A 568,056-nucleotide genomic window follows, 5' to 3' on the forward strand; every position below is an offset into this window, starting at 1 on the left:
TGGGCCTACCTGAGGCTGGGGCCTTGTGTGCAGGCCGCACGGGGGGGGGGGGGGGGTGCGACATTCACGGCGCTTGGTCAATGGTGCCAGGAGGGGGGCCTGGGTCGGGCCCTCCAGGGCTGGATGGTGTAGTAGGGCTGTCGGGGGTCTCATTGCCGCACGGGGTCCGCCATTTTGTTGTAGCCCTGTCTGCATTTGTGACAGCGGTCATCTTAGGGAGGGGGGCAGTTTTCGGCCATTTTGTGGTGGATTATTTTGCTGTGAAGGCCGGTGGTGGAGGAGCCCCTCCCTTCATCCCGGGCTGTTTCCTAGCTCACTCTTTTCTCTGAGCCACCGCTGGGACCCTTCTAATCCGAATGCTATCTGGGGACAGTGGGTTACTGAGGGTAGTCTCTTTTGGGGGGCTTAATTAGCATGTGCCTGACCTCCGGGGGGCGCTGTGGGGCTGCTTCTTTTTACAAAATAAAATATATATATATATAATTTTTGGCATGTTTTGCAAATTGTGCTGGCGGGTTCCTCAGGTTCTGTATTGACCCTGCAGGTTATGTATCCCCACCTGACCCCCTCACGGAGGCCGCAGGGTCTTCCGGATCTCCACTGTCCATCGATGCATTTTTTTCGGCGGTTCAGGAAGCATTTGGGCCCGGGTGGAGGTGGGGGGTGCGCTGAAGCGTTTCTCCAACTACGCCTGCCCCATCTGATGTCTCGGATTCTGAATCTGAATCAGCCGCTGCAGATGTGGGCCTCCCTACCGGGTCTGGTACCTCGCGCTCCTTGGATGATGACGACATTTCGCCTCCCCTGCCTCGCATGATTCAAGCGCTGATGGATGCTTGGGTTGTTTCGGTGTGTGACACCCTGCGATTTGGAGACCGCAGCACCGGCTGCACCCGGGGCGCAGGTAGCATCTGGCATTCACATGTCCCTCCCTTTCGGCTCACAACAGTTCTTCGTCCCTCGGGGACAGTCATTATGGCCAAGTTCTTTAAGCCTTCCTCTGGTGGTTCCCAACAACCCTGGTCTGGCGAATGAGAGATTTTTTTTTCCAGGCCTGTGGACGAGGCCTACTCGGCCTGAAGGTGCGTCCTCACCCGTCTATGGGGTGGGGAGTCATCCTTGCCAGTTGTCGGACCTACAGCTGGCCCGGATCCCAGGCAGCGCAGGGTTCAGGAGGTCTTGCCATCCAGTTGCAAGATCGGGTTTCGATCCATTTTTTTTCCGTTGAGTTGTTCTCTTCCAATGTATGGCTGTCCCTGGATCGCTTGCAGCACTCTGTGGGGCAGGTCAGGCTCTGCTTCAACAAGTTGGACCTTCTGGCCCTTTTGATGGTTCCATGCGGATCAAAAATTCAAGGCGGTATAGGTTCGCACGACAGTGGCTTCCCTACCTCAGGGGGATTCCTGGCCTCCATCGACATCAAGATGCCTACCTTCACATCCCGTTGTGTTCAGGACACCAATGGGTCATCCATTTTTTGCCGTGGGGAAGGATCTCTATCGGTTTGTGGCGTTACCCCTTGGTCTCGCTTCTGCTGCTCGGGTCTTCACAGAGGTGTTGGCTCCAGGCCTGGCGCTGTTGCGGCAGAGGGGCGTATCGGTCCGGGGTTCCTGGCTGATCTGCTTCTCCGTGTGGAGTCCCCTACAGTGCTGACAAATTTGGAATTCACCATGAGAACTCTGGAGGAGTTCAGGTGGCTTCTGGTCGTGTGGGTGTGCTCATGGATTGGCCAAGGTCAGTATCAGCTGCGGTCTGCCTTTCCTCATATCAAGTTGCTGCCAAGCATTCTTCGCAGGATGGAAGCGGAAGGGATTCTGGTCTTTCTCGTGGCTCCGGACTGGCCTCGCCGAGCTTAATACACCGACCTGGTCAGGCTAGCCGTGGACACGCCATGGAGAATTCCTCTCAGGGAGGAGTTATTGTCTCCAGGGCCAATCTCCCCTCCGACTTAGTCACTGGCTTTGCCAGCTTGGCTGTTGAAAGCCAGGTGCTGAAGGACAGGGGATTGTCTGCTTCAGTGATTCCCACCCTGCTTAAAGCGTGGGAAGCGACTTCTAGGGTGCTTTTTTCATCAGTTGTATGTTGTGTGGGCTCTCCCTCGCTCTTACTCAGTGGCCCGGATCTTGGCTCCCTTCAACGGGGAGTTGGCTTTGAGTACTGTCGAGGGTCAGGATTTGGCTTTGGCTATTTTCCTTCTAAAGGCCGTTGGCCGCCCGTTCTCTGGTGCGTTACTTCTTCCAGCGGGTGCGACACTTGGTTCTTCTGGTGCGACCTCCGTCACCAACTGGGGACCTTGATTTGGTGCAGTCAGTTCTCCAGACCCTCCTTTTGGGATTATCGAGGGTATCCCCTGCCTACCTTATTACAGAAGGTGGCCTTCTTGTTTGCTGTCACTCTGCACACAGGGTGTCGGCACTGGCGACATTGTCATGTTGTTCTTCCTATATGTTGGTTCTTGGGGCCAGGTGGTACTTTGTCTTGATCCATCCTTCCCTCTGAAGGTGGTTTCTAGTGTTTACTTGCACGAGGACATTGTATTGCCGTCTTGTGTCCTAAGCCCCCTCATCCTACGGAATGTGCGCTGCATACTCTGGATAGAGTTCAGGCACTCGAGGTGTTCTTGGCGACTACTGAGTCTTCCCGTAAGCCAGGTTCGCGCTCTCTGCTCACGGATGGCCCAAGAACAGTGCTGCCTGCGTCTTTTGCAACTATTTCCATGTAGATCGGACAGTGGGTGGTGCAGGCTTCTTCAATTAAGTGTCAGGTCCTATCATTCCCTGTTTCGGTGCTTTCTACTCGGGCGCCTAGTGCTTCCTGGGCTTTTCGCCATACAGGCATCTGTGCTTCAGGTTGCAAGTCAACTACCTGGTCGTTTGTTCACACCTTTACCACTTTTTATAAGGTGGATGTGCTGGCATCTGCAGATGCCTCTTTTTGGCCGCAGGGTTTTTTGCTGGCTGCTGTTTGGAGGGCATTTGGCCTTCCATGAGGGTGTTTACGGTTTGTTTCAGGTGGGCCTCATCTTTTGTTCTGATGAGGCCTATGTTGCGTGGTTGGCTATGTTTAGCTTTGGGGACTTGTTCTTTTCTGCTGTTCCCACCCCTCATTTTATGGCAATGCTCAGAGAGAACTGCGGCCGTCAATGAATGATAGAGAAAACTGGATTTTTGACTTACCGTAAAATCCTTTTCTCTTAAGTTCTTTGACCGATGCACCCGCCCTCTATTTTTGAGTTGGGTTGGTGTTACTTTCTGACACTGCTTTGATACAGAACTGACATCCTATGCAGGAAGAGTCACTCCGCGACTGCCCATAGGCGTAGCCAGGACTTTTTTTGCCTAGTGTCATACTCCTGTAGGGGGCAGTATAACCCTACTGATATGAATCAGAGAGAACTGCGTCCGTCAATAAACTTAAGAGAAAAGGATTTTATGGTAAGTCAAAAATCCAGTTTTCCTTTAAGAACTTTGTTCATAGAGGAATTGTGGCATAAAGATGTGGTATCAGAGCTTATCTGACCCGTATACCCAACTCAATTAGTTTACAGATCTATATGTATCCCTTATATCACTCTCTTCGCATAACTGGTTGTGGTAAGTCAATGTGAGTGTTCTGCTACTGCTATGGACTTACTCTAAAGTAGGGTAATGTATCCCTCATCAGCACCAAAAGGCACCCAATGGTATTGAAGTGAATTATGGTTCTGATCTCTACAATATGGTTAAAAGCATTCTTTTCTCTTACGTCCTCCGACAGTCGCCGCCCACTCATACAGTCTTCACCAATGGGTATTGACTTCCTCTCCACAGGAGTAGCTAGGCATAAGACTTGTTAAGAACAAAGCATTTACATAGACACACCCATGGGGGCTGGTCCAATACCCCCCTGCAATAGCCATCCCAACTCAGTTTGTCTTCTGCCTAGTTAAGGAGTAGATAGGCTTCCCTGTGCTGGGGCTACAGTCTCAGCCTTCTTCTTCTATTTTATGATTTTATTTTCTGCAAATGTAATTTTTTCTTTGCATTACTAGCTGTTTTATTTTGTCAGCGTTAGTCGGATCTTCGGATGAAGACGGCGTTTGCGGAGCTGGGAATCGGACTGGTCGTCCTGGTTCTCCGGGACAGAGGGTCAGATGGAATCCCAGCCCGCCATCAATCATTTAGCAGGCTATGTGTTCGCCCTGGCCTCGCAAATGACCCATTCCTGTCCTCAGGGATGCAGCCTGTGAGGTGGCTACCTCACCGGACACATTCACGGTTTGTCCGTGCACTACTGGTGTCCTGCGTTTTTTGGCGGACGGCACTCCCCTGCCATCTGAGGGCGGCGGTTTCCCGTTTGATATGAGGCACCCCACGCCATCGAGTACAGGTAAGTACACTCTGTGTGGGGCCTCTGTCTGGGGCTGGCAGTCCTGTGTGTCTGTGGTGTCCCCTTATGTCTGTGTGTTTCGGGCTCCCTGATCCCGGTCCCTGCGGGGGTTTTTTCTCTCAGCCAGCGCTGTGTGGATTTTTGGGGGTACATCTCCTGTGTCACTTTAGGGTGCTTGGAGGTACAGACACGTGCGGCGACCGCTGCGGGGTTAAAAACCGCTGGTCCGCCATTTTAGGTGTGGGCAGCATGTCTGGCTTCACTATGGGCGCTTATACAGCATGGTATGTAGTGTATTTTGGCGCCTTGCGACGCCATCTTGTGTGTGGCAAACGATCGTTCCGAGCACATGTCGGCGGCCATTTTACCAAAGCCTCCCATTACTTTCCATAGGCAACCATTTTTCCTTAGCCTGCAGCCTCAGTTCAGTCTCTGGCGGTGACATCACTTCCTTCTTTCACTCAGGAGCGACCGACTGCAGTGGTAACACACTTGTGGGGCTCTGTTCTGCTGTCCTTTTGTCCTCCCTTGTACAATCTTCCTGGCCCTGCGGGGGGTCTGTGTTCCACTGTGTTGTCATTGTAGCGGTGTGCGTGCTTAAAGGGCCAGTACCTTCCAAAAAAAAAAAATTTTTGCAATGGAATCCTAGGACAGCAAATTTCCTCCAGCCTTGGTGGGGGATTCAGGTTCCTCTGAATCCTCTGCCCTGACTAATTTGTCTGCTGTAGTGGCGACTTTGGTGTCCAAAATGGATGTGCTGATGACTGAACGTGCTGCTAGAAAAAGGCCTAGGATTTCTTTTTCTTATTCTGAATGTGACATGGTTGCTGTAGGTAGCGTGCCCCTTTCAGGGTCTCGCTCTTCTTCTTGCCGTTAAAGAAACACTACATTTAGAGGATGAGCCCAATCCTCCGGGCATTGTGTCTTCTTTTGGTACACATAGGACCCGCAAGACGGCGCAGGTTTTTCCTTGCCCTGCTGAGTTTCATCACAAAGTGAATGAGCAATGGCGCAGTTTGAAATACACCTTCACGGTGCCAAAAAGGTTTCAATTTCTTTACCCTTTTGCGTCTCCTACGGTTTTGCGCTGGTGTGTGGCTCCTCAAGTGGATCACACTGTGCCAGATTGAATAAGGCTACTCTGGTTCCCACCGAAGATTCTCCGGTATTTAGGGATCCTACGTATAGGAGGCTGGAATCTCTTGCCCGCCATGCTTACATGGTGGCGGTTTCCATGCTAAAACCTATTTTTGCCTCTGTTATGGTGGCTCAGGCTGTGGCGGATTGGACCAAGGTGCTCAGACGCACCCTCGTGGCTGATTCTGCCCCCCCCCCCCCTACTACCGGGGAGATGGTGGACTAGATTTATCAAGGGGTCATGTATTTGTGCGATGCGGCCTTAAATAAGGCCCCATTGGCTGCGCGCCTGTCCAGTGTCGCGGTGATTAACCGTCGACTGATCTGGTTGAAAAGCTGGTCGGCTGACCAGAAATCCAGAAAGACGGTGGCTGATATTCCCTATGCGGGGTCTCGCCTTTTTGGAGACTCCCTGGATGAATTGGTTAAAGGAGTCACTTGGGGCAAGAGCACTCTGCTGCCCCAGAATCCTAAGGGCAAGTTTTTCCGCAGCAAGCGGGGTCCCGCCTTTAAACCAAATCAGGGGTCCTTTCGTGCCTTCAAGGCACAGAACAAGGGAAAACCCTTCAAGGGCCAGGGTGGCCAGAGAAAGCCCTAGGCCGGCAAACCAAAATCCGGCCAAGCTGGTGCGGCGGCTGAGTCCGCCTCTGCCTGAAGGGGCGCCCTCACCCTTTTCAAGGGTGGGGGGACGTTTGCGCGGTTTCCTCCAACCTTGGCTGCTCAGAATTCCGGACAGGTGGGTTCAGGAAATCATTCGATCAGGGTACAAGATCGAATTTCTTTCACGGCCGGCAGACAGATTCTTTCCCTCAAATCTTCATTTGACCCCAGGGCGGTTACAAGACCTGCATCAAGCAGTACAGGATCTCCGCACCCAGGGGGTAATCGTCCCGGTGCCTCATCGGGACAGGTTTCGGGGGTTTTACTCAAATCTGTTCACTGTGCCCAGAAAGGAGGGCAAAGTGCGTCCGATTCTGGACTTAAAGCTCTGAACCGCTTTGTGCGCGTTCGAAAGTTCCGCATGGAATCGCTCCGCTCGGTGGTGGCCTCCCTGAGTCCGGGAGAATTCCTGGCCTCTATCGATCTAAAGGATGCGTATCTACACATCCCCATTTTCGAGGGTCATCAGAGGTACCTCCGATTTGCTATCGCGGAGGATCATTATCAGTTTGTGGCGTTACCTTTTGGTCTCGTTTCGGCACCAAGGGTCTTTACCAAAGTGTTGGCGCCTGTTCTGGGCCTGATGCGGGCACAGGGCATTGTGGTCTTGGGATATCTGGACGATCTCCTGTTAAGATCGAGTGCCAGTCAGAGCCTGTTGCGCGATCTGTCCACTACGGTCCAGGCGCTCCAGGAGTTTGGTTGGACCATCAACGTTCAGAAGTCGACCTTGTCTCCTTCGGTTCGTCCTCCCATATTTGGGAATGGTTCTGGACTCTGCTCAAGCAAAGGTGTTCTTACCGGAGGGCAAGCTCCGGACCCTGCAGTCCGAGGTCAGGTCCCTCAGGGACAAGGAATCCTCGTCACTCAGGACCTGTATGCGGTCCCTGGGGTTGATGGTATCAGCCTTCGAGGCGATACCATTTGCACAGTTTCACACGCGATCTATCCAAGCGGAGATCCTGGCAAGGAGGGACAGACTACCTCAGTCCTTGGACCTGAGAGTCTCTGAGTCGCAAAACCAGAATGGATCTCTTGTGGTGGCTTCAGTCCCCGGCTGTGTCGGAAGGAAAATCTGTGCCTGCTCCACTGGTCGGATCGTCTTCAGGGCCATCCTGTATGGGTGCAGACGGACAATGCCACTGCGGTGGCTTACATCAACCACCAAGGGGGCACCAGGAGTGCCCGGGCGGCCCAGGAAGTGACCAGTATTCTGTCTTGGGCCGAGACTCATGTCCCGGCGATATCGGCAGTTCACATTCCGGGTGTAGAGAATTGGCAGGCCGATTATCTGAGCCGCCAGACCCTGGACCAGGGGGAATGGTCCCTGCACCCGGAGGTATTTCAAATGCTGTGTATGAAATGGGGATCCCCGGATGTGGACCTGTACGCGTCTCGGCTAAACAACAAGGTGGAAAGGTTCGTGGCAAGAACGCGCGATCCTCTGACAGACGCCGCGGATGCGCTGGTGGTGCCTTGGCATCAGTATCGTTTTGATATATGCCTTTCCTCCGATTCAATTGTTGTCCAGGTTCCTTCGCAGGTTGGCCTCAGAACCAACATTGGTGATTCTGGTGGCGCCGGACTGGCCACGCCGGTCCTGGTACGCGGACATCGTTCACCTGGCCGTCGAGCCTCCATGGCGGCTGCCAATGCGAGAAGATCTACTGTCTCAGGGACCGATCTTCCATCCTGCTTTACAGTCACTGGCTTTAACGGCATGGCTGTTGAAAGCCAGGTCCTGAGAGACAGGGGTCTCTCCTCAGAGGTCATTCCTACTTTAATCAAGGCTAGAAAAGCCTCGTCTGGTAAGATTTATTACTGTACATGGAAAGCCTATTTTGCGTGGTGTGAGTCCAGGGGCTTCTCTCCTCGTTCTTACCTGGCCACGATTAAGGGCCAGGTATCTGCACTGGCTGTTCTTTTACAGCGCCCTGTGGCCTCTAATTCTTTGATTCGCACCTTCATTCAAGGTGTGCGTCCCTTGGCCCCTCCTAGAAGGGAGCCCTTACCTCCATGGGACTGGAACTTGGTTCTGTCCATGTTACAACGTTCCCCGTTTGAAAACATCAGGGAAGTTTAGTTACCTCTGCTGTCTAAAAAGGTTGCCTTTCTGGTGGCGATCACTTCGGCTCGCAGAGTGTCGGAATTGGCGGCGTTGTCCTGCCGCTCCCCTTACCTGGTGGTTCATAGGGATAAGGTGGTCTTGCGACCTAACCCTTCCTTTCTTCCAAAGGTGGTTTCGGATTTTCACCTTAATGAGGACATTGTTTTACCTTCGCTCTGTGCGAATCCTAAGCATCCTAAGGAGGTTGCCTTGCATTCTTTGGATGTTGTCAGGGCGATCAGGGTTTACCTGTCGTCGACTGAATCCTTTTGAAAATCGCATTTTCTTTGTCCTTCCTGAGGGACCTCGGAAGGGTATGGCTGCTTCTGCGGTGACCATATCAAAATGGATCAGACAGACGATTGTACAGGCCTATTCGTTGAAGGAACGTGTACCGCCCTTCCCTGTCAGGGTGCACTCTACCAGATCGGTGCGTTCGTCCTGGGCCTTCCGGCATCAGGCCTCGGTGGCCCAGGTGTGCAAGGCTGCGACTTGGTCGTCAGTGCACACTTTTTCCAAATTCTACAAACTTGATGTTCTGGCATCAGCTGATGCCTCCTTTGGCCGGCAGTACCGTAGGGAACCCTGTTTTTTGTTCCCTGGCTGTTGGGGTTGTTTACCCCCTGGGTTATTTGCTTTCCTGGGTTGTTGCTCCTGTTGAGTTTTTTTTTTTTTTTTTTTTTTTTGCCCAGGAGGTTCCCTTGCTGTTTCATGTAAGGTTTCTTTCTCTGATGTGGGTACTGCGTTGCCTTTCTGACGGTTGCGTTTCCCACCCCTCATGTCTACACTGCTTTGGGACATCCCCATTGGTGAAGACTGTATGAGTGGGCGGCGACTGTCTGAGGACATAAGAGAAAACTGAATTTTTGTAAAATCTTACCGTAAAATTCCTTTCTCTGAGTCCTCCGACAGTCGCCGCCCCCGCCCCTCTTTTGGGGTTCTTATACACTTAACTGCTTGCTACCAAACTGAGTTGGGATGGCTATTGCAAGAGGGTATTGGACCAGTGGGACAGCCCCCTTTGGTGTGACTATGTAAATGCTTTGTTCTTAACAAGTCTTATGCCTAGCTACTCCTGTGGAGAGGAAGTCAATACCCATTGGTGAAGACTGTATGAGTGGGCGGCGACTGTCGGAGGACTCAGAGAAAGGAATTTTACGGTAAGATTTTACAAAAATTCAGTTTTTCCAAGCTCCTTTACGCTTAATTTTATTGCATTTGCGGGCAGGTGTATAGGGAGTTTCTGGTATATAGAGCATTTTTCACAACTGACATGCCAACATTCAGAGGTGAGGGAAGTTCTAGGTTTGGTGTACTTTGATTACATACCTGTCCAGCTTCTGAGCCCAGGTAATAACCTTCCCTTAATCGATTTCCCTTAAGTGTGCTTCCCTTTACCCATCACTATGGAAAATAAATAAATAGTAATTTAAAGGGGCCTGCAAGGTGTGTCCATCAAGGAGCCTCCTTTTAATTCATTCTCCTGAACAGAGTAGTCTTTAAGCCAGATCTGCTTTGTTGATCAAAGTAGTATCTTTGTTTCACAGAACAAGTCTTGGATTAGTCCTTTTAGTGGTCCTAAGAAGTGATACAGACATGATAGACCATGATTGCTGGATGATTTAAAGCATCAATCTTGCTAACCTACTGATTTCACAGGTTTTCTGATTTCATCTTTAAGTTCCACTCCAGATAGGTCTTGCATCCGAAGCAGAGAAGGCAGATACTTCGGAGGGGCAAACCTGCTGATCCGCCTCTTGATCCAAAATATCTGCATCACTCATAATGGAGTGGAGGTAAAACGCTCTGAGGCAGTGGTCCTCAACTCCGCTCCTCAGGGCCCACTAACAGGCCAGATTTTAAGTATTACCTTGGGGAGATGCAGACTAGAGTACTGCAATCACTGAGCAGCAAATATCACCTGGGATGTATTTCAGTTATCTTGAAAACCTGGCCTGTTAGTGGGCCCTGTAGGCCAGGGTTGAGGACCACTGCTCTGAGGGACAAGGGGAAGGGTGGGGCTTTTAACAGCTGTGAACAGATTGTGTTTCCTGTAGGGTGGAGCCTCTCATCTCTCATGTGTTGCCGTCCTGGAAAGTTCGTAGAAACACTGTTACCGGTAAGTCCTAACGGTCGGCTTTTTATGCTAAACAGCTTTGCCAATTTTCAGACCCCTGCTATGTCTTTATGCTGTCTGTTAATGCTGGGGTAATTCATCTTTGCAGTTTGTCCTGTGTTACTTGAACAGAAAGTGATAGTTAATATAAAACTTTACAGCTGTCACTGCAACGTAAGGTGAAGAGAAATCTTCCAACGGGGACACCTCAGGTAATGGACTTTTCTCCCACTTACTGCTGTGTCTCTGTAACAGTGAGTTAGGAGTCAATGGGTCACAGACTGCAAAATAAAATTGACAGAGGTTTTAACCATTCTGTACTCTAGACAGCTAGAAATTGTAAGGAAAAGTATAAACAATTAGCTTTAAATACACTCCCAGATGCTTTTAGTGTCTTTGTTTCCATGGCCCTATCATTCGTTGAGGGTTCAATTCTCCAGGTAGGGCCAAGAACCTCTTTTAATGGTATTTTTCTGCCAAAACTCTGCTTTGTGTTGGGTTACATCTACATCGAAAGCTTGACATAGCTATCACAAATTATCCCCCAAAAATATCTTTGCCAGTGACCCCTAGTTAGTTATTGTATGGTAGCAAATATATGTTGGTTATTAAGCAGCATTGTGGCATGCGCAATTAACATGGACCATTCCCTCCTTTCACTAAACATCACATCCGTATACAGGTGGTCCCCGGGTTACAAACATCTGACTTACAAACGACTCCTACTTCCAAACGGAGGGAGACAACAGGAAGTGAGAAGAAATCTCCTCCTTTGGAAGAGAAATTCACTTCTGTAAGAGTTCTCATGGGAAAAAGGTGTCTCCACTGAAGCTTTATCACTAATCCTTGTTTCTACAACCCCAAATTTTCAAAATCCAGTTGTCTTAGGGACAGAAAGTGAGGTGAAATATTCTGAATAGATGTACAAACAGCAAAAAATGGTACAGGGGTGTAACCCTTCCCTATGCTATCCAAAAAGAAAATTCTTTTAGCTGGAGCTACACTTAAAAAAAAAGTATGGTACATGTTCGACTTACAAATTCGACTTAAGAACAAACCTACAGACCCAACCCTATTTTGTTTGTAACCCGAGGACAGATCTACATGCTGATATGAAATCCTCCTTAATTTATGAGTTGAACATTTTGTGCTTTATATATATATATATATATATATATATATGTGTAACCCCTGCTGAGACCAGCAATCCTTAATTTTGCCAGTGTCCTTAGGGGATGGAGAATATCTCATTACTAAGAGCAGGTTTCTGGCAAATCTGATATTACTTGAAAATTGACAGACTGCTTTTCTCTTGCGTCCTCTGACAGTCGCCGCCCACTCGTTCAATCTGCACGTCTGTGTATTGGACTTCTCCACAGGAGTAAGCTAGGCAGAAGATTTTGTTAGAATAATCACAAAACCTTTGGGTAGACACACCTACAGTAGGCTGTCCCTCTGGTCAATATCCCCAGCTAGCTTCATTCCCAATTCAGTTTTCTGCTGCCTAGCTTAGGAGTAGGCTGGCTTTCCCTGGCTGTGGCTTCGGTCTCAGCTTTTTTCTTCTTTTTATGTTTCTCTCTGAAAAAGTATTTTTTCTTTTAAAGATAGTTTATTTTCTCCTTCGCTTAGTTAGTCGGACTTTAGAAGACTACAGTGTTTGCAGAGCTGGGACTCGCACTGGTTATTCTAGAGCCCAGCCTGCCATCGAGCATTAGCAGGTTATTGGTATGCCCAGGCCTCGCAACCGACAATGTCCCTGACTTCAGGGATAAGCCTGCGAAGTTGTTATCTTCGCTGGGATGTCTCATCCGTGGTACGCCCGTGTGTTGCCAGCGTCCCTTTCGGCTGACGTCGCCCCCACTCAGGGTGGGAGGTTTCCTGTCTCAGAGTGGTGCCCACGTTCGCTGGACCGGTGAGTACCCGGCTACCCCTCTGTCTTTGACCATATTTGTCGGGGTGTGTATGTGGGCCCTCTGTTTTGGGGATGACAGTTCAGTATGGGTTCTGTGATGTCCCCCTCATGGCTGTAGGTACGGTTCCTGTGTGTCCCTTCCCGGTCCCTGCGGGGGCGCTGTCGCGTTTTAACCGCAGTGTGGGGGGGGTGCGGGGGTCTCCTACGTCCCTGGGGTGCTTGTGGTACTCTGTGGGGGCCAGTGCATGGTGTTTTGGGGCTGCAATTAGCGCTACACCGCGCGGCCGCCATTTTGGGTGTGGGCAGGCTGTTCGGCCTCATAGTGTGGGCAGCAGCCATTTTCTGTCATCCTTTTGGCGCCATCTTTAGTGTGGGCATGATGTCCTTTGTGGGCAGTGGCCAATTTTCCAGGGCTTTCTCTCCATTGACTTCTATTGGCAACCATTTTCTTGTGGCTCAGGGCTGGCTTTGCCTCTAGGGGCGTGAGGTTACTTCCTCCTTCTTTCCTTCAGATCCTCAGTAGCGCGGGCAAGTATAACACACTGTGGGGGGCGTTTTACTGTTTTTCTCTGGCCTGGATTCCTGCTAGCACTCATTGTTACAGATTCCTGTAGCAAGGGACAAGGGCTCCATTTGCGGCGCAGGTTTGTGGTGGGACCGCGGGAATCGCCGATTTAAAGGGCCAGCGTCATTTAAATTGATATTGCTATTATGGAGTCCCAGGATAGCGAATTCCCCCCAGATCTGGTGGAGGGTTCAGGTACTCCTGAATCCTCTGCCATAGTCTCGTTAACTGCTGCACTTTCGACTTTAGCGGCAAAAGTGGATTTGCTGATGTCTGACCGGGCTTCTAAGAAAAGGCCTATGCCCTCTCAGTCTTCGGATTCAGAGCCAGATTTGGTTGCCACGGACAACGTCCCCCCTGAAGGGTCTCAGTCCTCTGTCGGATGTGGAGGAGGAGGATTCATCCTCAAGGTCAGCGCGGGACCGCGCTGCGGTGGACGCACTTATCAGCCCTGTGAAGGAAATGTTGAATTTGGATGATGAGCCCCACCTGTCGGGTAAGCGGTCTTCCTTTGGGACCCGCAAGGCCCAAAAGTCGGGTCAGGTTTTTCCTTGTTCCGAGGAGTTTCGCGAAACCGTGAATGACCAATGGCGCCATATCAAACATAATTTTGTGGTGCTCAAGAGATTTCAGTACCGTTATCTCTTTGCGGATCCGGTGGATTCTCGCTGGACTGCGGCTCCTAAGGTGGACCACACTGTGTCCAGGTTAAATAAAGCCACTTTAATGCCCGTGGAGGATTCCCCAGTGTTTAAAGACCTGACGGATAGGCGGGTGGAGACGCTTTCCCATCCACATCTATCTGGTGGCGGGGTCCTTGCTGAAGCCCGTGTTCGCTTCGGTCATGGTCTCTTAGGCTGTGGTTGAGTGGGCAAAGACGATTAAGCGCACTCTCATTGCTGAATCCGCCTCTTCTGCTGCGCTGGAGATGGTGGATCAAATTGGCCAAGCCGTGTTGTACCTGTGTGACGTGGCCTTGGACGAGGGCCCATTAGTCGCACGTCTGTCGGCGGTCGTGGTCGCTATCCACTGTATTACTTGGTTGAAGAGTTGGTCGGCCGACCAGTCTTCAAAGAAGACGGTGACTGACATCCTTTTTGTGGGAAGTCATCTTTTTGGGGACTCTCTGGATGAACTGATCAAAGGGCTCACTGGGGGTAAGAGCACTCTTTTACCCCAGGTGACTAGGGGAAAATAAACGGGGTCCCTCCTTTAAGCCTAATCAGGGCATTTCGTGCCTTCAAGACGCAGGATAAGGGCAAGTCCTTCAAGGCCTCTGGTAGCCAGAAGAAGCCTTGGGCGGGTAAGTTCAAGGGCGGCAATGCTGGCACAGCGGCCCAGTCCACTTCGTCCTGAAGGGACGCCCTCTACCGTTTCTGGGGTGGGGGACGTCTGCGTTGTTTTCCAGAACCCTGGCTTTCCAAAGTTTGGAACAGGTGGGTTCAAGAACTCATTCATTCAGGGTACAAGATCGAGTTTCGGTCTTCATTTAACTCCCGATCGTTTTCGTGATCTCCGCCGGGAGCTTCAGGATCTACTCACCCAAGGAGTGGTCGTCCCAGTTCCACGGCGGGAAAGGTTTCGGGGTTTTTACTCCAATCTGTTCACAGTGCCCAGAAAGGAGGGCAAGGTGCGCCCGATTTTGGACTTGAAGTTCCTGATCCGCTTTGTGCAGGTTCAGAAGTTCCGGATGGAGTCCCTCTGGTCAGTGGTGGCATCCCTGAGTCCAGGGGACTTCCTGGCCTCCATCGATTTCAAGGATGCGTATCTACACATCCCTATCTATGAGGGTCACCAGAGGTACCTCCGCTTCGCAATTGCGGAGGAGCATTATCGGTTTGTGGCGTTGCCTTTCGGCCTCGCTTTGGCTCCAAGGGTATTCACCAAGGTGTTGGCTCCAGGGAATTGCAATCCTCGGTTATCTGGACGATCTCCTGTTAAGGTCGAGTTCAAGTGCCACCCTGCTGCGCGATCTGGCGATCACGGTCCAGACGCTCCAGGATTTCGGGTGGACCATCAATTTTCAGATGTCAACTTTGTCTGGGAACTTCCTGATGCCAGATTATTGTGCTTTTGCCAAGATCTAGCTTTGTGTGCTTCATCCTCCTGAATCTTCTACTTGTGTACCGACCTCCGGGTACGTTCCAGGACTACGCCTCTGCCTGCTGCCATTTTGCTCTTCACTGCTTGTGTACCGATCTTCGGATAAGACTACGACTACTCTTCTGCTTGCTCCCTCACTCCGGCTGATCTCTTGTGTACCAGACCCTGCTTGTTGACCACGGTTGTGCTGCTGATTCCTGCGACTGGACTCTGAGCCTGACCCAGTAATCGTGACAGAATAATCTGGCCACAATGCAGTCCGCAGTGGCAACTACCTTTGCTAAGCAAATTTCTGAATTGCAAGAGTTTGGTGTCACTTATCAGGCAAAATTTAAAGAACTGCAAAATGTGGTGAAGGATCAACAAGCAGAAATTCGGGACTTAAAGAAACTGGTGTTGGATCTTAGTTCCGTAAATGCCGTCAGTTCTGAGTCCAGTGCTCGAATGCCATTTCCACAAAAATTCAATGGAGACCGCCGGCTTTACAGAGGATTCTTTAATCAGTGTCGCATTTACTTCCAAATGCAGCCTGCTCTGTTTTTCTCTGAAGAAAGAAGGTTCCTATTTATTATCAATCTCCTGACAGAGGAAGCGTTATCTTGGGCTTCTCCCTATGTGGAAAAGGATGACATAATTTTAGATAATCTTCAATCCTTTACTAAAGCTATGGACCAAGTTTTTGACGATCCAAATCGATGTGCTACCGCTGAGGCCAAACTGCATAATTTGCGCCAGGGACGAAGCTCCGTTGCGAAATACACTACTGAATTCAGGCGCTGTATTCTGACTCGGATTGTTGTGATAGTGATCTAACCCTTGTGAGACCTCTGTGCCTGGCCTGTATAAGCAGATACGGTCACTGCGGACAATCCTCCTCAGATAGCTGAACTCACCAATACTGGTTTCATCCAAAGGCTGGTTTATTCTGAACATCACACAACAGGAGTACAGCAGAATGAATGGATTTCAGTATTATGCGGTCAAAAGATGATGCTTTCCTTAGCTTAGCATGTGGAATACAAGAGTGCCTGTTACATGAGGCAAATGCAAGCAGCCATGACACAGGAAGTACAGCAAGAGCAGGGGGTGGAGTTTACATACAAGGAAATGATGTATCATGCTCACAAGAGGAACAAGAGCATTACCAAAAAAGGCCAGAAGGTGGCAGCAAATACCTACCCATAGAAAAATACATGGTAAATAAATCACAGAATATACTATGTAAATTGCATCTACAATAATGAGAATATTAACTGTGTAACAGCACACGCTGGATCACAGATACAACCTGGAATCCAGCATCACAAAGAAGCCAGTTTCGGCAGGGACTTTCTGAGCAAATAAAGGATGAACTGGCTAGAGGTGATACCCCTGATGATCTGGAGAACTTTATCCAATTGTGCATCCGTATTGACCAGAGACTTTCTGAAAGGAGAAAAGAGAGACTGGGAATACTATGAAATAACAGAAGGTATGCGTTTTTCTTTTAGTCAACCTCCTCGGAAGAGTTCTCAGGTTTTTCATGATTCCAGTAACCCTGAACCTATGCAGATTGATTCCGTTAGAAGGGGTATCACTACTCAGGAAAAGGAAAGACGTTGGATTAAAAATGTATGCCTTTATTGTGGGGACTCTGGACATTATGCTATTAACTGTCCAAATAAGCTCAGGAGAACTGTTGCTGCAACTGATGTTAAAGACATTGAACAAATTAGTTCCATCGCCCAGTCAGTTTCTCCAATACTTGAAGAAAGCAATCTTATACAAGCTCCGCCCTCTCACTTTATAATTCCCTTTCGACTCTCTGATGGGGGCTAATGACATTTCCTGCTCTGCCACGTTGGACTCTGGAGCTGGTGGAAATTTTATGGAAATTGGATTTGCTCAAGACTTATCATATTGAATTGAGGAATAAATCCTCAGCTGTAGATGTGGAGACTGTTGATGGTTCCCCCCTATCCTCCGGGCCAGTTACCCATGAGACTGCTCCTCTTAGTCTGTTTTTTGAGCCTGATCACCAGGAGACAATATGTTTTCAGTTGATTTCATCACCAAAGTTTCCTATCATTCTAGGTATCCCCTGGTTCTCTATTCATAACCCCTCTGTCAACTGGGAAACACGTGTTTTAACTTTTGCCTCCATGTACTGTAAAGGACATTGTCAACCTGACTCCTCCCATGTCGGGAATCTCCAGGTGGAGGAATACATGGTTCCTGTATATGAAGGCCTGCCACCTCAATACAGAGCATTTCATGATGTGTGTGATAAGAAGAATGCAGATCAGCTACGCGCACATCGCCCTTATGACTGTCCTATTGAACTTTTACCTGGGGCAGAGATTACTTTTGGCCGTCTCTATTCTATGTCCGAACCTGAATTAAAGGTGTTAAGGGAGTGGTTGGATGAAAACCTGGCAAAGGGGTTCATAAGACACTCCACCTCTCCTTCTGGGGCAGCTCTCTTCTTTGTTGAGAAGAAGGATAAGACATTGAGACCATGCGTTGATTATAGGGAATTAAATAAAATCACTATCAAGAATCGCTATCCCCTCCCACAAATTCCCGAGCTTTTGGAAAGACTTCGTTCTGCAAAGATCTTTACTAAATTGGATTTACGGGGTACATATTACCTCATTCGCATTCGTAATGGTGATGAATGGAAGACTGCTTTCAGAACCAGATATGGACATTTCGAGTCTTTGGTCATGCCTTTCGGTCTTCGCAATGCTCCAGCAACTTTTCAGCACTTTATTAATGATGTGCTGCGAGATCTATTGGATCAATTTGTGATTGCTTATCTAGATGATATTCTTATCTTTTCAGATTCTCTACAGGAACATCGCAAACACGTATCCATTATTTTCGAGCGTCTGAGGAAGAATCGACTGTATATCAAATTGGAGAAATGCGAATTTGAACAGACCAAGATTCAGTTCCTGGGGTACATAATCTCCCCTGAAGGGTTGAGCATGGACCCTGATAAGATTAAAGCAGTGGTGGAGTGGCCTGCTCCTAGGAATGTTAAAGAGATTCAACGATTTCTGGGATTTGCCAACTTCTACAGAAAGTTTATAAGGGACTTTTCCAGTGTGGTTGCACCAATTACTGAGTTAACCAAGAAGGGATGGCCCTTCACATGGCCACCAGAGGCACAAGCTGCTTTCTGTAAACTAAAGACACTCTTTACCTCTGCACCAATTCTAGTACATCCTGACTCTGAACTGCCCTTTGTTGTAGAAGTAGATGCCTCAGATTCTGCTGTTGGAGCTATCCTTTCTCAGCGTACAGGTGAAAGATGCAGCTTCATCCCTGTGCGTACTTTTCCCGGTTGATGTCCTCTGCTGAAAGGAACTATGATATTGGGAATAAAGAATTTCTGGCAATAAAGGAAACTTTCTCTGAATGGAGGCATCTGTTGGAAGGGGCTGAGCATTTAGTGACTGTTCTTGCCGATCATCGGAACTTAGAGTTCATCCGTTCTGTAAAGAGACTGTCCTCACAACAAGCACGCTGGTCTTTATTCTTCTCCAGGTTTAATTTCATCGTTTCTTACAGACCTGGCTCAAGAAATGGCAAGGCTGATGCCCTGTCACGGAGTTTGTCTGAATTGGTGAACCATGACCCGAACTATGTCACGTATGATGAAATCGGTCGGGCGGTACCTGACGCTCAACTACCACGCCCCCTAGGCGTCTGTCTCACTACACGCGGGACCCCGCGGATTTTAAAGAATTCATTGATACGATTGTATCACCTTTTCAATGTAAGTTCAATATGTAATAAATCTTTTTGGCTGTATCATACGGGATTACGCTATGGATCTTTTTATCTCCTCCCCTAACTTTTGATGTTTACGTGCCTGGAGTTGATATACATAAGCCTTGGTGGAGATAGATTCCTTGCTGAGGGTTTCAAGTGAAGGAGCCTACTGACACAATATCTTAAGCATGTGTGGCCTGACCATTTACCTGGGGGCCGCAGCTTCTGGTAAGCAGGCTATTCAGATATTTGTCACGGGTGTATTCCTACTGTAACATCTCCTTGGGATTCAAGCCTCTCTATCATCGCCCATTCTGGGACCTGTGTATTCAATTTTGGACTTTTCTATGGACTGTTATTGTTCACTTTTTAGGCACACTTGATGATTATTAATTTATTTGTCACATGGTTTATATTATATTATGCCAGTGTTGCACCATTTCCATTTTGTTTACCAATTAATTTTCTGCACAATCTTTGAATATTAGTTTTCTAATAATGTTCATAATTTTTCACGACAGCGCTGCACTATTTTGTTTTCCATGATTTTTGATTTATATAGATCAAGTGTACCAGCTGCTTCACATTATCATCATTTTTCACCACTTAGCGCAGGATCTTCCTGTTTTTTTAATGAGAAAGGAGTTGCAGTAACCGAGATGAGAGATGACCAGGGAGTGGATTAGAAGCTTTGTGGTATCATTGTGCAAAAGTGAATATATCGGCGCAAACAATTGGCTGTATGCAATCAACTAAAGGTGCTAAAATAAGCTGCTATACCAACTGAGTTTACCACTACAAAGCAATTCAATAATCCAAAACAACGGTACAGCGCTAATAAGGTGCATTCAGTGATAATATGTAAAAATAAAAGAACATATATCTATGGAATATTAAGGTGCTATAATACATAAATCTGTGCAGTATTAAAGTGCCATAGTACAAATAACTGTGCAATATTAAGGTGCTATAATAGAAATAAAGTGCTTGTAATAAATCAAATTCATATAATATATAAATAATTGATAGATCCAAAATGTCCAGTGGTCTTGTGCTAGAATTGGTGCAAAATTAGTTTGATGACGATAATCCAGCCAGTGTATTACAAGTGAATCTGTGTGTCTTCCACCACCAACACCTAAGATAATTTGTGGTATCATTGTTCAGGAAGGGGCGTATCTTGGAGATGCTGCAGAGGTTGAGGTGGCAAGCTTTGGACAGTGACTGGATGTGTGGCCGAAAGGATAGTTCAGAGTCCAGGATTCCACCTAGGACCTTGGCATGGGGGGACAGGTTGATAGGTGCGTCGTTTTTTTTGACAGAGAAATCCCGGGGAAGAGGAACGTGGAGAGGAAATATTTGGATAGGTTGAGTTTGAGGAAGTGATGTGACATCCAGGCTGATGTGTCTGTTAGTAAGTTGGTGATGCGTGAAGAGACTGATGGAGTGAGCTGAGGGGTGGGGAGATATATATTGGGTGTCATCAGTGTAAAGATGATATTGAAAGCCATGGGAGGCAATTAGCTGACCCAGGGAGGAGGTGTAGATTGAGAAAAGGAGCAGTTCAAGAACAGAACCTTGGGGGACCCCGACAAAGAAGAGGAGAGGCGGTAGTAGAATAAGTAGCACTGAAGGTGCGTTGGGATAGGTAGGATGAGAATCAGGGAAGCGTACAGTCATGGAGACCAAGGGAGTGGAGTTTTTTGAGGAGAAGGGGGTGGTCCACTGTGTCAAAGGCAGCAGAAAAGTCCAGGAGGAGTAGTACAGAATAGTGTCCATTGGTGTTTGCTGTTAGTAGGTCGTTTGAAAGTTTAAGGACAGCAGTTTCAGTGGAATGTTGAGGGTGAAATCGGGACTGAAGGGGATCAAGAAGTTTGTTCTTAGTTAGATGGTCGCTCAGTCGGATGTAGACCAATCCTTCAAGGAGTTTGGAGGAGAAGAGGAGTAAGGAGATGGGGCGTAGATTGTGAAGATTAATGGGGTCCAGTGAGGGACAGGACCATCTTTTTAAAGATGGGAGTGATTAGCGTATGTTTTACGCAGCGTAGAATAGAGTTGGAGGATGAGCGTAGCATGTGCGAGGGAGCAGGATCCAGGGGACAGGTGGTTAGATGGGTGTTAGATAAAAGTCCAGCAACCTCAATAATACTAGGAGGGTTAATTTGCAAGGGTTAACCTTGTAAGAAACATATGTCAGAAAAAGGCTTAGGCTCCAAGGGGTTAACAATGAAAACACCTTCCCATTTCATGCTGTCAGCAATTAGGGCTGTGCATCTTCACTTACCTCACGATTCGATGCGATTACGATTATTAGGGTCGCGATTCGATACGATTCGATTCCGCGATGCATCACGATTACTGCCCAATGCCCATGCCCAGCCCACTGCCCAATGGTTTTCAAAACTTTATAAAAAAAAACAAACAATCAAGCAGTCACAAATAAAAGAATCCTTTTTATTTTCATTTGCTTCAAAGGACACTTTCCTGGACCCTGTCATGGCCTGCAAGCCCTGCATACTTTAGTGCACTTGCACTGCAAACATATAGGAAGGTCTGAAAATGCAACAGCATAGCAGAGACAGACAATAACACTAGTATTTTACTAGAAGTAACAGTAAAATTAGTAAAAAACTGTAGTAGTGCAGTTTACTGCTTCATAAAAGAAAATATTAACCGGTTGCCGACCGCCGCACGACTATATACTGCGGCGGTCAGCCCCAGCCAGGCAGAGTGACGTATCGATACGTCACTCGCCTGTCACTGACTTGCGAGCCTATTGCGGGCGGGCGCGCGCCCGCCGCGGCTCGTTCACAGACAAGTCAGTGCGTGTGTCCGGCGGACTCGATGTCCGCCGGTCACACTACGATCGCTCCTGTGAAGGGAGAAAGGCGGAGCGGCTTATGTAAACAAGCCGCCCGTCATTCTCCCTGGTGTAAAAATGAAGATCTGACAGTTCTACTATGTAGAACCGTTGATCTTTGCTTTTACACCAATAGCCATGTCCCTGCACAGTTAGAAACACGCCCCTAGGACACATTTAACCCCTCCCTGTCCAATAAAGTTAACCCCTTCCCTGCCAGTGTCATTTTTGCAGTAACAGTGCATATATATAGCACTGATTACTGCAGTAATGTCACTGGTACCCCCAAAAGTGTCAAAAATGTCAGTCAAGGGTCCGATCTGTCCGCCGCAATGTCGCAGTACCGCAAAAAAATCGCAGATCGCCGCCATTACTCGTTAAAAAAAAAAACACCAAAAATGACAATCTTTCCCTTTGTTAGTAAACGCGATAACTTTTGCGCAAACCAATCAAAATACGCTTTTTGCGATTTTTTTTTTTACCAAACGTATGTAGCGTAAAACAATTTGGCCGAAAATGTTAAAACATTTTGATTTTTACATTTTTTTGGGGGGGAATTTCATATAAAAAAAAGTGAAAAATATTGTTATTTTTGCAAAAATTACGCTATTTTTTTGTTTATAGCGCATGATCAAAAAATCGCACAGGTGATCAAATACCACCAAAAGAAAGCTCTGTTTGTGGGAAAAAAAGGACGTGAAATTCGTTTAGGTACAGCGTCGCACGACCGCGCAATTGTCCGTCAAAGTCACGCAGTAAAAAATCGCAAAAAACCCCCTGGTCTTTTAGCAGCCAAATCCTCCGGGGCTTAAGTGGTTAATATAAGCCAGGCCTACCACCATTTAAAGTACAACTAAAGGCCAAACTTTTTGGATTTTGGATAAAGTTTAGCCTATAGTTGTACTTTAAGGCAAGCCAAGATAGAAGAAGCCAGCCAGCCAAGCTAATATTCTTGTGAAAATGGTCATCATAAATTCCCACAAAACATTATATATAAATCCTTTTATGTGAATATGCATTGCAATAAATTCCAGGTGTGCCATAACCTGTCCTCTACAAAACAGAGCACTTCCTGACTAGTAGCAAACATCAAGGGTGAACCTGGCAATAGTGCACTGCTGCATAACTTCCATGTTCACCGTGATGTTTGTTTCCCTCTGCAACTGCCAGTCAACTCAAGTGAGTTGATGGATTGGCTGCTAGAGGGGAGTTACAAATATAAGCTTTAAGCTTATCAATTCACTTATGTCACTTTTATGTCACTTACTTTACAGAAAACGTTACCGGTCCTGCAGACAGTCTCTGTCTCTACCACGATTAAACCCAATTGAAGCCAAGCCAAAGCCACCATTAGAGGAAGGAAAACCCTTGACAGAGTAAATCATCAACTAAAGCTTAAACCTTGAGTAAATCTTCATGGGATCACAAAAAAAACACACAACACGATTGTCTGCATCAGAATCATGAGAACTGAAGAAAGGTTTGGCATTGCCACACTGGTACAACTCAAGGCATATAGGTTAGGTCAGGTTTGTGTGTATTTGTGATCCAGTAAAGATTTAATCAAGGTTTTACGCTTCAATGTATGATTGATTTAATCTTTCAAGGATGTCCTTTCCTGTACCGTGGCTGCCTGGCTTGCCTTCAGTTGTCTAGATACACTTTTACCTTTAGTATTTGTTTGGTTGAGGGAACCCCCTACACTTGCTATTGCTACAGAGTACAACAGACCAGCAGACAGACATGCGTTGCAATAATTTCCAGGTGTGTGCCATAACCTGTCCTCTACAAAACAGAGCACTTCCTGACTAGTAGCAAATATCAAAGGTGAACCTGGCAATAGTGCACTGCTGCATAACTTCCATGTTCACCGTGATGTTTGTTACCCCACAGCTGCCTGTGACAGTGACACTGACAGAGACCCCACAGCTGAGCTGACTGCAGCCTGACACACTGACAGAGACCTGGGTGGATGTCCCACACCTTCCCCAATCCCCCACAGCACTGACAAACACTGAGAGTGAGTGAGTCCCCCCCTTGCCCAGACCCCCACACTGACAGAGACCTGGATGTCCCCCACACCTTCCCCAATCCCCCACAGCACTGACAAACACTGTGAGTCCCCCCCTTGCCCAGACCCCCATAGCTGACTGACACTGACAGAGACCCCCAGGCCCCCACTGACACTGACTGACCCCCCTGGCTGCCAGACTGCCACAGCAGAACAGTACCCCCGGGCCCCGACCGACCGTCCCCTGTCCCAGGCCCCCCCCATCACAGACATCCCCCAGAGATACAGACGAGAGACCCCCATGAATGATTACACAATTATTTGTTCGGACATACCTGCTGTGTGACTGTGTGGGTTGTTGTGCACTGCATTGCAGAGGAGGACAGGTGCTGTGCTGCTCTCTGGGCTCTGTGGCGGGCGGCTGGCGTCACTGGCAGTGGCGTGGCGGCTGGGCTACTGTCGGCTACGGTGAGGTGAGGCTGGCGGCGCTGGCTGGCTGCGATGGGGACGCACTTGGGGCTCCTCGCTCCTGTGTGTGGACTCACTGGACTGGCGGCTTCTGGCTTGGATGGATGGCTGGCTGGCTGGCTTCTAGGCCGCAGGTGGGACGCCGATACACGCGGGGGATGTCTTGCTGCGCCTCGGCCCGGGTCAAAGAGGCGGAAGGGGAGGGGCGGAGCCTTTTTATTAAGCTCCCGCCACTAACCCACCAATCAGCTGCCAATCCTGCGATCTTGTGATTTTTTTTTTTTTTCCCTTGCACGATAGGGCGTGGCTGCGGCTGATGACGTCATTTCGTATAATCGGTTATGCCGGCAGCCCGCATCGATGCAGAATCGCGAAGGGTCGAATCGCGATGCATCGATCTTTCGATTATATTCCCCAGCCCTATCAGCAATGGCACCACATGGAAGAGAAATGTCACAAAGCCAGAGAAAGAAAATAATTTCTTTACACAAGAAAGATGAAGGTTACAAGAAGATCAGCAAAGTTTTACTTATCAGTCAGAATACTGTAGCAGAAGTAATACAAAAATGTAACCACTTAAGCCCCGGAGGATTTGGCTGCTCAAAGACCAGGCCCTATTTTGCGATTGGGCACTGGGTGACTATAACGGACAATTGCACAGTCCTGCAACACTGTACCCAAATGAAATTGACGTCCTTTTTTTCCCACAAACAGAGCTTTCTTTTGGTGGTATTTGATCACCTGTGCGATATTTATTTTTTGTGCTATAAACAAAAAAAAAAAGCGACAATTTGAAAAAATAACAATATTTTTTACATTTTTTTTATATGAAATTCTCAAAAAAAATGTAAAAATCATTTTAGGCCAATTTTGTTTTCTGCTACATATTTTTGGTAAAAAAAAATCGCAATAAGCGTATTTTGATTGGTTTGCGCAAAAGTTATTGCGTTTACTAACTACGGGAAAGATTTGTCATTTTTAGTGTTTTTTTTTTAACTAGCAATGGCGGCAATCTGCAATTTTTTTGCGGGACTGCGACATTGTGGCGGACAGATCGGACCCTTGACTGACATTTTTGACACTTTTGGGGGTACCAGTAACATTACTACAGTAATCAGTGCTATAAATATTAGGGCTGCGCATCTTCACTTACCTCATGATTCGATGCGATTACGATTATTAGGGTCGCGATTCGATACGATTTGATTCGATTCCGCGATGCATCACGATTACTATGGGGACCCTGCTCTAAAGGGGGATCTATGGGGACACTGCTCTAAAGGGGGGATCTATGGGGACCCTGCTCTAAAGGGGGATCTATGGGGACCCTGCTCTAAAGGAGATCTATGGGGAGCCTGGGCCTGCCCTAAAGGGGATCCAGGGGAACTGAGCTCTAAAGGGGGATCTATGGGGAACTGAGCTCTAAAGGGGGATCTATGGGGACCCTGCTCTAAAGGGGGATCTATGGAATAGATCCCCTTTAGTGCAGGGTCGCCATAGATCCCCTTTTAGAGCAGGCCAGCATCCCCAGAGATCCGCCTTTAGTAGAGCAGGTCCCCCCATAGATCCCCCTTTAGAGCAGGCCACATCAGGTTAGAAGAGTTACCTTATGCTAGTTGTAGTACCGTAGGCTCTGGTAAGGAGGAATGCTGGGCTCTGTAGTCCCCCTAGTTGTAGTATAGCAGGCTCTGGTAAGGAGGAATGCTGGGCTCTGTAGTTCCCCTAGTTGTAATATAACAGGCTCTGGTAAGGAGGAATGCTGGGCTCTGTACAGAGATAGAGCCCAGCATTCCTCCTTACCAGGGCCTACTGTACTACGACTAGGGGGACAACAGGGCCTACTGTACTACAACTAGGGGCACTACAGAGCCCAGCATTCATCCTTACCAGGGCCTGTTATACTACAACTAGGGGGACTACAGAGTCTGTAGTAGTCCCCCTAGTTGTAGCATAACAGGCCCTGGTAAGGAGGAATGCTGGGCTCTGTAGTGCCCCTAGTTGTATTATAGCAGGCCCTGGTAAGGAGTAATGCTGGGCCCTGTAGTGCCCCAACTTACCAGGAAGCAGAGCTGCAGCCAGTTGTGGGTGAAGTAGCGGTAGCCGGTAGGTGTATGGAGTAGGGCTCGGACATGGACAGGTCCCGAGTGATGAGCCTCATGTCGGGCATTTGGAGCTCGGACTCGTGCAGTGCACGGTACAGGCGGAAAGCAGGGCCTCCTCGGCCAGTCCATTGGGGGGGACGGCAGTCTGTGGGTCGGGTTGCTCTGCAGGCTCCGCTCTCCTCCTCTCCTCTCCCACGAGAAGCTCCGTGTTCGCAAGCCCGGCCGCCGTTGCGGCCATTCTCATCAAGCGCCAGCGCTGCCCACCCCGGAAGTGACGTCAAGCTAATCGATTTTGCAGTCACCACGAATCGATGCAGAATCGCAAAGGGTCGCATTGCGATGCATCGATTCAGCGATTATATTCCGCAGGCCTAATAAATATGCACTGTTACTGTAAAAATTACACTGGAAGGGAATTATTGGTGATCAAGGGGTTAAGTGTGTTCCTAGGGGCGTGATTCTAACTGTCAGGGGGCGTGGTTTATTAGATCATCACAGAGACATACGATCCTACATAGCAGGATCGCATAGCCTCTGTCATGATCTAAGGGAGAATGACAGACGGCTGTGTTTACATCAGCCGTCTGTCTTTCTCCCTCTCCTGAGGGAGATCGCGAGTGGCCGGCGGACATTGGAGCCGCCGGTCACACGCACGGGGACGTCAGTAAACGAGCGGGGGCTCCCTACAGGCTCATGGGAGAGTGACGTACCCATCTGTCACTTTGCCCAGGAGAGGCTGACTGCCGCAGTATATAGTCGTGCGGCAGTCGGCAAGTGGTTAACAAAGATGGAACTGCAACCATCTCACAGAGATGTCCAGGCCATCCATGGAAGTTAACACCTCGACAAGAGCTCCTTCTGATGAGAAGGGTTGAAGAAAATTGCCATGTAAGTTCACTGCAATTAGCTAAAGAAATAGAAAGCCAAACTGGGGTGATTGTTTCTCATGACTCAATACCAAGTACATTGCAGAGGAATGGCATGCATGGGTGTCGTCCACGAAGGAAGCCTCTCCTAAAGCCCATGCACAAAAAAGCCCGCCTAGAATTTGCCAGGGTCTATGCTGAAAAAGAAGGCAACTACTGAGAATCTGTACCATGATGAGACCAAGATAAATGTTTTTGGAACTGATGGCTTCAAAACTGTATGGCGTTGCAAAGGTTAGGAGTACAAAGAAAAATGCATGGTGATGGCAGTGTCCTCCCGTGGGGTTCCATGAGTACTGCTCGTGTCAGGGAGCTGCATTTCATTGGAGGTATCATGAATTCACAGATGTACTTCTCTATATTGAAAGAGAACATCCCACCATTACTCTGCCCTTGGTTGTCGTGCACTTTTCCAACATGACAATGATCCAAAACACGCATCTAAAGACACTGTTGCATTTCTGAAAAAGAACAGGGTGAAAGTGATTCAGTGGCCAAATATGTCACCTGATCTGAACCCAATCAAACACCTATGGGGAATTCTGAAAAGATAAGTTGAGCATCACTCTCTATCCAGCATCCAGGCTCTAAAAGAGGTCGTTCTTGAAAAATGGAAAAAAGATAGATGTTGCAATATGTTGCCAGCTTGTTTATTCCATGCCTAGAAGACTTGGGGCTGTCTTTACAAATCATAAAGGTCATACAAAATAGTAGATGTAGTAGTTTTAGTTGTGGGGTGTATTCATTTTTGCATCAAATAGTTTGAGTAAAACTGAAGATTTTGTAATCTAAGTTATATTATTAACCTTACTCATGTATTGAGCTAAACAACTGTTCTATAAAACTCAGTTTTGTCAACATTTTGGAAATTGTTCTTGTGTTCATTGAGATATTGATTAAAATCTTACTTTTGACAGAGTAGACTGGATATTCTTAGAGGAAACACTGGTCGCTATGGGCCTTGGGCCAAAAATGTTGGGTTGGATAAAATCATGGGCCTATATGGGAAACTCTCAGCCAGGGTTAAAGTCAATGGTGTCCTCTTCTCCTCCTTTTGAATAAAGAACAGAACTCAGCAGGGGTGTCCATTGTCACCCTTGCTGTTCGCCTTATAGAAGCACTGTTGCGCAAAGTCAGAGAGAATTCGAAATGTTCATGGGTTTAAAGTGGGCTCTGCGGACAAGATTTTATTCTAGTCCATGGATCCATTAATAACATTACATAATTTAATGGCAGACTTAAAGGAAATCAGAGTGTTGTCGAATTTCAAAAATAATTATACTGAATCCAAAATTCTACTGTTATATATACCCCAAATCATAGAGGACTCTCTTAAACAGTCCTTCTCTTTCACGTGGAATGAATGGGTTATTAGATATTTGGGAATCAATCTGATGGCAGATTTATCAAAGTTATATGAAGAAAACTATATCCCATGTCTTCAAAGAATTAAGGGCGATCTGGCAGATTGGGATAGAGCCACCTTTTCCTGGCTAGGAAAAATTAACATTTTAAAAATGGGCGTGCTGCCAAGAATGTTATTTGCTATGCAGATGATACCTATCTGACTCCCAAACTTTTTTTTTTGTCAATGTTCTGCGGATCTTTGTGGACTTTGTATAGCTAAAAACAAAATCAAGACTTGCGTATCATGTCTGTACAGGGTCTAAACTGGATGGGGGACATGGTCTCCCTGATTTAAGGAATTAATATGGGGCAATTGCCTTAACTACGATCCTTAGGTGGAGACACCACACTATTCAAAAGGCCTGGGTGAAACTAGAAGAGACACTGGCAGGCCAGGATCTAGCTCGAGCCCCGGGGGTTCCATATCCATTCAGGGGGCTCTCCAACTCTGTTTCCTGCCTCACTACCTATACTTTAAAACTTTGGCATGTAATTAATAAACAAGGACATTACTACCTGGTTTCTGTTGGTTTCCTCCAGGCGAGTCATTGTCTTTTTTTTCAAATATTGAGCGACCAATGAGACACCAGTTGCCTTAAATTTTTTGCGGAATGGGAGATTGTTCACGCTGAGAGATGTCAGGCATTTGGCGGGTTTCCAATGGATGCATTTTTGTATTGCTCACCTTTGAGGAATTAGAGAGGTGGAATCTCTTACCGATTTTGAATCTCTATGGTATAAACAGCCTACGGATAGAGGCTTTCTGTTCACCTCTTCTAAACTGCTAAATAAACGTAATGTATCCACGGGCTTTAGATTTTTTGGGGAGTGGGGACAGAGTTGGACAGCCACTTTACAGAGCCACAGAAACGGTATATGCTAAGATTGGTACATGGAAAATAAAATATCAGCGCACAGAAAAAATGATAAATAATTAGCTGCTGAACACTCAGGTCAAAATTACAACACCCGTACAGACAATATAAAAAGAAATAGTGCAGCGCTTCTTATACACATCTGACATAAATAACGAAAATGGCATTTAGCTGAGTAGAAAGTCCATACAAAGCCCGTGAAGCATAGGTGAATCAGACTGATCCTATATGGGAAACACAGGTGCTTAAAAGTGCACGATCGCCCACCACCATGAGGATTGGCCTCTCACCTCAGAGCCATACAAGACAAGCCCAATAATCCACTTTATGAAAGGTGTAATCCTGGGTCAACTCCAAACAGACCAGGCTCCACAGATCCTCTAGATGACACTCAAACACACAATAAGATAGCCAGATCTTTCCTCTCCCAGCAATGGACCTGGATCAGCTTGGACCTTCCTCTACTCAACTTAGAGCATGTAGCGTAGAAATAAAAATAGCAATCATCTCCTTGGTTGGACATATAGATCTGAAGGTGTATGTAGTAAAACCAATGGTTAACAGCATCTAAAGGAAGTACAGACTTTTCGGAATACACCAAGAACCTTTCCGCAGCAAGCCAGCAGAATGAACAAATCACAAGGCGGAAGAATAATGCCGAAATCTCAAAGATTATTTCCCAATTTCTAAATTCATAAATAATACAGATCATGCCAAAAATGTGTTACACTTTATTTTTTTCATATTTGTGATCCTTCTTTCTCTCTTTCTGTGCCTTTCCTTTCTCTCTCTCTCTCTCCCCTGTCAACCTCATCCCACCTGGCAACTAACACCCCACCCCTGTCATCATCATCCTTTTCTTCATCACACCTGACAACCCACTGATACCTTGCTAACACCCCCCCACCCCCCGTCATCCTCATCACACCTGGTAACCCACTGATACCTTGCTAACACCCCACCCCCTGTCATCCTCATCACACCTGGCAACCCACTGATACCTTACTAACACCCCACCCTCTGTCATTCTGATTCTGATTGCACCTGGCAACCTACTGATACCTTGCTAATGCCCCATCCCCTGTCATCCTCATCTTCATCACACCTGGCAACCCACTGATACCTCACTAACACCCTACCCCCTGCCTTCCTCATCTTTATCACACCTGGCAACCCACTGCAACCTTGCTAACACACCACCCCCTGTCATCTGCATCCTCATCATCATCACGCCTGGCACCCCACTGCAACCTTGCCAACACCCCACACCTGGCATCCCACTGCAACCTTGTAAACACCCCACCCCTGTCATCCTAATTATACCTGACACCCCACTGCAACCTTGATAAAACCCCAACCACTGTCCTCCTCATGTTCATCACACCTGGTACCCTACTGCTACCTTGCTAACAACCTACCCCCTGTCATCTTCATCACACCTGGCACCCCACTGCAACCTTCCTAATACACCCCCCCCCTGTCATCCTCACCCCCCCCCCTATAATCCACTGCCAGTTTCCAAACACCTGCATTGAGAAAGCAGCGGATTCCAATGTTGAGAGGACAAGGGTCTCTACCCCACAAATGTTTGGTGGTGGGTAACATGGACTGTGGATGGGGGCATATTGAATTATGGAACACTATGTTAACAATAAAGATGCCACCCCAGGTGAATGATTACGTGTTGCTAAACCAACAACAGTAAAAATCAGTCTGTATATGCAGTAAAGCATGTTTGTTAGACCCCCTTAGTGTGGATCCGAAGGGGTTAATCCTCTGCATTGTGGAAAAAGGCTGTTCGATCCTGTCTTCTCTGATCATCTCCTTCCACAGAGTCCAAAAATTAACCTAATATTTACAGTCTATAGAGTCAGTTTGCCTAGTTTGGTGTGTATTACTAGAGAGTATTTTTTTCTTGCGAAGGTACATGTGATCAGCACTGTCCAGACATGTTCAGACAGAGAATCAAGGGTCTTGAGCCCTGATAAGGACAATCATGGGAGAAATAAAAACTCCTCCTACAATTAGCACTCACTGATACAAGTCCCAAGATTGCTCTAATTGTTATATACAGCTGATGAAAAAAGATATTTATCAGTTTATATTTGCTAAAATAATGGCATTTCCATGTTCTGTGTACTGTGGGATACCAGATATAGTGAATGCAGGATATGGGTTTAGTAACACTTTAATAAATTTGTGAAGGATGGCAGCGTGATTTTTTTTTTTTTTTTTTTTTTTTTTTTTTATGGTTTGCTTTTTATTTTAAGGTGTTGAGGCTATAAATATTGGTCCCCACCTATGTAGATATTTCAATCATAGGCATTGTTTGGGTGAGGTAGGCTGTAATTGTGGGCCCCCACTTTAGCATGACATGTGAGTGGGACATTTTATATTTTAATAAAGTCTTAATTTTTAGAAAACAGAGAGCACTTAATATATTTCTGATCCACATGTTCTTGGGATTTGTCGGAGTCTTTACATCATCGCTGGTTCCAAGGTTACCCCAATATCTTAGAGAGGACATGCGTACGTGACCTTCTGTTAGTTCAGGGGTCCATCCATTGAGGTGAGCGAGCAAGATACTCTTTGGTGGAGGGATTCCCATTTATGCTCTGCTACTGTATCTTTTTCCCCACATGGATGTGTCTGTTGCTCTCTGGGCTTTGTGGTTCTACGGGGAAGCATTTGGACTCTTAACATTTGCGTTGCACTTTTTATTTGTATTGTATATACTCCCCCAAAAGCTTTTGGCTCAAAAACGCTGAATAGATGCGGTTTTAAGTCTTTATCAAAGCTAGAGCGATCTTACAGCTGAAAAACTCCTCTTAGGACTCATGCACACTGGACATGATAAAAACGCCAGTAGCTTTAGCTGTAGAATGCCGCTGTAAAAATACAGTATTTATTTAGCATTTTATGCATTAGCGTTTTAAGGAAAAACTATATTCCTACAAATCTTATGGCTCGAAAAGGTTCATAAATGCGGAATAGCTGTGTTTTACAACCTTTTTTAGCGTTTTTACAGCTGAAAAAAATCCTCTTCAAACCTACTAGTTCTGGGGTTTTTATTCCAGCCAGAAAATGCCCCTGCCAAAAACTGCTGATAAAAGCCTATGTGTGCATGGACACACAGGATAACATGCTGGGGAGTTTATTGGCTGTACAAAACGCCTGAAGCCAAAAACAGCAGCTGTAAAAATATCCAGTGTTCTATGAGGCACGCATGAGGCACCCCCATCCAGCTGCTTTATTTAGCTCCTCTGCTTTTACTTTTTCCTGACTGATTTTTTTTAAATTCTGGCAATGTCCTCACAGACAACTATAATTTTTCGGATGTCTGCGCACACCCTTAAGCCTCGTACACATGGGCTGAATCCTGGGCGATATTGGCTGGTTCAATAAAAATCGGCCGACCTTCGGCCTGTATTTATGCCAGATGGCATAAACGACTTCAAAGGGATGAACATACTGGAAAACCAGTAGCCGACCAGCTCCCGATCAGCGTGCTCAACTAGTGGTTGAGCGCGCTGACCGAGTGTTCTGCCAGGGGGGCCGTACCCCTGTCGGAACACAACAGTTTAGCGGGGGATATCTTTGTTCTAACATCAGATCGTTAATACAACCGCTCTATCCGGAGCAGACTGTTTTCATAGTGTGAACCAGGCTTGAGGGATTGCTACAATCGCTGCACCGCTCTCTCAATGTTTTACTTCCACATGCACATACACAGAACAATCACTCCTCCTATCCTTTACACAGCACTTTTCACTCAGATTCCTGTACTCACAAATTAGTAATATCACCTATAGCTTTAGAAAATCACCTCTCTTATGTTTGCCTAAAGCAATGTGTATTCTGATTGTCCAGATATTATCTCAACAAAAAACATGTAGGTTTAACAATCGTTCCTTCTGCTTTCTGATTTCTGTGGTCAGATACAAAAAAAAAACAGCCCCTGGCTGTATGCTTGAATGTAAAAAAAATCCCTATTTTTTCTAGTTCTTGTATATGCAGTCTTTTTTTAATATAAGTGGCTGCTGTCATTCATTTGCAGAAATAAAGTCATTGTTCAAACATGGAACCATAGAAAAGGAGGTGTAGCCAAGCTCCTGATCCTTTACATGTCTGACAGCTTAAGTTTGTACACTGCTCAAAAAAACTTAGGGAACACTTTTTAATCAGAGTAAAGTATCAAGTCTATTAAACTCCTGGGATAATAATCTGGTCAGTTAAGTAGCAGAGGGGGTTGTTAATCAGTTTCAGCTGCTTTGGTGTTAATGAAATTAACAACAGGTGCACTAGATGGGCAACAATGAGACAACCTCCAAAGCAGGAACGGTTTTACAGGTGGAGGCCACTGACATTTTTTTTCGCTACTCCTCTTTTCTGACTGTTTTTCACTAGTTTTGCATTTGGCTAGGGTCAGTGACACTACTGGTAGCATGAGGCGATAGACCCTATAGAGTTTGCACAGGACAACTCCTCCAGGATGGCACATCAATACTTGCCATTGCCAGAAGGTTTGTTGTGTCTCAAGAACATGGAGGAGATTCCAGGAGACAGGCAGTTACTCTAGCAGAGATGGACAGGGCCATAGAAGGTCCTTAACCCATCAGCAGGACTGGTATGAGCTTCTTTATGCGAGGAGGAACATGATGAGCACTGCCAGAGCCCCACAAAATGGCCTCCAGCAGGCCACTGGTGTGAATGTCTCTGACCAAACAATCAGAAAAAAACTTCAGGAGGGTGGCCTGAGGGCCCAGCATCCTCTAGTGAGCCCTGTGTTCACTGCCTGCCACTGTAGAGCTCGATTAGCATTTGCCATTGAACACCAGAATTGGCAGGTCTGCCACTGGCGCCCTGTGCTTTTCACAGATGAAAGCAGGTTCACTCTGAGCACGTGACAGACATGAAAGGGTTTGGAGAAGCCATGGAGAACATTATTCTGCCTGTAACATTGTTCAGCATGACCGGTTTGGTGGTGGGTCTGTGATGGTCTGGGGAGGCATATCCATTGAGGGACGCCCAGACCTCTACAGGTTAGACAATGGCACCCTGACTGCCATTAGGTATCAGGATAAAATCCTCAGACCCATTGCCAGACCCTACTCTGGTGCAGTGCGTCCTGGGTTCCTCTTGGTGTACAACAATGCCAGGCTTCATGTGGCGAGAGTATGCAGCCAGTTCCTGGTGGATGAAGGAATTGATACCATTGAATGACCCCCACGCTCGCCTGACCTAAATCCAATAGAACACCTCTGAGACAATAAGTTTTGGTCCATCTGATGTCGCCATGTTGCACCCGTCTGTTCAGGAGCTCAGTGATGCCCTGGTCCAGATCTGGGAGGAAATACCCCAGGACACCATCCGTCATCTCATTAGGAGCTTTCCCGGACATTGTCGGGCATGTATACAAGCATATGGGGGCCATACAAACTACTGAGTACCATTTTGAGTTGTTGCAATGAAATTTCAGCAAATTAGACTAGCCTGCTGCATCATTTTTCATTTTGTTTTTTGGGTTGTCCTTTGAATTCAGCCCTCTGTAGGTTGACCATTTTAATTTCCATCAAACGATGTGGCATCTTTTCATTCCTAACACATTACCCAGTCCATATCAGTATAGACATCCAGCATGAGATTTTTCTCCATTGAGACCTGATGTGTTTTCAAAGTGTTTCTTTAATTTTTTGAGCAGTATAGTTTGTAGATCTCTGTTCCAGTGTGCCTGTGTATCTCCCCTGTCTGTCTCCCAATTCCTTCCAGGTTGTTTCTCAGTGAAGATGGAAACACCCTTTCCTGTCCAGATACTTTTTGTCCACCTGGGGTTCTCAACACTCCTCCACACTCTCTCTATAAGTGCAAAGGAAAGAAAAAAGGTGCTTCTCCTTGTGTTATATACTGTATAAAAAGTCCATCTGGAGAGTTCAATAAAACACATAAAAAAAACTATAGAAAAATAGCTAAAAACACCTAGTCTGTTTAGGCTTATAAAAATCATGAACACAAGTACTCCTGTATACACCCTTTTCAAGAAGCATAGATACTTAATTTCAATATAAATCCCTCTGTATGGACTTTTTTGAAAATCATATCACTCTGTAGAACATTCTGGGAACTAATGCGGAGTCCAAAGTGACATTGTGGTAGCCGCCCGCAGTGGATCTGAATGGATAAAATCCGCACCCACTGTGGCAGGTTGATATGTGAATGAAAGCTATAGTATCCTGTGAGTGTGAGTGATTTTTTTTTTACATATTACACAAGGAAAAGTGTCCCTTTCTTTTCTTCTGAGCCTATAGAGAGAGCAGGGAGGAGTGTTGGACCCAGACCTACAAAAGCAGACAGAAAACTAATCTGGAGAGGAAAGAGTGGATACACCTGAACAAAAGAATAAACTGCACTAAATGTGAATGAAAGAAAAGAAACACGTGAGTTCATTTACATACAAAGTTTGATGGTGTTTTTTTTTTATATATAATTCACAAGGAGAAGCGCCTTTTTTCTTTCCTTTGCACTTATAGAGAGAGCGTGGAGGAGTGTTGAGAACCCCAAGTAGATAAAAAGTATCTGGACAGGAAGGGGTGTTTCCACCTTCACTGAGAAACAACCTGGAAGGAATTGGGAGACAAACTGAGAGGAGAGGAGAGGAGAGGAGAGGCACCGGCACACTGGAACAGAAATCTGCAAACCCCAAAACAGAAGCTGTGAGAAATTTTCTCCTTTTTTATGGTTCCATGTTTTTAAATGGTGACTTTATTTCTGCAACTGAATGACATCAGCAACTTCTAGTGAAATAAAATTGCATATATAAAGACTAGAAAAAAGGATTTTTTTTGCATTCAAGCATACAGCCAGGGGCTTCTTTGTATTTGACCACCGAAATCAGAGCACAGGATGAATGTTTTTTGCGGGGATAGTATCTAGACAATCAGATCACACTCACACAATGCTTTGTGCAAAATAAGAGAGGTGATTGCTAAAGCTATAGGTGATATTACTATTTTGTGAGTACAGGAATCTGAGTGAACAGTGCTGTGTATAGGATAGGAGGTAAGACTACAGTTCTGTTTATGTGAATGTCCTTGTAGACTTCAATAGAGCCTGGTGATGCTTCAGTACAGTTTAATTCAAAGACTATGGGGCTAATTGAATGGCTGTGGCCAGTGCCAAGGAAATTCCCCCCTGTAGGAAGTCTGTGGCTGTCACACGTTAGCAGGTAGCTGGGATCAAGGTTTATAGGTTAGGTTAGGGTAGCCAGTGATGGGGGAACTCTAAATGTAAATGTCTTGAACAATATAAAAGCTTGATGCTTGCTGCTTTCTTTTATTATTTGAAAAGGACATTATATAACCTGCCACTTGTGATATTTTTTTAGTGTTGCATTGACATAAATGTTGAACCCTGCATTTAAAATCTTTGTGTTTAGGATGTTCGGCGTACATGTATAAACACTAGATAGGTCCAAACTATCACAAAAGTTGCACTGTTCTTGGATTTGTAGTTCCTTATGAGGAAGACCTATACTAAACCAAAGGTGGCTCTGCAGAGGTGATAAGGACTGGAAAAAAATCCTCATTGGCCAATTTTTTAAATACATTCTTTATTGTTACTCTTTTTTTTTGCCCGAATGACATAAATCTACCATACAATATATATATATATATATATATAGCAAGCTAGAAATACTCTTTCTTTTGTTACAATAGAAAATGTAGCACCATACAGATGAAAGGAACTGAAAGTTAGGAGTTGCTGAAGATCTCAGAACTCTGCATGAACAGAGTTTGGATAAACTCTTATGCCCCATACACACGTGCAGATTATCTGAAGACTTTTGTCTGCAGACTTAACTTTTCTATGTAGTGCAAGGGCCTGCCGGATTGCATACAAATTGAAAGTGTTTAGGTTTGACCTCATATTATATGGTTTTGGTAAGTCTGCAGACAAAAGTCTGCAGATAATCTGCACGTGTGTACGGGGCATTACATAACTGAAGTGCAGAGTGCAATCAGGTGCAAAACACTATCCATATTTGAAATGCACATTTTGTTGCACTACTTCTAGAGATTGGTTACACCTGTTTTGCAATGTGCAATAGCACTAACGAATATCGATGGTGTAGCCAAGCTCCTAATCCTTTACATGTCTAACGGCTTTGGCATTTTGCTTTCAACAAAGTTGTCCCTGAACACATTTGATATTGCTTGAATTCTTCATTGTTGTGTTATAAGCTTTGTCTACTGGCAGGCAACTGAGGTGACCAGTGACAAATGAGTAAGTAAGCATTAGGTTAGGGCAAGGGTCTTCAAACTATGGCCCTCTGGCTGTTCAGGAACTACAATTCCCATCATGCCTAGTCATGTCTGTAAATGTCAATGACGTGTAGTTCCACAACAGCTGGAGGGCCCTAGTTTGAGGATCCCTGGGCTAGGGCAACACTGGCAAATAAATCTCTGCTACTGAGAGATTTGACTGCTTGTTGACAGGTATTGTATCAGCATCATATTGATTCAGTTATTTGCAATTCCAGGGACTGTAAATAAGTGGTTAAAGTATATGTAAACCCATGAACTTAAATCTCATATATGTTGTAAAATAGTATTTTCATTTCAGTGGTAATTTCTATCTTGCATTTCCATTGTTGCAGCTTTCATTAAAGGAAATGTAGAGCCAAAGCTTGTTTGACTGTACATCTCCTATGGATCACAGGAGTGCAGTTTGGTTCTGTGTGACCCGTTTTCAGCAGAGAGTGGGCTGTGTGCAGAGTCCGCTCTCTGCTGATGTCGGTCCAGGCACTGCGTCATTGCGACCACAGAGTCGGGATCCGCCAGCCTCTTAGCGAACCGCTGAGAGCCTGAGCCGGCCGCTCCGCCCCCTCCACAGCCCAGTACTCCAATGAGCGAGGAGTGAGCTCATGGAGCTGTTGGAACTGAGCGATCAGTTGTGTTCCATCGCTCGGTTCTCAGTGTAGAGGTGCCGGGGGACAGATTTGATCGATGCTGCATCCACCTAGGTAAGTATATATTAAAAAGAAATTAAAAATCCCAAACGTCTCCTTTAAAATGACTCTTGGTTGCCATGAAAGCCCTTGTTTGGAGTGACAAAGGTCTGTCCCAGTCTCTTAAATTTTTTGCTTGTTTTGTCACTCTGACCTATGGGCTGTCTAAAGAGACCACAGTTGACGTTTTCAACACAGATTAGGCAGGCATGGTCCACTGTTGTAACAATCAGTAAACCCATCCTGAGAAACGCCATGCAGCCATTCCTGAAGTGCATGCATGTAGAAAGGAAGTGGCTGAAAAAAAGCTGCAGAAAACCAGTACTGAGATGCAACAAAGGACTGGAAAAAAAGGTGAAACAGTATTACCTTAAAATAAAATGGCATTTGCTTAAGATATATAGCTCTTTAGAAAACGGAATGCCCATTCGTTTAGGGTTTACATCTCCTTTAAATCTCTCATTAGTAAAAGGGATTTAATCACCATGTAGCCATAACCTACTGGAAGCATTACAATGGAAATCAAGGAAAGGATTTATATGTGAATTTAGAGACAACTTGGCTCGAAGCAAGCTACAGATTTAGAGTCCAAATGATCACTTTCAGTGGATCTGCGCCCTTGCAGCTTGTTTTGTATAGGGGAGAAGGAAAAAGTTTTATCCTCCTCTCCCTTGGCACATAGCGCTCCCCCACGCTCCAGCAGTGGACTGTCTCTTGCTGTCATCACGTCCAATACAGGGCTCTGGTCTTGATGACATCAGGACCCTAGACCACTGGAGTGTGGGGGAGGAGCAAGGACCGGGTTAATAGTTGCTTGGAGTTGGGCTTTAAGCAGAAACTACATTTATTGTATTCAAGCAGTGTACAAAAGCCATAGTAAAATACACTGTTCGTTTCCAGTTTTTAATAGTCATTACATATGTGCCTGCACAGAATTGTTCCTAAAAAGGTTTCCACAGATTTGTAAAATATACACCTTGTCAACTAAACATACACCTTTTTTTGTTTTTGCTGCCTACAAGGATGGGTTGAACCAGTTGTCCAGGGACATTTTGGTAGCTGTTGCTTAAAGTGGAATTAAACCCAAAAACAAAAACTTATCAGATTGCTGTACACACTGTCCTTATACAAGCTGAAGCATAAATGTACAATGTCTAAGTGCAGACCTTGGTAGAGAGCTGCTGCTACTATACATAGCTCTGCATTTGTGCAGCTGTTAACTAAATCTAAGTGTTGAAACCTCTGGCAGTAGAACAGAGTTAGAGAACCTTGAATTGGGCCAAATTGCAGTTGTAATTGGTACTTGTTTCCGCAACGAGTGAGAGGGCTGCATTCAACCCTGAATACATCAGTTTTACCCCACCTGCTCTACAGGCATTAATGAAAATGTAGGTAAAGAATACTTTTCACAAAGTTCATCATTTTCCTTCTTTCACTTGTCAAATCTGTCAAACAAGAAGAAAGGAAAAATTATACTTTGGAACTGAACACATTTTCCTATCAAATTCCAGGATTTATTAGATATATTATTGAGAAACACATCTTGTGGTAAAAATAACGCTTGTAGTTTAGTCTATTGACAAACCAATTGGTGAACTTATTCAGTAAGGAAAGAAGTGGAAACCCACAGCAACCAAGTTTAATTTTCAATTTTCTGCAATCTAGTTGCTATGAGTGACTGCATTCCCTCTCCTCTTTGCACTGCCATACTGAATAAGCATTTTGGATTTCTAATTTTAAAATGTTGATCATAATGCTGTACAAAAATACTACTAAATCCACCCCAGTAAGGGGCATTTTACATCCCTAGCAATTAAAGATGTTTATAAGGGGTAAAATGTGCAAAGCCTAATAATACAATGGTTCCTCAGTAGAAATTTTTCCATTCTATCACCACCATACCCAGCCAAGTTCAGAGAGTCTAGACGCTCTTGTAATTAGACATGGCATGTGGCTAGCTGCAAAGAAACGGTGGTGCCTCCTTTTAATATGTGGAACTGTTGGTCCCGTGTAGTCCAAATCTGCATTTACCTACAAGAGTTCTCACATTTCTACTCTTATATTCCAGGAATAGGTTGTCAGCACTCGGTCCCTCTTCCTCACGATGCAGGTGTAGAGGCCTTCATTGATTGCATTGGCAATTATACTCATGTGGTCATCGTTTAGGGACAGGTATCCAGGATAAGAGTATTCCAGGAGCTCGTTATCTTTGTACCAGCTGCAGGGATAAAATAATCTTTACTACAATGAGCCTCATCAGTGGAAACCTAAAGAGTAAAGCTTGCCATACATTATACAGTTTTCTTGTTCCATTTCCTTTAGATTTACCTTCAACTATGTAGTACAAGGGCCTGCCTGATTGCATACAAATTGAAAGTGATTAGGTTTGACTTCATATAATGTGCCTTGTGGCTGGTAAGTCGAATGGAAAATTGTACATGAATTTCGTATAATGTATGGCCAGCCTAACTCTAATTTTGTTGAGAAGGAAAAAAAAAAAAACATTTCCCTCTAGGCGATCTTTGTACATTTCAGTGATTTTACCAAACTTTATTGTAGATTCCTACTTTTTGTTATTCTGAAGCAATAGCTGTCTGTCTGTGTCCATGTGGAAAGTGAACGTTAATGGGAGTGATTTTATAATGATCAATCAGCTACTGCACTTGCAGGGTTCTAATGAGGAAAGTGGCAAGCTCTGCGCCCCTTTAGGCGTAATTTCCCTTTGGGAGTATCTTACCAAAAATTACATTTTTGTTTCAGGGGATACCCAAAATCTGACTTGTAGCTTTGTGCAGACCTCTGGGAAAATCAGTAAGCCAATCATACATGCAGGAAATTATATTTCTGGGAGGTGTTCTGTACGCTTTCTGCGTACAGAAGACTTCCAGGTTGCCATATTGCATTTTACAGAAAATTGCAGCGTTGCATTCAATTACAATGTGATTTTTGTAGCAGTTGTATATGCTATATATTTTTTTTCTTATTTGCCCCCCCCCCCTCCCCATGAAAGCAGAGTTACTTTTTAAAGACTGCCTACGCCCACATCAGCTAATCCCATTCTGGACTAGAGAATGAAAGCTCCAGACATATTTTTTTTCTTTGCACCAAGTCAGCTTTAGATGATTATGATGACATAATTATTTTCGGTATCTATATAGAACCAAGATATTATGCAGTGCCTTATAGCTGATTTCATCTTTATTTCGGGCTAGTGGGCAGAGCATCCCATAGCACATTATGAGAGACTTACCTTAAAACGAAGCGCTCCCGCAGCATGCTTTTAGGCGAACAGGGCTTCCATTTTCACCCAGTATTCCTTCCAAGTTGCGGGCTCTGGCCACTTGGCCGAGTTGTGATTACACACCAAAGCCACAACCATGGCCCAGCGCTCTGAATAGATGGCATATCGTCCCTTCAGAGTGCAGTGCACATACGCCGGGAATGTCACTGGCTGCAGTAGTAATGAATACCTCCTAATTAGTGCACGTTTAAGAGAAATTTCTTGTACCTACAGGTAAGCTTTATTATAAGCATACCTGTAGGTACAAGTAAGCAATGGTATTTACTTCTGCTTTTAAAATTTTTTAATTTATATTCTTCAATACGTATAGATTTTTTTACACTTCCCATCTCCTCATTATATGTCACAGTATGTATTTAAATTGGTGATTATATATATATAAATATATATGTATTTATTAATTTGTCCCTATTGCAGCAGAGTGAATATTGAGAGCAAAAGTGCCAATAATTGATTTTGACCTTCTCACTAGTGCCTGATTGCTTTTGTTATCTCTCGTTTACTCTCTTCTGTTAACAGAGCGTCCTCTGTGTATGACGTACTTCCGGGGGACAATGCGCTTCCGGGTTTTGGTTGTGCTCCAATGACGCTAAACGTGCATTCCAGCTACTTGTATTAGACACCAAGGGGGGACGATGGAGGAGGATGCAAATTTGTTTGCAAACGGATGACAGTGAGGCAAGTTCATCTTTACTAATGACTGAATGTTTTTTTTTTTCTGATAAATTTGTGATCTTATTTGGAGTAAGAAGATATTTTTAGTAGGGGGTGATCACCTTTATTTTGATGTCCCATTTAAATATGCATCAATGTCAAAGTGGCTTACCATGAGCAACTACAGGCATACAATAACCCAAATATTTTATTGTCATTTCTGATTGGGATGCAGAATATACTTACTAAACTTTCCCTTTTTTGTGGATAATTTTTTTCCCACATCGGAAGGTCATGTTTCTGCCTTCTGGAACCAGACGAACTTTGGTTCTGGGTGGTATTGGTGTTGGCATTCTTGTAGGAAATGGAAAATCTGCATTAAACATTAAAATATTATTAGATACATTCTAGGAAATCTCCCTGGTCCCAGACTGCTAAAATTACACAGTGCAGTGATTGTCAAACTTTTTCTGTCATTCCCTGTTCTGGATTTTCCACCCACCTCACCTAACAAAAGCAGATTGTGCATGCTTAACTGTCAATATAATATGCAGGTTGCAGTTATAATAAAGGCATCGCCTATATAGAATATAGGTTCACCCACCCAAAATAGTGTGTTCACAGCTGCAGACGACTTGCTGCGGTGCCTTTTTTTCTCTCTAGTCCCATCCGCTAGTGGACAAGCAGCATTACATGTGTGTTTTCATGCATTTTTTCAGGCGCTCCCATTGAAATCTATTGAGGGCAAAAACGCTTGTTGCTCAAATGAAGCTCATGTACTTTTTGAACTACAAGCTTCAAGTGACATTATGCCTGGGAACAGGCTCAATTGAAAACCATGAGGTTTTGTATGTTGCGCATTTTGGAACTTCAATCTACAAAACACTCAGGTTTGAATGGCACCTTATGCCTTGTTTCCACTGAGTGGTACGGTACGGTTTGGTTCAGTACGGTACGGTTCGGAACGGTACACATTGCGTTTCCACTGCCAATAGTACCCTTTCATGATGGGTGTGGTGTAGCAGGAAAGCTGTGACAGACGATTCTCTGTCAACCAATCAAAGTTCTGCAGAGTGTAGCTCAACCCTGTTGGTACGGTACTAATGTGCTTGGTACCCCAACGAAAGGGTACCAAAAAGTGGTACGGTACGGTTCGGAATTAGGGTACCATTCATAATGGAAACGGCATAAATAGCGTACCGAACCGTACCAGAAAGCTCAGTGGAAACGAGCCATTAAAGATGGTAGCTACTTCATTATAAAAGTCTGTTGTTCTTTTTATCTTTTCTGTGAGATCATAGACTTTCAGAATTTATTAAAAATTACCTTTCCATTTCAAAAAATTGTATGGAGAGGGATGGACTGTATGACAGATAAATGGCACTGTCCCCTAAATAATAGTGAACCAAAAAAGTAGAAACCAGGTGTGGTGGTGGACTAAAAGGAAAAGGGGAGAGGAAACAAAAGGGATAATTATCTACCAGACCTAGACAATGGGGATTTAAATGGGCCTCTAAATTACTGGAAACATATATGTCTACATATAATATAAAGGAAAAATATATATTTTATTGAGATTTATATACAATCCGCCAAAATAGATACAAAGTCAGATATGAAAGTGCATGTACATAACCGGTCACTTGACCTCAATGTATATCATGTAATCTGCTGATGGAACGCATTTTGCTCAACTCGCTTCTTCAGGATCCAAACAGTGCATGCATATCAGACAGATTTTCAAAATGTCATAGTATCCATCAATAAAATCAAATGATAAACCTCCTACGCAATTTAATAACAAGTGGTCTCACCATGCCACCAACTAGATAAATAAAAAGAATTCCACTTGGGGAAAAAAAAAATTCCATAAATTGATCAGCGGACTCAGAAGGGGTGATGTACCACACCACAAGCCCAAATGAAGAAAACAGGAAATGGATTAAAGACTACCTTAATCCAATGGTCTTGGGAGTAAGCCAAGACAATCCCCATGAATCAATCTCTCCCTCCAAACAGCACAGCGCAGAGGTATCACCATCTAAACTTCACAAAGGCAGCAAATGTCGCCAATAGATATTGGGGACATGATGTACACTGATGTACACTGCATACAAAATGCCTTCACAAATCTAATTTATTACACTTGATTGGCTTACCGCATTTCCATGCATTTTTATCACAACACTTTTACTGTGTTTATAGCACAGTCCTTCCTACTTAGAACTCTAACTTTCTTTAGTTCGGGGAAAGGCCTTTCTCAGTATCACTCTTAACACAAGCAAGTGTTGAAGTTAGATTTTCTAACTCTTGTTTTTTTTCTCAACAGAAGCAGAGTTTCACTTTAGGGAGACTCCTATCTAAATCTATTCTAATGACAAATGAGCAATTTAAAACAACATCTAGAATAATTATTTATGCTGTCCACAGAAACCGCCTCCTCCTTATTAATCTACCAATTTATCCACAAAACTAAAATGGTTACCGTAACAGAAATCACAGCTGTATGGGCAATACTTCTTCATAGGTTTCCTTCTGGAGTCACAATACCCTTTCTGTGCCCAGCTGGCACATACCAGATATCTGTCCCTGCACCCTGCAAAACAAGGAGGAATGTGTTAGTAGATTATAATGGTTTGCTCATGATTATCTGTCCCATAACACATGGAGTGTTTTGACAATGTAAAAATATATGGTTAGTGTGTATTGTGTTTTCTCAAGTATTTTTATTATTAAAGTAAACCTATCATTAGAGAAATATGGGCAATGCCAGCTGCCCTATGCTGACTCTTAAACTTTCATAATTTGAGTCACTGACCCAGAACACATATGTAAATTGGAAATGTTGGTGGAAAGTCACATTTCCTGATTCCAAAACATGTTCTGGTTAGGGAATCAAAGTATTGAAGCAGAGGGTCCACTTCACAGAAAGGTAATTAAACCTTTTAGAAGGGTAGGCTGACCATGGCAACCTCTGTGTCCTTCTTGTGTGACATTCATTTAAAGATGGACTCCAGGAAAACAGCCAATTACACGGGTAGAATACTAATTTTGGGATACATGTCTTCTAGAAAGTTGGGGACTTGCTGGTGACCAAGTTGGTGAGCTGCCTAGTCTGATGATTGGATATTGTCAGGAGAAAACGGATCAGGGCAGTGATGAGGTGGATACTGTGTTAGCTGTTTTTCAGAAAGTTCCCAGTAGATTGAAGGGTGTGCAATGCAGAACAAAACGACTGATCTACATTGCTGCGCCCCCCCCAACAAACAGACCTGTGCAGTCTTGTGTTCATTTTAAAATTAATATATATTTGAGTTAAATGGTAATCTCTTGTACCTGACTGAAGTTAAGATATTAGTATGTCTATAGCTCAATGATCTCCAAACTACAGCGACAGGGTCACATCCAATCAACTATAAAATTTGACATGGCATGCCACAACCTGTCCCACATTTGTGCCATGTTTTTCCATTGTGCAGTCAGGTTGGCTGCCAGCACCATAACACTGAATGACCAGGGGACACAGCATCATTAGTAAATGTGGTGCTGGCGTCCGGTCAGGACAGTACTATGGAAACACATAATGTTGATCCAGGGTGGTGGCATTCAGGTCCATTCCAGCATTTAGAAGAGGATCTGCTTTGCCTCCCGCCCTCTGTCTAGAACCGCTCTGTCTTTAGCCCTGTGCCATTCTACCGCTGCAGTGAGGATTGTAAGGCAGGATCTAAGGACTGAGGACTCTGATGTGCAAGCAGGGGCCCCTGATGTGTTGGAGGAGCTTTTGATTTGAAACAGTGCTCTGATTTGAAAGGGGGACTCTAAAGAGATGGGGATCTTCTAATGTGAAACGGTGCTCTGATGTGAACAGGGACTCCAATGTGATGGGGGCTTCTGAGGTGGGTATTTCTTGCATCCTGTTTAATTATTCAGTTATTAAACTATTAAAACTAAAACAGTTAAAAAAATGTTTTTTGTCAGCCCACAAGTATTTGTAAAATATACAATGTTGCCTTCATACTAAAAGGTTTAGGCTACATTCACACCTGTTGCGTTTTTTACAGCGATTTTACCGCGATTTTTACCGCGATTTACAGGCGTTTTTACAGGCGTTTTTTGTGCAGGCGTTTTTAGATTGAATAGAAACCAATGGAAAACGCCTGTAATCTGCCCAAAAAGAAGCTCATGTACTTTTTTGAGCGTTGGGCGTTTTTCTTACAGCGTCAAAACGCTCAGATGTGAACAGGGGCCATTGAAATGAATAGGATTTGTCTTGTTGGGGGTTTTGAGAGCTGATCCTAGAGCAGAAAAACTCCCCAAAAACGCCCCAAAACGCCTAGATGTGAACGGAGCCTTAGAGATCCCTGCTTTAGATTGTTGGATTGTAAAGTATTAAAGAAAACAAAAACACAACACATGTACAGTTAGGACTTATATATTGTAAATGGTATGAAAAAACTGATGTCTGGCTCACAACAGGAAATGCACTACTTTTAAAAATGCACTGCAACCTGATCGTATGGTACTTTGGTACCATGCGATGCAGTGCAGGCAAATGCACAACGCTTGCTATCTGCATTTGGGGTGTCGTTAACTTCACACTGTTAATACTACAGAAATGGCTCTCACCCACACCCCCTCCCGGCTCCCACTTGCGAGATGCAGTTAACTTGAACCTAAGAAGGGAAGAATTGACATATATATATATATATATACATATATACACATCTATATATATATATATATATATATATATACACACAGTGCCTTGCGAAAGTATTCGGCCCCCTTGAACTTTGCAACCTTTTGCCACATTTCAGGCTTCAAACATAAAGATACAAAACTGTATTTTTTTGTGAAGAATCAACAACAAGTGGGACACAATCATGAAGTGGAACCAAATTTATTGGATATTTCAAACTTTGTTAACAAATAAAAAACTGAAAAATTGGGCGTGCAAAATTATTCAGCCCCTTTACTTTCAGTGCAGCAAACTCTCTCCAGAAGTTCAGTGAGGATCTCTGAATGATCCAATGTTGACCTAAATGACTATTGATGATAAATAGAATCCACCTGTGTGTAATCAAGTCTCCGTATAAATGCACCTGCACTGTGATAGTCTCAGAGGTCCGTTTAAAGCGCAGAGAGCATCATGAAGAACAAGGAATACACCAGGCAGGTCCGAGATACTGTTGTGGAGAAGTTTAAAGCTGGATTTGGATACAAAAAGATTTCCCAAGCTTTAAACATCCCAAGGAGCACTGTGCAAGCGATAATATTGAAATGGAAGGAGTATCAGACCACTGCAAATCTACGAAGACATGGCCGTCCCTCTAAACTTTCAGCTCATACAAGGAGAAGACTGATCAGAGATGCAGCCAAGAGGCCCATGATCACTCTGGATGAACTGCAGAGATCTACAGCTGAGGTGGGAGACTCTGTCCATAGGACAACAATCAGTCGTATACTGCACAAATCTGGCCTTTATGGAAGAGTGGCAAGAAGAAAGTAATTTCTTAAAGATATCCATAAAAAGTGTCGTTTAAAGTTTGCCACACACCACCTAGGAGACACACCAAACATGTGGAAGAAGGTGCTCTGGTCAGATGAAACCAAAATCAAACTTTTTGGCAACAATGCAAAACGTTATGTTTGGCGTAAAAGCAACACAGCTCATCACCCTGAACACACCATCCCCACTGTCAAACATGGTGGTGGCAGCATCATGGTTTGGGCCTGCTTTTCTTCAGCAGGGACAGGGAAAATGGTTAAAATTGATGGGAAGATGGATGGAGCCAAATACAGGACCATTCTGGAAGAAAACCTGATGGAGTCTGCAAAAGACCTGAGACTGGGATGGAGATTTGTCTTCCAACAAGACAATGATCCAAAACATAAAGCAAAATCTACAATGGAATGGTTCACAAATAAACATATCCAGGTGTTAGAATGGGCAAGTCAAAGTCCAGACCTGAATCCAATCGAGAATCTGTGGAACTGAAAACTGCCGTTCACAAACGCTCTCCATCCAACCTCACTGAGCTCGAGCTGTTTTGTAAGGAGGAATGGGAAAAAATTTCAGTCTCTCGATGTGCAAAACTGATAGAGATATACCCCAAGCGACTTAAAGCTGTAATCGCAGCAAAAGGTGGCGCTACAAAGTATTAACTTAAGGGTGCTGAATAATTTTGCATGCCCAATTTTTCAGTTTTTTATTTGTTAAAAAAGTTTGAAATATCCAATAAATTTCGTTCCACTTCATGATTGTGTCCCACTTGTTGTTGATTCTTCACAAAAAATTACAGTTTTATATCTTTATGTTTGAAGCCTGAAATGTGGCAAAAGGTCGCAGAGTTCAAGGGGGCCGAATACTTTCGCAAGGCACTGTATATATATATATATATATATATATATATATATATATGTATATATATATGGGTTTTCCCAAGAAGTATCATAAGATGTGGTCTCTATGGCTGTCCTCTACTGAATCAACCCATACCTCCCCACTTGTAGATGGCAATTTAGGGAGATAGAGAGTTGTGCTGCCTGTGCTATGAATTATGCAGACTTTATATCTGTATTTTTACCTGTATTTTGAAAATCTGCACCCCATTTGTGCATTCGTTCTTTGGCAGTCGGTCTCAGAATCGCTCTCGCTTTGATGTGTTTTTCTTTTTTAATATGTTGTACTACTCTGGATTGCACAATGTCCTCTCTTATACACTGGTTTTATAACCTTTTTGTTATTTATCTGTTTTACATCATTTTTATTTATTTTTATTTTTTTTTATTTTGTGTCTTGTTTGTATGTAAACCATGAAAAATATTTTTCAATAAAAAGTAGCTGATTAAAAAAAACAAAAAAAAACTTTACACTGACACCCTATAGATTGCAGACACAGCATGTTTTGTGCTTTGAACGCGGTGTGGAAACGCACAAGGAGTGCGGGTTTCCCGCACTGCATTCCAGTGTGAAGCGGCAGTGTAAGAGAATATGAAATACATTTAAAATTACAAGAATAAAAGGAGTATTATCCAGGCAAAAATGTAACTACAGTACTGACATTCCAATACAGTAAATGTGGGGCATATTTATAAAGTATTGAGTGAGAGGCAATGCACTGCTCGGTGCTGCTTTTGCCCTGAGAGTGGCTGGTACCGACTTTGAACCACTTGGTGAGCGGCTGAGAGCCATTCCGGGCTTACACCTGGTTATGCGCTCCACTGGTAAACTTTTAAAAGCATCTAAGGGCCGTTGTTTACAAAAAATTTGTTTCCTTTTTATAAAATTTGAAATAATTCAAATCCGCTCCCCATGCTGGTCCCTTCATGTTCCCTTCCTTCGACCGAAAGTCTGGGACATGGTAATGCTATGGATGTTACATTGGTACATAAACAAGTAATACCTGGTATTATTGATGCGGATTTCTTTCTCCTTTTTTTTTTTCTTCTACTTCATGTTTTGTAATCATTAAAAATGCAAAATAAAGATTGCATAAAAAAAATAATAAATAAAAAAAAAAAAGCATTGAGTGTGAAATTCACTGCAGGTAAATCACTGTGTAAAACACATTCACATGCAGTGCATGTTTGGTGAATATCATGTTTTGGTTTACACATATACATAAGTGTGTAAAAAAAAAATATGCTTAAGAAATATTCGTTTTACCCACCATATAGGCTGTAGATCCCCCACATGTCATCCTGGGAGATAATCTTCTTCCCAGTCAGCGTGGCATTAATATGCATCAGTGCGTTCCTGTTCAGAGAGTGCATTAATCCCAAAGAGTGTCCAACCTCATGTGCTGCTACATGTACCAGATCTGTCAGCCACACTCCTAGACAGACACAAGTTAGTTATTTCACGTCTCTTTCATTGTACAACATACATTTTAGTAAGCCAGGCCTACCAGTGGACACCAGAAAACAAAGCTGCCTAGAAAAGTAACTGCTTAATATTTACCTGTCCTACTTACAGAGTATTTGGCGGTAACATTGATGGAGGAAGGAGCGCTTCAAAAGGTGAGTAGAAGTCTCTTGGACACAGACATAATAATTAAATGAGCTTTATATGCAGGATCTTGCTGGCGTGATCTATGCTCCATAAATGTGCAAATGTATATAACTGTACATGCGTAAAATTCTTCTTCATTCTCTTCTAGCTGCCAGTGTTTGAATTTACAAGTATATGATTGTATGTGCTTGCATATACGTGTATATGTGTAAATTACTAAACTCAAACATAACATTTTCTATTTTTATTTTACAGCTCTGAATGCATTGCTACATTACACTACATCTTTACACTACTACACTACATCTTTACGCAGCTGTGTGCATTATGTCAAAGATAATGTACATGTGTTTAGATTCATAAACAAAAAGGTACAAGGCAACAACTGCAGCATTTTTTCACCCATGTGCAAGACGCCTAAGTGTGTCGGATGGTGGGCCAGTGAGAAACTCACTTTAACCACTTTAAGACCGGAAGGTGTGACCCCCTTCCTGACCAGGCCCTATTTTGCGATTCGGCACTGCGTTACTTTAACGGACAATTGCACGGTAGTGCGACGCTGTATCCTAGTAATGGCGGCGATCTGTGATTTTTTTGCAGGACTGCGACATTGCGGCGGACAGATCGTACCCCTAACTGACATTTTTGACACTTTTGGGGGGACCAGTGACATTACTACAGTAATCAGTGCTATAAATATGCACTGTTACTGTAATAATGACACTGGCAGAGAAGGGGTTAACCCTATGGGTGATCAAAGGGTTAAATGTATGCCTCACTGACGTGGGGGGGTTCTGTAACACAGACAGAGATCGCAGGTTCAGCTGATCTTTGTTTACATAAGCAGGCGGGTCTTCTCACACTTTCCCCGATGATCGGGGAAGAGAGGCGGCAATCGTTTGTACACAGCGGGAACAAGCCTCCAGCGGCGCGCGCGTGCCGCCGAGACCACTAGGAGTCCAGCGACAGAGGTCTACGTCGCTGGACCCAGGGGAGCCGCACTGCCGCAGTCAGCAAGTGGTTAAAGCAGCCCATACAAATTTTTAATTCCGCAAGAGGGTTGAACAAAAATACCTGAATCACTCCCGCTGAGCTATTGTACTCTGACAGCAGGGAGATTTCCCTACCGCCAGAATACATTGATCAGTTTTGTTCGCCCTAACTAGCTAAAGCAGGTAGCGCTGATCACACAGCATTTTTACAAAATGGCTGGTTGTACAGAAGTCAATCGGTTGATCAACTTCTGTACATCCATAGTGCGCATACATGGTTTAAAATGTGTCCAGTCCCTGTTAAAACGGCTGAATTTTGATCCATGTATGGTTTAAGCAACTTATAGACATGGGATGACAGTCTATCAACATGTTTGCTTTTTAGATGTTTGGCGATAGAGCAATGATCAGTAGTAGCAATCTGCCAGCTCTTAAGCGAGTAACAATGGGGCAAATTAGAAAACATGGCTTGTGTACCCCCAGCCTCAAGATGACTAGTGCCAGCCACTCACTACCTCCTGTTCCACTGACATAAATATGAAAGTGTATGAGCTGTGTTCAGAATATCTGCTACCCTATAAGCATACTGTACATTCCACATGTCTATAGGCAGCTACAAGCCTCTAAAAACATTTTCTAGTTTTAGACAAAGTGAAGAAGTGTTAGAACCTTTGCATACGTTGGATTGTTGTCTGGGGAGATTCCTTGTGATGAGTACCAGACAGATATTGTATAGGCTTAATACTGATGTATATCTTGACTGAAACAGTGCTTTAACAGTTGTGGTACATCATTAAAATATATTTACACCTTAAATAAAACTTGCCATTTTTTTTAATATGGATTGCAGATGAGCATATTGGCAATGTAGACATTTCTGGTTATCCCTATACATTCTATTTAGCAAACAAAGCAAGTCAATGCCAGCAGGGCTTGCAATCATCCAGGACATTTGGAAGAGAATTGCTTAAGATGACATTTGAATCTATGACACTCACGCAATACAGATTTCACAATAGTCAAGGGGGGGGGGCTGACCAATATTCCAGCAAGAAAAACCACAAAGAACGGTGATGACTCCAACAAAGCATTTTTCTGTCTTTTGTAAACATCCCGTGCAAACCTGACCTACTTTTCATATTACGTGAGTGTGACTGTACTACTAGATTCTCTTCCACCTGGTTCTAATACTAAATTTCCCTGCATGCTAAACCAGAATCCAAAGGGGCTTTATTAAACTCAACACATTTTTTTCCTTAATTCTTCTTATATCGATTTAGTGTTGTTAAGCTCCAAAAAATATATATTTCTCTGTCGCTCATTGACAGACGCAGTCCTCTTGATTAATATCAATTGGGTTATACTGCCCTCTACAGGAGTAGGACACTAGGCAGAAGAAAACGTTCTGGCCACACCTTAGGGGCAGTCCCAGAGGGTATATCCTCTCTCTCCCTGCTACAGGATGTTAGTTTTTTTCTGTCTAGTCAGGAGTAAGGACCTAAGTTCCTTGCTGGGATCTTTGGTCCTGGCAAGATTTTTTAGATAAATCTTTTTTAGTTAGCTTTTTTCTCCAGTTGTTCCTGTGAGATCTTCAAGCAATTATGCCGGATCTGGGCGACGGGCTGGATGTTGAGGTCCAGTGGTCACCCCAGCCGGCCTACAAGCGCGTGCAGGCTCCAGCTCCGCGCTGGGTCGGCCGCGACACATTCAAGCAATTATGCTGGAGCTGGGCGATGGGCTGGATGTGAGGTCCAGTGATCACCCCAGCCGGCCTACAAGCGCGTGCAGGCTCCAGCTCCGCTCTGGGTCGGCCGCGACACATTCAAGCAATTATGCTGGAGCTGGGCGAGCGGGATGCTGAGATCCAGTGATCACCCCAGCCGGCTTACGAACGCGTGCAGACCCTAGCTCCGCACTGGGTCGGCCGCGACATAGTCCAACTGGACAGGGACTGGCCCTGCGAGTTAAACGTCTCGTCAGGTCGCCTACGACCAAATCTGAAATTGGAGTAGTGGCGTTCGGGTTGGCCGACAGCCCCCCACTGCGGTGGAGAGGGGTTCTGTCAGGAGTTGGTGCCCGCCTGTTCCGGTATGGTGAGTAGAAGGTCCCCCCCTCTCCCTCTGTTGGGTGGACGCGGGCCCCCTCCGTGGGATAATCGGACCCTCATAATCCCGGGTTCCCCTCTATCCTGTAACATACTCCTCCTATCTTCCCCACCTATTAGGGGTTGGCAAGTAAGGCTTGTCCTGTAAAGATATACAATTGGTCACTGAGCTCCAGGCTTGGTTAGAGACTTACTATCCCTATCCATGACTAAGGGGTAAAGGATGGAGTATGATGCCGTGGGCATTACTAGTGAACGGTCATTCAGATTGTCAAACACTTACCGCTTAAATCGCTAAGGTTGGTCAGGGATGGAGGATGGCCAGTAAAACAATCAGGCAGATTGTCGGACACCTACCGTGTGATCGGTCGGTTGCAGCGCACGGAACACCATCCTTTCAAAGCCATAAAACTGGGGTTGTCAGGGATGGAGATGGCGCCGCAGGCATTCCCACTAAGAACATTGTCAGACACCTACTGTTGATCGGTCGGTTGCAGCCTGGAACACCATCCTTTTGAGTCGATCGGTCGGCTGTAGCATGAAGCGGTCAGGTATGGGGCCGCGGTTATCGCACTGACACCGGCAGAGGCTGCAAACATGTGGAGCGCCATTTTTTCGTGGCCCATGCAGGGCCGCCATTTTGGCGTAGCCTAGATGTCCCCGCTATGGCGGCGGCCATCTTGGATACACCCAGCCTCGTGGAGCAGCGGTGGGAGTGCCGGAAGGGGCGGGCCGCTTCCTTTACCCGGGTAGATCAATCCACAAGACTTCCTGTCCTGTAAAGACAGCGCTGAGAGTAGTCCGGTAGGAACTTCTGTGCATCAGGTGGTAAGCCTTGGGGGTATCTCTTCTCTCGCTGTGGGGGCTCCAAAGCAAGTGGTCACTGAGGGGCGCCATTGCGCTGAGGGATTACTTTAAAGAGAAAAAGTTTTATCTTTAATTTCAAATTTTGTCATTTGTTTGCTGACAGGTGCCTGGCTTTGCCATGGACCCTGCGACACATGTATCCCCACCTGATCCCCTCGAGGTGACCACGGGACCCTCCAACTCTCCACTCACTATAGATGCATTATCAGCGGTCCTGGAGTCTTTTGTATCCAGGGTGGAGGTAGCCTGTCAGGGACGGGGGGCGAAGAAACGACCCCTGCCTACCCCTATTTCATCTGACATATCAGATACAGATTCTGAGCCTGTCGCTGCGGCTGCAGGTCCCTCTTCGGGGGCTTGTGTCTCGGGTACCGTCTCCTCAGATAGTGAGGAGGACGTTTCTGCCTCCGCCATAGCATTAGAAGAAGCATTGGTGGATGCACTAATTGTGTCTGTCCGGGAAACCTTAAGACTTGAGGTTACACCGGCAGAGGTAGCTGATACTGAAATTCCTTTTGGTACTCTCAAACCTACCAAGATGGAGAGGGTGTTTCCCTTGCCCAAATGTTTTGGTAATATAATTAAAGAGGAATGGGGTCGTCCAAAATGAACCCCTGGTATTTCCAAACGGATTGCTAGGCGCTATCAGTTTGAGGAATCCCTCCTTAAAAAATGGACGGTACCACCAATGGTGGATTCACCGATTTCCAGACTAAATAAAGCTACTGTTATTCCGTTGGAGGACGCACCGTCCTTTAGGGATCCGGTGGATCGCAAAGTGGAAGCGCTATCCCGCTCCATTTTTTCCCTGATAGGGTCAGCCTTTAGGCCAGTGATTGCCATTGGTCTGGTCTCACAAACATTGACAGAATGGACCAAGTTGTTACGCCGTGACCTAGGAGGGGAGAAGTATCCCCCCGGCAGTATCAGACTTGCTGGAACAGATGATACAAGGGCTACAGTTTGTCTGTGACGCCGCTCTGGACGCCACTCCATTGTTGGGGCGTGTATCGATTTCAGCAGTGGTCCTCAGGCGTGTGTTGTGGTTAAAGTATTGGTCGGCGGATCAAGGTTCCAAAAAAGCTTTGGCTAATCTCCCCTTTCAAGGGAATCGCCTGTTCGGGGCCACCTTGGATGAGATTATCAAGGATCTCACCGGGGGCAAGAGCACTTTTTTGCCACAGAATACTAAGGGTAAAGGACCTCGTCAGAGACGGGGGCCTTCCTTTTCCGCTCATAGAAAGTTTTTTCGTCCCGCTGGGGCGGGCGATAAGTCAAAGCCCTCCAAAGCCCCTCCAGGAGGTTTCAAGGGGCGCTGGTCGGGTAAACAAAAGTCTGGCTCTTCCAGAGCTGAGGATAAGACCACTAAAGCCTGAAGGTGCGCCCCCACCCATATCTGGGGTGGGGGGACGTCTTCACCGGTTTCCGGATCCATGGCTTTCCAGAATCCCGGACAAATGGGTTTGCGAAGTCATACGATCGGGATACACGATCGAGTTTCGATCACTTCCACCGGTGCGATTCTTCCCTTCCAAGATTCGACTATCCCCGGATTGCTTAAAAGCTTTGCGGGGGGCAGTAACGGATTTGATGCAACAAGGAGTGGTGGTCCACGTTCCTTGGACAGAACGTTTTCAGGGGTTCTATTCGAACCTATTCACAATACCCAGGAAAGAGGGCAAGGTGCGTCCAATTCTGGACTTAAGAACACTCAATCATTTTGTCAGGGTACAAAAATTCAAGATGGAGTCCATTCGCACAGTAGCGGCCTCCCTGCATCAGGGGGATTTTCTGGCGTCCATAGACATCAAGGATGCCTATCTTCACATTCCCATTTACGCAGGACATCAGTGTTTCCTGCGTTTTTCCTTTGGAGAGAACCATTATCAGTTTGCGGCGTTACCCTTTGGTCTCGCCTCTGCTCCCCGGGTCCTCACAAAGGTGTTGGCCCCAGTTTTGGCGCTGTTGCGACAGCAGGGCATATCGATTCTAGGTTACCTAGACGATCTTCTTCTCCGTGCGGAGTCTCCGCAGGCTCTGTTGCTAAACTTAGAGATCACTATGATCTCTTTGCAAGAGTTCGGGTGGCTGGTGAACCTGCAGAAGTCATCTCTGGTTCCCACCAGGAGGCTGGAATATCTGGGTCTAATTTTAGACACATCCCTGGCAAAGGTGTTTCTCCCTGCGGAGAAACTCCAGAAGATTCAGTCAACGATTCAGTTGTTACTGTCCGTCATCTGGCCTTCCCTTCGGACTTGCATGAGGGTCCTGGGTCTAATGGTGGCTTCCTTCGAGGCAGTACCATTTGCCCAGTCCCATACCCGAATCCTTCAAAAGGAGATTCTTCTCAAATGGAACCGGAATCCCGATTCCCTGGACAATCAGATCCGACTGAGCGAGCGGACCAGGGAGTCTCTGGTCTGGTGGCTTCGGTCTCGGATGCTCAGCCAGGGGAAGTCATTTCTTCCAATATACTGGACGATTGTCACCACGGATGCCAGTCTATCTGGATGGGGAGGAATTCTCGGCAGATTATCTACTCAGGGGCTTTGGCCCCTGGAAGAATCCAGGTTACCGATAAATGTATTGGAACTGAGAGCGATCAGACTTTGTCTGATTCATTGGACCGAGCAGCTCCAGGGCAGCCTGGTTCGGATCCAGTCGGACAATGCCACGGCTGTGGCTTACGTCAATCACCAAGGGGGCACCAAGAGTGTTCTGGCGGCCATAGAAGTGGCCAGCATTCTTCGTTGGGCGGAACGATTTGTTCCAGCTCTCTCCGCGGTATTCATTCCGGGGGTGGGGAATTGGCAGGCAGATTATCTCAGCCGTCAGATTCTGGATCAAGGGGAATGGTCTCTTCATCCAGAGGTATTCCACCAACTGTGCCTTCGTTGGGGCACCCCGGATGTGGATCTGTTGGCATCTTGGCTCAACAGGAAGGTGCGGAGGTTTGTAGCTCGCTCCCGCGATCCTCTAGCAGACGCTGCAGACGCGCTGGTCCCCCCCGTGGGGGCAGTACCAGCTACTGTATGCCTTCCCTCCTCTCAAGTTGCTGCCGAAACTTCTTCGCAGGATAGAGGTGGAGGGAATTCCAGTCATCCTGGTAGCTCCTGACTGGCCTCGTCGGGCCTGGTACGCCGACCTGGTCAGGCTGGTTGCAGACGTTCCTTGGTGACTTCCTCTCAGGGAGGATCTGCTGTCTCAGGGACCGATCTATTGAGACCCAGGTGCTGAAGGACAAAGGGTTGTCAGCTTCAGTTATTCCTACTCTAATTAAAGCAAGGAAAACGACTTCCAGAAAAGTCTATCATCGCACGTGGAAGTCTTATATCGCGTGGTGTGAATCCCTTGGGTTCCCTCCACGTTCTTACTCGGTGGCCCGAATATTGGCTTTTCTGCAAAAGGGGGTTGAGCAGAAACTGTCCTTGAGCACCATCAAGGGTCAGGTTTCAGCGTTAGCAATCTTCTTTCAGAGGCCTCTGGCTACTCATTCCTTGGTGCGGAGTTTCTGCTGCCCTGGGATCTGGGATCTTAATTTGGTGCTGTCGGTTCTTCAGAAACCTCCCTTTGAAAATATCAGGGAGATTCCCTTGCTTACTTTATCCCAGAAGGTGGCCTTCTTGGTAGCTATCACTTCTGCACGCAGGGTGTCAGAACTGGCCGCATTATCCTGTCGTTCCCCATATCTGGTGGTTCATAGGGATAAGGTGGTTCTTCGTCCGAATCCATCCTTCCTTCCTAAGGTGGTTTCAGAGTTTCATTTGAATGAGGACATTGTATTGCCTTCCCTGTGTCCTAAGCCCACTCATCCTCGGGAATTCGCATTGCATTCCTTGGATGTGGTTCGGGCGATCAGGGTATACTTGAATGCTATGGACTCGTTTCGTAAGACGGATTCACTTTTTGTGATCACGGATGGCCCTAAAAAGGGGTTGCCTGCATCTGCCGCGACTATCTCCAGATGGATCAGACAGACGGTGGTACAGACTTATTCTATTAAGGGTCGGAAGCCTCCGTTCCCTGTTAAGGCGCACTCCACTCGGGCGCTTAGTGCTTCCTGGGCCTTTCGCCATCAGGCGTCAGTGCTTCAGGTGTGCAAGGCGGCTACATGGTCGTCGGTACATACCTAAAGTTGATGTGATGGCATCGGCGGATGCCTCTTTTGGCCGCAAGGTTCTGCAGGCCGCTGTATGAGGAAGACCGGTGGTCTACCTCGAGGGTTTTTTTCTGTTGGGTTTTCAGTTGTCTCATCTGTTTGTCTGATGAGCCTTTAAAACTTCTGGTTGGTACCGGTTGGGCCTTCTAGATTGGATTTTGATTTCTGTTATCCCACCCCTCATTTGTGGCACTGCTTTGGGACGTCCCAATTGATATTAATCAAGAGGACTGCGTCTGTCAATGAGCGACAGAGAAAATTGGATTTTTGTAAGAACTTACCGTAAAATCCTTTTCTCTTAAGCTCATTGACAGACGCAGTACCCGCCCCTCTATTTTTGAGTTGGGTTGGGTTAAATTCTCTGACACTGCTTTGTGACATAACTAACATCCTGTAGCAGGGAGAGAGAGGATATACCCTCTGGGACTGCCCCTAAGGTGTGGCCAGAACGTTTTCTTCTGCCTAGTGTCCTACTCCTGTAGAGGGCAGTATAACCCAATTGATATTAATCAAGAGGACTGCGTCTGTCAATGAGCTTAAGAGAAAAGGATTTTACGGTAAGTTCTTACAAAAATCCAATTTTTTTTCAAATCTCAAATAACTATCACATAGGGAGTAGCAATGGAAAGTTCCCTCCATGTTGTCTACTATGTAGTAATGGTAATGTAGGTTGTTTTTCTCTCAACTTGGGATATAGAGGGGTCTAATACATATTACTCTCTTCACTTTTGTTATTTAGGAAACCCCATTATTGGTTTATATACAGCCTCTTAGTTTGGATGCTTCCATTTGAAGGGCATATGATGTATTTGCAAAGCTAAAGAAACCAACTTGGCTAATGTGGGTAATGCCAATGGGCCTAGGTCATAAACAGAATGGCTACCTTTTAGACACAAGAACGTGCTCATCAAACTTGAGAACAACCTTTTCATTGCTTCATAATAAGTACTGATCATCTCTTCTAAGACCATTCCCTCTAAAAATACATATACATTCTGGTAATATAAAAATGATGCTTCCAGGTAGAGAAATGGCATATGGAAAACATCCTTTATGCAGAAATGGATGCATTGAAGTTCTCAACTAGGTTGAGCATACCTTTCTTCCAGCTGAACCTGGTGTTCCCCACAATCCAGTATTCACTATCATCAAAGTGAATTTCCCCAGTCTTTGGAAAGTAGGCATGTGCTAGCTCCCCAGTTGTTCCATCAAAGCAGTAGTGGATGGTTGACTCCAGGCAGTCTGTGTGATTTATACCATAGAAACCTGGTACAAGGAAAGCAATTGGGTCTTATCAATGTCTTATTCAAGAATTGTGTGTGCTACACAATTAGATCTACCCTTCTCTTGTATAGTGCAGTAGGGGCTTTTATAACATTTCCCAGGAAAAGGTCTAAGCATTATGATGTGGCAGTTTTTTCCTAAGTAAAAGGCTAATAGTTTCCCAACTCCATTTGTTAGGGACCACCAACAGGTCATGTTGTAAAACGAATTAGCCACAAACCAAGGTAAGTATATGAAGAAAACTTGAATGGAAGAGTTTAACTTCAGTCAAGTTTGCACATCAAAACAATCAACAGATACAGAAATATTGTGGAAGCTTTATGAAAATCTTGACCTTTCATGTAAAAGTCAAGCGTGTCTCTACTCCTTCCCAGCTCCCAAAACTCTGTTAGCCACCTTAGTGATAAGTGGCTAAATAGACCAAAAGAAGGCTTGAGTGTTAGAAGGGATAGGGCCAAGCTCAACTTTTTACATAAAAAAATGTACATAACTTCAGATGCCTCTCTGAATCCATTGATCATTCTGACATGTAGCTTTACTTAGGCCGGATTCACACTGCTCCAACATGGAAGTCGGACAACTTCCACATCGACTTTGCCCTACGACTTCTTGTTCGACTTTCATGTGACTTCAATGACCGAAATTGACTTTGATTTGACAATACTAGGCCCTTTGAGTCTGGTATGAATCTTGAAGGGGGGACCCCTTGCCAAAATGTAAAAAAAAAAAAACAGTGTGGGCCTCCCCCCAAGACCATACCAGACCCTTCGGACTAGTATGGATTTTAAGAGGAACCCCATGACAAAATTTTTAAAAAATGGCATGGGTTCCCCCCAAAAAAAATCCATACCAGAAACTTACCTAAGCATGCAGCCCGAAAGGTCAGGAAATGGGGGAGACAAGCGAGCGCCCCCCCCCTCCTGGACCCTACCAGGTCACATGCCCTCAACATGGAGGGGTGGGTGCTTTGGGGCAGGGGGGGCATGATGGGACGGTGAAGTCACAAGCATCGGGGCCTTGAAATGATGTTCCTGTATGGCCACGCCTCCATATATAACTAATAGCACATGCCAGAGCTAACACTACAGCGGGAGCTAGCATCTGGAGGAAGAAGACAGCGGAGAGAGAAGAACCAGCAGAATTAGACATCAGCGCAGCAAGAAGAACCGGAGGATGAAGACATCACCGGAGAGAGAAGAACTGGAAGGAGAAGACACGTTGGAGCTACTTTAATAAAGGACTTTGTCAAAAACCTGCATACTGGTTTCTTTTTTTTTTTTTTACACTTGTTTTGGGTGAATGAGTATTCGCATTCACATAGGGTGGGGGTCCCCTTGGTAAAGAGGGCTTCTAGATTTCAATAAGCCCCCTGCCCGCAGACCCCCACAACCACTGCCCAGGATTGCTGAGAAGAGGCCCTTGTCCCCATCAAAATGGCTCCAAAGTACCTACCCCCCACCACCCATTTTGAGGGCTTGTTCCCTGGTATGGTCCAGGAGGGAGGTGGTACTCCCCCCCCCCCCCTCTTTCCTGACCTGCCAGGTTTCATGCTCAGATAAGGGTCTGGTATGGATTTTTTGGGGGACACCACCCCCCTTTTTTGTTTATTTTGGCATGGGGATTCCCCTCAAAATCCATACCGGACTCGAAGGGCCTGGTATGAAATTGGGGGAAACCACATGCCATTTTTGTTTTGGCGTGGGGTTACCCTTCAAGATCCTCAGATCAGTTAAGATTATGATCTGACTTCTATCCGACTTCAAGGATATTGAATGGGCTGAAGTCAGACCAAAGTAGTGCAGGAACCTTTTTCAAAGTTAAGATGACTCTCTTAGGAAACCATTCATTTATACACGTCATGCGACATGTGCTCCCAAAGTCAGAGCATATGTCACACCAGTGTGAACCGGGCCTTAGTTTGAATTGTTTCTCTTTGGAACAGATCATATAGGAGCACAGGTGAACTTATTTGTAACATTCCAAAGGCAAGTCTTTAACTATTTTACCTTTGTCAGGTTTTTAACGTCTGTGGCCACAAATTTTCCTCACTCCCTGTCCTTGTGACTTCTGTATAAAAAATAGGAGGGCTGCGTTTGTCATCTGAGCAAGAAGGTACAGACAACAATAAAAAGTTGTCAGAAAAATCTGTTGTTCTCTTGTTATATTCAAAAAAGAAATATTGAAATTAAAAAATCCCCACGTTTGATTGTATGCTATGCATAACACAGAGCATTTATCACACCTTTGTTATTTACAATATGCGTTACTATAACAAAATTGTTCATGTTTTTACCTGACCCGGACATGGTAAAAACCTGTCCTCCTTGTTATATTCAAAAAATAAATATTGAAATTTAAAAAAAATGTCAGAAGTTCTAACCCTTTGCCATTATACTAAACATGTATATTTTTCCGAGTCCCTATTGGAGAGATTTCCCATCACTTCTTGTCTCTTTAAGGACATCAATGGCAATAATAAGGTTCTAATCCTTCGTCCAACTAAAAGTTAAATAAATGGTTGGATGGCATGTATAATACCAATGTAACCGAGATAAAGTTTGAAAGTCTACTCTATTTATGTTTTATATAACACTTCAAGCTTCAGCATCATTTTACAGTGTTGCTGGACAGAATGGCAGCCTTTAGTCCACAGGTGTCAAACACAAGGCCCGCGGGCCGAATTCGGCCCCCCAGGCCATTTCATGTGGCCCTCGCACCTCTCATGTAGCTGTGGCAGCCCCCTTGTCTCTGCCCCCACCTTTTCTCTGTAGTCGGCATCAGAGAGGACAGAACTCCTTTGCCAGATCCTGCAGTACTTTGTGCAGGTTCAGAAAGGCTCGTCTTTGCCCCCCCTCCTCCTAAGCAGTCTGCATCAGAGAGGAGGGCAGAACTCCTCCTACAGATCCTGCACCTCTCTGTGCAGCCGCAACACCACCTTGTCTCTGCCTCCCCTGGTCTCAGCATTCAGCAGACTCTGGAAGCTGACTCCAGCCCTTCTCTGGTTCTCCTCCAGACCCTGCACTTCTTCCCAGATCCACCCTCTGGTAAGGGGGGTGCATTGTGATGTAAGGGGGCGTGGGGTGCTCTGGACATCTAATCTTACAGATAGAACCGTCCCTTTGAGGGAAACCATAATGCTGATGCCGCCCGCGATGGAAGTGGAGTTTGACACCCCTGCTTTAGTCACTTTTCTTTCCTGTAAGCCTTGACCTTAGGAGGTACAGAGAGCAGTGCTTAGAATTTTCTGTTTAAATGCACAGCCTGAGTGTCTCTATTTCTCATTGTTAATATTGCTCTTCTGCAACAGGCTGCCCTGCTAGCTAAGCCACTATAGTCACCAGCATTCATATGTTCTCAAGCACTGTAAAAAGAGGGCCTGGTGCTCCCTTCTTCCTGGCACCAACCTCATTCTGAGCCCACTTCCAAGGTAACTCACCAATCTTCAGATCGCTTTCTTGGTCTGCAGGGACTTCTTTGAAGTGGAAAGGAGTCACATCACTCCACATACGGAAGGCCAATGCTATGCCTTTTCTTGTTTCACTCTCATTAATTAGGTTTCTTGGAAATGAGACAATTCTGTAAGGAACAAAAACGATGTTACTAAATAAAGGACAATCTGAGCCAATGCTGTGCAACCAAGGACCCTATGGACCAATTAACAGGCCCAAGTCATATTGGAGGGTGGGGACAGGGCAGCTACAATACTTTACACCACTGTATTCCTTAACGCGAAGTATTTTACAAGGAGAGTGTTGTCAGGTACTGGCTATGAAGTGTGGCAGGAGTGTAAATTGAAAATCATTCATCAGGCTTATTTTCTAGGCAGCAATGGAATTATTTAATGTAGGAACTGTAATGACCATTTCATGCCATTCAAGCAAGACCTGAACCATTATCTAAAGTGGAAATTCCACTGTGGAATATTTACATTGGATGTTCTGATTATCCTGCTGCATCTGTTGTGAATCACTGCAGCTGTTCTCACTCTCCAGATATGCAGCACACTCCAAATATTTCAACAGGGAGGATATTTTACACACAGTGCTTTATGCCAGGCATGGCAACATTATCTGCCTGTATACAATTCTATTCTAGCATGTTCAATAAAACAAGGTCAGGTTTTAGAGTAATTTTATCACATCAACAATAATTTCTGATTGATTGTTAACTGTTATTGCACTTTACATTCACTGGTCTACTGAACACTGGTGAGTGTTAAATGCGTGTTGTTTATCGGGATTTCTCACTGCAATGGGCTGTCATGATGAACCACATGCATTTATACATATCAGAAAACATAGCAATTTTTTGACATCAGTAAGTCAAAATATATCTGACTGCCCTGAATTACTGCCCTCTGCACATTTTTTATCAGTTGCTGCATATCATTAAAATAAGCCCCTTTTTTTTTACATCTCATTACTTAGAGGTCCATTTTTTTTTTTTTGCAGCCACATCTTAAAAAAAAAGTTGATACCACACACTTATAAAGCACAACAATGTGCTTTAAAATGTGCCATTCAGAGGAGATCTACTCCTCTGAATGGAAAAAAAAAGTCAGGAGGGGAACATAGTAACATTCAGTAGAAAAAAAAACCACAAACATTCTTTATAGTATATTGTATTTTAACTTCATAATATACTAAAACTCACTAATGATCTACTAACTGCTAAAACCAATGGCCGTTACTCCATACTCATACACTTAGACCTTGCCGCTGCCTTTGACACAGTCAGCCACCCACCCCCTTGGCCTCCGCAACCCTGCTCTTTCCTGGTTCTTCTCCTACCTATCTCGGGGAACCTTCAGTGTCACCTACAACTCTATCTCCTCTGCTCCTCTTCCTTATTTTGTTGGGGTACCCCGGGGCTCTGTTCTGGGGCCCCTCCTATTATCTCTCTGCACCTCTTCTGGGCCAGCTAATAACCTCATAAGGCTTCCAATACCACCTCTACAACACCCAGATCTATCTCTCTACTCCACAACTCACGCCCTCTCTCTGCTCACATATCACAAATTATTACATATATACATATATATTACATCAGTATGGATGTCACACTATTTCCTCAAATTCAATCTGTCTAAAACTGAGCTTGAAATATTTCCTTTTCCCCGACCCCTACTCATGACTTTACCATTGAGATTAATAGCACAATTATTGGACTCTCCCACACGCAAGGGTGCTAGGTGTAATCCTAGACTCTGACCTCTCAGGTCCCACATCTAATCGCTGACTAAATCTTGCCACCTTAACCTCCGCAAGATTTCCAGAATTAGCACCTTCCTAACTAATGATACCACAGAACAACTTATTCATTCCCTGGTTATATTCTACTTTGACTACTGCAACTCCCTTCTCGCTGCCCTACCTTTACACAGGCTATCAGTCTATTATGAATGCTTCTGCTAGACCTTACTAACCAATTTGTGACTGCTTACTGGCTCTGTCAATCCACTAGCCCAACATAAAATTCAAATTCCTAACCACAACATACAAAGCCATATACAACATTGCCCCCAGCTACATCACCAACCTCATCTTGAGATATCACCCAAATTGTCCTCCCTGCTCCTCCCAAGACCTCTTGCTCTCTAGCTTTTTTGTTAACTACTCCCATGCTCGCGTAACCCACCTCCACCTAAAAACTGTACTTCATCTCTAAAGTGCAATTGCAACACCTTTTATCAACTGACACATTCTAGCTCTATTGAATCTAAGACACAAGAAAACTACAAACTGGTAATTCAGTTGTACTGAGGGTCTACTTTTTTTAGCAGGAATACCTACAGTGGGGATCGAAAGTTTGGGCACCCCAAGTAAAAATTTGTATTAATGTGCATAAAGAAGCCAAGGAAAGATGGAAAAATCTCCAAAAGGCATCATATTACAGATTAGACATTCTTATAATATGTCAACAAAAGTTAGATTTTATTTCCATCATTTACACTTTCAAAATAACAGAAAACAAAAAAAATGGTGTCCGCAAAAGTTTGGGCAAAAGTTCATATCTTGTACTGCCCCCTTTGGCAAGTATCACAGCTTGTAAACGCTTTTTGTAGCCAGCCAAGAGTCTTTCAATTCTTGTTTGAGGTATCTTTGCCCATTCTTCCTTACAAAAGTCTTCCAGTTCTTTGAGATTTCTGGGCTGTCTGTCACGCACTGCTCTTTTAAGGTCTATCCATAGATTTTCAATTATGTTGAGGTCAGGAGATTGTGAATGCCATGGCAAAACCTTCAGTTTACGCCTCTTGATGTAATCCCCCTTGGATTTTGAGGTGTGTTTCGGATCATTATCCATTTGTAGAAGCCATCCTCTCTTTAACTTCAGCTTTTTCACAGATGGCATCAAGTTACCATCCAAAATTTACCAAAAAAATGTTATTGAATCCATTTTCCTTCTACTCGTAAGATGTTCCCTGTGCCACTGGCTGCAATACAACCCCTAATCATGATTGATCCACCCCCATGCTTAACAGTTGGACAGAGGTTCTTTTCATTAAATTCTGTGCCCCATCTTCTCCAAACGTACCTTTGCTAATTCCGGCCAAAAAGTTCAATTTTAACCTCATCGATCCACAGAACTTGTTTCCAAAATGCATCAGGCTTGTCTATATGTTTATTTGAAAAGTTCAAACGCTGATTTTTGTGGTGAGGACGTAGAAGAGGTTTTCTTCTGATGACTCTTCCATGAAGACCATATTTGTACAAGTATCTCTTAATAGTGGAATAGTGTACCACAACTCCAGTGTCTGCCAGATATTTCTGGAGGGATTGTGCAGTCAAACGTGGGTTTTGAATTGTTTTTCTCACAATCCTGCAAGCTTTTCTGTGTGATATTTTTCTTGGTCTTCAAGATCTTGCTTTAACTTCCACTGTTCCTGATGACTGCCATTTCTTAATTACATTCCGAACAGAGAATATTGACGCTTTGCTATCTTCTTATAGCTTTCTCCAGCTTCGTGAGCGTCAACTATTTTCAGTTTTCTAGACAACTGCTTAGAAGATCCCATGGTGCTGATTGTTGGGGCAAGGTCAGATGAGTCTGGGCATTTAAAACCTTTGAGATTGACATCACCTGGTCTTCCCAGACGATTGAGAACAATCCATGACACTGGCAGGTCTCAGCTTGTTATAAATTCTGCAGAGTGCCCAAACTTTTGCAGATGCCATTTTTTTGTTTTCTGTAATTTCGAAAGTGTCAATGATGGAAATAAAATCTAACTTTTGTTGACATATTATAAGAATGTCTAATCTGTAATTTGATGCCTTTTGGAGATTTTTCCATCTTTCCTAGTGTCCCAAAAATATGCCTATTGGGATGACATTAAAGACAAAATTGCAAAGATTGTGGACATGGATCTCCCTTTTCAGATCATTGCACTTTTTCTTCCTTATTCCTATCATTTCGACCAGACACTATATGTCAAGGTCTTACCTTGCCTTCCTGTTGGCAGCCATCTTGGGCATGTGCAGACTGCTGTCTTTTATAAACTCTGTTTGCATCATCACTTGCCTGCTGCCTGGGTGATATATATTGTCAGTGATGATGTTGCACACCTGACAATATATATATCACCTGTTGGCTTGCAGTCCTTTGCCCTTGTGATTGTGCTCCATGGTGCATCACTGCTAGCAGTCTTTTGTTCTCCATGGTCCTCTGTGCATGACCTGGCTTGGCTGATGACTTTCCTGGCTCTCGATTCCACATCAGCTGACTAACCGCTTCTGGACTTGACCCTGGCTTGGATGACTACCCGCTTCTAGACTCGATCCTGGATTGGATGACTACCCGCTCTGGACTTGACCCCTGCTGTTCCTGAATTGGCTCCTCACTCTTGCATTTGTTGTTGTTGCTATAATAAACTGCTTTATTTTACTTGCATCTTCGTGTGGTCTGGTTTCCTGGCACCCTGATGCCATACTAGTGCCGTAAGAATAACGCAGAACAAATGTGTCCTGGGCAAGCTTATATAAGATTGACAGTTCCAACAGCCATCCAGATCTAAAGAAAAAGCCGAAGCTTTGAAACGCGTCATCTGATACATCTTGACATCACGTCCGGTATGGCTCCGAGTGTGTTCCACGCTGGTATCCACACCACGAGGCAGGGCCCTGGCTGGCTGATCCACTTGCTTGCTACACTTAGTCTGGCTCACCTTGCTGTTTCTTCATTTTGTCTTCCAGAGAATTGCTTTATTCTCAAGGGAGCTGCCACTAGTGTTGCCATAGCACTCCATGGACTTAATGAACTTTTGTTTCTACAATCTGTATCTGATTTTTATCTATGAATTTGAATCTATGTTTTCTGACACCACTCATCGATCTCGGTGTGTCTGTACCAGTTTTTGCACCATTCTTTTTCTTTTGTTCTGTTTCCAGTTATCTCTGTAAGCTAAAATGCACCACCTCCTCCAATGTTATAAAAAAGAAAAAGGAGTAGATGTTCTGTAGTCCTAACAGGACTGCTTCTCCAAATCTACAGAACGAAAAGTAAGCGGGTAAACCTAGAACATGAAGGGGTTAATTTACTAAAACTGGAGAGTGCAAATATGCATAGAAACCAATTGGCTTCCATTTTTTTTTGTTAAAGCTTAATTGAAGAAGCTGAAGTTAGAAGCTGATTGGTTACCATGCATAGCTGCACCGGATTTTGCACTCTCCAGTTTCTAGTAAAATAACCCCTAAGTGTGTTACTGACAGGATCACCAGCTGAAAATAAAAGCACAATAAAAACTCAAAAACCAGTCCGTATCTTTAGACTTTTTAGGTTTTTGGGTTAAATACACTTTAACTGAATACAGCTTGGTAGTATTCAAATGTGTTCTATATGTTTTCTGACCACAGATATGTATGGACCGATAACTGCTTCATACCTGTATGTCAAATTGAAATGGTCCCATTTGAGTAGGCCAGGAGTCAGGGTGTACCGCTTTGTCCTTAGATGATATGGAAGTCGAAGAGATGGGATTGGAGCAACCACAGAGTCTACCTTAGAGAGAACAGAAAGTGTTACAGAAGCAACTACTTTGATTTGATCACAGAAATAACATCAAGCACAGGTACAACCACCACAACGTGTGACTATTATTGTTCTGATACCGGATCAGAAGTCTCTGAAGACCAACCTTAACATAAATAAATAAAAGAAGCAGCACAAACTCACCCTATATAGACCATGGTATGAAATCAGCATATTTACTCGCAACTCTTTGAAGCATTGAAGCTCACTTTTGCAAGTTAATGAACGAACAGGATAATATTATTGCCGACTTTGTCTATCTGACCCTGTATTCCATAAATCATAATCACTTGATCACATGAAAAACACTGGAAGGTACTCAAACATTTTCCCCAGGAGAAGTAAGTTTTTTCGCCTTTCTATTTGTCTTTAATTTTACAGCCCAGCAAGATTGTTAATTTGGCTTAAAGTTATTATTTCAGTACAGACTTGCGTTATATAGAATTTAATATTCAAGTGTATGAAATAAATGTGACCATAATAGATATTTTTTTTATATGAAAGATGTGTACAATGCTTAACCTTAAACCCCTCAGTCTGACTCATTAAACTTATGTCAGTCTCTCACTTTAAAAAGAAAAATAACTAAATAAAAACATAGAAGATTTAATACCCCTGTATAGTGCATTTTGTTTGCATTGTAAAAAAAGCATTCTTAATCCCAAAGCTGGAGGGGGGTCCATTGGAGAGATATTTGACTTGGTCAACTGATGTCTTAAAGCAGGCATGTCCAACCTGCGGCCCAGAACCTCAGGCAATGTAGCCCACTGCCCCCTGACAATTTATTTTTTTTGCTGGGGGGAGGAAGGAAGTCGAGTCGGGGGCACGGCCACAGAGGCAGCCTTGAAGGGGATCATCCACTAGTTGTGTTAAATTAGTGCTGGGGGGGGGGGCGCGGCAGCACGGGAAGGGCGCGGCAGCGTTTTATTACTTATATACCTTAACTATAGTATATATTTTATATGCAGCCCGAGAGAATCTCTCTATACTCAATGTGGCCCAGAGAAGCCAAAAGGTTAGACACCCATGTCTTAAAGGATAAGTTCACCTATTTTTTTACAGGTAAAAAAGTGCACATATTTTTTTTTCCAGGACATTGCACCCATGATCAGCAGATCACAGGTGCAATGCTGCTCCTACTGACTCTCAGTACAGCTGTCTGCCTGTACTTCCGATATGGGCAGAGAGTTGCTGAAGAGCAGGAAGAATCAATGAACTACGAGAACAAAACATGTTACTAAAGGTGAACTTCTCTTTTAAACTGGAACTATAAGCAAATTGCCCTGCGGTTTCTGGCTTATTGTAACAGTAGTTATCAGAACTCCTCTCCAAGTGCCAAAATGCTGAGTGGAGACCCCTGGATCCTAATCATATTAAGGGGCATCTGCATGAGCTGACAAACAGGATGTCTAGGGTTATTGCATTTTGCATACAAATGGCACATAACCTAGCACCACCAAAATCCATGTAATGGGCTTCTACTTTGTATGGATGTGGACCTCACATTAGCATGTCTTCTGCAAAGAACAACTAACATTTAACATCTCGTTGTGGGCGTACAGGAAAGTCTTTGTTTTACTGGGATTTGCTTGTGATTTATCCTGGCAGCCTTATGTTTATTCCAGCCTTGGGAATTATCCCATGCTTGCTAAAGTGGTGATGCTGGAGCCTAGAGTTTTATTAAGGGAATGCGTGACTCAGCACAAAGTCTGGAGCTTCGCTCAAACTGTACAAAGGAAAAGCGCTACAGATAAAGTGTGCTTCTGATTAATGCAAGCTCATGTATTTTACATGCTATGATACCCTTGATATTATTTGCAAGCTGTGGGCATACTTATCAGGAATTCCAAATTACAGATCTCGAGATGGAGATTTAGTACTGCTGGGGGAAAAAAAAAAGTAAATCCAGCTAGTAGACCTATTTCTTCAGTGGATTTTATCATCAACATAAGTCTAAGTAAGGTTGTTTGAAAGAACCGCTGAACCAAGCACTGGATAACTGGACATTTTGTCTGTGCTGTGATACAGTGGCCCAATTGTGGCATAGAGAGGGAAGAGTTGTTCAGGATTTTCTTCATTTCTGTTAAAACCTTTTGCAAGAAAATGTTCTTTCTTCATAAATTTAGGCCAAAATGTATACTGCTACATTAGTTTGGTGAATTCAACCCAAATCATTATATATTATTTAGTCTGTAGGAAAGTTATAGAGTCCACAAACTATAGTATTTACATCTGAAAATCGATCAATTCTGATGAACTGATGCCCTATCTCATTTCTTGAGTCCAAAAATGCCAGTACAGTGCAAATACTGTATCCCCCAAATGACCCCTTTTTGCAAAGAAGACAGTCCATGGTATTTAGTAAGAGGCATGGTGAGTTTTTTGAAGCTGTAATTTTTTTGTCTCAATTTAAAAAAGATGTGATCTTGGTGATCAATTTTGTGATTCAATTTTTCTTTCTTTTTATTAAATTTTTTAAAATCCTTTTTTTTTTTTTAACCATTTATTTCTTTAAACACAGTGACCAGAGCAATGCAGTGTTATTTGTTACCATAGTAACACTGGTCTACTCTGGGGAGGTGATCAGGATTTTTTTTACACACATATGATTGCTTATAACAATTAATTTTACTGTTATACCCAACCATTTTTGCTGAATGAAAACTACTCATTCAGTGTTTATTATTGTGATAGGCTGGGATTGGCAACAGCTAATCACATGGTACAGATGGGCTGTGGTTGGCCCTGTCTGTACCATGTGATCACTGTGACCAATCACAGAGAACATCACAATAGTACATAGTACACAATGAATGGTATGAATCAAAGCTATTCATCCTATACAATTGTCATGTCATCTGCTGTGATTGGTCACAGCGATCACATGGTACTGACAGGGGGCTGGTACAGTGATCTGTCATCAGCTGTGTCCAGTGGACAAAGCAGGTGACCGAACCCGCCGGAGTGCGACCCGGGAGGTGGCGCAAGGCGCAATCATGAGAGGACATCATATGATGTCCTCCCAGGATAACAGGGCCCCTGCTCAGCCATCATTTTACAATAGGCCAGGTGGGAAGCCGTTAAAAACAAATTTTGGCAGCTCAAGCAAACCATGCATAGAGCGATATGACTGCGTGTGTGTATGTGCATGCATGATCTCAGAATTACATTGTGTCATGCATTTTAAAAATGTGTGACAGTCATTGAGAATGTAGACCAGGGATCCTCATACTATGGCCCTCCAGCTGTTGTGGAACTACACATTCCATGAGGCATTGGAAAACTCTGGCATTCGCAGACATGGCTAGGCATGATGGGAATTGTAGTTCCTGAACAGCTGGAGGGCCATAGTTTGAAGACACCTCATGTAGACCATCTCTGTCTATAAAAGTCCTCCCAGAACCTAAAGTGCCCTGGGCCCCCTAAGATCTATATCTGGCCCTAGTTGTAATAAACATCACACTACACATCAGTGGGCGTTGATGTGGATTGACTTGCTTCACGATGTGCTTCGAGCTATGTTTTAATGCACATTACAGCGCATATTGACATGCATTGAAACACATTTCTGTTGATCTCAAAGAAATATGCATCAGGCAAGGAGGTGTTAATACAGTCTAAAGTTAAATGGTTAAGACCGTTATAAAAAAAAAAAATTTGTTCTAGGTATGTAGTCACAAAACATTATTCAATGACACTTTACATGAAAATAGTAATATTATGTTATTCTTGATATCGGCCTCCTATAACAGCAATGCAAAGCAGTGCTTACATTGTTGGATGCTGAGGGTAGGGCTAGCAGTCTGAACCATTTATTGTTCTATTGCTTTACACAGTTTTATTACTAAATGTTTTTTGCATGCAGGAAGGGAGAAACACTGATGGTAGAATCAATATACAAAAGACAGGTTGGTGGCTAAAGCTTGGATCACAAAACTGGCTGAAAGTTCTTTAGCAGATAAAGGAGTTAGGCTATGTTCACACTAGCCTGGATCGTAAAATGCAGCTTTTTACTGTGAAGGCTGGTGCAATGGTAGGCTTCAGTAGAGAGCAGTGCAATGCATGCTTCGTTGCATTATTTAAAGTGTCATGTAAGGACCTTTTGTTCATGTCACCTCACAGCAGCACTGTTTGTTGCACTTCTGTGCACTGACATGCGGTGCCACTCAGCGCAGTGCAGAAAAATACAGATATGCCGCATTTTTCTGCACCACACTGCATTACACCAGCACTGTGGACTAAATAGGGTACATAGTAAACAATTGTTTTCCATGTGCTCTAGCAGTGATTTGCTTTTATCCAGTATGGAAAAATGCAGGTCACTGCAAACAGTGTGAATGAGCCCTTAATGTATAAATCTTTCCAGAGTTTGCCAGCTTTTTCTGAACTCGGGGCAAACAGTTAAATACACATTTTGAGCTACTTGCCAAAGTATTTGTAATGCTGCTCAGTTAACCTTGTGATTCCATGACACCTCAGCCAGACACCACAGCTAGGTCATGGATCTTCCTGCAGTTAAGCAGAGCAGCGTGGTCAATGACCCACCCCAGCATGGTTGCACCATGAAAGGGCCACAACAATGAGATCACCCCTGTGTTCTCCTCTCCTGCAAGCATATGCATTGTGCTGAAGATAACACAAGACCAATATTGGGGCATTCTTTGTTAAAATAAATGCAATGATTTTTAGTTAAATCAGTACTGGATTACAATTTTGATTATTTTTAATTTAGAAAGGACTGGAGTGTAAGCGTACATTCAAGCCAGCTGTATAAATACAAGTAAAAATGCATAGTGCATCCCTTGTATTGTATATTGCAAATTGTAGAAAAGTGTTTAGGACAATGGTTAAATAAACAGAAACATTGTAGTTCATTCTAGCAGGCAGTTTAATATGAACAATCAGTTTGATGAATGTTTTGGTGTTTAGCCTAAATTTGGGCACTGATTTGTATGGCACTGTAAGGCCCCATGCACACTGGGCATTTAGTCCTGCTACAAAAAGCTCCGGCATTTATCTGTGAGGCGGGGGGGGGGGGGGCACAGTTGCACGGTCCAGCCCTGCTGTTGGGAGCCTGTCAAATATTATGGAGAGACTGACAGCTGCTGTGACTGGACAGTGCACCTAGCAGTACTTGAAGAGGAGCTCCAGGCTCCTCCAGAAAAAAATAAAAGTCAGCAGCTACAAATACTTTAGCTGCTGACTTTTAATATTAGGACACTTACCTGCCTAGGAATCCAGAGGTGTCTTCACCCGAGCCAATCTTTCAATCGGCTATCGGGTGCTGCCGCCATCTCCACTGAGGGAAACCTGTAGTGAAGCTGTGCTTCACAGCCGGTTCCCTACTGCGCATGCGTGAAGCGGAAAACTCAGCTAGAAGTGGGAGAGTGGGTACCTGTCAAAACCAGGTACCGGCTCTCCCCCCCCCCCCCCAAAGGGTGCCAAATGTGGCAGCAGAGAGGGAGGAGGCAGATAAGTAGAGCTTCCCCTTTTGGGTGGAGCTCGGCTTTAGGTTTAGGACAGTAATCACCCAGGATGAATGCTTGGAATGCAAGCAGTCTAAGTTCTGAACAAGTTTTCCTGAATGCATACTGCCAAAAAGGTAAGTACCACTAGGTGCACTGCCCAGCCCCATCCCGCCACAGCATCTGCCATCCTTTCAGAATTTTTCAGGCTGCCAGCAGTGGGCTGTATGGTGGACCTGTGCCCTCCACCCGCAGCTAAGTGCCAGAGCCTTATGCATCATGGCTAAATGCCCAGTGCGCAAAAGGCCTAAAGTACAAGTATTTCCTTCCCTCATAACACTTCTAACACTATTATTATCTGATTGTATACTATGACAATTAAAATATATTTCTAGGCAAAAAAAAAAAATATATATATATATATATATATATATATATATATATATATATTTAATTTTGGATAGAGTACAGGAGGGTTAGGCCCCAGTGAAATTTGTATTGCTGTCTCTGTTCCCAGTGAATACACCACACACAGTTGTCCCTGGATCAGAAGGTAAAGTGAAATCTTCCAATGGGGGATATCTGTTCCAGGGACAAATGTATTAACATGAAAAGTTCACTTACTTTGGGAATCTTCCTGTTGCGTCTCTGGGGCAGAGGTGAAGTCATAATTCCCCAATGGTACATAGACAGAAAAACCCTTCCCTACCCTATCCAACACTAATAAAAAATAGTTTTGGCTTTACATACACTTTAATGTATAGAATATCTTATAGCTCCAGTGCAACAGTCCTAAACAGGTCTCAAATACGGCTGCTATGTAATGCAAGAGCCTCATAAATGTAAAAAAAATATATTTTACTTACTTTGAGTCAAACAAATCCTCCTTCATTTGTGCCCTCTATGCTCTCCCTCCTAGGCACTGCAGCACACAGTAGGGAGGTTTAAGCAACAAAGACAGTGCTGTCAATCTATAAAGCAGTGGGAGGGACTAGGTGTGCCAGGTACTGATTGACAGCAGAATGTTAACAGCCACGCTCCCTGTAAAATATGAGTTTAGTAATAGTTGAGCCTCATTGTCCCCCCCCCCAATACAAAAGCTGCATTAGGTAGACACCACTGGCAAAATCATTTGTAAAACTTTGTGGGGGTACTAAGAGTTAGCTGGAAGTTTGGATGCCCTTACAATTTAGTGCTTCAAGTATATGCTCAGACAAAACTATTTTTTAAATTTCAGTAGAGCAAGGCAGGATTTTTTTTTTACTGTTGCCTGGGGTGCTGTTAGAGAGATTTTTTGTGACCGATTCCCCAGACTGGAAGTGAATGAAAATCTCCAACCTTTTGGTAAAGGGATTAGAGAATAGTGCTTTAAATGCTGAATATTGTTGGCTTACAGCCTTTGGTGATGGAAATTCAGTTCTGCCTCTAGGACAGTTATGGGCTAAGAATGGTCCTTCATTTTTGGGTAGCGAGTGAGCGGTTCTTTATCTGACTTTTGAATCTGACTTCTCGTTTTATTCATAGGATGTTAAAAGTGTGCTTGAGATTTTTCCCTATTTTCACCTTACCCCTTTTTAAAATTAATCTAACCAGCTGCCATTCTCTGATTTGGAGAACCAGACACAAGCCATGACATCATGCATTTAAAATGCTGATGTCATAAGACAGTAAGGGCGCTTTCACATGGGAGGCTAAGGTGGGGGTGGGGGGGCAAACCCACCCTCCAGCTACCCACCTAAATTCTAGTACAGAGCTGTGCACATTCAATGGCCCGAATATTTTGCCCTTTAGGGTCACTGTAAGTGCGCCATAACTGCAAGTCGAAAGCTTGGCTTAGGGGTGCAGTGCACATTTTAATATAGAATCCTCCTTGGGGAAGAAAAAGACATTTAGAAGGAGGCAGGATCACATCTTGCATGCCTGCCAGTTGCTGCTATAATGCCTTTTAAAGGCAATCCACTGTGAGTTGCTTTTCAGGGGGCGATAAGCACTTCTGCTAATGTGAAAGTGTCCTAATACCTTTTCCTGCATTTATTAACTTACTGGCTGCAATTCCTGTATCTTCTATGTTAACTTTAACAGTTTGTAAATTGAAATAGGTACTAAACGTATACCATGTACCTTATTTACAAAGGTTCCTGAGCAAGAACTGTTTGTGTTGCTCAGGGCAACTATAATTTTCTTCTCACTTTCCAGTAAGACACTGTGAGAATTTAAGGGAACAGCTGGGTAAAGAAGGACAATTTTTAAAACATTTTAAGTCATGAGGCCCTGGGTGAGAATCCTGTCTGGAAGATCTTGTCCACACCCAATAAAATCTTATTACATAAAATAGATAATTGTTGTGTGTGAACAAGACTGCAGCTGTGGTAAAATTGGCCTTTTTATTATGTTAAATAATTGCTGCCATTCTGCAGAAAATGTGACTATGACATGGATCAGCTATTTATACAACTGGCCAAGCTGCTGTTCTTCTAAAAACATATCATGGATACCTCTGTCCTGTACCACTACGTAATGTGAAAACAGACCCCACATTCCAACTAATGAACACTCACTGAAATCAAATGGTGGAGTGAGATTTTAGACCTGAAAATCCAGATTTGTTCACTCATTTAGCTGATAAACATAAAACCTATTCCTCATTTGAGTATTCCTCATGAATTAATCAAAAATTGTACATGCAGCATGTCCTTCCACACACTGCACTGTCCCCCTCCTTCCTATTGCTTACAATTCACAGGAGTACCCCCTGTGAGGAGGAGGACAGAAATCTTATCCCATCACCCGGCCAGGTAACAAACCATAGATAGCAAAGCAAAAGTTTCTCCAATATCTTGCAATACCTTCAATAGCACTTTACATACACATTACAAAATTATTTAAAAAATTAATGACAACTCCTCCCACTAAAAGGATCCCAGAAGTAACCTACCTGGGTTGCTTCTCTAGTTATGGTGGTAAATAAAGCAATCACGTGACGTTTTAATGCAAGATCCACACATCAATTCCCAGAAGAACATCTATTAAAATGTCCATCACTCCCACTCGGCACAACTTTTCATCATGTCTATAGGCCAAAAAGTACTTTTGCAATAGGTAGGTATACAGGTCTGTGTGCTTCTGGCCAGTTTCATTTTAATGTTTGGGTCTCTCTAAATAGCTGCAGGTCTAACAATACAGAGGTTCACAAAAGTCAGAAAGGATCCACTGTCTTTGAAACCCACCTTTTTCTTATCCATTTGTACATGTTGTAAATGGGATTTAATTAGTTTAGAATAACTGTGTACAAGAGGGTGAATTCCATATACTCCTGGTGGCCTTCATGCTTGGGTCCACCGTCCAGGTTAGAAGCTCTTAATGCTCTTAATGTTTTGTGCAATTGCCCCCACATACCACTGCTCACCTGGCTCTTGATGACTGATAAGTAAATAAACTCCATAAACCCCAGAAGGAATGCCTGCTAATCTGTGCTAATTGCCAGGACAATGTGGGTGAAAGTCTGCCTTTTGAGAGCAAGGCCTCTACATACCGGATAAGGCTTTGTTGCAAACTATAAATTTACTGATGACTTCTGCTGTTACAGTATAATTGTAAATGTCCAGTTTGGATTGACATAGCATCATTTGTTTCTTGCAGTCTTTGAGGCTTTTTGCCTGGAATTGAATGACATTTGTGGTGGTAGAGGGACAGTGGATATTTACATTGTAAGGCTGCAGTTGTCCATAACTTTCTTAAACAAGGCTTATTAGACAAAAGCTCAACTGCCAAATGGGCTGTGGCCTTGACTGTGCCTGGCTTCCTTTTTAGAAAAGTCTAGAGCAGGGGTCTCCAAACTTTCTCAAGAAAGGGCAGTTGCTCACTGGATGGCCCAACCCCGGTATTATGGCCGGATAAAGGCAAGCAAAGGGGTGCATTTGCAGTTTGGAGACTACTTGTATAGAGTATATCATCAGGGGTAAAAGACCCCTCCAGCCATATGCGACAGGCCAAGTTCATCGCGTGGAAATACATTTTAAATTACCCTCTCTCATTGTATTTCTTTAAACTGGTCATGGTAAGCCCAAGTCTTTCAAAGTTTTTGTTTGAAAAGCCTAACTATCAAGGATAATTCCCAAATGCCCCTGTAGGACTGTCCCAGCATTTTAACTTAATCCCAGATTCCCGTGGATCCAATCCATGTCCAGGCATTGGGTGCTAAAGGTCATTCAATATTCTAAACAATACTCAAAATCAACAGCGTGGAGTTCTGCATATTATGTTTGAAGTTGGGTGAAACAATGTTGGCCAAACACGCATGCCACAGCAAAGGTTTAGTTCACCTCTGTCAAAGTGACATATCTCCTTTATCATGGACTCTGTGTTAGAGGCAGAGTTCAGCTGGTCCCACAATTGTTCCATCACTGGCCTTATGCTCACCTCATGCAAGTGACACCAGCTTGTTACTATGGAAATCTGGAGCATCATGGGTGGAACCATGCTGGTTCCATAGAGTTACATGAACCAGACCTGCATTTGCCCACATAGAGACATCTTCCCACCTGGTTATGGATGATAACAGCACTGTAGCTCGACATAGGGTTTCAATCTAAAAAAAAAATTATCCTTTGTGCTGAAGTTTATTTGTATCTGTAAGACTATCATTTGTGTCACTGTAATTAAGGAATATTTTGTGAGTACAAAGACTGCATTATATGTGTGCAGTGTATGCACAAGTAGGCCCAGATTTTTTTCAGCCACTCCTATTCAGCATAATTTAACCATGTACACTGTTCTTTAACCATGCCATGTACAGTAAGGCCAGAATGATCCTTGGCTAAGGTTTCTTCCGCAGCTCCTGCGAGGAATCAAGAGCGAGGATCTTCCAACCAGTCTGGTGGATGTAAACATCCCTTGGGGGGCTTCCTCTCAGAGAAGACCAGTCATCCCAAGGGCTGATCTACTATCCTGCTTTACAGTCACAGTTTTTAATGGCTTAGCTATTGAAAGCCAGGTACTGAGGGATAGAGGTCTGTCTGGATCAGTGATCCCTACTATGGTGAAGGTGAATAGGTCATCCTCCAGCAAGATATACTATCGTACATGGAAAGTGTACATTTCTTGGTGTGAGTTGATTGGCGCTCAGCTTCGATTCTTTTTTGTAGCTCGGATCCTAACCCTTCTTCATCAGAAGTTGACCTTGAGTACCATCAAGGGCCAGGTGTCTGCCTTGGCAATCTTCTTTCAGTGACCCCTAGCCACACACTCTTTAGTTAGTACCTTCATTCAGGGGGTTCGACATGTGGCTCCACCTGTACGGTCTCTTTTGCTGCCATGGGATTTATATTTAGTACTTCCGGTTCTCCAGAAACCTCAGTTTGAGAATATTCAGGAGATTCCCTTGCCTACGTTATCCCAGAAGGTGATATTCTTGGTGGCTATTACCTTGGCCCGCAGGGTATTAGAATTGGCGGCATTATCCTGTTGCAGTCCCGATTTAGTGGTCCATAGGGATAAAGTGGTTCTTCGTCCCTGTCCATCATTCCTGCCCAAAGTTATCTCTGACTTCCATTTAAATGAGGACATTGTGTTGCCTTCCTTTTGGCCCAAGCCGGCTCATCCCAAGGAATTTGTCTTGCATACCTTGGATGTGGCTTGTGTGATTCAGGTATATCTGGCTGCTGCTGAGTCCTTTCAGAGGTCAGACTCACTTTTTATGGTTATGGACGGACCAAGAAAAGGGCTGGCAGCTTCTTTGGCTGTTATCTCAAGATGGATCAGACAGACGGTGACTCAGGCCTATTCCATTAAAGGTCAGGTTCCACCTTTCCTTATCATGGCGCATTCTGCTCAGGGGCTGAGTGCTTCTTGGGAGTTCCATCATCAGGCTTCAATATCGCAAGTTTGCAAAGCGGCCACTTGGTCGTCGGTGCATACCTTTTACAAGATTCAATGAGGTAGATACTTTGGCATCTTTGAATGCTTCTTTTGGCTGCAAAGTTTTGCAGACTGCTGTTTAAGAGGGGCTGTTCCCTCTTGAGGGGTGTTTTTTCTTTAAACTTTCATTTTTGAGACAGGGCTTCTGTGTCCTGGTTAAGGGCTCCTATGTTTAGCCTTAGGTTATTTTCCCCACCCCTCATTTTCCTTTTGGCACTGCTTTTGGATGTCCCACTAGTTATGATTTATGGAGCACTGTGTGAAAATGTTTTTTTTTGTAATTAGCATAAAATCCATTTCTCTGAGTTCATCGACGGACACATCACCCACCCCTCTATGGAGTTCTGATACTTCTAATACTGCTTGCTCCTAAACTAATCACCTAGAGCAGAGAGGGGGGTTATATACCAGCTGAGGATGGCCCATGCGCGTAGCCAGGTGTTTTTTTGCTCTGCCTAGTCCTACTCCTGGAGGAAGCAATATAAACCAATAGTTATGTTTTTTAGAGAGCTGTCCTGTGGATGAACTCAGAGAAATGGATTTTAGTGTAAGTACAAAAATCTAACGGAGTGTCCATGGGCTGTCCTGGGTTTATGACAATATCAGGTCCCTTCTTTTCACACAGTTTTATAACAGTATTCATATCTTCCAAACTGTACTGGTTGCTTTCTTGAAACTAATAGATTATTGTTCAGCATTGAATTTCACCTCCGGGGATACTAAACACAGAGTAGCTCAGATAAACTTGTCACCCAGGGAATATCTGACAGCTATCTTCCCTTCTATGTGTGCTAGTGTGGTCATGTATGATCTTATTCTCATTCAAATATATACTTATTATTAATGTGTCATGTTCCTGTCCTGTGCGGATTTGTTAAGTTTTGAATTGAGCAGAGTTCTATTATTGCCTTTTACAATCCCCATAAGTTCTGCGTATCCTTAATGGATTTGGTCAGAGATTTACGATAGGTCTGGACAGCAGAAACAGACATCCTGCCAGGACTCAGCTGTTTACAGCTCCGCACAGGCCTAAGCACTGATTTCTGGTGTCTCTGAGTTGAGATAACGGCTCTTTTGAGGCGTAAAACCTATGCATTCCAAAACTGGATGTGCAGGCTATAAAAAATTTTTTATCGTACATGAACACAACAACCGATTTTCGTTTAATTAGTACAATTTATGTCCGAAAAAAATCCTTAGAGCAAGACTATGCATGCTTGGAAACAAAAGAATACATACAAAACAATTCAACGCATGACATCCCTTCTGAAGTTGAATTCTGTTGTACAAAAACAATTATTGGCTAATCAGGGTCACAATGGCCATGGGCATCCGCAGAACTTTTTTCAGGGGGGGGGACATCATTTTAAGGTCAACCATGCTCCGCCCCTTTTTAACAATGTCATGAAGGGGGAGGGGCTTAGTCATTATACTTATTTTGAGTATTTATTTTTGAAGCATTTGTTAACCAAAAAAAAAAAAAATTGATCCTGTTCCCTTAAAGCATGTTATACAGCAGAGTGCTTGTGCTGTGTAAATTGCCCCCCCCCCAGTATCACCTAAAATACCTGGCTGATCCTGCCTGGCTATGTCCTCCCTTCTGTAAACTGACCACGGTATACCATGGCTGCTGAGCCCTGACACCGTGGTCAGTTTACGTGCCTCCGTCATCCGCAGCTCACCTGTCCTCCTCTGTCCTCTCCCCCCCCCACTCCCTGCCTGTCTGCTCTTCTGTCAGTGCCCCTCCTGCTGCTGAAGTTTAGTTTAAAGTTTCATATCCTGTCTACAGTCTGTTTAATAATCCTGTGTGCCCCCGTGTCTGTGTTTTATAAAAATAAGCCATTCTCCCCTCCTCCTCCCCTCCCAACTGACGACAGCGAGGAATCCTCGGCCCCACCCGCTGTAGGCAGCTGTCAGAGAGAGGAGAGAGCCGGTGGGTCACGTGAGCGGTGCTCGGCGCTCTGAAAACTGGTAAAGGACGCCTTATTTTTTTAAAAACACAGACACACAGGATTATTAAACAAACCAGACAGACTTTTAAGGGGAAGCTGAGATTCCAAGGGGGGGGGGGGCATTTGCCCCTACCTGCGGACGCCCATGACAATGGCCTGTCTACATGTGCTACTATTTTCCAATCATGGAGCTTTGATGTCAAAATATGATTAGACTTGCACCTGTTTCGAAGGACAAATTAGCCCAAGTCAATGTTTCTGGAGACAGCACAGAGTATGTTATGATCTATTGCAGGTTTTACACTACAATGCATGTTCGTAAATGAGCCATGCAGTAATTTTTTTTTTCAAGTATATGTTTTCAGTGTACATGTTGCCTTTCATTTGATTTTACAGGATCATAAAATGCAAAAATAGGAGGTAATTGTGAGCACAATCACACATTGCAGAGACTGTTTTATTGCTGCACACACACATTTCTTATTGTTCTATAGTCTCCTGGAGATTGTAAAGGAAATCGGACACTCATGATTTACATCATGTGCTGAACATCTGTGAGATTGTTTCTAAAAAGTTTTGTAAAGCAGTCACACTTGCTGACTATGCAGATGAGTAATAAATCTTTATGCCAAGCTCTGTTTTTTTTTTTTTTTTCTTTCAGGTCTCAGATTTTTTATAGTCTGTTTTTTTCTTTTAGGTCTCAGTTTTTTCTATTTTTATGGCTCGTACACACTATATTGTGATTCAGTAATGCTATATGCTGCAGTGATCTTTATCGTGCATTGTGGCATGCTGTATTACCACATCCCATTTATTTTAAATGGATTCCAACACAGGAGTCAATTCTGCCTATTTTATATTTTTATTTTTACATTGGGATGTTTAAAATGCATGGCAAACCATGCACAACTTGTTACAATGCATTGTGGTAAAGCCTGCAGTGAGTAATATTGGCCCCTAAGGTGTCCTAAGGTATGTGTTTAAAGTCAAATTCTTTTTTTTGTTTTGAGGGTGAATGTTGGAGGGCTCTTGTTCTTGTCCTGGTGACAAAGAGACAGATAGTCCTTGCTGTCTATTACATTCTATGGGGCACAGCACTTTAATCTCTGACGGCCAAGGGTTTCATGGATTTCCAGGTCAGTTTAATTCTAAATATTGCATAATTTTTACCAGCCCACAGACATTAGGTATTGTTTAATAGGACTGCAAAATGTGACTCCTATATTTGTTTAATTTGGGATTGGAGATTAGACATGCAAGTCCCCATCCCATAAGAAAGGCATGACTACCGAATCAGCAGTGTTTGTCTAATTACCATTAGCGAACAGATTTTTATGCCTTCCTCTGAAGCTTTTTTGGTTTTTTTTGCAACCAATGTAACTACATGAATCCTAAATAGATGATTACCAAATCAATCTGGAGGAAACTGACAGTTTTATTACTGCCTTATGGGACAAGAAGCCCTGTGTGGGAAAATCTTGCCATTGGGCTTTCCAAGAAATACAAGAATCTGAGGTTATTTTAGCTCCATGACAACTGTCTGAAACTGAAATATTGGTGCTTTCGAGCAGTTATATTTCTTTATGAGGTAATATCCAGCATGCCACAAAGTGGGACCATATAATTAACACATTAGACCTTATATACACATACACCAAGGACAGCACTTGGTGGATTATTGTGTATTAAAGTACTACTTGACCTTCAGTGTAAAATGTTACAAATAGGTTAAAAATAGATGTGATTTCATAAAATGCCCAGGAGATGCAACTTTGGCCTGTAGTGATGTTTAGTGCTACCCCTGTAGGAGCTGCTAATTAGGATGGGTCCTCTTTGGCTCAACCTGGCTCTTTGGTTCTTTGCCTCAACCATACAAAAAAAAAAAAATCTTTAGACCCTTGATCTCTCCTTGAAGGTCTCCAGTGAGCAATGGTGGGAAGCAGAGGATAAGTGGATGCTCCAGTCTCCCGGTGGCAGTGGTGCAGGTGCTAGGATGTGGGCTGTAAATCGCTGTCCCGGGTATGGTCTCCTGCGGTCAGGTGAATATTCAGACAGAGGTGCCCTTTCTCTATCTCTGTGCCAAGAGGAAGAACTTTCCCAGGCAGTTTAAAAATAAATCATCTCTTACTCCTACTACACAGTGCATTTTGGGATCTGCAGTGTAAGGACCCAATTGGCCCCCGTTATATGGCTGCCGTCTCAAAGTAAAACTCCCAGAATTCTCAGCGCTATGCATAAAAAAATCTATGGGCTTGCTTGGCTTAGGCCCTCCCCCTGATGGCTGGAAGAGAATTGTGCAGCATACCATCAGTACCTCAGTAGAGGGAAAGAAGAATAAAGGGCAATGTCTACTTCTCCATATTACTGTAGCCCAGCACCTAGCTACATACTCCCACCAACGAAAACTTTAACCAAACTGAAACAAGTAACATAAGATAAACATGAATTAGCATGTATGAAGACCTAAATAATTCTCGTTGATTTCAACAAGGGAATCTGCCACCAATTGTCAGGGGGGGGTTGGAGGTTACAGTATTTTGTTTGTTGGCCATCAATATTGGAATTGCCCACCTGGGTGTGTCGGGGGGCAAGTAGAGATCATCCCCTTCCAAATTTGTGGTAAGGAGGGTTGGCTTATCATTAGTCTTTGCATTGTGTAGATAATCTCTTCTGAAATTTCTACCAAGGTGTCATATGTCAGTATCTTTTGGGGGCCAAATGGCTTGCTCAATCCGTGGCTCCTGCCATTCAGTAGAAGCAAGGTAACAGGCTGAATCCCTGGGGTGCACACTGTGGCTCCCCTGTGATCAGTGGCAGTTCAGGGTCGCAGAGCAGCTGGTGATGTGTGAGTTTGGCTCCCTTTAAATGCGGCTCACCCGGGTCAGTCCAGCCCATTTCAACCTCCCAAATCCCAGCTAGTGTCAGCACTGCAGACAGTGGACCCTCTCAATTTGTCACCCCCCTCAAGTTGGCCCCCCCGGTTCATGTGCCCGCCTAGTTTCAGGCGTGGTCCCTACCATTCCACCTTTAAACTGTTAAAGCCCAGTTGAACCTTCAGTTTAATCAGCTATATAAATTCAAGGTGCATTAAAACTAATCATGTTTAATGCTGTATAATAATTTCATTTATAAAGCAGTAAAAAAAGTCTGTCACTTGCCAGCATGCTGCAAAAAAAGAATCGTTGCTCTCTGTCTGGAAGCAGTGGCCTTATTGCAGAGATTGAACATGCCTCCTATTCGGTCGTACCTATAGCTCTGCAATCAGCAAAGCACATGCTGCCTGCTGAAAAATTCTAGCTCTGACTCAGCAGGGGGTACCTTTCAGAAAGACCTCTACAGACGGGCCACTACTTACCCATATAGAACAAAGGGTCCTTTTTCTGCAGCATGCTAGCAGGACATGGACTTTTCTACTGTTACTGCTTCTTTAAGAAAATTACCTGCCTTTGCACACCTTTTGCTGATGCACCTGAAATGTGTTGAACTAACTGAAACCTGCATTGGGCTTTAACCCCTGTTTACATCGGCGCAATTTGACAGGTCAAATTGCATTTCAGATAGCAGCCTATTGCTGGCAATGGGAGCGTCCCAATCGGTGTAACCCCGACTTTGCGGCGCAGCACCCATTTCTAAAAATTGTTCCCGCACTACTTTTGGCGAATTCGGAGGCGATTTTAATGGACATTTGTGCATGAACCTGCACAGATGTCTTTCAAGTCATCCCCGAAGTCAGACTGAAATGCGGCTTTGAAATCGTTCATCTGAACTCGCACAATTTCAAAGTCTCGTTCAGTGTGAACGAGTGCTCAAACAAGGTTGTAGAAACTTTTTATATTGATACTGAAAATACAAAAATCTCAAACCAGAATGTATATTTTAAAACATAATTTTCCAGTCTTTTTACTGGTTTCCAAACTGCAACAAATTATATAAACAATACATTAATGTACTGCCATATTTTACTTTAAAGTGGAGCTCCAGTCGTTTTTGTGTTTATTAAAAGTTAGCAGCTACAAAAACTGTAGCTGCTGACCTTCAATTAACACACACTTACCTGTCCCATGATCCAGCCATGTACTCTTCTGAGCTGTTGCTACTCTACCTTTCCATGGCCCCAGCATCTCAACTGTGGTCACCCGGCTGTGACAGCTTGTGGCTTCACAGCCAGGTGCCCACTGCACATGTGCGAGTTGCACTACACCTTCTTAATGGTCCGGCAGTCTTCTGGACCCTGTGACATGTCCCAGAGGACTGCAGGGAGGGAGGGAGGGGGACAGGGAGGACTTCCACTCGGATCACCTAGGCGATCTGAGCAAAACTGGGAGGGGGTACTTGTCAAAACTTGGTACCCACTCCCCCCTCAAAAAAATTAAAAAATGACATGCCAAATGTGGCAGGGCAGGAGGGAAGAGGTACTTAAAGTGAAAATTCCCCTTTTGGGTGGAGCGAAGAGTGCACTAGCTCATGCTGTCCAATCAAAAGTAATTTTAGTTAATTTGCCCACTCTGAATTCTGATTGCCATTACTTACTATGCACATTCGCTATTTGCACAGTGTAATTAAACCTGTTGTCACTGCTTGCAGCAAGCTACAACTTTTTGGTCAATTGCTGCAGATTTATACTGTAAGCAGATAACAGATTTACTAAAAATAGAACATAGAAAAAAATAATAATATGGAGCTGCTGATTATGCAGCAATAAATTGATTTGCTATAAGTTTTTTCAGGAGAGCAAATTTGGAGATGTTGCTCCTGAACAGTGTGTGTCAGCAGCATGGCCGCTTGCAGTCTTCACGATGGGAGCATATAATCGAGTGACAATGCAGAAGCACAACTGGGAAACAGTTGTCACTCCACTTCCTGTCTACATGCACTCACTCCAGCATCAGCTGCACATCATTGCTTTGGACTAGCTTCCTGATGGTGACAATGAAGTATCATGCCTGAACAGTTTGTGTCAGCGGGGCCGCTTATAGTCTATACCAGGGATATGCAAACTGTGGCCCTCCAGATGTTGCAGAATTACAAGTCCCATGAGGCACAGCCACAAGTATGACACCCAGAGGCATGATGGGACTTGTAGGTTTGCAACAGCTGGAGGGCCACAGTTTGCATATATCTGGTCTATACCATGGTAGCATACTAGAGGGTGACAATGCAGAAGCACAAGAGGGAGACAGTTGTAACCCCATAACAGGAATTTCTTAAACAATGACCTTCAAAGCAGGATCATAAGTTATAATTTTAATAATGGATATATATTTAAATATATTTGAATCAACACTTGACATTTCATTAAAAAATAAAACTTATATGAAATCTTAGTGGCTAGGTTAAGCTACTTTAAGAAAAACCCAGTTTGGGGCTAACTCTTACCTGTGTCCTCTTTTCTGCAATGGTAGAAGCGGTGAAAAAGCCAGCAACTAGTACCATTAGTGCAAATGGTCCAAGAATTATACAGAGGAGTCTTCTCTGTCCACTCCCAGCATCCTCCACTCTTTGGCAGTCCATGCTGTCTGGCTAAGCTCTTCTGCTAGAACCTGACTATAATGACTCTAATCTCTCTATCAGCTGCAGGTTAACAAAAAATACTTTGCATAATTCCTACTTCTACTCTTCTGCCTAAATATCTGTATATTTCATCGAAATTCCTAATCTGCAATGTTATGTCTTCCTTCTATGTGACTGCAGATGGCTCTAGAGTCTAGCGATAATACAGTCCTGTCTGTAGACTGTCTGACTTCAGCTGCACTGCCTCTCCATCACTGCTCTTTCTAAGTTGTTCTAACTCTTCTCTTTCTCTCACTTTCGTTAAAAATCCAAGCTGAGCGTTGAGGGCTGCCAACTAGTCTTCCAATTGAAGCCAAATGTTCTCATCTTTCACAGGCAAAAAGGGTTTGGTCTTGGACTGTGTAGGGGCGAGTGTGGGGGAATCAGTGTATGCAGTCTACTTCCAGCTGACTGGCTCAGCAACAGCAGGGATAAATCTGAGCTTGACAGCTTGCTGTAAGGAAACCAAAAAAAGCACAGCATCATTAAAAAAAAAAAAAAAAGTAAAAAAAGCAAAAGCTTAATTCTGTGTAATGACAGTGTAATCTTTGAAGACAGATGGTATCAGCAGCATTTTAATGTGCATGGTGTCAGGAACTGGCTGTAGATATTAAAAAGAAACACCAAACAACAAGTGGAAATAAAACAATAAATTGCAAATGCAGGAAACGTTGCAACTGTGCTGCAGTCATGATGTTCACTGAATGCAATGCTTTTTCATGGCACTGTAGTCAATTTCACAATTTCATGGTGTGTAACCTCCCTCTCATGCTCCATTGTTTATGGGTAAGGCTGCAGTGGGCTCATAGGCAATATGTGGCAGCAACCACAAAACACTTGATTAAAGCCAGCCACATTCTGATTTCAGGCTGAACAGAAGAAACGTAACAGATTTGTCTATCCATGCTAAACGGCACAGATGGATGAATATCGTGCTGCAACTTCTGACAGATGGCGTTTGACCAACAATATCCACCCAGCTCCTTCACTTTTTGCATTTGAAGGATGTCCTGTAGAGTGATCACATTAAATAAATTACTAATTGAACTGTTTAAAATTCCATCAGTGTATTGCCAGCTTTACATTTACGCAAGTCAAATGTTAAGATGGCCATGCATTGTTTTCAATTAGCCAGTGGGTTGAACAAAAAAAAAAAATGGAACCGATTCCCCAATCCACACATTTGAAGTGAATGGGGGAATCCTCCCCGCTGAACTATTATATTCTCACAGCAGGGAGACTCCCCCACTGTCAGAATACACAGATAAGCGCTGCAGCTTTTTTGTGGCAGGTCGGTTGAACAGAAGTTGATTGGTAGCTCTCTGTTGAACAGGCCAAATCCATCTATGGCCACCTTAAGAGCCATTGAGAAACAACGGATACTAATGGCTCGTTTCCACTGAGCTTTCTGGTACGGTTCGGTTCGGTGCTGTACGCTATTTATGTCGTTTCCATTATGAATGGTACCCTAATTCCGAACCGTACCGTACCACTTTTTGGTACCCTTTCGTTGGGGTACCAAGCACATTAGTACCGTACCAACAGGGTGGAGCTACACTCTGCAGAACTTTGATTGGTTGACAGAGAATCGTCTATCACAGCTTTCCTGCTACACCACGCCTATCATGAAAGGGTACTATTGGCAGTGGAAACGCAATGTGTACCGTTCCGAACCGTACCGTACTGAACTAAACCGTACCGTATCACTCAGTGGAAACGAGGCATAATAGTTATAAGAACTTTAGAATGAAGAAAATAGATATTACAATGAAATTAGGAGGTTTTCAGCGGTTCAGGTGCATTCTCTTTAAATGTAAAGAATCCATGGAATAGCTTCAGCAAAATCATTTATGAAAATGCAGGTTGCCTGTAGAAGTTAGACAAACTTCATGTCTCCGTGCTCCATGCAGCTTTTTCTGCACATTTTACTCATCTGCCACCACCTGTCATTCAGCGGATGAACACCTCTTAAGCTTTGCTACAGCCAATGATAACTTGTAACGCGGTCAAGGAAGGAAAAAGAAAGACTGCAGAGTTGTATGTGGCTTGTTTATTCTAAAGCCGATGTTGCTTTTGGTGCACTTCAGCTAAATGAATAGCTGCTAAACTAAATAAATCTTAAAATCAATAAATCCAAAAAATGTTTCACAATACAAAATTGAATACATTTTTTGTTTTTTAAGGGACATAACCGCTCCTATTCCCAGCATGCTTCTATTTGTTTGTTTGTTTTTAAAAGTGTTACTAAACCCATATCCTGCATTCACTATATCTGGTCTCCCACAGTACACAGAACATGGAAATGCAATTATTTCAGTAAATACAAATGGATATATTCCCTTTCTCATCAGCAGTATATAGCAGTCTTCTGACTTGTACCAGTTCCTAGTAAAGCTTGTAGGAGAAGCTTTTATTGTCCCCTGATCCTCTGTCTGGACAGTTCTGATTGGCCCTGTGCTGATCACATGCACTCTCCCAAGAAAAAAAGAACCCTCTAGCAATACACACCAAACTGAGCATGTGCAGCACATCCCCTGGCTCTGTAAATAACAGGGTTTTTTTTTTGGAGACACTGAAAGAAGAGGAGGATCAGAAAGACCTGATCAAAAAGCCTTTATACACAATGCTGAGGATTAACCCTTTAGGTTCCACAGTGAGTATAACAAACATGCTTTACTGCATATACAGACTGATTTTACTGTTGTGGGTTTAATAACACTTTAAGAGGATAGATGTTTTTTCTTTAGAGATTTCTAAGAGATGTTTACCTATTTTATTGGCCATTTTAAGTTATTCTCAAGTTTTTTTGTGGCTCAATCAAGACTTCATCCACATGTTGCTGAGCTGGGCTTTTTATGCAGCTATCCTGATTGGCGTGTGTTGCCACTTGCTTTGTAGGCCATACCTGGACCCTGCTAGACTGAAAATTGCTGGACCTGCCTGAAAAGCGAGCTTTAGGAACTGGGCTCTGCTTATGATGTGACCTTTGGTCCACAGCAATGGCACAGCCTCTAGAGTGACACAGTCTCCTAAACTCTTTAATGAGTACTGCATTTGGCTGAACATCCGGAGCTATGACATCATTGGTAATGGTAACCTCCACCATTAATTCCCTAGTCCATAGGTTTTTGCAGAAAGGGTTATCTGCACAGAGAAATTAAGTGCTGCGTCACTAGCTGGAGTGTTGCATGCTAACACTACGTAGTTCCCTATTTCATCAATTTCTGCAGTGCCAATGTAATAGGGAATTACTGGAAGTGGTTAGCCAATAATGGTGGTGGTTGCTAAAAATGTAGTAGCTCCCAATGCTCCTTGGCCCACAACGTAGTCATTTAATAGTCTTTAGAGACTAGGTCACACCAGAGGTTGTACAATAGCTCTAGACCTGGAAAGTGCTCCACAGCTAATACTTTACACAAAGGTCGGGAAAGTGCCACAGGCAGAACCTAGGAAATACTCTGTGAAGAAAATCCTGACCTTTCTACAATAAGGCCTGGATCAGTATTTGGCCCTGAGTACCATTAAGTGGCAAGTCTCAAGCTGTCTGGTGTTATTTCAGACTGTCTCTCATTCTTTAATTTAGACTTTGTACTGGGTTTCTCTCCTGTAGTTCCTCCTGTACAACCTCCTGTGACTCCATGGGATTCTATTAGCGCTTCAAAGACTGCCATTTGACCTTCTCTGGGATATTACCCTTTCTCTTCTTACATACAAGGTTGTGTTGCATCCCTTGTGGCCACAACCATTTCTGGTTTCACACAAGGATAAGGTGGCACTGAGTCCTGGAGCCTCCTTCCTTACTAAGGTGGTTTCAGCGTTTCACCTCAACCAGGACATTGTTCTTCTGTCTCGCTTGCAAGCTTTAGTATATCAGGGGGACATTTCTCTGGATGTGGTTTATGTTCTGCTAGCTTACCTCTCAGCCACTGCTTCTATTAGAAAGACTTACTCTAATTTTGTCATCGCTGATGGTTACCAAAAAGCTTCACAATCCACCATTTCTCAGTGACCCAAAATAAATGATGAGACAATTATGAGTCCCCTCAGGGATCAAGGCCTTAAGTATAAAGTTACACATTTTCCTGTCAAAGTCCACTCTAATAGATTTGTAAATGCTTCTTGGACTTTTAGGCATCAGAAAAATGTTTCTCAGATTTGCCAGGCTACCACCTGGTCATCTGTTTATGTGCTCTCTGAGTTTTACCAGACGGATGTTCTAGTTTTATCTGATGCCAGCTTTGGGCATAACGTCCTTCAGGCAGCTCTTTGAGCAGCAGACTGCCTCCAGTTTTTACTTATCTTGTTATGTGGGCCTGCTAGAGTTTTTTTGCTGTTACACACCCCTAAGCTGTACTAGTTTAGGACACCCCAATGGTCTATGAATAACTGAATCCTTTGTTCCTTAAACAAGATCTTGTAAACAAAAATGTAAGTCAGCAGCTACAAATACTGTAGCTTCTGACTTTTAAAATACACACACTTACATCCTAAAGTGGGGTACACACTAGTAGAAAATCTGCCAAAAATTCCCATCCGAGGTAAAATCGTACAATTTTCGGCTAGTGTGTACACACAACTTTCAGCAGCCGATGTCAACATTTTCAACTAAAAAAACAGGGACAAACACCAACATTTTTATCGTTCGTCCCCAGCACGACCAATTTTCTTTTAATGTGTATACAGTACGTCCATCGGATATGAAAGACCACGCATGATCTGAAGTTGCTGACGTCCCAGAAGTCTAGGTACAAACGTCCCAAAAAGAAAAAAATAAATAAATCGGATGAGAAATTTTGTGAACATTATGCACTGTCAACTAAAAACAGTTATGACCGCTGAGCATGAGAGAGAAAAATCGGAGGATATTTAGTCCGATTTTTGTCAAGTGTGTACGAGCCTTAACTGTGGGCAGTCAACTGTGACTCCTTGTGGCTTCACAGCCAGCTGCCAACTGCACATGTGTGAAACGTGCTGAGCCCAATGCATAGTCCTGCAGTCTCCCGGAACATATGACAGGTCTCGAGAGGCTGCAGGAGAAGGAGAGGGGGACTGAACTTCACCTTTTAGAAACTTCACCTTGCCAAATGTCGGGCAGCATTCAGCCCGTGTGTACTGCAGCTGGTCCAACAGATGGGGCATAACCAAAAAATGTCTGCCGATCGGCTCCTGATCAGCGTCCCCCTGTGAGAACACATCAGCACAGCTGGGAAAATCGCTGTTCTAAGATTGCATTGTTAGCACAGCAGCTCCTCCTCCATTCAGTCTTGGGTTGAAGGGAAAAAAAAAAGCCAACTAGTGTGTACTAGGTTTAACTAACCCCAAAAATACTCCCTTTCCCTCCTAACACCTATGTTTACTAACCTGTGTAAAAAAAGATTTATATTCTTATTTATTTTCATGTAGCTCCGGTATGGTCATGGGATCAGCTACCTTGTTCTCAGTCAGAGGTGAGTTCAGGGGAGTGGAGGGAGTGCCGACAATGGATGGGCCATTGAAGCCTATTGATAACGTCCCCACTCCAGGCTTTACCAGCCATTGTCCAACACTCTCGCCTCTTCCTGCAGCCGACCGTTGGCTGACACAAGGGAGATCACATGACCGAACTAGAGTGGCATGAAAATAGGTAAGTATAATTAGCATTCTTACACAGGTTAGCAATCATAGATTTAGAAGGGGGGAGGGAGTATTTTAAAGATTAGTTAGGGTTATCCTGTAATTCTAATTTAATCAACAATAAAGAAAATAGAATTTCTGTACTTACAGTAAAATCTCGGGGAGTTCATTAAGGGACACAGGTCCCACCCCTCTGTGTTGTAATCTAGTCATAGTACTACTTTTCTATACAACTGAAGCATTCATTATTATTTTTTTACATAATTATAATTTTTATAAAATGGTTGCAACTTCCAGAAATACATTGCACTGACCAATTCTATTAATCTATGAAAAATCGTTTTAATCACACAAAGATCCATTCTGGGGGAAAATGCTATTGAATTTTAACAAATTGATCTTTTCTTTTTCTCTCTCTCTCTGATTGTTTTCAAGTGAAATATCATTTAAAATGGTTAAATCTAGGATTGATGTTTTTCTTTTATGTTGATGGCCATATATGTTTCACTCTAACGCAAGGGCCTACCTAAACAACCCATTTGTCTAAAGTGTATCTATAGTCATAATCATATTTCTCTTTCATTCATCGACGGACACAGCGCTCCATAGATCATTACTACTGGGTTACATTGCCTCCTCCAGGAGTTGGACTAGGCAGGACAAAAAACACCTGGCTATGCCCATGGGCCATCCTTAGCTGGTATATAGCCCCCCTCTATGCTCTAGGTAATTAGTTTTAATCTGTCCAGTCAGGAGTAAGGACCTAGGCTCCCAGCTGGGATCTCTGGTCCTAGAAATGTTTTCCTCCTTCCCCGCATCTTTTTTGTTTTTTCCCTTGGGAGAGCTACAATCAGCTGCTGGGCGATGGGCTGGTCCACCCAGCCTAGCCAGTGAGCGCTAGGTCAGCCGTGATATAACCTCACGGACAGAGGCTGGCCCGCGAGTTAAACGCCTCGCAGGGTCACATATGACCGGCGCTGGTCCAAGTCACATCGGTCCCTTGGCCAACAGCTCCCCTACTTTGGTGACAAGGATTCTGTCTGGAGCATTACCCACACCATGAAAGTGTAATTACAGTCCCCCCTCTCCCCTTTTGGCGTTTTTTTTGGGGTGGACGTGGGTAACCTCAAGGGACAGTTGGACCTGCTTGTAGATTCCCTCCTCCCATCCTGAAGTCCCTCAGTGACCTGGGCTTTCCCACTTCCCTTCCCCCCTCCCCTTCCCCCCTGTCTTGATCTGGAGTCTGGTGGGGGTCCCAAGGCAGAGGATGCATTGGAGACCCCTGGGGTCTCCCCCGCCATCCCCCTCTGTAAGGGTCCTGGGATAGTGTGTGTCCTGCCCTGGTAGTAAGGAGGGGTCCCAGTGTAGGAGACCCCCTAGGTGCATTCCCTACTAGTTGAAGTGTGGGTGTAGTGAAGGGAGGTCCCAGTGCAATGACTGGTGCAGAGTGTACAGCGGAGTCTTCCCTAATGTGCTCCCTGTCTGTGGAAGTACAGTAACTTTAGGGGGGGAACCGAAGCCTGGTGGGAATGTCGTAGCTCCTCCTTTTCCTCTTCCTCCTCAGTTTCCACTTCCTGTTCCCGGGACATATGAAAAAGGGATAGAGTCCATGGTGTTGCAGGGACCGAATTTTCAGCGCCCCCCAGGTCGGTAGCATGAGTCCCTGTTATCTTTCTCTCTCTGCTGATAGGTACCCTGAGCTTTGAGGGATCCTTTAGTGGTGCAAAAAGAGAATTTTTGGACTGCAAGGTCTTTCTTTGCTTAAGAAGCATCAGGGTCACATCTCCCCCACTGACCTATCATGGAGGTGTTAGTTCCATCTAAACCCCAGCTTTCCTATGGTTGCACTGACGGCGTGTGTAGACAAAGGCCTAGGAGTAAGCGACCCCCCCCACCTTCCCCTGCTCAACCTGTCTCATCTGATTCTGATCCTGGTGCCGCCATGGACACGGCCGTCCAGGGGGCTTAATATCACACCCCCAGATCCATCTGATAGTGAGGATGATTCCTCCATGGTTGCAGCAGCAAATGAAAAAGCGCTGATAGACGCACTTAAATTTCTCTATCGCTCATTGACAGACGTAGTCCTCGGTGATACAGCACCTTCGGGTTATGTCGCCTCCACAGGAGTAGGACTAGACTAGACTGTGAGATCTTCAAGCAAGAAAGCTGAACTGGGCAACGGGCGGGATGTTGAGATCCAGTGGTCACCCCAGTTCAGCCTACGAGCGCGTGCAGGCCATAGCTCCGCGCTGGGTCGACCGCGACATAGTCCCACTGGAGGGGACTGACCCTGCGAGTTAAACGTCTCGCTGAAACGCCAAGGACCATGAGTCACGGCGTCCGTATTGGTCGACAGCCCTCCAACTTCGGTGGAGAGGGGTACTGTCAGGAGTTGGCGCCCGCCTGGTTCCGGTATGGTGAGTAGTATGTTCCCCTTTTCCCCCTGACGGGTCTTGTGGTGAACGCGGGCCCCTCTCTGTAATGGTAAGGATGGGTTCCCCTCTATCCTATAACATAGCACAGATCCCCCTATATTGAGTGTGATTTGTGTGTACAAAAAGCCAGCAGGCTTGGTTTGGGAGCTGACAATCTAATTACAAAGTATGTTTAAATGATTGTAATATGTGGCAGCACTGGAATCTTACTGTGTTACTAGAAGTATCCTACCTGTCAGAAGCCACAGGACAGGTATGCGGCTTGCCAGGTCATTCCTCCAGCTGAAGCAGGTCTCCCGACGGCCACGCGGTTCCGCCAGGGTTCGGTACCCTGCCGGTCAAGCTGATCTCCATGAGAGAAAGATTTTGCGATGCCTAGTTACTCTGCAGGACGCCGCTATGCTGTAACAGACCGCCGTAGATCGCACGAGGCCGCCATTTTGGCGTAGCCTCGTGTCTGCAGCATGGGGGCGGCCATGTTTGAGGTGACTCAAACACCTCGTGGAGCTATGGGAGGCGCCGGGAGGCGCCGGAAGGCGTGCAGAGGGGCGGAGCCGCCTCCTTTCTTCCCGGGCAGCCAGCCAAAAGACTTCCTGGTTGTGGACACAGCGCTGTAACCTGTTGCAGTGAACTCTGAGCATCAAGTGGTGAGCCTGGGGGTCTATCTCTCTCTCTCTCGATCGATAGGGATCCCTAGCAGGTAACACTGAGGGGCTTTTGTGGCGCTGGGGGTCTGGAAAAAAAAAAAAATAAATAAGTTTTTTATTTAAGTTTGGATTGAATTTTCCGGGTAGTTACTGGAATAATCATGGACCCTGCCACACAAGTACCCCCACCTGTTTCCCTCGAGGGGGCCACGGGACCCGCCGGTGCACAGAGTATGGATGCATTTACAGCAGTTTTGGAGTCTATGGTGGCTCGGGTGGAGGCGGCCTGTCAGGGACGGGGGTCAAGAAAGCGACCCCCGCCTACCCCTATATCATCTGACACCTCTGACTCAGAATCAGAGATGGTCACTGCAGCTGCAGGTCCCTCTGCAAGGGCTGTTATCTCAGGTAAAGCTCCCTCAGACAGTGAGGAGGACGTTCATTCTTCCGCCATAATTCAGGAAGAAGCATTGGTGGATGCACTAGTTGTGGCGGTGCGGGAAACCTTAAGACTTGAGGTTTTACCGGCAGAGGCAACTGAAACAGAGATCCCCTTTGGTACTAACAAGCCCATCAAAACAGTGAAGGTTTTTCCTGTACCCAAGTGTTTTGGTAATAAAATTAAAGGAGAATGGGAGCATTCTAAGCGTACCTTTACTATTTCCAAGCGTATTGCTATCCGTTTGAGGAATCTCTCATTAAGAAATGGACGGTACCACCAGTGGTGGATCCACCTATTTCCAGGCTGAATAAAGCCACGGTTATCCCAGTGGAGGACACTTCGTCCTTTAAGGATCCGGTGGATCGAAAGATGGAAGCGGAGTCCCGCACTATCTTCTCCCTGATAGGGTCAGCATTTGGACCAGTAATTGTTATTGGTCTAGTTTCCCAGACACTAACGGAATGGGCGAGATTGGTACGCCAAGACCTTAGGGGAAAAGATATTACCCAGGGAACATCTGATTTGATGGAACAGATTATACAAGGGCTACAGTTTGTCTGTGACGCAGCCTTGGATGCTACCCCCCTATTAGGGCATGCATCTATGTCATCGGTAATCCTCAGACGTGTGCTGTGGTTAAAATGCTGGTCAGCTGACCTAGGTTCCAAAAAGACCTTGACGAATCTCCCTTTTCAGGGGAATCGCCTATTTGGGGCCACCCTAGATGAAATCATTAAGGATGCCACTGGAGGCAAGAGCACTTTCTTGCCACAGGCTGCTAAAGCTAAGGGACCTCGCAACAAGCGAGGACCTTTCTTTACCGCCCATAAAGGGTTCGCACGCCCGGCTGGAACAAGTGGGAAAGGCAAGACTCCTCCAGGAGGGTTCAAGAAAGGCTGGTCGGACAAACAGAGGGCCGACTCAGCCAAACCCGAAGCAAAGGATTACACAGCCTGAAGGTGCGCCCCCACCCGGGTTGAGGGTGGGGGGACGTTTTCACCGGTATTCAGGACATTAGATCGAGCATCGACTACTACTACCGGTGCGATTCTTCCCTTCCAACATTTAAGTACTACAGGGAGCGGTAGTCACCGTTCCCTGAACAGATCTTTTTCTTTACCTTTTCCTAAGATTAGTCTCAATTCCCCACAGGAATCGGATCTGGTTGACCAGACAGACCAAGAAGCCTCTAGCCGGGTGACTTCGGTCCCTGAGATTCAACCAGGAGAGATCACCGTTCCTGATAGGAATCAGGTGTCGGATAAATGTGTGGGAACAGAAAACGACCAGACTTTCTCGGATGGTCGGGGCCAGATAGCTCTAGGGACGCCTGGTTCAAATCCCGTCAGTGCCAGTGGTCCTAGAAATTCTAGGCTGGCCTCGTCAAGCCGGCCTGGCAGATTTGGACTTGCTAGTCGCGGACGTTCCGTGGGAACTGCGTCTCAGGGAGTATCTGCGGTCTCGAGGACCAATCTACCATTGTGCTTGAGACCCGGTTCACACTTCTGCGTGTGCCGGGTTCGCATGTCATGTCGGAGCGCACTGCTCCGACATGACATGCGATCAGCTGTGCGGTGCGAGTTTAGCCATACAGTTTGTATGGCTAAATTCGCACCGCACCCGCAGCAAAGACGCACAGGAGGCATTTTTGCTGCCGCATCAGGATCGGATCGCACAGCGGTTCACACTTGTGCGATCCGATCCTGTGCGAACTGCACGATCGCACTGCGATATGCGATCAAACTGGGGGTGTCGTTAAGATTACATTGACACCCCCAGCGGATCGCATATGGCAGTGTGAACTGCCGGGGGTGCGTGTGCGATGCGGGTACAGGCTGCGAATTCGCAGCCTTCCCGCATCGCAATAGTGTGAACCGAGCCTTACAGTCGCTGGTTTTAATGGCCTGGCCATTGAGACCCAAGTACTGAAGGACAGAGGGTTGTCAGCCTCAGTCATTCCTACCCTTATTAAAGCAAGGAAAGCGACTTCCAGCAGAGTCTATTATCACACATGGAAGACTTATATCGCGTTGTGCGAATCTTTAGGATTTCCTCCACGTACCTATTCGGTGACTCGAATATTGGCCTTTTTGCAAAAAGGGGTTGAGCAGAAACTAGCCTTGAGCACCATCAAGGGTCAGGTTTCAGCATTAGCAATCTTCTTTCAGAAACCTTTAGCTACCAAGTCCTTGGTGCGGAATTTCATCCAGGGGGTGCGGCACCTGGCTCCACCAGTCCGCGCGCCCTTACCGCCCTGGGATCTTAATTTGGTTTTGTCGGTTCTACAGAAACCTCCTTTTGAAAACATCAGGGAGATTCCCTTGCTTACTTTATCCCAGAAGGTGGCCTTCTTGGTGGCTATCACTTCTGCATGCAGGGTGTCAGAACTGGCTGCTTTATCATGCCAGTCCCCATACTTGGTGATTCATAGGGATAAGGTAGTACTTCATCCTAAGCCATCCTTTCTTTCAAAGGTGGTTTCAGATTTTCATCTGAATGAAGATATTGTACTACCTTCCTTGTGTCCTCAGCCCTATCATCATCGGGAACATGCGTTGCATTCCTTGGATGTGGTTCGGGCAATCAGGGTATACCTGAAGGCTACGGAATCGTTTCGTAAGACGGATTCACTTTTTGTGATCACGGATGGCCCCAGAAAGGGGTTGCCTGCATCTGCCGCGACTATTGCCAAATGGATTAGACAGACGGTGGTACAGGCTTATTCTATTAAGGGTCGGAGTCCTCCGTTCCCTGTTAGGGCGCACTCCACTCGAGCGCTCAGTACTTCCTGGGCCTTTCGCCATCAGGCGTCAGTGGTCCAGGTATGTAAGGCGGCCACCTGGTCGTCGGTACATACCTTTACAAAATTTTATAAAATTGATGTGATGGCATCGGCGGATGCCTCATTTGGCCGCAAGGTTTTGCAGGCCGCAATTTGAGGAGACCGGTGGTCTACCTCAAGGGTTTTTTTCTGTTTGAAAATTTTTTTGTTGAGTCTCATCATTAAGGATGAGCATTGTAAACTTCTAGTTGGCACCGGTTGGGCCTTCTAGATTTGGATTTGATTTCCATTTTCCCACCCCTCATTTGTGATACTGCTCTGGGACGTCCCGAAGGTGCTGTATCACTGAGGACTACGTCTGTCAATGAGCGATAGAGAAAAATGGATTTTTGTAAAATCTTACCGTAAAATCCTTTTCTCTTAGCTCATTGACAGACGTAGTACCCGCCCCTCTGTTTTTGAGTTGGGTTGGGTTAAATTCTCTAAACACTGCTTTTGTGACATAACTGATTTGCTGTGGCAGAGAGAGAGAGGATATACCCTCGGGGACTGCCCCTAGGGTGTGGCCAGAGCATTTTATTTCCTGTCTAGTCCTACTCCTGTGGAGGCGACATAACCCGAAGGTGCTGTATCACCGAGGACTACGTCTGTCAATGAGCTAAGAGAAAAGGATTTTACGGTAAGATTTTACAAAAATCCATTTATTTCCCAACTTTTTGAGATGGGAATGAGGGACACCTATTAGCAAAAGTATGTATGTATAGGACACACACCCCTGCCATGCCCCTTTAAAGGAGAATAATACAAAAATGAGATTAGTCAAACCCACATGTGCATTTTTACCACTACTATTCCTTTATACTGGCTGTTTCATGATGAAAAAAAATGGGCCCTTTAAGGCCGTTGGGAGGAAGCCACGTTGCTCCGGTCCCTCAAGGTCATAGAGTCGAGTGGGGGCCATTTTGCCCTCACTTCACTTCCTGCCTAAGAGGAGAGCAGACCTGGATCTTTTTCCCCGCTATCGACGGCTCCGGTAAGTGAGGAAAACGTCCGGGAAGCAGCGGGGGTGCAAGCACCTCTCCTTCTGCCCATAAGGGTGATCCTGCAGTGAATCAGCCACTGAGACCACCTTAATGGCAAAGCGGACTGCCCGCCATTTAAAAAAATAACTGGGTTATGACAGCTATCTGCTGCCATAACCCCGGTATTTAATGTCAAAGTACCGAAGTAAATACACGGTGGGTGGTTCGGAAATGGTTAAAGACCCGGCTGACAGGAAAACGGAGGCTGTGGCCCGCATCATATTTACTATGACTGATTCAGCATTGCGGCCAGTCTTTGCCTCAGCCCTGGTGTCTCAGACCCTAACTTAATGGGCCAAGCTTTTGCGCCAGTGTCTGGGGAATGAGCAGGTTCCCGCTGCTTATTATGATTTAGTGGACCAGTTGGTCCATGGGCTGCAGTTTTTTTGTGATGCAGCTTTGGATACAGCTCCTGTGCTGTCCAAACTTTCTGTTTCAGCAGTGGTGATTTGGCATGTGCTGTGGCTTAAGAATTGGTCTGCAGCCAAGCCTCTAAAAAAGCTCTCATTGATGTGCCTTTTCAAGGTGATCGCCTGTTTGGGGCTACCTTGAATGACATTATTAAGGGTATCACAGGGGGGGAGTACCTTCCTGCCACAATCCAGGAAAGGGAAGGAACCTCGTCGCAGAAGAGGGCCCTCCTTCTTAGCCCAAAGAAAATTATTTCAGGCTTCTGGGACTGAGAATAAGGGAAATCGATCTTTCAAATCTTCCCCTGGAAGGTTCCTAGCAACCTTGGTCTGGTCAGCCTAGATCTAGCTTCTCCGGACCCACAGACAAGACCCCTTCAGCATTAAAGGTCTGCCCTCATCCATTATTGGGGTGAGGGGACATCTTCACTGGTTTCCAGCCTTGTGGACTTCTTTTGTGAGCATCAAGGTAAGGTAAGGCCAGTATCATCCTTGGTTTAGGCTTCTTCCATGGTTCTTGCGGGGAATCAAGGGTGAGGATCTTACAATCATTCTGGTGGCCCTAAACGTCCCTTGGGGGCTTCCTCTCAGAGAAGACCAGTTGTCCCAAGGACTGATCTACCATCCTGCTTTACAGTCGCTGGTTTTAGTGGGTTAGCTATTGAAAGCCAGATACTGAGGGATAGAGGTCTGTCTGGATCAGTGATCCCTTCTATGGTAAAGGTGAGGAAGTCATCTTTCAGTAAGATATATCATCATAAGTGTAAAGCGTAAATTTTTTAGTGTGAGTCGATTGGCGCTCATCCTTGATCCTTTTCTGTGGCTCAGATCTTAACCTTTCTTCAACGGGGCGTTAAGCAGAAGTTAGCCTTGAGTACCTTCAAAGGACCAAATGTCTGCCCTGGCAATCTTCTTTCAGCGACCCCTAGCCACGCACTCTTCAGTTTGCACCTTCATTTAGAGGGTTCGACATGCGCCTGTACGGTCTCTTTTGCCGCCATTGGATCTAAATTTCCTTGCCTTCCTTGTGTCCCAAGCCGGCTCATCACAAGGAATTTGCCTTGCATACCTTGCATGTGGTTCCTGTAATTCGAGTGTATCTGGCAGCTACAGAGTCCTTTTGGAGGTCAGATTCAATTTTTGTGGTTACGGACAGACTAAGAAAGGGCTGGCAGCTTCTTCAGCTACCATCTCCAGATGGATCAAACAGACGGTAACTCAGGCAGTGCTAATTGGAGCTTAAATTTTTTTGGGGGGGGGAGGGGCGCAAAAAGAAAAATGTAATAGGTATTGCTTCGCAGCAAAAAACGCAGTAAAAAATTGCGTGACTTTGAGGTGATGGTACAGGCATGGCACAGATGATGGTATAGGCATGGCACAGATGATGGTATAGGCATGGCACAGGTGATGGTATAGGCATGGCACAGGTGATGGTATAGGCATGGCACAGGTGATGGTACAGGCATGGCACAGGTGATGGTACAGGCATGGCACAGGTGATGGTACAGGCATGGCACAGGTCATGGTACAGGTCATGGTACAGGCATGTCACAGGTGATGGTATAGGCACGTCACAGGTCATGGTAAGGGCATGTCACAGGTCATGGTAAGGGCATGTCACGGGTCATGGTAAGGGCATGTCACAGGTGATGGTACAGGCATGTCACAGGTGATGGTATAGGCATGTCACAGGTCATGGTAAGAGCATGTCACAGATGATGGTATAGTCATGTCACAGGTCATGGTAAGGGCATGTCACAGATCATGGCACAGGTCATGGTACAGGCATGTCCAAGGTCATGGCACAGGTCATGGTACAGGCATGTTACAGGTCATGGCACAGGTCATGGTAAAGGCATGGCACAGGTCATGGTAAGGGCATGTCACAGGTCATGGTAAGGGCATGTCACAGGTCATGGTAAGGGCATGTCACAGGTCATGGTAAGGGCATGGCACAGGCATGTCACAGGTGATGGCACAGGTGATGGTATAGGCATGTCACAGGTGATGGTATAGTCATGTCACAGGTCATGGTAAGGGCATGTCACAGGTCATGGTACAGGCATGTCACAGGTCATGGCACAGGTCATGGTACAGGCATGTTACAGGTCATGGCACAGGTCATGGCACACAGGTACAGGCATGCCACAGGTCATGTCACAGGCATATCACAGGCATGTCACAGGTCATGGTACAGGCACGTCACAGGTCATGTCACAGTCGCAGGTCATGTCATCACGCTGCAGCGGCTTCAATCACTTACCTGCTCTCCTGGGCTGCCTGCGAGACGTCCACGGCGCGCTGCTCCTCTCCTCGAATCCTCTTCTTCCTTCTTCTGATGGCAGCCGCGGCGGGAACCGGTCCGACGGGAAGGTGACGTCCACGATTCCTCCTCTCCTCAAGTCCTCTGAGTCTTCTTCCTTCTTCTGACCACGGCCGCGGCGGGGAACCGGTCCGGCGAGAAGGTGACGTCCACGAGCCCTCCTCTCCTCGAGTCCTCTGAGTCTTCTCCCTTCTTCTGAGACGAGTCCTCCTGACGGCGGCGGGCAGGCAAACCACACAGGTCCGGTGGGAAGGAGATCGGGCGGTGACGGTGAGTGACTGAGGCCCCCAACGACATCAGCGGGGTCAGGATGTCCTGAATGATGATTGGTCCAGGCTGGAGTCTGGACTAATCACAGCCAGGACATCACAAAAGTGGGGAGTGTCGGGGCACATTGCTCTGCGCCCCGGTGACCCCCAGAAGGCCGCCAATCGGCGCCTCTGCCCGCCGCACGTGGGGTGGAAAACCCCACCCCCCCCCATAGCCACCACTAAGTCCGGCGCCCCTAGTGGGCTAAAAATTTAAAAACATTTTTTTTAATCTTTTTTTTTTTTTTTGGGGGGGGGGGGGCGGTGCCCCTGCGCCCCCTATACACAGGCCGCCACTGAACTCAGGCCTATTCTATTAAACGTCAGGTTCCTTCTTTTCCTGTTACGGCGCATTCTACTCAGGCGCTGGGTACCTCTTGGGCCTTCTGTCATCACGCATCAGTATCTCAAGTTTGCAAGGTGGCCACTTGGTCGTCTGTGAATTCTTTCTCAAATTTGCTACAAAGTACATTTTTTGGCATCTGTAGATGCCTCTTTTGGCCTTTTCAGGCTGCTGTTTAAGAAGGGCTGTTCCCTTTTGAGGGTTATTTTTCTTTACATTTTTATTTTTTCAGATGGGGCTCCTGTAACCCGGTTAAGGCTCATGTGTCCTGGTTAGGGCTCTTATTTTTAGCCTTGGGTTATTTTTCCCCACCCCTCATTTTCTTTCTGCTGTGTCCATCGATGAACGAAAGAGAAAATGGGATTTTTGTACTTACTGTAAAATCCATTTCTCTGAGTTAATCAACTGTCATAGAACCCACCCCTCTAAAGAGTTTTGATACTTCTTATACTGCTTGCTACTAAACTGGTTACGTAGAGCAGAGAGGGGGGTTATTTACCAGCTAAGAACGGCCCATGGGCGTAGTCAGGTGTTTTTTTTTTCTGCCTAGTCCTACTCTTGGAGGAGGCAATATAACACAGTAGTTATGATCTATGGAGTGCTGTGTCCGTTGATAAAACCCAGAGAAATTGATTTTACAGTATATACAAAAATCCATTATTCATTTCCACATTGAATTTCAATTATTATTAGCCTACTCCTATTATTGAGAACAACCTTGAAATTTGAAAACTTACTCTTTGAAGACTCCCGCACATTTACTTCCTTGAATGCAGTAATACATATATGCACTGCTGTGTCACACATTTCACAGAGCCTACTGTCTGAACTACAGGTATATTACAGAGGTGTTGAAGAGGAGGAGTATAGGAAACATGCCACATGTGGGATATGTAGTCCTTAGAAATTGAAACTAAACCAAAGGAATGAGAAGAGGAGATGCTGCAAATGCGGGGAATGCAAGAAGTTGTAGAAAGAGATGACCAGCAGACAGCCAGAACTCACAACACGAAAGGAGATTTTTCAAGTAAGCTTATACTGGATTGTCAAAAATAACTATTGTTTGTATTGATTGTGAAATGAAAGTGTATGCTGTGACTTTAGATCTTCTTTTAACCACTTCCCGTCCACCCGCCGCAGATTTACTGCGGCAGAGTGGCTCTCCTGCGCAAAACGATGTAGACCTACGTCGGTCGCGCGCAGGAAGTTAGGGAGGAGCGCGCAGCAGGGGGAGCTGAGGCACGGGTCAGGCGGCTCCGATGGTCCGCTGTTGTAAACACAGCCGTTCTTCTCCCTGAACTAATCACAGAGCTCCTGTGATCCTTCTATATAGGATCACATCTCTATGGTCATTTCACAAGCCACGCCCCCCCACAGTTAGAATCACTCCCCTAGGCTGACATTTCACCCATTGATCACCCACTGGGTTAACCCCTTCCCTGCCAGTGGCATTATTACAGTAACAGTGCATATTTTTAGCACTGATTACTGTAGTAATGTCACTGGTCCCCCCAAAAGTGTCAAAAATGTCAGGTAGGGGTCCGATCTGTCCGTCGCAACCCCGCAAAAAATCACAGATCGCCGCCATTACTAGTAAAAAAAAAAAAATAATAAAAATTACATAAATATTTTCCATAGTTAGTAGACGCGATAACTTTTGCGCAAACCAATCAAAATACGCTTATTGCAATTTTTTTTTTACCAAAAATATGTAGCATAAAACAAATTGGCCTAAAATGTTAAAAATTTTTTTTTTTTTTTTTTTGGGGAATGTTACAGTGCCTTGTGAAAGTATTCGGCCCCCTTGAACTTTTTGACCTTTTGCCACATTTCAGGCTTCAAACATAAAGATATAAAACTGTAATTTTTTGTGAAGAATCAACAAGTGGGACAAAATCATGAAGTGAAACGAAAATTTATTGGATATTTCAAACTTTTTTAACAAATAAAAAACGGAAAAATTGGGCGTGCAAAATTATTCAGCCCCCTTAAGTTAATACTTTGTAGCGCCACCTTTTGCTGCGATTACAGCTGTAAGTCGCATGGGGTATGTCTCTATCAGTTTTGCACGTCGAGAGACTGAAATTTTTGCCCATTCCTCCTTGCAAAACAGCTCGAGCTCAGTGAGGTTGGATGGAGAGCGTTTGTGAACAGCAGTTTTCAGTTCTTTCCACAGATTCTCGATTGGATTCAGGTCTGGACTTTGACTTGGCCATTCTAACACCTGGATATGTTTATTTGTGAACCATTCCATTGTTGATTTTGCTTTATGTTTTGGATCATTGTCTTGTTGGAAGACTAATCTCCGTCCCAGTCTCAGGTCTTTTGCAGACTCCATCAGGTTTTCTTCCAGAATGGTCCTGTATTTGGCTCATCCATCTTCCCATCAATTTTAACCATCTTCCCTGTCCCTGCTGAAGAAAAACAGGCCCAAACCATGATGCTGCCACCACCATGTTTGACAGTGGGAATGGTGTGTTCAGGGTGATGAGTTGTGTTGCTTTTACGCCAAACATAACGTTTTGCATTGTTGCCAAAAACTTTGATTTTGGTTTCATCTGACCAGAGCACCTTCTTCCACATGTTTGGTGTGTCTCCCAGGTGGCTTCTGGCAAACTTTAAACGACACTTTTTATGGATATCTTTAAGAAATGGCTTTCTTCTTGCCACTCTTCCATAAAGGCCAAATTTGTGCAGTATACGACTGATTGTTGTCCTATGGACAGAGTCTCCCACCTCAGCTGTAGATCTCTGGAGTTCATCCAGAGTGATCATGGGTCTCTTGGCTGCATCTCTGATCAGTCTTCTCCTTGTATGAGCTGAAAGTTTAGAGGGACGGCCAGGTCTTCGTAGATTTGCAGTGGTCTGATACTCCTTCCATTTCAATATTATCGCTTGCACAGTGCTCCTTGGGATGTTTAAAGTTTGGCAAATCATTTTGTATCCAAATCCAGCTTTAAACTTCTCCACAACAGTATCTCGGACCTGCCTGGTGTGTTCCTTGTTCTTCTTGATGCTCTCTGCGCTTTAAATGGACCTCTGGGACTATCACAGTGCAGGTGCATTTATACGGAGACTTGATTACACACAGTTGGATTCTATTTATCATCATTAGTCATTTAGGTCAACATTGGATCATTCAGAGATCCTCACTGAACTTCTATAGAGAGTTTGCTACACTGAAAGTAAAGGGGCTGAATAATTTTGCACGCCCAATTTTTCAATTTTTTTATTTGTTAAAAAAGTTTGAAACATCCAATAAATTTCGTTCCACTTCATGATTGTGTCCCACTTGTTGTTGATTCTTCACAAAAAATTACAGTTTTATATCTTTATGTTTGAAGCCTGAAATGTGGCAAAAGGTCGAAAAGTTCAAGGGGGCCGAATACTTTCACAAGGCACTGTAACATTCCCCAAAAAAAAAAAAAATTTTTTTTAACATTTTAGGCCAATTTGTTTTATGCTACATATTTTTTTTGTTTATAGCGCAAAAAATTAAAATCGCACAGGTGATCAAATACCACCAAAAGAAAGCTCTATTTGTGGGAAAAAAAGGACATCAATTTTATTTGTGGACAGCGTCGCACGATCGCGCAATTGTCCATTAAAATAACGCAGTGCTGAATAGCAAAACAGGGCCTGGTCATTAAGGGGGCAAATCCTTCCGGTCTTAAAGTGGTTAAGCAGTAGTAATAAACTCAAAAGCAAACATTCATTATTTTGCAGCTTAACGATTCTTACATGTGATGGCTGCATTAATTTACTTTTTTAGGCATGCTTTCTTCTATTTTCATCTGGTGATCCAGCCAGCAAGTCTGTTGTTTGCTAAAAGCACAGGCTCTCCAGCAGAATGTATTGGTTTACATGGATGAGACAAACACTTTAAAAAAGAAGTATGACTTCATGAAAAAAACAAAATGTATTCTCACTCCGATCAATGCTGCATCTGTCCCCCCTGGCTCTGCGGTGAGAACCGAGTGATCAAACACTGCTGATCACTCAGTTCTCCCCCTCTGCTCTGAGCAGAGAGCTAGTGACTGTCAGTCAGCGGCTCTCTTTTCTCCCCTCCAGCGCTTACTGAAGCACTGGGCTGTGGAGGGGGTGGGAAGGTCTGGCTCAGGCTCTCGGCAAATCGCTTTGGTGCTAGTCCAAGGTTCTGGGTGGATCCCGATCACTAACTGCTCTCCTGTGATCCATAGGAGAAGTATAGCTAAAAAAGCTTTGGCTATACAAGTCCATTAACACTAGCAGGGGTGCTTAAATGATCAGGTTTATTTATTCATGTAAAACTTTTATCCCAAAAGGAAAAAAAAATGTTTTGCTGTAACTGAATATAAAGTGTGAGCTGGAGTTTGACCTTAATGCCCCGTACACACGTGCAGATTATCTGCAGACTTTTGTCTGCAGACTTACCTTTTCTATGTAGTGCAAGGGCCTGCCGGATTGCATACAAATTGAAAGTGTTTAGGTTTGACCTCATATTATATGGTTTTGGTAAGTCTGCAGATAATCTGCACGTGTGTATGGGGCATAAGGCTCCATTCACACCTGGGCATTTTTGAGTGTTTTTCAGCTCCAAAAACGCCCAAAAAAAACGTTCCAAAACGCCCAACAAGTAAAACCCCATTCATTTAAATGGCCCCTGTTCACATCTGAGCGTTTTGCAAAACGCCTGTAGCTGAAAAAAGTACATGAGCTTCTTTTTGGGCTGATTACCAGCATTTTTGATAGATGTCAATGAATAACACCTGAAAAAAACGCCTGAAAATCGCAGTACAAATCGCGGTAAAATCGCGGTAAAAACGCTGTAAAACGCTACGCTCAAGTGTGAATGCAGCCTAATTGTTAGTGCATTCAAATCTGTTAATATTTATAACACTACCCTTCCCCCAGACTGAGATTGCTGCTGTCTGCTGTACATCCTGTGTCATTCATCCAGAGCAGTGTCTCACTAATACAGGAGGTGTATTACTGGTGAGATCACCAGGTGAAAACAGAGTTTAAAAAGCCAAAGAAAGGAAAACAAATGCAGCCACCACATCTAATGTCTGGTAAAGTGCAATATAATACATTTTTGGTTTTGGGTTTAACCTCTTTCTTCAAAGGGACATACCTGTACGTCCTCTGATTGAAGTGGTTATATCAGAGCCATGGCTGCAGCTGCAGTCATGACCCGGGTTTATTTTTATTTTAGCTGGCAATGCTGAATAAAGTAAAAGTAATCTGAGCAGCTAAATACGCTGAATCGCTTTTAGGCCCCTTTCACACTTGTGCGACTTGTCCTGCGACTTGAGACTGCAAAGTAGCATGACACGTCGTACTCCATGATTTCCAATGAGTACCGTTCATATCTGTACGACTTCAAGTCCCAACAACTTCAAAGTAGTCCCTGCACTATTTTGGGCCGATTTGAATGCGTTTTAAAGTCCATAGACATAGGCATTGCTTCAAGTCTGATCAAAATCACGGCAAAATCGTGAGACTTTTAGGTCACTTAAGGCCCCTTTCACACTTGTGCGACTTGTCCTGCGACTTGGGATTGCCAAATCGCATGACAAGTCGTACTCCATTATTTCTAATGAGTAACGTTCATATCTGTGCGACTTCAAAGTACTACCTGCACTACTTTGGGATGATTTTAATGTGTTTAGAGGTCCATAGACATTGCTTCAAGTCTAGTCAAAATCATGGCAAAATAGCGGTAAAATCGTGGCAACAAAATTGCTGTAAAATCTGGCAACTTTTAGGTTGCATAAGTGTTAAAGGGGCCTTAGTGTTAAAGGGGCCTTAGTGTTAAAGGGGGCCTTACATGTAGCAGAAGGGGGTTCCCCTTCCAGCCGCCTTTTGCTGCCTTCCCGGGCTGTCCTGTCCCACTGGCCTGTAAAATAAATGAGCAAATAAATTAAATTGTAATACTGTAATTGTCATTAAAACAACCTTTCCTTTTCAATCTGCAGTGCTGTAGTTTTCTGTAAAATGCAATATGGCCTCCTGGAGGCATTATTTTGTACACAGAACTCCCCCTGAAAATGTAATTTCCTGCTTGTGTGATTGGCTTACTGATTTTCCCAGAAGTCTGCACTAAGATACAAATCAGATTTTTGGCATCCCCTGCAACAAAAATATCAAAGAGAAATCGTGTCTAAAGGGATGTAGACCTTGCCACTTTCCTCATTAGAGTCCTGCAGGTGCAGCAGCTGATTGATAATTATAAAACCACTCCCAACTATTATAATTTATAATGTTTTTCTGTTCTGTAAACGTTTCAATAAAATCTAAATTTGAAAAAAAAAGCACTCCCATACACATTTACTCACATGCATGGACACAGCAAACAAACAGCTATTTATCCAGAATAAACTGGAGGTAGAAATCTGCAACAAAGTTTGTTAAAATCCTTGAAATGTACATCGATCACCCAAAGGGAATGTTTTTTTCTTTGTCAACAAAAGTGGAGTTACTTTTTAACCGCTTCAGTACCAGGTACATTCACCCCCTTTCTGCCCAGGCCAATTTTCAGCATTCAGCGCTGTTGCACTTTGAATGACAATTGCACATGCATCACTGTACCCATATTACATTTTTATCATTTTTTTTTACATAAATAGAGCTTTCTTTCAGGGGTATTTAATCACTACTGGGTTTTTTTTTTAAAAATACACAAAAAAAGAACGAAAATTTTGAAATAAAAACACGTTTTTTTTTCGTTTCTGTTATACAATTTTGCAAATAAATAATCTTTCTTCATAAATTTAGACCAAAATGTATTCTGCTACATTTCTTTGGTGCAAATAACCCAAATCAATGTATATTATTTAGTCTGTAGGAAAGCTATAGAGTCAATAAACTATGGTATACATATATATATCAGAAAATCGATCAATCATTTCTTGGGACCAGGAAATGCCAGGACAGTACAAATACCCCCCAAAAGACTCCCTTTTGGAAAGTAGACACTCCAAGGTGTTTAGAAAGAGGCATGGTGAGTTTTTTGAAGTTGTCATTTTTTGGAAAAATTATTTTAATTAAAAAGAAAATGTTTTTATTTTGCAATTTTTTACATAGTGTCACCAGTACAGTACAGCGTCGTCATATGACTGGTGTGGTGGTGATCAGGGACACTGATTGATAACCGTATGTAAAAATATATATTTTTTTAAATTTTTTAATATTTTTTATTACATTTTTTTTTTTTTTTTACAATTTTTTTTTTTTTACATACAGTGTAAAGAGCAATAATGTGTTACCATAATAACACTATACTACTCTGGGTAGGGGATTAGGATTTATTTATTTTATACACTATGATTGCATACTTGTTGGTGGATTTAGCCCTGTTTCACACGCGATTTTGTGCGGTGTGGTCTGAGCCATTCATTTTAAATGGCTCAAATCGCACTGCATCCGCACGAAAAAGGCAGGGGCAGCTTTTTTTTTTTTCTTCATACTGGAACCGGTTTGCATGCTTGTTTACAAGTTACATTAGATCCTTGTTGGTAGATTTTAGAGAGATTGTGTGCTTAAACTGTATCTTGTGGCACTGGTAAGTTTCTGATCAACTTTAGAAGCACAGCTGGATGTCCCATATTGATTACACATGTATAATACCACCTGTGTTAAATAGGAGATCTGCACAACACTCACTGCTGAAGAGAGGACAGGACTGAGAAAATCTTTGAACTAGAGAGCAATGTTGCTTTTCTGCAAAAATACAGCTACGGTCAGCATTTTAAGGATTAAAGGTATGTCAGATCCACTCCCTCCTTGTATTACTGAATTTCTGTTTAGGCTTCTAAAGGATTCAACTATATGGACTGTAGCAAATTATCAGATAATCATGGTAATTTATTGAGAGTAGTATCTCTGTATCCTTTTTTTTTTTTTTTATCGGAAATAAGAACTTTATCTTTAGGGGAAACCTATGTTTTATACTCTTGAGAGGGGTATAATGATTAGTTAACAGGTTTGCAAGAAACGCTGTGAAGTGGAGATTTTTTACTTGCTAAAAGAGTGCTTTGGACAAAACGCTTTCTTCAACTGCGTGGGTTCCCATCTGGCAATAGTCCAATAGGCCATCAAACTTTGTACTGATGATGCAATGCAAAGCCTTATCTGGTCACACTATGTTCATAATAAAAAGACCCTTATGCCCCGTACACACGTGCAGATCGTCGGCCGAACGATCGGCCGTCTTTTGTCCCCGGGCTGTCGTGTCGGTTGAAAAGTGCAAAAGACTGCACAAGAATTTTGTCCGCCGACTACAGCTGACTGCAGAAGTGATGTCATGTGATGGTTAACTTTCCCTGTGTTTTTTCTTTTCTGAGCATGCCCAGTCTTGCAAATCTGCTGTCTGTCGGCCGAATTCTGTATTGACTGGCGAACAATCGGCCGCTCTGGTATCGGCATACAAAAATTTTAATGCTTGCACTACAGATTCTTTTCGGCCGAAAGTGCGCTGTCGGCTGTCGGAAGCATCATACTAACAAGCCGAAAATCGGCCGATCAGTCGTCGGCCGAATCTTTTCGGCCGACAATCTGCACGTGTGTACGGGACATTACTCTGACATTACTAAGTATAACTAAAGGTCCTTACACACAATAAGAAAATCTGTAGGGAAAACCTCTGCCGATCTGCCGATTTTCGGATTGTTAGTATTGTGCTTTCGACAGCCAACTCCGACTTTTCGGCTGACAAAATCCTGATGTGCAGGCTATAAAATTTTTGTCGTCCGTAATACAAAGTCCGATTTTTGTTTCATTAGTACAGATTTCGACAGAAAAAAATCTTAAGAGTAAAGCCCCGTACACACGTACCGATGGTCGGCTTACAAATGTTCCTCTTTTCTCCCCGGGATGTCGGTGTCTGCTGAAAAGTGCAAAGACAGCACAAGGACAGCACAAGAATTTTGTCCGCCGACTGCAGAAGTGATGTCATGTAATGGTTAACTTTCCCTGTGTTTTCTATTTTCTGAGCATGCCCAGTCTTGCAAATCTGCGGTCTGTCGGCCGAATTGTGTACTGACAGGCGAACAATCGTCCGTTCTGGTGTCGGCATACAAATATTTTCATGTTTGCAAGAAAGACTTTTGTCCGCGGATTGTGCGCAGACATCTGTCGGAGGCACCATACTAACACGCGTACAATCGGCAGATCCTTCGTCCACCGACGTTTGTATGCCGACGATCGGTACGTGTGTACGGGCCTTAAGACTAGGCATGCTCAGAGACGAAAGAACACATACAAAACAATCCAACACATGACATCACTTCTGAAGTAGAATTCTGTCGTACGGGAAAATTCGTATGAAAATAACCTCTTCACTTTCCACATTAGACTAGCATGCCACAAAAAACGGACGACAGATCGTTCGATAATCTGATCATGTGTACGGGGCTTAAGGGTATCCTGCACCTATGCTGCCTCATTACTGAAAGGTCTAGTTGCCCAGTTGCTCGTGGCTGGTGTACTTACTTTATGGCATGCAACCACTAAGTGAAAATACTACAGGGTGCAGAAGTATGGAATTCACCAATTTATAAAATTGCATTCGCCTGATGTGACCCTAGATCATGGGTGTCAAACTCAATTTCATCCAGGGCTGCATCAGCATTATAATTGCCCTCAAAGGGCCGTTTGTATCTGTAATACTAGATGTCCAGAATATCCCACCCTCCTTACATCAGATGTCAAGGGTCCCCCCCCCCTTACAGCAAAGTGCACCCCTTTACCTTGTGTTGCTTCTGGGAAGAAGCTGGGGTCTGAGGTGGGAAGCAGAAAGTGCAGGGTCTGGAGGAGGCCCAAAGGAGGGCTGGAGCTCTAGGAGAAGTGCGAGGGCCACATGAAATGGTCTGGAGGGCTGGATTAGGCCCGCAGGCCTTGTGTTTGACACATCATGTGCCCTAGATGGTCAATATTGGGGATCTAAGGAAAGGGAGGTTCAATTTACCTTAGCAGCAGACCCTGAACAGGAAACATTATGTTGATGGATTCCCTTGTGTTTGCTGCAGTGTCCATACCTGTTAATATATTATATTAGTGTCACATTTGTTACAGATTATGGAGAGTGGTTTGGCAAATTAGTTATTAAAACCCTGTTTTCTTTTACTTACGTTTACCTTGTAAACTGCTCTGCTAATATTTGCAGTGCATCTGTAATACAACTTTCATCCATTCAATTTAAATGTGGGGTTGATTTACTAAAACTGGAGAGTGCAAAATCTGGTGTGGCTCTGCATAGAAACCAATCCGCTTCCAGTTTTTATTTTGTCAAAGCTTAATTGAACAAGCTGAAGCTAGAAGCTGATTGGTTACCATGCACAATTGCACCAGATTTTCCAGTTTTAGTAAATCAACCCTAGTGCTTTGTCCATGCAGGGTAAGACAACAGGTTTACTTTAGAGCCCATTCACATCAGAAACTGCACATAATGCCTGTTTCCATGCGTTTAAAGCATCATTTGAAGTTCACTGGAATGCATTTTGCACTGTTTGCAGTACATTTTCCTATACGTTTTTCGGCTTGGCTTTCTTGGCTTAAAGGGGCACTGTGCAGTGCATTTGAAGCGCATTTATAGAGCGTTACCAACATTTGCGGTGTGGAAAAATGCAGCGTGCTCGACTTTTTTTTTTACTGTGCTGCACTTCAATGCACTGCAATGATGAACTGTGTCCATAGGATTACCTTGATTTTGGGCTGTCTATACAGTTTGAGTGCAGTTCAAAATGCATCCAACTGCGTCCGGTGTGAAAGGGCCCTAAAGGATAAGTTTAACTTTTTTAAAAAAAAAAAAAGAATAAAAACACATCTTTTTGCAGGTAACATTTTTATTTTTTTTTTATTTTTTGTTTCATAAAAGTTTTATTGCAAAAAGAGAGGTAAACAGAAAGCTAAGTCTTTTTCAAGAAGGAATTACAGTCGTAACATACAGTGCTTCAAAATCCAGATAAAATCCAAAATGAGCTTGACAACTAAACACAATGAGAACAGTATCAAGGAGGCCAACCCAGGCAACCAAAATCAGAATGTATGTAATAGTAAAAACAAAAGGGGACCATTCTATAAGGTAGGTTGGCCAAAACAAATAGTCTCGCTCGTGCAATTCAGATGGCTAACGGGAGGTATGACCATAGCGACTGCAACTCCAATTGGCATTATTCATCCATTATGCAAGAAAGAAAAGGGGGGGGGGGGGGAGAGGGAAAGGAAAGGGGGGGGAGGGAGAGGGAAAGGAAAGGGGGGGGAGCGAGGAAAAGAGCATAGCAGGGAAAATAGGCAAGATATTAGCATTATTAAAACATTTTATTTACTTGGAGCCTGGAAAGCATTGCACCCCTGATCAACAGATTGCAGGTGCCTTGCAGGACTCCTGCAGTGTATCTGTCTGCTCTCTCCTGTACGCTCACAGGAAGTATAAATGAATTACCAGAGCGCTCAACAGCGCCATGGTAGTCCATTAAAATATAAACCGATACCGACAAAGGCTGTAAGTACTTGTAGTCTCCCATTCACAGAGGACTGTGAACAAATGACATGGCTGAGTGGGCGGAGCCCCGCACTGCAAAATTTTTTTCAAACAGTGACAGCAGCCTGCCTGCTGTCATTTGGAGGGGAGTGGGGGAGGGAGACGGGAAATATCTGCAGCTGCTGGAACATGTTACATGTTCCACCCTTAATATGGATGGAACATGTAACTTGTTCCAAAAGGTGAGCTTCTCCTTTAAAGCTTCCAACACTCCCTTCACCATTGAGAGTTAAAGGAGAAGTCCAGCCTAAAGGCCCGTACACACGTACCGATCGTCGGCATACAAACGTCGGCGGACGAAAGATCTGCCGATTGTACGCTTGTTAGTATGGTGCCTCCGACAGCCGTCAGCGCACATTCTGCCGACAAGAGTCTGTCTTGCAAGCATTAAAATTTTTGTATGCCGACACCAGAGCGGCCGATTGTTCGCCAGTCAGTACAGAATTCGGACGACAGATCGCAGATTTGCAAGACTGGGCATGCTCAGAAAAGAAAAAACACAGGGAAAGTTAACCATTACATGACATCACTTCTGCAGTCGGCTGTAGTCGGCGGACAAAATTCTTGTGCTGTCTTTGCACTTTTCAACAGACACCGACAGCCCAGGGACAAAAGACGGCCGATCGTTCGCTGACGATCGGTACGTGTGTACGGGCCTTTACACTAAAATCTCTACACCTTTAGACATCCACGATCTAACACTAACCTATCTAACACTGTAAAAAACAAATTAGTTTAAATACCTTTTCTGAAGCCGATCTGACCCAATCCCGCGCTGAGCTGTCAGCCGCGGCTTCTCTGTGGAGGTGGGTGCAGAGGAGGCAGTGTTCTGCTGTTAAACTTTAGCCAGATCTTTTTAGTTAAAACTCATTCTTCACATGAGTAAGTTAGGTGCATGTCAGCATTACCAAATCCTCTTTCTCACCATTCTAAACACACCATTACGTCTGTTTTCTGTGACCTCAAGTCGAGCCAAAGATCGCATCTCTGTGAATTGTGGGTGCTTTACTTCAACTTCATTAGAGACTGTAGAGAACAGTGCTTGCTCTCGCCAGGTCATTCTTGCCAGGCAATCTGCCTACCATCTTTTGGTTGCTACCATACTTAAGTGGGGTACGCGCTATAAGAAAATTAAGCGACCGATCGTCCAATTTTTCTCATTGTTTCACAGCAAGTTGGAACCTAGGAAGGAAATAATGTACGAAAATTCTCGTACAACAAAGGCTTTTTTTATTTGTTTCTTGTCATGCAAAATTTTTTCGTTTTCTCATACGAAAATCATATGAAACCGGTACACATTAAACCAAAAGCTTTTGGTTCCCGTACGAGAAATAATTTGAAGTTTGTCCCTTTGGAAATTTTCATTCGGAAGGTCAGAATCGGCTGTCGAAGGTTGTGTACACACTATCAGAAAATCGTACGATCGTTCCTCAGACAAAAATGTTCACCCGATTTTCTTAATGTGTACGAGCCTTTGTCCAGAATCTCCCCCGCCCCCCTCCTCATCCTTGAAATACCGGTCTGGGATCGCTGAAGAGGAATTTAGAATTGAGGACAGCTACTCATTCATCCCACCTGGTTAAAAAAAATCTAGGGAGGACACGGAAGAGCCTACTGTTTTCAATCAGACAAAGGCTGTCTAGTAGATCTGTAGTAAGATGAAAGGAGCAGCAAGAAACTACCAAAGAGCAGGTCTGTGATATGTAATGATAGTACAATCACCCCATGTACATATAGGAGTACTGATTTACCAGGTAAACTGTTTTTTTAAGTTATTGCCAAGCGCTGATAGAATAACTTATGTTAAGCTGATCTTTTTTGCACATATTTAAGAGATGATAAAATGATGACTTCTCTCCTTTAAACTCCACATTAAACCCAATCCCCTGACTGCCATATTACTGGAAATGTTACATTTAGCTTTTTCACTCTGCTGGATTAATATTTGCTCAGAGTCAAAAACCCAAGTCCTTATGTAACTGGGCCCAGCCTTGGCAGGGGCACAGAGTGGAACTTCTTCTTCTAAGCTAAACGTTTGCACAGAAGCAAAGAGGGCGACTGAGGCCAAACTGTAATGGCATTGACCCAGACAGTTAGGTCAGCGGCTTCCAAATATCAAAAATTCCCATATTTTCAGACCAAAGCTGCTAAAGTTCTCTAAAGATTAATGTCACTTGCGGTAGAAGTTTAAAGCTGGCCATACACCAAGTAAAATTTTGTTGCAAAATTTTTGTTTTTAAGACAAATATATTCCATTTTTTAATGGTTAATGGGGTCAAATCGAAGTTCATTTTCTGTGGTTTTGATAAGCCAAATGAGCAGGATAAAATATTTTCTCTCAAATGAATGAAATTGAAACTATGAACGTGGGTTTCATTGGGGAACAATTATGCATATCAGGCCTTGACTGGGACAAAAATAGGCCAGGGCATTTTAGACTGAACAGCCAGTTTTACGGGGTCTGGGGGAGTAGGCATTCGCAGGGGCGGTTGATGATGGGACATTAACAGAGTCGGCCTTCCACACTATAATGTAAAGGGGACACTGTGATATAAAGGGGACTGTACTGTAAAGGGGCACTGTAATGATTACAGTGCAGTCCCCTTTATATCACAGTGTCCCTTTTTACATTACAGTACCCCTAGCAATCACAGCCACCCCATCACAGAGCCCCTTGCAATCATGCCCCCCCATTTCTCTCTAATCGCAGTGGCCCCTTTTACTCCCTGCTCACTGTTCAGATCTCCAGCTCCTCCCGCGCCCCCTGCTCACCTACATCAAAGTCCACAGAGCCCCCCTTACATTACATTCCACAGAGCCCCCTTAAATAAAAGTTCACAGAGCCCCCCTTACATCACAATCCACAGAGCCCCCCTTACATCAGAGTCTGCACAGCCAACCTACATTAAATTCCACATCATTTCCAGTTATACTATAAGGGGGCACTCTGTGAACTCTAATGTAAAGGGGAACCCTGATTTAAGGGAGATCTAAAGTAAAGGGGAACTCTGATGTAAGGGGGTCTCTGCTCACACCTCCCTTGCATCAGAGTCCACAGGGCACCCCTTTGTACTGGTGCCTCCTGGCCCTTTAAGGAGTTTCTGTTGCCCCGAAGTGGGGAGGGGCTTTCCATTAGCTGCCTGGAATTGTGCCTGAAGCATACAGGGCACACGCTGTCAGCACAGCTGTGTTTGCAGTGTGGTACACAAATATGGGGCCCCTCACCACCAAGGTCCACCCGCCGAGAGGCTGCGTACTGTCGGCATAAAGGGGTTAAATTAGTTTCTCTTACGTCCTCCGACAGTCGCCGCCTCTTCATATTCGTCACATATGGGGTATTAGACTTTGCTCCGAAGGAGTAGCTAGGCAACAGAATATGTTAACAATAAAGCTTTTAACATATCCCACCCTCAAGGGGTGGTCCCCTCAGTCAATACCCTCCTACTTCCTGCAACCATATCTCAGTTTTAATGTCTAGCTTGTCAGGAGTGGCTGGCTCTCTCTGTGCTGGGACTTTCTGTCCCAGACTCTTTCTTCTTTTTAAAATTTTGTTTGAGTTTTCTCTCTACCTTTACTGAGCTGTTATTTTGTCAGCGTTCGTTAGTTCTTCGGATGAAGAGGATCATGCGGACTGGGTCTCGGGCTGATCCCCCTGGTCGCAGGTCGTGGGTCAGTGGCTTCCCAGTCTGCCATCGAGCGTTCAGCCAGGTAACGCTCCTGGCACAGTGAACGACCCATCCCTGTTCGGTGCAGGGATGATTGGTGAGGTGGCTACCTCACTGGACGCTGTGCGGTTTCTTAACCCCCATTGTGTGCGTCTTGAATGCGACTCTCCCTGCCTCATGTGCAGCGGTTTGTTCGCCTGTGCGGGTCCCCCACGCCATGTGAGGTAAGTGTATTTATGTGGGGACCTGTCTGTCTGGGGGGGTGTCAGTCTGGGACTGTGTAACCTGCCTCTATTCACACTGCTTGTCTCCCTATCTCTCGGCTGCATGCTGTGGGCTGCAAGGGGGGGGGGGAGCTGTATGACACTGTGTGTGTGTCAGACTGGTCAGTGCTGTGGGGCATGTTTTTTTGGCATGTTTGGGCATATACAGCGATCGCTGCGGCGATCTGACATGTATTCTGATTTTGGAATATAATGTGTGTTTTAATGCACTGTGGAGCGGCGGTTTCGGCGCCAAACGACGCCATTTTGCCTACACTCGCTCCGGCCGCATGTTTTACATGCATGGCGGCCATTTTCTTGTAGCCTCCATAGGCTTACATGGAGCGCCCTGGCAGCATCACTTCCTCTTTCCAGGAACACCGATCGAGGCAGCAGCAGCGGCGAGGGTCTCCTCAGGTTTTATCCTTCTGTTTCTTGCTATCCATTGCCTGTGTTCAGTTTGCATATTCCCTGTGGGGGTCTTATTGTGCTCGAGTGTGGTGCGGTGGGCTGCGCTTGCCGCGCTTGCTTAAAAGGGACAGTTAACCCTTTGTTGTCTGGCATTACAGGGGCAATGGATTCTCAGGAGGGCAAATTTCCTACAGCTTTGGTGGAAAGCCAGGGGACCGCTGTTTCCCCCCCAGGGGGGGATTTAGCCACTATTGTGGCTGGCCTTGCTGCTCAGGTGCAGATGCTGGTGGCTGCTCAATCTACTAAAAGGCCCAGAGTTGCTCTTTCCTCTGATTCTGAGGGTGAAGGTGATGGGGCTGTTATGGCGGGGGCCTCCTTATCGGGGTCCCGCTCCTCTCTTGATCTAGTGGGGTCTGAGGTGGAGGCTGAAGTTGAGGGGGTTGATAATTCTCCCCCTGGCTCGCCTGAAGAGCTTGCAATCATGGATGAGTTGATTGCTTCCATTAAGCAAACGCTGCGTTTGCAGGACGAAGTGTGTCCCCCCGCTGCCTTGGCGGCTTATGGGACGCAGAGAAAACGCAGGACGCCACAGGTTTTTCCCTGCAATGATGATTTTCAGCGCGCTGTTAAGGATCAATGGCGCAATCTGAGCAAACCTTTTGCGGTACCAAGTAGATTCAAGCTGCGTTATCCTTTTTCGCCTTCCACTGATGAAAGGTGGTGTGTGCCTCCCCCAGTGGATCACGCAATTGCGGTTTTGAACAAAGCCACTGCGATTCCTGCAGAGGATTCCCCTGTGTTCCGTGATGCCACGGATAGGAGACTGGAGTCTCTTGCCCGTCATACTTATTCTGTTACGGGTTCTATGCTTAAGGCTCTGTTTGCTTCTCTCATGGCGGCCCAGGCGATCGCAAGTTGGACGCAGATGCTTAGGCGCGTCCTAGTGGCCGACTCGGCCTCGTCGGCGACCCTGGATATGGTGGATCAAATCCACCAGGGTGTCATGTATCTGTGTGATGCGGACCTGGACCTGGTTCCGTTGGCTGCACGTGTGCACAGCGTGGCGGTGTTGTCTCGCCGCCTGGTTTGGTTAAAATGTTGGTCGGTGGACCAATCTTCACGTAAGACCTTAGCCAATCTACCTTATGAATGGTCTCGCCGTTTTGGGGAGTCCCTGGATGTGTTGATTAAGGGGATCACCGGGGGTAAGAGCACTCTCTTGCCCCATTTCCCCAAGGCTAAGGGGGCTTCTGGGAAGAAGCATGCTAATTTTCGGCTCCCTCAGGGGTCCTTTCGTGCCTTTCGGCCGCACTACAAGGGCAAACCGTTCAAAGGTCAAGGCTCTCAGAAGAAGCCCTGGTCTGGTAAACAGAAGTCCGGCCAATCCGGATCTGCAGCCCATAACAGTTCGGCCTGAAGGGGCGCCCTCACCCAGTTTTGGGGTGGGGGGACGCTTGCTCGGTTTTCTTCAGCCCTGGTTGGCCCGTGTGCGGGACAGGTGGGTTCAGGAAATCGTTCGATCTGGTTACAAGATCGAGTTTCTCTCTCGGCCGGAGAGCAGATTTTTTCCCTCAAATCTTCAGCTGTCTCCAGAGCGTTTGCGGGACCTGCACCTGGCGGTGCGGGACCTGAGGGCTCAGGGAGTGGTGGTTCCGGTGCCTCATCGGGACAGGTTTCGGGGGTTTTATTCCAATCTGTTCACCGTGCCCAGAAAGGAGGGCAAGTTCCGCATGGAATCTCTGCGGTCGGTGGTGGCTGCCCTGGTTCCGGGGGAATTCATGGCCTCCATCGATTTGAAGGATGCGTATCTTCACATCCCCATTTTCGAGGGTCACCAGAGATACCTTCGATTTGCCATTGCGGAGGATCACTACCAGTTCGTGGCGTTGCCCTTTGGTCTCGCCTCGGCTCCGCGGGTCTTCACCAAGGTGCTTGCACCGGTTCTGGCATTATTGAGGGCCCAGGGCGTTTCTGTCCTGGGCTATCTGGACGACATTCTGGTTCGGTCTGCGACCAGCCAGGGTCTGGAGAAGGACCTGTCTGTCACGATGCAAACTCTGCAGGAGTTTGGTTGGACGATAAATTTTCCAAAGTCGACACTGAGTCCGTCTGTTCGTCTTCCCTATCTGGGAATGATTCTGGAATCGGTGCAGGCGAAAGTCTTCCTGCCGGAAGACAAACTCAGGACTCTCCAGGAGGAAGTCAGGTCCCTCAGGGATGTTCCGCACTCGTCTCTGCGGACGTGTATGAGATGTCTGGGATTGATGGTCTCGGCCTTCGAGGCGATTCCATTCGCCCAGTTTCACACGCGGGGTCTCCAAGCGGAGATCCTGTCCAGGTGGGACGGGCGACCTCAATCTCTGGATCTTCAAATCTCGTTGAGTTCTCGCACCAGAGGAAACCTTCTATGGTGGCTCCAGTCCCCGTTGGTGTCCGGGGGCAAGTCGTTTCCTCCGATCTCGTGGACGGTAATCACCACGGATGCCAGCCTGTCGGGCTGGGGTGGAGTTCTGGGCGTTCTGTCCGCCCAGGGGACTTGGTCGGAGGGGGAGTCTTCCCTTCCGATCAACATTCTGGAATTGCGTGCGATAAGTCTCTGTCTTCATCGCTGGACGGACCGGCTGCAGGGCTGCCCGGTTCGGGTGCAGACGGACAATGCCACGGCGGTGGCCTACATCAACCACCAAGGGGGCACCAGGAGTGCCCGAGCGGCTCGAGAAGTGGCCGACATTCTGTCTTGGGCCGAGACTCATGTCCCGGCGATAACGGCAGTTCACATTCCGGGGGTGGAGAACTGGCAGGCGGACTATCTGAGTCGCCAGACCCTGGATCAGGGGGAATGGTCTCTCCACCCGGCTGTCTTTCAGATGTTGTGCGCGAAGTGGGGTCTTCCAGATGTGGACCTGTTCGCGTCTCGTCTCAACTACAAGGTGAGGAGGTTCGTGGCAAGGACGCGCGACCCTCGGGCAGACGCGTCGGACGCGTTAGTGGCCCCGTGGCAGCAGTACAGGCTGATGTACGCGTTTCCACCGATTCAGTTGCTGTCCAGGTTCCTTCGCAGGTTACACTCGGAACGCAACACGGTGATTCTTGTGGCACCGGACTGGCCTCGCCGGTCCTGGTACGCAGACCTCGTGAATCTGGCGGTCGACGCCCCGTGGCGTCTGCCTCTTCGAGACGATCTACTGTCTCAAGGACCGATATACCATCCTGCTTTACAGTCGCTGGCTTTGACGGCCTGGCTGTTGAGACCGAGGTCCTGAAGGAGAGGGGTCTCTCTCCAGAGGTCGTTCATACTTTGATCAATGCGAGGAAGTCTTCCTCAGGGAAGGTTTATTACCGTACTTGGAAGGCCTATTTTGCCTGGTGTGAGTCCAGGGGGTTCTCACCCCGCACGTACTCGGTTTCCCGTGTGCTGTCTTTCCTTCAAACGGGTGTTGATCAGCGTTTGGCGCTGGCTACGATAAAGGGTCAGGTGTCTGCACTGGCCGTTCTGTTTCAACGTCCCGTGGCTTCCAATTCCTTGGTTGGCACCTTTGTTCAGGGTGTGCGGCATCTGGTCCCCCTTAGGCAGGATCCTCTGCCCCCTTGGGACTTGAATCTCGTTCTATCTGTGTTACAACGTGCTCCTTTTGAACAGATCAGGGAGATCTCGTTGTCTATGTTGTCCAAAAAGGTCGCCTTTTTGGTGGCGATCACTTCGGCTCGCAGAGTGTCGGAGCTGGCGGCTTTGTCCTGCAAGTCTCCGTACCTGGTTATTCATTTGGATAAGGTGGTCTTGCGACCTAATCCTTTGTTCCTTCCGAAACGAGTTTCGGAATTCCATCTTAATGAGGATATTGTCTTGCCTTCGTTGTGCGCGAAGCCTAAACATCCAAGGGAGGTGAGATTGCATTCTCTGGATGTTGTTCGGGCGATAAGGGTTTACCTTTAATCGACTGAGTCTTTTCGAAAGACGGACTCCTTGTTTGTTCTTCCAGAGGGTCCTCGGAAGGGCATGGCGGCTTCGGCCTCTACCATCGCCAAATGGATCAGGCAGACCATTGAACAGGCCTATGCTTTGCAGGGGAAGGTTCCCCCTGTGCCTGTGAAGGCGCACTCTACTAGATCTCTGAGTACGTCTTGGGCCTGTCGTCATGGGGCTTCTGTAGCCCAGGTGTGTAAGGCGGCGACTTGGTCGACCGTGCACACTTTCACAAAATTCTACAAAGTAGATGTTCAGGCATCGGCGGATGCTTCCTTTGGCCGCAAGATTCTTAGTGCGGCTGTTCCCTAGGGTCCCTTGTTGGGGACTCCTGGCTGTTGGGATAAGTTTTGTATCCCCTGGTTTTTTGTCTTTTCCTGGGTTGTTGCTCCTGTTGAGCACTTGTTTTTTGCTGTTGCCCAGCTGGTTTCCTTCCTTTGGTAAGGTTCCTTTCTTTGATGCGGAGACTGCGTTGCCTTTCGGCGCGGATGCGTTTCCCACCCCTCATGTTTGCACTGCTTTGGGACGTCCCCATATGTGACGAATATGAAGAGGCGGCGACTGTCGGAGGACGTAAGAGAAAACGGAAATTTTGTAAAATCTTACCTGTAAAATTCCTTTCTCTGAGTCCTCCGACAGTCGCCGCCCCCGCCCCTCTTTTGGGGTTTGATTGTATACTCTACTGCTATTCCACTAAAACTGAGATATGGTTGCAGGAAGTAGGAGGGTATTGACTGAGGGGACCACCCCTTGAGGGTGGGATATGTTAAAAGCTTTATTGTTAACATATTCTGTTGCCTAGCTACTCCTTCGGAGCAAAGTCTAATACCCCATATGTGACGAATATGAAGAGGCGGCGACTGTCGGAGGACTCAGAGAAAGGAATTTTACAGGTAAGATTTTACAAAAATTCCGTTTTATTCACTTAGAGGCAGGAGAGAGAGTGAGCTTACTTACCCCAGGGTGGAGGCTCGAGCATAGACTGTCAGGACTTTTCCGCTTCTGGGTTTCATCCTCCTGTGCAAACACACATTCTCAGAGTGTGCGCACGGCAGAAACGAGAGGAGAGAGGCAGGAGGAGGAGGAGGAGGAGCAGATTGGCTCTTTCTGCTTGCCCGTCCGTGCTGAAGGAGGGGTGGGGTGGGGTGGGGGGAGTAGTGTGTGTGTGTGTGCGCGAGAGACACTCTGCTCAGCCCTGCAACCAGCGACCTTCCCAGCCCGCTGTGTGACTCGGTCATTACCAGGCCACGGACTGTTTTGGCAAAGCTCTGTGATGTCAGCAGAGAGTGGGTGCTTTAGCGGGCAATGGGTCACAGGAGTGCAGAACTAATTCCAGTCCTCTGACCATCAGGAGAAGTGCATGTTAGTACCAGTTTGCGGTCCTCTGGATCGCTCTTTAGAAGGTGAGCAAACAGGAGTCCAGTTCAAATATAGTAGGTAGGGATCAAAGGGAAGACAGCAGCAGGTATGCAAGGGAACAAGATATCATCTGGAGAGAGCACAATAATCTGGCAACCAGGAAGTGCAGAGACATAGCTTAAATCAGGAAGTTTATGGGGGGGAAAGGATTTAAAAGTTCAAGAGTACAAGACCCAAGGCAAGGTTATCTAAGGAATCAGACAGGGAGCTGTCCAGCATCCCCCGTGGCACAGCGAGAAGAGCCACAGCCAGACACTTCACCCAGACCTAGGTCCTGACAACATCCTTCCTGAGGACTAGTAACCAGAACTGGATGGCAAACTTAGATGTGGCCGATCCAGAGTTTTGAAAATTGGTGGACTTTTTTTTTTATAGTTTTATTTTTTTATCTCCTTACCCTTTTTAATTCATGCTTATAGTCTGCTAGCCTTGCATGCGGCAGCCTGCTATTGCATGCCATTGTTGAGCCTGTAATCTACTAGGACCCCGAGATCCTTTTCCATCCTAGATTCTCCCAGAGGTTCTGAGCCTAGTGCGTATTTTTAGCCTTAACATTTTTCAGTATTAAACCGTATTTGCCATGTAGTTGCCCACCCATTATCATATTGAGGTTGTCTTCTACACGTGTTATATTCTGTTTTAAAATATTTACACTGTTTGGATTTGTGTCATCAGCAAACACTGAGATGGAGTTATTTATACCAACCTCAGTATCCTTTATAAATAAGTTCAAGAGAATTTTTCCCAGGACAGAGCCTTGGGGTACCCCACTGACAACTATAGATCATTCAGAAATTACGCTCAAAAAATGAAAATTGTGCAATTGAGTACAATATTATATGCAATAGTCCATGAATTGAAGTCCTATTCCAAGAAATGTACTTGTAAAAAATATATGTGAATAAATAACAGAAAGTTATTTCTAAGTTCTTAACCACAAAAAAACCGCTAAAAATCAAATCCAGTAGTCCGTGTGAAATTGATACATCCAAAATATTATATCGTGTATCTCTCTTCAGTGCATATAACAGCCACTAGTGCTGCTTACCAGATTGAGATATATCAAGTGCCTAATTCAATGATGTATACTCCCAGAATCCTCAGTGTGACCAAAGGCTAAGGTGGACACTCCGATAAATTCCAGCCTCAGACAACAGGGTAGACTCAGCAGACGTGAACCACGTACATGTAAAAAATGGTAGAAAATCCCATAGCGTGATACTGTATTATTAAAGGGTGCATATATATATATAAAATATTACACCCAGCTGTGAGACCTCCACCTTAAGTGCAATCCGCTTACCAGATGAAAAAATTAAAATGCTAAAGTGGAAGGATAGTAACCTCCACCGACAATACAGGCTGCTTACCAGACATGCGAGTATGTTTAGCCAAAGGAGGGTATGGAGATCCAAATGTGTACCAGACTCCTAGTAAAACCGTGACCACCACCCAAATACACAAACTGCTTACCAGATGTACACAATTAAGTGCCAAAGACAGATACCAATCCACTCAGGAATATAGAGTCCGGCAGGTCCCAATGAGGGAAGATAATGCCTCCAGATGAAGTCCCCAGGTGGGCGTCAAGTCACAGGGTCACATAGAAAACAATAAGGTGCCCCATAGTGTAAAACCATAAAATTTATTCAGCAAAAAAGGAAAGCAACTTACAAAATAACAGGAATAAGAGAGCACTTGAACGAGCCACCGGCCGGTCAACTCTTCCGCCCGTCCTCCGTCTCGTACTGGTGACGTCAGCACGCCGTGACCGACGTACGTTTCATCAGAAATTATGTTTTCAAGGTACCTTATCTTCCCTCATTGGGACCTGCCAGACTCTATATTCCTGAGTGAATTGGTATCTGTCTTTGGCACTTAATTGTGTACATCTGGTAAGCAGTTTGTGTATTTGGGTGGTGGTCACGGTTTTACTAGGAGTCTGGTACACATTTGGATCTCCATACCCTCCTTTGGCTAAACATACTTGCATGTCTGGTAAGCAGCCTGTATTGTCGGTGGAGGTTACTATCCTTTCACTTTAGCATTTTAATTTTTTCATCTGGTAATCGGATTGCACTTAAGGTGGAGGTCTCACAGCTGGGTGTAATATTTGGGATATATGCACCCTTTAATAATAATACAGTATCACGCTATTGGATTTTCTGCCATTTTTTACATGTACGTGGTTCACGTCTGCTGAGTCTACCCTGTTGTCTGAGGCTGGAATTTATCGGAGTGTCCACCTTAGCCTTTGGTCACACTGAGAATTCTGGGAGTATACATCATTGAATTAGGCACTTGATATATCTCAATCTGGTAAGCAGCACTAGTGGCTGTTATATGCACTGAAGAGAGATACACGATATAATATTTTGGATGTATCAATTTCACACGGACTACTGGATTTGATTTTTAGCGGTTTTTGTGGTTAAGAACTCAGAAATAACTTTCTGTTATTTATACACATATATTTTTTACAAGTACATTTCTTGGAATAGGACTTCAATTCATGGACTATTGCATATAATATTGTACTCAATTGCACAATTTTCATTTTTTGAGCGCAGCTTGTTTTTTTTATATATTTTGTTGGGTGTATGTCACACTTTAAGTTGCTGCTTCGATTTACAATTTTACTTAGTGCGGTTACTTCCTATATACATTCAAAAATTACGCTTGTGACAGGACTCACTGTCACTGGGAATGAAAGACAGACAATATGCTAATATCATCAGCTCAACCATCTGTCTTCCAGACATCGTTGAATATGATGATGTACTCACCTGTTATCTACAATAGGTTCTGTATTTATACCTATTGTTTGTGTATTGTATTGCAGGAGGACCAGGACGGCCGTCTGCTACTTAATTGGCTCAGGTTAATTCTGTTTCTGTATACAGTTTCATCTGTATAGGATAATGTAATTAGGCAACCCCTGACCTGTGTGTACTAATTTGATCAGGAGGAGGATGTGCTCATGTGTGTATAAATTGAGTGTGAAACTGTTCAATAAAGGAGAAGGTTCCAAAACTTGTGCGAACTAAGTTGTTGGGTTGGCTAGCTTTGTATGGGGGCGGCAAGGATTCGATATCTATGTTCATGACTGGGAGGAAGCCGTAAACTGACGGAAGAGAGAGAGAGAGAGAGAGAGAGCCCAGCGCCGATCTGAGTGTAGCACAGCAGTACTTTAATGACACACAAATTACAATGCTACTCACAAGAGGTAGATAAAAGCAGGCATCTAAAATCAATGGGGGGAAGTCTCTGTAGTCACATCCACGGTGGAAGGTCCGGTCAGGCGGGAGCGCTGTGATGAGGGAGGGCAGCCGATGTCCCCATGTGGGAGGCGGGGGACGTGCCGATCCTCTTTGATGTTGATGCAGCGTGGGACCGCCGGTCGGATGGGTGCAACGTCCCTTCAGGAGACACCAGGGGATCAAACGGCGACGCGTTGCGGAGCTCAGCTCCTTCTTCAGGCCGTGCGGGGGGCCATGTTGGTTGTGGTATTTATGCCAGTAGTCCGGGGTAGGCAGTATGGTGGCTCGGGAGGGACAAAAATGGGGAAAAGCAAACCAGCAATGTGATAATATGTTGAACGAAGGGGGGAGGAGGCTAGAGGGCGGAGGAGGGGAGGTGTGGATGTGTGGGAAAGGGGGAGGGGGGGGGGAAGGGGAAATGGATGTTATTGAATTAAAGGCAATGTAGGTGTGGCCATACAGAATGAAACTGTATGGAGAGGAGAATAATGTACATGAAGGGGCCAAATGTTCTTTTAGGTGCACTCGGGTGCGTGTATAGAGCGACCCGTGGGATGGGAGCGCACTTGTCTAGGTGTCTGTGAATAAGAATGTTGTTATGATGTGAATGGGTATGTACAGGGTGTCAGGGAATGTTGGGAGTTTTTAACATGATAAGATAGATGGAATCCAAGTGATGTTAGTGAGGTATATGGACCTACGCTTGGAGGCATACATGAAGGGATACATGGAGGGAAGGATGGAAAATGTGTGTGCGTGCTAGCATGCATAACTATGCACGCATGTTGACAGGTTCTAGTTCATGGTCGGAAGTTAGGGATGCCAGCCCACAGGCTTGCATGTATGTGTATATAGAAACGCACACTCACAAGCATGTACGTGGCGCATTGTGCATACAGATACAGAATTAAAAGTCCAACCACACACGCACAAGCACACACATGGGAATCGTTGTGCCAGTGCGCGGGCGGTTATCGAGCGGGGCATGTACAAAAGAGAGTGGTGCTGGAAATGGGATGTTGGCAAAGAAACTGTATGAAAGGGTTAACTTATATACGGTACTTACTTTGGAGTAGGCTTGGTGTAGGGAAGCATATGTAGGAGGGTTCACAAAGATCTCTGGAAGACGGAGGGAAGAACCTGGGCAAAAAATGGTCATGTTAGTAGAAGGGTTAATGCTTGGGGAGATGGGCTACAGCAGCACATTGATTTCAATTTCTTCGTTCAGGCCCCCAGGCGAGAGCGTTTCAAGGGAGTAGATCCAGAAGGTTTCCCTCTGGCACAACCGCTTGAAACGCTCTGTCCTGGGCAAGGTGTTCGGAATTGATTTGATTACCCACACCTTGAGTCCAGAGGGAGATTTGTTGTGGGACTCTGCAAAGTGTCTGGGGACACTGTGTTTGTCCTTCCCTTTTTCGACCAGCCTGCGATGCTCGCCGAAACGTTTTCTGAGGGGCCTGATGGTGCGGCCTACATAGAATAGTCCACATGGGCAGGTTAGGCAATAGATTACATATTCTGTGGAGCAGTTGTAAAATTGTTTGATGGGATATGTTTTGCCTTTCACGGTGAACTCAGTCTGGCCGTGTTGGACATGGGCGCAAGTGAGGCACAGAGGTTTCCGGCACTGGTACATCCTACACACTGGTACATCCTACACACCTACATTGCCTTTAATTCAATAACATCCATTTCCCCTTCCCCCCCCCCTCCCCCTTTCCCACACATCCACACCTCCCCTCCTCCGCCCTCTAGCCTCCTCCCCCCTTCGTTCAACATATTATCACATTGCTGGTTTGCTTTTCCCCATTTTTGTCCCTCCCGAGCCACCATACTGCCTACCCCGGACTACTGGCATAAATACCACAACCAACATGGCCCCCGCACGGCCTGAAGAAGGAGCTGAGCTCCGCAACGCGTCGCCGTTTGATCCCCTGGTGTCCCCTGAAGTGACGTTGCACCCATCCGACCGGCGGTCCCACGCTGCATCAACATCAAAGAGGATCGGCACGTCCCCCGCCTCCCACATGAGGACATCGGCTGCCCTCCCTCATCACAGCGCTCCCGCCTGACCGGACCTTCCACCGTGGATGTGACTACAGAGACTTCCCCCCATTGATTTTAGATGCCTGCTTTTATCTACCTCTTGTGAGTAGCATTGTAATTTGTGTGTCATTAAAGTACTGCTGTGCTACACTCAGATCGGCGCTGGGCTCTCTCTCTCTCTCTCTTCTTGGTATCTTACAGGGTTACTTCACCCTTTACAAGCCTGCAGCCATCCCAGTGTACAGCCATCGGATCGCCCCCCATTTTCTGCCCACAGTTGACACTGCGGCAGTTACCCACACTATCTGATTGCGCCAACTTTTTTCCCCCATCTGCCTACCTGAATAACAGAAGTACTATTGTTGAGCAGCATCAGACACGGGACTGCCACCATAACAAAATAACCCCCTCCCCCCCCCCCTTCTTCTCCAGCCAGAACTCTAATGGTTTACCTACCAGCATATGGACTTACCCGAAAAGGTTTCACACATATTGTATGCTCATTGCTCTCATGTTTTAAGAACATTTGACATTATTTTACCTTTTTTATTGTATTTATTATGTTTATTGCACTGATCCTTTATACCACTGTACTCACATCTGCCACCATCCTGATTCATCCCTCTGCCAGCAACTCCCTTGTCGCACTAACATCCTTGTGCTGACCCACCCCTCCATCCATCCGCATCCTTACATCCCCCACTGACAACCCAACATAAACATCCGCCCCATTTGGCCATCTATTCGCATATACCTAACTTCCCCCCCCCCCCCCTACACCCACACTCCCCCTGTCAGCCCCATCCCGGTGCTCCTCCATCCATTCATCCATCCACAGCACACTCCGTGCCCCCCCCCCTGTAAATCCCACATGGAGTTCCTCAAACAAGTAGAATCCACCAAATACCAAAATTTAGAGGAACTTTATTCACTCTTCCCCACTAACTTTTTCTGCCCCCTATACAATATACCCTCAGACAAACTGCAAGGCAGTTGCCACATTTTTAGAAAAATTGAACACCTCATATCCACAGCAAACCACCATTGGTGGGATAAATTCTTTTTGGAACATTACATCTCCCAGAACATCTCCCCCCCCGGGGCCTACGCATCCTCAAAACATGCTCCTTCCTTAACCCAGACCTAGACAGAGAATGGTCACACATATCCGAGTTCTGCACCAAAAAATGGATGCAGATCATCGCCCAACAGAGAGAATTAAAATATAAAGACACCCTGTCCAACATCATCCTAACCATATCCAATCTCTCACAACACATTCCCCATGCTCCTAAAAATTGGCTTTCCACATTAAAATTACACACCAAAAAAGATGAAGATACATTACTAAAAACCAAGCTGAACAAAATTAGGAGAGATCTGGATGATTACAACCACAAAAGAGTTTTCAACTGGAAAAAGAATAAACAAGGGATTCCACCCAACCCTTTACCACCCCAGACCTCCAGCCGCCCCATAGCTCCACGCCCCCCAGGCCAACCCCCATCCCTACTGGGTCCTCTCCCTCGCCCCCTCCATCCACCCCCTGCCCCGCCTATACCCCCTCTATGCCCTAATCTCATTTGGACCCCGCAAGCAAACATACATCCCACAGCCCCCACCCCCAAACCGAAAAGAATTAGAAGACCCAGAACCACACTGCCCCAACCCAGGGTCCAAGAAGGACACCGCATTACCAACTCCCAAAAAATCCCCTCCAACCCAGCAGTGGTGACATCCAACCCCAAAACGGGCTACAGCAGCTCCCCCAGAGCTCACATAAAACCCACACCTCCCCATACGGCCCCCGCCCCCGCATCCGAGCCCTCTTCCACTGGCACGGACAGGGTCCCCCCATCCCCAGCACATGATCCCAACAGGCCACCTGACCAACACACCAACGAACTCGCCAGTTGCCCTCCCACAGACCATTTTTTAGAATCAACCCCCCCGCATGTACCGACTCCTCAAACAAACAAAAGAAAACTAGACACAGAGGAAAGCGGGGGGGCAGACTTAGACATAAACAAAAGAGCAAAACTACTAACACAGTAAAAATATACAATTTATCCTCCCACTCACTATCCCCTGCAGAAACCTCCTTACTTGACAGAGGCCTTAACTTTGCCCCGGCCACCCCACCAAACCAATTTACCCTGTTCAAAGACCTCAACAGGTTCATTCGGAACCTCACCCTGAAACGTTATTACAACATCCAATCCTCCAAGGCCACTCTTGGCCCTCCTCCTGACCCACAACCCTCCCCCCCTCCCACCCCTGATCTTGACTCCTCCATGGACGCACTGGCCCTCCAAATTTTAGAAGAATTACACATAGAACACCATAATGATGAGGACCTCATCCCATTTACCCTCCACCCCTCCTCTTCCCCCCCAGTCCGCCATTCCTCACTCAGGCCCAAATCCACATTCAACCCCACCCAGTCCAAAGGTCCGTATCTCCAAACGTTCTATCAAGTAGTTTACGCGGACATTCTCAAAATGTGCAAACGATCAAAAAATCCCTCCCATGCTCCAGCTTCCAATCTCAGTCAAGCAGAAAAACTTGCCCTGAAACACCTCACCCAGAGCCATAGCCTCATAATCAAAACCGCGGACAAAGGTGGAGGCATAGTTGTCCAAAACAGGGCCGACTACATCCAGGAGGCCACCCGGCTTCTTTCAGATACCTCCACATACCGCCCCCTCCCACAAGACCCCCTCACTAAGTTCCAAGCAGAGGCGCAGTCCCTCGCCAGAGACGCTATGGAAGAGGGAATAATCAACAAACATGAACTCTCATTCTTCAACAGAGATTTCTTTTCCACCCCATATTTCTATCACATACCCAAAATCCACAAAAACAGCACCCACCCCCCCGGCCGACCCATCGTAGCCGCCATGGACAGCATCACCAGCCCCTTTTCCCAATACATTGATTTATTCCTACAACCATTAGCACAAAGCCTTCCCTCATACATCAGAGACGGAGCCTACCTACTCGACCTCCTCAGCCACTATTCCTGGGAACCCACTTACATGTGGGCTTCCCTGGATGTCAATTCCCTGTACACCTCCATCCCCCATCAAGTTGGACTCAGGGCCGTCTCACACTTCCTATCTGCAGACCCTACGATCCACCCCCAGCAAGCTCAATTCATCCTAGATGCCACTGAATTCTGCCTCACCAGGAACTACTTTGAGTTCAACGGAGACTTCTATCTCCAAGTCACTGGCACAGCGATGGGCGCCAATTTTGCACCCAGCTATGCCAACCTCACCATGGGTCTCTGGGAAGCCCAATACATCTGGCATAACAACCCCTTCACACCTCACATCATATTCTATGGCCGATACATAGACGATATCATCGTCATCTGGGACGGCTCACTTCCCACCTTCACACAGTTTGTACAACATTGCAATCAAAATCCCTTCAATCTATCCTTCACCTCTGAATGTGATTCGGCTCAATTGGCATTTCTAGATCTCACCCTATATCATGAAGAAGGCAACATCGTAGCCAAAAATTACACAAAACCCACCGCAGGAAACTCATTCCTACATTACCATAGTTGCCACCATCCCAGGTGGATCTCCAACATCCCAAAGAGTCAATTCTGCCGCTTGAAACGCAATTGCACAAAACAACAGGATTACCGCGAACAAAGTGCCCTCTTAACCCAAAAATTCGTAGATAAAGGATATCCCGCACCCCTGGTCCAACAAGCTTACTCAGATTATCTGTCAAAATATGACCCTAGTGCTCCCCAGGCCTCACCACGACCAAAGAACTCATTGCCCCAACCACTCCGTTTTACCACACAATTCCATACCAAACACAAACAAATGGAAAAGATCTTACGAAAACACTGGTCCATCCTATCAGAGGACCCCCATCTAAAATCCTCCATCCCACCTGTACCCAAAGTCTCCTACAGAAAATCCTCAAATATCAAAAATCTCATTGCCCCGAGTAAACTCAAACCCAACACTCCCCACCCCACCACCACCATCTGCCTCATCCCCCTCATAGGGATGTACCAGTGCCGGAAACCTCTGTGCCTCACTTGCGCCCATGTCCAACACGGCCAGACTGAGTTCACCGTGAAAGGCAAAACATATCCCATCAAACAATTTTACAACTGCTCCACAGAATATGTAATCTATTGCCTAACCTGCCCATGTGGACTATTCTATGTAGGCCGCACCATCAGGCCCCTCAGAAAACGTTTCGGCGAGCATCGCAGGCTGGTCGAAAAAGGGAAGGACAAACACAGTGTCCCCAGACACTTTGCAGAGTCCCACAACAAATCTCCCTCTGGACTCAAGGTGTGGGTAATCGAATCAATTCCGAACACCTTGCCCAGGACAGAGCGTTTCAAGCGGTTGTGCCAGAGGGAAACCTTCTGGATCTACTCCCTTGAAACGCTCTCGCCTGGGGGCCTGAACGAAGAAATTGAAATCAATGTGCTGCTGTAGCCCATCTCCCCAAGCATTAACCCTTCTACTAACATGACCATTTTTTGCCCAGGTTCTTCCCTCCGTCTTCCAGAGATCTTTGTGAACCCTCCTACATATGCTTCCCTACACCAAGCCTACTCCAAAGTAAGTACCGTATATAAGTTAACCCTTTCATACAGTTTCTTTGCCAACATCCCATTTCCAGCACCACTCTCTTTTGTACATGCCCCGCTCGATAACCGCCCGCGCACTGGCACAACGATTCCCATGTGTGTGCTTGTGCGTGTGTGGTTGGACTTTTAATTCTGTATCTGTATGCACAATGCGCCACGTACATGCTTGTGAGTGTGCGTTTCTATATACACATACATGCAAGCCTGTGGGCTGGCATCCCTAACTTCCGACCATGAACTAGAACCTGTCAACATGCGTGCATAGTTATGCATGCTAGCACGCACACACATTTTCCATCCTTCCCCTCCATGTATCCCTCCATGTATGCCTCCAAGCGTAGGTCCATATACCTCACTAACATCACTTGGATTCCATCTATCTTATCATGTTAAAAACTCCCAACATTCCCTGACACCCTGTACATACCCATTCACATCATAACAACATTCTTATTCACAGACACCTAGACAAGTGCGCTCCCATCCCACGGGTCGCTCTATACACGCACCCGAGTGCACCCAAAAGAACATTTGGCCCCTTCATGTACATTATTCTCCTCTCCATACAGTTTCATTCTGTATGGCCACACCTACATTGCCTTTAATTCAATAACATCCATTTCTCTATCGCTCATTGACAGACGTAGTCTTCTTGATTCTCAAGAGCTGGGTTATGTTGTCTCCGCAGGAGTAGGACTAGGCAGAAAGACAAAACGTTCTGGCTCCACCTTAGGGGCAGTCCCTGAGGGTATATCCTCCCTCTCTCTGCTACAGGGAATCAGTTTTTTTCTGTCTAGTCAGGAGTAAGGACCTAAGCTCCTTGCTGGGATCTTTTGGTCCTGGCAAGACTTTTTTTCTTTAACAAAATTTTAAAGGTAGAGGAACTCGTCAAAGACGAGGGCCTTCTTTTTCTGCTCACAAGAGGTTTTTTCGTCCCGCGGGTGAAAAAACTAAGTCCTCCAAAGCTCCTGCAGGAGGCGTCAGGGGTCGTTGGTCGGGCAAGCAAAAGCCCGCCCCCTCCAGACCTGAAGATAAACCATCCAAAGCCTGAAGGTGCGCCCCCACCCATAACTGGGGTGGGGGGACGTCTTCGCCGGTTCCCGGATCCAGGGCTTTCCAGAATCCCGGACAAATGGGTTTGCGAAGTCATAAGGTCAGGGTACAAGATCGAGTTTCGATCTCTCCCACCGGCGCGATTCTTCCCTTCCAATATCCGACTATCCTCAGATCGTTTAGAAGATCTGCGGAGAGCAGTCACAGATTTACTACAACAAGGCCTTCCTGCATCCAGGGGATGTCCTAGCGTCCATAGACATCAAGGACGCCTATCTTCACATTCCCATTTTCGCAGGACATCAGCGGTTTCTACGCTTTTCCGTAGAGGAGAACCACTATCAGTTTGTGGCGTTACCTTTCGGTCTCGCCACGGCTCCGCGGGTCTTCACAAAGGTGTTGGCCCCAATGTTGGCACTTCTGCGCCAAAGAGGTATATCGATCCTTGGTTACCTAGACGATCTTCTGCTTCATGCAGAGTCTCCTCAGACCTTGCTACAAAACATAGAAATTACTATGATTTCTTTACAGGAATTCGGGTGGCTGGTGAACCAGCAAAAGTCATTTCTGGTTCCCACCCAGAGGCTCGAATATCTGGGTCTAATTCTAGACACAGTCAGGACAAGAGTTTTTCTTCCGGTAGGGAAACTCCGAAAGATTCAATCAGCAGTCCAGTTGTTACTGTCCAACAGCTGGTCTTCCCTTCGGACTTGCATGAGGGTTCTGGGGTTGATGGTGGCTTCGTTCGAAGCAGTCCCATTTGCCCAGTCCCATACCCGAATTCTTCAGCAAGAGATTCTTCTCAGATGGAATCGGAATCCGGAATCCCTGGACAATCAGATCCGATTGAGCAAACAGACCAGAGAGTCTCTGGTCTGGTGGCTTCGGTCTCCGATGCTCAGCCAGGGAAAGTCATTTCTGCCAATATATTGGACGATAGTGACCACGGATGCCAGTCTATCCGGATGGGGAGGAATTCTCGGTCAGTTATCTGTCCAGGGACTTTGGTCCCCGGAAGAATCCAGGTTACCGATAAATGTATTGGAACTGAGAGCGATCAGACTTTGTCTGATTCACTGGACCGAGCAGCTCCAGGGCAGCCCAGTTCGGATCCAGTCGGACAATGCCACGGCCGTGGCTTATGTCAATCACCAGGGGGGCACCAAGAGTGTCCGAGCGGCCAAAGAAGTGGCTTGCATTCTTCGCTGGGCAGAACGATTTGTTCCAGCAATCTCTGCGGTGTTCATTCCGGGGGTGGAGAATTGGCAGGCAGATTATCTCAGCCGTCAGACCCTGGATCAGGGGGAATGGTCCCTCCATCCAGACGTTTTCCACCAGTTGTGCCTACGGTGGGGCACCCCGGATGTGGATCTGTTGGCATCACGATTCAACAGGAAAGTTCAGAGATTCGTGGCTCGCTCCCGCGATCCTCTAGCAGAAACCGCAGACGCACTGATCGCCCCGTGGGGGCAATACCAGCTAATATATGCCTTCCCTCCTCTCGCGTTACTGCCAAGACTTCTTCGCAGGATAGAGGAGGAAGGAATCCCAGTAATCCTGGTAGCGCCGGACTGGCCTCGTCGAGCTTGGTACGCCGACATGGTCAAACTGGTGGCGGACATCCCGTGGAGACTTCCTCTCAGGGAGGATCTACTGTCTCAGGGACCGATCTTCCATCCTGCTTTACGATCGCTGGCTTTAACGGCCTGGCTATTGAGACCCAGGTACTGAAGGACAAAGGTTTGTCAGCTTCAGTTATTCCTACTCTAGTTGAAGCAAGGAAAGCGACTTCCAGAAAGATTTATCATCGCACATGGAAGTCCTACATTGCATGGTGTGAACCTTTGGGGTTCCGTCCTCGGTCTTATTCGATTAGTCGAATATTGGCTTTTCTGCAACAAGGGGTTGAGCAGATACTGGCCTTGAGTACTATCAAGGGTCAGGTCTCAGCATTAGCCATCTTCTTTCAGAAGCCTTTGGCTACTCATTCCTTGGTGCGGAACTTCATCCAGGGGGTGCGACATCTGGCTCCGCCAGTGCACGCGCCGTTACCCCCCTGGGATCTTAATTTAGTGTTGTCGGTTCTTCAGAAACCTCCCTTTGAAGATATTAGGGAGATTCCTCTACCCACGTTGTCCCAGAAGGTGGCCTTCTTGGTGGCTATTACTTCTGCACGCAGGGTGTCAGAACTGGCCGCATTATCTTGTCGTTCACCATATCTGGTGGTTCATAGAGATAAGGTGGTTCTTCGTCCGAATCCATCCTTCCTACCAAAAGTGGTTTCAGAATTTCATCTGAATGAAGAAATTGTATTACCTTCCCTGTGTCCTAAGCCCAGTCATCCTCGGGAGTTTGCTTTACACTCCTTGGATGTGGTCCGGGCGATTAGGGTATACTTGAAAACGACAGACTCGTTTCGCAAGACGGATTCACTTTTTGTGATCCCAGATGGACCCAAAAAGGGGTTGCCTGCATCTGCCGCGACCATTTCCAGATGGATCAGACAGACGGTAGTACAGGCTTATTCTATTAAGGGTCGGGAGCCCCCGTTCCCTGTTAAGGCGCACTCCACTCGGGCACTTAGTGCGTCATGGGCCTTTCGCCATCAGGCGTCAGTGGTCCAGGTGTGCAAGGCGGCTACCTGGTCGTCGGTGCATACCTTTACTAAACATTATAAAGTTGATGTAATGGCATCGTCTGATGCCTCGTTTGGCCGCAAGGTTTTGCAGGCCGCAATTTGAGGAGACCAGTGGTCTACCTCGAGGGTTTTTTCCGTTGGAAAATTTTTTCTTTAGTCTCATTCTTTGTTTATAATGAGCCTTTAAAACTTCTAGTTTGGCACCGGTTGGGCCTTCTAGATTGGATTTGATTTTGTCAATCCCACCCCTCATTTGTGGCACTGCTTCTGGATGTCCCAGCTCTTGAGAATCAAGAAGACTACGTCTGTCAATGAGCGATAGAGAAAAATGGATTTTTGTAAGATCTTACCGTAAAATCCTTTTCTCTTAAGCTCATTGACAGACGTAGTACCCGCCCCTCTATCATTGAGTTGGGTTGGGTTAAATTCTCTGTACTGCTTTAAAACAGAACTGATTCCCTGTAGCAGAGAGAGGGAGGATATACCCTCAGGGACTACCCCTAAGGTGGAGCCAGAACGTTTTGTCTTTCTGCCTAGTCCTACTCCTGCGGAGACAACATAACCCAGCTCTTGAGAATCAAGAAGACTACGTCTGTCAATGAGCTTAAGAGAAAAGGATTTTACGGTAAGATCTTACAAAAATCCATTTTTCCCCTTCCCCCCCCCCTCCCCCTTTCCCACACATCCACACCTCCCCTCCTCCGCCCTCTAGCCTCCTCCCCCCTTCGTTCAACATATTATCACATTGCTGGTTTGCTTTTCCCCATTTTTGTCCCTCCCGAGCCACCATACTGCACCCATCCGACCGGCGGTCCCACGCTGCATCAACATCAAAGAGGATCGGCACGTCCCCCGCCTTCCACATGAGGACATCGGCTGCCCTCCCTCATCACAGCGCTCCCGCCTGACCGGACCTTCCACCGTGGATGTGACTACAGAGACTTCCCCCCATTGATTTTAGATGCCTGCTTTTATCTACCTCTTGTGAGTAGCATTGTAATTTGTGTGTCATTAAAGTACTGCTGTGCTACACTCAGATCGGCGCTGGGCTCTCTCTCTCTCTTCTTGGTATCTTACAGGGTTACTTCACCCTTTACAAGCCTGCAGCCATCCCAGTGTACAGCCATCGGATCGCCCCCCATTTTCTGCCCACAGTTGACACTGCGGCAGTTACCCACACTGTCTGATTGCGCCAACTTTTTTCCCCCATCCGTAAACTGACGGAAGACCACAAATACAGTGTGGGTCGGCGGTTCCTTTGCAACGCTATTTATTACCACCTTTTTGGATGTGCTCCTGTAACCAGTTTTCTTACAAAGCTACATAGTTTGGCTGAAAAAAGACACAGGTCCATGTAGTTCAACCAATAAAAAGGAAAAAAATTTTTTTACAATCCTATAGACACAGTTGATCAAAAGGAAGGCAAAAAACTAGCAAAGCATGATCCAGTTTTGTTCTGTTCTCACTACACGTATGCCCCAGGCTTGTGTGCAGCTCCACATACAGCTAAACCTTCAATCCTATAATAACCAGTCTTTTTGTAACTTTAGGCTTTATTCCGGTGAAAGAATGGTGGTCACATGAAACAGGATACATATGCGAATAGGATTGCGAATAGATAGGATTGTATAAGATAGGATTGATTTCAGGTGAAACTGGAAATGAACAGATAAAAAGCATACAATCAGTATATAAACATAAACAAGATATGCACTGAGTATATAGATAACAGTTCATAGGCATACCAGCGATGCTTCCTAGAAGGGTTCAGGAATCTCCCACAGGAACATGAGATGCTGCCTGGCTTGTCCATGAGGTCTAAAATGGAGATTTTCCAGAGAGAGGTGGAGCTAATACCCACTGATAGAAAACAGGAAATACCACAAAGTACTGTTCATTAGTAGTCTTTGTCACAGTGGCATCTTGTGGACAATATCGGTATTGCAAGTTTCAATAACATTAATTATTTTCTTAGGCTGGAGGCATGACAAGTTTGTTCCAGCAGGAGAAACAAATCCTTCCTGATCCCCCCAAGAGGCAATTAGATATTCCCTGGATAAACTTTACCTATAAATGTAAGTATCCAGTTATATTATGTACATTTTCTATTTAGGTATATACTGTATACTGTTGTCAATACCAGCACACCTTTCTTTGTAAATAAGCGCTTATGGGCTACTGTATCAAATGCTTTAGCCAAATCTAGATACACCACGACTACAGGCCTTCTTGTATCAGATTACAGCTCACCGCCTCATAGAATGTTAACAGGTTGGTCTGGCAAGAACGATCTTCCATAAATCCAATAGAAAATTCTTGGATATGGTCCCTTATTATCCCCTCTATACGAACTATTGATGTTAGATTGACTGGTCTGTTGTTTACTAGGTAAATATTTTAACCCTTTTTGAATATTGATACCAACGTTCATATTTTGCCAATCATCTGGCACCATTCCAGTCAGTAAGCTGTGTTTAAAGTGGAGCTCCATCCAAGTGGGGAAACTCCACTTATTTGCCTCCTCCCCACCCCGGTGCTACATTTGGCCCCCTTCAGGGGGAGGGGGAATGGGTACCTGGTTTTGACAGATACCTGCTCCCACTTTCGGGTGATCTCGCTGCAGCCAGATCACTTGGAAGTTTGGCCCCCCTCCTCCTTCCCCCCGCTGCTGGGTCATTCACAAAGCACAGCGTGCATCGCGCATGCGCAATAGAGAAGTGGCTGTGAAGCCACAAGGCTTTACTGCTGTTTTCCCTAACAGGCAATGACGACAGCACCCGAGAGCCAATGGAAACATTGGCTAGGGTGCTGATATTGCTGGATTCCAGGACAGGTAAGTGTCCTAATATTAAAAGTCAACAGATACAGTATTTGTAGCTCCTGACTTTTAATTTTTTCATGTGGGGGCTGGACCTCCTTTTTAAAGATTAGGAATAGGAATTAGGAATTAGGATTAGGAATAGCAGTCTGGCTAAACCCTGGCTAAGTTCCTTGAGGACTCTCGGGTGCAAGCCATCTGGTACTGATGATTTATTGCAAAACAACACCAAACCCAGGGCGCACTGACCTAGCTTATTACCATAGTAACACTGAACATATGAAAAATAAAAAAAACAAGAAGTGTTATACTCACAAACATATGACACAGGTAAGCAAGTCATAAAAAACAAATGAGATCGCCTCCAGGTCCACTGCAATCAACCGAAAATATGGGAAGACCAGACAGCTTTCATGTTAGCTGTGCCCTTGTGGGTCCCTCCATGTCAGACATCACGCGGGTGCCCTAAGGCTACTTGTTCTTGGTTACTTGCACTAGATTGTTAGTTGAACTTCCTTCCCCTAGAAGGTGTCCAGAGCATGCTCCCAGCTTTGAGCCTTCCTGATGAATGAGCGATCCATAGATCGTTCTTTCTTTAGGAAACATCAAAGCTTAACTGTGTGTGTATATGTACTGTGTGTATGTATGTGTGCATATTTAGGGGAAAAATACAACCAAAGGAAAGCTTTACCTGCCTAAAAAAAAAAAAAACCTATAAAAATGAATTTGGGTACAATGTTGAGTAATTGTCACAGTGCTAAAAACTTAAAAATGGCCAGGATAGGAAGGGGTTTTGGACATAGCAGGGAAGGGTTAGAGCTTCTGTCAGATTTGTATTACTGCACAGTCCATTCCACTATTGGTGTGCATAGTCAACATTGATTCTGCATTATAGTTCATTTAGATAAATAGCCAACACACCAAATATTGAATCATACTGAAGTTAAAAAGTGTATTGAGGTTCAATTATGAAATGCAAACTTTTGAAGTTCCGTATTTGGTGTTCTGTTATGTAAATTTGGTTTTCCTTACTTTTTTCATTCTTAGGGCTGGCTCACACCAAATGTGGTGGGGCTTACTTGGGTGGCTATTCCTGTGCAGTCTCACTGCATGGACAATGCAAAATGTCTCATCTCCTATGTGTTGCGGTAGTGTGTGGGCATGATGCGCTGAAAAAAAATGCTGCATGCAGTCCTTTTTTTCAGCACAGCCTGATGCAAGTAATCCACTGCCTCGCAGTGAGTGGCAGGCAATTATCCACTTTTACCCTGGAAGGTTTTACCCCTTAATCACCAGGCCATTTTTTGCGCTATGGCACTATGTTGCTTTAACTGACAACTGACGTGCGGCGCTGTTTCCAAATATCCTTTTTTTCCCCACAAATAGAGCTTTCTTTTGGTGATAATTGATCACATCTGTTTTTTTTTTTTTTTTCAAAAGAAGACCGATAATTTTGAAAAAAAAACCCAATATTTTTTAATTTCAGGACTGCAACTTTGCGACGGACAAATCTGACACTAAGCTACATAGTTAGTCAGGTTGAAAAAAAGACTCAAGTCTATGTAGCTCAACCAATAAAAAAAAAAAAAAGAAAGACAACACAACTATACAATCCCATATACACAATCCTATACCTACAGTTGATCCAGAGGAAGGCAAAAAACCCCAGCAAAGCATGATACAATTTGCTATAGCAGGGAAAAAATTATTTCCTGATCCCCCGAGAGGTAATCAGATACTCCCTGCATCAACTTTACCTATAAATATTAGTATCCAGTTATAGTCCGAATACCTAGGAAAGAATCAAGGGCTTTTTTAATCACTTCCCGCCAGAGATGTATAGTAACGAAGTAGAACTACTTAAGTACTGTACTTAAGTACCGAAATGCGGTATCTGTACTTTCCTAGAGTAGAATTTTTTTCTCCTACTTCTACTTTTACTTCACTACATTTTTTCGATGATTTCGATACTTCTACTCAAGTGTTTTTTTTTTTGTGCTGCATAGTTACTCGTTACTTTTAAAAAAATTACCACTGCCAGAACAGTAGATGGCAGGTTGCATAAAGCTCAAAAAAATGTGTATAATGTCATTTGTAAATCAGCGCATACGAAAATAAAGGCTGTGTATAATAAAAGCTGCTATACCAAATCTTTCCAATAAAAATAAAATATGAAACAAACAAATAAATGGTGCTACAGCGCTTAAAGTGCATCAAGAAACTACTAACAAACACAGGTTAATCATTTGAATAAATCATTTGAAATAATAAAAAACAATATGATGTTCAAACTTTTGACTTCTTTCTTTAATAACTACATAACACAGTACTTGTACTTCTACTTTCAGTACTTGAGTAGAAATTTTTTTTCAAAACTACTGGTACTTTTTACTTTTAGTACTTAAGTAGCAAATTTTTTGAAAAAACTACTTGCAATACTTAAGTAAAAAAAATGTTGAATACTTTAGTACTTCTACTTAAGTAACTTTTTCTGTGAGCACTTCCACTCAAGTCACTTTTTGATCGAGCACTTGTACTTTTACTCAAGTAGAAATTTCGAGTACTTTATACAAGTCTGCTTCCCGCAAACCAACGTACCTGTACCTCTGCTTGAAGAAGTGGTTGGACAGGGTTGATGCCTGAAGCTAGAGGCATCACCCCGGTACCGTTTTTTTAGAGCCGGTGGTCGGCTTTTTGAAGAGGACAACCGATGCGGATGTTAAAAATACATAGGAGAAAAAAAAGATAAAAAATCAAAAGTGCCCCTGTCCCCATGAGCTCGGGCACCAAAGAAAATGCATACGTAAGTCCCGCCCACAAATGAAAACAGTGTTCGAATCACACATGTGAGCTATCCCTGCAATTGTCAGAGCGAGAGCAATAATTCTAGCAAGACCTCCTCTGTAACTCTAAACTGGTAATGGTTAAAAAGTTTCAAAGCATTGCCTATGGAGATTTTTAAGTACCGTAATTTGTTGCCATTCCACGAGTGTGCGCAATTTTAAACCGTAACATGGGTATTGGCGTGACATCATCTTTCCCAATATACAAAAAAATTTGGCTAAATTTACTGTTTTTAGTTTTTTTTTTTTTAATTCAGTGAAGTGTATTTTTAACAAAAATAAATGATTATGAAAACCGCTGCGCTAATACCGCGTGACAAAAAATATTGCAATGACAGACATTTTATTCTCTAGAGTCTTTGCTAAAATATATACATATTTGGGGGTTCTAAGTCATTTTCTAGCAAAAAAATACAGATTTTAACTTGTAAACATGTGTCAGAAATAGGGCTGGTCCTTAAGTGGTTAAAGCAATTTACAGAGCTTGCTAGAACCAGCTCTGGGGGGAGTCTATTCCACATTTTTACAACTTTTACTGTGAAAAAACCTTTCCGTATTTGGAGACAAAATCTCTTTTCCCCTAGACTTAAAGAGTGCCCCTTTGTCCTCTGCGATGAAGACAAGTGAATAACTTAACACCAAGCTCACTATATGGACCCCTTATGTATTTATACATGTTGATCATATCCCCCCTTAATCTCCGCTTTTCAGGGGAGAATAAATTCAGTTCCTCTAATCTCTCCCCATAGCTGAGCTCCTCCATGCCTCTTATCAGTTTTGTTGCTCTTCTCTGCACTTTCTCCAGTTCCCCGATATCCTTTTTGAGAACTGGTGCCCAAAACTGAACTGCATATTCCAGATGAGGTCTTACTAATGATTTCTACAGGGGCAAAATTATATCTTGCTCTCTGGTCCATGCCTCTGTTAATCCAAGAAAGGACTTTATTTGCTTTGGAAACCGCAGCTTGGCATTGCATGCTATTATTAAGCTTATGATCAACCAGAACACCCAGATCCTTCTCCCCTATAGATTCTCCCAGTTGTACTTCCCCCTAGTATGTATGATGCATGCATATTCTTAGCCCCCAAGTGCATAACTTTACATTTATCAACATTAAACCTTATTTGCCACATAGTTGCACAAGTGCATTGAGGTTGGCTTGTATGTTGGAGACATCCTGTAAGGACGTTATTCCACTGCATAGCTTGGTGTCATCTGCAACGACTGAAATGGTACTTTTAATCCCAGAACCTATATCATTTATAAAGATATTTAAAAAATAAGGGTCCCAACACTGAACCTTGGGGTACAGCACTGATAAACTTAGACCACTCAGAGTAAGTGACGCAATCAAAGAGTAACTGTGTTCCCTGGGTGTGTTTTCTTACTGTGTGGGGGATGGAGTGACTGGAGGAAGAGAGACATCTGTATTCCTGATTAGCAGGAACACAGGATCTCTCCCCCTCTGTGACAAAACGGCAGTCTGCCTTGTTTACATAGGCAGACCGCTGTTCTGTCTCTCCTACGAACGATTGGCGAGTCCCAGCGGCTATTGCCATCACCATCATCGGACCCGCTGATCCACAGCAGGAGCGCAACATCAGGCAGGACCCAGAGCCGATGAGGGGAATCTTGTACAGGTGTACGTGTTATAAACACGTGTTACAAACAAAAACAAAGAGAGGGCACACTGGCCTAGAGCATTATCCTCAATAGAGCTTTATTAATATCAGATAAAAATATATATACTCCCAAACATAAATTGTAAGCCAGCATGTCAGATTCGAATAGTCCATCAAATTACAGTCCACAGTCATGATAGATAGCGGCTAACGCGTTTCAAAGCTTAGCCTCTTCTTCAGAGCTGTTTGTAGCTTGTGGTCAACCACCCAGGTCGTAGCGGGCAGCAAGGCCTTGCTAAGTAGGAGTCCCGTGATAGGATTGAACTGGGAGCCTTGTATCTGAGCGCAGGAGTTAGATGCTTAGCATCATATTTCTCTTTTGGAACAGGTGTACGTATACAGGTGTTCACTTCATTTTGCACTTAAGGGCCGCCCTGCCGCAGTAAATTTATGTGGGGCAGTTCTTAAGTAGTTAAGATGTCTGCGCGACATCTAAAAAAGTTTGTTATCAAGAAAAAAGGAAACCGCTTGATTCGCCAAGCTTAGTGCATCATCGCTGCGCTCATCTCCGGATCGCACCGCACACCAGCCCTTACTGAGATGTCCTCAAGGCAAGGACCTGCCCCCTGCCTATGACAGCACAATGACAGAGAAGCAGCAGATTGAATTACCTCATATCCTTGTCACTGTGCTCTTTTCAGCATACCCCTTGTCAGAACTTTAACTATTTAGTAACTGCAAGAGACTGATAAGCGACTGCATGCATTTAAAATAATACATTCATGTTTTTTTTTGATACAGAGCTGCATTAATCTGTGTCTTTTATACATAGATTTTCCCTTTGAACAAAAAAATTCAACTGGAAAAACAAGATCTGGACAGTCTTGTTGTCAGAAAACCAGAGAAAGGGGGGTCAATGGGTGATTTATATTGCCCAGGATGTGCCCAAATTCTAGTTCTTTAGGTAACTGATGCTGAAAACATTTCAATGTCAGGACTTCAGACAGAAAAGAACTTTAAGGAGTGGTGTGCAGACCTGTATTTTCCCTTGTCTAATGCTCTAGGTCTGTTTAAATGGCTCTCCACACAGCGAGCAGACTGACGGGAGAACTCCCTGCATAATCATTTGAAACAGACTGAAAGTCTAAAACTAGAGCCAGTAAGGAAACATTTGCTTAGCATTGTTAATGCAGTGTGTAGAACAGAGAGGCGGAATCCAGGCATCCATACAGCTCTCTGTTGGTGGCCATGTGGTATACATAGAGCTTCCCAAGTTCTATGCAAGCCAGGCGTTCAGTGTATGCCTATTAACAAGCCATCTGTGGACTTAAAAAAAGAAGTGTTTTCTGGCAGGTATTTTTAGTTTGAACTCCAATTCAACATAGACTGGAAAATGAGAGCCTCAATTAAAAAATAAGTTCTTTATCTAAACAAAAGGATCACTCTATAGCGAATTCATCAGTGTAGCTAGCACTCCACAGGTTGAATCGCTAGACAAGGGGTCCTCCGGGGTTCTTAAATCTTGTATTTTTCTGGCGTGTTCACTTAAAAAATATTATAGTTTTGACTTATGGAGTGCTGGCTTCACTAATGAATAGGTTTGTCCTGGTGCCTCTTAACTTTTGCACCCACTTTTAATAATTCAGGTCTCGGGGGTACATATACAGGGTAGGTGCTTTACTATACTTGCACTTGTCAATCTACAGTATATATCAGCACCATCTCATGCTTGCTACAGGCCAGAGGTGTTGGTAGGACTGGTGTTACTAGGAACCTTAAAGACACAAGGCACCAAAAGGGTTAAAAGTTAAATTTCTGGAGCTATCATTCTTACCCTTTACTACTTAGTGGGTCACTGACCCAGAACAAGATGTAGCCCAGTGGTCTCCAAACTGCGGCCTGGGGCCAGATGCGACCCTTTGTTTGCCTGTATCTGGCCCTTGGGCCACTATTCCTCCCACTGATCCAAGACACAATTGTGCCAACTGACATCAACAATGGGGAACCATTTATCTCCTTGACATCAACGATTGGGCACTTTTCCTCCCAATAATGCCAACCATAGGGCACTATTCCTCCCTCCAATACAAAATGGGGTGATGTTTACTCCCACTGATGCCAGGACATTTTCCACTCCCACTGGCCAAAGTCTGACCCCCCTAATGTCTCAAGGACAAACACTGGTCCTTTGTTTTGAAAGTTTAGAGACCCCTGATGTAGCCAATGAAGTGTCAGCTCCCCTGACCTATTTACAAGTGTAGGGATGTAGCTATAGCAGAATGTTTTAGAGAGGTATCATTCCGTGTCATGGTGTTTGATAGCCTTGCCAATCAATTGGACTGGGGACCCTACTGATGCATGCTGGGAAAACTATTAAATATCTGAAACACTTCCTGTTCTGTCTATTGCCTACTGGGTATTTGCCTTGTGAGGATGTCACCTTAAAAGTTCAGTCTATGTTAAGCCTTAGGCCTAGCTATGAAAACATGCAGGGCTTTCCAATCCTGGCAAGAACCCCTGAACATCTTGGCTGCTAGAGACAAGTGTGTGTAAGGCCTAGAAGAAACCAGCTGCCATGGTCCTCCACATATGGGGTTAGTGATTGGGTGAGTGAGAGGTATACACAAGGACTATTCAATCCTGAACCACACTTGAGAAATAATGTTTCTGGGACTTTACCAGCAAGTGAATGCACCTTTGACATTTTTAATGAAGATGTTTGAAAGCAACATTTAGTCATATTTCTTGAAGATCAGTATAATTAGGGATGTAGCAACAAGTAATAAAGCAAGGATGAGAACCTGTTAAAGTTATCCAGTCTGGCAGTCCCCATAGATAAGGAAATTGTCCTTGTAATCTCATTAGTACTGTGACCTGATTGTCAGTAACAACTACTCCTGAAGCACATGCTAAGTTGTAAATAATAAATCCAACTGATGACCATTTTTGCTGGACAGTGCTACCAAAGTTTGATTCTGACCCAGTGGCGGGACAAAATCAACAAGTGCCCAAGGCTAGGGTGGGGAACTGCACCCTCCTGCCTGCTTCTCAAACACCCCCCCCCCCCAACACTCCCAGGTGGAGAGAAGGGGGATGGGGCCAGTGCCAAGATGTTTCTGGCATGCAATAAAATAGTACCAGTGAAAAGCAGTCAACAAATATGGGGCAAACAGAGTCTATGGTTGTCACTGAAATGAAAAAATTAGTCAGTGGTGTCGGTGGAAGGAACAAAAGTCCCTGTGTTGGTGGTGTCACTGAAAATAAAAATGTCCCTGCGTCAGAAATGTCACTGAAAAGAAAAAAATGTCCCGTGTCGGTGGTGTCACTGGAAGACACCCCACCTTCCACACTAAAAAGCTCCAGTCAGTGCAGGAGGAGCAGCTGCTAGAAGGCTGGACTGTCATGCTCTGTGTAAATGCTCCCTGCTCTGCAGCATGACAGCCTAGTCTCCTGGCAGCTTCTCCTCCTGCACTGAGGAAGTGCTGCCAATTGTAAAGACTGAAGCATGCACAGGAAGACGGCTTCTGCTTTTACAAAACGTGACAGCGGGGAGAGGTGGGGAGAAGGTAACAGCTGAAACCTCCAGTGTAGCCCCTTCACTACTTACAGCTGCTGAGCCCGGGGTATGTGTCCCTTCTTCTCCTCCTCCCCGTACACACACTTCCTTCTTGTCTCAGCCCTGCTCCAAACCGTTTTCTGTGATGGAACATAGAAAACAAATCTCTCCACTTTTTTGCCATGTTACACTTTTGTTGGACAAAAGCAGAGTAACCACAGATTGTTTGGTCACCAAGACCAAGTTAGCAAAGACACAAGCAGAGGTTCAATTTATCATTTTAATTCGTACCTAACCCCTAACAATAATCTTTTTATGTGGTCCTTTTTGTGTGTTCGGTATACCTGTAGCAACCCTGCTCTATGCAGCTGATCTCTGCTTGCAGGACCTGGCCGCAGCTTGAGACATGTGTTGAGGGTCATGGACAGGGCAGCCATCTGATATTTTGGGGCCCCTTACACAGCTTTACCTTGACTTGATCATCAACATTCCCCAGGGCCCCCCACTGACCCACCAAGTCCCATCCCATGTCCTCTTTCATCCCATGCCCTCCTCCTCCTTCATCCCATCTCCCCAATCCCATGTCCTCCTCCCCCATCCCATGTCCTCCTCCATCCCATTCCTCCTTCTGCAGTCTCATCTCCTCCATCCAGGGCCGGATTAAGAGCATCATGGGCTTGGTGCTGAGGATTTTGAAGGGCCTTAAGGGCCGTGCCTTGGCATGCACCCAGAGGAGGAAGGGTGCAGCCATGCATGCCTAATTCAACATGGGATGCTGTCTCTGAAGCCCATAAACACATCCATGCATCGGCAACTGTCCCTCCTTGTCCGGCCTTCGTGCTGTGTGGGGAGGTTCTGAGGGAGCTGCCTGGGGAAGCGAGCATAGAAGCCAGACTTCTGTGTTTACAAGTGACAGAAGAGCGGTAACAGTGAATATGGCCAACCCGGGGCCTATATAAAGGTAGGGGCCTGGAGCTGCAGCTCCAATAGCCCCTACATTAATCTGGCCCTGCCTCCATCCCATTCCTCCTTCTGCAGTCTCATCTCCTCCATCCCATGTCCTCCTCCAATCCTATCTCCTCTATCCCAACTCCTCTTCCTGCAGTCTCATCTCCTCCATCCCATGTCCTCCTCCTCCTTCAGTCCTATCCCTCTTTATCCCATGTCCTGTTCCTCCAGAAGGAAAATTCTAAACAGACACTATCAGCAGTGTATGAACACAGCGTCATATCTCCGGATCACACTACAAACACTAAATCTACATTTTTCCTAAAGCCTCGTACACACGCAACTAATTTCCACCGACCGGTCGTCCGTCTTTTGTCCAGAGTGGTGTCTGTTGGTTGGAATGTGCCTAGACTGCACACAAAGTTTCCCGCACGACAGAATTCTACTTCAGAAGTGATGTCATGTATTGGATTGCTTTCTTTGTGTTCTTTCTTCTCTGAGCATGCCTAGTCTTGCTCATAAGATTTTTCCCCATCGAAATTTGTACTGACTGCATGAAAATCGGCCGTGTTTTGACGATCGACAAAAATTTTATAGCCTGCACACCAGAATTTTTTTGGCCGAAAAGTTGAAGTCGGTTGTCGAGAGCACCATACTAACAAGCCGAAAATTGGCAGATCGGTCGCCGGTCGAAAATTCCCGGCCGAATTTCGACTCGTGTGTACGGGCCTTTCGTTTTGGATGGAGTAGTGAAGGGTTAGAACCCCTCCCCCTTCTGATGACAACTCCATTTTTTTTCCTTTTGGTCACCAGGACAAAGAACTCCTTGTGCCAGTGACTCCATATGGAAAATCCAAAAGTTGAGTTGCCCCCTGAGCAGGACAAGAGAGAGAAACCTTCCAATGGGAACTCCAGTTCTGGTGACAACTGTCTCTGAGAGAATTTCCCTCTCACTACATGTTGTGTCTATGGGACCTATCAATGGGACACGTATGGGAAAAATAAATAAATGGGGTGTTAACTCTTTCATAATTTAGCCAAAATGGGGAAAAAAAGTGCTGGCTTTATATATATTTCTCTAGCGCTCATCGACAGACGTAGTCCTCGGTGATACACCACCTTCGGGTTATGTTACCTCCGCAGGAGCAGGACTAGACAGGAAATTAAAAAGCTCTGGCCACACCCTAGGGGCAGTCCCAGAGGGTATATCCTCTCTCTCTCTGCCTCAGCAAATCAGTTATTTTCTGTCTAGTTAGGAGTAAGGACCTAGATATCTTGCTGGGATCTTAGGTCCTGGCAAGAATTTTTTCTTAAAGGATTTTTAGACAGCTTTTTTCTCCAGTGTTCCTGTGAGATCTTCAAGCAAGAAAGCTGAACTGGGCGACGGGCTGGATGTTGAGATCCGGTGGTCACCCCAGTTCAGCCTACGAGCGCGTGCAGGCCATAGCTCCGCGCTGGGTCGGCCGCGACAAAGTCCCATTAAAAGGACTGAACCCGCGAGTTAAACGTCTCGCTGAAACGCCAAAGACCATGAGTCACGGCGTTCGTATCGGTCAACAGCCCTCCCGCCCCGGTGGAGAGGGGTACTGTCAGGAGTTGGTGCCCGCCTGGTTCCGGTATGGTGAGTAGTATGTTCCCCCTTTTTTTCCCTGACGGGTTTTGTGGTGAACGCGGGCCCCTCTCTGTATGGTAAGAAAGAGTCCTTTCTATCCTATAACATGTCACAGATCCTCCTACTTTGAGTGTGATTTTTGTGTACAAAAAGCCAGGAGGCTTGGTTTGGGAGCTAACTATCTATTGTATACATGTTTAAAAGATGTAATCTGTGGCATTCTGGGAATCTTATGGGTTAAGTATAAGCTACCTACCAGTCAGAAGCCACGGACATGTAGACTGCCTTCCAAATCAGATCTCCAGCTATTAGCAGGCCTCCCGAACGGCCATGCGGTCCGCCAGGGCCGATACCGCCAACCACGCCACATCCCCAGGCAGAGACAGTGTTGTGTGCCCTGCAGCACACCGCCATTCAGCAGGCCGCCGCCATTTTTTCTTGCAGGATCGCACGAGCCGCCATTTTGGCGTAGCCTCGTGTCTCCAGCATGGGGGCGGCCATGTTTGAGGTGATCCTACACCTCGTGGAGCTTGGGGGAGGCGCCGGAAGGCGTGCAGAGGGGCGGAGCCGCCTCCTTTCTTCCTGGGCAGCCAGCCAAAAGACTTCCTGTTTGTCAAGACAGCGCTGTAAGCTGTTGCAGTTTAACTCTGAGCATCAAGTGGGGAGCCTGGGGGTCTATCTCTCTCTCTCTCGATCGATAGCTAGCAGGTAACACTAAGGGGCTTTTTGTGGCGCTGGGGGTCAAAAAAGAAAAAAAAAAAAAAAAAAAAGTTTTTTTCTTTACTTTTGAATTATATTATCCAGGAAGCAACTGGAGTTATCATGGACCCTGCCACACATATTCCCCCACCCGTTTCCCTCGAGGGGGCCTCGGGACCCGCCGGTGCACAGAGTATAGAGTCATTTACAGCAATTTTGGAGTCTATGGTGGCTCGGGTGGAGGCGGCCTGTCAGGGACGGGGGTCAAGGAAGCGACCCCCGCCTACCCCTATACTATCTGACACCTCTGACTCAGATTCAGAGATGGTCACGGCAGTTGCAGGTTCCTCTGCAAGGGCTGCTATCCCAGGTAAAGCCCCCTCAGAAAGTGAGGAGGACGCTTCTTCTCTTGCTATTATTCAGGAAGAAGCATTGGTGGACGCACTAGTTGTGGCAGTGCAAGAAACCTTAAAACTTGAGGCTTTACCGGCAGAGGCAACTGAAACAGAGATGCCTTTTGGTACTAATAAGCCCATCAAGACGGCGAAGGCTTTTCCTGTACCTAAATGTTTTGGTAATCAGATTAAAGGAGAATGGGAGCATTCTAAGCGTACCTTTACTATTTCCAAGCGTATTGCTAGACGCTATCCGTTTGAGGAATCCATCATTAAGAAATGGACGGTACCACCAATCGTGGATCCGCCTATTTCCAGGCTGAATAAAGCCACGGTTATTCCAGTGGAGGACACTTCGTCCTTTAAGGATCCGGTGGATCGAAAGATAGAAGCAGAGTCCCGCACTATCTTTTCTCTGATAGGGTCAGCATTTAGACCAGTAATCGTTATTGGTCTAGTTTCCCAGACACTTACGGAATGGGCGAAAATGGTACGCCAAGATCTTAGGGGAAAAGATATTCCCCAGGAGACATCTGATTTGATGGAACAGATCATACAAGGGCTACGGTTTATCTGTGACGCAGCCTTGGACACTACTCCCCTATTAGGGCATGCATCTAAGTTAGCAGTGATCCTCAGACGTGTGCTGTGGTTAAAATGCTGGTCAGCTGACCTAGGTTCCAAAAAGACCTTGACCAATCTCCCTTTTCAGGGGAATCGTCTATTTGGGGCCAACCTAGATGAAATCATTAAGGATGCCACTGGGGGCAAGAGCACTTTTTTGCCACAGGCTGCAAAAGCTAAGGGACCTTGCAACAAGCGAGGACCTTTCTTTACCGCCCATAAAGGGCGCCCGGCTGGTACTAGCGGGAAAGGCAAGACTCCTCCAGGAGGGTTCAAGAAGGGCTGGTCGGACAAGCAGAGGACCAACCCAGCCAAACCCGAAGTAAAGGAGTACACAGCCTGAAGGTGCGCCCCCACCCGGTTTCAGGGTGGGGGGACGTTTTCACCGGTATTCAGGACATTAGATCGAGCATCAACCACTACTACCGGTGCGATTCTTCCCTTCCAACATTTAAGTACCACAGGAAGCGGTAGTTACCGTTCCCTGAAAAGATCTTTTCCTTTACCTTTTCCTAAGATTAGTCCCGATACCTCACAGGAATCGGATCTGGTTGACCAGATAGGCCAAGTAGCCTCTAGTCGGGTGACTTCGGTCCCTGAGGTTCAACCAGAAAAGATCACCTTTCCTGATAACTATCAGGTATCTGATAAATGTGTGGGAACAGAAAACGACCAGACTTTCTCGGATGGTCGGGGCCAGATAGCTCTAGGGACGCCTGGTTCAGATCCAATCAGCGCCAGTGGTCCTAGAAATTCTAGGCTGGCCTCTTCAAGCCGGCCTGGCCGACTTGGACATGTTAGTCGCAGACGTTCCGTGGGAACTTCGTCTCAGGGAGTGTCTGTGGTCTCAAGGACCAATTTACCTTCGTGCTTTACAGTCACTGGTTTTAATGGCCTGGCCATTGAGACCCAAGTACTGAAGGACAGAGGTTTGTCTACTTCAGTCATTCCTACCCTTATTAAAGCAAGGAAAGCGACTTCCAGCAAAGTCTATTATCACACATGGAAGACTTATATTGCGTGGTGCGAATCTTTAGGATTTCCTCCACGTACCTATTCGGTGTCTCGAATATTGGCCTTTTTGCAACAAGGGGTTGAGCAGAAGCTAGCCTTGAGCACCATCAAGGGTCAAGTTTCAGCATTAGCAATCTTCTTTCAGAAGCCTTTAGCTACCAAATCCTTGGTGCGGAATTTCATCCAGGGGGTGCGGCACCTGGCTCCTCCAGTCCGCGCGCCCTTACCGCCCTGGGATCTTAATTTGGTTTTGTCGGTTCTACAGAAACCTCCCTTTGAAAACATCAGGGAGATTCCCTTGCTTACTTTATCCCAGAAGGTGGCCTTCTTGGTGGCTATTACTTCTGCTCGCAGGGTGTCAGAACTGGCTGCATTATCATGCCAGTCCCCATACCTAGTGATTCATAGGGATAAGGTAGTACTTCATCCTAAGCCATCTTTTCTTCCTAAGGTGGTTTCAGATTTTCATCTGAATGAAGATATTGTACTACCTTCCTTGTGTCCTCAGCCCAAGCATCATCGGGAACATGCGTTGCATTCCTTAGATGTGGTTCGGGCAATCAGGGTATACCTGAAAGCTACGGAATCTTTCCGTAAGACGGATTCACTTTTTGTGATCGCGGATGGCCCCAGAAAGGGTTTGCCTGCATCTGCCGCGACCATTGCCAAATGGATTAGACAAACGGTGGTACAGGCTTATTCTATTAAGGGTCAGAGTCCTCCGTTCCCTGTTAGGGCGCACTCCACTCGAGCGCTCAGTACTTCCTGGGCCTTTCGCCATCAGGCGTCAGTGGTCCAGGTATGTAAGGCGGCCACCTGGTCGTCGGTACATACCTTTACAAAATTCTATAAAATTGATGTGACGGCATCGGCGGATGCCTCATTTGGCCGCAAGGTTTTGCAGGCCGCAATTTGAGGAGACCGGTGGTCTACCTCGAGGGTTTTTTTCTGTTTGAAAAAAAAAAAAAAAATTGTTTTCTCTTTTTTTGTTGAGTCTCATCATTAAGGATGAGCATTGTAAACTTCTAGTTGGCACCGGTTGGGCCTTCTAGATTGGGATTTGATTTCCATTTTCCCACCCCTCAGTTGTGATACTGCTCTGGGACGTCCCGAAGGTGGTGTATCACCGAGGACTACGTCTGTCAATGAGCGCTAGAGAAAAATGGATTTTTGTAAAATCTTACCGTAAAATCCTTTTCTCTTAGCTCATCGACAGACGTAGTCCCCGCCCCTCTGTTTTGGAGTTGGGTTGGGTTAAATTCTCTAAGCACTGCTTTTTCACATAACTGATTTGCTGAGGCAGAGAGAGAGAGGATATACCCTCTGGGACTGCCCCTAGGGTGTGGCCAGAGCTTTTTAATTTCCTGTCTAGTCCTGCTCCTGCGGAGGTAACATAACCCGAAGGTGGTGTATCACCGAGGACTACGTCTGTCGATGAGCTAAGAGAAAAGGATTTTACGGTAAGATTTTACAAAAATCCTTTTTTTAGTTTTATACATAACTTAATCATTTAACAGGGTAATATCATTGCAGGAGATTTCTTTTCACTTCCTGTCTTAGTGTCACCAGGACAGGAAGTGGGGGAATCTCACTGTGGGGACATTGTTGCCTTATAATGCCCATATTATATATTATATTTTTTTAAGGAAACAATTGCTGGCTATATCCCCACAATCAAATTCCCTCACTTCCTGTCCCGGTGACACCAAGATAGGAAGTGAGGGGAAATCTCCTGCAATGATATAACCCTGTTAGATGTTCTAGATATGTATACAACTAATGTGTATATATAAAGCCAGCCCTTTTTTCCATTTTGACTAAATTATGGAAAACCCCTTTAATTTTTTTCCCCATCTGTTTCCCAAGGATTATAGGAAATTTCCCTAATTCCTCCATCACTTCCGATTGTGTAACGGAAGTGATGTTCGGACCGAAAAGCCCTTACGGCACATGTCGACACCTTACTACACCCAGCTACGTCTTTCATTGCAGAGTAATTTTAGCAATAAAGTGAGCATATATAAATAGAGTGTTGATATCTGTTATGCGGTTTGGCTGTTTCATTGCGAAAGCATAAAATGTTAGCGCTGAGCAGTGTGGGGTGTACCAACATGGCCTCCGCCACATTCCTACTGCTGGCATCCAGCTTCTTTCAAAATTAAACAGCATCACATATGTCAATATACAATATTTATTTATAGCCGCTCACTTTATTGCTAAGAATACTCAGAAATTCAAGACATAGCTGGGTGTAGTAAGATGTCCGCATGGGTGTTCTACCAGATTTCTGCTACCCGTCAGATCATGAAGTGTTTGAAATGCACAGGGCTGTGAAACGCATGGTGGAACGCATTGCGCATGCGCAGTGTTTTTTGGACCTACATTGCACAATCTAGTAGCGGCATTCTGATAAAACACTGGACTTAATTACACTCTAGCTGCAATCTTCACACAGGCCCGAAACAGTTTTTCTCAGCAGGGGATCTGTCCGCGAATCCCCTGCTGAGCTGAGCGGAGCATGTGACTGACAGGTCCTTGTCTGCTCATGCTGTCCGTTTACATTCAACTTCCCACTGATCTGGCCAGATGGAGGGGAATGGATGCTCATTTTTTTTTTTTTTTTTTTGCCAGATCGGATAGGAATGGAGGTAGGCGGATGTAAACAAGCCCAATTCCGTTTACATTTGCCACTTCATAGAGGAGAATGGAGGGTCTGATCAGGTCTGCCTGAAAACAGACAGGAGGACCCAACTGGACCGCTCATGTGAAAGGGACCCGAAAAGCAATCCGCATGGATTGCTTTGCAGAGCATTGGGTAATTTAGCGAACCTGGACTTATGACAGTGTATGTAATGCTACCCATATTGTTGTCCTTTTAACATGGTGACAAAAGCTGACACCTATGCTACACATGTGTAAAGTTACTTTCACCCTGCTAAAGGGACAGCAATAAGCAGGGGCAAAACTACAGGGGTTGCAATTGCAACCGGAGTTGTACTCTGGTTGAATTGTATTCCGTTCCACTAACACAGGAAGCCCAAGGCTCTGTAGGGATGGACAGCGCTCCCTGTGTACCCATTGGCTAAGGAAGCAGTGGTAGGCGGAGTAGCCTGCCTCCTGCTGCCTCCTCAGCCAATGGGTAGCTAAAATCGTCTTAGGTCTCTCCCCCATAACATCTCCCGAGTCCCAGCCCTGCCAGCTAGTTTACTATGCTATGCGGCAGGAGAGCTGAATAAAAAAAAGACCGGACCAGCAGCCTCCGGCGTCTCTCCTGTCTCATGTCTCCTCTGGCTCCTCTCTTGCACTGTGCACACTTCCTGGTTGCCGAGGCCCGGGCTCCTCCTGACGCTGAGGCCCCATACATATGTATCACCTGTACTAACTTGATGGTGGCCCTGGTGATAGATACCAAGCCACTTGCTGAAGTGCATGCCTGAAGAGAGCTGGGCTAAACAGAGATACATTTGGCTGAAGAGTGTCTCAGAGGAGAAGCGAAGAAGCTATCATCTGGGCCTTGGAAGAGGGATTTTTGCCTGGGGCTCAGGTATTTGTCTGCTTACAGAAGAACAGAAGTTTAATTAAGACCCCTTTCACACTTGTGCGACTTGTCCTGCGACTTGGGACTGCAAAGTCGCATGACAAGTCGTACTCTATGATTTCCAATGAGTACCGTTCATATCTGTGCAACCTTTAAGTCGCAACGACTTCAAAGTAGTTCCTGCACTACTTTGGTCCGACTTTAATGAACTTTGAGGTCCAAAGACATGGGCATTGCTTCAAGTCCAGTCAAAATCACATGACTTTTAGGTCGCACAAGTGTGAAAGGGGCCTTAAGAACACTAAAACACTGTATCTGTTCTCCATTTTAGAGGTTGCTCTCATACTATCTATTTTTGATTCAGTGTATTTATCCTCCTATTTTGGGATTTTTGGTTGTCCTGCACCTCCAAGCCCTCTGTCCAGTTTGAGAACTACAATACCTAGTGTGGCACTGTCCCGTTAGGGATTGCTGTATGATGACTTCTTGGGCCTCTGATTACCTGCAGACAGTCACTTAAGGACAGTTCACACATCCATCCTTCCTCCCAGTGGCTCGTTACTCAAAAAACAGTCCAGGGGTTTTGGTTTTATATTTATTGTGGAACTTGGATGGGAAAAGGGAATAGTGGGATACTCCAACTTGAACTATTTACAGTAGATAAGGACAACTCTCACTTGGCCTCACCAGGTTATTTGTGGAAGCAGAGACACTGCTTTAACCATACTGCCACTTGTATGGAAGAATTAAGTCTTCTTCCTCTCTCCAGCAGCAGACTTGTTGCAACTACTTTATCTTCAGGACACTCTTTAGCATCCCCTTGACTGACACCCATCCACTGACTCCTCCTCAGAAGTTGTGGCCCTCTCAGAACAGGCCCCACGTCACAGATCTGTACTCACTGTAGGCAGGATCAGATCCTCTCCAGTGTCTTCCTTCCAGTCAGCTCTCCAGGACCTTTGGGTTCAGCTCCTCTCTGGCCCTCAGGTCGACCATGGCAGCTTCTACAGAGAAGGGGCAGCCGCCCCCTCCCTCTGGGACCCCGCTCTCCAGCTGAAAAATCCTGAGCACATGTACCCTCGGTATTTATACAGTCTCCCAGCATGCACCGAGGCACTTTCCTTTGCCAATCACCAGGGCTGTACTAAACGCCTGTGCACTCTGTGGATCTCTTCTGCTTATTAGGGAGATTGCCAGGTAAAGGTAAGGTTTATATTGCTCTCTGCCTACCAGAGAGGAAAATACTTGTCTATGCTCCTGAGCCCTAAGTCTCTGGCTCCCCCTGCCAGAACTATAATGCTCATGTCAGGCAGGAAATCACTCCGCCTAACTAAGCAACAAAGAAGCACCCAGCCAGCTAGGGCCACCATGAGGCCCTTTATAGCACACCTGACAGTGTACCCCTGGTCAACTCCACCACATAATACATTAAAATGCATATTTGATATTATGAGGATAAAATATCTGGATAAGCCATGTGCCTGTATGATTAAAAACTGAATACAGTACTCAGTTATTAGGTGCCAGGCCCCCCTGATGCCCCCACAAGAAATTATTTTGATTTTCAGCCGTTGTGCCCCCTCCTCTCTGGGCCTCCGACAATGTGTTTCCCTGTGCAAAATGCCAGCGCTCTCCCTGACAAAACTGTGCGCGCAACCTAGGCAAGAGGGGGGTACACACCCCATTTACTGCCATTAATCCAGGGGTGCCTGGGCTGCAGTGCATGCTGGATATTGTAGTCTTCACACAAGGAAAGCTGCTTTATGAGGGACTCAAAATACAATTCCCAAGAGGCTCTGCTTGCTGGATAGGCCTGTGATATTATAGCTGCACTGTAGCGCTGTGTGCAATCACCTGGGCTCCTGTACTTGGCAGTGGGAAACGGCCCCGATCGATGGAATGTCTGGATTTTGTTAAAATCCCAGAGCAGTCAGTCTCACGGAATCCAGGACTTTTGGAAAGGTATACAATTACGAGTGTAAAAATTGAAAACAAACTATGTTTACAATGTGCCATTGTTCACTGGCACTCCAGTTGTCTAGTGCTTAAAAACATTTTGTGATATTATTTACTGCTATTCAGCAGGCAGATAGATTTTCAGTGGACTTTAGTCTGCCGCTGCAATGTCTGTAAAATAGTGTAACAAAGCCAATGAGGTTAAAATATGTGTGTGGAAAGCGTACATTTGGCAAGCTGAGCAGTCCGGTGCATTCGGTATAAAGGAATACTGTGTAAGAACTCCCATTTCCTGTGTATTAGAAATTCTCCTGTGACAACCCGTACTGTACTGAGATCATAGTTACAGAGGCTCTGTGTTCTCATATCTCTGTCTGGGCTAATGTTACCACTATTCTCACAATCTCCTTTCTTATTGCTCTACTGCTTCCTATTGATTCTGCCTCCATTTTTCAAAGCTTTATGCTGATGCTATTAACCACTTCTGGGCCAGAAGGTTTTACTCCCTTAATGACCAGGCCATTTTTTTGCGATACGGCACTGCGTTATTTTACCTGACAGTTATGCAGTCGTGCAAAGCTGTACCCAAATGAAATTGATGTCCTTTTTTCCCCACAAATAGAGCTTTCTTTTGATGGTAATTGATCACCTGTGCGGTTTTTATTTTTTGTGCTATAAACCATAAAAAGCGACAATTCTGAAAAAAAAAATATTTTTTTTACTTTCTGCTATAAAACGTTCCCGATAAAAATTAAAAAGTAACATTTTTTTCAGCATCTAGGCCAGTATGTACTCTGCTAAAATAATTTTGGTAAAAAAAAAAAATCTCAATAAGTGTATATTGATTGGTTTGCGCAAAAGTTATCGCGTCTACAAACAAGGGGAAAGATTTATGTCATTTTTATTTATTTTTTTAATAGTAATGGCGGCGATCAGCGAATTTTAACGGGACTGCGATATTGCGGCAGACAGATTGGACCCCTAACTGACATTTTTTACACTTTTGGGGGACCTGTGACATTCCTACAGTAATCAGTGCTAAAAATATGAACTGTTACTGTACTAATGACACTGGCAGGGAAGGGGTTAACACCAGAGGCAATCAAAGAGTTAAATGTGTCCCTAGGCGGTGCTTTCTAACTGTGGGGGGGGGGATTTTTATCTGGATGAAAACAGAGACCTGTGTCCCTAAATAAGAGGAACACAGAATCCCTATGTTCATTACTGACAGAACAGCAGTCTGCCGTGTTTACATCAGCAGACCACCGTTCTGTCCCCACGGGGAGCGATCGTGGGTGCCCGGCGGCAATCATGGCTGCTGGATCCGCTGATTGGCTCCCCCTATGGCCAATCAGCGCACACTCCCCCACTAGCTGTCCCACGAAACAACATACAGGTACGTCGTTTCGTGAGACAGAGCCGACCTGCCGCAGTAGAAGTACGGCAAGTGGTAAAGGAGATAAATATTTACTGTCATCACTTTTGTAAATCACAATCCTAATGTTAATTTTTGTTTGTTGGGGCCATTCTTTTTAGTGCCCATTCACACTAACGCGACTTGTCAGGCGACAAGTCGTGGTCCATGCAGTGCTACGGGAACCGTTCTAATAACTCAAGTCGCTCCGACTTATAAAGTAGTTCCTGTACTACTTCGGGGCGACATCGGAGTGACTTGCATTGACATTCATTATATGAGACTTCACAGGTCGCCCTCGAAGTCGTGCCGCGGTAGTGTGAACCAGCACTAAAAATTATTGTAAACATTTAATTTTATTATTATTATTATTTTTTTTTTACAAATAACAAACATGTTATACTTCTGTGCTTTGTGCAATGATTTTGCACAGAGAAGTTCCAATCCTCCTCTTTAGGGGTCCCCTGCCAGCACTCCTCATCTCTCCATCTGCCAAGTGCCCACAATAGCAAACTGCTTGCCATGGGGGCACTCGTGTGGTCTCGCTCCCGAGGTTGCTTTGTGTGTTCTGCATTGGCACACAGAGCATGGCTTGGCCCTGCCCCCGATCCCTCCTCACTGGCTGTGATTGAAAGCAGCAGGAGACAATGAGAATTGAGAGAGCCGATAGAGCCACTGCTCTCATGCACATTGCTGGATCGAGATCGGGCTCAGGTAACTATAATGGGGGGGCTGGGGGAGGGAGCTGCACACAGAAGGTTGTTTACCTTAATGCACAAAATGCATTGAGGTAAAAAACATTCTGTCTTTAGAACATAGGTGTGCACCCCTATGTTCAAACACACATGTTTTTTTCTCCAGCCTCAGCTGCAAAGGGCAGTGAATGAATGGGAAGTGTTCTGTGCTGAGTGGCTTCCGGTTCATTATGAATGGGTATAGTAATTGAGTGTATTCAAAGGAGAAAAGGAAGGGGCCGGTAAATTACATATTAGCCACTTCTCCCACTCTCCATCCTGAAACATCCCGCAGCAGATGGGGGGAGAGGAGAAGAGGGAAGCCAGCATCATTGCAGGGGGAAGGCAACAAGGGGGGGGGCGGAGCTGTGTACATTTTAGAACTGAATTGACAGAAATGCATACAGTATTTTACAAAAGCAAGTACACCTCTTACATTTTTTGAAAATATTTTATTACCTTTTCATGTGACAACACTGAAGAAATTACACTTTGCTAAAATGTAAAGTAGTGAGTGTATAGCTTGTATAACAGTGTAAATTTGCTGTCCCCTCAAAATAATTCAACACACAGCCGTTAATGTCTAAACCGCTGACAACAAAAGTGAGTACACCCCTAAGAGAAATTGAAGTCCAAATTGGGCCCAATTGGCCATTTTCCTTCCCCGGTGTCAAGTGACTCAGTGTTACAAAATCTTAGGTGTGAATGGGGAGCAGGTGTGTTAAATTTGGTGGTATCGCTCTCACTCTCTCATTTTGGTCACTGAAAGTTCAACATGGCACCTCATGGCAAAGAACTCTGAGGATCTGAAAAAAAGAATTGTTGCTCTACATAAAGATGGCCTAGGCTATAAGAAGATTGCCAAGACCCTGAAACTGCGCTGCAGCATGGTGGATAAGACCATACAGCAGTTTAACAGGACAGGTTCAACTGAGAACAGGCCTCACCAGCGTCGACCAAAGAAGTTAAGTGCATGTGCTCAGTCATATCCAGAGGTTGTCTTTGGGAAATAGACGTGCTGCCAGCATTGCTGCAGAGGTTGAAGCGGTAAGGGGGGTCAGCCTGTCAGTGCGCAGACCATACGCCGCACACTGCATCAAATTGGTCTGCAAGGCTGTCCTCCCAGAAGGAAGCCTCTTCTACTGATGATGCACAAGAAAGCCCAAAAACAGTTTGCTGAAGACAAGCAGACTAAGGACGTGGATTACTGGAACCATGTCCTGTGGTCTGAGGAAACCAAGATAAACTTATTTGGTTCAGATGGTGTCAAGCGTGTGTCGCGACAACCAGGGGAGGAGTACAAAGGCAAGTGCGTTATGCCTACAGTCAAGCATGGTGGACGGGGTGTCATGGTCTGGGGCTGCATGAGTGCTGCCGGCACTGGAGAGCTACAGTTCATTGAGGGAACCATGAATGCCAAAATGTACTGTGACATACTGAAGCAGAGCATGATCCTCTCCCTTCAGAGGCTGGGCCACAGGGCAGTATTCCAACATGATAACGACCCCAAACACACCTCCAAGACGACCACTGCCTTGCTAAAGAAGCTGAGGGTAAAGGTGATGGACTGGCCAATCGTATCTCCAAACCTAAACAGTTAACGGTTCTTTTAAGAGCACAAGTTTGAAGGTATCTTCCGAATCACTAACAAGATTCCCTTATATGGTCATAATATCAAGTTCATGGCATCACAGCCACCATCTTCCACCCTCTTCCCTATTCGTTTCCGGTTTTTCAGCTTGCTTCCGGCCTCCTCCCTTCTTTCTATTGTGGTTTTTCCCCTTTCCACCATTGGTCTGACGAAGGAGCGTTACTGTGCATCCTCCAAAATGCGTTACCACTCCCGTGATGTCACCACGTTCCTGCGGTCCATGAGCAAGGCGTGTGTTCCACCGTGATTCCAGCTTGGACCTTCTTTCCAATGCTCCATGCCTCTCCTCTCCATCCCCCTATGCTGCTGGAAGGCTTCAGGGAAAGGAAGCCAACAGGGAGTTTATGGAACTAACCCCCGTGATGTACCTATATACCTGCTTCTCACAAATGATTGTGTAAGTGTTCCTTATTTGTATGTCATTAAATGTTTTTACACTGCGAGGTGCCTTCCTTTTTCCCTTTCATGTTACCTTTTGGAGCGTGCTTCTGCTCTCTGGAAGAGCAGTCTTAGGGACAGCCAAGAAACCATTTACCTACACAGGAGTCCAACATTGTGTGTTTAAAGAATGATTGCTCCCACAGAAGTGCCCTATGATCCTTATATTCCTGTAAGCCTTATTATACACTTACCTGTAGGTATAAATCAAAAGCGGTGTTTACTACCACTTTAAAGGAGAAGTATGTCCAAAGCTCTTTTGCCCATACTTTTCCTATGGATCAGAGGAGTGCACTTAGTTCTGCACTCCTGTGACCCAAATGCTCATCACAGAGCTGGTCCAGGATCTACAGGGATTCCAGCAACAATGACAGGATCCACACAGATGTCTGACAGGCAGTTGGCTCCTCTGCTCAGCGTGCCCCTGAGAGTGTTTTCCAGCAACTCCTGCCCCCTCCACAGTCCGATGCTCCAGTGAGTACTGGAGGGGCAGAGCAGAGAGCCCTCTCTGCTCACTGAAAACTGAGAGTGGAGCGATCTGCAGTCTTTGATCGCTTAGTTCTCAGTGTAGAGCCGATGGGGACAGCAGAAGCATCGGATCAATGCTGAAGCCATCTACTGTAGGTGAGTTTGTAGGTTTTTTTTTTTTACTCCCCCTTTAAAGATCCCAGAATGAAGAAGACAGAAAAATAAACTGAGTTTGGCTTAACCTCCTATGGTGACTGCAACTAACATAACCAACGCTCTGCTTCTGAGGTTAAGCTCCATTGACCATATACAAAGTGCAAGTCAGTGCACTGTCAACACCAGTCTGTCCAGTCCATAATTACCCATGACAAGAAAAAAACCCCAATCATTAACAAGTTTCACGAGTTAACAGCCATATGCGCATCCCTGGCTGGAATAATAAACCCTCAGCAAGTTCCTAAGGTGTTTTTGTTGTATTTTGTTCACACAGTCACGTTTGTAGCTTTTTTATGTGGAGACTGAATTTGATTTTATTACTTTGCCATATATTTTAATTTGTTTTTGTATTGGTATTGAAACAACTTACTCTAGTAAGTAATATTTTCATCTAGTTTACAAAAAAAAAAGTTACTTTTTTCTTGGCAAAGGAGATCTGAACAAGACTGTACTTTCATGGTGCAGTAGGAGCCTCCTTTAATAAAGAAAATAATAATAAAGCTAAGGTTGTAGGCAGCTATTGATCTTTTTGGTCAACGCATGTACTGCATTTTGAAATATACTTTTAATGCTAGAACATAGTCAGGAGTATGGTCCCTGAATGTACACTAGACAGTAATGGTAGAGAATGGGCATCACACTATCAGTCCAATGCAGAAAAAGTTTTTACTCAAGGAAGCATAACAGACCAATACGCAACCAGTGGAGGTATCCCAGTCCTTTAAGGACCTGGGGGATAGGATGGCGGAGGCTGTGGCCCACAAACTGTACTCCCGGGCAGGGTCTGCACTGAGAACAGTGTTTAAGATTGACAAGTTCAAAACAGACAAGCCACTCAGGTGAGGATGTAGATCAGGTGTGATTTGGATCCGTAATCCAGGTAACACTTCAAGCACAGAAGTAGTGACCGCAGTCCGACGTAGATAGAAACGTTGAATTTTTTTTTCATCACCACAAATTCCATACAGGACTTGACATATCACAGGACAGGTACATAGGTTGACGCGTTTCACGACACTATGATCGCTTACTCACAACCATACAAAGATACATGGCTATGAGTAAGCGATCATAGTGTCCGTGCAACGCGTCAACCTATGTACCTGTCCTGTGATGTGTCAAGTTCTGTATGGAATTTGTGGTGATGAATAAAAACTTCAATGTTTCTATCTACGTCAGAGTGCGGTCACTACTTTTGTGCTTGAAGTGTTTAAGATTGCCCTTGCCACACAGACTCTGACCGATGGGCGGAGTTCCAACGCCATGACTTGGTAAGGAGCAAGTCCCTCCTGCCTTGGGGGAGCTGTTGGACCAGCTGGTGCAGGGGCTGCAATTTGTTTGCAATGCTGCGCTGGACACGGCTCCTTTTATTGGGTCAACTGTCGGTTTCGGCAGTGGTTATCCGGCGTATACTTGACTGAAGTGATGGTCTGCGGATCAAACTTCTAAGAAGGCCTTAACGGGTCTCCCTTTTTCAGGGGGCTCGCCTGTTTGGCGCTGCCCTGGATGACATTATATAAGGGTCTCACAGGGGGAAGAGTACTTTTCTTCCACAGGCTAACAAGTGTAAGGGCAGACGGGGTCCCTCCTTTTCAGGCTCACAAACAGTTTCTTCTTCCATCAGGGACAGTTAATGGGGCGAAGTCCTTCAAGACTTCCTCAGGTGGCTCCAAGTGACCCTGGTCTGGCAAACAAAAGATCGTTTTTTTTCCAGACCTTCGGACAAGGCCTCCTCGGCCTGAAGGTGCGTCCTCACCCGTATATGGGGTGGGGGAATGTCTTTGCCGATTCTCCGACCTGCGGCCGGCCCGTCTCCCAGACAGCTGGGTTCAGGAGGTCATACAGTTTAGTTGCAAGATCGAGTTTTGATCCGTTTCTCCGGTAAGGTTTTCCCTTCCAATTTATGGCTGTCCCCAGATCGCTTGCTGGCACTCTATGGGGCAGTACAGGATCTGGTTCAACAAGGCTGGGCCTAATGGCCCTGGATAGTTCTATGGGAATCAAAAATTCAAGATGGTATCGGTTCGCACAATGGTGGCTTCCCTACATCAGGGGGATTCCTGGCCTCCATAGACATTAAAGATGCCTACCTTCACATCCCGTTATGTGCCGGACACCAACGGGTTCTCCATTTTTGTCACTATCGGTTTATGGCGTTACCTTTTGGTCTTGCCACTGCTCCTCGGGTCTTCACAAAGATGTTGGCTCCGGTCCTGGGGTGCGGTATCGGTCCTGGGTTCCTGGCCGATCTGCTTCTCCGTGCGGAGTCCCCTACAGTGCTGACAAAGAATTTGGAAGTCACCATGAGAACTCTGGAGGAGTTCGGTGGGTTCTGACCTTCAGAAGTCGTCCCTGGTCCCTTCCTTGAGACTGGACTATCTGGGCCTGACTTTGGACTCATCCTCAGCCAGGGTGTTTCTGCCTCCGAAGAAACTGTTGAAACTTCAAACTGCAGTTCAGCTGTTGCTGTCCAGCACATTGTCGTCCCTTCGAACCTGCATGCAAGTTCTGGGACTGATGGTGTCGTCTTTCGAGTCGGTCCCTTTCGCTCAATCCTTCTCGAGGATCCTCCAGAAGGCAATCCTTCTTACATGGAACTAGAATTCAAACTGTCTGGACATTCAGATCCAGCTGAGCCAGGTGACCAGGGAGTCACTGATCTGGTGGCTTCGGTCCCCGATGCCCAAGCAGGAAATCCTTCCTCCCCTTATACTGGACAATTTTCATCACGGATGCAAGCCTGTCCGGGTGGGGAGGAGTCCTCGGCAGGTTCTCTGCTCAGGGAGTATCGTTCCTGGAGGATGCCAGGTTACCGATCAATGTCCTGGAGCTGAGAGCAATCCGGCTTTGCCTAGTTCACTGGACTGGGCACCTGCCACTGTCCAGTGCTCATTCAATCGGACTATGCCACGACCGTGGCTTATGTCATTCCCCAAGGGAGCACCAAGGGTGTCCTTGTGGCCTTGGAAGTGATAGGCATTCTTTGTGAGTGCCTTGTTCCAGCTCTCCCTGCTGTTCACATTCCAGGTGTGGAAAATTGGCAGGCGGATTACCTCAGTCGACAGGCCTTGGATGCAGGGGAATGGTCTCTACATCCGGGGGTGTTCCAGCAGTTGTGCTTTCGTTGGGGCACTCCAGACATGGATCTGTTGGCGTTGCATCAAAAGGATAGGGCACTGAAGAGGTTTGTGGTCCGCTCCCGGGACCCTCTGGCAGATGCACTGGTGGCACCATGGGGTCAGTATTAGCTGCTGTCTGCCTTTCCTCCTCCCAGTTGCTGGCCAAGACTTCTTCGCAGGATCAAGGCGGAGGGGATTCCGGTCATTCTCATGCCTCTGGACTGGCCTCATCGAGTTTGGTATGCCGACCTGGTTAGGCTAGTCGCAGATGCTCCTTAGAGACTTCCTCTCAGGGAGGATCTATTGTCTTCAGGGCCAATCTTCCATCCTGCTTTACGGTTGCTGGCATTGTTGGCTTGGCTGTTGAAAGTCAGGTGCTGAAGGGCAGGGGATTGTCTGCTTCAGTGATTTCCAGTCTACTTAAAGTGAGGAATGCGACTTCTAGGATGATTTATCATTGTACGAGAAAGTCGTATATTGCGTGGTGTGAGTCTCTTTGGGCTCCCACTCGCTCTTACTCGGTGGCCTGGATCTTTGCTTTCCTTCAACAGGGAGTTGATAAAAGTTGGCCTTGAGTAATATCAGGGGTCAGGTTTTGGCTTTGGCAGTTTTCTTCCAAAGGCCATCGGCCACCCGTTCCCTGGTGCGTAACTTCTTCCAGGGGGTGCGACACTTGATACTTTCGGTGTGACCTCCGTCACCAACTGGGGACCTTGATTTGGTGCTGTCGGTTCTTCCGAAAACCTCCTTTTGCAAGTATTCGGGGGTTTCCCATGCCTACCTTATCACAGAAGGTGGCCTTCTTGGTGGCTATCTCTTCTGCGCGCATGGTGTAGGCACTGGCGACCATTGTCCTGCCATTCTCCCTATATGTTGGTTCATGGAGACAAGTGGTACTTCGTCCGGATCCATCCTTGCTTCTGAAGGCGGTTTCTAGTGTTCACTTGAACGAGGACTTTGTATTACCATCTTTGTGTCCTCAGCCAAAACATCCTATGGAATGTGCACTGCATACTCTGGATATAGTTCGGGCAATCAAGGTGTACTTGGTGACTACTGAGTCTTTTTGTAAGTCAGATTCACTCTCTGTACTCACGGATGGCCCAAGAAATGGGCTGCCTGCGTCTGCTGCGACTATTTCCAGATGGACCAGACAGACGGTGGTGCAGGCTTATTCAATTAGGGTCAGCTTTCCACCTTTCCGTGTTTCGGCGCATTCTACTCGGGCACTTGGTGCTTCCTGGGCTTTTCGCCATATAGGCATCTGTGCTTCAGGTTGCCAGGCGGCTATCTGGTCATCTGTTCACACCTTTACCAAATTATATGGTGGATGTGCTGGTATCCGCAGAAGCTTCTTTTGGCCGCAAGGTTTTGCAGGCTGCTGTTTGGAGGGCTTTTTGGCCTTCCTTGAGGGTGTTTACTGTTTGTTTCAGGTGGGCCTCATCTTGCTGTTCTGATTCTGTTTTGATGAGTTATGAGATCTGTTGCCTGGTTGGGTGTGTTTAGCCTTGGGGACTTGTTTTTTCTGCTGTCCCCACCCCTCATTTTATGGCACTGCTTTGGGACGTCCCCCTACTGATATGCATCAGGAACTGCATCCGTCAATGAATAATATAGAAAACTGGATTTTTGACTTACAGTAAAAATCCTTTTCTCTTAAGTTCATTGACGGACGCATTACCCGCCCCTCTATTTTGAGTTGGGTTGGTGTTACTTCTCTGACACTGCTTTGATACAAAACTGACATCCTATGCAGGAAGAGAGAGGGTGTACCCTCCGGGACTGCCTATAGGCGTAGCCAGAATTTTTTTTTCTGCCTGGTTTCCTACTCCTGTAGGGGGCAGTATAACCCTAATGATATGCATCAGGATCTGCGTCCGTCAATGAACTTAAGAGCAAAGGATTTTACGGTAAGTCAAAAATCCAGTTTTTCTTTCTTTTTATTAGATATTTTTGGATATTTAGTATGAATTTTTTTGCACTGTGCATTTTATAGATCCATATGATATATGGTCTTGCGAGATTATCACTGTAATGTTACATATAAACTTAGGCACTGCACTTTTTATATAGTTACATAGTTTGTGAGGTTGAAAAAAGACAGTCCATCCAGTTCAACCTATGGTGTGTGTGTGTGTGTGTGTGTGTGTGTTTGCTGTTAACCGTACATTGTATACCCCTTTATGTTGTGGTCTTTAAGGTGCCCATCTAATAGTTTTTTAAACTATCGATGCTCCCTGCTGATACCACTGCTTGTGGAAGAGAATTCCACATCCTTACTGCTCTGACAGTAAAGAACCCCTTATGTATTTTAAGGTTAAACCATTTTTCCTCTAGTATATATGTTTTGTTTGCTTCAAGCGGGTTTTGTATTCACATACATGTCTAAGGGAATGTGAAACACATTTGAAGCAGGTCAGAAGGTCAACTGCAGGTGAAATTGACCTGTGGATGAATTCTGAATGATCCCAGAAGCTGCAAAAACTGATGCCATCAACACAAGTCCAAAGCCCATTGACACAGGCCCTTAAACTGACATTTCATTCTGACTTCTAGGTATAATGTCATTCTGTCAAGTACCCCACACACCTCTTCTTTAAACAGAACTTCAACTTTTAATGAGGAGCACTCTATAAACAGAAGGTTTTCCAGCTGGCGGGGAATGTGGAATATTTTGCACAAGCCGTTCCAAAATAAGACAAATCCAGCATTTGGTGGTAGTGTGCCAGAGATGGGGAGGGCTGCAGTCACAGAACTAGGTCAGAGAATAACTGAGAGTGAATTTCCATTGACTCATGCCGCTGCCTCCTTGTCCCGTACAAATCACCTCTTTTAACTCCCCTTCTTGTGTGCATTGAGTAACACTGATGTGGGATGTATATTTTTTTATTAATGACCTGTGCCTCCTCCTCCATGACTGCTATAGGCCTTGGCAGCTGTTGTGACATCAGCTCTGTGATGATGTATTGGTGTGTTTTGGAATTTTAAGTTAGGATTTTTCCTTTTTAAGTATCCTTTTACCACCCATTATGAAGCATAATGCAAACTCTGTAAATATGTTTTTAAATCAACGGAGCTGTTTTTTATTCCCAGGTTGTTGGCCACATTAAAAGTAGTATATTATTCATTTTTCCTGCAAAATAACTCTGACTTGGAGGGATTATGTGTTCTTGCAATCTAGCATTAAAAAAAAAAAAAAAAAAAAAAAAAAAGATTCCCTAGCAAAAAGCAGCAGCTGCTATAATGGCCTTCTCCAGCACTGTCTTCCTCAGATTCAACCACTCTGCCATCTATTCTTGAGAAAATGCTGTGCATAGCCCACAACATGTCAGAATAGTATTTGTTTTGCTGGCTATTTTTGTAAAGGAAGAAAATTATTTTTTGCATTCCCCTGTGTGGCATTCCTGTTGCTGCTCCCCACATGATTGCTTCAGTTGGAACAAGCCAAGTGACTATTTGAGGTGTGATTGCGAAGTGTGGAACCTAATCTTGCCTGGAGCGTGCGCCATGTGAAATATTTGATGCTCTGCAATCTAGCTGTTCTTCCTTTTCTTCCAAGTCAACTGACACCCACTGAGAATAAAAGATCTGCAAAGCTGGAATGTTTTGCCCTTTTTCAGGCTAAAGTTTTTAGAAATCTTCAAATGAACGTTTGCACGAACAATTATACAATAATTCTCAATCCATTCAGAGACTTGACCAAAGTTGTTTGAAAGTACTTCAAAATTGAGTTTGTTTTTTTAACATTTGATTTTGGAACGAATAGACTTCGAATTTTATCATCACTGTGGTGAAAAATTAATATCGATTTTGACCCCACTAATGATTATAAAATTAAAAAAACTTTCTTAAAACAAAAAATTTTGAGCAAAATTCTAAAAAACAAGAAATAGCGCATGGCCAACTTAACCTTTGTGTTTGTACAAAAATCTAAAACTAAATGATTGCTTAGAGGACACACAGAAATCCCTCTTAACTTTCTGAGATTTAGCAGAAATTTTAGGTGAAAAATGCCATGTCCCCAGTTATATGGACCACATAGAAAAAATACACAAAAATTAAATGGTTAAACCAACAAGGGTTTTGTAAATCTATTTTTTCTTTTTATTCAGGCTTTCAAGAAAAAGAGTGCAAAACTTTGAAGGTTAGACAAAGGTCCAGTATAGCAATTTAAATAGTACATTTGTATATATTACAGCAAGAAAAGGAATGACCAAGGCCTGGTTCACATGTGTGCGGCCACTGTTCCTAGCATGAGGTCCCGTTCACCGGTTCAGGTGCGAATCAGGTCTAAGTTTTTGCCAGAATTCACACCGAACCGGACCCAAAGATGCACAGGACCCTTTTGAAATGTGGACTGTGGCCACCCCAGACATGTGTGAAGGGGCTCCATTGCATGTCAATTTGTACATATGTGAACCCAGCCTTAGGAGTAAAGAGAGACAGAGGGATTTGTTTCACTGCCGCTAATTGTGTGAGACAGTCGCTTAACCACTTGACCTCTGGAATGTTTTATCCCCTTCATGACCAGGTCATTTGTTGTTATTCAGCACTGTGCTACTTTAGGTGGCAATTGTGCGGTCATGCGACACTCTACCCAAAATAAATTTATGTCATTTTTTTCCACACAAATATAGCTTTCTTTTGGTGGTATTTGATCACAACACGAGTTTTAATTTTTTTTGTTCTATAAAGGAAAAATGACCAAATATGTTTAAATAACCCTGATATTTTCTACTTTCTGTTATAAAACATATCCAGTAAAATCAAATTACTTAAATTTAGGCTAAAATGTATTCTGTTACATGTCTTTGTTAAAAAAAAAATATATATCAATAAGTGTGTAATAATTGCTTTGTGTGAAAGCTATAGCATAAATAGTATATATATATATATATATATATATATATATATATATATATATATATATATATATATATATATATATATATATATATATATTGAAAATTGATTAATCCTTATGTACTGACAGCCCATCTAATTTATTTTAAATTCACATTTATTTTTAACATTTTATTTATTTTTTTTTACTTTTTTTTTTTTTTTCATCAGAACAGTTTATAGTCCCACTGTACTACTCTGGGGGTAATTAGGGATTTTTTTTTCTTACACTTGTGATGATCATTGTAACAGAAATGTTTTGAACTGTCATAAATGGGTTACATTCATAACACCTGTGATTTACTATTGTGTGCTGTGATTGGCCCACAGCTATCACATGGTACAGGGTGCTGTGATTGGCCCAGGTACCATGTGATAGCTGTGGGCCAATCACCGCATCACTATATGAATCCCAGCTGCTCTGAATAAAATGTATTCATGACAGCCTTGTTGACAGTGTGCTACATAATCCCCCAGCCGCCGCAATCCATTGTGTCCGGCGCGTTGTGTGCCCCAAACTGGAAGAGGCAGGATGACGTACATGTACATGATCCTGCTTGCCCGTGCCGCCCGCTGCAGTAAATGTACTGTGGCCAGGTGGCAAGCGGTTAAAGCGATATTAAACCCAAAACCAAAAATGATATATATTGCAGCTTACCAATCATTGGATGTGGTGGCTGCATTAGCTTTTTTATGCTTTTTTTTTTTTTTTCCCTCTGGCTAGTAACACACCTCCTGTATTAGGGTGCCCCACTCTGGATGAAAGAGAACAGGGGCACCTTTGGAGGGCGGCATTGTCATTCTTGGGGGAGGGGAGTGTTAGTGTATCAAAATCTGCTAGTCCATCTAACAAATTTAAGCCAAAATCCAGCGAACAACTTATAAATAGTAACAGTAACAGACTGAGGGGTTCAGCAATCAGTCTTATGCCTCGTACACACGCAACGATTATCGGCCGACCGATCGGCCGTCTTTTGTCCAGTGTTGTTGAGTTGGTTGAAATGTGCTCTAGACTGCACACGAATTTTCTCGGCCAACAAAAACCAACTTCAGAAGTGATGTCATGTGCTGGTTTACTTTCCGTGTGTTTTTTCTTCTCTGAGCATGCCCAGTCTTGCTCATCACATTTTTGTCTGCCGAAATCTGTACTGACTGACGGAAAATCGGCCGTTATGTTAACGGGCAACAAAAATTTTATAGCCTGCACACCAGATTTTTTTCGGCCGAAAAGTCTGAGTCGGTTGTCGAAAGCATTCACGAAAATTCACGGCAAACTATCGATGCGTGTGTACGAGGCATTAGTTTCCGCAGGGTTCACCTTGATTACAACCTGTAAACCATTCCACTCTATCCTCCTTGACACAGGTGCTGATCTCTTCCTGCTGCCTTTCAAGACTCCCTATGCTGAGGCTTAACTCCTTCAGGAATCCTTGTAGGATTTGTCAGGGTTTGGAGGTTGCCTCCCAAAACGCTTCAAACCTCCAAAATTCAAGGTCCCTAATTGGAACTTACTAATTCAGAGAGTACTGACAATCATTTCTCTCTTTCTGACCAAACTACCCCACAACTCCTCACCCTACATGGGTAAGAACCCCTGAGTACTCAACCAAGTCTTCAAACTGGCTGGCAAACCAGTTTGAAGGAACCACAACTCAAGTATTGGGGAATATACCTGCTGTTCAGGATTAACTCCCTGTGTCCAGTACACCAGTTACAGAACTATTTTTAGATATCAAATGGTAGAAATAATATAGCAAATGATTACCTGTTATTAACAATAGTACATGATGGTACCCATTAAATTTTTTCACAGTTGTGGCGCTGTACTGCCAAGGTCTCCTATCCACTTTTAGATGGCGGCCATGCATGCATGGATAATCTTGCTATTTAGATCATTTCTATGTGCAGTCAGTCTACAAACATACAGTAGAGATTGGCTCAGGCATGTTTGGATCCAAGTCCCAACCCACCTGAGCAATCGCGGCAGGAAGCCATCACTGCACACCGCCAGTCATAGGCAGTGAGGCATTTCCTGGCCCGCAGCTGCACACACACACACACACACACACACACACACACGCCCTGACTAGGCCGCTCATGATTGGCGATCCCTGATGACGTCATACGCTTGATGGCGAAACACGTCGGGTCCTGTCCTACGTCCCACGTCACTTCCGGTTTCTGGAACGCAGCCAGAACGCAAACCGACTGCGGTGCTGCTCCATAGAATCAGCTGTTCCTCCGATACTGAATTGTAAGTGACTACTGCTTTATTAAATTTCGAGTTTATACATACTACACCATGAGCTTCCTTGCTTTTTTCATGACATACTGAGACCACCGTAGTCCCGAACGGGGTATATATTGGAATCCCTATCCAGCCCTCTTCCAAATCAACAGAAGGAAATCCTGGATATATTTCAGCGGGGAGACGCAAGTCTAATAGAGATACTGGGAATTACAAAAGACACCATTTACCTAAGCTAGACCCTAAGGGGTCGTTTGGTAAGTGGGCTGAGTACTCAGGGAAGGATTCCTTTTCTCCCTTATTTTGCATGAAGAAATAGATTTTTGCTGAACACAAAGCACTTTAAGAACAATCACTCAGACTTGTTTGCTGCACGTTTTGCACCTGCACTTTGAAATACAAGGACTGTATATATAATATGATTTAAATAATATTATAAACACAATCACTTTAAGGTTAAGCACTTTAGGGGAAACCTAGTGGTTCATTTAACCACTTGCCGACCGCCGCAAGTACATATACTGCGGCGGTCAGCCCCGGCCAGGCAAAGTGACATATATATATACGTCACTAGCCTGTCACCGGCTTGTGAGCCAATAGCGGGCGGGGCGGGCGCGCACCCGCTGATGCGTGCGCCCGCCCCGGGTCGTTCCCTAAGAAGTCAGTGCGTGTGACCGGCGGACCCAATGTCCGCCGGTCACTCGCGATCGTTCGCCGGGAAGGGAGAAAGGCAGGCGGCTAATGTAACAAGCCGCCTGTCATTCTCCCCTGTGTAAAAATGGAGATCAGACGGTTCTACTATGTAGGACCGTTGATCTCTGTTTTTACACTAGTAGCCATGTCCCATCACAGTTATAAACACGCCCCTAGGACACACTTAACCCCTCCCTCTCCAATACAGTTAACCCCTTCCCTGCCAGTGTCATTTTTACAATAACAGTGCATATGTATAGCACTGATTACTGCAGTAATGTCACTGGTAACCCCAAAAGTGTCAAAAATGTCAGTCAAGGTTTCTGATCTGTCTGCCGCAATGTCGCAGTCCTGCAAAAAAAAATATCGCAGATCGCCGCCATTACTCGTTAAAAAAAAACACCAAAAATCTTTCCCTTTGTTAGTAAACGCGATAACTTTTGCGCAAACCAATCAAAATACGCTTTTTGCGATTTTTTTTTTTTTACCAAACATATGTAGCATAAAACAAATTGGCCGAAAATGTTAAAAAATTTAGATTTTTACATTTCATATAAAAAATGTGAAAAATATTGTTATTTTTGCAAAATTGACGCTCTTTTTTTGTTTATAGCCCATGATCAAAAAATCGCACAGGTGATCAAATACCACCAAAAGAAAGCTCTGTTTGTGGGGAAAAAAAGAACGTCAAATTCGTTTAGGTACAGTGTCGCACAACCGTGCAATTGTCCGTTTAAAGTCACGCAGTAAAAAAAATCGCAAAAAAAACCCTGGTCAGGAAGGGGGTAAAATCTTCCGGGGCTTAAATGGTTAATTGTGTTTTGTGATTTGTGGTTTACGTATATTTATTTATTTATTTATTTATTTATTTATTTATTTATCTAATAGGAGTGATTGATTAGAATTTGATTTACACACAGAACCCCATTGAACGCTGTCCTCCATTTTTCACAATTTTCACAACCCACTGTTGTTTTAGACTAGCTGCTAAATCTCTTTTGGTATCCATTTATTCAAATAATTTATTTATACAAAATTTAGATTTTCACTGATATAATCTAGTACCTAGGCGCAATCACGTGAGTAACCAAACTCACACTTTGTTCCAGCATGATTGGTGGTGTGCAGCGACGGCTTCCTGGTGGGATTGCTCAGGTGGGTTGGGACTAGGATCCAGTGGCATAGCGTGGGTTGTCAGCACCCGGGGCAAGGCAAGTAATTTGCACCACCTAACCCGTGGGATTTTAGCACTCGAGTCTCTTCCACTAGTTAGTTAAAAAAAACCTTACCCCCCTAAGCACAAAACAAACATTGCCCCCTTTCAATGCAGTGAGACCAGGGTGCCCCCTTTCAATGCAGAATGACCAGCGCGCCCCTTTCAATGCAGAATGACCAGTGTGCCCCCTTTCAATGCAGAATGACCAGCGTGTCCCCTTTCAATGCAGAATGACCAGCGTGTCCCCTTTCAATGCAGAATGACCAGCGTGCCCCCTTTTAATGCAGAATGACCAGCGTTCCCCCTATCAATGCAGAATGACCAATGTGCCCCCTTTCAATGCAGAATGACCAGCGTGCCCCCTTTCAATGCAGAATGAGCAGCGTGCCCCCTTTCAATGCAGAGAGACCAGTGTGCCCCCTTTCAATGCAGAATGACCAGCGTGCCCCCTTTCAATTCAGAATGACCAGCGTGCCCCCTTTCAATGCAGAGAGACCAGCGTGCCCCCTTTCAATGCAGAATTGGCCAGGAGGAGGAGGATCCATGTGGCAATAGCGAATTTTCATTCGCTATTGTCACACGGGCTCAGGGCGCACTGCTCTGCGCCCTGGGTCCACCCTTTTCTGAAGCCTATCAGAGCCATGAACTCCATGCATCCGACGCCCCGCATGTAGATTAGGGTGCCAGATGCATGGATAGGGGGGACAGCGCCCCTGCGCCCCCAATGCACCAGCCGACTCTGATGGACAGGTGAGGCACAGTCCAGCCCCGCCCGACCCGCCATTTTCAGCCATAGGGCAGCCGCGCTGGACATCTCCCAGCCTAAAGATGGAGGCAGCCGCAGACAGTGTGTGAACTGTGTATGTCAGAGTCAGACAGAGTGACACTGCGGATACGCCCCCCCCCCAGATGTTGCGCCCGGTGCGGCCGGCCCCCCCTGCACCCCCCACACTACACCACTGCTAGGATCCGAACATGCCTGAGCCCATCCCTAACATACAGGTTCTGTATTAGGGAGGGAAAACACAGCAGGCCACAGCTTGTTTCAGGTAGGACAATGTTCATGGTCTGGGAGAAGTCATCCTTGCTGATTTTTTTTTTTTTACCTTTTAACAAGCCAGGGAACATTTGGAAAGACTGACATCTAAACTTTTTCAGCAGTAAGTATCTAGACTGAGGGAACCTTCTCCTTTGTCTGTAAGTAGACGTGGTGAGGGGCAGTCAAGTGCATTTGGCCCAACAGCCAGTCCTACAGTCCAGTATTAGTGGCCTGCATTTTTGTTGAAGATGAAAGTTTTGGCATGGACAGAAACTTGATATTATGAGGTTTCTTTAGAAATTCCTCTGATTTTTGTCTTTAGATAACCGATCCAACATTCTTACACTGTTTAGGGGGAAGGAAGAAGGATGGGATGTGGGAAGCCTCAGTCATTCCTCTGAGAAATACAATCCCTTCTGCTACAGTCTGTGCAAAACTGATTGTTTGTTAAAGGGCAGCTTTGAAGCAAGAAAAGAAAATTGCTATGCTTTGCTGGTCTATCTGTAGTTAAAATGGAACCAACAAAAAGAGAGAAAGTCTTTAGTCCCATTTTATATACTGTATTAATTCAAAATCATTAAATGTATTTTTTAGACAAATGTTTACTGCAAAGGTTCACTGCCAGAGGCAACAAACTGCCAATGCTTGCCTTGTTTGCACTCAAGTGCTACAATAGTCTTGAAAATAGCCAAGTACTTCTGGGTACAAGGCACAGTACTTCTGGGTACATAAAGAGAGGAGCTCATGAGTAGGGTGATGCATATTATCAGGGACAGGGCACAGTTAGAAAACCAACCACCTTGGTCACGTGCTACGGGGGGCATAGCTGAGGTAGGAGCACAGCCGTGTTCTGTACTGTGCAGGACTGAGTGGTCAAACTGGCTGATCAGTTCTACAGATTACAACAGGAGATTGTGGGTCTCCCTGTATAATCAGCGGTACTCATCTTCGCTGCCTGCTCTGTAAACAGAGCACAGTGTCTGCCTGCTCAGTGCTCTGATGATTACACAGGGAAAGCTGCATTTTCCCTGTGTATTCTGAAGGACCGAGCCATCAATTTTAATTGCTCTGCATTTGTAGGCAGGCACAGTCTTTTTTCTCTACTGCAGGTGGTGCTCATCTGTAGGGGCAATGCATGTGGAGGAGGAAGTCGCGAGCAGCCTCGTTTCTCTATTATCTCCTCGGTCACAGAATGGCAGCTCTGATAAGATACTGGCATCTTGGCCCCCATCAGGGCTCAGGCAGAATCTATTTAAGACCCTGGCCCAGGGTTTGGTGTGTATAGAGTAGGAACAGTTCTTAGTGTTAGAGAGAGGTTCCAGATGAATAGGGAAAGTGCAGGGACACACCATCTTTCCTGGAAACCTCCCCACTTGGGTACGGAGGGGCTTGTATTAAAGGTCACATGGCATTTTGATCATTTAAAGACCAGCTACCCATATTCCAAATCCAACTCTGAAGAAGAGTGGACACCCCTTGAAATGCGTCAGCTTCATTTGGAGATTTCCATTCCAAAATCACTAACCAGCAGGCTATGCTGAGTGGAGAATTTGGTGGAGTTACACTTTATATTCTGCTTGACTTTTCGTCTTATTTGTTAGTATGATGTGCATATACTTTCAATAAACCATTATCGCAAAGGTAATGCACTAGGCTGGTGCGCCCTCTATATTTTTTCTTTTTGGGTACGAACTGGCCAGACTGCATTCCTCGAGACAGATGCTGTCGGCACACCTGAGACCTACTGCTACTACTTATCACTGTACATTCTGTGCATGTGTCTGATCAGGTTGTCTTCCTACTAGGCTACCGTGTTTCCCCCGAAAATAAGACCTACCATTATTTTCAGGGAGGGCTGCAATAAAAGCCCTACCATGAAAATAAGCCCTAGTTTAGGGTTTGCAAAATCCTACCATCCACTCTATTACTGTGTTAAATAATGTCCAGTGTGTTTCTGTTATCTAATAATGTGAAATACCTTCGGTACAGTGGTGCTCAGCTGATCTCCCGCTCTGCTCTTCTCCTCCTCTCATAGCGATCAGTAGGGGATCTCAGCCCCTCCCCTCTGCAGTGTTCAGAGTGGGTCATGGAAGCACATTCCTGTATCTCGGCTCTCTCCTCCCTCTGCTGGCCGCTGTTGGTATCACGCACATTTCTGTATCTCAGCTCTTTCCTCCCTCTGCTGGCCGCTGTAGGTATCGTGCACATTCCTGTATCTAAGCTCTCTCCTCCCTCTGCTGGCTGCTGTCGGTATAGCACACATTAATGTATCTCGGCTCTCTCCTCCCTCTGCTGGCGCTTCCATGACCCCCAGCTGTCAGCGGGGGAGAAGAGAAGGACAGCAGAGCAGGAGATGAGCTGAGCGCTGTACCAAAGATATTTCACACAATTAGATTACAGAAACACACAGGACATTATATAACACAGTAATAGAGTGGATGCTAGGATTTTACAACCACTTTTACTAGGTTCACACAGGGGATTCCTGACAGGCAGGGAGGGAGAAGACGGCACATTACAGATAAGACCTACCCTGAAAAAAAGCCGTACTGTGTCTTTTGGTGCCATAATTAATATAAGACCCGGGCTTATTTTCGGGGAAACAGAGTAGTTGTGCGTTGCTGAACCCCAGTTTCAAAACAGTTCTGTTTTCTGCAACTTAACCCTGAGTGTTTACTGCTACTGCACCTCCCCATACCATGCTGCACCTCCCCACACCACGCTGAAAGAACTGGCAAAGTAAGAAATGGGGTTTGGGGGTCCTTTTTTCAAACACACGGTCACATTGCCCTGCATGGGTAAGGCAACAATGTTGGGTCACAGCTTAGCCATGTGCTGTAAAGCATGTCCTCCACATGTACAGCCATGTGATGGGGGAGTACTCTTTAACCCATTCATGCTCGCCATGGGTTGGTCCCCTCAGGCTCACTGAAGCCCTATGGGCATAGGATCCTCCCCTGAACGCCATTACAGAGGAACCCTTAGGGAGGCTCGTAGTCACGTCTAACCAGCAGCCCTTTCCATACCTGGTGTCATAACTGATCACATGTGCAGCATCATGGCAGTTGAAGATTAAACCGAGACCAAGCAAGATTGCTGCTTCCTTGGCTGAAAATGATAAGAGGGTTTACTTAAACTTGAAAGTGTTTTACAAAGGTTAAAAAGGTAGATAGACCTAAACATACAAAAATAAGGCCTACAATTGGCCTTGCTTGAATCATCCAAGAGTGAACACAGTGCAACACCATGACGCAGGCGGCATAAAGTGTTAACTAGGAAAAAAACAATAGTAAACCGTAGGAATATGTATGGACAGTCATAAGATCACCAGTAGGAATTTGCATTAATGTTACAAACTTGAAGAAAGAAAGAGAAACCAAGTTGCAAGTGAAAATATAGACTGGGGGGTAGAAACAAGCATCCCTTTGAGAGAGAACCCCTTCTCCTCTCACCCTTCGTGTAGGAGCAGGGAGAGAATAGTGAATACCAACAAACCTAAAATATGGTTCCCCATCCATACAATTATTATGAAGCACTTTGCATAAAAAGAGAAACAGGGAGAGGGGGAGACCATCCTCAAGGAATAGAGGGAAAGGGAAGGTAGAGCTGTAAAAAAAACAAACATTTCTACTTTCCTTCACATAAAGCCCTGTCCTCTTTCATGTGCATGGGGATGACTATCCATAGCTCCACTGCACCTCCGTAACCTCACGGATATCCTGGTTATTACTTGAAGTCACATTGGCTCCCCTACAGGGGGTTATTGTGCCTGTGCTATTGCTGTGAGCTCCTAGTCAATGCACACACTGCCAGGGACCCCACACCCCTCATTCATTGTATAGTTCCAGTTTTATTAAGGAGCAGTTGCAGGCATGTCCATGGCCTATTTGTTTTGCAGAGACAAGTTCTACTGTAGCCAACTGTTCCTCCCTTCTAAGGGGAACCATATTGTCAGCCAATATTGCACTTTTAAAATAGTTCATTACCCAAATCGGTTTGACTGTTTCTGCTCACCTAGCAAAATGTTTTTGTAGTTTAATAGGCTTTCTGTCCTCTTCAGTCACATCCAGGTCTACTAAATTAAAAAGTGCTAAACCTTTGTCTTCTTGCAAATGATAGGGTTGACAATGTATAGGTGCCTCTACTGAATGTTTCTGACCACCTGGCCAGCCTGGTTTTTAGTTGAAGGAGCATTGGATTACCTACAGGAGGATATTGCTGTTATGCTATTGCCGTGAGCTTCTTGTCAATGTGGACATTGCCTGGGGACGCCACACCCTTATTTCTTTGCATAGTTCTGGTTTTAGCCAGATGCAGTTGAGAGCATGTCTGCTATGGCTTTTTTATGTGGGGCCCAGCTCTACAGAAGTTGACTACTTTCGTCCATACCAAGGGCAACCATGCTGTCGGCCTATAGTGCACTTATGGTAGTTTTATTGTGGCTAACCTAATTTGACAACTTGTTATCCCTCCGGACACCCCAATAAAATGTTCCTTGTAGTTAATTATCCTTATCAATCACATGCAGACTTATGGCCCTTTTCACACGGGCTTTCCGCCCGGCAGACTCCGTTTTGCTCAGTGGGGGTAATCGATCCGCTGAGCAGGCAGATGACAGGTCTGTCTCCGCACAGAGATGGACCTGTCAGATCCGTGCTCTCCTATATGGAAGATTGGATGAAAATGGACCGCCTGTCAGTTTTCATCTGATCCAATCCTCCAGATGGATGGAAAATAGGGTTTCCATCCGTCTGGATTTCACGGACAGGATCGGATAGTAGCGGTTGTCAGTGGACATATCACCGCTGACATCCGCTGCTCCATAGGGGTGCATGGAGCGTCCGATCAGGTCCGCCTCAAAAACTGACAGCCGGACCTGATCAGAAAGCTTGTGTGAAAGGGGCCTTCCTAAATTGCAGAGTGCAGGACCCTTGATTCTGCAACTCATCATGCTATTGCTCAAATCTATCAATCTTCTCTTCACATTCAAATCCCACACGTTTTCTTTAGACCATTCAAAAACCAAATCCAACTGACTACTATAAACCGTGCAAAGCATCGCGGGAGCGGTATGTGTACAATATAACATGCAAAATATTTTCAGTTGCAGTTACTGTAGTGCTCCTGTTCAGTATACAGAAGGTCAGGGAGGCTGTCCATAGCAATTCTTAAAGTGATTGTTGTTTAAAAAAAAAAAACAAACATGTTCTACTTACCTCCTGTGTGCAGTTGGTTTTGCACAGAGCAGCCCAGATCCTCGTCTTCTCGGGTCCCTCTTCGACTCTCCTGGCCCCTCTCTGTTGAGTGCCCCCACAGCAAGCAGCTTGCTATGGGGGCACTCGAGCAGAGTCACAGCTCCCTGTGTACATTCAGACATGAAGCAGCGACCTGCCCCCCACCCCCTTTTCTCTCCTGATTGGCTGAATGATTTTGATTGATAGCAGCGGGAGCCAATCACGCCATGCTGCTGTCTTAGCCAAAAAGGAGAGGAGTCTCAGGCAGCTTAGACCCTCCTGCAGCAATCCTGGATAAAGACGGGTTCAGATAAGTATTAGGGGGGCTGCTGCACACATAAGGTTTTTTTTTATCTTAATGCATAGAATTCATTAAAATGTAAAAAACATTCTGCCTTTACAATCCCTTTAAAGTTACTCAAAGTGGAGTCTTAGAGCTCCATTACACTAATGGCAGCCCTTTCTGTCCCTGAGAAAAGCAGCCGGCAATAAATAGATTTTCAGAGGGAGGTTGATAGGTGGCTGGGAGGCAATATATCGCCTCCTTATCGCCTGTTTAAACCCTGAAAAGCCTGCACTACCACACAGCAACCATATGAATCGTATGCGGTTACAAGGCAGTTGCTGTACAGCAACAACCCCCCCCCGGCTACTGTGATGGGTTGGGGGGGGGGGGGCAGTCAAAAGACTCATCCACTTATTTATACTGACTTCTCCCAAACATTAAAGTGACCAAGCTCTTACCGAAAAAGCTCAAATATTTTTTTTTTTTTATATAGTAACTGTATATATGTAGATATGTCATTTTCATTCAATTTATCATATAAAAAATCCAAGACATTCCAAGTCTCCCGCGGAGTGCGGGAGTCTCCCGCATGCGGCCAGTAGCTCCCTGACACCCGCAAGGGCCTTGCAATGTCCAGGGTGCATAATAGAAAAATAGTGCAGCGCAATCCTAGTGGTAAAATTATAAAATCATGCAGAGTCCCAGTGTTAATAGGTGTCCATATAAACAGATAAAAGTCTCCAGTGTAAAGTGGTCCTAGGGCAATTCCATAAGGTGCTTGTCTCCACGAGTGCTCATGCAATCCCACCACCTGTTCACACTGCCGCTCACCTTAACAAAGAGACCCTACAGGGTCAACCAGCATTTCATCTCAAAATCAAAGCATCCTCACACTTTCTTCCTTAAGCGTAGTAAATGATTACACCTCCGATGCACTGTCAGCTCCTCAAACAATGTTACCAATATGTGTAGGAGACAAGAAAAAACGATCTAATGCTCTCTGTATGCAATCAAGCACTCTTTAATCCATATAAGAAAACAACTCACATTTTTGAAGAAAATAACAGCGCATATCTGCAGAGTTTGCAAGCAGGCGTGCATCAGGTCCACCAACCCGGAAGAGTGAGAGGCGGCCGCGGGTCACGTGACATCCCTCGTACGCGTTACGTCCGTGAAAATAAGCGGGACTTCTTCAGCAAGGGTCACGTACCATACTGCGGACCCGTCTTTTATGACAATATGATCTGCCCACCTCCTGTCTTCAATTAACTAATCAGTATGATTCCAAATGGAAACAGGAAACAGGAAGTGATGTACACAGGAAGTGATGTACACAGGAAGTGATGTACACAGGAAGTGATGTACACAGGAAGTGATGTAAACTAAGGGCAGGAAGTAAACACTGCATGACCCTTAAGCCAGGACCAGCCTGTATTCTTATATGCAGTGTGTACGGGCAATTTAAAAACTTTCCACAAGAACCAGCTTGTGGAAATACATTAAATACAATTTAATAAATATACTATGCCCAAATTTAAAATAATACATCTTCCCATAATCCAAAGGATTCAATGGGTGGTAATCGTCATTGTGACTCCGGCTAAATCTCAACTCTCCACTAGATGGCGTATCTGAGCATTGCCTAATCATAAATGTGAACAATAAGTGACATATACACAATAATGCACATAAAATTATTAAAATTACAAAATATAAACCGCAATGTGAATACTATAAAAGACAAAGAACAAAGCAATAAATATATTCCCTATAAAATATAAAATAAGAATATGGGAACATTAAAAAGGCAAAAAATATCTCGCTGTTATTTTCTTCAAAAATGTGAGTTGTTTTCTTATATGGATTAAAGAGTGCTTGATTGCATACAGAGAGCATTAGATCGTTTTTTCTTGTCTCCTACACATATTGGTAACATTGTTTGAGGAGCTGACAGTGCATCGGAGGTGTAATCATTTACTACGCTTAAGGAAGAAAGTGTGAGGATGCTTTGATTTTGAGATGAAATGCTGGTTGACCCTGTAGGGTCTCTTTGTTAAGGTGAGCGGCAGTGTGAACAGGTGGTGGGATTGCATGAGCACTCGTGGAGACAAGCACCTTATGGAATTGCCCTAGGACCACTTTACACTGGAGACTTTTATCTGTTTATATGGACACCTATTAACACTGGGACTCTGCATGATTTTATAATTTTACCACTAGGATTGCGCTGCACTATTTTTCTATTATGTATTCAGAAGGTGTTTTGGAGATATTGCCCTTGAGTGCTTAGCTGCTGGTCCATTTATTAGTGGTGTGTACAAGAGTCCAGCGCTGAATATTTCTTTTTATTTAATGTCCAGGGTGCGGCTGAGTCTGTGTCTGTCTCAGCTGAGCTGTCAGAATGGAGCTGATGCTTCCTGTATAGTTCCGGCTCTGTCGTGGGTGAGTCACAGGCAGAGTGATATCAAATGCATTCAACCTGTGAGGAGACTGACCAATACAGGAAGCATCTTCCGCCAGCGCGGTGCCGCTCCTGAGTCCTCACACTTGCTCCGTTGAACTTTGTGTCACATCCAGGTCTACTAAATTAAAAAGTGACGTGACGTGTCTCTAGCCAGCATTTCCCGCCAGCAGTACCCACAGCAGTACCAGCCTGAGCCAGCTGTACCCACAGCAATACCAGCCAGCAGTAACCACCAGCAGTACCAGCCAGCTGTACCCACCAGCAGTACCAACCGTTCAGCCTCAGTTGTCCCTCTTTTTCTCTAATGTGCTCTGTGTGTACCTATTTTACTACCTGAAGTGTTATGCTGCACTAAACCTTTTATCCCACCTCTACTGCATTTGCTTATTTGACCTCTACTTTTTCTTTATATTGGTTTGTCGAAATGAACACACTTGTGTGGTTTTGCTGATCATTTTCTGCATATTAAGTCTTTGGGGGTCTGTATAGCTAAGGCTGTAGCAGGAAAGTGCCTCTTTTGGTGCATGTTTGGTTATGTAAAAAAATTACTCCCCATTGAAATGAATGGAAAACACATCAAACCGTGGCAAAAATGCATGAAAGCCGCGCCCACGGTTGCGTTTTTGGTGTTTGAGTCACATGTTTGTTTTTCACAGGGGAAAATGCACCAGAAACAAGGCAAAAACGCATACGCATTTTTACCATGATTTTGCAACTGAGCAGTGTGAAAGTAGCCTAAGAAAGGCATGGTGGCCAACTCTAGTCAACTCAATTGTTAGCTCACTCGAGGGACGTCCCTGTAAACTTTACATTGTAGTCAATAGGCCCTGTTTCCATCAGTCACATCCAGGACTACTAAATTGGAGAGTGCTGGACTATTGTCATTGTGGGCAGCAGTGAGGTGTGGCAGATGGCGAGGTGATGCACGCTTTAATGCATCACATCCTTCCTTTTTTTTTTTTTTTTTTTTGTCAACATTGTGTGATGTGCATAAACTGACACTAAATTCATGTCACCAAATGCGGTACCTTCCTGGGAGCTGCAGGAAAATGCAGTATGTCTGCATTTTACTTCAGCTTAATGCACAGCACACGCAGGCTAAATTGCAATAGGAACGGAATACAAAGGAAACCATTGTTTGCCATGTGCCCTAGCAGTGACCGTGTTCTTCCAGTGCAACACTTTTAAATGGGCAGTTGATAGGAGGCTAAGAAGCATCCACAGCATGCATACAACCCCCTCCTATCTTAGTCTTTGGTTAAGGAGGGGGCAGTAAAGGCTTAGCCACCTATTTTTCCCACCTTCTGGCCCCAAGGGTGAACAAGACCTTACTGAAAAGTGTGTGTGTGTGTGTGCGTATATATATATATATATATATATATATATATATATATATATATATATATATATATATACTTTTTTTTAGTAACATCTCTCATTTTTATTTGATTTAATATATCATAAAACCAACATTTCTAGTTTCCTGCACATGCAAAGTGATCTTGCAAATTCTTGGGGCCAAAAATTTGTAGGTGCCACTACTGCATCCCTTTGGTTTCACAACTGAGCTTGTGCTATTGCCATGACTTCCTAGTAAATGCTCACATTGCTCAGCAATCCCACACACCTATTTGTTTGAGGCTCAGCTCTAGTCTAGCTAACAGCTCCTCATTTCTAAGGGCAACCAATTTGGCTGCCTATAGCACACTTTAAGTATCCATGAGGGCTAAATCTATTCAATTTGACTGTTTGCTCATCCAGAAAATGCCCGGTACAGTTTGCCTTGTAGGTATTAAGCCCTGACCCCCCCCCCCCTCCCAGTCACATCCAGGCCTACAAAATGAGAGAGTGTTGGAACCTCGTGCTTGCGGCCAGCCAGTAATACTCAGATCTATCTTTTCTTCACTTTTAAATCCCACGGACTACTATAAACCATTTATAAACCAAATCCCACTGACAACTATAGACTGTTCAGAAATGAAATCCCCAATGACTAGGAATCAACATTTCTACTTCCTGCATAAACGATTGCAACCACAGTTATTTGCACAACCCCCTTCAGAGGTGTTTCACAAACAGTGTTCGGGGATCAGGATTGTATAAAGTGTGTAGGGGTCAGGAGTGTATAATGTAAAGCAGGGATGCCCAACCTTTTGAAGAGCGAGGGCCACTTAAGCAACTTGGTAACCAGTCGTGGGCCACAATGAGCAGAGCGGGCAGACAATAAGTCCTTGTCTGCCCTGCATATGTACAGCCTGCTCTACTCTATGGGCCCTCCCATCTGATCCTCCCAGACGGAAGAAGACGGATCCCATTCTTTTTTTTTTTAGCAGATCGAGTTGGAGGTAGTCGGGTGTAAAGGGACACTAGTGAATGGAGGGTCTGATTGGGTCTGACTGAAAAACAGACAGGTGGACCCGATTGGACTGATCGGATAAAAGGGGCTTAAGTCTGTTTTCACACTGATGCGCTGTGGTTTACCCGCACCACTCGTGCAGCGCAGTGCACCTGGAGCTTTCCTGCGGGTTAGCTGCACTTTGCCATAGACTTCTATTATATTCTGCAGGTGTGGTGCACTTTCGGAAATCGCATCAAAAGTCCTGCATTCAGGAGTTTTGGTGCACTTTCAGAAAGCGCACCAAACCTGCAGTTAATGCCAAAAGTCTATTACTCAGTGCAGGTAACCTCCAGGCACTGCGGATCAGTTTGAAAGTAGCCCAGTAACCACTGCAGAAGAGAGATGCCCACATATACACTGATTTTAGAATATAAACTGACCTTTTAATAATAATCCTTCATTCAGGAATCTCCCTTGCTACAGGTATTTCCAGGTTTTGCTGTCCCACGTAGAGTGCAATTGGTATCATTCGCACTATACAGGAAACATTGGCTTATGGGGCTCTGCTCCCTCTGCAGCCGTGCTTCCTCTAGCGCCGTCTCCATGTAGAACACTGATGCTCTGGGATGGCAGGTCGGGAACCGGCTATCCCAGAGCAGGAGGTCGTGGGCCACATCAGAGGTGGTCCGCGGGATAAAGGTTGGGCACCCCTGATGTAAAGTGTGCAGGGGTCAGGAGTGTGTGACGCACAGAGTCCAAGGATCTGGAGTAAAAGTAACATATAGCTAAGCTAACAAAGTGAAGGGGTCAGGAGTATGTAACATACATGGATTTTAAATCTCCCAGTTTTTACTCAGAGGGACCTTCGTTTAGTATCTTCTTCACGTTTCCTCTAATTTTACAGCTGTTATTTTGTATCCATTACATCATACCTCTACTGCAAACCTTATACTTTTCTAATGTTGAAAAACTTGTAATTCTATTGCTTTGATGTATTTTCTCTACTAAAACAAGTTAATTTAGAATGCCCCTTGTGGGTCCTGCTTTTTGACAATACTACTGAACTGATGAACACTTCTCAGGCTGTTTCCTCTTTTTTGAAGAATTTTCTTATGTTAACTCTACATTGCCTACCTTCACTCCTCGGCAAAAGTTTGATATTTCTAATTTGAACCTGTGTAATTTTGGAGTCCCATTATGTTATCCAAATGCAAATTGGGTGTATTTTAACACACTCTTAAACGCAGCCTCAGGGTGTTATTCAGACATACTGTTTATTTTGTCTCTTTTAGTTTCTGCTTAACCCCTTTTTACATAGGGGTTGATGATTTCTCTACCTTCTCCATTTTTAGGGCTCTGGGGTGATACTTTGAAAGTCTTCCTTTATTAACTTTATTTTTTTATTGTCTTTAGTATTATGCATCTCCTTTTTCTGATGTCAAGGTCAGAGATATCCCACTGACACTTCCCTTGAAGTCAAGGCTTGGAACTTAAAATAGTAAAATACGTTTTGCGCCTAAAAATCATTCAAACCTAAATCACCAAGTGTGAAATTAAATCATCACGAATCCTGGAGTACTAGAGCAGCCTGTCTGCGTTTTGGGAGTGGCTTAACAAGGCTATATATACAGTGATTTTTTACGCTTGTGAGTATTGATAATTTTTTTAAAATTTCTATAAACGTTTTTTCACTATGTGGATTTCTTTGCTTTCTTTTTATGGATATTGTGGAGCCTGGGAGGATAATAAACAGACCTGGTCAGGAGGAAGATTGCATTGTACCACAGAGGAATCTTTATACACAGTCGGTAATTGCCGCCTCTTAATAAGAGGGTCAAATTATTCTGGTAAAAGTGTTTACGGAGCATGCGGTGAGGAAACACTGTGGTGTGGTTTCCTACAACTCTAGAGAAAGGAAGAGATACTCCAATCTTTTTATTTCACTTTGGATGGTGGACTTTTTATGTTAACCCTTTATGAAAGTTTTTTTGATTTGATACCATACTTGGTGATTTATGTTTGAATGATTTTTAAGCACAGTACTTATTTTATAGTTCTTTCTACCAATATATACAGCAGGTAAATAAGTATTGAACACTTCACAATTTTTCTAGGTAAATGTATTTCTAGCGGTGCTATTGACCATTTTCACCATATGTCAGTCAATAAGAACCCATGCAATCCATATGTCAGTCAGTAAGAGCCCATGCAATCCATACATAAAAGAAACCAAAACAAATACAGTTAGAAATTATGTTGTGTGTAATAGAAGGGAATGACGCAGGGAAAAAGTTTTGAACAAGCTAACTGAAATTTGTTTAATACATTGTACAAAATTATTTGTTGGTAATGACCGCTTCAAGACGCCTCCTGTATGGAAAAACTAGTCGCATTAATTGTTCAGGTGTGATTTGGCCAATTCTTCTGCACAGTCTTCAAATCTTGAGGGTTCTGTGGGCCTCTTCTATGAACTCTGATCTTTAGTTAGTTTTTTCCATAGATTGTCTATTGGATTCAAGCCAGGTGATTGGCTGGGCCATTCTAGCAGTTTTATTTTCTTTCTTTGAAACCAATTGAGAGTTCCCTTGGCTTTGTGTTTGGGATCATTGTCCTACTGAAATCTTCATCATCCTGGTAGATGGCAGCAGATTTTTATCAAGAATGTCTTGGTACATTTTTCCATTCATCCTTCCTTCAATGACATGAAGTTTACCAGTACCATATGCTGAAAAACAGCCTCACACCATGGTGTTCCCACCTCCAAACTTCACTATGGTATGGTGTTTTTGGGGTGATGTGCAGTGTCATTTGACCTCCAAACATAGTGTGTATTATGCCATTCAAAGAGTTAAATTTCGGTCTCATCACACCAGACTATATTCTCCCAGTATTTCACTGGCTTGTCTAAATGTTTTGCAACCAATGTTAAATAAGCTTCAGTATGCTTTTTCTCCAGCAATAGTTTTGCGTGGTGAGCGTGCATACAGGCCATGGCAGTCAAGTGCATTACTTATTGTTTTCTTTGAAACAATTGTATCTGCTAACTCCAGGTCTTTCTTAAGCTCTCCACAAGTGGTCCTTGGCTCTTGGACAACTCGTCTGATAATTATTTTCCTTGCTCTGTCAGAAATCTTGCGAGCAGCACCTGGTCGTGGCCGGTTTACAGTGAAATGATGTTCTTTCCACTTACGTTTAATGGCCCCAACAGTGCTCACTGGGATATTCAGAAGTTTTGAAATCCTCCTGTAACCAATGCCATCAGTATGTTTTGCAACACTAAGGTTGCAAAGGTCTTGAGAGAGCTCTTTGCTTTTATCCATCTTGAGATGTTTCTTGTGTGACACCTTGGTAATGAGACAATCAGTTGAGACTGAACCAGCTGATATTAATTTGCACTGATAAAGGGCAGGATTGCTTTTTAATTACTGATAGATTTCAGCTGGTGTCTGCTTTTGATGCCTTTTTGCACATCCCTTTCTTAATGAGTTCAATACTTTTTCCCTGTGTCATTCCATTTGTTTACACATAAATTATTTTCTGAACTTATTTATTTTGCTTTCTTTGTATGTATGGATTGCATGGGTTATTACCGACATGTAGTGAAAATGTCATGTCAATTGTACCTATAGAAATATATTTACCTAGAAAAATGGTGACGTGTTCAATACTCTGTTTTACCCATTGTCTCTGTTGGTGTGCTAGCAGCTATTCTTTTATTATACCTTGGTGCACAATTTTTTTTTTTTTTATTACGCTCTTCAGGAAAGCATACATAACAGAAAAAAACAGCAATCATGATACAAAGGACAGAAACATTCACATGTCATTACAATAAAAACCATGCTAAAACTATGTCAAGAACAGAGTCATCTTTTTTAGACTCCTAAAAGTTAACTTTCTAATGACCTGTGCTGTTGCTACATAGAGTAATCCCCTATAAATAAGTATTCTTGAGCACTCCCAGCTGATAGGTAAGTGGGTGTCCAGATAAAGTAGCGCTTAAGCCAAAAGAGCTTATTTTTAAGATCTATGCTGAACGAGAGGGTATGGTAAGTGGGGCATAAGAATTGGGCAACAGAGGAAAAGGGCCGAGAGAAAAGGGGGAAAGAGACAAGGGGGACAAAAAAGGAAAGGGGAGACTGAGGAAGGGACAGAGACTGGCATCGAACAAAAACTGGAGCCATTAAATATTTGATTTTTAGAGACATAGTCCCATGAAAGTTGAAAATCATGCCAATAATACCACGTTTTCCAGGACTGTTTTTCTCTGCATTTCATAGCTGCTGTCAAACATTCCATGTCATGTCATTAATCTTGTTTACCACAGCTATCCATTGACAAATCGACGGTGGATCGGCACCACAATTTTTTTTTTTTAACCAGTTATAGACCAACATTGTTCTTCAGACATATTTGTTTTTCTACTTGGCTACCTAGTTGACCTGCTTTTCAGGTGTTATTTGGTTTCACCTAAACTTTGTAATGGACTGTTACTTCTCCCATCTGATTGACTCCTTTTTTATCTAACCTCCTTTGCAGGCACTGATTTCCTATGTATTGATTCCACATTGTTAGATCTCTAAATGGATATTACCCACCTCTCAGCTAGACTGCATTTAGACATCCAAATTATCTATAATTTTCTATTTCTGTGTCCCTCAATGGAGGATAAAAATAACGGAATGTTTGTAAAATCTTACCTGTAAAATTCCTTTCTCTGAGACCTCCGACAGTCGCCGCCATCTTCATATTTGTCACAATGGGGTATTAGACTTTGCTCCGTAGGAGTAGCTAGGCAACAGAATATGTCAATATTAAAGCTTTTAACATATCCCCACCCCAAGGGGTGGTCCCCTCAGTCTATACCCTCCTGCTTCCTGTTTCCTGCTTCAGTTTCAGTGGAATAGCAGTAGAGTACCTAAACCCCAAAAGAGGGGCGGGGGCGGCGACTGTCGGAGGACTCAGAGAAAGGAATTTTACAGGTAAGATTTTACAAAAATTCCGTTTTCTCTTACGTCCTCCGACAGTCGCCGCCATCTTCATATTCGGGGATGTCCCAAAGCAGTGCAAACATGAGGGGTGGGAAACGCAGCCGCGCCTAAAGGCAACGCAGTCTCCACATCAAGAAAGTAACCTTACCAAAGGAAGGAAACCAGCTGGGCAACACGAGAAAAAATTTGCTCAACGGGAGCAATAACCCAGGAAAAAAACAAATAACCCAGGGATACAAAGAAATCCCAAACAGCCCAAAGGACCAAAACCAGGGACCCTAAGGGACCGCCGCACTAAAAACCTTGCGGCCAAAGGAAGCATCTGCCGATGCTTGAACATCCACTCTGTGGAACAGAGTGAAGGTGTGCACGGTCGACCAAGTCGCCGCCCTACACACCTGGGCCACAGAAGCCCCATGACGACAGGCCCAAGACGTACTCAGAGATCTGTTAGAGTGCGCCCTCACAGGCATAAGGGAAACTTTTTCCCGCAAAGCATAGGCCTGTTCAACGGCCTGTCTGAACCAATTGGCGACGGCAGAAGCCGACGCCGCCACGCCCTTCCGAGGACCCCCGGAAGGACAAACAAAGAATCCGACTTGTGAAAAGTTTCAGACGATTTTAGGTAAACCCTAATCGCCATGAACAGCATCAAAGGAGTGCAACACCACCTCCTCCGAATGTTTAGACTTCGCGCAAGGCGAAGGCAAGACAATGTCCTCTTCGAGGTGAAATTCCGAAACCCTCTTCGGAAAAAAAGAAGGGTTAGGTCGCAAGACCACCTTAACCAAGTGATTGACCAGATACGGACAATGGCAGGACAGGCTGCCAGCTCCGACACTCTGCGAGCCGAATTGATCGCCACCAAAAAAGGTGACCTTCTAGGACAACATAGACAACGAGATCTACCCGATCCGTTCAAAAAAGAACCATGTTGTAACACGGACAGAACAAGATTCCAGTCCCAAGGAGGCAGAGGCACCCTCCTAGGAGGGACCAGATGCCCCCGAACAAAAGTGCCAATCAAGGAGATAGATGCCATAGGACGTTGAAAAAAGAACAGCCATCGCAGACACCTGACCCTTGATCATAGCCAGCGCCAAACGCTGTCAACACCCTTTCGAAGGAAGGACAACACCCCAGACACCGACCACGGGCGAGGTGAAGACCCCCTGAACTCACACCAGGCAAAATAGGCCTCCGAAATACGGTAAAAGACCTACCCCGAGGAAAAAATTCCTCGCGTCGATCAAAGTGTGAATGACCTCAGGGGAGAGACCCCTATCCCTCAGGGCCTCGGTTTCAACAGCCAGGCCGGCAAAGCCAGCGACTGCAAGGCAGGATGAAATATCAGCCCTTGAGACCGGAGATCTTCCCGAAGAGGCAGACGCCATGGGGCGTCGACCGCCAAATGCACGAGGTCTGCATACCAGGACCGGCGAGGCCAGTCCGGTGTCACAAGAATCACCGTGTTTTGGTTCCGAGACCAACCTGCGAAGGAACCTGGGCAGCAATTGAAACGGTGAAAACGCATACATCAGTCGGTACTGATGCCACGGAGCTACCAACGCGTCTGACGCGTCTGCCCGAGGATCGCGTGGCCTTGCCACGAACCTGTACACCTTGCTGTACAGACGAGACGCGAACAGGTCCACCTCCGGGAGACCCCACGTCGCGCACAACATCTGGAGAACACCCGGACGGAGGGGCCATTCCCCCTGGTCCAGGGACTGGCGGCATCAGATAATCCGCTTGCCAGTTCTCCAACCCCTGGAATGTGAACCGCCGATATCGCCGGGACATGCGTCTCGGCCCAAGACAGAATGTCGGCCACTTCCCGAGACACCCGGGCCCTCTTGGTGTCCCCTTGGCGAATGACATAAGCCACCGCCGTGGCAATGTCCGTCTGCACCCGAACCGGACAGCCCTGCAGCCTGTCCGGCCAACGTTGAAGGCAGAGAATCATCGCACGCAATTCCAGAATGCTGACCGGAAGGGAGGATTCCCCCTCCGACCAAGTTCCCTGGGCGGACAGAACGCCCAGAACACCACCCCAGCCCGACAGGCTGGCATCCGTGGTGACCACCGTCCATGAGAGAGAACGAAAAGACTTGCCCCCTGACACCGGCGGGGACAGGAGCCACCACAGAAGAACCCTTCTGGTGCGATGGCCCAACGAAATCCGGATCCAGAGATCGCGGGCGCCCGTCCCACCTGGACAGGATCTCCGCTTGGAGACCCCGCGTGTGAAACTGGGCGAAGGGAATCGCCTCGAAAGCCGAGACCATCAATCCCAGACATCTCATGCACGTCCGAGTGGACGAGGACGGAGCGTCCCTGAGGGACCTGACTTCCTTCCTGAAGAGTCCTGAGTTTGTCGTCCGGTAGGAAGACCTTCGCCTGGACAGAGTCCAGAACCATTCCCAGGTAAGGGAGACGAACCGATGGGCACAGTGCTGACTTTGGAAAAGTTATCGTCCAACCAAACTCCTGCAGAGACTGCATCGTAACGGACAGAGCCTTCTCCAGACCCTGGCTGGTCGCAGACCGAACCAGAATACCGTCCAGATACCCTAGGACAGAGACGCCCTGGGCTCTCAACAAAGCCAAAACCGGTGCCCGCACCTTGGTGAACACCCGTGGAGCCGAGGCGAGACCAAAGGGCAACGCCACAAATTGGTAGTGATCCTCCGCTATGGCGAATCGAAGGTACCTCTGGTGACCCTCGAAATTCGTGATGTGAAGATACGCATCCTTCAAGTCGATGGAAGCCATGAACTCCCCCGGAACCAGGGCAGCCACCACCGACCGCAGAGATTCCATGCGGAACTTGCGCACCCGCACAAAGTGGTTCAGCGCCTTTAGGTCCAGAATCGGACGTACCTTGCCCTCCTTCCCGGGCACGGTGAACAGATTGGAATAGAACCCCCGAAACCTGTCCCGATGAGGCACCGGGACCACCACTCCCTGGGCCCTCAGGTCCTGCACCGCTAGATGCAGATCCCGCAAACGCTCCGGGGACAGTAGAAGATTTGAGGGAAAAAATCTGCGCTCCGGCCTATAGAGAAACTCGATCTCGTAGCCAGATCGAACGATTTCCTGAACCCACCTGTCCCGAACCCGGGACAGCCATGGCTGAAGGAAACCGAGCAAGCGTCCCCCCACCCCAGAGTCGGGTGAGGGCGCCCCTTCAGGCCGCACTGTTGTGAGCCGCTGAACCGGACTGGCCGGACTTTTGCTTACCAGTCCACGGCTTCTTACCAGGAGCCGTCTTAGCCTTGTGGGATTAGGGTAAGAGCGTGCTCTTACCACCCGTGATCCCCCTAATTAACGTATCTAGGGACTCACCAAAAAAGGCGAGAACCATCATAGGGCAGATTAGCCAAGGTCTTACGCGAAGATTGGTCCACCAACCAACACTTCAACCAAACCAAAACAGCGAGACAATACCGCCACACCATGTACACGTGCAGCCAACGGAACCATATCCAGGTCCGCATCACACAAATACATGACACCCTGGTGGATTTGATCCACCATATCCAAAGTCGCCTGGAGGACAGAATCAGCCACCAGGACGCGATTAAGCACCTGCGTCCAGCACGCGACAGCCTGGGCCGCCATAAGTGAAGCAAATAAAGCTTTCAGCATAGAACCCATAATAGAATAGGCATGATGGGCAAGTGACCCCGTCCGTTTGTCCGTGGCATCCCGGAACACCGGGATATCCTCAGCAGGAATCGCAGTGGGCTTATTTAGAACCGCTATCGCGTGATCCACCGGAGGTGGGACACACCAACGCCCATCAGTAGCGGGCGTAAAAGGATAGCGCAGCTTAAACCTACTTGGTATAGCAAAAGGCTTGCGTATATTACGCCAATGTTCCTTTACAGCGCATTGAAAATCATCAGTGCAGGGAAATACCTGCGATGTTTTGCGTCTTTTCTGCGTCCCATAAGCCGCCAAGGCAGCAGGAGGACAAGGTTCATCCTGTAAACGCAGTGTTTGCTTGATAGAAGCAACCAATTCATCCATGAGTGCAAGCTCTTCAGACGAGCCAGGGGGAGAAATATCAACCCCCTCAACCTCAGCCTCCATTTCTGACCCTACAAGGTCCAGGGAGGAACGGGACCCCGACAAGGAGACCCCAGCAACAGCAGCCCCATCACCAACACCCTCTGAATCAGAGGAAATTGAAAACTCTGGGCCTTTTTGAGGATTGAGCAGCCATCAGCAATTGCACCTGAGTCGCAAGGCTAGCCACAATCGCAGCCAAACCCCCCCCCCCCCCCCGAGGGGGAAAACCGCAGTCCCCTGGCTTCCCACCAATGTGACAGGAAATTTGCTTTCCTGAGAATCCATGCCCCAAAATGAGTAAAATAAAATGGGTGACCGCCCCTTTAAATAAGGCGCTGCGAACGTAGCCCACCGCCACACAAGCACACCCACACCAGGGACCCCCACAGGGAGAAGTTATACTCAGGCAAGGATACAGAGAATAGAGGGAAAAAACCTGGAGAGACCGCTGCTGCTGCTGGCCAGATCGGTGCTCCTGTAGAAAAGGAATTGCTGATATTCAGGGCGCTCCATTAAAGCCTATGGGAGGCTACAAGAAAATGGCCGCCATGCATGTACCATGCGGCCGGAGCGAGTACAGCCAAAATGGCGCCGTTTGGCGCCGAAACCGCCGCTCCCCCACCTCATGAAGGTGGAATAAAAATACACCACATAGTTATAAAGAACATGGTGGACCGCCGCAGCGGCGCTGTAATGTGCCCCAAACATGATAGCATCAAGTTCCACAGCACACAGCCGTTCACACACTCAGACTGACACAGAAGTGCAGCACAGCCCCCCCTCCTTGCAGCCCACAGCATGCAGTGTGAGAGATAGGGAAACATCAATAGTGTGAACACAGGGCAAGGTAACACAGTCCCAGACTGACACCCCCCAGACAGACAGGTCCCCACATGAATACACTTACCTCTTACATGGCGTGGGGGACCCGCACAGGCGAACAAGCCGCTGTACATGAGACAGGGAGAGTCGCATCCAGGACGCAGCAGAAGGTGGGTTGAGAAACAGCACAGCGTCCAGTGAGGTAGCCACCTCACCCTAGCATCCCTGCACGGAACAGGGATGGGTCGTTCAGAAAACTCAGGAGCGGTACCTGACTGAACGCTCGATGGCGGGCTGAGAAGCCACTGACCCACAACCTGCGACCAGGGGAGCCAGCCCGAGACGCAGCCCGCATTATCCTCTTCATCCGAAGATCTAACTATTGCTGGTAAAAATAACAGCTAAATAAAGAAAGAGAGAAAAAACTCAAATAAAATCAAAAAAGAGAGAAGGGTATAGGCTGAGGGGACCACCCCCTGGGGTGGGGATATGTTAAAAGCTTTAATATTGACATATTCTGTTGCCTAGCTACTCCTACGGAGCAAAGTCTAATACCCCATTGTGACGAATATGAAGATGGCGGCGACTGTCGGAGGATGTAAGAGAAAAGAAATTTATAGAAGGACCCAGGCATCGTAATCCCCAAGTTCTTGGTCTTATGTGCTGCTTGCTCAAAAATGCAATGGTGGTAAGCAGTTGGTTGGCTTCATATTTTTATTATCCCAGTGTCCAAACCACCTAAAGGCAGTAATAGCTTACAGTGGGTACGGAAAGTATTCAGACCCCCTTAAATTTTTCACTCTTTGTTATATTGCAGCCATTTGCTAAAATCATTTAAGTTCATTCTTCTCCCTCATGAATGTACACATAGCACCCCATATTGACGGAAAAACACAGAATTGTTGACATTGTTGCAGATTTATTAAAAAAGAAAAACTGAAATATCACATGGTCCTAAGTATTCAGACCCTTTGCTGTGACACTCATATATTTAACTCAGGTGCTTTCCATTTCTTCTGATCATCCTTGAGATGGTTCTACACCTTCATTTGAGTCCAGCTGTGTTTGATTATACTGATTGGACTTGATTAGGAAAGCCACACACCTGTCTATATAAGACCTTCCAGATCACAATGCATGTCAGAGCAAATGAGAATCATGAGGTCAAAGGAACTGCCTGAAGAGCTCAGAGACAGAATTGTGGAAAGGCACAGATCTGGCCAAGGTTACAAAAAGATTTCTGCTGCACTTAATTTTCCTAAGAGCACAGTGGCCTCCATAATCCTCAAATGGAAGACGTTTGGGACGACCAGATCCCTTCCTAGAGCTGGCCGTCCGGCCAAACTGAGCTATCGGGGGAGAAGAGCCTTGGTGAGAGAGGTAAAGAAGAACCCAAAGATCACTGTGGCTGAGCTCCAGAGATGCAGTCAGGAGATGGGAGAAAGTTGTAGAAAGTCAACCATCACTGCAGCCCTCCACCAGTCGGGGCTTTATGGCAGAGTGGCCCGACGGAAGCCTCTCCTCAGTGTAAGACACATGAAAGCCCGCATGGAGTTTGCTAAAAAACACCTGAAGGACTCCAAGATGGTGAGAAATAAGATTCTCTGGTCTGATGAGACCAAAATAGAACTTTTTGGCCTTAATTCTAAGCGGTATGTGTGGAGAAAACCAGGCACTGCTCATCACCTGACCAATACAGTCCCAACAGTGAAGCATGGTGGTGGCAGCATCATGCTGTGGGGGTGTTTTTCAGCTGCAGGGACAGGACGACTGGTTGCAATCGAGGGAAAGATGAATGCGGCCAAGTACAGGGATATCCTGGACAAAAACCTTCTCCAGAGTGCTCTGGACCTCAGACTGGGCCGAAGGTTTACCTTCCAACAAGACAATGACCCTAAGCACACAGCTAAAATAACGAAGGAGTGGCTTCACAACAACTCTGTGACTGTTCTTGAATGGCCCAGCCAGAGCCCTGACTTAAACCCAATTGAGCATCTCTGGAGAGACCTAAAAATGGCTGTCCACCAACGTTTACCATCCAACCTGACAGAACTGGAGAGGATCTGCAAGGAGGAATGGCAGAGGATCCCCAAATCCAGGTGTGAAAGACTTGTTGCATCTTTCCCAAAAAGACTCCTGGCTGTATTAGATCAAAAGGGGGCTTCTACTAAATACTGAGCAAAGGGTCTGAATACTTAGGACCATGTGATATTTCAGTTTTTCTTTTTTAATAAATCTGCAACAATGTCAACAATTCTGTGTTTTTCTGTCAGTATGGGGTGCTATGTGTACATTCATGAGGAAGAAGAATGAACCTAAATGATTTTAGCACATGGCTGCAATATAACAAAGAGTGAAAAATGTAAGGGGGTCTGAAAACTTTCCGTACCCACTGTATATTTTTGGAGTTTATCAAAATATTTGACCCACCCGTCAGATGCTACATTTATCTGCTGGAACTGTACTTTTGAACATCGTTTCAATTTCAGGGATGGAAAGTTTACAAATCATACAATAACTTTGTCTGTCTCATAAGAATAAGAAGCTACAAAATTTGTAATATTAACAAGCCATATTTTATTTTGGTTTTATACACATTTCATATATTGTACACATAAAAATGAGGCATCTTTTAATTTGCTACTCAGCCCTGTCACCTCATGGTGTGGTTTTTACAATGAAGAATCCTAAAGAGAATTTAAATAATTTATTTCCTTTTTTAAGATGTCTCTCTTACTGCCTACTGGTATGACTCCTATGTAACTTAATGATTGGCAGAATCTAACATGACAGTCCATCTTTTTTTAATATAATTTGCCTTGCAAATTACATCCTTTGTAAACTGGAAAGAGCCATCCCTGTCAGTTTCTTGTTTCTCAAACATTAGTCACAGATCAATTTTACAGTTTGACATTCCTTGGCCAACAATGGGTGTCTACCTATTGTTATTGCTGTGATGCTACATCTTGTGGTCAGGTATGATGAAAACATATGCAACATAGTTGGTTTTTGGAAGGCTATGATTTGGGTTCATTGTAGAGAAACGTACAAAAAGAAAATGTGATGGGATTGACTGGTACCATATCAGGATTGGGCAGACATGGCAAATTTGAACGGGTAATGTTGTAGGCTTTTTCTGTCCCTCTGAAAAAATGTAGTTTCAGGAAGACTGAACTATATTAGCCCTTCCAGTGTGGATATTGATAGATATTGTTTTTTAGTGTTTAGAACACACACACACACAGCAGCCACGTTTTCATCTTGAGCAGAGTTGGACCTCTCTCTTGTCTCCGAACACCTTGCCTTGAGAGGGTCAACCCTATCATGCTTTGCTCAGGCGTATATAGTGTCCTTAGGGTATACAGCGGTGCCCAACACTGAAGTCACATCAACAAGCTTGTTTCAGACGAATATTTGTATTCGTTCCCGGATAGCTTGCCTACAGATGGGGCACGAAGTGAGGGATGTACTGCATTCTGTGCAGGAACCATGGCCACATTGAAACACAAGCTTGATGTGACTGTCAATACAGATAGGACAGGTGATCCGTTCCTCCATCTGACGATATCTGTTCTGAAGCTCTTCCATCATCTTTCGTGTACCTGATGCTTCTTGGCTGGGAACGCCGTCCACCTCTGTGCTGTCTGAAAAACAGTTCACAAAACAAAATCATTACCTGCAATTTGTGTCTCTCTGCTTTTTAAGATCTGAAGGTTGCTGGTTTAAATGGTGAACATTATCAACAGAAAATTACAAATTCTCAGGATTTTTGTGGTTAAATGTTCAAGCTTGCACACTTACTGTGGTAGCTATCCTATATTCCACCTGAACATTCAAGTTATATTTTGAAGGATAAATCGGCAAGCATGGAAACACCTTAAGGTGATTAGGAGCAAAAAGCTAGGATCTCTGGTGAGGGCTGAATACATGACTTTAATCTGTCCAGAACCTTTTTCCAAATTGTTCTTTTTACAAAGCTATGTTGAATTGAAAGATGACCACTCTCTTGGAGATCGAGCCAAAAGATCTCTATTCTTCAATTCCCAGTTTGCCCATTGTGAAGGTGCTCAATCTCCCCGTTGAATTATTTATATCCCAAAGTATACCTGTATTGAGAAAAACCTGTAGGTTGGCATTGCTAACCTCCTCGTGAAATTGGTAGTTAACTGGCTGTTTCTGCTTTTAGTAACTGAGCTGGAATAAGCATTTAGAAAAAGATGTGATTTACATACTTGTGGGTCAGCAACAAGTACTGAAGCCATAAGCACAGAAGCCAGGCAATTGGCAGTTTGAAAGAAGAGGCAAGCAATTATGGCATACATGTTTCCTTATTAATATGCTATATTCTGTGTGCACATAGTAAATAGTGTGAGGATATGATTTGTTTGTTCATGGTCAACACCAACATAACGTTCTTGCAAGAAGTGATTGGGGAACCATTCTATCCCCCTGCCCCCAACCCAAAGAGTTGGTGCCAGAAGTTAACTGTAGCAAACCTCCCTCCATAGCCTTACGATCTTACAATGTGATCATTCAGATTTAAGGACTCAACAGCTAGCATAAAAAAAAAAATAAAAACTACACATTTATACTCCACTACCCTCAAAATTAAATTGTGCCTTTTAACCTTATTGTAACCATAGATCATTGATGCCTAGGCTAAATTTAGTAGCCTTTCTTAACTTGATAATAACCAATTAGCGGAGATACATACTGTACAGCATTTATTCACACCTGCCTAAAACTGCATAACTGAATCGCTTAGCCTTGTTTTCACGTCCTGTGTACAAGTGTACATAGAAGAATTGATGCTGTTTAACCACTTCAGCCCCAGAAGGTTTTACCCCCTTAATGACCAGGCCATTTTTTGCGATACGGCACTGCATTGCTTTAACTGACAATTGCACGGTCGTGTGACACTGTACCCAAATAAAATTGATGCCCCTTTTTTCCCACAAATAGAGCTTTCTTTTAATGGTATTTGATCACCTTTTGCAGGTTTTATTTTTTGCACTATAAACAAAAAAAGACCGACAATTTAAAAAAAAAAAATATATATATATTTTTTACTTTCTGCTATAAAACAGTTCCAATAATAAAAAAAAAAAAGCGTATATCATTTGGTTTGCGCAAAAGTTATAGCATTTACAAACTATGGGATAGATTTATGGACTTTTTTTTTTTTTAATGTTTTATTAGTAATGGTGGCGATCAGCAATTTTTAGCGGGACTGCGACATTGCGGCGGACAAATCTGACACTAAGTGACTGTTTTTAGGGACCAGTGACACCAATACAGTGATCAGTGCTAAATGTCATGCCTTCAGCTTGGAAGTAATTAACCACTTTACTACCAGTCACGTAACCTCTACGTCGGCTGACTGAGTGGTTATACCGGGATGATGCCTCTAGCTAGAGGCATCATCCCGGTACCGTTGTTTGAAGCCGACGGTCGGCTTTCCGTCGGTAACGATCGATGCGGCTCGGGAGCCGCTCGATCGTTACCCGGGGGGGCGGGAGGGGACGTCCCCCCCTCCCGCCGCCTTCCGCGGCTTTGCTCGGGGCTACCGTCCCACCGGGAGCCCCGAGCACCCAGCCGGCACGTCCGCCGGGTGGATGGAGTCCCGATGAATGCCGGAAACGGCATCGATCGGGTCTCCAATGACGTAACCCGGAGGCGGCGTCCATGACGTCACGTCCGGGTTACTGTGCTGCAAAAGGCGGCAGATTTGAAAAACGGCTGTATGCAAAAATGCCGTTTTCGGCGTTTTGCATACAGGGAAGTGTAGTGGAGGGGTCTAGGGTCTTTTAGACCCTCGATCCCTCCATAAAGTGTACCTGTCACGACATATTGCTGTCACCAGGGATGTTTACATTGCTTGTGACAGCAATAAAAGTGATCAGATTTTTTTTTTTTTAAAAACCTGTAATAAAGTTTAAAAAAAAAGAAAAAATAAATAGGAAAAAAAAAAAAAAAAAAATTTAGCCGTCCCCGTCACCGTTAGCTCGCGCACAAAAAAAAACGTATACGCAAGTCGAGCCGCAAATGAAATCGCTGTTCAAACCACACATGTGAGGTATCGCCGCGATCGCCAGAGCGTGGGCAATAATTAAAAAAAAAGAGCTACACTCTAACTCTAAACTGGTAACCGTTAAATAAATTTAAAGCGTCGCAGATTGAGATCTCTATTGACCGTAGTTTGTCGCCATCCCACTGGGGGGGCGCAATTTTAAACCGTAACATGTTTGGTATCTATTTACTCGGCGTGACATCATCTTTCACAATATACAAAAAAAATGGGCTAACTTTACTGTTTAGTATTTTTTAAATGCAGTGAAATGTGATTTTTCAAATTTTTTCCAAAAAAATGGCGTTTTAAAGACCGCTGCGCAAATACCGCGTGACAAAAAATTTTGCAATGACCGACATTTTATTCTCCAGAGTCTTTGCTAAAAAAATATATATAATGTTTGGGGGTTCTAAGTAGTTTTCTAGGAAAAAATACTGGTTTTAACTTGTGAACAAAAAGTGTCCGAAATAGGGCTGGGGCTAAAGTGGTTAATGTTAGTGGAACTTGCAATACCAATATTGTCCACAAGATGCCACTGTGACATAGACTGTTGTTGTTATACAGCACTTTATGGTATTTCCTGTTCTCTATTGCTGGATATTAGTTCCACCCCTTCCTGAGAAAATCTCCATTTTAGAACACCTTGTGGACACAGCCAGACAGCATCTGAGGTTCCTGTGGGAAGATTCCTGAACCCCTCTCGGAAGCATCGCTGGTATGCTCAGAACTGTTAGTTATATACTCAGTGAATATATTGTTTATGTTTGTACACTGATTGTATGCTTTGTCTGTTTATTTCCAGTTTCACCTATTCACAATCCTATTTGCATATCCATCTGACTTGTAACCTGTCATGTGACCACCATTCTTTCACTGGAATAAAGCCTTAAGTTACAAAAGGACTGGTTACTATAGGATTAAAGGTTTAGCTGTATGTTGAGCTGCACACGCCTGGGGCATACGTGTAGTGAGAACAGAACAGTGAAACAGCGTCTATCCAGCAAGTGGGATTTAGGATAGCGATTATACAGAGGCCTGCTACCCTGCCAGCGCAGTCATCTGCATATGCAATACAGCAGTCTCTACACAGTCAAGCATTCCTGCAAGCAGCATGTCACATAGCCAGACATCCTCACTCAAGACAAGGTCCCGAGTTTCCGGCTCCTCTAGATCTTCCTCCTCAAGCAGTGCACTCGCCATAGCACATGCGAAAGCTGAAGCCGCCAAGGCTCGAGCAGCCTTTGCTGAGCAAGAAATGCAGATTAAACCGGAGAAAGTGAGGTTGCAGAAAGAGGCAGAGGAAGCTCTCCAAAAAACGAAAGAAGAGGCAGAAGAAGCCCTCCTAAAAGTAAAAAAGGAAGAAGCCCTCCTAAAAGCAAAGAAAGAAGAAGCCTGCCTAAAAATGCAGAAAGAGGCAGAGGAGGCCCTCCTAGAAGTAGCCCTAGAGAAACTCGCCGTGGAGAAGGAAGTAGCAGCAGCCATAGCTGAAGCAGACGCCTTAGAATTAGCTGTATACCTGAGAAGTGAACGCAGCAGACGCAGCAATATTCTTGATCCAGCAGCTGAAACTCCAAATTCTCTACAACAAACTTCAGATTACATCAATCAACATTTTAAAACAAGCAGTGTCAAAGAGACAAGCCAAAGACACTCCACGGTACCGCCGCAAGTCAGCGACAAGCCTGCAAACGGGAGAAATCCATGCAAAGTGACGTCTCCTACGACAGACTCCCCATAAGTGAGATAATAGAATCACCTTCTAATCGCCCTCCAGAACCAACGCCCAAGCCAGAACGGTACATCAGAGGACAGCTCGGTGCCAGCAAAAGGTATGACTACACACAGCCATCTTACCATGACAACACACAACAGGCTAACCAAGCCACCATAGACTTTGCAAGGTTCTTTGCACGACGCGAGTTAGTCACCAAAGGACTTGAAAAGTTTAATGACCGCCCTGAAAACTACAGAGCTTGGCGGTCATCCTTTCAAAACACTATCAGAGACTTAGGGCTATCTTGCAGCGAAGAGATAGACCTCCTGATCAAATGGCTTGGGAATGAGTCTGCCGAACATGCCAGGCGAATCAGGACAATAAATATAAACCACCCAGACACTGGTCTTAGAACAATCTGGGATAGACTTGATGAGTGTTATGGTTCAGCAGAAGCAGTAGAAAATGCATTATTCAAAAGACTTGATAACTTTCCCAGAATACCTAGCAAAGCCTACCATAAACTTAGAGAGTTAAGTGACTTGTTAATGGAACTTCAAGTAGCTAAATCCGAGGGAGACTTACAAGGACTTGCATTCCTTGCAAGGACTTGCATTCCTTGACACAGCCAGAGGTGTCAACCCCATTGTGCAAAAGTTACCCTATAACTTGCAAGAGCAGTGGATTACACACGGATCCCGATATAAAAGACAGCATGATGTTCCATTCCCTCCTTTTTCTGTTTTTGTGGACTTTGTGTGCCAGCAAGCTAAAACAAGAAATGATCCAAGTTTTGATTTTACGCTGTTGTGTGCTGCTCCTGTGGGACTTAACCCTCGCAAACCTCCAGTAGCAGTACACAAAACTAACGTGTCTCCTCCAGGTTCCTTTCACAGGTCTGCCAACTTCTCTAGCTCAGAGACAAAGGTCAACGATCCTGGTAAGCAGTGTCCCTTGCATCGGAAGCCACATCCTCTACTAAAATGCAGAGCCTTCAGAGAGAAAACCCTGCAGGACCGCAAAGCCTTCCTCAAGGAGAACCACATCTGCTACAGGTGCTGCTCTTCAACATCTCATCTCACCAAGGTCAGTTTGAAATGCACAGAATGTGACAGCTCAGATCACAACACAGGGTTACATCCTGGGCCAGCTCCATGGACTTTACAACACACCCTCAGCACTAGTGAGCACGGCGGGGAGAAGGAGCACACCACCACAACTACACCAGAGGTCACTTCACAATGTACAGAGATCTGCAAAGGAGCCATAGGTGGTAGGTCCTGCTCCAAAATCTGCCTAGTCAGAGTCTACCCAGCAGGCCAAAAAGAAAAAGCTATTAAGCTTTATGTAATCTTGGATGACCAAAGTAACAAGTCATTAGCCAGCTCAACTTTCTTTGACATGTTCGGCATTAAAGGCCCCAGCATTCCCTACTCCTTAAAAAAAAGACGGTCGGTAGGAGAGCATCCGGCTACCAAAATGAGTCCATCGATGGGCGATCTCGCTTGTCTTTGCCAACTCTTATCGAATGCAATCAGATCCCTGATCATAGATCTGAAATTCCTACACCAGATGTAGCTGCTCATCACCCGCACTTGAAACGCATAGCACATCTGATACCAGAACTTGATCCTCAGGCTCAGATTATCCTACTCCTCGGGAGAGATATCTTACAAGCCCATAAATCAAGAGCTCAGATTAATGGTCCCAATAACACTCCTTATGCTCAGAAGTTAGACCTCGGATGGGTCATCATAGGAGATGTCTGTCTAGGAAGCGTGCACAAACCTAACTCCGTTAGCAGCATGCTCACAAATACCCTAGAGAATGGGCATCCCTCTCTTTTCCAGCCATGCCACAACCATTTCCTTGTTAAGGAATCAGCCTACGCCACCCACTCATCTTGTCCCTTCACAAGCCTCACTAGTGACAACTTTGCCTGTGACAGTGACCAAGACCATTTAGGGTGCACAGTCTTTCAGAGAACTAAAGATGACAATCGTGTGGCAATGTCTATGGAAGACAAACTCTTCTTAGAAATAATGGAGCAAGGTCTAGTCAAAGACAGCACAAACAGCTGGGTTGCACCTCTTCCCTTCAGACCACAGAGACAACGCTTACCCAATAACAAAGAACAAGCTTTACAACGTTTTGCTTCCCTTAGACATAATTTACAAAGAAAGCCAGAGATGAGGGAACATTTCTTTTCTTTCATGGGGAAGATCTTTGAGAACGGTCATGCCGAGGTGGCTCCCACCCCTAAAGACTCTGAAGAGTGTTGGTATCTCCCTATATTCGGAGTGTACCATCCCAAAAAGCTAGGTCAAATCAGAGTAGTGTTTGACTCTAGTGCCAAATACAAGGGTATCTCCTTAAACGATGTCCTCTTGACAGGCCCAGACCTTAACAACAAACTCCTGGGAGTGCTCTTACACTTCCGCAAAGATTCTATTGCCTTCATAGCTGACATCCAGCAGATGTTCCATTGTTTCTTGGTCAGAGAGGAAGACAGGAACTTCCTAAGGTTCCTTTGGTTCCAAGACAATGATCCTTCAAAAGATATCTCAGAGTATCGCATGAGGGTACACATCTTTGGCAATAGCCCTTCACCTGCAGTCGCTATCTACGGACTCAGACATTCCGCCCAAGAAGGTGAACTTGAGTTTGGCTCAGATGCAAGACAATTCGTAGAGAAAGACTTTTATGTGGATGACTGTTTAAAATCCTTACCTTCCAGTGAGTCTGCAATCTGTCTTCTTAAAAGAGCACAGGAAATGCTCGCTTGTTCCAATCTCAGGCTTCACAAGATTGCTTCTAACAGCAAAGAGGTAATGGAAGCTTTCCCCGCTCAAGACCATTCCAGTGATCTAAAGGACTTAGATCTGGGTACAGACTCTTTACCTGTACTGCGCAGTCTAGGTCTACTTTGGGACTTGAAATCCGATTCCTTTACCTTCCAAGTAAATGGAGAAGAAAGACCCTTCACTCGCAGAGGTGTCTTGTCTACTATCAATAGCCTGTACGATCCATTAGGATTTGCGGCACCAGTTACAATTCAAGGTAAAGCCTTGCTTAGAGACTTGATTTGTGAAACATCTGACTGGGATGCCCCACTACCCCTCGATAAGAGGAACTCTTGGGTAGAGTGGAGGGACTCTTTATCAATCTTATCTGATCTCCATGTTTCACGCCCATATGCTCCTGTACCTTCTACAGAGATACAGAGTCAAAACCTTTGCATATTCTGTGATGCTTCTGTCAAGGCAATAGCTGCTGTGGCCTACTTAAGGACTGTTGACACTACAGCGCGATGCCACATAGGATTCATCATGGGCAAAGCAAAGCTTGCTCCACACCCTGAGCATACTATTCCTAGGCTAGAACTTTGTGCTGCAGTACTAGCTGTTGAACTTGCAGAACTAATAACCTCAGAGATGGACATTGACCTTAAAGATGTTCAACTCTACACAGACAGCAAGGTAGTGCTCGGCTACATCTACAATGAGACCAGACGTTTCTACGTTTATGTCAACAACAGAGTGTTGAGGATTAGGAGATCCACCAGTCCAACACAATGGCACTATGTACCTACTGACTATAACCCTGCAGACCATGCTACAAGAGCTGTTGCTGCATGTAACCTGAAAGACACAACATGGTTTACTGGACCTGCATTCTTGTACGATGCAGAACAGACTTTTCCTAAAAGTGACACTATCGAACTAATAGATCCAGACTCAGATACTGACATCCGTCCTGAGATCTCAACATTTCATACTGCAACTTCAGGTTGTCAGCTTAAATCTGACAGATTTACCAGATTCTCAAAATGGAAGACACTTGTTCGAGCTATTTCTTGTCTTATCCATATAGCTCGCTCCTTTAAAGGTGACTCAAACAGCTGTGACCGCAAGGGATGGCACCATTGTCAAAGGATCAGTTCAGTATTAGAGCTACAGCAGTCTCAGGATCTTATCATCCACACTGTACAGCATAAAGCCTATGCTAAGGAGATTGACTGTATCTTGAACGGAAAACCTATCCCTAGAGACAGTGCCCTGAGAAAACTTGACCCATTCCTTGATAAAAATGGACTACTTAGGGTAGGTGGTCGTCTAAGACAAGCCAACCTAGATTCAGATGAGAGAAACCCTCTAATAGTTCCTGGTCACCACCACATCGCTTACTTGATTGTGTCACATCATCACTCTCACGTCAAGCACCAAGGAAGACTGTTCACAGAGGGAGCGTTACGAGCTGCTGGCCTATGGATCGTCGGAGCTAAGAGATGCGTGAGTAACATGATCTTTAGATGTGTTATTTGTCGTAAACTTCGTGGGATGTTACAAACACAAAAAATGGCCAACCTGCCAGCAGACAGACTTGCTCCAGACCCTCCTTTCACCAATGTTGGTCTTGATGTTTTTGGCCCTTGGTCTGTTGTAGCACGTCACACCAGGGAAGGACACGCAAACAGCAAACGCTGGGCAGTAATATTTACCTGTATGGTCATCAGAGCAGTGCATATTGAAGTTATTGAGTCTATGGACACTTCAAGCTTCATAAATGCCCTCAGGCCCTTCATCGCTATCCGAGGCCCTGTAAAACACATCCGCTCAGACAGAGGCACTAACTTTGTTGGAGCAGCCAGGGAACTGCATATTCCTTCTAACATGGACACCAAAGGGGTAGAGAGATACCTCATAGACCAGGGCTGTTCATGGACTTTAAACCCACCTCACTCCTCTCACATGGGTGGAGCATGGGAAAGAATGATAGGCATAGCCCACAGAATTCTGGACTCTATCTTTCTGCAAATGGAGACCTCAAGACTTACCCACGAGAGCCTGGTAACCTTCATGGCAGAAGTCTCAGCCATCATCAACGCCAGACCTCTAACTCCAGTCTCAAATGACCCAGATGAGCCTGTTTTGCTCACACCAGCAGCACTCCTTACACAGAAAACTGGAGTGATCAGTGCTCCCTACGGAAACTTCACCACTAAGGACTTATACTTGCGCCAGTGGAGACAAGTACAAAGTCTGGCAAATACCTTCTGGGACAGGTGGAGGAAGCAATATCTATCTACCTTACAGCCACATACTAAATGGCAAGATAACAAACCCAACTTGAAAAAGGGAGATCTTGTTCTTGTTAAAGACTGTCAGTCTCAAAGGAATGAATGGCCTTTGGGTCTCATCACTAACACCTTTCCAAGTGAGGATGGGAAGGTCAGGAAATTGGAAGTCAAAATCTATAAAAACAAGGAGACCAAGTTGTTCCTCAGACCAGTTTCTGAACTGATCTTGTTGTTATCATCTGAAGAATAAATAGTGGTATCTGATGATACCAGACGGGGAGTGTCATGCCTTCAGCTTGAAAGTAATTAATGTTAGTGGAACTTGCAATACCAATATTGTCCACAAGATGCCACTGTGACATAGACTGTTGTTATACAGCACTTTATGGTATTTCCTGTTCTCTATTGTTGGATATTAGTTCCACCCCTCTCTGAGAAAATCTCCATTTTAGAACACCTTGTGGACACAGCCAGACAGCATCTGAGGTTCCTGTGGGAAGATTCCTGAACCCCTCTCGGAAGCATCGCTGGTATGCTGAGAACTGTTAGTTATATACTCAGTGCATATATTGTTTATGTTTGTACACTGATTGTATGCTTTGTCTGTTTATTTCCAGTTTCACCTATTCACAATCCTATTTGCATATCCATCTGACTTGTAACCTGTCATGTGACCACCATTCTTTCACTGGAATAAAGCCTTAAGTTACAAAAGGACTGGTTACTATAGGATTAAAGGTTTAGCTGTATGTTGAGCTGCACACGCCTGGGGCATACGTGTAGTGAGAACAGAACACTAAATATTATGCACTGTTACTGTATAAATGACACTGGCAGGGAAGGGGTTAACATCAGGGGGCGATCAATGGGTTAGATGCGCTGATAAGGAATGTTTTATAACTGGGGGGGGGGGGGGATTAGTATGGTTTAGTAGGATTAGTAGGAACACATGATCTCTCCCTTCCTGTCAGACAGAACAGCCATTCTGCCTTGTTTACATAGACAGTTGTTTTGTCAGTCTCCTTGACAATTGTGGGAGGCCGGCAGCTATCGCAGCCGCCGGTACTGTCTAATCACAGCGGGAGCGCAGCTCCGGCGGCACGCGCTCCCTAGAACCTTATAGTAAAATTATGTACATATACGTGATTTTGCGCTTAAGGGCCGTCCTGCCGCAGTATATGTACGGTGGGCGGTCCTTAAGTGGTTAATTTAAAGGGTGGTCACACCAAATATTGATTTGATTTGGATTTCTCTTTTGTTCATTTACTTTTATTTTGGTTAATTGATAAATGTTAACTATTAACACTTCTATTTCTGAAAACATTTCTAATTTACAGTATTTTTTCACACCTGCCTATAACTTTTGCATGGTAGTGTATCACTGTACTGGGGTTGCTAGTGATCAGGACAGTGTCTGGCTGCTCTGATGACACTGTGTGGCAGTTCAGCCAGCCAGTGTTGTCAGATAAATGCAGCTTGCAACAGTGTTCCTGATTGTAGCTACACTGGACTAGTGCAGCCAGCAACAGTGTTCCTGATCGCTACCACACCAGAGCAAGTGTCACCAGACCAGTGCAAGTAGCAACAGTGTTACCACCCCACCAGTACCAGTGCAAGCCAACAACAGTTTTTCTGATTATTGCCACACCAATACAGTGTCACCAGACCAATAACTGTGTTCATGATGACTGCCACATGAGTACCAGTGTCCCTAGGTCAGTATAAGCCAGTAAAATGTCCCTGATAGCTGCTATACCAGTTCTAGTGTCAACAGACCGGTACAGTGTTTCTGATCACCATCCTATGTAAGCCAGCTAACAGTGTTCCTGAATATAGCCACACCAGTCCCAGTGTCACATAACCATGGCAGCCAACAACAGTGTTCTTGATCGCTAGCTTCACAAGTCCCTGTCTTGCCAGACCAGTGCAGCCACCAACAATGTTCTTGATCGCTGGCCACACTACTGCCCTTGTCAACAGAGACAGTGCAGCCAGCAACAGTGTTCCTGATCTCCACTACACCAGTGCCGTTTTGCCACTGCCTGTACAGTCTCTGGTCTGTTTATTGATCACAGCTCTGGCTGCCGCCTGAATGAACCTATCTACATGTTCCTGCAAGACTCCTGTCCCAGAAACCCCCTGCAGGCAACTGCACTCAAGGAACCTTAGGACCTATTTATACACTGTTTGGTCAGCCTCATGTACTTCCTGGCCAGTGAAAATAGCATTCCTGGGGGCAGCCATGTACAGTACAGTACAGTGCGCAATGATATTCTCATTTCACTTTTATTACGAGGAACTACTTTTTATGTTGGGTCCATTCCCTTGGACATACACCTCTGTATGATATATTTATGCTACCTGGCTGGATCCGTCTGTTGGTCTGCGACAGAAGTCCGCTTCATTTCGATTGAGCCTGATTGAATGCTGTCTCTTTTAGTCCATCTGGTAAGAGGCTGCATGTTTATACCTTCCTGGTGGTGGCTATACCGACAGCACGTTTTTTGATTTATCTTCACTGGGGGATCGTTTTTAGAACTTTGTATCTCCTCTGAGCGCGGCTAACTTATTTTGAAAGCCATGTACAGTAAGCTAGGGTTGCTTGACTTATAGGAACAGGGACTACCTATAGGTGACCCTATACTAAACTATATTCCCTGACCACTTTACAGAGGAGAGCATTACAGTACATTGTGTTTGATACAATGTTGGTTGATTATTGTAATACAGAGGAAACAATGTCTAGTAAATTAGTCAAGTCATTGAAAAATTCCCACATCGGTAGTATCCTCATACTCAGAAGTAACCACAAAAAAAAAAAAAAAAACTGCATTTTTGTCTTACCATAAAATCCTTTTCTCTGAGGTTCACTGACAGACACAGCGTCAAGTCTTCATGTCCCAAAGCAGTGCAACATGAGGGGTGAATAAAAAATACAGCAAACGCAGAATACCCAACAAAGCTAAACATAGCCAATCAGGTAACAACAGGAGCTCAACTAGGAAAAACAGGAGCTCACCACCAGAAAAAAAATTCAGACTGATATAGTCCGTTTGCCAATTCTCCACCTCAAGAATATGCTCAGCAGAGAGGGCCAGAACATATTGTTCTGCCCACCTCAAGAAGCCAGCCACCTCCCGGGATGCCAGGGCACTCTTTCTGCCCCTTTGATGATTGACATATGCCACAGCCGTAGCATTGTCCGATTGAATCCACACAGGGCGCCCCTGCAGACGATCTGTCCACTGAGACAGACAAAGTCCGACCGCCCGAATTTGCAGGATGTTGATCGGCAACCTGGACTCCTCCCGAGTCCAGACACCTTGGGCCGAACAAATTACCAAGACACCTCCCCATCCGGACAGACTGGCACCCATGGTGATTGCAGTACAATACAGGGGAAGAAAAGATTTTCCCAGATGAAGGGCGGGGAGCGAAGCCAGCATAGGAGAGACTCCCTCAAACCCTGACTCAACAGAATCAGATTGTCCAATGAAAGCGGATGCTTGTTCCATTTGATCAGAATCTCCCTTTGCAAAGGCCTGGTGTGGAATGGAATGCAAATGGAACCTCCTCGAAGGTGGACACCATCAGACCAAGTACTTGCATGCAAGTCCTTAGAGACTTGGACAACAGGAGCTGAACAGCCTCCTGTAGTTTCAGTAGTTTTGTCTGAGGAAGAAACACCCGGGCTGACGCTGAATCCAGCCTCAGACCCAAGTAGTGCAGCTTTGTGGATGGAGACAGTGCCGATTTCTGAAAATTCAGTGTCCACCCGAACTCCTGCAGAATTTGCACTGTAACCTCCAAGTCGGCTTCTGGAGCTGAAGAAGACTCTACACGCAGAAGCAGATCGTACAGGTAAGCCAGTACCGCGATCTCCTTCTGCCATAACAAGGCCAACACTGGAGCCAAAATCTTTGTGAACACTCGAGGAGCTTAAGCGAGACCAAAGGGTAACGCCACGGATGCTCGCCCATGGCAAAAAATGAAGAAAACGCTGATGCCCGACATATATTGGAATATGAGGGTAAGCGTCCTTGAGATCGGTAGAAGCCATCAGATCTCCTTGATGAAGGAAAACGACTACTGTGCCGATGGACTCCATCCGAAATTTCTGAACCCGCACAACATAGTTCAGAGCCTTGAGATCAAAGATCAGACAAACCTTGGCTTCCTTCCTGAGAACTATAAACAGGTTTGAATAAAAACCTTGGAAACATTCTGACTCTGGAACCGGCACAATAACTCCTAGTGCTAACAGGTCCTGCACTGCTCCATAGAGGCCCTGTAGCTGCTCTGGAGAAAGGCGTACGTTGAAAGGAAAGAACCTTGCTGGAGGCAAGGACCGAAACTTGATCTTGTAACCAAACTGAATCAGAACGTGGACCCATTTGTCCTGAATGAGCAAGGTCCACGGATCCGGGAAAAAGATGAAGACGTCCCCCCACCAAAGATGCGGGTGAGGGCGCCCCTTCAGGCTTGGGAAGGCTTGTCTGCGGAACCAGACACGCCCGCTTTGGACTTACCATTCCAGGGTCTCTTGGAGCCTCCCGCAAAGTTAGGGGTGAATCTCAAGCCCTTTTCCTGCAATCCAGATGGACAAAAGGGCTGCTTGTGAACCGAAAAGAAGGGACCCCCTCTTATGGCGAGGTTCCTTGCCCTTTGCAGCCTGTGGAAGCAAAGTACTCTTAACAAACAATTCAGCCAAGCGCTTACTCCAAAGGGGAAGACTGGCGTGCTGCTCTCCTCAGGCAGGGAAATCCAAAATGGGTACATAAAAGAAAAGAAAAAGGAGGCGCAAACATCTAGTGCATTACCCGTGGTCACTGTTTATAAAATTTTTAATAAAATTCCAAATGCATACTCAGACATGAAGATATTTAAAATCGTGTTACAAATTTACGTCACACATGAACTGGAACATGTCCTTGAAGATAGGACGGCTAACGCGTTTCGGGAGTCAACCTCCCTTCCTCAGAGCTGGTCATAACAGTAGCAGATCAGAATATATATAGTAGCTTCAAATGAACCAAGGTCCTCCCCCTCCCCTCCCTTCCCCCAGAGGGAGTAGGGCGGGACCGTCCAGTGTCCAAAAACTTGCTCCGCCTTTGTTAGACATTAACCCTCAAAGCATCTGTGGCCACTGGTTGTATACCAAATGGAAAAATCAAAAGGAAAATCTAACATCAAAACTTTTAAGCAAAGTACTCTTACCTCCAGCAAGGCCCTTAATGATCTCTTCCATAGAAGCACCGAACAAACAGTCACCTACAAAAGGAAGATCAGTCAGTACCTTTTTAGAAGCCTGGTCAGCTGACCAGTACTTCAACCAGATCATATGGCGAAGAATCACCGCCGTCACAGAAACCCTGCTGGCCAGGGGGGCCGCATCCAGGGATGCATCACAAATATATGTAACCCTTGAATCAACTGATCCACCAGCTCAGAAGGATGTGGACTCCCCTCCAGGTCCTGGCACAAAACCTTAGCCCATTCCGTTAAGGTCTGAAGGGTTTGAAAAGGTACCGGACCAGACCAGAGCCTTCACACTTTTGTCCACCGGGTCCTTAAAAGACGGGGAGTCTGATTCAGCCTGGAACCTTGAGAGTCCGCCGATGGTGGAACCGTCAGTTTCTTCAGAAGAGACTTCTCAAAGGGATATCTTCTAGTATAGCGCTTCGGTATACCGTTTAGGGGTACCCCACCGTCATCTCGTCAAAATAGGCAGGAAAGGGAAAAATCTTATTCACCTTGGAAGATTTGCAGGTGCCAAATTGCACCGGTGTCGTCGACTCAGCTGAGTCCTCCAACTTTAAAGTTTCCCACACTGATACAATCAGGGCCTCTGCCAGCGCTTTTTCATGCACGGCTGCAGAGGAGGAGGACTCATCTTCACTATTAGAGCACTTAGCGTGCGTGAACGCAGACCCAGTGGGCTGACTCTCGTCCATGGCGGCCAAATCCACCTCAGAATCTGAGCAAGCAGAGGATACAGGTGAAGGTGGGGGGCGCTTCTTGCCAGGTCACCTTTGCAGGGCAAAATCTACTTTGGCTACTAGTGACTGCAGGACTGCCGTCATAGCTACCAGGGCAGACTGAGACCCAGAGGGTCCCGCAGCTTCCAGAAGTGCATTCGGGTGGTGAAACGAGCTCCCCAGGCTTCATGACTATAAAGGGTTAAGCAGAACCGCTGCTCAGCAAAGAAACATTTTTTATTTTATTTTAAAGGGAGGCCCTGTGCACCGCTGTGGCACTATAAGAAGCAGCGCACCCACGGTGCTGTATACAGCAAGGAAGGATAGTGTACCCCCAGAGTCTCACCACCTGAGCTGGAAAGTGCCAAAACGATCTGCCACACTGCTGGAAAGAGGAAGAGGAAAAGCTGACCTGACACTAGAGGCCCCCACAGCCTCAGCACTGTCTCCGACTACCGGAAAATGGCCACCAATGCAAGTCTATGGGGAAACCAAAAAACATGGCCGCTGAACTACAGAAACTTGGCCGCCGAACCGGGAATCACAGAGACCACTGAAAAAGACCACGCAGCGCTGCATAGGACCCTGGACCCCAGGAAAAAAAATGTACTGACCCCAGGAGAGGGTCCCCTAGGGATCCCCTCGCAGCACCCAGGTATGGACACCCCTAACCGGGACCAACAACAACACCCACCGCTCCTCCAGCCCAGCACCATGTAGCCCCCCGCGACCACCCCAAAAATTCTGCAGGAAAGGTAGGGGGAAACTACTCGCTATACCACGGTCACCAGGCAGGCGCCACTCCCAGCAGTCCACCACACTATCTTGGAATGGGGGTGCTGCGGCCTGAGGTACGCTGCAACTCTGGTCATGACTGCTGTTGTGACCAGTGCTATGCGACCTCGTGAGAGGTCTCACTAGCCCGTCAGTCCCAGTGGGACTATGTTGCGGCACACTTAGCGCGGAGTTAGTAGTTGGGTTGCGCTTCCCTCATAGACTGGGAAGACCGTAAGGATCTAGAATATTCAGTGCGTCGCTCAGTCCAGCTGTTGATTGTAGTTCTCACAGGAACATAGCTCACACATGAACAAAAATAATAAAGTAAAAAATTCCATTTAAATAGGAAAAAAGCCAGGACCACAGATCCCAGCAGAGAGCCAGGTCCTTACTCCTAAACTAGGCAGAAAAAAATGGAAGTCCTACAGCAGGAAGTGATGGTATACCCTCTGGGACTACCCCAGGGGCGTAGCCAAAACGGTTTCCGCCTCTTAGAGACCAAGATCATAAGACCAATGGTCTGAAGACTTGAAGCTGTGTCTGTCAGTGATAGAAAGAGAAATACAGTTTCATTTTCTTGCCATATCCTAAAACTTATAGCAAAAAAATTAAATCTTCAAAAGAATTACCACATGTACAAAATACAGTATAGTACAACACAAAAAAACAACAATTCACAGTTCAACCAGGGAACCGGCAGTAGACAAATTGTGCTCCATTTAAAAAATCTGCCTCATTGTAATGCATTAGGAGGCACTTAATATTGACGTATCATGCCAGAAAGGAGCCCGCTTAAACTACAGCCCAAGGTCACAATGCGTAAAGGACCAGCAGGGGTAGTGTTGTCAAACAACAGCAGAGGGTGTGATTCAAAGATGAAAGATTTGAAACAGAAGGGGCATTTGTACAGATAACACGAGTGGGTATAGTAATAAAAAGCCAGTGTAATAAGCGACTGATTCCACAGGAGTACCTATGAGGGGTTAATGAAACCTGAGTTGCTGTGTCGGGGTTCTCCACCCTGGGAGACCAGACTTTGTCAAATTTAGTCAGGCAGACTTACAAGCGACCTTGTACAATGACAGGGCAGATATTATAAAAGACTTCCACTTATCAACAGTTGGAGGGGCAGGGGATCGCCAATGAATCACAATAATTTTCCTGGCGTAGTAGAATAGTAAGCCTAGCAGTGTTCTGGTGGCGTTTCTGTGGGTCAAAGGGACCACAAGACCTAGTAAACAGATATCCAGGTTCAGAGGTATCTGGATATTGGTGACACCTAGAATTTCTTGCGTAACCTGCGACCAATAACTGCATATTGCTGGAAAGGCCCAGGAGACGTGAAGGAAATCAGCATTAGGATAGCTGCATCGCCAACACACTGGGTGATCGGCAGAAAACGTAACCAGTCTCTCTGGAGTAAGGTAGATGTTCTTAAATTGTATATGTGTTCCTGGCAGAGATCAATTGCTGGAATGGATAGTCCCACACACCCTCCCAATCATTGTCAATACTAGGTACATCTTATGACCACTTCTCTCGACATTTATGTAATCCCTGGAAGAGGGGCTGTCGCAGGGCATTGTATTACATAGAATGTTCCTTGGGCCGGGGGTTTAGTTTGCATGAGAGATTTCAACACTAGATGTGAATAGAGCGATGTCGGTCAAATTGAATTGAGAAGCACAAGCAGGAAACAGTTGAAGATAATATAAAAAATACCAGCTAGGTAGAGAATATTTAGAATGTAACACCATGGGGTTTATTTACTAAAGGAAAATAGTTTGTGCACTGCAAGTGCAGTTGCTCTAGACCTGAGGGGAACATGCAAGGGAAAAAAAATAAAATAAAAAACAGAGTTTTTGCTTGCACATGATTTGATTATGGAAATCAGCAGAGCTTTCCCTCAGATCTAGCAACAGCACTTGCAGTGCACATTATATTTGCCTTTAATGAATCAACTTCCATGAATGATAGCATTTTGTTATCAACAAACAAGTCCACTAAAACCTTGACGCTCTTCCATGCCCAGATAGCTGGTTATGCCAACTGGAAAAGATGAGAGATTCGGATTTTTCCACAGGGGTATATCTGGTGACCAGAATCAGCAGCTGAGAGTACCTTACACCTATTATGAAATACTTACCTTAGAACAAAGCCCCGACACGGTCGCCCCCCCAGACACCGCTGAGGCAGCCGACATCTTCGATCAAGCTTTAAAGCGGTAGTATACTCCACTTTTTAACTTTTACCTACAGGTAAGCCTATAATAAGGCTTACCTTTAGGTAAAACTAATATCTCTTAAACCTGCACGGTTTCGGAGATATTTGCCTAGCACGCAGCCGCTGACACCAGCGGCGCATGCGCTCTGAAGGTCCAGTGGACCTTCAGAGCTCCTTGCCAGAAAGTGAACTCCCGCACGCATTTGACGTCATTGCGGTTTCGGCCACTCACAGCGTCGGAGCCGCTGAACCCAGAAGAGACCCTGAGCGAAGATTCGGCTGCCTCAGCGGTGTGTGGGTGACCGTGTCGGGGCTTCATTCTAAGTATTTCATAATGAGCTAGTATGCGATGTATACTAGCTCATTATGCCTTTGTCCTGCAGGGATTTTTTTTTTTTTTTTTATTGAGGATACAACTGCTTTCATAGTCACTCTTATGTACAGGTGAAAGGGTATGGGGCTTGGCAGCCCCTGTAAGTGAGAGATTGTAGTGCCTCATACCGACCTAAAATTTGGAGGCCCTGGAGTGCCAGGTAAGTAGAAACACACCTATAAATATACAACAATCTCCATAATCAGGAGGAACAGTAGTGGTTTGGGGTGTAATTCTTAGAATTCCCATGCTGTATGCAACAAATATTGTATTAATTGAAAGCTGTGTATAAAAAAAAAATAATAATTTTCCAAACACTTGTGGCAAAATATGTGATCTTTTTGTGGGTGTTTCTCCTGTCCTGGCACTTCGGGGCCTTGAAAAATGTGATAGATAGTCGGGAAAGCAAATGCATTATTTATGCCCTTTGGGCCCCTCTATGGGTCTAGGCAGAGGAAAAGTCTCACAGATGTGATATCCCCATACTCCGGAGTAAGAGAATGTGTTTTGAGGTGTAATTGTAAGTATGCCCATGCTATGTATGTGAAGAAACCTGGTAAATTGACAACAGTCAGAACATCAGGATTGATCAATTTTCAAATATACCATGGTATAACTTTGACACAGTCTAACTTATATACACTTACTTGATGTTTTTGTTTTTCTTGTTTTTTTTTTTTTTACACCAAAGAATTGTAGCAGAATACATTTTGGTCTAAATTTATTAAGAAAGCTTATTTATTTTCAAAGTTTTTGGTCTTTTTTCTTTTATACAGTATATTAAAAAAACAGTGTTGATTAAATACTACCAAAAGAAAGCTGTCATTTAAAAACAAAAAAAGACATAAAATTAATTTGGGGACAGTGTTGCATAATCGAGTAATTGTCAGTCAACGTATCACTGTACTAAAAACTGAAAAATGTGCTGGACTGGAAAAGAGGTAAACATGCCATGTCTTCAAGTGGTTAAAAACTGTAAACATCAAAGTGCCTGAAATTGGGTTAAAAGATTTTAAAACAGACGTAGACAGTTCTAAAGTGGTAGATTACAAAGAGCACTTTATAAACATATTATGCTGTTAATGAGGTATGCAAGGACACTATGCTGTTTGTTTTTCCTCTCAGTGCATGTAAGCTGGAATGTGTCTACCCAGAAAAAACACATTGCTATTTCCCTGTATCTTTCATTTCTACAACCCGTCTGTACTACCAAACAGATGACAACATGGTAAGCTGCTGACAGACCACCACATTATTTAAAAGGCAAAGTTCATCCAAAGCAGTTTTTCGATTATGGATGAGTTGCATCAATGTTTTCCTGCTTGGGCTTGGAGGTTATTCAATCAGAACTGCTAGGTCTGCCCAACAATCTCCCCACCTCCCCAACTGAAGTGAAACTCTGGAAACCCGTCTGCACATTAATTAAAGTGTACCTGCTTAGTACCCCTTTACTAACAATGTGAGCCTTCCGAATGGCTAGAAAAGCTCAGGGCATTTTTTTTTTGGGGGCAGGGGCTGTGGCCAAGGTTAACCTCTTTGCTGAAAAAAAGGAACTGCCAATCACCAAAAATTCAGCTCTGGCAGATGGACATTGAATGCGTGCATTGATTAATTATTCTATTATATCCCTACAAGGTAGATCTTAGCACAAGTCCTGTGCCATGAACTACCAGGAGTTGACTGTCGGGGACAAAGTCCTGTGACCAAAACTACCACCACCTTTATTTTATGTCCCAACGGTCATTACACAATAATACTTTATAAGATCTTTATAGATACTTAAAGCGGAGTTCCACCCAAAAGGGGAACGTCCGCTCTTTTGTTTCCTCCCCCCCTCCGATGCTACATTTGGCACCTTTCAGGGGGGAGGGGGGAACGGGTACCTGTTTTTGACAGGTACCCTTCTCCAAGTCCGGGATGCGGCGCCGCCCCTCGGAAGTTCAGCCCCTCCTCCGCCGCCAAGCCAATAGGAATGCACAGCGCGCTTGGTGCATGCGCGGTAGGGACCCGCCCGTGAAGCCGCAAGGCTTCACTGCCGGGTTCCCTTACTGGCAATGGCGGCGGCAGTAGATGCAAATGTTGGCTGCGGTGCACGCATCACTGGACTCCAGGACAGGTAAGTGTCCTAATATTAAAAGTCAGCAGTCAGCAGCTACAGTATGTGTAGCTGCTGACTTTTAATTTTTGGAGGGGGTGGAGGGGGAGTCGGAACTCCAATTTAAACATTAAATCCGCTTGACTATGGTTCTAACCCTTCCCATGCTGTCCAAAATATAAAAACATTTTCTTTGTAGTTCTAATTTACAGCAGTATTAAACACAAAAGCAAACATTTATTATATTGCATAAAAGATAATAGAGAATCTGCGCACAATGATATAAGAGAGGCTGACAATAGATAGAATCAACATCTTTCTAAAAAAAACATAAATATATATAAAAAATTGCAGTGCTAGAATGTATTTTTTTTATACATTCTAGTGCTGCAATTTTTTATATATTTATTATATTGCAGCTTACCAATTCTTAGATGTGATGGCTGCATTCGTTTCCTTTTTAGGCTTTCTTTTTTCTATTTTCCTCTGGCAATCCAGCCAGCAAGTCTATTGTTTTTCAAAAACAAGCTCTCCAGCACAATGTATCAGTTTACATGGATGAGACAAACCACTTAACACTGGTAGGGGTGATTAAAATGATTAGCTTTTATTTATTCGTGCAAAACCTTTATCTCAAAAGAAAAAAAAAAACTGCTGTAACTGAAGTGTGAGCTGGAGTTTGGCTTCAATGTGTTAGTGTATCTAAATCTGCTAATACATTCAACACTGCTCCCCCCTTCCCACCAGACTAACAATGCTGCTGTCTGCTGTGCCTCCTGTGCTCATTCATCGAGAATTGTGTCTCACTTTTGTTGTGTTACTGACCAGATAACAGGTGAAAAGAGAGGAAAATGAAAGCTGCAATATATTACATACTGTATTTTGGTTAAATAAAGAAGAGCCTCCATTTTCAGAAAGCTCATTCACATATACTGTAACATGGCCCAGTGACAAGTACTCACCTTGCCGAAGCTTTTTGGTGATTGTCACCTGACATTTTATGCATTTCTTCATTCTTCTGGAACATTCTGAGAAAACAAAAAGAATATATCATGCTGGTAACTAGTATGCAACCTTTGTTTACAAGAAAATAGGAATTTTGACATACATGTAAACTCCATACAGCGGGTAAAATAAAAATTGAACACGTCCCCATTTGTCTAGGTAAATATATTTCTAAAGGTACTATTGACATGAAATTTTCACCACATGTCGGTAACAACCAATGCAATCCATAAATACAAAGAAACAAAAGCAAATAAGTCCAGAAATTAGGTTATGTGTAAAAAAATGGAATAACACATAACACAGCCACTTGATCTCAATACATGGTGTGTATTATGGCATCCAAAGAGTTTAATTTTGGTCTCATCTGACCAATTTTTCCCAGTATTTTACAGGCTTGTCTAAATGTTGTACTGCAAACTTTAAAATGAGCGTCAACATGCTTTTCCTTCAGCAACGGAGTCTTGTGTAGTGAGCGTGCATAGAGGCCATGGCGGGTGAGTGAATTATTTTCTTTGAAACAATTGTATCTGCTAACTCCCGGTCTTTCTAAAGCTCTCCACAAGTGGTCCTTGGCTCTTGGAATACTCCTCTAATTCTTATTACTCCTCTGTCAGAAATCTTGTGAGGAACACCTGGTCATGTCCGGTTTTTGGTGAAATTATGTTCTTTCCACTAGAGGTGCTCCAAATGGAAATTTTGGTACCGAAAATCGCAAAATGCAGGATGCAGTTTTTAAAAAATATATATATTTGTTATATAATTGTATATTTGACTTTTTAATGAATTTTATCAATTTAAATGAATTTTAATTTATTGTCAGCCATAATTGGTACCTTTTATTGCAAGAAAAGCTCAAGAAAAATGTATCCCTTTAAATTCTATGGATGTCTTCACACTGGTCCGTTTCGCTTCTGTTGTGGTGTTAAAAATCCTGCTTGCTGCATTTTTGGTCAGTTAAAAAAAAAAAAAAAAAAAAAAACACACCTCCCCACTGAAATGCATTGAAAACACAGCAAGAACACATCATTAATGCACCCGTATTAAGCTTTTGATGCGGTTTTTGAGTCACATGACCTATAAAAAACAAACCATAAGCAGAAAAATTGTGCAAATTCATGGTAAAATAAATCACTGTAAAATCACGGCAAAATCGTGTGCGTTTTCTGCGTCATTATCGGCACCTTTTTGGCGATAAAACCATTTTCGGCTGATATTTTTCGCCACATCTCTACTTTCCACTTCCGGGCTAAATAGCCCCAACAGTGATCACTGGAACAGTCAGAAGTTTAGAAAAACCTTCTGTAACCAATGCCATCAGTATGTTTTGCAACAATAAGGTTGTGAAGGTCTTGAGAGATCTCTTTGCTTTAAGGCTCCATTCACACTTGTACGACTCCAAAGTTGCACCGAGTTTGGAGTGCAACTTAATGCAACTTTGACCCAGCTTTGGATGGGTACAACTTGGATAAGACTTTGGCTTTGACCAGTGATAATGGACAACTGTTGCACACAAGTTGCATTGTATAACATTCAGGTATGACTTTCATTCAACTTCTGAGGGTTTACATTACGTTCTAGGGCCCTCAAAATGCATTAAAGACGGACCAAAGTAGTGCATGAACTACTTTATTTTTGCTGAAACTTTAAGTTGCGCATATATGAATGGTTATCATTGGAAAACATGGGGAATGACTTGTCATGCAGCTTTGATGTCCAAAGTTGCATGACAAGTCACACAAGTCTGAATGGAGCCTTAGGACTGCAAAGTCACATGACAAGTTGTGCCCCATGATTTGCAGAGTACTGTTCATATCTGTGCAACTTCAAAGTAGTCCCTGCACTACTTTGGTCCGACCTCAAGATTACACAGGCATTGCTTCAAGGAGCAGGACTTTCAGGTCGCACAAGTGTGAAAGGGGCCTTAACAATCACGAGATGTTTTTGTTATAGGCCATAAGTTGAAACTGTACCAGCTGTTATTAATTTCCACTAACAAGGGGCAGGATTGCTGTCTAATTACTCATAGATTTCAGCTGGTGTCTAGGCTTTTCAAGCCATTTTAACCCTCCCTTTCTTCATGCGTTCAATACTTTTTCCCTGTGTCATTCCATTGTATTACACATAACTTAATTTCTGAATGTATTTGTTTTGGTTTCTTTGTATGTATTGATTAAATGGGTTGCTACTGACATGTGGTGAAAATTTAATGTCAATGACACCTTTAGAAATATATTTACCAAGAAAAATAGTGACATGTGTTCAATACTTATTTTACCCGCTGTATCTTGGGAGTACAGTACAAGACACAGGAGTTGATTCTTAGGCCACTGGATGTACCCAAATCAAGGAGCAGGCAACAAAAACAGACAAATAAATAACAAGAAGGGTCAAAAAACCCAAACAGACAACAGCAGATCCACTTTTTTAACTTTTAAAGGTGTGATCAGCCGAGACTCAAACACTCAATCATAAAGAAAAGGTTTTAAAAACATGAACAGAAGAACAGGCAGTGTCCCTGCAACCATTGAGAAGAACCAATGCTAGATGCTGTAGATTACCCAAAAACTCTAAACTCCAGGGGGAACGGGGGCAGATAAAGAAAAAAGTACTTATTCCTGGAAGGCAGAAGCCCTATAGAAAAGTTCATTTATGGCCCTGTCAGATTGAAAGGGCCCCAGAGGGATCTAAGAAATGAAAGAGAGATCAATTGGCAAGCTAATACATGGCAGATTGCACAAGAAAGATTGACCACACTCTGAGAAAAAGGCAATGGTGATGTTTATTGAGCAAAAGTATCCAAAGTGACAAACATCATGGACAAACAGGCAGCAAGATGGTTAACGTGTTTCACAAATAAATTAGCTTAGTCCTAACCTAACAGAAGAGCAACTTCTTGCAAAAGGGGGTGCACAAGAAGTGCAGAGCCAATGTATTATGAAGAGGATTTACAAGATCTAAGCAAGACTTTCCAGATAGCAAGGGCTAGGTATATTGCGAGTATGGAAGAAGTTGTAGGTGAAGTTCTAGGGTAGGGTTCCCTTATTGGACTAGGTGAGAGCTAACCCACACAACTGATTAAAGAGTACGGGGAAGCAATCTGAATGTCCTCAAGAAGAATGAAGACCCAATCCAGAGGTTGGAATGTGCCTAACTAATGAATAATAGGGGATTAAAGATGCTGGGAGATACACTATATTACCAAAAGTATTGGGATGCCTACCGTTACACGCACATGAACTTTAAAGGCATCCCAGTCTTAGTCTGTAAGGTTCAATATGGAGTTGGCCCACCCTTTGCAGCTAGAACAGCCACCCCTTGCTGTGAAGGCTGCCCACAGGGTTTAGGAGTGTGTCTATGGGAATGTTTGACCATTCTTCCAGAAGCGCATTTGTGAGGTCAGGTTCTGATGTTGAAGAGAAGGCCTGGCTAGCAGTCTCCACTCCAAATTATCCCAAAGGTGTTCTATCAAGTTGCGGTCAGGACCCTGTGCAGGCCAGTCAAGTGCCTCCACCCCGAACTCGCTCATCTATGTCTTTATGGACCTTGCTTTGTGCACTGGTGCACAGTCATGTTGGAACAGGAAGGGGCTATCCCCAAACCTTTCCCACAAAGCTGGGAGCATGAAATTGTCCAAAATGTCTTGGTATGCTGATGCCTTAAGAGTTCCCTTCACTGAAACTAAGGGGCCAAGCCTAACCCCTGAAAAACAACCCCACACAGCCTCCCCTCCACCAAATGATTTGGACCACTGCACAAAGCAGGGTCCATAAAGACATGGATCTGACCACAACTTGATAGAACACCTTTGGGATGAATTAGAGCGGAGACTGCGAGGCAGGCCTGCTCATCCAACATCAGTGCCTGACCTCACAAATGCACTTCTGGAAGAATAGTGAGACATTTCCATAGACACACTCCTAAACCTTGTGGACAGCTTTCCCAGAAGAGCTGAAGCTGTTATATTTGATAAAATACTGCTATTTCATTTGTGTATGCTGCTCATGATAGGACGGTGGTGGAAGTGTATACTACAGATTCTTTAATGTACCTTTACAAATTTTTCCCCTTTTTTATTCTGTGTGTATTTTTTTGTTTGTTTTCGTAAAACATAACAAAATGTCAATAAAAAAACTATCCGAAACCCCCCCCCCCCCCAAAAAAAAACAGTTGATCGCTCAGTTCTCTCCCTCCGGTCTGAGCAGAGAGCTGTGACTGTCAGTCAGCGGCTCTCTGCTCTCCTCTTAAGCGCTCACTGGAGTGCTAGGCTGGGGAGGGGATTGGAGGAGCTGGCTCAGGCTTTCAGTGGGTCGCTGAAAGGCTGAGCCAGGTGCCTGCCCAGGCATCTGCTTGAATCCCGACCATATAGTCGGGATCTTTCCTGAGCCTGTACTGGCTGAGTGACGTCAGCTTAGTGTACAGGAAAACTGCCCTGCAGATTTAGCATGGTCTCCGGAAAAAACTTCACTTACAGAAAAGTGAATATAAAGGACACCAAAAGAGAACTGATCGAAAGGGGACTCCCCCCACTTTGGAGAGCTTTGTACATGATAGAAAGAAAAATAAAATCTTCACAGAACACAGAGGCATTAAAAAGGATGGGAGTTTCATCCATTCCCTCCTCCACCCATTATGGTAATGTAGAGATGTAGCAACCTGAGGAAGAAACCAGAGTGCTTAGCGGGGCACCAAGTACTCAACTCACTTGGAAGGGTTTGATAACAGCAACACCACTAGGAGAGAAGATCTGACTTAAAGTGGGAGTAAACTCCCACCTCTGACTTTTAAATATAGGTAAGCCTATAGTAAAGCTTACCTATATTTATAGGTAAGCTTATATATATATATATATATATATCTCCTAAATGTGCGCCGTTTAGGAAATATTTACTGTACATACAGCCGGTAATGTCACTGGTGCATGCGTTTTGAAGGAATGGCCACCTGGGCTGTTCCTGCAGGGTTCTGTGCCATAAACAGCAGCTCCTGCGAGCATGCACGGGAGTGACGTTATTGCGGCTTCGGCCAATGACACAGCATAAGTCCGTGGACCTGGAAGGAAGACCAAGTGAAGATGGACGCGCCTGCAGCAGTGACAGCTCAGAGGCGGAAGGCTTTGTTTTCAGGTAAGTTTAAAATAATGCATACTAGAACATTATGACATTACCTTTCAGGTTAGAAAAAAAAAAAAAAAAAAAAAACACCCAGCAGTTTACTACTGCTTTAACAATTGGTTGTAATCATTTGCTATTTAAAGGGTTGCTTTAAAAATCTCAAACCATGTCCTTAAGGAAATGCATGAGACCAGGTTCTTCCTGACAGCCTTTGCTGTGGAACAAACCACTTACCTGTAAAGCTCAGCAGATGAGCAAAGATGACTTTAGCACTCTAGGCAGTGGTAACATTATTTCCTACTAGCACCAGTGCTTATGTGGTTACAGCTACCTCCCCCCAAGCATCATGGCAGGTCACCTTTCCCCTTGTTAGCTATTGTCATGGCTTTGCCCTACTAAGATCCAAAAACTGTAGTAGAAAATGTTTTCTGCTAGTAAAAATACACAACTTGTCAATGAATGACAGAAATGGCATAGGGATGACTGTATATACAGTACATTTATGTGTAATAAGAGATGTGAGAAATTTGTAAAGCAAAGGGGTCTTTGTTTATAGGACAGGTGATCTTACCTTCACACACTATGCTGTGATGGCAAGGAAAGAAGCTGATGAGCACTGCAAGCTCTGAGCACACCAGGCACTCGGCAGGACTGGTAGAAGTGGGCAGGCTTAGGTTGGTCATAGTGTTAGGGGTGGTGTGTACCCTGCGAAGGGTGCAGCTGATGGTAGAGGAATCTGACTCAGCTTGTTGTTCCCTGTAATAAAAGAACGAGAAGAGGCATAATAGCATGTTATTTGAAATGTCACAACACACTACACTAAAAGATAAGCAAGAATGTAACAAAGAATAAATATGATAGAAACTTTGTTTTTCAGGGAAACATATAAAGTTAAAACTACGAGAAAACATTAAAAACTCATCAAAGAACACTGCAGTATATTAATTCCTAGTCATTTTCCCTTGCATTTTGGAAAGTGTGGAAATGTTAGAATCCGTGTCAGGTTTTAAAATCTGTGTCCTCACTAGATGCACCCCCGGCCCTAAACATGATGTCCCCTGCCCCAATCCTTCTCCATTTCTACGTTATATTTTTTGATTGAACATACATCCCCTATATATTCTTTTTAATTAAACATTGCACATTTTGGTGAAGTCCTTTAAAATTTAATACAAAGAAAGGTATACAATTTCATAATGGCAATGCATCATTGCAGTGACTTTTCTTTCAATGCCCTAAACATCCTTGTTGTCCCTTGGACTTCAATAAAAGAGCCATGTTTTTATAATATAAATAGTGAATGGAGGATGGTGCTGACCATTCATCTTGTGTGTTCCATATATTCTCTTTGCTTGTCCCGGATTCCATTATATGCAAGGCAGAAAAAAGGGGGGGGACTCTCCTTAACATGGACAAAGCAATAAACATGAGATTTACTATTCCCCATGACACTGCCACCAATAAACATTATATGCAAGTTTTAAACCTTCCCAAAAACAATCCACTATTTCGGAGTTGTTTATTTCTGAAATACTTTTCTATTATAATGATAGCATAATAAAAATTAGATTTCTTAACTCCTCCCGAATTTGTTCATAGTCTCCAGCAACGTCTGTAGTCTGCCAACATTTAGTTTTTTTGCAAATTGTGTCATTACAGTATGACTGTATCTAAGGACATGTTGCAGAACCGTACTTATTGTGTCTGCAGACAGTTTGCTGGTTGTGTTAGTATATATGGCACTGACGGTGTCTGCGGATAAGTTGCGTCATTACGGTATTGTGTCTCCGGATATGTTGCTGGTTGCATTAATACAGTACTTTTTGTGTCCGAGAACATGTTGCTGGTTGTGTCACATAGCACTGATTGCACATAAGGGCATGTGCTGATTGCGTTCATACGGTGCCGATTGTGTCTGAACACATGTTATGTTGCTGGTTGTGTCAGTACAGTGCTGATCGTATCTGCAAATATGTTGCTGACTGCGTCAGTACGGTGCCGACTGGGAAATGGACATATTGGTGCTTTCGTCTATACTATACCAATTGTGTCTGAGGACATGTTGCGGTTTGCGTCAGTTTGGTACTGATTTTGTCTGATGTCATGTTCCTGTTTGCATCAGTATGGTACTGATGTGTTTGCAGATATTTTGCTGGTTGTGTCAATATGGTATTTATTTTGTTTCTGCAGATATGTATCAAATTGTGACTGCGTTACCTTGATTTTGATTCAACTTCTGCAATTATAAACTTCCTACCTATTTTTACAATATTGTAAATCATGGTAGTTTTTAATCTGTGTGTGTATGTTGGGAGTGAGGCATAAGATAGTTGACCTAGGGAAGAAAAAAAAAAAATCTAAATGGTCCCTATCAAGGTTTTATTCCCACCTGCCCATGATCCTGGCTGACTCACAAAAAACTGTGCAGCAGCCAATATAAATTCTCTTGGATGGTGTAGAAGTCTTCCATTTATGCATAGTCAAATCTCAGGCACTCCATCACATAATAGACGACCTCTCCAAATAAATTGGATGTTGTCTGCCCACACTTTTGGGCATTTGGAAGTTGCCAATAGCGACTTTGCAGTCCTCCATGGGCTGAACAGCATGGACAGGTAAGTATAAGACTGTAAGGACAGGGGAATTTAGGGGATAATATACTGTAGTTCAGTAAAACTTCTTGAATCTGACAACCAAATGGGCTGCCATTGCTGACCTTCTTCTGAAAATTTTAGTTGCCTGGCTGTTAAGCTAGCCCATTAACTCCAGCACTTTTTGATTCACTGTTCTGAAACAAACATGTATTTTAGAAAAAGTCTGAGAACAACGAGAAGCCTTCATCTGCAAATTTGTGGCAGGCCAATGATTCAAAGCACTGAAGCACAAGGGCCAGCCAGGCAGACGTCGCAATGACACATCGCATCCTTTTCTGCAAACAGCTGAAAGGCATGTGTGGTGGCTATGAATTGGCATAGAAACCATCTCATCAAGTATAAGTGAAATATTACATATGTCACTCCAGGTGAAATCAGGCTGAAAACTTCACAATCACATCCCATACACTGTCTTAGCTCATTTCCACTGAACCAACCAACTGTACCAGCAATAGGAATGCTGCACGAGATACAAAATAATATTCTTCCTTTATTAAATAGCCAGCAAGGACAAGTTCAATTTTAAAATGTTTTGCACTAGGCATGGCACTTTCTCAAAGAAAGACGGAGCCTAGCATGAAGCATGTCAGAAAAAAAAATTGCCCCTGCTGTCTATTTTAATTATTGTAAAGTTTTATTTTGCAACTCATGGCATTCATTGTTGCTGGTACAATTGATCAGATATAAGTAGGTGAAGGGTCCCTGGGATCACCTAAGAACATTTAAGAGACATATGTACCTGAATCTCTGAGCAAAGTTTTTCACAAGGTGCGCTATCCTCCCATCGGTTATCAGGTCCAAAGGCGATTTCCCTCTGTGATTGGCATAGTTAATGTCTGCCCCGGATAAAGCCAAGAAGCAAGCAATTGCTGTTCCAAAATTTAATTCTGTGTTTCCAAGCAACCCAGTAGCTTGCAGCTGGAAAGGAGAATACATAAATAAAAATAAATACACACTCTAGGCTCTGATTCCCCATAAGAGGTCATGAATGCTTTTTTTTTTTTTCAGTGAAACAAAAGCTTATTCTCATACATGACTCCGCTCTAAAAAAAAACCATGCGAGAGTCACAAACAGGCTGGATTACCAATGAGAACTGGATACAGCAAGAATTGTTTTGGTATTATATGAATACTTGACGTGTATGTGCGTGTGTGTATATATACAGTGTGTGTATATATATATATATATATATATATATATATATATATATATATATATATATATATATACAGCCCTCAAATTTTCCACTCGCCTGCTCGCATTTTGCGAGTGGAAAATTATGTAGGGCGAGCTCCGGGAGCGAGAGGAGAGGAAAGCTGGCCAGCCGACGGACTGGATAATGTCAGAGCGCGGATCATCCCACTGTAACAGCTTTACGCCTCCTAGCCCGGCTTCTTTGATAGACCGAACACCTGGCCAACTAGGATGTGTGACGTCTATCAAAGAAGCCGGGCTAGGAGGCGGGACAGTGTGTGTCAGCGAGCGCCCGGCAATTACAATTAAAGCTGTTACAGTTGGATTATCCGGCCAGCAGTGGCATACCAATGGGGGGTGTCAAGCCGGTACTCTTGCCAATCATCTCCTCATGTTAAGGCAGCTGCTCCCTTGGTCTTTGCTGCGCTGCTCATGGGGGCTGGAAGAAGGTGAGTGCCCAAGGATTGAGCAGCCTCCCTGTGTGACTGGACAGGGGGAGCGGCTGCATGCCTGATTCTCCTCTCTGCAGGCATTCAGCGTTGCAGGAGGAATATGGAAAGATCAATTGCTGTATATGCAGCCGCCCCACCGCTCCTCCTATCAAACTTCTTTTTTTCTTTTGCTGGCCCCCCCAATGCTGTACAGCCCCCCCTCCAGCCCCTTAGTGCTCTTCTCTTCAGCCCCCCCCTCTTCAGCCCTCCCAGTGCTCTTCAACCCCCCCTCCAGCCCCCCCAATGCTCTTCAGCCCTCCCAGTGGCTCTTCTGCCCCCCCTCTCTAGCCCCCCAGTGCTCTTCAGCCCCCCCTCTCTAGCCCCCCCCCAGTGCTCTTCAGCCCCCCCCATCCAGCCCCCCCGTGCTCTTCAGCCCCCCTCCAGCCCCTTAGTGCTCTTCAGCCCCCCCAGTGCTCTTTTTGCGATATTAATAAAACATTCTGATATATAACATTCCCCAAAAAATTTATGAATCAAAATTTTTTTACATTTTAGGCCAATTTGTTTTCTGCTACATATTTTTGGTAAAAAAAAATCACAATAAGCGTATTTTGATTGGTTTGCGCAAAAGTTATTGCGTTTACTAACTACGGGAAAGATTTATGTCATTTTTATTGTTTTTTTTTTCTAGTAATGGCGGCGATCTGCAATTTTTTTTGCGGGACTGCGACAGTTCTTTTAAGCAATAGTGGTAACTCAGGATCATCTTCTTCAAACGAAGAATTAGACTTTAATTCCTTCTTAGACAAAATGGAAGTTGCTAAAGGAAAGCGACGTCGCATAAGCGTTACAGAACCAGTAACTGTCCAAATAAAAAAATTCCAACAGGAGTTTTATAAAGCACTAAAAGATGTTGAAAAGTATGATCGCTCATCAACACTTACTGTTGAAGAAGCCATCCTTGTTTATCCAGAGATCGTTAGTGATGTGGCCAGAATAGTTACTGCAATGCCACCCACCCAAGTCAGTGTCGAAAGATTAATACATATTAATACAGAGGAGTCGGGGAGTCAGGGTCGGAAGTACAAAAAACTGAGGAGTCGTAGTCGGAACATTTATCTACCGACTCCACAGCCCTGCTCAGCGGGTGTCGATGAAACAGTTGACATCCCATTCAACATTTAACCCCATCGAGGAATAGAATGTTATCTCATGTAGCCATTTCATCTCAATTCTAGAGATTTCTCTCGTACAGTGACATCACCACCAATGGGGTTTTAATTTAGCTATTCCCACAAACTTAAGAGAACTGGGGTCTCTTTTATGGCAAGCCCTATAATGGGCAGAAAGGCTATGGTGTCTATAGCCCTTTCTGATATTATAGACATGTTCTCGTAATCGGTCTCTCAATCTCCTGCTAATCCTGCCTACATATTGTTTATGGCAAGGACATTCCAGAAGATATACTACGTGAGTGGATTCACAAGATATGAATTCATCTATAAAGTAATCTCTACTTGTAATGGTTGAAGAGAAGCAAGTGATCTTTTTCTTTTTATGGGAATTCACAGTACAGATCATACATTTATTGCAAGGAAAAAACCTTTTAGTTCAGTGAAGGAGGGTGTTAATAACGTTGGGAGCCAATTTGTCTCTAATATTGGGTGCATGTCTGAAAAATACTTCAGGTTTCTCTGGCAAAGTTGCCTTCAATATTGGGTCGGCTTGTAAGATGTTCCATCTCTTTTGAATTATCTTTTTATTGTGATAATGTTGGATAGATGGATAGTTTTCTTTTTGTGTATAGTATTATCTGATGCTAACAGGGAGACTCGATTGAGAAGGGGATAGTTTGTTCTAGAGAGGTTGCACTATACCCCTTTTCTAAAAATCTAGTTTTAAGGATGGAGGTTTGTAAGTAATAATCCTACATATTATGGCAATTACGTCTCATCCGTAAAAATGTATCCTTTGGAATACTTTTAAGCCATGTGGGATGATGACAGCTGTCCAAAGGGATGTAGCTATTGCAGTCGTTGGATTTAAAAAAGGATTTAGTGCCTATCTTTCCATTCATACTAAGCAAGTTGAGGTCAAGGAAATTGACCGTAGTTTTACTATATGTAAAAAATAATTGAATATTTTGTGTATTATCATTAGGATTAGACATGAAATCTAGTAATGAAGTTTCATCACCTCTCCATAACAGTAAAATATCATCAATATATTGTTTATATAATATTAGATTGTTCCATTGCTTAATATAAATGGATTCCGATTCCCAGTTTGCCATGAATAAATTTGCCAAACTAGGAGCAAATTTGGCACCCATAGCTACTCCCTTTGTATAGAATAAGTGCCGTTAAACCAGCAATAATTATGTAGCACAAAAAAAAGTAGGAGGTTCAAAATAAATTCTTGTAAAGATTTAAATCTTGTAGTAAATAGCATTCCACAGCTCTATATCCATCACTATGTGCTATATTGGTATAGAGTGGGCTACATCAGCTGTAACCAAAAAGGTGTGTTCTAAGAAAAATAAGAACTTCCGCGCTATGGATTAAGTGGATAGATAAGTGAATAATTAAGTGAAAAAAATGTGTATAAATAAATAAATAAAAAATATGTAGTAAATGTATGAAATATAAAATATATATATATATATAGATATATCTAAAAATAGGCTGCAGCCTCCCTGGATGATAGTCCGGAGACTATGCACTAGATATAAAAGGAATAGGGGTGATGGCGCTGCCTATATAATTTAGATATAATAAAAAGCTGTGATGCAAAGTGCCTTAAGCTAAAAGCAATAATGTGTAATATTCAAACAATAATATATTCCATAAAAACTTCAATTAAGTGCAAGTGCAAGGTATAAAAGTGCCTGCAGAAAGATTGGAAAGTGACTGGTGCAATAATTGTATGAGCAATAAATAATATTTAACATGCAATATTAATGTGCTAAAAAATACGATGCTATATAAAGTGAGCTGTTCCACTCATACCACGTGTTGGTATGGGGAATAAAAAAGTGCCAACAGAGCAAAAATAGAAAAAAGTTATTATTTTAAAAAATACAGCTTGCAATGTCCAATAAGGAAAGATCCAGTAGAAAAGTCTATATTATGTGCGGTGACTTCAAAAGCAATAAAGGTGACAACACTCGGAACAAACCGACACTCAGGTGAAAAGGTGACCCCGTGGTGGGTGGTAAGGTGCTGGGATTCCTTTGATAAAATTGCACACTTACCAGAGACACCCACCCCACACAGGGGTATAGAGCGGGTGTATTTATGGGTCTGGCAACCTAGCGGTATCCTCCTATCCCTGGGTGGAGGGCGTGTGCCGAGGATCGGGCTGGTCCTGGTGTGGATGTACCCTAGGATGGTCCCCTGTGTGCCTTCCTGCCTAGGTATGTTCCGAGGGATCCACTCAGCTCCACTCCCGATATTTAAACCAGAAAATAAATGGTGGACATAGTGTAATTCCGCGATATGCTTTATTGAGCAAAAATTTGAAAAGGTACTCACATTGAACAGGAAAAAAACGGGCGTGACTGTATTGTCCGAGCGCTTGCGATCCAAGCCTCGTTCCCATATAGGTTTACCGGAAATGACTTGACACGCTGTACGCGTTTCGTAGCTTGTACGTCATCAGCAGCGTCAAGTCACGTCCGGCAAGCTTCCCTTAAATATGTATGCGGTAACCAGGCAACCCTGATAGAGCTTCCTGATTTGTTGTGCGGTCCGAGCGGACTACGGAAACATGGCGCCTGCTAGAATGGAAAAAAGCTATATATAAAGCAGAGATGACTCCGTCCGAATATATTAAAAAACTCTTAGCGAGGCGGTATATATAAATATCAGTGTAAAATGGTTCCTGGTCATGCATATACATATTTCCGGAAAAGTAATATACATTCGGTATTCGAATACATAAAAAAGTTTATATATAAACATCAATACATGTCGATAAAAGTAACTGTCAGTAAAACATAAAATATAAAGAAATATGAAATAAAAAATATAAAAATATATACATAGGAAGAAGATAAATGTAAAGAATATAAAAAATGTGGAAATATTAAAACGGGGGGGGGGGGGGGAGTATAGAAGACGGGTATATGTAATTTTAAACTGTGTTTACGATGGGGGAATTTTTTGGGAGACATCTAGTGGACATGGGCAGAACTACACGAAATAATGTCAATAAATAAATGTATTGAATTCATATGAATTTAGAAATATATTAAATATTTTAAAAAGGATATTAAAATATATTAAAATGTTTAACTAAGAGGCGGATAGGAACTGCATGAGGGTAAAAGTGTTGCAAATATCTAGTGTTGAATCTAATAAATGTAATAATCATATATGGGATTTATTTCCGTATGGCACACATAATTTAAATTAAGTTACACTAGGACATCTCACATGTATGTGTCATGTCCCAATATGTCACAGATGTTAACTAGATCTAAAAACAAGAGTATTGAATAATCCCAAGTTGCACAGATAAAAATGAATACTAAAAATTAGAAATAAAACAATTTAAATCGATATCTAAATTTAGGCCTTTGGGCTGTAGTGTATGTAATCTATAGATCCATAAAGTTTCATTTTTGGAGATCTTTCTTGTTTTGTTGTCTCCTCGCCAATGTGCGGATATACAATCGATGCCACAGAAAGTGAGGCCTCTAGGGTCCTTATTATGCTTCTCCGCAAAATGCCTAGACAGGCTGTGCTTAGGAAAACCTAAACGGATATTTTTAATATGCTCTCTAATTCTGATATATAACGGTCTGGTGGTCCTACCCACATATTGTAAACGGCAGGGACATTCCACCAAATATGTAACATGGTCTGTCTGGCAAGTAATACGTTTATTAATATTGAAATTTTCCCCTGTTGTTCTCGATTTAAATTGTAATGTTTTCCTCGGTTGTTTTGGGTTAGTCTTACAGGCCAAGCATCTTTTGCACCTAATGAACCCCTTAAGGTCTTTGAACATCTTCACTGGTTTAGGTGGATCCACCACGTTGTGCACCAATTGATTTCGAAGTGAAGGTGCCTTTCTGTATATAAACGCAGGTTTATTGGGTAGCAATTTGGAAAGGGTCCTGTCGGATTTAAGTATAGGCCAGTATCTCTTGATGATGCGTTCAGTCTCTCTGAAATTTTTATGAAATCCTGTAATGAAAGCCATTTCTCCTCTCTTGTTTGTACGATTCTTTTTGTTTAGCAAATCGTCCCTATTCATTTTGGATATTATTTCTCTAGTTTTGTATAATTTCTCTTTGTCGTATCCTTTTTCTACAAATCTATCCAATAGGATTTCTGATTGTGTTAGAAAATCTTCGTGTTTATCACAATTCCGTCTCATTCTTATGAACTGGCCTTTAGGTATATTCCCTTTCCAATTGGGATGGTGGCAACTATTAATAGGTATATATCCGTTTCTGTCTGTGCTCTTAAAAAAAGTTCTACTTTTTAAAACATGTTCCTCCTTAAAAATTTGCAGATCTAAAAAATTGATCGATTCTTGGTTCCAGTTGCCGGTGAACTTTATTCCAAAAGGATTATTATTAAGTATTGAAAAAAATTCTTTTAAAGTGTCTTCAGTGCCATTCCAAATAATTACAATATCATCTATGTAGCGTTTGTAAAAAACCAACTCTGGAATATGTCGCCCATAGACACAAGTTTCCTCTAGTAAGTCCATGAGTAAATTAGCAACACTCGGTGCATATTTGGCTCCCATAGCCACACCCTTTGTTTGCAGATAGTATTCTTTATTATGCCAAAAGAAATTGTGTGACATTGCCAATTCTAATCCCTCAATAATATATTCTATCTGTGTTTGTTTTAATTTACTATGTTGTTGTAATGCCTTTTTTACTGCCCGTAGGCCATCTGATTGGGTGATGCTTGTATATAGCGAATTCGCATCTATAGTGGCTAGGAAGCACTGGTCTGTGATGGGAATGGATTTTAAATCCTTAATAAGTTCGGAGCTATCTTTAAGATAGGATCTACCTTTTTTGACTATTGGTTGTAGATAAGTGTCTATGTATTCACCCAGTCTTGAGAACAGTGAATCTATGCCACTTACTATAGGTCTACCGGGTGGCTTCTGTGCGTTTTTGTGGATCTTAGGTAAATAATATACCACTGGTATCTTATTCGATTCAGATATTAAATATTCTCCTTCTTTTTTATTGAGTATTCCTAGTTCCTTCCCCTTTTTCACGTAGTCTTTAAGTTTCTTTTTGTATGTTTTGGTAGGATTGCTTTTAAGCTTTTTATGTGTCAGGTATACTGAGAAGGTGGCTCATTTCGGCTTCATAATCAGATTTGTTCAAAATGACCAGGCCACCTCCCTTGTCTGCGGGCCTGATGACTATGTTTTTCTTTTTCTCTAGTTTCTTTATGGTGTGTTGGATGTAGTTGTATTTTCTTGGATTGGTTTTTATCTTACGTAGATCCGCCTCTACCATTTGTTTAAACGCACTAATGCATTCTGCTCCCGGTACTTTAGGGTTAAAGAGGGATTTATTCCGTAACCCTGAATGCTCAAATTTAGAATTGACTGATGTTTGCGTGGAACCTTTCAGACTAAAATGCTTCTTTATTTTGAGTTTTCTTAAAAACTTGTGCAAATCTATAAAAACTTCAAAGGGATCCACTTCTTGACTATGCACTAGATATAAAAGGAATAGGGGTGATGGCGCTGCCTATATAATTTAGATATAATAAAAAGCTGTGATGCAAAGTGCCTTAAGCTAAAAGCAATAATGTGTAATATTCAAACAATAATATATTCCATAAAAACTTCAATTAAGTGCAAGTGCAAGGTATAAAAGTGCCTGCAGAAAGATTGGAAAGTGACTGGTGCAATAATTGTATGAGCAATAAATAATATTTAACATGCAATATTAATGTGCTAAAAAATACGATGCTATATAAAGTGAGCTGTTCCACTCATACCACGTGTTGGTATGGGGAATAAAAAAGTGCCAACAGAGCAAAAATAGAAAAAAGTTATTATTTTAAAAAATACAGCTTGCAATGTCCAATAAGGAAAGATCCAGTAGAAAAGTCTATATTATGTGCGGTGACTTCAAAAGCAATAAAGGTGACAACACTCGGAACAAACCGACACTCAGGTGAAAAGGTGACCCCGTGGTGGGTGGTAAGGTGCTGGGATTCCTTTGATAAAATTGCACACTTACCAGAGACACCCACCCCACACAGGGGTATAGAGCGGGTGTATTTATGGGTCTGGCAACCTAGCGGTATCCTCCTATCCCTGGGTGGAGGGCGTGTGCCGAGGATCGGGCTGGTCCTGGTGTGGATGTACCCTAGGATGGTCCCCTGTGTGCCTTCCTGCCTAGGTATGTTCCGAGGGATCCACTCAGCTCCACTCCCGATATTTAAACCAGAAAATAAATGGTGGACATAGTGTAATTCCGCGATATGCTTTATTGAGCAAAAATTTGAAAAGGTACTTACATTGAACAGGAAAAAAACGGGCGTGACTGTATTGTCCGAGCGCTTGCGATCCAAGCCTCGTTCCCATATAGGTTTACCGGAAATGACTTGACACGCTGTACGCGTTTCGTAGCTTGTACGTCATCAGCAGCGTCAAGTCACGTCCGGCAAGCTTCCCTTAAATATGTATGCGGTAACCAGGCAACCCTGATAGAGCTTCCTGATTTGTTGTGCGGTCCGAGCAGACTACGGAAACATGGCGCCTGCTAGAATGGAAAAAAGCTATATATAAAGCAGAGATGACTCCGTCCGAATATATTAAAAAACTCTTAGCGAGGCGGTATATATAAATATCAGTGTAAAATGGTTCCTGGTCATGCATATACATATTTCCGGAAAAGTAATATACATTCGGTATTCGAATACATAAAAAAGTTTATATATAAACATCAATACATGTCGATAAAAGTAACTGTCAGTAAAACATAAAATATAAAGAAATATGAAATAAAAAATATAAAAATATATACATAGGAAGAAGATAAATGTAAAGAATATAAAAAATGTGGAAATATTAAAACGGGGGGGGGGGGGGGGGGAGTATAGAAGACGGGTATATGTAATTTTAAACTGTGTTTACGATGGGGGAATTTTTTTTTTTTGGGAGACATCTAGTGGACATGGGCAGAACTACACGAAATAATGTCAATAAATAAATGTATTGAATTCATATGAATTTAGAAATATATTAAATATTTTAAAAAGGATATTAAAATATATTAAAATGTTTAACTAAGAGGCGGATAGGAACTGCATGAGGGTATAGTCCGCTCGGACCGCACAACAAATCAGGAAGCTCTATCAGGGTTGCCTGGTTACCGCATACATATTTAAGGGAAGCTTGCCGGACGTGACTTGACGCTGCTGATGACGTACAAGCTACGAAACGCGTACAGCGTTTCAAGTCATTTCCGGTAAACCTATATGGGAACGAGGCTTGGATCGCAAGCGCTCGGACAATACAGTCACGCCCGTTTTTTTCCTGTTCAATGTGAGTACCTTTTCAAATTTTTGCTCAATAAAGCATATCGCGGAATTACACTATGTCCACCATTTATTTTCTGGTTTAAATATCGGGAGTGGAGCTGAGTGGATCCCTCGGAACATACCTAGGCAGGAAGGCACACAGGGGACCATCCTAGGGTACATCCACACCAGGACCAGCCCGATCCTCGGCACACGCCCTCCACCCAGGGATAGGAGGATACCGCTAGGTTGCCAGACCCATAAATACACCCGCTCTATACCCCTGTGTGGGGTGGGTGTCTCTGGTAAGTGTGCAATTTTATCAAAGGAATCCCAGCACCTTACCACCCACCACGGGGTCACCTTTTCACCTGAGTGTCGGTTTGTTCCGAGTGTTGTCACCTTTATTGCTTTTGAAGTCACCGCACATAATATAGACTTTTCTACTGGATCTTTCCTTATTGGACATTGCAAGCTGTATTTTTTAAAATAATAACTTTTTTCTATTTTTGCTCTGTTGGCACTTTTTTATTCCCCATACCAACACGTGGTATGAGTGGAACAGCTCACTTTATATAGCATCGTATTTTTTAGCACATTAATATTGCATGTTAAATATTATTTATTGCTCATACAATTATTGCACCAGTCACTTTCCAATCTTTCTGCAGGCACTTTTATACCTTGCACTTGCACTTAATTGAAGTTTTTATGGAATATATTATTGTTTGAATATTACACATTATTGCTTTTAGCTTAAGGCACTTTGCATCACAGCTTTTTATTATATCTAAATTATATAGGCAGCGCCATCACCCCTATTCCTTTTATATCTAGTGCATAGTCTCCGGACTATCATCCAGGGAGGCTGCAGCCTATTTTTAGATATATCTATATATATATATATTTTATATTTCATACATTTACTACATATTTTTTATTTATTTATTTATACACATTTTTTTCACTTAATTATTCACTTATCTATCCACTTAATCCATAGCGCGGAAGTTCTTATTTTTCTTATATCTACATACCTCTTTGGGGTATGACTAACTCTGCAGCAATGGATCTATTTGGATATGTCACTAACAGAGAGATTAACATAGAAGATATTTTTAATCAAGAAACAGTTGCCAATAGACATGATATGGAAGGTTTATTTAAACAACTTAAACATGCATTAGAGAAACAGCTCAGAGTATGGTGGGACATATCCATTCTTAGAATGTATATTAAAGAAAAAATCACTCCTAGGAGACTGAGATGGGATGTGAATCCCAATGATGGGTTAGATGATGCCTTAATGGCAGATGAGTGGTATGTCTTTTTTAATAGGTGCGAGACAGAACTTCTGACACTTATTATTAAAAGGAGACAAGTGAAATTACGGAATATAGAAACGAATATCACCAATCTAAAAACCGCACTAACACCATACGCAGAGCTTAACGAATATAAGAATAAGGAGAAAGAATTACATTCCTACATTAATAAGTATGATACAGCATTGCAGTTAAAGAAACAGAAAAAATTTAGCAGAGACGTTAACGATTACAAAAAACACAAAGTATATAAATGGCAATCAAGAGATGTGGAAGAAATGGATATTCCCGCCACACCCACTATCCCATCGTCAATGGAGTCATCAATAGACGATGGAGAATTTGAGGAGGAACCAGAAACACCTGTTTCTGTTACACCTCAAGTCGTCTCTTTCAGACCTAACAGAGAACATAGAGAATTGCAATCCACTCCACCCCAGAATAGACTTGATCTACCCAGGAATTTAAGGAGACCAGATACTAGATCCTCTCCCTCTCAAGGACCCAGGTCTAGACCTTCTATTCTTAATACACCAAACTCAAGGTTCCAGATTCCTACATACAATAGGTATTCCCCTTTGGAAAGAAGAGAATCCTTCACACCCAATAGGGAAGACAGAACACAATATCAAGTACCTAGAAGTTTTTTTCGGGGGGGTCCCCGCCCAAGACCCCCACCATATGGCTTCCAACAAACTCAAAGATGGCCAAGACCACAAGGAAGGCAAGGCTGGGGAGGCCCCCAAAGGTTCAACAACTGGAACACTTTCCACCCCAGGAACCGAAGACCGGTCCCACCCAGAGGAGAAGGAGGATACCAAGGGACATGGAGAGGTCAACAACAAACAGGATACTTGAGACCACAATACCAGAACCAATACTGGGAAAACGAAGACGTACACGAGGGAAGAGAGGAGGCCAGAAGAAAAAGAAGACGCGAATTTTAGGACAGGGCATTTTTAATCTGACTGATGTTGTTTTTACCCCAGATGAACTTTTTATCCTAGATCTTGGTCTTAAATATGCCCCAAATAAAGAAGTGGATCCCTTTGAAGTTTTTATAGATTTGCACAAGTTTTTAAGAAAACTCAAAATAAAGAAGCATTTTAGTCTGAAAGGTTCCACGCAAACATCAGTCAATTCTAAATTTGAGCATTCAGGGTTACGGAATAAATCCCTCTTTAACCCTAAAGTACCGGGAGCAGAATGCATTAGTGCGTTTAAACAAATGGTAGAGGCGGATCTACGTAAGATAAAAACCAATCCAAGAAAATACAACTACATCCAACACACCATAAAGAAACTAGAGAAAAAGAAAAACATAGTCATCAGGCCCGCAGACAAGGGAGGTGGCCTGGTCATTTTGAACAAATCTGATTATGAAGCCGAAATGAGCCACCTTCTCAGTATACCTGACACATATAAAAAGCTTAAAAGCAATCCTACCAAAACATACAAAAAGAAACTTAAAGACTACGTGAAAAAGGGGAAGGAACTAGGAATACTCAATAAAAAAGAAGGAGAATATTTAATATCTGAATCGAATAAGATACCAGTGGTATATTATTTACCTAAGATCCACAAAAACGCACAGAAGCCACCCGGTAGACCTATAGTAAGTGGCATAGATTCACTGTTCTCAAGACTGGGTGAATACATAGACACTTATCTACAACCAATAGTCAAAAAAGGTAGATCCTATCTTAAAGATAGCTCCGAACTTATTAAGGATTTAAAATCCATTCCCATCACAGACCAGTGCTTCCTAGCCACTATAGATGCGAATTCGCTATATACAAGCATCACCCAATCAGATGGCCTACGGGCAGTAAAAAAGGCATTACAACAACATAGTAAATTAAAACAAACACAGATAGAATATATTATTGAGGGATTAGAATTGGCAATGTCACACAATTTCTTTTGGCATAATAAAGAATACTATCTGCAAACAAAGGGTGTGGCTATGGGAGCCAAATATGCACCGAGTGTTGCTAATTTACTCATGGACTTACTAGAGGAAACTTGTGTCTATGGGCGACATATTCCAGAGTTGGTTTTTTACAAACGCTACATAGATGATATTGTAATTATTTGGAATGGCACTGAAGACACTTTAAAAGAATTTTTTTCAATACTTAATAATAATCCTTTTGGAATAAAGTTCACCGGCAACTGGAACCAAGAATCGATCAATTTTTTAGATCTGCAAATTTTTAAGGAGGAACATGTTTTAAAAAGTAGAACTTTTTTTAAGAGCACAGACAGAAACGGATATATACCTATTAATAGTTGCCACCATCCCAATTGGAAAGGGAATATACCTAAAGGCCAGTTCATAAGAATGAGACGGAATTGTGATAAACACGAAGATTTTCTAACACAATCAGAAATCCTATTGGATAGATTTGTAGAAAAAGGATACGACAAAGAGAAATTATACAAAACTAGAGAAATAATATCCAAAATGAATAGGGACGATTTGCTAAACAAAAAGAATCGTACAAACAAGAGAGGAGAAATGGCTTTCATTACAGGATTTCATAAAAATTTCAGAGAGACTGAACGCATCATCAAGAGATACTGGCCTATACTTAAATCCGACAGGACCCTTTCCAAATTGCTACCCAATAAACCTGCGTTTATATACAGAAAGGCACCTTCACTTCGAAATCAATTGGTGCACAACGTGGTGGATCCACCTAAACCAGTGAAGATGTTCAAAGACCTTAAGGGGTTCATTAGGTGCAAAAGATGCTTGGCCTGTAAGACTAACCCAAAACAACCGAGGAAAACATTACAATTTAAATCGAGAACAACAGGGGAAAATTTCAATATTAATAAACTTATTACTTGCCAGACAGACCATGTTACATATTTGGTGGAATGTCCCTGCCGTTTACAATATGTGGGTAGGACCACCAGACCGTTATATATCAGAATTAGAGAGCATATTAAAAATATCCGTTTAGGTTTTCCTAAGCACAGCCTGTCTAGGCATTTTGCGGAGAAGCATAATAAGGACCCTAGAGGCCTCACTTTCTGTGGCATCGATTGTATATCCGCACATTGGCGAGGAGACAACAAAACAAGAAAGATCTCCAAAAATGAAACTTTATGGATCTATAGATTACATACACTACAGCCCAAAGGCCTAAATTTAGATATCGATTTAAATTGTTTTATTTCTAATTTTTAGTATTCATTTTTATCTGTGCAACTTGGGATTATTCAATACTCTTGTTTTTAGATCTAGTTAACATCTGTGACATATTGGGACATGACACATACATGTGAGATGTCCTAGTGTAACTTAATTTAAATTATGTGTGCCATACGGAAATAAATCCCATATATGATTATTACATTTATTAGATTCAACACTAGATATTTGCAACACTTTTACCCTCATGCAGTTCCTATCCGCCTCTTAGTTAAACATTTTAATATATTTTAATATCCTTTTTAAAATATTTAATATATTTCTAAATTCATATGAATTCAATACATTTATTTATTGACATTATTTCGTGTAGTTCTGCCCATGTCCACTAGATGTCTCCCAAAAAATTCCCCCATCGTAAACACAGTTTAAAATTACATATACCCGTCTTCTATACTCCCCCCCCCCCCCCCGTTTTAATATTTCCACATTTTTTATATTCTTTACATTTATCTTCTTCCTATGTATATATTTTTATATTTTTTATTTCATATTTCTTTATATTTTACTGACAGTTACTTTTATCGACATGTATTGATGTTTATATATAAACTTTTTTATGTATTCGAATACCGAATGTATATTACTTTTCCGGAAATATGTATATGCATGACCAGGAACCATTTTACACTGATATTTATATATACCGCCTCGCTAAGAGTTTTTTAATATATTCGGACGGAGTCATCTCTGCTTTATATATAGCTTTTTTCCATTCTAGCAGGCGCCATGTTTCCGTAGTCCGCTCGGACCGCACAACAAATCAGGAAGCTCTATCAGGGTTGCCTGGTTACCGCATACATATTTAAGGGAAGCTTGCCGTACGTGACTTGACGCTGCTGATGACGTACAAGCTACGAAACGCGTACAGCGTGTCAAGTCATTTCCGGTAAACCTATATGGGAACGAGGCTTGGATCGCAAGCGCTCGGACAATACAGTCACGCCCGTTTTTTTCCTGTTCAATGTGAGTACCTTTTCAAATTTTTGCTCAATAAAGCATATCGCGGAATTACACTATGTCCACCATTTATTTTCTGGTTTAAATATCGGGAGTGGAGCTGAGTGGATCCCTCGGAACATACCTAGGCAGGAAGGCACACAGGGGACCATCCTAGGGTACATCCACACCAGGACCAGCCCGATCCTCGGCACACGCCCTCCACCCAGGGATAGGAGGATACCGCTAGGTTGCCAGACCCATAAATACACCCGCTCTATACCCCTGTGTGGGGTGGGTGTCTCTGGTAAGTGTGCAATTTTATCAAAGGAATCCCAGCACCTTACCACCCACCACGGGGTCACCTTTTCACCTGAGTGTCGGTTTGTTCCGAGTGTTGTCACCTTTATTGCTTTTGAAGTCACCGCACATAATATAGACTTTTCTACTGGATCTTTCCTTATTGGACATTGCAAGCTGTATTTTTTAAAATAATAACTTTTTTCTATTTTTGCTCTGTTGGCACTTTTTTATTCCCCATACCAACACGTGGTATGAGTGGAACAGCTCACTTTATATAGCATCGTATTTTTTAGCACATTAATATTGCATGTTAAATATTATTTATTGCTCATACAATTATTGCACCAGTCACTTTCCAATCTTTCTGCAGGCACTTTTATACCTTGCACTTGCACTTAATTGAAGTTTTTATGGAATATATTATTGTTTGAATATTACACATTATTGCTTTTAGCTTAAGGCACTTTGCATCACAGCTTTTTATTATATCTAAATTATATAGGCAGCGCCATCACCCCTATTCCTTTTATAAAAAAGGTGTGTTCGTCCATCGTGATATTATTCAACACATTTAAAACCTGTTTTGTGTCCTTTAGGCATGAAGGGGTCTGAGTCACGAAGATTGTAAAAAAAAAAAATCAATATATTCTCCCACTCGAGCTGTGAGAGAATTTATCCCACTGATAACTGATAATAGGTCTGCCTGGTGGATCCGTGGGATCCTTATGTTTTTTTTTTTGGGAGAAAGTAAATAATGGGTATCATTGGAGCCTAAATATTCTCTTTTTTGTTTAGAATACCCTGTTCATATCCATGTTTTACCAGATTAGTAAGAATTTTATTATATTCGACTGTTTGATCTGTAGGTACGTGGTGGCATCGTTCAGTAAAGTTGCATAAATTTAATTAAATTTATTTTATCAAAGAGAACGATGTTCCACCCTTATCTGCAGGTCTTATGACAAGATCATGTCTTTCCAATAGTTTTTCATCCCCGCCTGATTTCCAACATTATTTCTAATCTGTTTAATTTGCAATTTTTCTAAATCCTGCACAACCAAATCCTAAAAACATTGATATGATGATTTCCACTGTTAGGTGGATTCATTAAAGAAGCGTTTCTAAGAGTGGTATGATGATATATAGAACGTGAGTTACTTTTCATAATGGGATTCTGAATAAAAATGAATTTTTGTAAAATGTTACCGTAAAATTCCTTTCTCTGAGTCCTCCGACAGTCGCCGCCCACTCATACAGTCCTCACCAATGGGGTATTGACTTCATCTCCACAGGAGTAACTAGGCATAAGACTTGTTAAAAAACAAAGCATTTACATAGACACACCTATGGGGGCTGTCCCACTGGTCCAATACCCCCCTGTAATGAGCCATCCCAACTCAGTTTGGTAGCAAGCAGTTAAGTCTATAAGAACCCCAATAGAGGGGCGGGGGCGGCGACTGTCGGAGGACTCAGAGAAAGGAATTTTAAGGTAAGATTTTACAAAAATTCAGTTTTCTCTTACGTCCTCCGACAGTCGCCGCCCACTCATACAGTCTTCACCAATGGGGACGTCCCAAAGCAGTGTAGACATGAGGGGTGGGAAACGCAACCGTCAGAAAGGCAACGCAGTACCCACATCAGAGAAAGGAACCTTACCTGAACAGAAAGGTAACCCTCTGGGTAACAAAAAAGGCTCAACAGGAGCAACAACCCAGGAAAGCAAATAACCAAGGGGATAAACAACCCCAACAGCCAGGGACCCGCAATAAAACCAGGGTCCCCTTACGGTACTGCCGCACAGAGAACTTTGCGGCCAAAGGAGGCATCAGCCTATGCCAGAACATCAATTTTGTAGAATTTAGAAAAGGTGTGCACTGATGACCAAGTCGCAGCCTTACACACCTGGGCCACCGAAGCCTGATGCCGGAAAGCCCACGACGCACTCACCGCCCTGGTAGAGTGCGCCTCGACAGGGAAGGGCAGTACCCGTTCCTTCAAAGAATAGGCCTGTACAATTGTCTGTCTGATCCATTTTGAAATGGTCGCCGCAGACGCAGCCATACCCTTCCGAGGTCCCTCAGGAAGGACAAAGAGAGAATCCAATTTCCGAAAGGATTCAGTTGACGACAGGTAGACACTGATCGCCCTGACAACATCCAAGGAATGCAAAGCAACCTCCTTAGGATGCCTAGGATTCACACAGAGCGAAGGCAGAACAATGTCTTCATTAATGGTGAAAATCAGAAACCACCTTTGGAAGAAAGGACGGGTTAGGTCGCAAGACCACCTTATCCCTATGAACCACTAGGTAAGGGGAGCGCCAAGACAAGGCCGCCAACTCCGACACTCTGCAAGCAGAAGTGATCGCCACAAGAAAGGCAACCTTTTTAGACAGCAGAGTCAACAAGATTTCCCTGATGTTTTCAAATGGGGAACGTTGTAACACGGACAGAACCAAGTTCAAGTCCCATGGAGGTAAGGGCTCCCTTCGAGGAGGGGCCAAATGACGCACACCTTGAATGAAGGTGCGAATAAAAGAATCAGACGCCACGGGGTGCTGGAAAAGGACAGCCAGAGCAGATACCTGGCCCTTAATCGTGGCCAACGCAAGGCGCTGGTCCACACCAGACTGAAGGAAAGCCAACACTCTCGCCACCGAGTATGAACGAGGAGAGAAGCCCCTGGACTCACACCAGGCAAAATAAGCTTTCCATTAGAGCTGCACGATTAATTGTAACAGAATCGAGATCGCGATTCACTCCCCCTGACGATCTTAACATGACACTTGCTCGATTCTTTACATAGCTATGAGGGAGCAGCTGTCAAAAAAAAAAAAAAGCCTCCCGCAAAAGCCTATCAGCATTAGTCTCCCACTGAACTGTAAACACAAATGACTACATTGTAGCTTTTCTTTCACTCTGCCAGAGGAAGGAAGTTTAACCTCTTAAAGACTAAACCTTTTTCCTACACTTTTGCTTGCAAGTTAAATCAGTTTATTTTTCCTAGAAAAGTCGTTAAAACCCCCAAACATTTATATATTTTTTTTTTAGCAGAGACCCTGCAGAATAAAATGGTGATTGTTGTAAATTTTTATGTCACACTGTATTTGCGCAGCAGTCTTTCAAACGCAATTAATACACTTTAATGAATAAAAAAATAAAAAAATTAAAACAAAACCGTAAAGTTATCCCAATTTTTTTTATAATGTAAAAGATGTTACACAGAGAATCGTGAGAGATTCGTGATCTTTATGCCAAGCAAAAAAATCGTGATTCTCATTTTGGCCAGAATCGTGCAGCTCTACTTTCCATGTACGGTAATAAATCTTACCAGACGAGGCTTTTCTAGCCTTGAGTAAGGTAGGAATGACCTCCGAGGAGAGACCCCTCTCTCTCAGGACCTGGCTTTCAACAGCCATGCCGTTAAAGCCAGCGACTGTAAAGCAGGATGGAAGATCGGTCCCTGAGACAGTAGATCTTCTCGCATTGGTAGCCGCCATGGAGGCTTGACGGCCAGGTGAGCGATGTCCGCGTACCAGGACCGGCGTGGCCAGTCCGGCCCCAACAGAATCACCCACGTTGGTTCCGAGGCCAACCTGCGAAGGAACCTGGACAACAACTGAATCGGAGGAAAGGCATATCAGATGATACTGATGCCAAGGCACCACCAGCGCATCCGAGGCGTCTGCCAGAGGATCGCGCATTCTTGCCACGAACCTTTCCACCTTGTGGTTTAGCCGAGGCGCAAACAGATCCACATCCGGGATCCCCATTTCGCACACAGCATTTGAAATACCTCCGGGTGCAGGGACCATTCCCCCTGGTCCAGGGTCTGGCGGCTCAGATAATCGGCCTGCCAATTCTCTACACCTGGAATGTGAACTGCCGATATTGCCGGGACATGAGTCTTGGCCCAAGACAGAATGCTGGTCACCTCCTGGGCCGCCCGGGCCACTCCTGGTGCCCCCTTGGTGATTGATGTAAGCCACCGCAGTGGCATTGTCTGTCTGCACCCGTACAGGGCGGCCCTGAAGACGATCCGAACAATGGAGCAGGCACAGCCTGATCGCTCTCAATTCCAATATGTTTATGGGTAGGGAGGATTCCTCCTCCGACCAAGTGCCCTGGGCAGACAGGTTGCCCAGGACTCCACCCCAGCCCGACAGGCTGGCATCCGTGGTAAGTACAGTCCACAGTAACGGCCGGAAGGACTTTCCGTCCGCCACAGCCGGGGACTGAAGCCACCACAGAAGATCCATTCTGGTTTGGTGACTCAGAGACACTCTCAGATCCAAACACTGAGGGAGCCTGTCCCACCTGGTCAGGATCTCGGCTTGGAGAGACCTTGTGTGAAACTGTGCAAACGGTATCGCCTCGAAGGCCGACACCATCAACCTCAGGGACCGCATACATTTTCTGAGTGACGAGGATTAATTTTCCCTGAGGGCCCTGACCTCCTTCTGTAGGGTCCGGAGCTTGTCCTCCGGCAGGAACACCTTCGCTTGAGCAGAGTCCAGAACCATTCCCAAATATGGGAGACGAACCGAAGGAGACAAGGTCGACTTCTGCACATTGATGGTCCATCCGAACTCCTGAAGCGTCTGAACTGTAGTGGACAGATCACGTAGCAGGCTCTGGCTGGCACTCGATCTTAACAGGAGATCGTCCAGATACCCCAAGACCGCAATGCCCTGTGCCCGTAACAGGCCCAGAACGGAGCCAGTACTTTGGTAAACACCCTTGGAGCCGAAGCGAGACCGAAAGGTAACGCCACAAACTGATAATGTTCCTCCGCGATAGCGAATCGGAGGAACCTCTGATGACCCTCGAAAATGGGGATGTGTAGATACGCATCCTTCAGGTCGATAGAGGCCAGGAATTCGCCTGGACTCAGGGAGGCTACCACCGAGCGAAGCGATTCCATGCAGAACTTCCAAACGCGTACAAAGCGATTCAGAGCTTTTAAGTCCAGAATAGGACTCACCTTAACCCTCCTTTCTGGGCACAGTGAACAGATTTGAGTAAAACCCCCGAAACCTGTCCCGATGAGGCACAAGGACGATCACCCCCTGGGCGAGGAGATCTTGTACTGCCTGATGCAGGTCCTGTAGTCGCCCTGGGGTCAAATGAAGATTTGAGGGAAAGAATCTGTCCGCCGGCCGCGAAAGGAATTCAATCTTGTAACCTGATCTAATGATTTCTTGAACCCACCTGTCCGGAATTCGGAGCAGCCAAGGTTGGAGGAAACCACGCAAACGTCCCCCCACCCCTGAAACGGGTGAGGGCACTCCATCAGGCAGAGGCGGACTGGGCCGCAGCACCAGCTTGGCCGGATTTAGGTTTGCCCGCACAGGGCTTTTTCTGGCCACCCTGGCCCTTGAAGGGTTTTCCCTTGTACTGTGCCTTGAAGGAAAAACTTGCCTTTAGGATTCTGGGGCAGCAGAGTGCTCTTGCCCCCAGTGACCCCTTTTACCAATTCATCCAGGGATTCCCCAAACAGGCGAGACCCCGCATACGGGATGTCAGCCACCATTTTTCTTGAAGTCTGGTCAGCCGACCAGCTTTTCAACCATATCAGGTGACGGTTAATCACCGCGACACTGGACAGGCGTGCAGCTAATGGGGCCTTATTCAAGGCCGCATCACACAAATACATAACTCCTTGATAGATCTGGTCCACCATCGCCACGGTAGTAGGGGGAGCAGAATCCGCCACAAGGGTGCACCTTAGCACCTTGGTCCAATCCGCCACAGCCTGAGCCGCCATGACAGGCGAAAATAGGCTTTAGCAGGGAACCCGCCACCATGTAGGCATGGCGGGCAAGGGATTTTATCCTCCTATCCGTAGGATCCCTAAACACCGGAGAGTCTTTGGTGGGTACCAGAGTGGCCTTGTTCAATCTGGCCACAGTGTGATCCGCCTGAGGGGCCACACACCATCGCGAATCCGTAGGAGATGCAAATGGATAAATGAGTTGAAACTTCTTAGGCACCACAAAGGTGCGTTTTAAATGATGCCATTGATCGTTCACAGTAGCGTGAAACTCAGCGGGGCAAGGGAACACCTGCGCCGTCTTGGGGGTCCTGTGTGTACCAAAAAAGAGGACACAATGCCCGGAGGATTGGGCTCATCCTCTAAATGTAGTGTTTCCTTAATGGCAAGAATTAGCGCATCCATAGCTGCGAGGTCCTCGGCCATCCCGGGGGGGGGGAATCATCCACCCCTCCCTCAGACAGAGAAGCACGCCACCTACAGCAACCATATCCGATTCAGAATCACATGACAAGGAAAAACGAGGCCTTTTTCTGTCGGCACGTTCAGTCATCAGAATATCCACTTTGGACACCAAAGTCGCCACTGCAGCAGACAAAGTAGACAGAGCAGAAGATTCAGAGGAACCTGAATCCCCCACTAAGGCTGTGGGAAATTTGCTGTCCTGAGATTCCATATTTAAAAAAGTTTTTTTTTTTTTGGAAGGTACTGGCTCTTTAAGCGCGCCGTGGACCCCGCAGCACACCGCTACAAGACTGTGAGAAAACAGACCCCTGAGCAAGATAAACTCATAGCCAGAAGTATTTGCACACAAAAAAAGAACAGCAGACAGACCCCCACAAGTGTTACCACCGCAGCCGATCTGCGGTGATATCACTTCCTCCTTCTGTTCAGAAGAGGAGACTGAACTGAGACTGCAGGCCAAGGAAAAATGGTTGCCTATAGAAAGTATGGGAGGCTTCGGTAAAATGGCCGCCAACATGTGCTCGGAACGAACATTTTGCCACACACAAGATGGCGTCGCAAGACGCCAAAACACACCACTGACCAAGACACGCTGCCCACACCTAAAATGGCGGACCGGCGGTGTTTAACCCCGCAGCGGTCGCCACACGAGTCTGTACCTCCAAATAGCACCCTAAAGTGACACAGGAGAGGGACCCCCACAACCCCACACAGGGCACTTGCTGTGAGAAAAAACCCCGCAGGGACCGGGATCAGGGAGCCCAAAAAACGCACAGACATGAAGGGATAACACAGACACACAGGACTGCCAGCCCCAGAAAGAGGCCCCACACAGAATGTGCTTACCTGTACTCGATGGCGTGGGGTGCCTCTCATTGATGGGAAACCGCCCACCCTCAGATGGCAGGGGTGCCGTCAGCCAAAAAACGCAGGACGCTAGCAGTGCACGGAGAACCGTGGATGAGGCGTCCAGGCGAGGTAGCCACCTCGCAGGCTGCATCCCCGAGGACAGGGATGGGTCGTTTGCGAGGCCAGGGCGAACACATAGCCTGCTAAACGCTCGATGGCGGGCTAGGATTCCATCAGGCCCTCTGTCCTGGAAAACCAGGACGACCAGTCCGACTCCCAGCTCCGCAAACGCCGTCTTCATCCGAAGACCAGACTAACGCTGACAAAATAAACAGCTAGTAGTGCAAAGAAAAAACACATTTGCAGCAAATAAAATCATAAAAAAAAAAAGAAGAAAAGGTTGAGACTGTAGCCCCAGCACAGGGAAGCCTATCTTACTCCTTAACTAGGCAGAAGACAAACTGAGTTGGGATGGCTGATTGCAGGGGGGTATTGGACCAGTGGGACAGCCCCCATAGGTGTGTCTATGTAAATGCTTTGTTTTTTAACAAGTCTTATGCCTAGTTACTCCTGTGGAGATGAAGTCAATACCCCATTGGTGAAGACTGTATGAGTGGGCGGCGACTGTCGGAGGACGCAAGAGAAAATATTTTTTAATGCTAATTTGTCGGGTAAATTTTTGAATATCCACTAAAGTCTGGAACTTATTTAATCTAGCTTTCGGTGCATGCTTTAAAACTTTATGTAAAATATTTTCTTCCTTTGTGCTCAGATGAACTGAACGTAGGATTGAAGATACCCAGTGGTGCTGCCATCTGCGTCTTTTTTTGTTTTCCGATTGTCCTCTGTCCTCCTCTTCTACCTCTCCTATGTCTATGCTTCTTTTCTGGCTGGGTCCTAAAAAACTACTTTGTTCAGATTGTGCATGCGTATAAGGTAAATAGGTATTATAAGATCTATAGGGGGAGCTGACCATTATATTGATCCATATCTCTCCAATCTACCTTTTTAGGAAAATTCTTATCAGGTATCTCATAATGAAACATTTGTGTTGAGTAACCTTGTGGTTGTCCATATCCCTCTCTAGATGGTCTATTCTGGGATGAATGACCTCTCCGTCCTCCTCTAAAACTGCCTCTTGAGCAATTGGATTGATATGAATATCCCCCTCTCAAACTTCCTCTTTGATTATACGGGTGCCAGTGTATGTCTTTCTCACGAATATCTTCATCCTCCAAATTCTCCAGTGGTTCATATCTGTTCTGCGTAGGGATGTGTTTGTAATATTTTCTATTGTTAGGAGTATGATTGTTAGGTGATTTATGCCAAATTGGATCTTGGGGTATTTTTAGCAGAACCTTTTAGACATATGTCCACTAATTATCATTAGCAACTCAAGCAATTCTGCCCAAGTTGTTATCTGATTTTGAACTAGGTTGACCTGTATTACCAGAGGATGGAGTGGTAGTGGAGGGTTGATCTATAATCCTTCAAATCGCTCATATACAGTCAGGTCCATAAATATTGGGACATCGACACAATTCTAATCTTTTTTGCTCTATACACCACCACAATGGATTTTAAATAAAACAAAGATGTGCTTTAACTGCAGACTTTCAGCTTTAATTTGAGGGTATTTACATCCAAATCAGGTGAACGGTGTAGGAATTACAACAGTTTGTATATGTGCCTCACACTTTTTAAAAGTGGTAGTATACCGATTTTTGTGACTTTTACCTACAGGTAAACCTATAATAAGGCTTACCTGTAGGTACAATTAATATCTCCTAAACCTGCACAGTTTAGGAGATGTTTGCCCTGCATGTAGCCGCTGATGTCTGCGGTGCATCCGCTCTGAAGGTCGGCGGACCTTCAGAGCTGCTTGCCGGAAAGTGCGCACGGGAGTGACGTCATCGCGGCTCCGGCCACTCACAGCGCTGGAGCCGCCGAACCTGGAAGAGACACGAGGGAGCATGTCAGCTCCCACAGCGGTGTCCGGGGGTCCGTGTCGGGGCTTCGTTTTAAGGTAAGTATTTCATAATGAGCTAGTATGCGATGCCTTTGTCTTGCAGGGTTTGTTTTTTTTTTTTTTTTTTCAGTATACAACCGCTTTAAGGGACCAAAAGTAATGGAACAGATTAACAATCATAAATCAAACTTTCACTTTTTAATACTTGGTTGCAAATCCTTTGCAGTCAATTACAGCCTGAAGTCTGGAACGCATAGACATCACCAGACGCTGGGTTTCATCCCTGGTGATGCTCTGCCAGGCCTCTACTGCAACTGTCTTCAGTTCCTGCTTGTTCTTGGGGCATTTTCCCTTCAGTTTTGTCTTCAGCAAGTGAAATTCATGTTCAATCGGATTCAGGTCAGGAGATTGACTTGGCCATTGCATAACATTCCACTTCTTTCCCTTAAAAAACTCTTTGGTTGCTTTCGCAGTATACTTCTGGTCATTGTCCATCTGCACTGTGAAGCGCCATCCAATGAGTTCTGAAGCATTTGGCTGAATATGAGCAGATAATATTGCCCGGAACACTTCAGAATTCCTCCTTCTGCTTTTGTCAGCAGTCACATCATCAATAAATACAAGAGAACCAGTTCCATTGGCAGCCATACATGCCCACGCCATGACACTACCCCAATGTTTCACGGATGAGTTGTATGCTTTGGATCATGAGCAGTTCCTTTCCTTCTCCATACTCTTCTGTTCCCACCACTCAAGTTGATCTTGGTCTCATCTGTCCATAGGATGTTGTTCCAGAACTGTGAAGGCTTTTTTAGATGTTGTTTGGGAAACTCTAATCTGGCATTCATGTTTTTGAGGCTCACCGATGGTTTACATCTTGTGGTGAACCCTCTGTATTCACTCTGGTGAAATCTTCTCTTGATTGTTGACTTTGACACACATACACCTACCACCTACCACCTGGAGAGTGTTCTTGATCTGGCCAACTGTTGTGAAGGGAAAGAATTCTTCGGTCATCCACCACAGTTGTTTTCTGTGGTCTTCCGGGTATTTTGGTGTTGCTGAGCTCACCGATGCGTTCTTTCTTTTTAAGGATGTTCCAAACAGTTGATTTGGCCACACCTAATGTTTTTGCTATCTCTCTGATGGGTTTGTTTTGTTTTTTCAGCCTAATGATGGATTGCTTCACTGATAGTGACAGCTCTTTGGATCTCATATTGAGAGTTGACATCAACAGATTCCAAATGCAAATAGCACACTTGAAATTAACTCTGGACCTTTTATCTGCTCCTTGTAAATGGGATAATGAGGGAATAACACACACCTGGCCATGGAACAGCTGAGCAGCCAATTGTCCCATTACTTTTGGTCCCTTAAAAAGTGGGAGGCACATATACAAACTGTTGTAATTCCTACACCTTTCACCTGATTTGGATGTAAATATCCTCAAATTAAAGCTGAACGTCTGCAGTTAAAGCACATCTTGTTTGTTTCATTGCAAATCCATTGTGGTGGTGAATAGAGCCAAAAAGATTAGAATTGTGTCGATGTCCCAATATTTATGGAACTGACTGTATTTATTTTTCTTTTTATATTTTTGATCCTTTTCTAATTTATCTAGTGAAGCTATATTTATCAGTTTTGAGTTAGGTATGATATGAGTTTTTTGCTCTGTATGATTATGGTATGTGGAGTCCTCACCAGTGATTGGATCTCCTCTTTTTTGATTGGAGTCTCATTAATACATAAACCTGTCCATCATATTGAGTAACGTCAACAAATGATATTGTCGTTTTAGGACGATTCATTTATTCAGAGAAACTATTTTATGATTATATTTGTATCAGGTGGTACTAATGCTGTATCCCATTTATTATCTATTGTTTATTTTAATCACTGCTGTTCTATAATCACCACTGCCCATTAATCTGGTCTCCGAGAATATGACGCTGGACCGGAAAGTGGGTTGTTTACATTCACACGATTTTAGCTTCCCGGAAATAACCTATTTAATATGGCGGCAAAAGCAGAAGTTGTAATGTAATGTAATGCTTAACCGGAAAGGACGTCCCGCTGCCCCGTTCTGTCCCCAATCAAGGAAATCAGTCATTAGGTGAGGATTGTTTACAAATATGGACACCTCTGACAATATCTCTAAGCTCCTGAGGAAGCGCGTGGCAAGTGCGTTGAGCTGAGAAATACGTCCGAGTTCCAGCTGCCATCCTAATATTCGTTTGGCGGCTTTCACAGTAAGTGCATTACCATTATCTGCACCACTTGTATTGCACTCTATGGACCTTGTTTATGGATTTGTACCAGTACTCCGTTTTATTACTTTGACTACTGACGTTTATTTCAGTGAGTCAGTGTTTAAATTTTAATTGTACCATTTGTTTTTAATAAATGCTACACTATGAGATTTTATTTCTCATGCTTGGTAGTTTATTCTTCATGATCTGCTTGAATACCCTGTGTGATGACATTGTTTTGAAAGCGTGGGAGCGCATAAAGCTCTGCCATTGACACCACTTCCAGAGAGATATCACAATAATACCATTGCATGTTTGCTGTCCTATAACTAAAGCCCCGTACACACGTACAGATTGTCGGCCGTAATTATTTGCCCGACGACCGATTGGCCGATTGTAGGCTTGTTAGTATGATGCTTCCGACAGCCGACAGCGCATTTTCGGCCGAACAGAATCTGTCGTGCAGGCATTAAAATTGTTGTTGGCCAACACCAGAATGGCCGATTGTTCGCTAGTCAGTACAGATTTCGGCCGACAGACAGCAGATTAGCAAGACTGGGCATGCTCAGAAAAGAAAAAAGACAAGGAAAGTTAACCATCACATGAAATCACTTCTGCAGTCGGCTGTTGTTGGCCGACAAAATTCGTGTGCAGTCTTTTGCAGTTTTCAACAGACACGACAGCCCTGGACAAAAGACGGCCGATCGTTCGGCCGACGATCAGTACGTGTGTACGGGGCTTCAGACAGCATATGGTTCTGGTGAGTTCGCAATTTTACTGTTTGGTTGAGGATATCACTGTGGAGACACCCAAAATATTATTGACCACCGGGAACCACAGCATTGTGTTTCACTTGGACTCTTACACATGTACTCTATTAAGGTTATTGGATGTGGTTTTTTTTTTTTTTTAATCTGATTGTGTCACACTTAGTTTTGTGATTTGTAATATTACATTTTTTAAATAGTTATTGCTAGCGCTACAACCTTTTATTAATTGATCACTGATAGGGTTGGTATACTTGCACTGTTTGCATGCTGCTGATTTCACTACATTTTTTGGCGCTGACAAACTATTTTCCACTTGTGTGTATGTATGTATATGTATATATATATATATATATATATATATATATATATATATATATATATATATATACACACACACACACACATACACTGAACAAAATTATAAAGTGCAACACTTTTGTTATTGCCCCCATTTTTCAAGAGCTGAACTCAAAGATATAAGACTTTTTCTATGTACACAAAAGGCCTATTTCTCTCAAATATTGTTCACAAATCTGTCTAAATCTGTGTTAGTGAGCACTTCTTTGCCGAGATAATCCATCCACCTCATAGGTGTGGTATATCAAGATGCTGATTAGACAGCATAATTATTGCACAAGTGTGCCTTAGGTTAGCCACAACAAAAGGCCACTCTAAAATGTGCAGTTTTACTGTATTGGGGGAGGTCTGGGGTTGTCCGAAAACCAGTCAGTATCTGCCTCACGCAGTGTAACATATCTCCTTCGCAAAAAGTTAATCAGGCTGTTGATTGTGGCCTGTGGAATGTTGGTCCACTCCTCTTCAATGGCTGTGTGAAGTTGCTGGATATTGGCAGGATCTGGAACACGCTGTCGTGTACGCCGATCCAGAGCATCCTGACCATCCCAATTCTTGCATGGCCAGCATATTCAACGGACATGTCACCCATTGAGCATATTTTCCACTTCCAGGAATTGTGTATAGATCCCTGCAACATGGGGCCATGCATTATCATGCTGCAACATGAGGTATGATTGTGGATGAATGGCCTCAGGATCTTTTGTGCATTCAAAATGCCTTCAATAAAAAACTTCACCTGTGTTCGTTGTCCATAACATACGCCTGCCCATATCATAACCCCACCGCCACTATGGGCCACTGGATCCACAACGTTGACATCAGCAAACTGCTCACCCACACAATGCCATACACGCTGTCTGCCATCTGCCAGACGCCATTGAATGTGAACATTTGCCCACTCAAGTCGGTTACGACGACAAACTGCAGTCAGGTCGAGACCCCAATGAGGACAATAAGCATGCAGATGAGCTTCTCTGAGACAGTTTCTGACAGTTTGTGCAGAAATTCTTTGGTTATACAAACTGATTGTTGCAGTAGCTGTCCGGGTGGCTGGTCTCAGACGATCTTGGAGGTGAAGATGCTAGACGTGGAGCTCCTGGGCTGGTATGGTTACACGTGGTCTGCGGTTGTGAGGCCAGTTGGATGTACTGCGGGATTCTCTTAACGCCTTTGGAGATGGTTTAAGGTAGAGGAATTATCATTCAATGCACGGGCAACAGTTCTGGTGGACATTCCTGCAGTCAGCATGCCAATTGCATGCTCCCTCAAAACTTACGACATCTGTGGCATTGTGCGGTTTGATAAAACTTCACATTTTAGAGTGGCCTTTTATTGTGGCCAGCTCTGCCCATCTCCATCCTCACTCCTCTTTGCAGCAACAAGAGTGACATTCAGCTAGGCCAGCCAAGCTGTCATGTTTATGTGCTCATTGATGCACTTCTAGCATAGGTAGTGAATAGATTTCCAGTGGAGTTAATGAGCCAGTCAATAGTAGGTTGACTCAAACATAGATCTATACCCAGACAAAAAGTTATTTACACACACACACACTTAATCATTTTTCTGCTGTCACTCTTCTATATTTTCTATGATCAGCTTGGTCGCACCACCCCTACCGCTTTAAGAATACCAAAATAATCCTTGCAATGCATGCAGTTAATCGGGTATTACCTTGTTGAGCATAGCTGAGCCAACTCCTTCAGGCTCCAGAGAGGTGAGGTGCTGCTGTACTAGTACAATGTGCATAGGAGTATCCCCATCCTCGTCTTCTGCATTTACATTGCCTCCTTCTGTCACAAGAAGTTGCACAAGATAAATGTGCCCATGAGTCACTGCCAGGTGTAGAGGAGTTTGATTTCTGTTGTTCCTGAGATTGACATCACACTGTCCCTGCAAAGTGAGACAAACGGAAAACATGTAAAGTGGTTTCAGGGTCCAGGGGGTGGCTTTTAATGTTGGTATCCTTTTAAAAACATATTAACATATGACTGGCATAGGAAAAGTGCCAACAAGGTCCCTGCTACAGGGGAATCCAGAAGGAATAATGGTTATCTCTACCAGCTTGCACCTTCTGCACTGCATGATAACGTATCATATTCCCAATGAATGGACTGCCACCATAGTGCAAAATATAAAAAAAAGCACACATTACCAATTTTACTAACATAGCACACCACACCCACATTATTCATTGTGAATTACCCTCTACTGTACAGTAGCTTAGGATGCCATTCACAATGAAGAACTCCACAGATAGAGCAAATTATTTGCAATAATGTCTGTGTTATTGTATTGTGCATGTGTGAATGGATCCCAAGGCTGAATGTTCACTGCTGTCCTGCAGCAATGTGTGCGTTACCGCAATGCATAAAAACATGCACATATGTTTCAGCACACCACAATGCATAGTAATACATTACAATGCTTTCTGGTGCGCTATGTAACTAAAAATAATGCATGCACTTTTTTTGGTGTTAGCAGGCTATGCAATTCTTTTTTTTTATTATCTCTTCTTTAATTTCCAAATATTAAAATACAAAAAATTTAGAAGAAAAAAATCAGTATCTATTTTTGACAGTTTCACACCCCCATCCCCACTCTTCCCCTTCCCTACTTCCTCTCTTCTTTTTTAATTCTATATTCTCTCTTTCTTCTCACCTCCTCCTCTCTTACCCTCCCACCATTTCAGTATATCTCCTTGTTTTCCTAAACTCTGTCCAACTTTCCTATGTTTATAAGTTTTTCAATCTCGTCTTCCCCACTACATCGTAGAGGTTCCATATTATATGTATTTTCCACTTTTTTAAGCCAGTCTGCTATTGTAGGAGTTTCTATTTCTTGCCAATATCAGGGTATTAAGCTTTTGGTTGCATTAATCAGATGGGGTATTACAGTTCTCCTAAATTGTTTTACTGAGCATTTTACACCATGGAATAGACACTGCCAAGGGTCTTCAGGTATCTTAATATTTGTGATCACCTTTATTTGTTGTAACATTTTCTTCCAATACTTTTTTATTTTGGGGGTATTCCCACCATATATTGGTCATAGTTCCCACTATATTGCACCCTCGCCAACAGTTTGAGGATTTCCCTGTTTGATATTTATGTGCTCTGTCTGGCGTTATATACCATCGACAGACACATTTACAATTAATTTCTACTGCATTAATGTCAACTGCTGAACTATGTACCATTTTCATAATTTCTTCTTTTTTTCGATCACCTCCCCCCCCCCCCCCCCTGTTCTCCCAAAACAGTTTCTTATCTTTGATGACAAAAAGCAACACATCCTCTTCGGATCTTAATGGTTGTGGTAGAGTGGTGACAAAATGCTTCAACTGGGGTACCACCATTCATCAATCATCCACCTATCTTTCTTGTGCCTTAATTGTTGTAGTGTGCATAGTTTCCTTTTTTCCATTATATCCTTCAACTGAGCATCCTCAACTTTTATCCATTCCCCAAATAACTTCCCATTGAAAAAAAATTACTATCCCTCAATGGGATTAAAGGTGAATTATATTTCCATTTTGCTGGTTTGTAAATTAAATCCCAAATTCTAAGTGCATATAATGCTATTACATGTGCATTTGTGTCTAACCTTCTATATTTTTTCACTTTTCTTATTTGCCCATTCCATTACTCGTGATAATATTAAGTCTGGTACTAATAGCCCTACTTGCAAATTACCTTTAATTAGAACCGAATATTGCATTCTTGGTTTCTTACTCTGCCAAATAAACATTGATATTATTGTTTTTAATGTCTTAAAGTATGTCTGTGGTAAAGAAATTGGCAACATTTGAAACTTGTACACAATATTTAATGTTACAATCTTCATAATATTTATTTGTCCTATCCATGACAGGGGCCTTGTTGCTATTTTTTTAATTTCTGTTTTTATTTCGTTTAATAGTGGGATGTAATTTATTTGGTATATTTTCCCCATAGATGGCATTATTTTTATTCCTAGGTATTTTAATTCTGTTTTCTTCCATTTGATTGGGAATTTTCGTTGTAGGGCCTGTTCTTCTTGTTTACTCATATTATTTATATTCAAGATCTTTGATTTTGAGGGATTCATTTTTAAATTTGATAGTTCTCCGTAGTATTTCAATATTTTCATTAAGTTTGGTATAGTTATCCTGGGTTTGGAGATGTAGCACAAAATATCATCCCCATACGCTGCTACTGTTCCTCATCTCACGCTGTTCCTCATCTCCAATCCTTATACCTCCTATATCTGGACTATTTCGTAGTGGCCAGAAGAGGTTCTAGCGACAGTACGAACAGTAACGGTGAGAGGGGACACCCTTGCCTTGTTCCATTAATTATTTTGAATGGTTTAGATGAGGTCCCATTAATTTTTACTGTTGCAGTGGGGTGGCTATATAACGTTTTGATCCAACTGATCATCCTTGGGCCTATTACCATTGTTTCTAGTGTGTTCATCATAAATCCCCAGTCTACCCTGTCAAATACTTTTTCAGTATCTATTGACAGTATTAATCTTGGGGACATTCTTTTGCTCATTTGCTGTAAAATTATTAGTGTTCTTACCCCATTATCATTCCCTGCCCTTCCAGGAATGAACCACACTTGATCTGCATGTACCCACTCAGGCATTAACACTTTCATCCTGGTGGCCAGTACTTTTGAAAAAAATGTTGTATCTACATTTAGCAAGGATATCGGTCTACAGCTTGAACATAGGGTTACATCTTTCCCATCCTTTGGTAGGATTGTGATGGAAGCCAATAATGCTTCCCTCCTCATCTCATTACCTGTTCCTAATCTGTTCATAAATGAGCATAATTTTGGTATTAAAAGTTCTTCTTCTCCATATATCAATTATATGACATGGATATAGGTTCTTCTTTATCATCCTCAACTGTGAATTCCTAATCCACTGTACATGGGACGTGCTATCCATTGCTGGATCCATACAGAAATTTAGATCTCCTGCCATGATCAGATGCCACTTTTTAAACTTCCTTAACTTCCTCATAACCTCATTCAAATAACCTATTGGGTTCTTATTGGGACAGTATATATTTGCTAATGCGCAATCCATTTCATACAGTCTTCTCTTTAGGAACAAAAATCTCTCTTCTGGTTTCCCTTTCCCATCCCACCGCTCCCTCCCCCCCCCACTCCCTCTCCCCATGCCCTAACTAAAATTATGTTACCTGGGGTTTTTGACCATGATTGAACCTTCCAGTTGACTTTGGTTCCCTCCACCCTGTCCTTTCCCTTGAGGTCGGGCTCTGTCTATGCTCGCCAGCTGGGCCGGACACCCCTATACTGAGGTACAGGTCCAGAGCCCGCTAGGTCTCCAGGGATTCCATCCTTCTGTATTCCTTTGTGTTTGTCTATACCTCCACTCCCCACCTCCCCCTTCCCTATCCCCTTATAATTCAGTTATTTTGTTCTTCTTTTCTTCTTTCTTTTAAGCATCAAATTCTTCTTGCGGACTAATTGCCACTGATCTTCTTCCAATTCTGTCCATTTTTCCGTTGTATCTGTCTTAACCTGGGATGTCTGGGATAGGTAGGTCCAATTTCTTACAAAAGTCTTGTATTTCTTCCGGAAATTGTAATCTTGCTGTACGACCAGCTTTCCTACCTACCAGACATGCAGGGAATGACCAAGAGTATTGAATATTCTGCAGGCGCATTTGTTCCAGTAATGGTTTAAGGAGCCTCCCTCTTGCTAAGGTCTCTGGCACTAAATCTGCAAATATATGAATGTTTGCTCCTTCAGAGCTTAATGGGGGTGCTCTTCTCAATTTTCCCATATTTGTGCTGTCTTTATAATAGTGAAATCTCTTGTGATTTCCCCTGCCATATTTGGAAGTTTCCTGATCCTGTGTACTCTTTCGATCTTTGAAGTCTCTGGTATTACTCGTACTCTTTCGATACTTGAAGTCTCTGGTATTACTCTACTAAGTAGGGGGGGTAAACACTTTTCCCATTATATCTTTTAGTTTCTCCTCTTGCGTTGTTTCTAGCCCGTTTTTATTAATTCCTGTGGCCTGTTTGCTTCTGCCTCGTAGTTGTTTTTCAGTGGTCATACTTTCTATATTCCCTTCATGGGTCATATATTTTTTAATTGTGCCAAGACTTGCCCTTATTTTTGGGGCCTTCCCGCCTCCTTCTTTTGCTGATTTTCCCCTCATTATAATGTTTCTTTCTATTTTGTTTATATTTTTTATGTTTTTCCCTTTGCTTTTCCTCGCTCTAGATAGTTCTCTTCTCAATAAATGCTTCAATTGAGTACTTATTCAGAGAGCCCCCTTTGTAATCTTATTCACTTTTTACTTCCTTTTCCTGTTTTTTTTTTTTTTTGTGCTTCCCCAATCTACCCCCCCCCCTTTTTTTTTTTTTTTTTACACACAGTTCCTCCAGTTATTACCTTCTTAAATTTGTAGATATAGGATATACTTGAGATTGGGGGAATAGGAAACCATCAAACAGGAGGGGGACTCACCTCTTTGATGAATGAAGTGCTTTCCGCCCCAGGGGTCTCTATTTATTTGTGATTTTTTACCTAATCGCATATTTGGCACTTTGTTTATTAATATTTTATTCTTAATTTATTTTAGTTTATTTAAATGGTTTCTATTTGCCTACACTAGCCCATTCAGCCCTGTTTTTAACACCATTGTTTTATATGTGTTTACAATAATTTATTTATGGACTTATGAACATTATTTATTTGTTCATCCACTGATTATTGGGTCACTTTTAGTCACTAATTTGGTTCACTACTTATTTTGCAGCATTTATTGATACAGAATTGGATATACCTTGCGTTCTTTCTTCGGGACCGTGAACAGGTTTGAATAAAATCCTTGCAATTGTTCTGGAGTTGGAACCAAAACAATTACCCCTTGAAGTAACAGGTCTTGCACCACTTCGAAGAGGGCTTGCAATCGATCCAGGGACAGATGCACTTTGGAAGGAAAGAACCTCTCCGGAGGGTAAGAACAAACTTGATCTTCTAGCCGGATCGTATCACTTCATGGACCCACTTGTCTTGTACCAAGGAGGTCCAATGGTCCGGAAACCAGTGAAGATATCCCCCCACCCCAGGCACGGGTGAGGGTGCACCTTCATGCAGACGGAGCCTTGTCTGCGGGTCTGGAGAAACCCGCTTTGGACTTGCCAGACCTAGTTTGCTTAGAACCTCCTGAAATGGCCTTAAAAGGCTTTGAACCCTTGTCAGCTGACCCTGAGTTACGAAAAAACTTCTTGTGAGCTGACAGGGACGGGCCACGTCTGCAACGAGGTTCCTTCCCCACACTAGCCGGCGGAAGAAAGGTGCTCTTCCCCCCTGTGAGACTCTTAATGATGTCATCCAGGGTAGCTCCCAACAGGCGATCTCCTTGAAAAGGAAGATCAGTTAAGGCTTTTTTTTTTTTTTTTTTTTTTAGAGGTCTGGTCCGCAGATCAACATTTGAGCCACAAAACACGACTAAGGACCACTGCCGAAACAGACAGTCTAGAAATCAGGGGAGCTGCGTCTAAAGAGGCATCACAGACAAACTGCAGCCCCTGGACCAACTGGTCAGCCAGCTCCACAAAGGCAGGGGGGAGCTCCTCACCCTCATAGTCACCGCATAAAAGCTTAGCCCACTCGGTCAGAGTTTGTGACACCAGGGCAATGGTGAAGACTGGTCTGAGTGCCGAGCCAGCCACAGTGAACATAAAGGCGGAGGCTGTGGCCCGCAGTCTGTCAGCTGGATCCTTAAAAGCCGGCGATTCTTCTACCAGAATCATAGTTGCCTTATTGGAACAGTCTACTTCTTAAGGAGGGACTCTTCAAATGGGTACATCATTGTGAATTGCTTAGGGACCACAAAGGGACGTTTCCACTCTTTTGCGACAAATCTGTCAAAATAGGAAGGAAACAGAAACACCTTCCCCCCTCTAGACGACTTGTGAGTGCCAAAGGGAACCGGTGCCTCCACAGCAGCTTCAGCTGCGTCCTCCATTTTCAAAGTCTCCCGTACAGTCACAATCAGTGCGTTCACCAGCGCCTTTTGGTGCATGGCTACAGGAGTGGAGGAATCATCCTCACTATCTGAGAACTCAGGGCATGTAGCAGCAGACCCCTCAGGGCGGGCCCCATCCGTGGTGGCTAGATCAGATTCAGAATCTGAGGGGACCGATGAAGCAGGGTAAGCCGAGGGGCGCTTTTTACTACTCAGCCGCCCAAAAGCAACCTCCACCCGAGACCCAAAGGACTCCAAGCCTGCCGCCAGTGCATCAATGGATGGTTGGAACTCGCAGGCTCTGAGAGGGGGTCAGGTGGGCGAACTGAGAAAGAAGGGTACCCCACAAAAGTGCAAAAAAAAAAAAAAAAACCACTGCTAAGGGACACTCCCACTGCGCTGGTAACACCACCGGGTCCCCAGCCACAGAGCACCCGCTGATCCTGCAGCAGAGAGAGGGGAGGACCCCACCAGACTCACGACCCCACCAGGATCAAAGCACTCCACGTGCGGCGTCCAGGAAGGAAAGAGGCCCAGCAGTCAGCACCAGGGGATAGGAAGGGGCTCCCATGGCTAAACTGGATACCCAGAAGGCTCCACAGTAATGATCACCATGCAATTCAATGACCAACTAACGCAAAATGGCTGCCACGGCTACACAAACATGACCACCAGCCTATACAGAAAATAGGCTACAACAAAATGGCGGCTTCTCGAGGCACCAATGACTGCATCCTATCAGATTCAGTCACTGTTCAGGTATTCAGGCGGGTATCACGACTGACTGAATACAATAGCATGCAGTGGAAATTCCTCCATACATACTATTTAGCGTAAATAGAGGATTTCATTGGTCTTCTCATTCAGCCAACATGCCGAACAACAGAAATCTATGTATGTATGGCTAGCCTTTGAGAAAAAGCACAGAATCATTTGAGAACAGGATGCAGTCAAACCCAGAACCATTGTGAAAAACGTGTTAAATTTAACGGTCATGCATTTGGGTCACACAGTGCTGATTAACTATGTTGAGCAGGGGATGCCTGAGCAGATCCCCTGCTGATTCTGAGCTGAACAGGATGGATATCAGTTTTGCGACACCCATGCCTGATTAGTTATTGTCTGCATTTTGACCGCAGATTGTGGTGGACCATGATGACTCTAGGAGTGGCCTGATGTAAATGGAACTGTAAATGGAACTGTTTGTTTACATCAGGCTGCCTCTGATCTATCATATTTAGATCCAAAAAAATGGAACTCCATTCTTTTCAATTTTTTTTTTTTCTGAACCTGGACAGACTCGGAGGAGGCAGATGTAAAAGAACACAAGTTTGTTTACATCCTCATCCCTATAGAGCTGCATGGAGCTTCCGTTCAGGTGCGCCTGAAAAACTGACAGACAGACTGGATCGGAAAGCTTGTCTGAAAGGGGCCTTAGTCATATTTTCATTCACACTTGTTCTACGATGTTGAAGATGTTTCACTGCTTGTCCAAAAATCTGCTTGAGTTCTAAATCTCAATATAACTGACGGTGTTAACAGTTTAGTGACAGCTCTTACATGTTGCCTGGTGTCCTACAAAATGTTCTTAGGCTGTGGAAAACTCTAGGCTTTATACTAGGCAGTAAACAGATGATACAATTTTCCTTCCTGCAACCACATTTTCTCCCAGCATGAGGGGAGGGGGGCCCGGGCAGCCATCCCTCCTGGGAGAACACAGTGATTATTGCTAGTGGCTATAGCCACTGGCATTAAATGCATGTAACAGACTGAGATGCTGGTTTTACCCAAGTCAATCGATAGATCGGCTTGGTTACAATCCGCCTGCTTATAGATGGTCTGAATCTCGACCAGTCCCTGCTGAACCGGCCAAAATTCAAAACATCTATTGCTGGCCTTGCATTGGATGACACTGCTCACAGCTTTCCAAGGAAAAGTTCACAAATTACAAAAACAAAAAACTGCTCCCCAGGTCCCTTCTCATCTCCTCTGACCATTGTGGTCTCCTTTGCGGTCTGCAGCCTGGCTGGTAAAAATGTAGTGCTGGGCTGCCTGTGCCCTAATGCTCCATTGACATGAATGGGACGTTGCCAATGTAGTACAAGTAAAAACTAAGTCAACTGTCACTTTAAATATTTTAGTAAAATGTAAAGAAATACAGGGCCCTGTTATTTGATACAGTTATGCTGTATCCTTGCTCACCTCTCGACTCTCAAGCTCCTCACAATTAAAGTCAATGCAGAGGCAAATGTAGACCAAGTCTGCACAGTTAAATAATTAAAGAAATCCTGTAATGCAAAGAATATGGGGGTTGCCATTGCTGAAGAAAATTCTACTTACCTGGCTGTCCCTGGCCTTGATACTTTGAAGCACTGACTCACAAGCATATAGAGCAGTAAAATCAGAGTGAAATCAGAACTTCTGATCAGCATACTTGATCCAGCTCAGTGACTTGGGCAGTACTAAAGCTGTTGGATTAGAGTGACAACCAGGGCACAAGCATTTTGAGAAGGAAAGGTCAGTAGTGGTAGCCTTCAAACTTTCCTATTACAGGTTTAAATAAACCTTGCTGTGACTGGGTAATCCAAAATGTGCCCCCTATTTTATATACTGTTGTCAGGACATCTCTATCTATCACACTGTGTGTACCTCTTTGACTAAGATCTCCACCACTTCCTGATGGTTGTTCAGTGTGGCCAGGTGCAGGGCGGTGAAGCCATCTTCTTTCTTGGAATCTACCAACTGCCGTGCTCTTTCCAGGATCTTTCGGACAGCTCTGAGGACATAAGCAACAAAAGATTTCTAGACTCTGCTAAAAAACATTGCTGCAAACAAAGAGAAAAAAAACATGGTGGTCAGTTTACACAAAAGTCATATTATAGGTATTGGTGGAGTCTTATCAGCCAGGTCACCCCATGGGCTTCTCATGTATCATGGGAACTCCAGTGGTTAATTGAAAATCCAACAAAGCACATGGAATAACTGCTGCAACGCACGTGCAGATCTTGGAAACTCAAGAGCTGCTATGGCTGACCGCTTTTTAAAAAAATGTTAACAACATGGCTGTAATGTTTTACCCACTGGCTATATTACTTTCTGTGTTACTGACTCAGAACAACTGTGCAGATAAGGAAGTTCAGAGGAAAAGTGAAAAGTCAGATATCTGTGTAGCGGGGTTAAACATGCCTAAAGACACTGTTTGATATGTGGGAAGGAACTAGGCTCCCTCTAGTGGTAGCTGCATGGAATTTCCCGGGCTGTGACTTCCTTTTCACAAGATGAAGAAACTACATCTCCCAGGCTGCTTTGCAAGATCCAGGAACTAGGCTCCCTCTAGTGGTAGCTGCATGGAATTTCCCGGGCTGTGACTTCCTTTTCACAAGATGAAGAAACTACATCTCCCAGGCTGCTTTGCAAGATCCAGGGTGCACGGCTGCACCGCACGGCACTATGGGGGAGGTTATTTAAAGGAAGAGAGAAGCGCGCGAAGGGGGGGGGCCTTTCTGCGCTGGACTCTGAGGAACCAGCGAGCGAGAGTGAAGGACTGACACTGGATATTGGGCCAGAGCCTTTTAGCCTGGAGGGACGACGTGGAACCGTCCCATCTCAAGCACGAGGCACATTCCTGGAGGTCATACTGCTGTTTGCCGAGACCGGAAGTCATCCGCCAGAAGGACCCCGCGCGGCTGGCATATAGCCAAAGGACTGAGACCGCAGTGGAAGCGCGCGAAGGAGAAACTTCTGTTGGTGAGAGGGCACATGCCCAATAACTGACTTTATCTGCTGAAGAGACAGTTTTATCTACAGATAGCGGTAGCGCAGCAGGAGGTGATAAAACCCCGGGGTTTATCACCATACTCTCTCAGGAGACTCATAGACAAACAATAAGGTCTGTAAAGGAGTCGCCAGAGGCTTATCTCTCTCGCAGAAGTTATTGCTCAGTTACGCAGACACCCTGCGGTGACAACTAACAGCTCGTTGTTTTTTTCTTTCTTGATCTTTATTCCTAATCTGGATTACAAATGAGCTCTATTCAATAACCTTGCTAGCGAAGATCAACAAGAAAGAAGAGAACTCTGGGGGAGGGACTCAGATAGGCCCACCTACCTGGTACTGTGTCTAGCCTTAATGCAGGAGGAGTGTGGGGGTATTCTTTTACCTTTTTAAAGCTGTTTTAAATAACCTTTTATGGACTTGTATTGTATTGTATTGTATCTCCCCTATTCAATTTGATACATAGTAAACTAAGTTTGGTTAATTACAATCTTGTGCGTTGTTCCATTGTGTCACCCAGAAGGACTACTATTCAAGAAGGTAACAAGGTATTGTTGCATAGTGAAGTATTGTATTCCAACCTGTGTATCTATTTGATAGTCCAGTCCTATTCTGGGTCAGTTGTGCCTGAGGAGGGATCGAGCCAATTTGATTGGGTTGTTAGGCAGGGTGTAGACCCAATAATATAATCAGCAGCTCCTGCGGGGGTGGTGCTACACGTGGGGGCTCGTCCGGGATTTCTACAGTCCTGCAATACAACCCTCTCAGCCATAGAATTCCCTCCCACGCAGAAATGGATCCTGTCGCTGCTGCTGAGTGGTGCAAGGAAGAGAATGTCATAGTGGAAAATGGCCTGGTGGTTGAAATCAAGGGAGAAGCCTGGACTGAAGAAAAGCTCCTCCCTGTTTTGAGGGCACTATCCACAGACAGGAAATTTTGGGTGATTGACATGAAAACTGACACCACTGTCCCACACACGTATGCACTGTGTGAGTGGAGGAAGGGGGTCCCTGATTATTTCAACGGAAACAGTGTAAAAACTACTGACCAAACAGAACTTTTCCTGATACATCCAGGAGTTCCTATTGCGGGTCCCTCATCCACCACCCCTGGGGTATCCAGCCAAGAAAAAGGTGTCCAAGAAGGGCATCCTGAGTCATCACCTTTGTCGACTTTTAGCTCAGAACTGTGTGCTGTTCTTGGGGAGATTGTGGCAAAATGTAGTAGGGACTCCTCGAGCTATTTGATGACTGGATATAGGAAGCTCCGGACATTCTCTGGGAAACAGCCTGTGCCTTCAGCAGAAGATGGGTTCGAAGAGTGGTTAGATACCGCCACTCAGGCTTTGGAGGAATGGGAGGTACCAGAACAGCACAAGAAGCAGAGAATCACAGAGAGTTTAAGGGGACCTGCATTAGAGGCTGTACGTAATCTAAAGCTTAGCAAGAAGAACTGCACTGCACAGGATTATTTGGACATTCTGCAAGATGTGTTTGGTCGGACGGAGAACGCGGCTGAACTTCTCTACCAGTTGGACCACTGTTATCAAGAAGAGGGGGAGAAGTTGTCCGAATTCATTAAACGTCTGGATAGGATTATCCACCAGATTCTGTTAAAGAAAGGAATAGACCACCGGAAAATAGATGAGACTCGTGCACGACAGGTTCTGAAAGGGGCTCAACCTTTAGATCCCATTGCCATACTGTTACGAACTCGTCGAGATGGCGGCATTCTAGAATACCCCGATCTGATTCGAATGGTCAGAGAGGAAGAGGTTATGTTGGACAACAAGAAGAAAAGTCGGCAGTTTGACTCAACTGCCCGGGTTGGAGTGATAAGTGTGGAAGAGGGTGACTCTCAAGTTGAACTCCTAAAGACCCAAGTGTCTCAGTTGATAGAAATGGTGTCCATCCTGACTGGTCAGGTATCCACTCTACCCAAGGGGAGTATATCGGAGAGGCCAGATGAACCTGTTAGTCTCAGCACAGATCCAGAGCCACGGCCTGCAAGATTGTTAACTTGTTTCAACTGCGGGGGAGTTGGGCATGTTAGAAGGGTATGTCCCAGCTCAGGAAATGCTGCCGCGAAACCTCGCGAGCCAGCGGGAAACTTCAGAGGACACCGGTGAAGGAGTCAACCGGGTGTCCGCCAGTCTTAAGGGACTCCAGAAGTGGTGCAGGATCAGGGAAACTGAGTCAGGGGGTCAGACCCAAATATAATACCCCCAGTTCTAGACTCCGGGTTACTGAGGGAAGGAAAGTCAATGCACACCGGGTTCAGCGGGGGCCCAGATCAAGGAAGAAAAAGGAGAAGAGGGCCAGGGTACAGAGAACTGAATCAGACAACCAGGCTACATCAAGAGAATTCCCAACTAACTTGGTCGGGCCCTCCCCAGTGGTCTCGGTTCAGGTGGAAGGAATTTACACAAGAGCCCTCCTTGACACAGGGGCCCAGGTGACTCTTTTGTATAGAGACTTCTATGATAAATATCTTACCCATCTACCTTTGCAGAAGTTGGAAGATCTGGAGATATGGGGTATTGGGACCCAAAGTTTTCCCTATGACGGGTATCTGCCAATCAAGTTGACCTTTGATCCATCAGTGGCTGGTGAAGCGGAAACCTTCGACACCTTAGCGGTGGTCTGTCCTCGTCCACCAGGGGCCAACAAAAGCTCTCTCATCGTAGGAACAAACACTGACCTGGTAAGGCGCCTTCTGATACAACTGGTCCAGGGACAAGATGCTCAGGCGCCAAGGATCCATCCCATGCTACGGCAGGCCTACCAACGATTAGTGTTGGAGCAAGAGACCCCCGCAGAAGGAGTTGGACGACTCTGGAAGCTGGATAGAGCAGAAAAGGTCTTACAGCCAGGAGAGGTGGCCTGTTTTAAGGCTTCTGTTAAACTCACATGGCAACAGCCGGGTCCCTTCATTATCTTTGAATCAGGTCAAAAGGAGAGACAGAGAGGGATAGAAGTGATCCCTGAGGTGATCCCTTTGAAGGTGTTACAGGAAAACCGTGGAAGGGTTTTAGTGAGTGTCAGAAACACCTCTATTACACCAGTGAAGGTACCGGCCAGAGTGCTCCTGGGCCAAGTCAACCCGGCTACCCCAGTTGCCCCCATTGATTTCAAAGAAAAGGAACAGGGTGAAGCGGTTATAGAGGAGCTTTGCTCTGGAAACGCTGCCCTCCCGCCGGAATGGGTGAAGAGGGCCAAGGCACAACTTGCTCGATGTAGGGAAATATTCTCTAAGGACGAGTTTGACGTGGGATGTGCCAGGAGCGCCACTCATAAGATCCGCCTGAGTGAGGACAAGCCTTTCAGGGAGAGAGTCCGGCGAGTCCCCTTAGGTGACTTAGAAGATCTACGTCAACAGCTGGCAGAGCTCAAAAAGATCGGGATTATCCGAGAATCCAGGAGCCCGTATGCTTCCCCGATAGTGGTAGTCCGGAAGAAAAATGGATCTTTGAGGCTTTGTATCGACTACCGAACGCTGAACAGAAGAACCATCCCAGACCAGTATACCACTCCTCGAATCGAAGATGCCCTACAGAGTCTGTCAGGGGCGAAGTGGTTCAGTGTGATGGACTTAAAGAGTGGGTATTATCAGATCCCCATGCACCCTGAAGATCGGGAGAAAACAGCCTTCATCACCCCTGTGGGGTTCTTTGAGTTCAATCGCATGCCTCAGGGGTTGTCCGGGGCCCCTGCTACCTTCCAAAGGTTGATGGAGAGGACCGTTGGAGATATGAATTTGATAGAGGTACTGGTATACTTGGATGATGTTATCGTGTTTGGCAGAACTTTAGAAGAACATGAGGAGAGGTTGGAAAAGGTCTTGAAGAGGCTACATGAAGAAGGTCTGAAACTTTCTCCTGAGAAGTGCCAATTCTATCAGTCCTCGGTCCATTACCTGGGCCATATCGTGTCTGAAGAAGGGGTGGCCACTGACCCGGACAAGCTGGATGCTGTTGCTTCCTGGCCGAGACCCACAAATGTGACCGAACTCCGGTCATTCTTGGGCTTTTGCTCCTATTACAGGAGGTTTGTGGAGGGGTTCGCCCAGATTGCCCGACCCCTAAATGAGCTCCTGAAGAATGAAGAAGATGATGTCCCTGAGTTGGTAAAGCCGGCGAAGTCCACCATAGGCCCCCGGAAGGCTAAGGAATCCATCCAGGATCAGTGGACCCCGGAATGCGAAGGGGCCTTTGTCCAGCTGAAGGAAACCCTAACCACTGCCCCTGTGTTGGCCTATGCGGACCCCACAAAACCATATGAACTGCATGTTGATGCCAGCCGAGATGGGCTGGGGGGGGTACTTTATCAGGAGCATGAGGGTCATCTGCGACCTGTTGCCTATGTGAGCAGAAGCCTACTGCCTGCTGAAAGGAATTATCCTACTCACAAACTTGAATTCTTGGCCTTGAAGTGGGCAGTGGTTGACAAATTGAAAGACTACCTGTACGGAGCTGAATTCATTGTCAAGACAGATAATAATCCCCTCACCTATCTGTTGACTACGGCCAAGCTGGATGCAACAGGACATCGATGGTTGGCTGCCCTCTCTAGCTTCAATTTTAGCCTGAAGTATCGGCCAGGAATCGGAAATAGGGATGCAGATGCCCTATCCAGAAGGTTGCATGTTCCACAGGAACCTGCGGAAGAATGGACTCATTTGGCTCCAGAAGGGGTGCGTGCCCTATATCAGGGAACTGAATTTCGATCCCGAGGAGGGTCAAGAGCAGAAGAGATTGGGGTTTCGGCTATCGGAGTACCCAAATGCTACTGCCAGGTGACCCAAGTTGAAGGGGAGGGTTTGCCCCGGCTGTCCAAAAGGGACTTGCGGAAGGAGCAGTTGGAAGACCCTTTGGGAAAACTTCTCTTGGAAGCCCTGGAGATCCAGAGCCCTGAGTTGCTTCTAACTGACTCCCCTCAGGGGGCCCGTCTGTTGCATAGAGAGTGGACCCGGTTACAGATCAGAGAAGGAGTGGCCTACCGGAGAGGTCCATCTGAAGATCTGGAGGAGAAGTGGCAACTGTTCTTACCAGCTAAGTACAGAGAGGGAGTTCTGGCCGCTCTTCATGATAATCATGGCCATCTGGGGCCCGAAAGAACCTTTCAGCTTGTCAGGGACAGGTTCTACTGGCCTTGTATGAGGGCCGAAGTTGAAGGATACTGTCATTCTTGTGTCCGGTGTATACAGAGGAAGACTCTGCCACGTCAAGCAGCCCCAATGGGCCATCTACAAAGTCAGGGACCCATGGAGCTGGTGTGCATTGATTTCCTTTGCTTAGAGCCTGATCTGAGTGGCCAGGGGAATGTCCTTGTGGTAACAGACCATTTTACCAGATATGCTCAAGCATTCCCAACAAGGGATCAGAAGGCCTCAACGGTAGCCAAAGTTCTTGTAGAGAAGTTCTTTGTACATTATGGGTTACCACAACGCCTCCATTCTGATCAGGGAAGGGACTTTGAAAGCAGACTGATCAAGAGACTGTTAGATATGTTAGGCATTCAAAAGACTAGAACCACTCCCTACCATCCACAGGGGGATGCCCAGCCTGAACGATTTAACAGGACTCTTTTGGATATGTTGGGGACTTTGAGCTCAGAGAAGAAACAGCATTGGGGCAAGCACGTAGCTGCCATTGTGCATGCCTACAACAGCACTGTCAGTGATGCTACTGGATATTCCCCTTATCGGCTGATGTTTGGAAGGGAGGCTCGGTTGCCAGTGGATTTGGCCTTTGGCATTTCGCCTGATCATACCTCTTCAGCATCGCATAGAGGATATGTGGACCGACTGCGGAAGAGTCTGAAAGCGGCCTATGACAAGGCTCAGGCCACATCTGATCAACGTGGACTGCGGAATAAAAAAAATTTCGACCTAAAAGTTCGGATCCATGACCTGCAACCAGGGGACAGGGTTTTGTTGAGAAACTTGGGTGTCCCGGGAAAACACAAGTTGGCAGACCGCTGGAAGTCCCAACCTTATGTTATCTGCAAGCAACTGCCAAACCTTCCTGTGTACCAAATTCGGCCTGAAGGAAGTGTGGGTCCATTGAAGGCTTGGCATCGGAACCATTTGCTGCCTCTCTCTGAAGCGGTTCGTATGCCCCCTGTGGAAGACTTGTCAGAGGCCCCTTCGACTTCTCGCCGGTCCAGACCAGTTACCAGATCTCAGACGACGCTCCCAGATGAGGGAGAGGGAAGTTCTCCATCTGAAGATTTGGAAGATGAAGAGGAGGTACCCGACTGGTTGTGGTCATCTCAGTTGCCAGAACCCACACCTGCCTCCCTGTCTTCATCTGACTTGGCTGATAGAGGAGCCCTTCGGGCAGAAGCCCCTGAATTCATACCCTTTCATATGCTTCCAGAAGAAGCAGCTGAGGATGAAGATCCTGAGGAGGAGGTTGCACCCTTCTCTGAAGAAGAACTGACCTCTCTTGAACCATCAGGTTCCTCTGTGTTGGAACATGAGGAGGGGGACATTGAAGAATCCTCAGAAGTGCCTGATCCTAGCACCTCTGAGAGCATGCCTCCACGGGAACAGAGGGAAAGGAGAGTCATTCACCCACCTAAGAGACTGACCTATGATCAATTGGGTGAATGTTCGGAAGAAGCTGTTTTTACCTCCAAAAGATCTCCTGACCAGCCTAGTTCCTCCACTGTAGATTTGGTGGGGGACAACCCTAGCTCACCCCCAGGCACAACTGTACAAGCCACCCAAGTTTTGGGGGGTCTGTGAGAGATCATGAGAACAAAGTATTGAAGTAGAAAACGTTTGCATTTAAGTTTGTACATAAGGATATTGGGTTTGGCCATTATAATAAGCACAGTTTTTGATGTTCACAATTTGGTTTACTTTGTGAGTTAATGTTTGCGCACATTTTGTTGCTCTGACCTCACTATATGTTTTTTTCTCTTTCTCACCTTTTGATGTTTTTTTTCAACACAAACTTTAAGATGTAAGTGTTTAAGAAATTGCAAAGGCACATGTGCTTTTTAAAGGAGCACTATATAAAAGCACTAGAAATCAGCACTATATTAACACTGTAGAAATCACTTATTTGTTTATTAATTGCACTTTATCGTTTTACTGTTGCACTGCTATTAGAATACAAAATTGGATGTATTCAGATTGACTTATTTCAGCAAAATGTTAATGTTTTTGTTGTATAATGCCAACCTATGCACTAGGGTACATACTGTTGACCTCTTTGGGGACCAAAGTTTCTCAAGTGGGGGGAGTGTGTAGCGGGGTTAAACATGCCTAAAGACACTGTTTGATATGTGGGAAGGAACTAGGCTCCCTCTAGTGGTAGCTGCATGGAATTTCCCGGGCTGTGACTTCCTTTTCACAAGATGAAGAAACTACATCTCCCAGGCTGCTTTGCAAGATCCAGGAACTAGGCTCCCTCTAGTGGTAGCTGCATGGAATTTCCCGGGCTGTGACTTCCTTTTCACAAGATGAAGAAACTACATCTCCCAGGCTGCTTTGCAAGATCCAGGGTGCACGGCTGCACCGCACGGCACTATGGGGGAGGTTATTTAAAGGAAGAGAGAAGCGCGCGAAGGGGGGGGGCCTTTCTGCGCTGGACTCTGAGGAACCAGCGAGCGAGAGTGAAGGACTGACACTGGATATTGGGCCAGAGCCTTTTAGCCTGGAGGGACGACGTGGAACCGTCCCATCTCAAGCACGAGGCACATTCCTGGAGGTCATACTGCTGTTTGCCGAGACCGGAAGTCATCCGCCAGAAGGACCCCGCGCGGCTGGCATATAGCCAAAGGACTGAGACCGCAGTGGAAGCGCGCGAAGGAGAAACTTCTGTTGGTGAGAGGGCACATGCCCAATAACTGACTTTATCTGCTGAAGAGACAGTTTTATCTACAGATAGCGGTAGCGCAGCAGGAGGTGATAAAACCCCGGGGTTTATCACCATACTCTCTCAGGAGACTCATAGACAAACAATAAGGTCTGTAAAGGAGTCGCCAGAGGCTTATCTCTCTCGCAGAAGTTATTGCTCAGTTACGCAGACACCCTGCGGTGACAACTAACAGCTCGTTGTTTTTTTCTTTCTTGATCTTTATTCCTAATCTGGATTACAAATGAGCTCTATTCAATAACCTTGCTAGCGAAGATCAACAAGAAAGAAGAGAACTCTGGGGGAGGGACTCAGATAGGCCCACCTACCTGGTACTGTGTCTAGCCTTAATGCAGGAGGAGTGTGGGGGTATTCTTTTACCTTTTTAAAGCTGTTTTAAATAACCTTTTATGGACTTGTATTGTATTGTATTGTATCTCCCCTATTCAATTTGATACATAGTAAACTAAGTTTGGTTAATTACAATCTTGTGCGTTGTTCCATTGTGTCACCCAGAAGGACTACTATTCAAGAAGGTAACAAGGTATTGTTGCATAGTGAAGTATTGTATTCCAACCTGTGTATCTATTTGATAGTCCAGTCCTATTCTGGGTCAGTTGTGCCTGAGGAGGGATCGAGCCAATTTGATTGGGTTGTTAGGCAGGGTGTAGACCCAATAATATAATCAGCAGCTCCTGCGGGGGTGGTGCTACATCTGCATAGTTGTCCCAGGTTCATGTTTAAGAGTATTAAATTAGGACCCAATGGCACACATGCAATCTTATAACTGAAGAGAGCTCTCCAGCATCAGGACTGCTACAAAATGTAGAGAAAGTATTCAAGTGCTTTGATAGTGCCGCTCCCTCACTGGTCGGATGAATGAGGTGTTCCTCCCTCAATGATGGAATTGCTGCAGAATGGCACATGTCCACATCGTCTCTCTCATCTTACCGATGAGGGAGAGACAATGTGCAAGCAGGTATGTCTCTTCCTTGCAAGTGAGCTTGTCACTGGCAAGCTTTTGCCAGCAACAGGATAAAAGTATGATGTGGCTCTTAAAGAGTCAGCATGATAGCCAGACAGCATTTTTAAAAAGAGAGATTAGCAACAGCAGATTCGAAGTTTATTTCATATTAGGCTTGATTTAACACCCTGGTATCTATCGCATGGAGTTTAACATTAAACACCTTTGAAAATGCTAGTTGCCCTGTAGACCCTGGCTTTAATACCCAGAACAAGCATGCAGGCAGTGAAATCAGTGCTATCGATCTGCATGCATGTTCTGCAGCAGAGGTATAAAAGCCACTAATGCAGGTTACATGTCTTGGATCAGCATCAGGTTATGGGATCTAAAGTGTTTTGAAAGGGAAATTTAGAGTTCAGATTGGCTGACCCTTCACATTTCACCAAATGCCCACGCTTTTGCTAATTCTTTAAGCAATGAAGGGAGCCTGGAGCTGCATTTTCTCCACAAAAGATATGCATTGCAGTTCTTCTAGTATCCTTTATTTTGCCATGCTACTAAGACTGTTAACAAAGCTTCCAGTTAACATTTGAATATAGGTTCTCTTTAGCAATCTTTCCGTAACTGGAAATAGCTCTATATTTCTGTTATTCACTTGATGATTAAGGGCAGCTGCTAAACCTTTTTAGCTAGATTCCAAAATATGTGGTGAAAATGTTGACGACATAAGATGATATTTCACAACACAGCCATTTGTCAGAGGAACACATCAAGTCAATGGTTAATTTGCCTGGTTAGTTTTCATCTGTGCAACAGAGATGTCACTTTGCACTATCAGGAAACCCTTGTGTGTCACAGCTCCCTCCAGTGGAAGAATGCTGCATGAAAGTCCTAATGACTCACAGACAAGTGTAACTCCTAGACATTTTTCCAGTTTGTTGTAACCTGCTAGTTTTACTGACAAAGCTGTATACTTCGCATTGCAGTAAATTCCTGAGTGTCTTGCAGTGTTCAACCTCCCTCTCCCAGTCTATCTCCGCTGTGCAGAGGATTACAGGAAGTGGATATGAGGAAAGATTTATATACTACTTCAAACTATACATTGCCATTTATTTTCTGCTGTAAGTGCAAAATCTTTTAATTTAAACTCCCCATTCTACTTTAAGTAAACGCTTGTAATATTCAAACACCAGCCCCAACAAACAACTTTACACAGAAATGTATTAATTTAAATACATTTGAAGAAAATAAATTAGATTAGAGATGGGTAGCAGGAATAGCCCACCAAAAATGATACTGTATGTAATTTCAGCTTGAGTTCTGCAATCTGCACTCAGTGGCTACTTTATTAGGAACATGCTAACAGCAAAAAATGTGTTTGCATATCAAACCACACAGTCACGTTCAAGAGTTTGCATAATTTTTTTTTATCGATAAACATTTAAATGGACGAATCCAAGTGGGCCTGTCATTACAACCAAAACAAAGTCCAGATCTGAAGTGCTAGATACTTAATTTTTTTGTCAATGCAGCAGTCCTCCAATGATCAGTAGGGCATGTGTATGAAAGTGTTTCAGCCAGCATTTCCATGCTTTATACATATCAGGGTTTCTGCATTGCAGCAGGCCATTCCTGACACAAAAAAATGTTGCAGCAACACCTAATTTAAAGAGACATTGTCACCTTGCCAATGCGGGGCTCAATCACCATACATTACCCATGCTTCCTCACAGTGCCTTGTTCCTCTGCAGCTGGCCTTTAAGTCAACTGTGTCACTGACCCAAGGATATGGTCACATCACTCCCCAGGTCCTTGTTACTACCTGGCACTGTCAAAGGGAAGCTGGTTGCATGCTCCCCCAATCCTGAAAATGACAGGTAGTGTCGCACTCGGCCACACCTTTTTCCATTATGGGCTAAGCAGGACAGAATTCATCCCCCAAATGATTATTCTCTGACAGCCAAGGGCCCAGATAGAAGATCTGCCTCAACATTGGGCTGAAAAGTAATGCAATGATCAGAAAATTTCTTAGCCTGCTCTGATGGAACATACACCAGATCACAAGCATGCTCTGTAGAAATATTCTGTCGGAGCAGAGACCAGTGACAACAAGATGGCTGAGGGTTTACTGATAAGGAATTCCAAACGCATACACTTACAAAACATTCCCTTTCAGAGCTGAGTGATGGAGCAGGTTGAAGCCTTGCTGATTCTGCACAGTGAAATCAATATTTGGTACTTCAGTAAGGATCTCTATTATACTTCTGTAGTCTGCTGTGATAGCATAATGCAGCGGTGTGTCTCCATGCAAGTCCTAAGAGGAGATAAACAAACGTAGTCTTTACTTTCTGCTTGGTTAACGATAAAATAGTAACTCTTCTTAAAGCTGAATTCCAGGCTTGGACCAATTTAAGTATGCATGTGTCATACCTGGCTGATCCCCATAGAAGCTAGAAATCACCATAGTAGGTACCGCTGCTAGATTCCGGGTTCTGTGCAGAGCAGCTGCCCATCTGTTTAGTGAACACAGGAAGTCATTTGCTTAGCACTGGCACCGTTCAGAAAACACTTTGCATTCTTTGAGAAAATGCAATGTTTTCTCTGAATGGCACCTGTGCCAAACCATCAAGCAACCTCCTGTGTTCACTAAGCAGGAGGACAGCCGCTAAGCAAGGGACCCAGAGGCTAGCGGCAATCACTGGTGTATCAATGCCTACCACAGTGTTTTTGAGCTTCCACGGGGATCCCGCAGGTACGACACTTGCATTAGTACAAACTAGACATATGTAACTATGCAAAAACTGGATTGTTTACTTACTGGTAAATTCCTTTTCTTGGAGGACAGTACATGATGCAGGCTTTCAATTTTGTATTTATCTTCATTTTTATTACATTCAGAGCTAATAAAAAGCTATTTAAGAGTCTTAAGTTGCATGAATATAAAACTATATTGTTTATGAAAATCTTATTTTTAGCAGTTGTAGCCAGCAGGTGGAGCTCTATGCTACTCTCCAATTCTTCTGTTTAGCCATTCCACTACCATCCTCTTGTATTCTTCTGATACTTATGGTCTATCATGGAAAGGGCACCCGCATGTACACCCACTCATTGTTAATGGCATCCGCGCCTGTCCTTCAGAGGACAAAATGGTGCCTGCACATACGCCATGGGAAAGCAGGAGCACCAAAATGGCCTCTGCACATTTGTCCTGAACAGGTTAGGAACGCCAATATGGCTGTTGCACATGTGCCGTCGTGTGGTGTGGAGTTCTGAGACCTGCCCAGCCAAATGTGGCTGGCCCTTATAAGGAGTGAGGCAAGGTAATTTTAAAGGGCCTGTAACTCTGAACTTCCTGCATCGGTAATTGGTTTCTGACAGACCACCAGCCACGTGCAGCTTTTAACGGGCTACCACCTGCCTTACCACACCTGAAAAATATCCCCAGGGCCCATGCTGTGTAACTTTGTGCATTTTGGTCGGGCCCATCTCCCCAAGAGGGAATGGGGGAACCGGGGACAGTAGAGTCTTCAAGTACAGGGTTCCCTCATAGGTGGACCAAAGCCCTGGACCTGGAGATCACCCAGTGGCCATGCACATGCTGTACCAGGTACCTGTACACTGTGTCCAGTGCAGTCGCAACATTACAGACCAATCCCTTTCCCTTCCTTGTGCAGGGTGTGCATACAGTCCCCTCTCTGAAGTGGCCTGGTGAAGCCTCTAACCATTCCCTACTAGTTATCTATATTCTCTCACACCTAAGATACATCCATCACCTAAGAACACTAGCAAAAAAACTGCAGATTGGATGGTGGGAGGGGTTATAAGAGGGAGTGTTAAAGCTTTGAGTGGCATTCACAGTGTACAAATCACCCAAAGGCAGCATATAACCCATCAGTTTAGATTGAAAGCTTATGTGCTGTACTGTAAGATAAAGAAAATACGAGAATCTGTTTCTTCTTTTGAGTAAGTTAATGCAATAGTAGACACTCATCTACTATATTTAAATATTCATAGGAACCTTTTGTATAGATTTCTATAATGTATGAAATCTTTATTTTACAAATAAAAATACAGGGAGCTTCCAGGATATTTATCACGCAAAGCATACAGGGCTTTCTAATATAGTATAGCACGACCTCCTCACATTTAATATACTCAGTGTAACTGAAAATCCACATGGCTTCCTATGTGCTATCAAATTGAGAAAGAAGTGGGCCACCTCCATAATTATATATGAATAACAGACAATCACAATGCTTTAGATACTGAGGACATGGTAGTGGAATGGCTAAACATAACTAGTGATAGCCTACAGCTTCAACTGCCACTACAACTACTAAGAAAAAAATATTCGTAAGCAATTATTTATATTTAAGCAACTAAAGCTAAGACTTTTAAAACAGCCCTGAATGTAATAACAAAAAAATAAAAACACAAAGCATCCTCTGTGCTTTGCCCATGCAAGCATCAGCATATACAGTATATACACCAGCAGCATATACAGTATTTCTCTCTCTCCTCAGCCTGTTCCAACTGCTAGTAGCTAAGACAGACAGCCCTGCGTGAGCTCTGGGGTGCTCTAATTTGACACGTACACTCTCCTGTGAAAGGAAGCACAGTGAGCAACCCACTATTTTCTTTATTGTGAAAAGGAGCACCAGTGAAACATTTTTTTTTGTCTAACCAACCTGAATTCATATTTTTACCAAATAAAATACAAAGTAAAAAGTAACACAGAATATTCTTAGAGTAGAACAGAATGGGTGGCATCTTGTCATCTATATCTGTAATTCTCTCACAGCTCACCTGGACATTGATGGCACAGTTGGGCATACAGAGTATTTGCACCACCTCCGTGAAGCCTTTATTGACAGCTATGTACAGAGCAGTACACTTGGCATTATTAAGTAACTCGGCATTTGCTCCTTTTGCCAGCAACATTCGGATGATAGCACCCTGGTTACTGAGAACAGAACAATAAAATTAGAGGAAATTTATGAGAAAGCTCTAGAAATAAAAGCTGCAATACATTATCACAAGTCAAATACAAGAATATAGAATCAACTGTGCCATGTTTATGTAAGGCTTTATGTGATTGGATGGTTGTCATAATCTCTCTTTCGCCAATCACAGAAAGCCTTGCATTCAGTGAAAATATTACAAGGCTTTCCTGAATGGAGGAGGAGTACAATGAGCATCCTGCTATAATCCGTGTGCTCAAACTGGAACTACAAGTCTCAACATTGGACGTTCAGCGCTTGCAGAGCTGTGGGTGCTGAATAATTAAGGCAGTTTTACCAAACAGAGCAGCAGTCAAGCGTGGGATAGGCATCAATAGAAGTAATTTTTTTTTGCACATCAAAACGACCCAATATAGTTTTTTTTGTTTGTCACAGAGTGCAGCTGTAAGCCTGCCCTTATATCTCCTCTTTACTGGTCAGTGAAACGCCTTATCATAGTCAAACATGGAGGATGTTTCTAAGGAGCTTTGCATAAAAAGCACCTCTGGTTTCGAGTCTTATGGAAAACAGTATCTCTCCTGCGCTCGAGTGGTGTACAGAAAGGTAAATGATCTAGGTGTTTTTTTAGGCACAAATGGAGTGGTCTTGCTGCCCTCCTCAGGACCAAGGGTGTCCAAAAAGCACTGCAAGAAAACGACAAGAGAAGGGCGCACTGACCTTGTGCATTACCACTAAAAAAGTTTATTAAAATCAAAGAAGGTATACAATATACTCACATGCTTGTACATATCCTATGTTTGTGAGTATATTGTACGCTACCTTCTTTGATTTTAACAAACTTTTTTAGTGGTAATGCACAAGGTCGGTGCGCCCTTCTCTTGTCGTTTTCTTTGAGTCTTCTGGGCCTCCCTGTCTGTCTGCAGCCTGAAACGATTAGCTCACTGGACCTATTTTTTATTTTTATAGCTGTACAGCTCTTACCCATAAGCAGCATAATGTAATGCAGAATCCCCTTCATCATCCTTAAGGTCGATGTTTGCATTGGCTTGAATCAAGACCTTCACCACCTCCACGTGTCCCAAGTGGGAAGCCACCTGTAGAGCCGTCCTGCCCTGGTTCCTTATATCCACCTACCATGGAAAAACAGCATCAACCATCAAACACAAAGCAGAGACCTTGTACTGCAAGGTGAGAACAGAGCCTTTGAACGGAGGAGTGAACGGAGCACTTTTATTTTATCTGTGGCTGTAAACCACTGGCCGCCCTCAGCAGCTGGTGGGAACACTTGCCAGTGGTGATGCAGTCATTTATTCTAAAATACGAGTTAAGGCATTATACACTGGAAGGTTACATGGGTTTTTAATTAGCCAGACCAGGTTCTGGTTTGCCTCAAGTTTAAGGGAGGAATCCTGCTTGAATGGCAGCCAAATCCCACTAAGCTAAATTTTGGATAATCAAGCAAAAGGGATAAACTAGAAATCTGCTGGGTGCACACTATGAGTCGTCAAATTTAAAGGACTAGCCCATTCAAAACTAAAATTTAATAAATTGGTAGATATTGATGACAATAAACTATTCTCTTTTTTCTAATACTTGTTCAAAATTTAAACTATCAAAACACTATGGCATTTCAAACCTAACATGTCAGAGGTCTCTGTGTACTGATTGGGGAATAGAAAACTAGTTCAAGCTATTTTTTATGCCAAAACATGAAATTTGTGACACACCAGAATACATGAAAATTTGTATGATCTAAAGAAAATCTTGCCAATCACAAATTCCAATAGCTTGTATTCATAAACTGAGTGACTCCTCACAGAAAGAACATGTTTGCATGCACATACCTAAGGAAATAAAAATATATAATATGCTGAAAAAAAGGGATTGCAAATATATCAAATTCACACAGCTTTACTCTTGATGCATCTTTTATTATGTAAAATGAAATCACCAACAAGGGAGAACTCCATAAAATAGTGGGGGCAGATGGACGAGGCTTGGAACCTTGGTGCTGAAATCTCACTATTGTTATGACCAGTACAAAAAGGTGGGATGCCATTCAACTCACTACTCAAAAGCTGAAATTTCATGGTTGCTTTCAATGAATGACATTCCTGATTGTGTGATGATGGAAGGAGTAGGGGCCTTTTCCGGTGAGGGGGGTACCTTGTCTGGGTGCTTCTGGAGCATCTCCCTCACTTTGCAAGTGTTTCCCTGGGCCGCTTCTATCACCAAGGAACTGGGACTTTCGCAATCTGTCTTCTGAGCCAAAATCTTTTCTAAAATGGAGACCAGTGTACCTGCCAATGGAAACAATTACTATGTGAAATGCATTTTAATTAGACATGGTTATTAACAAAAAAACTCACTCTGATAAAAATCCACCAACAAACTTGACTAACATCAGGTTATGTGCAGTTGGCACTTCTTTTTGATGTCTACTTTGAAGGTTACAATTGAATTCCCACCTGCTAAATGCAGATTTGTAATCCAATCACCATATGGTAGGGGGTGGAACCATAGCAAATAATTCCAATTGGCTAGTACAGGGAGTTGGAAAAGCCACCCCCAACCTCTTCCATGCAACACAGTGGCCTCAGGGTGATGGGTAAATAATCAATTTATAGAAAACACACCAGTTAGAACACAGTAGTGGCTGAGGAGTACTTCTTTAATCATAGCTGTACTATTGGCTTACTTTTTGCCTCCTTGGCATTTTCTGTTGTCATTAAATTGGCATCATTGTCTCTCTGATAGGAAGTGAGGCAAGCTGGGTTAAATGTCCAGGACTGGCCACCAACAGACACTCTCATGTCTCCATCTCCAAACACTTTGATAACCTTGCCAATTTGTCCCAGAGCCTAACAAAATAAAGTGGAGATGTAAAATGGGATTCATTTCAGGTAAAGCACAGGCAACAACCACAGGAAAGAGTTGCTGTTTTTCTTTTGTCAAAATCTGGGCAACTTGAAAGTCAGCATATGACAAAAACATTAATAAGCAAAGGTTTTTGTCAGAGCAAAATGCATGTCAAAATTATCATTAGATTTAGAGAAATAGGATTTGTTAACACAATAGGTTTTTATGCCATTTTTTGAGCACTAAGCAAGCAGTTTTAACTGCTACTAACCCTGAAATACTCAGATTCTAAGGGGGATGTTCTAGGCTGGATGCCATCTTCAGGGTTCAGACCATGACTACTTATTTGGCTTCTTCAGGTTGCCCAAATAGAAGGGAAGTCCTGTCAGAATGTGGTCCATAAAAACCTGAATTGGCTGCTCTTCTAATTTAGTTTGAGCCTGACATTTCTGCTTTATCACCCAAAGTTGTACAATTGCAGCCCTGTTTAATTGCCTAAACTTACATGTTGTCTATCAACCCAGGAAAGTAGTACATAATGGTGTCAAGCTACACTACTCTGTAGTTTTTTATATTTCTACTGACTATGGGGTTCTGTTATTTGACATGCTCTTAGGAGTTGGTACTCAGTGTGTAAGGTAAGCCAATTAGCAGGATAGTAACTGTGAAGCTCTAGGTGACATCTAGGTGGCATGCAAATTGAAAAAAACAGGCTCAGAAAAAAATAAAGTGAACCTTTAACACCAAACGTAAGGTCTGCTTTTTTGCAAGCCCCTGTCCTATTTGTAAATCAACAGATCACACAGAAAAAAAAAACTGCTTACCTTGGCCCCAGTCTTCAATGTTTCTGGGGAGTGAGGTCACCATTCCTTCCTGGATAGCTTGGAGCTCAAAAATCCACAAGAATGCACTCAAACCCATTGCAAGAGTGTATTCTTGCTAGATTTCAGGTGCCCAGCTATCCTAGGAGGCAGCAGTAAAGCACGGGGATAAAACCTGTGCTTCTCAGAAATGTTGGAGGCCGGGGTAAATTTTTCAAGGTCACCTGCTTGTTTTAAAGCCATTTGTATTCGAGAACATGGGGCTTGCAAAAAAACACCCTCCATTTGGCACTGAAAGTCTGTTTTAAACTAGAGAAGAGGAAAAACATAAATCTTTCATAAGCAAGTCTGCAGCTGTATGAGATGCTCACATGTATGAGAAATGTATGGTTAGTTTTTCTTGTATTGGCAGGTGGTGTAGACTATACAATAATGTAACTAGAATATTATGGCTATTTTACTGTGCGTGGAAGGAAGAGAATAGCTACGAAGGAGTAAAACATCTGAGATTTGGACAGCTCTAAAGATAAAAATTGCATTTAGATATTGCTGCGGGAAGACTACAGGAACAGTTGGGCCTTCTGTCAAAAACACTGACCTGGTATTACAATTCAAATTAGAAGAGTCTTGTGTCAAATACAAAATACCTGGTCAAGTGGGACCAGAGATTCAGCCTCAGAAGTCTGAAGAGGAATCATACATTAATTTTAACAGACAGTTAGTGGAAATAAAAAAATCAGTTCATGACCAATGTCGGAAGCATAAAGCATGAAGACAATACAGAAAACAAGAGGGAGATTTTTAGAGAACTTATGACTTGTTACACCAACACTCCCAGCATTTTGAACAAATTTGCCTTTGTACTTATTTCAGTACCATAGTCTAGAACAGTGTCTCTCAACCTTTTTTCAGTCAAGGTTCCCTTTAAAATAATGCACAATCTCGAGGAACCCCATTCCAAAATGTCACAAACGAAACGAAAAGTTTTATATAATGCAGCAACATCCACACACATAGGACACCCATAGACGATTTATTCCTACAAAGCAAACACACCTTTCTACACTGGTACTGACTAGTATTCCAAGGTTTCTTTTCTCCCTCAGTTTCTCTCCCTCAGTCAGCTAATGAGACCCCAGTGCTGATGGAAAGTGGCAGGGTAGGGGAAAAACTGAATTTTTGTAAGATCTTACCTGTAAAATTCCTTTCTCTGAGTCCTCCGACAGTCGCCGCCACTTCATATTCATCACTAATGGGGTTATTGACCTTTGCTCCGCAGGAGTAGCTAGGCAACAAAATAGGTAATATCAAAGCTTTTAACATATCCCACCCCTAGGAGGTGGTCCCCTCAGTCAATACCTCCCTGCTTCCTGCATTCCCAACTCAGTTTCAGTAGCATAGCAGTAGAGTACATAAACAAACCCCAAAAGAGGGGCGGGGGCGGCGACTGTCGGAGGACTCAGAGAAAGGAATTTTACAGGTAAGATCTTACAAAAATTCAGTTTTCTCTTACGTCCTCCGACAGTCGCCGCCACTTCATATTCATCACTAATGGGGACGTCCCATAGCAGTGTAGACATGAGGGGTGGGAAAAAGAGCAGCCGCGCCTAAAGCAATGCAGTACCCACATCAGAGAAAGGAACCTTATCAAAGTAAGAGAACCAACTGGGCAACAGGAAAAAAACGTGCTCAACAGGAGCAACAACCCAGGAAAACAAGTAACCTAGGGATAAAGACATCCCAACAGCCAAGGACCCAAAACAAGGGGCCCTAAGGCACTGCCGCACTAAGAACTTTGCGGCCAAAGGAAGCATCCGCCGATGCCTGAACATCCACCTTGTAGAATTTTGAGAAGGACCCTCCGGAAGAACAAAAAGAGAATCCGACTTGCGAAAGGACTTCGTCGATGACAGGTAAACCCTGATCGCCCGAACAACATCCAAGGAATGCAAAGCCACCTCCCTTGGATGCTTAGGCGTCGCGCAAAGCGAAGGCAAGACAATGTCCTCATTGAGATGAAATTCCGAGATCCTCTTCGGAAGAAAAGAAGGGTTAGGTCGCAAGACCACCTTATCCAGGTGAATCACCAAGTAGGGAGAGCTGCAGGACAAGGCCGCCAGCTCCGATACCCTGCGAGCCGAAGTGATCGCCACCAAAAAGGCAACCTTCTTAGACAAGAGAGGCAATGAGATCTCCCTGATCTTCTCAAAGGGAGCATGTTGCAACACGGACAGAACAAGGTTCAAATCCCATGGAGGTAAAGGATTCCTCCGAGGAGGAGCCAAGTGGCGCACCCCTTGAACAAAGGTGCTAACCAAAGAATTAGACACCACAGGGCGTTGAAAAAGAACGGCCAGCGCAGAGATCTGACCCTTAATCGTGGCCAACGCCAAACGCTGGTCCACTCCAGTCTGGAGGAAAGCCAACACTCTCGATACCGAGTACGAGCGAGGGGAATACCCCCTGGACTCACACCAGGCAAAAAACGCCTTCCAAGTACGGTAGTAAATCTTCCCCGAAGAGGCTTTTCTAGCCTTGATCAAAGTGGGAATGACCTCAGGGGAGAGACCCCTATCCTTCAGGACCTGACTTACAACAGCCAGGCCGTTAAAGCCAGCGACTGTAAAGCAGGATGGAATATCGGTCCTTGAGACAGGAGATCTTCTCGAAGAGGCAGACGCCACGGAGCGTCGACCGCCAGATTCACGAGGTCTGCGTACCAAGACCGGCGAGGCCAGTCTGGCGCCACCAGAATCACAGTGCGCGGTTCCGAGGCCAACCTGCGAAGGAACCTGGACAGCAGCTGAATCGGTGGAAAGGCATACATCAGACGATACTGACTCCAGGACGTCACTAACGCGTCTGAGGCGTCTGCCCGAGGATCGCGCGTCCTTGCTACGAACCTTTCCACCTTGTTGTTTAGACGAGACGCGAACAGGTCCACATCTGGGGACCCCCACTTCGCGCACAGCATCCGAAAGACTTCCGGGTGAAGGGACCATTCTCCCTGGTCCAGGGTCTGGCGACTCAGATAATCCGCCTGCCAGTTCTCCACTCCCGGAATGTGAACTGCCGTTATCGCCGGGACGTGCGTCTCGGCCCAAGACAGAATGTCGGCCACTTCCCGAGCCGCGCGGGCACTCCTGGTGCCCCCTTGGTGGTTGATGTAGGCCACCGCCGTGGCATTGTCCGTCTGCACCTGAACCGGACAGCCTTGAAGCCTGTCCGTCCAACGCAGAAGGCAGAGATGAATTGCCCGCAATTCCAGAATGTTGATCGGAAGGGAGGATTCCTCCCCCGACCAAGTTCCCTGGGCGGACAGAACGCCCAGGACACCACCCCAGCCCGACAGGCTGGCATCCGTGGTGATTACCGTCCATGACAACGGACGAAAAGACTTGCCCCCCGACACCGCCGGGGACTGGAGCCACCACAAAAGACCCCTTCGGGTGAGGCGGCTCAACGAAATCCGCAGATCCAGAGATTGCAGAAGCCCGTCCCACTTGGCCAGGACCTCCGCCTGAAGATCCCATGTGTGAAACTGGGTGAAGGGAATCGCCTCGAAGGCCGAGACCATCAATCCCAGACACCTCATACACGTCCGGAGGGACGAGCACCGATTGTCCCTGAGGGACCTGACTTCGTCCTGAAGTGTCCGGAGCTTGTCTTCCGGCAGGAAGACCTTCGCTTGAACAGAGTCCAGTATCATTCCCAGGTAGGGAAGACGAACGGACGGACACAACGTTGACTTCGGGAAATTTATCGTCCAACCGAACTCCTGAAGAGTCTGCATCGTGATGGACAGGTCGTTCACCAGGCCCTGACTGGTCGCAGACCGAATCAAGATATCGTCCAGATACCCCAAGACAGAGATGCCCTGGGCTCTCAGCAAAGCCAGGACCGGGGCAAGCACCTTGGTGAAAACCCGCGGAGCCGAAGCGAGACCGAAGGGTAATGCAACAAATTGGTAGTGATCCTCCGCAATGGCGAATCGAAGGTACCTCTGGTGACCCTCGAAAATTGGAATGTGAAGGTACGCATCCTTCAAATCGATGGAGGCCATGAATTCCCCCGGAACCAGGGCAGCCACCACCGAGCGCAGGGATTCCATGCGAAATTTGCGAACCCGCACAAAGTGGTTCAAAGCTTTCAAGTCCAGAATCGGACGTACCTTGCCCTCCTTCCTGGGCACAGTGAACAGATTGGAATAGAACCCCCGAAATCTGTCCCGATGAGGCACCGGGACCACCACTCCCTGGGCCCCCAGGTCCCGCAAGCGCTCCGGAGTCAGCTGAAGGTTTGAGGGGAAAAATCTGCCCGCCGGCCGAGAGAGAAACTCGATCTTGTAACCAGATCGAACGATTTCCTGAACCCACCTGTCCCGAATGCGGTCCAGCCAGGGTTGAAGAAAACGAGCAAACGTCCCCCCACCCCAGAACTGGGTGAGGGCGTCTCTTCAGGCCGTATTGTTATGGGCAGCGTACCCGGACTGGCCGGACTTTTGCTTACCCGCCCACGGCTTCTTCTGGGAGCCTTGGCCCTTGAAGGGCTTGCCCTTGTAGTGCAACCGAAAGGCACGAAAGGAACCCTGAGAGGGTCTATACGAGGTATTCTTCTTACCGCGAACAAACTTATTCTTGTGAGTTTGGGGCAAGAGAGTGCTCTTACCCCCAGAAATACCCTTTATCAGAGTATCCAAAGAGTCGCCAAAAAGGCGAGATCCCGCGTAGGGCAAGTTAGCTAAAGTCTTGAAGATTGGTCAACAGACCAACATTTCAGCCATATCAGGCGACGGTTCAATACCGCCACACTTGAAAGACGCGCAGCCAAAGGGACCAAATCTAAGTCCGCATCACACAAATACATGACACCCTGATGAATCTGATCCACCATAGCCAAAGTTGTCGGCGGGGCAGAGTCAGCCACCAGGGTGCGCCTGAGCACCTGCGTCCAATCCGCAATAGCCTGGGCTGCCATAATGGAAGCAAAAATAGGCTTCAGCATAGAGCCAGCAACCGTATAAGAATGACGGGCCAGAGATTCCAATCTCCTGTCCGTCGGGTCCCGGAACACCGGGGTATCCTCAGCAGGGATCACAGTTGATTTATTCAAAATCGCCACCGCGTGATCCACCTGAGGCGGCACACACCAACGCTCATCAGTGGCGGGTGTAAAGGGATAACGCAGCTTGAACCTACTCGGCACAGCAAAAGGCTTTTTTAAATTGCGCCATTGCTCATCAACCGCGCGCTGAAATTCCTGAGAGCAAGGAAAAACCTGCGATGTTTTGCGTTTCCTTTGCGTCCCATAAGAGGACATCAAAACAGGAGGACATGGTTCATCCTGCAAATGCAGCGTTTGTTTGATAGAAGCAACCAACTCATCCATGAGTGCAAGCTCTTCAGACGAGCCAGGGGGAGAATTATCAACCCCTTCCACCTCAGCCTCCCCCTCAGACCCCACAAGGTCAAGGGATGAGTGAGACCCTGAGAAGGGCACTCCAGCCATAGCAGCCCCATCGCCCTCTGAATCAGAGGAAATAGATACCCTGGGCCGTTTTGTGGATCGATCAGCCACCAGCATCTGCACCTGAGCAGCCAAATTTGCCACAATAGTAGCCAGATCAGCCCCCTCGGGGGAAGCAGCAGCCCCTTGGCCCCCCACCAAGGCGGGAGGAAACTTGCAATCCTGAGAATCCATGCCCCAGTAGTGTTAGGAAAAAAAGGAGTACTGCCCCTTTAAGATCGCGGCAAGCGTGGCCCACCGCACCCACTGAATACACCGACCACCACAGGGACAAGAAACTGGGCAAGGAATACAGGAAAAAAGGGAAGATAAAAATCTGGAGAGATCACACAGGCTGCTGCCACCGATCGCTGTCCCAGAGCAAAGGAAGTGATGCAAGACTGACCGCCCCTATGAAGCCTATGCAAGGCTACACAAACATGGCCGCTCGGCTGAGGATTCCTTGGGCAAATAGAAAATGGCGCCGACATGTGGCCTGATCGATCGCCGCCAAAATGGCGGCGTTTGGCGCCAAAACACCGTGCATTACCACACAGGACCGGCCACCATGATTTTGCCGCAAAAAAATGGCGGGTCGCCGCAGCGATCGCCGCACAGCATGCCCAAAATCTGACTGCTTCATGCTTACACCCAGCAGAGCGGGAGAGCCCCCCCCTTCACAGCCCACACACAGGCAGCAAGTCCACACAGGAACTGACAGGGAGCACAGCAGCCGCACAGACATGCAGGGTCACACAGTCCCAGACTGACACCCAAATAGACAGGTCCCCACATAGAGTTACACTTACCAGTCTGGATGGCGTGGGGAGCCTGCTCCAGCGACCAAACCGCTGCACTGAGGACAGGGAGTGTCGCAAGCATGACGCAGTGGAACTGCGGTGCGAAACCGCAATGGCGTCCAGTGACGTAGCCACCTCACCGATAGCATCCCTGCAGCGAACAGGGATGGGTCGTTCAATGTGCCAGGGTAAAACCTAAGCTGAACGCTCGATGGCAGGCTGGGAAGCCCCTGGCCCTGAGCCCTGGGATCCAGGGTGGCCAGACTGAGACCCAGCACCGCACGATCATCTTCATCAGAAGAAGCTAACTAACGCTGAAAATAAACAGCTAGGTAAAAGAAAGAGAAAAAAACTCCAAATAAAATCAAAAAGAGAAAAGAAGCTGAGACTAAGAGCCCCAGCACAGGAACAGCCTAACCTACTCCTGAGCTAGGCATTAGAAACTGAGTTGGGAATGCAGGAAGCAGGGAGGTATTGACTGAGGGGACCACCCCCTAGGGGTGGGATATGTTAAAAGCTTTGATATTAACTATTTTGTTGCCTAGCTACTCCTGCGGAGCAAAAGTCAATAACCCCATTAGTGATGAATATGAAGTGGCGGCGACTGTCGGAGGACGTAAGAGAAACAAGGATGCTGTGCAGGCACCAAACATAACCAATGACATCACCAGTTGTCAGGACATCAGTAGCTAGAAGGTTGTAATGGTGCACAAATGAAAACCTGTGGCTTTGTGGTACTATTTTGTATAGAATTTTTTGGGCAATTTTTAACCATTTTGCCAAGGAACCTCCTGAAGAAACCAGAAGGCACCCCAGGGTGCCTGGGCTCCCTGGTTGAAAAAGGCTGAGCTAGAATATACAGCATTTGTCACACTAACTCTGAAGACCTGAGCCCCCTGATTCCCTGCATACAGCACACCTAAGGAAGTTCATATCCCACTGCCCTGTGCTGGATGGAATTGTATGTTAGAGTAACTCCACATTTTATAAGATAAAAAAAAAAAAAAAAACATCTCCTCTGGGTGATCAGTGTACATTTCAGGAATTTTAACAAATTTTGTAGCAAATTGCTACCTTATTTTGCTCTGAAGAAACAGTTGCTTGTGCTACAGTGTCCTTTGCAGACTGATTCTGAATGGAAGGGTCTGGTTTATTAAAATCAGCTAGTGCACTCTTAGTGTTCTCCTGATTAAAGCTGCATGATCTGCATCCTTTTAGAAGTATTTACCATTTTGTCCAGTATTTTGCCTAAAGTGAAATTCCTATTGCAAGAGGGGCCTAAAACGTGACATGTATCTTAGCGCAGACTTCTGGGAAAATCAGTGACCTAATCACACAAGCAGGTAATGACATTTCTAGGGGCATTCTGTACACCATCAGTGTACAGAAAACCTCTAGGTTGCCATATTGCATGCATTTTTCAGACAATTACAGCAGCAGCAGTTTGAAAAGGAAAGGTGATTTTTAATAACATTAGGTTACAACATGGCATGTGTAGAAATTGCTTGATTATTTTTTTATTTGTTATATTTTCTTTTCAATAAAAGTGAAGTTACCCTTTAAGGAATGTGAGGGCAGGGTGTTCCTGAAAAGCGAAAAAGATGATAAATGTATGTTTTGAATCAAAATGCAGAGAGAGGTTTCTGACACTTTCAGAAACTATCAAAGTACATCACAGCCCTCTTAAGCAGACAGTTTTTGCTGGTCTCACTTCTGTTCCAGATCCAAAAAAATATGGGGGTAGTTCCTTACTTTTGGGATAGTGGGCTGAGCAATGGAAATCATTCTTTTATGCCCCTGTGGCGAAATGTAAATCCAGGACTGCCATTTTTTGTACATATACAGGTAATATAAACCTTTTACTTCCAACTGTTTCAGTCTAGATGGCCATTGTGTAGTGTATGGAAACCTTGGCTTCTATGTAAAAGGGATTATGAACCCACACAATGGAATAACCAGGCATGTTATTATGAGGTGGTTTAACCACTTAAGCCCCGGAAGATTTTACCCCCTTCCTGACCAGGGCCTATTTTGCGATTCGGCACTGCGTGACTTTAACGGACAAATGCGCGGTCGTGCGACGCTGTACCTAAACAAATTTGACGTCCTTTTTTTCCCACCAACAGAGCTTTCTTTTGGTGGTATTTGATCACCTGTGCGATTTTTTGATCATGCGCTATAAACAAAAAAAAAGAGCGTAAATTTTGCAAAAATAACAATATTTTTCACATTTTTTTATATGAAATTCCCAAAAAAAATTTAAAAATCTAAATTTTTTAACATTTTAGGCCAATTTGTTTTCTGCTACATATGTTTGGTAAAAAAAAAAAAATCACAAAAAGCGTATTTTGATTGGTTTGCGCAAAAGTTATTGCGTTTACTAACTAAGGGAAAGATTTTTGTCATTTTTGTTGTTTTTTTTTTTTAATGCGTAATGGTGGCGATCTGCAATTTTTTTTTGCGGGACTGCGACATTGAGGCGGACAGATCGGACCCTTGACTGACATTTTTGACACTTTTGGGGTTACCAGTGACATTACTACAGTAATCAGTGCTATACATATGCATTGTTACTGTAAAATGACACTGGCAGTGAAGGCTTTAACTTTTTTTTTGAGAGGGAGGGGTTAAGTGTGTCCCTAGGGGCGTGCTTCTAACTGTGATTGGCTGTGGCTTGAGGTGTAAGAACAGTGATCAACGGTCCTACATAGAAGAACCGTATGATCATTATTCTTACACAGGGGAGAATGACAGGCGGCTTGTTTACATTAGCCGCCTGCCTTTCTCCCGGTGTAACAGATGATCGCGAGTGCCCGGCGGACCCACGCGCGGGGGGGTCCATGACCGAGCAGGAGCGCGCATCCAGCAGCGCGTGCTCGCTCCCCAGAGCCTCACAGGCTAGTCACGTACCCCTACGTCACTTTGCCTGTGAGGGGCTGACCGCCGCAGTATATGTACTTGCGGCGGTCGGCAAGTGGTTAAAGGAGCCAAAGAGCATCAAACAAATAATACAGGACATAAGGCAATATAAGGGCTCCACGCACACTAGCATTTTTCATAAGCTCAAAAAAAGCTAGAAAAAAAGCTGGATGAAAAGTGCTAATAAAAGCATTTCTGTGCAAGCTTCTAGTAGCCATTTAGTAGCTTTTAGAAGTATTAGCAATTTATAAGCATTTTTGCAGCACATGAAGAAAAAAAAAAAAGTTGTTAGTAGCATTTAAGAGCATTTAGGAGCATTCAGCACTTTTTCTTTCTGCTGAAAAAATGGTCCAAAAAACTTAGCCTAAAGTAGCGTGTATGGACACATAGGATAACACTATTTAGCTTCAAGGAGCAGAAAAAAAATGCTAACAACAGCTTTCAGGAGCTTAAAAAATGCTAGTGTGAATGGAGCCTAAAGCTCCATTGAATTCAAGTGATCTTGTCACTCTATGTATACTGTAGCCAAAGGTGCTGAAAATGAACCTGTGGTCAGGCTATGGACATTCAAATAATTACATCTTCTTAACAAGCCATAATTGATATTTTAACAAGTCATCACTGATCTCTGTAGCTGTAGGCATTGTGGAGAAATTCATGCCTTAAGTTTGCAGTAAAAGTTGTTCGTTCAAATCATTCACTCAACAGTTCAGGTTTTCCTGCTCCCATAAGCAGCCAATAGATTCCCCCTCCACCTCAAATGGATTTATTCCTGCTAAGATTTTGTGTTTTGACAGTGTGAAGACTTACCCGCTATCAGAATACACTGATCAGCGCTGCCAGCTATAGCCAGCAGTGCTGATCAAGCATCACTTATCTGACAGGCTGGTAGTACAGAAGTCGATCGGTAGATAGACTTCTGTACAACCACTATCCCCATACATGAAATTAAATTTGGCTGGTTCGGCAAAGAATGGCCAAATTTTTATCCATGTATGGCTGACTTTTCCCCCAGAAGTGATTCAGAAACTCAACTCCCCCTGTTCCCCCTCTCAGCAGTGACTCAGCAGCTCAACTCCCCCTGCTTTCCCCCTTCTGGCAGTGACTCAGCAGTTCAACTACCCCCTGCTCTGTCCTCTCAGCAGTGTCTGAGTAGCTCTGCTCCCCCTTCCTGGCAGCTCACCCTACTCCCTACTTTTATACATACAGGTGCACCTCAAAAAATTAAAATATCATAAGAAAATTAATTTATTTTAGTAATTCAATTCAAAAAGCAAAACTCATATTTTATATGCCGTAGATGTGTTACATAAAGAGTGATATATTTCAAGCATTCCTCTCTTTTAGGTTTGATGATAATGGCTTACAGCTAGTGAAAACCCAAAATTCAGTATCTCATAAAACTAGAATGTTACATGAGACCAATAAAAAAAAATTATTTTTTATACAGAAATATTGGCTTACTGAAAAGTGTGTCCAAGTACAGTATAGTAAGCACTCAAAACTTGGCCGGGGCACCTTTTGCATGACTTACTGCATCAATGTGACATGGAGGTGAGCAGCCTGTGGCACTGCTGAGGTGTTATGGAAGCCCAAGTTGTTTTGATAGCGGCCTTCAGGTCGTCTGCATTGTTGGGTCTGTTGTTATTCATCTTCCTGTTGACAGCTATCCACAGATTCTCTATGGGGTTTAGGTCAGGCGAGTTTGCTGGCCAATCAAGCACAGTCATACCATGATCATTAAACCAGGCATTGGTACTTCTGGCAGTGTGGGCAGGCACAAAGTCCTGCTGGAAAATTAAATTAGCATCTCCATAAAGCTGGTCAGCAGAGGGAAGCATGAAGTGCTCTAGAATTTCCTGGTAGAGGGCTGAGCTGACTTTGGACTTGAAAAAACGCAGTGGACCAACACCAGCAGATAAAATGGCTCCTCAAATCATCACTGACTGTGGAAACTTCACACAGGACCTCATGCAACTTGGATTCTGTGCCTCTTCACTCTTCCTCCAGACTCTGGGACCCTGATTTCCAAATGAAATGCAACATTTTCCACAGTCAGTGATAATTTGGGAAGCCATGTCATCTGCTGGTGTTGGTCCACTGTGTTTTATCAAGTCCAAAGTCGGCACAGCCCTGTACCAGGAAATTCTAGAGCACTTCATGCTTCTCTCTACTGACCAGCTTTTTGGAGATGCTGATTTCATTTTCCATCAGGTCTTGGCACCTGCCACACTGCCAAAAGTACCAATACCTGGTTTAATGATCATGGTATCACTGTTCTTGATTGGCCAGGAAACTCCCCTGACTTAAACCCCATAGAGAATCTGTGGTGTATTGTCAAGAGGAAGATGAGAGACACCAGACCCAACAATGCAGATGAGCTGAAGACTGCCATAAAAGCAACCTGAGCTTCCTCAGCAGTGTCACAAGCTGATCGCCTCCAAGCCACGCTGCATTGATGCAGCAATTCATACAAATGGAGCCCCGGCCAAGTATTGAGTGCATACTATACTGTACTTGGACACACTTTTCAGTAAGCCAACATTTCTGTATTAAAATCCATTTTTTTTATTGGATTTTGTAATGTTCTAATTTTCTGAGATACTGCATTTTGGGTTTTCACTAGCTGTAAGCCATAATCATCATGATAAAATAAAAAGAAATGCTTTAAATATATCATTCCGTGTGTAACACATCTACAGTATATAAAATAGATAAGTTTCGCTTTTTGAATTGAATTACTGAAATAAATTAACTTTTTGATAATATTCTAATTTTATGAGATGCACCTGTACATAAAAAACCTTTAAAGACAGTAACAATCTCCATGGCCCTATGGTGTTATCTCTGGTAAATTCTGTTATTGTACTGTTAACATGGGTTATTTGTTCAAAATGGGAGTTAACACAGAGACATGAGCAGACAGATGAATAGTTGGAAAAGTTCCAGAAGAAGAAAGTTTTCCAGTGCTGACAAATGGCACTCATAATTTTAGGCACTCACAGGAGCCATATCATCTGTCCACTCCCCGTGACCAACTTGTAGCTTCTTGACTGTATCCATGTCATCCATCACACGCACAACATCACCAACCCAAATGCTGTTGTGCTAAAAAGGAAAGAAACAAAATAAAAAAAGCATTTTCCATCGTATGCAAAAAAGGAAAAGGGAGCAACTAATAAAAAACAAACAGTGCAATCAAGATATTGTAAAGCGCAACTCCACATTCTGACAATAGGTGGCAACACTACGCAAATAAACACCATATCACAGTAAAGGGATGCAGCAGCATTGAAGTGATCATGTGACACTCATTCCTTCCAACCACCAGATACACTCATGGATAAGTCAAGGAGTCACCAATGAACTCAATTATATATTTTTAGTGAGGAATAATTTCTGTATCATTTGCTACATGAAAGATAATATTTTAAGACTTGAACTACTTTCTTCTGGTGGTTTACATTTCAGGATTTACACTGAATGGCTTTGTGAGTTAAAGTGGAAGTAAAATAAAAGATACATAGTGGCGCAAGCAAAGTGCATATTAAAACTCAGTAATGTTCATAAAGCAGTCTTAAAGACTACCCTTATTGTCCATGTGGAAGATGGGGTACAGTCTCTGAACTTAGGGCCAGCCTGAAGGGGAGTGGAAGCAATCTCCAAACATGCAATAAAACAGAGAAAACAGGCACCTCTGAGTAAAACTGTGAAAGGTTTAATGTTGCAGGACACAATAAAGACTCACATATAAGTTAGTGGATTCAGGCACATAGGTGGTCCGGTGTATGGGGTCTGCATGGGGCCGCCTTGTTGGTCTGGAGATGCCGCTAGTATCATGGTCCTGTCCAGCAGGAAGTAATGATGGTGTGGAGGGACGAATCCGAGGTCTGGACTGCAGGGCTGGCCACAGCGTCTTTCATGTATGAGTCACCGGCGTGCTCGCGACGCATTTCGGAGCATCCGCACTGTGGTAAGCAACCAGCGCGTACTCCTTTTTCAAGCTCTTAAAAAAAAATGGATTTTTTGTAAGAACTTACGGTAAAAACGTTTTCTCTGAAGTTCATCGACAGACGCAGGTCCTTATCTTCATGACTCATAGGGTTATGCTCCTCCTATTAGGAATGGGCACTAGGCAGGAAAAAAGCTTAACCACACCTATGGGGGCTGTCCCTGCAGGCATGATGCAGCTCCTTATCTTCATGACTCGCAGGGATGTCCCAAAGCAGTATAACCAACGCAGAAATGTAAGTCCCCAATGGCTAAACTTAGCCAATCAGGTAACATGGAGCTCAACCAGGAACAACTTGAGCTCACTCGCAAAAATTAAACCCTCAAAGAGAAACTAAACAGATTTCTCTTCTAAACTGCAGCCTGCAAAACCTTGTGGCCAAAAGAAGCATCAGCGCATGCCAACACATCTACCTTGTAGAATTTTGTGAACGTATGCACAGGCGATCACGTTGCTGCCTTGCAAACTTGTAGCACCGACGCCTGGTGGCGAAAAGCCCAAAAGGAACTCAGCGCTCTCGTAGAATGAGCCTTCACTGGGGAAGGAGGAACCTGAAAACTCAGTGAATAGGCCTGTACCACCGTCTGCCTGATCCATCTGGAAATGGTCACAGCAGACGCAGCCATCCCTTACGAGGTCCATCAGGAAGGACAAAAAGAGCGTCTGATTTTCTAAAGGACTCAGTGGTCTCTAAATAAACCCTGATCGCACGAACGACATTCAAAGAATGCAACGCATTCTCCTTAGGATGCTGAGGTTTAGGGCAAAGTGAAGCAACACAATGTCTTCATTCAGATGAAACCACCTTAGGAGGGAATGACTGATAAGGTCAAAATACCACCTTGTCCTTGTGTACCAGCAGATAAGGTGAATGGCAAGACAACACGCCAATACAGATACCCTGCTGGCAGAAGTGATCGCCAGCAAGAAGGCAGCCTTCTGAGACAAAGAAAGCAGCAAAATCTCCCGAAGTTTTGCAAATGGAGGCTTTAGAAGTGAGCAAAAAATATGTTGTATTGTATTGTACAGGACGCTCTGCGTTGCCTGCACCTTGGTGCCACTGTGTGCAACGCATAGCGTCCTAATAAAAAACTTTTTGTTTATTTCTTTATGCCAATTTTGTATCTGTTATGTTGTATTGTATGTCCTAGGTGGCTAGGCTTCCTCTATCCACCCACCACCTGTCATTCCTGATCAATGGTCCCCGCCCTTACTGGTCGGTGGACACATATCTTTGTGGTTTTACCATTTATCAATAATAAAGCGTTGGTTCTTTTATTACGGTGCCTCTTAAGTCCATTCCCCCCCCCCCCCCTATTTTTTGCTCAATTAAGATTCAGGACCTGGCACATGATTCTTTATTGCATTACGCCCCTGTTTGTTGCTGCATCAGGGATAGGCGTAGTTTCTCTATATAGTTCGGAGGCTTTAGAAGAACAGATAACACCAGATTTAGATCCCACTGACATAACGGGGATCACCACGGAGGAGCCATATGACACACTCCCTGGATAAAAGTCCACAATAGTACATGCATGGCTAACGAGTATTGAAAATTTATAGCCAAAGTCGAAACTTGGCCTTTGACAGTACCCACAGCCAACCGCTGCTCACCCCTTTCTGCAAAAAGGCAAAAACCCCAGCGATTGAAAACAATCGAGGGTGCACCTTCAGCGATTCACACCATGAAATGTACGATTTCCACGTACGATGGTAGACCTTCCTGGAAGTTGACTTACTAGCCTTCAAGAGTGTAGGAATCACAGAGTCAGAAAGACCCCTATCTCTCAACACATGACTTTCAACAGCTATGCCGTTAAAGCCAGGATGCAAGATCTGACCTTGAGACAGCAGATCTTCCCTGAGAGGAAGTCTCCAAGGGGTATCGGCGACCAGCCTTATCAGGTCTGTGTACTAAGGCCCGGCGAGGCCAGTCTGGAGCCACCAGAATGACCGGAATGTTTTCCACCTCTATCCTGCGCAGAAGCCTCGACAGGAGTTTCAATGAGGGAAATGCATAAATCAGCCGATACCGACCCCAAGGAGCCACCAGTGTGTCTGTGGAGTCGGCCAGAGGATCTCGAGACCTGGCTATGAATCTCTGTACCTTCTTGTTGAGGCGAGAGGCTGACAGATCGACCTCAGGAGTCCCCCACCGAACACACAGGAGGTGGAACACCTCCGGGTGTAGGGACCACTCCCCTTGATCCAACACCTGACGACTCAGGTAATCCGCCTGCCAGTTTTCCACACCTGGAATGTGTATAGCAGAGAGGGTTGGAACAAAGCTTTCCGCCCAGGCCAGAATCTCGGCCACCTCCTTGGCCGCAAAGACACTCTTGGTGCCCCCCTGGTGACTAATGTAAGCCACAGCCGTGGCGTTGTCTGATTGAATCCGAACCGGACAACCTTGCAGACGAGTCGTTCAATGACAGACAAACTTTATCGTTTTGAGCTCCAAAACATTTATTTTGACTCCATCGTCCAGGTATCACAGTACCGCAATCCCCCCTCCGGCGCAGCAGTGCTAATACCGGTGCTAGTACCTTGGTAAACACTCTGGGAGCGGAGGCGAGACCAAAATGTAGTGCCACAAATGAATAAATGCTCCTCTGCTACCGCAAAGCAAAGAAACTGGAGGCTAAGAAATCTCCCTGATGCAGAGACGCTCCTACCGTGCGTATGGACTCCATCCGAAACCTCTGTACCCGCACAAAGCGGTTCAGGGCCTTGAGATCCAGGATGGGACGCACCTTGCCTTCTTTCCTGGGCACGGTGAATAGGTTTGAATAAAACCCCTGAAAACGTTCCTGAGCGGGAACCGGCACAATCACTCCTTGCGACAGCAAGTAGTGTATCGCCCCTCGCAAGTCCCTTAACCGGACTGGGGATAATTGAAGATTGGACAGAAAGAACTTGTCCGACAGACGAGACCGGAATTCAATCTTGAATCCAAGTCGGATCAGTTTGTCCTAAATCAAGGAGGTCCAGGGTTCCGGAAAGAATCAAAGACATCCCATCACCCAAGACTCGGGTGAGGGCGCCCCTTCATGCAGCCGAGGACTTGTCTGCAGGTCCAGATTGGCCGGACTTAGATTTACCCGACCATGGCTTCTTGGAACCCCCAGAAAACCTAAACGGTTTACCTTTTTTTTGCGACCCGGAGGCCTGAAAAAGACGTCTGTGAGCAGTAAAGGAAGGCCCCCGCTAAGTACGTGGCGCCTTGCCATTAGGGGATTGGGGCAGAAAAGGGCTCTTACCCCCCGTGATACCTTTAATCAACTCGTCCAGGGAGGATCCAAACAGCCTCTCCCCTGTAAAAGGAAGATCAGTCACAGCTTTCTTAGAAGCCTGGTCAGCCGACCAGCATTTTAGCCATACCATGCGCCTAATAGCAATCCCCACCGCGGACGCCCAGGGATGTATCACACATGAACACCAGGGCTTGGGTCAACTGGTCTATTAGTTTCAGTACCTCATGGGGATGCCTGTCCATCCCACGGAATTGAAGAATAATGGCCGCTCATACATTCTCAATGGGGGAAGTATAGAAAATGGCTGCCCATACAAACTAATGGGAACACAGAGATCATAAACCACAGCAAAATGGCAGCCCCCACGGTGCGCCATGCGGTCTCCAGGACCCCCCAAAGGGGTCCCAGAACAATAGGCATCTAAAGGTCCCTAGCCAGGGACCCACCCAGGAAAATCCACCCCCCTCATAGAAGCGCCATAACAGGCGCATTATTACTGCCCCCCAAAGGTAAAACCTGCTAGGTGTAGGAGAATGCCAAGGGGTACATCAGACTAGTCCTCCGGGGTGCCAGGGAACTGAGGGAGCCCCTAAGGTCTGACCATTCCAAAGAGGGGCCCACGACCGCCAAGGGTGTTTGGGGGGACAATTTTTTCTCACCATACCACGGTACCAGGTGGGCGCCACTCCAAAACAGATCACCTCCCACCCGGGATGGGGTTGCTGTCAGCCAAGGGGAAGGTGCAACTCAGGGTGTCCCAGCGAGACTGTCCACTCGCAGGCTAGTCCCCATCCATCGGGGCACTGGTGTGGCGAGGCCTAGTTCTGGACTATAACCTGCTCATGCTCGATGACCAGGCTGGGAGACCTTAAGGATCTAGGATTATCCAGTGCGAAACTGCAGCCAGCTGTTGCTTGTAGTTCCACTGGATCTTGATCCTCAGGAACTAACTAGTTAAAAAAATAAAAAAATGACAAAACTTTCCCTGTTAAAGCCAAGACCAAAGTCCCAGCAGGGAGCTGGGTCCTATTCCTAACACTAGGCAGAACAAACTGTTTGATGAAGGCAGAGTCTGAGGGGTTATGCCTGCAGGGACAGCCCCCATAGGTGTGGCTAAGCTTTTTTCCTGCCTAGTGCCTATTCCTGATATGAGGAGCATAACCCTATTAGTCATGAAGATAAGGAGCTGCGTCTATCGATGAACGATAGAGAAAATGGTTTTTAATACAGAAATGTTGGCTTACTGACAAGTGTCCATGTACAGTATAGTATGCACTCAATACTTGACTGGAGCTGCATTTGCATGAATTACTGCATCAATGCAGCGTGGCATGGAGGCGATCAGCCTGTGGCACTGCTGAGGAAGTTCAGGTTGCTTTGATAGCAGCCTTCAGCTCGTCTGCATTGTTGGGTTTGGTGTCTCTCATCTTCCTCTTGACAATACCCCACAGATTCTCTATGGGGTATTGAGTGGCATCTTCAAACTAACAAGGCGGCCCCATGCAGACCCCGTACACCAGACCACCTATGTGCCTGAATCCACTAACTTATATGTGAGTCTTTATTGTGTCCTGCAACATTAAACCTTTCACAGTTTTACTCAGAGGCGCCTATTTTCTCTGTTTTATTGCATGTTTGGAGATCGCTTCCGCTCCCCTTCAGGCTGGCCCTAAGTTCAGAGACTGTACGCCATCTTCTACATGGACAATAAGGACAGTCTTTAAGACTGCTCTATGAACATTTTATATGCCCTTTTCTTGCGCCATTATGTATCTTTTATTGTGTCCTGCAACATTAAACCTTTCACAGTTTTACTCAGAGGTGCCTGTTTTCTCTATTTTAAAGTGGAAGTAAACCCTCCTATTGCTTTTAGCCAAGGAAGCTGCCATTTTGGCCTCTGTTTTATCTTCAACTGCCATGATGCGGCACATGCATCAGTTAGGACACGAGCCATTGGATGGTTTGACAGTTTAGTTGAGAGCACAACCAATGTGACCATTACGATCCGGCATGTGCCAGAAATTTAACTGTTTTTTGAAACTGTTAAATCGATGGGTTTACTTCTGCTTTAAAGGTGCACTTTATTAAAATTTGCCAGCTGTAGAGCAAGACCCCTGTTGGAATTAAAAAAATAAATAAAAAATCATCTAGCAATCTAACTCCCTGTTGACTCAATAGTGGTAACTCTGATAAATTGTATGTGTGAAATACAACATTTGGTACATCAAAGCCCCCCAGTGAACCCTACTCATATAACCTTTCCCCCATGTGGAAATTTAGTTTTGTAGAATGCAATAAGGAGAAACAGGGAACAGACGGGAGGGTAAAAGACACACAAAAAGCAAATCTGCACTGTTGGAATTTGGATTCATATCTAAGGAGATATACAGCTCTTTCACCTGCACAAGGTAAATGTAAGAATTAAGCAACAAATTCCAAAACCTAAATAAAAAAGGAGAGGGGAAGCACACCCCTCAGATGCCATAAAGCTAAAAAAAACAGGTTTTCAGTTTTAGGACATCATAGGAGTAGTGTGTAGCTCCCGCTCCTTTTTACTTGTAACAGAGGGAAGGGACCTGTGTCCTGTACTGTGCTCCAAGATAAAATATTTATAGGTAAGTCAAAATTATTATCTTGAAATATATACAGTATGGGCCCTTACCCTATAATACAATCCATTATTTTAAAATAGAAATGTGAGGCAAATCGTTGTGTATATAAAAATATCAATTTTAAATACTTTTATTTTATTTTTTAAAAGTGTTCACATGACCTCCTTTATCAGCTGCATAAAGGGCTTATAGAGCGGAGGGTGGAGACTGCAGACAGCGCGAGGCAGAGGGAGAGCAGTACACTTCTCAGTGATTAGCTGTGTGAGGGAGGCATGCCAGCAAAAGTCTGACCATTGGATTACAGGCAGGCTGTGTTCCCAAGAAGAATGCAAAGAAGAAAACTGATAACGCTGGGGTGGATGTGCTTCTGTGACCTGGCATGGTCAGTTTGCAATAGGAAAGCAGAGGGACTGGCAGGATCGCCAAATATTTCACACAAAGGAAGCAATGCAAGGAGAACAGGACACAGGTAATTACATGGTAACACATTTTAAAAATATGAAATGTTGGGGAAACACACACATTGTACAGTACAGAGCACAGAATGAATAGTTACAAACCATGGGAGGTCCCCAAGAAATAAACTGAGTGGTAGGTTACAATATAGCAAAAAATAGTAAAGTGGCCCAAAAGGAAACAAAGGTCAAAGGACCCAAAAATCTCAGATGACAGCAAGAAGCACCTTGCAGTCAAAGGTTACACCAACAGATGCCTGGAGATTCACCTAGTAAAACTTTGAGAAGTTATGAACAGAAGACCAATTGGAAGCTTTGCAGACCTGCAAAATGCATGCTTGATGGCCAAAGCCCAAGAAACATCAACAGATCTGATGGAGTGGGCCATAATAGGGAAGGGGGAACCTTTTCCCTGAGGGCATAAGCCCTAAAAATGAGTTGCCTGAGCCACTTCGCTATGATGGAAGAAGAAGCAGGATGACAAGAAGGACAAAAAGGGAATCCGTTATTGAAGGTGTTGCAGCCATGTAAACCCTAACTGCTCTGGCCACATCCAGACATGGAGTGAAATCACCTTGGCCTGCTTTGGGCAAGGATAGAGGGAAGGGGACGGATAATATCAGCACTGAGGTGAAAAGAAGAGATCACTTATGTGACCCTGGTCTGGGTCTCTGATCACCTTGTCTCTGTGGGGTTCATTTCCTAAAATTGAAGAGTTTAAAATGGAGCTTGTCTATTCATAACACAGTTCTTCTGCTGTGTGGAGGGGGGGGGGTGTGTTCCCTTCCTCCAATCCGCTCCCACACAGTGTAACTGCACTCTCTCCACCCTCTGCTCTGTGCTGCTGATTAGAGATGAGCTCTGGCATGCTCTGGATCCTAGTCCCAACCCACCTGCCCGATCCTGCCAGGAAGCCGACACTGCACATGGCTAATCACAGGCAGTGAGACATTTCCCGGTCCGCAGCTGCACAGATCGGGAAATATCTCACTGCCTGTGATTAGCGGTGTGCAGTGTCGGCTTCCTGGCAGGATCGGCAGTTGGGTTGGGACTCCGATCCCGAACACGCTAGAGCCTATCTCAACTGCTGATAGATGAAGAAAGGTTTTAAACACGATCTACAATTCTGAAAGGGTGTAGAGAGGGGAAGACTGCAGATAAACTAATAAAAGCTATGTAGGAGGATTTGTTTCATCTCTGCAGTGGCGGCCGGCCCATAGGGGGCGCAGGGGCGCCGCCCCCCCCCCCAAAAAAAGAAAAAGAAAAAAAAAAGATTTAAAAAAAAAAAAAAAAAAAAAATTTTTGCCCACAAGGGGCGCCCGTTTCATTGGTGCCTATGGGGGTGGGGTTTTCCACCCGCAGAGGCGCCGATAGACGGCCTTCTGGGGCGTAACTGTAGCGCAGAGCTCTGCGCTCCACCAACCCTCTTTCGGCGTCCGCCGCATTGGTGCCGATGGGGGGTGGGGTTTTCCACCAGCAGAGGCGCCAATTGGCGGCCTTCTGGGGCGTAACTGTAGCGCAGAAAAATGCGCTACACCACCCCCTTTTGTGATGTCTTGGATCATGATTGGTCCAGACTCCAGCCTGGACCAATCATGATTCAGGACATCCATGGTGACCTCGTTGGGGGCGGTGCCGGTGCGTGCATCAGTCACTCACCGTCACCGCCCGGTCACTTTCCCGCCGCAGCCCGCGAAGAAGAGGAGTCGAGAGGAGGGGAGAAGCCGCCGCCAGGAGCCGAGCAGAAGAGGACGGACATCAGAGTCGCGAGGAGGGGAGAAGCCGCCGCCGGGAGCCGAGCCGTCGCCAGGTAAGTGCCTATTCCACCACCTGCGCCATGCCTGTGCCATGCCTATTCCACCACCTGCGCCATGCCTGTGCCATGCCTATTCCACCACCTGCGCCATGCCTGTGCCATGCCTATTCCACCACCTGCGCCATGCCTGTGCCATCTGTGCCATGCCTATTCCACCACCTGTGCCATGACCTTACCACCACCTGTGCCATGACCTTACCACCACCTGTGCCATGACCTTACCACCACCTGTGCCATGACCTTACCATCACCTGTGCCATGCCTGTACCATCTGTGCCATGCCTATTCCACCACCTGCGCCATGCCTGTGCCATGCCCATTCCACCACCAGCGCCATGCCTGTGCCATGCCTATTCCACCACCTGCGCCATGCCTGTGCCATGCCTATTCCACCACCTGCGCCATGCCTGTACCATCTGTGCCATGCCTATTCCACCACCTGTGCCATGACCTTACCATCACCTGTGCCAGACCTTACCATCACCTGTGCCATGCCTGTACCATCTGTGCCATGCCTATTCCACCACCTGCGCCATGCCTGTGCCATGCCTATTCCACCACCTGCGCCATGCCTGTGCCATGCCTATTCCACCACCTGCGCCATGCTTGTGCCATGCCTATTCCACCACCTGCGCCATGCCTGTACCATCTGTGCCATGCCTATTCCACCACCTGTGCCATGACCTTACCATCACCTGTGCCATGACCTTACCATCACCTGTGCCATGCCTGTACCATCTGTGCCATGCCTATTCCACCACCTGCGCCATGCCTGTGCCATGCCTATTCCACCACCTGCGCCATGCCTGTGCCATGCCTATTCCACCACCTGCGCCATGCCTGTACCATCTGTGCCATGCCTATTCCACCACCTGTGCCATGACCTTACCATCACCTGTGCCATGCCTGTACCATCTGTGCCATGCCTATTCCACCACCTGTGCCATGCCTGTACCATCTGTGCCATGCCTATTCCACCACCTGTGCCATGCCTGTGCCATGCCCATTCCACCACCAGCGCCATGCCTGTGCCATGCCTATTCCACCACCTGTGCCATGCCTATTCCACCACCTGCGCCATGCCTGTACCATCTGTGCCATGCCTATTCCACCACCTGTGCCATGACCTTACCATCACCTGTGCCATGACCTTACCATCACCTGTGCCATGCCTGTACCATCTGTGCCATGCCTATTCCACCACCTGCGCCATGCCTGTGCCATGCCTATTCCACAAACTGCGCCATGCCTGTGCCATGCCTATTCCACCACCTGCGCCATGCCTGTACCATCTGTGCGATGCCTATTCCACCACCTGTGCCATGACCTTACCACCACCTGTGCCATGACCTTACCATCACCTGTGCCATGACCTTACCATCACCTGTGCCATGCCTGTACCATCTGTGCCATGCCTATTCCACCACCTGTGCCATGCCTGTACCATCTGTGCCATGCCTATTCCACCACCTGCGCCATGCCTGTGCCATGCCCATTCCACCACCAGCGCCATGCCTGTGCCATGCCTATTCCACCACCTGCGCCATGCCTGTGCCATGCCTATTCCACCACCTGTGCCATGACCTTACCATCACCTGTGCCATGCCTATTCCATCACCTGTGCCATGCCTGTACCATCTGTGCCATGCCTATTCCATCACCTGCGCCATGCCTGTACCATCTGCGCCATGCCTATTCCACCACCTGTGCCATGCCTGTACCATCTGTGCCATGCCTATTCCACCACCTGCGCCATGCCTGTGCCATGCCTATTCCACCACCTGCGCCATGCCTGTACCATCTGTGCCATGCCTATTCCATCACCTGTGCCAAGCCTGTGCCATGCCTATTCCACCACCTGTGCCATGCCTGTACCATCTGTGCCATGCCTATTCCACCACCTGCGCCATGCCTGTGCCATGCCTATTCCACCACCTGCGCCATGCCTGTACCATCTGTGCCATGCCTATTACATCACCTGTGCCAGGCCTGTGCCATGCCTATTCCACCACCTGCGCCATGCCTGTACCATCTGTGCCATGCCTATTCCACCACCTGTGCCATGACCTTACCATCACCTGTGCCATGACCTTACCATCACCTGTGCCATGCCTGTACCATCTGTGCCATGCCTATTCCATCACCTGCGCCATGCCTGTACCATCTGCGGCATGCCTATTCCATCACCTGTGCCATGCCTATTCCATCACCTGTGCCATGCCTATTCAATCACCTGCGCCATGCCTGTACCATCTGTGCCATGCCTATTCCACCACCTGTGCCATGACCTTACCATCACCTGTGCCATGCCTATTCCATCACCTGTGCCATGCCTGTAACATCTGTGCCATGCCTATTCCATCACCTGCGCCATGCCTGTACCATCTGCGGCATGCCTATTCCACCACCTGTGCCATGCCTGTACCATCTGTGCCATGCCTATTCCACCACCTGCGCCATGCCTGTGCCATGCCTATTCCACCATCTGTGCCATGCCTATTCCATCACCTGTGCCATGCCTATTCCACCACCTGCGCCATGCCTGTACCATCTGTGCCATGCCTATTCCATCACCTGTGCCATGCCTATTCCACCACCTGCGCCATGCCTGTACCATCTGTGCCATGCCTATTCCACCACCTGTGCCATGACCTTACCATCACCTGTGCCATGCCTGTACCATCTGTGCCATGACTATTCCACCACCTGCGCCATGCCTATTCCACCACCTGTGCCATGGCCTTACCATCACCTGTGCCATGCCTATTCCATCACCTGCCCCATGCCTGTACCATCTGTGCCATGCCTATTCCACCACCTGTGCCATGACCTTACCATCACCTGTGCCATGCCTGTACCATCTGTGCCATGCCTATTCCACCACCTGCGCCATGCCTATTCCACCACCTGTGCCATGAGCTTACCATCACCTGTGCCATGCCTATTCCATCACCTGCGCCATGCCTGTACCATCTGTGCCATGCCTATTCCACCACCTGTGCCATGACCTTACCATCACCTGTGCCATGCCTATTCCATCACCTGTGCCATGCCTATTTTACCACCTGTGCCATGACCTTACCATCACCTGTGCCATGCCTATTCCATCACCTGTGCCATGCCTATTCCATCACCTGCGCCATGCCTGTACCATCTGTGCCATGCCAATTCCACCACCTGTGCCATGACCTTACCATCACCTGTGCCATGCCTATTCCATCACCTGTGCCATGCCTGTACCATCTGTTCCATGCCTATTCCATCACCTGCGCCATGCCTGTACCATCTGTGCCATGCCTATTCCACCACCTGTGCCATGACCTTACCATCACCTGTGCCATGCCTATTCCATCACCTGTGCCATGCCTGTACCATCTGTTCCATGCCTATTCCATCACCTGCGCCATGCCTGTACCATCTGTGCCATGCCTATTCCACCACCTGTGCCATGCCTGTACCATCTGTGCCATGCCTATTCCATCACCTGTGCCATGCCTATACCATCTGTGCCATGCCTATTCCACCACCTGCGCCATGCCTGTGCCATGCCTATTCCACCACCTGCGCCATGCCTGTACCATCTGTGCCATGCCTATTCCACCACCTGTGCCATGCCTGTACCATCTGTGCCATGCCTATTCCATCACCTGTGCCATGCCTATACCATCTGTGCCATGCCTATTCCATCACCTGTGCCATGCCTGTACCATCTGTGCCCTGCCTGTACCATCACCTGTGCCATGCCTGTACCATCACCTGTGCCATGCCTGTACCATCTGTGCCATGCCTATTCCATCACCTGTGCCATGCCTATACCATCTGTGCCATGCCTATTCCATCACCTGTGCCATGCCTGTACCATCACCTGTGCAATGCCTGTACCATCACCTGTGCAATGCCTATTTCATCACCTGTGCCATGCCTGTACCATCACCTGTGCCATGCCTGTACCATCTGTGCCATGCCTATTCCATCACCTGTGCCATGCCTATACCATCTGTGCCATGCCTATTCCATCACCTGTGCCATGCCTGTACCATCACCTGTGCAATGCCTATACCATCACCTGTGCAATGCCTATTCCATCACCTGCGCCATGCCTATACCATCACCTGTGCCATGCCTATACCATCACCTGTGCCATGCCTATACCATCACCTGTGCCATGCCTATTCTACCACCTGTTCCATGCCTATACCATCTGTGCCATGCCTATTCCATCACCTGTGCCATGCCTGTACCATCTGTGCCATGCCTATACCATCACATGTGCCATGCCTGTACCATGACCTCAAAGTCATGCAATTTTTTTACCTCGTTTTTTGCCGCGAAGCAATACCTATTACATTTTTGTTTTTGCGCCCCCCCAAAAATTTTGAGCACCAGCCGCCACTGCATCTCTGTGCATCATCTGAGGCTGTTCACTTCACTCGGTATATATAAGGGTTTACAACCACTTTAATTAAACAATCTGAGGTTAGAAGCAGACATTTACAAATTCACCCGATTTTGCACACTCCAGTTTTAGTAAATCAACCCCCTATGTAAGAAAAGATTCTTTACATGAAAGGGCTGCCAACCTGGAAACACACTTGATGGAGGTAATGGCGACCAAAAACTCACTTTACTGTTAAGGTCTTCCAATGGAATATCCTGGGATGCTTCAAAAGGGAGGTTTCTGAAGAACCAAAGTAACAGATTAAGATCCCAGGGAGATACCGAAGATCTAAGTGGGGGATTAACATGAGCCACACCTGTATGAAGGTCTTAAGATTGCGTGAGAAAGGGCAGAAATCTGATGCTGGTCTAGAGCAGACTGGGGAGAAGGGTAGAATGCGAGAAAAATAATATTCCTGAGCATTGAGGCAGCTGCTTTTGCACCAACCAAAACAGGTCTTCCAAGTGTGACGGTAGCTCTTTATGAGATGTATATTTTCTTGCTTTGAGCAATGAATGACAGAATAAGTAATGCCCATATCTTTTTGGACCTGGATTTCAACAGCCTTTCTGTTAAAGGCAGAAACTAAGAGGCAGGGTGGAACAGAAAGCCTTGTGACAGAAGGTCTAATGTGATTAGAAGAGGTAAACACTCCTCTGCCAGGAGTTTGAGCATTTCTGTGTACCAAGACCCCCTGTGCCATTTTGGGGCAAGAGGGATCACCGTAACCTGTTCTCCTTGCACAGCAGTCAAAGGAGAAGCTTCACTGGAGGGAATGCATACATCTGACTTAACACGGTCCAAGGAACCACCAGGACATCCACGGCGAAGACCAAGGGATCCCTGGATCTGGTAATGAACCTGTCCAATTGCTTGCTAAATCTGGAAGCCACAATGTCCACATGTGGTAACCCCCACGTCTGACAGAGCATTAGGAAAATCTCAGGGGGAAGGGACCATTCTTCTGAGTCCAGTTGTTGGCTACTCCATATGTCAATTTTCTATTCCCTGTATGTAGATGACCGAGTGTTGGAACGTGGTTCTCCATCCAAGAATTGCCCAACTCCTGTTCCCCCATAGTGGTATATCTAGGCCACAGCCATTGCACTGTCTGACTGTACTCCTACTGGGTGAGCATGTAGGAGAGGGGTCCAGTGCAGAAAAGTCAGTCTTATAGTCTTGGCCTGGGATATATCTAGAATCAATACCAGGCATGCTAGGTAATGGAAAGGCTGAAGGGTAGACTTTGAAGTTGATCAACCATCTGAAAGACTAATGAAGCTGCTTCGCCCTTTACATGTTTGAAGACAAGACTTTGACTAAGGAGTCTTTCAACAGCAGATCAGCAAGGTATCCCATGATATGGATGCCCCAAGATCTTAACAGTACCAGGAGTGGAGCTAGCACCTTTGTGAAGACTGTTGGTGTAAAAGCAGTGCCGGAACAAGGTCATTCAGCACCCAGGGTGAAGATGGCAAACTGCACCCCCCTTTCCCTGGTGCAAGGGGCAGGGCTAATAGCGTCGCATGGAGCAAAATGTATGTCCAGTTGTTACAAGTACACTGCAGAAAACTGAATAGTTTTCAAATAGTGCATAAATAAGGAGAGAACAATGGCGAAGAAAAAAGTGTCCCTGTGTCGGTGGTGTTACTGGAAAGATAAAATGTCTCTGTGTAAGGGTTGACGCTAAGAGGAACAATGATGCTGCATCAATGTCAGTGGGGAAAAACTGCTGCTGCTTCTCTGGTGTCAATCTGAGGTGGACTGTTAGTGGGATGAAGTAGGGAAGGGGGGAAGATATGCGACTCGTTCAGATGTGCGGCTCGTTTAGATGTGTGGCTATAATTAAGGCCCTTCTGAAAAACCATCTGCGGCAGACCAATTTTAAGAGGGTGTTTGATAAGGCAGTGAGGAGGCGATATGCCGCCCCTGCTGTCTGTTTTAACCAACGGATACACTGTGCTGCAGCCATTTGCATTACATACAGTTGTAGTGTGGCCCTGTTCCATTTAATTGCTGCTGTGGCTGTGAACCAAAGAATCAGGCCATGGCATATGTACAGCTGCATCTCCTTGTACAGGTGGGTGTTCGGAGGGCAGAAAAAATTGGAATCAACTGCTTGCTTACTGCCCCCCATCAGCCCATGTAAATAAACCCTAAGGCCTTCAGGAGGGGGGATGGAGGCAGTAGAAGCAGGAGACCGAGCTGTGCTTTTATTGGCTCCACCCCCCCACACCTTCTTGAGCTGCAATGGTGGCCGTATGGGGTATAAACACGTGCAGCAAAAATGATCATGTTTGTCAGGCAGTTATGCCCGCTGAACATGACCCCTGTAAGTGAATGGGGCTGAGCTGCAACATCATGCAATGTATGTAGTTTTAGTGCAGTTATGCTGGTTTTGGGGGTTGCAACAGATGTGGAAGCTAGCTTTAGGGCCCCATTCACATCTTTGCAGTTGTGACAGAGCATGTGCCTTTTTGTGCAGCACCTATAGGGCAGCCCATTAATTTCACTATACTGCCCTATGTAAAAAATGCACAAAAGAACCTTTTTAAAATTTGTGCAACCCAAACTCATGGTAGTTTGTTAGCCTGTATTTTAGTGAGGGCAATTGAGTGCAAAAGCAAGGTGCATGAAAGTGCTATAAGGAAATAATGGCACCACTGCAAGCCTGCCAAAGGGCTGTGTGTTTTTGTGCATCACAGGAGACATGCAATTTTGTGCAAATTATTGGAAGACACAAATGTCTACCTTGGGTAAGAAAGAAAAGGGGGGGGGGGGGAAGTCTGAGGATGAAAGGGAAGGGAGGTCCTGGGGGGTCTGAGAAACAGAAGGGAGGTCTGGGGCCGAGATCTACCACCCCCTCCCCCCCTCTTTACCTCTTGTACTTACAGATAACATACAGGCAGCTTGGTCTTGCCCTATCCAGTCATGTGAAGGGAGAGAGGAAGAAGGGCAGTCTGCCCGCACTTCTCAGCAGCGCCGTGCTGACACTAAGGTGAGTTCTCAGTCTCAGCGTCAGCTCTCTAACGCCCCAGGGAGACTGGTGGAAAAGCTGAATCCTCTCTTCAGCAAAAGCAAGTTGCTGCTCCTTCTGACAGGAGTGACACTGCAGTAACTCCTGTCAGTGAGGAGCGGCACAAGCGGCTACATCACCAATGCACCCCACCCTCAAAATGGTGCCCGGGGCATGTACATGAAATTGTCTTCATTTTATGACACTTGCAAATCTAAAATCTCTCAGAACCTTTTTGAGTATGCTGAAGGGAAGATATCGAGGAGGGAGCAAGGATAAAAATTTTACTTTGTACCACCTGGAAACCATGGAGTGGACCCAGAAGTCCTGCATGTCTCTGATTCCCCCACTCCAGAAAGTTGGAGTGCCCCTTCATTGTCAAGGCTTGCAATGAAAAGAAGTGCTCAAATTTAACTTAAAAAAGTTGCCTGGGACCCCTTTCAGTGTAAATGAATAGTGGCCTTGTAGTAGGCCTAGCCTGTTCTTTTATAGGATTCAAGGGATTCACCAAACAGGCATTCATCATTGAAAGGCTTGAATTAAAGACGCTTTTAAAAAGAAGGTTCAGAAGACCAAGCATTTAACCACATACTTTTGTGCATGTGAATAGGGAGCAGTATCATCCCAGAGACCTGGCGAATAACATTCTCCAGGTTATCAATACAATGTAGCAGTGTGAATGCAGAGCTCCAATTGTTCCAGAAGAACACGGTCCTCAAAGGCAGGATAGTGTTCACTATTCATTTGTACACTAAGCTACAGTCTGACAGATGGTAATGGCTGCAACGGCTGGATTTAAGCAAGAACAAGCGGGAGCAAAGGATGTCTTCAATAAGCTATCAAAGTACCTGTCAACTGAATCATTAAAGGACAAAGCATCTTCAACAGGAAGAGTGAGATGCTCGTTTAGAATTATATAGCAGGATCCACCACCAGAAGAGAGTCATATCCAGTAAGGTAGTCGCTATTAAAAATGCTCTGACTGATATCCTGGTTCTGTGCCCCTGGAGAAGCAGGAAGCACAGAGCAGACGTGCTGCTTGCATTCTCAACAGAAATAGCGGGCAGAGTTAAATTGCATAAAGTGTTGGCAACGACCTGTGAAATGCTGCTTGTGAAAAACCCACCAAGTTAAAAAAGATAAATGTTACCTTCTGCCAAAGTATTAGAGACAGTTACAGAGTGGGTTAACATGCCAAGCGAAATAACCCCCGTGCATGTAAAACAGGACAGGGTCATAATTACAAGGCGTTCCTGTCCAACTTTTTCCACAAGTTCCCAGGGGAACCAAACTTCACCCATCACAGTGGGGAAAACCCAGAACGGGTCTTCTGGGTCTCAGTGTCATTGAAATGAACTACTATCCTGGACCTGTATAGCACCGTGTAGCTAAATACACTCACTGCACTATGTGCTAAAGTGAGCGCTGAATGCAGGATTTAGTACCCAAAGCAAATATTACAGGTTGGCCGGTGCAGGTATGGTTTCCAAGATATTCATAGAGGGAAACTTATCCTGGAACTGCTAGTGAGCCCTGAGGCAATTAGCAGTTGAATCATGACAGAAGTGTATGTAAAAAAAAAAAAAACTGGAGTCCCAGAGTGGGTGGGGTTATATGAGGGTGCAATGGGGGCATTCCCAGCAAAGCTTTTCTAGTGTACAATCACCTGAATGTAGTGGCATATAACCCATGGCTTATGACTACATATCCTCTGTCCTGTACTGTAAGAGTAGGATAGAGAATTTTGACTCACCTGTAAATTCCTTATCTTGCAGGACAGTACAGGACAACAGGGTTTGGTTTCATAGACCCTGGGTTAAAGTATATCCAGAAAAATCAAACAAGTGCTGAGCTAAGTACAGTAATACCTAAAAAAATAAACCACCAAATAATCTCAACCACAGGAATAACCCCAAAAGCGTAACCAATTCATACAAAAAAAAAAAAAAAAAAAAGATTGTCCACACTGTACAAATCAATGTCAGTACCTGAAAACAAACCTTGCTTGTAAATATCAAGCTTGTAAAAAGTTGAGTAAAGGGGATGGTGAGAAAATTATTTAGAGTGTTAAAAGACGCTATATATAGGCAGAGGTGGGAACCACAACGTTACAAACAAAGTAAAAACACCTTTCAGTAAATACAGCTGTATAAAGCAAAAACTCCCTGTCTTCATTTCAGGCTGCAAAGCAGCAAAATTTGATTCTTTTAAAAAAAAGGGGGGGGGGGGGCGATTCTTTTCTATACCCACTGTATATCTTTTAGAACACCTTTAATTTTTTTTTTTTTTTATCTGTGTGGTATTTTTGTATGGATTGGTTACACTCTTGAGGGTATTCCTGAGGTTGTGATTATTTGATGGTTCATTCGTTAGGTATTTCTTTAATTAGTGTAGCACTTGTTTGATTTTTGTTGACATTATAGCCATGGGTATCTAATGGTGTGCTGAAAGCTTTTTATTTTTACCATTGGTGTGGTTTCATATTGCTTTAAGTTGTACAGTATTATCCAGGCAACCTTCAGGTGATTGGCCAATACTTTGCTAGGGCCACCCCTAGCGCATGCTTATAAACCCCACCCACTCCATGAAACTCGTGTTTTTTAACAAGCAATAATGAGAGACCAGAGGAAACAGAAAGGAGGATCCTGTGACCTGCACTGTGCTTCTAAAAAAGGGACTGAGTATGTCAAAGTTCCCTTTATCCTAATCGTACACTACAGGACAGATCTTGGGACGTCCCCAAGCAATACCTTGAAGGGTGGGCAGCGACATAGCAACAAGCAAACAGAACTTCCAACAGGCCAACAATACCAAGGGTTTAGAAACCCGAAAAACACTCAGTTTGAAGCACCTTGCAGCCAAAGCTTGTATCAGCTGAAGCCTGAACATCCACCTGGTAGAACTGGGGGAATGTGTGAACAAAGCACCAGCTCAGAAACATGTCTTACAGATGTAATGGTCACCAGGGTTGGAACTTTACAGCTGCGGTCTCCCAAACCTAGATCTCTAATTAGGGGTACAAAGAGCTACAGGTTCGGATTCTAAGGTGACAGAGAGAAGGTCGAACTGGGGGATTTATATGAGCAGCTCTCTTCAGAAAAGTCTTGATTAAGGACTGTGAAGCAAAAGGTTTCTGGAAAGGGGTCTTCATGGTCAGACACCGGTCAAAACTAAACTGAAGAAAAGCCAAAATACGAAAAAACAGGGTATTCCATGGGACTTAGTTGTTGGTCCTCACAACAGGCAAAGTAAGCCTTTTGCATGCGATGGTATAAGAGGCAGATCTTTTTGTTCTTAGAAGGTTGGGAATAATTAAGTTAAAGATAACTCTATCCATCAAAACCTGGTAACTGGCTAAAGCCAGTGACTAAGAAACAGGATGGAATAGGGGTTCATGTGCCACTAAATCTGATAATTTTGGAAGAGCCCAAAACTCATCCACCAGAAGTCTGTGTACCAAATTCTTCATGGCAAATTCAGTGCAATGATGATCACTGGAACCCTTCCTATCTCTATCTTGCGCAACAGTTGAGGGAGAATCTTTATCAGAGGGAAGGAATAAATCAGCCTACATCAAATCCAAGGAAGCACTATGTGATCAATTGCGAAATCCAGAGGATCCCTGGCCTTGGATACAAATCTTTCCAGTTTGTGGTTGACTCTGGAGGCCAGGATGTCCACATGTGGCTTTCCTTATCTCTGACAGAGTGTCTGGGAGGTCTTGGAGTGTAGAGACCATTTTTTGGGTCTAGGTATTTCTTGCTTGAGAGGTCTGCGAATTGTCCATGGCAAGGATGTACAAGAGAGCTGGAATGTGAATTTTTGGCCACTTTTTCATCTTAAGGCAGCTTGCTGATGCCCTCCTGATGGTTTTATGATGGCCTCAGCTGTGGTGTTGCCAGACTGCACCCAGACTGGATCAGTGTATTATAGATAATCTGAAGCCTTTAGGTTGACTTTCCTGACTCAAGGACAGAGTTGGAGATCCAGCAGGCCAGGGAGAGATTTTTCTGGTTGGATAGACATATTGAACTATCCACAGGGTGGATCTGTTTGGCCCATGACATGAGGATGTGGAGTTGAAGTATCCTGGAGTGAAAATGGGCCAAGAGGACTGCCTCGTAGGAGGCCAATATTAGACCCAGGACCCTCATGCAAAAGAGAATTGGTGGACACTTTATGGATCTGAGGGTCAGCATTTGAGACCCTAAAGAAGCAACCTTTTATGGAGCAAGGAAGATTCTGGCTTTGGCTGTTTCCAAGATTAGGCCCTGGATTAGGCCCTTTCCAAATTGTGAGAGGGCTGGGGAGCCAGCTTTGGAAAGTTTATTAGCAAACAGAAGGTCAGAAGGAACTGAATAGTCTTTTGGAGGTTGGCTGGCAATGTTGTAGTTGAGGAACCTTTGGTAGAAAGTCGTACTAGTACCCTGTGACATGAATGCCCAGTGTCTGCAGAAGAGCAAGCAATGGGGAAAGCACTTTTGTGAACATTCTAGATGTACAAGGGAGTCCAAATGCTAATTCTACAAATTAGAAATACTGGTCTCCCACAGCAAAGAGCAGAAAACGCTGGTGTGGAGGGAACATGATGAAAGATATTCCCTTTGTCTGATTGAAGCAATGACTCAAGTCCAGAATGGGGCAGATGCCCCTATTTGTTTTGGGAACTGCAATATAAAAATATTAGAATCTTTCCTCTAAAGGAATAGGTACCACCACCCTTTGTGACTAAAATTGGAGCAAGGCAACCAGTAACTTTGCTTGCTGTCACATTACATTGATCAAGAAAGGTTTTCCAGCATGTCCCTTCAACAGATGTTTATTAAACAGCAATGGCCCCACACTGATCGAAATTCAGACCGTTTCGGTCAGTGTATGGCTATCTTCATTAAGGATCCAGTACCTGAAGCAACATTACAGATTAGCCCCATATAGTGGGGTTTGGGTAAGGTTCCCAAGGTAAACTCCATGGATTACTGATCAGGAAGCTGCTAGATATCTTAGGGCAGGGGTAGGCATCCTTGGCACTCCAGCTGTTGTAGAACAGCAAGTCCCATGAGGCACTGCAAGACTCTGACAGCCACAGGCATGCCTTCCCAAGGCAGAAGCATGATGGTATTTGAAGTTTCAGCACAGCTGGTGGGCCAAGGTTGCCTACCTCTTGCCTAGGGCAATAAGCAGTTAGATCTTGATAGAAGTATCAGAAGAGAGAAGAAAAAAAACTTTCCCCAAAGACAGTAGTAAAAAAAAAAAAAAACTGGAGTCTCACGGAGTGGGTGGGGTTATATGAGAATGCACTAGGAGCAGCCCTAGCCCATGTCCAATTACCTGAAGGTAGCCTGCATGTAACTCATGGTCTATGAATACAAGCCTTGTGTCCTATACTGTACAATTAAGATATGATGACAATCTTACATCCCAGCATTTTCTGACCTTTGAAACTTATATTAATAACAAAACAAATGCATTCGTTGTAAGCTATGGTGGCCAAATTTGTGTTCTAGGAGTGCAGAAATGTGTGTGTGTATATACACAAAAAAAAATAAAAAATGATATATATATATATATATATATATATATATATATATATATATATATATATATATTATACATACATACTACAATATTGTGAGCTCTCACTGCTGCTTCTCAGCTGTCAGATATGGTTTCCCTGGTACTCTTCAGCTATCAAATATGGTGAAATTTACCTGCTTCTCTTCAATTATGCAATATGTTGAAGTTCTGTCAAGTACTAACAGGTAAAATAAAATGTGAAATGGGTATTTCAACTTAACAAAAAAAAAGGTTTTCATTACGCTTTCCCCTCTATAAAGCAATACAAATGGGACCACTCTGCCAGTCATGTAGTGTAATGGCGCTTTTCCACTGCATGGAACCGAACGGTTCGGCTCGCTTTCGCGATTTTCCACTGCATGGTACCGCATTGTACGATGTTGGAACGGTTCGGTATGGTACGGTACAGCGGCGCTTTTCCACTACATGGAACCGAACGGTATGGCTCGCTTAAACAGTACCACCTCGGTTGTGGTTCCAAGAGGGCTGTACCGATACCATATCCCACAATCCTTTGCATGCAGCCTTGACTGTTTGTCACTACTAGCCAGTGATTGGTCAGAAAATCGTTGTTATCCCAACCACTTACTACTTTATTGGAAAAGCAAACCGTACCGAACTGTTCCAACACCGTACCATGCAGTGGAAAACCAAACCGAGCCAAGCAGGGCCGAGTGGAGCTAAACCGGTACTTGCAGTGGAAAAGTGCCATAATACTACCAGATCTAACTAGCAGGGTCATTGCAGATCACCTGTGGTTTAGTGTCTGCTCAGGACCGTGTGATTTTTTCACTTCTCCACTATTTACATGTCCATGGTCAGGGTCAGAATTTGATACCAATGTAAAAAAAAAAGAGCCACCTGTGTCCTATTTTTATAAGAAATGGGGAAAGACAGAGCTGACACAGGTACACCACCACTTAGCTGCACCTTTTCTCTACTAATAAGACTTTTACTATCTCACCATCTTCATACTACACTTTAAAGAGGTGGTAGCAACAACATGGTCAACATGCAACAGATTGTGCAAAAGGAATTTTACATTATGAATATAAATATATATAAAATTGTATTCCAGATGACCTAGAAAGAATAGGGAGAGAAAGCTTTAACTTCTTGCCCTTATTCTAAGTTTGGTTTGGCTGAACAGTTTAGTTTAGGGAGGCTAATGACACCAAACTTCCAGGATACATGTGGAAGTCCTAGCAAGTCATTATTAGAACGTTCTGGTGTCTAATGATTAATCCAGGGGCGCATCTTCTCTAACAAGTGGAAAACTCTAAAAACAAAATGAGATGAGAAAGGACCTAGCTTAGATAAGAAGAGAGAAATAAATAAACAAGATAAGATGCTTGCTCATTCCTTCCAGTCCATTCTTATATATATTTTACTGTGTTGTTTTCTACATACATCTTGCGGTACCTTTGTCAGAGCACCAGGATGGAAGGTCCAGCGTGTTTCACTGTTGTACTGCACTCTGACATCTCCCCTCTCTGTGATTCTGTGAACTGTTCCGGTTTGACCTATAAACTGCACAGCCAAAACAAGCTTAAACAATTAATTAAGAAACATGCATTACTATGACATTAAATGGTTATGTCAAATCACATAAAATAAATAAAGTAACAAAAAACCTTGGTTCCATTTGAAAATTTTCTTGTCACACCACCTTACATTGTAGTAGTATGTGATTGCACAAATAGTAAAACATACAATCTTTGGGATTGATGGAGTATACAGTCATAACTTAAACTCAAACATAGGGCTGTTGCTAAGTTTCCATTACTAGGGTCATCTGATTTCAAACATGTGGTTTCAAACATTCCCACTCAAGCTTTCTGTTCAGTTGGCTCTCAGCCAGACGAAAAGACTAATTTTATGTAAGGTTACAAAACAAATCTAATAGCCACTGTGGACATTGCCAGTGAAAAAATGTTACTTAAATTAATTACCATTACACTGACAATTACCTCTGCCATTTTTGGATTCCATCCTCCATGCCCTTCTTGCATTTCCCGCAAAATTTCAATATCTAAGAGACACTTCACTTTGTCACCATGCTGGAATGGATGCCGTTCTGAACTCTCTTTCCTCTGAATCTCTGCCGGTTTTCCTGAAAAGCGTCAAAAGGCATAACATTTAAATTTAAAATTTTTTAAACGTTGGATAGGAGTAAGGGAGCGTTCAAACCCCTGTCAGTTGTTTCTTTTCTCCATCTGTGTCCCATTGGGGAGATTGCCCTTCACTTCTGGCCGCATAGCCAAAACAAAAAGTGAGAGGGAATCCCTGCAAATTAAAGCAGAGTTCTACTCAAAAGTGGAACCTACGCTTATCTGTCTCCTCGCCCCCTCTGGTACCACATTTGGCACCTTTTGGGGGCCAGGGGGGAACGGGTACCTGTTTTTGACAGGTACCCTGTCCCCACTTCTGTCAGACCTCGCCACGGCGAGGTACATCAGAAGTTCGGCCCCTCCTCCACCCTCTGCTTCCAGGCCAGTTACCGAACGCAGCACGCTTTGCGTATGCACAGTAGGGACTTGGCCCTGAAGCTGCAAGGCTTCACTGCCTGTTTCCTTTACCGGCAATGCCGGCGCCAGCACCAGACAGCCGACAGAAACATCAGCTGCGGTGCCGACATTGCTGGATTCCAGGACAGGTAAGTTTCCTAAAATTAAAAGTCAGCAGTTACAGTATGTGTAGTTGCTGAGTTTTAATTTTTGGAGGGGGGGGGGGGCGGAACTATGCTTTAAGGGAATCCCTAGGGGGCCTCCAGGTCACCAGAACTAGTGTCCCCATTGGAAGGCTTCCCCTCTACTACTGTTCTGGGGCAACACAAAATTTGGTTTTCTCTTTAACTTTCACTTTCAATGATCACAGTAAACGTGACAAATAGAGAGGCTAAATCTTCTTAATGAGAGTACAGTTTGCAATAAAAACCTGACAGGTGTTCTACTCCCTCTCCACTCTATCCAAAACCAAAAAAAAAAAAAAAAAGGTTTTGCCTTCAGTTATTTTTTAAGCTGGATGTATATATATATATATATATATATATATATATATATCAAACGTGCTGGCCAACTGGCACATAATGGGCTTTAAGGTACAAGTTTTAGAAAAATTAGGTTAATATAAAAGCTATAGCACGGATTAGATAGTAGCCAAGCTATCCATTTATGTCTTCTTTTCAAAAAACATAAAAACATGTCTTTAAAACCCAAAATCCAATAAATAATTATGGTCACTAAGTATAGTCCTACAGAGAATAGCAGGGCTGAAACACAAAACATACAGCATGCAGAAATAGTCAAGAGGTTGAGTTGCTTCCAAAACATTAAAATGAGAGGAGCTACAAAATGTAAGCAGTGTGTGGTGTAGTAGTCTTATTAGTGCCAGGCATGGTGGTTGCATCTCATAAACTGCTTTCCGCTTAGGATTTTTTACAAAACCTTCTCTACATTTTATATAGTTCTGTAGGTGAAAACACCCTAATAATGAGAAAGGTCTAAAGGGGAGAATAGCCAAGGATTGTAGTGCATGTGTTCATCCCAGGAAGAGGGATGAGAAAGCCTGATTCTCTAAAGATGTGGGTTTCAACATGCATGCTGTTAAAGCCAGTGACTGAGAAGCAGGATAGAATAGGGGCCGTGAGACAGCAGGTCTGGCCTGATCGGGAGAGGCCAGGGGTCATTTCCTAGCGGTCTGGGTATGTCTGTTTACCAGGTTCTTCTGATTAAATTTGGTGCAAGGGGAATCACCTGCTTCTTTTCTTGCAGCAGAAGGGGTGGAATTTACACTGGAAAGAAGGCAAAGATTAGCCTGAACTGAGACCAGGGGATTAATCAAGGCTTCGAATGGCAGTGCTAGACACTCCTTGGGTCACAACACAATCAGAGGTAGATAGTTGCTGAACCTGGAGGCCAGGATATTCACATCCGTGGTCCCTCATACTTGATATAATCAGGTTGAAGGGCCCATACCCCTTGATCCAGTCAGGGGCAGCTGGGGCAATTTGCTTTCCATGTGTCCAATCCAGGAACGTGGACCGCAGATATTGCTGGACATGAGATGATCTGGATTGTTTCCTTCAAGGCTGCACGACTCCTGGTACCCCCTTGGTGGTCAATGAAGTCAAGGCTGTGGCATTGTCTTACATCCCGATTGAGTATCCTTGCAGAAGGGGGTCCAGTGTTGCAGAGCCATCTTTTTTTCTCTAAAAATGGGGATATTGCTGCGCTAAAATGTAAAGATAAAAACATACATGAATAAAAAGTCAACAGACCAAATGAAAGCAGCCAGCACCTGATCTAGAATCAGAAATACCAGATCTAAATAGCAATATAGAATGGGATTGGTGCAGCGCTAACACAATTGAATCCACAGTCCATACAAATGTTCAAATGGATCAAATACAAAAGTGCAGTAAACAAAAGTTCATCAGAGAGTGCTCCAATAAAGAAGGGAAACTGTCCACCACTTCAAACTTGGAAAAAGCCCCGAGTGCAGGAACCGCCACCAAGATAATAAATGGCCTCTTACCAAATTGCAATGACCCCCATTACAAGGATCAAAGACAGCCTGTGTGATCAAATCAGTGCCCAGATCGACATGTATCGATTCCCAGTGTTCCCTCAGCAGCTCCGACCGGAACAAGTGAACATAAGGAAAAGAGGGACAACTCCAATAGTGAAGTACGTTCACAGGTTTATTCAGTAAAAGCAGAGTGGCAACTCACGTTTGCATGAAGAAATCACAGCATGTCTCGGAGCTATACTCTCAGAACCTTTGTTTCCAACCAATAAAATGGCCGCCGTGTCTCCTTGCTGGCCTCAGCACGACGAACCGCAGGCTCCTCCTCCGACCGGTTTCATCAACACGTGACTTCAGTTAGCTGAAGTCACAGCAGCTGTCACAGCAGCTGTCACTGTTCATAACTTGATACAGGCTAAGTGGCCATTGCTATTCACATGCACTCGTCATTCCAGCTACAAGTATCCGCTGAGATGTATATGGGTAAACGCTCGTGTGATGGAAGCCTAAAACTTATTACAGTATCTTACATAAGGGAGTGCACCCCTCACATTTTTGTAAATATTTTATTATATCTTTTCATGTGACAACACTGAAGAACTGACACTTTGCGACAATGTGAAGTAGTGAGTGTTCAGCTTGTATAACAAATTTGCTGTCTCCTCAAAATAACTCAACACATAGCCAATAATGTCTAAATCTCTGGCAACAAAAGTGAGTACACCCCTAAGTGGAAATGTCCAAATTGGGCCCAAAGTGCAAATATTTTGTGTGGCCACCATTATTTTCCAGCACTGCCTTAACCCTCTTGGGCATGGAGTTCACTAGAGCTTCACAGGTTGCCACTGGAGTCCTCTGCGACTCTTCCATGACGACATCATAGAGCTAGTAGATGTTCGAGACCTTGCGCACTTCCACCTTCCGTTTGAGGATGCAACACAGATGCTCAATAGGGTTTAGGTCTGGAGACATGCTTGGCCAGTCCATCACCTTTAACCTCAGCTTCTTTAGCAAGGCAGTTGTTGTCTTGGAGGTTTGTTTGTGATCGTTATCATGTTGGAATACTGCCCTGCGGCCCAGTCTCCGAAGGGAAGGGATCATGCTCTGCTTCAGTATGTCACAGTACATGTTGGCATTCATGGTTTCCTCAATGAAGTGTAGCTCCCCAGTGCCGGCAGCACTCATGAAGCCCCAGACCATAACACTCCCACCACCATGCTTGACTGTAGGCAAGCCCCACTTGTCTTTGTACTCCTCACCTGGTTGCTGCCACACACGCTTGACACCATCGGAACCAAAAAGGTTTATGTTGGTCGTATCAGACCACAGGGCATGGTTCCAGTAATCCATGCCCTTAGTCTGCTTGTCTTCAGCAAACTGTTTGCGGACTTTCTTGTGCATCATCTTTAGAAGAGGCTTCCTTCTGGGACGACAGCCATGCAAAGCAATTTGATGAAGTGTGTGGCATATGGGCTGAGCACTGACAGGCTGACCCTGCACCCCTTCAACCTCTGCAGCAATGCTGGCAGCACTCATACATCTATTTCCCAAAGACAACCTCTGTATATGACGCTGAGCATGTGCACTCAACTTCCTTGGATGACCATGGCGAGGCCTGTTCTGAGTGGAACCTGTCCTGTTATTCTTCTTATAACCTAGGCCATCTTTATGTAGAGCAACAATTCTTTTTTCAGATCCTCATAGAGTTCTTTGTCATGAGGTGCCATGTTGAACTTCCAGTGACCAGTATGAGTGAGAGCGATAAAACCAAATTTAATACAACTGCTCCCCATTCACACCTGAGACCTTGTAACACTAACAAGTCACATGACACCGGGAGAGAAAATGGCTAATTGGGCCTAATTTAGACATTTTCACTTTGTGCTGTGCACTCATTACTTTACATTGTAGCAAAGTGTCATTTCTTCAGTGTTATCACATGAAAAGATATGATAAAATATTTACAAAAATGTGAGGGGTGTACTCACTTTTGACAGATACTGTATATGGAAAATCTTTGAATGTAGGAACACCAGTTGAAACAGTGAGATGTTGTTTTAAGGCTGAGAAGGGAAGATCTACAACCGAAACAGCAGTTGTCCTTCAGAGGAGGGAAAATCTTTTTAGGATTGATCCAGTGATCAAAATCTCCATCCCATTTGTTCCTGGGGAGAAAATATCTTTTTAGACTTAGCAGATCTCTTTGCACCAAAAAAAGGCATAGTGAGACAGCGGGGGACCAAGTGGAACAATTACAAGGCTTTTGCGTACAGTAGAAGCGAGCATATCACTATTGGCAAACATCTTGAGTGAAGCCATAGTATCAGTTGGGTAGAAGCCTGAGAGAGAGAGATCTTCTGCTGTCTCCTCCAACACTGCTTTTGGGTCCTATACCTATTTTGGGGCAGGCATATCAGTATTGGATTCAAGCAGAGATGGTGGGGATGGAGAAATAGCCTGGCATCTCTGAGCTCTGGACACAGAAGGATGTGTTAAAGTCATTAGCTGTCTGAGGAACAGTGACACAGATGCAGAAAATTCCTCCTTGGTCAGGTAGGCCATGTGCTAAATGCCTGAGGTGGAGCTAGAATTGGATGCAGAGATGTGTGTTAAAATTAGGTCATGGCCTGGTGCAAGGGAAACATCATCATGCTGAGGTTGAATGTTGTGCAGTGCTTTGACAGAGCCAAATGTTGGCCTAAGCTTTTACCATGGCTCCCTTTCATTTAGTTTCCACCATTGCTTTGGGTGAGGGTCATCCCTGTGGGGCACACACAAAGTAAAATGCAGAGATAAAATAACCATGTCAGTAGGGGTGAACGCAGCAACCTGGCTGCAGACGGTGCTGTAGCTAATTTCCTCATGTTCAGAAGGTGGAAAGAAGTACTTTATAAGGTGCACTAAGCAGAAGTGACGAGAAAGTGTTTAACCTGCGTAGTGAACACCTGGTCAAGCACCTGAAACTGAGATCAGGGTGGTTGAAATTTAGCAGCAAGTTTGAAAAGTTTACACTGTAAAGGTGAACACAGTCCAAACACAATGGGGAAGAGTTACGTAAACTGGTACACACAGAATCTGTGTACTTGTGCATAGTAACCGATCAACTCCAATTTCAGCTTGTTTAAGCTTTTACAATAAAACCTAGAAGCCGATTGGTTACTATGCACAGCTGCACCACATAATGTGTGCACCAGTTTTAGTAAATCTTTCCCAATGTTAGTTGTTTCAGTAACAGTCAGAGACACAGGGTGACTCTGTCTTTCCTCTCCATAACGCTGGACCCTATAAGAAGTCAAGGCTTCACCCGTCGCAGTAGGCATACCCCTGGAGGGTTCTTCGTGGTCTGGGTTCCATAGGGATATACCACAGCCCTGGACCTATATAGGACCATGCAGTTAACTACACACATTGCACAAAGTGAGTACCCATGCAGGATTTAATGCCCAAAGCAACATTATTGGCTGTCCCCACAGCGTTGGGGTCTGGGTACTGCTCCCAAGGTTTTAACAAGGTTGCACTGATCTAGATGCATTGCTTTAATGATAGGTTGGAAGACAGTGAAGGAGTTCAGCTAAGTAAAACTAAGAGTGACTTCTCTGTAAATGATTAGGACACCAGCAAAAAATGGACAACTCGCAGACTAGGTAGAAGTATAGGGAAGGTGCGCCTCTGAAAGCTATGCTAGTCCAATAACCTGAATATATGGGCCTATAACCCAAAGTCTATGAATACTCTGCCTGTGTCTTAAAATGTACAATTGAGATATTGCAACTACTATCATTTTATTATGTGGTTCCTCTGATTTTAGACAACACATAATATTTTCAGGTTTTAAGTGTGTTTTCATGTAACATGTAACAAAAAAATAAAAAAAAATGTGAATTTTAGCACATGTGAAAAACAGTACAAAAAAGCTCTAAAAATGAAAAGGTTAACTTGAAAAGCCTGTCAAAACATTTTCATTTTGAATAGGTCTGAGGAGGTGTAGAACCTCTGTCAAGTTTTTCTGGTTATTTGTGTCCCTGCTATAAGGTTTTCCCACGTCTTGTGTGGTCACTGCTGAAGGATATGAGGGTAAATCTCTCCAGAGAAAGCAATAAAATCCTACAGTACAGAGAATTAAACTATTTCCCACTTTATCCCCCAAAAAATTATATTTGGCTGGAGGTCAACACTGATCAGCCTGGGAAAATATTAAGATGTTGTCATCTTGTCCCCACAAAAAGGAGGTTGTAATCTGTCCATAAATACAAAGCAAGCCATGTTAATGAAGAATGACAATTATTTGGTGAGTGGCTGACTGACATAATAAATATGTCAGCAAACTGTCTGTCAGTCTTACCAAGCTTAGGCAAGTGATCTTTGTAGTAATGTCCTCCTTGAGCATCCGCAATGCACTTTAGATCTACTTTGCCCTTGTGCCCAACTCTGTAAACATTAGTGGTGCCATCAGCCCAAGTTACACTTGCCACGCTGCGTCCTGTTTCCACATCCCATCCACGGATGTCCACAACCCGGCCGACTTTAGATTCCCCACCTAGGTAACACAGCACAAAGAAAAATGTTTTACACTAAAACAACCTCCTCTTTTTAGATTTCAATCTTTTTATTCTGTTTTAGAATAGAAGTACAAGAGCACAATTAAGAAGTGAAATATACAGAGCGTACGCTACAAATGGCTCTAGTTCGGCACAATCATGTTGTTTTTGAGCGATAACAGTTAAATCAGGCATTCAAGAGTACAAAGTTATTAGAGATAGTCCCACTAGTGCAATCGTTTTTTAGGAGGTATTTAAATAAAAAAAAAAAAAAGGAACCTCTTTGTTTTAATTTCAGTAATAAAATTAAAGGAAACGAGGAGCGCAGCAGCCTAGCGCATTATCTTTGCGACAATTTAATATTTAAAAGGATGTATAAATTATACTCACAAACAAAATAAGTCAAGCAGAAAATATTCCACCAGATGTTCCACCCAGCATGATGGAGCGCCAATCGTGGAATGAGTCCAAAAAAGTTGACGCATTTTGAGGGATTTCCCCTCTACTTTAGAGCTAGGCTGGTGCGCCCTCTGTTCCTTTCCTTTAGAGCAACCTTTCTCAACCAGTGTGCCGCGGGATCATGGTAGAGAAGGGCTGTCAGATGAGCCCGATCACCGGATCCCCTGCCGAACTGTACATCAGCACTGCGAGGGAGCTCCGTCAGCCTCAGGAAAGTGAAAGTAAAGGGAGTGGGAGTGTGCTGTGCTCTCTGCTTCCCCCTACAGTGCAGTACCCGGCTGTGTAAGGAAAGGTATTGTTCTAGAATTTTTAAAGTTTGTGTATATGTGTGTGTATGTGTACACATGTGCATGTGTGTCTGTGTTTGTACATGTGTTTGTATGTGTGTGTACATGTGTCTATATGTGTGCATGTATACATGTGTTTGTATGTGTCTATATGTGTGCATGTATACACGTGTATGCATGTGTGTGTGTGTTTGTACATGTGTTTGTATGTGTGTGCATGTGTCCATGCGTCTGTGTGTGTTCATGTATACATGTGTATGCATGTGTGTGCATTTGTATGTGTGTGTTTGTACATGTGTTTGTATGTGTGTGTGAGCATGTGTCTGTATGTGTGCATGTATACATGTGTATGCATGTGTGTGCATTTGTAGGTGTGTGTTTGTACATGTGTTTGTGTGCATGTGTCTGTATGCGTGCCTGTATACGTATGTGTGTATGTGTTTGTATGTGTCTATATCTGTGCATGTATACATGTGTATGTGTACATGTATGTGCGTGTTTGTACATGTGTTTGTATGTGTGTGCATGTGTCCATGTGTGTGTGTGTTCATGTACACATGTGTGTGCATTTGTATGTGTGTGTTTGCACATGTGTGTGTGTGTGTGCATGTGTCTGTATGTGTGCATATATACATGTGTGTGCATGCGTGTTTGTACAAATTTTTGTGTGTGTGTACGTGTATGTGTGTTTGTATATATGTGTGTTAGTGTGTGTGTGTATGTTACTTTTAATCCTGACCCCCATTCAGAACTGCTTTTTAGGGCTTGTTTCTGATAGCAGCAAGGGCTGCTGCTCCTTTGAAAATCAATCCTTGCTTAGATCACTTTTCAGAGGCATTTGGCAGGCGGTAAAGAGGCAATATGGTGCTTCTCACCACCTGTTTTAAGACCGGAAATGCAGCACCACCACACCGCAACCATGCACACAGTTGCAGGGTGGTTGCAGTGCAGCCCCATTCACCCTGGGTATACCTCCAGCTGCAGCCACCACATGTGTACATCCCCAGATGCTGCCTCTGCAGCTAAAGGGGGAGCAGCTGAGGGTAGTAAAGACAGCTCAACCATCTGGTTTTACTGTCCCTCCAAACTGACATGTGAACAAGCCCTGTGTTTTGTATGTGTGCTGCGTGTAGGGCTTCCCTACCAGCAGAAATGCAGGGAAAGAAGTTACTGACCCTTTTTTTAAACTTGTGCCGCACCCAAAGCACCGCATGTTTGCCAAAGTGTGGGGTGCCATTAAGAATTAATGGCACCCCTAAAGAGCAGAGCATTTGTCTGTGTGTCAGGAACAAGCACGATTCTGCGTGTGTTCTGCAATACACAGTAACGTGAATCAAACCTTGGGTAGGGGTGCCTCAAGACTGAAAATACTTTTCAAGGGCGCCCCGACTGAAAAAAGGTTGAGAAACACTGCTTTAGAGTTCCATTTGGGTATCCATGACCTGTTGTGAGTGGCAGCACAGCCATTGTGGTAGTTTAACCAGTGGAGACATACGTTTTCAATCAGCCGCACAATAACTTCTTAAGCGCAGGAGTATTGGTTTTCTTTCAGTAATAAAATGACCCTGATGGAGGTCAACAGCTTGTGCCAGTATAGTACATAAAAAGTAAAAAAAGGAGAAGAAAAGAAAAAGAAAAATAGACCGAGAAAGAGTTTTGAGTTACTGTGGAGGGCGTACCCAGACTGCTAAGCGTAGGTCATAGAATGGAAGGACACAGCCTGTTGGGGATCCACATCAAGACTCTAATATCAACAGACGGGCACAACAGAGCCTCTATAGTTACACACTGGCGGAAGGTTTTTTGTCGTAGTATAAAGCAATTTGGAGATTTTGGCTGCTATAATACGCCAAAAGAATGGTGAGTCCTAGGCTCTCAGTGTAACCTTGAGGCGTATAGCGTCAGTCTTTTTATCCAAGGGTGTTTGTGTAGTATGTCCTATATATGAACTGCCATGAGAAGTGTCCTGAAAAAGTAAATTAGTCTAGGCAATAACTTCATTTTAATGAAGTTTTTCAAACGCGCATTTTTTGGAGAAAAAAAACACTTTCATGAATAAAAAACAGTAAAGTTAGCCGATTTTTTTGTATAATGTGAAAGATGATGTTACACCGAGTAAATAGATCCCTAACATGTCACGCTTTAAAATTGTGTCTGCCCGTGGAATGGCGGCAAACTACAGTGCTTAAAAAATTCTCCATAGGCGACGTTATAAACGCCTTTACAGGCTACCAGTTTAGAAGTGCACAGGAGGTCTGGTGCTAGAATTATTGCCCTCGCGCTAATGCTCGTGACAATACCTCATGTGTGGCGCGATCACCGTTTACATACGCTTAAAATATTGCCTATAAAGAAAGTTAAAGTTAAATATTGCCTATAAAGAAAGAAGTATCACTTAGGGTAGCAGGAGGTCTGGCTCGTAGTAGGGACAGTAATTGGCCAGGGTGTTTCTTATTTGGTCATGTCAGAGTACAGGGGTATGATATATTTACCAGGGTCCAGGTTAAAGTGACTACCTGAAATGTGGCAGTGGAGGTGTTAAAGGGGGAGGGGGGTGGGGGGGGGGAGGGAGAGGAGTAGCAAGGGGGTGAATAGGAGGGGGAAGGGGGTTATGAGAATGGGGGATAGGGAGTTTGTCTATATGGATTCCTTCATTTTTTTTTTCTATGGATGGGTATAAGGATATTTGGACAATGCATAACATTTCCGTCTCCTTATTTTTTGGTAGCCATCAATTAGATGAGGTGCTGGAATTGTGTCATCTGAATGTCGTTTGGGAGGACTTGTTGGTCAATAAGTCTTGGAAGTGAAGCCAGCACCCCCAAATATTTGCATATTTGGAATGATAGTCGTTTGCTACACTGATCAGCTCTTCCATTTCTGCTGTTTGTCTGACCAGCCAGTTATTGTAGGGGGGGGTGGTGGTACCGCACTTGGAAGGGATACATCGTCTGGCTGCGTTTACTAAATGGCAAGCCAATGATTTGTAATAGGTGGAGTTAGGGAGAGCAGTATAATGCAGCAAGTACTGAGCTGGGGTGAAGTCTAGTGTAAATGTAGTTCCAGTGCCTTGCGAAAGTATTCGGCCCCCTTGAACTTTGCGACCTTTTGCCACATTTCAGGCTTCAAACATAAAAATATAAAACTGTAATTTTTTGTGAAGAATCAACAACAAGAAGGACACAATCATGAAGTGGAACGAAATTTATTGGATATTTCAAACTTTGTTAACAAATACAAAACTGAAAAATTGGGCATGCAAAATTATTCAGCCCCTTTACTTTCAGTGCAGCAAACTTTCTCCAGAAGTTCAGTGAGGATCTCTGAATGATCCAATGTTGACCTAAATGACTAATGATGATAAATAGAATCCACCTGTGTGTAATCAAGTCTCCGTATAAATGCACCTGCACTGTGATAGTCTCAGAGGTCCGTTTAAAGCGCAGAGAGCATCATTAAGAACAAGGAACACACCAGGCAGTTCCGAGATACTGTTGTGGAGAAGTTTAAAGCCGGATTTGGATACAAAAAGATTTGCCAAGCTTTAAACATCCAAAGGAGCACTGTGCAAGCGATATTGAAATGGAAGGAGTATCAGACCACTGCAAATGTACGAAGACCAGGCCGTCCCTCTAAATTTTCAGCTCATACAAGGAGAAGACTGATCAGAGATGCAGCCAAGAGGCCCATGATCACTCTGGATGAACTGCAGAGATCTACAGCTGAGGTTGGAGACTCTGTCCATAGGACAACTATCAGTCGTATACTGCACAAATCTGGCCTTCATGGAAGAGTGGCAAGAAAAAAGCCATTTCTTAAAGATATCCATTAAAAAAAAGTGTTGTTTAAAGTTTGCCACAAGCCACCTAGGAGACACACCAAACATGTTGAAGAAGATGCTCTGGTCAGATGAAACCAAAATTGAACTTTTTGGCAACAATGCAAAACTTTATGTTTGGCGTAAAAGCAACACAGCTCATCACCCTGAACACACCATCCCCACTGTCAAACATGGTGGTGGCAGCATCATGGTTTGGGCCTGCTTTTCTTCAGCAGGGACAGTGAAGATGGTTAAAATTGATGGGAAGTTGGATGGAGCCAAATACAGGACCATTCTGGAAGAAAATCTGATGGAGTCTGCAAAAGACCTGAGACTGGGACGGAGATTTGTCTTCCAACAAGACAATGATCCAAAACATTAAGCAAAATCTACAATGGAATGGTTCACAAATAAACATATCCAGGTGTTATAATGGCCAAGTCAAAGTCCAGACCTGAATCCAATCGAGTATCTGTGGAAAAAACTGAAAACTGCTGTTCACAAACGCTCTTCATCCAACCTCACTGAGCTCGAGCTGTTTTGCAATGAGGAATGGGCAAAAATTTCAGTCTCTCGATGTGCAAAATGGATAGAGACATACCCCAAGCGACTTACAGCTGTAATCGCAGCAAAAGGTGGCGCTACAAAGTATTAAGTTAAGGGGGCTGAATAATTTTGCACGCCCAATTTTTAAGTTTTTTATTTGTTATAAAAGTTTGAAATATCCATTGAATTTCGTTCCACTTCATGATTGTGTCCCACTTTTTGTTGATTCTTCACAAAAAATTACAGTTTTATATCTTTATGTTTGAAGCCTGAAATGTGGCAAAAGGTTGAAAAGTTCAAGGGGGCCGAATACTTTCGCAAAGCACTGTATAAGTGTAACCTAGGAGTAGAGACAATCAGAACCAATTGCGAGTTGCGTGGGTAAACCACCAAAGGCATCTGAACGTAAAGAGTCTTGTCTGGCTCAGCGATGAGCTGGAGAGGCTGTGGGACAGGGGCCACTGAGGGGCCTGCGATCAGAGAGAGAATGAGGGCCACAGCTTGGAGATTTGCGATGTCTGTGTCTGGTGGCTTGGATTTCTATTTTGTTATCACTCTGTCTTCCTCCTGCAGGTGTGGGTACGCAGAATTCTCTGTACCAGTCTGGAACTGAAACTAGTGGGATACTGAGGCTGTCGCAAAAATGAGGAAGGTCTTCTGGCACTTTAAAGATGGCTGTCTTGCGGACATGGGAGGCAGAAAGAGAGAGAATGGAAACTTTCACCTGCAGTGAGCTCCTCTGGCACGTAGAGCATTTAGAAGAGGGCAAAGATCTTTAAGGTGCTGCAAGTTGATGTTGGATATGTCTTGGAAAATCTTTATATCTGCGCCATCATGCGAGATATGGATCCAGTTGTGGGCCTTTCGGAGTATGTCCTCTTTGAGACGAAAGTTGGTCAAGCAGCATACTATGTCTCTTGGCGGGATTGTGTCTCTACCCCTAGGCCACAGTGCTAAAAGAATCTGCTCCATTTCTATTGTGGTGGATCTGGGTCTTTCAAGGAGGTCGTTAAATATGGCAGTGACCACTTGTTGGATCTGATCATGTTCCACGGATTCAGGAACACCACAAACTCGAAGGTTATTTCTACAGCCTCGATTGTCCAGGCCCAGGTGTCTGTACATGTCTCTCATTTGAAGGATCTGGGTGTCTTGTGTTGTATAGAGCTGTTGAATGTGTGACTCTTGACGTGATGTGAGCAATTCTACATCCTGCACTGTGCTATGTTCTGTATATCTTGTTTAAGGTCGTTAATGACAGCTGAAAATGCAGCAGATGTGTTTTTTATATCTGCTTCTACAGTGTGCAGATCATACAGGCTGAGATGTGGAGATTGAGTGTTCTGGTGGTCGGGGCCGAAACAAGCTGGTGTTGTGGGAGCATCTGAGAGGGTACTTGCATGCTCGTGGGGTAGGATGCCTCCATGCTGGTGGCCTGGGTCCGGAAGATCTCCAGTATTTGCCGGTTTAGCTGCGTCCCCTGAGTGCCCTGCTCCCGGGGAGAGCGAGAGCAGGAGGCCAAGTTACTGCAGGGAGATCTCCCCATGTTATTAGCACTTTGGGATTTGTATTGTGCCTGTTTGGAGTCCCTCTGTCGACCAGAGCTTCGTGTCAGTCCCGCTGTCGGCCAGAGCTCTGTTTCTAAGCTGCTATTCTCGTCCCCGGCCAGACCACACCTATTCTAATTTTCTTTTTATATTACCTTTATTGCTATCAAAAGGGATGAACAACTTCCTTTGTGACAGCATGGACTATGACAGGTCCTCTTTATGGAGAGATTTGGGGTATATTAGATATAGGTATATTGGCCCCCCAATGCAGCCGATTAGACTGAGATTGGTCCAATGGGCTGCATCTCTGGCCCCTGGTGGCCAGGTAAACAAAGACTCTGTAACAGTGTTAGAGAGAGAGGGGAATGAGGTCAGTTCCTCTCTCCCTGAACAGGAGAGCCATCAGTGACGGCCAAATCGCTCCCGGCCTCCGCAATGGGACCGAAGAGCCTGGGAGAGGAGGCAGCGGGAGGGGGGGGGCCCCCTTTCGCCACCCGCAGAAGTGATCGAGAGGCTAACTAGCCACTCAGATCACTTCTGCCTTGTACAGAATAGCTGGCTGAATAAAATGATACCGGAATGATGCCTATAGGTGCAGGCATCATCCCGGGATATCCACTGAACCCCAAGGATGTATGGGTACATCCATTTGGGGGAAGTAGTTAGAGTGTATGATACCCCCACAAAATGTATCTCATATACAGTGCCAGGACAAGGTCATTTAGTGCCCAGGGTGAAGATGCCAAACGGGTGGGGTGGGAGAAATAGGGTGTGGGATGCAGCACACTGCACTGAAACATGCAATCTTCTATTCCACAGTAAAATATGGGGTAACAGTGATGTAGAAAGTAATAGGGCCTGTGTCCAGGATCATAAGTTGGGTCCTCCTGAGCAATAAAAAGACTATGCAGCAAAAATTGAGTGTGTTTTTTATTGCAGTAGTAGTAAATGACGCAGAGTTCAGCGGTCAGTAGTACACGCCGCAACAAAAATTGGGCATGGTTTTTATTGTGCTGAATACTGGCCATAACTAGTGTTGAGCGAACACGGACTGTATTATTCGTGTTCGTACCGAATAATTGGATTTTTTTTACCCGAACACGGACACGGACACTTTACTGTATGTTCGGGTAAAAATCCGTGTTCGGTCGTTTTATTTCCGGGTTTTGCATGCTTTGGCGCTCTTTTCATGGCGGGCTTTCAACAGCCAATCAACAATCGTTTAACTGGTGTGCCTTAAGCCATCCCAGCCATGCCTGCAAATGTCTTAGTAGCTGTGATTGGCCGTCTGAAGCATGTGACCAAGTCTTTATAAGTTCGAGGCAGCCGCCGCAGCAGCGTCATTCTGCTGCTTAGCTAAGGGACAGAGCACACATCAATGTGCTGGCTGCTGATTAGGGAAAGATAGGCAGGAAAAAAACATTTGTGTCCGGATAGAATTGAGGGACAGGTCGGAGTGTTTAGGCAGGGCGAGTTGTAGGCATTTTAGGGATAGAGTCTGCTGAATTATAGGGTCAGTGTCTTCTACAAACTACAATCGATATTGCTGTGTGGGGGGTGGGGTGAATCTGCACTCAATCCTGATCTACGATCTCTTCTCAATCCTGTTAGGGACAGAGTCTGCTGAATTTTAGGGAAACTGTGTTCTACAAACTACAATCGATATTGCTGTGTGGTGTGGGATTGGAGATAGGCAGGTGTCAGTGATCCACATCCATTTTTCTGTGTGTGAGCTGCAGTGAACACAATCTTTTTGGGCTGCAGTGAACACAATCTTTTTGGGCTGCAGTGAACACAATCTTTTTGGGCTGCAGTGAACACAATCTTTTTGGGGTGCAGTGAACAAAATCTTTTTGGGGTGCAGTGAACACAATCCTTTTTGGTGTGCAGTGAACACAATCTTTGTGGGGTGCAGTGAACAAAATCCTTTGTGGGGTGCAGTGAACACAATCTTTTTGGGGTGCAGTGAACAAAATCCTTTTTGGGGTGCAGTGAACAACATCCTTTTTGGGGTGCAGTGAACACAATCTTTTTGGGGTGCAGTGAACAAAATCCTTTGTGGGGTGCAGTGAACACAATCTTTTTGGGGTGCAGTGAACACAATCTTTTTGGGGTGGAGTGAACAACATCCTTTTTGGGGTGCAGTGAACAAAATCCTTTTTGGGGTGCAGTGAACAAAATCATTTTTGGGGTGCAGTGAACACAATCTTTTTGGGGTGCAGTGAACACAATCTTTGTGGGGTGCAGTGAACACAATCTTTTTGGGGTGGAGTGAACAACATCCTTTTTGGGGTGCAGTGAACAACATCCTTTTTGGGGTGCAGTGAACACAATCTTTTTGGGGTGCAGTGAACACAATCTTTGTGGGGTACAGTGAACAGAATCTTTGTGGGGTGCAGTGAACACAATCTTTGGGGGGTACAGTGAACACAATCTTTTTGGGGTGCAGTGAACACAATCTTTGTGGGGTGCAGTGAACACAATCTTTTTGGGGTGGAGTGAACAAAATCATTTTTGGGGTGCAGTGAACAACATCCTTTTTGGGGTGCAGTGATCAAAATCCTTTTTGGGGTGCAGTGAACACAATCTTTTTGGGGTGCAGTGAACAAAATCCTTTGTGGGGTGCAGTGAACAGAATCTTTGTGGGGTGCAGTGAACACAATCTTTGGGGGGGTACAGTGAACACAATCTTTTTGGGGTGCAGTGAACACAATCTTTGTGGGGTACAGTGAACAGAATCTTTGTGGGGTGCAGTGAACACAATCTTTGGGGGGTACAGTGAACACAATCTTTTTGGGGTGCAGTGAACACAATCTTTGGGGGGTACAGTGAACACAATCTTTTTGGGGTGCAGTGAACACAATCTTTGTGGGGTGCAGTGAACACAATCTTTGGGGGGGTACAGTGAACACAATCTTTTTGGGGTGCAGTGAACAACATCCTTTTAGGGTGCAGTGAACACAATCTTTGTGGGGTGCAGTGAACAACATCCTTTTAGGGTGCAGTGAACACAATCTTTGTGGGGTACAGTGAACAGAATCTTTGTGGGGTGCAGTGAACACAATCTTTGGGGGGTACAGTGAACACAATCTTTGTGAGGTGCAGTGAACACAATCTTTGTGGGGTGCAGTGAACACAATCATTGTGGGGTGCAGTGAACTCAATCTTTGTGGGGTACAGTGAACACAATCTCATACTTCTGAAGATTTGAGGGTGCTGCCTGTTCCATACTCCCCCTACTCCTCATCTAGCCTTTTAGGGGTACAAACAATAGTAATTGGGGCCTAGTGTGGTTGTGTACGTGTGATATACATACACTTTTTTTGGATCATATTTTCTATTCCGCTATTTAATCAAAAACCTTTGGGGATCAGTTAAATTGGGGGATAGTCTGTGTTGGTACGTGTGAGAGAGATCCACCTTTCCAAGTTGTTGGGGTTCATCTCATACTTCTGAAGGTTTGAGGGTGCTGCCTGTTCCATACTCCCCCTACTCCTAGCCTTTTAGGGGTACAAACAATAGTAATTGGGGCCTAGTGTGGTTGTGTACGTGTGATATACATACACTTTTTTTGGATCATATTTTCTATTCCGCTATTTAATCAAAAACCTTTGGGGATCAGTTAAATTGGGTGATAGTCTGTGTTGGTACGTGTGAGAGAGATCCACCTTTCCAAGTTGTTGGGGTTCATCTCATACTTCTGAAGGTTTGAGGGTGCTGCCTGTTCCATACCCCCCCTACTCCTCATCTAGCCTTTTAGGGGTACAAACAATAGTAATTGGGGCCTAGTGTGGTTGTGTACGTGTGATATACATACACTTTTTTTGGATCATATTTTCTATTCCGCTATTTAATCAAAAACCTTTGGGGATCAGTTAAATTGGGGGATAGTCTGTGTTGGTACGTGTGAGAGAGATCCACCTTTCCAAGTTGTTGGGGTTCATCTCATACTTCTGAAGGTTTGAGGGTGCTGCCTGTTCCATACTCCCCCTACTCCTCATCTAGCCTTTTAGGGGTACAAACAATAGTAATTGGGGCCCAGTGTGGTTGTGTACGTGTGATATACATACACTTTTTTTGGATCATATTTTCTATTCCGCTATTTAATCAAAAACCTTTGGGGATCAGTTAAATTGGGGGATAGTCTGTGTTGGTACGTGTGAGAGAGATCCACCTTTCCAAGTTGTTGGGGTTCATCTCATACTTCTGAAGGTTTGAGGGTGCTGCCTGTTCCATACTCCCCCTACTCCTCATCTAGCCTTTTAGGGGTACAAACAATAGTAATTGGGGCCCAGTGTGGTTGTGTACGTGTGATATACATACACTTTTTTTGGATCATATTTTCTATTCCGCTATTTAATCAAAAACCTTTGGGGATCAGTTAAATTGGGGGATAGTCTGTGTTGGTACGTGTGAGAGAGATCCACCTTTCCAAGTTGTTGGGGTTCATCTCATACTTCTGAAGGTTTGAGGGTGCTGCCTGTTCCATACCCCCCCTACTCCTCATCTAGCCTTTTAGGGGTACAAACAATAGTAATTGGGGCCTAGTGTGGTTGTGTACGTGTGATATACATACACTTTTTTTGGATCATATTTTCTATTCCGCTATTTAATCAAAAACCTTTGGGGATCAGTTAAATTGGGGGATAGTCTGTGTTGGTACGTGTGAGAGAGATCCACCTTTCCAAGTTGTTGGGGTTCATCTCATACTTCTGAAGGTTTGAGGGTGCTGCCTGTTCCATACCCCCCCTACTCCTCATCTAGCCTTTTAGGGGTACAAACAATAGTAATTGGGGCCTAGTGTGGTTGTGTACGTGTGATATACATACACTTTTTTTGGATCATATTTTCTATTCCGCTATTTAATCAAAAACCTTTGGGGATCAGTTAAATTGGGGGATAGTCTGTGTTGGTACGTGTGAGAGAGATCCACCTTTCCAAGTTTTTGGGGTTCATCTCATACTTCTGAAGATTTGAGGGTGCTGCCTGTTCCATACCCCCCCTACTCCTCATCTAGCCTTTTAGGGGTACAAACAATAGTAATTGGGGCCTAGTGTGGTTGTGTACGTGTGATATACATACACTTTTTTTGGATCATATTTTCTATTCCGCTATTTAATCAAAAACCTTTGGGGATCAGTTAAATTGGGGGATAGTCTGTGTTGGTACGTGTGAGAGAGATCCACCTTTCCAAGTTGTTGGGGTTCATCTCATACTTCTGAAGGTTTGAGGGTGCTGCCTGTTCCATACCCCCCCTACTCCTCATCTAGCCTTTTAGGGGTACAAACAATAGTAATTGGGGCCTAGTGTGGTTGTGTACGTGTGATATACATACACTTTTTTTGGATCATATTTTCTATTCCGCTATTTAATCAAAAACCTTTGGGGATCAGTTAAATTGGGGGATAGTCTGTGTTGGTACGTGTGAGAGAGATCCACCTTTCCAAGTTGTTGGGGTTCATCTCATACTTCTGAAGGTTTGAGGGTGCTGCCTGTTCCATACTCCCCCTACTCCTCATCTAGCCTTTTAGGGGTACAAACAATAGTAATTGGGGCCTAGTGTGGTTGTGTACGTGTGATATACATACACTTTTTTTGGATCATATTTTCTATTCCGCTATTTAATCAAAAACCTTTGGGGATCAGTTAAATTGGGGGATAGTCTGTGTTGGTACGTGTGAGAGAGATCCACCTTTCCAAGTTGTTGGGGTTCATCTCATACTTCTGAAGGTTTGAGGGTGCTGCCTGTTCCATACTCCCCCTACTCCTAGCCTTTTAGGGGTACAAACAATAGTAATTGGGGCCCAGTGTGGTTGTGTACGTGTGATATACATACACTTTTTTTGGATCATATTTTCTATTCCGCTATTTAATCAAAAACCTTTGGGGATCAGTTAAATTGGGGGATAGTCTGTGTTGGTACGTGTGAGAGAGATCCACCTTTCCAAGTTGTTGGGGTTCATCTCATACTTCTGAAGGTTTGAGGGTGCTGCCTGTTCCATACTCCCCCTACTCCTCATCTAGCCTTTTAGGGGTACAAACAATAGTAATTGGGGCCCAGTGTGGTTGTGTACGTGTGATATACATACACTTTTTTTGGATCATATTTTCTATTCCGCTATTTAATCAAAAACCTTTGGGGATCAGTTAAATTGGGGGATAGTCTGTGTTGGTACGTGTGAGAGAGATCCACCTTTCCAAGTTGTTGGGGTTCATCTCATACTTCTGAAGGTTTGAGGGTGCTGCCTGTTCCATACTCCCCCTACTCCTCATCTAGCCTTTTAGGGGTACAAACAATAGTAATTGGGGCCCAGTGTGGTTGTGTACGTGTGATATACATACACTTTTTTTGGATCATATTTTCTATTCCGCTATTTAATCAAAAACCTTTGGGGATCAGTTAAATTGGGGGATAGTCTGTGTTGGTACGTGTGAGAGAGATCCACCTTTCCAAGTTGTTGGGGTTCATCTCATACTTCTGAAGGTTTGAGGGTGCTGCCTGTTCCATACCCCCCCTACTCCTCATCTAGCCTTTTAGGGGTACAAACAATAGTAATTGGGGCCTAGTGTGGTTGTGTACGTGTGATATACATACACTTTTTTTGGATCATATTTTCTATTCCGCTATTTAATCAAAAACCTTTGGGGATCAGTTAAATTGGGGGATAGTCTGTGTTGGTACGTGTGAGAGAGATCCACCTTTCCAAGTTGTTGGGGTTCATCTCATACTTCTGAAGGTTTGAGGGTGCTGCCTGTTCCATACCCCCCCTACTCCTCATCTAGCCTTTTAGGGGTACAAACAATAGTAATTGGGGCCTAGTGTGGTTGTGTACGTGTGATATACATACACTTTTTTTGGATCATATTTTCTATTCCGCTATTTAATCAAAAACCTTTGGGGATCAGTTAAATTGGGGGATAGTCTGTGTTGGTACGTGTGAGAGAGATCCACCTTTCCAAGTTTTTGGGGTTCATCTCATACTTCTGAAGATTTGAGGGTGCTGCCTGTTCCATACCCCCCCTACTCCTCATCTAGCCTTTTAGGGGTACAAACAATAGTAATTGGGGCCTAGTGTGGTTGTGTACGTGTGATATACATACACTTTTTTTGGATCATATTTTCTATTCCGCTATTTAATCAAAAACCTTTGGGGATCAGTTAAATTGGGGGATAGTCTGTGTTGGTACGTGTGAGAGAGATCCACCTTTCCAAGTTGTTGGGGTTCATCTCATACTTCTGAAGGTTTGAGGGTGCTGCCTGTTCCATACCCCCCCTACTCCTCATCTAGCCTTTTAGGGGTACAAACAATAGTAATTGGGGCCTAGTGTGGTTGTGTACGTGTGATATACATACACTTTTTTTGGATCATATTTTCTATTCCGCTATTTAATCAAAAACCTTTGGGGATCAGTTAAATTGGGGGATAGTCTGTGTTGGTACGTGTGAGAGAGATCCACCTTTCCAAGTTGTTGGGGTTCATCTCATACTTCTGAAGGTTTGAGGGTGCTGCCTGTTCCATACTCCCCCTACTCCTCATCTAGCCTTTTAGGGGTACAAACAATAGTAATTGGGGCCTAGTGTGGTTGTGTACGTGTGATATACATACACTTTTTTTGGATCATATTTTCTATTCCGCTATTTAATCAAAAACCTTTGGGGATCAGTTAAATTGGGGGATAGTCTGTGTTGGTACGTGTGAGAGAGATCCACCTTTCCAAGTTGTTGGGGTTCATCTCATACTTCTGAAGGTTTGAGGGTGCTGCCTGTTCCATACTCCCCCTACTCCTAGCCTTTTAGGGGTACAAACAATAGTAATTGGGGCCCAGTGTGGTTGTGTACGTGTGATATACATACACTTTTTTTGGATCATATTTTCTATTCCGCTATTTAATCAAAAACCTTTGGGGATCAGTTAAATTGGGGGATAGTCTGTGTTGGTACGTGTGAGAGAGATCCACCTTTCCAAGTTTTTGGGGTTCATCTCATACTTCTGAAGATTTGAGGGTGCTGCCTGTTCCATACCCCCCCTACTCCTCATCTAGCCTTTTAGGGGTACAAACAATAGTAATTGGGGCCTAGTGTGGTTGTGTACGTGTGATATACATACACTTTTTTTGGATCATATTTTCTATTCCGCTATTTAATCAAAAACCTTTGGGGATCAGTTAAATTGGGGGATAGTCTGTGTTGGTACGTGTGAGAGAGATCCACCTTTCCAAGTTGTTGGGGTTCATCTCATACTTCTGAAGGTTTGAGGGTGCTGCCTGTTCCATACCCCCCCTACTCCTCATCTAGCCTTTTAGGGGTACAAACAATAGTAATTGGGGCCTAGTGTGGTTGTGTACGTGTGATATACATACACTTTTTTTGGATCATATTTTCTATTCCGCTATTTAATCAAAAACCTTTGGGGATCAGTTAAATTGGGGGATAGTCTGTGTTGGTACGTGTGAGAGAGATCCACCTTTCCAAGTTTTTGGGGTTCATCTCATACTTCTGAAGATTTGAGGGTGCTGCCTGTTCCATACCCCCCCTACTCCTCATCTAGCCTTTTAGGGGTACAAACAATAGTAATTGGGGCCTAGTGTGGTTGTGTACGTGTGATATACATACACTTTTTTTGGATCATATTTTCTATTCCGCTATTTAATCAAAAACCTTTGGGGATCAGTTAAATTGGGGGATAGTCTGTGTTGGTACGTGTGAGAGAGATCCACCTTTCCAAGTTGTTGGGGTTCATCTCATACTTCTGAAGGTTTGAGGGTGCTGCCTGTTCCATACTCCCCCTACTCCTAGCCTTTTAGGGGTACAAACAATAGTAATTGGGGCCTAGTGTGGTTGTGTACGTGTGATATACATACACTTTTTTTGGATCATATTTTCTATTCCGCTATTTAATCAAAAACCTTTGGGGATCAGTTAAATTGGGGGATAGTCTGTGTTGGTACGTGTGAGAGAGATCCACCTTTCCAAGTTGTTGGGGTTCATCTCATACTTCTGAAGGTTTGAGGGTGCTGCCTGTTCCATACCCCCCCTACTCCTCATCTAGCCTTTTAGGGGTACAAACAATAGTAATTGGGGCCTAGTGTGGTTGTGTACGTGTGATATACATACACTTTTTTTGGATCATATTTTCTATTCCGCTATTTAATCAAAAACCTTTGGGGATCAGTTAAATTGGGGGATAGTCTGTGTTGGTACGTGTGAGAGAGATCCACCTTTCCAAGTTGTTGGGGTTCATCTCATACTTCTGAAGGTTTGAGGGTGCTGCCTGTTCCATACCCCCCCTACTCCTCATCTAGCCTTTTAGGGGTACAAACAATAGTAATTGGGGCCTAGTGTGGTTGTGTACGTGTGATATACATACACTTTTTTTGGATCATATTTTCTATTCCGCTATTTAATCAAAAACCTTTGGGGATCAGTTAAATTGGGGGATAGTCTGTGTTGGTACGTGTGAGAGAGATCCACCTTTCCAAGTTGTTGGGGTTCATCTCATACTTCTGAAGGTTTGAGGGTGCTGCCTGTTCCATACCCCCCCTACTCCTCATCTAGCCTTTTAGGGGTACAAACAATAGTAATTGGGGCCTAGTGTGGTTGTGTACGTGTGATATACATACACTTTTTTTGGATCATATTTTCTATTCCGCTATTTAATCAAAAACCTTTGGGGATCAGTTAAATTGGGGGATAGTCTGTGTTGGTACGTGTGAGAGAGATCCACCTTTCCAAGTTTTTGGGGTTCATCTCATACTTCTGAAGATTTGAGGGTGCTGCATGTTCCATACTCCTCTTCCTCATCCTCCCTTTAGGGTAGGAAAAAATTTAATCGGGCCTAGTCTGTGTTTGTACGTGTGAGATACACAGTTTTTTATCCTATTCCGCTATTCAATACACACCCTTTTGGTGTAAAAAACATTAAATTGCGGCATAGTTTGCATATTTGACATTTGCATATATTGTGCCTTGTTGCGCTGTTTTGGGTACTCCACCAACATGGCCAGTGGCAATGACGCCATTCTCAGCTTAACTATCCCACTTCTATGCCTCCTTGAAAAAACAATTTGGGCGATGATGGAAGAGGATGTGGCACAGGATGAGGAGGAGGAGGAGGAGGATGAAGAGGTAACATTTCAAAGGCTTTCAGGGCAGTCATTCGCAAGGGGCTCCGAGGGTGGGTTCCTGCACACACAAACGCCAGGGACACAATTGTCCAGCAGGGGCACAGTTCTGGAGGATGAGGAGGATGAGGAGGAGGAGGAGCTGGAGGAGGAGATGGAACCATGTTCACAGCAGGGTGGCACCCAGGCCAGCTCATGGCCATCACTGGTGCGTGGCTGGGGGGATACAGAGGACACGGACGATACACCTCCCACAGAGGACAGCCTTTCGTCGCCTCTGGGCAGCCTGGCACACATGAGCGATTACATGCTGCAGTGTCTCCACAACGACCGCCGAGTTGCCCACATTCTAACTTGTGCTGATTACTGGGTGGCCACGCTGCTGGATCCCCGTTACAAGGACAACGTACCGTCCTTAATTCACTCACTGGAGCGCGATCGCAAGATGCGCGAGTACAAGCGCACGCTGGTAGACGCCATGCTGCTGGCATTCCCATCTGACAGCGGGGCCACAGTGGAAGCACAAGGCAGAGGAGGAGGAGGAGGAGGTCGCCAACGCAACCAGGGCACCGCCAGCACCTCAGAAGGCAGGGTTAGCATGGCCGAAATGTGGAAAAGCTTTGTCAGCACGCCACAACAAACAGCAGCACCAGCAGCTCAGATGGAACGTCTTAGCAGGAGGCAGCATTTTACCAACATGGTGGAGCAGTATGTGTGCACACGCCTACATGTAGTGAATGACGGGTCTGCCCCCTTCAACTTCTGGGTCTCCAAATTGGGCACATGGCCTGAGCTTGCCCTTTACGCCTTGGAGGTGCTGGCGTGCCCTGCAGCCAGTGTATTATCTGAACGGGTATTTAGCACGGCTGGGGGCGTTATAACAGACAAGCGCAGCCGCCTGTCCAGAGACAATGTGGACAAGCTCACGTTCATTAAAATGAACCAGGCATGGATCCCACGGGACTTTTCCGTACCTTATGCAGAATAGCAATGGATACCGACCTTACCCACCCATTGTTCCATTTTTGCTCTTTCTCACTCTTTTGGGGTGTACCCTCATTTAAAATTTTTGAAAAGAAGCAGTGTTGGCTACCTCGTCCTCCTCCTCAGGGCCAGATTAATGTAGGGGCTATTGGAGCTGCAGCTCCAGGCCCCTACCTTTTATATAGGCCCCGGGTTGGCCATATTCACTGTTACCGCTCTTCTGTCACTTGTAAACACAGAAGTCTGGCTTCTATGCTCGCTTCCCCAGGCAGCACCCTCAGAACCTCCCCACACAGCGTGAATGCCGGACAAGGAGGGACAGTTGGCGATGCATGGATGTGTTTATGGGCTTCAGAGACAGCATCCCATGTTGAATTAGGCATGCATGGCTGCACCCTTCCTCCTCTGGGTGCATGGCAAGGCACGGCCCTTAAGGCCCTTCAAAATCCTCAGCACCAAGCCCATGATGCTGTTAATCCGGCCCTGGTCCTCCTCCACCGCCGCTTCCACCTACACCGCCCATAGGTGTGCGCAGCCTATTGCATTAAGGTGTGCACCCCAAAGTTGAAATACACATGCATGTGTTTGCCAGCAGGGAGAGTAATGTATCGGGGCCATGTACCTGTAGGCAAGGAGAAATAGAGCAGAGCAGGTCCCAGGGAGATCTTTCCCATCTCCTCACTGGCAATGCTATGTGCCCTAGGTGATTAGGGTGTGCCCAGGCACACCCAGCACACCCTGTGCGCACGCCTATGTCACCGCCACATCCACCACCACCTCAACCTCCCTCCTACTCCATATGGGCCTCGTCCTTCAGAGATGAAGAAGAACATTGTTTTATTTTTCTGTTTTTTTTTGTTGTTTTAAGTTATTTCCCTATCCACATTTGTTTGCAGAGCACTTGCCATGCTCTTAATTACGTTTTGCTGCCATTTGCAGCACTCTAGCCCTTTCCTTTGGTGTTTTAGAGCCATTTTAGTGCCTTAAAGTTCGGGTCCCCATTGACTTCAATGGGGTTCGGTGTCCGGGAAAAGTTCGGTAAAAGTCCGGGACACGGACCCGGACTTTTTTTTAAAGTTCGGCCGAACCCGTCGAACACGGACATCTAGGTGTCCGCTCAACCCTAGCCATAACGAAAAGAGACGCATTGTTTAGGGATTTAGTCGTAAGTGATGCAGAGTTCACAGATCTGTAGTACGTTATGCAGAGTTCAGTTCTGCGTATTCCTGTGCGATTCACATACTGCGCAAAGTGCTGTGATTTGAGCTCATTCATTTGAATAGGTTAAATCGCATTGGACTGCAGCAAAAGTAGTGGATGCACTACTTTAAAAAACACACTGCAACCAGACTGCGTTTATGACCTGCATTTGGGGTGTCGCTAACTTAACACTGACACCTGCTGCTGATTGTAACTGCAGTGTGTTTTGAACGCCAAGGGCACAGTGGGCCCCCTAATGAGAAGACAGATGGATTACATCTATTACCAGAGCCCTAAATAAACTTCTTCCTAAACAAAGTACAACTACCTTTTCATTAATAAAAGACATAGTGTCCAATTCTAAGTATACAGAAAAAAGACAAAACCTCAAGCACCTTCTTACCCATATACTGCCTCTTCAATGTGAGTTCCTGTGCTCTTCAAGAGCATAAATGTTCCCTCTGTCCTCCTAAAGGTGGAGCAGTTTCCTATCTTAAATCTCCTGCCCCTCCAATCACACCAGCCGACGTATGGGCGCGCTTGAGTTCACATATGAGGTCACAGGTGTGTTCCGCCCACCCTCACCTCCTCGTCTTCCTCTCGCCGTTAGTAAGATATTTTCCTCAGCCACCACCTGTTCTGCCAGATTTCTCCCGCCTATGTCAGGTTGCTTTTGGAGGAAGGTGAGAGTAGAATCCTCCTTAGAGCAGTTGTTGCAGTCCCACTCTGTGCTTCGTTCTCCAGCTGCCTAAGACCGCAGCATGATCACTCCTGTCATTCAGACCGATGGAGCAGGGAGTACGGCGAAGCTCCCTGCAAGCCCTCCTTCACAGGACCACACAGCGTCCAGGGCAGGTGGCCCTGCTCATATATCGGCTTCTGATTTTACTTTAAGTAAATCTAGGCAGTTTCTTAAATAGTTTTGAATTCATCACATTTACCTGGCAATCCTGCCAGTTCCCTTTCATTCTGACCACGGCAAGCACAGTAGCAGATCGGTGCTGCTGTGGTAAGTTTGCTACTCCCCAATTCCTCTACATGTGGCTGAGTGTGCAACAATGCGATAATGATAGGAGCAAGAATACGGTAAGAGATAAGGAGCAGCACCCAAAAGGAATGATATTTTCCTTATTGCTGTGATTGAATTTCAGTGTGACCAAGGCAACTGTTTACCTTACGAGTGGCAGGGAGATTCTCATGGGGCCATTGCAACTCACCGCTAGGGGAACTGCAATGTAGAGAAGAGAGAGAAAATACTCCAATGACCGGCAGCAGATGCCATGTATCTGACTTAGGTCTTCCCTTTGTTATTGTTTACATCAATATCACACACTCGGTTTGATTCTATAAATGCCCATCCCCTTAGCACATTGACACACCCTCTTTGTGAGGAAGAGGGACCATTGTAGTCACATAACTTCCATATAAAGCTCAAAATCGAGGTATTAAAATGTTTATATTTTATAAAAATCTATACAATTATGTTACTTTATGACTATGTCATGTATAAATATGTACTTGTGATATAATGCATTCCTATATACTTCAAGCCTTAGCATGTGACGCACAATAATAATGATGTGAGTGATTTACACGCCGTTGCTGCAATCTTGGAGTGCAAAGATTAAACACAGAAATAGGAAGTACTTGCATGCATCAGTATTTGTAGTGGAATACAGGCATTTTTCAAAAAGTTGGAAATCCTTGGCCGATTGGTCATTGTTAGTGGAAAAAGCCTCCTACCACTCCTATGCCATAGTGGAAAGAAAAGAAAGAAGGGATAAAAAAGGCACACAAACTGGAAAGATCAAGAAAACTGTGTAGGTTCCAAACAACCAATCAGATTGTGTCCTTCATTGGAACATGGGAGATACCGTTTACCTACACATGCCTTATAAACACAGGAAACCTGTTATTGAGAAATGTGGAGGCTTCCTTTGGTGACCCATTTATAAAAACATTCTGGCTGACTTATATCCTTTCAGTGAACACTCATTTATGTCCTTATCATTAATTGTAAACATGGGTGAACATACAAGCTCTCCAACAGAAAATGTCTAACAATGCTAACAATTCTCTACACATCTCACTGTACTAATGCTTGTAAATGCTTTCACAGTAAACATTCGTTTCACAATATTCAGTATTAGAACATTAGGGGTCTATTAGGTTATTGGGGTAACAATAAAAAAAAACCCAACAGGGCTTTGCCTTTGAGGTCTAGTAATGTTCCTTAATTGCTGCGCTTTAAAATTCTCTGCGAACTACTACGTCTGACCACTTACCATCTTGGTTCCCCCATTCCCAGTCAGGTCCTCGCACCACTTTGGCACCTTGGAAAATTCCTTTAAGCACTAAGCGTGGCAAGCCTTGGCGAGGCGTCAATGAGACCCTGCAGAGGGAAAAAATAAAACAAGATGTAAGGTTATTAACAAATTTAAAGAAAACCTGTCAGGATGGATGTTACCTGTCTAAGAGGCGACTTTTTTTTCCAGAGCTCCAATTCCCCACTTCCCTACACTATGAAGCTGTACAAGTTGTGTGGAAGACACATCCTAGGACAAATTTAAGTGGTTGTACCTGGCTCTGGAACTAGCACAATCAAACAACCTCCAGAGCTGGGTAGGGGACCCTGCTGAGATATGCAATAGCTGCCCTCAGAGGTTTTCTTAAAATAAAACGGCATAAAGCAGTAAGCTTTATTAAAGATAAAGCAGCATAATATCATTGAACAACACAGCCCTACAGTTAAGGGGTCAATCCACTCAAAATTTTGGATACTGGGTCATGCTCAAGAGGTAAACCAGTCAGTAACTCTAGTGGCAAGATCTCCAAGTTCCTGAGTTTGCTGCACATATTACAAGAGGTTAAAAATCTTCATGATGGCATTTATTTAATATAAGGGATGCAAAAAAGTGATTAGAACATGCAATTGTGGGTGAGAACACCCACCATTGCAAATCATTTACAACCTTCATATACGGCCAAGTTTCAGCTTCATATCTGTGCATGCAAACAATGAAAAAAGACAAAACAAAAAAAAAAATTGAAGAAAGTTAGATGCATCAACAAATAGCAAGGAAACTACAAGTGCTTGTACACATATTACAGCTCCTCTGACTGCATTATCATTGTGCATGGAATGGCCGACCTCCTGCCATTGCCTTCTCTCTGTCATCAACAAGCTTGACCTCCTTTTGTCCCATCTACACTGCAGCTATGTTCATTGTGATTGGTGCTGTGATTTTGAACTTTTTCTCCAAAATAGAAAGAGCGCAAAAGGGCATTCTCAGCACTGCTCATTTCCACTTTTTAACAGTAGAATTATCTTTTGCCAAGCAATGTTAATTACCTCTGGGATTGTCTTCGCTGCTCATTTCACAACATGGCAATTAGTGAAGGACAAAATGTATCACTTACAAACTGCAACAATTATCCCTCTGCCAAAAGCGTTTAACAAATGAATAAAGAACAAAAAAAAAAAGTAAGTTTTTATATAATAAATGGTCTGCTTTGTTTCAATTATTGCACGTCCTGTCTATTGCCCAAAAACTAGGACATCCAGGAAACTGGTCTTTCAAGTATCTCTACCTGGTGCTAGATGGGACTAGATAGATTGGTTGCCAAGCATTACAATAATTTTATTTTCTAGATACAAGTAAAACCTTGGATTGAGAGCAACTTGGTTTGAGAGCGTTTTGCAAGACAAGCAAAATTTTTAAATAAATTTTGACTTGATAAACAAGCAATGTCTTGATATACAAGCAGCGTCATGTCACAGCTGAGTATAAAAGAGAAGAGAAATGCCTCTAAGTGTAGCAATATGGTAACATTTAATAAAGGTACAACATTTAGAAACTCACATGGTTGATGATTAAAACAGGCACATCTAAGTATGCAGGCATCTGGGGTAAAGCTGCCCACATAGATCATCCGCCATCAACGTCATCCCTTCCACACTGCACTCCAAGAGCGATTCAAACCTCGCTTTCAGGGTAGTTTTCCCAGTCACGATTGCAGACTGACGGCGGTGAGAGACGGCGGTGCAGAGGAAGGTCTATGTGGACAGCTTTGCCTGCATTTTTAGATATGCTTCTTTCAATCATCAACCATGTGAGTTGCTAAATGTTGAACCTTCATTAAATGTATTCATATTGCTACACTTAGAGGCGCCTCTCTTCTCTTTTACACTCTGTAGCTCCTGCTGGATTTTCCTTCTAATCCTCTTGTGAAAGCTGCCATTTGTTGGATGGACATTTTATGGTTACACAACCTATTACATTGCTATAATCTTTTTATATGAACTATAAACGGAAGGGCTTATAAATAAATGGTTGTGAAACAAATCATCTGAGTTTCCATTATTTCTTATGGGGAATTTTATTTTGATATAAGAGTGCTTTGGATTACAAGCAAGTTTCCAGAACGAATTATGCTCTCAATCCAAGGTTTTACTGTACTTGCAGGGAAGTTATTGAGTTCATAGGTCAGTTTTGCAGCATCTCTTTTTTCCTTAATTTAGAAGCATGTCTCCCTCTACTGGTAAGATCTGTACATGCAGATTTATAACTAGAGAAGTGTTGTAGTAAAAAAAAAAATAAAATAATAAACTTGCAAGTGTAATCATGGATCCCCAAATGGTCTGCAATAAGAAAGGGCAAAGCCTAGCTTTTTAAAAACAGAACTCCGGCCAAAAAATGTCTTTGGTTTTGCACAACTAGGGAGGAGGGGAGGTAAGCTAAACCTTCCTAACTAGAAGGCCAGACAAACTAGTTGGTGGTTGAGGGTTAAGAAGTGCGACAGTGAATGTGAAGTGATGTAGCCTTGCTAATGGCTGGCTGGGGAAAAACAGATGAGCATTGAGAGTGTGTGTTTTTTTTTATTACTCAAAGTTTTCTTTTTCTATTACGGTATCTATGGGTCATATGACCGCTGACAAACTTGTCAATGGTCTGGAAAGATATCTGGGAAGGAGAAGCATGCCAGAGAACAGTGGGGTATTCAGAGGTGAAGGGAACGCAATGGAGGATGTACCGTAAACCTGTTAAAGAAGAATTCCAGGTATTTTAGCATAGTTACAACAATGATGTCCAGCTCCTGCAGGCAACCCACAGGAATGGCATACAGTAAACCCCCCTCCATTGCGGGGGTTACGTTCCGGACCCAGCCGCGAAAAGTGAAATTCCGCGAAATAGAAAAACCCTATTAAAATGCATTGTAGGCATGTTTATTTTACTGTCACTGTACGTGTAGAAGCATTTTAAGGTCTTTAAACACACTTTTAAAACAATAGAAACTCATTTAAACACATAAAAGATACTAAGAGACATAGCAAGAGCTATGGAAAACACAAATATATTTCATTTTTAATGATTTATATAGTAAAATAACATTACAAAAAAAAACGCGAATTACCGGGACCGCAAAAACTGAACCGCGATGGAGCGGGGGATTACTGTATACATACTTACAGTATCTCACAAAAGTGAGTACACCCCTCACATTTTTTGGAAATATTTTATTATATCTTTTCATGTGACAACACTGAAGAAATGACACTTTGCTACAATGTAAAGTAGTGAATGTACAGCATGTATAACAGTGTAAATTTGCTGTCCCCTTAAAATGACTCAACACACAGCTATTAATGTCCAAACCTCTGGCAACAAAAGTGAGTACAGCCCTAAGTGACAATGTCCAAATTAGGCCCTATTAGCCATTTTCCCTCCCCGGTGTCATGTGACTCATTAGTGTTACAAGGTCTCAGGTGTGAATGGGGAGCAGGTGTGTTAAATTTTGTGTTATTGCTCTCACTCTCTCATACTACTCACTGATACTACTCACTGGAAGTTCAACATGGCACCTCATGGCAAAGAACTCTCAGAGGATCTGAAAAAAAGAATTGTTGCTCTACATAAAGATAACCAAGGCTATAAGAAGATTTCCGAGTCCCTGAAACTGAACTGCAGCACGGTGGCCAAGACCATACAGAGGTTTAACAGGATGGGTTCCACTCAGAACAAACCTCGCCATGGTCGAACAAAGAAGTTGAGTGCACTTGCTCAGCATCAAATCCAGAGGTTATTTTTGGGAAATAGACATTTGAGTGCTGCCAGCATCGCTGCAGAGGTTGAAGGGGTGGGGGGGTCAGCCTGTCAGTGCTTAGACCATACGCTGCACACTGCATCAAATTGATCTGCATGGCTGTCATCCCAGAAGGAAGTCTCTTCTAAAGATGATGCACAAGAAAGCCTGCAAACAGTCTGCTGAAGACAAGTAGACTAAGGACATGGATTTCTGGAACCATGTCCTGTGGTCTGATAATCTTATTTGGTTTAGATGGTGTCAAGCGTTTGTGTGGCGGCAACCAGGTGAGGAGTACAAAGACAAGTGTGTCTTGCCTACACTCAAGCATGGTGGTGGGAGTGTCATGGTCTGGGGCTGCATGAGTGCTGCCGGCACTGGGGAGCTACAGTTCATTGAGGGAATCATGAATGCTAACATGTACTGTGACATACTGAAGCAGAGCATAATTCCCTTCATTTGGAGACTGGGCCCCAGGGCAGTATTCCAACAAGATAACGACCCCAAACACACCTCCAAGATGGCCACTGCCTTGCTAAGGAAGCTGAGGGTAAAGGTGAAGAATTGGCCAAGCATGTCTCCAGACCTAAACCCTATTGAGCATCTGTGGGGCATCCTCAAACTGAAGGTGGAGGAGCGCAAGGTCTCTAACATCCACCAGCTCCATGATGTCATCATGTAGGAGTGAAAGAGGGCTCCAGTGGCAGCCTGTGAAGGTCTGGTGAACTCCATGCACAAGAGGGTTAAGGCAGTGCTGGAAAATAACAGTGGCCACACAAAATATTGACACTTTGGGCCCAATTTGGACATTTTGACTTAGGGGTGTACTCCCTTTTGTTTCCAGCAGTTTAGACATTAATGGCTGTGTGTTGAGTTATTTTGAGGGGACAGCAAGTTTACACTGTTCTAAAAGCTGTACACTCCCTACTTTACATTGTAGCAAAGTATAATTTCTTCAGTGTTGTTACATGTAAAGATATAATACATTTTTACAAAAATGTGAGGGGTGTACTCACTTTTGTGAGATACTGTATATTGGCACAATCTGGAACAATGTAACTATGCAATAAAACCTGTACCTGGAAATCAGCTTTAAATTACATGACTGGTTATCCTTGTGCTACCACTTTAAAGGACACTACTTAAGGTAAATTTGATTTGCCAGGATTACAATTGTTTCTCACTTGACAAGCACTGTGGCCTCATGACTATGCTGTCTTCATCCATGTGCCCAAACTTTCAAGTTTGTAAAAAAAGCTTTCATCCTTTTCATTCAGAAAATTTGTTTTGTTGCCGGCTGCTTCCTAAATCTCTACCTGGCATTTAATCTTTGTGGGCAGCTTAAGGGAGTTCTATGATCATAGCAAACATTTCCATTTTGTAACATCAGCATCGTAATAACAATTCAAACAATAGTTATTTTTGACAAACCAAAATAAGTCAAGATGAAAAATCTTTCTTGTTGTGAGTTTTGCCTGTGTACTTTCCATCTCTTTCAACATCTTGCTATATTCTCTGCATGCTGTGCAGCTTCTCCTCTGCTTATTCCTTTGATCCACTTTCCATTTTTTAGGAACTACATATCCCATGGTACCTTGCTGCCTGCAATTAGTAATGATGTGGGGTAATTCCTGTATCGATTCCGCCTCTTAATATGCCTCCTCTCAGCACATCTGTAGTTCAGAAGACCTTCTCTGTGCAATGTTTAAGACAGCAGCACATATTCACAGGGCATAGTAAATACATGCCAAAGACAACTGTGTGGGATTTTTCACAAAGCAAGTTTACAAATGTCAAGTTTGCTCAAATTAATAGGAGCAGGCTTGAAATAGCTGAAATACATCTATGTGGAAATCAATATATGTGTCAGGGAGCTATTCAGAACAAACGTGTACATGTGCTGAGGAAAAGATCTGGCATAGTTGCCAATACTATACATGGCCATGCTCCTTTGCGCAAAAATGCATGCATGCGAATGAATGTGTGCGTCAGCACAAACATTCGCACTGGTGCACGTACACACACACACCTGCTGCCAGGACTGCCACCATACACCCTATAAAAGGACAGTGCCTGTACCTAGAGTTTGCTGGATGATCTTCAGCTACCAGTACTTCTTTCTCCTGTGCATCCTGCATTTCTTGGACCTCCTGGCTTGTTTCTAGACTTTCCTGCTCCTGGTTTTGCTCCTGGTTTTGCCCCTGGCTGGCTTGCTCTTAAGGACTCTGCTTCTCCTGCCTTACAGTGTGTACCTCTGCCCTGTTACCCGACTACTCTTCTGCCTGCTCCACCTGTCTCCCGTGTATGATCTTGGCTACTGTTCCTAAAAACGTTCCAGCCCTCTCTATGGTTTGCCTTTCCATGTATGACCTCGGCTTCTTTCCTGACTATGCTTCTACAGCCTGGCCCTGCCAGTCTGACCACGCTTCTACTTCTGGTGCAATCTTGCTTTTTGCCGCTGCCTTAATACTGCTGCACCTCCAAGGGCAACATAGGTCCTGTCATCAGTCCTGACAAGATCAGCTGACAGCTATCCAGTGGACTTAGTTGCAAGCAACCTCCAGCTGAGCTACTTAACCTTTGAGCCGTGTGCTCGCTGTTCTCACCTCCAGGGATGCTCACCTGCAAGGGAAGCCCTGTTGTCAAGTCAGCCTCAGATCAGGTATTTAACAGTATAAGAGAAGAGATCTCTGATTTCTGGTATCACCAAGGGTCATATTAAAACTGGAATTTCTGACTGGCCTCCTGATGGTTGGTGGTCATCTGCTGCAATTGTTTATAATAATAGACCAGTCAGGTTAGTATTAGATACAGTTAAAGTTGTCACTGCAGATTTGTTTTTGAGGCAGCAAACTCTGGGGCTGTAATCCTGACTCTTCCTTCACTACTTGCCAAATCACTAACTCAAACAAGCATGAGTACATCAGATGTCCAAACACTGGCTGTATTTTGGCCCCTGGTTTGTGACCTGCTACATTAAAAAACCAGAGGACTGACAGCTCCCGAACTTGCAACTTCAAAAGCAAGTCTGTGTTGACAGTTAAATGTATTTGGCAATTCCTGCAGGGTACTGCAATATGGGTTTCTTTTCTTTGCCATCTGAACTAAAAATGGAGAAGCTGGATACAGAGTGCATCAAGCTTGTCATCTGTGAATGATGCCCCTTCCAGGAAGAATGATCACGCTACATTAGTACAATTAACTGACTGCTGCTTTAGAGAGTGTCGCTCTTTCATTAGCTCCACTAGTGCTGTGAATTTTAGCAGTAGGATTTGATGTGCAGCCAAGATTCTCTCCATCCCACAGTGATATCTGTGAATTGATTGGCTGTCTGTAGTGGCAGCAGTAACACTCCATGCAGGTGGTAGCCTGGCTTGGCTGTCACACTAATCATTTCTGATTTCTAGTATGATCAAAGACTGCACAGAAACGGGCACATCACCAGAGCTCAGGAAGTCATCTAATTCTGAAAAGCTGTATTTCATAGTAAACCAGCCAACTTAATTCTTATTTTTAAGCAGAGCACAACGAAAATCAATACGTTAGCTACGGATGAATGGTACTCTGCTTACCCACTGGCCTCTTAAGACATTTTTGCACCATGTCTGTCAGTACAATAAAAGATGAACTCCAAGCAAACAGCATTCCCTATAGTTTAAAAGGAACATATTGTGTTTTCGTATATATTCTCTTTAAGATATTCGGCGCTAAAAATAAAAGTGTATTTACTTTTTAGTCAAACAGAAAATTCTGTTTTTTAATAATTTTTATTTGTCTGTTTCCAGTCAGCAGGCTACTTTCACACAATAACCTGTCTGGAAAAAAAATGCTTACAAAGCTCAGTAGCTGAACCTTTGCCTCTGGGAGTCATGCTAGTTGCTGCCAGTCTTTCAAGGCCCTATGTGACATGCAGTTGCACCACAGCTGGAGGGCCACAGTTTGCCCTCTCCTGGAAATGCACACCCACAATGTAAAATGTATATATTTGATGCGTAATTCTACTTTTGCATCCAAAATGTAAATGTTACCTATACACACCCTGCCCTCTCCTTCAGTCCCTGCTATACTTACTTGCTACTTATAAAGTTATTTGCCGCATACATCTGTCCCTTTGCTAATCTGTACACCTCTCACTCCGTACACTACTTGGGAGGGTATGTATCAGAATAATGCCAGCAATGATGTGCGTTGACTGGTCATTGTAGTTACGTGAGTGCTGATCAACGAGAATGATTTCTTACGTCAGGGACAGGAAAAGTAATTCTCATGACCACACACCGTTGATAACATTATTTAGTAAATGGGCAGATGTGGGCAGTGGAGGACTTCCTAAAGAGCAAATAAAGTGCAGTGGGGATCGGAGGAGAGGGAAGGGTGTCGATAAATATTTTTATTTTTGGATATAAAAGTAGAATATATACAGTGCCTTGCAAAAGTATTCGGCCCCCTTGAACTTTGCGACCTTTTGCCACATTTCAGGCTTCAAACATAAAGATATAAAACTGTAATTTTTTGTGAAGAATCAACAACAAGTGGGACACAATCATGAAGTGGAACGAAATTTATTAGATAATTTAAACTTTTTTAACAAATAAAAAACTGAAAAATTGGGCATGCAAAATTATTCAGCCCCCTTAAGTTAATACTTTGTAGCACCACCTTTTGCTGCAATTACAGATGTAAGTCGCTTGGGGTATGTCTCTATTAGTTTTGCACATCGAGAGACTCAAAGTTTTGCCCATTCCAACTTGCAAAACAGCTCGAGCTCAGTGAGGTTGGATGGAGAGCGTTTGTGAACAGCAGTTTTCAGTTCTTTCCACAGATTCTCGATTGGATTCAGGTCTGGACTTTGACTTGGCCATTCTAACACCTAAGATATACTTATTTGGTTCAGATGGTGTCAAGTTTGTGTGGCAGCAACCAGGTGAGGAGTAGAAAGACAAGTGTGTCTTGCCTACAGTCAAGCATGGTGGTGGGAGTGTCATGGTCTGGGGCTGCATGAGTGCTGCCAGCACTGGGGAGCTACAGTTAGTTGAGGGAACCATGAATGCCAACATGTACTGCGACATACTGAAGCAGAGCATGATCCCCTCTTTTCAGAGACTGGGCCGCAGGGCAGTATTCTAACATCAAAACGATCCCAAACACACCTCCAAGATGACCAATGCCTTGCTAAAAAAAGCTGAGGGTAAAAGGTGATGGACTGGTCAAGCATATTTCCAGACCTAAACCCTATTGAGCATATGTGGAGCATCCTCAAACGGAAGGTGGAGGAGTGCAAGGTCTCTAACATACACCAGCTCCGTAATGTCGTCATGGAGGAGTGGAAGAGGACTCCAGTGGCAACCTGTGAAGCTCTGGTGAACTCCATGTCCAGAAGGGTTAAGGCAGTGCTGGAAAATAATAGTGGCCACACAAAATATTGACACTTTGGGCCCAATTTGGACATTTTAACTTAGGTATGTACTCACCTTTGTTGCCAGCAGTTTAGACATTAATGGCTATGTGTTCAGTTATTTTGATGGGGCAGCAAATTTACACGGTTATACAAGCTGTACACTCACTACTTTATATTGTAGCAAAGTGTCATTCCTTTAGTGTTGTTGTCACATGAAAAGATATAATATAATATTTCCAAAAATGTGAGGGTTGTACTCACTTTTGTGAGATACTATATATATATATATATATATATATATATTATATTATATTATATTATATTATATATATATATATATATATATTTTTTTATGTACCTTTATCTATTATGGTTTGCAAAGGAAATAGCTTTAAAAAAAAAGTATAAAACAACAGGGGCAGGAAAAATAAGAGATTTTAACATAGGACTACAAAACCTCTACCCACCATGGTGAGGGAGAAATGGGACCTTAAAGAGGGGAGAGAAAGAGACCCAAAGAGCCAGATACATTACTACTTTTAGTAATCAGTCAGAGGCAGTGTGGGCAATTTTTAAAAAAATATTGGGATATTCTGAAAGACTATGATGTTTTGGATGAATTAGTTGACCCCACACCAAGGGTTTTATTCAGTAGGAATACATTCCTTAGGAACTTATTAGTGTCTACTAATTTTTAAGCAAATTCGAAGGGGGATCCATGTGGCCTCTCCCGCTGGGTGGATTTCCCTGTGGAAATTGTAAACCTAATGATAGAACCACTCCATATATTCTACCAAATGGGAAACAATTTACATCATGGCATTCTGTGAACTGCCAGAATGTTGAGATGTCTATGACTCATTGTTAGACTCAGGTTATGACTCAGGTGTAGTGCACCCCCTAAGGAACTGCTGGTGAATTTGGTCCCCCCCCCCCCCCTTTGATGCACACACAACAGATTTTTATTTTTTTTCACTGGATCAGGAAACAATCTAGGGGATCTTTTTAGCATTTTTTATTGGAACAGGAACTCTGATGGGGATGGGGAGCTTCAGATATCCCTGGTGAACATGGAACTGGAACAAACTCAGGGACTCCTCAACTTCTGGCTGCACTTGTGGCTGCTCTCCACACACTAATAGCTGCACTTGACTGTCCCACAGGATTCCGTACACTGATAGTGACCTGTACTCCTTTAGGCCCCTTTCACTGAGTGTTCCGATCCGGTTTGCCTGTCCGTTTTTTGGGCGGACCCAATGGAACACTTCATTCTACTCCATTCAAAAACAAACAGAAATGGATCTGTGTCACCTCCGTTTGGCTGAATCGGGTCAGAGGGCAGTCGGGTGAAAACAGACAGCTGGTCCATTTACATCCGACTGCTCAGAGAGCAGAGCAGGTTGTGTCCATGTCCACTCTCCATAAGCGGAGCAGACATGGACCTGTCCTCCGCCCATTCCACTCTCCTGCTGAGAAAAACGGACTTCATTAGCTTTTCTGCCACAGGGGCAAAGCCCCTGCACAGGGGTCACCTGCTGTAGGACTGGACCCATGAACACTGCACTCTGCTGCCAGGCCTAAGACTACTTATGGGCTCTCCCTCCACCATCTGGGCACACTTTCCCAGGGACTGGTTGGAGTTCCATAAATAATCAAGCTGTCTGTCCTGTCCTCCCTGGCACTATGCTTCTAGAAGCCTCTAAAGACATGGAGGAGTAGCGGAACAGCAGCCTATAAAACACTGAGCAGACCTGAGCAATTAACCCCTGCTCCACTGTGTACAAAGGAGCTAAACTAAGTTTTCCTAGTAGCCTACTCTGAACTAGAAGGGTGCTACATAGGTAAGATCAAATGCAAGTTTTGGTAGCATTAAAAATCATGGAGTGACATCGGAAATAGATATCTGGTAAGCCCAGCCATCTCGCAAAAAAACATCATGGGCTTTTGGGTTGCGTTTTATGGCATTAAACAGGTTGAGATTGATTAGGCATGAAGTCACTTGTGGTTTTGCCAAACGTGATTTGGTGACAAAGATAATCGGCCAGCCATAGGTCCGAACCTATTGTTCGGGATAACGGTGTGGCCATATGTGGATCAGAGACACTGAGGTTACCGGCCCATAAAAAAGGATCGTAGATACCCAGAACACGTAGGGACGCCATATTGCATTGCTACAGAAGGTCTTGCAGTTCCTCTTGTGGACTGACAGTATGTTTATGACTTCTTTAGATGGTTTGGTTGAGGGATATATATGGTGCAAGGGTGCAACTGATGAGATCTTGAACTTTTTTTTCTGTTGGTATTGTCATTTTATTCCTATTGTTTGTACATACTGTGTACACTTCGATTACCTGCTGCATAGTTTCTTGGACATTCATGTGTGGTAAGCCTAACAATATAATTTTTTTTTGTGCCCACTAGATGTAGGTTTGATGGTATTATAGACTTTTCAAATGTACTGTATTACAGGGTATTTACAGTTGTTTATTTAACATAACGGAGCTCATTATTTAACGTGGGATGATTTTTGTTATACTTTTGTACATTAACATATTAGGTTAGGTATCCCTTAAACTTCCTATTGTGCTTGGTTATAATTCAAATTTCATTAACTTTTTTTGATGTTTGAATTATCAGGGTTTTGTTTCCCCTCTATCCATCTGTTGGCTCTGAAGGCAATCTGTCTTCTAGTATGGAAATAACCATTTGAGGTAGGCAATAGAGAGATATTGTGCGTATGTCCCCTTTTTCTAATATCTTGTGCGTATGGATTGATCTAGATTTGCAGCTTTCCCTCAGCCTGCAGCCTGGGTTTTTTTTTTGTTTTTTTGTTTCTAATTATATGACATGACATGAATTTTTTTGGAATTTGACTTGTGTTATTTATTGAATGTATTTTGTTGTATATTTAGCAGTTGTATTTTTTTTTAGTAGAACTATCTGGCATATATGCGATAGGTGTGGATCATAAAAAGCAATTTAATTCCGAAACGCATTGATCCTAGACACCATACAAGGGATTGTTCCATATACCACATGTTGTTTCTAATGAATCTCAGCTACAATTAATCTAAAGATTGTTAAATTTTAGAATTTTCTTTTTTTGTATAATGAAGATGTAACTGCTTTTTTACATGTGTGTTTGTTCTCTGTGGTGGGCACATTAAAGTCCCATTTTTTTGTGGTCCAATTTATATGAAGGTATGGTGCCCACAGAGTAACTGAGTACAAGATACACCCACATTCCCACACTTTTTTCTGTTTTAACTTTTTCCAAAGCTTCGATTTTTCAATTTGATCCCTTCTGATTTCCCTGGGAGACCTTATAAATTAGAAGGTGCTGACTCTCTAAAAGTCAGCACATTTAAACCCCCTGTATCCTATGATGAAATACTCAGTGCTAGAGTCACCTACTGTAGTCAAAAACTACCATCTGAGAAAGCTATGAATCAACTTTTATAAAGTTGCTATTTGTATGGAAAGTCTGAGGGGCTTCCACAGCACTGTAGATATGGTATGAAAAACAAGGAGCTCACTGGTAGCTTATAGTGACTGCTTCTATGAAAATATTTATGCATTTTTGTAATGACATGTTAGTTTTAAAATTATTCTGAAATCAAACATGGATAGTAACACTTGTAATAATGGCAGTGGCAGATCACTGCGCTGGGAATCCAATATCAGAGAGAGATCTTTCTACTACAGTACCCATATGGCTAATTAAAACTGTTGCATCTACTCAAAATCTGAACAGTGTTTGGTAGGTTGAAATTTTAAAGCCCAACTCCAGGTAAATTTTCTCTTTTTCCCAGGCAGTGCATGGGTTAACTTCTTATTTTGTCTAGGGGCGAAAACAGTGCCTATACTCATCAGATCCTTGGATCCTCGGGAAAACAGCACTCCCCCACCTCCAGAGGTTGACTTCATGTCCAGAGCCAGTCTATAGCCATGATGACCTCAGGAAAAGCCCACTACACAAGACCAGAAAAAGTGTGTGTATGGGGGGGCCGCAGCAGCAGAAGGGACCGGTGCACTAGGAAGATTGAAGGATTGGATGAGTATATTTTGGCTCTTCGAACTCCTAGACCAAAACGAGCAGTGAACCCATGCAGTGCGGGCATAGCAGAGTTCTGCTTTAAAGATAAGTAAGAAATCCTTTGGTGAATAAACACGTGGACTAAATGAAGTGCTCTGTGGCTATATGAAGGTGTTCTTTGAGGAAGTTTTTGTGCTTCTTTACTTACGGCCTGGAATGGGCAGTTTCATATCTCTCAAAGGCATGGGAAAGGTCGTGCTTGTTGTTCATGTAACACTGCGTGCACAGATCGTAGTCAAAGCAGACTTTGCACTTCCAGCGCATGCCACGAATTCCGTGCTTCTTACAGCAGTCACAGATGATATTTGGATGGCGGACACCTGAGGAACAGGAAAACCTGTTACAGCCGGGACATGGTTACTGGTGGCATAATACAAAATAGTGGACATTAACAACACAATCTTCTTTGTAGGCCAATATTCCTGTACCTTTAGCCTAAAAATAGCTTAACAGGAACAGATGGCAGAAATTTTGGAGGGGATTACTGGGCAGGATAAAAAGATATGTGTTGGAAACCACCCTTCTTTACTAAACCTCTTTCATTCTATAGATCTTCTAATCTGATAAGATTCTAAGACATAGTGCTACATACTGACCAAGAAATGCTCCTCATATTATTTATGGAAAACCTTTGTCAGCATTCTCTTTCTTCACAGAAATAGGAGCAAGCTTTCCACCACACAGTACAGTCAGCTAAGTTGTGGAGATAAATGACAGCAGATATAACTGGTTCAGAGATCCAAAACAGCACAGGCAGGTCACTGCTGGTCCTAGTCAATATGAGATTTGGACCTCCAGGTACTGTTCATGCTGCAGATATCATCAGAGGGTATAGTATGTAGTACTTGTTTGGTGTAGTCAACAAAGAGTTCTCCTAAATAGCCATAGGCAGTGCTCCTTGGAAGCCTATGAGAAGAAATGCTACACAGACCTAAATTGTAACAAATGGTAAATTGCCCAGATGTAGCAAAAATATCAAAGGCATTGGTATGGGACAAAATCAGCTTCTTACTGCCACCTACAATTCTATCTCATTCTTGCCACATCACAGCCATGCTGCCTGCAAGAAGTTTCAAGGTGCCAATGTCACAGTTCTGCTAATGGTCCCCTGCCCTAGTGCTGCTAGAATTGATATAAAGATTGTGCCCCAAGCATCATGGCAGAGCATCTTGAGGGTACATATCTTTTTTGTCATCCTTTGACACAAACTAATAAAATAATAAACAATGAAAAACCATCACTTTTACTTGCCTAGTGGGCATTTTCAGTTTCCTGCATCAGATCTGAATTCCTATGGAGCACTCTGGACCTGAGAAAACAGGGGCGTTCTGATGTGCAAACAGCAACCAGTCCCTGTGGGAGTTGTCTGTGGCCCAAACTCTCTTTAGCTTCAAAAATAGCATACCACACTAACCAATAATGTGGTGTTGAGATAGGGGGATGCAGAGTGTTAACCCAAAGAAGCTGGTTTACTGGTGTTCCAGAGTTCTTTGAAGGAAACTAGATCTGATGTGCAGGCACTTGGAGATATAAAAGGAGGGCAGTGTTACGTTTGCATACACACATTTATACAATAAGCTGGGCACTTCCTTTAAATGACATACTGTATGTGTAATTGAAAGATCCCCATCAAACACAATATACATGATTTTATATCAGCAGATAGCTGGCGTTTTCACATACTTCCGAGCATTATCATGAACCTTCTTTCTGCAGAGGAACTTGCAATCTAATGTTCCTATCACAGTTATTCAAGGATCTACAGATGTATTTTTTGCCACCTTTTGAGTGTAAGGCTGGCCACACATTATACAATTCTCTTGTACAATTTCCCTTTAGAATTGCCAACACCATATAAAATGAGGTCAAACCTAAGCACATTTAATTTGTATGCAATCAGGCAGGCCCTTGCACTACATAGTTGAGGGCAAATCTAAGTCCGGCCATAGACGGTTCAAATCTAAACCAGCCGAGATTTGATCTGTGTATAGACAGGCTGAATGTATCAAATTGATCAACTTTAAGAAAAAACAGCCTGCCAGATTTTACTTGCGATTACTGCTAGCGGCTGCTGCAGCCACTAGCAATAATCACTGTTTTCTCCCGGGGGGGGGGGGGGGGGGCGGCTTCCCCAGCCCCCTTGCCTGAAGAAAACATGTCTCGGCAGGAGAGATTCCTTTCAGCACTGTGTGTTGTTGGGGAAGTCCTGCAAATTTCTTTCCTGCAACCTCAGGTTAGCATTGTGTATACCTTGTTTAAAAGAAATTGAATAAGTGTATACCGTATGGCCAGGTTAAGCCAATTACCCAACCAGCATGCTTTAAGTTTTTGGGTGGAAGTCAATGCAAATTTCTAAAGAACATGGAAATTCTATGCAAATAGTGGACTTGGTAGCACCTAAACCCAAGACCCCTGTGCTGTACAGAAAGAAAACCAACCACCACAGATGCCAAATCTATTTATCTCAGGCAACCTAAAGCTGTCATGAAAGGTTAGGTGTACTAAAGCTGCCATGACTGGTCACATGACCTGCAGCAGCTCTGCAAACTTGGAACCAATGTCAGCACAATTGTCATTCACTTTAAAGGCAGGCCACATGATCTGAACCGGAGAGCTACATCTCCCCAAAATCTCCCTGTTTCATTTATCTGGAACTAACTCTACAATGTATGTCCGATTTAATTCAGAGATCTTATTTAAACTATCAATATGATCTGATGCTCAACTGGCAGATTTTTATTAGGCCTGCAAACATGATTTTTAAGTATATGGATGCACTTGATTTGCCACATACCTGTCTGAGCATTATCATACAGTAACAGATCGTAGGCTCCTTGGAATCCAGTGCGGTAGTTTGTTCTTGTGCCATGATCCCACTGAACCACTACAGTTTTATCAGGTGTTGTAGGGCTGCCTTGGCGACCAATTTCTACCACAGTACCCACGCTGCCCTCGCCATTGTCCTGGTTCACCCACTTCCAGTCAACGCCTCGAACCACACGCATTCCCACCTGCATGGCTGCAGTACAGTCCCAGTCCATATTATCCCTCCAGGATAAGTGTAGCGCACATTAGGAAAAACGTTTGTTCCTCAAGCTGACGGTAAGGACAAAATTCCAGCGCAGAAATGTCTATTTAGCCCTGAAAAACAAAAATATATATTTAAAATAAGTGCACTTTTAAGGCATGTTTACATATTTTGGGAAGGTACATAAATTACCTATAATTAAAAAAAAAACCACTGACAATGAGACCTGTTATAGCAAATCTGTGTCCACAGCAACTATGTTACAGAGACCTGTGCTGCGACAATGACAGAAGGTCCTGGCTGCTTCACCTGTCGATGTGTTCTCCATGAGGAAGAACACCAAGTCGTATGAGTTTCACCCTAAGTCTTTAACAGGTTAAATAGCAATTCTAAGCAACAAATTAAAGTGATATTAAACACAAAAAGCAACCCTTTATTATATTGCAGCTAACCAACTGTTAGATGTGATGGCTGCATTCATTTTCGTTTTTAGGCTTTCTTTCTTTTATTTTCAACTGGTGACAGAGAGATAGTAAATCTGTTATTTTTCAACAGAAGAACCTATCCTGAAAATGTATCAGAGTGTGAAGACAAACCATTTACTACTGATGGTCAGACAATGAGGATACACAGAGTTCAGACATGATACATGAGATAGTAAGAATGAGGATAAAGAAATTTCAGACATAATTCAAGAGATAAAGAGATAATGAGGATATAGAGACTTCAGACATGATACTAGAGATTTAAGAGAATGAGGATACAGAGACATCAGAAATTATACAAGAGATGGTCAGAGAACAACATATTGGTGTCAGAAGGGGCCTCGAGTGCTGCACAAAAAGTGCCAAAGGACCGGATGATAAACACCAGCACTCTATAGCATTCACCTTTGCTCTTCCCCTGGCAACTGCATGAAAGTTTATGTAGGGAGGTCAGGAGAGGGGCAGAGGAGCTGGGCCAACACTGAGGCCGAGTTCACATTGGACGCGGCCGCGGCTCGCAGCAGGTGTTTCGGTGCACCCCTCTTCTCCCTTTCAGGTACAAATCAGGTAAGAATCTTTGCCTGAATTTGGACCTGAAACTGAGCCAAAGACGCACAGGACCCTTTCCTAATGCGGGCCGCAGGCTCCCCGGAGCTGTGTGAGCTGGCTCCATTTAGAGCCGGTCACACTCACCTGTCATGTGAATTGGATGCGGGGAAACCCACATCCAATTCGCCCAAGTGTGAACCCAGCCTGAGAGAAATTAGGCAATCCCAGAAAAGGAAAAAGACCTGGGACATGCCAGAAGAGAGGGGGCTGCATTAATCAATTGACTCTTACTGGAGTAGTCAAGCTTCTAACCAAGTTCAACGGCACATTGTAAATGAGCAAAACAAGTTATAGAAAGGAAAAACACTGCGAAACGCATCGACCAGCAAGAAGGCTATACATACTTCAATCAATGGATTGAACGTATTTATAAGGCTACATGTACACGGGATGTTTTAAAAAGTCCTTTGAACACTGGAATTTAACAGCTATGTAAATGACGTTTAAAACGCCCGTTGTGTCGCGTTTGCAGCCGTGTTTAGCAGCATTTAGCGGGCGTTTGCGCTCAGATCCGTTTTTAGAGGTCAAAAAATCATTCCCCTTTAAACAGGAAAAACGCAAGCGCTAAACGTGGGTGATCGCGTTCGGTCGCGTTTTGCGTTTGAAACGCCTGTAAACACACGTTCTGAAAATCCGGAACGCAAATAATTGCTTTCCAAAAAACAACACTGAACTCAACTGCCTCTAAATGACTGTAAATGACTCAGTGTACATGGACAGATAAGATAACATAGAGGAGGGTTCAGGGGCTACTGAAAAAAACGCCCAACTGCTCCTAAACGCCCGTTTACAAGTAGCAGTGTACATGAGGCCTTACCCTTCTCTTTAAAGAAGCCTATCCGGCTACTAACTAATACACTTTCACTCTCTCCATCAGCCCATCCCACCCACAGCTATTACCTTTTGTACCAATTGACCCTCCCTTTTAGATTTTAAGCTTTAACGAGCAGGGCCCTCTGATTCCTCTTGTTCCAAATTGTATTGTAACTGTAATGTCTGCCTTCATTTTGTTAAGCGCTGCACAAACTGTTGGCGCTATATAAATTCTGTATAATAATAATAATAATAATAATATTATAGGTGTTCACACAAAAAAAAAACCTCATACTGATATTGTTACCACATTAATTTGTTTCTTTTAAGTGTAGTCATCTTGGGAGCCTACTATGTTTTAATGATGTAGTACAATAAAAGATGATTTTTTAAATAGAACAAATCATGTTAGTGCCATTAAAATCCACCACAAGCAGGACTATGTCCTGCAAGCTTTTTGCACATACATCGATATATTAGGATGCGGCACGAGTAAAGGTCCTTTTCCCTTTTTTCTTTTATATCAAGTAGGTAGCAAATTATATGTAGTCCATGGCCATTACCAAACTATCACTCTCTCTATTTTAGAAAGCAGTGATGCTGACACTTCCTTTACACTAAAGGATTTTTTCCCCCTATTTTCCTTCTCTTGTTTTTTCTTTCTACCTGTTTTGTCTAAGTATGCATCTTTTTCATATAGTAAATTGTTGAATTCGTATAATTATAAGATTAAAGAATCATTATTTGAATATATGAATACAATTATGGACGATTACACTGGCAAAGCATGGGAGGGATTTATGCTTCAATGTCTGAAAAATGTGTCTGCTGATCAAAGCTCTTTATTAGAACTAGATCTGTTTATGCAAAAAATATCTCAGGCTCTAGAAAGAAAATCAAGTCTGTTCTGGCACAACAAATTCTTTGAACATTACACATCTGAGAAAATCAACCCCATGGGTCTAGGGGTTCAGGTGTTCCCGAATATGAAAAAGGTAACACCTGAATTAAAAAATGCATGGGAGGATAATCTCCTGGCCTGTTCACAAAAAATGATGATATTAATATTAAAAGAATACTGGAAAGAAATAGCTGAACTAGATGAACAGATAAAGCAAATGTATTATCAAAACTTTAGTCTTTATGCCCACCCCAAATTTTGGGGAAAAGCAAGAAATATTACAGGAACATCTACAACTTTATAACTGATCTTTTTCAATATAAAGAACAATAGTTTTTGAGGGACAAAATGGCGTTGGGGCCCTAAGAAAACAGTACAAAATCAACCTGCTAATCATACGGAACAAGACGAACCTGAATCAGATTTCTCTAACACTTCAAATTTTTCTCACATTTCACAGGTATTAAAATCGATCTCACTAGAGGAATCCCTATCCCAAAAAGCGACCAAAAGGTGCTGGTAAGAAATGCATGACAGACACACCATCAACCTCAGCTCATGGGGGTGATGGTTCTTCCCAAAAAGGTGATAGGTCATTCAAATCCTCTTTTTCACAGGCATTGTCCAATACACTATCTTCTAACCTATTTTCTAACTTGCCTGGATTAGGCATTGGTACACACACTACACAATCTTCACAAGATTAGGTGATTTTTTTAGACATCCACAAACACCAATCAATACACAGGAAGTCAAGAAGACAATAGGGAATCTAGACTCTTGTGATAAAACTGACCCCAAGCATTTAGGATTGAATAATGGGATTTTTGACTTCCATTTCCATTTCTCTGATGTTCATTGACAGACAGCTCCTGATTTTTCTTAACCATTGGGTTATGCTCCCCCCTACAGGAGTAGGACACTAGGCAGGAATAACACTTAACTACGCCTATGGGGCAGTCCCAGGGGGGATACTCCCTCTTCCTGCTATAGGTTTTGTTACAAGCAGTGTCAGAAGAAAAGAAAGCCAAACTCCATAGAGGGGCAGGTGCTGTGTCCGTCAATAAACATCAGAGTAATGGATTTTACGATAATTCAAAAATCCCATTTTCTCTTTCGTTCCTTGACGGACACAGCTCCTGATTCTTCTTAACCATTGGGATGTCCCAAAGCAGTGTCAAACATGAGGGGTGGGAAAGAGCTGAAAAAAATTCCCAAGGCAAACCATAGCCAATCAGCTAACATAGAGCTCAACCATAAACAATTAAAGCTCACCTGAAAAAACAATACACCCTCAAAGAGGACCAGGTCCTCTAAACAGCAGCCAGCAAAAGCCTTGTGGCCAAAAAATGCATCCGCAGATGCCAACACAACCACTTTACAAAAACTTTACAAAAGCGTGCACTGACGACCAGGTGGCCGCCTTGCAAACCTGCGTCACTGACTGTTGATGACGGAAAGCCCAGGAGACACAAAGCGCCCTAGTAAAGTGCTCCTAAACAGGGAAAGGAGGAACCTGACCCCTTATGCAATAGGCCTGAACCGCCATCTGATCAAACTGGAAATGGTCGCAAAAGAATCGGACAATCCCTTTGTGAGGTCCACCCATGAGCACAAATAGAGAGAGTCTGACTTCCTAAAAGACTCTGTAGCTGCCAGGTACACCCTAATTGCCCGGACCACATTGCAAAGCAATTTCCTTCAAATGGTTTGGCCTGGGACACAGGGAAGGCAACACAATGTCTTCATTCAAAAGACAATCAGAGACCACCTTAGGAAGGAATGAAGGACAGAGGCAAAGCACCACCTTATCCTTGTTAATCACCATAAGAATGACAGGATAATGCTGTCAGATCCGACACCCTGCATCGTGAGGTGATAGTCATCAAGGAGCTCACCTTCTGGGGCAGCATAAGCAGGGAAACCTCCCAAATTTTTTTAAAGAGAAGCTTCAGTAGTGCTGAAAGCAACACATTAAAATTCCAGGGCAGCAAGGGAGCCTGCACTGAAGGATCCAAATGTCGGACACCCTGAAGAAAGGGAGTGTGTGGCCAAAGATTGTTGGAAAAAGACAGCCAAAACCCGATACCTGGCCCTTGATGGTACGCAAGGCCAATTTCTGTTCAACCCCCGTTGAAGGAAGGTTAAGATCTGATTCACCGAGGAGGAGCAAGGATAAACCCCAAGAGACTCAAACAATGCAATGTATGTCTTCCACGTACGATGGTAGATCTACCTAGAGTCAGATTTCCTAGCTTTTAACAGCGTAGGAATCACTGACTCAAACAAACCTCCATCCTTCAGCACCTGGCGTTCAACAGCCAAGTCGTTAAAGCCAACGACTGTAAAGCAGGATGGAAGATTGGTCCTTGGGACAGCAGATCCTCCAAGGGGGGGGGGGAAGTCCCCAAGGAGCATCGGCGACCAGCCGTACCAGATCGTCATACCAAGACCGGCGATGCCGTCTGGAGCCACTAGAAGGATCGGAATCCCTTCTGCCTGAGTCCTGCACAGGAGTCGTGGCAGAAGTTTGAGTGGGCTGGAAAGAATCAGTCAGCCCACCTTAGAATGCCGGCCACTTGCCGTGGCATTGTCGGAATTAATTCGTACCGGACAGCCCTGAAAATGATTGTCCAATGAGCCAAACAAAGTCTGATTGCTTGGAGGTCCAGTACACTAATCGGCAGTCTGGGCTCTGTGAGAGTCCAGACCCCTTGAGCACGTCTGTGCTGAGGACGCCTCCCTACCTGGACAGGCTGGCTTACGTGGAGACAACCGTCCAGTACAGGGGAGAAGGATTTTCCCTGTCGAAGTGCCAGAGACCGAAGCCACCTCTAGACACTGTGGATGCTTGATCAATTTCACCAGAAACTCTTTAGCAGAGATCTTGTGTGGAAATGTGCAAACAGACCGCCACGAGGGTGGACACCATCAGGACCAGCACGCGCATGCAATCCCGGAGGGATGACCATCTGCTGACAACAGCAGCTGAATTGCCTCTTGCAATGTCTGTAGTTTTTCCCAAGGAAGAAACACTCTGGCTGAGTCAGACCCACATATTCCAGTTTTTGTGGACAGAACCAAAGCAGACTCCTGAATGTTCAGGAACCAACCGAACTCCCTCAAAGTTTGCAGAGCAATCTCCAGTAGTCCATCAGAGTAGTCGGAGACTCTGCTCACAGAAGAAGACCGTCCAGGTACCCCAGTACCCTGCTCACAGAAGAAGATCGTCCAGGTACCCCAGTACCCCGATCCCCCGCTGACTCAAAAAATGCCAGCACCAGGGCCAAAACTCCTGTGAAGACCCGAGGTGCGGAGGTGAGACCAAACTTTAGCGCCACAAACTGATACTGCTCCTCGCCCATGGCAAAACAGAGGAAGCGCCGGCGGCCAGCACATATTAGAATGTGCAGGTAGGCGTCCTTGATTTCGACAGAAGCAAGAATAAATCACCCTGGTGTAGGGAAGCCACTACCATGTGAACCGACTCCATGCTAAACTTCTGTACTTGCGCAAAGCAGCTTAGCACCTTGAGGTCCAGAATTGGACGTACCTTGCCTTCCTTCCTGGGGACTGTAAAGAGGTTTGAGTAAAAAAAGCTTGAAAATGTTCCAAAGTCGGAACCGGAACAATCACCCCTTGAAGTAACAAGTCTTGCACTGCCCCAAAGAGACCCTGTAAGTGATCTGGAGACAAGTGCAGGTTGGAAGGGAAAAAAAACCTTTCCGGAGGACAAGACCGAACTCAATCTCGTAGCCTGACCAGATAACTTTGTGTACCCACTTGTCCTGTACAAGGGAGGTCCACGGATCCGGAAACCAGCGAAGATGTCCCCCCACCCCATATACGGGTGAGGGCGCCCCTTCATGCAGAGGCAGCCTTGTCCGCAGGTCTGAAAGAGCCCGCTAGTGGCTGGCCAGACCAGGTCCTCTTGGAACCTCCGGTGGAGGCCCTGACTTTTGATGCCTTGTTTTGGGATCCTGAGAGACAAAGAGGCTGCTTAAGAGCCAAGGAGGATGGCCCACGTCTACGACGGGGCTCCTTGCTCTTGGTAGCCAGCAGAAGAAGAGTACTCTTCCCCCCGTGAGACTCTTAACGATGTAATCCAAGGAAACTCCAAACAGTCGATCACTACAAGAGGGAGATCAGATAAGGCCTTCTTAGAAGTCTAGTCCGCAGACCAGCATTTCAGCCAGACAATACGCCGAAGGACCACTGCTGATACAGACAGCCTAGAAATCAAAGGGGCCACATGCAAAGAGGCATCACAGACAAAATTTTGCCCCTAGACAAACTGGTCTGCCAGCTCCGCAAAGACAGGGGGGAAGCCATTTTCCCTCAAGGTCCTGGCGTAAAAGCTTAGCCCACTCGGTCAGAGTTTGCGACACCAGGGCAATAGTAATTACCGGCCTAATTGCCGAACCAGCCACAGCGCACATATGGCGGGCCAGAGCATCCGCCCTCTTATTAGCTGGACCTGTAAAGGTCGGAGACTCCTCAACTGGGATGAAGGTAACTCAATTTGACTTGGAAACCGGCGAGTCCACTACAGGTGGGACCGTCCACCCTTTACGCAGTAAATCCTCGTAAGGATACCGCAAGCAAAAAATGGCCTGGCAAATACTGGGTTTTGGATAACCCCACTGTTATGTGACAATGCTGTCAAGGTAAGCGCAAAGAGGAACACCCTTGCTGCTTTGGAGGGCCTGTGAGTGCCAAAAGGAACCGGTGCCTCTGACGTGGTGTCAGCCGCATTCATCATTTTTAAAGTTTCCCACACTGACACAAACAGTGCATCTACTATTTAAGCGTGGCTAGAGGAGCAGAGGAATCATCCAAACTATCTGAGCACTCAGGATGCGTGGACGCAGACCCAGCAGGGTCGCTATATACCGAGCTCATCCTGAAAACATAACAATAAGGGGAGGCTGCCGACTGCGATCCCACAAAAGGGACGCCAGCAAAGGGTTCACAAATGGACCACCTATTGTACCAGGCAAAAAACAAGGGGGTTACCCTCCGAGCCCTCCATAGGGGACAAAATAGGGAGATCCCCCCCTTCAAAGGAGGCCGCCCACCATGATGTGGACGCGCAGGCAGGGTACCCTCGCTAAAACAAGGCAGGTGCCCCACACAATAATGGACTGTCATTAAAAGTTAGGCACCCCCACAGTGCCACCTGATTGAAGGGTGGTGCCAAGCTGACCATATGGCCCAGCAGGCCGTGGCCTAAATTTTCATGGGGGCCCAACAGCAATTGCACGGATCCTCAGCCCGGCAGATGCCCAAAGGAAGAGTGGGGGCTTAAGCTACATGCACTGGGTCCGCCCCCCCCAACAGCGGCGCTTGATTCGGCCACATGGCCTAGTAAGCCTAAATTTTTGAGGGTGACCGGCCGCCAGGACGAGAGCCCCAGTGGAGCCGACCACCCAGGAGCAGCGGAGTGGAAGTCGGATGCCCAAACGGGAGGCAGTGGCTTCAGCCATGCTCACAAGGGCCGCCTTACGTAGTTTCCGAGTAGTAGGCCACAAATCCGCGGCCTAAATTTTCTGATCTGGCCGCGTGAGGCCCGCGGATGCTAAACTATCAGCTTCCCCAGCAGCCCGGTCAGCAGCCACTCCAACCAGCCCCTCTTAAGAGCACGTGGCAACAGCAAGCTTATAACCTCACCCAGGGAGATGGGGGTGCCAAAAGACCCAAAATTACCATCATTTTAAAGGGGCTGGGGGGGGAAGAGAGGGAAACCCGGGGGTCCGAACATGCCAGGGAGGGGCCCGCGTCCACCACAAAACCCTCCAGTGGTGGTGGGGGGACAGCTACTTACCAAACCAGGAACAGAGTGGGCACCGCTCCGGACAGGACACCGCTCCATTGTAATGTGGGTGCTGTCGGTCAGGAGGAGAGGCTGCGACTCAGGCCAAAGCCAGGTCATATGCGTCCTCGCGAGATGTTTACCTCGCAGACCAGCCCCTTCATTGGGGCTATGTTGCAGCCGAGCTAGCGTGGAGCTGCAGTCTGCACGAGCTCCCTGGCCAGACTGGGGGGACCCTAAGGATCTATATTATCCAGTTTGTCGCCCAGCACTTGATTGCAGTTCTCACAGGAACAAAATAATAAAAAGAGGAAAAAAATTCCATTCAAAATGAAAAATTGCCAGGACCAGGGATCCCAGCAAGGAACTAGGTCCTTACTCTTGACTAGGCAGAAAAAAAACTGAGTACCTATAACAGAAAGTGGGAGTATACCCCCTGGGACCACCCTATAGGCGCAATCAAGTATTTTTCCTGCCTAGTGCCCTACTCCTATAGGGGGCAGCATAACCCAATGATTAAGAAGAATCAGGAGCTGTATCCATCAATGAACGAAAGATAAATTATAAAATTTATCCCCACACCCTTTAACGACATCTGGAAAATAAATACTGAGTCTGGGCCTCACTTTCTGCCTTATACAGGAAATAGATTTGCTTTGAGACTGTAAAAGATGTCCATCTCTTCGCACGCAAGTTAACCTATAAACTTCTACTTGATAAGGAGCGCAACAAAAAGAAAAAGGATAAGGCATTACTAGATCAGTGGAAAGATTTCACCATTAAGGATTTTAAAGCTTTGCGAGATCTGATGGATCTCTTGGATAAAAATGAAGGCTCACAAGATGTATCAAATATAAGGACTGAACCTCCAAACATTCTACCCACACCCTCAGTTAAACTCGCAATAAACAAAAAATCTGATAAATTTCCTCCATTACAAACAACTCCCAATATTTGGGCTTTTGTTACAAAAGTATGTAGAGAAAAAAATGAAATAAGCACACAAGGTTACTCCACAGGTAATCTAACTAAAACACAAAAGGAAGCCCTTCACTCGCTAAGTGCAAACAATGATTTGGTGATAAAACCGTCAGATAAAGGTGGAAAAGTGGTGCTAAATGGGTAAAGATCAATATAGAACCATGTGTTTAAACATACTTAAAAACAGGGAGTGGTACAGGGAAATCCCAGATAATATGGTAGAGAGACTCAGGACTGAATTTAAATCAATAGTAATGGAGGTTTACCATCGAAACATCATAAACAAAAAAGTCTATGAGTCCATTTTGGTCAAGCACCCAAAAACACCTACATTCTATGCTATTCCAAAAACCCATAAAAACCTTACTCAGCCCCAGGCAGACCAATATCAGGAATTTGATCTCATACAGAATTAGCTAGCTGTCTCAGACAATTATCTGTGTTCTCATGTCACATCCCTACCTTCATATATTAGGGATACCCCCAGACTTACTCCAACGTCTGGAGGGAATCACGACACCACCCAATACCATTATGGTAGCCATTGATATTGAGGCATTGTATAGCAGTATACCACACAATAAGGGGTTACAAGTCATCAGTGAATTTTTGAAAGAATGGGACTGTGATCCATGGACATATAGCTTTTTTATCTTGTCTCTGCTTGAGCATATTCTTATCAGCAATATATTTGTCCTTGACGGGTCCCATTACCTCCAGGTGCAGGGGATAGCTATGGGCACCTGCTGTGCACCCACACATGCCAACCTGTACTTGGGAGGGGGGGGGAGCGGTGTGTGGTTTCAGAAGAAAGATACACTAAAATTTTGGATTCAATACTACTTTGGTATCGCTACATAGATGACGTGATAATGTTCTGGACTGGTACAGTTTCTCTCTTGGAAGAGGTTATGTGGACTCTTCAACATAATGTATTCAATTTGAAGTTTACGATGGAACATGATCGGTATGTCATAACATTTTTGAATGTTAAGGTTATGAGACAGGATGATGGCTTTATAGGCACTACCCTAAATAGAAAGCCCACAGAGTGCAATACTCTGCTACATGCAGAAAATTTCCACCCCAAACCACTACTACACAGTATTCCCTATAGCCAATATCTTCGGCTTTGCCAAATATGTTCAAGGGATCTTGATTTTCAGAACCAGGCAAATGCATTAAGAAATAGGTTGCTACAAAGAGGATATTCACTTAATTGTCAAAAAAAAAAAAAGCTTTTAATAGAGCAAAAAAATTATCTAGAGGGGAAGTCCTCTATAAAAAGAGAGATCCTAAACAAATTGAGACAACTATATTGATTACCTCTTTTAATAGACAGCATTCGCCCTATTTTTCAAAAACATTGGTAATCGCCTCAAAAATTACCCTATTTTGCAAAAATACATACAAGATTATCCAGAGATCACATATAGGAGAGCTAAGTCAATCAAAGATAAACTAACTAAAAGTCATTTTGAGGAATCAAAATCAGGAATATGCAATATCTGGGGAACCTAGAAATGTGGAGCCTTCAATTTCTCCCAATGGGTGTTTAAAAGTCAAACCTTCTATCATTCAAATGGTAATTTACATGCATTGTCAAATCATGTGAATTGTCAAATCATTGGTATTGTATATATTATGTTCTGCAAATGTGGAGCCTTCTATATAGGCAAAACTAAGCATAATTTTTTTTTTTTAAATCAATCGGATACACCTATTGGCAGACATGTGGCATTATATCATAAACGAAACACCAGTGTCATAAAATCTGCTGCCCTAGAACGCATAATACCAGACCCTAGAGGGGAGATTTTGAGAAGAGGATTCTACAACGTGAAACTAGGTGGATATATCTTTTAAAAGCTACTAAGCCACTCGGTCTGAATGAAGTTTTAAGCTTATAACCATTCCTATAACTATGAAGCCACTGATCGTAATCAAAATCGATCCGCTAATAAGAAATGTGCTTTGTTTCTCTAAAAAAAAATATCTCCCTTATTAAATACAACGATTGAAGGGCAAACAGAAATGCTCATTCAGAGACATTGTATCAATGGCATTAGAAGAAATAATGACCTTCATTCATTGCAATGTTCTTCAATATAACCACTTGATTCTCTGTAGTCAATGAGAAATGAGTCATGTTATCCAATCTGTATATATATACACCACTCTGTAATATAGGATGCATATGAAAACAGGTTTAATATGTCTATATAAATATAGTTGTTTACTGTCTCCTTTTGCTTTTCAGTCATGCATTAAACATTACGTATTGTCTTTATTTCTGATGGGAGGGCACATGTTCCCCATATTGTTTTTCCATACTGGGAGAGCGGTTGACATTACTCCATTCTATCATTCCTGACAATCTGTCTATAAGATATCAGGCCTCTTTTTGATTGCCCACACACCTTGTCTGGGCGGGTTTTGGCATTTATTACATGAGAAATGCTTGACCACGGTAAGCGCCATCTTGCGCATGCGCATTGATGGGGCACACACAACGCTGTGACGTCACCAGCCGGCTCCGGCGGTCGTGGGGGATTAAGGCATCATGCATTATGCTCGTGGAGGCAGAGGGCACACATGCTGGATGGGTGGACATCCAGGGGTAAGGAGGCTATTCCTTTTTCACTAAATGGGACTTTTAACACTATAAGAGAGATTCTGAAACTTATGGCCTACAATTATATCTACCCCATAGGAACACATGTGCTGCCCTGGACTGTGGGACTTCAAATAAGTCTGTGATGGGCCATTTTCTTCATGTCTAGGTTGACATGCACGGCAATATTTTCGGTTGAGCAAAGCATGAAGGTGTGTATAACATTTGTTTAGATCTACAGAACAATAGGGATATTTAGGCAATATGAATCAAATTTTAAACAAAATAGCTCCCTTCTCTATAGGTATATATACTCTTACCAACTAAAATGAAACTGATCCTATGCCCATTGAAACCACACTTCATCAACATACATTGGATCCTCATCCCCTATAAAACCAGGTAAAACACCTCTATAAGAATAATACATATGCTCTTATATAGGCTGGAAATAAAAATTATATACATACATAAATATATATATATATATATATATATATACACACACACACATATATACATACACACATATATACATACACATATGTATTGTTAAAGGGAACGTGAGTGAAAATTTAACAACATAACAAATCAACGCCAATGAGATGCTAATCCCCTGTGTCTGCCCCCAGACATATGCGACATAAGTATGCCTCTTACTACAATGCATGCAAGTGATGACTTTGATAAATTCTATAAAAAATATTTCTGAAGAAAATGATATAATATTATTTTGTTACTGAAACTAATGATAATATCTATTTAAGATTACCAGAATGTCATACACCTGCTGTTGGTCCTGAGGGAGCATACTGCGAAACGCATCGACCAGCAACAAGGATATACATACCTCAAATGATGGATTGAACGTATATAGGTGTTCACACAAAAAACCTCATAAGGATTATGTTACCACATTTATTTGTGTTTCTTTTAAGTGTAGTAGTCTTGGGCGTCTACCATGTTTAAATGATGTACAATAAAAGATGATTTTTTTTTAAATATAACAAATCTGTCTCATGTTAGTGCCATTAAAATCCACCACAAGCAGGACTGTGTCCTGCAAACATTTTGCACATACATCGATATATTAGGATGCGGCACGGGTAAAGGTCCTTTTCCCTTTTTCTGAAAAACACTGCTAGTAAGAATTTAAAACTTTTTTTCTCTGATTTTACCTGAAATGTTTTAAGTAGCTGACAGGGTTCATTAGGAACCTACAGGTGTAGGATTATGCCTCCTAAGGTCACAGCATTTATACGCCTATTACACTACATACAAATGGAGGACCTCAACAACTGAATAGTGGATTGGAATCTGAAGTGCATTTGTAGAAAGGCTTCCATTTCTATTTCCTACGTGCAGAAATACTTGTGCTGTTTTCATCTGATTAGACATCAACAAGCCTGAGGACTAAAATAAAGCTGATAGCTTATTTCTATCAGGACTACTGGCTGCACAGATAATTCATTCATTTAAATGCATTACACTGGGCTGTGCTTGCTGTCAGTGGTTTAAAGATATTTCAAGGAAGTAAAAGAAAAATCAATGTAATTAGTATACATGTCTGGAGCAGTTCTGTAAAAATAGGCCATCTCATTAGTAGTAGCCGGCAACATAAAATACATATTTCATTGTAAGATATATAGTATTATACAGTATGTGAGTGTGAACTGTATCTCATACACACATACACACTATATATATATATATATAAATTATTTCTCTGCAAGTCTCTTTACTCCAAACATCGTGATTGTATTCCTACAATACCAGCGAAGCACAGACAGGAGAGTCTACAGACAGGGCCGCCATTGGGGGGGGACAACCGACACACATGTACGGGCCCAGGCAACCCCAAGGGCCCGCCCATCCCCGAGGGGAATATTGGTGGTCAGGCCCCAGGCCTAAAGCTGTGTAAGGGGCCTCAATATTTCTGATGGTTGTCCTGTCTACAGACAATCTGTTGTCTTAATTAGCACACATCTGCTATTTTTTTAATTTTAGTAGCCAGTACAGGTTCCTGGTAAAAAGAAACCTAAAATAAGGTCATGCCTTACCCTATTCTACTTCTCAAACAAAAAATGGCACTTAGTGTTGGTTGCATTTCTGTTGGTGATTTTCCCTGCATTTCCTGCTCTAGTGACAACACAGAAAGGCTAGAATTTAGGTCAAGGCATCAGACTAAGGTATAGTACTGTAGAGAAACCCCAGGCACGTGCCTTAAAAAGCTTAAAATAGTACTAAAGTCTGATTTTAATTACAAGTACATCCCTCTTATCCCTCTTGGCCTGCTATCAACAGTACAAGTATTGATTTTTTTAAAGCAATGGCATTGCAAATCACTAAAAAAACATTTTACTAATGCAACCTCCCGCTTCCTCCTCCCCTGAACCTCTGAGCGGGAAGCGCGCGCTCTAAATGTAAACAAGAATCTCTGATTAACCACCTGGGAACTACATGTCCCAACATTCCAAGTGCTGTCTCGTATGCAAACTTATCATTACGTCAATCTTTCTATTCTTATGACTGCCTATTCTATGTACGTATTCTGCGAGGGTGCACATATGGGTGGCTCTAGCGGTTGAGACACAGCGTGAAAAGAGAGGACAGAAAAAGATAAACCAGGGATGAAGTTAAAGTCCTACCCTCAGCATTTTCAATTTGGATTTAAAGGATAAATTCACCCTTGGGAACAAGTTACACACAGGTATCTGTGAAGGAATGGACTACAAGTCCTGTCTGCCACTGTGGCAGATGGCTTGTCAATCTAGAAGAACTATGAATGTGCCAATTAGCGCACTCATACTCTTAACATTTCTTCCAGCTTTCCACTGAATGCCTGTACTGAGGTATAGGGTAAAAGCTGTAGGACGTGCCTGTAGGAGCCTGACATTGTACAAGCAATCTACTGAGCCGTGAGCAGTTACTAGTTCAAAAAATTTTGATAGTACCAATAAATTGTCTACTAAAATGTGGTCACATAAGATCATGCTGGTTGGCTTCCTATTTCAAGAAATGCAGTCCAGGAGAAAAGATTGCTTCAGAGGCTTAAGTTGGTAAAATGCGAAGTAGTCAAATGATACAGGAAGATTTGCTTTGCAAAACATTTAATTAAGAATTATTTTCTCGTCAACCAGCTTCTTTGGACAGGAGGGAGAGGTGAAGAAGTGCTTGAGGGTTCAACCTTTAGTATATCACCTAAGCCCTTATGCCAGAATCACTGACATTTCACCGCTACTACTTCCATTAACTGGTAATCCATGCAAAGGTGTGAAGGAACCTAAAAACAACCAGTATCTTTGCCTGTACTAAGTAACATAACCGGTTCACAGGGCAGCAGGCATGACGTAAAGTTCTCCTTTTCCTTCACAGCCAGTCAAAAACTGACACTTCCAGATATGGGGGTACATGTAGCACTCCAACTGCTTCCCACAGGGCAGCGTATGATGCCTTTTGTTGCCCAATTGCCAGGTCCTAACACCATTCACACTGGTGTTTTAGAGGTGTTTTCATTCCTGCTCACCTGAGAAAAAATTGACACGGGACTCAAAAAACACACCAAAAAATGCATTGTGGGGCATTTTTGGTGTGTTTCCATTGACTATGATTGAAGGTGCGTTTTTCAAACAGGACAACAAAGATGCAGCAATGAGCACTTTGTAAAAAAGCCAGTGCAGAGGTATGAACAGATAAATAAAAAAATTAAAAGGGAACTATTTTGCATGTTTGTCATGCTGAAAGGTGCCTTTTAATACAGCAAAAACGCATCAATGCACACAGTGTAATGTGAACCTTACACTGGGGATATTTGAAAAAACAGGACAGTGCAAAATCTGGTGCAGCTGTGCACAGAAAACAATCAGCTTCCAGGTTTTTTTGTTGAGTTAGAAGCCGATTGGCCACCATGCAGAGCTGTACCAGATTCTGAGTGCACCAGTTTTAGGGCTGGTTCACATGACAAGAACAAGCTCCAGATCTGTCCCGGATGCGTTTTTTGTTGCGATTTTTTTATGCATTTCCAGATGCATTGCAGATGCTTTCTTCCTTCTTTTTTTCTTCTTTTTTCCACTGTTTTGGGGTCCAGTGCGTTTTTTATGTGATCTGGTGCCTTTTTATTTCAAATAGTTTTTATTGAAGTTTTTGAAAATTACAAAGAATAGGTATTGAACAAACCCATGCAAGGGCAACATAGCATAAACAGAGCGAAAACAAATATTATTTAGGACATATAGCATGTGCTCAAACATGTTCTGCATAAACGGGAAGTTAGAAGAACAACTGGGCACATAATCTGGTGCTCAACTTGGGTACACAGACTAATCAAACGGCAATCTGGTGCATTTTTAATGCGCTTTACCACATTCTAGTGTAGGAAAAATGCAGCATGTTCTTTTTTTTTTCTGGAACTGAACGTCCAGGAACTGACTGCAATGGTGTGGACTATGCCATTGGAAACTATTAAACTTACTTTCCATGAGTTTTTGATGCAGAAAAAAAACGCACTGGACTGCATGTGGTGTGAATTGGCTGCTAGTAAATTTAACAGTGTCTAGCTTTGGGCAAGCTTGTAAAAGGCAGAACTAGTGTAAAATTGTCTGAGCACTCCAGTGACATATCAGGGCAACAAGGGAGTGTAGAAAAGCCATGCGTATCTGACACTTTGCCCAGTTTAGTCAAGCCACAGGTTGCATTTAAAGCGGAGTTCCAGCCAAAAGTGGAACTTCCGCTCTTTTGCTTCCTCCCCCCTCTCCGGTGCCACATTTGGCACCTTTCAGGGGGGGAGGGGGGAACGGGTACCTGTTTTTGACAGGTACCCTTCCAGGACACGGCGCAGCGGCCGTCCGTCCCAGAAGTTCGGCCCCCTACTCCTTCCCCCGCCACCGAGCCAATAGAAATGTGCAGCGCGCTTTGCGCAAGCGCAGTAGGGACCCAGCCATGAAGCCACAAGTCACTGCCGGGTTCTCTTACCGGCAATGGCGGAGGCAGCACCCAACAGCCGATGGAAACATCAGCTGCGGTGCCGACATCGCTGGACTCCAGGACAGGTAAGTGTCCTAATATTAAAAGTCAGCAGCTACAGTATTTTTTTTTGGAGGGGAAGGCGGAACTCCGCTTTAAACCCTTAAAAAGTCTATAACAGACTCCACAGCGTACAGAAACAGAAAGATTTTCTCTCAACTGTATTCTGCCCTGCAAACACTGCAACACTTCACATGACATCAACATCTCTTCAAACAAAAAAGTCAAACAACAGACACGGATAGACAGAGATAGATTAAATATTGTACAGTTCACTGAAGCAATAAGGCTTAAATACACACAGGCAGACCAATACCAGGAATGGCATTACAGTGTGTCTTCCTGTATGTAATCCGAGGCAGAGCAAGAATATTATATAGTCCCTGTCTGTGGCATTCAAGGGAAAAACAAAAAGTAGATTGAAAAACATACAAATTAAAAATGAAACAATTTGGTGCCCTTGTCAATTCCTGGCAAATTCCATGTGAATTTTTATCGGCAAATGTGGTGTGAATTACCAATCTTCTATGCCGTTATCTGCAATAGCATAGTTATTATGGATGGAGCCAAATTTATTGTTACACTATATATTATATTTAATTCTGAACTGCAGGTAAAGAGCTACATAAAATACATATACAGGAACTGTTACCTGCCAAACGATATGTCATTTTGTCAAGCCACTTTTAGGATTTACACAGCCCTACCTGACAGCAGAAGCCGGCTGGTGACCTAACTTTTCTCTGCTGAAGGTAAATATAGGGTGAGTGTGCAGCAGAGTTCATTTTGTCGTCTAAAATATTTTTGTCGACTAAATTAGCACTATTTTAGTTGACTAAAATACGACTAAAACTAAAAAGGCATTTTAGTCAAAAGACTGACTAAAACTAAATCGAAATTTGATGTCAAAATGAACACTGCAGCACCACAAAGGAATAAGTAGGGGGCATCCACTAATCTGCTGACAGAAGAAAAAATGAAGAAAAAGGCTTTTCTTATTTTTTTTCTTGATATTTAATGTTTGCAATATATTCAGGTAATATGTGCAATGGCAATGAAGTTTACAGTTTTTTTTTTTTTAATTTTAAAGTTGCACTTCTGTTTGTTAAAATCACAATGGCCCCAGTTCACACCAGCGTGGCTTTGAAATCACGCTACTTCAGTGCAATTTCAAAGCCACACATTAGTGTGATTTGCACTGCCAATTTCATTGCGGCTTGCAACTTCATTTATCAAAAGTCTTTGAAAGTCGCAATTAAATTGGTAAAAAGTAGTGCAGAAACATATCATAATAATAATAATATAAATGGTTCCATTGGCAGCAATACGGTGCGACTTGTCATGCAATTTGGAACTGTCAAATCGCATAAGTCGCACCAGTGTGAATGGGGGCTAAATCTGTGTCTGTAGTGCATGTTCAAACTTTATTCCCATAAATAATTATGTGCTATTAGATTTTTACTCCCCTGCCCCGAGGTTTGTTGGCGATGTGGGGAGGAGGTGGGCACCTACCTACACGTTTTCTGGTCGTGCTCGTGTTTACAACCCTTCTGGAAGGAGGTCCTACGCATTGCCCAGAAATTTACGGACCATTCCCTCACCCTGGACCCGGCCCTCTTCCTCCTTCATCATCATAAATATCCGAGAGCGTCCTATCGGAAGTCGATTCTGCCACTTCTGTTCACGGCGGCTAAAAGCTGCATCCCCCCGCTCTGGAAGCAGACGCAGCCTCCTACGGTAGCTATGTGGCTCCGCAAGGTTTCTTGTCTCAACAATATGGAAGATCTAGTAGCCACTGCGCACGGTACACGAGAAAAGTTCCTGAAACGCTGGTTCTACTGGCACGAATTTAAATACACTTCGGAATACACGGAGTTGATTACCCGCTAGTGGTCGCTGGGCGAGGGTCGGCCGGCCTTCCCCCCACCCCCCTCTTTAGCTCTTTCCTGACCCCTTCCTTTCTCGCTCTGGCCCCCTTCCCCCTTCTCTTTGTTTATTCTCTATAGCTTTTTCTTCTCTTTCTTGGCTCTAGGCATGCCGTCTATAGGTTTTTCTCCCTCTTTGCCGCTCCTGGGTATTGGCTGATGTATTGTTGACTTCCTATACGGTGGATCGGTCGGTTTCCGGGAGTGGCGCGGTGCGACACCCCTTTGGGGGAAGTACCACCAGAGAGCCCTCTGGAGTCTGCCGCGACATTCCGGGGCGCCTGGGGGGGCCTCCCTTCCCCGGTAGCCGGCCATGAGATGGATGCCGGTGGGGCGGGGGGGTCTGCCTGAAGGTGCCCTGCGAATTTATTTGTTCAATATCCAGCTCTAGAGAGCTAAGGCCGTGGGCTTCATGGAGGGTTTACATTTTGTCTCAGATGCGCTCTATTGACGAACTAGTGCTATGTTGGTACATTTTGAATTGCTGTTTGTATTGTCCATACTTTATTATTTGCTCGCTATACTCGACAGTTGATTGTACTTGCTGTTGATATGTGGTATGCCTGTATGTTTTCTTTCTAATAAAGAATTTTGAAAAAAAAGATTTTTACTCCAGGAGTATATGATGAGTTTGCCAATTCTGTAGAAATGCTTGAAAAATGCATTACAATGCAACTAAACCATTAGATTTTAGTCAACTAAGGCTCCATTCACACCTGAGAGTAGCAATTTACTAGTGTTTTTTTAGGGCATTTTTTTAAACCATGCTTGCAGCTTTCTACAAGCATTTGTAAAGCATTTTAGAAGCATTTTACAAGTGTTTTACAGCTTCAGACGTTTTTGTTTAGCCAATAGAAAGCACTAAGGGGAGGAAAGGGAGAGGAAATTAGAGGTGGAGAGATGCTATTTGAGCAGAAAACTCTCCTAATACGCTGGTAAATGCTCAAATCAGGCGTTTATACTGAAGTCTACGGGGCCAAAAACACTTGTAATCTACCAAAAAGAAGCGCACATATTTTTCTTTAGAGCGACTGGCGTTTGCTTCAGGCGACAGAACGCTCAGATGTGAACAGAGGCCATTGAAATGAATGGGATTTGACTTGTTCAGTGTTTTAGAGTTATAAGCTTCAAGCAGAAAATGGTGTGAAAGGGGCCTAAAATATGACTAAACACTAAAACAATCCAGGTGACTAAAATACGACTAAAACTAAAAGGGCATTCTGGGTAAAAAAAAACTATGACTAAAACGAAATTGAAATTAGACATCAAAATTAACACTGCAGCACAGAAGTGCTAATAGGACCAAAAACAAACCTGTTATGAAATAAATATGCAGGCCGCCATTGCTAAGTTCCTTATGGAAATGGTTGCTGTTCAGATGTCATGCTGCTTCTCTGGATTCAACACTTTCTCAGCCAACAGCCCAGAACCAAACTTCATCCTGACTTCACTTGCTTCCTTCTTGTTCAGGTTAGTGACAAGAGCACTAGAGCAAGAACAAAATGCAGACCTGGACTCAGGGAACCTTATGCATTACACAGTGCAAGCCAGGTCATGTACTAGTGATGCATTACTCCTGATAGGTTACTGTGAGGTTAGAGGAACATGGTGTACCTAGACACAGTCATTAGTGCTCTGCTGCCTTTAATCAGGATTGATGAACTAAAAGAACATCTTGTTACTGACTTGCTTTATCCAACTGAATTGTGCAAATCAATCTGTGTCAGACAGCCACATTTTAGATTTTGAGTATAAGTTGGTTTTAACATGACAGCCAGGCAAGTAGCATTTTCAGAATCGGGCTCCAACTGCTGCCAAATCTGTAATTTCTTAGACTTTACCCATTTCCTTGTTACCTGATATCTCTAAGGATCTCTTTTTGAGTCCAGATTCCCTCAGTTAGAAAGGTAAAGTAATTGTAAACCCTTACATATACCCAGTGAAGGGACTATCCTCAGGTATCACCAGAGATTAAACAAATCCTCCTACATTAGTTGTACCTGTTTATCTGCAGCTTTCTCTCCTCTACATCCCTTCAAAGTTCTGAATTTATAAAGCTTGTCTGAGAGTTTGGAAAAAAGGGAGCAGAGAGCTAAAGTTACACTCTGCAGAGCTCAGTGAGGAGAGGTCTGAGAGCTGATTGGAGGGAAGAGACACACCCACTTCACACATCACACAGGAACAGAGCCAAGGCTGTCTATCAGCTGATGGTCCCTCCCCTGTCACCATTTATTTTTTTTGGTGTCAGGAAAACTTGTCAGAAGAGACTCATGCTGATAGCAGAAAAAAGAAGCAGCAGACAAATATGACACTTAGTACTCTGGATTCAGACACGTACACACTATAAAAGGATATGCTTTGTTTATATTTCATGACTGGGGTTTGCAACCACTTTAAGTCCCGGTTCACACTATAGCGATGGCAGACATTGCATGCCATTCGGAGCTCACTGCTCTGAAAATCACATGCCAGGTCTGTGTGATGCGAATTCAGCCATACAGATTGTATAGCTGAATTTGCATCGGATTCGGACAAAATTCTCACAGGATTCTTTTTTGGGTCCGCAGCAGAATCGGATCGCATTGTGGTTCACACATATGCGATCCGATTCATATCGGAACTGACAGTTCGCACTGCGATATGTGAACTGTTCTGGGGGTGTTGTTAACTTTGTATTAAAACCCCAAGCAATTTGCATATGGCAGTGTGTGAACTGACTGCGATTTGAATGCAATGCGGGAACCCGCAGTGGATTCGCAGGGTTCCCGCATCGCATATATATGAACTGGCACTAAGACCCGATGAAGGGGCAGTTGTGTATCCCCAAATTGTGTTGGCATCTCAAAAAGAATGTTTGCATTTCATTAAAAAAAATCTGTACCATTGAATCCTTGTGATACTCTTCTTTTTAATTTGAAGACTATTCTAAGGACCCAGTGTACGACCATAGCAGAATAAAGAGTTGCCTGAACGTAGAAAGACTCCTGTATTGAATTGGGATACCACCCCGTGTTTCCTCATGAGGTTTATGTTAATGGCAACAATAGTCCTGTACTTCAATGCTGGGACAGAGACAGCAGAGTGAATTCAGTACAGATCACCATTGTGATATTGGAGGACCTAATTTACAGACAGAGGACACCTTACTCATATTTAACCACTTGCTCGGCTACGTCGTCACGTAGTACTACGTGAGTGGAGTGCATGTGGTTTCGGCGGCGTGTGCTGTACTCCCGCTGTGTTTAGACACAGTGGGAGGCGGGCCGCAGGAGGAGCGTGGGCGAATGCCGCTACCCTCCCGCAATCGTAAAAAAAAAAACTGAGAGAAGACCCGCCTGCTTATGTAAACAAAGCAGGCGGATCTTCTGTCAGACAGGCAGGAACAGTTCAGCAGTTTCAGCTAAGCTGTTACTGCGATCTGTCTGTGCCTGTCACAGAACCCCCCCTCCACACACACACAGTCAGTAAGCATACAGCCATACATTTAACCCCTTTGACCACCCCCAGTTTTAACCCCTTCCCTGCCAGTGTCATTTATACAGTAACAGTGCATATTATTTAGCACTGATTACTGTATTAGTGTCACTGGTCCCCAAAAAGTGTCAAAAATGTCAGTTAGGGGTCCGATCTGTCTGCCGCAATGTCGCAATCCCATTAAAAATCGCAGATCGCCGCCATTACTAAAAATAAATAAATAAATAAATAAAAAGTCCAAAAATCTATCCCGTAGTTTGTAGAAGCTATAACTTTTGTGCAAACCATTTAAAATACGCTTTTTGGGATTTTTTTTTACCAAAAATATGTAGCAGAATACAAATTGGCCTAAACTGATAAAAAAATAAAATTTTTCAAATTTTTTATTGGGAATGCTTTATAGCAGAAAGTAAAAAATATGGCGTTTCTTTTCAAAATTGTCGCTCTTTTTTTGTTTATAGAAAAACGCAGAGGTGATCAAATACCACCAAAAGAAAGCTCTATTTGTGGGGGAAAAAAAGGATATGAATTGTATTTGGGTACAGCATCGCATGACCGCGCAATTTTCCATTAAAATAACGTAGTGCCGAATGGCAAAAAATGGGCTGGTCATTAAGGGGGTAAAACCTTCTGGGGCTGAAGTGGTTAAAGTTATTAGCTCTTTATTTTTTAACTTGACTGCTTTTCAACGATTATTGTCCACTTGTTCAATAGGTATGTCTAGTTTTTTCTTGTGACAATGTCAGGATTTGGTTGTACTGTGCCTTTGTGGTTACAACATTTTAGGATTATCGCAGGTAATTGTAGGTTTACAGCTGCATTTATGTGAAAAAGAAAGCAATTTTAGGCCACATATAGTCCTAACAAACACAGCTGGATTTCGCTGGAAAGAAAGAAGGCTGACCTACTAGCCTGTGGAATGAAATGAGAAATCAGTGCCCTGTACACACTACATTTATCTATTGAAAACAAAGACTTGCAGCTAAAATAGAACCATGGCAGAAGCCAAACAACGCCTACAGGCATAGAAGAAAAATGCACAACTTCATTTGGCTTCTAATCTCGCAATCAATAAACAATACAAGGAAATTTCCCTGAGCCTGGGACATGGAAGTGTATTTTTATATTAACAAAAACTGGAAACCTAAACCATGGCCCAGCCCAGGAGAGAAGACTAGGCAAAACACTAAGCTGCTTGTTAAACATACTACTGAACGTCATTATAAACCAATCAGCATTAAGGAGAACCTGGACTTTAACCACTTTACCACTAGAGGATTTTGCGGTCTTACGTCTGGGCCACTTTTTGCGATTCGGCACTGTGCGAATTTAACTGACAATTGCGCGGGCGTGCGACGCCGTACCCAAACGAAATTTACGTCCTTTTTTTCCCACAAACAGAGCTTTCTTTTGGTGGTATTTGATCACCTGTGCGATTTGTACTTTTTGCGCTATAAACAAAAAAAGAGCATTTATTTTGAAAAAATAACAATATTTTTAACATTTTTTTATATGAAATTCCCCCCCAAAAAAATTACATTTTTTTAAAATTTTTGGCCAATTTGTTTTCTGCTACCTATGTTTGGTAAAAAAAAAAATCACAATAAGCGTATTTTCATTGGTTTGCGCAAAAGTTATTGCGTTTACTAACAAAGGGAAAGATTTCTGTCATTTTTGGTGTTTTTTTTTTAACGCATAATGGCGGCGATCTGCGATTTTTTTTGCGGGACTGCGACATTGCGGCGGACAGATCGGACCCTTGACTGACATTTTTGACACTTTTGGGGATACCAGTGACATTACTGCAGTAATCAGTGCTATATATATGCACTGTTACTGTAAAAAGGACACTGGCAGGGAAGGGGTTAATTTTATTGGAGAGGGAGGGGTTAATGTATGCCTGGTGCTTACTAACGTGTGTGGGGGGAGGTGACTGTGTGACACAAGGACAGATCGAGGGTTCAACTATGCTGAACCCTGCAATCTGACCCTGCCTGTCACTTAGGAGATCCGCCTGCTTGTGTTTACACAGGCGGGCGGATCTCCACACTCGATTCCCCGACGATCGGGGAAGAGTGGCTGCGATCGCCGCTGCTCCTCCCCTGGCCCGACTCCCGCTGTGACTGAATACAGCGGGAGCGAGCCTCCGGCGGCACTCGCGCGCGCCGCCGAGAAAGGGGAGTGTCTGGCGACGTAGGTCTACGTCGCCAGACAATAACGAACCACTTTGCCGCAGTAGGCTCAACGTGAGCAGACGGCAAGTGGTTAACCATTCACAGGAAAGTAACAGGTTCAGAGCCCCTGCACTGCCGCTAGTTACCTTCCCACCACCCTTTTTTCCCTCTAAAGCCCTAAGTAAAGACCAGTGGAAGATCTGGTTTACATAATACATGGAGTTAAGACCTCTACGCCTGTTCTGACATGACAGATGTTAGCCCAAGTACATGGCCAGCCAGACTAGGAGCATTGCATTCTGGGAGAATGACCAGAAAGTTACATCTTCCCTATACAGGCAGTTCCAGGGTTACAAACATCCGACTTACAAAACGACTCCTACTTACAAATGGAGCGAGACAACAGGAAGTGAGTAGAAATCTCTCCCTAGGAAGGGAAATTCACTCCTGTAAGAGTTATCATGGGAAAAAGGTGTCTCCACTGAAGCGATCACCAATCCTGGTTTCCACAACAACCCAAAACTTTCAAAATCCAGTTGTCATAGGGACAGAAAGTAAGGTGAAATCTTCTGAAGATGGGGCACAGACAGCAAAACAAATGGTACATGGGGTGTTAACCCTTCCCTACGCTATCCAGAAAACCTAAAAAGTATTCTTTTAGCTGGAGCTAAACTTAAAAAAAATGTACCTTTTCCGACTTACAAACAAGTTCGACCTAAGAACAAACCTACATTCCCTATCTTGTTTGTAACCCGGGGACGCCCTGTACTTGGAAGTACTAGATATTTCCCATGGTGAGGGCTCCATTATCAAGCATGCTGTTAGTTTGCACTGAATGGGCAATGTAGAGGCCCACTGTAAACAAAGGCTAAACACTGAGCAGAATCCTAATGCAATTACACTATTTACAGTTGAAGGTTTACGAAGGTGAAAGGGTTGCTTATATGGTGTTCTCTATTTTATTCTACAGTTACCAAAATGGAAAACAAATTTCCAGGGACACCTCTTTTTTTTTTTTTACTGTGCATCCTGTAAACTGTTGTAGGTGGAGAATGTATTTTAACCAGTTCTGGACCGGAAGGATATGCTCCCTTAATGACCAGGCCATTTTTTGCGATTCGGCACTGCGTTATTTTAATGGAAAATTGCGCAGTCGTGCGCTGCTGTACCCAAATAAAATTCATGTCCTTTTTTTTCCCCCACAAATAGAGCTTTCTTTTGGTGGTAGTTTATCACCTGTGCGATTTTTAGTTTTTGCGCTATATACAAAATTGAGCAACAATTCTGAAAAATAAAAAACAATAATTTTTCACATCTTTCTTTCTCAGCGGGGAGCGATCCTAGATCGTGCGCTCGCCCCCCAGCACCACGCGCACGACTGGTACGTCGGTTCATGCAGGAGAGCCAGCCTGCCACAGTAAATGTGCGGCGGGCGGTTGGGAAGGTGTTAATTAAGGGTGAGGCATACATTTTAAAATGGGTGTTGTTTTACAAGAGGCAGATCATTACCCAATGCCATACTTTAACTAAACACATACTAATATAAAGCCTCATACACACTGCTACTGTTGAACTCAAGTTTTTGTAAGTATGAATGTTTTTTTTTTACCAGGCCTTAAACTCCCCTCTATGTTATCCTATGTGTACATGTACACATGGGCGTTTTTAACCTTTTCTTTTTTTCAGCAGGGGAGTTTATGGGCTGTTGTCTAAACGCCCTAAACTCACATTCAATAGCAGGTCTTCTAAACACAAAAAACGAACGCTGAAAAACGCTCATAAAAACGCACATACAGACAGGTCCATAAATATTGGGATATTGACACAATTCTAATCTTTTTGGCTCTATACACCACCACAATGGATTTGAAATGAAACAAACAAGATGTGCTTTAACTGCAGACTTTCAGCTTTAATTTGAGGGTATTTACATCCAAATCAGGTGAAAGGTGTAGGAATTACAACAGTTTGTATATGTGCCTCCCACTATTTAAGGGACCAAAAGTAATGGGACAATTGGCTGCTCCATGACCAGGTGTGTTTTCCCCTCATTATCCCATTTACAAGGAGCAGATAAAAGGTCCAGAGTTCATTTCAAGTGTGCCATTTGCATTTGGAATCTGTTGCTGTCAACTCTCTAAATGAGATCCAAAGAGCTGTCACTATCAGTGAAGCAAGCCATCATTAGGCTGAAAAAACAAAACAAACCCATCAGAGAGATAGCAAAAACATTTGGTGTTGCCAAATCAACTGTTTGGAACATCCTTAAAAAGAAAGAACGCACCAGTGAGCTCAGCAACACCAAAAGACCCGGAAGACCACGGAAAACAACTGTGGTGGATGACCAAAGAATTCTTTCCCTGGTGAAGAAAATACCCTTCACAACAGTTTGCCAGATCAAAAACACTCTCCAGGAGGTAGGTGTATGTGTGTCAAAGTCAACAATCAAGAGAAGACTTCACCAGAGTGAATACAGAGGGTTCACCACAAGATGTAATCCATTGGTGAGCCTCAAAAACAGGAAGGCCAGATCAGAGTTTGCCAAACAACATCTAAAAAAGCCTTCACAGTTCTGGAACAACATCCTATGGACAGATGAGACCAAGATCAACTTGTACCAGAGTGATGGGAAGAGAAGAGTATGGAGAAGGAAAGGATCCAAAACATACCACCTCATCAGTGAAGCATGGTGGTGGTAGTGTCATGGTGTGGGCATGTATGGCTGCCAATGGAACTGGTTCTCTTGTATTTATTGATGATGTGACTGCTGACAAAATCAGCAGGATGAATTCTGAAGTGTTTCGGGCAATATTATCTGCTCATATTCAGCCAAATGCTTCAGAACTCACTGGGCGACGCTTCACAGTGCAGATGGACAATGACCCGAAGCATACTGCAAAAGCAACCAAAGAGTTTTTTAAGGGAAAGAAGTGGAATTTTATGGAATAGCCAAATCAAATCACCTGACCTGAATCCGATTGAGCATGCATTTTACTTGCTGAAGACAAAACTGAAGGGAAAATGTCCCAAGAACAAGCAGGAACTGAAGACAGTTGCAGTAGAGGCCTGGCAGAGCATCACCAGGGATGAAATCCAGCATCTGGTGATGTCTATGCGTTCCAGACTTCAGGCTGTAATTGACTGCAAAGGATTTGCAACCAAGTATTAAAAAGTGAAAGTTTGATTTATGATTGTTAATCTGTCCCATTACTTTTGGTCCCTTAAAAAGTGGGAGGCACATATAAAAACTGTTGTAATTCCTACACTGTTCACCTGATTTGGATGTAAATACCCTCAAATTAAAGCTGAAAGTAGAAGCTTTACAGAAGCTTTGACAGGAGAAGATCACCGTTATAAACTCACCTACCCTGCATTTTTTCAAAGGAGTTTAGCAGAGTTTGGGAGTTTATTTATTTTATTGGCCAGTATTTTAATTTATTCTGGCCATTGAAATAGATAAATGCTGAAGTGCTAAACGTGCCTAGAGTTTACAGTCAGGTCCATAAATATTGGGACATTCACACAATTCTAATCTTTTTGGCTCCATACACCACCACAATGGATTTGACATGAAACAAACAAAATGTGCTTTAACTGCAGAGAAATAATAATAATTACAAGTCGCGCTGGAAATGATCAAACAATAATTAAATTGTGTCAAATAATAATTTGATAGTCCATAAAGTCCATAAAGACCAGGTAATGTAAACGTGACTGTGGGGTATCCGTGTAGATGGAAGGCTTACCAGAAATCGATAAAAATCGTGCCAAATGAAAACATTGATTCCAAAGATTCAGCAAGGACTATACACGATCGATCTCCCAATCCAGAACGATCCCCCTCAATGGTATGGTTATATGTGACATAAAAATAGGAACGCCATAGCGTAAAACCAAAAAAAACAATATGGAACAAAATAGAGGAAAGATAGCACTTTGTAGGGATGTGAATCACCAAGGAATCCAGTGATAATAAAAGTGCTCATAAAAATAATAATAATAGTGATGTGAAAGAAGTGAGAATCCACCACCAACCAAACCGATTAGGTACTTCTTACCAAATGCAAAAGATGACAAGATGAATAATGAAAATGTGAAGTAGTAACCAGACACCTCCACCGATAGGAATGCAACTTACCAGAAAACTCTAACACAAATGCCCATAAAGAAATCCAAGGATCCCAAACATGCTAGAACTGTGTCACCACAAATCCTAAATGACCTTACCAGATGATGGTAAATAGTAGGCAAATATCAATGGCTGGCGTGTGCAGAAATGGAAGACCAGATCCCGTATGGCAGCAGATGGAGGCTTAGGATGCAGTGGACAATCCAACTGGTATGATGTAAATCCAGCAAATGCACAGCACAGAGACTCACTAAGAGCTCAGGGTCTCATACTAAAGATCGGGAACCATGCATTGGGTATTTTTCGTCTGACTATCATCTGCATTCTGTACACTCTGGAACACACTGCTTGCAAGTTTTATTGTTTCAAATGTTTGTTCTGTTTATGTCTCTTTAAATAAAGCCCTTGTTATTGTACTTACTTTTGTGATTTTTACAAGTGCCTTAAAAGTCCCGCTACTAGGGGAAACACTCTTCTTTTCAACAATCAAGGGATGTGGCACATTTATCAAGGACCCCCTTGAGAGCAATCTTTCCTTCTATACAGACAAATTAACTAAACCTCTTAGATGAGGTGTAGGTTAAACTAAGACAACACCTATTTATAAATGGTGTTTATTTCGGTATGTTTCACAATGATACAATTCGGGGGAAAAATAAATGTTTATATATCCTTCACAAAGCTATCATTTATCTTTTGGCTTAGCCTAGAGACACATGCTCTGTAAATAAGGCTTTGCTGTAATGGGTGTCAAACTGGCGGGCCTCCAGCTATGATGCAGAAAACATATTAAATATTAAGCATATTGAAATCAGATACACTAAAAAAGTTAACAAACAAATCTTTATTACTAGTTTTGAATTGAGTGGTGAAGGGCTAGAATTCCTCTCCTTCTTTATTTATTGCTGTCTGTGTACCTGTTGAGGACATCCTTCCAGACATAGGATTAAACACTTGCCTACTGTATGAAGAAATTACAAACCATGCTCAAGTCAACTAAAGAACTGGAAATCGTGTATTATTATACTTGTGGTGTAGGTTGTTAAGTATATGTGTCCTTTAATGAAAACCAGTCACAAAGTTGTGATTGCAGATTTGCTTCTGAAAATGATGGCAGCCACAAGGACATCATGATACGGATTGTAAATTAATATTACAATCATGACCAACATCACATTACACCTCATAAAAGTGTCTGTAACATCAAAAATACTATTTAGAGTTCACATTACTTAAACTGCCAACATAATACTGACTGGGATCATGGTACTGACTAACATCAAAATAATGCAGTGCCTTGGGAAAGTATTCGGCCCCCTTGAACTTTGCGACCTTTTGCCACATTTCAGGCTTCAAACACAAAGATATAAAACTGTAATTTTTTGTGAAGAATCAACAACAAGTGGGACACAATCATGAAGTGGAACAAAATTTATTGGATATTTCAAACTTTGTTAACAAATAAAAAGCTGAAAAACTGAGCGTGCAAAATTATTCAGCCCCTTTACTTTCAGTGCAGCAAACTCTCTCCAGAAGTTCAGTGAGGATCTCTCAATGTTGACCTAAATGACTAATGATGATAAATAGAATCCACCTGGGTGTAATCAAGTCTCCGTATAAATGCACCTGCACTGTGATAGTCTTAGAGGTCTGTTTAAAGTGCAGAGAGCATCATGAAGAACAAGGAACACACCAGGCAGGTCCGAGATACTGTTGTGGAGAAGTTTAAAGCCGGATTTGGATACAAAAAGATTTCCCAAGCTTTAAACATCCCAAGGAGCACTGTGCAAGCGATAATATTGAAATGGAAGGAGTATCAGACCACTGCAAATCTGACCGTCCCTCTAAACTTTCAGCTCATACAAGGAGAAGACTGATCAGAGATGCAGCTAAGAGGCCCATGATCACTCTGGATGAACTTCAGAGATCTACAGCTGAGGTGAGAGACTCTGTCCATAGGACAACAATCAGTCGTATACTGCACAAATCTGGCCTTTATGGAAGAGTGGCAAGAAGAAAGCCATTCCTCAAGATACCCATAAAAATTGTTGTTTAAAGTTTGCCACAAGCCACACCAAACATGTGGAAGAAGGTGCTCTGGTCAGATGAAACCAAAATCGAACTTTTTGGCAACAATGCAAAACGGTATGTTTGGCGTAAAAGCAACACAGCTCATCACCCTGAACACATCATCCCCACTGTCAAACATGGTGGTGGCAGCATCATGGTTTGGGCCTGCTTTTCTTCAGCAGGGACAGGGAAGATGGTTAAAATTGATGGGAAGATGGATGGAGCCAAATACAGAACCATTCTGGAAGAAAACCTGATGGAGTCTGCAAAAGACCTGAGACTGGGACGGAGATTTGTCTTCCAACAAGACAATGATCCAAAACATAAAGCAAAATCTACAATGGAATGGTTCACAAATAAGCATATCCAGGTGTTAGAATGGCCAAGTCAAAGTTCAGACCTGAATCCAATCGAGAAACTGTGGAAAGAACTGAAAAAGCTCTCCATCCAACCTCACTGCGCTCTAGCTGTTTTGCAAGGAGGAATGGGCAAAAATTTCAGTCTCTCGATGTGCAAAATTGATAGAGACATACCCCAAGCGACTTACAGCTGTAATCGCAGCAAAAGGTGGTGCTACAAAAGTATTAACTTAAGGGGGCTGAATAATTTTGCACGGCCAATTTTTCAGTTTTCTATTTGTTAAAAAAGTTTGAAATATCCAATAAACTTCATGATTGTGTCCCACTTGTGGTTGATTCTTCACAAAAAATTACAGTTTTATATCTTTATGTTTGAAGCCTGAAATGTGGCAAAAGGTCGCAAAGTTCAAGGGGGCCGAATACTTTTGCAAGGCACTGTAAGTGGTCAAAACAATGCCCAATGCATACAGTAACAAGCTAAAACTGTGCTGTACAATATACAGCCTGCTCTGTACATTGTGCTGTGTGTTAAATATTTCAAACAGTTCCTTACTGTTATATTGTTCAGTATAGGATATACTCCACCTTGTACATTGCGTTATGAATAAGGCTACATCTACACTGGCCAACCCTAAACCTAACTTCCTGGCAGCAGAAAAATGCTAAACGTGGCAGAAAAGTGGTACGGCGTTTTTGCCACAACGTTTCTCTCCTGAACATGGTTCTTCTGCATTCAGGAGAGGGACGTTTAACTGCCCCCAAACTCTGCTGCTCCTAAACTCTGATAAAAGCCTATGTGTACATGGAGTTGAGTTCAGGGGCTCTGCATGCTGTTTTTGTTATGTGTGGAGGTTCCTCATTAACATCTATACCAGGCCCTCATTTAAAGTGGAGCTTTACTCTCCCAATTAACATTGATTATTTGAAATCATGTTGCTAGCATTAGTAAACAGACAGGAAAGTATATCATATTTTCTTGTTTTTTAAAACTTTTTTTTTTACAGTTTTCAGTTACTTTCTGGTTTCTTGCCTAGGCAAAAATATGTCATACATTCCAGAAGTCTTCAGGAGGGGTGGAGAGGACCAGGGGTTTTTCCCGGCTAAGCACACTCTCCTGCATGCTTGGATGGATTCCAGGAAGTAAATGCTACATGAATCATTTACCCTTACTCAAGTTGGGCATGACCAGAAATGCTAAGGGCATTTTTCAAAGTGATTTCTCAACAAAATAAAGCATGTAGACATGGATGGATCAGGGAATTTGCTTTGAACATTAAAAATAAATGAAATCGTGTTTTTGGTTTGTGGTGCTCAGATGCAGTGAAGATCTTTTTTAAGATAGGGGGCTGGTGAAGATGACCGGAATTTACTTTACGGTTACTTTATTTACAAACAGAAGGAACTCTGTCATTTTACCGTCAATTTAAACACACCCTTTTCTTTGTATATGCCAGTTACCCCATAAGCATGTTATGTAAAGTGGAATTCCAGTTAAAAATCTAAGAGCCCATTCACATTAGCGTGACTAGTCAGGCGGCTTGTCAGCCTGACAAGTCGCGCTCGGTGCGGTCCATTGATTAGCACAGGACCCGTTCTAATATCAGCGATACAAGTCGCTCCGACTTAGAAAAAGGGTCCTGTACTACTTTTGGGCGACCTGGAGGCAACTTGCATAGACTTCCATTATGTGAAGTCTCTGCAAGTCGCGCCGAAGTCGCGATGCACAGCGGTGCACGCGATTTCACAGGTCGCCCCCCAAAGTCGTGTCGCGCTAGTCTGAATGGGCTCTTAATGTGCCCTTGTTTTAGTAAGTGTAACAACTAAACCGTATGTATTATGCTTTATTTTAATTGCTTATTGTCTAGAATAGAAACTGCAGTCTAAGCTAGACGATCAGCAATATCCTGAGCTTTGCTGACAAGGGCGTGCCGTGCAGCCAAATGTCAAACCACTGTCAGTTTTTATGTAATCATTTCAGTACAGCTCCAATTAGCTCCTCCCCTGTCCCACCCAGCCATCAGCGCCAGCCGGCAGGGTAAGTCACTTCTGAAAAGGGGCCTGTGAAGATGTCCAACTGCTGCCCTGAATGCGAAAAACAAAAGATTTGCAGGCACGGGACGGCGGCAATTTTTATTTCACAATATTTTAATTGAGTAACGGTAAACTCATAAAACAGTAAACAAATGCCGAGGCTAGTAGTCAACAACAGTTTAACAAACGGTGTTAATAATACAGACAATTAGGCCCTCGATATGTTAAATCTTTTGGCTTCAAACCAGGATTAAGGGTAGCTAGATTGATTTATCTCGGTTCCTTAGAGCAGTGGTCCTCAACCCTGGTCCTCAGGGCCCACTAACAGGCCAGGTTTGCAAGATAACTGAAATACATCCCAGGTGATATAATTTGCTGCTCAGTGATTGCATCTCCCCAAGGTAATACTTAAAATCTGGCCTGTTAGTTGAGGACCACTGCCTTACAGCCTAAAATGCATTAACCAGACATATATAGGTTTTAGTAGTTTGGACTCAGAGGACATATTAAACAGACATTATTCCAGAAGTCATGGTATGACCAGTGTAGAATGATATCTAAAGTAGACCCATGGTAGCATTTTAGGTAAAGTCCAAGAAATCTATCCAGAGCTAAAAAGAAAACAAAAAAGGGGTAAAAACAAAATAAAATAGACTTCAAAATATATCCACTTCGAGACTGACAAAGGGGAAAAAGTATAATCCCAAAATTTTGGCTGGAGAGCAATAATAGTCTCTACACGTAGACCTCTGGTTGTAGTCAACCAGGAAAGAAAAGTAGAAAAAGAAAGAGAAGGAAAAGGAAAGGAGCAGAGGGGTTAGCTTAAGTGATCCAAAAGAATAAATTTGGTGTGAAGGAAAAAAGAAAAAAAGAAGATAAAGAAAGACCCCACCCGGGGGTTTAAGGCCGCCTCTGGCTGGATAAGCAGGGTCTCCGCTTAAAAGTCCAGAAAGCTGGACAGTGGGCTCATTCTTGAGAACTGGTCCAGCCAAGGTTCCCAAATCTTACTAAACTTGTCTTTGGTGTCTGAGTATTGCCGTAAGTTTTTCGTTTGTCAGTGTACCATGCACCTGTCACTTCACCTCCTTAAAAGAATAGAGGGGCGTGTTCCATGATTTTGCTATGGTTTGCTTCGCGGCCATAAAGATATGTGTTGCCAGGATACGTTCTCGCCTAGATAGTTCAAGAATTGGTTTGTGAAGTAATGCATCCCATGGATCTTTGCGTAAGGACGGCAGAAATTTTTAACCCCAAAAAGGTAGAAATAATATAATGTAAAATGTGCTGCGCAAATTTGTGTAAACTATGGCAACAGTGGACATTAATAAAATGTATTTGAAGTCACTGCTATATAATGGTAAATGTGCAATGAGACTCTTTGTGTTCTATTTATCCTGCGTAAAAAAATTTTTTACGTGATAACCTTGCAAAAATATGCACAATTAAATTAATTGATTTATATCCAATTCCATATGTGGTGTTAACCAAATATAAATATCCCTAAAAAATATATGCATATAACAACCGTGCAAAAAAATCAATGCAATAAATTGGTGTCCAATCCCATTTGCGTTTTGTCCAAAATATAATGCGTCCAAATAAGGTGGTCCTATATACTGAAGTGTGTCCCAATAACCGGTGCCTAGGGGTATCTTGGTAGTGAGCAGGCTCGATATCACCTCAATATGTTGTGCTCCCACACTCAGGTAGGTGCTTCACCTTATTGCCTCACAATTAAGCTTGATAAATGGTAATCTTGTATATAATCCAGGCACTTTAAATGCTGGTTTGCCTCTCCTTCAAAAATACAAACCTGAAAGACAAAGGCATAATAAGCTAGTATGTATCGCATACTAGCTCATTATGTATTACTTACCTTAGAATGAAGCCCCCGCAGCGTGGCCCGCTCTCTGCTGGCGCAGACGACATGTTCACCCGTCTTCCTTCTGGGTTTTAGTCCTCCAGCCATCTGACTAGCCAGAGCCACGATGATGTCACTCCTGCGCAGAAGCCGCCATTCACGACACTGGGCTTTGAAGGAACGTCACACGGGTAGTCGTTCCTTCAGAGCGCATGCACCAGTGATGTCACTGGCTGCATGCAAAGTAAAGATTTCCTAAACAGTGCATGTTTAGGAGATATTTACAGTACCTATAGGTAAGCCTTATCATAGGCTTAAGTTATAGAGGAAGCTTTACTTTCATCTTTAAGCAATACTAAAATCACTGCTCTCAGACAATTTTTTTGCTTTGGCACATGTTCCCAATGGCAGTATACATCCCCCCACCCCCCATGCCATTTGTTTGATAATCAATTGCCTTTTAGCCTAGGAAATAGCCAGAACTGTTTTTTTAACATTCGCCTCCCATTGACTTCAATGGGGTTCAGATTCATCACCTGAATTTTATCCATGTTTACTGAACCCAGTTATGTTTGTCTCATTACTAATGGTGATATATATATATATATATATATATATATATATATATATATATATATATATATACAGTGGGTACGGAAAGTATTCAGACCCCCTTAAATTTTTCACTCTTTGTTATATTGCAGCAATTTGCTAAAATCATTTAAGTTCATTCTTCTTCCTCATGAATGTACACATAGCACCCCATACTGAAAGAAAAACACAGAATTGTTGACATTGTTGCAGATTTATTAAAAAAGAAAAACTGAAATATCACATGATCCTAAGTATTCAGACCCTTTGCTGTGACACTCATATTTAACTCAGGTGCTTTCCATTTCTTCTGATCATCCTTTGTTTGGTTCTACACCTTCATTTGAGTCCAGCTGTGTTTGATTATACTGATTGGACTTGATTAGGAAAGCCACACACCTGTCTATATAAGACCTTCCAGATCACAATGCATGTCAGAGCAAATGAGAATCATGAGGTCAAAGGAACTGCCTGAAGAGCTCAGAGACAGAATTGTGGCAAGGCACAGATCTGGCCAAGATTTCTGCTGCACTTAAGGTTCCTAAGAGCACAGTGGCCTCCATAATCCTCAAATGGAAGACGTTTGGGACGACCAGAACCCTTCCTAGAGCTGGCCGTCCGGCCAAACTGAGCTATCGGGGGAGAAGAGCCTTGGTGAGAGAGGTAAAGAAGAACCCAAAGATCACTGTGGCTGAGCTCCAGAGATGCAGTCAGGAGATGGGAGAAAGTTGTAGAAAGTCAACCATCACTGCAGCCCTCCACCAGTCGGGGCTTTATGGCAGAGTGGCCCGACGGAAGCCTCTCCTCAGTGTAAGACACATGAAAGCCCGCATGGAGTTTGCTAAAAAAACACCTGAAGGACTCCAAGATGGTGAGAAATAAGATTCTCTGGTCTGATGAGACCAAAATAGAACTTTTTGGCCTTAATTCTAAGCGGTATGTGTGGAGAAAATCAGGCACTGCTCATCACCTGTCCAATACAGTCCCAACAGTGAAGCATGGTGGTGGCAGCATCATGCTGTGGGGGTGTTTTTCAGCTGCAGGGACAGGACGACTGGTTGAAATCGAGGGAAAGATGAATGCGGCCAAGTACAGGGATATCCTGGACAAAAACCTTCTCCAGGGTGCTCTGGACCTCAGACTGGGCCGAAGGTTTACCTTCCAACAAGACAATGACCCTAAACACACAGCTAAAATAACGAAGGAGTGGCTTCACAACAACTCCTTGACTGTTCTTGAATGGCCCAGCCAGAGCCCTGACTTAAACCCAATTGAGCATCTCTGGAGAGACCTAAAAATGGCTGTCCACCAACGTTTACCATCCAACCTGACAGAACTGGAGAGGATTTGCAAGGAGGAATGGCAGAGGATCCCCAAATCCAGGTGTGAAAGACTTGTTGCATCTTTCCCAAAAAGACTCCTGGCTGTATTAGATCAAAAGGGGGCTTCTACTAAATACTGAGCAAAGGGTCTGAATACTTAGGACCATGTGATATTTCAGTTTTTCTTTTTTAATAAATCTGCAACAATGTCAACAATTCTGTGTTTTTCTGTCAGTATGGGGTGCTATGTGTACATTCATGAGGAAGAAGAATGAACTTAAATGATTTTAGCAAATGGCTGCAATATAACAAAGAGTGAAAAATGTAAGGGGGTCTGAATACTTTCCGTACCCACTGTATATATATAGATACATTTTGTGATTTACACATATACTTCACTCAGCTTGACTCTGTACACCAATCCTCACCACTCCCCTCTATACATGTGCTGTGCAGTATTTATGATACCCAGTATACTGTGCTGTACATTACATACTCCTCACAACTCCACTCAGCTTTAAATTATACAGTCTTCTGTATGATACAGTGTATATCCTCCAAAATTCTCAGACCGTGTAATATATACCCTGCTGCCCCCCCCCCCCCACCTTTTCAAACTCCAAAAAATGAGATTGCAATAAGGTAGAACATTACTAATGTTTTTAGATGGTTTACATTCATATACAATGAGTAGGCATATTTTACCAGATTTTAGATGTCAGTTGCCAATCACTGCAGAGAAACAGGCCCCATAAAATCACTGCAAACCACAGTAAGACGATGACCTTAAGATTAGGCCAATGAATTCCGGTAATGGTCTGTGATGCATAGGCTTCAGCCACGTGTTGCCTTGTTACATCACGTAAAACATAATATCCAAATACCAGTGTCCATGTGTTGGCCTGTAATCCCCAAACACCGTGTAGAGCAAGAACTCGGGTCCCACTAGATAATACTCTGAGATCCAAAGCAGGCAGGTCTTTGAGTGGGATTTGTCTCTAGTATACATACAGTAATGTGCAAAAGAAAACCAATGCAAGCAACCATAAAGGGAATGTTTTAACTCAGACTAGCAAATGTGTGCCTATTTCTTACTGGGATTAATTTAGACAGAAGGTGGAAGCTGTAATTTGAGTTTGCAGTGCTTTTATGTAAATTGTTTGAGTTTGCTCTACACATAGAATATGTCATATTAGTAATCTTGGAAGAAAAAAAAAAAAAAAGGTAAATCATTTTTGGGTTTGATTAACCACTTTACCGCTGAGTACCGTAGTACTACTGCGGCAAAGTGGCTCATTATCGTCTGACGACGTAGACCTACGTCGCCAGACTCCTCCCCCTGTAGGCGGCGCTCGAGCGCCGCCGGAGGCGCGCTCCCGCTGTTTTCATTCACAGCGGGAGTCGGGCCAGGGGAGGAGCAGCGGCGATCGCCGCTGCTCTGCCCCGATCGTCGGGGAATCCAGTTTGGAGATCCGCCCGCCTGTGTAAACAGAGCGGGCGGATCTCCTCAGTGACAGATCGGAGTGTTCAGCATAGCTGGACATCCGATCTGTCCTTGTCTCACACAGTCACCTCCCCCCCCCACACTGCAGTAAGCACCAGGCATACATTAACCCCTCCCTCTCCAATAAATTAACCCCTTCCCTGCCAGTGTCATTTTTACAGTAACAGTGCATATTTATAGCACTGATTACTGCAGTAATGTCACTGGTACCCCCAAAAGTGTCAAAAATGTCAGTCAAGGGTCCGATCTGTCCGCCGCAATGTCGCAGTCCCGCAAAAAAAAAAAAAAAAAAAAAAAAAATCGCAGATCGCCGCCATTACTCGTTAAAAAAAAAAAAAAACAAAAATGACATAAATCTTTCCCTTTGTTAGTAAACGCGATAACTTTTGCGCAAACCAATCAAAATACGCTTATTGCGATTTTTTTTACCAAACATGGGTAGCAGAAAACAAATTGGCCAAAATTTTTTAAAAAAATTGGTTTTTACATCTTTTTTGGGGGGAATTTCATATAAAAAAAATGTTAAAAATATTGTTATTTTTTCAAAATAAACGCTATTTTTGTTTATAGCGCAAAAAGTAAAAATTGCACAGGTGATCAAATACCACCAAAAGAAAGCTCTGTTTGTGGGAAAAAAAGGACGTAAATTTTGTTTGGGTATGGCGTCGCATGACCGCGCAATTGTCAGTTAAAGTCGCACAGCGCCGAATCGCAAAAAGTGGCCCAGACGTAAGACAGCAAAATGCTCTAGTGGTAAAGTGGTTAAGTAGGACATACTTGGGGTAGGAGGGGTTGTAGTGAGCAATGACATCATCCGTGATGACAACACAACAGATGTATTGTAGGCCTGGGGAATGCAGAAACTTTTGAGATATAGGAGTGCAGAAAGTATATGATGTTGCTTTCTCAGTTCCTTCAATGTACTGACAAGATAAAATTAGTGGGATATGGAGGGGGGTAGGGGAAGTGGAGAAAGGTCAAGGGACTAAAAACGTATGAAGAATGGTTGAGGGAGCGTTGAGATTTAGGCTGGCCATACATTATAAAATTTTCTGTACATTTTTCTTAAAATCTACCTTCAACTAAATAGTACAAAGTGTAAAGTTGAATCCCAAAGTCACGCACTGACTATAGAAATACCTCTGCGCTCAAGGAGGGTCCAGCTGCTAGCTGATATAAAATCAATGAGTGCTGCTACTTACACAAATAACGAAAATATTTGATAAAGAACATGTAAACAAATAATAGTAGCGCAAGATCCAATATAAAATTTTCTCAACAGGACTAAAAGGCAAAGGTGACCAGTGAGCAGTGTATAAATATGGCATAAAACAGTATAAAACACTAAAATCACTTAAAATCACTAAAACGTCCCATAGTCCTTTCAGGTAAAGTGCAAAAAGTCCAATAAACAGCCGATAAATCGTGTAGTCTACCAGGATCACCTCTATTTCCACCACCAAGTGTCGGGGATAATAATAGAAGGAATGGCAACTCACCAGACCCTATTGCTCCTTTATTCTCACAAATGAGCAAAAATCGCATGGGTAAGCTGGACCAGCAGGAAAACATGAGGCATGTAGCATGTATGGTCCACTTTGCTCTGGCTCGCTGTCCACTCCTCTTCATATGCTCCTCACGGTCCCCAAAGCCATGCACTCCAGAGAGAGACACGAGGAGAAGCAAACACAGTGGACCTGGTGGAGTGCATGGCTTTGGGGACCGTGAGGAGCATATGAAGAGGAGTGGACAGCGAGCCAGAGCAAAGTGGACCATACATGCTACATGCCTCATGTTTTCCTGCTGGTCCAGCTTACCCAATGCGATTTTTGCTCATTTGTGAAAATAAAGGAGCAATAGGGTCTGGTGAGTTGTCATTCCTTCTACTATTATCCCCGACACTTGGTGGTGGAAATAGAGGTGATCCTGGTAGACTGCACGATTTATCGGCTGTTTATTGGACTTTTTGCACTTTACCTGAAAGGACTATGGGACGTTTTAGTGATTTTAGTGTTTTATGCCATATTTATACACTGCTCACCTTTGCCTTTTAGTCCTGTCGAGACAATTTTATATTGGATCTTGCGCTACTATTATTTGTTTATATGTAGTACAAAGGCCTGCCTAATTGGATACAATTGAAAGTGTTGTTTAGCTTTGACCTCATATTATGTGGTTTGTGGTAAATCTAACAGAAATTGTGCAAGAAAATTGAACATGTATGACCAGCCTTAGTTGCACAGACAGGCAAGAGCACAGCAGGATATATGGGTAAGGGATGGAGAGACAATCTTTGAGATGTAGACAGAAAGAAGTGGTAAGCAACAAATTTTAGATTCAGTGACAGAAAAGGGATAGCCAAGATGTCAGCAGGCCATGAAGCACGTAAGGGTAGAGTCTTTCTGAATTGGTGTGAGGAGAGAAGGTGGTGAGAATCTTCTATTTAGGTATGTGCAGGGAAGAAAAGATTCAAAATGGAAGCGAAGAAAAAGCAACAGCAAGCAGGCTAAAACATTTCTATGAATGAAGAATATACATGAAAAATGATTGACATTGGGCATGTAAACCCTGCTGAAGCGCTCTGCCGACTGATGTCACAGAGCTGGGTAAAGATTGTGACCATATGGTCGGGATCCATCCATCGAGAGTGCAATGCGCAAGCGCTGGTGAAATAACGATGCATTTTCAGCAGATATTTACTGTACAAACAGGTAAGTCTCATTATAGGCTTACCTGTAGATATAAATAAAAAAGTGGAGTTTACTACAGCTTTAATATATCTGCTACATCCTTTGTAATGCAAGTTTTCAGTGGAGCTGGGGACTCGGATGAACTCAAGTCCATTCGGAATGCGAACTTTCTCTAAAAAAAATAGACACATTGCTTGACATGAGTGCTTAAAGGAGTTCTATGGTTACAGCATACACTTTTATTTTTTAACATCAACATTGTGGGAGCCAATCATGTGACCATACCAGAGGGCCCTGAGTATAGTTAAGTATGGGTTTGTGCAGGGTAGTTAGAAGAGGAGTTAGAAGCGGGTGGGAGCAGATTTAAGAGTAGATTGTTATAGTCTGGGCTTCCACTTTAAGTCTAGGATGGCAGTTTTAAAGCATCTATACTTAAAGTGTAGGTAAACTCTAGCAATTAACTTTTATTTTCTACCTTTTGCTCTGTTAAATATAAATTTGGAAGCTTTTTGTTATTATCAGTTGGAGAAGTATAAAAAAACGTGTTGATCGTGTCTGAAAATCAAAGCGGTCCTGTGTCCAGTCTAATCCAAGACTAAATAGGCCTCTTAGGCCTCGTACACACGCAACGATTATCGGCCGACCGACCGGCCGTCTTTTGTCCAGTGTTGTTGTGTTGGTTGAAATGTGCTCTAGACTGCACCCAAATTTTCTCGGCCAACAAAAACCAACTTCAGAAGTGATGTCATGTGCTGGTTAACTTTCCGTGTTTTTTCTTCTCTGAGCATGCCTAGTCTTGCTCATCAGATTTTTGTCTGCCGAAATCTGTACTGACTGACGGAAAATCGGCCGTTCTGTTGACGGCCAACAAAAATTTTATAGCCTGCACACCCGATTTTGTTTGGCCGAAAAGTCGCAGTCGGTTGTCGAAAGCATCATACTAACAAGCCGAAAATCGGCCGATCGGACGTTGGCCGAAAATTCACGGCCAACTATCGATGCGTGTGTACGGGGCATTGGTTCTTATCCTGGACTACAGCATATTCAGGCCCCGTATAACATCTCATGGCAAACTGCACAGTAAACACATGCTATATTGGTAAATGTTAATAGCATTCAAAGCACCCTTCTGCCAACGTGTTTCGTCACACTGTAAATGCATCAAAAAAGCACAGTAAAAAACTATGCCATGCTCCTTTTCAAAAATAAAAGTACAGGAGTTTCTTTTTGCATTTGTCATGCGTAAGGTAGGCCATTCAAGTTATTGAGCTACTCTATGTGCGACACATGTTAACATATGGAAAAAGGTGCAAAAACAATGTTAGCAGGAGCGCTTGTTCCCACTACGCGCAGATGTGAATGCAGCCCTAGTGTCTATTTGTAGAGAAGAGAGAATAAGATGGTGAAGCAGCTTAGCAAAAAAAGTAGCTGGCCAGGGCTGACACCTGTTAGTCCACAAAACTGCTGTATGTTGTCAGCCCACAGGACTGAGCACATTTCATGCAGATCAACAGTTATTTTTATATGCTTACAGGGTCTTTAAATGGGTAGAACATGGAGAAGTATGCACGTATTGTGGAGATGTACTGCATTAGGTTTTATTTTTTGCCTTGACATACACTTTATAACATCATGCTGTATACATTTGAATGTTCATTAGTTAACTACAGTTTAGACCCCAAATAAGTAAAAGCGAATAAGCAGGTAATAAATGTTATTTACAAAGTTAGTTATTTTGAACTGCGATTAGCCAGTAAGGTATAGAAAGGCAGAATTACCTCTAAAGTGTGCGACGGTGTGCAGCTGACCTTTCACCAGTTTAAGACACATAAAAACAAAACGACCCCCACAAAATATGCTTGGACTAACCGGCATCTATATGAAAAATGACATCTAAAGCCCCGTACACGTAGCGATTGTCGGCCGTAAATATTCGGCCGCCGAACGATCGGCCGATTGTCGGCTTGTTAGTATGTTCCTGCTTCCAACAACCGACTCCGACTTTTCGGCCGAACAGAATCGGGTGTGCAGGCATTAAAATTTTTGTTGGCCAACACCAGAACGGCCGATTGTTCGCCAGTCAGTACAGAATTCGGCCGACAAACAGCAGATTGGGCATGCTCAGAAGTTAACCATCACATGACATCACTTCTGCAGTCGGCTGTTGTTGGCCGACAAAATTCATGTGCAGTCTTTTGCAGTTTTCAACAGACACGACAGCCCTGGACAAAAGACGGCCGATCGTTCGGCCGACGATCAGTACGTGTGTACGGGGCTTTAGAACACAACATTGAGAAGTCCTTTGGCTGGCAAGCAAACATCAAGCATGCACTATTTTCAAGAAGTGCCTTGCAGAGATTGTCCTGCTCATTGGACAATCATTCTAAGACTTGCTTCAATCCCCTTATTAAGAATAAGAAGAGCCCCTGTGCACCAATGCCAGATGGAAGGTTGGTAAATCTACCCTGTTTTTGCATAGATATTTACATATTCAGCCTAACACTTAGCAAAAAATAAAAACATAACATAAAAGCAAAAAAAAGCAAAAAACTGACAATTCCAGTTCTTAAAAACAGCTGGTAAAGTGTCTCCTATTAGCTACAGCTGCCTGCAATTTCCTGTTCTTACCTTTTCGCCCATTGATGTCTCCCAGGAACTGCACGAGCGAATAGGAAAAAAGCACACCAATATTGCTGTGCTGTTGCTGAGGATTTCCTAAGGTGTCATGACGAGGATAGGCTTTTGCGCTGTCATTGGATTTCCTAGAGATCGGATCAGGACACAGCAGAGAGATATGATCTCCTTGTCCAGATTAAGTCCTATAATTCCACCATGGTATAGCACCATTAGCTGATTGTTGTTGGGTAAAACATAAGAGCCAAAAAAAAAAAAAAAGCCCGGCTGGGCAAGCAAGACATGACCAACAGTGAAGCTAGCAGAGCCTTGAATCAGGCTGTGAATAAGCAGATAGTGAGGACAGAAGTGCAATAACCCCAGGGCTTTTCATTCTTTTGTCCTGTAGCTGGGAAAATAAAGAAGAAGCACTAGACTGTGGTAGTCTTGGCTACCCCTGGTGAGAGAGCCGGGCACAGCACACAAGGCATGCTCAACACACAGATGTCACAGTAGAAGGGATCTGGGAAGCAGGACTTGAGAAAGGGATGTTCATTTGACACACACTAGCGCCTCCTCTCATTGTCAATGCAAATCTGCAGCATTAACAGACGTGTGTGACAGACGGAGGCTGCAAGTCACATCTAATGTGATAACGGACATTTAATAAAACTCTCTACATGCACCTAAACAAAAACCGTACAGCAGAAGCTAAGACATATTATTACATGAGCAGCATATGCTACAAACACCAGTTTACAGATGTACTTAAAGTCTTAGTCCACCTTTAAGACCATGTTTCAGGTTACACCCAAATTTAGGGTAAAAAGAAAACAAAAAAAAACAAAGGGTCACATTCTCCAACCACCTACCCTTATGGGCCATACACAATATAAGATTTTCCGAAGACTTTTTCCTTTAGACTTACCAAAACCATATAATATGAGGTCAAACCTAAACACTTTCAATTTGTATGCAATCAGGCAGGCCCTTGCACTACATAGAAAAGGTAAATCTGAAGGAAATTTAACCACAAAAGTTGGATAGTGTGTATCCAGCTTTAGGCCCCATGCACACGGGGCGTTAGAAAAAACGTGCGTCAGAGCTAGTTCTGACGCCGGAAAAAGCAGCTGTAAAAACGTGCTTTCAGTAGCTTTTTCCATTTGCGTTATTGCACGTTTTGCCACGTTGCTTTTAGCAGTGTTTTTTTCTGCCTCCATTCAAAATCAATGGTTCCCTATTGATTTGAATGGAAGTCGCACCGCAAGTCGGATCAGGATGATGCGACTTGCGGTGTGAGAATCTTGAGGGGGAACTCCACGCCAAAATGGGGGAAAAAACGACGTGGGGGTCCCAAACCAGGCCCTTCGGGTCTGGTATGGAATTTGAGGGTAGCCCCACGCCGAAAAAACGGCGTGGGGTCCCCCCCAGAATCCATACCAGACCCTTATCCGAGCATGCAGCCCGGCAGGCCAGGAAAGGGTAGGGGGCGAGCGAGCGGCCCCACCCCCCCTGGACCATACCAGGCCACATGCCCTCAACATGGGGGTTGTGTGGGTGCTTTGGGGCAGGGGGAGGTCTGCACCCCGCACCTCAAAGCACCTTGCCCCCATGTTGGCCAGTGGTTGTGGAGGTCTGCGGGCAGGGGGCTCATCGGAATCTGGAAGCCCCCTTTAACAAGGGGGCCCCCCAGATCCCGGACCCCCTCCCTATGTGAATGGGTATGGGGTACACTGTACCCCTACCCATTCACCCCACAAAAGGCAGTGTATGTGAATAACGACAGGAGACGTTTTGGAAAGTTTATTAAAAATCTTCATCCGGTCTTCTCCTGCTCTGGTCTTCTCCCTCTGCCGGTTCACATTTATGCGATGCGGGAAAGCTGCGAATATGCAGCGTGATCCCGCATCGCATCTGCACCTCTGGCAGTTCACACTGCCATATGCGATACGCAGGGGGTGTCAATTACAAGTTAACGACACCCCCAGTTGCGATCGCATATCGCAGTGTGATCTGCAAGTTCGCACAGAATCGGATCACACTAGTGTAAACCCCTACGCGATCCGATTCTGCTGCGGATAAAAAAAAGCCTCATGTGCGAGTTTAGTGCGGATGCGGTGCGAATTCAGCCATACAAAGTGTATGGCTGAAATTTGCACCGCACATGAGATCACATGTAAGTTAGGAGCAGTGCGCTCCGAATTACATGCGATCTCCGCCATCGCACAAATGTGAACCGGGGCTAACAGTCCACTGTTTACTTCTATCAGCTCCATAACAGAAGGTCTGCACCCCAGTATAGACCAGAGGCTGAAGGTAGACAATACAAGAACCATTCCATTGTACCTGCATAGCACTGATTACAGTTGCAACTCTCTGTAGGCTTGAATACCAACATTTAATATATGCACAGTGTGCAGGTGTATATTTATTACAGTTTTACGAAAGGCTGCCCGAGCCGATTTTAGGTATGAAGATTAGTGAAAAAAATTATACGGTTCGGTGGTAGTTGACATTTTTTATGTCACATGATATTAGCATAATGGTTTATCTAACCAATATTTTCAATAAAGAAAACCACTAAAGGTAATTTCAGTGCACACAAATGCAATATATTACCAAGTTTTCTGATCAAATATAAAAGATGAAGTCGAAACGAGTAAACAGATACCGAGCCTGAACCTTTGAGAAAGCCCGTTGAGTGCTACGCGTGAGGCGAGCAGTGACGTAATCACGCTGGGACTGGGGGGAGCTGTGTATGCAGAGGAATCTATTGTGAAATGCTTTTTATTAGCGATTTGCACTATGGTTCTTTCCTCTTGCCTCCTATATGATTGACACCACGCTGAGAGCCACGGATTTGGAGTATACGGACAGTGGGTGCAGTCCCACTTATAACACTGCAAAGTGCATATAGACATCCTTTAATTAGTGAGGTCCATTCAAGCAGGTGAGAAGACACCCATAGGTGGGGTGAAGGGCACTGTGGTGATCAGAGACAATTACTGAAGAGCTTCTGGTGTATGGGGCTGCACCCCATTTTTTCACGGACATTGAATCATTTATTGATGGATTGTATATATATATATATATATATTTAAAAGATAAGAGATAAGATGGACTCACATTATTAATTTATTATACATAGATTATTTTTATTTTTCAGCTATTTTATTTATTTATTTTTCAGATATTTATTTTATTTTTCAGATAATTTATTTATGCACTATAATTTGAATGCACTTTATTGAAGGAGAGCGCTGCACTTTTTTGTGACTATATGAAATTTTTTATGTCACATGATATTAGCATAATGGTTTATCTAACCAATATTTTTAATATTGGAAGAAAACCACTAAATGTAATTTCAATGCACACAAATGCAATATATTACCAAGTTTTCTGGTAAAATATAAAATATCAAGTTGCAACGAGTAAACAGATACCAAGCACCTCAAGTCTTAAAAACTGCTTTCACATAGGCAATGCTTTAAAAGCCTTTATAGGTCAATGTGCCCACCCGGCGGGGGATTTCTCTTACATATTCTGGACGTGCCCAATCACTTCTCACTATTGGAATGAAATGGTGGGCACTGGTTAATGCCCAGAATCTTGGCCTGGTCAATGATATGGTTCCTACGAATGCAGAACGAACACACATCGAAGAATTGATAAGTTGCAATAAAATATTGACTTTTGAACTGTATTATAAATGTACTTTTGGGTTTAATACCACTTTAAAGGAAATATGTTCTAAATGAAGTAATACACGGGCAACATTTACCTCCTGAAAAATCAAATTCTCGCTTTCTTAATCACTAACCTGGAACACACATGCTAATTAGACAGAATTCCTGATTTGCATACTAGTTCAAGATCAGTGACTCCATATACTGAAGCAATGAGAGCAGAATGACAACCAGAGAACTAGCATTTTCAGAAGGAAAAAATGGTGGCCTACATATTTAACATTTTTCTTTTAGCTCTTTTTCTACCAGGACAATTTTTAGGTTTTTACACAAATGCTTATTTACATCTAAAATCAATATTGTGCATGCTGATAAAATAGTGAAAATATAGGGAAAATATAAAAAATTGTAAATAGGCAGTAGGATCAGAACATTTCACAGCACATCAGTTTTGAATGAAAATCTAAACATGGCCATAAAGATAACCCACAACTCTGATGTGTGAGGATACCTAGAATATGATGCAGAGTATGCGTACCTACACAGGTACTCTGTGTTTAAAAATAAAAAATGTAATTATTATATATATTTTTTTTAGACATTTTAAATCTTTTTTATAGAAATGCTCCCTATGTGATGGTATGGGCAGCTCCTCTTTTTTCTCAAAAATAATTAACTTATTTTTTAAAGGTTTCACAGAAATGCTAAAACAGAGTAATAGCCGTACAAACGATCAAAAAAATCATACGAAAAATACCGCTTTTCAAGCGATTGTACAATAATCTAATTGTTAGTACACAGCTTTCAAGAGGCGATCACGACAGTTCATTCAATATTATCTGATGGGACAAGCATGAAAATTTTTCTCATACAATACCAGATCGCACGATTTTTGTTTAATCAGTACAGTTGTCATTCTAAAATACAATAAAAATACACTACAACACATTAAATCACTTCCAAATTTTTATTCTGTCGTAGGAGAATTTGTGACTATAGTAACCTCATATTCGATTACAATGCAAAAAAAAAAAAAAAAAAACGGACGATCATTCATCCAATAATCTTATCGCGTGCGCCAGGCATTCAGTAAAGTCCAGTAGAACATTGCATAAACTGTGATACATGGTATTTCCATATGTCACCATCCAAGTGGACATAAGAGGTGGATTGCGTAGAGGTTAATACTAGGGATCGACCGATTATCGGCAAAGCCGATATATAGAGGGCCGATCTGCACTTTCCCTGATATATCGGAATTGGCCACCAAGGTGACCGATATATTGCCGATATTTCGGGAAATGCTTGTACAGGAGTGATGCCTGCAGCTAGAGGCATCACCCTGGTACCGGCGTCCATAGCCGACAGTCGGATGTCTTGTAATGACAACCGATGCGGCTGAGAAGCCGCTCTGCTGTCATTACAAGGAGCTGGAGGGGACTTTCCCCCCCCCACCCCCTTCTGCGGCTCGCCCGGGTCTCCTGTCCCACCGGGAGACCCGGGCAACCAGCCTGCACGGCCCTTGAAGACCCCATCAAAGCCGCATCTCCATGCAAAAACCCGGAAGTGATGTCATGACATTTAAGTGCAGAGTCGGCGTTTGGGGTCTTTTAGACCCCCCAGATCCCTCCACAAGAGTACCTGTCAAAGGAAAAAAAAAAATAAAACATTTTTTAAATGTACGAAAATATTGGCCCATACCGATATGCATTGACCAAAATATCGGTATCAGCAATGAAAAAACGATATCGGTCGATCACTAGTTAATAGTACATTGTACATACATATACACACACACACACACACACTATATACATATATATATATATATATATATATATACACATATCCAAAAAAAGGAGCAAGTAGGCGGGGCACTACGAGGGACTATAAACAACTGCTCAACCGGCGCTAACAAATAAGTACCTTAAAAATATTATATAAAAGATATATGAATGTTTGATACAAACAATATATCTAACAAAGCTGCTGCTATAAATGAAATGACATACAATTAAGGTGCATATATAATAATCTCACCAACAGGATATACTACAACACACTAGCAGCGCTAAGAGTATAAAAAGTATATATATAAAAAATATATATATAAAATATATAAAATTGCAGTCCACTGGGATAAAGTCCATGTGCTCAAATAATCATGCAGTGTGCCCAGAATATTCTCTCCTGACAATCCAAGGTCGTGAGTATGTTGGTGAATACACCGGACCCTCCACCTCACCAATGTGCTCCCCCAAATCAGAAACACTCACCAGAAGTCTGGTCAATAAGCGCCTGTAACATCAGCCTATCACAGGCTTAGAAACGATCTCCTCAGGAGTTAACCAGGAGCGCCGAGAGCCTCCGTCCGCTGGAAGATGATTGTTTACCTAACGGGCTCGGAGCACGCTATTGTACTTCTTACATTTCTACAGTGGGATCTTCAGAGATAAGATCCTCCCACTTCCCTGCAGATGAATAAGGCTATACCATAGCTACTCTGGAGGGTGACTGGATTCTACAATGATTTGTAGAAATGCAAAAAAGCTTGAATTGATCTGATTGAGACGGTTCAAGTGCCGGCGCTCCTGGTTAACTCCTGAGGAGATCGTTTCTAAGCCTGTGATAGGCTGATGTTACAGGCGCTTATTGACCAGACTTCTGGTAAGTGTTTCTGATTTGGGGGAGCACATTGGTGAGGTGGAGGGTCCGGTGTATTCACCAACATACTCACGACCTTGGATTGTCAGGAGAGAATATTCTGGGCACACTGCATGATTATTTGAGCACATGGACTTTATCCCAGTGGACTGCAATTTTATATATTTTATATATATATTTTTTATATATATACTTTTTATACTCTTAGCGCTGCTAGTGTGTTGTAGTATATCCTGTTGGTGAGATTATTATATATGCACCTTAATTGTATATATACACATATACATATATATACACACACACAAAAATAAATACAAGCTGCGCTAAATGATGAATAAGTGGATACCCCAGGAAGACGTCAGTTGTGACGAAACGCGTTGGGTTACGGCGTGCTGACGTCACCCACGTAACCCAGAAGGATGTGCAGACTTTCCAGACGGCCGGCTGTTTTGATTTTAGCACGTATACTCTGCTATTATGTAAGTTTCTCTCCTTTAAAGAGGAAGTAAACCCTCCTCTGCAACTTGTACCTATAGGTAAGCCTATGATAAGACTTACCTATAGGTACTGTAAATATATCCTAAACATGCACCGTTTAGGAGATATTTACTTTGCATGCAGCCAGTGACATCACTGGCGCATGCGCTCTGAAGGAACGGCCGCTCGTGCCATTCCTTCAGAGCCCCGTGCCGCGACCGTGCCGCGATGCATACTAGCTCATTATGTGTTGGTCTTTCAGGTGTTCATCTTTTTAAAAAAAATTCTGAGGTTTACAACCTCTTTAAGTTAATAAGTTGTGCAACAGTTTACACTATGGAGCCTTCTATGTTTGTTTTCCATGATGGTTGCCTGTTAGCCGTGGACTCTGAGGTTGGTTAAGTGTTGCCATTTAGGTGACACAGACGGTCCCTATACCTCCGGGGCGGACATCCCCCAGGTCTTTGTGGTCCATACTATTCCTGCTGCTTTTGAAACCCAATCGCCTGGTGATCGATAAGCCTCATTTATTCGGCTTCGGTAAGCAGACCTACAGTTGGCGATGGATTGAGCACTGGCAGTGGATATCACTCAGAACTATTTTATTACAATCTTCACTTATTGTCACTTTTTTGGGACTTTTTGGACTATTAATATACAATTTGTTCATTATTCATACACATTATTGGTCAATATTTGATCTTTTTATTGTAGAATATTGTGTTTGTATTTTTACACGGATTTTGTTATCCACTTATTTATCATTTAGCGCAGCTTGTATTTATTATATTTGACATTTGGTAACATCTCATTGGAAGCTGCTGCTTTCATTTAAATTTCACTAGCGCAGTTATATTTTGTGGATTTATACACACACATAAAAGCCTGTTATATTGATAACACTTAACTGTGGCAAAAATAAACTAGAACTAGACGAGGGTGCGCTTCCCTATGCACCAAAAGGCCACTTAACTAAAACGTAACCTTTATTGTAGATCATAAAAGGTATGTAATTGATCATAACAGGTATACCTATAGGATGAGGTCAATGCCATTACATACAAATCAATGTTCTATGTCCATGTGGCAATATTAACATCTACCGAGTTTAAATGGTGAAACTTCTCTTGATGCATACAATATGAGGGTTATAATCTCCTACTACATTCAATATAAAGGCTCCAGGCTGTTTAGAGGATATAAAAACTCAAGGTCTACTCACCAACACCAACTGGTATAAAGAGATGGGGGTATATTTGTCTCTCCTCCCATCTATTGGTCAAATATACATATGACATGAACAGAAAAAGAGAAAGTATACTAATAAATAATGACTTACTGAAGATGTGGGCTGTCTTCCACCCTATGAAATGATCTATCTCTCAGATATGGAATAGGGGTACACTCCATGGACACAACCACGGATGGACTGAGCCCCATATATCACCATATCCACAAAAAAGCTTCTCTCTTAATCAAGACTGCATTGACACAAGGCATATCTCACCCCACAAAAAAAGAAAAATGATGTGGAGGGGGAAAGAACGTGTCAGGAGGACAAAAATTAAATCATGTGAACCTAAATGAAAATAAAGTCAGAAGGTGCCCCCAAAATCAAATCATCCAAACCTAACATTTCACTCTTCAAATAGAGCTTTGTTGGAAGTAAAAAAAAAAAAGTAAAAGAAAATAAGCAACCAAGAGTAGCTGACTGTCACATGGTGAAAAGAAAAAATATATATATTTTTTTATTTTCACCATGTGACAGTCAGCTACTATTGCACTGTTATTGCTCAAAGTGCTTGTTATTGCAAGGGAAATATTCAATCTGTTACAAAATCTGTGAGTGGACCCAATCCCTCATACATGAAGGGACAGAACATTGAGCATGCATGATTATTAATGATATGGGAGATTTGGGGGTCCTCAAGCTTCCAATGACGGGTATGCATCTCTTTGCTTGTGCTCAGGGAGATAACTTCTCATCTATGGGTACCAAAGAATATAGAATGTAGAAGTACCACTACAGTAAGAAATATACACTTACCGGCCACTTTATTATGTACACCTGTTAAATTGCTTGTTAACACAAACTGCCAATCACATGGCAGCAACTCATTTTATTTAGGCATCTAGACTTTGTGAAGACAACTTGCTAAAGTTTAAACCGAAAATCAGAATGGGGAAGAAAGGCGATTTAAGTGGCTTTGAATGGAACGTGTTTGTGTCGGACAGGCTGGTCTGAGTATTACAAAAACTGCTGATCTACTGGGATTTTTATCTCTAGGGTTTACAGAGAATGGTCTGAAAAAGAGAAAATATCCAGTGAGTGGCAGTTGTGTGGATGAAAATGCCATGCTGATGTCAGAGGAGAATGGGTAGACTGGTTTGAGATGAAAGAAATGCAACAGTAGCTCAAATAACCACTTGTCACAGCCAAGGTATGCAGAATACCATCTCTGAAAGCACAACACATCGAATCTTGAAGCATATGGGCAACAGCAGCAGAAAATCACATTGGGTACCACTCCAGTCAGCTAAGAACAGGAGACTGAGGCTATAATTCGCAGACTCACCAAAACTGGACAATAGAAGATTTGAAAAACATTGCCTGGTCTGATGAGTCTCGTTTTCAGCTGCGACATTCAGATGGCAGGGTCAGAATTTTGTGTAAACAACATGAAAGCATGGATCCATTCTGCCTTATATCAATGGTTCAGGCTGGTGGTGGTGGTGTATTGGTGTGGGGGATATTTTATTGGCACACTATGGGCCCCTAAGTACCAACTGAAAACGGTTTAAACGCCAAACGAGTATTGTTGCTGACCATGTCCATCCTTTTTTGACTACAGTGTACCCATCTTCTGATGGCTCCTTCCAGCAGGATAATGCACCATGTCACAAAGCTCAAATCATCTCACCATTAGTTTCTTGCCAATTCTCCTCCCAGCGATTGGGCAGGAAATTGTGGGGAAGAGAGAGGAGAGAGAGGAGAGCCGGCAAGATCACACAAGGCGGGGATCTCCCGCTGTGACACAGTTTGGATCTGAAACACCGACTGCTGTCAAATAAAGTCTGGCTTCCTGGACTGGTTATAGATAGCACATTGGTCCAATACCAGGGAATTAAACTAGTATGACGTCCATCATATGAGTTGATCCAGGAGGCAGGACTTTGACATTGGCTGGCATTTTTTAGATCCAAGCTGTGTCACGCTCTGTGTGATCCGGTGTTGTAAAATTTTGTCGGACCCGTGAAAAAATCGGACCTCGTCACTTCCGGTGACAGAGCATCACAAAACAGCGGATGGGAGTCGTCCGTGCGCATGCGCAGAAGACAATTTCGAGGTTTAGCAAAATTATAACAGAGAGCGGACAGCTGATTGAGAGGAGGCGGGGCTGAGGTGCGACGGAGGACACATATGCAGAGCTGGTGGAGGAGGCGGGACGGAGGTGCGGCCGTGTAATAAATGCAGGACTTTAGCGACTCCTTCTGTTTTATTATCTTTAGCAATTATCGTATTATTTATCCTTGGGATTTCATTACATTTACTATTTATATAATACAAAATAAGAAATACTAAATGTAATGAAATCCTAAGGATAAATAATACGATAATTGCTAAAGATAATAAAACAAGGAGTCGCTAAAGTCCTGCATTTATTACACGGCCGCACCTCCGTCCCGCCTCCTCTATTCAGCTCTGCAGATGACGCGGCGGTGTCTTCCGTCCCACCTCAGCCCCGCCTCCTCTCATTCAGCTGCCCGCTATGTGTTATAAGTTTACCAAACCAAGATAATGTCTTATGCGCATGCGCACTTGAGACTCCTATCACCGGAAGTGACGAGGTCCGATTTTTTCACGGGTCCGAGAAAATTTTAGAACACCGGCTGGCTCTCCTCCCAATTCCTCTGTATGATCCCCATGCAGTGATAGGCTGCATTGATGGGCACTGATGAGGCTGTGCTGATTGCCACTGATGAGGCGGCACTGATATGCTGCACTGATGAAGCTGGTGTTGGTAATATTTATTTTTGTAACTTAATTCTGCATAAAACATTTAACATTGCAATTTCAAAAGATAGCTTACGAGGACGTGTTAAAAGGCAGAGGCAGGGTAGGGGTTGGGTGGGGCAACTGATGGAGAGTAACTATTAAGACCTTGCTAGTAGCTCAGGATTTCACATTTTGAGCCCTGGTATAGCTTACTTTACAGCATACACATAGGAAGCTTCAATCATACAAGCTAAAAGCTACAGCTGGGTACTGACTGCATAGATTGTCAACTTACACCTTTTTCTTCATTATGACCTGCGCTCTTCCATGAAATGTCTTCAACCCTCTATCACACCATGCAATGTCTGGGATCCAAGCAGCCTATCTGCAGTGTATTTGTATATCATGTGGGGTAATGTCTGTGGATGTTTAAAAAGCTACTTGTAGAAAGTGGAGTTAGAAAGGGCTCTGCATGGGAGGAACTTGCAATGAATAAAGCATGAGCTGTACAGTATATAGTTGATTTAATACTTGAGCCACTCACTTTAATAAGAGAAGGTCTTTGAAAAGTATAGTATTTTAAAGCAACCAATAGGATTTGACTTTACCATTGTCCTGCAAAAAGTGAGCATCAAGGCCCAATGGTTTCTCTTTCTGCTAAGGCAGAGGGGCCTGGGAGCCAACGGCATTGGAGGAATGATTAACAAATGGAAATACATAATTTTTTCTGTGTAAAAATAGGTATATTTTCCATGCACCAAAGAAACAAAACCATTACATAACTGCTTAGTGTTGTTGCACCAGCTGCACCGAATACATTTTCTATTAGACAGCATGCATCTCTAATTGCTCCATTGCCTTCACTAAAATAATCAAGCACTTGCAACAATGTTCTACATTAAAAAATATTCTAAAATGTACATCATATAAAAATCTGTGCATTTTTCTCTGTGTCAATCTTTATTAATCCCCCTGATTGCAAACAATCTTCTAGGAATAGTATACTCAGTCACTGGAGTAATTAATAGATAACTGTGGCTTATATAGATGTTCCATAGCTCATCTTTCTGCAAGCAGAGCAGTCTCACATTGTGAAAAAGAATTAGCATGTCCTTTTGCTTTTGGCCTTTCATTAATATTAATGTGTTCTATATCTGCAGGCAAAAAAAGAGGAAAATGGTGAAAGAAAGCTCCATAAAGCATTGTCTTAGCATGCCATTTTTAAACTCCATGTATAATCTTAAAGTAGGTGTTCAAGTAAAGAAGGCAATACACTGAGTTTTACCTGGTATGCTACATGTCAATCTAAAGCAGCCTCTCAACCTTTTCAACACAGAGGAACCCTTGAAATAAATTTCTGGTCTCGGGGGACCCCTGCTAAAAATGTAAAATCTACAACTCATGACACTTTCGTGGGACTGTCAGTCGGAAGAATGTTCCTTATGCCTCGTACAACGATTATCGGCCGACCGATCGGCCGACTTTTGTCCAGTGTTGTTGTGTTGGTTGAAATGTGCTCTAGACTGTACACAAATTTTCTCGGCCAACAAAAACCAACTTCAGAAGTGATGTCATGTGATGGTTTACTTTCCGTGTGTTTTTTCTTCTCTGAGCATGCCCAGTCTTGCTCATCTGATTTTTGTCTGCCGAAATCTGTACTAACCGACGGAAAATCGGCCGTTCTGTTGACGGCCAACAAAAATTTTATAGCCTGCACACCAGATTTTATTCGGCCGAAAAGTCGGAGTCGGTTGTTTAAAGCATCATACTAACAAGCCGAAAATCGGCCGATCGGACGTTGGCCGAAAATTCACAGCCAACTATCGATGCGTGTGTACGAGGCATTACTCTTGTCATCATTGGGAAGAATTACCCCCTTACAGACAGCTAAAAGGAACAATGGTGTCATTGGGAACATATCTGAGAGGCAGAAATTGCCCATTGCCCAAGGAACCCCTAGCAACCTCAGGAGGAACCCTGGTCTAAAGAGACACGTATGCACAGAGTTCCTATGGTTGTTTTTTATGCAAGACTAAAACACTGTATATTTTCTATAGCTTCTAAAGGTAAATCTGTTCAAATATATACATGAAATTAATTTCATGAAACAGGAACAAGCAACAGAAATATAAATGGATGGCAGCACTCAACGGTTAATTCAGCAATACTACTCTCTTTTTTGTTTCCGATTTCTAAAAAGGGAATAGATCTAAACAGGATCTAAAGTAAACCATAGTCATATGGTAAACCAAGTAAACCATAAACCCAGTAAGTTAGGGTCTAATCAGGAGACTATACAATTACATGACTAGCCCATCAATCTGCGGATTTCAGTTGTACTAGGCCAAATATTACAGTCCATCCAAGATTATACACTAGCCATAGATAGCTTAATAACTAAAAGTGTTGCTCCTGGTCAGCAGAACTGCTCGTTATCAGGCTATTTTGGACTATAAAGGGTGATAAGGGCCCCAGGCTGTTGAAAGCGATCACTATTGCCTAGGGTGATCTCCCAACATGTAAGAAAATCCCCTATGACCAACACCAATCATCTTCTTTGCTTTGGAACAAAAAGGAAGAAAAACAAAATAAATTCTCTGCACCACAGTTACCATTGGGATAGGATCGCTTTCAGTTACGGCAGAGTAGTACAACCATATTGCAGGAGTAAAAACCCCATATCCTGTGCCTGCCTCTTATTAAACAAGAACCTTGGCACTACTGCTCAGCATTTGTCTCCCCTTGCAGGAAACGAATAGCCAACGACCCTAGGTCTCTGTATGAGTGTCTATGCCTGTCTTTACCTCTTTTCCTGGTACACTGTAGACTCCGACAATTCCAGGTCTAATTTCAGATCAAGATGTGGGCGGGTTGTGCTCATGAATATAAAATGTCTCCATATGTCAATGCAACTGCTCCATGTGAATCCCCACAGACAGCAGGGCCCACATAATCTAACTTAAAGGAAACCTGTACTACAAAATATGTAGACTGCCACTGCTGGCCTCTTCTTTTGCAGATGCTGGTTACCCCACAACCATACTGAGTTACTGACCCTCTCGCTTCAATGCTTTGAGCCACTGACCCAGAACAAGCATGCAGGGGTCACAGAGTCAGTGATTCAAAGTATTAGCCACTTGCCGACTGCCTAACCTCGATTTACGTCGGCAGTCAGCCCCTCACAGGCAAAGCGATGTAGGGCTACGTCACTAGCCTGTGAGGCTCTAAGGACCGAGCGCGCGCCGCCGGAGGCGCACTCCCGCTCGCTCACGGACCCCCCGCGCGTGTGCCGGTGGACCCGATGTCTGCCGGGCACTCGCGATTTTCAGTTACAGCGGGAGAAAGGCAGGCGGCTAATGTAAACACAGCCGCTTGTCATTCTCCCCTGTGTAAGAATGGAGATCATACGGTTCTGCTATGTAGGACCGTTGATCTCTGTTCTTACACCAGTAGCCACATCCAATCACAGTTAGAAACACGCCCCTAGGGACACACTTAACTCCTCCCTCGCAAAAAAGTTAACCCCTTCACTGCCAGTGTCATTTTTACAGTAACAGTGCATATGTATAGCACTGATTACTGTAGTAATGTCACTGGTAACCCCAAAAGTGTCAAAAATGTCAGTCAAGGGTCCGATCTGTCCGCCGCAATGTCACAGTTCCGCAAAAAAAAAAAATTGCAGATCGCCGCCATTACTCGTTAAAAAAAAAAACAACAAAAATGACAAAAATCTTTCCCTTAAATAGTAAACGCAATAACTTTTGCGCAAACCAAATCAAAATACACTTTTTGCGATTTTTTTTACCAAACATATGTAGCATAAAACAAATTGGCCTAAAATGTTAAACAATTTTAATTTTTACATTTATTTTTGGGAATTTCATATAAAAAATGTGAAAAATATTGTTATTTTTGCAAAATTGACGCACTTTTTTTGTTTATAGCGCGTGATCAAAAAATCGCACAGGTGATCAAATACCACCAAAAGAAAGCTCTGTTTGTGGGGAAAAAAAGGACGTCAAATTCGTTTAGGTACAGCGTCACATGACCACGTAATTGTCCGTTAAAGCCATGCAGTGCCGAATCGCAAAATAGGCCCTGGTCAGGAAGGGGGTAAAATCTTCCGGGGCTTAAATGGTTAAAGCCTGGTACAGGAAGGCAACTAGCATTTTCAGAAATTCAGCAATGGCAGCCTATACATTTCTCTTGGTACAGGTTTCTTTTTGAAAGGAAATACAAACTCATTAAAAAGCAGTATTTCATTTTAAAATAAGCTTAACATAGTGAATGAGCTGCAGCTAAGTGAAAATTCATTTTGCAAAGAATATTTATTCATTTTTTTGCTTGCACACCACTGGATGATTGAAGTCAGCACAGCTGCACCTCATTTACTAAGTAAAATACTAACAAAAAATTGGAGTATTAAATCGGTTATTTTTATGTAATTACTTTGCAGATGATTGGGTATTTAAATTGAACAAAGCTTTACCTGAAATGTAGGTGCAATCCCCACTATGGATATTCTAACAGTCTGAAATGGTGTGAGCTGCTGCCCCCAATCAGACTCCTATCTGGGTAGTGCCTATTAAAAGGAATTGGGTGAAAAGGTTGGGTTGTGGCACTGCTCTGTATGCACTATAGAGATCAGTGTGCTTGTTCAATATCATCAAACATCACAAGCCTATTATTATATCAAATATGTGCAACATATGGAAAAATTGTGCAAAAACTGCTCATATTGTGCAAAAAATACATATTGTAAATTATTGTGCAAACTTGGCAAAAGGTGAAAATAAAATGAATGTGCGAAATCCACCAAAAAAGTGCAAGTGCTACATTCAGTAAAGCCTTCAAACACAAATTATAAATAATTACTACATAAAACGATCTATGGTAAATAGACCTTCTTGACTAATACACACAAAGTACAGTATTCTGTGCTTAATAAACATTCATAAATAATGTGCAAGTGTCCTTTAAATTTCACTCTCTTCGTGATCTTGCTGATCCCTATTGTGCCCGCTGCACCAGGACCTTAAATGGTGTTGCTGCAATCAGGGTGGTGCCACAACATGCAGTGTGCCCAATATTTCCACTTGTGCCCCCCTCTTAATATCAGACTAACCAGATGACTTTCCCCTTGCAACTGGGGTATCTCGCTTTAACAATTTTGCCTGGCTTGTATACAGCATCCACAGCCTGTTTTTAGATGTATTTTCCCCTCATCTCAGGCGTATCCCACTTTGGCAGTTGTGTCTGGCTAGTATACCACATCCGGAGCCTAGCGTCATTGCGAAACATCCGGTTTGGGTACGTGGAGCGTATCGCGTCCCCGACGTCCTGTTTCTGGATACGAGTGATTGTTTTCACCACATGTAAGTGCACTACTATTTTAATAATAAAACATACCTATACGGTTTTACACTATGGGGGCTCTTTCATGTGCCATTGAGAAGGCGGGGGAATGCAAGGAGAGGCTGTGGATGTGGTATACTAGCCAGACACAACTGCCAAAGCGGGATACGCCTGATATAAAGGGAAAAGACATCTAAAAACAGAGGCTGAGGAAGTGGATATGAGTAGTTTTTACCCAAATTTTGCATATGTTGCAAATGTTTGATAAAATAATAGGCATTGGGATTTTTCATGATATTGTACAAGCACACTGATATCTATAGTGCATACAGAGCAGTGCCACAACCCAACCTTTACACTTAAAGCTTCACATTATGTACTAACTTAAAGTGGAGCTCCAGGCTCCTTCAGAAAAAAATTAAAAGTCAGCAGGTACAAATACTGTGACTTTTAATATTAGGACATTTATCTGTCCACGAATCCAGCGGTGTCTTCGACCAAGCCGATTTTTTCGAATCGCCTGTTGGGTGCTGCTTCACAGCAAGTTCCCTACTGCACATGTGCCAAGTGAGCTGCGCTTTGTGAATGGCCCGGCGGTGGGGGCCAACTTCCTGTTGACCTTGCTGAAACGAAAAGGGCCAGAAGTGGGAGCGGATACCTGTCAAAAACCAGTACAGGACACATCTATATCTTGAATATAGAACATCCCCAAGTAATACAAGTGAGGGGTAGGCAATACAGCAAATTATGCGAGCAGGCCAAAACAAACAGGAAACTGAACTCAAAGAGCAGCTTGAAGCACCTTACAGCCAAAGTCTAAGCACAAGCCTGAACATTCACATGATAAAACTTCACAAACATTGTAAACAAAAATCTGAGAAATAGACGCCTCGTGCTAGAAAGCCAAAAAGGCGCTGAATGAATGAGTCGTATGCGCCTAACAGGGAAAGTAGGAGTTCTATCCCTCAATGTGTAAGCCTTAGAGATAACGCCTAATTCACCTAGAGATGGTGAAACAAGCTGCACAAGGCCCTTGGGAGAGCCCAAAGGTAGGACAGAGAATCGGATGTTCAGGTGGAGGCAGTGCCAGAGAGGTAAACTCACACTGCGTGTACTACATCTAAAACAATGTATATATATATCTCTTTGGGGTGCTTTGAAGCAGGCTAAAGAGAAGGCAGGGCAATGTCCTGATTAGGGTGGAATGAGGAAACCACCTTAGGGAGAAAAAAAGGTCCAGGATCTCAATCAACTAGCATTATAAAGAACAAGGAAGGGTCATTTAGAGGATAAAGCTGCCAGTTCTGACACCCATCCCACTGATGTGATAGTCACATCAATAAGGTTGGCCAAGGGACAAACCCTAATGGGCTCTAAGGGGGCTTTAGTACAGCTGAAAAGCCAAATTAAGATTCCAGGGCAAGAAAGGTGTCCGATCAGGGGGAGCAATGTGAGGAACCCACTGACTAAAAGCTTTTTCCATGGAGTGGCCATTGGTCCATGAAAGAGAATGGCAAATGCCAAGACTTGTCCATTCAGGGTGTACAAGGGTAAATGTTGCTCCAGCAACATCCCACAGGTATGTAAATCCCACCATGTGAAGTAAGCCTTCCAAGTGTGATGATAGCTTGATTTCCTACTTTTAAGCAGCATAGGAATTTCGGAGTAAGGAAAACCCAGATCCTCGGGACTTCGGTTTCAACAGTCAAGCCACCAAGGCCATCGACCAAGAAGCAGGATCGTAGTCCAGACCGAGACAGCAGGTCCGGTAATGTCCATGAAGTGTCTACCAGTAGACAAAAAAAATTCTGAGTAACAGGTCCTTCTGGGTCAGCTTGGTGCCACCAGGATCACCAGAATGCTCTACATCTCGAACCTGTGAGGCAGTCGAAGAGGAATCTAAAACAAAGGGACTGATCCCACAGGTTTTACAAACATGTTCCCCTTGTTGCTGAATGGGCATACCAACAGATATATGTCCAGTGTCCCCAGTGGTGACAGATGTCTTGTAACACTTGGGAGTAAAGAGACCATTCCCCTGATTCCAAGCGCTAATGACTTAGGAAGCCCATCTACCAATTGTCTAATCTGGGAATTTAGGTGACTGTCCCCACTTTCTTGGGGTCATGACATATTTTTCTTACTCCAATATACTTTTAGGCAACATCACTATCATTTATGCAGCCCCATGGTCTTTGGTCTTCTTTTTTCTGGCTTGGTGTGAACTCACAGGGCTTTTGCTTTTCACTTCCGGGAACCTGTAGACCCGCCTTCCCTTTTCCCCTCATCCCTTTATGGTGCAGGGGAGGGGGTGGGTCTACGCCCGCAGCCCATCGGTGACACGCCTCTCATGCCCAATGTGTGACGTCACTACAGTGGTGCCAATACGCCAGCACAGAGTGTTCCAACGGCGTTCAATTCACAAGGGAGTTTTGGTGCCAAACACTTGAGCAGCATTAGCCGCTTGGGTGACGATGCATCCCCTCGTGTAGAGTGCCAGCGTGACGCTGGGAGGCCACCGGGGCAATCATGAGGGGGTATATATACCCTCCTCTCGAGGATTACACCTTTCACTTTACGTTCTTCCTTGGTTCACTGGCATCACACGCAGGATTATGGATACACCTTGCGACAATGGGTAATACTGCTGGTGGTGATTTAGGTCACCGACTAAACCCTTTTTCTTTATTTGCCCCCCATTTTTTACACAATTGGGATTCACCTTCCTTGACCCCCTTGGGGGACCTCCTATCTATACGGTCTCACTTCCTCTATATACACCCTGTAATTGCACCTTATACTCACCTCGTGTTCTCCTAGTGGGTTTTTGTAGTATTTCATTTCTTATTATACAGCTATACCATAAATTTGACATACTAGTTCACAGTGGGTATGGACTTCCTTTCTTATCTTCTCCTGGTTTCTGGGACCTAATTAGCAGCTACTCACTACATGCCATTGTGGCAATAAACAGATACATATGATTTACTATAACTTTGTTCATTATTCACAGAACTATTTGTGTACTGCTAATCTTACTACCATGGTTCCTACGATGGAGACCTGCATTGCTTTTGCAGTCCCTGAACATGCTTGTGCTGACTGATAGCTCTCCCTCAGTTACCCGTATGGATGTCCTCGGACAGCCCTCGGTCCTCAGCACCACATACACAACTCTGAGCGGTTTTTGCAAGTAAAACTTGTGGAGGGGATCATGTTTATCTGGTGGGCATTTTTCTTTTCCCTCCCTTCCCTTTAAATAGAAAAGAATTACATATACCCTCTGCCAACTATTTAATCATATTGTTGTTTATTTACTTTTTATAGATATGTTTGATTGCACCTACTCCTGAAGAAGTGGAGTGTATTCCACGAAACGTATTGAGAAATTTAGGATGCAACTTCTATGTCTGATTTTACTCACATATGTTGGCTTTTTACATGAATTGTTCTTTATTATGTACTAACTTTTTATAGTCATCAGATCTTGCATGTAACTAGCTCAGAGTTTTAGACCCCTTTCACACATACGGACCGTTCATTTCATCAGTTCAGTCACGTCAAAATGGAAGTATTCATCGATTTTACATTCATTTTTCTTCCTTTTTTTTACATCCTCTACCAATGCAAAAAACGGATGAAAAACGGACCGTTTGTCAGTTTACATCCATTTTTTGTCCAAACCGTTTTTTTAAACGGAAGAAAAATAGGGCTTTCATACGTTCAAAAAAACGGACATTGATGGAAGTAGATGAAAAAACAGATGTAAATGAATGATCATCCATTTTCCATAGGAATGCATTGATGTGTATTAATGGAATTACAATCATTATGTACTTAAAGGTTCTATAACTTGCTGTGGAGGCCATTGAATAAATACCGGTTTTTCATATTATTCTTTTTTGTTGCTTATACATTTTTGTGACCATGCGTTTTATTTTACCCATTGTTAGTTGCGCAGCTCAGTCAAAGTCCCAACTTCTTCTTTCTTTAATCTGGGAATGTGGACAGTGGACAAGGCTGGAAAGTTCAGGATTTAATCGGTTTCTCAAAGGGTTGTGTGGCTTCTGGTGCTGCTATGATGACTGATGTAAGCCAACACTGTGACATTGTCGGACTGAACAATTGCTGGTCATGCCTAAAGCTGGTTGGTACAACGCAGCAGGGATCCTTTAAGACAGCTGCCTGGGTCAACAGAAAAAAATAACTTCCCCATTTCTAGTACAAGGCTAGTCAGCCACCAGGTCAGGATATCCTGGCCTTGAGAAAGAGATACATAGGTTTGTCCAAAGACTGAGGGAGCTTGTCCCACATAGTTTTCCCATTGAGCTGTAGAAGCCTGAGGTGAAACTGGACAAACATCACAGACTAAAATAAGGCCACAATTAAATCCACAAATACATGCAAAATTAAAAAGCAGGAAGCTTTTTGGAGCAGAGGGTTCAGACATGGGCTTTAAGGGGCAACACTCATCACTGGGGGCTTGGGTTGTGTTCAAGACTAGGTACTCCAAGCAGTACGTTGTATTCAATGTGGACTTCTAAAGATTGAGAACCTACCTGGAGCTCTGAAGTGTTTGTGTCATCCACTGCAAATTCCCCATCAGGGCGAAATGTTCCTTCAAGAGAAGGTCATCCTGATATATGAGAATGTAGGGTCCATGAGAGCACAACAGTGCAAATATTGGGGCTAGCTCCTTGTTGAAGCCATGGAGGTCTGTGGACAGGCCAAAGGGAAGAGGCACAAATTGGAAGTGCTGCTTGCCTACCACAAATCACAGGAGATGCTGATACAAGAGAAAAATGGGGGATAAACAAATAAACATGCTTGAAGTCTACAGATACTAAAAATTTCCCTTCTTGCAGCAATGCAATTACAGAAAGAGCGGACTCCAGTTATAACTTTTGAACATGCAAGATGTTCGGAATCTTCAAATAGAACATAGGGTTGAATAAAAGACTTGAAACTATTCTTCAAAGGCAACTGGTACAATTACTCCTAAAGAACAAATCTGTTCTACGGGTCTGCAATCTAGACAGTGGAGCAGGCAGGTATGAGGGCATAAAAGCAGGAAGCCCAAAGGGAGTACAACTCCATCCTGTACTGCTGGAACATCATGTTCCTGACCCACAGATCTCAAATGTCCAGAGTTCTCAGGGTTTGGTCAGCCCTCATAATGCACATACTGTACTAGTTGGTGAATCAGAAAATCCCTAAAAGGTTTTTTTTTTGGATTAGAGAAGTAATCCCATACTGGTGACCCTCGGTTTAACAGGTGGAGATGGTTCTACTTACAAAGAGAAGCACATCACAGCCACCACATTTCTCTATGTTCGGGAGAGAATAACGGTGAACGCAGATCCTCACGAGGAGTCTATCGACTACAAGGGTTCACTTTCTCCTCTTTTTGCTTCCCCCCTCACCTTTATCAGGAAGCAACACTGCCATGATGGTAAGCCAGACAATGACTCAGCAAGGGACGCACAACTGGCGGTGCCTACGCCTTGCATATTCAATAGTTTTGATTATTGCAGAGACTTTATCCATTTTGTCTGACACATAGGCCTCAAATTCTTGTCCATGGCAACGTGGTCATCATGGACAGGCACCAATATGAAGCCATGTGTTTGGACATTTTGTCTAACCGGGATTGGTATTTACCTGTATCTCAGGATATCATAGAGGACTTTAAAATTCAGTTTAAGGCCATCTTGTTCAACACATTACAATCTCATGTAATCAACCAGGATTTATATGATTTCCTGAATGTGAAATGGCCAGTACTACCCACATTCTATTCTCTTCCGAAAGTCCACAAATCCCTGGACAGGCCACCTGGCCGCCCTATTGTTTCGGGGATGGGCTCCATCACGGAACCTGCAAGCCAATTTGTGGACGACCAACTTCACCCACATGTGGTTTGCCTTCCGTCATACCTTAAAGATACATTGGAATTGTTACGAGTATTGGAGGATCTCACTGTACCAGCAGGCTCCTTGTTGGTAGCCCTAGACAGAGGTGTTATATTCCAGTATCCCTCACAAGAAAGGTGTTGAGGTGATCTCCACCTTCCTTAGAGAACAGACTCATACAAAATTGCCACTTGCCGACTTTACCATCCAGCTCCTGGACCACATTTTGCGGTAAAACGTGTTCATGTTTGGCGATGTCACCTACCTCCAGGTACAGGGGGTGGTGATGGGGACATGTTGTGCCCCATCGTACGGCAACTTGTACCTGGGGGGGTGGGAAAGGGAGCTGTTCGCCGATGATGCCGCCTCGATGTATCTGCGCCACCTGGCATTGTGGCGCAGATACATCGATGATGTACTCATCGTGTGGACTGGATCAGCAACTGTACTCCTACAATTTGTGGAGTACATTTCCCACAACAGTTTTAATCTTAGGTTTACTCTTCAATATGACCATGACAAAATACCCTTCCTGGATACACTGGTTTTCCTAAATCCAACTGGCATTCTACATACCTCACTGTACCGTAAGGCCACAGCGGGGAACACGATATTACACTGTTCTAGTGGACATCCCCGTCCACTTGTGCACAGTATTCCGTACTCTCAGTATTTGAGAATCCGGCGTAATTGCACATTGGACGAGGACTTTGAGCAGGAGGCCCGAGCTTTACAAAAAAAGATTATTGGCACGAGGATACAGCAAGAACATACTTAAAAAAGTGTATAATAGAACCGTCGCACAATTAAGGGATAAACTGATTTTTGGACCTCACAATAGACAGTCTGTTTAATTCACACCATCAAATTATTAACAAACTTCTGTAAAAAAATTGGCACTTCCTCACGGATGATGTAACCATTTCCAAATATGTACGGTCATCTCCAGAGATTGTCTATCGCAAGGCCCCCTCCCTAAGGGACAAACTTGTCCACAGCCACTACCAGGGCCCCCGATAGCACATCACTAGGGGCTACAGGTGGCTTTGGCACCTACCGCTGTGGGGAATGTACGGAGTGCCCATGGGTAAGAGAGGGCCATTTGCTCCCTCTACCACGTGGAAGCACGCTGAGACCTCGATTTTATGCCACATGTCTTACAGAAGGAGTAGTATATCTTGCTAGCTGTGTATGCGGTTCATTTTATGTTGGAAAAACTAAGATTGTTTGCCCGACGCATACACGACCATCTCTATTATATTGACACTGGCATGATGTATACTCCTATCTGTAAAAATGTTGGCCTTTATCATAAAATTTGACCCATAGACTATCCAATTCTCAGTTTTGCAAACAATCAAACGCAATCCGAGAGGTGGCAATTTTGATAATGCCATACTTAAAAGTGAGGCAAGATGGATCTACCAGCTCCAAGCTACTAAGCCCCCTGGATTAAACACTGCCGTATCCTATAAGCCTTTCTTAGAGTGATCAAATGTGTATGTGAATTGAAATATATTCCTCTCTCTCTTCTTCCCTTTCCCTTCTCCAGTCTTTTCCCCCTTCATTAGTCTTCCTTTCGAATGCTAAGCATATTGACCATTACTCTTTATGCGTATTTGTATATATCTTTTGTTTTTCATTTTTGAATAAGTTTATTTAATCATGTTGTGATGTAACCTGATTTACAGACTATATATGTGTGTAAAAATTTCTTTGCACCATTTGATTGTTTGCTTCCCTTATCGGCAACAATTCGTGTCCTGCATTTTACTACCGGGGTGTCCCCATGTCTCCTCCCCTTCTTGGCGGGTACTCGGGCGCCAAGCCGGGGTTGGGAGTGATGTTTTTTTTCATCTTTTTTGCTCCTCCTTACTGTCCCGAGTCCGCCCTCTTGAGGGGCAGAAGTTAGCGGCTCTGTCTGCGTGTTCCGCTCTTTGTGCGGTTCACGCTGGATATGCCGTAAGAAGGCGCCCGCGCCGGAGGTGACCTATAGAGGCCGGTTACGGCCGCGTCACTTCCGGTGGGACCGGCCTATATAAAGACTGACAGAAGCATAGGTAAGTCGGACGCGACTACCGGACGCTGCGGTCTCTCCGCGAGATTGAAGGTCTGAATGAATTTGACTTCTTCTGAGCCGCGGTAAGCGATTATTATCATCTCCACTTTTTGTTCTTCTAACTGCACTTGTGGGCTGATCTGGTACTATTGGCACGCTACAACATGTACTATAGGCAAAAAATGGGGGTCCCCTTGTGGGATTTTATAGGCACATAAAATATAATATATATGAAAGTAAATGATAGAGGTAATAGGAAAAATTATTTTATTATAAACACGAAAATATAATAATTAAAAACAGTACAGGCAAAGAAGAGGAACAGGTAAATCAACCACAGTAGTCTGAACAGACACCCAACATGTTTCGAAGCCAAAGAGAAAATTTTGCTTCTTCTTCAGGGGATGGTTCAAACGGTACTAGGGTTGAAAAAATAGCTGTGCTCAGGTAGCCTGCACGGTTAAAACCATCTGGTGGGTGCGAGTGTCCTTGCGACCAAATGCAATAGATAAGGTGGTAGATGAGTGTACTGGTCAGTAAACCGACAGCTGTTGAGGTCAGGTGTGTGGCCCACAATCAATGGACGTCTGAAGTCCTTAATTAGGAGAAGCCAGGAACAGCCTTTAAACATAAATAAATGGCAAGGATGTAAGTAATACCGATCTGAAGAGTAGACAGATCAGGACTAAATACATTGATATATCTAATCAAAAAAGCAAAGGGGAGGAAATGTATAATGATGGATGTCGACATGTGAAATGGCCACATGTTTGTATATATTTTAGTGAATATGTAAAAAACACTATATCAAAATATCAAAAAATGTGCCAAAGAGGTAGCCCAACAAAGAGGGGGCAATAGGGTCACATAAAATATGTCACTGCATATACATATACAAAGCCAATCAAAAAGGGTATTTTTCCGCTTTTGAAAGGAATAGGCAGGAAATCAGATGAAAGATAAATACCTGGATGTTAAATGATGGTAGAGCTAAACGGCGACCTCTCAGCACCACAGCCAGCAAACAAATGCGCTGGCTGCGTGTTGCGAGAGGTGCACTATAAGAGTGCTGGCCGATTAGCAGAAGACGTGTATCAGCTGGCTTCAGGGAAGGGCTTCCCGGAACGCCGGTGCCGAGCCCGCCCCCAACCAACATGCGTCACACATGACGCAACGTGGGCGGGATCGGCGTCTGCGCTCCACCGACACGGGGGTCAGAGCCGGAAGTGCGGATGCACTACGGCTGCTGATTGGTCCGGGCTGAACCGCAAGGGGACAGAGGATGGAAATAGGACCAAGTTACCACGCAAGCGCGGTATAGGTCTCCCCGTGCCGGGACGCCCACTGGAGGAGGGGCACCACCCGGAGTCAACATGGATAGCTGAAAAGGGTTTACAAAAACCAAATTAGAAAAATGCAAGAGGAATATAAAAAGTATCATGGTATCAATCAAGATAATTTAAGATTGTAATTGTTGCATATAGATATCAGCAAGGACACGACCCACAGATGTAACGATTGCAGACACTGGAATACAAAAATGACAAGGTCAACATACAGGGAACAGAAAAAATACATACAATGTATAACAATAACAATGCAATATACATCAAAACATGCATATATAATTATACATAATATTTCCAACACATATAATATTTTTGGTATTAAAAAGAATTGCATGTTAGCACAGTGTGGTACAATATACTTGAGGCCAAAACAATAGAATATATAAATATATGGACATTGAGAATGTTGTATGGGAGCCATAGATATAACTAAAAGTAGATGGCCAAAAAATTTTTTTTTTTTTTTTTACTATATACCTTTACTATTGATACTCCTCACGTCTGTCCTCACCGGGTACACTACGCAACATCCCTTTTGGTTCTTGGTATTAATATCTTGGACACTAGTCAAACCTGGCTACTTTTTAGTCTCAATATACACAATGGTATCACATTTATCTACCATTTTGATACCAGTTTTTCTTTGGCACACTATGCTCACTTCCATTTCTGTAAATTGCTACATGACAAAGGAAGCTCAGAATCATCATACCTCTCTTTTTTCTTCCCCCACTTTACAGAGGCTGGGACTCCCTGTTTTCCTTGCCCTCTTTTTGGCACACTATCTGTCTGCTGTTGGCCCTAGCCCGGTCCAGTACCTGCCATATTCTGGAGACATGATGCCCTTTGTCATTTTATGACCTGGGTTGGGTTATCCCTATGGCGGTTTGCTTGTCAGGACCTCTGTCGCTGATAATGGATTTATGTTTTAAGTTTTAATCACTGGTAAGCATTATAATATATTTTTTTATACTGATTTGTGAATGCTTTATCATTGCGGTCAGTATATGTCCGCAGTGAATTATTCTAAGGCTATTTTGAAGTACTAATTCAATGTTATTTATGTTGTTGCCTAGAACCATTAAATAGGTCACTACTACCATAGGTCCCTGAAGAAGCCTATGTCGGCGAAACATGTAGGAGCCTGGTGACCCTCACTACTGTATTTTTGGTTCATATATACCAACAAATTGTCTTTGTACTATGTGTATGTTGTTATGATGTAATCTTTTGCATCATTGACTTTTAACAATTATATTATGTAAATCTCAATAAAGTTGATGTTATTTTTTATGCAACTGTTTTGTCTATATTATCTATCTCTTGCTACCTCATGTCAATTCCTACAAAGTCCCAATTTTTGGTGGGTCTATGTCTACAAACAAACCCCTCTTCACTGTTGTGAATCTGTGGGTGGACGTACACATTCCCACAACCCATTTCCTCTAGGCCTCAAATTCCTCTTTAGTTAAAAAGCAGCCATTTGGAGGGGGGGGGGGGGGTTGATGGTTGGTGACCAAGGAGATAAGGGTGGATTTCAAGGTGTGGAGACTGAGGTCAAAAGGCCTCACTCTGGGTGGGGGAGGGGTTGGACTGGACAGTGAGAGAAGATGGGGGGAACCCCACAGTGGAAGGGCACACATCTGGAGAGTTAAACCCACTAGGTGGAAACTCCCAGCTTCACCTACTTCAGGTGGGCATACGCCCCCTTTTATGGAGAGGGTCTTCAAGGACTGGAACTAGTAAAATTCAGATCACAATCGCCCTGGATCTTTGAGCACTTTGAAGCTAACCATATCACATTGTACTGCTGTACTGTATTACCTATTTATAATAAATGTAGTAACAGTAATAAGTGTTCTATGACTCCAAATTATTTCGCAAAAGACCTGTGAGTGCCCGATTCAATTGGACACATGTATGTATGTATGTATGTATGTATGTATGTATGTATGTATGTATGTATGTATGTATATGTTTTTTTTTTTACATAGTTAGGGAGGTTGAAAAAAAAGACATCAGTCCATCCAGTTCAACCTATGATGTGTGTGAGTGTTTGCCGTTAACCATACATTGTATACCCCTGAATGTTGCGGTCTTTAAGGTGCCCATCTAAAAGTTTTTTGAAACTATCGATGCTCCCTGCTGGTACCACTTCTTGTGGAAAAGAATTCCACATTCTTACCGCTCTGACAGTAAAGAACCCCTTACGCAATTTAATGTTAAACCAATTTTCTTCTAGTTTTAGTGAGTGCCCCAGTGTCTTATTGAATTTCCTGAAAAGTTTGTTCCCAATGCTAAGGTCACCAGTACGGTATTTGTATATTGATATCATATTCCCCCTCTTATCCAGAGAGAGTAAGTTAAATGCTTGCAGCCTTTCCTCATAGCTGATGTCCTCCATTCCCCTAATTATCTTTGTTGCCCTTCTCTGGACTTTCTCCAGTTCCAGCAAATCCTTTCTGAGGACCGGTGCCCAGAACTGGATGGCATATTCAAGATGTGGCCAGACCAGAGTCTTGTAGAGTGGCAGAATAAATGCTTTATCTCTGGAGTGAATCCCCTTTTTTATACATCCCAGTATTCTGTTGGCTTTGCTTGCAGCGGCTTGGCATTGCATGCCATTGCCAAGCCTAGTGTCCACTGGGATCTCCAGGTCCTTTTCCATCATAGATTCACCCAGAGGATCACCGCCTAGCGAGTAACTTGCGTTTATTTTTCTGACACCCAAGTGTCTTAAAACCTCATCTGCCATGTAGTTGCCCACCCCATTATTTTGTTGAGATCTGCTTGTAAGGTTACCACGTCCTGCATAGAAGATATTTAGCCTGCTTAGCTTAGTATCGTCCGCAAATACCGAGATTGTGCTGTTTACCCCATTCGCTGTGTCGGTAACAAATAACTTAAACAGGATTGGTCCCAGGACAGATCCTTGGGGGACCCCACTTTCCACACCTGACCAATCCAAGTACTCCCCATTTATCACCACCCTCTGAACTCGCCCCTGGAGCCAGTTTTTAATCTAGGTACTCACCCTATGGTCCATACATACGTACCTTAGTTTGTACAGTAAGCGTTTGTGGGGAACTGTGTCAAATGCCTTTGCAAAATCCAGATACACCACATCTACAGGCCTTCCTTTATCTTTATCTAGATGGTAACACACTTCTTCCTAGAAAGTTAATAGATTGGTCTGGCAAGAACGATTTTTTATAAATCCATGCTGATTACTACTAAAAATACAGTTTTCATTACTAAAGTCTTGTATATAGTCCCTTAACATCCCCTCCAAAATCTTGCAAACTACTGATGTTATGCTAACTGGCCTATAGTTACCCGGGATATATCTAGGCCCTTTTTTAAATATTGGTACCACATTGGCTTTTTTTCCAATCAGCTGGCACCATTCCCGTCAGCAGACTATCGATAAAGATCAAGAACAATGGTCTGGCTATCACCTGACTGAGTTCTTTAACCACTTAAGGACCGAGCCGATTTTCGACACATTTTGTTCACGAGTTAAAATCAGCTTTTTTTGCTAGAAAACTACTTAGAACCCCCAAACATTATATACATTTTTTTATCAAAGACTCTGGAGAATAAAATGGCGGTCATTGTAATATTTTTTGTCAGGCGTTATTTGCGGAGCGGTCTTTCTTAAACGCCATTTTTTTGGAAAAATTAGGAAAAATTTAATTTCACTGCATTTAAAAAAAACTAAACAGTAAAGTTAGCCCATTTTTTTTTGTATATTGCAAAAGATGATGTCACGTCGAGTAGATAGATACTTAACATGTTACTGTTTAAAATTGCGCACACCCGCGGAATGGCGACAAACTACGGTCAATTAAAAATCTCCATTGGCGACGTTTTAAAAATTTTTAACGGTTACCAGTTTAGAGTTAGAGAGTACTGTAGCTCTTTTTTTTAATTATTGCTCTCACTCTGGCGATCACGGCGATACCTCACATGTGTGGTTTGAACAGCGATTTAATTTGCGGGCGCAACTTCCGTATGGGTTTTCTTTTGTGCGCGAGCTTACGGCGACGGGGGCGGCTACAATTTTTTTTTTTTTCCTATTTAATGGAATTCATTTTTTTTTTAAATAGCACAGGTTTTAAAAAAAAAATCTGATCACTTTTATTGCTGTCATAAGCAATGTAAAACATCCCTTGTGACAGCAATAGGCACTGACAGGTACTCTTTATGGAGGGATTGGGGGTCTAAAAGACCCTAGACCCCTCCACTACACTTCCATGTATTCAAAACGCCAAAAACTGCATTTTTGAATACACTCACTTTTTAAATTTGGCGCCTTTAGCAGCCGAGTCACCCGGACATGACGTCATGGACGCCGCCTCCGGGTTACGTCCACGGAGACCCGATCGAAGCCGTATCCGGCTTTGATCGGGACTCCATCCAGCCGGTGGACGCGCCGGCTGGTTGCTCGGGTCTTCCGGTGGGACGGGCGACCCGGGCAGAGCCGCGGAAGGCGGCGGGAGGGGGGGAGCCGCATCGGTCGTTACCGCCAGAAACCCGACCGCTGCCTCTAGCTGCAGGCATCACCCACTTAAAGTCAGCCGACGTACAGTTACGACAGTTTACGTTAAGTGGTTAAGGACCCTCGGGTGCAAGCCATCCGGTCCCGGTGATTTATTTATGTTAAGTTTTTCAAAATGTAGTTCTGTTAACCATTAACCATGAGGGTGCTTCTTGAGGTGTATTATTTATTTTAACATTACAAGCTGGGTTAGTGTAGCATCCCAATTCTTGTGTTTTGATATAAATTTACAAAATTTGGAGGTATAGGGTGTACATGGCTTTTTCAATCTTTTTAAATCTTAAGCTTTAATTTAAATAATTACTGGTAATCCAGTGAGGAAGGCTTTGTGCAACACTTCTGTTTCCGGGCGACAACTCTCTGTCCCTATCTCTCAATTGCTCTCAAGTGTTGCCACCCTGTCAAACGCGCTTCTGGGGATACTATAAGTGGCAGTGCTGATGCTCATTGCACAGGCAAGTTCCACCATTATCACCATCAGGAAACTCATGCTGGGCAGACAGTAGCTGCAAAAGGAGCTGCAGGAGATCAGCAGCACTGAAATAAAGGCAGCAGTATTCTCCAAAAGTAAAAAGCATAGCAAAGGTTTAGGATTTACAGTACTTTAGCAAAGTAAATCCATTTAGGATTTACATCCACTTTAAAAAGCATGTTGTTCACATGCAATACTGAATAAATATTTAGCTACATTTGGTCTGAACAAGCCCCACTGTCTTTATTTATTTTTCGTCTCTCCTTATCTTTCCGAAGAGTTTGCTAATTTACCATGAAGGAAAAGCCTAATAGATTATCTAACCTTTTCCTGAGGCTTTACAATTATAGTATTCGATATGCTCCTGTCAGACCTCTGTGGCATTCTAGCAACTCTGAAGTGCTTTATTTTATTATGGCCAAAACCAGACACCTACAGGAAATAATGTAGACAGTGGAGATAATGTATGGCTTACACTGATTGATGCAAGGCATGGGCATTTTATGGGCATTTTACCAGTGTCTGAATGATGCCATTCTACCAAAAGTCTGAACCTTTGATGCCAGAGTCTGAATGAAGTCTTTATACCATGTCTTAATGATTTCGTATTGCATAAGCGCATCGTATGCTGTGCCAAATATAAATGCCAGAACCCATTCCCAAAAAAATCTCTCTCCTTCCTCCAGGGCACACTCTGTGCTGCCAGACAGAAGCTATCATCACTGTGCATACATTGCTTTCAGTCAAGATTATCAATGCTTTGCCACTATGCAGTGCTTGGCCTCTCACCACGTTTTAAACAATGGCATTGCTGTTTTTATGAAGAAAAAAGCAGGCGCAAACACCTGGGTTCCTACCCATGCCACGTTTGCAAATAGAAAAGGGCTTAACAAAGATTTGAAAAACAAGCAACAAGGCCTAAAGAGGTTTGTCCAGTTAAAAAAACAGACCTATGGCACCTCTGGAAAAGTGTGGTGCAGAAACATTGTTATCTCTCCTGTGTAATACGTAAAGATGATTGTCAATTTTCACTGATGTCTTCCTAGCTATATTAGGAATATGCAGCTCTTTAGAAATTTGATAGATGTTATTTGGTAAGACCTGCTTTGTAGCACTGGCTTTGGAAAAAAATTATCTGGTGCTACAGAAATTCTCCAGTATTTACAAGGATTGTATGTATAATACAGGAGAAGAGATTTCAGATGTTAGGAGATAACCAGATCATGTGTATTGGGAATTGAAAGTCTTAGAAGTAAAATAGTAACTTTGTAGGGAGATGTATGTCAGCAGTTGACATCTGTCTACAGATCATACTTGACTGATCTTCAAAAGCAAAGTCAGGACAAGCAAGTCAGCATTACAGGGTTACAAAGACACAAAATCTTATATCCAACTGCTATGGGCTTGCCGAAAATCAGTCATGAAAAAGGCATAACTGGGCACATTCCTCCCTTCTGTAGGCAGCCATGACAGTTCATACACTTCCTCTAAATTGCACACAACACAAATCTCAGCATAAGCTATGGCACAGCTCGGACCAGTGCTCAGCAGGTTGTACATCATTGAGTTTTGCAGTCTAGATCCATATCAGAAACTAAGTACTGTCAATATGGAGCTGTACTGGGGTGCTGGCATAAATGCAGTGTGGCAGGAAATCTTATTCTTTTGTCTGTGATTGTGGGCTCTTTAATACCAGCAGCTGCAATGACCACATGACCACTGGTGTGTGCTGGAAGCATACAGTATCAATGTATCAATCCTGGTGCATTGGACTATTTACTTTTCTTTTTATTATTATTATTATTATTATTATTATTATTATTATTATATAGTATTTATATAGCGCCGACAGTTTACGCAGCGCTTTACAACTTGAGGGTAGACAGTACAAATACAATACACTTTAATACAGTAGGAATCAGAGGACCCTGCTCGTTAGAGCTTACAATCTATTAAAACATTACGGAAATGTCACAAGTGAAAATACATTAAGTTCCATTGGCCGCAGAGTGGTGCAATGCAGTGGATTGCGTTGAAGAACATCGCACTGAAAAAAGTACTTGCTTTCTGCACACACCACCACAGAGCAGCAGTGTGAACTATTCAATAGGGCAGGGCTTGACAAATCCCACACGCCAGGTCTCCATGGTGACTAGAAATTGCGTTCTGTTGCCTCGGCTATTGTCAGCCTATTCACTGTGGCAGGGATGCACAATTTGTATCGCCCAATGCCCGGGGCATGCAGCTCCGGGTGCCAGGCAGGTCGTTTTTATCTACATTTAGCCCTGCTGTGGGCAAAAAGCAGCATTCACTTGCCAGCTGGAAGCATTCAGGTGGCTCCGCTGCTGCCTAATTGCTTCCACACAAACAGGTAAAGTGCCCCCCCCCCCCCCCGCTACGTCTCCGAGGCTATGCTTGCCCATCTGCGGGACCGGCATAGCAGGCCCCGCAGGGTAAAGGGTTGGGAGGAGAGTGGAGACACGTCTGATCTCCTCCCCATCTTGTTCTTGACCTGGAAATTAAGTGTATGTTGTCACTTCCAGGTCCCCATTGACAGTTTTCCGGCCCAACATGGCCGGTAAAGAATGTAATGCAGTGCGATCTCATCTGCACTGCATTACATTTAGTGGAGCACAGGGGAGACATTCAGGATCTTTTAGACCCTTAGATCCTACATGGCTCATTCAAGAGAACCTGTCACCAAACAATAATATCATAGAGGACTTAAAAAAAAAAAGTTGAGTAAAAAAAGATGTTAAGCTACACTCAAGCAAATAAAATCCCCCCATTCCCACATACAAGTAAACGCACACGTTGGGGTGCCTACACATGAAAATGTTGATTGCGATAGACGTTACAGATTGCCACCCACACACACAAACTGACTCCTAACTTTTTTAGCTGGCTCCTAGATTCAAAGCAAATTTGGCAAGCCCTGCAATAGGGAACAAGGCTTTTTGTCCTGTTTTGCGTTGGGACTGCACTTGGCAAGGGTTCCCAGCGCAGCCCCAGTGTAACCGGTGTGAAAGGGCCTAAAGATGCATGTAAACAGTTTGTTCAACAATGCATAAAAAAAAGGAGGATGCAATGTTTTTCAGTGCCGCAGGCTAGCAGAGTTGTTGCACAATATGTAAATGCCTCCACAACACGCACATACAGCTGGACTGGCAGATGACCTGCTCTTCCCTCTTCCTCTGTTGTCCAGCCACATACATTATAAGCAGCTTGAGACTTTCTACCACAGACACAAATGGTACACTATGCTGAGTTGGATCTTATTCTAGACATAGCATGTCTATAATCCTTCACATAGATTATTAAATCCCTCTATAGGATTTAACAGGATAGAAAAATCTGCTGTCTGCCTATTGGCTAAATCAGGATTCAAGTGGCCATAAGAGAATTAGGAGTGACTGCAAGCAAATGTCTTGGTGAAATGATTAAGGGAGTATGTGTTCTATAAATAGCGAAGAACAATAAGCTTTATTTAAGTATATTATCTGTCTCTTCACAGATTTACTACTCGGGGAAAGAATCTAAAAAACATAAGTTACATTAAAAAATGGACCCCTCTGTTAGAGCTGGCATTTCCGGCAAAAAAAAAAAAAAAAAAAAGAAGGGCTTTGAAAAGTAAGCAAACAATTTCAAGCAAAACTAAAATTGCATTTGTTTAAGTGCAAACACGTTGAAACTGCAGGTTTCTAGATGCCCTCTTAAGTGGGGTACACACTGGTAGAAAATCTGCCGAAAATTCCCGTCCGAGGTTAAATCGTACGATTTTCGGCTAGTGTGTACACAACTTTCAGCAGCCGATGCCGACATTTTCAAGGAAAAAAAACGGAGGGACAAACACCAAACTTTTTATCGTCTGTCCCCAGACGACCAATTTTCGTTTAATGTGTATGCAGTACATCTGCGAAAAATCGGATACGAAAGGCCGCGCATGATCTGAAGTTGCTGACAACCTGGAAGTCTAGGAACAAATGTCCCACAAAAAAAAAAAAAAAAAAAAAAAAAAAATCGGACGAGAAATTTCGTGAACATTTATGCACTGTCAACTAAAAACGGTAGTGAACGCTGAGCAAGAGAGAGAAAAATCGGAGGATATTTCGTCCGATTTCCGTCAAGTGTGTATAGGCCTTTTACACAAATGTCCCAAAAAAAAAAAAAAAAAATTGGACGAGAAATTTCGTGAACATTTATGCACGGTCAACTAAAAATGGTAATGAACGCTGAGCAAGAGAGAGAAAAATCGGAGAATATTTTGTCCGATTTCCATCCATAGTGTGTACAGGCCTTTACACTATCAAGTGTTTTTTTCACACCCTAATGTGCATTGCATTAAGGCAGCCTATTCAAATGAGTGGGCCACAATGCTCCAAAACCAAATGAAACAGATATGCAACAGATATGCAAATATTTTTGGCAACCCAACACACCAGAATGTGTGGTAGTGCATTATTGTGTGTTGCAGATCGCATGAGATAATAAAAGAGTTAATTTATCAAAGTAAAATATTGAATGTGAAGTAAATACCACACATTTGTTAAAAATGTGAGATAAATACAGCAACAAAAAAAAAAGAGAAATCATTAAAGAACACACAGATTCAATATTTATTACTTGGCAGTAGGCAGTCGTATTGTAAGGGCTCTTTCACACGGCCGCTCCGTGTGAGAGCTCCGCTGCGGTCCTTTTTTTTTTTTTTTTCCACGGAGCGGATGACATTTCTGTCATCCGCTCCGTATGCCCGCATATCATCCCATCCGTTTGCGGATGATATGCGGACATAATGTAAGTCTATGGGGGTTTGCGGATGTCAGCGGATGACACCGCTGACATCCGATTTTCCTTCCTTTCCGTTTTTTGAACGGAACAAAAATAGGGTTTTGTTCAGTTCAAAAAAACGGAACAGAACTGACAGGAAGAATGGTATTCCACTGACATCCGCAATGCCATTCACTTACATTATGTCCACAAAAAAATAAGATGATTTGCGGACATACGGAGCGCCCGTGTGAAAGGGCTCTAAGGTACAAAATAACTACAAAGGGAGTTCTGCACTGGCCAGTAAGTTAAAAGTACACAATGTATCAGAGTGGAAAATGTTCTGCCCTGAGCTCAGGTATGAAAATAAATTGTAACATTTCACCAGAGGGATCTTCTGCGAATAAAAGCATGCTAGAATGTTTTCACAGTTTCATAGTATTTTTATTGCATTTAATTCTTCCTCTGATGCAGTGTTGGCATGTAAAAAAAATTGTGAAAAAACAAACGCCAAAAAGAACGAAAAAAAGTGTAAGTGATAAATATTGCAGAACAGAAATATTTAACACATTTGGTAAACAACACATGTTTTTTTTTAAAGAATTGACTACTGTGCTTTTGAGATAAATACCTCATTTTAACTCATATTTTAACTGAAAACTGAATGCCATATTCATCCTCCCAGTGCCTTCCTGGAAAATCTTGTGTATACATTGTGAGATCTCGCATGATTTCTAGAAGACATTTTTTTTTCTTTACTGGGATGATGTCCATGGCACATGGGCAAGGGGGGGAGGGGTTAGAAGAACTTCAGGAAAGGTTGAATCCTCTGCCCTTTCCTAAAATAATACAAATAGTGGTCCCTTCCCCCACCTATAACTGGTCTTAACAGCAAGGAGCACTGGAAGGGCAAACGCATGGTGCTGGATGTTCAGTGTGACCCTGCGCCTTTAAGGAGGGGTGGGCTCCCTCCACTCACCTGTCATCCATCTATCCATCAGAATACATGTGCTCTCACTGTGGAGACTCTTTAAAAAGGTAGAGTAATGCCCCATACACACGTGCAGATTATCTGCAGACTTTTGTCTTCAGACTTACCTTTTCTATGTAGTACAAGGGCCTGCCGGATTGCATACAAATTGAAAATGTTTAGGTTTGACCTCATATTATATGGTTTTGGTAAGTCTGCAGACAAAAGTCTGCAGATAATCTGCATGTGTGTATGGGGCATTAGGGTCTGCAGATATCAGAGTGCCTTGCCGTGGCCTGCAGCTTACGCATGTATTTGCAAATGTGTGCTACTAAACCCCTGATTTTAACGCATACTGTTATACACGTTCATTCGGTTGGTAACTTGTGACTGGAAACCCCTTGGCTTTTTTTGACATGTGTTTGCCCTTCCAGCGCTCCTAGCTGTTAAGACCAGTTATAGGTGGGGGAAGAGACCACTTTTTGTATGGTTGTTGTTGTTATATTGGTCAGGCAACGCACTGACACCTTTGCTGCCATTGTGCAATGTGCTGGGTGTTCAGTGTGACCCTGCGCCTTTAAGGAAGGGTGGACTCCCTCCAGTCACCTGTCCTCCATCTATCCATCTGCTCAGTGGCGGAGCCAGAGGGTTAGCTGGGGTGGCAATTGCCACCCCAGACAACGTCCTTGCCACCCCTGTTGCCACCCCGATCCTGGGCGGGTGCATGGCAGCGGAGGAATCGCAGGGGATCGCCGTACTATGAGAGCTCAGAGCCGTGGAGCGGAGGGACTCGGGAGGCGGATGGAGAGCTGGTAGGCAGATGGAGGGAGGACTCGAACCTCAAATACCCATTGGCTGGGGAGGCAGCAGGAGGCGGTGCAGCCTAAATCTTGCCTCCTGCTACTTACACAGCCAATGGGTGCATCGGAAGCGCTGTCTGTCTGTCAATCACATGCCTTAATCTTCATCCCGATTCCCGCGGTCTTCCTGTCTAGGTGTGGGATGGATGGAATGGATCAGCTCTGAACGGAGAGTTCCTGGGCAGCCTGCAGTGACTGAGGTGAGGGACAGTACTTTTGCCCAAGTAGTAGAAGCGCCTGCCCAGGCTGCCCTGTTCCTGTACAGTCTATGCTGCTCCTTATCAAAAATGTTTCCCCCTTTAATAAGTCATTGTAATCATGTCACCCATATTCTTGCCCTTTTACCAGGGTGAAAGACAAGTACCCTAACACCTGTGCATTATTAGTGTCAGCTTACTGTCAGTCACCCTGTTTAAAAGGACAGGAATATGGGTGGCATTACAATGATTTATTAACTTCCTGCTCTCCGTGCTACAGCCTATATACGGCTGCAGCGCGGACTTGAATTTTCGGGAGGCTGTTTTTAAACGGCCTCCCAGAAAGACTCTCCCCGCGCGCTCCCGCGAGCGCGCATCGGGGAGAATCTGTGTCGGCCGTGTCCCTTGGACACAGCCGATCACAGATCGTGGTGAATGGCCAATCACAGCGGCCATTCACCACGTGATCAAGACGTCCAATGAGAGATGATCTCATATGTAAACATATGAGATCATCTCTCATCGCCGGCGCTCCTTCCTCACACGGAGCCTGCAGTGTGAGGAAGGAGGGGGAGCCTCACAGCGCCGGGGACACACATCAATGTAATCAGGGCACTGATCACCAGTGCCCTGATTACTAAAGGTAAAAAAAATACACAAATTGCCCCCCCATCAGTGCCCACAGTGCCCGCCTCAGTGCCCCCCATCAATGCCCACAATCAGTGCCCATAGTGCTGCCAGTCAGTGCCCATCAGTGCCTGCTCATCTAGGCACTGATGAGCACTGACTGTCAGCACTATGGGCACTGAGTGTGGGCACTGATGGTGCTGCCCATCAGTGCTCATCAGTGCCACCCGTCAGTGTCCATCAGTGCCATCCGCCAGTGCCCATCAGTGCCGCCTATCAGTGCCCATCAGTGCCACCCGTTAGTGCCGCCTCTCAGTGCCCAGCAGTGCCGCCTATCAATGCTGCCTATCAGTGCTCATCAGTGCGGCATATTAGTACCTCCTCATCAGTGCCACCTCATCAGTGCCCATAAGTGCCACCTCATCAGTGCCCATAAGTGCCACCTCATCAGTGCCCATCAGTGCAGCCTATCAGTGCCCATCAGTGCCGCCTCATCAGCGCACATCAGTGAAGGAGAAAAATTTATTTTCAAAATTTACTCACAGAAAATAAGAAAAACTTTTTTTTTTTCAAAATTTTCTGTCTTTATTCTTTTTTTTTTGTAAAAAATAAAAAACCCAGAGATGATTACATACCACCAAAAGAAAGCTCTATTTGTGTGAAAAAAATGATAAAAATTTCATATGGGTACAGTGTAGCATGACCGTGCAATTGTCAGTCAAAGTGTGACAGCACTGAAAGCTGAAAATTGGCCTGGATGGGAAGGGTGTTTAAGTGCACAGTAGGCAAGTGGTTAAAGGGGGCAAAATTATTTATAATAATTCTCCTAAATCCTGCTAATTTTTTTTTTTTTTTTTTTTATGGGGCTAATAAGCCACAACAGCAAGCCAAGTGTTTGGCTTATGGTTGTGGCATGGCCCCATTGACCTGGATAGCCAAATTTCACATAGGCCTAACATAAACCATCGCAGCTGTGGCACATGTAGAGGGGTTCCAGCTGTGATCTAGTTGCCTGTTTTTACCATCCCCTGACCGCTCAGAAAAAAAGTCTTAAATGGGCAAAATTATCTGAAAAAACTGACCCTTTAACTACTTCAGCTCCCCCTTAATGACCAGACCATTTTCTGCGATACGGCACTGCATTGCTTTAACTGACAATTGTGAGGTTGTGCTAAACTGTACCCAAATACAACTTATTATTATTGACCCCCCAAATAATACCTTGCCACCCCTTTGCCACCCCTGTTTTAAAAGTCTAGCTCCGCCACTGCATCAGCTCCCACTGTGGAGACCCTTTAAAAGGTAGATTTAGGGTCTGCAGATATCAGGGTGCATTGCCGTGGCCTGCAGCTTACGCATATATTTGCAAATGTGTGATACTAAACCCCTGTTTTTAACAAAAACTGTTAGGTTAATTCGGTTGGTCGCAGGCTGGTTGGTAAGTTGTGACTGAAAAGCCTTTCCTAAAATGGCCACTGGGAGGAAAGTGCTGGACAGGGAAAAGAAAATTCTTGAAATGAAAAGTATGCAAGGAAGAGTAGTTATGTGGTTTTTGGTAGGTCTTTTCACAACCTTTTGCATGGGGGCTTTACTTTCTTTGAGACAGTCAGGGGGAAAGGTCTGCTTTAAAACAAGTCACAACTGTCTGGTAAAATGAGTGTGGATTAGGGTGGGATAGAAGTGTCCTATTACACACCCGAACCCTGCAAGGGAAAACAATTATACTAGCACTTTCTTTGTGAGAAAGATGATGAGATGCACATTTACAGGTATGAGGTCAATGGTAAGTAGCAGTGACTGTCTATATATGATACCAGTCAGTGTGACTGATTTGAGGATGTGAAGATATGCCGCTACCCATCAGATCTGCATGCCTGCTTATGACTAGCCACAGGCTCTAGAGAGTGTTCAGTCTATTTGGGAAGGATTGTCAGTATGAACAATCTTTCGTATGAAAGATCCTTCCAGGAAACGTAACGATACTTTCTCCAAAAAAATAGACAATAGGCATATAATTACGGAAAAAACCTCAGGAAACATGAATGCATATTGTGTACTGTATAACCATCTAGTCATCCTTAAGGAAAACTATTATGGTTTATATATTTTTAAGGGTCAAATGTATTCTATTGTATATGAAAAGTTTATATACAGTATTTGTATATTTATTTTATATATACACTGTGGCAGAGTATAGGCAGAAGACACACAAGGTTATACAGTGCCTTGCGAAAGTATTCGGCCCCCTTGAACTTTGCGAACTTTTGCCACATTTCAGGCTTCAAAACATAAAGATATAAAACTGTAATATTTTGTGAAGAATCAACAACAAATGGGACACAATCATGAAGTGGAACGAAATTTATTGGATATTTTAAACTTTGTTAACAAATAAAAAACTGAAAAATTGGGCGTGCAAAATTATTCAGCCCCCTTAAGTTAATACTTTGTAGCGTCACCTTTTGCTGCGATTACAGCTGTAAGTCGCTTGGGGTATGTCTCTATCAGTTTTGCACATCGCGAGAGACTGGAATTTTTGCCCATTCCTCCTTGCAAAACAGCTCGAGCTCAGCAAGGTTGGATGGAGAGCGTTTGTGAACACCAGTTTTCAGTTCTTTCCACAGATTCTCGATTGAATTCAGGTCTGGACTTTGACTTGGCCATTCTAACACCTGGATATGTTTATTTGTGAACCATTCCATTGTAGATTTTGCTTTATGTTTTGGATCATTGTCTTGTTGGAAGACAAATCTCCGTCCCAGTCTCAGGTCTTTTGCAGACTCCATCAGGTTTTCTTCCAAAAGGTCCTGTATTTGGCTCCATCCATCTTCCCATCAATTTTAGCCATCTTCCCTGTCCCTGCTGAAGAAAAGCAGGCCCAAACCATGATGCTGCCACCACCATGTTTGACAGTGGGGATGGTGTGTTCAGGGTGATGAGCTGTGTTGCTTTTACGCCAAACATAACATTTTGCATTGTTGCCAAAAAGTTCGGTTTTGGTTTCATCTGACCAGAGCATCTTCTTCCACATGTTTGGTGCGTCTTTAAATGACACTTTTTACGGATATCTTTAAGAAATGGCTTTCTTCTTGCCACTCTTCCATAAAGGCCAGATTTGTGCAGTATATGACTGATTGTTGTCCTATGGACAGAGTCTCCCACCTCAGCTGTAGATCTCTGCAGTTCATCCAGAGTGATCATGGGCCTCTTGGCTGCATCTCTGATCAGTCTTCTCCTTGTATGAGCTGAAAGTTTAAAGGGACGGCCAGGTCCTCGTGGATTTGCAGTGGTCTGATACTCCTTCCATTTCAATATTATTGCTTGCACAGGGCTCCTTGGGATGTTTAAAGCTTGGGAAATCTTTTTGTATCCAAATCTGGCTTTAAACTTCTCCACAACAGTATCTCGGACCTGCCTGGTGTGTTCCTTGTTCTTCGTGATGCTCTCTGTGCTTTAAACGGACCTCTGAGACTATCACAGTGCAGGTGCATTTATATGGAGTAAATTTGGAAGATAACCACGCTATGCTAATGTACAAATAAGCAGCAGCTTATAGTGTGACAAACACTTAAACAAAAATTATATCAAGGTAAGCCGTGCTAAGCAGTGAATTTGTGCTATAACACACAAAATATTATTAAATATGGTGAAAATACCAAGTTAAATACTTGAAATATACAGTGAATAAAAATAATAATAACAACAACAACTTGAATGTGACATACACCCAACCAGGAAGTGTGTAAAGCAAGTTGGTATTTTCACCATACTGTATATAATAATATTTTGTGTGTTATAGCACAAATTCACTGCTTAGCGCGGCTTACCTTGATATAGCATTTATACGGAGACTTGATTACACACAGGTGGATTCTATTTATCATTAGTCATTTAGGTCAACATTGGATCATTCAGAGATCCTCACTGAACTTCTGGAGAGAGTTTGCTGCACTGAAAGTAAAGGGGCTGAATATTTTTTTATTTGTTAACAAAGTTTGAAATATCCAATACATTTCGTTTCACTTCATGATTGTGTCCCACTTGTTGAGTCTTCACAAAAAATTACAGTTTTATATCTTTATGTTTGAAGCCTGAAATGTGGCAAAAGGTTGCAAAGTTCAAGGAGGCTGAATACTTTTGCAAGGCACTGTAGCTTGAGGAGCTTCAGAGCGTTGTGTCTGAGTGAAGAAGCCTGAGATTTCAGTTTTCTCACCTCAAACCAAGGTCTGGAGTTCACAAAGGCTTCAAAGACTCTATGGAGGGACAAAGCCTTCAATCTTGTGTCCAAGTCTTATTGAAGATCTGCAGGCTGTGTGATTGTACAGGTATGCACTTTATTTAAAGCGAGGCCTGGCCATAGTGCAGGACACCCTTACGGAGACAAATGTGTGTTCCATCCAGGAGACTGGCATACTCCTGTCAAGGGACATTCTCCTGTCAAGGGACAGGTGTGGGCTCCCATTAGAAGAGATGCTCCACTCAAGAGACAGCACTCCAGGTTGGAGGGGAGACTCCCTACTCACACAACTGAGAGGGTAGAGGCAGCTAAACAAGTTCAGGGGACTGGGAAAGTCGGGAGAACTAAGTGAGTCCAGGGGACTGTGGGAATTTGAAGGTCTTGGAGGAGTTTGAAAACCCAGGGTGCCAGAAGATCCCCTTCTGATAGGCCATAAAGTTGGCCAGTGCAGCAGGGTGGTGTAACTACAGGCTGAGGAAGCCAGGAGAGCTGGGTTAGACAGTCTGAGGGACCAGTGAAAAGAGCAGCAGTGCTGAAGAGGGAGCCAGGTGGCTTGGTATTATTTTGTGTTTCTTGTTTTGATGGTGGAAACCCTTGCGTGGGCAGGTTTTCTGTTAAAATGTTACTTTCGTCTTTAGTGACAGCCAGCAACCCCTAAAACGAAATTGGGACTGGCAGGATCTCTCTAAAATTGCTATGACTCCTGAACTAAAAATTGCCCAAGATCACAAAACATATATACACACACACACACACACACCACGCTCCATCCTCCTCATGAATTACAAATAGTCAAAACATGTTTTGATCAAACTTTCTGCCCAAAGCACTAAAACAATGTTTTTGCAATTAACTGAAATAACGTTCAAACCTAAGCTGGCAGTCAATCCCAAACAACGAAAGCATTTCAAAAGTTAAAAAGATTCCTTGATCTCATCTGAACATTTGTATGTGCACAAAGCCATCCTAAATTTAAAACAACAACATCTGTCCATGGAGGGCGCCTTTCATAAAAGATAAACAGTTTGTGTCTTGCTATTCTCTACTCAGTTGTGGACTATAAACACGTAGCCAGTGCATTCGGAACCAACATGCATACTGTACTTGCTCCAAGCCAGAGGCTAAATAAAGGAGATCTAGGGTCACAGCATAACTTTCATTTTATAACATCAGCATTGTAATAGCAATACAAAGAATTGGCATGATTGACAATACTATATAAGCCTACTTGAAAAATCTAATTTCATGTTTTGAGTTTTGCCTGCTGCCGATCCCATAGTACCTTGCAACTAGTCGTGATTTCTGTACTGACTCTGCCTCCTGAAACTCCCTCCGTAGGCAGGCCCTGGGAAATGTGTGACACAGTTGTGTCTCCTCATAGGACATAGTGAATATTTATAACAGAATTCAAAGAAGTAAATGTGTGCAAGTTCAAGTAAGTTTACAAACTTCAAGATCATTCAGATTACAGTATTAGAAGTTGGATAGAAATAATAAAAATACAATGTGGAAATAAATATAAGTATTTTAAAATGTTGACTATAGATACACTTTAACCACTTAAGCCCCGGAAGATTTAATGGACAATTGCGCGGTCGTGCGACGCTGTACCTAAACGAAATTGACGTCCTTTTTATCCCACAAACAGAGCTTTCTTTTGGCGGTATTTGATCACCTGTGCTATTTTTTGATCATGCGCTATAAACAAAAAAAAGCGTCAATTTTGCAAAAATAATATTTTTCACATTTTTTTTAATATGAAATTCCCCCCCAAAAAAAATGTAAAAATCTAAATTTTTTAACATTTTCGGCTACATATGTTTGGTAAAAAAAAAAAAAAAAAAAAAAAAGCGTATTTTGATTGGTTTGCGCAAAAGTTTACTAACAAAGGGAAATATTTTTGTCATTTTTGTTGTTTTTTTTTTTAACGCGTAATGGCGGCGCTCTGCGATTTTTTTTTGCGGGACTGCGACATTGCGGCGGACAGATCGGACCCTTGACTGACATTTTTGACACTTTTGGGGTTACCAGTGACATTTCTACAGTAATCAGTGCTATACATATACACTGTTACTGTAAAATTACACTGGCAGGGAAGGGGTTAACTTTTTTTGAGAGGGAGGGGTTATGTGTGTCCCTAGGGGCATGATTTTAACTGTGATTGGCTGTGGCTTGAGGTGTAGGAATAGTGATCAACGGTCCTACATAGTAGAACCGTATGATCACTGTTTCTACACAGGGGAGAATGACAGGCGGCTTGTTTACATCAGCTGCCTGCCTTTCTCCCTCTGCACCGACGATCGCCGAGTGATCGGCGGACATCGGGTCCGCCGGTCACACACGCGGGGGGGGGGGGGGAGCGCGCTCGCTCCCTAGACCCTCACAGGCTAGTGACGTAGTACTACGTCGCTCTGCCTGTGAGGGGCTGACTGCCGACGTAAATAGTCGTGCGGCAGTCGGCAAGTGGTTAAGGGCTTAACATTTTAGAGTTGCAGTGCAGTTTTTTCACACCTGCACTCTACATGTATAAGGAGTCCACTATTCTACACCAGGTAATAGTGCAGTACAGATATCTGTAGTTGTTTGTGATGTGATGTTGTGTTCCCAGACTATGGCATACTGCATCAAGGCATACACAGACAAACTTTTACTTACCACAGTCACTAAAACATTCTGAGGTTGATTTACAAAGCTGTAGAGCAGGGGTGTCAAACTCAATTTCATTGTGGGCTGCATCAGCATTATGGTTGTCCTCAAAGGGCTGGTTGTATCTTTAAGACTATATGATTTTTTCCAGAGCCTATTTCCCTTAGTGACAAGGTGCATGAACTCAACCAAGCCCACCCACCGAACCGCATTAAACGTCGGGGATGGCAAATTGCAAAGTAAGAGGGTCTCAAAGGGGCAATACCAGGAGTGCCGTATGTGTGGAGTTCAGGGATGCTTTTTGTACAGAGTGCAGTTTCAGGGGTGCCCTATGCACAAGATGCAGTGTTCAGGGGTGCGCTAAGTACATATTACAGGGTTTAGGGGTGCGCTATGTACAGAGTGCACACCGCACTTCACCCCTCCTCAGCTCCGAACTCTGCACTACTCTCCTCCATCCCCCACCTATGCACACCTCTCCCTCCACAGCCTTCATCTCTGTGTCTCCTCTGGGTTTAAAAGTTGTGAGTGGGGAGCGGAGGGAGAGTCGAAGGTGGCAAAACTCCTTTCTGCCACATTTTGGCTGAAAAAAGGCCTGGGTGCGAGGGCCACATAAAATGGCCTGGCGGGCTGGATTTGGCCCACGGGCCTTGTGTTTGACACATGTGCAGTAGAGCATCTTTGCTTTGAAAAGGGAATGAGCTTAAGCTAAGTGAAAAACTCACTTTGCCAAGAACGGGATTTTTGCTTGTACGTGATTGAATGGCTGAAGTCAACAAAGCTTCATCTCATTAACTAACTAAATTCACTTTTCTAAGTGAAACGCCTATACTCCTTTAGTAAGTTAACCCCACATTTTGTGATTGAAATGCTGCAAAGCCTGACATCTAATAATACTCACAGTACGGGGCATTGTTGAATTGCACATGAGGCTGGATGAAGAGGATTTTGTAAGAAAAAGTACCTTTTGGGTAAGCAGAAAAAAAACTGAAGAAAAATAAAAGGAAAACAATGAATCCCTTCCTTACCGAGGTAGGAAGACCAACATCCACAGTACTGTTCAACTCTTCCAAAAGCAAAAACTTGCATGACTCAGGGTTGGAGTAGGTCGCCAGGCTTATAGATTTTATTGGCAAGATTTTAGCTGCCCAAAAACACAGATTTTTAAGCAATTTCAAACAACCGCAATCTACCAACCAACCACAGGTTCAATCAACCACCAGAATATGGTCTATTGTGAAATCGAAACTGGATAATAAATTGACATCTTTAACACAGACAGACAGGTGCTCGGTTACGTCCCAGAAAAAAAAAAAAGCTTGCTGCGTTTTTTTCTTTTTGCCGCACAGCAACGGATTTCCAGATTCTGTACATAGGGTACTACCCCTCCCCTATGCCTGTGGGTGAGCATACTTAATGACACCATGTTGATGGAGGAGATGAAGGCATGGGAAATGGACACGTGGGATATATTTACTACTTTGTGGTACATATTGATTCACTACTCAGCCTCTGGTAAACTCAAAAATTTGCTTCCCCGCTAATTCTCCTGTAGTCTGCTCGTGTGTGGGCCACCTCTCTTGGCTAGTCCTCTGCCTAATTGGCACCTTCTCTTTTCATTTTTTAGTTTTGAAAATCATTGATCATATACGACATGTACTAGATCGTTGCTTGTCAGTCCGGTTCCCTTCCACCCATCCCTCCTTTTTCTCTTCCTTCTCTCGCTTATCCTTATTTCTGTATTTAGCATTGCTTCCAAATGGCTCTTGGTGGACTCACTGTCTATTATCTGGGGAATGTTTGTTGGGTGCCTCTGCTTGAAAAAACAGTCCTCCAATTTAGTCTTGGTAGGGGAAGGAAAAAACAGACAGGTGGATGGACTTCTGATGGTGTGCAAGTGTACCACACACTAACACTGAGGGAGCTCTTAGGAGTCAGAAACAATTCCAACTAGTAGACAAAGAAGAAGAAAGGCACCTGTGAGTGTAGTAGATAACACTTTATTACACAAACGAAGAGTAGACTTACACTGAAGATGGTCGCACACCACCACGGAATCCAATGAAGAAAAGTTCTTTATTCACATAAGTGGTACAAGGTACAGCAGGGTAGGACAGTAGAAGCGTTTCACATGACTTGTTCAATACCTGGTAGTGAACAAGCACATAGCAGTTGTGTGAAACGCATCTACTGTCCTACCCTGCTGTACCTTGTACCCCTTATGTGAATAAAGAACTTTTCTTCATTGGATTCCGTGGTGTTGTGCGACCATTTTCTTCTTTTATGCTTCTCCTGGTGGCGAGCCGAGGTTCAGCACCCTCCTTGAATCATGGACTTTGACTAGCCTGAGTGGTGTTGTCTCTCTTCATTGTTACACTGAAGATGACATGTGTCCTCACGGCTTGGGGTCTATTCCTGGTCCTGTGGCTCGTGCCGTCTTCGGACTGTCCAGCAGCCGGACAGTCGGAAGACGGGACGAGCCGCAGGACCAGGAAGATACCCCGAGCCGTGAGGACACATGTCATCTTCAGTGTAAAGCCCCGTACACACGTAGCGATTGTCGGCCGAACGATCGGCCGTCTTTTGTCCAGGGCTGTCGTGTCTGTTGAAAACTGCAAAAGACTGCACATGAATTTTGTCGGCCAACAACAGCCGACTGCAGAAGTGATGTCATGTGATGGTTAACTTTCCTTGTGTTTTTTTCTTTTCTGAGCATGCCCAGTCTTGCTTATCTGCTGTCTGTCGGCCGAAATCTGTACTGACTGGCGAACAATCGGCCGTTCTGGTGACGGCCAACAAATATTTTAAAGTCTGCACGACAGATTCTGTTCGACCGAAAATGCGCTGTCGGCTGTCGGAAGCATCATACTAACAAGCCTACAATATTTACGGCCGACGATCGGTACGTGTGTACGGGGCTTAAGTCTACTCATCGTTTGTGTAATAAAGTGTTATCTACTACACTCACTGTCTATTATCGGTTACTACCTTTATATTGACTGATGTTTCCTTGCGCTCTCTGGGGACCTAGTTACATTTGAAAATTATTTTTTTGCACCAGCATTCATTGTATGCCTATTTTTTTACTTCTTTACAGAAGAGCCATTCATTATTATTTATGATATCTTCTATGCTATTGTATTGTTTTTCAAAATCAATTCACCCTATTATAAACAGACAGGTGACAATACTGGAAAACAGCTTCTCAATTTCTTACGGCATTGTCACTCATCGTTCAAACTGATCTGTGCTTGAAAATCAACATCAAGCCACCTGTACAGTTATGGGCAGCATTGTAATCATAGCTTAGACCGATCACCACAGATCTGAACCACCGACCTCACTTACTGCAGCTTGGACCCAGACACCAAAGTTTGGATCCACCCAGAACTGCCCCAGTTCTGTACTGTGGTAGTGGTATGAGAACCTAACAAACAATCCTCCACACCTTGTCGCCTGCAATATTGGCAGCAGAAAGAAAAGATAGTATAAAGGATGACCTGCAGGTGCCAGGAAAGTGGAAAAACTGTGCTTCGTGATCCACTTTTATACAAATATGGTAGACGAAAGACTGACATTCTTAAAAAAAAAAGTCCATATTGTTGGTTTTATACAATGTGCTGTATCACTTTTTTCCCTAGCAGCTCCCTATCAAGCCAATGTGAATGGCTTGCAGGTAATAAAATGAAATTGTGTGACTAAGCAGTAGCCTGTTCACATTAGAGATGATTATTTCAATGCAGTGAGCAGACAGCATGGAAGAATGACATTGCTGTTGTCTTTCAAAAGCCCCAAACAATGTTCGGAATGTAGCTCCTGAGTATTTCAATGCAAAGAATGCTGTGTCTAGTGTTTCATGTCAAATTAGATGCATTAGTTATGGTCTGTCTGCCCAGGCATTAAACTTGACTTTCAACAACTGAACGCCAATCTGTCTTACAAAACGTTCTTCATTTCTTGCCAAGAAACAGCAATACAGAAAAGAACATGCAAAATCTGATGAATGGACTGATTTTGTAGTAAACCAATATTTTTAAAGCAAACAATACGTTGGAAACAATGATTTGCAAACTGGCTTTTTTCCCCCAATTGCTTCATGTTTCTGGACATTTTTAAAGACCAGCGTTATATGTTATATAAGGAATCCGTGAATTTAAACTGGTGTATGTCATCCTAATGGTCTCTTTAGAGATTCCTCAAACTGAAGCCTGCAGGTTGAATGCAGCCCATTGCTTACTAACCCCTGGAGCAATATTCCTCCTATTAAGATCAACAATGTAGCATTATTATTCCCATTGACATCAACTCGTGGGACACTATTCCTCCAACTGATACCATCCATGGGATACTATTCCTTCCATTCAGTCACTTTTGTGACCTACTAAGGGCCCTTTCACATGGTCCGCCTCCATAGGCGTATCCGTACTGCTCAGCGGGGATCGATCCGCGATCCCCGTTCAGCCGGCGGATGACAGCTCCGTCTCCGCTTGCAGTGCGGAGAGGGAGGTGTCACAGCTCCCGCTGCTCTCTATGGGGAATGGGATGAGAGCGGACCGACTGTCCGTTCTCATCCAATCCGATCCCCAGGACGGATGGAAAATAGGGTTTCCATCCGTCCGGATTTCACGGACAGGATCGGATGCGGATGGCAGCGGGTGTCAGCGGACATGTCACCGCTGACATCCGCTACTCCATAGGGCTGAATGGAGGATCCGATCAGATCCGCCTAAAAAACTGACAGGCGGATCTGATCGGACCGCCCGTGTGAAAGAGCCCTAAGAATGAAACTTTGCATGAATCAATAGGGTTGATTTATTAAAACTGGAGAATGCAGCTGTGCATGGTAGTCAATCAGGTTCCGCTACAGCTTGCTCACTTTGACAAAAAAAAACTGGAAGCTGATTGGCTACCATGCACAGCTGCACCAGATTTTGCACTCTCCAGTTTTAGTAAATCAACCCCATTGTTTCACCATAATCCAATCACATTCATTTGACCACAAAAGTACCTCTTTCTCCAAGTGGAAGCACTGTGGATGTTAGAATTTGGTCTGTTATTTACACGTACCATCTACAGTGGGTAAAATAGGTATTGAACATGTCCCCATTTTTCTAGGTAAATATATTTATAAAAGGTGCTACTGACATGACATTTTTACCACATGTCAGTAGCAACCCATGCAGTCCATACATACAAAGAAACCAAAACAAATGAGTTCAGAAATTAAGTTTTGTGTAATAAAATTGAATAATACAGGGAAAAAAGTATTGAACACATGAAGAAACTGAGGTGCAAAAAGGCATGGAAAGCCAAGACACCAGCTGAAATCTATCAGTAATTAGAAAGCAATCCTGCCCCTTGCCAGTGCAAAATAATATCAGCTGGTTCAGTCTCAATTGATGGCCTATAAAAAGGTGTCTCATTACCAAGGTGTCACACAAGAAACATCTCATGATTGGTAAAAGCAAAGAGCTCTCTCAAGACCTTCGCAACCTTATTTTTTGGAAGACATACTGATGGCATTGGTTACAGAAGGATTTCTAAACTTCTAATGTTCCAGTGAGCACTGTTGGGGCCATAATCCAGAAGTGGAAAGAACATCATTTCACCATAAACCAGCCATGACGACGTGCTCCCCACAAGATTTCAGACAGAGGAGTGAAAAGAATTATCAAAAGAGTTGTCCAATAGCCAAGGACCACTTGTGGAAAGCTTAAGACCTTTAATTAGCAGGTACAATTGTTTCAAAGAAAAAAAAATAAGTACTGCACTCACCCGCCATAACCTGTATGCGCACATACCACGCAAGACTCAAAAGCTTGCTGAATCTCGTTTAAAGTTTGCTGCACAACATTTAGACAAGCCTGTGAAATACTGGGAGAATATAGTCTGGTCAGAGGAGACCAAAATTGAACTCTTTGGATGCCATAATACACACCATGTTTGGCGGTCAAATGGCACTGCACATCACACCAAAACACCCCCATACCAACAGTAAAGTTTGGAGGTGGGAACATCATGGTGTGGCGCTGTTTTTCGGCATATGGTACTGCAAACTTCATGCCATTGAAGGAAGGATGAATGGGAAAATGTACCAAGACATCCTTGATAAAATTCTGCTGCCATCTACCAGGATGATAAAGATGAAACAAGGGTGGACATTTCAGCAAGACAATGATCCCAAACACAAAGCCAAGGAAACGCTCACATGGTTTCAAAGAAAGAAAATAAATCTGCTAGAATGGCCTAGCCAATCACCTGACTATCCAATAGAAAATGGAAAGAACTAAAAAGGTCAGAGTTCAATGAAAAGGCCCACAGAACCTTCAAGATTTATAGCCGGTTTGTGTGGGAGAATAGGCCAAAATCACACCTGAGCATTGCATGCGACTAGTCACTCCATACAGGAGGCGTATTGAAGCCGTCATTACCAACAAATGATTTTGTATGATGTATTAACCATTTATATGGCGGTTACCGGTAGCGATCCTGGGGGCGGGCACGTGCGCACACATACCAGTGGGGAAGCCGATCCAAAGGACCGGAGGCCGCGATTGCAGCTTGGCACCCGCGATCGCTCCCCATGAAGAGAGAATGGCGGTCTGCTGTTCTAAACACAGCAGACCGATGTTTTCTCAGGAATCAATACAGAGCTCCTGTGTTCCTCCTATTTAGGTCTCTGTATTGATTTTACAAGCCCCCCCCCACAGTTAGAAAACACCTCCTAGGCTCACATTTAACCCTTTGATCGCCCCTGGGTTAACCCCCTTCTCTGCCAGTGTCATTATTACAGTAACAGTGCATATTTTTAGCACTGATTACTGCAGTAATATCACTGGTCCCCCCAAAAGTGTAAAAAATGTCTGCCGCAATGTCGCAGTCCCGCAAAAAATTGCTGATCACTGCCATTACTAGTAAAAAAAACTAAATAAATATAAATAAATAAAAATGATAAATATTTCCCCTAGTTTGTGGACGCGATAACTTTTGCACAAACCAATCAAAATACACTTATTGGGATTTTTTTTACCAAAAATATGTAGCAGAATACAAATTGGCCTAAAATGATGAAAAAATTCGATTTTTAGATTTTTTTTTATTGGTAATGTTAAATAGCAGAAAGTGAAAAATATTGTTTTTTATTTTCAGAATTTTCGCTCTTTTCTGTTTATAGCGCAAAAAATAAAAAATAAATCGCAGAGGTGATCAAATACCACCAAAAGAAAGCTCTATTTGTGGGGAAAAAAAGGACAGCCATTTTTTTTGGGTACAGCGTCGCACTACCGCATAATTGTCCATTAAATTAACGCAGTACCGAATCGCAAAAAATGGCCTGGTCATTAAGAGGAAAAATCTTCCGGTTCAGAAGTGGTTAGGTTAATTTCAGTTAGCGTGTTCAATACTTTTTCCCTGTGTCATTCCATTTTATTACACATAACCTAATTTCTGAACTTATTTGTTTTGTTTTCTTTGTATGTATGGATTACATAAGTTGTTACCGTGTGATGTATATTTATGCAAGCTCAATTAGTGCAGCAAAAAAATCTTTTGATTCTGCCAAAAATCCAGTCAGCTTGTAAAATCTTGTACTGTTCCCATGCTGCACTGAAAACAGCAGTATTATCAGGTCTCTCTGTGTACTGCAGAACACAACCCCCCTATGTTATATTAATGAGGAGAGAGGGATATGTTCTGTAGTTCAACTCCTAACACACTATCCTACAACAGTGCAACAACACTGCTCCTTCATAAATACAGTACAGTAAGTAAATGTAACATTAGGACAGGACGTATGTTAAAGCCTAAGAAAAAGAAAACAAATGCAGCTACCCTGATTAGCGATAATATATTTATCTTATTATTTATTCATTTTTATTTTATTAATTTTTATATATATATATATATATATATATATATATATATATATATATATTTATATTGATATGTTTTATATATTTATTTGCAATATTTTTGTTCTGGGGTTTTTCAATACTGTCTGGATAAGAGCCAAGTCACACATCACTAACCGCTTGCCGAACGCCTTGCTGACCGCCGCACCACCGACTATTTACTGCGGCGGTCAGTCCCTCACAGGCAAAGCAACGTAGGGCTACGTCGCTAGCCTGTGAGGCTCTAGGGAGCGAGCGCGTGCCGCTCCTGCGCGGTCACGGACCCCCCGCACGTGTGCCCGGCGGACCCGATGTCCGCCGGGCACTCGCGATCATCTGTTTCACACCAGAAGAAAGGCAGGCGGCTGATGTAAACAAAGCCGCCTGTCATTCTTCCCTGTGTAAGAATGGAGATCAGACGGTTCTACTATGTAGTATAGTAGCCAATCACAGTTAGAAACACGCCCCTAGGACACACTTAACCCCTCCCTCTCCAATACAGTTAACTCCTTCACTGCCAGTGTCATTTTTACAGTAACAGTGCATATGTATAGCACTGATTACTGCAGTAATGTCACTGGTAACCCCAAAAGTGTCAAAAATGTCAGTCAAGGGTCCCATCTGTCCGCCGCAATGTCGCAGTCCCGCAAAAAAAAAAAAAAAAAAAAAAACAATCGCAGATCGCCACCATTACTCGTTAAAAAAAAATATAAAAGACAAAAATCTTTCCCTTTGTTAGTAAACGCGATAACTTTTGCGCAAACCAATCAAAATACGCTTTTTGCGATTTTTTTTTTTTTTTACCAAAACATATGTAGCATAAAACAAATTGGCTGAAAATGTTTAAACATTTTGATTTTTACTTTTTTTTTGGGGGGAATTTCATATAAAAAAAATTTGAAAAATATTGTTATTTTTGCAAAATTGATTTTTGTTTATAGCGCATGATCAAAAAAAAAAAAAAAAAAAAAAAATCGCACAGGTGATCAAATACCACCAAAAGAAAGCTCTGTTTGTGGGAAAAAAAGGACGTCAAATTCGTTCAGGTACAGCGTCGCACGACCGCGCAATTGTCCGTTAAAGTCACGCAGTGCCGAATCGCAAAATAGGCCCTGGTCAGGAAGGGGGTAAAATGTTCCGGGGCTTAAGTGGTTAATGGGAACTTGCCAATGACAGGTTCACTATACAATGGTCAAAAGGGTAGAAGTACCCACCTACTTCTATTTGTTATTCCCTCACCAGCTCGATAAGTGAGAGGATGCTCCCTTGCTGGCATACTTTATTCTGGAGTGTTATTCCACAGAGGGTGCAATACCTTGCTCACCCAGATGGTACACACAGAAGTAGGCAAATATTTTCTCTGCAGTTTTTAGTCATCCCATCACTGGTGATAAGTCATAGGTGTGCGCAGCCTATTGCATAAGGGCAGAGGATGGTGTCAGAAGAGCATTGGACGGTGTCAGTCATTTTTTTTTTATACTTTTTTTTAAGTGTCCCGCTGCGGGGCTTTGGTAAAATATCAGCTGGGGGAATCTGCACCGCACGTGGTGATTAGGGTGTGCCCAGGCACACATCTATGTGAGAAGTGTTGCTAGTGTGAAATGGACCCAACGCACACACAAATGTGAATTTGCATGCTGCTCTAGTGGCAAACAGGGATAGATGATAGAGCTTGATAGCTACACTAAGTGGAGCCCGAGGTAAGTGGTTAATGGGCAGAAAGAAATGAAAGTGAACTAAGCAGGGGAGAAATATTAGGCAACGGAGGGGGACTAAATAAAGACAAAGCCGCAGCAGGTAGAAATGAAGACACACACTAGGCAGCAGGTCATAGAAGTGAAGTAATCTATACAGAGAGGAGAACCGTGGATAAAGATTTAAGAGCAGAGAGGGGAGTTATTGTGCGCACAAACCAGAAGGGAGAAGATACCCATCGACAGCACCTGAAAGGGACATAGATGACGTTCAGGCAATATCCAATATAGACTAAAGCTGGCCATACATTATACAATTGACTTGTCCAATTTTCCTTTAGATTTACCAAAACCATATCATATGAGGTCAAGCCTAAACTCTTAATTTGTATGCAAGCAGGCAGGCCCTTGCACTACATAGTTGAAGGTAAATCTAAAGGAAATTGAATAAGAGAATTGAATAAAGTATGGCCAGCTTAAAGCTGGATTATCAAACTCTGGAGGAAGTCAGTGTAGCACCCTCCTAGATAGGTGCTAGGTTCAAAGCATCGTTATGCTCCATCTGCTTATCAGGGAAGCCTGATCTGTTAGTTATGCCTGTTACATGAGTCTAGGTGTGAGTCATTTGGTCTGAGGGAGTGTCCCCACTGTATCCAATGGGGGAGCATGTTGGACAGTGGAGGAAACCTGGCCAGTGGTAAACGGGCTTTTGTGGCAGTCCAAGTGGGAGGGAACCACTGCAGTGCATCCTGGGATTGACCATAAAAGCCAAGGGCACATGTGACAGGGCTTCTTTGGTGGGAAGCAGAGTCCCAGGAGGAGGGTGACAGCTGTCTCTCCTCCTGCAGCCTGAGGAAAGTGGTCACGGGCAGTCAGCCTAGTGAGCCAGGTGTGGAGCTGAACTTTGAGAGTCCTGGAAAGCGGACGGTGGAGCTGCTGGCAGAAGTCAACTGGGAAAAACAGTGTCCGTGAGTACCAGAGGGCTTGCCAAGGGGTCTGCCCAGGAAGGGGGACCACTCCAGTAGGTCAGAGGACAGAAGGTCAGCTCACACAGTAAGCAAGAGTAAAGGGGGTGCCAAGTAGAACCCTTAGGAGTAAGGGTAAAAGGGGGTACCAAGCCGGGCCCTGAAGAGTATATCACTATACAGTTAATTTATCCGGGTCTTCACTACAGTGGCAAGGTGAAGCAGCGGCCTTGCCACACTCAACATAGCTAGAAGTCCTCAAGTTGTGCATAGTTCATCTAGAGCACGTGTCAAACACAAGGCCCGCGGGCCGAATGCGGCCCCCCAGGCCATTTCATGTGGCCCTCACAGCTGTAGGACCCTCCTTGTCTCTGCCCCCACCTTGTCCCTGTAGTCGGCAGCAGAGAGGACAGAACTCCTTTGCCAGATCCTGCACTCCTCTGTGCAGCCGGAGAAAGGCTCATCTTTGCCCAACTCCCCCCCCCCCCTCCTACAGATCCTGCACCTCTTTGTGCAGCCTCAACACCACCTTGCCCCTGCCTCCCCTGGTCTCAGCATTCAGCAGACTCTGGAAGCTGACTCCAGCTCTCCTCTGGTTCTTTTCCAGACCCTGCACTTCTTCCCAGATCCATCCGCACCTTCTTCCTGGCAGCAGCACAAGGTAAGGGGGTGCATTGTGATGTAAGGAAGGGTGGGTGACTCTTGACTTCTGATGGGGGGGGCTTTTGACATCTCATGTAAGGGGGCGTGGGGTGCTCTGGACATCTAATCTTACAGATATAACCGGCCCTCTGAGGGCAACCATAATGCTGATGCGGCCCGCCATGAAATTTAGTTTGACACCCCTGATCTAGACCCCACTCATCCCTTCTCCCATGCCAAGTGCTACAATAAAAACAACAAAAAACCAAATCCCCTGGACTGTTTCCTGACTGAGCCAGGCACTTAAAGCATTAAGAATTGATGAGTTGTTGCTATGGGTAACCCAGGGGAATCCGCTTCAAGCAGCTCCCAAGGGAGTAGTGCTACATCAGGTTTGGGGACAAGCTCACCAGTCTCTGGGCTATGATCATCACCGGTGGCAGCATTTTAGCTGAAATCCATAAATTGTCTTCTCCCTTTATACTATAAACTGTAACAAGGATCATAACCTCTCCTTAAGGTCATAGTCAGCATGCATGCTGTTCTTTTAGCTCAAGGAGCTGAATTACTGCTGAATCTGAATTACATTTTAATCCATTTTGCAATATGGAAGACAATAAATCTGCAGTGGAAGGAAGATTCAAATAAAACAAGGAACTCACTTTTATTTATAAACCTGATGCTGCCCTTGGCATGAGGCTTGTAGCTGGTAAGGAAGGTCCCTGAGGCGCTGGCCTGATATCTCGTGTTCACGTCAGCCAACTGTTACCATCAGAAATAAGAATATACTGGCTGAACTATACACTTTCCTGCTCAGGTTACTCAGGTATGGGATCCCTGTCAGTAAAATGGATTTATGCCCAGAAAAAAAAAAAAAAAAAAAGAAGAAATGGAATGTGTATCAACGTGAAGAGTTTTTTTTTTTTTTTTTGTTTTTTAGATTCTTACAAAAACAACCAAAGGAATTCGTATAAACCAGTACATTTCCAAACTCCTATTAATCATGATTGATGGTAAGTGGGGAAGCACACCATGTATTCCAGATCTTATTGTATTTTCCAGAGCAATCCCTGTGTTCATATACAATTTTTTCCATACGGTAGGACATTATTAACCAGCTTTATCCAAGTGGCAACAGAGGGTGGAGCCGGCTGGCAAAACGGTTGTAGTAGGTATAGACAAATACAAAAAAAAAAAAAAAAAGTATTGGTACTTGTATAAAAAAAAAAATGGTATCGTTGCATCGCTAATTATGGTCATTATTAGCAAGCCCCCAAGATAGTCATTAAACATCCAGACCCTTGACTAAGAATTTCATCAGGCCTATAATCTAGGGCAGAAACGACAAACAAATAGCAGTGCAGAAACCTCAGAGTGAAAAAGTAACAATATTTATTAACAAGAAAAAAAAAAACCACACACTTAGGGCTCTTTCACACGGGCTTTCCTTTTTTTTTGCCCGATCAGGTCCTTTTTTTTTTTTTTGTAAGGGTCCTTTCACACGGCCGCTCAGTGTGTCCGCAAATCATCCAATCCGTTTGCGGATGATTTGCGGACATAATGTAACTGAATGGCACTGCGGGTGTCAGCGGAATACCATCTGCTGACACCCGATTTTCCTCCTTTCAGTTCTGTTCCGTTTTTACGAATGGAACAGAACCCCATTTTTCCTTCCGTGTAAAAAACGGAAAGGAAGGAAAATCGGATGTCAGCGGTGTCATCCGCTGACATCCGCAGTGCCATATACTTACATTATGTCCGCATATCATCCGCAAACGGATGGGATGATATGCGGGCATACGGAGCGGATGACACAAATGTCATCCGCTCCGTGGAAAAAAAAAAAAAAGTCCCGCAGCGGAGCTTTCACACGGAGCGGCCTTATGAAAGGAGCCTAACGGACACGGATGACACTTGTGTCATCCGGTCCGTATGTCCGTTTTTCATCCCATCCGTTTACGGATGAAAAACTGACATAATGCATGTCTATGTAAATACGGATGTCTGCGGATGACACCACTGACATCCGTTTTTGCTTCAGTTCCGTTTTTTGAAAGGAAGAAAAAATAGGGTTCTCCTCCGTTCAAAAAAACTGAACTTAACTGAACTGACAAAAAACGGATGTCAGAGGATGATCATCCGATGACATCCGTATTTACGTAGAGATACATTATGTCAGTTTTTCATCCGCAAACGGATGGGATGAAAAACGGACATACGGAACGCCCGTGTGAAAGAGCCCTTAGGGCTCTTTCACACGGGCTTTCCGTGTGAAAGCTCCGCTGCGGTCCTTTCTTTTTTTTTCCACGGAGCGGATGACATTTCTGTCATCCGCTCCGTAGGTCCGCATATCATCCCATCCGTTTGCGGATGATATGCGGACCTAATGTAAGTCTATGGGGATTGCGGATGTCAGCGGATGACACCGCTGACATCCGATTTTCCTTCCTTTCCGTTTTTTGAACCGAGGAAAAATACAGTTCTATTCCATTCGAAAAAACGGAACAGAACTGAAAGGAAGAAAATCGGATGTCAGCGGATGGTATTCCGCTGACATCCGCAATGCCATAGACTTACATTATGTCCGTAAATCATCCGCAAAAAAAATAGGATGATTTGCGGACATACGGAAAGCCCGTGTGAAAGAGCCCTTACATAATTCAACATGTTGCTTTTTTTCTTGTTATTATATTGTTACTATGTTACTGATGAGGATACTGAGCTGCTATTTGCTTGTGGTTTGAGCTGTTGTGATCTTCCTGGATCTTTTTTGGCGAGCTCCAGGACCTCTTGTATATGGAATTGACCGAGACCTACAGTACTTATGCCTTTGACTGGTTCCGGGAAAGCTGGGCCTTGTAGAGCGCCAAATTGGTTTGTGTGTTTTTTCTTCATTCTAGGGCAGGGCAAATTTCACTGCTGCACAAACTTAAAGTAAGCAATTTTTCATTACTTGCAAAAGGTAACATCAGACGCATACTGAACAACAAAACAGTCACATGATTAAGTGTGGGAGAGAAAGACAAGGGAGAGACAAGGGGGCATTGAAGGAAGGAGGGAAATAGGTGAGGTGGGGGGAAGGAAAAAAAAAAAAGGGGGGGGGAAGACTGCAAGTATGTCTCAGTGGAGCAACTTCCAATCAGCAAACTATGCTTCAAAAAAAGCCTTCCCCTCTTCAGGGTACACAACCATATTCCGTAACATCCAGGCTTTAGAGTGCCATTCGTGTTTATGCTGTGCTGTGTGGAATAAGTCCTCCATCTTATTTATTTCTTCCACGTTATAAAGCCAAAGGCCAATGGTTGGCGGCTGTGGACGTTTCCAATTAAGGAGAATGCAAGTCTTAGCACTGTTCAAGAGGTGATGAATAATTGATTGTTTGTAAATTTTAGCTGGAATGGTAGAGACGTGAAGAAGAAAACATTGACTATGTTTAATCCTTATACTGCCATCATTTGTAAATAGATAGGAAGGTATATTATATTTACTTGAATTAAACTTTTATTTATCCATTTCTTCAGTTACTTCCTGGTTTTCATTTCCAGGTAAATGATGGCATACATCTTCAGGAAGGGAGCAGGGCTTTCTCTGCTGAACTCACCCTCCTGTCTGCATGCCTGAGCTAAGCGCAGATGGATACCAGGAAGTAAAATGTTCCATGAATCAACTGCCCTTACTCAAGATGGCCATGGCCAGAAATGCTAGGGGGGTGTTTTTAAAAATGATTTCTCAGCAAAATTAAGCATGGAGACATGGAGGGATGGGGGAGTTTGCTTTGAATACTCAAAACAAATTAAATAATGTTTTTATTTTGTGGTGTTCGGATACAGTGTAGACAGTGGCGGCCCGTGCATAGGGGGCGCCAGAGCGCTGCCCCCCCCCATAAAAAAAAAGAAAAAAACAATAGAAAAAAAAAAGACAAAAAGAACAAATAAAGTTTTGAAAAAAATAAAATCATGTTCGCAGGCCTATGCGCTCGGCCTGGTGGCTATGGGGGGGGGGGGGGGTTTACGACCCAGAAGAGCTGCCGATTGGCTGCCTTCTGGGGGCGTAACCTGGGCGCAGAAAAAAGCGCTGAGCCACCCCCACCTTCGTGATATCCTGGCTGTGATTGGTCCAGTCTCCAGCCTGGACCAATCATCATCCAGGACATCGCTGACTCGCAATAGGTGCGGTGCCGGTGAGTGCGTCAGTCACGCACCGTCACCGCCCGATCTCCTTCCCGCCGCCCGGACCGGTAGACAGAAGACTGAAGAGGAGGACGTCCACGGCGCTGCTCGTCTCGGTTCCCGGAATCCCGCCATCCCGCCGCCGTCAGAAGGTAAGTGATTGAAGCCGACCTGTGCCATGCCTGTACCATCACCTATGCCATCACCTGTGCCATGCCTATGCCATCACCTGTGCCATGCCTATGCCATCACCTGTGCAATGCCTATGCCATCACCTGTGCCATCACCTGTGCCATGCCTATGCCATCACCTGTGCCATGCCTATGCCATCACCTGTGCCATCACCTGTGCCATGCCTATGCCATCACCTGTGCCATGCCTATGCCATCACCTGTGCCATCACCTGTGCCATGCCATCACCTGTGCCATGCCTATGCCATCACCTGTGCCATGCCTATGCCATCACCTGTACCATCACATGTGCCATGCCTATGCCATCACCTGTGCCATGCCTGTACCATGACCTCAAAGTCATTAAATTTTTTTACTGCGTTTTTTGCCACGAAGCAATACCTATTACATTTTTCTTTTTGCGCCCCCCCCCCTCCCCAAAATTTTGAGCACCAGCCGCCACTGAGTGTAGATCTGCTTTAAGTTGCATTCACATAGGTGTAGTGTGTGAATGTGCACAACATTGTGTGCTTTTCTCGCATTTGCTAAATGTTAAAAAAAAAAAAAGAAAAGAAAATAGTGCCATTTTGCGGTGACATTCCATATTCATGGAACCCCAAACATGCCATGCAAGACGTGAATTTGCATGTAGAAAATGCATTTAAGAACTGTTAAAAAAGAAACTTGAACTTTTTTTTTGCTGCTTTTGTCGTGTGTAGGGTAGCCCATTGAAATGAACAGGCTGTTCTATGTGGGAAACATGCATTTGGGCAATGCCTCACACAGTGTGACCAGGTTCTTACAGTTACTATACTGTGCATAGGTTAGCTGTCAATTAAATTGTCAGTCCATCAAATGACTGGTGTCACAGCTGATCACATGTGCAGCACCATGGCAACTGCAGATCAAACCGAGGCTAAGATGGCAGCTTCCTTGGCAGTAAAGGATAAGAGGGTCCAGTTCACTATCCACCAAGTTGATCATTTCAATATAATAATAATAATAATAATAATAATAATAATGCTAGAAAGGCTGTATGGAACAACACAAGCATTCCTTTTTTTAAATTAGAGGAAGCATTTTTTTTTTTTTAAAACAGGAAAAAAAAAAGAATAAAAACGAAGAATCAGTTAACATTTTTAAGCCTCCCAGTACTTCATATCTTATTCTTCCACAGAAAAAAAACTGCCAATTAATCACTATCAGCATACTGATCATACATCACTTTGGATAGGATTATTGAGAGCGAACCAAGATCACTGTGCTAGCGACTGTACAGAGCGGATTGGGTTACCCTGGTTAATGTACAAACAAAGCAAAGTTCTTATTGATTCTATCTATCTAGGAAGCCTGGCTTTTGCTGTTTATGTAGTAACAAAATGATCCATGTACAGCAGGCAAAGATGATGCCAAATATCCATCCAATCTCTCCTGCTCTACTACAGCCAAATTGAATGTGGCAAACTTACATCAAGGTCAAAATGAAAAGAACTCACGTCAGACATATGGCTGGCTGCCACCGTTGGAATGACTTTAAAGGAAAACTAGAATAGCGTTAGGTTGGTTTTATTTTGGTTGTGTATGAAATAAATACTACTGGGCCTTATGCTGGGCTGTCATGTATATGAATACCTGAGTTTGTACTGGGGTGTGCTCCAATGTGTGCCCCTAACATGGGGACTGAGCTGTTACTGGCAGATCCTGGTCTCAGAGTAAAGCCTCGTACACACGCGGCAGGGAATTTTCGTCCAACGACCGATCTGCCGATCTTCGGCTTGTTAGTATGATGCTTCCGACAACCGACTCTGACTTTTTGGCTGAAAAAAATCTGGTGTGCATGCTATAAAATGTTTGTCTGCCGTCAAAACACGGCCGATTTTCATGCAGTCAGTACAGATTTCGACAGGGAAAAATCTGATGAGCAAGACTGGGCATGCTCAGAGAAGAAAGAACACAAAGAAAGCAAACCAACACATGACATCACTTCTGAAGTAGATTTTTGTTGGGCGAGAAAATTTGTGTGCAGTCTAGGCACATTCCAACCAACACAACACAACTCTGGACAAAAGATGGACGATCGGTCGGCCGATAATCGTTGCGTGTATACGGGGCTTAACAATCAGAAGCCAGTTCTATAGGCTCCCACTCATATGATCACTGTGACAGCCAATCACAGTGATCGCTTGTTTTAGAAGTCTCCTGTATTTTATTCTCCTCTCTGAGGACATAAAAGGTACATTGGGGTTGATTTACTAAAGGCAAATAGTCTGTGCACTGCAACTGCAGTTGCTCTAGATCTGATGGGAACATGCAAGGAAAAAAAAAAACAGCATTTTTGCTTGCACATGATTGGATGATAGAAATCAGTAGAGCTTTCCCTTATTTCAGAGCTTCCCCTCATATCTAGATAAACTACACTTGCAGTGCAGAGTATATTTGCCTTTTGTAAATCAACCCCATTGTATTTTTGTGGAGACTCACTAGCAGAGTAAGGCCCCATTCACAGCAGCATACTTAACCTTGGTTCACACTAGAACACGGTTCAGGAAACTCGCAATGCATGCAAGTTTCCCCGCACTGCCTTAAAATCACACTGCCTTTGCGATCTGCATTGCCCTTTCATGTCATTGCAATGTTAACAACACCCAAATCGCAGGTTGCAAATGCAGTGCTTTCGCCTGCACCAGATTGCATGGTACGAAACAATGCGATCCGGTTGCAGTGCATTTCTAAAATTGATGCATGCACTACTCTGGTGCGATGCAAGCCCATTCAAAATGCATTGGCTCAAATCGCACCATACTGAATCACATTAGGATTCACAGGAATGCAGTGTGATTCCCATGCAATTCAGTGTAAACCAGGGCTTAAAGTGAAACTTTAAAATAAAATACAAAACAATTGTGAACTGGCAGAATTTTTAATGAAGCATTAAAGTTGTGTTAAACCCCAAACCAAAAATGTATTATTATTGCAGCTTACCAATCATTAGATGTGATGGCTGCATTAGTTTTCTTTTTTAGGGTTTTCCCTCTGTTTTCACCTTGTGATCTGGCCAGTAACACACCTCCTGTATTAGAGTGCCTCCACTCTGGATGAAGGAGCACAGGGGCACCTTTGGACAGCAGCATTGTCAGTCTGGGGGGAGAGGAGTGTTACATATATTAGCAGACTTAGATACACTAACAACCTGAAGCCAAACTCCACTTAACACTTTATAATCAGTTGCAGCAAACAGTTTTTTTTACCTTTTGGGATAAAGGTTTTACATAAATGTGGATCATTGTATGCATCCCTGTCAGTGTTAAATGGCTTGTCTCATCCATGTAAACTGATAGATCTGGAAGAGAGCTAAAAAAAACAGGACTTACTCGCCATATCACCAGATGAAAATAAAAGAAAGAAAGCCTAAAAAAGAAAACAAATGCAGCCATCACATCTAAGAATTGGTAAGTGGACTTTTGGGTTTAAAACTGCTTTAAAGTTACTGTCCCGCCTGTCCACACTGTACACCCATGTGAGAGCCGTGTTTTGCCTGCACTTAATGCACGGCTCTTCCATGAATCTGTGTTCAGGCAGTCCCATTTGTATCAATTGGGATGCAGCAGTTTCACAGACACAGCCGCCGCTCCCAATCTGACATCTGTGTGGCTGTGAGTGTGTGTCCCTGAAAATAGAAATCAGTAACATCTACCTGGATACAGCAAGTAGTAGCACACATATGTACAGTTTTACTGACACATTCCAAAATGCAAAACTGCATTCAGGCGATTATTAATCCCCAAAATTTTGGTAACTTTAACAGCAGCGGAAGCCAGCACTTACCTTATCTGCTTTACAATTTTGCACATGTTCCTAAATGAGGAGGTCCCAAGGTCACACCTGCAGGTTTCCTGTGTTACTTTGGTATCTTGCAGTGTCCTATGGACAGGGCCATCTTACCGAATGGGCATGCTGGGCAGTTGCCCGGGGGCGCAAATCGCCCGGGGGGCCAACCTGCCCAGTGACCCAGCCCCAGCCAAGCATTAGTCCCGATTCCCGTGTGCATCCTGCTTAAAAGGTGGCAAGTGCCTGTCAGCCCTGCGTTGCTGTCAGGCCACTTGGGCCATGGAGGGGGAGCCCACAACTGCAGGAATGCCTGTCCACCTCCACAGGAACAGGCACACACAGGAAAGTCGAGTCTGACTCCCATCCGTGTGTGTGTTCACCGGACCCAGGCACCCAACTTGGAAGCCGTCATTAGCCTGGCATTGCTGTACCAATAAATATCTCCTTATCGATAATTTGCATTTTTATTCTCCTGGGTGATTGTGTAGGCGGGGCCCCAGTGCACTGCATTGCCTGGGGCCCTTTACTGCTCTTAAGATGGCACTGCCTATGGAGCCACCCTTGCCACAGATATCCTGCTGGAAAATCTAAGGTCTGGGAAGAGGGTCCACTGTTATAGAAGACACGCATGTGTAATTAGGCTGGGTATAAGTAGCCATGGGACATTTAATCCTGATGCAGAAGGCCATCAGATGCTACTAGACAGGCACACATTCATATGCAAAGGGGAGGGGAGGCAGGATACAAGGCATTATGGGCCCTGTAGCATTGGAGAAGGATCGCCTACAGCTGAATGGTAGAGGAAGCCTTCAGTGCTGGGGAGAGACTTGTCTGCGCCTGGTGTCAACAGGGGCACCAGATATAGCAGACATCCGTAAGAATATATATATATATATATATATATATATATATATATATATATATATATACACACATATATACACACACACACACACAGTATCTCACAAAAGTGAGTACACCCCTCACATTTTATTATATATTTTCATGTGACAACACTGAAGAAATGACACTTTGCTACAATGTAAAGTAGTGAGTATACAGCTTGTATAACAGTGTAAGACCCCGTTCACATACAGGCAACGCTACTTGCTGGGCGACCTGTGAAGTCGCGGTGCACAGAGTGCACCGCGACCTCGGCACGACTTGCACGGACCTCATATCATTGAAGTCTATGCAGGTCGCCTCCTGGTCGCCCCAAAGTAGTACAGGACCCTTTTTCTAAATCGGAGCGACTTGTGTCGCTCCTATTAGAACGGGTCCTGTGCTAATCTATGGCAGGCGACCCACCGCGACTTGTCAGGCGACTGCCTGACAAGTCGCGCTAGTGTGAACCGGATATAAACTTGCTGTCCCCTCAAAATAACCCAAAAGTGAGTACACCCCTAAGTTAAAATGTCCAAATTGGGCCCAAAGTGTCAATATTTTGTGTGGCCACCAATATTTTCCAGCACTGCCTTAACCCTCTTGGGCATGGAGTTCACCAGAGCTTCACAGGTTGCCACTGGGTCTTCTTCCACTCCTCCATGACGACATCATGGAGCTGATGGATATTAGAGACCTTGCACTCCTCCTCCTTCCGTTTGAGGATGTCCCACAGATGCTCAATAGGGTTTAGGTCTACAGAAATGCTTCATCACCCTCAGCTTCTTTAGCAAGGCAGTGGTTGTCTTGGAGGTGTGTTTGGGGTTGTTATGTTTAGATACTGCCCTGCGGCCCAGTCTCTGAAGGGTGGGGATCATACTCTGCTTCAGTATGTCACAGTACATGTTGGCATTCATGGTTCCCTCAATGAACTGTAGCTCCCCAGTGCCGGCAGCACTCAAGCAGGCCCAGACCATGACACTCCCACCACCATGCTTGACTGTAGGCAAGACACACTTGTCTTTGTACTCCTTACATGCTTGACACCACCTGAACCAAATAAGTTTATCTTGGTCTCATCAGACCACAGGACATGGTTCCAGTAATTCCTGTCCTTAGTCTGCTTGTCGTCAGCAAACTGTTTGCGGGCTTTCTTGTGCATCATCTTTAGAAGAGGCTTCCTTCTGGGAGGACAGCCATGCAGACCAATTAGATGCAGTGTGCGGCGCATGGTCTGAACACTGACAGGCTGACCCCCCACCCCTTCAACCTCTGCAGCAATGCTGGCAGCACTCATATGTCTATTTCCCAAAGACAACCTCTGGATATGACGCTGAGGACGTGCACTCAACTTCTTTGTTAGACCATGACGAGGCCTGTTCTGAGTGGAACCTGTCCTGTTAAACTGCTGTATGGTCTTGGCCACCGTGCTACAGCTCAGTTTCAGGGTCTTGGCAATCTTCCTATATCTTCTTATAGCCTAGGCCATCTTTATGTAGAGCAACAATTCTTTTTTTCAGAACCTCAGAGAGTTCTTTGCCATGAGGTGCCATGTTAAACTTCCAGTGACCAGTATGAGAGAATGAGAGTGATAACACCAAATTTAACACACCTACTCCCCATTCACACCTGAAACCTTGTAACACTAACGAGTCACATGACATCGGGAGGGAAAATGGCTAATGGGGCCGAATTTGGACATTTTCACTTAGGGGTGTACTCACCTTTGTTTTTGTTTTTTGAAAGGTGTTTATTTATGAATTTTCAACCAACAACACATAATACAAGTGCAGACAATGCCAGTAAAGAAAAAAAAATAATATATATATATATATATATATATATAACAGGCAATGAAAATATACCAGGTCAATGGAAGGCACTGCAGAATAAACATGACAAAAAGGCCAACAGGGCCCAAGGGGAAGGGGAAGGGAACGGGGAGGAAAGGGGGGGGGGCTCATAGGTACTCACCTTTGTTGCATGCAGTTTAGACATTAATGGCTGTGTGCTGAGTTATTTTGAGGGGACAGCAAATTTACACTGTTATACAAGCTGTACACTCACTACTTTACATTGTAGCAAAGTGATATTTCTTCAGTGTTGTCACATGAAAAGATATAATAAAATATTTACAAAAATGTGAGGGGTGCACTATATATATATATATACATACATACACTGTATATAGCAAAAACTGAAGTAGCTATAGATAGATATGGGTCAATAGATAGGTGGATATTATTTGTACTATGGGTTTCCTTTAGATCTGAGCATTCAGTTACTGGGTTGAGGAAGACCTCCCAGGGGGAAGACATATCTCTTACAGCAGACATACACCATCCTGGTGACACCTTCCCCCTGATACTGGTGTAGTCACCACTGTTCCTGGTCTGAGAGCAGTGAGGAAGGTGTCAGTTAGTGGAATTAGTGATGTGGAAGGTGTCAGTTAGGCTAGGCTCACACATGTGCGGTGCGAATTTCCCCTCCGTTTTCACTGCAAATTACCAAAGCAGCTTTTCGGATTCAGCTGCGATTTAGATACGGTACAGATGAAAATTTTTGGAGCCGGCGGCCACTGGTGTCTTTACCTACTTAAGGATCGGAAGGTTTTACCCCCTTAATACGGCACTATGTTATTTTAACTGACAATTACACGGTCATGGGACATTGTACCCAAAAAAAAAAAAAAATGGTTGCCTTTTTTCCCACAAATAGAGCTTTATTTTGGTGGTATTTGATCACCTCTGCGGTTTTTATTTTTTGCGCCTTTAAAACAAAAAAATAAAGACAATTCGAAAAAAAAAAAAACAATATTTTCACTTTCTGCTACATAACATTCCCAATAAAAACATAAAAAATCAAATGTTTTCATCATTTTAGGCCAATATGTATTCTGCTACATATTTTTGGAAAAAAAAAAAATTGAGATAAGCGTATATTGATATTGATTGCTTTGCGCAAAATGTATCACGTCTACAAACTAGGGGAAAGATTTATGTAATTTATTTATTTTTTTAATAGTAATGGCGGTGATCAGCAATTTTTAGCGGGACTGTGACATGGCGGAGGAAAGATCGGACCCCTAACTGACACTTTTGAGAGGACCAGTGACATTATTACAGTAATCAATGGTAAAAATATGCAATTTTACTGTACTAATGACACTGGCAGGGAAGGGGTTAACACTAGGGATCGATCGATTATTCGGCAAAGCTGATATATCGAGGGCCGATATGCACTTTCCCTGATATATCAGAATCGGCCCCGGAGGTTACCGGTATTGCCGATATTTCAGGAAAGTGCTGTACCGGAGTGATGCCTACAGCTAGAGGCATCACCCCGTTACCGGCGTCCATAGCTGATGGTGGGCTGTCTTGTAATGACAACCAATGCGGCTGAGAAACCGCTCGGCTGTCATTACAAGGAGCGGGAGGGGACGTTCTCCAGCTCCCGCCACCTTCCGCAGCTCGCTCGGGTCTCCCATCCCCCGGGAGACCCGGGCAACCAGCCTGCACAGCTGCTGAAGACCCGATCAAAGCCCCATTCCACTCTGATCGGGTCTCCATGCAAAAACTGGCACCAGATTCCAGAAATGACAGCATTCAAAACAGCCAAACTTGGCGTTTTGAATGTTTTTAAGTGCAGAGGAGGGGTTTGGGGTCAGATCCCTCCACAAGAGTACCCGTCAAAGAAAAAAATAAACATTTTTTTAAATGTACGAAAATATCGGCTGATACCGATATGCAATGCATTGACCAAAGAATCAGTATCGGCAACGAAAAAACGATATCGGTCAATCAGTAGTTAACACCAGGGGCGATCAAACGGTTAAATGTTAAGATGCTTTCTGTGTGGGGGATGGGATTACTGGATGAAAACAGAGACCTGTGTTCCTAAATAGGAGGAACTCAGGATCCCGGACTGTGCAGTGATTACTTCGGCAGACCGCCCTTCTGTCTCCATGGAAAGCGATTGCGGGTGCCCGGCAGGGGTCCTGTCCGCCAGACCCGCTGATTGGCTCCCCCTCTAACTAATCTGCGTGTGCCACACGCTTTGCACCCGTGCGCCACCACTAACTACTACACGAGACTACGTACAGGTTTGTTGCTTCTCGTAACAGAGCCGACCTGTCGTAGTTTAACTACGGTGGCTGGTCGGCAAGTGGTTAAAATTAGCTGGTTGTTAAGGAGCGAGCCAGGAAGCCGCCTGCTGCATCCTTAACAACGGATGACTCATCGGCTGTCAGTAGGCTTCCCTGCTGACAGCTGAATGTGGAAAAAAAAAATAATTCCCAGCCATAAAAAAAATTGTGTTTTTTAGGCTCTTTGCCTTGGTATGGATTTAGAAGGGAACTCCCAAGCCACATTTAAAAAAAAAAAAAATGGGATGGGTCCCCCCAAAATCCATACCAGACCCTTATCTGAGCATGCAGCCCGGCAAGCCAGAAAAAAGGGTAGGGGGGGGGGAGGGGGGAGAGTGAGCCCCCCCCCCTCCTGAACTGTACCAGACCGCATGCACTCGACCTGAAAAAGGGGAAAAGGCCCCGCCCCTTAGCTATTTAAGAACTGTCAGATGGCAGGAGTGGACATTTTTTTCTTCCTTTCAATTTTCGGGTCTGGCGATGACAGTGGGCGTCGTGATTGACAATGGATCCACACCAGGAGACTTTTTTTTTTTAAACGGTCTCTGTGTTTTTATTTTTTGGTGAATGGGTTGGGGTATTATAAGGAGGTCCCTGATGACATCCTGTGGGAGGGCAAAACGCGTTGAAGTATTTTCCGGTTCCGAGTGGTAACGACGTCAGTTCCGGTTGCTGTGGAACGCATAGTGGTTAAGGAGCTCGCGGAAGCATACTGCTGCTTACATGCTTACATGCGGTTTTACTACCATTTTATAAGTATTTTTTTTTTATTTGCCCTATTAAACTGCAGTCCTACAGTACTCCACTATTGGCTCCTTCTCTTTGTTCTGCACTTGAGGATTATATGGAACATCTTAGAGGCTACTGGGGAGTTCTTGATCCGTTCCTTGTGACCCATCAGTCTTATCTAAACTATGACTGAAAAGCTGGAGGTCCATTGTTTCTGGGAAGGAGGGACAGAAAAGGGGGCGTGTCTTATATCACAGAATGAATTTGTATTCATGTGGAGCACTTCAGCACTTTATAGGGATTACATTCGTTTATTTGGACCTTTTGTGTATATGAATGTCTTTATGATGCTAGCGCTATTTTTTATACATTTCCTTCATGTTTACAAGTGATTTACACTCGGTGCACAGCTGCTGCTAATAATTCCTTTTCACTTCTATTTCATTACAGCGCAAGTATTTATTTTATATACAATTCACACACATATGTGAACGGAGCCTTAGGGGAATGAGTGTACAGAAGGTGTCAGTTAGCAGTATGAACGGTGTGAAAGGTGTCAGTAAGGGACGAGGAGTGTGGAAGGTGTCAGTAAGGAATGAGGAGTGTGGAAGGTGTCAGTAAGGTATGAGGAGTGTGGAAGGTGTCAGTAAGGTATGAGGAGTGTGGAAGGAGTCAGTAAGGTATGAGGAGTGTGGAAGGTGTCAGTAAGGTATGAGGAGTGTGGAAGGTGTCAGTAAGGAATGAGGAGTGTGGAAGGTGTCAGTAAGGTATGAGGAGTGTGGAAGGTGTCAGTAAGGTATGAGGAGTGTGGAAGGTGTCAGTAAGGTATGAGGAGTGTGGAAGGTGTCAGTAAGGGACGAGGAGTGTGGAAGGTGTCAGTAAGGTATGAGGAGTGTGGAAGGTGTCAGTAAGGTATGAGGAGTGTGGAAGGTGTCAGTAAGGTATGAGGAGAGTGAAAGGTGTCAGTAAGGTATGAGGAGTGTGGAAGGTGTCAGTAAGGGATGAGGAGTGTGGAAGGTGTCAGTAAGGTATGAGGAGTGTGGAAGGTGTCAGTAAGGGATGAGGAGTGTGGAAGGTGTCAGTAAGGTATGAGGAGAGTGGAAGGTGTCAGTAAGGTATGAGGAGTGTGGAAGGTGTCAGTAAGGGATGAGGAGTGTGGAAGGTGTCAGTAAGGTATGAGGAGTGTGGAAGGTGTCAGTAAGGTATGAGGAGAGTGGAAGGTGTCAGTAAGGTATGAGGAGTGTGGAAGGTGTCAGTAAGGGATGAGGAGTGTGGAAGGTGTCAGTAAGGTATGAGGAGAGTGGAAGGTGTCAGTAAGGTATGAGGAGTGTGGAAGGTGTCAGTAAGGTATGAGGAGAGTGGAAGGTGTCAGTAAGGTATGAGGAGTGTGGAAGGTGTCAGTAAGGGATGAGGAGTGTGGAAGGTGTCAGTAAGGTATGAGGAGAGTGGAAGGTGTCAGTAAGGTATGAGGAGTGTGGAAGGTGTCAGTAAGGTATGAGGAGTGTGGAAGGTGTCAGTAAGGTATGAGGAGAGTGCAAGGTGTCAGTAAGGTATGAGGAGTGTGGAAGGTGTCAGTAAGGGATGAGGAGTGTGGAAGGAGTCAGTAAGGTATGAGGAGTGTGGAAGGTGTCAGTAAGGTATGAGGAGAGTGGAAGGTGTCAGTAAGGTATGAGGAGTGTGGAAGGTGTCAGTAAGGTATGAGGAGTGTGGAAGGTGTCAGTAAGGTATGAGGAGAGTGGAAGGTGTCAGTAAGGTATGAGGAGTGTGGAAGGTGTCAGTAAGGGATGAGGAGTGTGGAAGGTGTCAGTAAGGTATGAGGAGAGTGGAAGGTGTCAGTAAGGTATGAGGAGTGTGGAAGGTGTCAGTAAGGTATGAGGAGTGTGGAAGGTGTCAGTAAGGTATGAGGAGAGTGCAAGGTGTCAGTAAGGTATGAGGAGTGTGGAAGGTGTCAGTAAGGGATGAGGAGTGTGGAAGGTGTCAGTAAGGTATGAGGAGTGTGGAAGGTGTCAGTAAGGTATGAGGAGAGTGGAAGGTGTCAGTAAGGTATGAGGAGTGTGGAAGGTGTCAGTAAGGTATGAGGAGTGTGGAAGGTGTCAGTAAGGTATGAGGAGAGTGCAAGGTGTCAGTAAGGTATGAGGAGTGTGGAAGGTGTCAGTAAGGGATGAGGAGTGTGGAAGGAGTCAGTAAGGTATGAGGAGTGTGGAAGGTGTCAGTGAGCTGGCAGTATGTATCCCCCAGGTCAGTAGATGTCTCCCCTCCCCCATACACATAGTACACACAGTAGTAGTAGAATGTGGAGAGCACTTACCGGCTCGGTGGAGAGGAGGTCGGTGGTGGTTGGGGAGGGGGGGGAGGGGAAGCCGTGTATTCCCGGTACGTATCCTCCTCACAGCCGCATTTCCCTTCCCTCTTCCATCTGTATGACAGCAGAGGCGGCTGAGCCCCGGCCCCGCACAGCCTGCTGGGATTGTAGTTCTTTCCTGCGGAGGCGTCTGGTTGGAGGCAATATTACGGACTACCAGTCCCGGCATGCAGTGCGCCCGGGCAGGTTGTTGTAGGCAGCTCTCTGGGTCGGGGCCCCCCGGAGCTCTGCAGTGTGCGGTGACGGAGAAGTGTGTGAGAGGAGGACAGATAATCCCAGAGAGGAGCTCCTCGGTGCGAGGGGGGGCATAGTGTATGTTGTGTACACCCCTCCTGGGGTTATCTGTATGTCACAGGGGTTGTTATGACACCAAACAAGCCTGCCAGTGCTGGGAGCAGCTCCTCCATAGTGTCCCATACATACACAGTACATACATCTACATAGACAGTACATATATCTATATACACAGTACATACATCTATATACACAGTACATACATCTATATACACAGTACATATATCTATATACACAGTACATACATCTATATACACAGTACATACATCTATATACACAGTACATACATCTACATACACAGTACATACATCTACATACACAGTACATACATCTACATACACAGTACATACATCTATATACACAGTACATATATCTATATACACAGTACATACATCTATATACACAGTACATACATCTACATACACAGTACATACATCTACATACACAGTACATATATCTATATACACAGTACATACATCTATATACACAGTACATACATCTACATACACAGTACATACATCTACATACACAGTACATATATCTTTATACACAGTACATATATCTACATACACAGTACATACATCTACATACACAGTACATATAGCTATATACACAGTACATATATCTATATACACAGTACATACACAGTACATATATCTATATACACAGTACATATAGCTATACACAGTACATACATCTACATAAACAGTACATACATCATACATACACAGTACATATATCTATATACACAGTACATACATCTACATACACAGCACATACATCTACATACACAGTACATACATCTATATACACAGTACATATATCTATAAACACAGTACATACATCTACATACACAGTACATACATCTACATACACAGTACATATATCTTTATACACAGTACATATATCTACATACACAGTACATACATCTACATACACAGTACATATAGCTATATACACAGTACATATATCTATATACACAGTACATACACAGTACATATATCTATATACACAGTACATATAGCTATACACAGTACATACATCTACATAAACAGTACATACATCATACATACACAGTACATATATCTATATACACAGTACATACATCTACATACACAGCACATACATCTACATACACAGTACATACATCTATATACACAGTACATATATCTATAAACACAGTACATACATCTACATACACAGTACATACATCTACATACACAGTACATACATCTACATACACAGTACATATAGCTATATACACAGTACATATATCTATATACACAGTACATACATCTACATACACAGTACATATATCTATATACACAGTACATACATCATACTGCTATGTATATTCCTATCACACACATTTCTGGATAAGGCTTTAGGAATAGCGGGTGTTACACCAACAACAGAAACATCACAGATCATATGTACATATTCACCAGCACAACACGGATCATCAATTATGTCCAAAACTTTATTGAAGAATGATCACAGAAGACGAAGTGCAACATTTCAGAGCCGGGCAGGACCCCTTCCTGGGGCGTCATGTCTGATGAAGAGGCTCTGAAACGTTGCACTATGTCTTCTGTCATGTGATCATTCTTCAATAAAGTTTGACGATCCGTGGTGTGCTGGCAAATATTTACATTGGATTTATACATTGTACATACATCCCCATGTCAGGGGCTGGAGTGTGTCTATAGATCTGACCTTTGGAGGCCAGGAGAAGTACTAGGTTAGTGCGCCCAGGTTGAAGTATTGGGTTAGCGCGCCCAGGTTGAAGTATTGGGTTAGCGTGCCCAGGTTGAAGTATTGGGTTAGCACTCCCAGGTTGAAGTACTGGGTTATAGCGCCCGGGTTGAAGTATTTGGTTAGCGCGCCCAGGTTGAAGTATTGGGTTAGCGCACCCAGGTTGAAGTATTGGGTTAGCGCACCCAGGTTGAAGTATTGGGTTAGTGCACCCAGGTTAAAGTATTGGGATAGTGCGCCCAGGTTAAAGTATTGGGATAGTGCGCCCAGGTTGAAGTACTGGGTTAACCTGCCCAGGGTAAAGTACTGGGTTAGTGCACCCAGGTTGAAGTACTGGGTTAGTGCGCCCAGGTTGAAGTATTGGGTTAGCGCGCCCAGGTTAAAGTATTGGGTTAGCACACCCAGGTTGAAGTATTGGGTTAGCTTGCCCAGGTTGAAGTATTGGGTTAGTGCTCCCAGGTTGAAGTATTGGGTTAGCGCGCCCAGGTTGAAGTATTGGGATAGTACGCCCAGGTTGAAATACTGGGTTAGTCCGTCCAGGTTGAAGTATTGGGTTAGCACTCCCAGGATGAAGTACTGGGTTAGTCCGCCCAGGTTGAAGTATTGGGTTAGCACTCCCAGGTTGAAGTACTGGGTTATAGCGCCCAGGTTGAAGTATTTGGTTAGCGCGCCCAGGTTGAAGTATTGGGTTAGTGCGCCCAGGTTAAAGTATTGGGATAGTGCGCCCAGGTTGAAGTACTGGGTTAACGTGCCCAGGTTGAAGCATTGGGTTAGCACGTCCAGGTTGAAGTATTGGGTTAGTGCGCCCAGGTTGAAGTATTGGGTTAGCGCGCCCAGGTTGAAGTACTGGGTTAGTGCGCCCAGGTTGAAGTACTGGGTTAGTGCGCCCAGGTTGAAGTAGTGGGTTAGTGCGCCCAGGTTGCAGTAGTGGGTTAGTGCGCCCAGGTTGAAGTACTGGGTTAGTGCGCCCAGGTTGAAGCATTGGGTTAGCACTCCCAGGTTGAAGTACTGGGTTAGTGCGCCCAGGTTGAAGTACTGGGTTAGTGTGCCCAGGTTGAAGTACTGGGTTAGTGCGCCCAGGTTGAAGTAGTGGGTTAGTGCGCCCAGGTTGAGGTAGTTGGTTAGTGTGCCAGGTTGAAGTACTGGGTTAGTGCGCCAGGTTGAAGCATTGGGTTAGCGCGCCCAGGGGAAAATGTAGACTTGCTGAAACTATTTTGCACAAAAACATGTGACAATGTGCTGCTGGGTAAAGGATTTGAAAGGCATAGTTCACTTCACCCAAAAAACTCCTATGCAGATATGGGGGTCTGTAGATAAAAACAAACTGTGCAGCTTTCACCAGAATTAAATATTGACCTTTCTATAGGTGTATGCCATTTATAGTGGGCATAGAAAGAAATCGCACTCCTTTAAAATAATCACATTTTGTTGCTTTGCAGTCAGAAATGAAGACAGAAAAGGTTTTCATTTTATCCAGCTGTATTTACTCAGTGCAACTTATAACATCCAAGTAAAATATATAACACTAACATGTCAGACAACAAAAAAAAATCCAAAACAGAACCATTGAGTTGGAAAAAGGATTACCCTCCTAAAAATAACTTGTACACTAAATCAGGTGAAGCTAATCTCCCCAATGGCACACAAAGCCATTTGACTTTCAAATGTGATTAGCTGTGGTAATTTTGATTAGCTCGGCATGAAAAGAGCTTTCCAGGAACATTTTTGTCCCTGGTAGTGCAACTGAAGCAAACAATCAACTATGGGTTGCAAGGCCCTGTCACCGGGATCTCTGGGATAAAGTTGTGGACAGGCACAAGTCAGGAGATGGATACAAAAAAAATTTCAAACGTTTTATCAATGCCTGGAAGCACAGTGAAGTCTATTATTAAGAAGTGGAAGGTATTTGTTACAACACAGACCCTCCCTGGATCAGGGCGTTGCTCCAAACTGGATGAAAGAGCCAGGAGGAAACTGGTCAGAGAGGCCAAAAAGAGGCCCACAGCAACTCTGAAGCAGTTGCAGGAATTTATGACAAAGAGTGGTCATTGTGTGCATGTGACAACAATATCACAAATTCTCCACAAATATGGCTTGTATTTGAGGATTGCTAGAAAAAAGCCACTCCTCAGGAAAGGACACATGCAGTCACGACTGAACTTTACCAAAACGCACCTTGAAGATTCTGAGGCCACATGAAAAAAGGTGTTATTCTCAGATGAGACTAAAATGGAATTATTTGGCCTCAACACCAAACGATGTCTGGTGGAAATCCAATACAGCTCACCATCCAAATAACACCATTCCTACAGTAAAGCATGGGGGTGGTAATATCCTTTTATAGGTGTGTTTCTCTGCAGCAGGGACTGAAGCACTTGTCAGGAAAGAAGGAAAAATGGGGTAAATTACTGTAAATTCCTAAAGAAAATCTGCTGCCCTCTGGCAGAAAGTTGTCAATGGGAAGAAGGTTTACCTTCAACATGACAATGACCCAAAGCACACAGCAAAAATGACCAAACGGTGGTTGGAGGAGAAAAAGGTGAATGTCCTTGCATGACCTAATCAGAGCCCGGACTTAAATCCAGTTGAAAATCTGTGGAATGACTTAAAGACTGCAGTCCACAAATGGTCACCATCAAACTTGGGCAGTTCTGCAAAGAAGTATGTAAATATGAAGTGGTGGCGCTGCTTATAAGGTGCAAACAGGTATATATAAATATATAAAACGAAAAATATAATGTAAAAACACAGATGTGATTGAGAAATAAAAATATAAATATAAATGGTGAATATGTAAGTAATACCACAATATAGTGAAATTCCAACATAAAATGGTATTGGGAATGAGTTAATATGAAATATATGAAAAAATATAAAAATATAATAATAAAATAAAGTGAAATATAAATAACCACCAGAGTGCGTAGTATGAAGAGCAAAGTACTAAAATATATATATCTCTTAGTATATACCTAAAATAATAATATCAGCATGTGGCAATAGAAATACATAGGCAATGATATAAAAGGTGTGCAAAAAGTGCAACAATTAAATTGGGTGTGCAGGAAACTTTTACAGAAAAAAAAAAAAAAATATGAATAAAGTGCGGGAAACTGTTTTTACAAAGTGCAACAAGAAGTGATGTGATCTAGATTCATGTGATAAATAGTCCGTATAATAATAAAGGTGCAAACAGTATTATGGGCAAGCTCAATGTGCAAAGAAATATGAACTCCAAGGTAGAAATGAGAAATGGTATTAGATCAGATCAGCTATTAAGATAAGTCCATATATAGATGGTTGTGCCCCGAGGAGTGGTGAATGGATAAGTATCCAGCGGTGACCCCCAAGGTGGGTGACTGGCGAGTGGTGGGGAAACCTCTAGTAGAAAAACCTACTCACCAGATGTACCCACCCCACACAGGGGTATAGGGCAGGTACTGTAGTAATATCCTGTTGGTCCTGGCTCTGGGTAGTGGTTCCCTTCCTGGGGGAGATGTAGTATAGGGTCCGCAGGGATATCCTAAAGTGAAATCCTATCCGGTAGTGGGATATCCAACGATCCGTGGGGTGGACTGATAGGGCCACTCAAAGGTATATGGATGGAGGGATCATATAAATGGAAAAGAACTCGATAGTGTGATACCGTTTTTAAAGTTTATTCCTTCCAGCAGTAACATAAAAATGGGTACTCACATAGATAAAATCAGTAAACAGCGAGGTAATGGCGTCCCGGAACGCAATGCGTTCCAACTGGAGACCGGAACCGGAAGTGACGCCGTCACGTCACTTCCGGTTCCGGTCTCCAGTTGGAACGCATTGCGTTCCGGGACGCCATTACCTCGCTGTTTACTGATTTTATCTATGTGAGTACCCATTTTTATGTTACTGCTGGAAGGAATAAACTTTAAAAACGGTATCACACTATCGAGTTCTTTTCCATTTATATGATCCCTCCATCCATATACCTTTGAGTGGCCCTATCAGTCCACCCCACGGATCGTTGGATATCCCACTACCGGATAGGATTTCACTTTAGGATATCCCTGCGGACCCTATACTACATCTCCCCCAGGAAGGGAACCACTACCCAGAGCCAGGACCAACAGGATATTACTACAGTACCTGCCCTATACCCCTGTGTGGGGTGGGTACATCTGGTGAGTAGGTTTTTCTACTAGAGGTTTCCCCACCACTCGCCAGTCACCCACCTTGGGGGTCACCGCTGGATACTTATCCATTCACCACTCCTCGGGGCACAACCATCTATATATGGACTTATCTTAATAGCTGATCTGATCTAATACCATTTCTCATTTCTACCTTGGAGTTCATATTTCTTTGCACATTGAGCTTGCCCATAATACTGTTTGCACCTTTATTATTATACGGACTATTTATCACATGAATCTAGATCACATCACTTCTTGTTGCACTTTGTAAAAACAGTTTCCCGCACTTTATTCATATTTTTTTTTTTTTTTTTTTTCTGTAAAAGTTTCCTGCACACCCAATTTAATTGTTGCACTTTTTGCACACCTTTTATATCATTGCCTATGTATTTCTATTGCCACATGCTGATATTATTATTTTAGGTATATACTAAGAGATATATATATTTTAGTACTTTGCTCTTCATACTACGCACTCTGGTGGTTATTTATATTTCACTTTATTTTATTATTATATTTTTATATTTTTTCATATATTTCATATTAACTCATTCCCAATACCATTTTATGTTGGAATTTCACTATATTGTGGTATTACTTACATATTCACCATTTATATTTATATTTTTATTTCTCAATCACATCTGTGTTTTTACATTATATTTTTCGTTTTATATATTTATATATACCTGTTTGCACCTTATAAGCAGCGCCACCACTTCATATTTACATACATATTTATATAGCCTTTGGCTATATTTTAAGTGAGGCTGCAGCTTACTTGTGCACGCATTTAATTTATCCTCTGACATCCTTAGCGCGGATTTATTTATATTCTAGTTCTGCAAAGAAGAGTGGGCAAATATTGCAAAATCTAGATGTACAATGTTAGCAGAGACATGTCCCAACAGACTAAAGGCCCGTACACACGTGCAGATTGTCGGCCGAAAAGATTCGGCCGACGACCGATCGGCCGATTTTCGGCTTGTTAGTATGATGCTTCCGACAGCCGACAGCGCACTTTCGGCCAAAAAGAATCTGTCGTGCAAGCATTAAAATTTTTGTATGCCGACACCAGAGCGGCCGATTGTTCGCCAGTCAATACAGAATTCGGCCGACAGACAGCAGATTTGCAAGACTGGGCATGCTCAGAAAAGAAAAAACACAGGGAAAGTTAACCATCACATGACATCACTTCTGCAGTTGGCTGTAGTCGGCGGACAAAGTTCTTGTGCAGTCTTTTGCACTTTTCAACAGACACGACAGCCCGGGGACAAAAGACGGCCGATCGTTCGGCCGACGATCTGCACGTGTGTACGGGGCATAAAAGCTGTTCAATACAGGGCACTTTGACCCCCTTCCTGCCCAGGCCAATTTTTAGCTTTCAGCGCTCTCACACTTTGAAGGGCAATTGTGGGGTCATGCAATGCTGTACCCAAATTACATTTTTTTTTCACACAAATGGAGATTTATTTTGGTGGCCTTTAATCACCGCTGGGTTTTTTATTTTTTGCTAAAAGAGCAAAAAAAGACAGAAAATTTCGTAAAAAAGTTTTTCTAAGTTTCTATTAGTCCTGTGAACAGCTCTCTCCAGCCCTTCACTGACTAAAAGTAGCTCCTCTGTAACTGCTTGTGCTGCTGCAACTCTCAACACTGTACACTGCACACTGTACACTTAACTCTTCAGGGCCCAACCGCTGGCACCCTCTTTGCACTTTCAGGGTCCTCTCATTAGACACCCCCTCTACACTTTCAGGGTCCTCTCACTAGGCACCCCCTCTGACACTTCAGGGTCTTCTCACTAGGCACCCCCTCTGACACTTCAGGGTCTTCTCACTAGGCACCCCCTCTGACCCTTCAGGGTCTACTCACTAGGCACCCCCTCTGACACTTCAGGGTCTTCTCACTAGACACCCCCTCTGACACTTCAGGGTCCTCTCACTAGGCACCCCCTCTGACACTTCATGGTCCTCTCACTAGGCACCCCCTCTGACACTTCAGGGTCCTCTCCCTAGGCACCACCTCTGACACTTCATGGTCCTCTCACTAGGCACCCCCTCTGACACTTCAGGGTCCTCTCACTAGGCACCCCCTCTGACACTTCAGGGTCCTCTCACTAGGCACCCCCTCTGACACTTCAGGGTCTACTCACTAGGCACCCCCTCTGACACTTCAGGGTCCTCTCACTAGGCACCCCCTCTGACACTTCATGGTCCTCTCACTAGACACCCCCTCTGACACTTCAGGGTCCTCTCACTAGGCACCCCCTCTGACACTTCAGGGTCCTCTCACTAGGCACCCCCTCTGACACTTCAGGGTCCTCTCACTAGGCACCCCCTCTGACACTTCAGGGTCCTCTCACTAGGCACCCCCTCTGACACTTCAGGGTCCTCTCACTAGGCACCACCTCTGACACTTCATGGTCCTCTCACTAGGCACCCCCTCTGACACTTCAGGGTCCTCTCACTAGGCACCCCCTCTGACACTTCTGGGTCCTCTCACTAGGCACCCCCTCTGACACTTCTGGGTCCTCTCACTAGGCACCCCCTCTGACACTTCAGGGTCCTCTCACTAGGCACCCCCTCTGACACTTCAGGGTCCTCTCACTAGGCACCCCCTCTGACACTTCAGGGTCCTCTCCCTAGGCACCCCCTCTGACACTTCAGGGTCCTCTCACTAGGCACCCCCCTTTACTGCTAGCTAGCTCCTGGATCCCTTGGGTCTTCACCGGAGCAGTCCCCTCTCAGCTAGGCAGACCCCAGGGGCAGTTACAGTACTCATGAACTTGGAATGCTTTCCTGAACTGGACCCCTCTCAACTCCGCTGGTCCTCGGCACACCGGATCCTCTCTGCAGCTCAGCTCAGCTCTCTCTGTATCCTCAGGCAAGCAGCTTGAGAGACCCAATCCTTCTGACAGGAGGAGAGACAGCCGTACTCTCCCTCCTGGGACTCTGCTTCCCGCCAAAGACGCTGAAGCATGCGTTCCCCTCAAACTTATACCCATTCCCAGAATCCTGTGCAGCAGAATCTGCCTTTCTGGGGTAGATACAGGCCTGGATGTGCCACTGATTGGGTTTCCTCCACTGCTCAATGAGAACCCCTCTCATAAGGCCAATGGGGAGACTCCCCAGTCTCAAAAGCAACACCTGGGAGACATGAAAGCCCAGCTAAAAATCATGGCCCTGCTGTTAGGCAGCCAAGGCCCACTATACTTTGCCTAGCACCTACCTTGTAGGGTGCTACACTTTCAATAGATATAGCTGCTAAATTATAGCCCAAAGTAATCTCTTTTTCAGTATTTAGACAGAGTTTATCTTCAGGTGAGAAAAACCAGAATCTCATCTGATCAAGTAAGGCGGCATAATAATAATTTTTGATGACTGGTAGCCCCAAATCTGTTTGGTTTCTATGCAGAACTGCACCAGATTTTGCACGCTCCAGTTTTAGTAAATCAACCCCAGTTTGTTTGTGGCTACCAGATCACATTGTATCGCAGTACCATGAAATTTGGTGCGGCATGTTTTTTTAGACATAGTGCATGCTGGACATTTTGTGTGTTCTGGTGTGATTTGTAGTCCATTCACATGAACAGGCTGCATGATCGCATTGCAGGGGAACGCTCAGGAACATGGACTGCATCTCCAATCATGAATTGGTATAAGGGTGCGCAGCTGCTGTGTGCAACATGTGCATGGGACCAGAGTTTCTCCATTGCAGATTCTTGCAGGCAGAGAAGCTAATCGCCCATGTGAATGAGACCTGAGGGAGAAGTGAATGTGACTTTCACCAAATTTTCTCTGGTAGAGAATCTTCTGGGGCCATGTGTTTTAAATGACAGTAATTGATTCACCACCAGAAAATGTTTGGTGAACGCCACATTCACTGCCTTATAAATAGACCCCTAAGTGCCGGTTCACACTGAAGCGGCACGACTTCGGGGGCGACCTGTGAAGTCGTGTGCACCGCGACTTCGGCGCGACTTGCACGGACTTCACAGAATGAATGTCTATGCAAGTCGCTTCAGGTCACCCCGAAGTAGTACAGGAACCTTTTTCTAAGTCGGAGGGACTTGTGTCGCTCCTATTAGAACGGTTCCCGTACCACACAATGGACCGCGACGGACCGCGACTTGTCATGACAAGTCGCTCGACAAGTCGTATTAGTGTGAATGGACTCTAAGGCTGGCCATACAGCGCTGCAGCTGATTGGCTAAATGCGCTGATCGAATGCTGATTTTCCAGCAGGACTGTTCAACAGAAGCCAGTCAAATGACCTCTGATATGAACAAAGCATATCCCTTTATAGTGTGTACTTGTCTCAATCCAGAGCACCAAGTGTAATTTCTGTCTGCTGCTTTGTTCTTCTGCTATCAGCATGAGTCACTTCTGAAAGGATTTCCTGACACCAAGAGAAAAAAAATAACAGGGGAGGGACCTCCAGCTGATTGACAGCCTCGGCTCTGTTTCTGTGTGTTGTACAGTATGAAGGGAGTTGTGTCTCTTCCCACCAGTCAGCTCCCACTAAGTTCTGGAGAGTGTAACCTAAAGGGGAACTTTAGTCAGAAAATGAATCCCTGCTAGATGACTTCAGGCTGGCCCCCTTTGCAGGTATAGCTATGTAAAACATTAAAAATAACTGTCTATACTGTTTAAAATCCAGTAATAAATGTCTCACCCTGCTCTGCATATGCTCAGTTGCTCTCTGTTTATTTGGCACTGTGCCGAAAACGTAGAGGCCGATTTGCTGACAGCCTTAAAGCAGAACTAAACCCTCCTATCCTTTACAGCCAAGGAAGCTGATTCTGTTTGATCTGCAACTGCCATGGCTCTGCACATGTGATCAATTATGACTCCAGCCATTTGATGGTTTGACAGTTTTTTGAGAACACAAGCAAATGTGACAGTTAGCAATCCTGGCATTCCAGGAATGTAACCGTTTTTTAAATCAGAAAATTGATGGGTTTAATTTTGCTTTAGGATTTATTGCTGTTCAGAGGCTATGGGTTTGAGTAAAATGGCAGCCTCTGGCAAGAAGAAACAGGAGCAATGCTGGAGGCAATTTACAGCACACACTAATTTTGGTAGCATAATTATTAATGAGGAATGCATGTTCTTTCCTAAACAATATTTTTTATCAAGTTGTTGGGTAAAGTTCCGCCTAAAGCTCCTTGTCCCCTGATTTCTAAAAACTCAGACAAGCTGTATACATTCTGCACTTTGAATGGCTGTAGAAAGGAGAGGGTTGCAGATAAACAGGTCCAACTTATGTAGGAGGGTTTGTTTCATCTCTGTGTATCACCTGAGGCCAGTCACTTCACTGGGTATATGGAAGGGTTTACAACCACTTAAATTTCTTAGTCACTCATGTAAAGTCCATCTAAAGCTGGGTACACACTGCTAGTTTTTTTTTATGTTTAGTCAGCGAATCAAACAAAAAAAACTCTGACAGATCCCTATACCAACATGAACGATGTTGGTGGTGCGGTGACCACCCCTGCTGTTCTTTTAAATTTTGACAGCAGGGAGGCTCTCTTCCTCCCCCCCTCGCCAGAATTCACAGATCAGCACTTGCAGCCATTGCCCATAAGTCCTGATCAAATTCTGTTTTTCTAGCATGTACCTTCGAACAGACAGCAGAAAACATGAACTGAAAGTTGCCTGTTTCCTGCCAAGCGGGACGGTTTTTGGCCACTCTGTATTGGGCTTGAGTCTGCTTGTCCATCCAACACTACTCTCTCCCCAGACTGCTGTCCAAAGGTGTCTCCTTTGCTCCTCCATTTAGACCGGAGACACCCTAAAGCTGGATACACACTATACAACTTTTGTTTGTAGATTTCCATTAGATTTAAGCCCCGTACACACGCACCGATTGTCGGCTGACCGTTCGGCCGTCTTTTGTCCGGTGCTGTCGTGTAGGTTGAAAAGTGCTAAAGACTGCACACGAATTTTGTTGGCCAACAACAACCGACTGCAGAAGTGATGTCATGTGTTGGTTTACTTTCCGTGTGTTTTTTCTTCTCTGAGCATGCCCAGTCTTGCTCATCTGCTTTTTGTCGGCCGAAATCTGTACTGACTGACGAACAATCGGCCGTTCTTTGTTGGCCTACAAAAATTTTATAGCCTGCACACCAGATTTTGTTTGGCCGAAAAGTCGCAGTCAGTTGTCGGAAGCATCATACTAACAAGCCGACAATCGGCCGATCGGACGTTGGCCGAATATTTATGGCCGACAATCGGTACGTGTGTACGGGCCTTTACCTTCAACTATGTAGTGCAAGGGCCTGCCTGATTGCATACAAATTGAAAGTGTTTAGGTCTGACCTGAGACCTCATATTATATGGTTTTGGTAAATCTAAAGGAAAAAATCCAAAGAAAATTGTATAGTCTGTATCCAGCTTAAGACTGGAAGTGTGTTACTGGCCTGATCATCAGGTCAAAATAAAGAAAGGAGAAACCTAAAAAAAGGAAAACTAATGCCACCGCCCACATCTAAGGCTTAGTAAGTAATATGATACAAATATCAAAGGATCCTGCGAACTACTGCGACCAATACTATTTCAATCAAGCACTGATCACCATCTGATCACCATCTCATACTAAAGTGTATAGTGCCATATAGTTTTATATGATATTATTTAGCGCAGCACTAAGGTTTGTTTTATTATGGCACTATACACTTAAGTAATATAATACATTTTTATTTTTGACTTTGACGCTAGGTTTTTGCAGCCTGCATTTGCGCGAGCACGGTATCCTGTTCAAATAAATTGACTGCCCTGCCTGCGTTTCCACAAAATAAAGGTGCATGCACCTTTTCAAAAACATTCTAACGCCCACAAACGAATTGCGGGCTGAGATGCGTTGGGTGCCATTCAGAATGAATTGCAGCCATGCTTGTCTCCTAAGAGCAGTGCATTTTCACTGCAAGTGGTTAGGGGTGCGGAAATCGCTGTGCTTACTGCACCCGCAGCCACACGTATAGGTGTGAACCTAGCGTAATACCGCTTTAATTAAAAATGACATAAATGCCAAATTTCAGCTCACTACATCCAATATGTAGCAGGAAGATCTTTTATACAGTGCACTAAAATTAAACATCTTGGAGTGAACAGGCTCCACTGAAAACAATGGATTATCTCCTGTCAATGAATTTCTCCTGTCCTTGAAAATTTAATTATATGCAAACTTAACACAATGTGTGTGAACGAGGCCTTAGAGCCCTAATGCCCAACCTGTGGCCCATTAGTACTAGTTGTGAGGCCCCAGCAGTCTGCAGAGGGGGGAAGCACTGATTTGCACAGAGGTAATAGTGGTGATCTTTACCATGTAACATGCCTCAATCTCTCACTGTCATTTGCAACATGGCTCCAAGTATCCAACCAAACCTGTAGCATGTCCTCAACATCTAACCATCTTCTCCCCTATGTCTGCAGACTCCGACAGCCCTCTTTCCACCCGAGGTTGTGAACAGATCCCCTGAAAATCAGATCCGAGGGGAGCAGAATATGCTCCTACAAGTGCGCAGGGGTCCCCAATTATTAGTTGGTTTACCTTTGTCTTGTAAGACCTTTCTTTCTTTTTAGTTTTAGATTGAGTGACGTAGGATTAGAAGCTTGGTCAGCTGTCATTGTGTCCCTAATAGTGAGCTAACCCCTTACATTTCCGTTCATCATCACTAGGGCAGAAAATGAGAATAGAGCCTTCAAACATTTTTCAACAATTTGTTTTTTAATTTTCAGAAGTTTACAGAAAAAACAAAAAAGAAAAGAAAAACAAAAAAAACAAACCACCATAGCACAATGCTTAAAAGAACATAGGGAAGAACTGCAAAAATAATACATACAGATCTCAACAAATAATACAACCCCAGTTTCAAAAATATTGGGACGCTGTGTAATATCTACATAAAAACAGAATGCAATGATTTGAAAATCTCATAAACCCATATTTTAATCACAATATAAACAATAGCAAAAATATCAAATGTTTAAACTAAGAAAAAGGACCATTTTAAGAAAAAAAAACAATAAGCATCATCAATGCTAAATGATATATCCAGATTTTAGAGTAGCATATGCTCTCATCCAGAGGACATTTTTTCAGAGAAGGCCTTGTATATTTCAGCAGGACCATGCCAACCTGCATATTAGCATCTATGACCAACAGCATGGCTTCATAGTAAAAGAGTCTGGGCGCTTAACTGGCCTAACTGCAGTCCAGACCTTTCACCAACTGAAAATATTTGGCACATCTTGAAACAAAAAAACATGACAAAGAAGATTCACTAATGTTCAGGAGTTAGAATCCTATATCCTTAGAAGAATGGAACAAAATTTGTCTCCCAAAACTCCACCAACTGATCTCCTCAGCTCACAGAACTTTACAGAGTGTTGATAAAAGAAGAGGGGATTCTACATCCTGATAAAGATGGCCTTGTGCCAGCTTTTATGAGATGTGTGGCTGCCATCAATTTCAAAATTACCTTTTTTTTCCTTAGAATGGTACATTGTCTCAGCTTAACCACTTCCCGATGGTAGAGCGTTCATGGACATCCTTAAAATGGTTGTAAAGTCAGAAATGTTGTTATTTTTATGCGTTAAGATAAAAAGCCTTCTGTGTGTAGCAGCCCCCTCAGCACCCCCTAATACTTACCTGAGCAACATCCCTGTTCAGAGGTGCGCACGAGTGTCTCAGCCATCCTTGGCTGAGACACAGCTGAGCTGATTCGCTAAGACACAGCAGAGTTGCCATTGCCTCCCGCTGCTGACAATCAAACTCGGTTAGCCAATCAGGAGAGGGGGCGCCAAACTGCAGCTCCATGTCTGAATAGACACACTGAGCTGCAGCTCGGCTTGGGTGCCCCCACAGCAAGCTGCTTGCTGTGGGGGTACTCAGAAGGAGGGAGGGGCCAGGAGCTCCAGCCAGGGACCCGAGAAGAGGAGGATAAGTGCTGCCCTGTGCAAAACCAACTGCACAGAGGAGGTAAGTATAACATGTTTGTTATTTTAATAGAAAAAAAATAGACTTTACAATCACTTTAAAGCAGAATTCCACAGAGTTCCATCCCCCCCTCCAAAAATTAAAAGTCAGCAGCTACACATACTGTAGCTGCTGACTTTAAATATTAGGACACTTACCTGTCCCTGAGTCCAGCAATGTCGGCACTGCAGCTGATGTTTCCATCGGCTGTCGGGTGCTGCCGTCGCCATTGCCAGCAAGGGAACCCAGGATTCTCTGTTGGGCAGAAGTGATTTGAGGGGCTAACCAGCCACTTGATTACTTCTGTGGCTGGCCCCCTCTTGCTGCCACCTTTGCTGGGCTCGATGCGACAGGCGGCAAAGGCTGCACTACACAAAGGGGAACTGAAGTTGTTCCTCCATCTCTGTGACCCCAGAATACTAAGGCAATGGGGATTTAGTCACTTCTGGTTTCGGCTCTTTGTTTACCTGGCTATGAGATTTGCAAATCATGTGAAGGGTTACCTTTTGGCATTCTGTATGTGGTAATTACTTTTGAGTGTAAATATAAAGATAAGGATCTGCATAGTTATCTTGGGGGTGTATTTGGATATACAAAGGAAGAGAAAAGCAATAGTAAAAAGAATAGGAGGGTGTAAGGAGGGAGGAATGGGATAAAGTCATGGCTGGGGTGTAAGCTGCCATGTTGTTAATAATGTCTCCTCTTACTTTGTTTGAGCTTTATATATTTTTGTATCTGTATACACAGTACACAAAGCTATAACTTTTGTACTGTTTTGTACATTTAACTGTTGCATCAAAAACAAATAGTTTGTGTTACTGATTAACCTACACATGCACGCAGTGCACGCTTGTGTGTTTGACACGGATATATATACAGTATGTGTTTGACACTGATATATATATATATATATATATATACATACATATATATATATATATACATACATATATATATATATATATATATATATATATATATATATACATACATACAGTATGTGTTTGACAGGGATATACAACCCAATTCCAAGAAAAGTTGGGACACTGTACAAATTGTGAGTAAAAAAGAAATGGACTAATTTACAAATCTCATAAACGTATATTTTATTCACAATATAATATAGATAACATATCAAATGTTGAAAGTGAGACATTTTGAAATGTCATGCATCAAATATTGGCTTATTTTGGATTTCATGAGAGCTACACATTCCAAAATAGTTGGGACAGGTAGCAATAAGAAGCCGGAAAAGTTAAATGTACATATAAGGAACAGCTGGAGGACCAATTTGCAACTTATTAGGTCAATTGGCAACATGATTGGGTATAAAAAGAGCCTCTCAGAGTGGCAGTGTCTCTCAGAAGTCAAGATGTGCAGAGGATCACCAATTCCCCCAATGCTGCGGCGAAAAATAGTGGAGCAATATCAGAAAGGAGTTTCTCAGAGCAAAATTGCAAAGAGTTTGAAGTTATCATCATCTACAGTACATAATATCATCCAAAGATTCAGAGAGTCTGAAACAATCTCTGTGCGTAAGGGTCAAGGCCGGAAAACAATACTGGATGCCCCGTGATCTTCGGGCCCTTAACGGCACTGCATCACATACAGGAATGCTACTGTAATGGAAATCACAACATGGGCTCAGGAATACTTCCAGAAAACATTGTCGGTGAACACAATCCACCGTGCCATTCGCCGTTGCCGGATAAAACTCTATAGGCCTGAAAAGAAGCCATATCTAAACATGATCCAGAAGCGCAGGCATTTTCTCTGGGCCAAGGCTCATTTGAAATGGAGTGTTGCAAAGTGGAAAACTGTTCTGTGGTCAGACGAATCAAAATTTGAAGTTCTTTTTGGAAAACTGGGACGCCATGTCCTCCGGACTAAAGAGGACAAGGACAACCAAAGTTTTTATCAGCGCTCAGTTCAGAAGCCTGCATCTCTGATGGTATGGGGTTGCATGAGTGCGTGTGGCATGGGCAGCTTACACATCTGGAAAGGCACCATCAATGCTGAAAGGTATATCCAAGTACTAGAACAACATATGCTCCCATCCAGACGTCGTCTCTTTCAGGGAAGACCTGGCATTTTCCAACATGACAATGTCAGACCACATACTGCATCAATTACAACATCATGGCTGCGTAGAAGAAGGATCCGGGTACTGAAATGGCCAGCCTGCAGTCCAGATCTTTCACCCATAGGAAACATTTGGCGCATCATAAATAGGAAAATGCGATAAAGAAGACCTAAGACAGTTGAGCAACTGGAAGCCTGTATTAGACAAGAATGGGATAACATTCCTATTCCTAAACTTGAGCAACTTGTCTCCTCAGTCCCCAGACGTTTGCAGACAGTTATAAAAAGAAGAGGGGATGCCACTCAATGGTAAACATGGCCTTGTCCCAACTTTTTTGAGATGTGTTGATGCCATGAAATATAAAATCAACTTATTTTTCTCTTAAAATTATACATTTTCTCAGTTTAAACATTTGATATGTCATCTATGTTGTATTCTGAATACAATATTGAAATTTGAAACTTCCACATCATTGCATTCTGTTTTTATTCACCATTTTTTACAGCATCCCAACTTTTTTGGAATCGGGCTTGTATATACAGTATGTGTTTGACACTCATATATATACATACCTCCCAGCTTTCTGAGATGGGAATGAGGGACACCTATTAGCAAATATATGTAGACATAGGACACACACCCCTGCTATGCCCCCCCCCCCCCCTAAAGGAGAATTGTTAAAAAAAAAAAATTGGTTAAACCCACAAGTGCTTGTTTACCACGTCTGTTCCTTTCAAAAATTACATATGCAGCAATTTAGACATTGGATGAAAGGTTTAGCTCTGGGAAACAGAGCTAATACTTTTGATAGATAAATAGTGCATTTTATTTACAACTATATAGATCAGACAAAAATGAGGGACAAATAAGTAGGAAAGAGGGACAGAGGGACTTTGTTCCAAATCAGGGACAGTTGGGAGCTATGTATATACAGTATGCATTTGACACTGATATATATATATATATACAGTATGTGTTTGACACCTTAGATGAGGGCTGCAGTAGGCTGAGGGAAGTCCTAGCTCTGACGTGTCATATAACACAGCAGAGCAGAGACCTATGTCCCTCACTCTGCTAGGCATGGCTGCTGGTCTGGTGGGTGAATTTTACAGAAAGAGCGGGGAATTTGTGCATTAGGCAATTTTAGCTTGAGGTGTAGATGTTTGTACTGAAAGAAGAGTCATTTTGCTTGTGAGAGGGGGAATGTGTTGGCTACTCCTAACCTCTGCACTGTGTGTTACGCATTACATAACTCTGCGCTGTTTGTTACATACTACCAACTTCTGCACTGCACGTTAAATACTAATGACTTCTGCACTGTAAATTACATACTACTGACCCTTACACTACAACATACTACTGACCTCTAAGCTCTATATTACTTGCTACCGACCCCTGCACTCTGATTTGCTTACTCCTGACCTCTGGACTCTGCATTATATACATTTGACCCCTGCACTCAGCATTACTTCTGAACTCTGCACTGTGCATTACAAACTACTGACCTCTGCACCCTGCATTGTATGCTAGGGACCTATGCACTTTGCTTTAGCTACTTCTGGCCCCTGCACCTTGCATTATAAACTGCTTACCTCTGCACTGTTCTCATAACTCCTGCACTTTGCCTTATATACTACTGACCACTACCCTGTGTGTTACATAAAACTGACTTCTATACTCTGTGTTACATACTGCTGATTGCTCTACTTACTACTGGCCCCTGGACGCTGGGCACCTTCCCTACTTTTTTTTAGGCCTGGCTAGGTTAAAATGGCATGCTGCACCATGGTGATCTTTGATCACTTCCAAGTTGCTCAGGTAGATCTTCAGATCTTCATCTCGCTAGGGTTGCCTATTCCTAAATAATTATAGCCTCAGAGAATGGGAGTTGCAGACAGTAGGGCAGAGCATGGTGGCTAAAACAAGGACCAGCTCAGTGGAGGGCTAGCTTTTTGTAGCACAGGAAACAAGGGTTCAGAAACCCACATTTGTGTAGTGCCAGCTACTATTTTACAGTATAAGGGAATAATGGGAAAATTACAGGACTAGCAGGCATAATTGTTCAGCATCCTACACATAGTCAATGACATCAATTAGCACATAATAATGACACCTACAATGATTGTTTACTGTTCTGTTGTCTAAAGCCTGGTACACACTAACAGCTTTTTTTTTCGTTCAACCCAGCAGGCTGAACCAAAAAAGAAAACTGAAGAGCTCAGGAAGAGCCACTGTACTAACTATCTGCTGTTAGTACATCAATCTCCCCGCTATTGTGTTCTGACAGGGGGACACCCCCCCTCCCCACCAGAACACACCAGTCAGTGATCGGGTGCCAATTGACAGACCTTTTTTCGGTCATGCCCCTGCGACTGAAGCTGGCCGAACACACAGATTGAATGTCGGCCAGTTTCTATTGATATTCAGCCCATGTGTACAGCCCTTATGTATTCACAAAAATGAATACGCCCTTCTCCAGTCTAAATCTCCCCACACCTGCCTTCATTATTAAATGCAAAAGTGGCCCAAGGGGCTATTTGTCCACTTCTTTCCATTGCCAGCCACCCAAACAGCCAGGACCAGCTGCAGAGGCTGTGGTTATTAAAGAGGCCTATGAGAAGAATTTACTGTGTGGGATGTCCCTACATGTACACTAGATATCCATTATTCACTTAAGTGTCTCATTTAAACAGCTATATAAAGATTACTACAAACTGATCGTGTTCTAAAATGAATTATAAACATTATTCTTGATTCAGTGGAGTATTTTAGCACTTAACTTGCATTTTATAACAGTACTATAGAAGTGGATTTTATGGCACTTAGATTAAAATTTGTTTCACCCGCTCCAGTAACTACTCAAATAGATGAAGCTGGGAAAAAATGCATTACAGGCTGATGTAACTTGTAAGTAATTTCAACGTAAACTGGCCCTATTAGTGTATTTTTCATGTTCTCCACAAGAGGGCATTGAATGTGTTTGGAGAATGTTATATAAGCACTGCTGTATGTAAGTTATAGATTCACAAGAACATTTTAATTGATCAAAGACAACAGGAAACATATACTGCCATCTATGCAAATCCAGGTTCTATTTACAATTGTTATAAGGATGATTAGTTGTCTTGATGTGATTATAGCTGTATGTATCCAGTTGAAACGATCATGCACCTTGATGCCAAAGACATGTTTGCAGCTTTAATGCTATGGAGGGGGTGCTGAAAAAAATAAGTGTACAAAAATGCTTCCATGTTTTAACCACTTAAGCCCGGAGGATTTGGCTGCTAAACGACCAGGGGGTATTTTGCGATGCGGCACTGCGTGACTTTAACGGACAATTGCGCGGTCGTGCGACACTTTACCTAAACGAATTTGACGTCCTTTTTTCCCACAAACAGAGCTTTCTTTTGATGGTATTTGATCACCTGTGCGATTTTTTGATCACGCGCTATAAACAAAAATAGAGCGTCAATTTTGCAAAAATAGCAATATTTTTCACATATTTTTATATGAAATTCCCCAAAAAAAAATGTAAAAATCAAAATTTTTTAACATTTTTGGCCAATTTGTTTTATGCTACCTATGTTTGGTAAAAAAAAATCGCAAAAAGCGTATTTTTATTGGTTTGCGCAAAAGTTATTGCGTTTACTAACAAAGGGGAAAATTTATGTCATTTTTGTTGTTTTTTTTTTTTAACGCGTAATGGCGGTGATCTGCGATTTTTTTTGCGGTACTGCGACATTGCGGCGGACAGATCGGACCCTTGACTGAAATTTTTGACACTTTTGGGGTTACCAGTGACATTTCTACAGTAATCAGTGCTATACATATGCACTGTTACTGTAAAAATACACTGGCAGTGAAGGGGTTAACTTTTTTTAAAGGGAGGGGCTATGTGTGTCCCTAGGGGCGTGCTTTCTACTGTGATTGGCTGTGGCTTCAGATGTATGAAGAGTGATCAATGTTTCTACATAGTAGAACCGTATGATCATCCTTCATACACAGGGGAGAATGACAGGCAGCTTGTTTACACAAGCCGCCTGACTTTCTCCCTCTCCCCCGCTGATCGCAGAGTGACCGGCGGACATCGGGTCCGCCGGTCACACGTGCAGGGGGGTCCGTGACCACGTGGGAGCGGGAGCGCGCCTCCGGCGGCGCGCGCTCGCTCCCTAGACCCTCACAAGCTAGTGACGTAGCCCTACGTCACTTTGCCTGTGGGGGCTGACCGCCGACGTAGATAGTCGTGCGGCGGTCGGCAATTCCTTTATCCGGCTTATCATTCCTTTTTTTTCTCTGCAGGTTATTGTGGTGTTTGGTGCATACACATGATATGTCTTCAGCTTCACTGGGTGAGTCTGAACATATTGGGGTTTATTTACTAAGGCCCCTTTTACACAGGCTTTACGATCAGGTCCGCCTGTCAGTTTTTTCAGGCGGGCCTGATCGGATGCTCCATGTACCTCTATGGAGCAGTGGATGTCAGCGGTGACATGTCCGCTGACACCCGCTGCTCTCCGATCCGATGTGGTCAGAAATCCAGACGGATGGAAACCCTAACCGCCTGTCCATTTTCATACGATCTCCCATAGAGGAGAGCGGGGATTTGATAGCTCTGTCTCTGCAAAGTAAGCGGAGATGGAGCTGTCATCTGCCTGCTCAGCGGGGATCGGTGAAACGATCCCCACTGAGCAAAACTGAGTCCGCCGGGTGGAAAGCCTGTGTAAAAAGGAGCCTAAAGCTAGAGAATGCAAAATCAGTCACACCTCATAGAAACCAATCAGCTTTCAGGTTTTATTGCCAAAGCTTAATTGAACAAACTGGGGTTAGAAGCTGATTGGCTTCTCTGCAGAAGTGTGACTGATTTTGCACTCTCTATCTTTAGTAAATAAACCCCATTGTGTGTTGCTATACCTTTAATTTTGGCTGTGGTAATGTTTAGGTGAGTTATAAGACATTGTTCTCAATGTGATAAGAATATAGCCACCAGGAGAAGTTCTTGTACCTCCTATAAAAACAAGAAAGAAAGAGGGCGCAAACACCTAGTGCATTAAAGCCAAGTAAACTGATAGCATATAAAATACAGAATCCAGAAGTCTGCTCTCTAAACTCATGAACATGCGGATGGCAATGCCAGCTTACACATTTCGGGGAGCTAGTCTTCTTTAGAACAGTGGCTAGTTCACCCTCAACCTCCACCTTCTTAAAGCGGAGTTCCAGCCTGTGACAAACTCACTCAGGACAGGGGCTTTTGGAGGGGACTGCAGGCTAGCCTCTTGCCTACTGACTATGGGCCCTGCCTTGTGAGGGTGTATGCTGGGGGGTCCCTTGGAGTAATGTTACTTTGGATTCAAGTTCACATCTCCCCAAAACACACAGACTCTGGGACTCTAGACCTAGGATCCATGTTAAAGGCCTAGCTGCCCATTGCCAATAGGGGACTGCTCTGTAGAGTCAGATTCATGGCAGATGCTAATGTCATCAGCTCAACCACCTGTCTTCCACACATTGTGGATTGTTGTGATTAACTCACCTATTGTCTACTGTGGGCATATGTTTACACTTATAATAATGTGTATTGTACTTATTGAGCTAGATGACGGCAAGTCTGCTAGTTAATTTACTCAAGTTAATTAAATCACGGTCATCTATTAGTTGCTAGTGGGAAAGTAGAATACTGTTTGTATTGGTCGTTCCCTGATATGGTAATTGTATTTCTGTACACAATTTCATCTGCATAGGATAATGTAATCAGGCACCTAACCTGATGGGGTATATACAGTGGGTACGGAAAGTATTCAGACCCTCTTAAATTTTTCACTCTTTGTTATATTGCAGCCATTTGCTAAAATAATTTAAGTTCATTCTTCTTCCTCATGAATGTACACATAGCACCCCATACTGACAGAAAAACACAGAATTGTTGACATTGTTGCAGATTTATTAAAAAAGAAAAACTGAAATATCACATGGTCCTAAGTATTCAGACCCTTTGCTGTGACACTCATATATTTAACACAGGTGCTTTCCATTTCTTCTGATCATCCTTGAGATGGTTCTACACCTTCATTTGAGTCCAGCTGTGTTTGATTATACTGATTGGACTTGATTAGGAAAGCCACACACCTGTCTATATAAGACCTTCCAGATCACAATGCATGTCCGAGCAAATGAGAATCATGAGGTCAAAGGAACTGCCTGAAGAGCTCAGAGACAGAATTGTGGCAAGGCACAGATCTGGCCAAGGATACAAAAAGATTTCTGCTGCACTTAAGGTTCCTAAGAGCACAGTGGCCTCCATAATCCTCAAATGGAAGACGTTTGGGACGACCAGAACCCTTCCTAGAGCTGGCCGTTCGGCCAAACTGAGCTATCGGGGGAGAAGAGCCTTGGTGAGAGAGGTAAAGAAGAACCCAAAGATCACTGTGGCTGAGCTCCAGAGATGCAGTCAGGAGATGGGAGAAAGTTGTAGAAAGTCAACCATCACTGCAGCCCTCCACCAGTCGGGGCTTTATGGCAGAGTGGCCTGACGGAAGCCTCTCCTCAGTGTAAGACACATGAAAGCCTGCATGGAGTTTGCTAAAAAACACCTGAAGGACTCCAAGATGGTGAGAAATAAGATTCTCTTGTCTGATGAGACCAAAATAGAATTCTAAGCGGTATGTGTGGAGAAAACCAGGCACTGCTCATCACCTGTCCAATATAGTCCCAACAGCATGGTGGTGGCAGCATCATGCTGTGGGGGTGTTTTTCAGCTGCAGGGACAGGACGACTGGTTGCAATCGAGGGAAAGATGAATGCGGCCAAGTACAGGGATATCCTGGACAAAAACCTTCTCCAGAGTGCTCTGCACCTCAGACTGGGCCGAAGGTTTACCTTCCAACAAGACAATGACCCTAAGCACACAGCTAAAATAACGAAGGAGTGGCTTCACAACAACTCCGTGACTGTTCTTGAATGGCCCAGCCAGAGCCCCGACTTAAACCCAATTTGAGCATCTCTGGAGAGACCTAAAAATGGCTGTCCACCAACGTTTACCATCCAACCTGACAGAACTGGAGAGGATCTGCAAGGAGGAATGGCAGAGGATCCCCAAATCCAGGTGTGAAAGACTTGTTGCATCTTTCTCAAAAAGACTCCTGGCTGTATTAGATCAAAAGGGGGCTTCTACTAAATACTGAGCAAAGGGTCTGAATACTTAGGACCATGTGATATTTCAGTTTTTCTTTTTTAATAAATCTGCAACAATGTCAACAATTCTGTGTTTTTCTGTCAGTATGGGGTGCTATGTGTACATTCATGAGGAAGAAGAATGAACCTAAATGATTTTAGCAAATGGCTGCAATATAACAAAGAGTGAAAAATTTAACCACTTTACCACTAGAGCATTTTGCTTTCTTACGTCTGGGCCACTTTTTGCGATTCGGCACTGTGCGACTTTAACTGACAATTGCGCGGTCGTGCGACGCCGTACCCAAACGAAATTTACGTCCTTTTTTCCCCACAAACAGAGCTTTCTTTTGGTGGTATTTGATCACCTATGCGATTTTTACTTTTTGCGCTATAAACAAAAAAAGAGCGTTTATTTTGAAAAAATAACAATATTTTTAACATTTTTTTATATGAAATTCCCCCCAAAAAAGATGTAAAAACCATTTTTTTTTAAAATTTTCGGCCAATTTGTTTTCTGCTACCCATGTTTGGTAAAAAAAAATCGCAATAAGTGTATTTTGATTGGTTTGCGCAAAAGTTATTGCGTTTACTAACAAAGGGAAAGATTTATGTCATTTTTGGTGTTTTTTTTTTTAACGAGTAATGGCGGCGATCAGCGATTTTTTTTGCGGGACTGCGACATTGCGGTGGACAGATCGGACCATTGACTGACATTTTTGACACTTTTGGGGGTACCAGTGACATTACTGCAGTAATCAGTGCTATATATATGCACTGTTACTGTAAAAATGACACTGGCAGGGAAGGGGTTAATTTTATTGGAGAGGGAGGGGGTTAATGTATGCCTGGTGCTTACTGATGTGTGGGGGGGAGGTGACTGTGTGAGACAGGGACAGATCGGATGTCCAGCTATGCTGAACACTCCGATCTGTCACTCCCTGTCACTGAGGAGATCCGCCCGCTTGTGTTTACACAGGCGGGCGGATCTCCACACTAGATCCCAGACGATCGGGGCAGAGCAGCGGCGATCGCCGCTGCTCCTCCCCTGGCCCGACTCCCGCTGTGAATGAAAACAGCGGGAGCACGCCTCCGGCGGCGTGCGAGCGCCGCCTACAGGGGAGGAGTCTGGCGACGTAGGTCTACGTCGTCAGACGGGAACGAGCCACTTTGCCGCACTACTATTCAAGTACTCAGTGGTAAAGTGGTTAAGGGGGTCTGAATACTTTCCGTACCCACTGTATTCTGTGTGAGTATGTTCAATATATGTTCCAGATCTTATACAAGTTAATCTCAGCTAGTTTTGTATGTGGGAGGCTAGGATATCTGATATCTGTGTTCAAGAAGGAAGCAGTATTCTGACGGAAGCACACAAGTGCATTGGGGGTCGCGGTTCCATTACACAGCAACCTATCAAAAAAATAAAAGTCAACAGCTACAAAATGTGTAGCTGCTGACTTTTAAAAAATAGCCACTCACCTGTCCCACGGTCCAGCGGTGCACTCAGCCCACCCATCTTCATCCTGTGTCCTCCCTTGGCACCTTCATTATGGACACCCAGCTGTGACAGCTTGCGGCTTCACAGCCGGGTGCCCACTGCGCATGCACGAGTTACGCAGTGCATTGTGATTGGTTGATGCAGTCCTCTGGGATGTGGACTTCTTGGTTGCCGAGCGCACGCGTCGCTTGGAACGGAAGTGGGAGCAGGTACCTGTCAAAATCGGGTACCTGCTCCCCCCAACTGCTCCCCAAAATTGCCAATTGTGTAAAAGGAGGACGAGTCATTCAAGCAAAACTTCCGGTGTAGTTCCGCTTTAAAATTCAATAACTAAGACTACACCCATCATTCTCAAATGAGGAAGGGGCAGAAGAGGGGAGGGATTGAAGGATAGCACCACCTATACAGGTCTCTATAGGTACAATCCCAAATAAAAAAAAGAAATGTACATAAAACAAAAGCATGATTCCAGCACACAGTAAAAATTACCCTACACTATTACACATAGATCGTTTGGATTATTTTTTTTTTAATTCTTTTAGCAGCCTATATAGCACATACTGTATATCAAATTCATATCTCCTACTCCTTCTATGTCATTGCTATCAGTTTACATGGCTTCTAATGCACTGGGTGTTCGCGCCCTCTTTCTTTCCTGTTTTTCTGCAGCGTTGGATTTCCCCCCTACGAGCAGGAGGGGACGTCTCTTCTCTTCCAGTCTGGGTTGCTCAGTGGTTCTGTTACAGATGGTGTTCAAGGCAGGCGTCTTAATGATTTCTGAGTGCTGGTGCTGAAGTGTCAAGTTCTAGTTTTTCTTTCTTGTACTTCCTATTTACACAGAACCAAGCTGGTCAAAATAATTTACCAGTATTGTGTATCTGTATTCTTTAACCCATTCCAGCCCTGCATTGGTTGGCCCTCTAGGCCACCTGAAGCATTATGGGCACAGGATCCTCCCTGGAACCCGTGACAAAGGCATCCCCCGGGAGCCCCCCCTCCAGTCTATCCTTACCAGCCTCACCCAGTAGCCTATTTCTTACTTTCTTTAGGCTTATGGAGATGGGCCCCAGTAGCAGCTGTTCCAGGATAGGTTTTGTTTCCAGAAGACGTTTCCATCAGAGGTTTGAAGAGGGAAAAATCAAAATGACGATAGCCTTTTAACAGTTTACTGGAACACAGTTGATTATATATGTATATGCTTCAGTCATCAAATATGTTGATAGCACAATGGTTCATTTACAAACAGATAACAACAAAGCAGAGAGCCAACTAAAGATGCAATCCACACCTTTAAAGAATTTTGTCCGGTCCTACATCCAATACCCAAGGGATGTGAGCATTTCTATTTGTCCTGCAGATCTCCTTACTTGCTTCCCAGTGTTTGATTACATCTCTGCTGTTGTGGTCCATGCACTGCTTTGCATAACCAACAGACCACAGGTGGACTCCTATCCGGCTATACGTATACAATATTCAGAGCCCTTTACCCAAGGTGCCTCATACTGGCAGGAGCAAGGGTGGCACTTTCATGTTATTTATGGATTACCCTAATCACTATTCTGCATACTTCTAGTGGCTGGTTAGGTACCTCCTTGTCAGGGTCCGGACTAGCGGCAGGTGACTGCACTGGAGGTGGATACTCTGTGTCAGTGAGGGATTGGTGTGGACCGTACCAGGGGACCGGTTCTAAGTTACTACCGGTTTTCACCAGAGCCCGCCGCAAGGCGGGATGGACTTGCTGCGGCGGTAGCAACCAGGTTGTATCCTCCGGTAACGGCTCAACCTCAAAGACAGCTGATTCAGGCGTGGTACAGAAGGACAAGGCAAAGGCAAGGTCAGACGGAGCAAAAGGTCAAGGCAGGCTGCAAGGTTCGTAGTCAGGGGCAACAGCAGAAGGTCTGATACACAGGCAGGGAAAAATACACCAAATGCTTTCTCAAGGCACAAAAGGCAACAAGATCTGGCAAGGACAGGAAGGGGAAGTGGGTTTTTATATGGTTTGGTACTGATTGGGCCAGGCACCAATTAGTGGTGCACTGGCCCTTTAAATTTTAATGCAGCGGCGCGCGCGCCCTAGGGGGCGGGGCCGCGCGCGCCGGGAGGAGGAAGGTACCCGGCGTATACCGAGCGGCCGAGATGAAGGGACCCGGCGGGTAAGTAGTGCAGATGCGGGGGAACAGCGCTCACGGTCGGGGACGAAGACCAGAGCGCTGCAGCCCGCAGGACGCCTCGAGTGCTCCGGGGAAGCCACGGGACCCGGAGCACTCGGCGGCGTTACAGTACCCCCCCCTTAGGTCTCCCCCTCTTTTTGGAACCCAGGTACCTGTGGATGAGCTCCTTGTCGAGAATATTGACCTCTCCTCAGGACCACAATTCTCCCAGTCAACCAGAAATTTTTTTTTACCTCTGACGACCTTGGAGGCGAGGATCTCTTTCACTGAGAAGACGTCAGAGGACCCAGAGACAGGAGCAGGAACGGTGACCTTGGGGGAAAACCGGTTAAGAATGAGGGGTTTGAGAAGGGATACATGAAAGGAGTTAGGAATACCGAGAGAGGGAGGAAGATGAAGTTTGTAAGAGACAGCATTAATTTGGCTTTTGATTTTAAAAGGCCTGAGATAACGCGGACCCAGTTTGTAGCTGGGGACCGGAAACCGGATGTATTTGGCAGAGAGCCACACTCTGTCCCCAGGGGCAAAGACAGGAGGAGTTCTTATTTTTTGATCAGCATGTCTCTTCATGCGAGAAGCGGCCAGGGTGAGCGACTTTTGAGTTTCTTTCCAGATGGAGGAGTCCAGAGTCAAGTCATCAACGGCAGGAACTCCAGAAGAGGTGGGAATGGGGAGGGGGGGCAGCGGGTGACGGCCGTACACCACAAAAAACGGAGATTTGGTGGATGACTCAGAGTCTCTAAAGTTATAAGAAAATTCGGCCCAGGTCAACATGTCGACCCAATCATCCTGACGGGAGGAGACGAAGTGTCGCAGATAGTCACCCAGGATCTGGTTAACCCTCTCCACTTGTCAATTGGACTGAGGGTGGTAGGCAGAAGAAAAGTTCAATTTGATTTTTAATTGGGTGCAGAGAGCTCTCCAAAACTTTGAAATAAACTGAACGCCTCTATCGGAGACGATATGTGTCGGAAGACCATGGAGACGAAAAATGTGCAAAAAGAATTGCTTCGCCAGCTGTGGCGCAGAAGGAAGACCAGGAAGCGGAATAAAATGTGCCATTTTTGAAAACCTGTGAACAACCACCCATATGACTGTGTTGCCATGGGATACGGGAAGATCAGTGACGAAGTCCATTGCTATGTGGGACCAAGGCTGTTCAGGCACAGGCAGTGGGAGGAGAAGACCTGCAGGCTTCTGGCGGGGAGTTTTATCACGTGCGCAGACAGTACAGGCTCGAACGAACTCCGTTACATCTTTTTCAAAGGAAGGCCACCAATAGTGTCTGGCAATTAGCTGAGTCGTCTTTTTAATTCCAGCGTGACCCGCCAGGTGAGAGGAGTGACCCAATTTGAGAGTCCGTAGGCGAAGACGTGGAGGAACAAATGTTTTCCCTGGAGGAACTGGTGCCAGTGAAGCAGGGGCAGTTGAAATTAGACACTCAGGAGGAATGATGTGTTGAGGAACGGTTTCATCCTCGGAGGCATCGGTGGAACGTGATAGGGCATCCGCCCTAATGTTCTTATCAGCAGGACGAAAATGGATTTGGAAGGTGAATCGGGCAAAGAACAATGACCACCTGGCCTGGCGTGGATTAAGGCGCTGGGCAGACTGAAGGTACGAGAGATTTTTGTGGTCAGTATAGATAGTGATTGGATGAGGGGATCCTTCCAGAAGATGTCTCCATTCTTCTAGTGCCAACTTAATGGCTAGTAGTTCACGATCTCCGATGGCATAGTTTTTTCAGGAGGGGAAAAAGTTTTTGAGAAGAAGCCGCAGGTGATGTTTTTTCCTTTAGCAGACTTTTGAAGAAGAACCGCTCCGGCTCCAACAGAGGAGGCATCTACTTCCAGGAAGAATGGTTTCAGAGGATCGGGCCTATTCAAGACAGGAGCGGAGGCGAAGGTGGCTTTAAGGCGAGTAAAGGCTTCTTCAGCCTGGGGAGGCCAGGATTTCGGATTCGCTTCTTTCTTGGTTAGAGCCACAATAGGCGCCACGATAGTGGAGAAGTGGGGAATAAACTGGCGGTAATAGTTGGCGAATCCAAGGAAACGCTGAATAGAACGAAGTCCTGAGGGGCGTGGCCAATCCAAGACTGCAGAGAGTTTGTCGGGGTCCATTTGGAGACCTTGTCCAGAAACTAGGTATCCCAGAAACAGAAGACAGTTACGTTCAAAAATACATTTTTCCATTTTGGCGTAAAGATGGTTGATACGAAGGCGCTGGAGTACTTGACGAACATGGCGACGGTGTTCCTCCAGGGTGGAGGAAAAGATTAGAATGTCGTCAAGATAGACCACTACACAGGTGTACAACATGTCCTGGAAGATCTTGTTGACAAAGTCTTGAAAGACTGCAGGAGCATTGCACAGGCCAAAAGGCATGACGAGATACTCAAAGAGGCCATCTCTGGTATTAAAAGCGGTTTTCCACTCGTCTCCTTCACGGATTCTGATGAGATTATAAGCGCCCCTGAGGTCAAGCTTAGTAAAGACCTTTGCTCCGCGCAGACGGTCAAAGAGCTCCGAGATGAGAGGCAAAGGGTAGCAATTCTTTTCCGTGATTTTGTTAAGACCGCGGTAGTCAATACATGGGCGAAGTGACCCATCTTTTTTGGCGACAAAGAAAAATCCTGCTCCGGCAGGAGAAGAAGACTTCCTGATGAAACCTTTCTTGAGGTTCTCCTGAACGTATTCCGACATGGCCTTGGTTTCAGGAATGGAGAGAGGGTAAATCCTGCCACGGGGTGGTGTGGTACCAGGAAGAAAATCAATGGGACAGTCATAGGGTCTATGTGGTGGTAAGACCTCCGCCTGTTTCTTGCAAAAGACGTCGGTAAAGTCCTGATAGGCCTTAGGAAGGCCGAGCAAGGGTGAGGAGATGATGACTTGTCTAGTAGGTACCAACTTGAGGCAATGAGTGAGGCAGGTAGGCCCCCATGATTTAATGTCCCCAGAGGTCCAGTCGAGGGTAGGAGAGTGGCGCTGGAGCCAGGGCAAGCCAAGAAGGACGTCAGAAGTGCAATTTGGTAGAACAAAAAATTCAATGGTCTCTTGGTGGAGAACCCCTATGGTCATGAGCACGGGTTCTGTGCGATAACGCACGGTACAGTTCAGATTCTCTCCGTTAACTGTAGTAATGAAGAAGGGCTTGACGAGACGGATCACAGGAATGCTAAAGCGGTTGATGAAGGAGGCTTTAATGAAATTTCCTGCAGAACCAGAGTCCAAGAAGGCCTCTGCAGGGAAGGAGACTTTAGCGGCAGAAGAAATCCGTACTGGAACAATCAAGCGTGGAGAGGAAGACTTTACACCCAGCGACGCCTCTCCTACGTTCACTAGGTGCGAGCGTTTCCCTGACGCTGTGGACGAACTGGACAGTTCTTTAAAAAGTGTTCGGAACTCGCACAGTATAGGCATAAATTCTCGTTCCTCCGGCGAGACCTTTCTTGCTGGGTCAGGCGAGCCCGATCCACTTGCATGGCCTCCTCTGTGGAAGGCACAGTAACCGGCTGCAAAGGTTGTTGGAAGAGAGGTGCCAGGTGTGGATATCGCCTGTTGCGAACAAGATTCTTTTCTTGGCAAAGTTCCTGACGTCTTTCAAGAAAGCGCATATCTATGCGAGTAGCCAACTGGATGAGTTCCGTCAGGGAGTCAGGTATCTCTCGTGCGGCCAGAGCATCCTTGATATGGCTGGATAAACCCTTTTTAAAAGTCGCGCAGAGGGCGTCGTTATTCCAGGTCAGTTCGGAGGCCAGGGTGCGAAACTGTATAGCATACTCGCCTACTGTAGCGTCTACTTGGACGAGGTTTAGCAAGGCTGTTTCGGCTGACGAGGCACGGGCAGGTTCTTCGAAGACACTGCGGACTTCAGAAACGAAGGACTGGACGGAGGCAGTGGGAAGATCGTTGCGGTCCCAGAGCGGCGTGGCCCAGGCCAAGGCCTTTCCAGACAGTAAACTGACCATGAAGGCCACCTTAGACCGTTCCGTAGGAAACTGGTCGGCCAACATCTCCAGGTGCAGGGAACATTGGGACAAGAATCCCGGCACATCTTAGAATCCCCATCAAACTTGTCCGGGAGAGACAAACGGATTCTAGCGGAGGTGGCGGCCACCGGCTGCGGAGGTGGAGCGGAAGCAGAAGCAGAAACAGGCGGCTGCTGCCGTGCAGGAAGAAGCTGTTGCAACATGGTGGTCAACTGTGCCAACTGTTGACCTTGCTGAGCAATCTGCTGGGACTGCTGGGCAACCACGGTAGAGATGTCAGCGAGACTAGGCGGAGGGAAAATCAGCGGGATCCATGGCCGGATCTACTGTCAGGGTCCGGACTAGCGGCAGGTGACTGCACTGGAGGTGGATCCTCTGTGTCAGTGAGGGATTGGCGTGGACCGTACCAGGGGACTGGTTCTAAGTTACTACCGGTTTTCACCAGAGCCCACCGGCGGGATGGACTGCGGCGTTAGCAACCAGGTCGTATCCTCCGGTAACGGCTCAACCTCAAAGACAGCTGATTCAGGCGCGGTACAGAAGGACAAGGCAAAGGCAAGGTCAGACGGAGCAAAAGGTCAAGGCAGGCGGCAAGGTTCATAGTCAGGGGCAACAGCAGAAGGTCTGATACACAGGCAGGGAAAAATACACCAAATGCTTTCTCAAGGCACAAAAAGCAACAAGATCCAGCAAGGACAGGAAGGGGAAGTGGGTTTTTATATGGTTTGGTACTGATTGGACCAGGCACCAATTAGTGGTGCACTGGCCCTATAAATTTCAATGCAGCGGCGCGCGAGCGCCCTAGGGGGCGGGGCCGCGCGCACCGGGAGGAGGAAGGAACCCGGCGTGTACCGAGCGGCCGAGATGACGGGACCTGGCGGGTAAGTAGTGCAGATGCGGGGGATCAGCGCTCACGGTCAGGGACGATGACCGGAGCGCTGCAGCCCGCGGGACGCCTCGAGTGCTCCGGGGAAGCCACGGGACCCGGAGCACTCGGCGGCGTTACACTCCTGATGACGTCAATGGTGGCGAAACGCGTCGTGCGTAGCTACGTCATTTCCGCCCCACTGGAACGCAGATCCGGCCACTGACACGCATAGCGTCCGGAAAGCAGCCGCCAATGAGGGTTTTGCGGCCCCTACTGCTCTGATACCTGTTTTCCAGCGTTTTTAATGTGAGTACATTGATTTAATTTACTAAATAAAGATTATTTCAAACGGTACATCACCATATGAGGCTTCTTCCTTACATATCACCTCGGACATATATTTACCATATGATGAATGAGGATATGAGGCTCCATCAACCATACTGAATATACATTGCCTATATGAATGAGATAATCCAGGGATCCCTTTCTTCATGGATCCAGTGTGTAGGAACCGCCTGACAGAGGATATTTACCAATACCCTAAGCCCCCGTTCACACTAAGGCGACCTGTGAGGCGACCTGGTCGCCTCACAGGTCGCCGTAGGTCGCCTCCCATAGGGAAGCTGCGGACCCGTTCTAATAGGAGCGACACAAGTCGCTCCGACTTAGAAAAAGGGTCCGGAGCTTCTTTGGGGCGACCAGGAGGTGACCGCCATAGACTTCGCGGTGCGAAGTAGCGTCGCCCCTATGTGAACGGGGCCTAAAAGGCTTATTACCCCCCCGTAGGGGTCCTTAATTCTGGTGAGTGCGGGATACATTGGAGGGGTGCACCGTTCCTTCATCTGGCACCTAGCACTCGGATCACCCCGAATATCACCCATCAGAATTATTGAAGCACTGGTCCCAACTCCCAACCTTCCAGTACTTTATGGACTTTTGATTATTTATTTATTGCACTGCTATTTAATTTATACTATATTCACCGCATCACCTTTAGCCAACTATTTATATATTTCTTACATTTCTTATTTATTATTACTTGGTGATCATTTTACATTATCACACCGTGGCACTTTTTTCTTGGTGTACACATTCTCTGTAGCACTATCATTGACATCTTTAGTTTTCAAGTTATATGTATTGTTAATTTTACCTATTGATCTTTTTAGCCATCTTGGCTCACCTAGCTTTATTCAATTCTGGTTTTTACAAACCACTAATCACCTTCACTTCTGCACTATACATTGATTCACTTTTATATCACTTATTGTTTTTCATTGCATATATAATTGTTTTTGCACTGTTATATGACATTTGTTTATGCACATTAGCATTTTAGTATTTTAAACCCATCTAGCTTAGTGCAAATACATATTCCTTCCCATATATATTCATTACTTATAAGCAGCGCCACCTACCTTGCCTATTTTTGGTACGCCAGGCATCTCGTTGCCCCCACTCTACAGTGTCCCCATCTGTCTTTGCTGCACCACCACCCACCATGTAATCTAAAATATCCTGGTATATATATTTAAGGTGCAACTTTTTTTTTTTTTTTTTTACCTTTGATTAATTCTGGACATCCTGCAATGCCTTGCTAGGAACATTCTCAGACCGTGCTAAAACGACTGCAAAAAATCTGGGAAATGGCTTCTGTACCATTAGAAAAACTGGCACCGGAAAATCTTTGTTGATTGCAGCTAGAATGTTTGCACTAAAACAAAAAATGATTGAGACAAAAAGACCTGAGACAATTTTTTGTTCATGCGAAAAAAATCTGCATGGGAGCTGGCAGCCTGTGTATAACAGACTATGGCCAGATGGTTCTATCTCTGCTATGTGAGAAAAGAGGGGTGTTTCCATCATTAAAATTTTTCTGCAGTGACTGCAATCTGATTTCACCTTCTATTCAGGTCTTTTTTTTTTCCAGGTCTTTTTTTACAACACGGCTTGCAAGTGATACATTTGAAATATGCAATATTTCATATTTACCTGATTAAAAAGGAAATTGAAAAACCTTTTTGTAAATGTATTTCTTTATCCATGAACATAATAAATACATAAACTATACACAAAACACTATATATTCTATTTACATTTTTAAACATCCTCATTAGGATGTGTGAAGAGGTTGCGAGAACTCAACACATTTGAAGTAATGTAAATTAATAAACAGATAATTAATTTTCTCCCCTTCCATATGAGTCCTTGTTTTGTGGCGCTTGAAGCTTCATGAAGCAATCCTATGGGTACTAATTATAAACATATTTGTATAACTAGTATAAAAAAAAGTGTAAAGATTGTGCGCTGTATGCTAAAAAAGAACAAGGCAGCTAACACATAAGCTATATACCCAACTTAAATGTGATAAAAAAAAAAGAAGATGTAGCGCACTAAACATAATCAGACTTGTATAAAGTACTCGAAATTTCTACTTGAGTAAAAGTACAAGTGCTCGATCAAAAAATTACTTGAGTAGAAGTGGAAGTGCTCGCAGAAAAAGTTACTTAAGTAGAAGTACTAAAGTATTCAACATTTTTTTTACTTAAGTATTGCAAGTAGTTTTTTCAAAAAATTTGCTACTTAAGTACTAAAAGTAAAAAGTACCAGTAGTTTTGAAAAAAAAATTCTACTCAAGTACTGAAAGTAGAAGTACAAGTACTGTGTTATGTAGTTATTAAAGAAATAAGTCAAAAGTTTGAACATCATATTGTTTTTATTATTTCAAATGATTTATTTAAATGATTAACCTGTGTTTGTTAGTAGTTTCTTGATGCACTTTAAGTGCTGTAGCACCATTTATTTGTTTGTTTCATATTTTCTTTTTATTGGAAAGATTTGGTATAGCAGGTTTTATTATACACAGCCTTTATTTTCATATGCGCTGATTTACAAATGACATTATACACATTTTTTTGAGCTTTATGCAACCTACCATCTACTGTTCTGGCAGTGGTCATTTTTTTAAAAGTAACGAGTAACTATGCAGCACAAAAAAAAAATACTTGAGTAGAAGTATCGAAATCATCGAAAAAATGTAGTGAAGTAAAAGTAGAAGTAGGAGAAAAAAATTCTACTCTAGGAAAGTACAGATACCGCATTTCGGTACTTAAGTACAGTACTTAAGTAGTTCTACTTCGTTACTATACATCTCTGAACATAATCAAACATAATTCAAATATGAATAAAAATATATGAGTAAATGTATATAAAAAAAAATTATATTAGTAATATAAAACTGAAAGTCCATGCATCATGATGTCATAAAAGGCAATCATCAGTGGTAAGGCAAACACTCCAAAGTGCAGATAACTAGTAATCACCGCCACCAACAGAAGGGTTACAAACTCACCAGATGTCAAGCCTGCCATTAAAGCAATTTTGGGGCGCAATATTCACGTGTTTTTTTTCTCAGTGAATAAAAGATGTTCTATGATTGGAGGAGGTAGAGATCATGACGTCACTGCCCCTCTTCAACTTGTCAATAACTGGAGAGGCATAAATGGAGGTGTGATAAGCCAAAAGCTGGCCAGACACTAGTAAAATTATACTAGAAAATTTCTGTTTCGATTTTCTAATAGTGGGGTCAAATTGACTTTCATTTGTGTCCACATTGACGAGAAAATTTGAAGGAGCAGGATGGAAAGGTTTTCTCGAGCGGACACATTTCTAGATAACACATTTCTAGATAGATAGATTCTAGATAGATACTTGATAAAACACAGTGGACCAACACCAGCAAATGACATGGCTCAATAAATCATTAGTGACTGCGGAAACTTCACACTGGACTTCATGCAACCTGGATTCCGTGCCTCTCCACTCTTCCTCCAGACTCTTGGACCTTGATTTCCAAATAAAATGCAAAATTTTCCACAGTCCGTGATGATTTAGGGAGCCATGTCATCTGCTGGTTTTGGTCCACTGTGTTTTATCAAGTCCAAAGTCAGCGAAGCCCTCTACTAGGAAATTCTAGAGCACTTCATGCTTCTCTCTGCTGACCAGCTTTATGGAGAAGCTGATTTAATTTTGCAGGAGGACTTGGCACTTGCCCACACTGCCAAAAGTATTAATACCTGGTTTAATGATCATGGTATTATTGTGCTTGATTGGCCAGCAAAATCGCCTGACCTAAACCCCATAGAGAATCTGTGGGGTTATTTGTAGTTTTGCCCCACCCATAATGGAGGTCTCTTTGATGATATCAAGGACATTTATTTATTTACATGTAAGTTGATTCTACATGCTATACATCAAAAAAGTTCCATCGCACATCCACTGGGACCATTGGGCGATTGGACTGACCTTACGAGAAAGGAATATCGTACCCTTAGGAACCTAATTGATTTATGGGAGGAGGGCCATATTGATTCTGAAGAGGAATCTGATGAGGACTTTGCCAATTTAATGCTTGAAGCGAGTGGAGAGTGGGAAGACTCTCCAGTAATAGACATCAAACAGGTCCCCCTAAAGGAAATACATTTGTATAAGAGATCACATACGTTTCCCACCTTGTCGACAGAACCAGCAGTTTCACTTTTTGTTAAAGCTGTTACTGGGGAAATTAGGCAATTAGGAACTATATCATTAATGATAATGTTAATAGTGATGAAAGGATGGCCTTATGTGAACTACTGTATGATCTTGTAAGCGCTTTCGAACTGCTCTAATGGTCTTCCCGACGTAGAAGGACCCTCGGGAGCAGAAGATGATTTAGACCACCCCCATGGTGTCACATGTCACTCGCTGATTTCACCTGAGGGTCCTTCCCATCGGCAACACCAACCTATCACCCTCCACCATGTAGGAGCAGTAATTACATGTTCCACATCTCTGTATCCCCACATTATTGGATCGAATAGGGGGTTTCCACTGTATATCACTATGTACCAAAAGGTCCCTCAATTAAATTTTCCTGGAGTTGAGTCTTACTGTATATACATGCCACATGCTACAGGATTGGAGTGGGTTTGTCTGTGGTATAGGAATCATGCATCAATGTTTGATCTGAAGTATATTTATTACATGTTCCTTGTGAGGGAAGGTTTGTATATATATACCTGACTTCCTCTGGACCAGGAACTTTTGTGTGCATACCTACAGGAATGTATATTGAATGCACTGGTGTGAGGGAGGTGAAGAACCCTATATACATTGCTGTGGGGACAGTCTGTGTATTATCAATCTACCTCCTCTGGACCACAAGTGACAGTGTTGCTAATTTCTTCACAGTTCATTTTTCTTTGGATCATGAAGCAATGAAGTTGATTTTGGGATATGTTTAGCATGACCTTACCACTTACACCAGAGTGACCATTCGCTGCCTAAACTATGTAGTCCTGCTCCAAGCCTCTTCTTTACAAATATGTGTAGCACTGCCCCCTAGAGGACTGCTGAAAATTACTCTTTCTGGATTCCCCTGGGTTACCCCTAGCAACTGATAGCAGACAAACAGCATTGAAAGTCCTTGGCTCAGTCAATATTCAATCCAGTGGATGTTGGTTTTTGTGTTTTTATTAAGAACTGGGATAGGAGAAGAGATGAGTGGGATACTCCAACTATGAATTATGCACAATGTTAAGGACAACTAGCTGTAGTGTGCGGCAAGGCCGCTGCTTCACCTTGCCACTGAAGTGAAGATAGTTTTAAAGGTTCCTGTTTTAGTTATTCTCGTCAGGGTTCTGCAACTGGCACCCTCTTTCCTCTCAACACCGGTGTGCTAACGCCTGTCTGCTGACCCTAGCTTCTGGAGTGGTCCCGTTTTTGGCAGACCCTTGGGCAAGTTCCTCTGTTCTCACGGACACTGTTTTTCCAGAGTCACCGTTGCCTCCAAACTCCACTTGTCAGCATCCACTGGACCTCTGCATTCAGCAACACCTTCAGGGTCACCAGGCCGACTGCTTGTCACCACCTTTCCCAGCTGCAGAAGGAGAGACAGCCGTACCCTCCTTCTGGGACTTGGCTTCCCGCCCAAAGACCCCCTGCCTCATGTGCTCTAGGCTTTTATACCCTATCCCATGATGCCCCTCTGTGTGCCAACCCACTGGGACAGTTACAAAAGCCTGTGTATCATTGGCCAGGTTTCCTCCACTGTCCAACAGGCCTCCCTATTGGATACAGTGGGGACACTCCCTCAGACCAGATGAATACACACTGAGCACAATGAGCAGGCCTAACTATCGATCAGGCTCCCCTGATAAGCAGAGAGAGCAGACTATGTTTTACCTGCTGCTCCCCTGTTAGGCAGGCAGAGCAAACTATTGAGATGCAACTGTATATATATATATATATATATATATATATATATATATATTTATTTATATATATATATATATATATATATATACATTTATATATATATATACACACACACACACTAAATTACGAAAAGTATTGGAACGCCTGCCTTTACACGCACATGAACTTTAGTGGCATCCCAGTCTTAAACTGTAGGGTTCAATATAAAGTTGGCCAACCCTTTGCAGCTATAACAGCTTCAACTCTTCTGGGAAGCCTGTCCACAAGGTTTAGGAATGTGTCTATGGGAATGTTTGACCATTCTTCCAGAAGAGCATTTGTGAGGTCAGACACTGCTCTATCGTCTTGAGCTCAGGACTCTGTATAGGCCAGTCAAATTCCTCTACCCTAACCTACATTGTTAGACAGTTTTATTTAGTTTGTTAGCAGACTGGTGGGTGAGTATATCAAGCTAAGGGCCGACTGTTTTCCACACACCTCTTTTGTCCCTCTTTTTCTTCCGTTTTTTCAAGTTCCTCTACCCCAAACTTGCTCATCCATGTCTTTATGGACCTTGCTTTGTGCACTGATCCTAATCATTTGGTGGGGGGGGGGGATTATGGTGTGGTTTTGTTTTTTAGGGGTTGGGCTTGACCCCTTAGTTCCAGTGAAGGGAACTCTTAAGGTGTCAGCATACCAAAACATTTTGGACAATTTCATGCTCCCAACTTTGTGGGAACAGTTTGGGGAGGGTCCCTTTCTCTTCTAACATGATTGCAAACCAGGGCACGAAGCAAGGTCCATAAAGACATCATGGATGAGTGAGTTTGAGGTGGAGGAACTTGACTGGCGTGCGCAGAGTCCGGACCTCACCCCCATAGAACACCTTTGGGATGAATTAGAGCAAAAACTATGAGCCAGGCATTCTCTTCCAACATCAGTGCCTGACCTGGCGAAGCTTGTATGAGGAGATTTCATACTGCACTGAGCAGTCCTATGAGGCTGCAGGGCTCCAGACCCTCTGTCTGCACAGTGCTAATTGGCCCTGTGCTGATCACATGCACTCTCCTAAGAAAAGCAAAAAACCTCTTTAGCAATATACACCAAACTGAGCATGTGCAGCCTAATGCCCCATACACACATGCAGATTATCTGCAGACTTTTGTCTGCAGACTTACCTTTTCTATGTAGTGCAAGGGCCTGCCGGATTGCATACAAATTGAAAGTGTTTAGGTTTGACCTCATATTATATGGTTTTGGTAAGTCTGCAGACAAAAGTCTGCAGATAATCTGCACGTGTGTATGGGGCTTGACTCCAAAGACTTGTCTTTTCTGGACCTGTTCTGGAGTCAGTGGAAGAAGAGGAGGATCTGTGCATACAGGATCAAGCAGGCTTTTTACACAATGCAGAGGATTAACCCCTTAGGTTCCACAGTGAGTATAACAAGCATGCTTTATTGCTTATACACACTGATTTTCCCCTTGTGGGTCTATTAACACTTTAAAGTTCATAAGTGTGTAAAGGCAGGTGTCACAATACTTTTGGTAATATAGTGTGTGTGTAAATATATACATATACATATATATATATATATATATATATATATATATATATATATATATATATATATATATATATATATATATATATAATTAGTTTTTATTGCAAGGAATTCTTCCTGTTTAGCACTGCTGCACATTTTAGGTATGTTGGCATGAAAAGCTCAGCAGTACATTTGGTAATGCCATCAACAGTCTTTATCAGAGAGGCTGACTTACTGCAGTGTAATATAGATACTAGATGGAGAAACCTGTGTATGAAATACAATAATCGAAACTTAGCACAGCAAAAATGAAAAAGAAAAGTGTTACCCCAAAACCTACTTTATATTCTCATTGAATATACACTATAATTTCTCTTTAACTTGCAATAAGGTTTAGATGGGCCATCCATCCGGGTTGGGCTAAAGCCAGGTCTGCAACACACAATGTCAATACTAATATTTCTTCTGGCCAACAAACAAACTTTGACAAGACTACTATAACTATGGAAATGTGGGGATCACCTTGCACACAAGCACAAGGGCAGAGGAATGGTGCATCATGTCATCCTGATTTGTTTCTTGCTCTTCTGACTCTATGCTGACCAGCCAGTCCAGAAAAATGTGTCACTTCAGCAGTTTCTCCTCTATGTAAAATGCATGGTCCAAGGCAGGAGTGTATCTGCATGTGTCTTTTAGAAAGGTTACCCTGGCTAGCGTTAAAGCGCTATTAAATCCAAAACCAAAAATACAATATATTGCAGCTTATCAATCATTCAATGTAGTGACTGCATTTGTTTTCTTTTTTTTCCCCTCTTGTTTCACCTGGTGATCTGGCCAGTAAAACACCTCCTGTTTTAGAGTTCCCCCACTGTGGGTGAAGGAGCACAGGGGGCACCTTTGACCTGCAGATTTGTCAAACTGGGGGGAGGAAAATGCTAGATGTACTATCAGATTTTGAAACACTAACAAACTGAGGCCACACTCCTGCTAACCCTTTATAAGCAGTTACAGAAAATGTTTTTTCCTCTTGGGATAAAGGTTTTACATAAATAAAAGCTGATAATTGTATGCACATCTGTCAGTATTACATAGTTTGTCTCATTCCTGTAACTGATACAATTTGCAAGAGAGCTTGTTCTTTGGAAAAACAACAGACTTTCTGGCCAGATCACTAAATGAAAATAGAAAAAATCCTCAAAAAGAAAATGAATGCTGCTATTCCATCTAAGCTGCAATATAAAAACTGTTTGCTTTTGGGTTTAACCACTTAGCGACTGCGTTATAGTAAAATGATGGCTACAGAATGGTCATCTAGTTCTGGGAGGGCGTTATATGACGTCCTCCTATGATTGCTCCCCCCTTGCGCCCGCTGAGGCTCACACCCAGCACACTGTGTAATCACAGCTGATCACAGATCAGGGTAAAGAGCCAATTACAGTGGCTCTTTACCATGTGATCAGCTGTGTCCAATCACAGCTGATCACAATGTAAACAGACTTGTCAGTTATCAGCATTCCTCTCCTCATGCTTTCACAGGGTGCGGAGAGGAGAGAGCCAGTAGGCAGCTAGTGTGAAACGGCATATCCGCACTGATAATCAGGGCACTGATCATCAGTGTCTTGATTATCAGTGTAGCCGCAACAGTGCCTATCAGTGCTCATCAGTGATGCCAATAAGTGCCCATTAGTGCTTCCAATCAGTGCTCATCAGTGCCACATATTAGTTCAGGCTCATCAGTGCCCACCAGTGCTGCCTCATTAGTGCTGCCTATCAGTGTCCATCAGTGCAGCCTCATCAGTAAAACATAGAAACATAGAATGTGTCGGCAGATAAGAACCATTTGGCCCATCTAGTCTGCCCAATATATCTGAATCCTATGAATAGTCCCTGGCCCTATCTTATATGAAGGATAGCCTTATGCCTATCCCATGCATGCTTAAACTCCTTCACTGTATTTGCAGCTACCACTTCTGCAGGAAGGTTATTCCATGCATCCACTACTCTCTCAGTAAAGTAATACTTCCTCATATTACTTTTAAACCTTTGCCCCTCTAATTTAAAACTGTGTCCTCTTGTGGTAGTTTTTCTTCTTTTAAATATGCTCTCCTCCTTTACCGAGTTGATTCCCTTTATGTATTTAAAAGTTTCTATCATATCCCCCTCCGTCTCTTCTTTCTTCCAAGCTATACATGTTAAGGTCCTTTAACCTTTCCTGGTAAGTTTTTTCCTGCAATCCATGTACTAGTTTAGTAGCTCTTCTCTGAACTCTCTCTAGAGTATCTATATCCTTCTGGAGATATGGCCTCCAGTACTGCGCACAATACTCCAAGTGAGGTCTCACCAGTGTTCTGTACAGCGGCATAAGCACTTCTCTCTTTCTACTGCTTATACCTCTCCCTATACATCCAAGCATTCTGCTGGCATTTCGTGCTGCTCTATTACATTGTCTTCCCACCTTTAAGTCTTCTGAAATAATTACTCCTAAATCCCTTTCCTCAGATACTGAGGTCAGGACTGTGTCAAATATTCTATATTCTGCCCTTGGGTTTTTACGTCCCAGGTGCATTATCTTGCACTTATCCACATTAAATTTCAGTTGCCAGAGTTCTGACCATTCTTCTAGTTTTCCTAAATCCTTTTCCATTTGGCTGTTTCTGATTTAATAAAAACAGAAATTAAGAAAAAGGTGTTTTTTTTTCAAAAATGTTTTTGTTTAGCAAAAAAATAAAAAACCTAGTGATGATTAAATACCACCAAAGGAATGCTCTATTTGTGTGAAAAAAATGATAAAAATGTTGTATTGGTAAGGTGTTGCATGACCACGCAATTGTCATTCAAAGTGCGACAGCGCTGAAGACTGAAAGTTGGCCAGGGCAGGAAGGGGGTGAAAGTGCCCAGTAGGCAAGTGGTTATTACCACTTTAAAGCAGATCCATAACCCAATGACTAAAAAAATATACTGTAATCTCTAAAATGTAATTTTACCAATCATGTTCAATGTTTTCAGTAAAGCTGTAGCCCCCCCCCCCCCCCATGTTTTTTTTTCTTTTTCTCTTCAAAACAAATGCTCACTGTACAGTGAATCCAGCATTGTGATTTGTTGTTCGGGTGATATACACCTGGTCCTGTGCTGCCATCTTGGTCCTCTTCAGCTGGCTGCCCCTTCACGTGCAGGCAGCCAACTGCCGCTGACGTACTGGTCCTTCCTTCTGCTCTGTCTGTCTATCCTGCAGCCTCCTGGGAGATGAGATGTAGATATCCCTGGAGGCCTAGGCCAGAAGGGCAAGGGGTGGGGGGGGTAAAATCAAATTAATTTCCTTTTGGGAGTTAAGTTCCACTTCAAAAAAATGTTTGTATCCTGCCATGAAGGACCTTGTTCAAGTACATCCTTTATAAAAGTGACAACGCTCTGTCTTTTGTCTCTCGATTGTGCTTCAGCATTGTCACGCATATGTGCTTCCAATGGAGACTACAAGTGACCAATTCAACACACATTACACAAGCATGGTACACTGTTGAGGAAAGAGGATGAAACGCCACACTCAAAACTAAACAACCCAGGTATAGAGAAGACTAGAAGCGGCTTCAGTACTGCTCCTCCCGAGCCATATGCCCCGACGCATTTTGCCCTGCCCACAGGGCTTAATCATAGGGGTACTCAAACAGTGTCTGGATCTTCTGATTAGATGAATGTTAAATCTAAACATCTGGTTGACGCTGTTTGGCAAACAATTTTCTGCCTAGATGTTTCATATAAAGCATTTCAGGCAGCAGGTGGCCAAGCACTGAGTGCGTTTTGGTTGGCTTATCAAGAACCGTCCAAAATTCACTGCATATACGGCCAGCAGGGATAAGCTCAGACGTGATTGGATACTAGTATAAAGCTATCTGAGCAATCCCGCCAGGAAGCTGTCATTGGGGACTACCAATCATAAGCGGCCGAGGCATTCCACATGCCACAGTCAAGTGAATACATGCTCCTTGTATACATGCAGCTGCGGGGAATGCCTTGGACACTTATGATTGGCAGTCCGCTAGAGCATAATAGCTCCGACTAGCACAGACTAGTGACCCAACATACCTGAGCTCATTCCCAATGGCCAGCCTAGCATGGCAGCATACTAAACTGTTGCCGGTGCCTGGGCTACAGTATATATGTAATGAAAAGGTGATCCAAGCTTTCCCCTGGGGATAGGGATTACATTTCATGTGCAACAGTATCCCAGCTGAACCGGTTCATGCAGATTTCTTCTACATTACATCATAAAAAGTAGTGTACAGGGCAAGCCATAACCTTTGTGCTGTGGAAAGTGGACAAACAAAGCAGAGCTTTTTTTTTAATTGGATAGATCCAGATAGTACACATAAAAGAAATACTATGTTATTACTGAACACTGAGCTCTCATCTACCATTTATTTGCAAACTAGAAGTCACGGTTTTACAATATTTACAGCATCAGGGTCTTAGGATTGATGCTCAAACAAAGGCTTGTTTTTACAACTAACCCAGCATCATAGAAGCATTATATGCTGGCCTGCCATGCATGCATCACCCGGTAGCTGAATGTTTCTGCAGACGGATACGTTTGTATTGGGTAAACGTTCTTGTTTTTGCCAATAGCGGAAGAAGGGATAAGGGTGTGGCCTGTCAAAGGGGAAACAATAGTGACTGTCTAGGAAAATTCATCTGTTCAATTGATTTTCATGGCAACAACATGATAGCATACGTATGTAGGAAAATTAAAGCGTAACTCCACTTTTGTTGAGAAAAAACATTCCCCTCTGAGTGATCTCCGTACATTGCAGGGATTTTAACAAACTTTGTTGCATATTCCTACCTTTTGTTATTCTGAAGAAATCCCTGTTTGTTCCTCTGTGCCGAGTGGGTCAAATTGGAGTGGTTTCATAATTATCTATCAGCTGTGGCAGCTGCAGGGCTCTAATAAGGAAATCTGCTGGGCCTGCATTCCTTTAGACGTGTTCCTATTGGGAGGATCTGACCAAAAATTTAATTTTTATTGCAGGGGATGCCAGAATTTTGACTTGTATCTTGGGCAGACTATTGGTGAGCCAATCACACAAGCAGGAAATGACGTTTCTGGGGTGTGGTCAGTACACATTCTGTGTACAGAACATCTCCAGGTAGCCATATTGCATTGCATTTTCAGAAAATGACAACAGCTGCAGATTGAAAAGGAAAGGTAATTTTTAATAACATTTAATTACAGTATGATTTATATCGCAATTGTATACGCCAGACATGGGAGTAAGTCACACATGTGCAAGTAACAAGCAAGTCTCAAGTCTTAACCTTCAAGTCTCAAGCAAGTCCCAAGTTACTGTGGCGAAAAGCAAGCAAGTCAAGTCGAGTCCATGCTAGAAGTCAAGCAAGTCAAGTCAAGTCATTTATTTTGGTCAAGTCACAAATCAAGTCAAAATACTGATCTACCCCAATTTTCACCTTTAAATCAGTTAAAAGTCAGTGGTCAGGAAAGGTTTTGTTTTATTTTCAACATTAACAAAACCGTTTAGTGCTTTTTTCTTGGCATATTAAAGAAACACTTTGAATGCCCAAACAGCTCAAATTCCTTCGTCCGTTCATGTTTCAACACCACAGTCACTAAAAACATGTTAAGTATTTCCATTGTTAAACAGCCAGTGTCCTAAAAATCAGAACACACTGAGGTGTTTTAAGTGACTGTGGTGTCAGAAACATAACAGGCACGTTCATTTTGCTTTAACACATCTTGAGAAAATGCAAATATTTAATAACTTAAAGTAAAGTCATATCGAGTCATATGTCTCAAGTCAAAGTCAAGTCTCAAGTCATGAATACCAAGTCAAAGTCAAGTTGAGTCTTTTATTAATTTTATTCAAGCAAGTCTCAAGTCCTCCAACTGGTGACTTAAGTCTGACTTAAGTCAAGTCATGTGACTCAAGTCCCCCCACCTCTGGTATACGCTTATATTGTTTTTTCTTTATTTGCTATTATTTTCCCCATGAAAGTAGAGTTACCCTTTAAGGTATTTGACACAATTTTCTATCCCTGGGAAGGCTTGGTCGTGAAGTGTCAAACTTATGGGGGCGCCTAAAAAATGATCTGACTATAAATGATCAATGATATAAATATTCAGGTGAGCGTTCGCTACTGCCTGTAGGCAACGTTATTGTTGACAACAGTTAATAAAGTTGGGAAAACAAAACAAGTCAAACATGTTCCAAATACAGTAATCATGGCTTTATAGTGTCTTGTTCATACAGTCCCTTGAAAACAAGTTTTGTTTGTGCCTGGTAAATGCTTACTAGAGTATATGTAATTTTTCCCAAAAGAAAACCACATTAATGGTTAGAATAATACACTGCCTGGCCAAGAAAAAGTTGCCACGAAAAAAAAAGGTCACACGCTCTAATATTTAGTTGGCTTTTATTACGGCACACATTCGCTGTGGCATTGTTTCGATAAGCTTCTGCAATGTCACAAGATTTATTTCTGTTCAGTGTTGCATTAATTTTTCACCAAGATCTTGTATTGATGATGGGAGAGTTGGACCACTGTGCAAAGCCTTCTCCAGCACATCCCAAAGATTCCCAATGGAGGGTAAGTTCTGGACTCTGGTGGCCAATCCATGTGTGATAATGTCTCATCCCTGACCACTCTTTCATAATCTGAGCCCGATGAATCCTGGCATTACCATCTTGGAATATGCCCGTACCATCAGGGAAGAAAAAATCCATTGATGGAATAACCTGGTCATTCAGTACATTCATTCAGGTAGTCAGCTGACCTCATTCTTTGGGCACATGCAGTGACTATCCAATAGGATAGTTACTGCATGCTTAGTTTAGTTAGTTACTTAGTTAATTCCAGGTGGCGACTTTTTATTTGGCTAGGCAGTGTATAATAGTGTATGTATCACTTATTGTGATAGTGGCTGTAGTAAGGATCCATACATATTCAGGACCCCTTATGTGTATTTTTTTTGTCTATATCCTTAGAATACATATCTTACAATACATACTGTATCTGTGGTGTTTGGGCTGGGCCCCCTTCCCCAGTACATTACACCTCCAGGTGGGCGCATGAGTGCTGTGTGGGCCCCTGGGCAGTTGTCCTTTACTGTGGGTTCCTGTGTCATTGGCATACTGGTATCCTCTGCAAATGTATCAGCAGTAAGTAGCAATGAAGATTTATGTTTGGATCTAAATATGTATATTTTAATGATCATTCAATGATTTGTTCTTTCTATATTATTAGCACCAGAATTTCTCCTGATAAAACACAATTCGCAAAACATTTTGAGAATTCAGATATGGATAAAGGAACCATGTTAAAGAGGAAGTAAAGTCAAAAAAAAAAACGAGAAAAAAAAGCCCTGTAAAGAGAGAGGCATAATGAGCTAGTATGCATCGCATACTAGCTCATTATGTAGTACTTACCTTAAAACGAAGCCCCCGCCGTGCCGCCACCTCAGCGACAGGACGGCGACATGTCCTGCCGTCCCGCTTCCGGGTTCGCGTCCTCCGGCCATCTGATTGGCCGGAGGCGCGATTACATCCCTCCCGCGCATGCGCGCGGGAGCCGCCGTTCACGGCACTGAGCTCTGAAGGAACGGCACGGGTGGCCGTTCCCTCAGAGCGCCTGCGCCGATGACGTCATCGGCAGTTTGCGCTGTAAATATCTCCTAAACGGTGCAAGTTTGGGAGATATTTATAGCACCTATAGGTAAGCCTTAATATAGGCTTACCTATAGGTAAAAGTTATACAAGAGGGTTTACAACCTCTTTAACCACATGCTGCCTGCCAGCAGTACATATACTCCGGCAGGTCGGCTCTATTGCATGAAACAATGTACCTGTGCGTCGTTTCGTGCAATAGCCAGTGGGGTCATCCGGTGGCGCGTGCAGAGGGGGAGCCAATCAGCTGGTTCGGCCGACGCGAACAGCAGTTTGCCAATGTAAACAAGGAAGACCACCATTCTGTCACAGATAAACACAGGGATCCTGTGTTCCTGCTATTTAGGAACACAGTTCATCTAGTGAGTTCATCCCCCACACAGTAAGAAAGCACTCCTTAAGGACACACTTAACCCTTTGATTGGCACTGGTGTTAACCCCTTCCCTGCCAGTGTCATTAGTACAGTAACAGTGCATATTTTTTAGCACTGATTACTGTAGTAATGTCACTGGTCCCCTCATAAGTGTCAGTTAGGTGAGCAGGTTGTAATGATTGTGATCAGCATTTAGGTTACATTGGGAGATGTGGTCAAAAGAAACTGGAAGCATCAGCTCATCTCACGTTGGTTGCTATTATTCTTCCTCCTCTGTGACTTGGTGTGCTTACTATAGATTTTCTCCATTTGCCTTTGTAGGTTCAAATGTTGCATTGCCAGGCAGGCACACTCCAGCTCATTGGGACTGCTATTCTGATTCTAAGCTACCCTTTGCTTCCTGTTGGTCTTTATGTCTCTTGCCTCAGGCATCGCTTTTGTTACCATTCTATTTGCTGCCTTTTATTTATTTCAGGTACTTATACAGTGCTGTCAATTTATGCAGCGCTTTTCATATATATTCTACATTCCCATCAGTCCCTGCCCTCAAGGAGCTTACAATCTAAGGTGCCACATTCATACATAAACATACTAGGTCCAATTTAGACCGCATCCAACTAACCTACCAGCATGTCTTTGGAATGTGAGAGCTAACCAGAGTACCTGGAGGAGGCCCGCACAGGGAGAACATGTAAACCCAAGGCAGGTAATGTCGTGGTTGGGATTCGAACCAGCAACCCTTTTGATGCTAGGTGAAAGTGCTAATCACAATACCACCGTGCGGCTCGTTTTGCCTGTGGTACTGGTAAGTGGGAGTAAACTCCCATGTATGTTTACCTATAGGTAAGCCTATCATAAGGTTTACCCATAGGTACAGTTAATATCTCCTAAACGTGCACCGTTTAGGAGATATTTACTTCAGATGCAGCCAGCGAGGTCACTGGCGCATGCTCTCTGAAAGAACAGCATACCCATGCCGTTCCTTCAGAGCTGTGCCGTAAAGAGTGGCTCCTGTGTGCATGTGTGGGACTGAAGTCATCATGGGCTTGGCCTTTCATATCGCTGAAGCCTGCAAACCCAAAAAGGAGACCAGGTGAAGATGGAAGCACCTTCAATAGTGACAGCGCGCTGCTGGAGGACTTCGTTTTCAGGTAGGGCTGTCATAATGTGCTATTATTCGATGCATACTAGCACATTATCACCTAAAGTGGAAGTAAACCCTCCTATCGTTTTAAGCCAAGGAAGCTGCCATCTTAGACTCTATTTAATCTGTAACTGCCATGATGCTGCACATGTGATCTGTTATGACACCAGCCATTGAATGGTTTGACAGTTTGGTTGAGAGCACAATCAATGTGACAGCTAGCATTTCTGACATGCCGGGAATGTTACCTGTTTTTTGAAACAATCAAATCAATGGATTAACTTCCACTTTAAACTGTCCGTACCCAATTGTTTTTTTTTAATGAGGTTTACTACCCCTTTAAAGCTGGCCATATATTTGTTGGCAAGTACCGACTTTATTATGCATTTTTTTTGTACTGTATGTCCACCTTTAAATGTTGGGCTGATCCATGTAGGGGGTTCATGTGCTTTGTGACATGGTTTACCCTGCATGTGTGTCACTTTCTGTTTTTAGGGCATATATATGTAAGGAACCGGCCTTGTGGCGGAGGAGTCTGGTGTGGGAACTGCATAGTGAGGGCCAAAGAGCCATGTGATCTGCTTTTCTGACCACTTTACCCTCAAATGGGACCAGTTCTTTAGGGCAACTACATGTATGGACTTCTTATGCTGAGGTATGGGCAGCACCACTAAGCAATAGCACCACTGGAAACAGTACAGCTAACCTAGGCATCAATACATTTGTGAACAGCCAATCAAATGACTTTTATAATCATATATGTAAGGATAATGTATGCATTGAATTAATTGACGCAATTTCCGGTCTAAGGTCATCGGCACGTCACTTCCTGTACGGTGGAACGCACGCCGGGACCAGGAGCTATCCCGAGCGCACTCCACGGCCAGGAAGGTTTCCAGACTCGCGACAAATTTTATTCTACCTGAATTTTTACAACTAAATGTGAGTGTAACATTTTATTTTCATGCTTATTAAAAGTTATATTGGAGTTACACTATTGTGAGCTTTTTTTCTCCACCTTTATATCGGAATACTGAGAGATACTGAGAGCCACAGACAACTTATCCCCATAGGCGGCTCTCTAATTAGGCAAATTAGGCGGTCGCCTAAGGCCTCACACCTACAGGGGCCTCGCGGCCAGTGGCAGAGCGACAACATTTAGAAGGGCGCAGTCAGGGAAATCTCCCATGTAAAATATTGCTTTAAATCCTCAGATATAAAAGTTGCAGCAGTGTGCTGCAGTCCCTTCACTGCGGCTGCCAGGTGTCTGTTGTCCGCTGACACTTACCCCGCCTTCTCTGCCTGGGGAATGGCTGTCTGATCATGTAATCCTAAGATGTGGAGGAATCGTTGGGCGTGTACCTGCATCAGTAGGAAGTGACTGCCTGCTCACTCTGCTATCATCGGCTGTTGCTCTGGGAGGGGGGCTCTGCCCTGGCCCAGAAACATAAAGGTAACCAGGCCCAGACTGGTCACTCTGCAGGCTGGTCATAGATTTGCGGTGTCTATTACGCAGGGGGTGAGGAGCTCCAGGGAAGTTGGAGGAGTCTTAGAATGGTTGATGGAGGAGGAGGAGAAGAAGAAAGCCCTGGGTGGCTGGGGGAGAAGGAGAGGGCCCCTGGGTGGCTGGGGGAGAGGGCCCCTGGGTGGCTGGGGGAGAGGGCCCCGGGGTGGCTGGGGGAGAAGGAGAGGGCTCCTGGGTGGCTGAGGGAGAAGGAGAGGGCCCCTGGGTGGCTAAGGGAGAAGGAAAGGGCCCCTGGGTGGCTAAAGGAGAAGGAAAGGGCCCCTGGGTGGCTGAAGGTGAAGGAAAGGGCCCCTGGGTGGCTGAAGGAGAAGGATAGAGCCCCTGGGTGGCTGGGGGAGAGGGCCCCTGGGTGGCTGGAGGAGGAGAAGGAGAGGGACCCTGGGTGGCTGGAGGAGAAGGAGAGGGCCCCTGGGTGGCCGAGGGAGAAGGACAGGGCCCCTAGGTGGCCGAGGGAGAAGGACAGGACCCCTGGGTGGCCGAGGGAGAAGGACAGGGCCCCTGGGTGGCCGAGGGAGTAGAAGAGGGCCCCTGGATGGCTGGAGGAGAAGGATAGAGCCCCTAGGTGGCTGGGGGAGAAGGATAGAGCCCCTGGGTGGCTGGGGGAGAGGGCCCCTGGGTGGCTGGGGGAGAAGGTGAGGGCCCCTGGGTGGCAGGGGGAGAAGGAGAGGGCCCCTGGGTGACAGGGGGAGAAGGAGAGGGTCCCTGGGTGGCAGGGGGAGAAGGAGAGGGCCTCTGGGTGGCTGGGGGAGAAGATGAGGGCCCCTGGGTGGCTGGAGGAGAAGGAGAGGGACCCTGGGTGGCTGGAGGAGAAGTAGAGGGACCCTGGGTGGCTGGAGGAGAAGAAGGAGAGGGCCCCTGGGTGTCTGGAGGAGAAGAAGGAGAGGGTCCCTGGGTGGCTGGAGGAGAAGGAGAGGGCCCCTGGGTGGCTGGAGGAGAAGGAGAGGGCTACTGGGTGGCTGGAGGAGAAGAAGAGAGCCCCTGGGTGGCTGGAGAAGAAGAGAGCCCCTGGGTGGCTGGAGGAGAAGAAGAGAGCCCTTGGGTGGCTGGAGAAGAAGAGAGCCCCTGGGTGGCTGGAGAAGAAGAGAGCCCTTGGGTGGCTGGAGAAGAAGAGAGCCCCTGGGTGGCTGGAGGAAAAGGAGAGGGGCCCCTGGGTGGCTGGGGAAGAAGGAGAGGGGCCCCTGGGTGGCTGGGGAAGAAGGAGAGGGTCCCTGGGTGGCTGGAGGAGAAGGAGAGGGCCCCTGGGTGGCTGGAGGAGAAGAAGAGGCTGTGACATTATATAGCATATGGACTCTACATTATTGGTAGTTTTGGTTGGAGTTGTCCTTTAGATGTTTAACTCTGTGTTTTTCCCCCCAGCTGTGAGGGACTGAGGAAAGACAGTCCACTATGCTGGGACTTATAGTGCCCTAGAATGTGGAGGACTGAGGAATCCTCAGTTCCTCACAGAGGGCACTACAATTTCCAGAATGTCAGGCTGCCATGCCTTAGTCCTCACAGAGGGCACTACAAGTCTTAGCATAGCAGGCAGTAGTTCCTCAGTCCCCTACAGAGAGCAGTACAAGACCAAGCATAGCAGGGTTCTAATCCTCAGGGAGGAATGGCAGTGCACTATACTGGAATTTACAGTGCCCTCTGTGGGGACTCAGCTATGGCAGCCTTCTGCAGTGGGACTTGTCATACCCTAGACTGTGGCAGACTGAGGAAGGGAAGTGTAAGGGGGACTCTGGAAACTCTGATGCAAGGGGGAGCTTTGGTGACCACAGAGTTCCCTTTTACACCAGAGTCCCCAGCTTTCCTCCTCAAATCAGAGTCCCCAAAATTCCCCCTAAATCAAGGTTCCCAGAACTCCTCTTACATCAGAGTCTTCAGAGTCCCCTCTTACAGTGTAATGGGGAAACTCTGGAGACTCTGATGTAAAGGGGGGTCTGTGAAATTTGATTTAAGAGGGGGACTCTAATGTAAATAGGAATTCTGTGGACTCTGATGTAAGGAGGAGATGCTGGGGGGAATCTGATTTAAAGGAGAACTCTTATGTAAGGGGGGACACTGAACTCTGATGTAAGGAGGAACTCATGGAATCATGACCTATAGTGAAATGCTGGGGACTGTGATGTAAGAGCAGATATATATATATACACACATACATACATACCCGAAGTTAAATGATCTTTAATTAAAGAAGAATTGGTTAGAGAAAATTCATAGTACAAAGGTTAAGGCTCTAAATATATCCAATTTATACAGTTAATTTTTATCGCTTGAATTATTTTTCCCATTATGGGCGTGAGTGGGGCCTCATGTCCAAGTTTTGCCTTAGGCCTCACAAAGCCTAGAGCCGCCTCTGCGTTATCCCTAAGGATTCCTATATCAAGTTCCTTACTGGGACACAAGCTATATTGACCCTTCTGGCTATACAGCTTTAGGGGTCATCTTAGTCCGGTAAGTTGAACACCCAAAGGGGGAGGATCTGCACTTCACAAGCACTGGATTGATGGCATGATTTTGCACTTTCCTTTTGGCACTCCAGCACTTTTTTTGGACTCCTTTGGACTTTTCTAGTTTTTATCTATTTGTTGGACTATTATTGTTCATCTTTATATATTGGATTGGCACTATTTATTTATTTAATTTTACTATTTACCTTTCACTGGTCTAAGTATTCATACCCCAGAGTGGGGATACCACAGGATATCATTTGCACATAAATTGCACATGTATTGCACGTTGCACTTTATTATTATCTATTTATGAGTGGTATTTATTATACATTATTTATTATTGAATACCTTTTTGCGCTAGTATTTCAGCATTGCATTTTTAGAAATTTGGTCACTACCATATTTTTTGAACAGCAGCATTTAGGTATAGCACATTATATTTATCCATAGCGCGGTACACTTTTTAATTTTCATTGAATTAATCCAGCTTAACTGTAAATTCCATAAGGATTCAATAAATTAAGTTTTCTTTCTGGAAAGAAGTTGTCTGTGTTAATTACTGGGGAGAAGAGATCTTTGGGTTAATAATGTGAAGTTATGGTGTGTTACAAAGAACTGGGAACTGGAAGTGAAGCTGGAAGTTTAAAGGTAACTTTATTGTATATAAGGTTTATAGGTACAAAACAAAGAAAAGGGAAATAGAGCAAAAGTTGCTCAGTTATGAAAATATAGTATAAACCCAATATCTGTTCAGTACATTATCATCAATGAATAAAGGAGCAACTACATGGCATAGATACAATTGAAGACATAAGGTGCAAATTGCAAACAAAACAATGTGTATAGTCACAGTAATCGCGACATAGACATAGGTAGATAAAAAGCCTTCAATAAAATTGTTTGCTGGGGATGGGAGACGCCGCTCCACGCTGCGCTCCTCAGACCTCAGACCCGGATGTGTATGGTCTTACTTTCCCGACGTTTTGTCAGTCACAGCTGACGTCATCAGGGGATTGGGCGATCCCCTGATGACGTCAGCTGTGACTGACGAAACGTCGGGAAAGTGAGACCATACACATCCGGGTCTGAGGAGCGCAGCGTGGAGCGGCGTCTCCCATCCCCAGAAAACAATTTTATTGAAGGCTTTTTATCTACCTATGTCTAGTAAGTGCAATATATCTTAAATAAATGTTTGACCATTAAGAGATACTGCACCATGAGAGTATTCTTTTATCCCTGTATATGGCTTGGCTTTCTGATTATGGCATCGATTCTGGCTGTGATGATCTATACCTAGGGGAGCGAGATGCACTAGAATCCCTATTGGAATACACAGCGTGTTTGACCCCCTGTAATTAAGGGGTCCAGTGAATCTGGTAAGCGGCTCATACACTTATTCCACTGGGTGATCGTGTGAAGGTGAAGGCTTTGTTAAAGAAACCACCCTATCAAGTCTGTGTTTTCCATATTGGCCGACATCAATCCAATTGCTTTAACACCAGAGACTTTGTTGCACGATTCATTGTTAGTTGAGTAAGCAAACTAATGAAAAGTAGTGACTTCAGACCAAAACGCTCTAATAGGTGGACATTCCGAGACCATATGATTAAATGAACCATCTGCAGTGGAGCATTCAGAGCAGACAGCAGAGCACAGCCTATTTAAGCGAAAGAGGAGACGGAGTATAATATGACCGATATAGAAATTTGGTCTGAATAACCTTATTCCTAGAGGAGATAACCGTGGAGATCTGTAGAGGAAGACTTTTCTTACAGACCTCCTCCGTGAGTTCTGGAATATCTGACTGCTATCTGGATTCAGTGAGATTAAGTCTATCAGTTTTAGAATGAAGTAGTGAGGAGTAGTAAGTTGAGATGAGTTTAGAATGGAAAGGGTCACTTAAAAGGCGTTCACAGGGGATAATTGTATAGAGACACTATTTAGGCCAAATTAAGCTGCAGCAGTATGTCGCAGCTGAAAATATCGAAAATATGCTGTGGAGGAGAGATTAAAGTCCCAATGAAAATCAGCAAAAGGAATGGAATGTACCAAATAAAAAAAGATAGGAGATCATCAACTTCACTCCTTGTCTGAACCAAAATACTTCATCTGTACTGTGAAAACATTCTCGCAGCCAGGGATTGTGCCATATAGGAGCATTGGGTGAATACTCTGCAGTTGTGTTAAAGGCGAGTAATTTTGAGATTTGAAAAACCGTGGACAAAATCCCGGTACTCTCCCTGCCTGTAGTGGACTAGCGATGAATTACATTTTGGAAAGATTCATATGAGGTAGGAATTGTTGCCTCCAAAGATGTAGCCGCATTATTTGCATTGGGGTAAAACCACCAATGGGCATGAGCCGGTTGAGAGGCTATATAGTAGGTTTGGAGGCTGGGAGCAACAAGGCCTCCCTCCAAAACCTGGCAACTGCAGCATATCTCTAGCTATTTTAGCGGCTCCAAATAAATGACATAAGGATAGACTCAATCTTGTGAAATCAGCGCTTGGAACTTAACACTGGGAATTACTTAATATATAGAGGAAGCGTGGCAGGATAATAATTTCACAAATATATACTCTATCTAATAGGGTTAGGGGAAGATTAACCCAAACCTTTAGAGTGCCCTTTAGTCTACTAACAAGAGAGTCCAAATTATTCTTAAGGTATAAGGAAATGGGGTTAAAAAAGGTGTTGGTGAGTGGTGCTACCACCATGCACAAGGTATAAGGAAATGGATTGCTGTATTATTATTTCCAAATATCTGAAGCTGGAAATATTTTTTTAAGGGACAGGAGGACAGAAGAGAAATTGAGGCATCCTGATCTAACGGAAAAAGAAGAGACCTTTCGCAATTTACTTGAAAACCTGAGAAAGGACCGAATCCTCGAATAATGTGTAATAAAGTAGATAAAAAGTCAGCTAAGTAAATGAGCATGTCATCTTCATAAAGGGACACTTTTTCTTCAATCTCATTAATCGCTAGCCCCCTAATAGTGCAGTTAGAATGTATCAACTCTGCTAAGGGTTCTATTGCCAGGATGAATAACAAAGGCAGTAGGGGCCAACCCTGCCTGGTGCCTTTAATTATAGGAAAGGATGGGGAGATAAAGTTATATACCCTGAGTCTAGCCTTCGGTTTATCATAGAACAATCTAGTCCAGCAAAGAAATGTGTCCCCAAAGCCAAATTTCACAAGTACCTCATGATAAATATGGTCATTCTACTGAATCCAATTCCTTATGTGTGTCTAAGGCCAATAAAACTCTAGCGCCCATGGTTTCGTGTGTTATCTGCATATTGGTGAAAAGTCTATGCAAATTAATGGAGGTGGATCGACCCGGGATCACCTCATTCAGCCTACAAGAGCCTACAGCAAGAATTTTGACATCCAAATTAATTAACGGAATAGGACAATAAGATTCACAATACAGATCTTTATGTGGTTTTGAAATAAGTACAATAAGTGCTTCAGACGTGGAAGTACTTTTATTACAGATACCACTCTATGGTAAAGCCATCCAAGCCTGGCATCTTATTATGGGTAAAATATTGCATAGCAAGTTCTATTTAATCTGTTATCAGAGCAGCATCTAAAAGCGAGACTTGGCTTGGGGAGATGAATGTCATACAAATATTAATTCAGTTCCACAATAGTATAATGTGCTCTTGTCGTGTATAAAGTAGAATAAAAAGACACAAATGCATCAATAATTTCACCAGTCTGTTCAACTACAACACCAGCTGAAGTTTTAATTCTGGGAATAGTACAAGGCTGGAAATTTGGCCTGGAAAGATGTGCTAAGAGACAGCTATTCTTATCTCAAAAGCTCAAAAATATGTTGATTTTGATATAGGCGCTTTTTTCTGAGTGCGTTGCAAAAAGGACTAAATCCAATTCACTGGCTTTACGTCGCCATGTAGAATAGGTTTCAGGAGTAGGAGAGGCAGAGTAGCAGGTCTCAGCAGCATGAAGTCCTCGTTCCGTGTCCACCAGTTTAAGCAAGCATAACCTAGCCAACCATTAAGGTTATGTACTATGAGGGTTGAAGATTTCCAGGAGAAAAAGCCAACTGACAGAGGGAGTGGTGATGGTGGCAGGTGATGTGGGTACTGGTAGTGAAGAAACAGCTTAATCCTTCATGTTCCCCACTTAGTGGCAGGGCTTCCATATTGCAGCCCACTGCAGTACAGTGCCTGCCTAGGAACTGAGCCTGGAGTCACAGTGTGCAAGGCCAGGCAAAGTGAAGTATAGTGGAATCCCTGTATAGTATACCCAAGGGCGAAATAAAGTAAATGGTGCAGAGTTAAGATGTGAAACAAGCTGGTGAAATGTGTGCTCAGTAATACTTTCTCAAAAGGCTTTAGAGTCACACGTTGGGACAGGTAGGAAAAGACCGTGCCATTGGATGGATGAAGAAAGAAGTCCTGGTCCATCTGTAGAGTGTACTATGGTAGTTGTATTAGGGCACCTCGCCTAAAAGGCTTAATGCCACCTTACCTAAGTGTCCATTGGAAACTGTTGTAGTGTAAGTGTACTTGAAGTGCCCCTAGGGACAATACATCTATTCTACCTTCCAACACACTGTTCGAATTTTGTCTGATTCCCGATGATTCGCTTAATGGGTGGCCCCGTTGGCTCCTCCTGCCTGACAATTTTCAATTGAGAAAGCAGAGCAGAAATTTGTCAGCCGTACAGCAGCTGTACCCAATCAGATTCAGCCACTGTTCTGCAAGGGAGATGTATCTATCCACTCTGTATAGCATAGATGGACAAACCTGTGAAAACATTTTTTTTGTTCAGCCTGCAAAAAAAAATCTAATGGTATAGTTAGCTTTAGCTGCCTGTTATGACCTCCATCTGCTTACAAGCTATGGTTTTCCCTCAATACTTTAATTGCCTGTCACAACATCCGCTGTTGTCACTGGGACAGACCTAAGATTTGCCACCTGGGAGCGTCACACATTAAAATCAAAACCTCCTTCTGGAGTCTTTGGTGAAGACCAAACTCTCTTTAGACTCCATTTCTCAAGGAAGACCATTTCTACCACTGGGGACAATGAGAGTCCCCAGTCCCGTAAAACCCTTGAATGTCGTGTTCTTTATTTAGAGTGTTTTAGAACTACTGATCCTTTTGCAGTTGTTTTCTCTTATCATGCAAATTAATGGTTTCATCAACAAAAGATTTTACTAACCAATTATTTTTACATATTTAAGCTCCCATGAGTATACAATAAACATTACTCAAGAAAACATGCAAAAACGCAGAGCTTCATTCAGAATGGGGAAACATTTTCATACTACAGCATTACCAGAGTACATGGAGCAGGGATAGCTCTGATAAAGAACAAGGATGAGGCATCACATGTTTGTCCTTGGTTTGGTTGTCATTTTTGTCCATATTGGGTCCAGCTGTGATGAGGATGTTGACTCAGAATTTTTTAATGAAGGAGATTACAATCTTGGTGGTTTGTTCAGTCTTCATGCGTCTGGAGCTGACTGCCTTTCTCGCCATACCCCAGTGGTAGAGAGCTGTTCCAGGTGAGATATTTTCTATTCAATGGGCACATTAAACCTTGCAGGAAGTGTATTGGTATCGTCCATAACACATTCATGGCTGCTTTGAGCAAAGTTACAATTGTTCTCTTCTTTTTGTTTACATTGTTTCAAAATTCTGAAATTCTCAAAAATGTGGAATTTTTGCTTGTCAATTTTTGGCAAGGTCAAGAAATTACTAAATGTGGTTGAATATACTGAGGCAATGTTTGGTCAGTCATATAGAGTATATGGGTATATTTATTCCTTGTATGCAGTATATCTTTGTAAAACATTTCAGGCAAATATGAAATATTGCATATGAATGTTTAAGAAGGAATTGAACTCTAAAAGCTGCACCCCCCCCCCCCATCCAGTGGATGAAGGACTAGCAACCAGTATTGCCTGTGGTCCCCTTGCAGCTAATCTTTTACCTATTACTGACTTATTATGCCTTGATCTGCACTGTCTCTGTATGGATGTGCAGGGCTGATTATAGGGTTACAGATGCCTGGGTGCAGGAATATTTCTGGCACCCCTACATGGGCGGGGTGATCTTACTAACTTTCCCCTTTACAAATGTCTTTATGGCAACAAGTCAATGACACAACACTTGAGGATAATGCTCAACAGCTTATCACCGGTAGTTCGAAACTTTTGAGTTTATAGTTTTACTATATGTAATAATAAGTTACAATATAGAAACATCTCTTTAAAAAGAACACAAGGATCACTCTAAATTCAGCTTTAGAAGAAACAAGTTGCAATGACTGGAGGCCCCTTCTGCACTATGTCTCTATGCAGAGACTATCCTATGTTTGAGGGCCCCTTCTGCACTATGTCTCTATGCAGGGTCTTTCTGAGGTCTGGGGGCCCCTCTTGCACTATGTTTCTATGCAGGCTCTGATATGTGGGGCCCCTCTTGCCCCGGGTGTCCCAAATATGTGTTGGTCTGTGCAGAGGAGAGAGGCCATGAGTGGTGAGTGTTCCGGCCTGGGGCCCCCTCTCCTCAGGCTGTATTTGATTGTGCAGAGTGGGGTCTAGGCCCTGGGCTGCTCATTCCTCCCCATCTGCCTTAAAGGCATAGGGAGGCTCCTCCAGTGTCCCCGGTCAGGCCCTGCCCCATGGGTGTACCTAAAACATTTGGCACCCGGAGTGGATCCTATATCTGGAACACCCCCCCCCCCAACTTTAAAATGTAAGTGTGCACTGACACCTGCCGGTATCTGTTTCTATCCTATCCGCTAAAAACAGACGTTGCCCATCCATCAGGCAGATTGGAACAGATGACAGTTGGATGGAAACTGGCGGTCCGTTTCCATTCGACAGCCCCATAGAGAACAGGGGGCTGTGTCCGTGTCTGCTCTGCATCAGAAGAGCAAACACAGACCTGTCATCTGCCTGCTCAGCGAAGAGATCCCCTGCTGAGTGGGCAGATCCACTGGCAGACGCTACCAGTGTGAAAGGGGTCTTAGTGAAATGCAAATTTTACAGAAAGAACTGATACTTAGAAAAACATGTAGCACTACCCCAGTAGGAGTTGCTAAAATCAGGTTCCCCACTGCTGCACAGCCAGTCACAAAGCATTTCCTTCTTTCATCCAGACACAGAAATCAGTCTTTGCCTTTTTTTGCTATTTTATTAGGATATGACAACTTGGATGGAGTAAGGGATTACGGGATGCCCAGTGAGACAGCAACAATAATTCAGGGACACTTTCTCCCTATTTACAGACTCTTCTTCTTCCTTCCACCTGCACAAACTTGGTTCCTCAATGTACAACTTCTGCTGGCTCACACCTGATGGAACTAACAGTCTATTGTTAGTTCAGCAACAGCCCATTACAGGTAGGAACTCTCAGTCCCCTGGCAAAGTAGCACAAATGGAGTAAACAACATATCACATCTCCTCCTGTTTCCCTGTGGTCATTGATCCCAGTTCCACTGCTCCAGCTGGCAGTCTCTCCCCTTGTCTCGCCCTGCACCATGCTGATCTACTTACTGTCTCTCCTTGCTTTCTCTGCTGCCTCCCGGGTTAAGGTCCCTCCAACTTTGTTCCTTCCAGGCCAGCCTCCCAAGCTCCAGCCTGAGGTAACCCCCCCCCCCCCCACCCCAGTAAGGGGTCCCTCAAGGGCCACTGACAGCCTCCCTTAGCACTGCTTCTCCATCTTCCACCTGACTCCCCTGCTGGCATGGCTTATGTCTATTTAAATGCTCTTTACTCCTCTGTCAGGCCCCAAACCTGGGGATTTGCTAAAGGCCCCTAAATATTCAAGTCAATCCCTCCTAGCTTCCGCCCACTATTTTCCAGAACATTCTCCAACATTATAGAAACAGGGGAAGGCACCACAGAGCTTGCCAGGATGAGTCATCCAGCCCTGGCCTCTAAAAACCCTGACCCAGATTCAATGACTCAGGTTAATCCCTGAGCCAGACTATAGCTTGCTTACTCTCACTTCTAGTAGCACACGCAGGGTGATTGTAACAAGGAATCATAAATGGGAATTCAACTCCTAAAGGATGTTCTCGCATAGGCCTCCTGATGTGATGTATGGGGGGAGGGTAGAGGAGCATCAGCTAAGACCTCCTGGATAGGTGCGAATTAAACTGACTGATTTCCTGACTTACAGCAAAATCAAAGGCCAGCTGTTGCTGGGATGCTAACCTGGGTAAGGAAGTTTGATGGTAATTTAGCAGTGCCACCTGGTGAAGACAGCAACACACTTCCTGGAAGGTGTTCAGGGGAATAACATACTTCCTGATGATTAGGAAGAACAGCCCCTTATAGCTTCCCATTGGACAGCGGACTACATGGGTGGGCAGAGGGTGTTTGTGTGGGTTGTGCCCGAGTGTGTTTTAAAAAGGCAATGGCCAGTGATGGACTGCCTCTTTCTCTCTCTTTGTCCTGGAGCCCAGCAAGCATACAGTACCAAAAGGAAAGACTTACAGTATCGCATCACCCCTGCTCTTTTTATTTTATATGCTCTGTAGTATTATTTTAGTGTTTTATGTTAGCCTTTCTACTTTCTTTGTAAATAAATGAGACCTTTGCTTTTGATCATTGTGTTAATTTCTATAGCTAACATTGTTATTATATCATCACCATTAACCTTGTCAGAGCTTTGATAAACGACCTAACTATAGGAATAGACAAGAGAACACACATTTATCATATAACCACTTAAGCCCCGGAGGATTTGGCTGCTAAACGACCAGGGGGTATTTTGCGATTCGGCACTGCATGACTTTAACGGACAATTGCGCGGTCGTGCGACGCTGTACCTAAACGAATTTGGCGTCCTTTTTTTCCCACAAACAGAGCTTTCTTTTGGTGGTATTTGATCACCTGTGCGATTTTTTGATCATGCGCTATAAACAAAAAAAAATAGCGTCAATTTTGCAAAAATAGCAATATTTTTCACATTTTTTTATATGAAATTCCCCCCCAAAAAAATGTAAAAATCTAAATTTTTTAACATTTTTGGCCAATTTGTTTTATGCTACCTATGTTTGGTAAAAAAAATTGCAAAAAGCGTATTTTGATTGGTTTGCGCAAAAGTTATCGCGTTTACTAACAAAGGGAAAGATTTTTGTCATTTTTGTTGTTTTTTTTTTAACGCATAATGGGGCGGCGATCTGCGATTTTTTTTGCGGGACTGCGACATTGGGGCGGACAGATCGGACCCTTGACTGACATTTTTGACACTTTTGGGGTTACCAGTGACATTTCTACAGTAATCAGTGCTATACATATGCACTGTTACTGTAAAAATACACTGGTAGTGAAGGGGTTAACTTTATTTGGGAGGGAGGGGCTGTGTGTGTCCCTAGGGGCGTGCTTTCTACTGTGATTGGCTGTGGCTTGAGCTGTAAGGACACTGATCAACGGATCTACATAGTAGATCCGTGTGATCAGTGTCTTTACACCGAGGAGAATGACAGGCAGCTTGTTTACACAAGCTGCCTGACTTTCTCCCTCTCCCCCGCCGATCGCAGAGTGGCCGGCGGACATCGGGTCCGCCGGTCACACGCGCGGGGGGGTCCGTGACCGCGCGGGAGCGGGAGCGCGCCACCGGCGGCGCGCGCTCGCTCCCCAGACCCTCCCAGGCTAGTGACGTACCGATACGTCACTCTGCCTGTGAGGGGCTGACCGCCGCAGTATATAGTCGTGCGGCGGTCGGCAAGCGGTTAAATATGGGAAATCCCAAACCACCCACCAGCAACACACATATTTAGAAAATAGTAAAGTAAATACCAGTTTATTATTGATATCACTTTATAGATTTCTGAAAAGATTCCAGAGGATGGAGTTGAGCTTTAGGCTCCGTTCACATGTAGGCGTTTTGGGGGCGTTTTTCTGCTCTAGGATCAGCTCTCAAAACGCCCAACAAGACAAATCCTATTAATTTCAATGGCCCCTGTTCAAATCTGGGTGTTTTGACGCTGTGAGCAAAACGCCCAACGCTCAAAAAAGTACACGAGCTTCTTTTTGGGCAGATTACAGGCGTTTTCCATTGGTCTCTATTCAATCTAAAAACGCCAGCACAAAAAACGCCTGTAAAACGCCTGCAAAAACACCCATAAAAACGCCTGAAAAAACGCCCATAAAAACGCCTGTAATAGCAATGGCAAGATGTGAACGTAGCCTTAAGTGCAAAATGATCCGTAAGCATGTTAAACCAGTGTTGTGATCCAGGCACTCTTGCCAGACAGCATAGCAAGATCAGACACTCACATTTTCATACAATAGTTAAACTTGTACTTGATGAATGAAGGAGAAGCAACACACTTATGATGTCATCACTTTGCTCACATCCCCTGTGTATGTGCAAACTAGTGATGAATGGCAGAATGCAAGCAAAAAAGACAGTGTTAAAAAAAAAAAGAGTGTTATAAAGTGCCTCCTCTTCTCCCAGTGTAAGTGATACTCCGTAGAAGGCTAACATCTGAAAAATGTCAAATATTTATCCTAATTAAAAAAAAAATAAAAAATGTGCCACTTATATTGTAATGAATAAATAACTGTATTAAATGATGGCTTTATATTTGCCTGATACTCAGCTTTAAAAGCAGTGATGATTGTTCTTTCTTTTCTGGTATGACATTATATACAATTTTGTTTTTCTCTCTCCTTTCAGTTTAAATATCAGTCTTGCAGGGTATTTCTATTTTCAAGTTATGAAGTTTGCAGTGCAGGAGATTAACAACAGCAGCTCCCTACTACCGAACGTTACTCTGGGGTATAACATCTTTGATACCTGCTACGTACATAACAACATTCAGCCAGCTCTAAAATTCATATCAAGAGATGATGTTATTGACACTGAGAAAAGTTATACCAGCTACATCCCCACTGTGACTGCTGTGATTGGCCCAGACAACAGTGATGCGGCAGAAACTACTGCTGACATTTTTAACCTGCTGCGTCTTCCACAGGTAAGTTGCCATCTTAGACAGTGGTTTAATATACCTAAGTATAAAAACTTAAACATTCATTTTAAACTCTTTAAAGTAAATATCCTACCTAAGACCTTGTTTCCACTTGCTCAATAAACTGATGCTTACAAACACACCTATAGCGTTATTGTGAGTAGTTTGTTGAGTTTTCTTTGCGTTTAATGCGTGTTAAAGGCGAGTTAAAAACGCTCCCCAAACTCATTTTTTATTTTTATTTTTCCCCAAACTCATTTGACGTTGTTAACAATGCACCCCAGAAGCCTCCGTTTTTTCTTAGCTGCCGTGGCCAAGGCCTAACGTGCTGCAAACGTGCCGCAAACACATCGCAAACTTGCTGCAAACACATGCCGGTGGATTTATAGTGGATTACTATAGTCTTGAATAGAAACAGTTGAGATGCTTCAATTCCTTCCAAACTCCACATGAGGCTTCATTTTTTTAAGCGCAGCAACCTGGCGCATTCGTGTTTTGATAACGTGAACAGCACTGTGTGCTATCCATATTATCGGTTGCAGACTCTTCTTGAATGAAGAGTTATAGGGGTCAATTCACTAAGCTTTACTAGATGCGATAAGGGTATCATGTTTCTCATTTTGATTAATGATTGCATGCGGAAAAAAAAATAGTTTATGCGCTATTAACGGAAAACAAAAAAATGTGCCAGCAAATATCGCATAAACAGCTCTTAAGTCCAATTTACAAATAGACCAGAGAGTAAAAAAGTATGTGATAATTACCACCAGGGTTTTGCTGGCAGTCTAACGTGGTATTTGCTAAAAAAACAGCCTGGGGTCGGGAGACCCCCAGGGTGTTTCTTGACAAGTAGCTGGATGCTAAGGAGTAGGCCGGGAAGTCGGCCGCTGTGTCTTTAACAACAGATAACTCATCAGCTGTCAGCGGGTTTCTCTCTGACAGCTGACTGTAAAAAAAAAAAACTTTACAAAAAAAAAAAACTTTACAAAAAAAAAACTTTACAAAAAAAAAACAGCGTGGGTAGACCCCTCTTCATCATGCATTAAGGTGAAAATCCTTAAGGATCAATACTCTGAAACTGTGGTTACTATCTACAGTCAGGTCCATAAATATTGGGACATCAACACAATTCTAGTCTTTTTGGCTCTATACACCACCACATTGGATTTGAAATGAAACAAACAAGATGTTTTTTAACTGCAGACTTTCAGCTTTAATTTGAGGGTATTTACATCCAAATCAGGTGAAAGGTGTAGGAATTACAACAGTTTGTATATATGACTCCCACTTTTTAAGGGACCAAAAGTAATGGGACAATTGGCTGCTCAGCTGTTCCATGGCCAGGTGTGTGTTATTCCCTCATTATCCCATTTACAAGGAGCAGATAAAAGGTCCAGAGTTCATTTCAAGTGTGCTATTTGCATTTGGAATCTGTTGCTGTCAACTCTCAATATGAGATCCAAAGAGCTGTCATTATCAGTTAAGCAATCCATCATTAGGCTGAAAAAACAAAACAAACCCATCAGAGAGATAGCAAAAACATTAGGTGTGGCCAAATCAACTGTTTGAAACATCCTTAACCACTTTACCACCGGAGGATTTTGCTGTCTTACGTCCAGGCCACTTTTTGCGATTCGGCACTGTGCGACTTTAACTGACAATTGCGCGGTCATGCAACGCCGTACCCAAACAAAATTTACGTCCTTTTTTTCCCACAAACAGAGCTTTCTTTTAGTGGTATTTGATCACCTCTGCGCTTTTCATTTTTTGCGATATTAATAAAAAAATGAGATAATTTTGAAAAAATAACAATATTTTTCTACTTTGACAGTTAAAAAATATCCAATATATTCAATTTTTGTCATATATTTAGGCCAAAATATATTTAGCTACATATCTTTGACAAAAAAATTCTCAATGAGCGTATTTTTAACTGCTTTAAGACCGGAAGATTTTACCCCATTCCTGACCAGGCCATATTTTGCGATTCGGCACTGCGTTACTTTAACAGACAATTGTGCAGTCGTGCAATGCTGTATCCAAATTAAATTTATGTCCTTTTTTTTCCACACAAATAGAGCTTTCTTTTGGTGGTATTTGATCACCTGTGCGATTTTTTGCGCTATATACAAAAAAAGAGCGACAATTTTGAAAAAATAACAACATTTTTCACATATTTTTTTATATGAAATTCCCCCCCAAAAAAAATTAAAAATCAAAATTGTTTTACTTTTTTTGCCAATTTGTTTTCTGCTACATATTTTTGGTAAAAAAAAATCACAATAAGCGTATTTTGATTGGTTTGCGCAAAAGTTATCGCAGCTACTAACTACGGGAAATGTATGTAATTTTTATTGTTTTTAACTAGTAATGGCGGCGATCTGCGATTTTTTTGCGGGACTGCGACATTGCGGCGCACAGATCGGACCCTTGACTGACATTTTTGACACTTTTGGGGGTACCAGTGACATTACTACAGTAATCAGTGCTATAAATATGCACTGTTACTGTAAAAATGACACTGGCAGGGAAGGGGTTAATTTTTATTGGTGAGGGAGGGGTTAATGTATGCCTGGTGCTTACTAACGTGTGTGGGGGGAGGTGACTGAGTGACACAGGGACAGATCGCAGGTTCAGCTATGCTGAACCCTGCAATCTGACCCTGCCTGTCACTTAGGAGACCTGCCCGCTTTGTTTACACAAGCGGGCGGATCTCCACACTCGATCCCCGACGATCGGGGAAGAACGGCGGTGATCACCGCCGCTCCTCCCCTGGCCCGACTCCCGCTGTAACTGAATACAACTGGAGCGAGCCTCCGGCGGCGCGCGCGCCGCCCACAAGGGGAGGAGTCCAGCGACGTAGACAATAACGAGCCACATTGCTGCAGTAGCAGCAATGTGAGCAGACGTAAAGTGGTTAAAAAGGAAGAACGCACGGGTGAGCTCAGCAACACCAAAAGACCACGGAAAACAACTGTGGTGGATGACCAAAGAATTCTATCCCTGGTGAAGAAAACACCCTTCACAACAGTTGGCCAGATCAAGAAAACTCTCCAGGAGGTAGCTGTATGTGTGTCAAAGTCAACAATCAAGAGAAGACTTCACCAGAGTGAATACAGAGGGTTCACCACAAGATGTAAACCATTGGTGAGCCTCAAAAACAGAAAGGCCAGATTAGAGTTTGCCAAACAACATCTAAAAAAGCCTTCACAGTTCTGGAACAACATCCTTTGGACAGATGAGACCAAGATCAACTTGTACCAGAGTGATGGGAAGAGAAGAGTATGGAGAAGGAAAGGAAATTGCTCATGATCCAAAGCATACCACCTCATCAGTGAAGCATGGTGGTGGTAGTTTCATGGCGTGGGCATGTATGGCTGCCAATGGAACTGGTTCTCTTGTATTTATTGATGATGTGACTGCTGACAAAAGCAGCAGGATGAATTCTGAAGTGTTTCGGGCAATATTATCTGCTCATATTCAGCCAAATGCTTCAGAACTCATTGGACGGCGCTTCACAGTGCAGATGGACAATGACCCGAAGCATACTGCGAAAGCAACCAAAGAGTATTTTAAGGGAAAGAAGTGGAATGTTATGCAATGGCCAAGTCAATCACCTGACCTGAATCCGATTGAGCATGCATTTCACTTGCTGAAGACAAAACTGAAGGGAAAATGCCCCTAGAACAAGCAGGAACTGAAGACAGTTGCAGTAGAAGCCTGGCAGAGCATCGCCAAGGATGAAACCCAGCATCTGGTGATGTCTATGCCTTCCAGACTTCAGGCTGTAATTGACTGCAAAGGATCTGCAACCAAGTATTAAAAAGTGAAAGTTTGATTTATGATTGTTAATCTGTCCCATTACTTTTGGTCCCTTAAAAAGTGGGAGACACATATACAAACTGTTGTAATTCCTACACCGTTCACCTGATTTGGATGTAAATACCCTCAGATTAAAGCTGAAAGTCTGTATGGTTTATTTCAAATCTATTGTGGTGGTGTATAGAGCCAAAAATATTATAATTGTGTTGATGTCCCAATATTTATGGACCTGACTGTATAATATTGCTGTGCCCTTTCTCTGTTTAGCCACCAGATGTCACTGTTGTTTTTACTGATTATGGATAAATTTTGAAGACTGCATGATTTTCTTTACAATAGTGGGAAAGCTGAAATAATTTGGGTAAAAAATAGGAAATTATCTCACAAATGTATTGCTCAATTTTCTTGTAACGTTAAGCTAAGCAGAGCAATAACTTCTACGTAGGATGTGGAAACCCTACAAGAAGACCTAAACAAAATAACGGGGTGGGCATCTACATGGCAAATGAGGTTTAATGTTGGAAAATATAAGGTAATGCATTTCGGGTGCCAAAAATATGAGCACAAGTTACTCGCTAGGGGGAGAACCTCTGGGGGAATTTAGGATGGAAAAGGACCTGGGGGTCCTAGTAGACAACAAGCTCAGCAATGGCATGCAATGTCAACCTGCTGCAAGCAAAGCCAACAGAATACTGGCATGTATTAAAAAGAGGATTTACTCCAGAGATAAAACGATAATTCTTCCATTCTACAAGACTCTGATCCGCCCGCATCTCAAGTATGCCGTCTAGTTCTGGGCACCGGTCCTTAGGAAGGATGTGCTGAAACTGGAGAGAGTTCAGAAAAAGGCAACAAAGCTAATAAAGCGACTGGAGGACTTCAGCTATGAACAAAGACTATGAACATTGATCTTATCCTCTCTGGAGAAGAGGCGCTTGAGAGGGGATATGATATCAATGTACAAATACCGTACTGGCGACCCTAGCATAGGGAACAAATTTTTCAGCTAAAGGGAATTTAAAAAGACACGCAGCCATTCACTAAAATTAGAAGGGATGCAGTTTAACCTTAAATTGCTTAAAAGGTTCTTTACTGTCAGAGCGGTAAGGATGTGGAATTCTTTTCCACAATCAGTGGTATCAGCAGGGAGCATCGATAATTTAAAAAAAACGATTAGATGGGCATCTTAACGACTACAACATAAAGGGGTATACAATGTACTATTGATAGCACACACACACACCCATCAAAGGTTGAACTTGATGGACTGGTGTCTTTTTTCAACCTCACTATCTATGTAACTATTTAACCTCACTTTCATTCTAAAATATGCTTCTGGATGGGAATGTGGTGGATGCAGAGAGAGAATGGAGCTTGAATCTGGACCACTCTTGACCAGCATTTCCACAAGAATAGATTTAGGACCATTTAACATTTGGAAACTGGCCACTATAAAAACTCTACTAGCACAGCAGCCAGCAGTAGTAGACGAATGATGAGATGAACAGCTAGTCAGCAGAAAAACTGTGTCACCTAAGTGAGTTAAAAGAGTACCTGGCAATATTGGGTATAACTGACTCCTCTGGGTGTGTTGAAATGCTGAGTGCTGTGGTTATTGCTGTAGACCTTTACGATGCTATTGTACCTTGTAGTGATATATGGTTGGCAGGAGCAACAGTAGTTCCTTCCCAGCCATTTAATGTACCTAAAGTGTCAGATAACATTTATGCCTGTCGCTATTCAAGGGCTCCTTCCAAAATGAAAAAAAAAAAATAGATATATTCTGCTCTCAAGGTGCTTACAATCTAAGGTACCTTACTCACATTTATACTAGGGCCAATTTAGACAGGAGCCAATTAACTTACCAACATGTCATTAGATTGTGTGAGGAATCTGGTGTATCTGAAGGCAACCCACACAGGAACAGGAGAAATATGCAAACTCTAGGCAGGTAGTACCATGGATAGGATTCAAACCCTAGTACTGCCAGGCAGAAGTGCTAACCACTTAGCCAATGTGCTGCCCATGATTTAAAGTGCCTTGGATGTGGTCATGGAATTTGTAATGAGTTGTGGAGTACAGGGTTACAGTTAAAACCTGTCTGGCGACTCCCTCCACATAAACAACACCCCCTCCAGCACTCCACAGCAATATAAAAAAATAAATTCAAATGGTGCAACTATTTACCTAAATCCTGGTTACATGATAAAAGAGATCCATTTCTCTTTTAGACTGAAAGTGGGAGTGTCCTCCTTTAGGTGTCCACATATTTGCCTGGCTGCCTGCCTTTAGCTTCAGGACCTGTGATTGGTCCTCACAGGTCTTGCAGACTTCAGTGGTGGTGTGGAGATGTCACGACGAGCAGTGACCGGCTGGTGAAATGCCTAGGCTTCAGCAGTGGATCACTGGTAATGTCATAAGAGTAAGGCCTCTTTCACACGGAGCAGACCGTATTGCGATCCACTCCGGCACTTTTTTTCTTTTTTTTACGGACACGGATGACACTTGTGTCATCCGGTCCGTATGTCCGCATATCATCCCATCCGTTTGCGGATGATACACGAACATAATGTATGTCTATGAGATTGCGGATGTCAGCGGGTGACACCGCTGACATCCGATTTTTCGTCCTTTCTGTTTTTTAAATGGAAGAAAAATAGGGTTCTGTTCCGTTCCAAAAAACGGAACAGAACTGAAAGGACGCAAATCAGATGTCAGCGGATGGTCATCCGCTGACATCCGCAATCCCATTGACATGCATTGGGATTGTATATCACCCGCAAACGGATGGGGTGATATACGGACATACGGTACGCCCATGTAAAAGAGGCCTTAGGTTATTTGGCAACAGACTCAGGTGAGTAGAAAACCTTGTTAGAGGGATCTTTTAGAAATTGGATTGGATGGGAGGGTGGTGAAATGTTGGGATTAAGGGTAGGAACACATTTGCCCAGAGAAGGGCTTTAGGTGAAAATTTCTAGTGAATATAAATATTTGTCCTTTTATGTTTACAGATCAATGTTATTGCCACCAGTAAAAGGATGAGTTCACTGAGTCTGCCGGCCTGTTTTCAGACGATCCCTAGCAGTATGGTGCAGCAACAAGCATTTGTAGACATCCTAAGTTATTTTAATTGGACTTGGATAGCTGTCTTGGGAAGTTTTGATGAATATGGGATGCGTGGAGTTGAGCAGTTTGTAGAAGCCACCTCCGATCTTAATGTCTGTATTGCCTATAAAGACTTCATACCCATTAAAGTATCTGGTCAGGAAGCCATGTGGAAAAGCAGAATACACCAGATTGCTAACAATATCATCTTCACCAATGTTAATGTGATCTTGATATTTTCACTGGACATCATTCTTGTTGACTTTTTTAATGAACTGGTGGATATGAACTTTCCTTCAAAAATCTGGCTTGCAACTGAAACTTGGTCATTGTCTACAGACATATACAGCTTACCTAAGATTAACAAACTAGGGGTGATATTTGGTATTGCCCAAAAATATGTGAAGATCCCAGGCTTTGATGAATATCTTAAAAAAGTGTTTTATCGAAGCAAAAACAGTTCTAGAGGGTCAAGGCTGGAAGAAAACTGCAACCAGAACTGTGACGGTTGTCACAACATCTCACTAAGCAACCTTCTGGGTTTTTCAGAACAAAGAAGCAGCTTTAGCATCTATGCCGCAGTTTATGCTGTGGCTAATGCATTACATGATGTGCTTGGCTGTAATAAAACCCACTGTGACAACAAGGACATCTACCCATGGCAAGTAGGTGGTGCTACTTTAGTTATAGTATAATTATATGTGAACATAGATCATAGATATCTCATTGAGAAATAAAGCTGCTAAAAATAGTCTGGAATACCCAGGAAGAGATTTGCCAGTGTGCAGGCCCCCAGCGTTATACATGCCAATCCAGACCTTCATATGTCAAACCTTCAAATAAAGCTCCTCCACACTTCCAATTCCCAGGAAGAGGTGCAGGTAATTGAGCTTCCATTAGGCTACAATCACACCTGAGCGCTTTTTTTTACCGCGATTTTTACTGCGATTTACAGGCGTTTTTACAGCCGTTTTTACAGGCGTTTTTTTGTGCAGGCGTTTTTAGATTGAATAGAGACCAATGGAAAACGCCTGTAATCTGCCCAAAAAGAAGCTCATGTACTTTTTTGAGGGTTGGGCGTTTTGCTCACAGCGTTAAAACGCTCAGATGTGAACAGGGGCCATTGAAATGAATAGGATTTTTCTTGTTGGGCGTTTTGAGAGCTGATCCTAGAGCAGAAAAACTCCCCCAAAAACGCCCCAAAACGCCTACATGTGAACGGAGCCTTAGTGATTCCTACTCTCTGTCCAAGCAAGTGGTAAAAGGGCCCTTAACTGTTCTTCGTGATATGAGTTGGAAATAAAGCAACCATCCCTTTCCCTTGTTCAACAGCTACTCCTGTTTTGACACACTTGCCTGATGTTGAAGGTCATACAAGTTGGTTTAACATACTGTAGAAGGATACAGCAATTCCTAGCGATATGAACAAGAGATCATAAGCTATTTTACCTCTATCAAATTTGATTGCCACATGCAGAGCTTAAAGTGTTACTAAACCCAGGACCCTGCATCTGGTCTCCCACAGTACACGGAACATGGAAATGCAATAGTTTTAGAAAATATAAACTGCTAAATACCTCTTCTCATCAGCAGTTAGAGCAGTCTTGTGACTTCTATCAGTCTCTGGTTAAAGCTTGTAGGAGGAGTTTCCATTCTCCTCTGATAGTCCTATGAGGCTGCATGACCCCTGACCCTCTGTCTGGACAGTACTGATTGGCCCTGTGCTGAACACATGCATTCTCTCAAGAGAAAAAAAAAACTCTAGCAATGCACACCAAACTGAGCATGTGTAGCTTGCCCCCAAGACTCTGTTCTACTAGGAGATGGTTTGGGGAATGTGGAAGAAGGGGAGGATCAGAGAAGACAAGATCAAACAGCCTTTTTACACAATGCAGATGATTAACTTCTTAGGTTCCACAGTGAGTGTAACAAGCATGCTTTACTACACATACCGACTGATTTTTACTGTTGTGGGTTTAGTAACACTTTAAATCTGTCACATTCCTTGCTTTTATTTGCCACCTTGCATCAGTGCCAGACTAGATGAACTAATCACTATAGGCCCCACAGTTAAGGAGCCCACCAAAAATCTGTTAAAATATAAACTTGGACTGTAAAATCTGTAAAGGATCTCAGGTTGCTGTTGTAAATTCCTCTAATTTAATTGAAGAACTGGATATCAATTTTCATTTCATTAGTTTGATGTGATCCTAAAGCATAACTGCACACATAGTGCACATCGATTAATCAAAAACAAACAAAAAAATATAATTATTAATATCATACACTGTATTTAAAGAGGTTGTAACCCTAAAAAAAACAAAAATGCTCCTGTCTCTTTAAAACATGGCCTATACCATAGTGCTTGTGCCGTGTAATTTGTCCCATTGTATGATGTCAAATACCTGGTTGATCCTGCCTGTTCCTGTGTCCTCCTGTGTGTGCTGATCATGGTAATCATGGCTGCTGACCCATAATAAGGTGGTCAGTTTACGTACCTCCGTCATCCCACTCTTTGCTGCGAGTCTCTCCCTCCCCCCCTCCTTCCCTGCCTGTCAGCTCAGTATGAGATCTGATCTCCCCTCAGCCATTCCTGCCACTATTCCTTTACAATAATATATAAAGATTCCTGGCATTCCCTCTTATTTAGGAACATAATAAGCACTGTTGTCGATTTTTAAAAAATGATATTCCTAAATACCTTCTTGCACAGTGTGTGGTCACATGGTCTCCCTCTGCTGGCCGGCTGACGTCAGAGGGGAATCTCAGCCCCTCCCGTTGCTCTCATTAGATCGGGGAAGGAGAGTGGAGGGGGATCACGTGACCGCACAGTCACAGATGACATCACTTGTGTTGCCTGTTGGGATGTAAGTAAGCCAAATTAATGCACCTCTCTTTTCTTCAATTCAGGTCACAGAGGCGCTCAATCATGTAAAATTCTCACTCCTGAACAATGAAATAAGCTTCAACGTGCATGGTGATTCTTCCACAGGATATGACATTGTCTTCTGGAACTGGTTTGGTCAAACTCAATTTCTGAATGTTGGGTCCTACCCCAGCTTAGGAAAACTTGATATCAATCTCCAAAATTTTATCTGGCAAACCCCAAACAATGCGGTTAGTTATGATTAAGGGAGGTGGGGTTATTAAGTGGGCAAATACAGTAATCCAGCTAAAATAAAAATGGAGCAACTTGCATTGGTGAAATGACCTTAGCCAAGAAAATCAAATGAATGTGATTATAAGCTTTTGACAGACATCTTTTTAGAGGCAAGCATTTTAAACAATCTCCTTCACCTGGCTGCACTAATCATCTAGCATATTGGTAATCATATTTTCAATCAAGCTTTTGTCCATTAGCACTCTTATTCCAGGGAATCAGAGATTTCTGAGTGGCCTATATGTACCACAAAGTTAGCCCACAACATCTTGCATGTATACATGGAAGCTTTTGGGATTTTGGCTCATGAGCATGAAATCAATGGGGGAAAAAGGTGAGCTCTCGCAAAACAGCCATGCCAATCTTTTGGCAAAATACAGGTATCTCACTCCAATAGATGGGCAACTGTGGAATATATAAATAGCACAGTAGTATATACAGACAGTGTAGTAGCAATTTACAGGCAATAGTGACACATATAGCCAGATCAGTGTCATATACAGCCAACCAGTTTTTTTAATACTAGAAGATCTGTGTCATATAATGGTATATTAGTGGAACATACTAGTAGATCACTAGCATATACAAGCAGTCAGCTGGCATATACCGGGTAAAGAAGTGGCATATACAAGGAGCTTATTTAGTCTCTGCAATCAAATGCTGACAAATTCCCAGGTCTGTCTGGATTCAGCTTTCAGAAATATGGTTCTTTGTGATTGGTTGCTATAATTTTCTTTGCTGAATTGATCTTCCTACCAGGTTATTAAATGAAGCCTACTGCCTGATTTATAACTATTTTGATAAAACTGTATTTATTTTATTAGGTGCCATCATCAGTGTGTTCTTCTGAATGCTTACCAGGGCAGGAAAAACAGCCAAAAGGACTCTATAAATGTTGCTTTTCCTGCATCAGTTGTGCAGCTGGGACTTACCTCTATTCAAATGGTTTGTAGATCATAATATATACAATGTTTTTTTATAGCCACATAAAAATGATTTAGTTTGGAAGAGACATTGAGAGACTTGAGAGAGCAAGATCTGACCATCCTTAGGGTTTCCCATATAATATACTGTAAAAACAGGGAAGGACATTGCTTATGTAGCACTATCCCCCATAGGGCTTGCTTTATGATGACTTCTCGGGCCTCCTCTGATTACCAGAACACAGTCACTTTGGGTACAGTTCACACATCCCTCCCTACTTCTGATGGCTCATCACTCAATTCTGATGGCTCATCACTCAATAAACAGTCCAGGGGTATTGGTTTTTGTGTCTATTTTGTAACTTGGATGGGAGAGTCGAAAAGTGGGATACTCCAACTGGAACTATTTATAATGGATAAGGACAACTCTCACTTTGTCTCACCAGGTTGCTTTTTGAAGCAGCTGCACTGCTTAATCCATACTGCCACATGTATGGAAACTGTTAAGTCTCATTGCTCTTTCTCTCCAGCAATAGACTTGGTGAACTATATTTTCTTTGGGACACTCACTAGCATCCCCTTTATTGACACCCTTCCACTGATTCTTTTAGCTGCAGGGGTGGCCCCCGTCAGGTCAGGCTCCTTTACACAGATCTGTACTCACTGTACTGCAGAATCAGATCCTACAGTGTCTCCCCTCTCAGTCAGCTTCACAGGACCTCCGGGTTCAATTCCTCACTAGCACTCTCCAGGCCCTCAGGTCGACTACCTGAGGCCGCATGGCACCTCTGCAGAGCAGGAGGCAGCCGCCCCCTCCCTCCGGGACTTCACTATCCAGCCAAAAAAAAACACCAAGCACATGTGCTCCTGGCATTTATACAGTATCCAAGCATGCAACGGGGCACTTTCCTCTGTCAAATCACCAGGGTCGGGCATTTAACAATGACATGGGAGCTTACACTAGTCATCTTTTATTAATTTATGTAAAACTTTTATCCCAAAAGGAAGAAAAAAAAAACTGGTGCTGTAACTGATTATAAAGTGTTAGCTTGAATTCAGTTTTAGTTTGTTAGTCAAGTCCATCTAGATCTGCTTGTCTGACAGTACCCTCTCCCCAGACTGACATTGCTGCTGTTTAAAGGTGTCTTTTTTGCCTGTCCATATAGTGTAGGCCCCCTAAGGTCTTATGCACACTGGACATTTTTAACATTGCTCATAGGGGCGCCTGGCTCTTTTTTTTTCTGCCTCTAAACACCCCTGCATGTTAGTCATGCACACATAGGCATTTACAGAAGTTTAGAGGCAGGAGCATGATGCTAGATGTGTAAACACCCATTAACACTAGGCACGTTTAGCACCTGAGCGTTAAAGTAATATTAAAGGCATATTTAAAAAAAAATAACAAACATGTCATACATACCTGCTCTGTGCAGTGGTTTTGCACAGGGCAGCTCAATTCTCCTCTTCTCAGGTCCCCCGCCGGTACTTCTGACCCCTCCCTCCTGCTGAGTGCCCCCCATAGCATGCAGCTTGCTATGGGGGCACCTGAACTGCTACTCTGTGTGTCCCTTCACACATGGAACGATGCTCAGCCCCGCCCCCCTCTCTCTTTTAATTGGCTCACTGGCTGTGATTACCAATGACTCCCGCTGCTGACTCAGCCAATGAGGAGAAAGAGACCTGGGAGAGCCGATACTCTCGTGCACATTACTGGATCCAGATGGGGCTCAGGCAAGTATAAGTGGGGACTGCTGCACACAGAAGGTTTTTTTACCTTCATGCATAGAATGCACAAAGGTAAAAACCTTGAGCCTCTACATCCACTTTAATTTCAATGGCTAGAATGAATAATTTTTCTGGCCAATGAAATTAATTAACGCCCAGGCCCTTATGCGGCTAAACGCTGCTGCCAGGAGGAAAGGCGTCTAGGGAAGATAGCCAAATGTCCAATGTGCATTAAGCCTAAGGCAGGAAGTGTGTTACTGGCCAGAAGTTCACCAGGGGGCAAATAAAGGGAAAAAGCTTAAAAAAACGAATACATTTAAGGATTTGTAAGCTGCAATATATATATACAGTATAGATATATCTATACTGTATATATCTATACTGTATGTATGTGTATATTATTATTATTTATTTTATTTTTTTTAAGGGGGAGGTGGTCATTACTGCTTTAAGACGGAAAATTGTGGTAGGGGAGATAGCGGCTTTTTAAACAGACATTCGTTGGCACCTCCCCCAAAGAGCAAACATTGTGTGTAGAGGGTAAAGGCTCATGCTGGTCTGCACGACAGAGTAATGCAGGCCAGCTACAGAGCCTGGGGGTTTAAATGTGCCACATATACTGAAAAAATATTTCCACACTTACAAACATTATTTAAAATAATGCATATAAATTTTATTGATTTTTGTTTACAAAGTAGTACCAGAAAGAGGGAAAGACATACATATACAGTACAAGGATAGTACATTCATTATATTCATTACACTCCAGGAAGCCCAATAGTAAGGGCTGTACAGATAGAAAGGGAGCTGGAACTACGCGTTTCGCAAAGAATGCTTCTTTGGGCTCCAGCAAGTTGAAAACATTAATTTTTCTGAGAAGTAGATAGTATGTATATTAGTTTCCAGAAGGAGATATATATTCACATTATTCATAGACTTGAAAAGTATAAGTTTAAAATCAAAAATAATTCCGGATTTATTACATTCTATCTTATCCAGATAAGGAATATTATTTTTCTCTATATAGCTAAAGATAATATTTTCTCTTTATAACCACTATATATCCAATATTTTCTACTTTATAACATTTCATCTCTATCTATATATAAAGGAACAATAAATGTTATCTCGTTTAACGACATGTTAGGTATAAGGGCGAGGAGAAGGAGAGGAAGAAAAAAAGAGGGAGGAAGCAGAAGGGGAAGCAGGGAAAAAAGAGGGGAAGAGGGAAAAGGGAGAAATAGAAAAGGGAAGGAAAAACGAGAAGTGAGAAGACAATAGAAGGAGCAAAGGGGGAGTTTCTTGTATATATAGTAATCATTAAGAAGAGCTTAAGGGGGGGCATGTTGGCTGAATCCCTGGCGACCACTGGATAGGGAATACAGAGCGCCCTGGGGAGGGGGCCAGACGAGAAAAGAGGTGGTTTGAGGAATCTGCACAGGCGTATTTTATTAATGTTTGTCATTTATTGGTTATTTATATGTATATAGCAACCATAGTGCATGTGGCAAGATAAAAAGATGAGAGAATTAGAATATTTCAAAAATACAGTATATGGCAAAAAAAGCTTACCTATAACATTGTTGTATCGCTGCTTCTTACTGAATTTATATATGTAATCTGTTGACTGGGTATGTGTCTTTCAAAAGGACATAGATGGGGAATAACTGGGGAGAATGAGGTGAGGAAGAAAATGGAGGGATAACATTTGCACCCTAGGAGCAAAGAAAAAATATTACAGAAAGTACATCTAAGTTATTTAGACCAATTGTGGGATTAAGAAAAAATTATAGGATGGATAGAGTGTGAAGTATTTAAAATATCACCCGTGATGTAAAAAAGAGAATTAAAGCTTTAAATGCCAATCAGTGTTTCAGAGTCCCAGTATTATCTATGAGGGAACACTGCTGTAAAAAGAATCGTGACAAGAAAAAAGGTTTATAAAAAGAATAAAAAGGGAAAAGTGAAGAAAAGGAAAGGGTTAATAAAGTTTAACAAATCAGATAAATCTGAAAATCGCTTCCATCAAGGAAGACTTACCCTGTGGGGGTGAGGTGAATGATCTCAGAAGGATATGTATATAGCAAAATAAAGGTAAGCTTCCAAGAAGGTGGTTGACATGTGGTATTCAAAGGATTGGAAATGCCATAGGAATTTTGATATAAAATGGTTGACCGTCTCTTTAAATAGCGCTATTCCTTTAATATTCAGTTTGATTTTAAACTTATACTTTTCAAGTCTATGAATAATGTGAATATATATCTCCTTCTGGAAACTAATATACATACTATCTACTTCTCAGAAAAATTAATGCTTTCAACTTGCTGGAGCCCAAAGAAGCATTCTTTGCGAAACGCGTAGTTCCAGCTCCCTTTCTATCTGTACAGCCCTTACTATTGGGCTTCCTGGAGTGTAATGAATATAATGAATGTACTATCCTTGTACTGTATATGTATGTCTTTCCCTCTTTCTGGTACTACTTTGTAAACAAAAATCAATAACATTTATATGCATTATTTTAAATAATGTTTGTAAGTGTGGAAATATTTTTTCAGTATATGTGGCACATTTAAACCCCCCAGGCTCTGTAGCTGGCCTGCATTACTCTGTTGTGCAGACCAGCACGAGCCTTTACCCTCTACACACAATGTACTGCTTTAAGACCTTGCTACTTTAAGAGATCTAGCGGCCAACACCTTTCATCCACTCTCTCTCTCAACTGTCACTGTTCTCCTCTCAAACCCCATATCTGAAAGTTTAGACTTTAAAGACTGGTAAAAACGACCCAAATATTGGCCAGTAACGACCAGCTTCTGTCGACGGGCATGCTATCCCCCTATCAGAACATAATAGCACAGTGGTGAGAGATCGCTGCACTAACATCGCTTAGTTAGTACAGCATACTCTCAGTTTTTTCTTTGTCCTGCGGCATACAGGACTGTTCAAAGTGCAATGCACCTGCAGTGTAAACGGTTACGTAGGATTTGATAGGGAAAATTTTTTAAAAGCGCAGGAAAATCTCACCAGTGTGAAAGGGGCCTAAAGGATTGATAGCAACACACAAATGTGTTCTTATGAAGTGAAGTGTTCTGACAGTGGTGTTGTATCATATGATAAGTGATAATGCTATGTTGCTACACAGCTAAAAACACATTTTTTTTTAACACTCTGTTCTGACCAGCTACAAAGATTTTTCAACATATCTACACTTCCAAGGCCCTCGATAGCATTCATGAGTTGATTGCTACCCTCTTATAGTGAGGTTCAAATTTGTTTTCTAAAAATGTTGCATATTATAAACGCAGCCTTAAGCCCCATACACATGGGAAGAATATCGGGTAGTGCCGGCTGGTTCAATAGAAACCAGCTGACATTCGGCCTGTGTGTACGGCAGACCGTCTGACAAAAGCCGGCTTCTTTCGAAGGGGCATGACGGAAAAAGGTCTGCCGATCGGCAACCAATCAGTGCTCTTAGCCAATGGCTCAGGGTGCTGACCAGTGTGTTCTGGTG

General features: G+C 44.0%; 3 protein-coding genes across 10 annotated transcripts in view; 1 reads left to right on the top strand and 2 right to left on the bottom strand.

Moving 5' to 3' along the window:
* Positions 1-39,640: 39,640 nt before the first annotated feature.
* On the bottom strand, positions 39,641-87,972 carry MMP23B (matrix metallopeptidase 23B). 2 transcript variants are annotated; one of them, XM_082274460.1, is made up of 9 exons: positions 87,489-87,972; positions 68,634-68,749; positions 63,192-63,331; positions 59,570-59,737; positions 50,009-50,173; positions 44,821-44,931; positions 42,582-42,708; positions 40,412-40,598; positions 39,641-39,825 (listed from the first exon to the last, which is right to left on the bottom strand). In XM_082274460.1, exons 1-8 carry the CDS (start codon positions 87,621-87,623, stop codon positions 40,424-40,426), a joined length of 1,137 nt encoding a protein of 378 aa, XP_082130586.1. In that variant the 5' UTR covers positions 87,624-87,972; the 3' UTR covers positions 39,641-39,825; positions 40,412-40,423. The 2 variants fall into 2 exon arrangements, with proteins under 2 accessions (XP_082130586.1, XP_082130585.1); XM_082274459.1 differs by lacking the exon at positions 39,641-39,825 and having other exon boundaries at positions 39,836-40,598; positions 87,489-87,971.
* Positions 87,973-201,468: 113,496 nt separating this feature from the next.
* MIB2 (MIB E3 ubiquitin protein ligase 2) lies at positions 201,469-487,218 on the bottom strand. Of its 7 annotated transcripts, XM_082273687.1 has the most exons (20): positions 486,876-487,218; positions 477,967-478,122; positions 370,402-370,748; positions 367,756-367,927; positions 354,315-354,421; positions 332,866-333,060; positions 325,967-326,109; positions 325,407-325,526; positions 301,823-301,927; positions 288,614-288,776; positions 288,082-288,215; positions 286,897-287,045; positions 285,761-285,917; positions 283,114-283,268; positions 270,999-271,125; positions 262,023-262,241; positions 232,725-232,903; positions 229,903-230,087; positions 224,175-224,240; positions 201,469-202,546 (listed from the first exon to the last, which is right to left on the bottom strand). In XM_082273687.1, the coding sequence occupies exons 3-20, from the start codon at positions 370,646-370,648 to the stop codon at positions 202,305-202,307; spliced, it is 2,865 nt and encodes a 954-aa protein (XP_082129813.1). In that variant the 5' UTR covers positions 370,649-370,748; positions 477,967-478,122; positions 486,876-487,218; the 3' UTR covers positions 201,469-202,304. The 7 variants fall into 7 exon arrangements, with proteins under 7 accessions (XP_082129813.1, XP_082129815.1, XP_082129811.1 ...); XM_082273689.1 differs by lacking the exon at positions 477,967-478,122 and having other exon boundaries at positions 325,419-325,526; XM_082273685.1 differs by lacking the exon at positions 477,967-478,122.
* Positions 487,219-546,191: 58,973 nt separating this feature from the next.
* LOC309568543 (taste receptor type 1 member 2-like) overlaps positions 546,192-568,056 on the top strand; it is a 23,212-nt gene continuing 1,347 nt past the window's right edge. The window contains exons 1-5 of the mRNA XM_082274237.1: positions 546,192-546,384; positions 551,516-551,813; positions 558,644-559,402; positions 561,648-561,854; positions 562,722-562,842. Of these exons, the coding sequence (XP_082130363.1) occupies positions 546,197-546,384; positions 551,516-551,813; positions 558,644-559,402; positions 561,648-561,854; positions 562,722-562,842 (1,573 nt within the window). The 5' untranslated portion in view covers positions 546,192-546,196. The remainder of the gene's footprint in view (positions 546,385-551,515; positions 551,814-558,643; positions 559,403-561,647; positions 561,855-562,721; positions 562,843-568,056) is intronic.

Source organism: Pelophylax lessonae (genome assembly GCF_965119305.1).
Source record: "Pelophylax lessonae genome assembly, chromosome: 12".
Taxonomy (NCBI): Eukaryota; Metazoa; Chordata; class Amphibia; order Anura; family Ranidae; genus Pelophylax; species Pelophylax lessonae.

What these genes read in the sequence shown, in the direction of transcription:
- MMP23B (XM_082274460.1), bottom strand. Translation starts at nt 87,623, where the DNA reads ATGGACTGCCAAAGAGTGGAGGATGCTGGGAGTGGACAGAGAAGACTC. An exon ending in AGAAAGCGATCTGAAGATTG is followed by an intron (nt 59,738 to 63,191) that starts GTGAGTTACCTT and finishes TCCTTGTACCAG; the next exon opens with GTTTCTATGGTATAAATCAC. An exon ending in GGGGATCTACAGCCTATATG is followed by an intron (nt 44,932 to 50,008) that starts GTGGGTAAAACG and finishes CTTGTTTTGCAG; the next exon opens with GGTGCAGGGACAGATATCTG.
- MIB2 (XM_082273685.1), bottom strand. Translation starts at nt 370,648, where the DNA reads ATGGACTGGGACTGTACTGCAGCCATGCAGGTGGGAATGCGTGTGGTT. An exon ending in GTATGATAATGCTCAGACAG is followed by an intron (nt 367,928 to 370,401) that starts GTATGTGGCAAA and finishes CCTGTTCCTCAG; the next exon opens with GTGTCCGCCATCCAAATATC. An exon ending in GCTCAGCTATGCTCAACAAG is followed by an intron (nt 232,904 to 262,022) that starts GTAATACCCGAT and finishes TCTCCTTTCCAG; the next exon opens with CTGCAAGCTACTGGGTTGCT.